This window comes from Phlebotomus papatasi, chromosome 2 (genome assembly GCF_024763615.1).
Source record: "Phlebotomus papatasi isolate M1 chromosome 2, Ppap_2.1, whole genome shotgun sequence".
In the NCBI taxonomy this organism is placed as follows: Eukaryota; Metazoa; Arthropoda; class Insecta; order Diptera; family Psychodidae; genus Phlebotomus; species Phlebotomus papatasi.
In genome coordinates this window covers 29169534-29621472 of record NC_077223.1, presented here as the reverse complement: position 1 = coordinate 29621472, position 451939 = coordinate 29169534, and the positions used below count along the sequence as shown (strand labels likewise).

At 33.4% G+C, this 451939-nt stretch overlaps 25 protein-coding genes and 3 long non-coding RNA genes across 62 annotated transcripts in view; 19 read left to right on the top strand and 9 right to left on the bottom strand.

Moving 5' to 3' along the window:
* The first annotated feature begins 1654 nt into the window (after positions 1 to 1654).
* LOC129803411 (uncharacterized) lies at positions 1655 to 12143 on the top strand. Its single transcript, XM_055849934.1, has 2 exons — positions 1655 to 5324; positions 11975 to 12143. Exons 1-2 carry the CDS (start codon positions 1882 to 1884, stop codon positions 12120 to 12122), a joined length of 3591 nt encoding a protein of 1196 aa, XP_055705909.1. The 5' UTR covers positions 1655 to 1881; the 3' UTR covers positions 12123 to 12143.
* Positions 12144 to 12155: 12 nt separating this feature from the next.
* On the bottom strand, positions 12156 to 30575 carry LOC129803412 (Golgi apparatus protein 1). 2 transcript variants are annotated; one of them, XM_055849935.1, is made up of 7 exons: positions 29322 to 30575; positions 23428 to 24059; positions 23058 to 23221; positions 19860 to 20247; positions 19569 to 19770; positions 16306 to 17044; positions 12156 to 12999 (listed from the first exon to the last, which is right to left on the bottom strand). In XM_055849935.1, exons 1-7 carry the CDS (start codon positions 30261 to 30263, stop codon positions 12725 to 12727), a joined length of 3342 nt encoding a protein of 1113 aa, XP_055705910.1. In that variant the 5' UTR covers positions 30264 to 30575; the 3' UTR covers positions 12156 to 12724. The 2 variants fall into 2 exon arrangements, with proteins under 2 accessions (XP_055705910.1, XP_055705911.1); XM_055849936.1 differs by having other exon boundaries at positions 19587 to 19770.
* A 2994-nt stretch (positions 30576 to 33569) lies between these two features.
* LOC129803410 (serendipity locus protein alpha-like) lies at positions 33570 to 35729 on the bottom strand. The gene is made up of 3 exons (XM_055849932.1): positions 35548 to 35729; positions 35297 to 35482; positions 33570 to 35224 (listed from the first exon to the last, which is right to left on the bottom strand). Exons 1-3 carry the CDS (start codon positions 35635 to 35637, stop codon positions 33680 to 33682), a joined length of 1821 nt encoding a protein of 606 aa, XP_055705907.1. The 5' UTR covers positions 35638 to 35729; the 3' UTR covers positions 33570 to 33679.
* A 14634-nt stretch (positions 35730 to 50363) lies between these two features.
* LOC129803409 (uncharacterized) lies at positions 50364 to 53448 on the top strand. The gene is made up of 3 exons (XR_008751861.1): positions 50364 to 50520; positions 50961 to 51110; positions 53374 to 53448. It is a non-coding gene; the product is annotated as an uncharacterized LOC129803409 (long non-coding RNA).
* Positions 53449 to 53585: 137 nt separating this feature from the next.
* LOC129803408 (zinc finger protein 100) lies at positions 53586 to 71077 on the top strand. The gene is made up of 3 exons (XM_055849931.1): positions 53586 to 54188; positions 63389 to 63539; positions 69209 to 71077. The coding sequence occupies exons 1-3, from the start codon at positions 53592 to 53594 to the stop codon at positions 69478 to 69480; spliced, it is 1020 nt and encodes a 339-aa protein (XP_055705906.1). The 5' UTR covers positions 53586 to 53591; the 3' UTR covers positions 69481 to 71077.
* Positions 71078 to 114768: 43691 nt separating this feature from the next.
* Positions 114769 to 118106, bottom strand: LOC129803407 (tetratricopeptide repeat protein 36). Its single transcript, XM_055849930.1, has 3 exons — positions 117793 to 118106; positions 117622 to 117718; positions 114769 to 115075 (listed from the first exon to the last, which is right to left on the bottom strand). Exons 1-3 carry the CDS (start codon positions 118027 to 118029, stop codon positions 114831 to 114833), a joined length of 579 nt encoding a protein of 192 aa, XP_055705905.1. The 5' UTR covers positions 118030 to 118106; the 3' UTR covers positions 114769 to 114830.
* A 9912-nt stretch (positions 118107 to 128018) lies between these two features.
* LOC129803404 (whirlin) lies at positions 128019 to 253980 on the bottom strand. The gene is made up of 16 exons (XM_055849929.1): positions 253703 to 253980; positions 251890 to 252201; positions 207042 to 207305; positions 202332 to 202522; positions 202003 to 202199; positions 201807 to 201939; positions 193555 to 193685; positions 190111 to 190331; positions 189887 to 190022; positions 185370 to 185726; positions 185169 to 185279; positions 181582 to 181617; positions 174797 to 174874; positions 158854 to 158859; positions 133180 to 133548; positions 128019 to 128994 (listed from the first exon to the last, which is right to left on the bottom strand). Exons 3-16 carry the CDS (start codon positions 207293 to 207295, stop codon positions 128866 to 128868), a joined length of 2349 nt encoding a protein of 782 aa, XP_055705904.1. The 5' UTR covers positions 207296 to 207305; positions 251890 to 252201; positions 253703 to 253980; the 3' UTR covers positions 128019 to 128865.
* Positions 146705 to 174705, top strand: LOC129803405 (uncharacterized). Its single transcript, XR_008751860.1, has 2 exons — positions 146705 to 146922; positions 169292 to 174705. It is a non-coding gene; the product is annotated as an uncharacterized LOC129803405 (long non-coding RNA).
* Positions 253981 to 260324: 6344 nt separating the features above from the next.
* On the top strand, positions 260325 to 261711 carry LOC129803403 (uncharacterized). Its single transcript, XM_055849928.1, has 3 exons — positions 260325 to 260596; positions 260669 to 260833; positions 261001 to 261711. The coding sequence occupies exons 1-3, from the start codon at positions 260377 to 260379 to the stop codon at positions 261105 to 261107; spliced, it is 492 nt and encodes a 163-aa protein (XP_055705903.1). The 5' UTR covers positions 260325 to 260376; the 3' UTR covers positions 261108 to 261711.
* A 7753-nt stretch (positions 261712 to 269464) lies between these two features.
* LOC129803400 (ral guanine nucleotide dissociation stimulator-like 1) lies at positions 269465 to 316851 on the bottom strand. 32 transcript variants are annotated; one of them, XM_055849919.1, is made up of 8 exons: positions 295961 to 296250; positions 292180 to 292216; positions 291837 to 292122; positions 280867 to 280968; positions 280202 to 280798; positions 274178 to 274339; positions 273402 to 274108; positions 269465 to 270324 (listed from the first exon to the last, which is right to left on the bottom strand). In XM_055849919.1, the coding sequence occupies exons 3-8, from the start codon at positions 291903 to 291905 to the stop codon at positions 269820 to 269822; spliced, it is 2142 nt and encodes a 713-aa protein (XP_055705894.1). In that variant the 5' UTR covers positions 291906 to 292122; positions 292180 to 292216; positions 295961 to 296250; the 3' UTR covers positions 269465 to 269819. The 32 variants fall into 32 exon arrangements, with proteins under 32 accessions (XP_055705894.1, XP_055705883.1, XP_055705873.1 ...); XM_055849908.1 differs by having other exon boundaries at positions 273414 to 274108; positions 280867 to 280971; positions 291827 to 292122; positions 295913 to 296249; XM_055849898.1 differs by having other exon boundaries at positions 280867 to 280971; positions 291827 to 292122; positions 295945 to 296249.
* A 1017-nt stretch (positions 316852 to 317868) lies between these two features.
* Positions 317869 to 322303, bottom strand: LOC129803402 (uncharacterized). Its single transcript, XR_008751859.1, has 3 exons — positions 322004 to 322303; positions 319399 to 319713; positions 317869 to 319333 (listed from the first exon to the last, which is right to left on the bottom strand). It is a non-coding gene; the product is annotated as an uncharacterized LOC129803402 (long non-coding RNA).
* Positions 322304 to 322378: 75 nt separating this feature from the next.
* LOC129803399 (protein O-mannosyltransferase 1) lies at positions 322379 to 328030 on the top strand. Its single transcript, XM_055849892.1, has 2 exons — positions 322379 to 323070; positions 325848 to 328030. Exons 1-2 carry the CDS (start codon positions 322612 to 322614, stop codon positions 327738 to 327740), a joined length of 2352 nt encoding a protein of 783 aa, XP_055705867.1. The 5' UTR covers positions 322379 to 322611; the 3' UTR covers positions 327741 to 328030.
* A 3621-nt stretch (positions 328031 to 331651) lies between these two features.
* Positions 331652 to 332679, bottom strand: LOC129803398 (gastrula zinc finger protein XlCGF7.1-like). The gene is made up of 3 exons (XM_055849891.1): positions 332490 to 332679; positions 332289 to 332423; positions 331652 to 332218 (listed from the first exon to the last, which is right to left on the bottom strand). The coding sequence occupies exons 1-3, from the start codon at positions 332585 to 332587 to the stop codon at positions 331723 to 331725; spliced, it is 729 nt and encodes a 242-aa protein (XP_055705866.1). The 5' UTR covers positions 332588 to 332679; the 3' UTR covers positions 331652 to 331722.
* Positions 332680 to 336851: 4172 nt separating this feature from the next.
* LOC129803397 (zinc finger protein 782-like) lies at positions 336852 to 338317 on the top strand. Its single transcript, XM_055849890.1, has 3 exons — positions 336852 to 337163; positions 337239 to 338081; positions 338148 to 338317. Exons 1-3 carry the CDS (start codon positions 336921 to 336923, stop codon positions 338274 to 338276), a joined length of 1215 nt encoding a protein of 404 aa, XP_055705865.1. The 5' UTR covers positions 336852 to 336920; the 3' UTR covers positions 338277 to 338317.
* Positions 338318 to 342541: 4224 nt separating this feature from the next.
* On the top strand, positions 342542 to 344125 carry LOC129803396 (zinc finger protein 182-like). Its single transcript, XM_055849889.1, has 3 exons — positions 342542 to 343047; positions 343111 to 343917; positions 343986 to 344125. The coding sequence occupies exons 1-3, from the start codon at positions 342721 to 342723 to the stop codon at positions 344100 to 344102; spliced, it is 1251 nt and encodes a 416-aa protein (XP_055705864.1). The 5' UTR covers positions 342542 to 342720; the 3' UTR covers positions 344103 to 344125.
* A 2739-nt stretch (positions 344126 to 346864) lies between these two features.
* Positions 346865 to 348358, top strand: LOC129803394 (zinc finger protein 182-like). Its single transcript, XM_055849885.1, has 3 exons — positions 346865 to 347171; positions 347266 to 348102; positions 348170 to 348358. The coding sequence occupies exons 1-3, from the start codon at positions 346944 to 346946 to the stop codon at positions 348299 to 348301; spliced, it is 1197 nt and encodes a 398-aa protein (XP_055705860.1). The 5' UTR covers positions 346865 to 346943; the 3' UTR covers positions 348302 to 348358.
* A 1418-nt stretch (positions 348359 to 349776) lies between these two features.
* LOC129803393 (zinc finger protein 208) lies at positions 349777 to 356096 on the top strand. The gene is made up of 5 exons (XM_055849884.1): positions 349777 to 350143; positions 350218 to 350913; positions 350973 to 351176; positions 355330 to 355680; positions 355747 to 356096. Exons 1-5 carry the CDS (start codon positions 349904 to 349906, stop codon positions 355891 to 355893), a joined length of 1638 nt encoding a protein of 545 aa, XP_055705859.1. The 5' UTR covers positions 349777 to 349903; the 3' UTR covers positions 355894 to 356096.
* Positions 356097 to 358475: 2379 nt separating this feature from the next.
* LOC129803395 (THAP domain-containing protein 1-like) lies at positions 358476 to 359788 on the top strand. Its single transcript, XM_055849888.1, has 3 exons — positions 358476 to 358850; positions 358913 to 359244; positions 359326 to 359788. Exons 1-3 carry the CDS (start codon positions 358607 to 358609, stop codon positions 359716 to 359718), a joined length of 969 nt encoding a protein of 322 aa, XP_055705863.1. The 5' UTR covers positions 358476 to 358606; the 3' UTR covers positions 359719 to 359788.
* A 4824-nt stretch (positions 359789 to 364612) lies between these two features.
* On the top strand, positions 364613 to 377295 carry LOC129803392 (spermine oxidase). 2 transcript variants are annotated; one of them, XM_055849882.1, is made up of 5 exons: positions 364613 to 365241; positions 365312 to 366073; positions 366136 to 366369; positions 370445 to 371459; positions 376434 to 377295. In XM_055849882.1, exons 1-5 carry the CDS (start codon positions 364841 to 364843, stop codon positions 376881 to 376883), a joined length of 2862 nt encoding a protein of 953 aa, XP_055705857.1. In that variant the 5' UTR covers positions 364613 to 364840; the 3' UTR covers positions 376884 to 377295. The 2 variants fall into 2 exon arrangements, with proteins under 2 accessions (XP_055705857.1, XP_055705858.1); XM_055849883.1 differs by having other exon boundaries at positions 364619 to 365241; positions 376437 to 377038.
* On the bottom strand, positions 376926 to 390377 carry LOC129803391 (ubiquitin-like modifier-activating enzyme 1). Its single transcript, XM_055849881.1, has 5 exons — positions 389044 to 390377; positions 388573 to 388962; positions 382431 to 383645; positions 378118 to 378482; positions 376926 to 378017 (listed from the first exon to the last, which is right to left on the bottom strand). The coding sequence occupies exons 1-5, from the start codon at positions 389806 to 389808 to the stop codon at positions 377603 to 377605; spliced, it is 3150 nt and encodes a 1049-aa protein (XP_055705856.1). The 5' UTR covers positions 389809 to 390377; the 3' UTR covers positions 376926 to 377602.
* A 4814-nt stretch (positions 390378 to 395191) lies between these two features.
* On the top strand, positions 395192 to 408191 carry LOC129803390 (putative tricarboxylate transport protein, mitochondrial). Its single transcript, XM_055849880.1, has 3 exons — positions 395192 to 395388; positions 400451 to 400664; positions 406677 to 408191. The coding sequence occupies exons 2-3, from the start codon at positions 400460 to 400462 to the stop codon at positions 407429 to 407431; spliced, it is 960 nt and encodes a 319-aa protein (XP_055705855.1). The 5' UTR covers positions 395192 to 395388; positions 400451 to 400459; the 3' UTR covers positions 407432 to 408191.
* Positions 408192 to 412116: 3925 nt separating this feature from the next.
* Positions 412117 to 420148, bottom strand: LOC129803389 (excitatory amino acid transporter 3-like). The gene is made up of 2 exons (XM_055849879.1): positions 419549 to 420148; positions 412117 to 413172 (listed from the first exon to the last, which is right to left on the bottom strand). The coding sequence occupies exons 1-2, from the start codon at positions 420002 to 420004 to the stop codon at positions 412222 to 412224; spliced, it is 1407 nt and encodes a 468-aa protein (XP_055705854.1). The 5' UTR covers positions 420005 to 420148; the 3' UTR covers positions 412117 to 412221.
* Positions 420149 to 424794: 4646 nt separating this feature from the next.
* Positions 424795 to 426481, top strand: LOC129803388 (BTB/POZ domain-containing protein 6-B-like). Its single transcript, XM_055849877.1, has 2 exons — positions 424795 to 424904; positions 424972 to 426481. The coding sequence occupies exons 1-2, from the start codon at positions 424858 to 424860 to the stop codon at positions 426314 to 426316; spliced, it is 1392 nt and encodes a 463-aa protein (XP_055705852.1). The 5' UTR covers positions 424795 to 424857; the 3' UTR covers positions 426317 to 426481.
* Positions 426482 to 431093: 4612 nt separating this feature from the next.
* LOC129803387 (uncharacterized) lies at positions 431094 to 432324 on the top strand. Its single transcript, XM_055849876.1, has 3 exons — positions 431094 to 431492; positions 431553 to 431900; positions 431963 to 432324. Exons 1-3 carry the CDS (start codon positions 431253 to 431255, stop codon positions 432104 to 432106), a joined length of 732 nt encoding a protein of 243 aa, XP_055705851.1. The 5' UTR covers positions 431094 to 431252; the 3' UTR covers positions 432107 to 432324.
* A 2295-nt stretch (positions 432325 to 434619) lies between these two features.
* On the top strand, positions 434620 to 436293 carry LOC129803386 (BTB/POZ domain-containing protein 6-like). Of its 2 annotated transcripts, none has more exons than XM_055849874.1 (2): positions 434620 to 434744; positions 434804 to 436293. In XM_055849874.1, exon 2 carries the CDS (start codon positions 434805 to 434807, stop codon positions 436134 to 436136), a length of 1332 nt encoding a protein of 443 aa, XP_055705849.1. In that variant the 5' UTR covers positions 434620 to 434744; position 434804; the 3' UTR covers positions 436137 to 436293. The 2 variants fall into 2 exon arrangements, with proteins under 2 accessions (XP_055705849.1, XP_055705850.1); XM_055849875.1 differs by having other exon boundaries at positions 434791 to 436293.
* Positions 436294 to 437722: 1429 nt separating this feature from the next.
* LOC129803385 (kelch repeat and BTB domain-containing protein 3-like) lies at positions 437723 to 442837 on the top strand. The gene is made up of 2 exons (XM_055849873.1): positions 437723 to 437879; positions 441428 to 442837. The coding sequence occupies exon 2, from the start codon at positions 441429 to 441431 to the stop codon at positions 442764 to 442766; it is 1338 nt and encodes a 445-aa protein (XP_055705848.1). The 5' UTR covers positions 437723 to 437879; position 441428; the 3' UTR covers positions 442767 to 442837.
* Positions 442838 to 446593: 3756 nt separating this feature from the next.
* On the top strand, positions 446594 to 451739 carry LOC129803384 (ubiquitin carboxyl-terminal hydrolase nonstop). Its single transcript, XM_055849872.1, has 4 exons — positions 446594 to 446899; positions 447003 to 447861; positions 450982 to 451429; positions 451503 to 451739. Exons 1-4 carry the CDS (start codon positions 446780 to 446782, stop codon positions 451552 to 451554), a joined length of 1479 nt encoding a protein of 492 aa, XP_055705847.1. The 5' UTR covers positions 446594 to 446779; the 3' UTR covers positions 451555 to 451739.
* Positions 451740 to 451905: 166 nt separating this feature from the next.
* LOC129800304 (uncharacterized) overlaps positions 451906 to 451939 on the top strand; it is a 2720-nt gene continuing 2686 nt past the window's right edge. Inside the window, exon 1 of the mRNA XM_055844591.1 lies at positions 451906 to 451936. Within this exon, the coding sequence (XP_055700566.1) occupies positions 451906 to 451936 (31 nt within the window). The remainder of the gene's footprint in view (positions 451937 to 451939) is intronic.

Here is a 451939-nt window from a genome sequence, read left to right as displayed (position 1 = left end):
TGCATTGAATTCGATATTTCAAAATGTCGAATTTTCCGGTCAGAAGTGTGTTTGGACAAACTATTCGTCTGGATTCTGGACTACCTCTAAAACATATCTGAAAATCATTGAAAATGCTTTGAGAAAAACCAAGACAAAAACATGTTTTGCAGAGGGGAGGGGATGGAGGAAAGATAGGGGAAAATGAAAAACACTGTCCGAGATAATGTCTACTTAAGATCGGATCATCAAAGACCGGAAGATGATATCTTTTACCGTTTAAACTCCAGAGCGGTGACAATTTGTTAAAAAAGACGATTATATAGCTGTTCTCTCTCTGAGTTCGAGCAGTAAAACTAACTAAAATTACAAAAATAGCAATACCAGATATTTAAATCAAAACACACGGCAAAAGTCACTAAAATATTCAATTGTTTTTTCATTTTGCAAGTCTTCTACATTAGTTTGAAGTTTCATTTTCGAATAAAGATTTTCACATTTTCTTGTATTTTTTCGATTTCAACGACGAAACCTAATAAGGCTAATGTAATAAGTATTAATAGGTTATGAGCTTTTGCCATGTGATGCCCTAGATACACTTACGACAAAAGTCCAGAGACAACTGAGCTTGTTCATAGCCAATTCAGTTCTTGACACACTAAACGAAACAAGGTTTAGCATTCACTAGTATCCACAAAACATAGATAACAATTACAATTATTCGTGAAGTGGAAGCTTTTTCCCGACTTAAGCCAATTTAGGCGATTCCAGTGAACAATTTTTGTTCTCCCAGTTGGACTGGGAATCCCAGTCTGACCACCTTCATGTGTACATCGTCCAGTGAAGTAAAAGTGATAGAAAAAAATCCCTGACACCCTGTTCCCACAAATTTTCATACCTGAGGAAGGCGCCATTCAGCTCTGAAACGTTGGCTAGAAAATAAAGGAGGAGAAGAACCAGGTCGAAATTTCCGTGTTCTCTCTATTATCATCAAGTTTTCGGCCGGATTTCATATAAGGTAAAGTACCCTTTATTCGACCGGTTCCTCTATTCGACCGGTAGATTTATTTATTCAATTTAATTATATTTGCTATAATATTTTGTGTATGATCTAACATTAATAGGTCAATTATTCTTTAAATAATACGAATCAGTGACAAATTCATAGAAATTGATGAAATTCACCATCAAATATTCAAAAATTGACCCACCAGACCAGTCGAATAGAGGAACCCGGTCGAGTAAGGGTACTTTACCTTACATGAGCTTTTCACACTTTTTACTTGATTTTCTGGAGGTATAACCCCCTCCCCGAGGTGAGGAGTCCAAAGACTGCTCCTCTGGCCGAGGAGCATAGGCACAGCCCGCTCCCCTGGGCAACCTCTCTGCTCGACGTTGAGCGAAAGAATATGAAATACCTACGTGTGTTTTCTCGTTAGAAATTTTATTAAGATCTGAAGTTAATGAAAGCAGTTAAAAAGATTGGCGTTTTATTTATTTATTTTTTATATAATATGTAAAAAAAAACGCCAAACTTTTTAATTTCCGAGAAAATTTCGTGAATTTCATTTTATATTATAATTTTAAATTTAAGCAAACGTAAAATGAAATTCAAGAAATTTTCACGGAAAATTTCAATAATTCCAGGCACGTGTTCAAATCCCTAACGATGCGCATGACATTTATGTCGCGTCTTGTCAGTACATGTTCAAGCGCTGTTTGTACAAAAATCCAAAGTCGTGGTTATTGTAGTTGAATCAATAAAAAAAAATATTTTTGTGATATCATTAACGATAAAAGTGCATAATACTTTAATGTAGACTGTATATGGTGTATATTGGCTATTTTGTGAAGAAATTTGGAACAAAAAGTGCAGAGTTATTCTAACCTCAAATTCCCAGAATGGAGCTTCCAAATTGGCAAAGATCTAATTCTATAAATCCTGCTGTTGTTGGTAAGATTATGGAGTATTCTCAGGACAGGGAAACATTTCTGAAAGAGTTTGAGGATTGCCAGGCAATAACGATTGAAGCATATAGCTTAATCCTGGAATGGTATGCAAAAGCAGGAGTAGAGCTTCCTCCGGAAGAGTGTAATCTTCTCTATGATTCTTCAATGTTCTGGGGAAACCTAGAGAAGCAGTATCAGGAAATAGGAGCTGAAGGTCGATATCATGTCCTTAAGATCTTAAAGATATGTACTGTGATTAATCCAGGCCGAATCCTAAACCTCAAGTTTGAATTGGAGGAATTAAGAGTGCATGCATTTGAGATGGTAGTTCAGGGAAGTCTTTTGCGAAAATCGGAAGAGGATATTTCTTGGTTGATAGAGTACATAACATCTAGCAAAATTATTGATGTTTTGATGGAGAATGATAACGAAAATCTACGTATTTCTATCTTACGGAATCTCTGTCTTATACTTGAGGTAGTTCCTCAGGATAATCCTGTGATGGAAAAAATTAGGAAGTATTTAATTTCCACTCAGGATAGTTGTATCCTGGAAATTTTATTGTTTCTCCTGAAGCCACTGCTAAGGACATCAATGGAAGATGTTCAGAAACTCATTCCTGAAGTTATTTACCGAGGCTGTGAATCAAAAGATGAATCTGTGAAGAAGAAAGCACTTTTTTCACTAAAAAACTATATTGACTTTTTGCAAAATAGTTCAGGTGGAAAGGAAGAGGAGGTTTTAGGTTTTAGATACCTCATTACAATTCTCAGTTCAGTCGAACAAAATCAGAGTCATTTGATCTGTCCGGCAATCAAGATGCTACCTCGAACTGAAGGAGTTCCGGGAAAGTGGCAGAAGCTACTCCTTCGTAGTTGCCTAGGGACTCAGAACAAGTTGATTCTTAAGCCTGTTCTTGAGTATCTGATCTTGAGAGAAGATTTCAATTTGATCATTGATGATCTACTTCCAAATGCGTTTTTAGCGCTAAATCAAAATACTATTCACCGGGAAGAATCAGAAATTTGTGAGAAGTTTTCTAGGAAAGCTTTTAGGTGGAATTGGAGAGCAAGCCTAAAGAAAGTTGCTGAAATTTCCTGGCTGGCTTTTCCTCTATATTCTATCCTTACGTATATCCCGAAAGAGGAGGAATATTTGGAAGATTTAGATCTAGTTGATGGAGGATTAATCTTCAGGAAAATTGTAGGGAATATCTACAGCCTTCAGATGGATCACTTGACCAAGAGAACCATTATATTGCTTTTGCTGAAATTCGTTAAAAAGGTAGAGAAATCCCTAAAAGACGAGGATAAAGTGATTATCCTGAAAAGAATTATAGAAGGTTCCCCGAAGGACGAAGAGTTCCTCAAAACTTGTCAGGATGCAATTAATTGCAAAATTTTATCAGAAGCCCCTCGAGATCTTATCAAAGAGTTTAATGGAAATATCCTTGAAATACTTAATCATGCTAATGACTTCGAGGAAAGAGATTTGGTGAAGTTAGCTGAACTGGTTGATAAGAAAAATTGTGAAATCAATGAAGAAAAGACCGCTGAATTGTTTGAAAAATTCCAAGGGTGTTCCTTCAAAAAGAAATTTGTTACGCTTCTGATTCTCAAGTCAGGAGCGAAATATCCCAGTTCTGACATGTGGAAGGACTTCATCAATAGCAATTTTTCAAGAAATGAGTTTGAACCCTGTTCAAGAGCACTCAAGTTGCTCTACGAAAAGGTCCTTTTTGAATTAGTCTTCCAAGTAATTCAAAAATTTTGGAACGTTCCCGATGCTACCCAACCTCTTGATTCTGACGTCATCCTTGAGATTATTGGAAGAAGGCTCGAATGTGGAGAAGATTTCTGCAATACCATGTTCCTGTTCAAGTTTCTGTACTTCTTCAATATTTCGCAGAAGCAGAAAGTAATTGTTAAACGCCTCCTTGATTTGTCCTACAAAGAAATGATGGCCTACAGAGGAAAATCTCAATTTTCACTGTACTGCAGTTCCTTCATTGAATGCTTCCCAACAAAAGATATTCCAATATCGATAACGATAGAAAAACTCCTGCAGGATATTTCGTTAAATTCACCGGAAATAACTAAGGCAATTGCAGAGAAACTTCCATTCTTGAATCTTGAACTTTTGGCCAATCTTCTGTCTTCGCGAGAAGGTGTCGACGCTTCTTTTCTCACGAAGAATTCACCCTTGAGAGATCTTCAGTTTGAAATAGTCGATTTTGTAGTGAATTCTAAGAAGTACAAACCCGTTCTCGAAGAACTTCTGAAGAAGTACGATGCCCTGTCAAAGACAAAAGCGATGTACTATCCAAATTCCCATTATCACTTAACAAAATTGAGAATTATCCAAGGGATTGCAGCAATTGTCCATCATACAAATATCTGGCGTCCGGAATATCTTGAATTCCTGCTGAATGAAGCCAATCAACCGAGTATCCTTTACATTTTGGAACTCATTGTGGCTCAGACAATCCCAGACGAAACTATCTCTCACCTCACGGAGATGCTAAAATCAGCAAAACATCTCAAAATGCACTCAGCTCAGTCAATTTTCTGCATCCTATACCTCCTGTGCAGGAAGAAAAACTCCCCGGACTTCTGCAGAACATGCTTCAATGCCATTTATCCATGGACAATGGGTCAGAATTTCTCATGTCGTCTCTATGCTCAAATTGCCATCTTAAAAATTCACAAACTCCTCTCCGACACTCAATCCCAACCACAAGAGAAATACATCACCAAATCCCTCCTGTTCTCATTCTATGAATTGAGTGGTAATCCTGAAAAGAACATGGAACGACTCAAAAGCGATTTCCGTTTCAACTTTCTCAATGAAAACTACCTCCTAAGTCCAACGTACATCTTCAGAGATATTCCGCGAATAACCGGAGTTGCAGAGACTGAAATTGTCTCATACTGCAATGGTGAGGAGGATTTGAAAACCATTGTACATCCATGGCAGCAAAAGCAAGCTCCAGGAGTGACTTCGGTACAGGAAACCTACGAAAATATCCAGACAAAAATAGTTCCACCAGAAGAATTTGGGCATGAAGATGAGAGGAAGTCATCTGGATTGATTGTGTGTGCCTCTCTAGTGGATAACCATCCCAATCTCGGTGGACTGGCCAGAACGTGTGAAATCTTTGGAGTTCAGAAATTCATACTCAATTCATTGCGTGATGTTGAGAATTCACAATTTCTCGCCCTAAGTATGTCCGCTGAAAAGTGGCTGATGCTTGAAGAAGTGAAAAAGTGGCAATTGATTGATTTCTGTGCTGAAATGAAACGACAAGGCTACACAATTGTTGGTGCTGAGCAGACGTCCAGGAGCATTAAACTGCCTGAAGTACAATTTCCTGAGAAATCCTTGCTTATTTTGGGGTAAGTGAAACGGAAAAAATAGAATATGGGAGACTGGGGCAAAAAGTCACAAATCGAAAATATCAAAACTCAATATCTTCCAAGATAAATAAGATAGCGGCTTTAAATTTTTTCCATAGATAGCCTCCATAGGCCTTCTTCGATGTTGTATGTTTCTTCATTGAGGGAAATCTGAAAGAGTTAAAATAGAATTCCGGAAATGTTATTTTTACCCTGCAGTATTGATCCAAAATCGGTGTAAATATACCCTTTTTAGGTGTATTAGGGGTTAAAGGTACCCTTTTTCATGTTAGTTTTACCCTTAAAAAGGTGTAAAATTAACATTAAAAAATGTTGACATATTTTTACACCTAAAAAGTGTTAAAGTTCTGAGGAAAAAATGTTAATCGCACCCTCTTTTTTTCTCAGTGTTAGAATTCGAACAAGGAATTTAGAAAATAAAAAAATGTTGAAATTTTTAGCCCTATTTTTGAAATATTTTCCTTGAAGATTATATCAATTATTAATTATTCAAAATTTATGAACTGGTGGTTATTTCCTAAATGATTTGGGTTCTTTGCATACGAAACCGCTATCTATTTTAGAATTTAACAAAGATTATTTTCTCAAGAAATCTTTTTATTAAAAACGACCACTTGACCTAGGACCATGATTGACTAGGACCACTAAAAATTTCCTATAAAACTGCGTTAATTAGAAATTTCTGGGGCGCTCGAGTAGTTTCTAAAAAACTAAATATCCGTTTTGTGACTTTTGACCCAGTCTCAACAATTAAAAAGAAAGTTCAAGATATACTCACTAAAAGAAACTCATCCTCAAGCTTTTCACTGATCATGGAAATTTATTTGTACACCCCATAGCACTGTACTTCATCACTAAACACTATTCACTCTAGTTCTTGGCCAAAAAGGTATTCCTGGCCTTAAAAACTGTCACTAAATTTTATTTACACTCCGGGAACTCTGGAGAACAAATAAAAAACACATGCATTGAGGAAACTCGATTACATTTCAATTTTTGAAGTCGCTTCACATTCTCTTTAAAAAATGTTCCAGCGTGTCCTCTCCGTAAGTTTAGCCATTTGTTTAGTACCCATATAAGACACAGGCGGATCCTCGAAAACATTTAGCCTGTAAAATTTGGCAGTAAAGGAGTAGGTAAAGTAAATATATCGACGGTTCCATTCCATACTATGCTAAGTCGACTTAGCTTTATATTACTCCGAGAGATATGTTGTTCCTGAGACCGAGATCTACAACTGGTGAAAATTTGGTGGTCATCCAACGTTCGGGTAACGAGATATTTCTTCGAAAAAAATTACACAGACAGCCTAGGAAATCGCCAACTTCAAATGGCTCTCCTGAAAAGTTGTCATTCTGAGATAGCATAGTATGGAATGAAAGCGTCGATATACAAAGGACCTCTAATCGATGATCTTAAGCCCTTAATGTATAACAGTTTGGGGTTAATTAGCTGAGATTCTTTACAACCTCGATCAGATTGGGCCCAAATTTTGGACTTACAGGAGACTCTTACTTATCCGTGGACTCTTTCCAAAAATCCGTATAAAAATCTTCATAAAAAAAATCCGTGAGACAGTTGAATTTTCAAAATTTTGTTGACAGATTGTCCCCGTTTTGGGATTTTTTGTTAAAGCAAATGTGCTCTATTTACAGTAATTATTTCTTATTGTAACTTTTTTGGACAATACGTTTAGAGAGAATGTCGAATAGATCAGGGCCCTTATTCTACTGTGAAACGCAGATTTATCACTAATTTCGTGATAGTGCTTGTGTGTGTGAGGCTGGCTTCGGCCCACATTAAATGAAATTGTGAACAAAATAATCACTGTAAAGTATACAAACACCTATCACGAGACTAAAATTGTTGTCCTTTGACTTACCAACAAAGAAAATTCGCGAAAAACTCTGGAAAAATCCGTCAACTACATTTAACTCCACTGCAGTTGTCAATCTTGAGCACACTCTTGCTTTCGCACGCACTCTCTCATTCGCTCTTTGGCTGCGTGATGAAATTTCAAAATAATTACCGTTGGACATTCTATTTCATAAATTTAGCCAATTTTAATAAGTTTTCTTGCAATTACTGTGCCAAGCAAGAAAATTAAAATTTTCAATGATTTTCTCTTTTAATCTATAATTTTCACTAGGGTAAGTTGCATAAATTGGAACAATTTCCAGAGGCTCGAACTTTGATACAAGATTAAAGACATTATAAATACATTTTTCCCTGATGACATACATAAATTTGCTCCTTGATTCTTCTAGAATATTACCGTTTCATGGAAATTCTTGAAAAACAGTTTGAAAAGTTCTTAAATACAAGAAAAATTCGTGAGTGCAAAACAATATAATTTGGACAGGGTGGGACAAGTTGGACGTGGGAATTTGGACAATGCGTAGGGGAAGGTTGTGCAAGTTTCAAGATTTTTTACTGAATGCCATACAAACTGAATCAATTATACCACTAGGGTAAAGTGTATAATTAAAAAGTAAAAAACATTAAGGCTTAGATATATATTATTTATTAAATCTTTTTCTTGGATATTTTAATTTTCTTGCTTTGCTCCTTTTCTTCTTTTATTTTGAGCCTTTCTTCCTGTTTCTGAAGTCTAATTCCTTTTTTTTTTCCATAACCTCTTCTTTTAGTTTTCTTTAATCACACGAATTGTCACAAAGAACTTCAAACATGAATTTAAAAACTCCATAGAATAATAATAGATACCTGTCCACCTTTGGGCGAAAGCATTACACCCGTTTCGTCAAGATTAAAGACGCGATCAGGAGGAAGTTCCAGAAGATCTTTGGATTTTAAATATTCATGAGTTTTCTCAAACCACTCAGTGGTAATACCAGCTCTTTGGGTTGTGTATGCTTCTGGTGTACGAAGTCTCAATTCTGGGTATCTGTTCAAAAAGCTCTTGAACCAAGAGTATCCTGGCCTTCCATCGGTGAACTCGTTGACAATCTTGAACTTCTTATAAATAATTTGCACAGTGTTGAGGACTTGATCTTTTGTTATAGGATGCCACTTGTCACTGCATCCTAAAATCCATTCAACGAGCTCATCTTCTATATCTTTTTGGCAGCGTAGGAGGCCTTCCCCCAGAGCATTCTTCCGGACATTCCCCGGTCAGTTTATTAAAAAGTGTTGTCCTTGGCACCCCAAATAATACTGACACCTGACTTAGTGACTTTCCTTGACGAAAAGCTTCCAGTGCTTTGTTCACTTGGTCTTGAGTATAGGATTTGTACTTTTTCAATTTATTTGCCTTTTTACCCATCTGAAATAAAAAGAAAACCCCTGCAATACAATCGTATCTCCGGATGTCCAACTTGTCACTTTTGCTCACGCTTCAAATAAGCACTTTTTCTTCATACAGTTAGTAATTATATCAAATAAAACCATTACGTACCGTTAACTATCGAGATTAAACACTTTATTCCACTAAAATTTGCCAGAAATATTGAGAAATGTCAACAGAACCGAAAAACCAAAGTCACTCTTCTTGTGTTTTTATTAGGAAAAAATGGCCGATCGATGTATTTTTTCGACGGTGAAAAGTTACACTGTCAATTGAGGTGAGAATTTTATACGTTAAATCTTATTCATATGAATGGATTTTCACTTTATTTGCCGCACAAGGAACCAAATAATTAAACTATAACATAGAAAAATATACTAATTAAAATTTAGTACTGTATTTATCAAGAAAAAATTGCCTGTCCAACTTGTCCCAGCGAAATTTTCCAACTTTTGCCATTGTCCAACTTGTACCAATTTACCCTATGTGTTTCTGTAAAACCTCGAGAAATCACAGGCAAGGGGGAAATATTAAGTTGGAAATGGTGTACAAATTTTGAAAGTAATTCATATAAATTATGAATTGTCGCAAATATTTTATACGGATGTGTCAGAATTGGTATTCATAAATTTAGCAGTAATTTTTTCACAGCATGAAACTTATACTCTTGAGTATGTAGCTGGAAAAAAAGAAGAAAAAACACGGAATTATAGAACGAAGTTTTGATGGGTATTGTTTATGAGTGATTGGTCTGAAATTTCGTAGATTTTGTGAAAGAAAATTTGTTTTCCCGGAGTAAGTAGTCAGATCGAAGCATCTACCGTCGCCACCATCGCAAAAATTAATTACAAAGTCACCCATCCGGCAAATTTTTGCTGAATTCTGTAGAATTTACTCTAAGATGGTTCCGATCATTGCATTGTATGAAAATACAATATTATAAATTTTCGCCACTTTCCACAAGGTATTGTTCTGTTAAAATAAGCTTGGCTTATTTTCTTTGAAATTATTTATCAACTTGGTGGAATTAACCATGATTTTTATCATTTTCATAGTTTATATTTTAGATAAAAAATGAACACGGATTTGACCTTTGACTCCTTCTCCTTTATTTGCAAAACAACAATGTTTTTTACAAAACATATTGTCACAAATTAGGACTTTTCTTTGAACATACATTAACGTTGAAATCGAAACATAACTACTAATAGGGACTTATATGGAAAATTGGAAAACTTGGGAATTATATATTTCTTAAAATTAATAGAAAGAATATTAATAACTATTTCATTGCGTTAAACAGCAATTTTCCACCTCAAATGCATTTAATTTTTCATCTCGGGACCTCCAGGAGCTCGCGAGATAAAATTTGCGTGATTTTTAAAATAAAAGCCATTTTCACGATTTTTCCTCACTACTACACATGCTATGTCGCTGAAAACGCCAAATCTCCACGCACACAGAGTCAAAGTTCTGTGTATGATGTGTATTTGCATCAAGCAAAATCGTGATTTTTAGGCGTGATAAGCTCCGTTTCAACAGCAGAATAGGCCCACAGGTCAGGATTCACTCCACAAATTTCCAATATAAACACAAAAACCGTTGGATTTCAAACAATTTGATGTATATCAATCTCAAAATCCGTGTGACATTTTGGTCCTGCTCTCAGGGATTACTGTACACGTTTGACACCCATGAATATGCGCCAAAAATCGATTTTCTTGGACGTCCCGTCCCGTCCGTCCGTCCGTCTGTTCGTCCGCCGTATAGCCACTTCTGGAGAGAGAACGGAGAGAGGTATCGACAAGCGATTTTTAACAAAGGTTAAATGTCGATGGGCCGCTAGACTTAAATTATATCGGGTTCAATCCCCCCCCACCCTCTCCTCCGTCATTTTGAAACACCAAACTTTGTTTGCTTAATAACTCAGCCCCTATGGCATCGATAAATCTCAAATTTTAGTATGTTATAGCTGGAACTAAGAGCTTTCGATCAGTACCAAACTTAAGGTACCGGAACCCCCCTGACCCGTGCTAGAAGGGGTCAAAAATTCAATCTTCAAATGGCCATGTCTCCGGTTCTAATTAACGGAATTTGAAAAAAAAATGGTGTTTTGGAAAGCTCTCGTGGAGTACTACAGTAGACTCTCTCTCAATCGTGAATATGGGGCAAAATGTCATCCGGTTTAGCGATAGAATTTAGCGTCAAAGCCTTTGTAAATTCCACAAAAAGTGCTCAATCATAAAGAATCACGATAAAATAGGAAGAACTACAGCGAATTTGAGCAAATTAGCTTCATAATTAAGCGTGAAAACTGTCAACAAAATTTGACGCCCGATTGAGAAAGAGCCGATTGAGTGAGAGTCTACTGTACGGCCTTTATCACACTCTAATTTCATCCGATTTAATCGAAAGTCCGATTAATCGAAAAATCGATTGCGAATATTTCGAAAACAAGACGATGCTTTTTCTTTAAATTTTAGTATGTTGTAGCTGAGGTCGAGACCTTTCCAACGGTGGGTTGCAGTTCTCCCTCAATATTTCCTAACTTGAGCTATAATCGAAAATTTCTCGACTGGACCATATTTCCGGTGTTTATGAAGCGATTTCGATGGAATTTTAGTATATATTGTATATGCTATAGAGATCTTTCGAATGACGGGTCCCATCTGTTTCTAGCTAGACCAACCCACTGTATCCCGATCCTTAGTATATCTAAATGGACCGGACTATATCTCTAATGTTTATTAACCGATTTCAATAAACTTTTTTTTTCTTTTGTTGGTTTTCCCCACTCAGACAATTTAAAATAGAAAATGACCAGTGATAAGCCCAGATAAGCTTATGGTAGCTGAGATTTTTTACAGGTCACCTCGAAATGCGTGCAACTCGGGGTGCTTGCAACTCGGAATGCGTGAAAATTCGATTGTAAGTTGAATTTTGGGGGTAAAGAATCGCGTCGAGCCAATTTTATTCATTTCGACTGACAAGAACAGTTTACTCGACGCGATTCTTTACCCCCAAAATTCAACTCACAATCGAATTTTCACGCATTTCGTTCCGAGTTGCATGCATTCCGAGGTCACCTGTAAAGAATCTCAGCTATCATAAGCTTATCTGGGCTTATCACAGGGTCATTTTGTTATGTAGGATAAAATAGTTACTTTGAAGATTCTAATTTTGAGATTCCTTTACTGTTTTAGATTAACAGAGAGACAAGGAATACGACGAAAAAGTGCATTCCATCATCTTAGATTCTATTAATCAAAATTACCCAATTGCACCCTATAAAAGCAACATAATATTTTTTCACATTCTTTTGCAGACACGAGAAGGAAGGCCTTCCTGCTGATGTGATTGCAAATTTGGACATTGTAGTGGAAATACCTCAAATTGGTCGCCTGCGATCGCTCAATGTTCACGTCACTGGATCCATTTTTATCTACGAATATGCTAAGCAGCATCTGATTTAACCAAAGACATTTCCTTAAAAGATGGACTACAAGGACTTTGACTTGCATTTATTTTTTGTACAAATATACTTGTCAAACAATTATAATTTTTATTTGATTCCCTATAAAATACAAACAATTTCGAAAAAAATTCTAGAGATTATTTTTTTGTTTTTTTGGAAATATACATTTAGTGAAGGGTTCAAAAGTTTACATTCAGACAAATCTTTGATTAAGTTTGACTCTTTTTTCGAGAAACACCTTACTCATGATGGATAAAAATAAAAGCTAAATAAATTGTTAGTCTCTGCATAAACTGAATAACAATAATTCACAATTAATGTTACATTTAACCCTTCTTTTAAAAAGATCATTATCTACGGGAGATCTATTTTTTTATTTCCTGAGGAAGCTGCTAATTATATAGAGTTTTCCATCATGGCAGAGTTAATGTTTAAAACTGTACAAGAAATATTTCTCTGCAAGTTTTTATATTCCTTCAAAAGATCCTTTTCACGTAAAAATTGTCTTAAGGGTAGATTTTTGTCATATAAAAAATAACCCCTTGAGAAAAAAAATCACAAATATCCCAAAAACTCACATGATATCCAAACTCGACCATTTCACTTATTTTTCATGGCTATTGTCCTCCTTGTGGCTCGTCCACAGAAGAGTCCAAAGATAAAGATAAATCCAACGAAGGTGAGGAAGGCTATAAAGAAGAACTTTTTCGCCGGTGACGATGACACTTGTGTATAAAGATCTGATAAATTTTCCGGAGCTGCAACAAGAGGAGCGGCATTCTTGAACATCTCCACGCGCTGCAGAAGTTTCTCCTTGCAATTCTCCTCAAGGGCCCTCGATTGGTCAGACAAAATTGTTTGCAAACAACCAAGTTCTGCAAAGTTCCAATAATATCAACTCACTTTTAGTTCAATTTACGATAAAAAGTTTGTAAGTTTGATGTAAATATAAAGTTACAAGAGTAAGACTATGAACAAGAATTGTTTGCAAATTTCAATATTAAAATAATTTGGAAACTAGAGAAAGCCCAAACACAAGTAGACTTTGATTATCCAATAGTGTCTTGGATAAAAGGCAAATGGAACTCTATTTGCACAAGAAGTCGTTGATGATCGAAAAATTCAAATTCAATTTCGAATTTTCGTACTAAATTTTCGAACAAGGTGGGGATTTATCAAATATCACACTAAAAAGCTGGCAAATACCCAGCAAAACTTCGATCTGCAATTCTGCACTTTTGAAATTTTAACGTTTCTTGTCATTCAATCGGATACTTCGTGTGACTTCGGGATAGTCGTGCGACTTCGTGAGCATCGCGAATTTCTTTCGTGTTTTCTAACCATTTCCTTCCCCTTCGTATTTTCTATTACGGCTGATTTAATAATATTGTATTATAACATCATAATAATATTGTAAAAAAGAGAGTATTCACGTAAAATTGTTGAATAAAAATTGAATTTTAAATAAATTGAAATACATATTTTTATGTAGTTAAAATAATGTTTAGAAACATTAGAAAGGGTAGAAGAAATGTAGAAATCATCTAAATACTCTAAAGAAATTCTGCCGATAATTTTAAAATTTTCTATAGAAATTCTGCAGAAAATTCTGCAGAATTTTCATACAACGATCGGATCCACCTTAGAACAAAATTCTGCAGAAATTCTGCTGATTTTTCGGCAGTTAGTAATTCAAATCTGACGAATTTCTGCAGAATTCTGCAGAATTTCCCGGGTGGGTAGTTATTCAGTGATTATGGAGTGATTAACTAATGGGACAAGAACAGCAAGTGTCGTTGTTCTGTTTTTTTTCCTCACAAAAATGTGAAGACCGTCACATTTTAACACTTGAGCACTTCGAAATTCAAACAGGATGTAACATCCGCCACTTTGCGAAAAGAAAATCTCTTTTTAGATCTTCAAATAGATTTTTGAATTTTTCAAGATCTACTTCTGTACGGAAAGATAATGTCTTGAGATAAACATTCGGAAGCAAATTCGTCAGTTAAATCAGCATTTATCGTAACTTCCTTTTTGCGATTTTGAGATATATACATATTTGAAATCAGCGTAATTTGGTTTATTAAACGCACTTGTGAAAAAGAAACTTTTATAAGCCCAATAAAAATTATTTTAAACAAAAATTATCGTAAGTGCCTTTAATTAACAAAAAATTATCAGAATTTGTCGTAACTTCCATTTTGGGGGAAGTTACGACAAATTTCCATACATAATTTTCAATAATCAGCATTTGCCGTAACTTAAGCGGCATTTGATATCCAAATAATGTATGTCTCAATTGTAACCAATATATTTTCAACGTAATGGAGCTATTTCTAAAAAATATAATGTATGGACATGATGAAAGTATATTATCTGAAATTTATGTGCGTTGTATGCCAGAAAAATAACTTAACTAAGAAATGTATAGAAAATATCAGTTATTTACTATTAATAAGAATAATACAATTTATTTGATAAACTCCTGTTAATATATTGGTATTTTCTCTTAAAATTACGACTAAATATTTTTAGATCCATAAATAAGTCATAATACAATCTGTTTCTGAGTGAAAATGTCTAAATCTGTGTAGAAAATATCGAAAGTATATTTATTTTACATATTCTTGCTGTTATGTTCACATAATGTCGTGAAATTGTATGAACATCATGTTCTGATATATTTTAGTTACATTTGTTCCGTAAAGGAGACAAGTTATATCCAACTTGTGTTCTTTTTGTATAACGCTGCCAGATTGTCAAATTCTGCTTTGTTTACTAAGAAAGAGTTCATCTGCGATTGAAAATTTGTGAAAAAAGTGATGTCTCACATTAATTAGAGTCCTGAAGTGCGCCAGCGTATGCAGAAAAATCGAGTATATAGATATAAGGGATTAAATTTTACAAAGTAAGTGCAAATGTTGGAAAAATAGTGAATTAACACTTCATTTGTGAGAGCTAATATTTTCACCCTTTAATTGCAGTGTAACGCAAGTACAAGCGTTAGGACAGTTTCCAGATCATTTGTCGTGAAATCAAATTGCAGAATGAGAGCTCAGAATGCAGAAAAAGTTCATCAAAAGCATAATTTTTCAGTGTTTTGATATTTTTGCTGTGTAGTGATATTAATGATGTAAGAAGTCTACAATGTAAATATGATATACGACATCTTGTAAATATAATCACTAAAATATATAAAGGTGTTTTATTTTCTGCTTTTCTTACTTATTAAGGTTACAATGTCTTGATTTTATTTTATCGAAACAAAAAGAAAATTATGGCGTGAAAAAAGACAGAAAATTGGCGACGCCAAACTCAAATTAATGGAAAAATGATGCACAAAACATTGCAGTGCATTAGTGTTTAAAGGGCTGTATTCTATCAATACACCCAGTAAAAATTTGAGAACCATAAGTTTTTTTAATGATGTAATGCAAAAAGCAATAAATTTATTCAATTTTGTTTAATTTCTCAGCTTTCCCTTAAGAATTTCAAGTCGGGAATGAAATTTTGTTCACTAATATTTAATCCTCTAACGGAAAACAGTTATTGCATTAAACTTTCATACGCGATAAAAGTGCACAAGGCACAGAAAATGTGACTGAATCGTTAAGGATTATATAATTATTCATTTGAGGAAAATATTTGAGCAAGTTTTAAAGGAAAATGGACAAGAAATGAAAGTTCTTCAGTCGATGGTTATAACATTGGTATTACAGAGTGATTATATTTTATTTAGTCATAATCAATACATTTTACCGTACAGGATGACTTGATTAGATATAAAATAAAAAATTGTTATATTTTGGGTATAAAAATTCCCCATTCACCCGAATATGGGCCTCTTTTATACGGTTATATAGAAAAAATTTATAAAGTCTTCGCCATAATTTTCGTATAGATATCAGACATCTCTACTCATTTATGGCGATAAATGCTCCTTGGGCTGGATGTCATGGACCCGCGATGATAATGGTTCCGAACTCCCCTTGCGGGAAGGCCTAAGTTCCTCTATGGAACGTTGTGCCATAAAGGACAATTGTGGCGTGATGTGACAAAAAAACTTGAGATTTGATATTCTTAAAGGACCTTCTACCAATCACTTTTATCAAGAACACTCACAGGAAAATTAAGGCCAATGACACTTCATGAGATAAATATCAAAATGTTTGATTACTTACGTCTTCCATCTCCACTGGGTACATTGGAGCAATATCTGAGAAGATCCGAGGTGCAAGCTTGCTGCAACAGAGGGTCAACATGAATGTCTGCCTTGGCTTCCTGAATCAAAGTAGCCACTTCTATTTTGCATTCCTTCGTGATAATTTGCTGCTTGAGGAAGGCTTCCTTGAGGCAATCCTCGACCTTTCCGTGATCCTCAATATCATCCCCTGGTCGACAGAGCACCTGGATTTCCTTGCGACAGAGATTCTGCAGCAGTGGATTGAGTTTGTAGTTGAGGGCCTGTTCCATTAGAACCTGAGTCATTTGGTTCTTGCATTCCGTGGTTAATTTACCCTGACGGAATTGCTCCTTCAGACAATCCACAACTTTTCCATTCAACTCTTCATTCTGCTTAGCCGTAGCCACGATATCCGTACAGTAGGTAGCAATGTTCGATCGACAAGCTTCCTGAAGCTGAGGATTGAAGCGATAGTCGAGATTCTGCTCAATCATCCGATTGACAACGATATAGTGGCATTTCTGATCAAACATTGGCTCTTCTCGATGCACTTTCAGACACTGTAGTGCATTGGATTGTTCCACACGCGGACAGTATTGATGCAACATCTCCCGGCAGGTATTTATGAGGACAAAGTCCGTGGCACTATCCATCAATTCAGACCTCCGAACACTGAACAGGGCATGTCGACAAGGTGGACTCAATTTCTCCCTGTTCCTCTGCAAACACTCCAGCACCTGTAAAATCTCTCGTCAGTCGGTAGGAACTTTTAATACGAATACGGAAAAAGTAATTCGTTATGAAGAAAATAACGAATTCCAAAGAAAATGAGGTGGCAAAGTGTTCCAGGCTTTGGGAAGTTCTCGAAGAAGTGACTTAGATACAATACCTCAAAAGTGGTTTCGCATCATTTACTGTTTACCGGTGGTCAACCGATTAAAACGGATTCACTCAAAAGATTACCCCAAACTAGTTTTAAGAGTAATAGAATTGATTTTCCCACGAAAATTACTTATCGGTTCATAACTGGTTCATTACCGGTTTAGAACCGATTTGAATCAATTTGAAAATCACTCAAAACATTACCCAAAATAAACTTCCGGAGCAATATACTGTCAAGTGCGCTAATCCGGGCGCTTCGCTAAGTGGATCATTATGACTACGCTAACTAGATAAAATTCACTTAAAATAATATTTTTATTTTTATTTCTACAATATAGTCACTACAGTAACATAATATAACTATTCAACTTTGAGAAAAAGCAAAAATAATATTTTTATCCATTAAATAAATGAGTGTAATCGACTCATTTCAAATTTGTGCCAGCTGGGTTCTGCACTAAAAATTTTCTAACAGTGATATTTTCGCTAATGGCAGCTGGTTGATTGAAAACATTTATTGTTTTTTCTTTGTGAAAAAAGTATTTTAATTCTAAAGGTTTAATTAAAAGTAAAGTGCAATCATTCCCCTACAAGGTGAGTAAATCGATTTTCATTCATTCATTCATTTTCAACCGCTGGATTTAATTCCAAGAGATATCTAAGTGTTTCCAAAAAAAAATTAAAATTTTGATTCCTGCTTAATAACTTTGGACTTAATTCCAAGAGATATCTAAGTGTTTCCAAAAAAAGTAAAATGTTGATTCTGATTAATAACTTCGGATTTAATTCCAAGAGATATCTAAGTGTTTCCAAAAAAAAAGTAAAATTTTGATTCCTGCTTAATAACTTTGGATTTAATTCCAAGAGATATCTAAGTGTTTCCAAAAAAAAGTAAAATTTTGATTCCTGCTTAATAACTTTGGATTTAATTCCAAGAGATATCTAAGTGTTTAAAAAAAATAGAATTTTGATTCCTGCTTAATAACTTTGGATTTAATTCCAAGAGATATTTAAGTGTTTCAAAAAAAAAGTAAAATTTTGATTCCTGGAAGAGTGCCCCAATGAATCGTAGGCCAACGACGCTTACAAAAGAACAAGAAGAAGAACTTGTCATGTGGATCCTGGGATGTGTGTTTATATGGCATCCCATCAGTAAAGAACAAATTCTGGACAGCGTCAAAATCATCTGCAAGACCTTCAAAATTCCAAACTATTTTACGGATGGAAGGTCTGGAGATGCTTGGTTCAGGAATTTTCTCAAGCGTCATCCAAAGCTCAGCATGCGCAAGCTAAAGTCCTTCTCATTGGAAAGGGCTGCGGTTACTGTTGAAGATCTCACGGAATAGTTTCAGAATTGTCGAGAATATTCTTGTAAGTTGAGTGATCCAATTAGAAGACTATTTGATCCAATTAGCGAACAGGCGATCCACTTAGTGAACGCTGACTTATTTCAATATTATCATTATTTTATTAATTTTCTTAAATATTTTTTTTTTTATAAATTTCTTTATATTATGTTTCTGAATGAAACAGTGAATAATTGTATGGATTTAGAAGAAATAAAAAAGAATTTCATGATTGAATTTCGAATAAAAATTAGTTATCGGTTATGAACCGGTTCAGTTTTGTCGGAAATTTTAAGATCTTTCCAATGAGCCTATGGCACCGTTTCGGTTAAGAATTACGCTGTCTAGAACCTTTTTAAGCTTTGACTTTGAAAACCCGTTATTAGTAAGGATTCAACCGATTCAACTATTTTCGTATAAGGACGAAATGTCCATATAAGGGTAACCTGTATATCATATCCAAAAATTTAAAAAAAAAAATTAAAAGGGGGGGGGGGGTGGAAAATGAGGGATACGTTAACGATCCTTGGATTGACTTATAGGGGGGGGCCTTACGTTCCAAGTCGCTATCTCTAACCGTTTGCCCTCTAGAGCTGGAGACAGTAAGGGGCAAACAACTGACCAAAGTTTTATGTCGTAGAATCAATATTCACAAAATATTCACAGTTTTATATGAGAAGAAGAAAATATTCGAATATTTCACTAAATATTCGCGATATTCGAAATATTCTTAAAATATTCGCGATATTCACGATGTTTATGAAATATTCGCAATATTCACGAAAAAATGCCGATATTCGCAATATTCACATTGGTAGATGTTCTAGACTCGCGAGTTGGGAGACAGCCACTTTGTCACTTTTGTAAGACACTTTTTTCGAAACACGTAAAAAATACGGACTTTAGAAAAACCATTAAAATACTTTAGAATTCGTCAAAATCCTCTGATAACCTTTTTTTTTGAGAATCACTTTTTCCTAGTGAAAAAAAATGTGATAAGTGTGACATATAAAGCAGTGAAACATGAACTTGCATTTCGGTTCTTATTCACCTGACCACCGGAATTGGGTACTTCGTAGCAGAGTTGATCAATTTCCTCACGACAGACACTCTTGAGGCGCGGATCGTAGTCAATATTCTCCCTTTGCTGATAGAGTTGATTCCGCACCTGTTGCCGGCATTCCTTTGAAATTGAATGCTTCTGCTCCTTGATAGTGTCATTTCTCATCTTCTCGCTACAAAACCACACAACCAAAAGCCGAACATTAGCATCAACACCACACACCTCTGCACAATTAATCATTCTAATAATAATAATTGTTACCTCAAGCACGCCACCACTTCGTACTTTGTGTTGCTTTTGGGACAAAAGCGACTAACATACATCTTGCACGCTTCCTTAAACTTGAATGTAAAGTGATAATTCTTGAGGGAAATTATCTGAAAATGTTCCACTGCAGCACGACACTTGACATCTTCTCTCATGTCTGGATCATTCTTATGTGATATCAGACACTCCATCATCTCACCCTCATCCGTGCCACTCTTGAGAATAGCATCACAATGTCTCTCCATGGCATTCCGACATGCCATCATTATCACAGGATTCAGCTCAACGTGTGCTGCCTCCTCCTCTGTGAAATTAATCACAGCCTGCATGCACTTCTTCTGCAATTTATCCATGTGATCCTGAAGGCATTGCATCTCCTCTCCTGCAATTACCATCACAGGCTTTACAATTAAAATCTCACGTTATAAAACTTAAGAGTAATAGAATTGATTTTCGTACGAAAATTACTTATCGGTTCATAACCTGTTCATTACCGATTTACAATGAATTTGAACCGATTAATAAATCACACGAAATACAGGGAGTTCCGGCGTAAGTGAAAACGGATTGAAAGATTTTTTTATGTATTGCCTACTTTTTGGAGCTCATTTATAAATTAATTTTTGAAATGCCCCTAAATGTATGCAATTTTTTCACGCGGTTAATTTGGAAGGCTGAAAAATTGGCGTCGAAGATGTTTTGTATACATCACGGCTTTTTCGTAACTTGTTCCAAAGTCCTCTCCTGTGAGTATGCAATTTTTCTGTGTCACTGAAGTGATTTCGCGGACTTTTTCTTGGTTCGGAGAATTTCATTTCTCGCATTTTGTACACCTTTAGGGGTAATATAATTGAATTTCTGATGAAAATTAATTATTGGTTTTGAACAGCTTCAGAACAAATTCCAACCAAAAAACCAATTTTCCGGAATGGAACCGGTTCAATTTTATCGGAAAATCCAAGACCTTTCCAACGAGCCCAAACATGATAACATTCGATTGAGAAACACGCTCTCTGGAGCCTTCATAAACTTTGACCTTGAAAAACCGTTATTTGGGTAGAGTCAGCCCTTTTGGCCATGTAAGCACTTTTGGCCACCTGAAGTAAAATCACATTTTAAAGCAATTATGAGTTTATTTAGAACAGGAAAATGGGTCTTATTTGATGATATCTAATCTAACGAATCAGAAAACCATATTTGATTTTGTAGACTTGATTACTCTCAAATCTGTATCTCTCAAATTCGAACGACGACGTTTGGATTCAAAATGTCAATTGTGGGGTTATGTTAAAAAATTCGTATTCTGGATGAGTGGAAATCATACTTATGTGCTTCTTCCTGAATGTTTACATACATTATGATCGTATAAAATGAAAAGGAAGGTAGAGATTTTGCCGAAAATCTGCAGATTCTCGGCAGAATTTCTGCATTGGAAATCTGCATAGTCTCCATTGTCTCAACAAAAATATTGTTGATTTATCAAGAAACTGTAGAAGTTACAAAGAAAATAGTATGCTCTGTTTAACAACCATTTCCGATTAAACATTTTAGATAAATAAAAAAAAATGCAAGCAAAAATACTAATTTCTTAAAAATCGCCAATCTAATGATACAAAAACACGAAATTTAGGTCGACACTGTGTTTAAAGTTATCACTTCACTATTCTCTACTTATAACACGGCGTCGCAGAATTCTTTATTTTATATAAACACTGTGATATCACCAAGAATAACTATTGAATTTTGCAAGCTTCAGTGAAAAATATTCCATCTTTTCAAACACAGCTGTCTGGATTGTAGATAAAAATCCACAGAAAATCGGCAAAATATCTACAGAAATTCGTCAGAGTATACACCAGGATTCGTCAGAAAATCTGCAAAAATTTCTGACGAATTTTGTCCCAAGCCCAAATAAAATTCGTAGGAATATCTACAGATTTCTCGGCAGATTTTCTGCAGAGCTGTAGATATTTTCTGCAGAAAACTTAAAGATATCTGACGAAATTATTTGACGGGAATGGCAGAACGTTTGAAGCAATTTATTAAGATAAATGTCAGATTCATGAACTTGCTCACTTTTGTGTAACTCGTCGGTTTCAACGTTCGAACTCTCAACGGTTTTTTTTTAAAAGTAAATTCTCTCTGATTTGTCTTCGAATTGGTAGAGAGAAAACCTTAACCGGAGAGAGCTCTCAAATTGGGAAGGTTATTATTGAACGAGAGGATTGAAGCAAATTCCCTACGTTTATATAGGATAATCTCATTATATGCATAATTCCGATATGCATTATCTTGGGACTCCCTGTATCAGTTAATTTCGTTATTGAGCGTAAAGACAAGTAGACTTTGATTCTCCAATAGTGTCTCGGATAAAAGGTAAATGGAACTCTATTTGCACAAAAAGGCGTTGATATTCGAAGAATTCAAATACAAATTCGAATTTTCATACTAAATTTTCGAAAAAGGTGGGGAAAATTTATCAAATATTACACTAAAAAGCTAGCAAAAGAGTTGGATTTTCAAATAGATTTTCGATTTTTTTAAGATCTACTTGTGGATGGTAAGATTGTGGGAAAGGTTTCGACCTCAGCTATAACATACTAAAATTACATCAAAATTGTAAATGGAAGTTTCGATATATTCGACATCGAATTTTCGAAAAACGACTTTTCACTTTTAACGCCCCTAGCAGCGGTCATATAAAATTGGTAAGTTTGGAAGAGTTGTAACATTTAACAAGTTCTAAAAACACCATCTAAAATTAAATTCAGATAAAATCGATTTTTTATGCACATTAATTATGACTATCAAAATGTGCAGATCTAAAAATTTGGACCTGATCTAATGAGATCGAATTTTACTTCGGACCACAGAAGCTGAGATTGTAAAAAATCTCAGCTGAATAATAAATTATAATCGCAAATATTTAATTCCCAACATTATTTCTTGTCAGACTTGTTCTTTGTCCTCCATTAACTTCTTGCAAAATTAATTCTCTGGTGAGAAAGTTACTTAAGGGGAGAACATGAGAAATTACACGATAAAAAATGAGAAACAACGCAAGCATCAATCATTTTAATTACGTAAGTGCTGACGATATGGAATTTTCACACATCTGCGCTCAAATAAATTGAAGATTCGCTTTTTGTGAATGAAGTCGACTTAAAAGGCATAATATTCTCACAGACTCACCTCTTCCCGTTCGATCATGGCAAAATCCAGCCAAATCCTCCAAACACTCATCTTCGACTTCTGGAATAAGATCAACGGAAATAGCTCTCTGTCGCATGACCCTCTTGACCTCATGGAAGCAATCTGGTCGTAAGTGCATTTCCGGAGATGGGTGGTAGGCGTACCTATTCACCAATTTTAAATTACCTCACTTTATACCTTTTCTTTAAAATTCGCTTTCATTTAAAAAATATTTCAAATATTTTGCTAAAAATTTTGATAAAATATTACATATAAATTTTCTATTTCAATCATTAAAGCAATTGGATTTTTTTCGAGTAAATTTTTATGAAGAGAAAAATAGAAAAGAATTGAAAATGATGTTACTAACCTGTGAAGACATGGAAGGATCAGAGGACCTCTTTCAGGGTCCATCTGCTCACTGGTAACATCAGCCCAGGATTTCTTAGCACGGCACAATCGAACAGCATCATCTTTGCAGTGTCGATACAGCTGAGGATCCAGCTTAAAGTCCCTGGCCACAAAGTACTGAATCTGCAGCAGAGCTGCTTCACAGTCTTGCGTCATGAAATTCGTGGAGAGTTTCTCCATCAGGCATGACATTACTCTGGCATCTCCGCCATCTGTGTCCCTGCATGCCACATCCACCACAGGCTTACAGGCATTTCTGAGCACCGGATCCACCCTCCAGTCCTCCCCCACATCAGCCACTTTCACCAGCTGCTCAATTGCACGCTCACACGTCGCCGACACGCGCTTCTCCTTCTTCCTCTTGGGCCTAGCATGATCCATGAGACAGTGAATGGTCTTACTGCCAGAATCAATGTTCCCACAGAATTTTGTAATATCCTCCTGGCAACCAGTGAGGATTTCCGGGGACAACTTATAGTCTTCCATCAGCAATTTGCGATGGTCAATCATTTCAGCCTGACATTCAGGTGTTATCTTGGAACTGTTCTTCTGTGCCGCCTCCAAACACAGCAGAATTTGAGCCAAGCGCACCTAATAAATCAATTTACGCTCAATTTAGAAGTGCTAATGACTAAATACGCTTCAGTGCAATATCAATTAATTACTTATAGAATTGATAAATCAAAAGTTATTTCAAATAATTTGTTTTCTTTAATCAGTAAATCAATAATTTCAAGATTTTCTTCTGTTTGAACGGAAAGTGTTTTATAAATTGCCTTATAAATCCGTCGACCACTTAGTCCTGAAAAAGTCATAATATGCCCTAAATAGATTTACGCTGATCCTCGAGCATATTTAGCTTGTAAAATTTAGCAGTAATGAATCTATCTAAAGTACATACACTGGGAGTTTCGAATTAGAATCAGGGATTAGAGATTATTCAAATTAATTTCTTTACCATTTTTACCTTATCATTTCCTTTACCGACTATATTTACATACAAAATGTTCTCCAGTAACAGCCAAGACTCTTTTGGGGTTTTAACTCTTTCGCATCTTTTGGAAGTCTAAGTACCGAAGGAAAAATATGGAATGGATATTCCCGTAATATATATTTTTTTACTATTTAGAACAAGAAAATATTTATTTTGAATGATTACAAACGGCAACGATGCACAAATTTAGGATGTTTTTTTTACAAAACTTAATTAATGCTGCTATTCCAATTAAAAATGAACATTTTTTAGTACTTCACTGTTCTCAAGTGTTTCCACACAAACGACTTTTATGTATTGGATCCTGTCACGACTGTTTGATGGTTTTGAAATACACAGAGTACTGAAGGAAAAAGTCGAGACAAGAACCAAGGAAAATCGATAATGCAGAACCACTTGAGAACAGTAAAGTTTAGGAGTTTGTTTAGGAAAAAGATTTCCCCTTTTTTTCATTGAAATAGCAGCATTAATTGAAAAATGTTGCTATTTCAATAAAAAATGAACAATTTATTATCACTTCACTGTTCTCAAGTTCTTCTACATTATCGACTTTTCTTTACGTTGGTTTCTGTCTCGAGTGTTTTCGCCCCGCCCTCGTCATATTCTAAAACCATCAAGCAGTCGTAACAGGAGAATACAAAAAAGTCGATTATGTAGAAACAATTGAGAACTGTAAAGTGATAAAAAAACATATTCACTTATCATTGGAATAGAACCACAATGGCTCTGTGATAGCTTACAAATTCACAATTATTTTTCTCAACATCCGTTTTGTGAAAGTTGATTAAATTCTAAAATATTATAAATATAAATAGTGTGGGCAATGCTATGGAGTTTCCAAAAATGGGCATAATAATCTCTACACGCTAGAGAAATTTCGCGATTCTGAAAAAATGCATAATTCCGGAAACCCGGTAAATTTCTGTAATATCCAGTAGTTTTATGTTAGCTGTGCTTTCAATAGAATCGAAGTTGCGGAAGATCGAAATTCGCGAACTTCAAAACGCCACATCTTCTTGACAGAATTTAATGACTAATGGCCTCTGCACACAATTAAAAAAAAGCGTGGGTCCATTTAAGAGTCTATATCTATAACTTCCAGTCTTCGATGACCCCCAATAAAAAAACAATATCTATAAGTTTTATCTTTCCCCTCCCCCCCTTTAACCCCTCCAAAAACATGTTTCTTTTGGTTTTTCCCAAAATTGGCCCAAACTTTTTCAATGATTTTCGGATATGTTTCAGAGGTAGTTCAGGCGAACATTTTGCCCAAACATATGGCCGGAAAATTCGCCATTTTGAATTAATGAAGGTCAAGGTTCAACCACTTTGGAAGGCTCATTTTTCTACCGATTTGGTTAAATTTGGATTTTTTTTGAAAAAGTATTGTAATTTCGAACCCGACTGCATCAGTCTCCATCGGCAATGAACAGGTTAAGTAGCGATTTTGAATAATTTTACATCCCCTATAATTAACGTTCCCTAAAAAGTATGTCTTTTTGGTTTTTCTCAAAATTGACCCAAGCTTTTTCAATGATTTTCGGATATGTTTGAGAGCCAGTCCAGGAAAACATTTCGCCTAAATATACCTATTACCGGAAAATTCGCCATTTTGAATTATTTAAGGTCAAAGGTCAACCACTTTGTAAGGCTCATTTTTCAACCGATTTGGTTAATTTGGATTTTTTGGAAAAGTATTGTAATTTCGAACATGTCAATTGTCGAACATATCAACCGATTTGGTTAAATTTGGTTTTTTTGGAAAGGTATTGAAATTTCGAACCTGACTGCATCAGTTTTCATGGGTAAAGTACCGATTTCTTTTATTTTCAAATGATTTTGTGGTTTACGAATCAACTTGATCTCTAGTAGACCAGTGCGCATCAAAAGATTATGCGAAAAACTAATTCACGGTGAGCTCTATCTCGCGAGTTCGAGCATTCCGCAAAGCTGGGAACGCTTTTCATCTCTTTTTCCAAGAGCCACCGGTCTTGCCTATTGCGCCACTGATTCCCCAAATAAGGGTTAAAAAAGGGTATCAAAAAATAGAACAATTCTTAGATATGATAATTTTTTAAAAAAAATTATAAATCAATAAACACATTTAGTAAATAGGGTAGAGTCAGTACTTTTTCGCCAGTAAGCCCTTTTTCGCCACCTAAATTAAAATCACATTTTAAGAAAATTATGAGTTCGTGGAACTACGAAATGAGTGTTATTTCGTGACCTCTAGCCAAATGAATCAGAAAACCAAATCAGATGCTCCTCCGACTAGATTATTTGCAAGTTAATTAAAGAAATTGTCGACAAGGTGAACAGTCACCAAAAAAATATGGAGTTCTTAATAAACTTGTCAACGCTCAGACAAATTGTCTTGCATTATTTTATGGTTTTTCAGTACAGTATTCGATATTTTTTCACTGAAAGTCAATCCGTTATTAAATAAGCTTTGTTCTAATAGCAGTTTTTAATGTTTTCCAAAAAAATAAAGAAATACGGATGTGGTGAAATAGGGCTTACTTTTTCAATTGTGTAAGTACTTTTCGCCAATCATTTTTCCAAGCATTTTACAAATGGCGCACCTCGCGGAATTTAGTTGAAACAGGCGTAATTTTCAATTGATTTTTGTCGCAAATAAAAAATGTGCAAAACATCATTCGAAATACTCTAATAATTGTCTAATATAGGTGTTAAATAAGAAAAGTACTGTGCCGTGTACTTTTGGGGGTTTTCGAAAGCTGCTGTTTCTTAAAAATCACTTGAAAACAAGTGGCGAAAAAGTACTTACAAAGTGGCGAAAAAGTGTTTACAAGGTGGCGAAAAGTACTGAAACATGCATTGTTGAAGGAAATGTACTTTTTCAACAAGATACTCAAAAGTTCCCGGAAAGTCTCCTGGTTCAATAGATAGACAATGCTTCAAAGCACTTGTACACAAAATTTCATTTTATTTCGACAAAAAGTGTAAGAATTATAAGGGTGTCAAACCTTAAGGTGGCGAAAAGTACTTACTCTACCCTAAGGTAAAGTGCCCTCGAGTCGTCCGCTTCCTCGACTCGACCGGTGGTCAATATTTGAATGTGTTAATGGTGAATTTCTATAAAATTGTCACTGATTCGTATTTATTTATGGAATAATTGACCTATTAATGTTAGATCATACGCCAAATATTAGTGCAAATATAAATATATTGAATAAATAACTCTACTGGTCGAATTGAGGAACCGGTCAACTTGAGGGCACTTTACCTTAAATTGAAATTCAATTTACTCTATCTTGATATTTTGGGGTTATTTTTAACGTTTTTAACTAATTCAAAACTTTTATAACCCGGTAAACCTAAAAAATTATGATTAATTCTGTGAGTTTTTGCAAAAAATAATCGGATCCTTAAAAAAACATACTTTTCGATGGACGATTGATTAGAATAGATTCTTCTGAAATCAATAAAACCAAAATATTCCCTGTTAGCAGATGAGTTAAGTTACTCTTTGAAACAAAGAATTAAAACGAAATTAAATTTGGAATTTTGGCAGAATTTAATACAAAAAATAATGAATTTTGAAAAGTGAACTTAAAATCCCTCGTTCAAGGACTAGTTGAATATTTCTGCTAACAGGAAATGTTCCGTTGTTCGATTTCAGAAGAATCTACTCTGAGTAATCTTGTTCATCGAAAAGTATGTTTTTCTCTTAAAAAAAAAGGTTTCCGAAAATCAGATCCCAGCGGCTGAATTTTTAAAATTTTTAAGTGAAAATTTAGAAAAAATAAGTTTAAAAATGTTGTAATTTTAAATGTCTAATATGCCTTAATTAATTTTTTTATTAGGTTGTTAAATAAAAAGTTAAAGATAAAATGATGCTTTTTTTAGTCTTTTTGACCTACAAAACCCCTTAAAGAACTTAAATAAATTTAACAGTTTAAAATTAAAAATCTTTATCTAAAAGAGCTTTGCCATCTCCAGCTTTGCGGAATGCTCAAACTCACGAGATAGAGCTCACTGTGAATTAGTTTTTTTTGCATAATCTTTTGGTATTACTGATCAACTAGAGATCAAATTGATTCATAAATCACAAAAGCATTTGAAAGTCAAAAAACGGTACTTAACCGATTCATTACCGACGAAGAACGATGAAGTCGGTTTCGAAATTGCAATACCTTTCCAAAAAATCCAAATTTAACCAAATCGGGTGAAAAATGAGCCTTCCAAAGTGGTTGACCTTTGATCTTCAATAATTCAAAATGGCGAATTTTCCGACCATAGGTATGTTTGGGTGAAATGTTCGCCTGGACTAGCTCTAAAACCTCTAAAACATCCAAAAATCATTAGCTTGGTTCAATCTTGAGAAAAACCGAAAAACATGTTTTCAGGGGAAGGGAAGGGAATAGGGGAAAAAGGGGAAAAACGTCTAGAAATAGAAATATTTTTTTTTTATTGGGGTCGTCGAAGACCGGAAGTCGATATCTCTTACCGTTTAAGTTCCAGAACAGTAACAATTTGAATAAAAGACGATTATATAACTGCTCTCTCTTTCGTGCAGTAAAATACGAATCAGTCTTTAAAGCCCGAATTAAAGATTTATTTTAGAATTAATGGTAATATCTTAAAATTGAGAAGAAAAATTAAATTTTATTAACCAAAAATGTTCGTTCTTAATTTCAGCCTGTACTATATTCGAGTATTACTCTCTTTGATCCCTCTCAATAAAAAAGAAGATTATTGTTTTGTGATTTGTTCTTTGTGATTGAAAAGTTCAAACAATTTTGATAAAATAATAAAATTCCCGAAAAGTATATTACCATCTTTATCAATAGCTTTAAAGGCATTATCAGCTACTGCAACCATTTTGTAGGACTTACCTCTTTATCATCGCTGACACCCCTCCGGCAGTGATAGACACGAATGTCATCGCGACAGGCTCTGGCCAGGCCTCTGCTGACCTTGTAGTCATGAGCGATGAGCTTGTCCCTCCGTGTCAGTTGCTCTTGGCACTTCTGAGACATGCTGACGTCATTAATGTGCCTAATGAGGCATTTATATACTGCCCCGGATCCCGGACGAGCTTGCGGGCAGAACCTTTCGGAATCCTTGACACAGGCAAGGAAGAGCTGCCGGTCGAATTTGACATTGTCCGACTGCATCTCTGATAGATGAAGGACACCCTTGCGACACTTATTGTTCAGCTTGTCCACTTGGGATTGCAGGCAAGCTAGAGTCTCGCCCTGCGAGAGTTTCGTGCGATCCAGCTGAATCCGTCCACAGCCTAGCTGAATGATGTCCTTCTCGCAGTCACGCATGAAGGGCCCAATGAGCCGGAAGTCAGAGAAGGCAACCCATTCGAGGCGCTGGATAAAGCCCCGACAGGTGCTGCTAGTCACTTCCTCCCTGTGATCCAGGATACAAGCCAGGAAGTGACCAATTTCTTCAGTGACCTTGCAGTCCAATTTATCCACAACATCCTGCCCACACGTCTTTACCGTCAGTCGCTGGACATTATCATCCCGCATGATATCTGACGTATGCTCCCAGATTGTGTGTTTACAGGTATCAGTCAGAGATTCCAACTGTTCCGGCGTAAATGACTGAATGCACTCCAGCACATACAGATCATCAGTGCCTGAGCGCAGATTGCTGCACATCTTACTCACTTCCGGACACGCGACTTCGTCAATAAGCCGACGTGGTCCAGCAATTGCAGCCCGCCGGTACCTATCAATTGCCGGAAGAGTCTCATTGCCCCAGACAAGTGCAGTTAGATGGCAGAGAAGCACCAGCAACATCTGCATTTCTCCCCAGTTCATTCTGCCCACGATTTTTGGTACTCAATCACATAAAGTTACACTGAATTGCCATCAAATTTGGGGGTAAATTAAGAAGAAGACAAGAGAGTCTGAAAAACTGCCCTCAACTATTGTGCCCAAACAACACTTCCTATTTCATTGCTATTTCACTTTCTTCATGCACTTTTTCACTCTTCACATATACCTGGACTGTCCACGTGGCTATTGACATGCAAATCACGTTCCTGGGAGCACTAATAATGTCTATAAATTGCGATTTTTTGCATCACTTTTGCAATGTTTGTGTTTCGTGCCACTATTCTCACCACTGTCATCGTGTCATCGTTGTCATCAATTTCACCTCCCATTTGATTTCACCACTTCTCATGCAGCAACACTATTTTTAAATGAAAAGCGAGGGAAAGTCTTAACGACCTGAAAATCAGGAAAAAAAACAAGAAACTCAAAATATTAATAATTGCTATCGATTTTTCAATTGCTTTTTTCTTATTTTACAGGACTGCTACATACTATAAGAACTTATTGATATTGGGTTGTAGTTTATCATAGATTTAATTTATTTTTTTTAAATTATTTTTATGTAATTTCTATTTTTTTTGCTTTTGTGAAATGAACAGGAAAGTAGATTGCAAATTTTCTTAAAAAAATTTACTTTTACTTGTTTTATTTATTTTCTAGTATATACTTTGGTAAGAATTCTAGAAGAACTCAATTTGATTACATCTAATGAGGTTTAGCCTTGGATTAATCTAAATCTAAAGTGAAGTTCATTGTCACAAAATCGTCAGAATATTATATTTCCGCTTTATGAGTCTTGGTTAATGATTTGCAAAATTTAGGAAAAATTTGCCATATTCACAAGAAGCAAAATGGCTGCCTTATAGAACCAAGGATTAGACAAGTCTTTTAGTGCACTTTTAAAAGACTTAAAGTGAAAATTTTCTGTGGAAATTTCTATAGCAGCTCTTAAGATCCTTAAGAGTGCGCCACTTTACTTATAGTAATCTCAGTGATGGAAGCAAGAGCGTTATAAGTAAATTAATAGATTTTTGGTTCTATAGTGCCTCACTTAGGCAATTCAACAAGACTATTTTAAGAAAAAATTGCTGCTTGGGAAGCTCAAATAAGTTTATGAAAGCTGAGATTTTTTAAGGCAAACATTTCTCGAGTTAGGGTTTTATAGTACATCGACGAAAGAGTGCGACCTATTGTTAAATTTCTGTGGAATTTCTGCGGAATTTCTATGAAATTTCCGCTGAATTTCTGTGAATTTCTGCCGAATTTGTAAAATTTCTGCGAAATTTCCGCAGAATTTCTGCGCAATTTCTGCAGAATTTCCGCAGGAATTTCTACAGAATTTCCGCAAGAATTTCTGCAGAATTTCCGCAGGAATTTCTGCAGAATTTTTGCTAAATATCTGGGGAACTTTCCTTCACCTTCAGTGCTTTTTTTTTAGTAATTCTAGTTAAAAGGCATTAATTCACCACCCTGGAGGATCTTTCCATCAAATTTGGATTTTTTTTAACGAACTTGTAATTCTGAATAAAGCTGAATCGCTCACAATCGGTCATGGATCAGTAAATGGTTTTTCGCATTTTTTTAGTCTTTTGACCCATATAAAAATTCAAACGGTAAGAGATATCGACTTACGGATTTCAATTACATTTCTAAAATTATATACGGTACCCGCTTTGTTATTCGAATGATTGAGAAACAAATTGTGGTTTTTTGAATTTGTTCAACGTCTCGAAAATATAACACAAGCTTTATTTTAAAATTCTTTTTTTGTAAAATTATAATAAAAGTGTTAAAGAAGATTAAAAAGAGATAATTAGAAAATTCTATGCTATTATAATTCGTTTATTAACTCTTTAACGACGAGACATTTTCTACGGATCGAAAATCAACAATAGAAATTTAACCGATACTGATAAACAAAATCAATGAAACGTCTTAAAATCTAACCTTGGAAATTCCAACAGAGTCTCATTCAGTGCATTTTTTACCTTTACAAGCGATAGGGACAAAAATAACCCAAAACTTAAAATAATTTTTCTGACAAAACCAATGAATAATAATTTTTATTCTAATGAAAAATATTATGTATCAGTATTGTAGTTTCTTTTTTCCAAAACGGTTTTGCTTAAAAAAATTTTCAGTATAAAAAATACAGTTCTCGCTTTCTAATCCGGATCGCCGTAATCCGGACGAGCTATCGATGGTTACATTTAAAATAATTTTGAGGTCATGTATGTATGTGTGTTCAGCAATGAAAATTAATAACCTTGTGATGTTTTTGTTTAATAAATAAAGTATAATAATAGCATATTCTCTAATTTATGTCTTTTTAATCTTTTTTAAAACGTTTATTCTAACTCTACAAAAAAATGTATTATATATTTTCGAGACGTTGAACAAATTCAAAAAATCCATCCGAATTACGGAGCGGACATCTGTCATATTGTCTCCCAATCATCTGGATTACAAAGCGGGCACTGTACTTAAAATAATTTTTCAATATGGCAATTTAAAAATTTGCCATTTTTAAGCTTAAATATTTACAATATAAAGCAAATAGCTGGAGACATACTTTGCAATTACGTACAAACATAAGAAAAAAATAACTTTGGGTAGTCAGGAAAAATTATTTTCTTTATGGGAGACCGGTATTCTAATCGTCCTTAAAGGGTTAAACAAAAAACATCGCAGGATAATTCGTTTCCGTTGTTGAACACACATGCATACGTAACCTCACAATTATTTTAAATGTAACTGTCGAGAACTCATCCGGATTATGCCAATCCGGATTAGAGAGCGGGCACTGTAATCTCGAAGTTAATTTCTTTTTTTCCCTTCTTCCCTTTCGTGCATTTCCTACCCCCTAAAATACGTCAAAAATGAGTTTTTTTTTCTTCTAAATTTGCACAAAATTGGCCCAAGCGATTTTAATGATTTTCGGATATGTTTTGTAGTTAACCCAGCTGAACATTAATCCATCGACACCTTTCACCGGCTAAATCGCCATTTTGAATTATTCAAGGTCAATGTTCCTAATTTTCAATCTATTTGGTCAAATGAAATTAATCAAAATATATAAATTCATTTAGCATGCATGATTTTGGCAGTTACCTAAATCAGAATCATGGAAGCTTAAAACATTCTACCCTGTGAATATAAGATCGATTGTAAGTCTTTAACAGAATCGCAGCATTACAATAGCTGCGACTTTGAAAGAATCAGAGGCGAAAGATCTAAAAATCCAACAAGGTTGACAAGGGTTAACCCAGTTCAAGTGAAACAAGACAGTAACATACAAAAGTTTTATTTTTAATGTGTTTTCTTTGAATTACAAAGGTCCTTCTGTAGTCAGAATGAGAACTTTGTTCTCAAATTTCCACAGAAACTCAATCCCAAGGCTAATTTCTCACTTTGATCCTTATTTTGTGGTCAATCTCTTGGATATCATCATCATTCTCCGTGAAAGTATCCGAAAGAGTGGTCAGATCCTCGAGGATATTGGTGAGATTCAAATTGAGCGTATTATCAGCTTCCTCGACGTTCTTCTCGGTGATCTTCCTAAACATGGCTCTCCTCAAACTCATGTTCCTCCCAATTGGTTGCCTCGCAGATTGATTTGTCCTGCACAGTGAGAGTTTGGAGAATTGAGCCACCAGGGAGTCTGACTTTGGTGCCTTTGTCTTGTACAGAATCACAGAGACATGCGGATTAATTCCCAGACTCTGGAAAAAGTCCACAGACTCGGTGATTTTGGGATCCGAAACTTTGGGATCGGCTTTAGCTTCGTCAAATTCAAAGACTCCATTTCCCAGTGATTTCTGAAATCTCTTCAGGACAGCCAGCAAAATACGGAATCTCTTCGTGATTCTGGTCATTTCGATACTTTCGGCTTCTCTTAGCTTCAGAGCTGCATCACATTCAGCGAGCATTTTGTTGAAGTCTGAGAAGTTCTTCTCTTGAGTTGGATTTCCATCGATTTGGAGGGTGTCCTTGGTGACTTTCAGATGATTCTGCAAGATTTTCACTTGCTTAAGAGCTTTTTCCAGAGCAACGGGATCACTGGCTTGGGTGGAGTCCTCGAGAAGGGTGCTGAGAGTGTCAAGGATTGAGAGGCAAAAGGCATCAGTGTCAATTATTCCTTGGATTTCACTCTGAAAAATCATCATTTCATCTCTCCAATGTTCCTCAAGTAGCCGGGAATGATGTCCACAGTCGCTGAAAATTGATGGAATCAGAGCAGAATCCAGGCATTCAGAAGATGCTAGGCAACTCCGGAGAATGGATTTTGTCACTTGATCAGTGGAAAATGCTATTCCTAGAATTCCAATTTGGAGTATTCTATCCAGGAGCAGATCAAATTTCTCAGTTTCTGCTTCCAAAGCATCTTTATCTTCTTCCTGCTTTGCCTTCCGGACGGCTTTCCGGAAGGTATCCACGGGTTTCTCAGTGAGTTCGACAAAAACGTGACAAACTAAACGCAGAAGGCTGCTATTGACAGTCTGTTCCAGATGGGTCAGTGCTACTTCCAGGAGTTCCGCTTTGAAACGCCGATTGAGGTCAGTATCACCAGCATCAGCAGCACATTCCTCCTCCAGGGCAATACACTCCTTCAGAACTCTCTGGCAATTTGCAGTTAAGGCTTTCTTATCCTTCTCGAGAGCTACATTGACAAAAGCCAGCGTCTGACTGATCAAGGAATCAACAACCGATCGTATTTCCTTACTCCTGACATGTGCTTCAGCATTTCTTTCAGCAACATTAACCGAATCCTCCTGAAAAGTTGTCAGTGGACCCAAAAGATCCAAAGCACTGTCCAGAAATACAACAAAATTCGCATCTTCAATGGCATCCGGGAGTGCAACATTGTCTGTGATTGAGGCCACAGAACTCCTGACACGGGCTAGACACCAAAGAATTCTGTCCAGGAAATGCTGCCTCGAGGGCTAAAGGCAAAATTTACCCACTAAGCATTCATTTATTCCCTCAAATCAAGCTAAAAAAAACCTTCCACTCACCGCTAGCACAATCTTCTTCTGCTTCTCAACAGTCAGAACTTTCTCCAGATTCCTGATGCAGACAGTAATCTGACGAATACACAGGAATATCTCTTCCAGTACATTGTTGTTTTTCTCTCCAGCACAGTCGAACACCATGAACTTGTGCAGATCCCGGAAAAACTTGAGAAATTCTCCAGCAACATCCTGGAAATTGTTCAATTTGTTTACATGCGCAACAGGTCGTCAGGTAAAAATTCATTAAAACTCACATTGAGCCACTTCAGATCACTTTCAGTGGCATTCTCAAAGCCTCTGTAGAGGAGCTTCTGGAGCGGAGTAATGGAACTATTAAAATCCATCGTGGAAATGAGAAAATAAATTATTTTCACTGGGAGAAACAAAATTTGGGGGAGCGTCGTGATTTCAATTCAAAACTGACAGTTGAAAATCTGTGTTTTAGGGTGCGTATATTATTCTTCCGTGTTTCTATCTACAATAAAACTCCGAAAAGTATGCAAAACTTTCTTTGATTCAGATTTAAACCATAGAGAAAAATTAAAGTTTCAACGGCATTTTTAAGATTTTGTCTTTATTAATTATTAATTGGGATTATTTAGAAAAGATATAGATTAGAATATTTAGGGAAGTACGGTAAATGACTGGTTTAGGAGCTGGAACAGGTCCTCTTTTACCTACAGGTGTAATGCATAAAATATAAGATAAGATAGTAAAAAAAGAAAAATGTTAGGGTAATGCCTTTTCACGTCATCTCGTTTGTCGAAGCTACATTTTCTGTTATTCTTTTGCATTGTATAATCTCTAGAGTATGTAAAAACTAAAAATTCATGGAAATTCGAGGAACAAAAAATGTGGCCGAAATTGCAAGCTGGCCGGAATTTGGCACACTTACCCTACCTTTTTCTAAAATAGCCTAATTTAAGAATTGTTCCAAATGGGATTTATTATTTTCTTTTGTATTAAAACTTATCAATATTAAATTAAATATTTAGTCTTAGATGTATCCGATATTGGGCATGAAATAATAAATATTACTCCTTCCGTATCAAAATAACTCGGACTTTTGGATAAAATTTTTGCCACAAAAAGTCGCACATTTGGGAAAAATTGAGATTTAGGGACAGTCATAAGGTATATGATTTCTAAATTAGAAGATATCTCTTTTATGAACTATTGTCAAAGTTTAGTTTTAATATTGAGGTTCAGCCGCGATGGTAAATTGAGGAACAAGTCTTTGAAATTTCTCATTTTGCATGTTTTATTAGGTGAGATTCTTAAGAATCTCACCTAATATAATCCTAACAAAATTTCATGCCGTATGATCGGCCAGAATGTCCGGCCGCTCTTTGGAGCTCAATAGCTCCTAAACTAAAAGAGATATCGACTTGTGGTTTTCGGAAAAGTTTATATATCGGGTGAAAATTGCAACTTGGTGCATTGACCCCCCACCCCCACCCCTCCTTCCGCCATTTTGAATACCCCTCTTTTTTTGTTTTCTTAATGACTCCGCCCCGATGGCATCGCTCGGGCTCAAATTTTAGTATGTTATAGCTGGGCCTTAGCTTTCCATCAATACCTAACTTAAGGTCCCCCACCCCCTTAACACGGGTTATAAGGACCCAAAAAAATTTCTTAATTTTTTCTTAATTTCTTCGTGAAATGCCACTTCCCATTCTAACATCAAAAGTTCATAAAACTACCGCTAGGGGCGCTATTTTTAAAATAAAGATATTTCAATTTTCTAAGTTAAATAATTCAAAAAATCCTTTGTGCATCGGGCTGAAATTTTAGTATGTTGTAGCTGCTGATTATATCTATCAAACAAAAAAAAGGGACAGATAATCCTAACCGGCTTATGTAGGTGAGATTCTTAACGTGAGCTAACTCGGAGTGCATGCAAATTCGATTTAGAGCTGAAGTTGGGAGACGCCATTCAGTTATCTTGAATAAAATTCGTGAAATTATACAAATTTTGTATTTAAACCAAAATATCAAGGATTTGGATGAACTGGCACAAAAGTAATATATGGGTGAAATGTAGACTAGAATGTTCTCTATAATTTTCCCATAGAACATGATCTCGCATCGATTACTCAGAAGCCAAGATAATCGAGGTTTTTTGATCAGCTTGATCAGCTTCATTTTCAGATAATACACTACTACGATACTTTTAATATTTTTAAGGGCTTGTTCTTGAATGGAAAGCGTATTTAGCCGTCCCTCCCTTCCCTAATTGATTGTGAATTTTTGAACTAGGCTCTTCATAGTTGACAAAGTTAAATCAATTTTCTGACCAATTCTCGAATTAAATCATTTAATTATTTTTTAAATATTTTTTAAGAACAAAAAGTGATGGTTTTTTTTTAGTGATGGATTTTTTTAAAAACCCTAATCTATAAACTGCCACATAGTGTTTTTATTATTCGTTGAGGACCTTTATTTCAGAAATGCGGCTTAATTTAAATCTTGCGTGATTTTTGGGACACCCTTTATAACTGAATGGCGTCCCCCCAACTTTAGCTCTAAATCGAATTTGCATGCATTCCGAGTTAGCTCACATTAAGAATCTCACCTACATAAACCGATTAGGATTATCTGACCCTTTATTTCTGCTAAGATTTATATAAATACATAAATCTTTTTTTCTAAAATTTTGTAATTTTGCAAAATTCCAAAGACATTTTAGAATTGAACTGGTTGTATATTTTCCACATAGTCTTCACAAACATATTTTCGACTGGTCACTTTCTTCACATCCTCTTTCTGAAATTGTCTTGATATGCCTTGATACTCCAGCGAGAAATTAAAAGAAATAACATAACTCTGTTCTTTTAGGTTTATCGTTTTAATAGCTATCTTCCTTTTCGACCTTCTGTCGAGGAGCATTAAAGAAGGATGAAAGGGAAACTTTTTTTTTGTCTACCCACATGAAAAAGTCTAAAATCCTGCCAGATTTATTTTCCTCTATTCCACTTCATTCTTATTTTTTCTATCATATACCAGAAACAGACGGTCTCAAATTGAAAGTGAAGATGTGGAAATAGCAGTTCTAGATCACGAAGATATTTTCTTGATATTTTATGAATAAGGGTTGTCAAACCAAAAGCACTTCAAGGAATGCCCTTAATAAATTCTTGCCTATAATGAACTTAGGAGATTCTTCTAATACAGAAAATGACGTTGTAAAAATAATTAGCTTGTAATGGAATTATTTCAATATAACGAATAATAATAACTGATTGAAACCAGTTCAGACTTGTCAAAAATTCCAAGACCTTTCTAACAAGCCGAAACATGACCCGATTTGGTTGGAAAACACGTTCTCTAGAGCTTTTAACATTTTACTTAAAAAAAAAATGGTTTTAGAAATAATTCAACGAAATTTTCGTTTATACCAACTATTTGATAAGTAGAGAATTTAAAGAAAAAATATGGTCGGTAATGGTCCTTATTGAGTCGATTTATGGGGAAGTGCTTTTAAGTTATCCGATCACTATCTCCATCCATTTGCCTAATCTTATATTTTTAATTGGGCACTCAATAGGTCAAGTGGTAGAGCACTCGCTCTATGATGCAAGTGTCCCGGGTTCGAATCCTCTTTAGTTCACCAGGAATTTTTCTGGCGTTAAAGTTGTTCGGATTGCATACAGTGAGTTTCACTGCACTTGTTTCCACTGGCATGGGTCTGACAACCTCATCCCGTAAAAGAAAAAAATAATGCATGTCTAGAAATCCCCTTGCGGGAAGGCCTTGTTGCTTCATGGAATGTTGTGCCAGCATTATTATTATTATTATTATTTTTATTATTAATATTATTGTTATATTATTATTAATATTTTTAATTGTTTATTTTTCCTACGTATGCATTTCCCTTATTAATAATTAAGGGCTTAGAATTCTTAGAATAATTCCCCAATATCTTGAATTTCCAAAAAATCAGCAATTGCAATGATTTTTCAAATTCCGGTTAATGATTTATTCCCTTAATATCTTAATTAAAAGTTTTTCAAAATATTTCGATTTTAAAGAAATTAGAGCACTTAGATGTTATAAATAAAGTTTAGATCTTAAGTTTGAAGACTAAAAAATTACTGGGAAACCAATTTTTAGGGTAATGCATCTAGACTTTAAAAGTTTAAGCATTCAACAGAATCAGGCTAAAATCTATTATTCCTTCTTTTTTTTTTTAAATTTACGAGTCCGAATTTTTATGAAAGCACGGTTCCTGAAGGATGTGGAATTGAATCATGAATATTGCTTAGTTGAACTTACAAAGGCTTAACTATATCTAGAAGTATATTTTGAGCGATGTACGGTAAGTGTGCCAAATTTCGGCATAGTTGCATGCAAACGCCAAAGTCTCAAGTTTTAAATGCATTATTTTTAATACAAATTGATCTTTTTGTTTTTTTTTATAAGGAGTGTTATTTGGGACCTTGTTAGACAGTTTAGTTTATCTTCTTTATTTTCTCTAAAATCATTCTTAATATATTTTAAAATGAATAAAAATGTAGATATAGCATTGGTGGCCTATTCCGGCCACCTTCATTCTCATAGTTCTTTGTCCTTCCGGAATTCTTCTAATGCCTGTTTCAGAACATCTTGCCCGTCGAAGCGATATTTTTTGTTATTTTTTGTATTGTATAATCTCAAGAGTATGCAAAAACTAAAAATTCATGGAAATCTGAGTAACAAAAAAGGTGGCCGAAATTGCAAGCTGACCGGAATTTGGTACAATTACCCTATGTATTTTTATGTACTTTTATTCTTTTCAGCTATTTTTTCTTAAGAAAAATAAAAGAAGGACACATTATAAGAGATTGTTTCGTCCAAATTAAATGTGTATGGTTGCTATTAAGTCACTATAACTTCGAATGAGAGATGTGAAAAAAATATTGAAATTTAGGGGGAGATATTATAGGATTAATTGTACCATTTCTCCTTTGTGATACTTGTTTCAGTCTTTCACAATTTACATGAAAAATCTTCAATTTGTACGTCATTTTCTACTTTTGCTCAAAATCAATAATATATATAATTGGTCTCTTTTTCAATTCGAGCAACAAAAAAAAACAGATATTACGCAAGAGATGTACATCAATGAAAAATGAAAGATTTCAATGCTACAAAAGGCGGGAAACCGCATGCGAACTTTCTCTCAAGTCGTGGTGATGGTTTCTAGTGCAAAATCCATCCTGGAGGAATGGCACGTGGCACCGGCACGAGCTTGACACGAGATGAAGAGCGAAATCTCTGTCTCCCTCCACTTGGTCTTTGTCTCACTCAAGCCCTCTCTCGACAGGTGTATCACCGACTTTTACCTGCGTGGTTGCGTCTCAATGGCCTGGCCTGTGTCGCGTGAAGTGCTGCTGCATACAGCTTCCCCAGCAGACTCTGGGGGAAGAGAGTCAGAAAAAAAGCAGACACGCAAAGAACATAAAAAACAGCAACGAACTGCTGGATGAAGAGGGAGATGATGAAGATGACAAAGGGACGACAATAAAAGGAGAAAATAATGGCACAAACCAAGAAATCGAGATTTCCATGTGCGAGAAGATCTACTTCAGAATTATTTCTCCTTTCATTTGGCAATAAAAATAAAAATTCCAATTTACGATCCTTTCAGCTCTTCTCTCGACCAGTCGGTGAGGGTATCAAGGTGCAGTGGAAGCCGATGGATGGGAAAGATGGTGGATGAGACAAGAAGATGAGCAATTTGCTCAGCCAGAAGCCCAAAAGATCATCACACAGAGATTTCAAATCGATTTATCTCTGCAATGAAATCTTCCCCTGGCAAATGATCCTCCACAATTCATTTGATGCATCCATTCGCTCTTGTGGCCTGTGCCGATGGTCAATGATTTTCCCCCTCTGGAAAGTGATGCACCACATTCACCCCGGAGTGACAGCCGGCACGCGTAGTCAGTGTCTCGGAAACAGAAGGGGAAGGAATCACCCAAGTCTCGTGGAGAGTCACTTTAGCAATTGAAATTGTTGATCCATCCAAGTTAAAAAAAAAGAGAACGCAGCATATGAAGAAGTATGTACAGGGAAAAATGGGGCGTTCAAACGACAAACGACCCTCTTGATTTTTATTGTTATTGCACAGCTCTTTTTTTGCGCCCTCCTCAAAATCCTCGATCGAAAAAAAAGGGACTCATCATGCTCTTTTTTCTCACTCCTCCTCGGCAAAAGCAGAGGTAATTCAGTGCACCCCTCCAGGAAATCAAGAATCCACCACTCATGACGATCAGAAAGCTATAAAACCTCCAAATGAGGGTTAATGTCGGACCTTGTGTGAGAGGGTGAAGGAAAAAGGTTGTGGAGTTTTGGAAAATGGGAAGAATTTGATCGTCTCATATGATAAAATGGAATAGGAAAAATTTATCGCGTCTACAATTAAAGCTGATGTCTGATGGAATTTCAGGTGAGACAGTTAAGGAAGTGTTTGCTACAAATTAGGAGGATTATATTCTCTTTTTTTTACTCTTGATTTATAAAAATTGAAAAAATAATGGAGGAGTAAGTTACAGAAAATTTTAAATTCACTTTGAGAAGCATAATTTTAAGTACTGTAGAATTGCATATAAAGTCCCCTAACTAAGAGCCCAAATAGACTCATGTTGATCCTCGAGAATATTTAGCTCGCAGAATTTGGAAGTAAAGGATTAGTCATTTTAGTAATAGAAATTTATTCAAACGACTTCTAACCGATGATTTTAAGGCTTCAGTGTGAGACAGTTTGATACCTTTTAGATCGGGAAAAATCATGAAGTCGAAATTCACATCCCTTTCTTTCTTTAAAGCTTTGCATATGTCTATCCTATTCTTTCGCACTCTTCTTCTTCTTCTTTTGAACATCAGACCAAATTAAATTTAGTTCAATCGAATTTCGGATCGAATGAGTGAGATAGACTTACGCGAATCTTTTGAGAGAAAACGGGACACAAATTTTGATTTTATGAAATTATACCGAGCTAAAAGGTGTGCCAGAGCCATTACCGCCAAATTTTACGGGCTAAATATTCTCTAGGATCAGCCTCACAGCCTAATTGGGCCCTAGCGCAAAAGAGAAAATGGAAAAAACCTAGTAGGGGAAAGCGCGCTACCTTCGGACGAATCGAGCTTTGAACATACTAATATTTTCAATATGTTTTTAATTAATTTGACCCATTAGAAATATTTTAATAAACTGTCCAATGCCTTAAATTTAATGAAAAGAGGCATGGGTCAAACCCACATCATGGACATAGAAAAATTGAGTTACCCGAAGCTTGAGTGTTCCGAAGGTAGCATACTTTCCCCTATGTTTTAACAATGTTTCCATGATTTAAAACGTTAAAGAGTTAAGACTACGGCGTCTCTGATGTTGGTTTTACAAACTTCATTAATCGCAGAAATTTTTCTTATTTAAAGATTTTTTAACTTTTTATTTAAAAAAATTCAATCGGTTCCGTCGTTGATCTGCATAGACGGGACAAAAAAAAAACAAATTGACATGTAAATAATAAAAATTTTCATAAATTATGGGACCCAAGAGATAAGAATACCAACAATAACCCAAAATTTAGAAAGTGTTGCATCATTCTATTATATTATATTTTCATAATGATAGAAATGTAAGCATTAATTCTTAATTAAAAAAAATGAAAAAGGGATTCGAACTTAAAACACTTTGCGAATTAAAAAAAAACACTTTTTTTTTGACGAAAATCAATAAGTTTTCTGTTTCTCTTGAAAGTAGATTGAAGAATTTGTTAAAAAGAGATAAAAATTAACAAATAAATAAACAAACTTAAAGCCTTATAAGTTAAAGTCCTATAAAATGAATAGTTAAAATATTTGGGAAAAATTAATAATTCAACAAATATTTGTTTAAATATTTAATTTAATTAAAAATAATTTAAATAAATTTAATTAAAAAAATAAGATAATAGGAAATGTTGTTCAATTTAGGAAACAAAAATCAAATAAAATAAGCTTGACCAATGGCTGGTTATTTAGACGCACTTTTATTTAATAAAAAATCTGATTATTTATAGGACAAAATAACTTTTCTTAGTCGAGTAAATCGTTTTTTTTTTAATATTTTCGTGTTATCGATGACTCACTGATCCTTAAAGGTTTAAGACAGAAAAATTAATGTCAATAAATACTTACATTTTATTATACTATATTTATATTTAAAGTTATATTATTTTTCTTTAATTATTTGAAATTATACTATAAGTTATTATAAAATTTCGAAAATTACATATGTTATATTTACAAATATTACTAAAGAGTAAAAGATATTAAAATGTAGTGCGGTTGTAAAAACGTAGCCTTATTTTTCAGTTTACTGAAAAAATATAAGAGAAAAACCGATAAATTTTTGCATTTTATTTCTTCAAAATTTTGAAACTTTAGAATTTCGAAGTAGGTAAAATTATGAGCGGGGTCCCAAAGATTGGAGGTTGATATCTCTTACCGTTTGTCCTCTAAATTCAATAAACTAGGAGTATTTTATTGGTAGCGGGAGAGCTCTAACTTCGTATAGCTTTGAAATTGGGTTTTTCTCCCATTTTTAAATGGAATTGACCCTTATCATAAATTAATTTAGCTTCACTTGGTTTGTGGAGCTATATTACATCATGATAAGATCTTGCTTCATTTAAAAGCAGAAGAATAAATCCAAATTTCAAAGCTGCCCCAATTCGAAGGTGCCCCACTTCTCCCCGATAATAATACACAATTTGATAAAAAAGAAACAAAAATAATTTCGACACAATTATCATTTAATTTTATTAAAATTTAAATAAGTTTATTTAATTTGATTTAGCTATTTTAAGATAAATATTTAAACGTAGCCTAATATAATTATTATTCTAAAGCTGAAATTGGTGTACGAATTTTTAAATTGATATTGACGAATTTCTATATTTTTCTACACAATTTATAAAAATAAGCATAAATTAATATTAATATAACATATAGGGGGAAGTGGGGCACCTTTGAAAATGGAGCACATTTGAAATTGGTATTTTTCACCTATTTTTAAACAAAATTAAAACTAATCGGGATATATTTTAGATTCTTAATCTGTTTGTGCAGTTAAATTATGTCACGATAAGGCTCAATTTTATTTCAAAATAGATGAAAAATCCCAATTTCAAAGGTGCCCCACTTCCCCCTAATATTGAATAATAATATACATAAATAAAACAAGTTGGAAGAAAAAATAAAAACATATTCTGATAAATTATTATGTATTGAAAGTCTAAATCACGCCAATAAATATAATAAAATCTTCAACAGATAAGTATTGTTAACTAATTTAAAATAAAATTCCTAATAAGTTCGCTTTATTAATACATTTTTATAATTGCTTGTTATATTTAAATCACTTAAATTCTATTACAATAGCATCTTAAATGATTAGAATAAAAAGATTAATAAAGTGTTCATATTTATTAATAAAAGAACTTGAAAAATCTCTCAAGAAAGGTATCGATGCAAAGGGCTATCAGATAAAAAAAAAGAAATTTTTATCAACCTTCCACGGAAAATCCAAAATACAAAAGCAATTGTTCCCAATCCTAAATGTAAAACTTTCTACAAAGTGAATCAATTACTGCTGGCACAGAGTCGCTGTAAAATGCAGATCCCCCTGGCAGACTTGTCTGATGTCTTGAGCTGTCCAGGGTATCAAAGGTACATGCATTTGAGGGGGCCCATTTGGAAGTATAATTTCCGTAACGGATTTACCGTCTGGCGAGGTATCTGGCTCACCCTCGACGGATTCATTCGATGTGGCTGATCGCAGGGACTTCTCCTCTCACGCCATCGACAGACCAAAAAATTTCACACGGAGGTGCAGAGAAATCCATTTGAACAAGAAATTCCGGTACTATTCAGCTCCACCCACTTTGTGCGCCCATCCGGAAGTTTTCACTCACCATCCAACTGCCAATTGGTCGCCGCTAAGTCTTGTCTATGTGTTTGAGGTATAAATCTATCTTGTTAGTCAATTGCCGCGCATGTGCCGGAGATCGAGGTTTTTTTGTGGAAAAAAAGCTCACAAGCACGTGACATGCTTTTGCCGCCAAAAAGTTACCATGTGATGGGAATTGTGGGTAAACTGGGTAAATGTGTGAGAATACTCGAGGAAGGGATAGTTGTGGATTTGTAAATTCTATTAAATTTAATTGAGATTCTTTCCCCTCGTGTTAAAAATTCGAAAGTCACACGCGACCATTTAGTTACGCAAAGAGCACGCGACTTGTCCGTTACTTTGCTACGTTTTATTTATGCAGTTTTGGTTTGATAGCTTTTCCTCAGGATTATTTCCAGAGATAAAAATACGTGTAAAAATTCATTAGAAATTAGAAAGCTTCAATCCTTTTGTACATTTATAAAACAATTATGTCAAATTTATTTTCTTTGAAACTCAAATAGAAGTTTACGAATTAAATTTGGAGTAGGGGGAAGTGGGGCTCCTTTGAATTGAAGCAGCATTGAAATTGAGCTTTTTTCTTCTATTTTTTTTATTGAAATTTACCTAAAAGCTCGTGAAAAATTATAAAATATCCGTTTTCACCTAATTTTGCCCCAGTTTCCTCCATTTACTTTGTTTTTAATGGAACAGCTTTAAAATTAAATACGTTGAAAAAATTTATAATCAGTATGTAATACTAAGAAAATTTATTGATATTTTATCTGACGAGTACGAACTAGTTACAACTGGCTATAAATCGATATTGAACCGGCTACGATCCGATAAGTTTTTTTATCCGAAAATTAATTGTATTACTCCTCAGCCATTTTAGGTTAACTTTTGAGTGATTTATAAATTGATTGAAATGATTGAAAATAATAAAATGATGGGTCTTTCCCCTATGTGAAATAAAATTTTAGGTTAGTTATTTTTATAATTTTTTTTAATAAAATCAAAAAGGTCAGTTTGGACTTTGTTTAAGCATTATTGAATGAGAAATTTCTAATAAATTTATTAATATTTTGTTAAATTGGACATTGAAACTTTCAAATCGATTTATTAAAAAACTTGATAAAAATATTAAAATAATTATTTGTCAGTTATAATCCTGAAATTCTCACACAATCGATCCTGATTTAAATACTTTAATTTTAGAAGGTTGTAGGGAAAGTTATAACTCTATTTAAATTTAGCTTTGAAAAACGTTTCATGATACTGTCATTGTTTTTTTTTAAATTATTTCTAACCATACTAACTTCCATTTCTTAATTTGAATTAATATATTTTTTTTTATAAAGTTAACCATTATTATTATCCCACATTTTTTTTAGTCCTAAAATACTTTACTGTGTTTGTGAGTTACAATTACAATCATAAATATTGAATTATTGATTAGAAACGGAAGAATTTTATCAAAAAATCTCGCTTCTTGTGAATAAAATATTAAATCTAGGAAAAATTATAGGGGAAACTGGGGCACCACCAAACACTAATTTTTAGTTCTAAACTACTTGGACTATATCGACCATTTCTTCAGTGAACAAGCATCCCTATAATGCTTATAAATTTCTTTAAATCTTGTCCTCTGAAGTCGAATATCTGATTAAAAAATCGCAGTGTATGGTGCTACCCCGTGTTTGGTGTTGCCCCAATTTCCCCTAATTAAAAAAATATATGATAGAATGTTTATTGAGTAAAAAGTTTAGCAAAATTACCAAATTATTAATCATTTCTTTGTCAATTTTGAAAAATCAAAATTTACAAAATTTATTTATTTTGCCAGTGAATGTCAAGGATCATGATTACGTTTTAAGACGTAAAGTTAACGGTTAAAGGCTTTAATAAAACACATTTACTTGCCAATCTCATTGGAAGTAAACTCAATTAATTTCATTGAATATTAAATTCAAAAACTAAACACTCAAAGGTCGCAGGTGTTATTTGTTAACACTGCTCAAGTGAGCAGTAAAAAATGAATTTGGTTAACACAAGATCAAATTTGAGCAGCAAGGGAAGGCTTTTAAGATTTCGCACATAGTCTGGCTTGGAACACTTCATATTTTTCCATATTCCTTTAATGATTCTGTTTTTTTTTTCAGGAAATATGTGACTTAATATAATAATAATAATAATAATAATCGTGGCACAACGTTCCATTGGGGGACTTAAGCCTTCCCGCAAGGGGAGTTCAGAACATCCATTATTATTTTTTCTTATACAGGGATGGGGTTGTTTGTCCCATGCCCCGTGGAATCAAGTGCAGTGAAGCTCGCTGGATGTATTTCGAACACCTTTAATGCGAGAAAAAATCCTGGTGACCGAAAGGTGTTTCAAACCCATGACACTTGCATCAATGACCGAGTGCTGTACCACTTGTCCATTGAGTGGCCCGACTTAATAATATAGCTATAAAAATATAATCGCCATGAATATGGGAAAAATTTAGAACTTTGAAATCTATAGAATTTTTCAATCATCTTAGATTCTAATTATATTTAATGTAGGGTAAATTAAGCTAATTCAAAACCTGCTCCAAATGGAAATTTTTCGCTGCTCCAAATGGAAACGTCATTGTTTTCATGATAAATACAGTACTAAATTATTATATTTATATATTTTTTATACCACAGTTACATTATTTAGTTAATTTTGCTCTAAATAAAGCGAAAATCCATTCATATTCACAAATTTTAATTTGTTAATTTCTCAAAAAAATTTAAAGTGTACCTTTTCACCATCGAATTTTTCATCGATCTACCATGTTTTCCAATGAAAAACACATTAAAGTGACTGTTGTTTATTCGTTTTGTTTAACATTTAAGCCATATTTCTGGCTAATTTTAGTCAAATTAAGTGTTAATCTTTATTGCTAAAGGCACGTGAAGTTCTCAAATGAAATAATTACCTATTTCGTGAACAAAAAGGTTTTTTCTTAAGTATCTGCAAATGCTTCAATAGGACACCCCGGAAATATGATTTTTTTTTTGGAGAGATTTTCTTATTCTTTTTTAGATGAGAAAGGAGAAAAGACTAGGAATAAGAACAAATCCTGCACTCAAGAGCAACTCAACAAGGTTTTGGAAGCCTTTCATCGTGGTCTCACTTACACTGTTTGTCTCCAATTAGAAACTTTTCCTTGTCTCCATTTGGATAAATATGTTTCCAATAGAAACATTTTACGCTCGCGTATTTTTCTTGTATTTAAGAAGTTTTCAAATTATATCTAAAGAATTTTCACTAAACAGTAACATTCTAGAAGAGTCAAGGAGCAAATTTATGTAATTCTCTTCAGAAAAAAATATGAATTTAGTGTGTTGAATCTTCTATCAAAGTTAAAGCGTCTGGAAATGGTTTGGAATTAGGACATTTACCCTACACCCATTAGGTTTTTTTATAGTTCAAAATTTAATATTTTATTTTATTGACAAAATTTAATTTGTTGTTGATCAATTGTTTTTGGGCATATTGTTTGATTTTATAAAATCAATATTTTTTATGGAAATAGTATTTGAAAATAGATACATATGTGAAGGTATATTTCGAAAAACGAAAAAAAGCATTTTTTGTGATATTGTCACAGTTTGAGTTTGAGTTTCGCCCTGTGCAAATGATTTAAGCATCACAAGGGATATTTTCACGAAACATTGTAAACTGAATAATAAAATTTTGTAAGCTGAATAATGTACAAAATAATTAAAATGACTCAGTAACAATAAAATACATAAATATAATTTATAAATCGATTACTATTATTTAGTTAAATCTCATAAAAAGGTGTTCCTTGATTGAAAGCTTCGAAAACTTCCCCGAATCAGAGAGGGCGATAAGAATAAAATATTTTAGGTGATTAAGGGCAGAATCACATTGACAGTAAAATGCTCACCGTCACCGTCATAGCCCTCACCGTATTTCGTTTATTTACGCATTTTCATTGTAATTTTTACGCAAATTCTCAATTACCGTGTTACCTTATCTCATACTCGATGGCACTAGGTGAAAACAATATAAGAAAATTGAATAAATAAAGCGAAAATGCGATAAACGGTGAGCAAAAAAAACTGTATGAAAAACTGTAGCAAAAATATCCTACAGTTTTTTTGCTTACTGTTTATCGCATTTTCGCTTTATTTATTCAATTTTCTTATAGTATTTTCACCTAGTGCCACCGAGTATGAGACAAGGTAATATCGTAATGGAAAATTTGAGTAAGAATTGCAATGAAAATGCGTAAATCAACGAAATACGGTGAGGGCCTTGACGGTGACGGTGAGCATTTTACTGTCAATGTGATTCTGCCCTAAATGTTTTAATTAAACATGGATATTACTTTATTCGTTACATTTTATTTTAATTTTGGAGTTAATAAACTTTTAGATCTTTTAACGGTAACGTTACTTAGGGCCAAGAGGGCCGCGATTCGCTCCAAAAAGGTCAGAAAATGAGATTGATGTTAATGGAGGCGCCGGGTGTTAGCTAAAGGGAATCAATGGTGTTGGACATACTCGCAGTATTTCCGTTATGCCGTTACTTCTGCGCTTCCTCCTGGAACAAGGGAATCCATGTACTCCTTCCACACTATTAAACCATCATCAAGCGTCGTCATGTGGCGCACATGAGGAAGCACCCAGGAAAAGAGACCAAAGAGAAGAAGAACTGTGTGAATTGCCAAAAGATGTGCTTGTATGAGGATCATTGTCTCTGGATTCCGCGGGTATTGAGGTGGAAGAGGAGGACAGGTTGAACAAAAAAAAGGTGTTCAATATATCGTTCTTCCATCTCTTTCACGTGGCCAATGTGCAGTCAATGTGATGTTGATAAAAGGTGATCATCGGTCTCCAATACGCACACCGCTAAACCATTGGGTGAGTCAGTTTCAAGAGGAGAACCTCAGCGAGAACACCTTTCTTACCTGCCGCCGCGTTTTCAATGGAGCAGTTGGGTGCGAAGCACCGAGTCGAGCGGTCCGTTTTTGTCTCTCCACTGCGACCAGGAAAGAAATTCCCATTGCTTCCTTCCTCAAGGCACTTTGAATGGTCTTTTCGCCCCAAGAGTGTTTGCTCTTTTCCATACCAAGTTTTTTGTCATCAATAAAAAAATTCCTATGGATTAATCAGTGAATAGACCAAATAAAAACCAAGAGGAACAGTAAAATTTCAACCCTAACGAAATAATATTAAAAATCTGTAGTGAGTGAATTAAGAAAGACATATATACCTCAAGGAGGAAGTATTATTCAAAATTAAGAAAGGTGTGTGATTCGGTGATATAACAAACCCAGTGATAGAATATCATATTTGATTTAAAATGAACAAATGAGTCTTTTCCCACCCCGTCAATATTGACGTGTTATTATCTACTTTTCACCTGAATATTTAATTGAATTCTATTTCCAATTCTTACTCCATATGACAATCACAGTATTCTTTAAATCTGACACAAAGTAATGATTTTGTGGTATAATTTTCAAACATCCCCAAGCATTTCTCTTTCTTTTTAATTGATTTGTAAATAATACAGTAATATGGATTTGAAAGTTTTGTCGGGAAAATCAACACAAGTTCATTCAACTTTTTTTTGATATTTACATTATAAAAGGAAATCGGGAAAATTATCAGAAAAATTCTAACTGGTCTAAAGATTTCGAAAGTGCTACAATTAATTAATTTCTATTGTTTCTGTGTTGTAAAGAGATGGCTCATCTATCACCACCACCATCTCCGCCGATTCCTCAGCAGTATCCCTTTCCGGGATTGCAGCATCTTGAATCGCCGGCTAGTGTTATTCAGAGAGCATCATCCGTCTTTGGAGCTTCTTTGGAGCACAAATGGAATCCAAGAGGTGAGAATTCTTTACGGTCATTTTAAGTGTTGGGCGCGAATTTTAAAAGGAGAAAGTGTAATTAAATGCTTCAGTATTTTGTTAAAATTTGGAAGTAATTCGTCAACTGCAATAAGCTTTTTTCTTGTTCTGTTGCTCAGTATTATGTAATTTATTTATTTATTTATTTATTTTTTAATTTGAAGCTGAAAGATTTTTTTGTGGAATTTTGAATTTTACAAAATTATAGTCTTCATTTTACTCTTAAACTATTTTTGATTCGTGCGAAACTAAAGTTAAAGTATAGATTTTGAAGTGGAAATTAAAATATTTTATTTAAAATACATAAACGGAATAAGATGCAAGAAATATAAAAGAAACAATGATTTGATATTACAAGGAGTTGTACCAGTGAAAAACAAATATTATAATTCAACAATTTTAATTAATAATTCAATAGTTCTTTTTTTGCGACTATGTGAGTTCTTTCTTAATTTATTAAATTGAATCATTAGCTGGTCAATTTATCAGGAATATTGCTCAGCTTTTATTTAATTTAGTAATATGATTTAAGACCTGCATTAATTCGATTAATAATTGTGACTCTATGATAAACTCAATATTATTTTTTTAAATGTCTTTATAGAAATATTCGTTACGAAAAATCATTTCAAAAATAAACTTGATTTTCATGAGATTATTGTGCATTATTGTTTCTTTTTATACGTCAAATGCGAATATTCATAATTTTTAAAGACTGCGGAAGTTGGAAGAATATATTTCAATAAATTGTTAAAAAATATTAGTTAAAGTGAAAATGCAAATTTTAAATTATAAATTCAAAATGCGGAAATAATGGAATAGGAACACCGCCGTCTTAACCTTGATGACCGGTCTTCGAAGCTAAATTAAATGCTTTCGGCAAAAGAAAATAAACATTATTGGTAATATTAGTGTTAATGGTAATATTATTAGCAATATAAAAAATATTATAAACTATTTATCAGTTCAGATATAGTTTAATTTGATTTGTAATCAATCTTTTGTTATTTACTGACTATTTTACTGACCAAACATTTTTATTAAATTTTAAAATAGGATAATAATTAAATTTAATATTTGTTCTATAACTTAAAACTATTTTTTAAGTAGCTAAATATGTAATTGGAGTTTGTAATAATTTTGTAAAATTCTTGTGCTAATGGACAATATATACTTCTATTTTCTAAAAATACTTTTATGATCACTTTGAAAATCTTCAATAAGATTTCGAGTTAAAATTAACTAAAACTTTTGGCCATACCATCAAAGCAAACTTGTGATAAGAAAATTATCAGTTTGATCAATAAAAAAATCGAAATGAGTAGTAAATTATTCAATTTTAATGGACAAAATACCCTATTTCGGTCAGTATAGGACGCAAAATTGATCAGAAATAAATTTAATTAAACCATTCACAAGATTTCGGTATGACTCTTAACTTCTTAATTTACCTTTTGCCAAAATAATTTAACTATTTTTAACCTCTAAAAATATGTGATTTTCGTTTTAATTATCTATTACCTTATTATATTATATTACAAATTTGATTTTTAACTGAACACTGAAAAAAAGAGGGTGCGGTTAACTTTTTTTTCTTATAACTTTAACACTTTTTAGGTGTTAAAATATATCAACATTTTTTAATGTTAATTTTACACCTTTTTAAGGGTAAAATTAACATAAAAAAGGGCAACTTTAACCCCCAATACACCTAAAATGGGTAATATTTACACCGATTTTGGATCAATACTTCAGGGTAAAATTAACATTTCTGGAATGTTATTTTAACTTTTTCGGATTTCTCTCAGTGAACATATTGTTTTTACCAACACTGAGTAATCTGCTGCAGCCTGACTTTAATAGGTAACTTATCAGTGAGAAATATAAATAACTTAGCAAGAATACCTATCTAGTGTAGGTGACCTGTCAGTATTTAAAGAATATTCATTAGGGGAAAGATGGGGCACCTTTGTATTGAGGCACCTTAAAAATTGAGTTTTGCAGACAAGTATAAAATTAATGTTAAAAATATTCTTTAAAAAGGCAATAAATGTGAATGTTTTGTTTCTAAATGAAACACTTTTAAAAATTGTTAGGTAAATATATTTCAACATACAAATCATCGTTTTTAACTAATTAAGGACTAATAATGTTAAAGAGTTGAATGAGTTCAAAGAGAAACGAAATCAAAATGTTTCGTTTAAAAAAAAACAAGATCATGAAAAATTAAAAATTTTTGCAGATCTCTCTCTTCTGTACAATCCACTTTTGTACTCTGGTGCTTTTTTCTGGCCACCACTTCTCTTGCCATGTCCACCTGCCGCCACGACCAAATGTGATTTTGCTCTGACACCAGAAAAAGAGGAACCAATTGGTGATACTCACAGTAAGACTTTAAATTCCAGGCAGAATATTTCAGTTCTAATGGATTCCTCTTTCACTTCGACAGTGGACGAAAATATGCCACTGAATTTGTCCACAAAACCACAATCATCAGCCACAACACCGACCAGTCGGTTTGCCACGACAATCTGGTCACCGGCCAGCATGTGTGAGAAGCCCAGTGCGGATGCCAGCCGAAGTAGTCGGAGTAACAGTAGTAGCAGTAGCACAAGTAGTGCTGATGATAGGGATCCACATACAACCACGGCACCTTCGGGTACCTCAGCCTCAGCATCTTGCGATGCGATCCGCGACGGTGCTCAGTACAAGTTCAAAAGTGAAATTATTAATCGCATTAAGCGACACAGTCGCAGTGTTGATGATGACAGAAGTGCGAGCGATCGTGATGAGAATGACATGAATTTCAACATGAAAGTGCGCCATGTGTTTGCAAATCAAAGTTCCGTGAGTGATAAGGACTTTCTCTTCTTTCCCCATTTTGCCCATCATAAGGACATTGAAGTGTTGCGCCAGAATCGCACGGACATTTTTGCCATTAACGGTGTGAAGCAGGAGCATAGTGGAGGAGGCAGTTTACATACAACACCTGACTCCACTGGCCATGGAACAACACTCCTTGGGGGTGATGATAAGAAGCGCGACAGAAACTTTCAGGTATTGTTACATTTTTTCTTTACTTTTGTTTAGAGATATTGGGACAGATTCATGCATACATGAGTTTAATGTTGTTTTTTTATGTTTCTTATATTATGTCTAAGAATAGTCCTATTATAGTATATTTTCACATAGCCAATAAATTTCACAAGAGTGTGAAATATCTGAGCAGCAATAAACTACCCTATATTCCCCTAAAGATACTTTAATAACAATAACTTTTGTAATTTAAGAATTGTTGATCTTTTTTTAATATTTTTTTTTTAAGTCTCAGCCCTACGCCCTAATCGAGAATTTCCCATAATACATAATTCCTTTTATTCCTTTTTAAGACTATTTAGTGTGGTTTTATCATGTAAAACACAATTTGATACTAAAAGTCTAAACGCTATTGTTGCTTATTATTTATTTGCACAGTTTTTTGTTGTAGGGGAAAGCGCGCTACCATCGGACGATTTATGTTTCGCACAAATAATTTTTTTCTATGTATTACAAATGAAATTGGCCCATTATAATATTATATTTCAATAGCTAGTCCAAAATGCCTCATGTTTTTAGAAAAGAGCTATGAGTGAAATCCATAAGGAACATAGAGAAAAAATGAATTGTCCGAAGCTTGAGTCGTCCGAAGGTAGCGCGCTTTCCCCTATAGTAACCAGTTCACTCCTTGGAAGTTGTCTAATAGGGGGAACCGTTGCATCGTCACCTAAGATATTCTAACATAATATTATAACAGCACGATGATATATATTTTACTATTCGACTAGTCAAATTTACTATCTGTATATTAAAATCCTGGATAAGCTTAAGGTTTAATCTAAAGGAGGATAGTAGAATTCACCATCCTGCAATTCGAATCTAATGTCAAGAGGATAGTGATTTCTAAAAGATCAAGATAATAGATTTTAAAGCAAAGATAGTAGAGAAATAGGAAATTTTGAAGGAAGATGATATTTTCAGTCGAATTTAAAGACACGATTTGTGGAAAATATCATGCTACATGTTTTTCTGTGAAATCTATAACGTTCATAATATTCTTGGTTCTTTATAATTCTCTTCATAGCCACCGAGTAATTCTCTTAACAGGTTCTTAATGTAATATTTCAACAAACTTTTTCAATCTTGTGCGAAAATTTAGCTTGAAAATTCGAAATTGAGTTTAAATTAATTATCAATGACATTTTGTGCAAATAGAGTTCCATTTGCCTCTGATCCAGGACACTATTGGATTATCAAACTCCCACTGTGGTTGGGAAGGGTCCTTACGTTCAGTAATAACCTTCCTGAAGTGAGAGCTCTCTTTGGTTAAGATTCGTACTGCACCGATGCGAAGGTATCAGAGAGAACTTACCTAAAAACCCGTTGGAAGTTCGAAAATTTAAATCGACAAGTTGAACAAAAGTGAATATATGTTCCAAGAGGAAAACAACTCGCGAATCTACGATATCTAACATTGTGAATATCGCGAATATTGGCACTTTTTCGTGATTGTGAATATTTAATAAATATCGTGAATATCGAGAATATTTTCCGAATACTGCGAATATCGTGAATATTTCGCGAATATTGTGAATATCGCGAATATTTTGCAAAAATCGTGAGTATCGCCAATATTTGCATACATTTCTGAATATTGCGAATAATTAGGAAAATATTCGAATATTTTCTTCTTCCCATATAAAATTGTAAATATTTTGTGAATATTGATTCCACGATATGTAATTTTCGTCAGTTGTTTTCTCCTTGATATGTTCATGAAAGGAACATTTAATTTAATTACAGTGCCTGCTTTCTAATCCGGATCGCCGTAATCCGGACAAGTTCTCGACAGTTACATTTAAAATACTTTTGAGGTTATATATGCATGTGTGTTCAGCAATGAAAATGAACTATCCTGTTATGTTTTTGTTTAATAAATAAAGTATAATAGAATAGACTTCTCCAATGATGTCTTTTTAATCTTCTTTAAAAGTTTTATTCTAATTCTACAAAAAAATTTTGTATTATATTTTCGAGACGTTAAAAAAATTCAAAAAATCCATCTGGATTACGAAGCGGACATCTGTCATTTTGTCTCCCAATCATCCGGATTACAAAGCGGACACTGTAAATTGATATTCAAACGTTTTGCCGTCCTAAAATACCACAAAACTTCAAAAAAATTATGTTTTTGCAACAAAGGTTTACACAATATTGGTGACGTGTTGTTGATGATTTAAGTGTTAATAAAACTGTAAATTCGAAATAAAAAAACAGCCAGCGCTAAGTGGCGAATATGTGAACTTGCACTTTAGATAGAGGGTACACCCGGTATTCGCCAGCGATAAAAATTGTTACCCTATACAGAAATAAGTGTTTTGTAAAATTGTTCGTAAATGTTTGTGAATTCGTATTGGGAAGTTACGAAATGCTCGTAAAGCGTATTATCCACAAACAATTTCGTAAAAGTTTGTACCTTTTTTAGAAAAATTGATCGTAACATGATTGCGTTGACGAGCATTTTTCATTTTTTTATAAACACGCAAAAAATTTTTGGTTATTTGTTCGTAATTTTTTCTCAGATAAACAAAAATGTACGAACAAATGTTTCTAAAAGAACAAAAAATTCTCATCAAGTGATCATGTTACGAACGAAGTTTACAAAAAACTTTTAGGAACTTTTTAGTCAGTTACGCATTATGAACATTTCGTGTGTCTTCAGTAGGAATTCACAAACATTTACGAACAATTTTACGAAATATTTTTTTCAGTGTGAGAGGAAAACACTTTTTTTTCTTAATGAGGAAAACACTGAGGGAAAAACACTGTCTGAGAAAAAATCGCGAAAACATAATTTAGTAAACCACTGAAGAAGGTCCATATCGGGACCGAAAGGTTTCAGCAAGTTCAAAAAAAATGTTTTTCTCTCAGAATTACAATTTTTTAAGAAAATCGCGGCAATTCTAATCGTTCAGCTTGCGCTTTAGACTTTCGATCAATTTTCGAATAGGTTTGGCTTGACTTTGGAGTTGCTTTGTCTCTTTGAAGGGCTATTACAGAGCAGAGGCCGTGTTTCATTTTGTACTCTCCAAAAGCCCGGTTAAAAACAGTCGTGTTCGAGAAGATAAGTTCGAATATCATATATAAGTGCTAGTAGATACATGTCATCCTAGTATATACAATTCCCCGCTGTGTAGTTCAAACGGTAAAGGATATTAACATCCGGTCTTCGTTGACCCCCTCCATAAAAACATTATGTCCAGACTTTATTTTTCTGTTTACATTCATCCCTTTCCTTCCTCACCAAAATTTTGTTTTTTTTTTGGTTCATTTCGGAAACGACACGAACAACTTAATAAATTTTCTGGTAATAGGAGTTGACAAACAATTTAATAAAAATCTTTTTTCTGTGTAGTTTCATTTCAATAGCTTTTAATGTTTAAGAGTTTTTAACGGGCATGTAAACGCTATTATATTTATATTATAACCAAATGTAAAGGGTTCTTTTATTCTCAATATTATTATATCACTTTTGTTCTAGACATAGGGGAAACTGGGGCACCACCAAACACGGGGTAGCACCATACACTAATTTTTATTTCTAAACTACTTGGACTATCTTGACCATTTCTTTAATGGACAAGCATCCCTATAGTGCCTATAAATTCCTATAGGCCTTGTCCTCAGAAGTCGAATACCTGATTAGAAATCGCAGTGTTTGGTGCTACCCCGTGTTTGGTGGTGCCCCAGTTTCCCCTAGATACTTATGTCAAAAATTAGAGATTCCTGTATATACATAATGTAAAAAATAATAACAGATTCGGCAAATTATAGCAATTAATGAAAGATTTAATAATGTTGCCACTTTCAATTGAAAGTTCCGTCTTTTCAATTATTTACTTTGTATTGGGGGGGGGGAGGACGGGTCACAATATAAATCTATCCATTTAGTGAAAAAGACAGTGTCCATAAAGACATTATTATCGTCAAGTAATTATTAAATTATTCACAATGGAAGACGACCCCTTTTCTCAACAACGCATAATAGTCTTTTCAGGGATTTTATTTCACAATTTAATATTCAATATTATCACACAGAAATATTCTTATTGATTTTTGAATTGAGGTATAATGATAAATAACAAGTCTTGTTATTGATTTATCATCAGAATTTTAGTTCTGGGTGATACTTTATAGTCTCCTCAAAGCGCTATTAAATTGATTTGATGTTGATTCAAGTGGTTCCCTCATTTGTGTACTTCATAGCATTTTCAGTATTTTTTGTGATGAGTCTCGTCATGATTAAATAGTGTGATGCCCTCGTTCTTTTCTCTTGACACCCGCGACATTCTGCACCTTCAATTTGTGAGAATTTGTCTACAAAAGACGTAGTTTAACATTTTTCATCGCACTTGAGGATAAATTCTTTCTCACCCAAATTTCTAATCAGTTGCTTGTTCTCAGCGTAAGATGAGGTTTTATGTATTTGATTAACCCAAGGCAGCACCAGAAGTCTATTGTATCAATAAATCGTCACTCTTCATGGTATAATATGTAATTGTGTCTCAAGTCTCCTCAAATAAACAGCCGAGAAATGAATTTTTCTTCATCAGTATATATATTTCTCCTCGTGAGTGTCAATATTGAATCAAGTGTATGCAAATTTTTCCACAAGATGAACCAAGTTTCAAAGTAAAAATTTTTAAGGTTTTTTTTCATGCAGTGTCACAAAGGAGAGCACAAGGAGACAATTCAAATTGATATAGAAAAGATGTCAAAGACAAATAAAACCAAAACAGATCTTATTTTTTCAAATATGTATCAATATCTGGCTCATAAGTGACACAGAATGCGTGATAGGAAGACGAAAGAGAGTTCTTTTCGGGACTTTTTTGGTTAACGCCATGTCAATAGCAAATTGACGTATGTTTATGAGATGATAAATCCACAAATCCATTTTTTTTCACCCTCTCCAACAACTTATATGTTAATACTGCCTACAATTTTATAATTGTACAATTGTCCAAGAAAGTCACCATAATTGTTGGTAAATGGTAGAAGAGACAAGAGTAACATATTCAGCATCCGGGAGTTGCTTTATAATTTAAATGAGTTTGGGAAATGGGAATTTTGCTACCAAGACACAAGAGGACCGACAGTATTTGTCAGACAGTATTGAAAATATGTCTTTTAACATAATGTACAGCATATTTACAATTCAGTGACTAATGATTTTCCGGGATGTTTAAGAGCCAGAAAAAAAATCTTTTTCCTCATCGATAGAAAAAGAAATCAGTCTTCTAAGTTCATTTGTATGGATTTTACGAGGTATTTTATGTGATAAATCTCATGCCATGTATTTTCGCTCCTTTTTGGTAGAATTATATGAGAATTTTACTATCTAATGAACTTCAATTGGATCACGAAGGAGGGCTTTCCGTTTTAATCAAATGCCACACAGAGAAATTTTAGTGGCATAACAACTCCAAATGGTGTTGTCGGACACACCAACCTCAACCCCAAAATCAACTAACCCCAATTCGGTGTTCAGAATACACCAAGTGGTGTCACAAAGTAACTAACACCGGCTTTGGGTTTCTGATTACACCAATTTTACACCAATTATTAACACCAAATTTAGCGTTGTTGGAACACCATTGTGGATTTTGTATCACACCATCTCAAGAAAATATAGGTGTTCCTTTTACACCAATAAATAAAAAAAGTCTACAGATTTGCAACTAAAACTAAATGATCAAAGGATTTAGAATTAGGGCATTGGCATTCATTGGATGGGATTTGAAATTAAATTCCTGGGTGTTTCTATTTAAGAATTTTCCATTTTTCTGCGTGATTTTTATTAATTTTTGACCATTGTTTGAGGGCTTGGGGCCCTCCCTGGATGATATTCTCTGTATTTCAAAGCCATTTGGTGCGTGAAAATCTTTTTCCAACATTTAAGCCTGCGCCGAGATTTGAACACGCGACCTTTGTGATGACAGTCGAGCATCTTCCAGCTGCGCCACGAACTCCTATAATGTATTCAAAGCATATCGGGAACCGTTGCATCGGCACACACGATATTCCAAAATTAGAGATTACAATTAGAATTACAGATTTGCAACTAAAACTAAATGATCAAGGATTTAGAATTAGGGCATTGGCATTCATTGGATGGGATTTGAAATTAAATTCCTGGGTGTTTCTGTTTAAGAATTTTTCATTTTTCTGTGTGTGTGGTCGATGGTGAGCGACGAACACCGTTTGGCGTTGCAACAGCACTGTTTAGAAAATTGATGGTGTTACTTTTGCACCATTTCAGAGATTTCTGTGGCGGAGTTAATACAACACCGCCAAAGCATTTCATAGAACACCATTGATTCAAAACTAGGTGTTAATTTGGTGTGAATGCTACTACGTTTGGTGTTCAAGCAACACCAACACCAAATTCAACCCCGAATTCAACACCGCTTTCTCAAAATCACTTCTCTGTGTGGCAGAATGTCCTATACTTTTAATAACCAATCAAGGGGTTACTTACTAACACAATTCAGGGTACAATAATTCCTTGCACAAATCATTTAAATAATTTTTTTATTACAGTAAAATAGTGACTTGGTTAGTAAACCACGAATTGCATATATGCTATGGATTAGAATTTACCAAAGGAATTAAACGCAGTATCTGAAGGAATTACAAAGAGTCATATGCTCATGAATTAGATGCTATATACTCCAAAAGTTAGTTAGACATCATATAGGGGGAGATGGGGCTACTTTGAGTTGTGGGGCTAGATTTGTTATACGACTTTTACTGCTCGAACTCCACGGAGAGAGCTTTTAAGGAGTTACATGAGTCAAAAATACTGGAAAACATCATATTTTCTCTAATTTTTTTCGACATAAATTAAATTTAAGTTCTTAAGAATATAACATTACAACATTTAAACTATATTTTCTGAAATTTTTGTTAAAAAATCTTTAAAATTCAGCAGTTCAGACCTGATTTTGGGAGACTTATTTTGAAAAAAACATGCTTTTCCGTAGACAAGATTTCAGTGTATTCATCAGAAATCAAAAAAACTAAATATTTCCTGTTAGATCTTACTTGAACGGTAGATTTTTTTTAAAATTATATTTGAATTTTCGGAAGAAATACAAAAAAAAATTGTCTGTAAAATGAGTTGTGAACAAGATAAAAAAAATTCTACAAGTTTAATGGTGCTATTGCAATGAAAAAGTGACCATGTGTTTTAGCACATTACTGTTCTCAAGTACTAAAATAGACCATGACTGTTCCCATACGTTATTTCAAGGAAAATAATGAGTAGGGAATATTATTGCTGCTCTCCGAATTTTCATCACTGAGAATTCACGAGAAAACTCATGGAAAACCTGGGAAAACTCGCGGTCGAGACTAAAGTTGCCAACTCCCGACCTTCCAACTGCATCACGCCACCAAGCTGACATCATAGGTACTCCACACTGACTGAATGTCAGATGGTATTGTGATCGGGTGAAAGCTTGCTCGGAGGGAATATTCGGATTTCGGTTGAACTTTTCTTTTGTGTTGGTTCCTGTCATGACTATTTGGTGATTTTGGAACACGACAAGAACGGGGTAAAATATGAAGTTTTGTGTAGAGACAAGAACCTTACATCTTGTATATCATGATAATGAAAATGAACAAAATACTATGAAAGTGAAAACATTAAATTAATCTTGTCGATTTCCCAACCGAAATCCGAATTCGAATATTCCCGCCAAGCAAGCTTTCACCCGATCACAATGCCATCTGACATTAATTGAAATAACATCTGGGAACAGTCATGGTCTTTTTAGTACTTGAAAACAGTAATGTGCTAAAAAAAACCATGCTCATTTTTTCATTGGAATAGCACCATAACTCATTAGCTAACAGGAAATATTTATTTTTTTAATGTCAGATAAATATACTTTGAGAAATCTTGTCCACTGAAAACTATGTAATTTTTCAAGAGCTGTCTCCAAAAATCAGGTCCCAACAGCTGAATTGTTAAAATTGTGAAATGATAATTTCAGAAAATATAGTTAAATTATTATACTTTTATATAATTCGACATAATTCGTCCACATAATTCCACATAATTCGACGACATGAACGTTCGAAGGGAGGGTATACTTGCCCCTAATATGTGTTTAAAGTTCCAAAAACAAGAACAACTATAAATAATTTAAGAATTTCATGTCTCACTTTATTAAAATTTTGTTTAAATATTGTGATTATATTTTATAATTTCACTTAAAAAGGAGTTATACTTAAAAGGAGTTTAGCAGATGACCGTGAAAATAAAACGGTCTATGTGATTTTATTCTTGTTTAAAATATAAATTACAATGTTCTTAAATATTCTTTGACATGTATGAAGCCAATTTATTTATCTGCAAAAATGCTAGAATAAAGTATCATCCATATACAAATTAATATTTAATTCCATAAAATAATTAGGTCTTAAAGCGTTTTATTTATTGGCTAGAGTTGTAATGCCTCAAAGTATTAGAATCTCAAGCCAATCAGGGACCGCAATAAAATAAAACTATTTAATAAGCTTCTAATATGTTCCAAAATATCCAAAATTGCTTTCTAATATGTTAGCTAATATCCCTAGATTCTTCTTCAATTAAGAGAGAAAAAACACTTTATTGGAAGTTAAATAGTATGAGGATGAGCTCGATATGACACTTATTTTTTTAATAGACCACCTTCTAATCTTAATGGTTAATCAAATATTTCGTGCACACTTAATAATTCCATTTCAATTCAGTTAACTAAACAAGAAGGGGTGGATTTCTCCAAGGACAATTTATCGTTACAATCGCCATGAAAGACAATGAAACACGTTGAGCAATTATAATTCACTCTTCATAAAGTTTCTTTTATTGAAATATCTTTTTTAGTTCATTTACTATCCATTTTGCAGGCATGATTGAGGTATTTTGTTTACCCAATTTTTCCATCCCCAACTCAAAGGAAATTCATTAATCTACGTTGGGGAAAAAAACATCTTTCACTTGCACAGTACTTCTTTAATTGTTTAGCAACACGAATGGGGTTAATTTAAATTGATCTTGTGTCAATTGTCGTGTCTTTTATTATGTCAAATTTCATTTGGATAAGTTTCCCCCTCAAGAATCTAATACTAATTCATTTTTTTTATTTTTCTCCCCTTCAATTGCCAAACAGTGTAAACAGTGTGGAAAAACATTTAAGAGATCCAGCACACTATCGACACATCTGTTGATCCACAGTGATACCAGACCATATCCCTGCCAATACTGCGGCAAGAGATTCCACCAGAAGTCAGACATGAAGAAACATACGTATATTCACACAGGTGAGATTTCAATCATAGATTTTACCCCCTGTTTTTATATCGGTTTTCCCCATTAAACTAATTAATTGCTACTTCACGATAAACACCTCCCCAGTTAGAATGATTTAAAATGGAATGTTATTACTTAGAATTACCATGGACATTTTATATAGATTGAAAATGAAGTAGAAAAAAAGAATAGTTGGATAAATTGATCAACATAAAAAAAATTAAATGTTGATTCTTTGCCGATTTTGTCACTCAGTGGTGATTGTAATTACCAACACAAGCGAGAATAAAACCATTAGTCATCAATTAAATAAATTAAATCAAGATATTGTTCTGCTTATTCCACATCACATAATGCATTTAAGGGTCTAATAATATACCTAATTTCATTTAGCAAATAGTACTCTCACCTTCAATCAATAGATTTATTGTCCACCCTCGGCCGATATTATGCCATAACCCCTTCTGAGATTAATAATTAAGTGAATGAAAACGTTAAGAGGCTATGAATTGATATTTTTTTCCTCAAATAGATTTTAATGTTCGAATTTGATTCAATTACGTCTCGTGTTTGATTAATTGATTGACCATGAGTGAGGGCAGGGTAGTAGGATATTAGATTTTGGGTTAATTTTCCGGTTAGGGCAAATTATGCTTATGACATTTTTCGACAATTTTGCTTATGACATATTCTTTTGTAATGTTTTGATTATACATTTTAAATTCGCAACCACAAGAGTTCAAGATAATTTTTTGCTGTACTGCTTTAAAACCGATTTAAACCGGTTTTAAAATGCTTACAAACCACTACGATGTAGCAATTTAAACAATTTTTTAATACAAATTGAATTAATGAATCATTACGAATCCATTACCATGTTGGGAACGGTTCAAAGCTATACAAATAGCGAGAGTATGACTAAATATTTGAGGGCCTTTTAAGAATAAAAGTGTTAGGTTCAAAACTTGAAAGAATTCTACGGAGTTTAAGTACAGCATTTTTTATTGAAGTAAATGAAGCGGCTCCAAAAATCAAAATAAAAGTTTCCTCATTTTATGTGTTTAAAGAAAATTTTATGAGCATGATTTTATTGGCAAAAATGGAATACTTTGCCGATCACAAACGTTTTTACGTAAAGTACTTAAAAAAATTAATTAAATATTCAGTGTAACTAATTAAGGATTTGATATTTTAAGTTAAGGACCAATGACTTCTCATTTATTCTTTAAAATTAATTAACTTATTGTGATAGGCTTCGAAGTCAAGATTTGTCACACTTGGCACTTTAAAATTAAAGATTTTGTAGAAAGTAGGGGATGATGGGGTTACATCGAGCTGGGAATACATTGAAAACGCTGTTTTTCGTATATTTCTAAAGGAAACTGGGCTTTACCGTAATGTAATTTAAAGGGACAAAACAAAAGTTGATATAAATTAAACTATCGATAGATCCAGATTCCTTAAGAAATTTGCAAAGAAATGCGTTTTTCATGTAACCTCAGCTAAATGACGGCCCACCTCCCCCTACGTTTTTTTTTCTTAATATAAAAATAATCTCCAAAATTATGCGCTTTTCATAAAGGAAGAGGTTTAGTTTGAAATCAAATGTTTTAAGGGAAGAGCACCCCGGATCGGAATGTTAAGGGACATATGCTCCATATTTTCTTCAAAATTATAATCCTCAAAACATTATTTGGTTTTTTTATGTATGCTAATTGATACATTAGTGATCCCTTTAACTACTCTAAAAAAATGTCTTGTTAAACGAACAAATAGATTTTGTTGAAATTTTTGTCAAAAAGATATTATTTACCAATTTGGCAAAACTTTTTCATGCATATTGTATGGAAAAACACCCTTTTGACAAACTTTTAACAAGATTCAGTTGGCCGCCGATTTGACAAAATTTTTCATATTCTGTATGGAAGAACATCCTTTTTACAAACTTTTCTTGTTAATTTGACAAAACATTTCTTTCAGAGTATATCTGTGCTTTTGAATTTTTAATTTTTACAATAAATTAATAAAATATATACATAGTAATTGCAATCTTGTACTCTGTACCTCGGATCGTCAGGAATTTAATCAGGTGTCCCAGGGAAAATTGGTTTTATAAATTAAATCTGAGTTAATGCACTGTATTCTTGTGAGAGTTAAATGGTAAAAAGTAGCTAATAATTTTTTTTAAAAAATCATTTAATTTGGAGCAACAATGTGGTATTAACTTGACGATCCGAGGAACACTGCCGATCACTGGTGCTCTTCCCTTATTTCATTCACGCCAAACACGAAGTAGAAATTCTAAAAAGTGGAATATCGTTTTTTGATTTGTCTTAAGAAATAGATTCTGTAGAGAAGATCCTTGAAGATTAGTTTAGTGGTTTGCAATGGTTAAAGATCTTCAAATTAGTCAAATTATCTTATAAATTAAAACATTTTTAGCCCTTAACAAAAAAAAAATGTTGAAATCAAATTTAGGAGTTTCCCAGCGAGCACCAAATATTAACCGATTTCAATTCGTCTGCAGAAATATGTATTTTTAGCCGAATTCTGCTAACCTTAAAGCGTCATTTGCAAGGCTGTGTCATTTCCATTTAGGGGAAGGCTTTGATGTTTCGCACATAAAAATGATGTTCAAGTTAAGCGATTTTTCTTGACTACCATCGCTTATTCATCGCTTATTTGCAAGGCTTATAATCCTCAGAAAATACCAGTAAATCCTCAGATTTTTCTCAAGAGAAAAATGAAAATTCAATGGCGTTTTGTGCGAAATATCAATCGAGTTTCCATCTTCGAATACGATTCACGTCATCTTTGAGCAACCCGTTTTCACCTTAAATTTTGCACCGGACACTAAAACTTACACATAGGGTAAAGGCTCATAATTTTGGACAGTCTGCTTATAAGCATCGATGTTTCAAGTCAAATATTGGAATAAAAATCCATAATTTTAATCAATTTATTTATAGTGTCCATTTTTATCCTCAAAGTGTCCAAATTTAGAAACTGTCCAAAATTATGAGCTCTTACCCTAATTGTTTAAAGGAAACTCTAATCTACTTGATCAAAAATCGAATCACATCTAATGTGAAATTTAATGGAAAATGTCCGAAGAAATTATGTTTTCTATGTGCGATCGATAAATGTGAGTCAAGTTTGTGAATTTTCTTCCACCCACAAAAACGGTCTGCTTCAGCATGAATCTTTTTTACACACATATAAACCTTAATAACCTCTCTACGTTCTGTAATAGTAGTTTTTCAGAAAAGTGTTATTAATTGTGCACAATCGTACGAAGTAATACACATCCCAAGGGGCATTTGATATCCAAATAATGTATGTCTCAAATGTAACCAACATATTTTCAACGTAATCGAGCTATTTCTTAGAAATATAATGTATGAACGCAATGGATGTAAATTATACGAAAATTATGTGCGTTGAATGCCAGTATATTAACTTGACTAAAAATTGTAAAGAAAATATCAGTTATTTTCTATTAATACATATAATGCATTTTGTTTGATAAATTCCAGTTAAAATATTGTTATTTTCCCTAAAAAATAACGACCAAACATTTTTGATCTATAAACAAGTCACAATATGATATATTTTTGAGTGAAAATGTATAAAACTATGTCAAATATTTCTAAAGTATATTTATCTTACATATTCATGCCATTATGTTCACATAATGTCGTGAAATTGTATGAACATCATGTTCTGATATATTTTAGTTACATTTGTTCCATAAAAGAGACAAGTTATATACAACTTGTCTTCTTTTTGTATGACGCTGCCAGATTGTCAAATTCTACTTTGTTTACTTAGCAGAAGTTCATCTGCGAGTGAAAATTTGTGAAAAAAGTGATGTCTCACATTAATTAGAGTTCCAAAATGCACCAGCATGTGCAGAAAAATTGAGTATACAGATAAAAGGCATTAAATTTTACAAAGTAAGTGCAAATAATGAAAAAGTAGTGAATTAACACTTCGTTTGTGAGAGCTAATATTTTCTTCCTTTAATTGCAGTGTACCGCAAGTACAAGCGTTAGGACAGCTTCCAGATCATTTGTTATGAAATAAAATTGCAGAATGAGTGTCCAGAATGCAGAAAAAGTTTATCAAAAGCATAATCTTTCAGTGTTTTGACATGCTTGCTGTGTAGTGATATTATTGACGTAAGAAGTCTACAAAATGTAAATATAATATACGACATCTTATAAATATAATTACTAAAATATATAAATGTGTTTTATTTTCTGCTTTTCTTACTTATTCGGGTTACAATATCTTGATTTTATTTTATCAGAACAAAAAGAAGATTATGGCGTGGAAAAATACAGAAAATTGGCGACGCCAAACTCAAATTAATGGATAAATGATGCACAAAACATTGCAGTGCAATGATATTTGTCCAAATTATTGTTTAAAGGACTGTATTCTATCAATACACGCAGTAAAAATTTAAGAACCATAAGTTTTTTAAATGATGTAATGTAAAAAGCAATAAATTTATTCAATTTTGTTTTATTTAATTTCTCAGCTTTCCCTTAAGAATTTCAAGTCGGGAATGAAATTTTGTTCACTAATATTTTATCCTCTAACGGAAAACAATTATTGCATTAAACTTTCATACACGATGAAAGTGCACGAGGCACAAAAAATGTGACTGAATCGTTAAGAATAAATATTTATTCATTTGAGGAAAATATTCGAGCAAGACTTAAAAAAAAATGGACAAGAAATGACAGTTCTTCAGTCAATAGTTATAATATTGGTATGATAGAGTGATTATATTTTATTTAGTTATAAACAATACATTTTACCGTACACGATGACTTGATTAACTCTAAAATAAAAAATTGTTATATTTCGGCTATAAAAATTCCCTATTCACCCGAATATGGGCCTGTTTTATGCGGTTATATAGAAGAAATTTGTAAAGTCTTCGCCATCATTTTCGTATAGATATCAGACATCTCTACTCATTTATGGCGATAAATGCTCCTTGGGATCAAAATTGCAGTTTTGGGTCCGTTTTTAATTTTTGCTTCCTGAAACTAGGAAAAAAGGATTAGACTCCCAATTTTTTCAGGAAAGGTCTTATTTAAGATTAGCTTTTAAAATATATAGCCATAGGTGAGATTAATAAAGGAATACGGAAGAAATACGAATACGAAGTATTTGAAGGTAGCGTATGTGCGAACTATCAAAGCCTTCCCCTACTTGGTTAGAATTTGGTCGAGAACTGCTGACCGGTGAGATGATCACCTCAGCAAAAATATGCTGAAAAAACTGCTGTTTTCAGCTAAAGGCGTCTACACATTGGGAGCAATTTTCCTCAAAAATTGCGTTTTTGACAGAAATTTGACGTTTCCCCGCTGCAGGGAATTTCCTTCAAAAAAGCAATTTTTGACAAAAATTGCTCCCAATGTGTAGAGGCCATAAGTGTGCTCACTGGGTTTTACCGGATCATAACAGTTTTTTTCCATTTGCTTATAAAAGTTCCAATGCAGAAATATTTTAATATCCGGCGAATCTTAAAATTTATCTAAAAAATAGTCCTTGTATATTCTATACTATTCATTTTAAGTTAATGTTTTAAAACTGATCAATATTTTAAAACTAAATCGAATATTTATGTTTTCTTTTCTTTTTTATTTCGTCAAATAAATAGGTGAGAAACCTCATAAGTGCGTCGTGTGTTCCAAAGCATTTTCCCAAAGTAGCAACTTAATAACTCACATGAGGAAACATTCGGGCTATAAGCCCTTCTCTTGTGGACTGTGTGAGAAATCCTTCCAACGGAAAGTGGACCTCAGACGACACCGTGAAAGTCAACATACGGACGATTCACAGGCTCATTCGGTACTAGGTACCATGACCCCCTCAATTAACACAACACCAACAGGGGTTGAAGTGAAAATTGAGGTGACTAGCAGTTGCTGAGTGTTCATCCTGACTTTCATTATAAAAAAAAACAAGTAATAATTTTATTTCTTTATTTAGTCCTATTTTTTTATATTATATTTTAATTTATCCTACAAAGTCCCATTTTTTTAGTCTTCAAAGAAAACCAAAGCACATTATTTTGAATGTGAAGCTAAATGCTTAAAAAAAGACAAAACAGTTGATCCTTACAAATTCTCTCCAACTTAGAAGTAACAGATCCGTTAGATTAGTAAATTAAGAACCCATTTGAGCGAACCAAAAATTAAAAGATAAACATTCAGACAAAAAGAGATAGTGAAGACTTTTTCTTTGATTAGTAACATCTAGTCGAATCAAAGGTGGTACGTTAGAAAGAAAGTTAAACAAATAGGAAGGGTAAAGAAATACAAATGTAAATGTAGGGGAGAGTGGGGTAGTTTATACAGTTCAACATTTTTTTTTCATGTTCATTTTTTTATAAAAAAAAGCTGCATTCAAGATAATTATGTCTTGTTTGTTTTTCTTGGGTATAAGCTATCTTTTGTGGATATTTTGTCGGTTGGATCAGAAATAATAAGCTGCTGATTCAACCGACGATATTCTAATCATTCTATACTTTCTAAAGTCATGGGTGAAACTGCCCCAGCCTCCCGTAATATAGTAAACGAGAGATTGTCTATAAACCACTAAAAGACACCTATGGCAGCATAATATTTAGAAGTAAAAAAGGAACACCAAAATATGTCTAGCGATTTTTAGCCTTTTTATTTCTATTCAAATTGATACCCAAGTAACTGTGACTTCCTGTAAAATATCTTTTGATATTTTCAGCGTTTAAAGTAACTTTTAAAATTACATTTGCTCCTATTTTAAGTTACTTTGAATAGTTTAAATAAGAAAAAAAATATTCTTCCGCCAATGGGTAAATATTCCGTAAAAATGTAGTAAAAGTGACTTGACTTTTTTTTATTTGGCTGCCATAGTAAATATATGTTTTTTGTCTTATTAAATTAATCTGTTTCCATAAAGAGCCTAAAGTATTGTTACCGCATGAAAAATCTCAGCTATAAAAAAAAACATGGATTAATTTATTTCAAATGTATTAATTTATCTTACTGAATGACGGCAAAATGTCCATTTGCCTCCACTCTGCATGAAAAGCAAAACAATTGATAAATTGTGTATGTACAGAAGAAATCAAAGTGTATAAAAGTGTATGTAAATTGAAAAATTTTCTGTAGTCGTTGAGGAAGACAGAGAAAAACACAAAGGACAGGCACATATAAAGTAAAACACAAGACAGCTAACATTACCAAAGATGTGTAATTGAAGAAATGTGTAAATCGACGTGGAAAAAAAGAGTGAAAGAACGAAAGAATAGACAACAAAAATTATTGGCCATAAATTCACTAATTGCCATATCTTTTTTTTGAATTGATTTTAAATTTGTTTGCCATATGTTAAAGATTTCATTTTTTTACTTTGCTTTTTTTGTCAAATAAGCATCTCTTTTGTCTCTTTTAGGGTATAAACAAGTTATTTATAAGTGTATAAAAATTAAGTAAGTGATTTTTTTCTAGTTAAATAGTAATAAAAAAAATGTTTGAAATGAAAATTAATGAAATTCCTCAGGTTTATTGCTTCCTTCTGTTTGTTGGTAAAAATTTTGCGAAGAAATCAGCAGCGCCTCTTTGGGGAGCTATAAAGTTTGTCCAACCGATGAAGAGAGTTTTCGTCTTTCGCTTTGAATGTGGTTTCTGTGGTCCACCTGTCGTTCAGCACATCCATACATACAGAGCAGTGGACGACTCGTCAGTCGCCACGGAGAGTATCTTTCTTTTTAATAATAATATCGCTGCCTGACCCATTTTTCAACAATCACCACGATCGACTTAATTGTAGGGCTCTCGTTTATTCAGTGAAACTTCATTATTCTTCCCCTCTTTCGCATCAAACCGTCGCGTTCTTTTAGCGATAACTCGCACGCGCTTGAATTCATCAATTCCTGAGGAGAGGCTGAACCCAGCCACCAGTTTCACGGACAAGATTTCGAGAATCGACAAAACCACTTTTTCTTCCGCACATCCCAGGAAGAAACTTCCATATCACGGTTCTGCTGCATGACAATGATCGACGATTATATTCCAATCTGCTTCCTCCATGTACCACCGAGAGAGTAGAAGGCGATTGCACAAGATTCCAGAAAGGAGCTCTTTTCCATAATGTGATTAAGGTAAGGTTTAATATACTTCTATTACCCTAGATGCGGGTGACTTTTCCATCCCGTTGTTCGTAAGATTTTCTTTAATTCTAGAATTTAACCGTGGTGTCACATATAAGATTAAAGAGTAAGAAAAGATGGAAAGAGAGGTGTATAGTATGCAAAATTTCAAATGGAAAATCACGTGTGTAAGAAAGAGTACACTCTAGTGGAGTAAGACGACGAGTAAGATATTACTGTTCGTATTAATTGTTTCCTGAATCGTATTACAAGCAATTCGAGCAATTTTCCATGCGTGCCAACTGTGATTCGGTCAGTTTTCGAGCGATTGTATTGCTGCCAACCTTGTACGCAGAGGGGAAATGCGAAAGAGAGGCAAGATAAAACAATTGCTATCTTTTTTATCATTCTCGCAGTTCAGAAAGTATAAATCTTAATATTAATCTCATATGTGACATGGTCATAAGGATGGTTTTTACCAATCCTGTACCATATCCAATCGATGAAGACCATCTTTAGGTGCTAGAATTAAAGGAAAGCTTGCGAACAACATAGTAGCAAAGTCACCTCCGTAGGGTTAAGTCACCTCCATCTGTGATAACCAATTTGAATTTGTATTTCTATCTGGCAGACCAAAATGACATCAAAACCAAGTCTTTAATTTTTAAAATGCAAGAAAGTATCGGACATGGTATGTTGTACGTGCTAAAACAGGATATTGCACGAGTTAACGGATTCAGTCTGGAATTAAATGTCTATTTCGTAAGCTTAAATTGCGGCTAAGTACTACTTGCTCCAGTTCGATCTTATAACAATGCTTAGGACTGTTATTGGTAGATAACCAAAGATAACAGACATTCTCTCCACTAAAGAGATTAGACAACTACCCTAATACTCATAGTGTCTGATAGTTCAAGAACAAATCAGTAGAGGAATTCTATAACTGTGTGACAATGTCATATGACAAATTTGCAATATTTTGTATGGTAAATTCGTGAAATTATTTAAAAATGTGACATATCAATTACTGAGAGCTTCACAGAGTTGTATTAAATATGTAATGGCTATTCGATATTCACTGGCCTTTAATGTTGTTGCTTGGGAATTTACACATTGATATTTTTCATATAACATTGTCATTTTGTTATAAAATTGTCCTATGAGGACTTTGTCGAGCAAGTGTGCAGGTCTTGTGCCTTCGTAAATGAATCTTTCTGGAGATTATCTCCACAAATTTGATGTGTTGGATACACCTACGGGACCTACGGTATATACCCAGAAACTTAACGTAATTAGTATCAAAATAATGATTAGACTACATTTCCATCGGTTTTCCACTAAGTCATCTCTCGGCTTAAGCTGAAAGTCTGTCTAGGGCACTGTAGTTGTATGATCTTCAGATCCTAGGCTTAGATTTGTTCATAAGAATAAATGGTGCTATACCAATTCCAATGAAAAATGAATATGTTTTTTTATAGCACTCTACTATTCTGAAGTGCTCCTACATAATCGACTTTTCTTTGTGTTTGTTCCTGTCATGACTGTTTAATGATTTTAGAACACTGCGAGGACTGAGGAATACAGTCGAGAGCGAACCAACACATACGGACGACTGAAGCTTCGCACAATTAATTTTTTTATGTGTTTTAAATTAATTAGGCTCCTTGTAAAATTACATTTTAATAACTGATCCAATGCCTCAAATTTCCAGTAAATGGCTGTGTTTAAAACCACTTAAGAACACAGGAAAAAAATTGAGTTGTCCCAAGCTTGAGCCGTCCGAAGGTAGCGTGTTTTCCCCTAAGTAGTACAATAGAACAGATAAAGGCTTCTGTAACCCATATTAAAGGAGACCGCAGCAGGAATAGTCAGCGAATGATATTTTTCTTTGCCTATAATTTGTGAAAAAATATTTTTGAATAGGATTGATAAACATTTGGATAAACATTTCAATGCATAGGGAAAGAGTTATACTATGAATGAGTGAGTATGAGTAGTCTACTCAAATATATTCAGTTTCTTCCGGTGTTCGCCAGAGGATTGTCTTCTTCTCAAAACCAAAATTACTCAATTTTCTCCAAAGCTTTCGACCCTCGGTATGGGTCTTCCTTAGTGTGGGAAATCGTCTTTCGTCCTCTTAACACTACACATAGTCACTAAAAACTTACTTTCTTCTTGAAACTGAAAATAATACACAACTATGTCAGATACAATATTCGAAGTTTACTCAATATTCTTTCTAAGTAAAATTATAATACATAATTTTCTAATTCCTGTTTAAGCCTTCCTTGGTCTACCCTATTAGGTTCGACTAATATTAAAATTTAAATATATTGTATTTTTTTAAACTTATTTTTTTAAATCGCTGGTCACGATTTTAGAATGTATTGGAAAATGTAATATTTTTACTAACATTTTTTTATTTTATCATAATTAATTTTTGTTCCGATTTTTTTGTTACTGGCTAATTAAATAAGTTCTGACTGGTTTGTTATCGAGGCGATACTTGGGTGCTTTAGTACATCTCTTAAATCGCAACTTAAGAAAAAGAACGGCTTTTTGTGTCCAAAACAGAAACAAAATGCTTTTCCAGTTTTATTTCTAAAGCTGTGAATCTCTGATGCTTGATGTTTGGTTAAAGAAGAGTAATGACTGGGGATGCGGACGATCATTCAGCAGTCTTCATTGACATTGTCTTCTCATCATCACTCTTTTCTTCATGCCCGAGCAGCAACTACTCTGAGCACTCTGAGTCTTTGGCATTGGAGAAATTGAACAAAAAGGGAATTTCACTCAAGAGACAAATTGCATAATAACGACAAAGAGATGCTTTTTTACCGAGCTTTCAGATTGCATTTTATAGCGTTCTTCGCTTAAACCGGGCAAAGGATGGTGGAATGTTGCGAGAGTGAGAGAGAGAGAGAGAGAAATAAGAACAGCTGGCTCCTGGGATAACATCAAGGAGAGAGACTCCTCTGGGGGGGCACCATCACGAGCCAACGAAAGTGTGTCAATTGCACCCTGAAGCCATTATGTTTTGGGGCTCGTGACCGAAAAGCATCCATACATCATACAATTAAGTGCAATTAAAAGGAGTAATGTGACTGCGACTGGCACAAACCGTGTGCACATCGTAAAAATTAATTGCAAGACTTCTTCTTTTTTCCCGTCTTCAATTTTTATTTCACCCCAGCTTTATCGTAAAAAAAAGCAACTTGAAGATCCACCTCATGTGTCTGTCAGTCTTAAAATTTATATGACCAAATCATTTACATGTTGACCATAAGACTGATTTCTTTTCAGTCTGCGTCATTGAGCTTCTTTGGTTTCCCAACACGACTTATTATTCCTAAACACAAAACCTAACTGTCAATATAAAGTTCCATTCTTGCAGAGATTTTCCAATCACGAAACTGATATTAATAAAACTCTTCTTTTATAGTATATTGGAAAATTAAATAGAGATAGGAAGAAACATTCTTTGTTGAGCTAATCAGTTCTATGATAAAAGTTTCAAATCATTCACTGCTTCAAATATTAAATTGTCGCTACCCGTCTGACACAGGGTAAGGGGGACCCAGCGTTGAGCCATTAATTAATACCCAGCTTTAGGCACTATTTTAGCCCTCATCGGCAAGATCCGAGTAGTAGGCACAAATTAAGGACTAAATCTTGCCACGGCCATCAATGGCGGTGGAATGAAACTGTGAATTGCACATCCTGATTTCACCTTCGAATTTTATATAAATGATAGAAGCTACAAAGGTAGGGATATGTTTTAATTAACCAGTATGAACGATTTAACACTTTAGAAAAGCAAAAACTATTCTGAAAAAAATTGCCTCCCAAAAAATACCTCCGAAAGGAAATAAAAACACGTATTTCAAGGTTGGAAATTTGTTTATAGCTACCACGACACTTTTCTCTACACGAAACGCACTCCCGCACATTTATTATTATTAAAAAAAAAAAACTAAAAACACTGAGAATCTTTGTGAGAATTTTAAAAACAAATCGAATGTTTTGGAAAATATTCCATCTTGTCACTGACAGCCGAGCAACACGGCCGGCAATATCATTTTCGTAGTTCCGCTGCTCACCACCATGAACGCAAAACAGTGTCCTTCACGTATATTTGGTAAGGGGTATTTTGTATGGGAGCTTCTTAAAAGTAAGGTATGCAAGATAGGGGTTAATTGAGGCTATAATCCACGCATACCTGGTCAGACGGGAAACGTCAAAAAAAAGTTTGTTTTTGTAGCGTTTTGACCATTGACGTACATGTTTTATTTGACGTTAATTCGGTTTCAACGGTTCTTGGACGCCTCTGTTTCAAAGGATCAAAGGGATCAAATATGATCCATTTTTGTTAAAAAGGGTCAATTTGACCCTTTTTAACTACTAGCTCCCCGTCTGACACAGGGTAAGGGGGATCCAGCCTTGAGCCATTAATTAATACCCAGCTTTAGGCACTATTTTAGTCCTCATAGGCAAGATCCGAGTGGTAGGCACAAATTAAGGACTGAATCTTGCCACGTATATCAATGGCGGTGGAATGAAACTGTCAATTTCACATCCTGATTTCACCTTCAAATTTTATATAAATTATAGAAGCTACAAAGATAGGGATATGTTTTATTTAATCAGGATGAACGATCTAACACTTTAGAAAAGCAAAAACTATTCTGAAAAACATTGTCTCCTAAAAAATACCCCCGAAAGGAAATAAAAACACGTATTTCAAGGTTGGAAGTTTGTTTATAGTTACCACGACACTTTTCTCTAGACGAAACGCACCCACGCACATTTATTATTATTAAAAAAAACCACTAAAATCACTGAGAATCTTTGCGAAAACTTTAAAAACAAATAAAATAATTGGAAAATATTCCATCTTGTCACTGACAGCCGAGCAACACGGCCGGCAACATAATTTTCGTAGTTCCGCTGCTCACCACCATGAACGCAAAACAGTGTCCTTCACAAATATTTAGTAAGGGGTATTTTGTATGGGAGCTTCTTAAAAGTAAGGTATGAAAATAGGGGTTAATTGAGGCTATAATCCACGCTTACTTGGTCAGACGGGTCATTACCTCTTTGAATCGATTCAGAGCTTTTAACAAAATCTAATCATTAAATAAATTAAATTTAGCTTTTCCACGGTTCTGCTCTGGAGGTTGTTCATCAACGCTAAGACGGCGGTGGACGCTGAAAACTACACGGGATCTCAGTTAAACGAAAAACTGTACTTCGAAAGCATTGTTGATGAATAAATTTATCTATCTATCTTTTACCGAAATCAGTAATGATAGTTATATGCCTTCTATAGAAGTTATGTCTTTGATATTAAATAACATTAAAAATAATAAATAATCACATTCTTATTAAGATAGGGTACCTATTAAGCATGACTTTTTCTTTTACTTTTCAATGGAACTGACCCTTACTATATGTAATTTAGATTCACAATTGGTTAAGTCCAGTTCCATTTAAAAATAGGAGAAAAAGCCCTACTTCAAAGGTACTTCACTTCTCCCTACTATTTAAAAAGAAAACAGATTAGTAGGGGAAGATTTTCAGGCTTCGCACACGCTCTGGATCCGAATATACTTCATTTTTTTCATACTTGTTTTATAAATCTAATTTATTAAAGACAATATATTTTAATAGCTAGGTAATCTTAAGGGGTTACATGAGTCTCTCAGGTCAAAAAAATCATTTTTTTTTTATTTATTTTTTATTTTATAGTATAACATTTGAAAAATATTTTCTGAAAATTTCAAGTCAGCCAGAGTAAAACTCTCGAAGGTAGAGCAGTTTTAGTTATGTATTCCGCTCGCGCGGGCATATTATAATGCGGTAGTCAAGATTACTCAGAGTCTACTGAACCGATCTAAAATTTTGCATACCTGTTTTGAGAAGTATTATCTAGTGTTTGAACGAAGGATTTGCACTTCCTTTAATCAGAACCATTTTTACAATACAAAACGTGTTGAAAAATAGGGTAAAATTGATACTTTTTTACAAAAACTTTTGTCAAAAATCCAAATTTTGTTTTTTTTTTTTCAAAAATCCTTCGTTCATCCACGGGTCCAACTAATCCTCTAACAGAGTATATTTGGTTTTTTGATTTCAGATGAACCTACTGGGAGAAATCCTGCCTACCGCAAGGTCTGTTTTTTTGAGGAATGGTTCCGAAAATCAGCTACCAACGGTCGAATTTTCAAAATTTTCCAATTTTTTTTTTAAATTTTGTTCTAAAGTTACTCTTTCATATCCCAAAAGTTGGAATTTCTAAAATATTTTCTACGCAATAAAGTATTATTAGAAAAAAGCCTATTTTTTGACCTTGGAGACCCATGTAACCCCTTAAGGCACACATTTCCTAAAAAAATAGGTCATATTCATTAAGGGAATATGGGAAAAACATGAAGTGTTTGAAGCCAGAGTGCGTGCGAAGCCAGGAAACCTTTAACTATATTTTTATATATAAAAAAATGTGTTTCCAATGATTAAATAAAGGGCACGAGAGAGGGAAAACATCTCTATACATTATCGATTTGTGAAGGGGGTTATTGGAAATTAGAAATTTATATCTCTTACCATTTGGCTTATAATGCAACATTTCAAATGAGCAGTCAAGGCATAAAGCCCTCAAGGATTTTTCTGACAAATCAGGAGGGAAAAGATTTTTCGACAGAATTAAATAAAATCTGTTCTAAAAAGATTCCCTCATTGGCTTTCAGTAAAGAATTCCCATGAATTTCAATTTCATTTTCACCCGCTTTGCATTCGACAATTAAAATAGACAAAATTACCATTTAGACGTTGAACTCTTGGCGGAGTGTTTATGATGGTTCAGGTGGTATGTAGAATATATTTTACTAAATCGTGGGACACTTAACGATTCTTTTTTTCACAAACACAAATCACACCTGACCTTTAACGGATGGTTTGGTTCATTTAATATTAATTACCATAGCACTCTTCACCACCATTTGGAATCAATATGAGAGACAATGTGCTTTGCGGTGTAAACAGAATGGGAAGGGATTGATGAGTCCCCGGGATGGAAAAAAGGCATACCAAGCCCAAAAAACCACATATACGGGTTCGCGGAACTGCTGGACGCATTGTCTCCGGCTCTTGTGCTTCTCATGTGCTCAAATGATGGTATCATAGGGGTGAGGATCTTTTTTTTTTATTTCTCTTCTCTCCATCGTTAATATGCAATTGACAATTGCTGTACCCGCTGAAACCGCGTCCATTGCGGAGGAAGGGAAAAATGTCTTGATTAGATTGGTAATATGGCATGCAGATGGATTTTACCGATAGTTTATTGCACTCTCATCTCTCAATTCCTTTTCTCTGGTCTCCCTGTCCATCGATGGTGGCACATTGAACTGACTGGTGGTTTGGCAATGCCACAGAATTTTTGCATCATTCATCTTCAACGGACATTGGCAAGTTAAGAAATGCTGCTCAAATGCCCCTAAGGAACCAAATTCTTTCGTCGCTGCTGTTTCTCCGCAATCTCAGCTGTTGTGGTTCAAGATAAAACTCGACCTCGAGCGATCTGGACTAAACTTCGTAAAAAACACTCTTCTTGATAACAAATCATGATTATAAGCTAAAATCAATTTTCCACTCATCCAGCGTTTCATAATCACTTCTAGAGAGCAAACGGTAATAGATGTCAACTTGTGGTTTTTGGCAATTAGTTAAATATCAAGTCGTTGCCACAGGATAGCGATGTCAGATCTTATCCTTACCATTGGTCGAAATTTTTGAATACCCAAAAATATTATTTTATAAATATTACAATCTCGCCTTATTTGGTATCCAATAAGAAAGTTTAAATTTGTAATACTCCGTATAGATACAATATACAGGGCGAGTCAATTGAACTGCACCTTTCCAAAACCCTGTAGTTTTTTTTAAATTTCAAATGAATTTTATTGGTTTAAAAGAGTAAAAGGTCGAAAATCTTTCAATATTTGATAATCTATTTGAAATTTTTGACGTAACGTCCTTTAGCATGGACAATAGCTCTGAGTCGGTTGACGAATGCCTTGCACGCTGCCCGAACGTGAGCTTCCGGAATATGGGCCCATTCACAACAAAGGGCTATCTTCACTTCAGTGATTCCACACTCTGGTAGCTCTGGTATTTATTTTAGTTCAAACATTGGCCTGCAAAAAGCTCCATATGCAGAAGTCCAGCGGATTTGCCATTGCTGACCGTGGGAGCCATTGTGCGCTTGAAATGAACACTGGAAGACTGGAACATTTTTTTAAAGCCAATCGCTAAGCGATCCAGTTGATATCCACACGGTTTGTGTTTTGGATTTTAAGATTCCAAGACATTTGACATCTTGATTTTGATTTTTTGATTTCAGAATACCAAAATCTTCAAATTTTCTTGATCTTGATCTTGATCTTTGTCTCAGAATTGAGGTCGATATTCGGTAATTGGCCTCTAACGGCCAAGCGAAGCAATTCCTTTGCTCTATCGAGCCTAACATTTTTGAGCCTCGGTGAAATCTTGCGCTTTGTGGAAAGCTTCATATTGTTTCGGACTTGGCCAGGGAATGAATATAGCGGGAACGATTTAAAAGATGAGGGTTTCTCTAGAACTCTTTATTCACTTCCTCTTGTCCACTGTTTTAGTCACTTTCTTCCTATAGGAGCCTCTCAGTCCTAGGAGAGATCGATGGCGACTTCTCAGCAGCACGTCTTGGGGTTGAGGGTGACTTCGCTTTCACCACGCTTCCTAGGCGCGAAGGGTATCCCACGCGAATCGGGCGGAAATGGGTGGATGAACACGAACAGTCTCCCTCTTGAATTTGTACCCTCAAGGCTGGGTTTCCTTGTAGCGTAATCACACTCTGATGTTTCAAATTCATTAGGTTTAAAAAAGTATTCACAAAGAAATTTTGTAAATGCTTTCGCCTATTTATAAATGACAAACTGAACTGTCATTTTGCAAAATATGGCGGCCCTATGAATACTTGATTAAAAGTTAAAGCGACCACCTGAAGTTAGTTGCAGTTCAATTGACTTACCCTAGTAGAGACCTTAAAGATATCGAAAAAATAAAGAACCCTTCTAAACCTTGAATCCGAGATATTGAGCACTGAAAACTGGATCCTTAAATGAATAAACCTTCGGTAGTAATTACTAAGGGTGGAATGATACCTTTTCAATAATATCGAATCGATAGTCTCGATAAATTTATAACTGTTAGTTTAAGCGAATGTCGACTTTTTATGGATTCTTGAAGATTTTATTGTGACATTTTTAAAAGAACAGAACTGTTGACAAATATCTATTAGTTATCATCATTTTTGTTTAAATCGACAGTTGAGATAAGAAGTTATCATGTCACCACAAGATTTTATTACTGCCATCGCAAATGAAGAGAATATTCCTTTAATGAATCTGACTTAATTTTTCAGTACCTATGACTGAAGATTAGCTATTAATATTGCCATGGGTCAGATTCATTTAAAGCAGGGGCGTGCAAGAACCGTTGAAACCGAATAAACGTCAATTGAAAACCGTACGTGGTCAAAACGCTATCAGAAACAAACTTATTTTGACGTTTATTCGGTTTCAATGGTTCTTGCACACCTCTGATTTAAAGAAATATAGCAAAAAAAATTCAAGTGTTCGAAGCCAGAGTATGTGTGAAGCCTAAAAACCTTCCCCTACTTTGGCATATTGGGTGTAAATGGTGTAAAGAATCTCAGCTATCATAAGTTTGCTTGGGCTTGACAGTATTTTTTTTCTTGGTCAATGGACCGGTGAATCTGCAGTAGCGTGCAAAGAGTGGAAAAATCTCGGTGATCCACGCAAGAGTGATCATCAATTCGATATGGCAATTTTTGGGGCAGAGATTGACGCCGCTGGAGCAGGACAATGGAGGTTAATGTGTGCGTCTGTGGAAGAAGTGGAGAGAGAAAGAATTGGAAGAGATTCTTCGAGATCCATTCTTTGAGATGGTCGAAAGTGTGCAGCTTTCTGACAGGTGCAAACATACAATCCAGAAAATCGGCTGCTGGCCAGCGTGCACATGACACGAGCCACTAACCAATGCGAGATCACCATCCGCACTCCATAAGTGAACAATAAAAAAAGAAGTTATTAAAGAAATGCTGATGCAGTGGGGTCAGGTGGAAGTTTGAGACAAAGTTGCAAGGCGAAACAGCACGAAATGTTCTCATTCTAAAGTAAAAATAATTTTGAAGATTAATTATTCCACGGAGCATCAATTTCAATAATCTTCCACTTGTGAGAGATCCTGGTACAAATTTATCAATTCACTACGAATTCAATTTTAAGACTCAACAAACATTTTCACTTCAAGTTTCTTGAGCATCTGCAGAATACGAGCGGCATCATTTTCGTCCAAAATATAATTTTTGTGTTGGGTAGGTAAAAAAAAAGTGGTTGAAGATCACGTTTTTGGGAAAGCTTCATCATGATAATTTCTCTCACTGACAGATTTATGTATGATAATGTTCACGCTGTCCGACGAAGTACTGATGCTTCACAGTACCTTTTGAGAGTAAATATTTAATTTTTATTGCAGTTGCGATGGCAAATTTTTTTGCACCTTACACACGTGCTTCTTCACGTAGAATTCATCAGAAACCATCAAAACAATCAATCAATTCAGACCGATTTCTTGCCATCAATTATCATTCATTAATATCGATTGGCGCGCGACTGTGTTAACTTTAACCATTTTCGCGCCTCTTCCGGATTCTCTCACGTCTTCACTCGCCAATAAAAGTGATTTTGACCGAAACGACTTTTTTAGTAGGGATTTTTTATTATTATTTTTATTTTTTTTACCTCTATTCTCTAACACTAACACGTTGCATGTGGATATAGGCGATGTTTGAAATTCGCACCAAATCGGACAACTATAATTTCACAGATTGCAGATCGACGAGACTGATTAATTCTAATTCTTTACATATACTAAACCTACTAAACCATAAAAATCCTCAGAAAATAATTGAGCAGAGCTCAAATACATAATCTTGTATTTTTCCTTGGAGAGTTCAGTCCATTTACTAATGTTATCTAGAAAAAAGAGGAACTATTATCCATAATTACATAGGAAAACATTAATCCTTTATTGTACCGGTGATGATAAATATTACCTAAAATTTATTTTATATCTTTTTCATACAGTCAAGTGTGCTAATCGGGGCGCTTCGCTATTTGGATCGTTTATGACTAATTCACTTTAAATAATAATTTTTATTTTTATTTCTGTAATATAGTCACTACAGTAACATAATATAACTATTCAAGTTTGAGAAAAAGCAAAAATAAAATTTTTATCCATTAAATAAGTGAGTGTAAACGAGTCATTTCAATCTTGTACCAGCTGGGTTCTTCACTAAAAATTTTCTAGAATTGATATTTTTGCTAATTACAGCTGGTTGATTGACAACATTTATTGTTTTTTCCCTGTGAAAAAGTATTTTAAATCCAAAGTTTTAATTAAAAGTGAATTAGCGAAAAGGCGACCCAGTTAGTGCATGCTGACTTATTTCAGTATTATCTTTATTTTATAAATTTTCTTTAATATTTTTGATAATTTTTTTTTTATATTATGTTTCTGAATGCAACAGTGAATAATTCTATGGATTTAGAAGAAGTAAAAAAGAATTTCATCAGTCCAAAAACGAACATTTAAGTAGCACTTAAACCCCACCTTACTATATATATATCTCCGTTCGTTTTTCCGACAGAGAGAGATCCGTAAGAGATATAGAATTACGGTTTTTGTAAAAGGTTGAATATCCATTGCCGCCTAGAAGTTCGATACATACATTCCTTCAACCTTTTCCTTAATTTTTAAGATTGTATTACCTAAATAACGCAGCCTCTATCTATGGCATGAATCGAACTCTAATTTTGTGCAGTAAAAGCTGTGCCTAGGAGCTTTCAACAAGTAAAACCTTGCCACTTTTATTAGACTTGAGATATGGAGCATTTATAAACGTATCCTGAAATTGCAATAATTCCTTTAAAATTTTCAGACTATGGCGAGAAAGTCGATCACAGTGAGCAGAATTCCCGAACTTTTAGCAAAAAATATTTCATGACATTTTTAGGTTTTGAACAAATTTCATCTTGTATCCCCATTATTAGGCTTTACGGCGGTATGGGTTAAGTGTACGTAATTTCGGTCAGCTTGCAATTCGGGCCACTATTTTTATTCCTTGAATTTACATGAATTTTTAGTTTTTGCACACATTAGACATTATGCAATGCGAAAAATAACAAAAAATGTGGCTTCGCCAAACGAGATGATGTGAAAAAAACATTAAAAGAATTAAAAGAAGAAAAGAACTCTGAGAATGAAGGTGGCTAGAGTAGGTCACCGAAGCTATGTCAACATTTTCATTCATTTTAAAATGTATTAAGAATAAGCCGTAATTTGGCACACATACCCTAAATTATTTTGCTGCAACACATTGCTTTTCATTGCATTGGAAATATTGTGTATAGGACCACAAACACAGCATTTGTGGTAATATTTGCTTGTCTACTTTAAATTGAAACTGTAAAAAGAATTGAAGTACGTAGGGGAAAGTGCCCATGCTTGATACAATTGGAAGCTTCGTAATGACTAAATTTTTCCTATGTTTCTCAATAAACGTAATTCCGCAATATATTTTAAAAACTGGCCACTTTCTCATAGTTTTTAAAATATGGTTGCGATGAGTCACATGTATATTGTGAAACATAGAAAATTTAGTCATTACGAAGCTTCAAATAGTATCAAGCATGGGCACTTTCCCCTACATCGTTCACTTGAAGAATCCTATCGCAAAGATATTATCTTTGAAAATTTCCCGTAAATAATTGATTTAAACACTTCAGAAATGATGATTTCTACAGTGAAGACTGAAAGATTAGGACTATAGTTAAATTTGGTAAAACCGCGAAAATTGTTTCACACTCCTAATAAAATTTTATAAACAATTCGTATATCTCTAATTTGATTATAAGCAATAGCTAACTTTGAAGTGGTTCGTAAAAATTTTCCAGATACCGGCGCATATTACGTTTTGGATGTTCGGATTAAGAGCTTAACGGAATAAATTTTGTCTTAAAATAATTCTTTTCCATCATTTAAGGATATTTAAAGCTTTAGAACAATTGGAATACCGGTGTCCCATAGAAAAATGGTTTTCCGAATATAGAAAGGTATTTTTTTTTAATAAAATTTTTACATAAAGTAGAAGGTAAAAAATATACAGAATCTGACTTTGTCAGATTTTCCAAGGTTAGATATTAGACTTTTCATTGATTTTGTTCATCGTTTTCTCTTTCATTTTTGATTTTTATTGTTTTTTTATTTTATTATTTTTTTGTAGTTTATCGACTTTTATTATAGTCAGTGAAGAGTCTCTTGTCCTTAAAAAGTTAAGAATGTAAAAGGCAATAAAAAAAGAAAATATTTTTTGAGCCTTTGTCTGCGAACTCTTCAAAATTATTAAATTAAGTACAAAATTTTCAACTTGTGTTACAGAATTGAAAATAAAACATTGTCAAAAGTGTGCAGAAAAGCATGGCCTTAGTGTTTAATACAGCAAGAAATCTTATATTTGTAAGAAATCCGATTTGTGAGAAATATTCAAGATTTTGAAAATGATCCTCCCTCAGCTATAAACTTAGTATTTGCGCGTCAACGCAGTTATTTTTCATTCAACCTATCACAAATGACCTTGTTTAATATACCTCAAATTAGAAATCGTTTCAATACATAATCTCTATGGGGTTCCGGCTTGTGTTATTTTTCGCGTTGTTCCCCAAACCAAATTGGACAATTAATTGCGGAAGATTTTCTGCACATGGCTGTGTTTTGTTTGTGAATCTTTCACAACAGACAAAAAGCACCTCAACTCACCTCCTCTTGTCCAAAGGAATCGACCAGATTATTCGTCTGCTCATTTCGGATTCACCCTCAATTGGGTGCGTGAGTAGGGAATAAAGTGAGATAAGTATAAAAAAAATCGTGAAAAGTAAATGAATTGAGAGGCACAAGGGTAAAAAAAAATGTTATTCGACTAAAAACGAACCGTTCGTTGGCCGCCGTTGGAATGATATTTGAGGCGAGCAGGTGATCATCAGACTCTTCTTCAGGGCCCGTGTTTCATGAGCAGGATTTGCTGGTTGGTACTCTTTGGGCGGACAAAGGTGATTGAATTTTGGCCGTAGTCCACTATTTATGGTAGACTCTCTGCGGCAGATTTAAGGGAATCGGGAATGGATTAGATGGTGATCATTTAATCGGTATTCCTCATGACTTTTCTTCTATTACTTTTATTTCTATCTTTAACAGACTTCTTCCTTTCCATGGATTTTTTTTAATCTCTTTACTAAGGGGTTTAGATGCCTCGAAGGATCAAGAGGGTAAAAATCAGAATCGATCCTCAAATAGCGTGCCAGGGGGTTAAAATTAATAGGTATCCCTTAGATAGCTTTCCACCTCTTTCTTTTTCTTTCTCTCACCCATTCCATGAATATTTAACAAGAGACAATAAACCTGACACAACAATATAACAGAAAAAATGTGGATCGCGATCACTTTGGAACGTGTACGAAAGACGACAGGTGTTTTGTTGGATAAATGTTACTCGTTTTTTGGTTCCTCTCCACACTACCAGCTTTGCCATTGCCTCCACTTATTTTTGCCGCGCGATGCACTTTCGGAAGATGCTTGAGCTCCTTGAGCTCATGCAAGTTGACCAGAGGAGTCACCACACACACGGCATCCAACACCCAAAAAACGGCAATCAAAAAGCAACATGTGATAAGTGATGATAAATATTAAAATGCTTGTGGTAGATATGATTCTTTTATATGAACAACTAACTGAGTTTATTAAAATTGGGAAAAACTGGAGTAATTCTGCACTGGGGCACTTCTAAACACTTTATTTTTTTCATTAGTTACCTATAGATTCTGAGTTTATGTACCGGACGGAATTATGCAAACACGATTATTCTGCAAATTTTCCTACCTAAAATAGTTTGCATATATTACGGCGTTTTTGCAACTTATTCAAAAATATCCTGTACTTATGCCAATTGCATAATATGCAAATAGATAGAGGAAAGCTTTCAGGCTTCGCACACACTCTGGCTGCGAACACTTCTTATTTTTCTCATTCTTTTACTGAATCTGACCCATGACAATATATTTTTGAAGCTAGTAATAAGTTACACATTTTTGAAAAAAAAGGTCAGATTCATTAAAAGAATTTGGGAAATATATGAAGTGTTCGAAGCCAGAGTATGTGCGAAGCCTGAAACCTTTCCCCTACATAAAGGTAAGAATCCAAATACAGTAGAACCCCGCTATAGGCCATCGCTCTATAATCAACAATCTATTGACCGTTGATTTCAAAACACTGATTTTAAGTTAGGTTATGTTTTTTAGTACGCCGACATGCAATGTTGTCATAATTATTTTAATAATTTTGGCAAACTTAATTAAGTAGTTGTGATATTGTGATCCACAATGAAGAGAGCAAGGACAAGTACCACAATCGCAAAGAAAGTGGAAGCCGTCCAGCAATTTCAATACTAAAAATCGTTGATAATTTTAAAAAATTACATGGACTAGTGCGACCCAAGTGTCAAATCTGGAACCAAATATGGCCTATAGCGAGGTTCTACTGTAAGATCATAAAGCAACTCTTCTTATTGCCTATGATATTGTTTTTGGAAAATTCTCTATAAAAGCCTCTACACACTAGGAGGAATTTCTTTAAAAAAAATGCATTTTTGAAGAAAATTTCCCCTATCCTTGTAGGCAGAAACGTCAAATTTTTTTTAAAAAGGCAATTTTTAACGAAAATTGCTTCTAGTGGGTACGTGTAGACACCATAAGCGGAAAATTTCTGCCTAAAGAGTCTTCTGTAAATGATTTCTTTAAATGTTTTACTTCACCCAATTAGCACTTTAAAAATTAACACTAGGTGAAGAATTCAAAAAGTTCTTCAAAGTGTTTCTATGAAGGTGATGAAGGTACTTAAATGTGATAGGGGGAAGTGAGTCACTTTTGAAAGTGGGGTACCTTTGAAATTGGGTTTTTCACCTATTTTTAAATAAAATTGAGACTAATCGGAATATATTTTAGATTCTCAATTTGTTTGTGCAGCTAAATTATATCACAATAAGGCTCAATTTTATTTAAAAATAGGTGAAAAATCCCAATTTCAAAGGTGCCCCACTGTAAAACGTGCCATACTTCCCCCTAAAAGATCAATCGGCTTCAGTAACCTTTGCATGGATTTGTGAAGATTTTCTGAAAAGAAAATCTAACAGATTTTTCAATCGAACATATTGTTGTTTAATGCGATTTTCCGCAAGAAAGCAATGTTTTCGCTTTTAGGTTATAATTCTTGCGAGCAACGCGTATAAAATTGTAACCATAAAGTCCCAGACAGACTTACGGCAGGGGCCTCTCACCATTTCATTTTTCCATACGTTTTTGCATAGAAGCACTGAAGACTATTGGCAAGTTTTTTCCTAAAGAGAATTGACTTATAAATCTAATATATTTCGAAATCGTACACTAAAACCTATCTAAAAATACATATTTCATAATGCTCGCCGAAATAATAAAAGAACTACGAGCAAATTTGTTTAAGACGCGGTGCAATAGCTGCAAAATTCTTTCAAGGAAGAGTAAAAAATATTTTCACTTTTTATTAGGCTTGATGGGCCCCTGCTTACGGCTTAAGCTGAGAAACGGCTTGGTGGGAAACTGATGAAAATGTACTTTATTCATTATTTTGATTATATTTACGTTAACCCTTTAAGGACAAGTGGGACAACGGTGTCCCAAAAATAAAACCCTCTTCTCTGACTATTTAGAGGACATGATAACTTTCTATAGTCATTTTTTTTAGATGCTTTTGGATAAATTTGTGTTGACTCTCTAAAATACTTTAATACTGAAAATTTAATTATAGAATGTTTTTATTCGCATAATGCGGATTTAGTTTCAAAGTAAAATTTTAATTTTTAAATTTTTAGTTTTTTGAAAGCTTTTTATAATTTGTAATGCCTTTTACGAATATGTTATTCGCCCCTTTAATTGAAAATGCTTAAAATTCGAAACTCAATTTCGAACATCTGTAACTTATGTTCGACTCTCGAACAAACTACTGTATTTCAAATTCGGTGAAATACAATATCTGTCAATTCTTCAAAGAGAGTGCCATTTGGAAGATGAGAGAGGAGACTTGAATCCATCGAACCTGATTTTGCCGGGCGAATTGTACTTGATAGTCATCAATCAAAGTGGCTTCAAGAAGTAAGCTCGCGCAACTTGATGAAATTATAAGGGCAGCAATTCCAGTGATGGAGGAAATGGCCAAGACCATGATGATGATAATCAGCTGGCGATTACATTGTTGCTGTATTAATTATTTTCATTTAACAAGGTGAAAGAGAGAAATTTTGATCATAGCAGTGTGTTTACAATTGGAATATTTTTCAAAATTGTTGCATATTCACATTCCATTTGTGACATCTTTTCCATCTCTTATTCCATCATTCGAAAAACTTTTAAAAATATTGCAGGGAATTGATACATCTTGTCATGAATACAGTTAGAGGAATGACTATTTTTTATTCAATTCAAACCACTCTACCCAGATATGTAACATTTTTGGAAAATTTGCATGATATTGCAATATGTTGAACAGAATGTTAAAACAAATTCATCACGATCAAGTTCATTTTTTTTCCATGAGATTATTTATTAATATTGACTCTGAAGGAATTGTATTATAAAAATTCAATATCCTTCCGACGCCATATGTCATCCACAATCATCTGAGTTGTCCAGAGTCTCGTGTCTCGGTGGTGCACGAAGGAGAAGCCCATCTCCCTGATCATGAGGGGGGAGGATCAAATGAAAAAAAAAATACTCCTGCGAACCACCATGACGGTGGAACAATCGGGGTGGCTGGAACAAAGGAGAGTCATGTGTGTCTGGCTGGGCCCTTGGATGTTACCCCTGTCGTCTGGATCGTATACAAGGACGGACAGAGGTGGAAGGAGTGCAACAGCAAGAGTCAAGAAGTCAGAGACCTTTCGATCGTATTTACGATCAAGGGTGGATTCCTCTTTTTTTAATGCTTGAACTCAAATTCAAAGAGAAAGAAAGCGAAGACACATCGATTTTTTCATTTATGTGTAATATAAATAACGACTTGCACCCTTACCTTCGTTTGGCAAAGATTTTACAGATCTCTCGTTTAATTAAAAAAAATGCGTTCCGATTTTTATGTGTTTCTCCATGTTTCTGATCATTAATTGCCAAATTAAGATGCCAAACTGTAACTGAAAATGATTGCGATCGTAGGGTTTAGTATTAATATTTTTGCGGATTTATTAGTATACTAAAGGTAAAACTATTAAAATCTAATTATTTAATCTCGCCACAATTTCAAAATGTATTAAATACTGTAACCCAGTAAACTACTAAATCAAGTGACTTAATAATTAAATTAATTAAATAATTAATTACCTGTCCCAGTATAACTGCATATGGTCATCTAGTAATTATTTGCTTCTCCAACGTGGAAATAACTGGATATAGTTAGGTATATAGTAAAGAGAGGTAATCCGGATACTTTTCATAGAGTGCGACTTTAATGCTTGTTTTTGGACTGATGAAATATTTTTTTCGCCATTCCAAATCAATAGAATTATTCTTTGTTTAATTTAGAATCATAATAGAAATAGAATTTTAGCAATAATATTGATGAAAATTAATAAAATTACGATAATATTAATATATGCGCAAGAATGTTACTGCGACGCTTTTATGTAACTCCGTTGAATTCGATCAAACTCGGATGCTCATTTTAAGGAAAAGTTTAATGCATAAAAATGAGAAGATATTATTTCAAAAACATTTTTTTAGAGTTTTATTCCATCAATTCATTTCATTAATTTATTATTTAATTATATATATTTTTATTTATTTTAAGATTGCACTCAATTCTTTGATTTTTCCTCGGTTTTCTTGGCTGACTTCCTTCCACGTTTTTTCTTTTCAGCTTCAATTGGCATTTGAGCCTTTTCCTTTACCATGTGTTTCTCCTTTAGTTTTATCTCCTTTTCTTCTGCCCTTATTTTTTTGTTCCTCTCTCTGGTCAACTTCCGTTCAGCAATTTCTTTCTTTTTTTGTAAATCCTGCCTCAATTTTTCCTCCTGTTCCGCGATAATTTCCTCGGAAGATACAATATACTGGTGTTTCACATTGCTGGCTTTGACCCTCTTCTTCTGACGACGTTTTGGAATTTCTCCTGGCCAGAAATAGCATTGTTTCAGTGTGTCGAAGATCGGTTGAGTTTCAGGAGGATCGAGAGTCTCAGAAGTTGCAGAGAGTTTGTTTCCAGGGATGATTGGATCATTTGAAGGATTATTGTCAGTGGCCTGATCGTGCTGGTTATTGATAATGGACTCCTCTGAATGTTGGAAAACAATTTTCGGGAAATAAAGATCAGCATAGAAAAGTGGCCCATCCATCCAGCCACTCTGTGGTGACGTTCCCATTTTCCATCCTTCTGCGTTGTGAATGGCAATTTTTGGAGTAATGTCAGTTTTATGAACAGCCATTGGAGGAGCAAGTTCGCCAGTAGCTGACACCATGAAGAGTACTGTGATACATTGCTTCGGTCCTGAATTTTTAAGAGATGGAACTACACGTGAACCTCTCCTGGACAGGACATTTCCATCTTCCGGTGTCAAAAAGAAGGCACTTTCGTCGCAATTAAAAACACGGTCTGGTGAAATGCTCAGAAGGTTGTGTTCTGTGAAATATCCAAGACAATTCTGAAACCATTCCGTGAGGTCTTCAGCAGTAACAGTAGCTCTTTCCAATGAGAAGGATTTTGGCTTGCGCATGCTGAGCTCTGGATGACGCTTAAGAAAATTCCTGAACTAAACGTCTCCGGGCCCGGGTCTTCCAGCTGTAAAATGGTTTGGAATTTTGTAGACCTCACAGATGAGTTTAACGCTGTCCAGAACTTGTTCCTTCCCGATGGGATGCCAGCCATCCGCACATCCCAGGATCCATTTGACAAGCTCTTCTTCTTGTTCTTTTGTAAGCGTCCGTCGTTTGGCCTGCCATTGGGGCACTCTTCCGGGTATCTGCCAGTCAATTTGTTGTGCAGTGTTGTTCTTGGGACATTAAATGTTTTGCATGCATATGCTATGGTAGAACCATCTAGTACACACTGCAAGGCATTCCTAAGACCTTCCTTAGAGTAGGGCTTGTCCTTATAGGTCTTTTCTTTTGTTCCCTTTGGCATCTGAAACAGAAAAAGAGTCCTGAACAATGCAAATTCTGAACCAACATTGACTTTCACCGCATCCGACATGCATCGAAATGTAAACATTCACAAAAATCACTTATTTCTGTATGAATTATTAATATATTATCAATAAACTCTTACTCACCTTGTAGATCAATAACTACACTAACTTTTATTGATAATTTTGATTGCAAATAATGTTTTATTATATAGAAAAAACACTAAACTTTTTCCAGCGACGAGCTGTCAACAGCAAAATTTTCTCAGAAATTAAATTTTTAGTACACAACCCAGCTGACCCGAGCTTAAAAAAATATTTCTTTTACCCACTTATTAAACCGATAAAAATATAATTTTTGGTTTTTCTTAAAGTAGAATAGTTATATTATGATACTTCAGTAATTAATTACAGAAATAAAAATATAAATTATATTTTAAGTGGATGTATCCGAGTTAAATCGGTCGCGGCATCCGAGTTTTGCAATCGTCGGAGTTACATGGCCTTACTATAGGGTAAAGTGGTACAAGTTGGACAATGCAATGGTACAAGTTGGAGAGGGCTTTTCTTTAATAAATTTAGTACTTAATTTTTATTTGTATATTTTTAAAGCTTTATTTTTATAATTGTGTTCTTTGTGCTTAAAAAAATGTAGCACTATATTTATCAAGAAAAAATCCCTGTCCAACTTGTACCGGCGAATTGTCCAACTTGTATCCCTTTACCCTATTATTAATTAATTTTGGAAATCGTTTAAAAAACTGTACTCAGGAAATCCAAAAGTTATTATATTAGACCTAGTTATTATGAAATTAAGTGCCTAAAATTCATTAATAATTTTATGCAGTAATTCAGTAATAATTTATCTCAGGCATTAAGTAATCACTCAATGATTCAAGTGGTAGAGCACTCACTCTACGATGCAAGTGCCTCAGGTTCGAATCTTTTTTAGGTCATCAGGAATTTTTCTGGCGTTAAAGGTATTCGGATTGTATCCAGTGAGCCTCACTGCACTTGATTCCACGGGCATGGGACCCACAACCTCATCCCGTATAAGAAAAAAAATGCATGTCTAGAAATCCAATTGCGGGAAGGCCTCGTTCCTTCATGGAATGTTGTTGCCAGCATTATTTTATTATTATTATTAATTATTAAGTAATCACTGAAGTAATATCTAATAATTACTAGACTCAGTCAATCTAAAATTACTGGACTCAGAAATTCAGTTACTACTGCGTCAATTAAGAAAACAATAGGTTCAGTAAATTAGTACTTACTGGACCCAATAATCCAATTAAGCTATGATCACTTACTCTAAAACTATTGAGATCAGAGATCCAGTAATTACTGAGGCCTTATCGTAGCAATTACTTGGTCCACAAATTCAGTAAACACTAAATTCAGTAAACTGGTACCTACTGATTTCAGTAATTCAGTAATCCGTTTAAACTAGGCACAGTTATTCGAAAACGACTAGGATAAGGGTCCTGGAACCTATTAATTTACTTGTAATTACTGGATCCATATTCAGTAAACACTAGATTTGGCACACTTACCCTAACCCTACCCCCTGGCAAAAGGTTTTTTATATGGAGCTGTTTGAAGCCAACTCATAAATTGCTTCCAAACTCAGCTTACACTTCGAGTTACGAAAAACTTTTTAGATAGAAATATAGAATATTTATCAATCTTTACAAAGCACAGAGTCCTGTATACAAGGCAGACCTCAATTGTGACATATATCGTGTAACGGCCACGAGTGCTGAAAATTCCCATACGCATTTGTATGTGAAAGTAAAAAATTGGCTTCAACTTTGAAGGCCACTTAGCAGGGGGTAGCCCTAACCCCATGTATTAGCTTCCGAAACAACTTCATTAATTTAGAATTTAGATGAATTACTTCAAAGCTTTTTTAAAGCATATAAAAGCTGTAAAATGTACAAGTATTCCTCAAAGCTGGAAGACAGAGCTCAAGATAGAGAATATTCCAAGGATTATTTATAATTTTGAAATTGTTTATTTATAACACTATTGTTGTTAAATCAAATAAATAAAATTTCTGTTAAATTTACTAAGAAGAAATTACAGTTTGACCCTGTGAACCTGGTGTCCAGAAAGGATTGAAGACAGAGGTTAAGCAGGAATAAAAATTGCCTAAAAAAAGCATAAGAAGCACATTGATGCATTCATGCAATTAATTCTCTTTTTCTGGGGGTTTCTTTGGTGTTTGCTGTAGGAATCTTGATACGATCTCTCACCCATTGTGGCGAAGGCGCACGCGCGCTTTCCTCTCACCTTCTCTCTCTTTGTCTAATATACATTTTTATCTCTTTCTTTTATTCCCTCCAGTGATCAGTTCTGAGGTGTAGCACGTGTGTGGAGGAGCTTCACAAGTTCGCCATATGGAGTAAAGTGATTTTGGGCAAAATTAAAAATTTGATTGAGTTTTGTGTAGCACATTTCAGAGAGGGTGATGATCAACGATCGATCAGGAGAAAATGAGGCTTTTTGTCTGCTCAACGTATGCATACAATATGCATCTTTAAAATTTCAGAGGTGAGAGCGAGAGTTGGGCTGGAAAAAAAAAGAGAGAGTCACCCAGAAAATTGGGGGAGGAATCACAAATTGATCACTGATCATCGTTTCCCTTCATCGTTGCTTCACAATATGTTGCCACCGAAAAGATCATACCGCGCGATCAACATTCACAGATGGTTGCACTAGGTAATTTGAATTAGTTTATCATGAAAATATCCCCATTTACTGCAAAAATTTCCGTTAAAATAAATCAAAAATTGAGATTGCAATCTAAATTCAGTTGCATGCTGATTAAATTTTGGTAATTTATGTGCAATCTTTACGTGTGAGGCAATTAGAAAACTATTAATTAAATACATTTATTTTCCACAATATACCTTCTCAATCTGCAGTGTGATACTTTACGGAAAAGTGCAGAAAAAAGACTAAAGACAATAAACGAGAGATCAGGGATCAGGGTTAAAAAACGGAACACAATGGCCAAGTAAGAAAATGCAATTTGCCATCTGCACCGCATAAATGTCGGCATTACAATCAGTGATCATGTGCTGTTGTGCGATCATTATTTATCTTTCTTATACTTGCACCATTTTTTTCACCTCCTTCTTCCTTGACACTTTCTAACTTTAATGAAAATACGAAAAAGACTGAAGAGATAGAACTTTCTAACTAATATCTAATGGACATGATGTATTTTACGTCGAAGGCAGCAGATTGGGCAGTATTTTGCTATAAAATGATCAGTAAAAATTGATTTTGGTCCGTATGTATATAAAATGAAAATCATACATTGTCGAAGACCAAAAACAATGAAAAATTCTTGGCTATAGAAAAACAAAGGTCTTCGGTAGAATTTGCAAAGATGAACATTTAAGGAACAAGCCCAATTACATACGTACGTAGGGGAAGATAGCACAGCTGAGTTGATTTTTTCTAAGGAGCTAGGGTAAAGTGATATAATTTGGAATTAGTGTTACAAGTTGGACAATTCGCCGGTACAAGTTGGACATGGCTTTTTTCTTGATAAATACAGTACAAAATTTGTTTTTAAACACAAGAAACCAAATAATAAAACTAAAAAATTAAAAATATACAAATAAAAATGAAGTACTAAATTTATCAAGACAAAAAGCTCTGTCCAAATTGTACCATTGTCCAACTTGTACCACTTTACCCTAAATGAATCTAATCCATTGCCATAATAGCTAGTTCAACACCTCACATTTCTTGATAAACTGTGAATCCTAGGCTTTTCTACCTAGGTTCTAAAATCAAAATTAAAAAATGGACATAAATGCAATGAAAAAAATGGTTTTCCAAGTAACACAAAACATGTGCTACAAAATTAGCATAAAATTGATTTTAAAACTCATATCTTCTACAAACAGTTAAAGCAAGTGTTTGTGTTTATGGTGAAAATGAGATGTGCATAGGTGGGAAAATTTTGTACGTAGCTGAGCAAACTGGAGCAGCTGCGTAAAAATCGCCACTAAATTTTAATATTCTTCTAGAGGAAAATCTAAGGATTTCCAGGGATTTTGTTAAGCCGAGACACAAAAGTATTCTGTATCAGCCTCCAGCTAGCTTTACTTTACTGCAACATACTAAAAATTCAACGAAATCGAAAATAATATTTAGAAATTGACAACAAGACTTTGAAAATATTTTTTTTTTATTTTAGCGTCTTTTAACCACATTGGCCGCATTCGAACACTGAGAAAAAAAACGGGGGTGCGATTAACTTTTTTCCTCATAACTTTAACACTTTTTAGATGTAAAAATATATCAACATTTTTAAATGTTAATTTTACACCTTTTTAAGGGTAAAAGTAACATGAAAGAGGGTAACTTTAACCTCTAATATACCTAAGAAACATAATATTTACACCGATTTCGGATCAATACTGAAGGGTAAAATAAACATTTCCGGAATGTTATTTTAACTTTTTCGGATTTCTCTCAGCGAACGACTCAGAAAGATCGGGTAAGGTAAGGTAGGTTAAGTTTATTTTTATGAGCATAAAATTGATATAGCATTATTTTTATATTTAATTATTTATATTAATAAAGACTTTATTACCATTTAATAAAGTTTTTAGATTAGGGAGTTTTGAAAACGAGTTGTAAATAAGGTTCGTTACTCCCGATTAGAATTATTTAAGCAAATAAAAAAAATCCCCAAGATATAATAATTTTTACTAAAATGTGATTATAAATTCTTAAAGGGATATTTTTATCGACCCTTTAAGAGTTAATGCTTAAGGTTAAAACGAAGAAACCTTCATGTATACTCGCTCTGTCTCCAAAATTATCCTATCCGTTATTCCGGCCAAATGCCAGGGTGAACCTTCAAGTGCAACCACCTCGATATGCTGAGCAGTGGTATTTCGGTATAAGGAATTGCGAAATTCACTGCACTTTGTCAATTATCAACATTTTATTTGTGAAGCGATTTTTCGGGGCGCTCAACATGTGCCACCAATTCTCCAAACTGTCTTGAGGGCTCTGCAGGAAAGTAATTTGGTTTTTATTATAGTTGCTTCCGCAAAAATGTGCACCACGCACGATCCTCCCGGGTCGCCATAGCAAATGGTCAATGTGGTATGATATACACCAAAAAGGAATCAAAGTGTAGTGCATTTCGGAGTGCATTGATCGCAAACAGTCAATGTGATGACCACGAGAAGCAAGAACTATTGTGCCGTTTCACCTAAAACGCACATTGAGGCCAACGCCAGCAATAATTTTCGCGTGCATTGACTTAACAGCAGAAGGGTTGAATTTTTTTGCGAATCTGGCTGTTTTTAGGGCTTCATGAAAACTTTTTTCTTTAATTTGCTTTGCACTGAAAGCATATAAAAACTTTTTAAAAATTGGTATTTTTCATTCAAATATTAAGAAAAAGGTCTTATTTGGGGTTAGGCAAAATAATTGGCACACTTGGTTTAACTATCAACTTTAAATTTGTTAAGTTGTTGTTAATCCATTGCGGATTTGCAGAAAGGTTAAACTATGAACTAGAAAAATTCAAAATTTCGAAATTTTCGGTTGTAGATATGTATGAATAAAAGATTAGTCTAGAATACACGGTAAAAAATTTCGGCACATATGAGTCAGATGTTGGAATTTCGGTCTAAAACTTTCTTGTTCTTCTTGATGTTTTTATTGGCCGACGTTTCGATCCTTGGTTGGGACCTTCTTCAGGGCCTACATACAATTTTAAACATGAATCTGACAGTTCAGGAAACTCATTTTAAATAGATTTTTTACAACTTACATCAAAAACTGGGAGAACAATTGTAAATATTAAAACAACACCATCAACTTTCACTGACACTACGTATTGCTCCTCATCCATCAGCAGTGGAAGATTGACTGATAATTTGGTGATCAGCTGTCGTCGATTTTGGCACATAATTGTTCCAAAAATTAGCTCGTTCACGGACACCATAATTTTTGGTACAATCTTGTTTACTTTACGAGACTCAAAAAGATTTACGAGACTCAATATTATAGTAACGCATTTGTTCCAAGACGTAGTTCGTCCACAGATACCGGAAATTTTTGGAATAAATTTGTGACTTCTAAGAGAATCAAAAATATACCCAATATTAGTAACAAATTTGTTCCAAAAAAATAGCTCGTCTAGTATAAATTCATTTCCCTCCTCTCACACTCAGTCACCCGTCACCAACGAAGCAAAGTGGGCGTCATATCTGTGGAAATTTTCGTGCTACATAATTTCACTTTTTAAATTGAGCTTCTCTTCCCCTTCTGCTCTTATATAAAACACTCTTAAGTTGATTCTTATTTGATGTTCCTTATGAACTTTCGCCAGCGAAATCCATCTCGACTGAAGTATAGACCTTAATTGTAAGACAAAATCTTTTACACGAATTTGTTCCTGACAATGGGAACAAAAACATTCCCCATATGAGTAACAATTTCATTGCAAAAAATTACCTCGTACACGGACACCGAAAATTTTTGGAACAAATATGTTACAGATGTAGGAATATTATTGTTATAAAAAAATGTACCAATTTGTTCCTGACAATGGCAACAAAACAGCCGAGTGAAACAAATTTTATTGAAATTTTCAGTAACAAATTTGTATAAAACGAAATCAACTCAAATTTTGTAGACATTCCGCCATATCAAAACGGTTTCAAAAGAAAACTCTAACAAAATTGTAACTATATTTCGTAACAAAACTCTAGGTACAAATTGATTCCAAAAAAAAATTGTTCCAAGGAAAACTTGTTCCAATATTTTGGTCAGTATGTAAAAGTTTTTACCGTGACCTCTGAGTTATGTCTGAAAATGGCAAAAATGAAAGAAATACTTGGAGCTGCTTTTTTTTGGAAAACTCAAAAATCATGATTATGTAAGAGACACAGTAAAAAAGGAAGAAAAACTATCAAAATTATGTAGGGGAAAACACGCTACCTTCGGACGATTCAAACTTTGGACAACTCAATTTTTTCCTATATTCTTAATGGACTTTACACAGAGCTCTTTTCTGAAAATTTGAGGTATTGAATCAGCTATTAAAATATATAATTTTACAATGGGCTAAATTAATTTAAAACAGATTGAAAAAAATGAATTGTGCGAAGCTTCAGTTGTCCGAAGGTAGCGCGCTTTCTCCTACATTAAGAGGGAGAGGTCACAGAAGATCAATAGTCGATATTTCTCAATGTTTGTACCGTTTGTACTCTATATCAATAACCAGACACTGAAAATTCAAAATTAAAATCAACTCAAAACCAAAACTCAAAATTCAAAGTTCAAGTTCTCAAGGAATAAACTATACACTGTAATTCTTATGGAGCACTGAATCCTAAAAAGCTGCAAGCTGTCTAAAATATTGTCTTACCCTCCTAAGCCCTCAAAATATTTTTGGAGACCAGTCAATACCGAATTTGGTTTAAAATTCTTCCTAGTATCTTTTGCATATAAAGTAAGAGTCCATTATTAGTATCCACCCTTAAGAATTTTAAATAATTTTGAGAAATATGTAAAATTTTAAGAGTAATAAATGTCGAACTTTTCAAATTAACCCTTTAACGACGAGATAGTTTTCGCTGACCGAAAATCAGCAATAAAAATGAAACCGATAAACAAAACTTGTGAAACGTTTTACATCTAAACTTCAAAAAGTCAACAGAGTTTGATTTGATATAGTTTTTGTCTCTATAAACGATAGGGACAAAAATAGCTTAAATATTTAAGTAATTTTTCTGACGATACCAAAGACAGATAATTTTCACTCGAATGAAAAATATTATTTTTGAGTATTGTAGTTTCTTCTTCCAAAACGGTTTTGCTTAAAAAAATTGGAAGTATAAAAAATGATTAAAATAAATTTTCAATACGAGAATTTAAAAATTCGTTATTTTCAGATAACCCTATAACAGTGTTTTCTTTAATATGCGAAAAAAAAGTTCTAAAACAATGTTTTCTAGGATAATTATGATCCAATAAAGTCGAAAAAACCATCTATTCTTCAGTATCTTTTTTAGTTTAGGCGCTAGGTGAGAAAATATAAAATTTTTTTGAAACTCTTTTTGCATCTAAAATTCACATCTTTAGTTTTTTCAAATTTTTTAAATAAAATATACAAAGTAGAATGACATATCTTTCAATAAAAAAATAAATTTATTTTAGTCAGATAACTTTAAATCGGTATTTTTATGGAAATTGGAAATAATTTTTTTTGCACTATTATTTTTTGTTGCTTTTTTTCTGACCTGTCACACAAAACTGGGAATAGCAACAAAACGAAGAGTAAAATGAGTTCAAACTTTCAAGAGATGTTTGTAAGACTATTACCGAGGACACTATAGCACTTTTAAATAAATAAAACCTTTATTGCCGCTGTAAATGTGATTTTTGTGGAGACCGCCTGGAGGCGGTCTTACCCGTTAGAGGGTTAAAAATTTACTATAGGGGAAACTGGGGCACCACCAAACACAAATTTTTATTTTTAAACTACTTGGACTATCTCGACCATTTCTTTAGTGAACAACCATCCCTATAATGCCTAAAAATTTCTATAAGTCTTGTCCTCTGAAGTCGAATATCTGATTAAAAAATTGCAGTGTTTGGTGCTACCCCGTGTTTGTTGGTGCCACAGTTTCCTCTATAGCAGATAACTGTAGACCTGCAAAAAATATCCTAGATTCTTTGAACCTTCTATTTTGCAATTACGTACAAACTTAAGAAAAAGTAACTTTAGGTAGTCAGGAAAAATTATTTTGCTTATGGGACACCGGTGTTCCAAACGTCCATAAAGGGTTAACTTGAGACAACTTTAAATGAGTGAACTAATAACTTGGAAAATTGCAGGTATATACTATCAAATACGTTTAAATAATTGTTAGATTTCTTGCAAGGGGTTCATAACCACTGGTCAAGAAAAAATCTAATTTGTGACCTCTAACACGAAAAGACAGACGGAAAAACGAGAATGCTCACTAAATCCGTTATATATGAGTCTTCTCAAAACTTCCGACTTGCAAAATTTTCTTAGCCCTTAGCAATTGGGGTGCCGATTGCACAAAATTTGTTAATTACATTGGTCTCTTTTTGAGTTCGAGGAATAAAATCATTTAAGCAAAATATAGGGTTAGCAACACTGAACGTAGCGGTAGCTCATTTTATTACTCTTGATACCATATCATACAGTTGTACCTGGCGGGTGATTGCCACAGCCAAAGCTCATCCCCTGAGGGTTGTGAGACATATGCCATGTTTCAAATCAACGGGAAATTATTAAATGTTTGCAGTGAAATCGTCAATTTACGGTGACACTGAAATTTTCTGAATACCCTCACTGTTATTTTCTTCTACCTCTCTTCCACGTGTGCCTCCTTGTCCACTGTCTGTTCCGTATCTGAATGGGAAAAGAGATGATGATCGTCAGTTGGTTGTTTTAGGGCGCGTGCCCTAATAATAATCGACATGTGTGAAACGGACCATCTTCATTGCATATACCTATAGATTTTAAAACTGAAGTCATCTTCAGGAAGGGCATTGAGAAGAAAGAACCCAAGAGATATTTCGTTCATATATGAACTCTGGGCAGAGGAAAGGGAATTGTGAGTGAAGGAAGAGGCGCTATAAGAGAAGTGCATAATGCATTTGGAGTGCACTTCTTTATTTTTTTCTTCTTTAATTCCGCGTCCAATGCACTCTTGGCTGGGTTACTCTAAAATGTGATGATTGCGAAAAAGAGATTGTAGTTGATTTTTTTCCACTAACCGTCTGCCGGGTTTACTTCCACATGTTGGTTTTGTTCAATCTGCAGCATAACTCGGAGAAAAATGTCGTTTGAATGGTTTGAATTTCCAAGTGAAATCATTTGTGAATTAATAAGCCAATAATTATTATTTTATCATGACAAAACAATAGAGGAAATAGTATAGAGGCAGTTGGGGACCCACTTTAATTGTTTCTCTCCTCCACCTCCTCATAGAACTCCAAAGCCATTGAAAGCCCCCTTGTGATCAAATGTTCATAAAATTCATATAAAGTCAGAAAGTGATCTTAGCGATAGCCAGATTTGTACACACTGGCCACTTTTTTTCGTCTTTCCTTCTTCTCTATCAAGCAAAAACCATTGGAGTTTCACCAGCAGGAAGGGAAATTGTGGGTAAAGTCTCGGGTAGTCTCAATCGTGAGCCTCGAGACTCTGGGGCAGATTCAGATATACATACTTTTCCACTGATTTAAGAGTCTAATATGAAGTAAATTTGCATAAATCATATCTGTGAGCTTTTCTTAACAAAATATTATAATTGATTTTTGTTTTATTGATTTTGGATCTGCTAGTAAATTTCGAATAGCAAAAAATACCTAAATACATTTTATTTTGTAATCTTTAATTAGTATCAGATATTAATGTTTTTTTTTAGTAAAAGAACAATCTTTGTTATAAAATTAGTCTTTGTAAAAAATTTGTTTCGGTATTATAAATGACAAAAGATGGTAAATTTACAAATATTTGACAGATAAATTTTTGGAAGTTTATCAAACGTTCGATTTTCGTATTTAATACCTTTCATCAAGATTCCGCAACTAAAATTTTTAAAGATTTTATGTAAATAACTACAGTACGACTCTGATAGAGTCAATCCCTAAAAATTTTAAACACCGTGAAAAAATATGTAGAATTTCAGGTTTAATGTCAAACTTTGAAACTACTTTTGTGAAATAAAAACCTGAGACAATTTTTAACGAATGAAATAGTAACTACAACAATTAGTAATTTAGAATATTGCAGATAAAGAATTAAATACGTTGACCCTATTGGAGTCGTAGGGGCGACTGGGGCAAAAAGTCACAAAACGGATATTTTATTTTTTTTTACAAGCTACTCGAGCGCTTCAGAAATTTTTAATTAGCGCAGTTTTATAGGAAATTTACCACCCTACAACTTTGTGAAAGTAATTTTCCTCAATTTTGTAAGGAAATACGTTAATTGAGCCGTTTTATAGAACACCGAGAAAAATGTGGATGGTAAAATTTACCATCCTCCATACAAAATTCTAATGGCCGGATAGTAAAAAAGTCACCCAACAAACGGGATATTAAATTGGACTGTCAAAAATTGTAGAATCTATTGCATGGATAGTAAATTCTAATAGCCGGATGGTAAATTCTAATATCCCCGGATATTAGATTTTACTATCCGGATGGTAAATTTTACTGGCAGGATAGTAAATTTTACTAGCCGGATATTAGAATGAAAAATGTCGGAAAAATTTATTTTTCCTTATTTTCATTGATTTTTGGCCATTGTTTGAGGGCTTGGGGCCCTTCCTGGATGACATTCTCTGTATTTCAAGCCATTTTGATGCGTGAAAATCTTTTTCCAACATTTAAGCCTGCGCCGAGATTTGAACACGCGACCTTTGTGATGACAGTCGAGCATCTTCCAGCTGCGCCACGAACTCCTATAATGTATTCAAAGCATATCGGGAACCGTTGCATCAGCACCCACGATATTCCAAAATGACATTCTAACAGCAGGATGGCAAATTTTATTGGCTTGGATAGTAATTTCAATCCAAATTACTATCCTCCGTTAAAATTTACTGTCCTCCAGTTAAATTTTAACATAAAATATGCGGCCAGTAAAATTTACTTCCCGGATATTAGAATCTAAGAGAGGTCAATGTAAAATCTAAAGGAGGATAGTAGATTTTACTATCCGGCTGTTAGAATTTACTATCCATAGGATAGTAAATTTTAAAATGTCAAGATGGTAGATTCTAAAGGAGAGTATCTATGGAGGATGGTATTTTCTACTATCTTTTGAGGCAGTAGAATTTAAAGACACGATTTGTAGAAAATACCATCCAAATTTTTCTCGGTGAAGGTAATTTTGTGACCATTCTCAAAAATACTGGAGCAAATATGTAGTACCAGACATGGGGTATTATCATATTTTGATTCGCTTCATTACGGACTTCCGTAAATTTGAAAAAAATACCTAGAGGACATATTTTCATAGAAAATTTATTCATTTACAATCTTTGTAAAACACCGTTTTCTCTGTGAGAAAAAAGAGAAAACGAGAAAAGCGCTTTTCAAGCTATTAAAAAAATACACAAAATTTCGAAAAAAATTTCAAAAACACGAAATTGCTTCGCTTTTTTGTTACTTTTTGCTCTATACCTTTTGTTACTTTTTACCCTAAGTGGCAGTTTTTAATAAAAGGATTTCTGGAGAAAAGAACCTTTGTGAAATTCTAAAATAGATAGCGGATTCGTATTCAAAGAATCCAAATTATTTAGGAAATATTCACCAGTGCATCAATTTTGGAAAATAAGTAGGTAATAATTGTTATCTTCTGCAAGGAAAATATTTCAAAAGTAGGGCTAAAAATTTCAATATTTTTTATTTTCTAAATTCCTTGTTCGAATTCTAAGAAACTTACGAGATTGAAGAAGGTCTATTGAGGCTATCTCTAGAAAAAAAATTTGAGCTGCTATCTTTTTTATCTTGGAAGATATTGAATTTTGAAATTTTCGATTTGTGACTTTTTGCCCCAGTCTCCCTTACTGTATTTAAAGCTTTATATGCTTTTTCAGGCTTTATGCCTCTGGTGCACGGTGCACACTTTTAGATCAATAAAATTCCATGAGATAAAAATTAACGTTCCATTCTTTCTCAGACATTTTGCATATGGCTATCATAATCTTTCGAACCCTTTTTTTCTTTAGAACATCCTAACAAATTTAATTTAGTTCAATTCAATTTGACTGAAAAAGAGAGAAATAGATGTGAATTTCAATTTCATTAAATTTTTTGATCTAAAAGCTGTACCAGAAGCCTGATTCCTCATAAATTAAAATTTAAAAAAAATTAAATTTGTTAGTAATGTCTGTGACAGTGAATGATTTGTGAAACGAGATGTGAATTTTGATTTCATGAAATTATCCTAATCTAAAAGGAGTGCTGGAACCATAAAGATAAATTATGAGATTTTAAAGTTATGAAAATACAAAAATTAATTTCATTTCTTGAGAAAATTGTCAACAAAAAGTCTTGTTATTTTCTTGTTTATATAGAAAATTCAACTCTTTCTGAAATAACCCTTTTTGAATTTTATAGACTTTTCAATTAACTTAACTTTTCCAATAGCAAAGGGAAAGGATGATATTAAGGTAAAGTGCCCTCGAGTCGACCGGTGGCCAATATTTGAATGTTTGTTGGTGAATTTCTATAAAATTGTCACTGATTCGTATTTATTTATGGAATAATTGACCTATTAATGTTATATCCAGGGGCGTGACATTTCCAATGTTTCCCATATGTTTCTAGCGCGCCGAAAAAACTTTTGGGTTTATTGGCTGTTTTCTGTCAGTGTAAAATTAGTTATCAAAAAATATAACAATAAAATAAAAGCCAATTTTATATTGAATAGGCAACTGATAACCCCAAATTAGTAACTTACGTAGTTTTGGAGATATCTCGTAAAATGTGTACCAAAACAGGAAAAATTTACACTAAAATCGGTCGCATTTTTCAGAGATAATAAATAACTCTACCGGTCGAATTGAGGAACCGGTCAACTTGAGGGCACTTTACCTTATTTTATTTTCTGGCTCATTGCGATGTCATAATGTCCCATTGTTAGTACGTACGTAATGTTAAAATTAATCTTTCAAATTAATAGTCAAATAAATATAAGAATTATACCTTACTCTGCCCCATGTTCTCGTAAAACTACAGTTGAACATTTTAGTTCGGAAGCTATGGATTCAGATGCAGAGCGGAGAAACTTCATATCCATTTGCAAAGTTTACAGTATTAATACTTGTCAACAAATCCATGTGATTCATTATTGCCACAGACGGGGTATTCAACTGTTGCCTCATGGAAATTATTAATCGACTCACTATCAACAATTGTGCACGTTTTGTGCCACAAAAATGGGGATTTCTCGCTGAACCTGTGGGTGTTTTCAACAGTTCACCCTCTAGCATTGGACATTGTCTGGAGAGTCTAGTTTGTGCGCTTGGAAAAAATTAGAACTATGCGATCACTTATTCGACTCAGTTTTTTGTTATCTCAACGGACTACGCAGAAAGATTTGTTATGGCACTAAGGATTAACCTATCATCAAAATCGTTAAATGAAATAAAATGTAGACAATTTATTGTAATGAGCTTAAGAATAATACACTAGGGGTACTATGTGGTGGGTTTTAAATTCGTTAAATGATCTTATGTGTAAAATTTTATAAGTTAATTGCTATATTTTTGGTCGTTTACATTTTCTTACAAATCACATGTAATTCACAATAAAATTAACGAAAATTGCAAATGAAATACTCAAGACGAGATTGCTGAAAATAAATAAAGTTATTAAATTCGTCTTTCTTTAGGCTGAGTGGAACTCTTATGTGACAGAATAAAAGATTGCAAGACTTTTGAAATATTTATTATTCAAAAATAGTAACATTTTAATTATTCACAAAACAGAAAACAAAAAATAATTTTGCAAATTTTCCGTAAAAAAAAAACAAAAAAAGTCTATGGGCTAACTAAGACCTAATTTTTCAGCTTGGATTCGTTTATGATAAGTTAAGTTTAGTCTAGTCAGATGTAGAACCATTATCTGACTGTTTAATTTTCTATTTAAGATCACTATGAAAAATTTTCATCAAAATATAGCATTTTTAAGTAAATTTGAAACGCTTCAGAGAAGTGCAACAATTGAAAGAATGACTAATTGACTTTCAGCTTAAAGATATTATCTATTGCTGAATGTAAATCCGTATCCGTAGGGGAAAATTGGTCAGAATTAGACAATGATATGTTATAATAGTTTGCCTTAGAAAAAATATTGACAAAGCATTATTTATTCAGTGTAAATTTCTTCGTCCAATAATAATTAAAATTTTATATCAGCCCGATTTAAACGTTTTTTGACAGATTATACGAAAAAAAAATTATTTGCATGCTTATCTGTCCCAGTCTCCTCTATTTTTTAATATTCCTAAATTTGAATATTTTTTTTTATTGAAAATAATATCATTTTATTGAAGTTTTTCCGGAAGAGGCAAGGGAGTGCAAATTGGAGATTTTAGGGATTTAAGAAGATAAATTATTACTTTTTCCGTATATGGTTTAAGCACCATCAGAACGTTATCTTTTTTTACAGATTTCAACTTCATATCAATAATTAATTTAATTTTCAATTTAGGTCGAGAAGCAATTCAATTTTCGTCAAAAATCGGACATCTAACGTAACAAAGCTCCTTAAACATAGATTTAAAGGCTATAAAAGCATGTTTTATATTATCTTGTTTAATGGAAATAATTTATTTTTACATTAAAATTCATAAGCATTTAAGATATTCAAAGACTATTTCCAGAAATTTTTATTTAAAATCATAAAAATTTAAAAAAAATAGCCTTTTCGGTGGTCAGAGTGACTCTCATGATATATTTATTTGAAGTCAAAAAAGCCAAATCTTCTCCGGTTTTAGGTAAGTATAGCTCTCGATTAAACACATTTATTATTATTTATCTATTATTTATTTTTCATAAATAGAAATTTGAATTTTTGGCATAGTCTTGTACGAAAAACAAGACAATTTTAGGTGAAATTTACATCACATTTTGTATTACAAAAAGGTTTTGATTAAAAAATCTTCAATCAATCCTTTAGGGACAAGCGGTTTGCCGGTGACTCATATAGAAAATAAACTGTTTTTAAACTGTTTAAATATATTTATTTCTTAAATGAGATATAAAAAAAAATATAAAAAGCCCAATTGGATATTTTTAGTTGGAAATTGGATATTTTCAACTAAAAATTATATACATGACTCTATTTTCGCCTGCACATTTGTATATGTGGTTTGAGGCGAAGTAGATTAGTTCTTTAATTATTTAACCCTCACCCTCTAACGTTTAAGAGTTACTCCACTTTTACTGGTCCAATAAATATTTTATTTGTTTAAAATTGCCTTAGTAGCCTCTGTCATAGTCTTACTGACATTATTCTGAAGGTTTGGACTCATTTTGAGTCTTCGTTTCGTTGCTATTCCCAGTCTTGTGTGATAGGTTAGAGAAAAGGTAGGATTTTTTTTTTTGTGTGAAAAATCACATTTTCGAATTCAAGAAAAATACAGAATTAAAACAATCTGACTAAAATATTTTTTTTACTGAAACACTGAGTAAAAAAGAGTGTGCGATTAACTTTTTTTCCTCAGAAATTTAACACTTTTTAAGTGTAAAAATATATCAACATTTTTTAATGTTAATTTTACTCCTCTTTAAGGGTAAAACTAACATGAAAAAGGGTAACTTTAACCCCTAAAACATCTAAAAAGGGTAATATTTACACCGATTTTGGATAAATACTGCAGGGTAAAATTAACATTTCCGGAATGTTATTTTAGCTTTTTCGGATTTCTTTCAGTGAAGGTATGTCGCTCTACTTTGTATAATATTTTTATTAATTTGAAAAAAATAAAAATGTGACTTTTAGAAGCTAAACGAGTTTTAAAAAGTTTTACAGTTTTACATTTTTTTCACTTGGCGTCTAAACAAAAAGAGTTAGGGGAAAGTACTCTCCCTTAGAACGTTCATGCCTTCGAATAATGTGAATTTTCTTTTATTTTTCCTAAGAGATTTACACATTTCTATTAAATATTAGTTAGCTTATCATCAATTATTGATAATTACGTGGTAATAATGGGTAAGTCTCTCAGAATATATAAAAAAAAATCACATTATTCGAAGGCATGAACGTTCGAAGGGAGCGTACTTTCCCCTAATGAAGAATGGATGATATTATTGGGTTTATTGGACCATATTATATCACTACTTTCTTTTTGAATATTTAAAATTTGAACTTTAGTTTAGAGGGTTAAACAAATGTGACAAAAACACTATTTGAGTTATTTTAATAATGTCTATACTAGTGAGTCTAAGTATAAGTGCTATATAAAATTTCAAAATATTTTCTAAGTTTTGGAAACAATGCATTAAAGTCAAAATATAAAGAGTGTCTCAAACACGCCAGCTCTTCCCTAATTGCGACATAGTAATAAATCAAATTTAGTAATGTATTAATTAAGGATAAATTCTGTATTCTTATACATATAAAGTTTTGTAACATTTATACCAGGAGCAGGTTCTGAATTAGGCTATTCCACCCTAATCAGAAAAAAAAACAATTTTGGTTTATGGGTCACCAATGTCCTTCTGATCCTTGAGGGGTTGAATACTTGTTAATTTTTTCTTTTAATGGATTCGGTCTTTCAGTTTTTGAAAAATCATGACTATCGATTTCAGAAATAAAAATTTGTGAAATGTGTTGCTAAAACTCCTGGTTTATACGGACCAAACCAAATGGTTCTGCCGTGACATGATTCAAAATTAAGCAGAACACAGAAACAAGTTGAATATGGATAAATTGGGAATATCTTAAGATTATTCTTTATTCTTAATATCCGCAAAGCCTAAATAGAATTTTTACGCAGTAACATTTGGCGTATAAATAATCAGTGTTACCACAAGTTTATCATGACTTATCTCTAGTTTTAAATTTCATAGTTGAATTGACTTCTGTGCATTGTGGTAGAGCAGCTAAAATAGGCGCCGCCAAAGAAGCCATGAGTTTCAACTTCGTATTCGGACAGATATTAGCCACTGATTACATTATTATTGTTGTAATTTTTCTATTACCATGTGTCTCTGGCAGAATCTAATTTTACTTCTTGACTGGGGCATTGTATGTCTCTTTGCGATATATGAATGAATCTCTAATTCACTATGCAATCATTGGTAAAATCTCTTTTTGCAGAATACTTTCCATCTTCCTTCACGTACAATTCATCGTGGAGGTTGGTCATGTATTCAGCATCAGAAGACACTAAATTTATCTTGATTAGGGGGCAATCGAAAAGTCACAATCTCCATGAAAACAACGAGATTTATTTATAGGATCATTGTTGCTATATATACTCAATTTGATCACGCGGAAGTCAAGTCAGTCCCTCCCATCCTTGTTCATCATGCACGCAATTTTCCGTCACAGATTCTCACATTATTCCTCGTTCATTATCTCTCTCTTCTTTCTCCGAGATTTTAGCATATGATTCATCTTCCGCTGATCGAAAAAATATATTTTGAAATTTGTTAACATAACTGGGAGTCAAAAGTATGTCAGAATATCTTCATCGTCTCATCCAACCGTGATTAAGTGGCCTCTTCACAAGGGATATTGAAAATTAAAATGATCTTGCGATGTCCAGGAGTTGAATGGGAAAGAGACTGATGATGTACTTAAAAGACTGCAAACAAGTTCTTTCATATCAATATTGATCGCCTTTTTTGGCTTCTTCCTCATCTCGCATGAAATTTCTTGCAATTTCGCCATCCCATTAGAATAATGGGAAATCCATTTATTAAATTTAAAATTAAAGAGAGAAATCTGTAGTGGGAAAAGGGAACGTGGAAAGAACATGAGGACATGTGTCGGATTTAATTTTGGTATTGATTGATTTTGTCATTACATTTTAATCGGTCACAACCAATTAAGAAGTTACCTCTTCGGTAAAAGATTCGATCAATATATTCCAAGAAATACTTTTGTAATTGCATAAGACAAACTTTCAAATTAATTACATTTTGTCACTATATCTTCATGAAATATGCAAAGCCTAATTATCAAATCGATACTGCAAACAAATTATCCGTAGTATTTCTGGGGCAAATTATCATGGAAGGCATGAAAAGTTATGTAAATTGAAAGTATCACATAGATTATAAGTTCTTCTTATATAATTTTTTTAAAGAAAATAATATAAAATATTATTTTCTTTGAAAATTTAAGAAAGATAAAAAGATGTTTGTAAAAGAATAAAAAATGATCGTTAAGTGATTACCTATGTTATGAACAATGTTTGTAAAAAAGTACAAAATTTTACGAACTTTTTAGTGGGTTATACAGTTTGCGAGCATTTCTTAAGTCCCCAGTAGCAATTCACAAACATTTACGAACAATTTTACAACATATTTTTTCTGTAACACTTTCTAAACAATCTCACAACGTTTCATGTTAAAAATATTTCTATTTTATCCGAGACACACTTGCGGAGATTATTTGCGGAGAACATGTAAGTTTATCTCAGGAATGAACCACTGCGGGATATTTTCTAAGATTCGCCAAGTTCAAAGGGGCCTTATAGGGGAAGGTAGGCATGGTTCGCACAGAGTGAACCTTCAAACGGTGCGAATTTTCTCTTTGTTTGCAAAGAGCTGCCTTACCATTTTTCATCTCGTTTCATGAGCTTAATAATTGTCTATCTTATGGCTGAGAAATGACGAACTTAGATCTTTGTAAATAAAGAGAAAATTTTCGTTGTTTGAAGGTTCACTCTGTGCGAACCATGCCAACTTTCCCTAAGACAAATCAGTTTGCAAGTAAGGAATATTTTAAACAATTTTTTTTTCATATTTCTTAACACTTAAACAATCTTTTCTCTAAAAAATCTATTGACAATTCCAAAAAACTTCACGATTAATTCTTTGCAAACTTTGACAGCTATAATAATTACTTAAAAGTTTGAAAATTAAAATTGTTAATTTTTTCTTCAAGAGTGTTCTGATTCATGTCCCTGCACATATGGTACAATTAATAAGGCTGTACGTACAGTGTAATGTAGTGTCGTGTCTGGCGTAAGTTGAATTGTGTATTAATAGGAATTTTTAGAGGCATAGTGGTTAGAGATTATAATAAATTATTAAAGTAAACGACTGAAATGTGATAATAGGTGCTAGTCATATAAATTTTAAAACCAATACGCCGTGCTAACGTAGAACGTCTGAAATTTTTAAAGCATTTGAATAATTTAAACGTAAGGAAAAATTAAAACAACACCATTAACTTTTTTACTTTTTTTCATGGTAGTGAAGCATCATATTTTTATCAATATCAGTTACTTTAATTTTCATCAAGAAAATAATATCCAAGAAATTACATTTTGCAAGATTTCATTTCAAATACAATGGTTAAGTACTCAGAGAAGACTGAAATACATTATAATTTATGAAAAAGCTGATGGTCAAGTGACTGCTCTTTTTTTCACCGTTTAAGTTTAATTACTTTCTTTAAATTCGACAGTACCTCTGTCGATCCTTTACACGTGTTCAAAAGCAAAAAAATGACAGATGTGATAAGAATTTAATAAACTTTTTTCTTTAACCGTTTATTAATCGTTCTTGGACACTTTCCTTGCCGCTGGGAGTTTCTCAACTAATGTTCCACGAAAAAAAGATGCACCAAAAGAAATTTCTTTGCCCCCATAATTTCACTAATAATGTGAGGAAATTAAAGGTGACAGTCACTGTCATCGCTTCAATCTGCAGTTTAATTGGAAATTAAAATTCAAGTGAAAAAAATGTATACAATTAACTCACATAGAGGACAGAGGGGATATTTACGATATACATAATTTAATGATGTCTGAACTATGGACATTGTACATGCTAGTAGCAATAAATTTAAGCAAATGTCCACACCAACTACAAAAAAGTTCATTTTTTCTGGCGATCAACTCGAATTTTAGCTATTTTGAGATCTTGATACGCTTGAAAATAGATTTTACTAACTTAATGAATTTATAAAACATTAAAACACTTTGATCGAAATATTTTTAAAAATTTTATACTTGCTTATACCAACAAGTATACAAGCAAGCAAACACAAAATAGTCTTAGGGGAGGGGAGGGCGTTAACTTTTACGCAGAATTGATGCTAATCATATTGGATGGATATTAATCATATTGAAGCTTACTATGTCCCCTAATGACCATGTCATATATAAGATTAATACTTTCTCAAGTATCTCTCGCATTTCGCTCGAAAACTGTCCGAATCACAGTTGACATGCATGAAAAATTGCTCGAATTTCCTGTAATACGATTCAGTAAACAATGAATACGAACAATAATATCTTACTCATCGTATTATTCCATAGTGTGTACTCTTTCTTACACACGTGATTTTCCATCTGAAATTTTCCATACTATACACCTCTCTTTCAATCTTTTCTTACTCTTAGTATTAATCTTATATGTGCCACCACGGTCATGATCATGCCACATATAAGATTAATATTAAGATTAATACCTTCTGAATTGCTAGAATGGCAAAAAAAGATAGAGAAATTGTTTTATCTTGCCTCTCTATCGCATTTCCCCTCTGCATACAAAGTTGGCAGCCATACAATCGCCCGAAAACCGACCGAAACTTAGAAGCTCAATTTAGGTTCTCCAGGCCAAATGTTCTTATGATAGGCGAATCCCACTTTAATCGTGGAATAGTGATACCATCCACAGAAGCAAGAACCATGGGCATGGTTTATAAGGGTTGATAAGGCTGTTGTATGCTCAGGAGTTTTCCCATTCAGCAGGCAGAGTTTCATCATGAACTGTGTGTTGTACCGCAGACAAAAATTACTCCTGGTCCATTGATGGGCAGATATTAGCTTCTCTCCTGCTCTATCTCAATACCACAAGCATTTAAGTAAACCTCCCGAAGTATAGGCTTAAATGTAAAATGGGTATTTGGGGCTATGAGAGACCCGACAGCGCATTGTGGTACCTGGTAGTAGAAGTGGGTGTCTGTCGTGAATAACTCACTAATTGTAAACATTCGCAATTCAAATTTGTCTAATTCTAGCCCTGGCTAAATCTGCCCTGGTTTACCCAACTGTGTGAATATAAGATCAATCAGAATTGATTAATTAAATTATAGCATTACAATAGCAGTTGAAAAAAAGTCTTTCAAATAGCCCTGATCTCCCCTACAACGAGCATCTGAAGCAAGTGGCAAATTTAGTCTATACGAATGTCCTGTCTTTGTTCCTGAATAATTTTTGTTGTTCTAAAGGTGTATTAGAAAGTGTGAATGATAAATCAGTGGAACTTTTACAAGCTTTTCAAATCCAATTTGTCTGTCGTTGCAACAAAAGAGAGTTTATCCACCTCTTTTTCATTCAAATAATCCATTTACAATTACTGGAAGCCCCACAAAATGCCGGAGACACCCCTTTATTCTGGTTGAAAAAAAAGTAAAGAAAATGGGTCTTAAAATACATTTACAAATCCAGAATGGAAATTGAGCAATTTCCTGTGCACTTTCGCGCCCTTTTCCCCAGCAAATTGTGACGAGATATAAGGAAAGACTGGCTATAGCACGTGGATTGAAATAAAGAAGTTGCGTTGAAGATACTCGTTAACAGTGAAGGACATCAGCAAATTTATCGCCACCTGAAGATTATATCATGTAATATTTGCTTGACCTCAACGAGCAACTGCGAATAATTCACGTGAATTAATAAATTGAAAGCGATTATTATGTCTTTTGCGCTGTGTATTTGTGATGAACAGCCAGAATCCGAAGATCGACACGCGTCTTTTCCCACCTTTTCATCGTCCGAACAGGTGAATTTGGACCCATGTAGACGTCAACCCGTGTGCAATTCCAACTGACGGCTACAGTGCAAATAAATAGTCGTTAATTAACTGCCATATCCAAAGAGGTGTTTCCCTTGTGCAGAAATAGACTAAAGACTAAAGGAAGACTAGTGGAAGAGGGAAATGATGAAATTGGGATTTGGCAATGAAAATAAAACATACACTTAAGATGTGATTAAGTGAGATTTATTCTTGCCCTTTCTTTATCTTCCCTTCTTTGGCCACTTCAGGAAAGCTTCTGGAAGGCATCCTTCAGCATTTGGTTGCACAATGCCGCATACGGATTCATCTCAATGAGTTGAGCGCGAGCAAATTTGCTTCCGAGATTTGTAGCGGTTTTGAAGTCATCTCGAGCGGCATCGTCATCACCCATCTTTCGGCGCAGGAGACCACGCTGGCACAGGGCACGACAGCCCGTACGACCTGTGCCACCGGATAACTGCAGGGCCATCTCGAGGTCAGCCAGAGCCGCTGGAATATTTTCAGAATTAATTATTAAATCCGTAGATATAGAGGAGCTCAAGGCGATTTTACGGATAATTAAAAAAATTGGCGTAACTGTTTCATATTTCAAAATTTTGCAAACATTTAGAAAATTCATTGAAATAATTTATTTAAGAGCTACAATTTAAATACCTGAGATGGTAAAGAATCTCAGCTAAAAATATAATTTTACAGTGAATATTATTATATGATTTTAAATTAAAAGTTTCGTTTTACGTATAAAAACCAGTAATAAGCCCAGATAAGCTTGTAGCTCAGATTCTTTATTGGCAACATCGGAATGCTTGTAATTCGGTGTGCTTGCAACGAAAAGCGATTTTTACCGCCCCAGAATATTCGTGATCTATGAGTATGATGAGTATCATAGCGTTTGGATCCAAAATTTATCTGATGAGGTTGGATTTTACCTCGGACCATGAAAGCTGAGATTGTAAAGAATTTCATATAAAATATGAGATTTTTTAGGTTATAGTCTATAGGGGAGACTGGGGCAAAACTTGTCAAAACGCATATTTAATTCTTTCACGAGCTCTGAGAGAACTTAAACGTTTTATAATGAGCCTATTCTTATAGGAAATTTACTGCTCTACAACATTGCAGAAGACTATTTTCCTCTATCTCAAAAGAAATGTGATTTTCAAATCATTTTCTTTTTTTTTGGTTTCCTATCACCGAAAGACAGAATAAATTTTTTTCTCCAAAAGAAAGTTTTATTAAAAAGTTTAGCAAGATACATGCAGTAATTATCTTAGATTTGCACAAGGGTCTGACATTAGCTCTGAAAAATGCAAACATTTTTAGAGTAAATTCTTTCTGCTTTCGTACGTTTGGCGAAATATATCTCCAAAATTATAGAATTCTTGGCTTAGGATCATTTCATATAGGGTGGTGTCACCACTTCTCGCCAGTGACTCATTTAAATCGAAGAAAAATCATATTATATGAGTAATAAAAAGGATATCAGGAAGAAAAATCAACCCTGAATATATTTTTTAATAATATTATACAAAATAATTGAGTTTGGGTTTTTTCAAGTAGGTGGCGAGAAGTGGTTATTTTTGATTTTTTAATAAAAATATTGTTTTTTTTAAGTATTCCACCGTTAAATTGAGGGACTATTAGTTTGATACATCTATAGACAACATATCTAAGTAACTTTGTGTCAAATTTAAGTTACTTTATAATAAGGGTTTAAAAATTATAATTAAATTAATTTCAGTTTTTCCTAAAAGTGGTGATAAGTGGTTACTGCACCCTAGTTTATTTAAATCTGTTGACAATATGTAATCAAATTTCTATAAAAAATGTTTATGGAATTATTGCTTCCCCCGGTTCAAATATGAGTTTAATTCATCAGGTTAATAGGAAATATTTGGGTTTTGAATGTCAGACGAATAAATGTACTCTGAGAAATATTGCCCATCGAGAAGTTTGTTTTTTTTTTTTTCAAAAAAACTGTCTTCAAAAATCAGATTTAACTGAGGGATTTTTAATTTTCAAAAATGAACTTAAATAAAAATAAAAATTCATTGTGTTAAAAAATAGAGAAAATATGGTGTTTTTCTGTATCCTTGACCCGCGTAACCCCTTAAATCATTCATTTCTTGAAAAAAATAGGTCAAATTCATTAATGGCCTCTATACATTGGGAGCAATTTTTGTCAAAAATTGCTTTTTTGAAGGAAATTCCCTGCAGCAGGGGGAAACGTCAAATTTATGTCAAAAACCCAATTTTTGACGAAAATTGCTCCCAATGTGTAGACGCCTTAAAGAAAAATTGGAAAAATATGAAGTGTTCGAGGACAGGGTGCGTGCGAAACGTGAAAGCTTTGCCGTACTATCAACATTGAAATTTTCAAAAGACTTTCGAATAAGAATACTTGTTTAAAATTCTACTATTAAAGACTTTCTTTAAAGTATTGCAAATTTTAACTTTTTTAAACTCTGTCTTCCAATAAGGAATATTTTATAAGAAATGTTTCTAGGGGGAAGTGGGGCGCCTTTGAATTGGGGCAGCTTTAAAATTGAATTTTTTTCTCTTATTTTTAAATGAATATGAACTTTATCAAGATATAATTTCGCTCCACAAATGAATTCTGAAGCTATATTGGATTATGATACGGCGCATTTCTATTTAAAAATAGGAGGAAAAAGCCCACTTTCTAAGCTGTCCCAATTCAAAGCTGCCCCACGTCCCCCTAATTGTTGTAATATGTTTAGCTAAGATTCTTTATAATCATTTTTGAGAGTATTCCGAAAATATGCCTTTGAAATTGGCATTTTTCACCTACTTTTAAATAAAATTTAGCCTTATTGTGATATAATTTAGCTGCATAAACAGGTTGAGAAGCTAAACATTATGATATGGCTCACTTCCACTTAAACATAGAAGAAAAATCCCAATTTCAAAGGTGCCCCACTTTCAAAAGTGCCCCACTTCCCCCTACACGGGGGAAAGTGCTTTAACGTATTGCAAAAGATTGTGAATGGATCTTTTGAATATCTGAGACACACCTTGGTCATTGTCGAGAAGTCGATAAGCTTGTGCACGGTTATTCCAAGGCGCAGGTCTCATTGGCGCCACCTCTATGGCACTAGTGAAAAGTTCCACCTGTATTATGTATAAAAGAAATTTAAGCACATTGCAAGACAAAGGTAAAATAATTTTGCAATATTATAACTTACAGCTTTTGTAAAGTCACCAACTTCTGCCACTTTTATCGCTTCCACTTCCCTTCGAATTGATTCTTTAACTTGTGCTGTTGGCTCTTCATATGGATCTTGAACTTCTTCTGGAAGACCTTCATCGAAATTCCAATTAACACCTTCTTCAGCACCACCACCAATTTGGAAAGGATTGAAGATGGATTCAAGCACTGCTCGATCCTTATCACTAAGCAATTCACTGAGAACTTGAGGCATGTTCACTGGACCAACAAAATTTTACGTTTAACTTGAGCGGAGATATTCGTGATACTGAAAGTGAATCCGCAGTTAGAAGCCTCATTTAAATACTGGATACTTGTTTGTCGTCAAGAAAAGAATATTTAATAAACAGTGATCAGGAGACAAACAACAACAAGTGGAACTTGATTTCACGAAAGAACTTCGTGCAACAATTATGGCTTGATGTTAGGGAAAATTTTTGGATGCGATTCAAGTGTTAAATGGGAGAAGTTGATAAATTGAGGAAAATCATCTCAGTTTTATGACTTGTTCTCGTCACATTTGAGAGATTTTGTTGGCTTATGTGAGAAATTACTGGCGGAGAATTATTAATTTTTCAAAGCTTTAAATTGAATGTAATAACAAGATGCATTACAATTGTATAATTGTAAGAGACTAAATAATTAATTTTAGATCATGAATTCTTTAGTTTAGGAGCTAAGTCCGACAGTTATTAGATTTTCTAGTTTTAAAATATGGTTATAGGGGGAAGTGGGGCACCTTTGAAATTGGGATTTCTCACTTATTTTTAAATAAAATTAAAACTAATAGGGATAGGGTAAGTGTGCCAAATTCCTGCCAGCTTGCAATTTCGGCCATATTTTTTGTTCCTAGAATTTCCATGAATTTTTAGTTTTTGGATACTCTTGAGATTGTACAATGCAAAAAAATAACAAAAATGTAGCTTCTACGAGCAAGATGATCTGAAAAAGATATTTAAAGAATTCTGGGAGGGCAGGGAACTATGAGAATGAAGGTTGCCGAAATAGGCCACCAATGCTATATCTACATTTTTATTCATTTTAAAATGTATTAAGAATGATTGTAGAGAAAATAAAGATGATAAATTGTCTGCAAGGCTCCAAGCAACATTCCTTATAAGAGTAACAAAAATATTCAATTTTTATTAAAAATATTACATTTCAAACTTGAGACTTTGTCGCTTGCATGCAACTATGTCGAAATTTGGCACACTTACCCTATATTTTAGATTCTTAATCTGTTTGTGCAGCTAAAATATATTACGACAAGGCTCAATTTTATTTCAAAATAGGTGAAAAATCCCAATTTCAAAGGTGCCTCATTTTCAAAGGTGCCCCACTTCCCCTAATGCAATCCCTGAGCAAACCACTCTCAATTTCATTCAAAAGAACGGACTCTAAAGAACGTACCCTTGGAAATAGACCACGTCCACATTGCATTAAAATTTTAATGCGCAAGTATATTACCAGGGAAAGATAAGTACTCATAGAACTAGTTTATTATTACAAATCTATCAGAAATAAAATTCATTAGGGGGAAGTGGGGCACCTTTGAAATTGGGATTTTTCACTTATTTTGAAATAAAATTGAGCCTTATCGTGATATAATTTAGCTGCACAAACAGATTAAGAATCTAAAATATATCTCGATTAGTTTTAATTTTATTTAAAAAGAGATGAAAAATCCCAATTTCAAAGGTGCCCCACTTCCCCCTAGTGCTACATTGAGTGGTTACCTGCATGGAATTCCATTGATTTATTTAGGAAAATTGAATATCATTTCCTTTAATGATTACTCTCTATCAAAGGAATATTTTGAGAAGCTGGAATATTTCAATAATTCGAGCACATTCACATAATGGTTTTCAATGAAGAAAATTTTATGGGACGTAAATTATCAAGCCAGTATAAAGTTCATTTCAATTAAAATATTGCTCTCGAATTAAAAATCTTCAGGTTTTTAATTTTTTCAAATATTATGAGCTTTTAAGAATGTGAATCGTCATACCAACCTAAAATTCCATAACAATTTCATATAGGGTGGAATAACCGGCTATCGCCATGTTTAGGAAAAAATTTAATTCATTTAATCATAACTTTTGAATCCTTGTTACAAGATAAGTCAAATTTGACACAAAGTTACTTAGATGTATTGGCTCTAGATACGTGAAAACAATAATCCTAGAACATAACGCTGGACTACTTAAAATACTGATTTTTATTAATAATGCAAAAATAACCATTTCGTCGCCACTTTTTACCACTTTTCGCCAGTTTTGTAAAATTTGTAACCACTTCTCGCCACCCACTTGAAAAGAACCACACTCGGTTATTTTAGGCAATGCTATGAAAAGAATACATTCACCATTTCTCTTTCCTTGTGATCATTTTATTATTACTCTCTTTAATTGATTTTTCTTCACTTTTATTTGAGAAATCAAATTATGGGGCTTTTGCAGAAAGTAAACAATGCAGATTTGACAACTGAGAATGTACGAAATGAAGTTAGCGTCGCCTATTGAAAAGATATGGCGACAGATGGTAAAATCAATTCCAGAATATTACCACTTCTCGCCATGCCTCATTTTTATACAAAAATAATATAAAATGAAATATTAATTGACTAAATACAAATTTTATGTATTCCACAAGTGCAATTAAAATATTCAATAGACAAATTATTTACCCAAATAGGTATTTATGGCCTGATGAAAATTTGACGACACTTAGTACATTTGGTAAGAGATGTTGGATTCGATGCACTTGCTTAAAATATTGCTCTAAAAAGTGATCAAAATCGTGAATCCAAAACGAATAATTATTATTTTTCGATTTTATGCGTAGAAGCAGAAACAATACAAAAAAATTGCGACTCATTTATTTCATAAATTGCGAAAAATAGCGATTTCAATGTAAGTGGCGAGAAATGGGGCACTGGCGAGAACTGGTGATTCCACCCTAATTTACTTAAATATCTTTTGTGTTGAGGATTTAAATTTAATTTGAAAATGGAACATCTCTTAAGAAAATCTTCTAAAATGCAAATTTAAAATAAAATTCTTTAACCCTAAAATTTAATTGAGTAGTCACTGTTATAGCAAAATGAACCATCTGATAAATTGTGTTTAATACTGGTGTACTTTCCTAAAATCACATTCAACATATCAGGTTTTAAATGAGATTCAGTCGATAACTTACTTGACATCATTGGGGGCTCGTCAAATATCCCCTTCCAGATCTAAATGATGTCAGTCAAGGTGATGAAATTCTTCCTATTGAATAAGTCTGCTATCAATTGGAGACAAAACGTGGATTTAATACGAAAAACAAAGACAATTTTGAATGTATTTTTATAAACAGTTTTATTATCTAATAATAATCTTGTGAATTTTCATCACTGATAAACAAGTTCTCTTTTAATTTCTTCTCCATTTAAATATCAATATAGATAATAAGATGAAACTTAACATGTTTCAAACACTGTGACTCTCTTTTTATTTGATGTTACCTTTCTTGCTTCAATCAATGCAAAAATTTATTGAAGAGTTATAATTTTACTCTAAATGGTTCTTTTCCTTTAAGAAAAAAAAATAAATTTAATGTTGGATTTTGCAATAGAAAGACAGTGACTAATAATTTGTAATGGATTTTTAAAATGAATTGAGAATTTATTGAAAGAAAATCTTGTAATATTTCTCTATTTTTTTTGCAATTTCTTTTTACTTTGTGTTTTCACAAGCATTGTTGCTTTTAAAATTTGTTCACTTGGTTTTCATTTTCCACTTTTTTTTATATAATTCATACCATCTCAATTATCTATACACAATATGTACAAAATTGCTTCAATAATAAGTTCAATAGTCAATGTTAGTTAATTATTACTGGAATATCTTGGTAACTTTTTAATTAGTTTTATTTTAAAATAAAATATTTCAAATGTCTGGATAAAAGTCTCCTGATGCTGATTGATTTTTTTTCACTCTATTTACTTTCTTATTTAACTTTGTTCATCGTCAAATTTACATAAGATTCTTGTGAAATTCACTTCTCAATTCTATTTTCTTTTTTTTTTTATAAACACTCTTTCCGCAAAGAAAGAGTGTACCCTAAAAATATATCCTTATAAAAAATAAATTAGAAAAGTCTATTAATATTCCCTCTATTTTTTTCATCATTTTTTTTTTAATTTTTTAAGCAATATTTCCATGATATTTCTTAAAATCTCGATTTAAAGAAAAATAAAACAATGTGATTCTAAGAATGATTTCTAGGTTTACAAATTAAAAGTGAAGATCGGTGGTGTTAATGTATAATTTTTTTGTGATACATTTTAGAATAGAATGTGTTCTTTTTTTTTGATTATTTTGTAAAGATTTTGTTTTTGGTATTTTCCTATTTAAAAATTGAGATCCATTTGAGTAGTTTTTTTTGGCAATAACACAATTTGAAGAAAAAAAAATAAAAGGAATTTGATATATAAAGTTTAATATTTCAAAAATTGCTCTTATTTTTTTTGTTTTAAATGACATGAGAAGCATTTCAGGCAGAAAGGAGAAATAACGAATAAATGCATTTCTATTTCTATGTTTTTTTCTTTACTTAATTCCTTCATATTTATCTTCTTTTTTAATGTATTATAAAAAAATCTACTTAATTACAGCGTTTTTTTCTTTTACATTTCTTTCATGTTAATTCTTGTTTTAATATCGACAATTACTGGTACATAAATAAGTTTTCAACTTTATCAATTTTCTCTTTTACTATTTTTTTGTTTTTTTTTTTGTTTTTTTTATTCACTGTTTCTTTTAATATTTTTACACATTAGCAGACTATAGCAAAAATTGCATTATGCTTAAAATATTCAAATTGATGCTAGTTTTATGTGAATTTGTTTTTTTTTACCCAATTTTTGTAACGATTTTAATTTTAAATATACTTTTTTTTTTCAATAAAACGAGCATTTAAAAGGCATTTTTCACATTTATAATCGTTTCTCAATTAGTTATTCACTTGTTATCATTTCTTTACATTTAATAATATTTAGTGTTTCATCTTCTGTCTCTGCTGGATTTTTTTTATTTAATCTTCCTTCACATTACCTTTAGTATACAATGAGCTGCAGATTAATGCTAATGAAAATAAGTCATCATTTTGTAATTTTTTTTTACGTTTTGCTGTGTTTTTTTTTGTTTTTATACAAGAAGAATGAATGAATTACGTGAGGCATTAATACTTTCATAATCTTCACCTTTTCTCTTTTGTTTCTCTTTCTTCTCTGAATAAATTTTCATTTTAAATTTATACTATGTGATAAAAGTGAGTCAGTTTATTAGTTAATGAAATGATGTTATTTAATTCGATTTAGCAAGCTCCCATTTATACATTGATTATTTAAAATTCTTTTCTTTTTCTTTTGTTTTTGCCTTATGTTATTTTTTTTAGATGTTTTTTTTTTGTCTTACCAAAGTTTTCATATCAGTGTCTTTTTCTTGAATATTTTAAGTTCAAAGGATATTTTTTTTTGGAATGGTATTGTTGGTTTTTTGTTTTGGCTTGTTTGCTCACAAAGAATGGAAGGATACTCATTAAGTTCTTTTTGACATTCAAAACATACCTAATTTATTCCTTGATTGCTCTTGGACATTTTGGTGCTAGACAAGGTGAACTTATCACAAAGATGGTTTGAAATCATATTCACATATTTACTTTGGTTTTCATTTTCTTTCTTAATCCACAGAAAATAAATAGTTATTTCTTTCTAATTCCATCTTTAGCACTAAGAACGATGAACGTCTTTTCTCATTTTTTTTTCTTTAATTTTTTTGTATAATATTTAGGAAGAATTGTGATACTCTTGCAGTGGTTTGAAGGTACAAGGATTGAAGGCTTTTCATCTCTTACATAAATATATTTGTGTGGAAAGTTGAAAAATAACTGTGTGAATATGATTTTTCATTTATTTTTTGTTAAATTTCTTTGCATGTCCAAATTGCTTCTTGTTTCTCGTGTATAATAATTTGGCGATTGCTGGTGTAAATAATTTCTTCATTCGTATTTTTACGCTTATTTAAACGTTTTAATTTATGTTTTTGTTTTCTTTTTTTTTATTCTGTTTTTAATTTCGACCCTGTCGGCTAGAATATCTTAATTTAATATGGTTGTTCTTCTTTTTTTTGTTAAAATGAAGAACATTTACCGCGTCACAGTAAGAGAAAATAATTTATAAATAATTGGGATTCACGAAGAGACAGTACAGAAATTGAAAGAACAAGAATAAAGATTATCTACAGAGGAAAAAGCTTCTATACATGAATATCGAAAGCTTTAAACTGAAAGAACACGCTATTACAATCAGTAATCCCATTTGTAGAGCTTTTTGTTCACTTTCATTAGGAATAACAATAAAGTCTTCAAAGTAGATGGAACACTTTTATAATGTCGTAGCTATTTTTTTAATTCAATATTTCACAGAAAGATAGTCTCATCCTTTATGATATATTTTATCGACTTGTTTTCAGGTAAATCATTCTTGGATTTATTTGCGAAACCCTTAAAAATTAACCAATAAAGTCAAAAACGGATTTCGGTATAATTTATACTCTGCAATTTGACCTTCTTTTGTCGACGTTTCGATTCTGGCCAAGATCCTCTTCAGGATCCCATTTAGAATCCAGGATCGAAACTTTGACAAACTAATGCAAAATTGCAGAGCTTAAATTAAACCGAAATTCCGTTTTTGACTTTTTGATATAAAAGAAACGGTTAAAATCCATTAAGCCACGCCCTTTGAAGCTTTCAAAATACACTTAGTCCCGGCATTAAGTAATTCGGGATTATGCACCTGACGGAATTATGCACATACAATTATGCAATTTTGCCTAACATTGAGAGTCAATTTAGGAAATCATTTTTGAAATACGCCTGAATGTATGTATACTACGTATGTATATGTATACTACGTGTACACTGCTATTCCGGGACACTGCGATGAAGGGCATCCCAGCATGTTGCGGTGTTAGGTCTGTAGCCTTATTGCTACAATATTGGACCAAAACTTTGGTAAGTCCTTTAATGCACCTTTAAAAGGATTATAATGAGAATTCTATGTTGAAATTCCTGCATAAGCTATTAAGTCCCTAAAGAGTGCACCCATTTTACTGCTAGTGTAGTATCCGTAATGGAACCAAGAGCGCTATAAGCATATTATAAGAATTTTGATTCTATAATGGCTTACTTAGAGAATCCTACAAGAGTATATTAAGAAAAAAGGCTTCTTGGGCAGATACCTACCCAAGCAGCAATTTTTTCATAAAATAGTCTTGTAGAATTCCCTAAGAAAGGCACTATAGAACCAAAAATCTATTTATTTACGTATAACGCTCTTGCTTCCATCATTGAGATTACTATGAGTAAAGTGGCGCACTCTTAAGGATCTTAAGAGCTGCTATGGGAATTTCAACAGAAAATTTTCACTTTAAGTCTTTTAAAAGTGCACTAAAAGACTTGTCTAATACTTGGTTTTATAAGGCAGCTATTTTGCTTCTTGGGTAGCTCTATTACAGTCCATATTCAGTAAAGCTTACTCCACTATATTATGCCCTGTAGAATATCTTGAGATTTCATTCCATTATTGACTCAATCAGTTGACATTATCCAGCGTCACCACTTTCTTTTTTAAAACTTTACTGTTTTTTTTTTTTGATAATTTGGATCGGAAAGACAAAATGACTTCTACTGTTTACAAATTCTCGCCAGAAAACTTTAAGAGTTAACGTAACGTATACATTAAACTTTGTGTAATATCAACTCAACTAGTGTATATGAACCTCAGTTAATCACTGTGAAAATAACTTAAAGACATTTACGGAGTTTAAAGAGTAAAAATCTATTCACATTTAAAGTTTGGAAGTTCATTATGGATTTCACTTAACTTTCCTCCAAAGAGCTATAAACTCTATCCATGTAATAGCTTGAAAGTAATCTTTCCTTAACTCTCTATCAACTCTGAAGACCGGAAAATAAAACTGATATAGTCATTTAATTTGCATGACGAAGAAAATATGAGAATAATGAAATGATGGTGTACTTATCCTTTGGATAATATAAAACGAATCGTTCTGAAGCATTTTGCATGACAACGTTCGCCTAAAAAAAAAACGTTTTAGTTTTATTTATCTTTAAAAAAAACCTCTTCCACCAAGGTATTTTGGTACGGACTTGTCTTTCGATACAAAAATCCCTTACTGAACTTTACCCTGCTTGATTTTTAACTAACATCCGGTGTAAAAAATGACACTAAAAAAATTTTGTTTTTAAAAATATTTTCGAAAATCTTCATTTATTAGAAACATTGCGAAATTAAGATTGGTTAAAAAGTTTAAAGTTTTTTTTTTAAGGTAGGGGAAAATGATCTGCCTTTGAATGCGGCAGCCGTTGAATGTTCCAATTTTTCCCTTATTTCTCCAAGCTAAAATTCAATTTTGTAAATAATAGTTGATACTATTAACTATTTTCTATTAACTTCGATTAACAAAATGAAATTTTAGCTTTGGGAAATAAGAGAAAACTTGAAGCATTCAAAGGCTTACGAATTTAAAGGCAGGCCACCTTTCCCTATTTGGTTAGTGAATTTCCAGTAGGGGAAAGTGGCCTGCCTTTGAATGCTGCAGCCTTTGAATGCTTCAATTTTTCTCTTATTTCCTAAGGCTAAAATTGCATTTTGGTTATCGAAGTTAATAGAAAATAGTTAATAATATTAACTGTAGTTCACAAAATGGAATTTTCATTTTGAAAATTAAGAGAAAAATTGAAACATTCAAAGACTTTTCAGCATTCAAAAGCAGACCACTTTCCCCTAACTCAATTTATTCCATTAATTGTTTTTTTTTTAATTTCAAATAAAAAAATACCTCAAACATAAAGTAACTCGGTTTATTACATTACTTTATCAATTTATAATTTAAATTTGTGTTAATAAAACAACTTCGTGTTTTTGATTTTAGCCAAGACTCACTTGGGGGTTTATAACAGACTGATATAGAATTTTATCTAAGAAATATACCATTATGTACGATTTTCCAAGACACAGTAGAGTATAAATTATGGGGTGGTATATTTCAAAATACAGATTTCTGGACTGTAATGATTACCGACCTTACCAACCAAGAATAGAATACATAGTTCGGGATAATGATAAAATGAAATTGATTTTTTACTCCCTCTTCGATATTTTATCAAAAATAATACTCCCTCCGTTCCGAAATAAGTCGTACGTTTGGCGAAAAATTAGGGATTAAGGAATGGTTTCAGAGAATGTTTTTGTTATTTGCAAATATCTTGTGTATGAACTATCCTCCAGGTTCAGGGATAATATGGGGATCCTACTACGATGGTAAGTTGAGGAATCGATATGTTGAAGTTGTCCATTTTTGGCGTTTTTTTCAAAGAGCTCCGGTAGATAGTTAATTACTACAAGATGGACTGTGATTAACATTACGGGCTAGAATTTGTTCTAAATTTTTAGCATGCACAAGTAGAAATCAACAGTTATTACCGATATGACATTTTTTATATCTCAAATTTTGCAGAATGAGCAATAAAAAGAATTTTCCTTTTTTATGTTTTCGAATATCTGGATGCAAAATGGTGAGGGATAGGGACTTAGGATCTTCAGCGGACCCCCCATAAGTTGATCCTGGGACCATTTATATGTTTCTCTAAAACATATCCAGAAATGAAAAAAAAAATCGCACGAGGTGTTCTCGAGCAATCCCAAAAAAGATGATTTTGGAGGGGAAGGGGAGGCGTGGGCGCAAAATAATGGACATATTAATGGTCCCAGGGTCAACTTATGGGGGGGTCCCCCGAAGGTCTCAAGTCCCTATCTCTCACCATTCTGCACCTATTTTAGATTGAAAATAAAACGCAAAAAATAAGACATTTTTAAGATATTCGTTCCTCAACTTACCATGAATATTGGACCCCAATTTTAGTGCTGAACATTAGCAATAGTTCTTTACAAGAGATAATTGTTATACACAAAACATTTACCAACAAACTTTCCCTTAATCCCAATTTTTCCCAAACGTATGACTTATTTCGGAACAAGAATTTTTCCCAAACGTACGACTTATTTCGGAACGGAGGGAGTATTAGATTTCCCGGTTTTCTTGTTTAAGATAGTAAAATATAGGAATTAAGAGATCATTCATTGTCAGTATCTCTTCGTTCATTGTATACAAGATTTATTGGGACGTGGCCTATTTTTGAAAGTTTTCTTTGGCAATGTAGTTCATTTTTTTTTAAATAGTGAACACTTAAATCTTTCAATTCTCGTTGGACCTAATTCTTGAAAGATAAGTTACATATAAACTTATTTTTGGGTGAAGCCCAATAAGAAAAATTGCATAATACTTTTGCAAGATACAGAAATAAGAAAAAAAGTTACGGCAATTTTAAAGCGTTCCAACAAGATCACTGATTGAAAATGCAGTTTAATACCTACTTAAGTCAATGTAAATTACACATAAAAGCTCTACTTTAAATATTATTTACATTCTTTTTTCTGCACAGACGCATTCGGTTTTCTTTTAGGCTGATGTGTCTTTTGTGAAACTTTCATTCACTGATTTCATTTTGTTTTTACTGAGAAGCCCATTACATCATAACATTTTATTCACCTACAATTAAAAATGCTCTATAATCCGTTACTTTTTTTTGAATTCACGCTCATCACCAAACGTGTGTTGCACGTTTTATGTAGCTTTCAGGTGGAGATTCTCTAGTTTTTCTTTCGTGCATGTTGGTTGGTCTCTTTTTTTTCCTAGTATTGTGGAGATAAGGACAGTATAAGACAAGGTAAAAGGACAAAAAGAAGAATCTGAAGAAGAAAGGATAGTTGGTAAATTGGAGATTTATACAGATCCAAAAACCAAAAACTAAAAAGAGAGAGAGAGAGAAGTTATTTGGCGGTCTGGTACGCGGTAAGATCGATCCCTTCCTGCGGTGGTTCAGGATTTCGGGGATCACTAGCCGGCAGGGCAAGCAAATGTTAGGCCTCCAAGAATATCAGTGCTGTGGGTTTCGGTTCCATATTGGACTTTTTGGCCTCCACCACAAGAAAAGTTATGTCAGGCTTTTCTCTGCTCGCAAAGCACTCAGCTATGAGTCGTGCCACTTCCTGTTGAGACAAAATAATTGTAAGAGTTATCATTTTTACGCTTATTGAAATAACAATAAATTAACTTTCATTTTGATTGTTCTAATTGCACAGCAATTGACCATGATTTATATTGAAAGTATATAAAATTTGTGAATCAATTGACTACATTAATGTTTTATTTACACAATTTTGAAATCCCAATTATCGTAATTTAATAATTACATTATAATAAATATATATACCTTTTGTTATATATGCAATAACACATATTGTGCATTGATGATGAATATTTTTAAAATTTTACGAAAAATAAAATATTTTTTTATAAACTATCAGAACAAGAAAGAAAAAATTAAATTATATTATTGTTTATGATCAATAATATTTCAAAATAATATTTAATTAATTCATTTGATATCTAGATTTAGAGGTTTTCTACTTTGAAAAGTATTACCAGAAGTGCTAGAAATATTAAATGATTTTTGAAACACATTTAAAAGGTTGAAAGTATAAGGTGACATTTCATTGGGACTGTCTTAAAATATTGACTGAAATCTAAAATGAAAGACACAATGTACCTAAGCTTTTGACAGCTATCGCATCTGCTTCAGTGGTTTCTGGTATAAAGAGGGTGGTTCTTGGTTTACACAAAAAGTAGACGATCTTGACTAATATCCAAAGAAAAGGCTTACCGAGAATCACGGAAGAAAACACGATGTCCTAAAGAAATAAGACCTTACGTTTTCAACCATTTAAATCGGTTAAAAAATCAGTTAATATTTCTAGCACTTCTTGTACTATTTCCAAGACTATTTCTTCAGAGGAAGAAACACTGAGGATACCCGATAGGTGTCTAAAGCAGAGATGTGCAAGAACCGTTTGAAACCGAAAAAACGTCAAATAAAGCTTGTTAGTCAATGGTCAAAACGCTACCTGAGCAAACTTATTTTGACGTTTATTCGGTTTCAACGGTTCTTGCACACCTCTGGTCTAAAGCTCTGGTACATTGTGTACCGATTATCACCGGAAGGATATTCTGTCCTAAAGAAATAAGAGTATCCTCCACCGTCGACTTATTCTTCTCTACAGAAAGTTTAAGATGTTTTGTATACAAATTGTGAAAGTACCATAAATGGTGTGGAATATAAGCATTCTTCGGGTTAGAGCTTAAGAGAAAATAAGTTTTAGCCATTCAACAAACACGGCGACGAATCATAACGGAATTCGGAGTTTCGAGTTTCTAAGCGTCACGCAACGTATCTGATTTTCCGTCTATCTCGAGAGACATCGATTTCCGATCTTTCACGACCCACTATGGACATTCTCTTTAGAGTAATTTTGATTTATTTTCCAGCCCCATTGCTTTTAGAATCGGTTAGAGTTTGTTTGGCAATAGCTACAGGAACGTATCGGCATTCTTGCGTCTACGAGAAGTCCTTAGTGAATACTAAATTGTGGACCACCCCAAAATCCATGTCTCCTGGGTAAGAAGCCCTTTAACGCTGTTTCACAGTATTCTGCTTACGAAAAAGATGACATCAGGTTTGGCGGGTTTGGCAAACATATAAAAGTAAATGCCTCTATCAAGATTACAATAGTCGGAATTGGAAAGTCGTGAGTCATTTCCCTTCTATAGAACGGTACCGCAACAGGGTGTTTATGTTGAAGGGGCGGCAGTCTTGGGAAAGCCACGAAGAGAGGAGCATCTTGCCCCATGTTCTGGGACTTGGGAAGTGGATAAGATTTCCCAGGGCCCAGAACAATCAACATAGCACAATGACAACGGCAATTCAGAATGGCTACATAGAAAAGGCCATACAAGCTATTGTAAAGAGGGAGCGACCTCGGGAAAGACCCAGGATAGGGTGGCTCAAATAAATTCATGATCTTTCCTTGAATGGTTTTGGGATCGATTCCGAACACCTTCTTGAAGTGACGGAGGATCGACAGGGGTGGGCTGCTAACCTGGGTGTCCTAAACCCGCAATCCCGATAGGAATAAGCGGGTGAAAATTAATGAAAATTAAGAGTTTTCTTATCCTCTAAAATAGTCCGAAAAAAATTCTTTTCGGACCACACTTGTGACCAACTTAAAGAGATTAAAAATACTAGCGCAAACAATGACAATACCGAAGTTACTTCTTGCATAAAAGATAAACAGAGAAACAAAGAAACAAAGATACGACAACGGTTGATGCAAGCGACAATTTAAATTAATATAACCATTTCCGACCAAATTATCTTCGTCGTGAATCAAAGAATTTTAAAGTGAATAATTTTTGATTTCTTTTTTAGTGATCGAACTCCACGGAGAGAGCAGTATATAATCCCTCGATTTTGAGTTATATATATATCGCTCCTTGGAAATTACAAAGGGCCAACTCACTTTTTGGCGATTTTGAGGTTTCAATGCACTCAGACAGAGAATTTAATAAAATTTCAAATGATATGAGTCAATAAATTTCGTTATTAGAAAAGTTTTTCAAAATTTTACTCTTTATAATTGCTTGCGCGGTTTTGTTTGAAGTCAAGGGGCACAAAATAAATTAATCGTTCAAATTTTTGTGAAACAAGGGACTAACTCAAGCAAGTTGATCCCTTGTCATTCTATTCTCATGAAAATTTGCGCATCATTTAGAATGACAAAGAGCTAACTCACTAAAAAATTTATTTTGAAATGTAAAAATATGTATGTTTCGATGTTTATAATAATGCTTATACAAATAGAAAAGAATTAAATTGTTTTTATTAACATACTTAATTGAGATAATTATTTATACAAAGTTGAAACTTTCATACTGTCTCCTGAAAAATGGCTCAGATTGAGTTGGCCCCTTGTAATTTCCAAGGAGCGATATATTTCGGGGTCGTATTTTGGTAGAATTTTGGAAATCTGAAGTTTTGAGTTTTTTGTCGTCACGCTGATTGTCCGTCTGTCCGTCCGGCTGTGGCCAGCTCTAGAGGCCAAACGGTTAGAGACAGTGACTTGGGACCTTCAGGAGACCCCCCCCCCCCCATAAGTCGACCCAAGGAGCGTTAACATGTCCCTAATTTTCCCCCCACCCCTCCTCTTTTCCCCCAAAACCATGTTTTTTTGGTATTACTCGAAAACGTGTCATGCGATTTTTTTCATTTTTGGATATGTTTTAGAGATTACCCAGGCGGATATTTCGTCCTTAGACAAAATACCGTTGAATCATTCCTATTAACGGTTTTCCAAGGTCGAGGGTTAAAAAGACACTAGAGAGCGCATTTTTCAACAAAATGGTATCGTGATTGCGGTCGTTGGAAAGGTCTTGGAATTTCCTATAAAACTGAATCGGTTCTGATCGGTTATGCACCGGTAATGAACCGATTCATAGCCAATAACTAATTTTTATCTGAAAATCAATTCTATTACTTTTAAAACTATTCTGGGGATCTTTTGAGTGATGAATCGATTCAAATCTAATCGATTGAAAACCGGTAAATGATGCGAAAGTACTTTTGAGGTATAGCATCTAAGTTACGAGTTCAAGCATTTCGCAAAGCATTGTAAGGCTTTGCCACCCCTTTTAGAATCATTTTCTTGTAATCTCGGCTTGTCAGAATATAAGAATGAAAAGCTGGAATATAAATCGAATAAGTTGATTTTCGGCAAAATTCGGGTTTTTCGCTTTTCGGATACTCCTTGATTTCCTCTACCTTCCTTGTGAATATTATACTGCAACGTTAAACCTAAAAAGCCTTGTAGGGGTAGTTGGACACCTTTGAATTGGGGCAACTTTGAAATTGGACTTTTTTCTTCTATTTTTAAATGAAACTGAACCTTATGAAGATATAATGCAGCTCAATAAACCAATTGTGAAAAAGAGACAAAATCCTAATTTTCAAGTATCTCGCAGTTCAAGAGTTCCCCAGTTTCCCCTAAGGCTCAGTTCTATTTAAAAATAGGAGAAAAAGTCCAATGCAATATCAAAGGTACTTCATTAAAAAAAAAACACTTTCCTCTGCGTCTCTAGCTCTCAATCTGAGACTATATCCTTTTTTTATAAAGCTGAAACGAACTTAGTAATGGAAAGAAAGGGATCATTAAAAAGATCAACCCTAAAAGGCAGCATTTGTGGATATCCAATAAAGTCGTTAATTGTTAACAATTGAAAAAAAGGAAGTATAAACGAACGAACGAATCGCATTACGATTAATAAGTTATAATAAATCTTACCTGATGATGCATTCCTTCGACTTTATGGCCATCAACTTCGAGAATAAGTTGACCCACCTCAAGTCCACCAGCCTCATATGCCGCCCCATGCTCATGGATATTGATGATCCGCGGAAGTGGGTGTTTCGTGTTGGCACCACCTTCAATTGCTATGCCCAGAATTGGCTTGGATTTCTTCACTGTTATGTGTAAATTGCCTCGCTGATCAGGTACAACACTGGCACAGAGATCCGGATTCTGTGGATCACCTGAGCCATTCTGTTCTAGAGACAGACGCTGCATGGATTGATGTCGGCGGACACCTTTGTCACCCATCAGTCCGCTGTCCTCCTTCATATCGAAACTCCGGGACAGCTTTGTGGCCAATTCCTGAAAGACACATCAAGAGGTGGATACGATAATTTCACTTCTTACAATGCACCGACACCTTTTCTCCACTTATTTTATTCTTTGTGTAAGCAAAGTTACTTCTAGAGACATTAACCACTTTCATCATCTTGTGCCATCAAACTGCAAAACTGAGAGATCATTTTCTAAAATAATTTGTATCACATTGTCATGACAGTTGTTTTTCTTCATATCTTTTTTTCAATTTTAAATTTCAATAAATGTGACAAGTTTTGTAATGCAATAAACGGCAAGACAAATCTACATAGGGGAGAGGAGTGCCATTTTCACTTCTTCAGCCACAGCAACAAAATCACCATGTGGTGCATAAAGGTGATTTAGAAGAAAGGAAAAATTAATCTCCATAGGATGCATTGAGTGCGTTCAAACCGGTTGAAGATACCAAGAGTGTGTATATGATTAGGTGAGTAGATTAGGAAAAAAAAGGGAGAAATTCATGTTCATTTGCAATCACGATTTAACATAGATTAGGCTTTTCTGTTTCTTTTGCCAACTTCAACAACAGATAATTTGTTTATAATCATCAATCACAGCTTGAATTACCATCGGACAATTTTTCTTGCATATACGTGTTTGTTTCTTTTCTAAATATATATTTGCTGTACAGTGAAAGTGATTTTTTTTTATTTAACTTAACTAAAGTGTGTGGTGCTGTTGAATAATCGACTTGTGACACTTTTCCTCTAAATCTCAAAAGATGTAGAAATTTTATGTACACTGTGTGGCAAAAGCTTTTGAACAGTTACAATTTTAGAATAAAAATATTCATTTTGAATGCTAAAGCTCTCTTCGCATTGTAAAAAATATATCAATAACAATAATACTGAAAATATTATTGACGTTTAATGGCCTCTACATAGGGAAATTTATGTCCATATTGAAGCAATTTCCCTATGCTTGTGTAGGAAAAACTCTTCAATATAAACATGAATTTTTCTAGTGTGTAGAGGCCGTAAGCCAATTATTATTGAAATGAAATATTGAAATAAAATATCAAACAATTTTATTTCACTATTATTCAATTTACAATTTCTATGGATTGAGAAAATTACTTTAAATTTTAACAAATTATTCGGCTCATATTTGCCGATGTGATGTTGGAAAATGTGTGAAAAGTATTTCTTAAAATACTTTCTCGTGTAAAGTGTACGACCTGTTCGACAGTTGCTAACACAGTCGCTTATGAACATTACTAATCTTCATTTCGTTATCCCTATGCTCAAATCCTTAAGCCTCAAATAGACTTATGCCGAAAATAAACACAGGCTGATCCTGGAGAATACTCAGATCGAAAAATTTGGCTGTAAAGGATCAGCCCAAACTATCATACACTGAGGATTTAGGATTAAAAATTAGAGTTTTTTGCGTAAATTTCTATTAAATGTGCACACTTTGATTACTGAAAGTCTTCTTAAGTGCAATATCAATAGATTTTTCGTACAGAAAGGAGCACTCTGACCTTTCCATTACTCCAAACTTAATGCATTTTAAGATTTTCCAACATTGCGTACCATTACTCTCCATGTTTTTTCACCCAATTGACATTTCGAAAAGCACCCAAAATCACCCAAAGTTAAGCGTTTTATTTTCAGCACTGGCGCTGATGTCGCCTAATCCCCGTAATTTCACTAGACCTCATGAATTTAGAAGATCAGCCTGATCCTGCAAATTATGGGCTGATCCGTCATTTTTCGGGCTGATCCCTAAGCCGATCCCTGTGTCTATTTTCGGCTTTAGATTGATCTTTGAGAATATTTAGCCTGTGAAATTTGATAATAAAGAATTAGCTCAAAATACCATACACTAAAAGTCTAGGATAAATTTTCCTTAACTGATCCTTTACGAAAAAAATTAATAGTCAATATTTGGAAAATATTTCTCAGCTACCTTTTACATTGTAGTCGTTCATATTATATTAATTGAGTTAAATTTCTTAAAATGTGTTGTCAGCTTAGGGCATTGGTATTTTTTTCTAGAAAATACAGCATTTCTAATAAGGTGCATTCCTTAAATATTTCAACTTTCCCCTACTTTATTTAAACTGACTGTGCTCTGTTGGTTAGTTTTCAGTACATTAGTTTGTAAAATAAATTGTATATGTGAAAAAAATAAAATACACATAGGAGGAAGAGCGGCACCTTTAAATTGAAGTATCTTTGAAAATGGATATTTTTTGTTATTTTTAGAAGAATTTAAAGCTTATAATAATGTAATATGGCTTCACAATGGGTTTGTAAAGTTAGATAATATCATGGTAAGGTTCTGTTTTTTTTTTTAAATAGTAGAAAAAAAAACAAAGTTTTAAAGCTGCTCCTATTCAAAGGTACCCCACTTCGCCCTATGGTCATATTATATCCCAAATTTCCCTATTTATGGACGTTTTTTATAAGAAGGAGCTTTTGATTGTTTTACCCGTTTTACCCCAATTAAATAACGCTAAGTCGGCGATGGCCGTAAGGTAAGATTGATTATACCTCAATATTTGGTGATGGTAATGATAATAATAGATACAATAGATACAATACAAATGCAGTGAAATAAAGTCCATGAATCAAAAAATATTGTTTCGAATAAGTCTACATTTTAAATGAGTAGGGGAGACTGGGGCAAAAAGTCACAAAACGGATATTTTATTTTTTTACAAAGTACTCGAACGCCCCAGAAATTTCTAATTAGTGCAGTTCTCTAGGAAATTTACCGCTCTACAACTTTGTGAATATAATTTTCCTCTATTTTGTAAGGAAATACGTTTATCGAGCCGTTTTCTAAAAGGTAATTTTGTGACCATTCTCAAAAATGCTGGCGCAAATAGTATCAGGCATAGGATATTATCTTATTTTGATTCGCTTTGTTACGGGCTTCCGTAAATTAAAAAAAATACCTAGATAACATATTTTCATAGAAAATTTATTCTTCTACACCTTTGTATAACACCATTTTTTCTAACTGAACGATAAAAACGATTTTCAAGCTATTTTAGAAAAAAACTAAAAAAAGACTGCAAATCGTTTGACCAATGCAAACAACAAGCGGCGACACATGATACATTTTGTTACTTTTTACCCCAAGTGGTCGTTTTTAATAAAAATATTTCTTGAGAAAAGAATCTTTGTAAAATTCTAAAATAGATAGCGGTTTCGTATTCAAAGAATCCAAGTCATTTAGGAAATAATCATCAGTGCATAAATTTTGAATATTAAGAATTGACATATTCTTCACGGAAAATATTTTAAAAATAGGGCTAAAAATTTTGATATTTTTTATTTTCTAAATTCCTTGTTCGAATTCGAAGAAACATACAACATCGAAGAAGGCTTATGGAAGCTATTTGTGGTAAAAATTTTAAGCCGCTATCTTATTTATCTTGGAAGATATTGAATTTTGAAATTTTCAATTTGTGACTTTTTGCCCCAGTTTCCCCTAATGAGTTTCGCACAGGAATTTAATATACGGACTTTAAATTAGAAGTCAAGCCCAATCACAAATATTTATTGTTTTTTTATGAACTCTATGCTCTCTATACACTACATAAATGTGTGCCCATATTTGACAGTTTTAATTTAATTTATTTTAAGTAAAATTGATGTGATACTTTCTTATTTTGAACCACTTTGAAGTTGTTCCTAGGCTAGTTATTATTCTATGAAACATACTGATTAAAATTAAAAAAAAAATTAATTTAATTTATTTATACCTGAAACGTTGAATACGTAGAGTAGTTTCGATGTAAATTCATGTGTAATAAGTTTATTCTCAAAGTTGTTCCTAGATTTTTGTCATCCATTGTATGTGCAATTTCGCTACGCACAAAAACAATACAGCGAATTGTAAGGCAGATAAAGAGAATTATCTAGTAATTACCTCCAATTCGCATAAAACAACAAAATAAACACTTCAGAGGGAGATTTTTCTGTTAATTTCTCTAATACGCTAATTAAATTGAGATTTAGTCAACTAATTTTTTTGCTATATGTATTCTCTCAGTTCGCTCACTAAAGTTTATTTATAGGCAGAATAAATATTGAAGACACTAAAAAAATGTTTTCACTACTATTAACACATCTAATTAGAAAACGCAAATGTAACTAAAGTTCAAGGAAATGGTGAAAAAGAAACAATATTTACAGTACAAGAGACGCTTAAAAGAAACTCTAAGAAATGATGCTAAATTTCAATTGCCTTTTTGACCAGTCATTATTTTTTAATATCTTTTATTGTATTATCTCATTTATGTGAAATGTGACATTCGCTACAAACGATGGATAGATAGGCATAAAATCATCAAGTCAATATTTATTTAATTAGAAAATTGGTCTTGAAAATATGGTGGGTGCCTCATGCTTTAAGTGCAATTATATTGAAAAAAATTGTTTTATTTTAATTTCTTTGTATATTTAGTTTGTAAATATCATGAGTTACAATCCAAAACTTTTGGATTTTCAATGTTCTCCACTATTTAGAATAGTGGAAATTTTGTTTGTAAAAAGAAAAATTAAAAGTGTCCATTTGTATCTGAAATTTTAGAAGAAAAAGGTAAATAAAGAAAATAAATCAAAGAACAATCAATTTTTATTGAGAAATATCCATAAACGAAATAATATTTAGAAAAAAAATGAAAATAAGAGATTACCTCCTTGTGTTTTTTGGAGTGTTCAACTGGATTTATTTGTTATCATTTTAGGAGAGTTGACTTAGTAATGTGAAGAAATGACAAGAAAACTGTCTATAATTCATGCAAATTTCACTAGATCAAAAAACTTTCAAGCCACATTTTGTCATTTGAAAAACGAACACAATATTGATCAGAAAATAAAATGTGAAGACAACTCATGTGTTGTTAAAAGAAGCATCCAAAATTGTTCTACGTGGCCAATATGTTTGAGAAGCAATGGACACATTTTTTCAAGTGATAAAAAAAAGAATCATAAAAACTAAAGTTAGACGAAAGAAAATGTGATTTACCGTGTTCACAGAGCATATCTTTTGGCTTTTTTTTTTAAGTTTAATTAGAAATATTTTATTACAAAAATTCTAATTCTAATTTCACATAATTTTGCTAAATCTTAGACTAAAAGTTCTATATTTTTCATGTTAATATATTTTTTTTTAAATTATTTTTGACATCGGTCATTTTTATAAAGAAATACAATTCTGGTTTTGTTCTTTGGAAATGGCATAGTTTTTACATCTCGTAGATAGGCCAAGGGGTGGCTAAAATATAGATATCATTTAGGAATCTAAAGCTTTTCTTAATTCTTATCAGGCAATCTTTTTGAGAAAATTTTAGCTTGGAACAAAATACTAAGGTTGAATGATTGACTAGATCTCGAAAAATCACTAAAATTACTTATTATCTAGGATTTCGAGACCTTCAGGATCTGGGATAAACAACCAACCTTAAACCTTATAATATCTCAATATAATATTAACTTATATCACGGAAAAATGATGCAAAATAACTATACGGGATAACGAAAGCAATATAATTCAACTAAATTTTGTTTTTATTAGTTTAAATGGTTTAAATAGATTTGCAAGCTTAACATTTTTCCGAATTTATATTTTTAATATGTCTCTGTATATAATATAACACATTTATATTACTCTAATAAATGTCTTTGGTAATATCTGTCAAGAGATATCAAAAACATCGGTTATTCAAAATTACAGAGCCACAACTGTGGACATAAGCTAACTTTGAATGAACTAAGGTAAAGTGCCCTCAAGTCAACCGGTAGAGTTATTTATTCAATTTATTTATATTTGCACTAATATTTGGCGTATGATCTAACATTAATAGATCAATTATTTCATAAATAAATACGAATCAGTGACAATTTCATAGAAATTGACCATCAAACAGTCCCACCGGTAGAGTCGAGGAACCAGTCGACTCGAGGGCACTTTACCTTAATTTAAATTTTTAAGGAAAATGATAGGGTGAAAAGAACATCTATTGACAATTTAAGAACTCGTGTCAGGACCTATTGACACACTACTCTAACAACGCAGTTTAATAAAAAACCGCCATATTACTTACATTTTATAAGATACAGTGAGTGTCAATAGTTTGTTGCCTAATGGATGTTTGAGAAATCAAGTGAAAAAAATGATAGAAAAAAATACTTTTCCAAATTTTTCTTTTTGCAGATGAGTTCCTTATAATCCGTAGATATTATTTATAGTTTTCAAAAAAAATAAATAATTTTATTTCATATCAAAAATAATTGTTTTCCAAAAGTTGGTCATTTTTGAAAAATCAAAAGTTTGTTGCCTCATTAAAAAAACTAATTCAAAATGGTGAAAACGTGCAACCAACTTTATGTAAACCGGTTACATTTTGAGCTTATGTCATTTGATAGGCAAATGGTGGATTTGTACATTTTTAAGGCTGTCAATGTTAAATATATAGGTGTAAGAGTGATGATAAATAACAAGAAATAATCAGTTTTTTGATAATTCATAATTTAGGTTATAATGGCAAATGACAAAAAGTTGAAAGGTGGGATATTGTCCAGATATACTGCTGGAAGGAATCGGCGTCGCTTAATTGCCAAATTTTATGGAAATTCATGAAAAGTTATACATAAAATGGTCAAATATTATAGTTATGAGGCACGAGTACATCTGAAAAACGCTACTGGTAGACGCAGGGTTTCGACTCAGAAAGTCGATAACCGCATTCTAGGTATCTCTGATAGTAACCCCATGATGTTTGCTTCAAAAATTCAAAGTCGGCTGGTTACAGAAGGCATACAGGCTTCAATTTTTGCTACTTACGGTTATTAACTATAAGAACCACTTATTCATCTTTCCTCCTAAAATTTACTAAGATATTTTGTTTTATAATTTAACCTGTGGTTAGTTTATTTCCTGGTTGTCCCTATAGTCTATACTTATTTTATGTGCTTGTTTGTAGAATATTTACATCTCATAAAATTACGTAAAAATAAAAGGATCAAGTTGATGCAAAGGATGCATCAAATTGACATGTTCTATTATGATAAATGTGCATTCAAAGTTCGAAATTTGATCCTTTTATTTTTTACCAGTATTCTTTAAATTGGTTAATGATATCTTCAACGGTATTCTGTAACAGTATAACAATCTAATAAGGCAGTTAAATTCTTTTTAAGAAGTAAATTCGAAAGAGCTAATCAAAAATCTAATTCATATCAGATAGGGTCGCAGGAATACCCATTCGGTAGGGAACACTTGTTGGGGAAACTGGGGTTTAAAATAATGTAATTTATATAGACAAAATAATTGTGGATATAAATAAAATTATTGTAAGGACTAGCTTCATTTAGAAATAGGCAAAAAAGTCGTATAACAATCTAGCCCCATAGCTCAAAGTAGCCCCACCTCCCCCTAAATTTATGTTTAATTTTCTAACTTGCATTCAGTGGTTTTGATCAATACTCCAAACCAAAGAATATAATGTGTAATATTACTATACAAATAGGGAACGTTGACTGGAAACTTACATTATGTACCAATATCGTCTTTGGCCAATTAGTGTGAATATAAAGCAATAATCCTAATGGGATTACGAGGCTATTAAAATTGCCTAATTGAAGAGAGATACTGTCTATATAACAGTACAAAAAATTCTTGACTTTTGGCCTCTATATATTGTGAGCAATTTATGTAGGGGAAGGATTTTAGGATTAGCACGCACTGTGGCTTCGAACACGTTTATTTTTAAATATTCTTATAATAAATCTTACTTATTTTTTTAGGTAATGTGTGACTTAAGACTAAGCTATCAAAGTTTGACACAGCTAGGTCAGACTCATAAAAGGAATATATAAGTGTTCGAGGTCAAAATGTGTGCAAAATATTAAAGCTTTCCCCTACCTTAAAATTTTGCATTTTAAAGAAAATTGTTTGCATATTTTAACACGTAATTTGTAGCAAAATACGTCAAAATGCTCCATTTACGAAAAATTTATTCCAATATTAAAGGCACTGCATAGCGATTTTTCATGTCAAACCTATTCCGTCGTTCTTATAAAAAGCTTTTGCCATTAAAATCCTGTCCATCTCGCTAATTGCGATATATGTAAAATGACTAGTTTTATTGTGAATGATTAACTTAAGTTAACAAAGCCAAAGATAGAGACCCTGTGAGTTCGGTGGATGTAAACTAAAGAAAAAATTCTTTACACAGACAAATTGTTGACGAAGCAGATGTTTTATTAGTCAAAAAATGTAAATTAATTGAAAATTAAGTGAAATAAGTGTAAATAAAAGGAAAAAAAACTTTCTCTATATTAATTGCACTTACGAGAGGTCGTCCCCAGTACCATGACTTGACACGCTGTGTTAGACCACCCAAATGTGATCGGATCCCTTCAAAGTAGCCCCCCTAGAAAATAATTAAGAACAAAATGCCCTAGCAATAACTACAAAGAAATTTTTTTTTTTTCTATAATGAATGTCTTAATGTAAAATCTCATTTCGTTAGGCTAACAAGTAAATAAGAAAACTAAGAAGAATATATTAAAAGATCTAATCGGAACAGAGTCTAATAAAGAATATCTCAATTAATGGACTGAGACTAATTCTATATGGTGTTTGGAAAACATGTAAAATTATTCACACACAGATTAATTGAAAAGAAAAATAAAACTTTAGAAATGAAGGTATATCAATATACAGATGTGAAGCTTCACTAGGTCTTTCTATATAGCAACATTTCTTAATAATCTCTTGAACAAATTCAATCTAAAAAAAAACACAATTATTGCCTTACGATGACTTTGAACTGCATTAATGCAATTTATACCCCGAAGAAATCAATTTATTGTAGCACATTTTACAAAAATTTTAACTCTTTCTCATCATAGGCACTTTTGTTTTGTTTTTCAAAATTATTTTTGCTATTTTTTTATTTGTGTAATCCATTTCTTTTGCAAAAGAAAACTTTTACAGCTATTTACAGAAATAATCTTATTCATCAGTTAGATGATCATTGTAATCCATTCAATGAAACATTCAACATTGTTACGCAAAAGAATTTGAGAAAAATAGTGAAATCTTTATGTTATGTTTGATTTCATTTTAGATTGAGAGAGAAAGAGAAAAAAACAAAATTTCCTCAATTTAGCAATTATTTCGATGATACAAGTGTCTTGCTTCATTAAGAGAGAAATTAAATTATATAGTATGGAGGGTTTATTTCATCTTCTGATATTTTATTTTTGTGCAAAGGCTGCAGGCAAAGAAAAATAAATGAAATTTTACTTTTTAACTTACCTGATCCTAATTAGATTGCACGGTGATTTCACGTAGAATTAATACAATTTTTATTCCAAAGTACGACGATCATGGGCACATGGACATGAAAGAGAATAAGAAATGCACATATATATGTTAATAATAAATAATAAGAATTTTCCTCAATCGAGAAATTGAATCAATTTCATGAATAATTAACTCTGAATTGTTTGTGAATAATTGGTAGAAGGAGAAAAATGAAGAAAAACGAGGGTGGCAGAGTTAAAGTACTTCGCAGAATACTTGATAATGCTCCACCTTTAAAATATGTTTATAAGTTTAAATTTTCCATAAAGCTTCTTATAATTTTACCACTTCTTTTTCAAGTTAACTGAAAAAAAAGAAATAAAAAAAAAACAATTTAAATCGATAGAGTATTTGGCACTTCCGCAAATTTGACCCTTTGTGGCTTCTACACTGAAGAAAATTTGTATAGATTTTGTGTAGGGGAAGGCTTTTAGGCTTCGCACATACTCTGGCTTCAATAAACATTTTAATTTTTCTCTAAGCTGGTATTAAATCAAATTTTCCCTCCTGAAATTAGGTCAGATTAATTAAAGGTATATGGATACAATATGAAGTGTTCGAAACCAGAGTGTGTGCGAAGCTTGGAAGCTCTCCACTGATAAAAATAAAAGGATCATATTGATCAAAATTTGATCCTTTTGACACAGGATGGTTCAAATTTCAAACTTTGTATGCACATTTATAATAGGGGGAGGTAAGGCTACTTTGAGCTGCGGGACTAGATTGTTATACGAGTTTTTCGCCGATTTTTAAATCAAGCTGGTCCTTACAATTACTTTATTTAGATCCACAATTATTTTGTCTATCCAAATTGCATCATGTTAAAACCCAGTCTCCTTTAGAAGAATGAGAAAAAATCCTATGACAATGTAGCCCCACAGCTCAAAATAGCCCCACTTCCCCCTAATAGAACATGCTTTATCATAAATTCATTACTTATAATCCATTTCTCTCTTCAGTGTGAACACCAAAGATGACTTTTCATTGAGTTTATTCATTTATTATTTGGTTAAAAAAAATGATACTTTCCAAATGATCTTTGATGATCCATTTATCTTCGCCAGTGTTCTCTACTCTTGTAGAGAATATGCAAAATGCAATTGTTCTAATTGACGTTGCTATTAAACAGCTTATTTTCAATATTACCTTAAAAATTTTCATGGCATTTAAAATTTTTATCAAATAATGAATATTAAATAACGAAAACTAATTAAAAATTGTGCATGAGATTGTTAAACCACGATAATATATATTGCAATATTTTTTGGCAGAACACAAAAATTTAAAACTGACGATATTATTAAACTGCCTATCTGCAACACTTCAAACTTTTCATTCCATTTAAATATTTTTCATTAGTGGAATTGCACTGTGGGCTTGCAACTGGAATTAGGTTCTGAAAAGTGTTTTGACTAGATTTTTTTTGCATAAAATATTGGTGATTTTCAATAAGTTCAAAGTAAATTTCGAATTTTTAAATTTAAATATTCGCACCAATTCGCACAGGAAAATTTTTGAAATACCGTATAATGGGGCAGTTCACGCAGATGAATTCTATTTCAAGACTGATTTGTTACACATATGTAATTTTTTCTAACTATATATCCTGTTAGTTTCTATTGGGTATAGGCTAAACGTATAGCACAATTCCTATATAATTAGTTTTCGTCCTAAAAATTTATATTTTCGAAAGTATGTATGCGTGAAACTACCCCATTCTCCCGTACTAAAAAGCAAGTAAAAGAAATTAATTTGTGATTATAAGAGGAATGTTACAGTAAGACAGAAATATTATGCCATTGTTTTGACAATCCAGAGAACAAAGTTAACACTAGCACATGTTGATCCTCGAAGCATTTCGAATTTCGAAAGGAAAGTACATTAGCCGCCCTGTGGAGTGTGGCATTATCACGAAGTTGAAAATTCTCCTTAGGTTTTGAAACTAATCCTCGAATTTTCCAAACCCTTTTTCGGTATTTAAAATAGATATAAATAGATATGGGTCCTAGGATAGCCAATTATTCACTCCTACTGGCCCAGAAGACAGAGCACAATGCTCACAATTTCTCGATCTAACCAACTTCTAACTCTAACTAAGTCTATGAATACCCTGTTGTAAATAGTACCATTCTTTGAGAGGAAATGACTTACAAGTTTCAAATTACGGACGTTCTAATCTTAATAGAAATACTGACTTCTACATATAATCAAACTGCACCGAGTTCGGATCTCGTTTAGATTCTGGAATTAAAGATATTTTAATTTTCGAATTACATTCAGTGGACTTTAATGCACTTAATTTCACAGGACGTGTCACTAACAACTCCTTTATAAGAAGAAATAATAACACCTGTTCAAAAATTCGATTGCAGGAAGACCTAGTTCAACTGTAAGATAACCTATGCATTTATTTCATGTACGAAGATCTGTAATGAAGGGAATTAAATGTCACAAATAACCCCATGTCTGCCAATATTTGCCCCGGCATTTTTACTTTCAAAAAATTAACTTTAAGATAATGGTTTTGAACATAAGCAGTATTTCTTATAAGAATTTCGTATAAGAATGCTCTGATTAGAATTGGGAAGGTTTTGTGGAAGCTTGTACAAAAGCCAAGTTTGCCAAATTCTACCCTAAATTTTCTTATGATCATAATACTTACAGCAAAAAAGGTGTAAAATATTTACACCATAATAGTGTAAATATACTGTAAATATATTACTTTAATTGTTTAATTTCAAATTGTGTCAAATCTTCCAACATTGATCGTTTAATTTTACGGCCAGGCCATATGCAGAATCTTTTAACAAGAATTGCTTTAAAAGTATTGAATTTCGTTTTAAGACATATACTTCAGTCCAGATGCTTTTCATTTACCAAAATTAAAATTGCATGAAGACTAGAGCTCATGTGTATATATCGGGAATAAGGGGATTTTCCGAGTTTAAGAAAAATCATTGAAATTAAAATATGAGAAATTCACAAATACAGTGCCCGCTTTTTAATCCAGATGATTGGGAGACAATATGACAGATGTCCGCCTCGTAATCCGGATGGATTTTTTGAATTTGTTCAACGTCTCGAAAATATAATACAAGTTTTTTTTCTAGAATTAGAAGAACAGTTTTAAAGAAGCTTAAAAAGACATAATTAGAGATTTCTATGCTATTATACTTCATTTAGTAAACAAAAACATCACGGAATAATTCATTTTCATTGCTGAACACCATGCATACATGATGTCAAAATGATTTTAAATGTAACCGTTGATAACTCGTCCGGATTACGGCGATCCGGATTAGAGAGAGGGCACTGTATATAAAATGTAAAAATATGAAAAATATATTTAATTAAATCGATAAAGATAAAGACATTAAGATTTAACAATTCTTCCATTACGTCATTTTTTTTAAACTGCAACATCTCAATTTATGAGAGGTAAGCTTTAAATTTGTATCTCAGTATCAATAGATTATATACATTTATTGCCTCACTTAATAGAGTTCGAGCAATATTAAAATGGTAGAATAATTTTTACTGCTCAGTTTTTGAGGAATACTTCCAGAAGCAATATATATTGTGAGGTGATCAATGAATTTTATGTTTACTCAACGGAAGAATAGGAATCCCACTACCGATTCTTTCAGCTAACACTCACACACAAGCAATACACTGCCTGAGAAAAGTGTCTTGAAATTCTCCAGGTGAAAAGATATCTGCTTGATCACCCCCCTTTGCACCTCTTTCATGTCGACAGAGACGTGGAAACAACAACTTGGGCTGTTGGCGGTGGAATGGACTCTCTTGCAGTCAACACTGAGCCATACTCTGGCCACCGTCTGCTGGTTAAAGTAAAGTCAGTCAGTGTGTGATCTTCAGCCAGACAAAGTGATCGAGCATCGTGCTCACCAAGAATACCGAGTGTTTTATGTGAAACGTCAAAAAAACAACCGATCTCACTGTCTTAACAAAAAATTTTATCAAGGATACTACGCCAATTTTCTCCCAAAAAGGATTTAATTAAAGGTGAGTAACTGTGCAATTTAGATTTGGAAGTGATCTATGACTAGATTCAATCACCTTTGAGTGCCAATTAATCTGGTGATCATGACTTTGGTTTCTGTATTGATCGTGTCTAAAAGGATCGCCAATTCAGTGAAATATACATCAACATGACTAATGAGGTCATGTCTTCTCGTGATCATTTAACTAAGCATCAACCAGGTACAGTCTACATGCCGAAAGACACCCACAAAATCTCATTCATGTCACGTTTAGCTTCCCTTTTAATGGATCTTGCCATGGTATGGTAGTCCCAACTTGTCAGACACTGTCTTTTTTTATTATCGAGAGTATCAACAGGTGGATATACATGTTTTGAGCACCTTATTTAGCCAACAGAGCAATACTGTGTTAAATTTTTGCGCATGTTTTTGCCCGTCTGTGAATCTCATGGCGCGTATACGAAAGGTGCCTTATGCAATTTGCTACTGATTGCATGGTTCTTTTTTTTTAAAGTGAAGAGGAGGAAAAGAGATAGTAAACAAAATACAACCATTACTAAAATTGTTAGTTTGAAAGGAAAAGAAAGAACATAACATTGCGTTTTTCGTGGTTGAGACCCGTTGAATGTGGGAGAGTTGAATCGGAGCGACAAGCGAGATTTTCTTAAGATTCTCAACGGTGCGGCAAAATTAAAGAAATAAAAGCTTAATTGCTACAAGAGAACCTCATAACAAACTCCTATTGTGACTAAGATGACAACATAATCAACGCACTCTGAAAACATTCACTAATTTCATTTTAATCTCATCGTAAGAATCAAAAGAGCAACTTTTGTTCGAGAGAAAGCACAATTTAGCGACCATGTGAACACTTTATCTGATATTGCCCTCCTAAAGTGCAGCAAAATACACCGTTTTGAGGTGCAAACGAGGTGCAATGAATGTCGCGACAATTACACCATAAATCCACCCCCAACTTATTACCATCAAGGTTTTTCTTTTTTCTGTAAAACTTTTCATTCAGTATAAATGTTTATCTCATTAATGTTGAAATCTTTCGAAATGGTGAAAATTGTCATTCTGTCTCTATTTATTTATAGCCGATAAATATGTCAATTAAAAAACATTTTAATTCACGTTACAAAAGTCGTAAATTTTGCGTGCATTTCCAATATTGGTAAAATATTGTCATCTAAAACATTTTGTAAAACAACCTTAATATTATACATTCATGGTCATTAATATTAATTTTCTGAAGAAATACACGATCATGCATCAATTTACTGTCAATTTAGTGTTTTTTTTTTTAAATTTATTAATATTTGTATAATGACATATTGAGTTGAAAAATATTTAGGTGAAAATTTTTAAACTTATAAATTATCTACTAAAAATTATCTAATATAAAGATTTTTTGAGTTTAAGTTAATAGTGAATCAATCTTTTAATTTAGGATAAAGTTTCCCAGCTGGATCCTGTATTTCGCTTAAAAAGTATATACTTTGTGAGCGTCTCTCCAGTGAGGTAATATTGCCTATTCCGGCAACACTTTCTGCTTTCCTAAATTTCTTATTCATTTTTTTTCTTCAATTTCTGAGTTCTACAATGCCAGAAATTATACGAAGATCGTAATATTTATGTCCCATTCTAATACCTAATAAATTCATTATAGGTATAGGGGGTTCTAGACTTATGCACATTTTTGAAACCGAAAAAACTACCTGAAATAACTTAATGCACCCAGGAAGTTTACATACGCGTAGGATATTCTCTCAAATAAGTTACAAAAATGCTATAATAGATCCAAAAAAAAAACTTTTGTCGTTAACCTAACACTAGCTTAGGTTAACTCACAAGCTTAGGGAATTTGCTTCAGTATGCACATAAATTTCTCTAGTGTGTAGAGGCCATTACGAAATATTCGTAAATTGTATAACTCACAAACAAGTTCGTAAAAGTTTGTACTTTTTTTCACAAACATTGTTTGTAACATGGTCAGTTGATGAGCATTTTTCTTATTTTACAAACATTCGTTCGTAAATGTTCCTAAAAGACAGAAAAATATTTGAAAAAATTTGTCATTTGTTTGTAAATTTATGTCAGACAAATAAAAATATACGAACAAATATTTGCAAAACTATTTTTGCCAGACACACAAAAATGTACTAAAAAATATTTGCAAAAAAACTAAAAATGCTTATTAAGTGATTATGTTACGAACAATGTTTGTGAAAAATACAGATTTTTACAAATTTTTTAGTGGATTATATGCTTTACGAACATTTCGTAGGCCCCCATTAAGAATTCACAATTATTAACGAAAAATTTTAGGAAATATGTTTTTCTTTCAGTGTCTGGACTTTGATAAATCTTTTCATGCATCTTTTGAAAGGGTTATAATGAGAATTTGATGTTAAAATTCCTGTAGAGGCTTTTAAAGTTTCTTAAGAGTGTGCGACTTTACTGTCAGTAGATTCAGTGATGAAACTAAAAACACTATAGGCAAATTATAAGAATTTTGGATATTTTAACGCATTAATTAGAGAATTTTATAAGACTATGGCCTCAATTCTGAGATCAAAATCAAGATCAAAATTTCAAGCTGTCAAATATTTCCAAAATCAAGATTTCGTATTCTGACGCGAAGTAATTATGGAACTTAAAATGTCTTAGCTAAGAACCAAGATTTCAAGATTTTCCACACTTGACGAAACGTCACTTCTGACAAGTATCTTCATTTCTCTGTTAAACTTGCTGAAATTTCGTCATATAAATTAGCAAAATTAATTATAGGACGTATTAAAGAATAAATGAGAGTCCATAAACGGGAGGGAGCACAGGAAGTGCAAACCAAACTTGTGACCTGTGATAAACCAAGAAATGCTTATGAAAGATGTGATTATTTTGCAGATATCCTCAGGGAGGTGTATTTCGATATGTACATCTATAAGATCTATAAATACGTACCATTTTGATTAAATTACAATTACAAAGTCAAATACAGTATTTTTCAAAGTAATTTTCTCTTTGTACCATCTCTTATAGAAATATCCCTTATCAATAGTCATTTTCATATCAAATTCTTCAAATTGTTACTATCTTGAAAATTCCAAGCACCTCCAAGAGATTTTTGGAATTATTTCAAGAAATTTGACGTCTTGAAATCTTGAAATATTGGTTTCAGAATTGCAAATCTTGAAATCCACACGGTTTGTGTCTTGGATTTCAAGATTCCAAGACATTTGGCAGATTTGACATCTTGATCTTGATTTTTTGATTTCAGAATACCAAAATCTTCAAATTTTCTTGATCTTGGTCTCAGAATTGCGGCCTATATCAAGAAAAAATGGTCAGGGGTTTCATTTACCTTTTAGTAGAGACACTTCTGAAGTATCAAACTCAGATTGTGAGAATATCCAATAATGTGTCTCCGCTTATCATTTTTTCTTATTTTTAGTCAATTTGGTTTAATCTTTGTTCTTATATTTTTCATTCAAACATTAAATATGAAACAACAAGGAGAACCGACGTATATTCAGTTTTTGAACAATAATCCGGTGTTCATCGGGTGGGAGCGGACTAGCCCAGAGAATAAAAGCCTTTTCTTCCCAGAGCTTTCGGTGCACTACGCATCTTCTTCAGTGGTCGAAAATGTCACAATATGACAATTAAATATGAAAGTCGTGAAGTATTTTAAGATAAGGAAATTGGAGTGAATTGTTAAGATAAATGATTTGCGTGTTTATTAATTTGACTGATAATTATTAAGTTCGGTGTACACTTTCTCCGGATGTTACCTTCCCTTTGATTGTTCTTGATAAATTTTCCGTACAAAATGTGCCAACAGAGAGAGAATGTAAGAAAAATCTTCCCATAAAAGAGCTAAATGAGAATTGATGGAATAAAGATTGATTCGCTATTTTATATACAGTACAAAATAATTATTTCCACATACACCAATCATCAATAATGCAATTGGTTATGGAGAAAAAGACTCAAGTGAATTCTTCCTATTCTAAATCTCCACCTCTAGAAGATACAATTCATATATATTACAAATTTGCAATGAGGAAAAACATAAATTAAACTTGCCTTCCCGGTGGTTGACATTGTACTTCGTATGACAAGAAAGGAATGACAATAAATAATGTAAGGGAATGAGATACTGGGAGATGAGGAGACTAAAGGTTCAGAACAATTACTTATATATTATTGTTGGAAGAAAGTTTGAAATGTAGGCCGCGCAAGTACTTTTGTAATCTAACACACGTTTTGTGGCATTTTCTTCATGTTGGGTTCTTATTTGAGCTCATTTCTTCCTCTAACACATAGGCACACTTCAACTTGTTTCTTTTGCAAAGAACATAATAAAACTGCTCCAGCGACGACCATCAGAAAATTTATGATTATAGCAACTACATATTTTTATTATTTTAGCCATCTCACAGGTATTGCACACAACCGGGTCCATTCAAAAGACTTGTGTGGGGAGAAAATAAAGACTTGAATAAACGATTCAAGATGCAAAACGTATTATACATACTAAAATAAACAATTAAATTTTAATATACTGCAAGAATTTAACAAGTACCACCTTTCAACTATTATCCCAAAGAGTGTTGAGAGAATTTAGCATTTGCTAATATCATGGGAGAAATTCGCAAAGGATGAACGGATGACCCTTATTCAACTTTATTCAATTAAACTTCTCTTTGATGTCGTTCAACTCTCCTGATGCAATTACCCAAACAACGCATTGTATACGATGCAATTTTCAGGGAAAATCATGACCACGCTTCGCGCGGACTTTTCAATTTTCCATATTGCAAAACGACCAAACTCATTGCATAATTCAGAATATGATATTAATTCGGATATATGTACGACACAAACTTTTATTTAATTAATTTTTTACATAAATTATCGCTACTTGATAAATTCAATTAGTGACGTAAACAATAAACGATTTAACTCTGATTGATGCTATATATGAAAATTAATTTTCCTACCACTAATTATTCTGCTATAATATGAATCCAAATCAAATTGTGGTTTTACATCTACTTAGAAGAATTTATTTAATTTCTATCGTTGTCTTTTTAATCCTTCAATTAGAAAGACAAAGGATCTGTATCAAAATAATAAAAAGATGCTTCAAAATTTAGTTTCTTTTATAACAATGAATGCTTTCGCCATCTCTTTTGGAATGAAAACTATGGAAACAATTTTTCATACAAAAAGATTACAATTACAGTTGAACAATGTTTTGAAAGTTTTGGTTTATGATCTCGAAACAAGTTTAGATGTTAGATGTTTTCAGACAATAAATTAAATTACTTTTTCTTATTCTAGAAAATTATGCTGCTATGTAACAAGATATATGAAATATAAATTCCTACAATTTCTTCTTGAACCCAACACAAAGTAGTAGGAAGAGAGGTCGGGGTAGAATTGTCCATTACAAGATTTTTTTTGCTTACAATTTGCGAAAAACTTGTTTAGATTAGACTGTTAAAAATTTCAATGAATAGGAAGACAGTTAAATAGGGCAAAATGAGGTAATTTGGAACCATTTACAATTTGGGACACTTGAAATTTTCTGACTGTATCAGATGAGCAAAGAGAAAAAACAAAGACCGCAAAATAGAAGAAAAAGACGTTTAAGAAGAAAAGGAACAGTTTGAGCCTAAACAGAAGCAGATTTTGATTCTCCAATAGTGCCTTGGATAAAAGGTAAATGGAACTCTACTCACAATTTGACATTTGAGCATTTCGAAATTCGAACAGGATGTAACTTCCGTCACCTTGCGAAAGTATCAAGAAGTAAGAAAGTCTCTTTTTTGGATCTTCAAATAGATTTTTGAACTTTTCAAGATCTACTTCTGTACGGAAAGATTTCTACCTTTTGAATCTCTAAAACACTGAGAAAATCTCAAATGTCCCAAATTGTAAATTGTTCCAAATTACCCCATTTTACCCTACTGTAATAGTTTGCTCATTATATGTACTTCCTAAGAAAAACTATAACATCCCAATATCCAATTCAATTTTTGACTAATTCTGTCTCGGTCTCCCCTACGTGTACAATCCCTATTATTGTGCTAGGTATGTAAAATTTTGTTAATTCAAGGTATTTATATTTTGATACAAAATTTAATAAATCTGTACTTGACAATCTCAATAACTATATAGAAATATATTTTCGTAAAATAACGACTTGTCATACTTTCAGGACAAATATCTCTTTATTCAAGTCTTTGGTGTAATAATAACATAATACTGTGAAAATTTTATTCCCAAAATTCGACTATAAATTTTTAGTATAAATGTGCAAGTGACGTTCAATTTTTTTAATAATCCAGACAATATTTTCAGACAATAAAAATTGTATATTTGCAGTCCCACAAGTGAACTTAATGAAGTAGAATCAAATAATACCAATTTAATAGACTATAACATAAAGTAAAATAATCCCTGTAATGAAATTTAGTTTCTCAAAGCATCTCCTGAAAAATACTTAAAACGAATTTATATTTAGGGGGAACTGGGGCAGTAGTAATCTGGGGTAGTTGTAAACACTGTGATTTTTTTCATTAATTTTAAGACTCCAGAGGATAAAACCCATAAGCATTCATAGATACCATGGGGATGTATGTCCACAGATGAATTGGTCAATAAAATCCTAATACTTTAAAAATAAAAATCATTTTCCCGAAAATATTGATATTTCAATTATTTTGGTCATTTGGATTTCCACCTGGAAATTAAAAACTGTGTAAAATAATCGAAATGTAGCAATACCAGTTCTTTCCTACATCTTTTAGGATTATATTTATGGATTTACTAGACAAATTGAGATTCTCATTATTTCAAAAGAATTAATAATTGGTCAGAAAACAGCATTTGGGGTAGATGTAACCAGGCAATTTCAATTTCACAAAATGAGTAGGTAAAAGAGCGGGAAATTGACCTTCATGCGAAATATCTATAATTCATAGATTACGAAAAAAATTGGTGGCGCTGTGTTCAATAAAATGTCACATGATGTCAAAATATGGGGAAAATCCATTGAAAAATGTCTTTGATATGCATGCTTTTAGTTTTTTTGCTATTTTAATTATTCTTTGTAAAAAGTGTCGTGATTTTTTGAAAAAAGGACAGATAATCCTAACCGGCTTATGTAGGTGAGATTCTTAACGTGAGCTAACTCGGAGTGCATGCAAATTCGATTTAGAGCTGAAGTTGGGAGACGCCATTCAGTTATCTTGAATAAAATTCGTGAAATTATACAAATTTTGTATTTAAACCAAAATATCAAGGATTTGGATGAACTGACAGAAAAGTGATATATGGGTGAAATGTAGACCAGAATGTTCTCTATAATTTTTCCATAGAACATGATCTCATCGATTACTCAGAAGCCAAGATAATCGAGGTTTTTTGTTTCTTAACTCGTTTTTTCATCCAGAGTTCCCCAAGTAGTCATTTGTTGAACTTCAACTATATCAAAGAATTGTTGTCTTTTGTGGGACTTTCCATTTAAAACCCTATTTTAAGTGTCTTGGTGGAGTAGAGGCAGTCAAATTGGCATCTGAGTGATTTCAAAGCGTTATTATGGGAAAAATCAATTTTTTCACACTTAAACGGCAAAATCTGAGTGATAGCTTAGTCTGAGTGGAAAATGATGTATGGACGAAATGTAGAGACAAATGTGCTCTACAATTATGTCGAAGTAATCATCAAAATCGGTTTAGCGACAGTCGAGATAATTGAGGTTATGCGATATTGAAATTGGTTTTTCGACTGTGGCACCCCTGGTGTTGGTCCCACGAAGTTCAAATGTTCTAGAAAGTTGTAGCATTTGGTGAGATCTTTCGTTTAAGCCCTCATTCAACAAAATCGGTCACATAGAACCGGAGATATGATTTTTTGAATTTTGTGAACTTTGACCCCTCATATCTCTGGTTCTATTGAAACCACAGCGCACATACGCACCATTTTGGAAACGTCCTAGACTGGACTACAACATACTAAAATTTCATTAACTTGCACAATGCCGTTTTTGAGAAAAGTGACTTTGAATTTCGATGAATTTTGACGCTATCACAGCGCCACCTGTAGTGACTTTTTGAACTTCCATCTGAAAGTGCTCATCGAGACGAAACCAAAAAGGTAAAATTTATGTCGATATGTTAATTAGAACCGGAGATAGAGGTCGGTCAATGTTCGAACTTTGACCCCTTATAGCTCGGGTCAGGGGTTATGGATCGACTTAAGGTTTTTTTTGTTTGATAGGTATAATCAACGGCTACAACATACTAAAATTTCAGCCCGATTGCATAAGGAATTTTTGAGTTATTTAACTTTTAAGATTTAAAAATTTTCTTTTTAATAATAGCGCCCCTAGCGGTGGTTTTATGAACTTGCGATGTTAGAAGAGAAAGTGGCATTTCACGAGAGCTTTCCAAAAAGCCCTCATTTTTTAAATTCTGACAATTAGAACCGGAGTTATGGCCATTTTAAGAAAATTTTTTTGGACCCTTATAGCTCGGGTCAGGGGGGTCGGGGGACCTTAAGTTTGGTATTGATGGAAAGCTCTAAGGCCCAGCTATAACATACTAAAATTTGAGCCCGCTCGATGCCATAGGGCCGGAGCTATTGAGAAAACAAAAAAAGGGGGGTCTTCAAAATGGCGGAAGGAGGGGTGGGGGGTGGGGGGTCAATGCACCATGTTGCAATTTTCATACGATATTTAACCTTTGCCGAAAACCGCAAGTCGATATCTCTTTTAGTTTAGGAGCTATTAAGCTCCAAAGAGCGGTCGGACGGCCGGCCGGGAACGTAACTTAGCCCCCCATATATTCGTGATCAGGAAGTGGCGAAACACATTTTGGCCAAGTTTGAGCGCGATCGGAGGACATGAAATTTTGTTAGGATTATAGTAGGTGAGATTGTTAAGAATCTCACCTAATATACAGTCTTTATATATCTCTTAAGTAATTAAAATAATTGAAAGTGGTGCAAAGTTAATTTCAAGAGTGAGAAATTGACAAAAAAGTGCTCGCCGTAGCCTCATCGTTTTTCGTTAATTTATGCATTTTCATTGCAATTCTTATGCAAATTTTCCATTACCGTATTACCTTATCTTATACTAGGTGGCACAGGTGAAAATAATATAAGAAAATTGAAGAAATATTACAACGAAAATGCGATAAATGGTGAGCAAAAAAAACTGTAAGAGAAATTAATCGTATATGCTCACCGTTTATCGCATTTTCGTTTTACTTCTTCTATTTTCTTAGATTATTTTCAGCTAGTGCCACCGATTATAAGATAAGGTAATACGATGAGCGAGAATTTGCATAAGAATTGCAATGAAAATGCGTAAATTAACGAAATACGGTGAGCATTTTATTGTCAATATGATTCTGCCCTTATGCAGAAAAGAATTTCATTCCTCGTTCCCAAACTTATAACATTTACTAAAATATTGATATTTTGAGATTCCATTATTGCTTTAAATTGTTGATTATTATGTGTTTTAAATTATTGATAGCGTTTTCTAGTATAGAGGAGACTGAAACAGTTTGAAGCTTAAATTAGGAATTAGATTGTAAGATTTTTTCCAGAAAGATGATAAATAAAATCAAATATTTTCTTTGAGCTAGGTTTGATAAATGTATTATAATTTAAAATTTCAATGAGAAAACTAAAATATCGAAATGCCTAAAAGTTCCCTAGTAAGAAGCAACTTTACACAAAAATTTGAAGACTTTCTGGGATGTAAGAAAATCAGTTTAAAATTTAGAATATCAAACCAAATTTCATTTGTTATGGACTAGTTTTTAGAGAATAAAAGAATATTATGATAAGGATTTTCATAATTTTATTACTGTTTGTTTAGGTATAAAGAAAAATTTAAGGTTTTGTATTAAGGGTTTGTAATAACTTAAATAAATTTATTTATTAAAAAATTAAGAGAAATTGGTCATCGTCTTCGATAATGCTTGGGTTCGTTGGGAAGGTCTTGGAATTTTTTGACAAGACTGAATCAGTTACGAAACGGTTAAAAACTGATACGTAATTTATGTCTAAAATCAATTATATTATTTCCCAGTTATGCGCTGTTGAGCGATCTTTTGAGTGATTTACAAATCGGTTCAAATCGGTTGAGAATCAGTTAACGGTAAATAATGCGACAAAACTTTGTCATTACATGTCCTTAATAAATACGCTAAATCTATATCACAATTCTATAAAATTCTTTTCGTTTCAATTGAATCGAAAATTCATTCATATTGATAAGTTTCAATAAAAAAAATAATTTGGAGCAGGTTTTGAGTTAAGCTATTTTGACCTTATATTATCTGTTTTCCTTAATTTACCTTTCCCTACACAAAAAAAAAATTTGTAAATTGGTTTGTAAATGTTTGTCAATTCATACTGGGGACTTACGAAATTATGGTAAAGAGTATAAATCACTAAAATGTTCCTAAAAGCTTGCACTTTTTCACAAACATTGTTCGTAACTTTTTTTGTGGAACATTTTTTGTTTTTTTTTTCACAAACAGTTCTTTGTAAATGTTCGTAAACACACAGAAAAAGGTTTGCAAAACTTTGTCATTTGTTCGTAAATTCTTGCCAGATAAACTAAAATGTACGAACAAATATTTGTAAAAGAATAAAAAAAATTCTCGTTAATTGATCATGTTATGAACAAAGCTTTTACGAACTTTTCACTGGGTTATACGATTTACGAACATTTCGAAAGTACACATTAGGAATCCACAAACCTTTACGAACAATTTTAAATTCTTTTTCTGTATAAAGACAAGTGTCCAAATTTCAAATACCAAATCGTACTGAAAGAGTACCAATACGTGTACCTATTACCCTATTTTCGTCTTACAAAATTAGGTCAACATTTTATACTGTTCCATAATTCTACAACAAAGACTATTAAAATTCAATTTGTTGCAAAATTGGTGTAATATATAAAGATGCAAACTTTACACTTAAACTTGAATTCACTTGATTTTTAGTAAGTCATCGTTTGCAGGTCATTACTCATTCCGACAACTTTTACCAAGTAGGTACTTATTCATAAACAAGTTTTTGCTCTGGAACTCTAAAAATGAGTAATTTGAAAACAAAAAATCAAATAATGCAAAATTATTATAATTATAGTGTGCAAGAAAAGTATTTTTTGGGATGGATAATAATGAATATGTTCTTGTTCCTTGGTGACCCGTAAATGTTTCTCCCAAAGATACTTATAGCCCGTCACGTCAAGCTTCTAAGCTAAGATATTTTAAGACAAATATCTTTAAGAAATTGATAGAAATATTTTATGAACTTTTGTTATCTCAATAACAAGGTATCAAAGGACGATTTGTAGAGGAGGACTCCAAGAATATTTTTCAAGGTTTGTTCAATATCACAGAAAACTAATTACGATTCTTGATAAACTGGACCATAATGGTACCTATGTGTTCATTCTAATAAAAATTTAAGACTATTTTGGATTTTTAATATTGTTTATTATATCGCCATGAATATAAATTATTTCACGTTAATTAGATAAAAATAAATTAATTTAAATATAGAAACTTCAAGAAATCCAGAACAATGCAGAATTAGAAATTCTCAGCTCGGTTACTGCAAGTAAGAATTTACTGAATTTCCACATAAATTTTCCTGAAGTATTTTGCCAGGAAATTTATGCAATATGTGCCTTATTTTATTTTGCTCGTTTTCAAACACTAACAGAGTTAATTTGTAAATACACAAGACCCTGCAAATGGTGCAAAATGCTAAAAAGTTTTTAAGGTTGTGCAATTAGGACTCTGAAAAGAGTGTGTTGTGTTACATTTTCTTGAAGTACTTTCACAAGGAGTATAAATGCAAATGCACTTGAGTGAAAGGACGGAAGGAGGAAGTTTTAATGTCACACTTCTTCCTCTTTTTCAAAACTCTTTTCACCTTCTCTGGTGCTCCCTTCTTTTATGCCATGTGACGTAACATCCTCGAAGGCTAAAAGCACGCAAAATCCAACAGAGTGCTTTTATTGTAATAACACGCGAAAAAGAAGACAAAATTGTATTAAGATGAGACGTCTCATATGTTTTTTTTCCGCATTTTGTCATACCTGGATTTTTTTTTAATATACAATGCACAAGATGAGAAACGGAATTACGGGGGTTTGGCGGAAGATTTTCGTTTTAAGATGATGATGAAAAAAAAACTATCACGCAATCTACTGTAACACTCACAAAAGTCATTTCACTTTCGCCCATTTGCCTCTTTTACCCAACCAAAGTGCCTGATATTGGATCTTTTGGCGCCACACCAAAAGTTGCATGAGCTCATGGACATTAAAATAAAATTCCTTCTTGATTTTTTTCCCTTTTCTGATCTCAACATCTCAATGGACAACAATTTCTGTCGTAGGTCGTCAGGCAATATTGTGATGCTTTTAGAAAGCAAATTGTGATTCAATATAATTTTTCTTTCTACATGAAAGAGAGAAAAAGTATAGAAAGATGAAAGTTTTGCACTCATTTTACCACACTGGATAATATGCTATGTTTTTGCCATGTGTGTAAAATATGACTTAGAAAATGCGACAAGTTGATGAAAGTAGAAGAAAAGCAGGTCGCATATTGGATGAAAATTCCATATATTAAATCCATAATTTATATTGAATGCAATTTGTGGTTATTGAAACGCCCAAAGTTAATGAAACTCCAGTAAAAACATCCAAGGTGTAGAGAGAAAATCTCACCTTGGATATTTGGGTGGGGTAGAAAATTCTGCTAAAGAGAAATCCAGAATTTTATTGGCATTTATTAAATAAATTTATGATAGTTCATTTGAAAATTTTCATTCTTGATCAAGAAGAAAAATATTAGTTAAATTGAAAACCTTAAATTTAAGGACAATTAAAAACGATTTTAGAAAAGAGAATTTTCCGAATTTTCAAATTTGAAAAATTAAATGCATAAAATATTCAAAAAACACTTAATGGTTCATGGATTCGATCTCATAAAAGGAATAGCAAATTAATGCAGATTTTGCGGAATTTTAGAATTCCTTGACAAGGACTTCTATTAGTTCAATGGTATGCTTTAAAAATTCAAACAAAATCCAAACATTTTGCAAATTTTTTCCCAATTTACCATATTGCATTGCTAAAATTCAAAAAAAGAGAAGAAACGATGGATTTTGAGGTATGATATACCAGTAAATTTCGTGTCTTCATTGCCCTACGGATTATATCGGGATGAAGAATTCTAAAGCAAAAGAATAGTACAACAGTTCGTCAGGTTATAAAAAAATCTGAACAAATAAGATCCTCAAAAAACTACGCAGTATTTTTGTATATGCCAAATGATTAAAGGGTACTAATCAAATTATAATATAAAACCTGACCTAAATCGGAATTTTGAGATCTTCTCACTATTTCAGTTCGGAAAGAGAGTGAAAGAGTAGACCACGAAAACCCTATTAGGGGAAAGTACTCTCCCTTCGAACGTTCATGCCTTAGAATAATGTGAATTTTCTTTTATTTTTCTTAAGAGACTTACACATTTCTGTCAAATATTAGTTAGTTTGTAATCCATTATTGATAATTACGTGATAATTATGCGTAGTTTCCTAGGAAAAATAAATGAAAATCCACATTATTCGAAGGCATGAATGTTCGAAGGGAGAGTACTTTCCCCTACATTTAAAAATTCTTCATGGTATTTTTCTAATGCCCACCTAAAGCAATAAAAAAATCTTAAAATTCTAATGTTGGTCAGGTTCCAAATTACCTCACTGTATCCCCTGTACTCTATAATAAGTGAATAATTAGTAGGTTCTATACGTTCTATACACAGAAAAAAATATTTTGTAAAAATGTTTGTAAATGTTTGTGAATTCCTACTGAGGACTTACAAAATTCTGGTAAAGAGTATAAATCACTAAAATGTTTGTAAAAGTCTGCACATTTCTCACAAACATTGTTCGTAGCATGATCACTTGACGAGAATTTTTTGTACTTTTACAAACATTTGTTCATAAATGTTCGTAAACACACACAAAATTTTCGTAAAATTTTGTCATTTGTTCGTAAATGTTCGTAAAATGTTCTTCAGGCAATCAAAAATTGCGAATGAATGACAAAATTTTACGAACATTTTTTGTGTGTTTACGAACATTTACGAACAAATGTTTGTAAAAGTACAAAAAATGCTCGTCAAGTGATCATGTTACGAACAATGTTTGTGAAAAAGTACAAACTTTTACGAACTTTTTTGTGGGTTATACGATTTACGAGCATTACGTAAGTCCTTAATGAATTCTCAAACATTTACGAACATTTTTTCAAAATATTTTTTTTCTCTGTAGAATAAATCGTCGCGTCGGTAGCATTGGCAGTTGTCGTATATGTATTTTGCGTGTCAGCATTTCACGCAAAGACAACATCTGTATTGTATCTTGTGTCAAGTGAAGATGTAAAACAAATACAAACACGATAACGGTCAATGTAATAGACAAAAACATAAATTAACATAATGTATTTAATTAAATTTTAATATAATTTTAATATATATATTTTAGTATTAATGCACCATAATAGTATAATAATAATAATAATTTCAACATTCAGTGCTTCCGTTTCTTATTTAGAAATTTAATACATTCGGGATTAAAGTTAAACCTCCAGTCTGGAGCCCGTATTAGCCTACTGTAACAGCAAAATTTTGTCACATGTTCGTTAACAACTGGATGTTCTTTATTGAATACAAAAAAAATTTTATCAAATCGCGAAACAACTCGTTCTTGTTAAAAGTATATCAAGAGGATACTCTTCTTAGGAGGACTAGGTTATATGGGTTTCGTAATAACCGTTCTTCCCAAATCGCAAATGTTTAAAACTCTTAAATAACAACCAATTTTAGTGGTTTTTCAAAATCTGTTCAAGATCTTATTCAAGAAGACCTTTATCAACCAGAATTAGTTCAAGATCTATTTGATCATTTACATTAAATATCCAATACATATATTGATATATTATAAAATATTGTAAAACTGAAACATACAAACAGAGAAAGGACATTTCCACGGTTTAGTCCTGGTGATTGAAATCAACGCTAAGACAGCGGTGGACGCATGGGAGGTGGGAAAGATCAGGAAATATATAAATTTAATTCAAAAAATTCATTCTTTGCGGGTTTCGATTTTTCAGGATTTTGACTTTTCGGGATTTTAACTTTTCCGGATTTTGTTCTTTCGGGATTTTGGCTTTTCGGATTTGTGGCTTTTCGGGTTTTTGGACCATTCACTATTTCTAATCGTTTGATTCCTAACTCTGTAGCGAACAGACGGTGACTATTGATTTACTTGACTTTTCAAAAATTATTAAATTTTCAAAAATATCTTAACCCTCTAACGGTGTTTTCTTTAATATGCAAAAAAAAAGTTCTAAAACAATGTTTTCTAGGATAATTATGATCCAATAAAGTCGAAAAAACCATCCATTCTTCATTATCTCTTTTATTTTATGCGCTAGGTGAGAAAATATAAAATTTTTTTGAAACTCTTTTTGCTTCTAAAATTCACATTTTTAGTTTTTTCAAAATTTTTAAATAAAATATACAAAGTAGAATGACATAGCATTCAGTAAAAAATAAATTTATTTTAGTCAGATAACTTTAAATCGGTATTTTATGGAAATTGGAAATGAGTTGTTTTGCACAAATATTTTTGGTTGCTTTTTCTCTGACCTGTCACACAAAACTGGGAATAGCAACAAAACCAAGAGTCAAAATGAGTTCAAACTTTCAAGAGATGTTTATAAGACTATTACCGAGGACACTATAGTACTTTTAAATAAATAAAACCTTTATTGTCGCTGTAATTGTGATTTGTGTGATGCCCGCGTGGAGGCGATCTTACCCGTTAGAGGGTTAATTATGCCAATTATGTTCCAGGTATGTGGAAGTAGCACATTAAGTCATATTATTATTGCATGGGACGAAGCCATCCATCCCATCCATCCATATGCAGCTTGCATAATTCCTGATCACCAAAAAAATTTATTTCCAAGTCAATATCGAGGATGTCCTAAAAATCTCACGTCCTTCACAGTATTCTTATCGAGTGCTTCTTTCCCAAGAATGGTTGTAAAAAGAAAAGCATAAAAATATCAATCGATTTTATTGAAAGTACCTTTCGACCAGCAATATTTACAGAGGTGGGGCAATAAAATTCGCACTATTTATGCTGCTATATTTCCGTCTCAATAAATTGGAATTTTTTGCTTCTCACGGTACTTCTTAAGACCATTCATCTTCAATGGCAACAAAAGCATGATTTGGTTTTTACATTTGAATAAACAAACTGCAGAGTATAATTTTCTCAAGTACATGAACAAAAAAAAGTCAGTTTCCCCACAGGGGCAGCACACAAATGGGCGAATGATAAAAAAGAAGGGAAATGCACGTGCAGTCCGGAAAGATTATTGTAACAAATTAAATGCAAGACAAATTCAATGGGAATAAAATTTACTTTCTCGTGTAATTGCACAAAAATGATGGCAATATTTATTTCCTCCTCCACAATGATTGTTACCCGTGGTCTCAATGGTATATTGTGTGCTTGAGAAGACTTAAGCAATGAATGCATCATTGCATTTCTGGGCCACAAGCAAATGAGCTGGTGATGTGAAATGTCTGTGAAGTGTTCGAAATTAAATCAATCACTAGGATGCAGAAGGCAAATTAGTTCATTTACTTTTCCGTTGCTCTCAATATAGCTTTATTATGGCAAAATTCTTGCTCAGTAATCTTTCCCAATTATTCCAAAAGTGGCTCATGTCGAGATTGTCATCGTTACACTTGGCATGGCAAATGCAAATTTCTTCATCAGATGCATCTAGAATCAATATTGAAGTTTGTACGGGCGGTATTTGCATTAATAATATTGAATGATTTATTGCTCGCGAATATTCTACATTAAACTGCATATTGCATCGGAGGAAAGTCATGCAGAAGAATTATCCCATTCACATGCTTCAAGTGATACCAAAATATCTATTTAAATTTAGACAGAAAATTAATTTCCCAATGTCATAACTCCGATAATACAAGTCAATCGGCATTTTGTCAGAATGATCTATTTAGGGGAAAGTACTCTCCCTTCGAACGTTCATGCCTTCGAATAATGTGAATTTCTTTTATTTTCCCTAACAGAATTACACAGAAATATCATGCAATTATCTATAATTGATGATAAGCTAACTAATATTTAATAAAAATGTGCAAGTCTCTTAAGAAAAATAAAAAAAAAATTACATTATTCGAAGGCAAGAACGTTTGAAGGGAGAGTACTTTCCCCTATATGTCCAGAATGACCTACGTTCAATATGATGAAAGAAATCAATCAAAGAAGAACGATAAACAGAAAAAATTAAGTTCCGACAAAGCGACCGACTTTTTCTAGGATATCAATCGAAATGTTTTATCGCAGAATCAGCAAAATTTTCAAGATAATTTAATATAAAACCGTTAGACAACTGAAAAATCCAAATATAAATAATAACTTGAATATTAGAATAAAATATAATCTAGGTATAAGAGTGTGGATTAGAGAGAAGCTAAAAAAACAGTGAGGTGAAAGACAAGGCTTGAAATTCAATAGCCGCGATCGTAAGTTTATTTGTAGGGCATCGTGGTTCTGAGGAGAATTCCGTTAGTCGCCAAATAAAACACCGAGATGATCCCTCGAGAATGGCTTCTGCACAGAGAGAGAGAGATACCCAAGAATGGAATTGTTTAAATAGCACAATCACGTTTCTCACGACACAAAGAAGTTCTTTTTTTCTGTGCTTCCGCTTCACTCAATCCTCCTTTACCTTCTGCGCCCACCTTTCCAGCTTTCCAATCAACACATTGACCATTGATCAACAAACAAAAATGGATAATGACCTGGAAGTATCGTGGAAGAATACTGTACCAGCAGCAAGTGTAAAATCCCACATAAACCATCCGAGAGATAAACATTTACCCAATAAATCCTCTTCTACCTCGCCCCCACCCCCCAGCCTGAAAATCCCACCTTTTTCTCAATGAAAAATCTCCCAAACCATGTATTTTTGATGCTATTTTATGGAAAAGCGGTTTCTTGTGCGTTGTGATTCCACATATTGGTTATACCACAAGATTAGGCCACATCAAGAGTAAAATATTATTTTGCCCTTGAGGCCTTTCTACTGGTAGCTAAACAGTATTGGAGGCAATCTTGTTGAAAATATTGCTGCACAACATTGATTTAATGATCGAGCTGAAAATGTCATTAAAACAGCAAATCCTCCAGCTTATAATGTCAAGCATTGATTGAAAGCGGACCACCTTCGAAATCCAAATTCTAAAATTAGTGAATATCCTGGATTTATAAGTCATTCTCTTTAATTTAGACAATTATAATTTCTGCTGGAGATGAGTCGCAAACACATTTGTTTCAAATTAGCGATTGGAGTAAAACGAATAGAATTATATACATGTATCTTTAAGTCTTAAAGAGAGGCTTCCAACTTCTAAAACTATGTGGCAACGAATTTTCAATAAAAGAGATTATTTTATCCGTCAGTTGGAATTGTTAGTTTTTTAAAGACCTTCAATAATTTCTTAATGAGAAATAAAATAATGAGAGCTATTCTCACTTAATCACCAAAACATGGTAATGACAATTTGGTCCAGATTACGAAAATGGTAGGAAAACAATAAAGAACCGTTTTTGGACTTATTAGTAACAATTGGTTTGTAAAGGATCTTAAAGAACAGAATATAAGAGAAGAAGTCCTAAAAAAATATATATAAAGATGCAAAACCTGTTGCAAAAGTTTATTTGGTGGGACTCAAAGGGATTATCTTCTTGGAAAAATTGTGACCCGATGAAATAATCAGGGCCGACAACTGATGTAATATAAGGTTAAGTGCCCTCAAGTCGACCGGTTCCTCGACTCAACCGGTGGTCAATATTTGAATGTTTTAATGGTTGTTATTATTATTAATCGTATCGAGATATATTCATTACAAAGGTAATCATTTTTACAATGTTTATATCCCGTGTTAGAAGACTCTGCTAGTCCGTTTGAAGACTTGCCCAGGAGCGCCTTCCGCGCATTGTGGATCCTTCGTCCATGCTCCCGGAGTTGTTAGGCGTAGGCGGTGCATTATATTACGTTATTAACATATCGTCGGTTCCAAGGAAGACTATTGGAAGTCCAAAATGTAAACTTTACAGGAAAGAGGTTTAAATTATGACAGCTAAAATTTATTTTCATTAATTTCACTGCAATTAGTATACTTTCAGCTTTTGAAACTATTTTATCATACTTACGCATTGAATATCTTCTAGTTAACACTACTTTTAAATTAATAATAGCAAAATTGTGGGCAAAAAAACTCAATAATTGGGCACGCTGATTTTAAGTTTTTTCTTGTAACTTATGCAGGAATATCTTAATCAACATAAAATTTTGTGGGTGTATAGATCTAAGGTTTCTGCATCCAATGATACCATCTTTTTATACTATTGTAAGTACACAGTAAAAAAATTTACAACCACTACGATTGGTAATTTTTGCACGAGCGCTATGGTTGTAAATTTTGTGTATTGGAAATGTTGTGTATTGGCAAAGTTGTGTATTTTCAATTTTATAAAATGGCTTCCTGTCTATAATTTTGATTGTAGAGCAATTTTGTTCGGTTTATTTGTATTATCTGTGATATGTCTCGGTATTAAACTAAGAAAAAAAAAGAAAAAAGAATAAAAAAAGGAAAAAAAATAAGAGAGAGTCTGAGACTTGAACCCATAATCTTTGCGTTGATGGTCTCGTGTTTTCTGCCTGCGCTACCGACTTGCTTACTTCTCTTCAGCAAATGGCCAAGAGTTGCATCGTCAATTTTTCTAATTTACATGATGCTTCCTCTGTTTTCTGTTATTACATAATTATTCCTAATTTTTCACGACTGAGGCACATTTTAAGAATCCAATGAATGATTCCAGAAGACAATTAGGCAGTTAAAAATGCAAAATCTATCTGAAATCTTAGAAAAATTACAATAGTAAACAATGGAATTTTGACAGTTCTCACACAAATTTTCCAATACACAAATTTCCTTACACAATACATAATTTTACTAGCATTATGTTAGTATCGTACCACCACTATGATAGTAATTTTACAATTTACAACCATATTGCTTGTGAATTTACACAACTTTTCAAATACACAACTTTATTTCTCACTCAATTTTTTACTGTGTAGACTTACAATAGTCTTCTTCGGAACCGACGATATGAAAACTGTCTAAATTAGACATTCAGATCTTTGCACCGGGCGGGACCCGAACTCACAATAGTAAGTCTAGCCGGGGAATCGATCCGCCCAAGAGCCAACGGTTTTGCCTATTGCACCACTGATTCCCCGTTTTAATGGTGAATTTCTATAAAATTGTCACTGATTCGTATTTATTTATGGAATAATTGACCTATTAATGTTAGATCCAGGAACATGACATTTCCTATGTTTCCCATATGTTTCTAGCGTGCCGAAAAAACTTTTGGGTTTATTTACTGTTTTCGGTCAGTGTAGAATGAATTAGCAAAAAATATAAATGCAAAATAAAAGCAAACTTAATATTGAATAGGCAACCGAAAATCCCAAATTGGCAACCTGCGTAGTTTCGGGGATATCTCGTGAAATGTGTACGAAAACAGGAAAAAAAATTACACTAAAATCGGTCGCATTTTTCAGAGCTAATGTCACCCCCCTGGTTATATTACGGTAAATAACGGTAATTTACCCGGTATTACGGGTAAATTACGAATACAATATAATTTTACCTCAAAATGTGGCGTTTGAACAGTACCTGCAAAAGTGGTTCAGTACATCCTCTACATCCTTCAGGCTCTAAAGAAATATCTGTGCTTTTCTCAAAAAATCTTTATAAAGCACATTTAGTATAGCTTTAAATAAAACTTTCAAGGAAAAAGAAGTTGAAGGTGATATAGCAATTAGATCATGAAATATTTAATTATTTAATTATTTTGCCGGGTACTGTAGTTTGAGCGCAATAACTTGATTATCGCGAAATCTCTCAAAAACCCACCTTCAAGTACAACCAAATTATTTCCTAAAAAAGTGTATTATATCTAAAGCCGACGTGGACAATAGAATATATGGGTACTGGAGTTCGTCGGGGGCTTTGGAGTTACTTTAGGAAAACATCAACTCTTTCCAGAGCTTTCGGCTCGGTCGCCAAGCCTACATCAGTGGCTGGAGAAAAAAATTGTACGGAAAAAATGTTGCTGAGTAGAAAATAAAATGGGCTCTCTTTTTGTTCCAGCCACTCATGAAGGCTTGGAGACCAAGCCGATAGCTCTGGAAAGAGTTGATGTTTTCCTAGAGTAACTCAAAATCCCCCGACGAACTCCGGTACCCATATATTCTATATCTAGAGCGTTAGAAGACAATTGTAAATGCAATGAAGGATATTAGATAAATTAAGATATTATCACATTACAATTTAAATACCATTCAGACTTATAAGAAGCTCAAAATCCTTTTCTGGAAAAATCCGCACTTAGATAGCTATTGATAATTTGAATTTGAAAGATCTTTTAGAAAAAACGGATTCTTATCGGTTAACGAACGGTTATCAGTATTGCCATATAAGTGAAAAGGTCATGTAAAATATGATTTAAAAGATATTCAAAATAAAAAAATATCGTTTTTGGATTTCAAAAATAACATTACAGTTTAAATTTTATGAACTTGAAAAATTCAAATTATCATTATATAAATCATCTTAAATTTTAATATATAATAAATTATAAATATATAATAAATTATTATTATATAAATCATCTTTGAAGAAAGTGCATCGCAAAACGGATTTTCTAAGTTAGAACACGTCCACCGAACCCATGATGCTATTCTCTATTCCTTATCAATTTGGGCAGGATCTTTTGCATGCAGCACACTGCACCACCTAGTAAAAATAACTCCAACAGCTGAACCTAAAATAATCGCTGTTGAGTATTATATAACTTAAAACATAACCGAAAATCGTTAAATTAAACAATCATCATTTTCAGTATAATAAAAATCAAATAAATGCAGAAATCTTTTTATCTCTTTGAACATTATCTGTATTATTTAATAACCTCTTCTTGCATTTTAATCTCACTCTCATTTTAAATGCATCTTAGATTATGTTTTGTTCAACACAGATGAGATTTTCCTTAATACGTATTTTATTGATGATAAATAGCATGGACTGTTGTATAATTAAATTGCGCAATATCTAATCGTCCAAAATGTTTACGGATTTCAGAGAGCACGCAAAGGTGAGGCAGACTGGGGCCTGGTGAAGGTGGGTGATTACACAGAGAAGCGAATTGGACAAAGAGAGAAAATCCATAAGAGAATAACATAATGGAAACGTGGTTGGTGGATGTGAAACAATTACGAATTCCGCGTCCAAAATTTGGCACATCTTCCGGAAGTCCTCCACATCATCGGAATGTCCGACAGATGCCGCGTGAACCCCCGCGAGACTATCATTTGGCCACCGCTGAGGACTTTGCCACACCATCCAGTCCCGAGAGGCAAATGAAACAACTTCAGAGTGATACAGAGGAAATCCGACAGGCTTTGCAGGAGAAACTGTAGGTTGGTCAGAAGAGAGGAGCACATCTTCCCCAGAGGACAAAGTCGAATCACAAAAAAAAACTTCTATATAATAATCACACTGTAAACTCCCATGTGAGTTGGTTTTGTTGAATTTGTTTATCCTCTCTATGTTAATCTTACACTTTCAATCTAGGTATTGATTGTCTGTTTTTTTTTAGGATCCAAAGTCGTAATGTAAAATTTCCATATAACAAAGAAAAATTGTATGTATAGTCATCCAATTTTAGTCAAATGTATGAAACAGAAAAGAAAATGTAAAATATGCAAATTTACTTAAAGTTGTCAGAAAAATTTGTTCAAAACAATAGCAAATACAAACTTTCCAGATGTTCAAACTTATAAGAATACTAATACTTTGCAAATATAGTTTTTACTATATCAGGCAGCAACAATTTAAAAAAAATACCTCAGAATATTTGAAAATTTTAAAAATGGAAATTATTGAAATTGTTTAAAACAAATCAAATTCAAGTGTTAATAAAGTTATTCTTAATTTTGTGTTTTCCAAAAACTAATATATATGTTTGACTAAATTTATATATCTTGCTTATATAAAGTATGAAATTCTACTTAGCGTACCTAACATATACTTAAGAGATAGATAAACCCTTAGTGGAAACGTATAGCTTAAATTCTTGAACCAAAATCGAAATATATAATCTGGAAAATGTCAGTATTTTGGTATTTGAAATCAATGAATATTGAAGTAAGTTCAATAACAAAAATACTACAGATTTATCTCAAATTATATTGTTTTTTTTAATATATTTTTTAAGATTAATATAACTAAAATTTCGATAATTGTGACCCTTTATTGTTATTCTCAATTCCGACACAAAAATGACAATTTTATTATAAAAAATCACAATTTAAAGATCTATTATTCTGACGCGATGTACAACTTATATTGCCTTATTTTAGAATCAAAGTTTAAGATTTATCCATACAAAAAGATCGCGTTTAACAAAAATATTGATTTTCCAAAATAGTTTATAGAAGTGGAACTCATAAAAATTAATACGATTAAAAAAACGATGAAGAGAAAAATAAGCCAGTGACCCGCAAAAAATATTCAAAACCAAATACAGCAAACTAAATTAAGATTCTAATGCTATTGATAGATTTGAAATTTTCTTCTCAAATTAATAAAATTAAAATAGCAAGATATGTAAAATATTTTAAAACGTTCTTGAATTTGATCTTTATCTTAGTCTCAGAATTGACGTGAATATTAAAATTATTTCTTTTGCAATTGCACTAAGCCATCCCAAGGCTCTCAGACCGATTAGAAGCATGACCCTGATATACAACTAATTTTTGCGGACTAATTCTACCTTTATATTAACAAATAAATCAAACTCCAACCATTAAGTGATACAAAGATATAAATCACACATTTCAAATGCTCATTAGCAGATTAATGAGAATTGCATTAAAATTTTAATGAGCAAATATGATAACATCGTAAGTCGCAACCATTGGTTTTCAATGGAAAGAGTAAACTTTGTGAATTTAAAGCAAAATTACATTAGCCGTTAAATCGTTACTGTCATCGCTATAACCTCAGAATTGTTCTCAAATTAACGCATTTTTATTACAACTCAAAGACATATGAGCAATTATCAAGCTTGTTCGTTACATTTATTATGATATTAGATGCAAATGATAGTGAGTAATAGGGCACTTTTTAATTGGGACTGCTTTAAAATTTGGATTTTTCTCCTACTTTTAAATAAAACTGAATGTTTCCGTGATAGTATTTAGATCCATAAACCGCACGCCCATGGCAAGTTGACTGAAATTTGAAGCCACTTTCTCATACTTCGTTTTAAATTTAAATGGGATTTTTTTTAGCACTCGTGACCGTTACACTAAATAACAAAAAAGTGAGAAGTTTTTCCGTATTATAAGATACTTTTCCGTATGGAGGGATAAATATGCTAAATTTTTGTTTAAATAAATTTTTTCCTCGGAGCACTGTGAGCTGAGTTCAAGATCAATTTAGAAATTGGCTTCAAATAGCTCCATATAAAAAAAATAACTTGCCACATGCTTGCATAAACTAATTGTGAAGCTATATTACATTATGACAAGCCTCAATTCCTTTTAAAAATAGGAGTAAAAGTCTAATTTCGAAACTACTCCAATTCAAAGGTACCCCACTTCCCCCTATAAGAAAATAGGAGAAATAAGTTTATCATTAGATTTTTTGTCTATTCTATTTTTATTGCATTTTGTAAAAACCGCTAAATGGCTAAATGAATTAACAATGAATATCCCAAAAATTTCAAGATAAGGAAAGGATGAATATTAATTGAACTATTTACACTGCAAACAAACCGGTTCAATTTGGTGAAATTAGATTTGCTGCTAAATAATTTCGGTTGCTGACTAATTGATTTAAAGCGCTGGAATTTTTGTAACTGTCAGTCATTTCGTGAGCCAACTCTGAGGTGATTATTTTCCGCTTGAATAGACCTTCCATAGACTTTTTTAAGCTTTTGGCTAAATAGATTTTGTACTTATCACTAAATCAATTAACTTTTTCCTTTTGAAATTCGTCTTAACAGACGCTGTCTGTATATTCTATCTTTCACATTATGTCAAATCGGAATTCAGCCTTTGGGTTGCCATATGATATCATCAGGCTTTGGCGGTGTTTTTCGATAGAAATATTTTCTATGTGATTTCTAACAGTAATTTGGATTCTAATAGCGCTGGCACACCTTTTCAATTGAGTGAAATTCAATCGATTGAAATTTTACCTTTTACTCTTTCAAAGTAAAATCAGATATAGGTGTCTCTTTCTGTCAAAAGAAATTTAAAATTGAAATTGAAATTGAAATTTCAATTTTTATTTGAGAGAAAGAGACACATATATCTTATTTAGCTTTGAAAGAGTAAGAGGTAAAATTTCAATCGGTTGAAATTCACCCAATTGAAAAGGTGTGCCAGCGCCATAAGTTTAGATTTTGATTTAAAATAAAACTAAATGTTCATACTCGGTACCAAACGTCAAAAAGACAACCATTAAGGGGGTTTCCCGATTTTGAAACCCAAGACTTAGCTGTTTTTCGCGATTTTTTTGAGGAGAAAGAAATGACCAAGGTTTATGAAATTTTGGGTATATAGGGTAACGCGTAGTATTTCGGGACACTTTTTAGCACATTCAAATTTCAAACAGCCTAATGACTTCTCAAATTATTTTTCTCTTTGTTAATACAAGTATTTATGTTCCTTATTCTGTCCAGAATAAGATTCTTACTGAAAAATGTTGAAAAATGTATCATTTTTTATTCAAAATAGCAAAAAATGTAAAGAAGTAAGAATGGTATATTTCTGGGCAATAGGGTATTTCGGAACAGACAAAAGTAGCTATTATGGAAATAAATTTCACTGAACCTGATTATTTATCTTTGAGTAGAAGGTCCAAACTTCTCTCTTTTATAAAAATTTTATTTAAATTTCACTTGTAAAGTGGGTTAAATCGACAAAAACTCTGCACTGTTTGTGTTGTCATCTGCAAAATTGACGCACTAAAGATTTCACAAAATGTGGAATGTGACACTCACAATTCACGCGTATTATACGCTTTAAAATAGATAAAATTTTAGAAGTTTTATGTTTAACTAATACGTAAAGAGTTTAAAATTTCATATAGAACTTAAAAATAATAAGAAAACAATTATTTATAGGATTTTTGATGTGTCCAGAAATGCCCATATTATGTCCCGAAAAGCACCTTGTCCAGAAACACCACACGTTACCCTATTTATACATATTAAAAGTGTCTAAATAATTTTTTTCAAAAATATATTACAAAATGATGGAATAATGAGTAATTTACTGGAACGCTTTGTCAGAATTTCGTCACAGTACACCCTAATTGGCGGAAAGTCTGCAGTTTATAAATTTTGTTTAAAAAATTAATTTTCAAAATTCATAAGTCTTTTTCATAGTTAAACCAAAAGAAAACTGAATGAAATCATGAAATTGTACCTTTTTCGCAGGTTTAAAAAAAAAGGTTTTTCGGATAAAATTTTGACTTTAACATGCTGTAAAAAATAGAAAAAAGGTATTTTCTGAAATCAATTAGGTTCAACTAAAAGAGTATTTAATTCTGAAGATAATAAGCCCTTATGGATTATGCATTTCAATCGGTCCAAGTTTTTTTTTGCTATCTTTCCCGCCAATTCAACAAAATCTTAAAAATGAAAAGTGGGCAAAACGAACTTCAAAGTTTTGTGTGTTCGTTCAGGCGTTTGCAAAACTGCTACGTGCTCGTTTGCTTTCGGCTCTCTATCTTCGAAAATACTTGGAATAGAGTTCTTAAATTTTGGTGGTGTATTCTTAGATAGTTTATCTATCGATTTAAGCAATAAAAAATATCAATTTCCTTTGACCTTGTAATTCGGGAAAACCCCTTAATATTGGATCAACCAAAATTAGTGTCAAAAATTAAAGATTTAAATTTATTTTAAAGATAAAAAGATTCAAATAAAGATTTTTGTAGTATTATTTCTATAAAATGGATATTTTTATGTTAATATTTAGTTTGAAATTTCATTAACGCGCTATTATTTTGACCCCCTACTAGATTTAGATTGGAGATTTAGCCCAATTTTCAGAAGTCTCGAAACCCTAAGTAACAATTTCAGTGATTTTTTTAAATTAAACATAGCAATTGATCCTAATTACAATCTTCATTTTTCCGAAACATTTTTTCCCGAGAACCTCGATTAAAAAGAAACAAGAGAAGTTAAACGGTTAGGCTATACCTTAATGTTTGAAGCTCATATAAGGGTTTAACTTGATCCAACTACATTTCTAGATTGAGAGTGTACTTTTTCCTAAGCCCAATCTTTCCTGTATTTTTTTAATGTTAGACGTAAGGGAATCTTTAATACGACAAAGAACATGAACGAAAGAATATCTCAGATACTAATTAATTCATCATTGAAAAGATCGTACAAGTTTTAAATATATTTATAAATATGTAAAATAATATAAAATAAAATGAAGAAGAACATAGAGTTCTTGTATATCTCTATCTTATTTTTCATGTGTATTTGTGTGAAAAGTTTCTTCTTGGTATGATGATTTTGGGATTGGGAGGAGAAGGAAGTCTGCAAATATCATCACTTACCGAGTCTTGTTCGTACTCAGAGCGAGGAATTTGCACTCCACTTCCCCTTCTTACAGTAGGATCATCGCAATTATAGTCCTACAAAAGGACAACAGAAAAGTTTTTCTTTGTTGTATATTTGTATATTATTAATGATGCTGCCTTGACAGCTAAGCACATCAGTTGGATATTATATAGAACATGGGTGTATTAGCATATATATTGGGAGAGAATTTAGGGTATTATTAGGTACACCAAAAAATACACACAACATTTCAATCACAACATTAATTAGGGGGAAGCACATAAGTCAACTCAAATGGAATAAATCTCTAAATTTCATCCGTTCTTGCACACATACTTTAAGCCACGACAATTAGCAATTCGATATACGGGATGTAACCATAAGCGCTATGCATCGAATGCCAATTTCATTTCAAATTATTTGCTAAAGGACTTTTAAAGGTAATTCATCAGTGATGGTCTCTCTTATTTGTTAGCTAACCACGTGAGGTACAAGAGTTCACTTAATTGGCTTTTTAGCCACACTCTTTTGTCCATCGAACCAAAATATCATAATGTGAAATAATGGATTTGAAAGGGAGGAAATCAATCACCTGAACTCCATTTCCGGACCTCGATGCTCCAGCGGAACCTCCCGCAATGTTTCCGGTACGAGCAGCAGTGGCTGTATCTGTTAATTGACTCTGTGATCCTGATCGACTAGAGGGATGCTGATAGTGATGATGGAGATGATGGTGATGGAGAACAGGACCTGCCGACATTGGTCGATAGGGCAAAGGTGCTGGTGGTCTGTATATAATATTTCTGCTCAATTTTGTGTCTTGCCCATTAGATGCACCACTCGTCTCTAGCTCTTGGCAAATACCATCAATCAATTTACTCTTATATCCAAACTTTTTATGCTAAATCTCATAGTTATATTCATAAAAGATATCAAGAGATCACCATTTTTGTCTCATTATAAATCTAAAGATTCACTTATCAATTAAATGATTATATCATGATACATCCTAAAAGCTGATGCTCAATACAGATATTGACCACGTCTAGCAATTGTAAATAATTCGATAATTGTGCTAAGTCATTGATAAAGTAATTGTTCCTATAATTAATTGAAATTAATTATACTCCAATAAACTGTTTCACTATAATGAGAGTGCAATCTTCTCAATTACAGATTCTGCAATTAGTTTATTCATCAATTGTACTATTAATTTAAAGTCCTAAAACTTCATATAACGAAGCTTTCCAATTGAAACTTGTTTTAAACAGATATAAAATAATCGTCTCTATAGTCCTATATTAGGTAAATTAAACTTCTAATTGTGTTTTATACCTGTTCGCCAGGGAAAACTTATTGGCAATTTCGTCAAAATATTAAAATTTGTTTAATTTATCTAATAAACTTCAAGTAGAATAATATTATTTATTAATCAACCTTTTCCTATAGGGATAGGTGTACAAATTCCTTATCCCAAATAGCACAAAATAGAGCATTAATAGGTCCTGAGAAGAATTCTTAAAGTGCCAATAGGTGTTTCTTCGACTCTGTGTTCTTTAAAGTTATTAATACATTGATTCGAAAAATATCATTAGCATTGCCTTTAGGTTCAAAATTTAAAATTTCATATTCTGAGTTTAACACTACACAGAAAAAAAAAATTTTGTAAAAATGTTCGTAAATGTTTGTGAATTCCCATGGCGGAGTTACGAAACGCTCGTGAATCGTATAACCTTACAAACAAGTTCCTAAAAGTTTGTACTTTTTTCACAAACATTGTTCGTAGCATGATCACTTGACGAATATTTTTTGGACTTTTACAAACTTTTGTTCGTAAATGTTCGTAAACACACAAAAATGTTTGTAAAATTTTGTCATTTGTTCGTAAAATATTCGTCAGAAAAACAAAAATTTACGAACAAATGACAAAATTTTACGAACATTTTTTGTGTGTTTACGAACATTTACGAACAAATGTTTGTAAAAGTGCAAAAAAATGCTCGTCAAGAGATCATGTTACGAACAATGTTTGTGAAAAAGGTACAAACTTTTACGAACTTGTTTGTGCGTTATACGATTTTTGAGCATTTCGTAACTCCCCCATAGGAATTCGCATACATTTACAAACATTTTTACAAAATATTTTTTTTTTAAATGACAAACCGTGCTAGGGTAGAATACTCAACAAATTTGTCTTGGGAAAGAGTAAAATATTAAAATTCAAACACTGAAAAATATATTACCTGTATTTATTTTAACCCGGTCAATTTAACCGGGTCTTGGTAGGTTTAGTGTTAAGGTTAATCCTTATAATTTCACATACAAAAAATCAGCCTTACTTAAAAACAGGATTTAAAAATTAAAGGTATTTATTGGTTGATTGCAAAATTTCGAATTTAAAATTTTAACTTGTAATTGGGTTATACGTAATCGGCCAAAAGTTCCTTGACAAAATCGACAAAACTATATTCGAAAAATCATATAAGGTAAGGTACTCTCTAGTCGGCCGTTTAACAAGTCGGCCACTATGTGTTCTTCAAGTCGGCCGGTGGAATTATTTATTCATATTATATAATTAAGCAATAATATTCCAGGAGTTTTATAACATCATAAGGTCAATAATTGTATAAATAACACAAATGACCGAGAATACAAATGAAATTAGACACAAAACATTAAAAAAATTATTAAAAGTCAGAGGATTTAAATTTACCTTAAGCAATATTGGTCATTTTTCAGCATATTTTGATGTTCTTTATAATATTCATGACATTTTTTCACAAAGAGTTATTCGATTTATTACCTGTACAGATTACTTTAGCAGTCAAATTTTGAGTCAAACCGCAAGTTGAGAACTTTAACTAACTCACTGTGCAATAAATTTATTTTCAATTTTGATAAAAATATTAATTTTCTGTCTTAAATGTGAAGGTGTGAAATTTTAAAGCCATGTTCCTCAATTCGGCCGGCTAAATAAAAGAATAAAAAGAATTTTTTCCTTACAATTTTTTGTTTTCTTAAAATTACTATTCTTTAAAGGTTTTCTTTCTTTCTTTCTCAATATCCTTTTCTAGTCCGTAAAAACGTTACGGGCTTTTAAAATTTGAAAAATGGGTGGCCGACTAGAGGAACCCCAGGTGGCCGAGTAGAGACACGCTTATATTGAAGTGGCCGAATTGAGAAACACTCTACATTTTTAAAACATTTTAATTATTTAATAATCTAAAATTATTTTATCTCCAAATAAAGTGTACAATCAGATGGACAAAGATCTATACTACAACTTAGGGTGAAAATTTGATCAAAACAGGCAAATTAAATGTCCTTTTACATAAGTTTTTCATAAAATCCATCCTTAAGTGGCCGACATACAGCCCCTTACCTTAGAAAGAATTATGGAAAAACTTACTGTTTCAATTTTTTTTTCTTTTCGCAAATAAGTTGTCTATAAACTAAAGATGCTATTTTTGTATTTTAAAAAATTAATTAATTTTATTTCATATCAAAAATAATTCCTTTCCAAAACTTCATAATTTTTCATTGATTGACCAAAAGCTTCTTGACAGATTCGAAAAAGTGACTTAAAATGATCAAATACTTGCAATTAACATCCTGTTTGAGAGACAAATGGTCTGTTTGCACATTTCTAAAGTTTTCAGTATGCAGTTCGAATTTCCATGTATTTATTTGTGATGATAAAATTAAAAGAAAATAATGTATTTTTTGTTATTTTAGAATTTTGGTTAATGTCGAGTTGTGAAGAGTTGAAAGAAGAGAAATCGTTCAAAGATATTGCCGAAATAAATCTGCCTCGTCAATTGTTTAATTTTATGGATAATCAAATAACTGCACTTAAAATCATTAAAATTTATACTGATGAGACACACGTACATCTGAAAAACTATAGGGGAAAGTACTCTCCCTTCGAACGTTCATGCCTTCGAATAATGTGAATTTTCTTTTATTCTTCCTAAGAGACTAACGGATTTCTATAAAAATATTAGTTAGCTTATGATCATTTACTTCAAATTATGTGATAATTATGTGTAAGTCTCTTAGGAAAATTCAAGAAAATTCACCTTATTCGAAGACATGAACTTTCGAATGGAGAGTACTTTCCACTACTGATTCAGGTTTCGACTCAAATGGTTGAAAATCACATTGTAAGTATCTCTGGTCCAGAAATCCAAAATTAGTTGGATGTTGAAGGGACAGGAACCTCTATTGTTACAAAAATCAAGCTCAAATTGAGAAAAGTGGTAAGAATGATTGGATGATGACTCCTAACAATTCATAGGTAAGAAAATCCAATCCGAATAAAAGGAAGCTATTTTACGTAAAACATATTAAAAAATCGAACATGCAACCTTTTATTCAGATCGGACACTATTAGGTATGAATTCCTAGAGTCATCCAACCATTCTTACTACTTTTCTCAATTTGAATTTGGTTTTTGTAACAATAGGAACGCTTGTCCCTTCAGCAACCAAACTGATACTGAATTTTTGGAAGAGACTCGGACATAATCTTATTTCGAATTTGGAAATTTTCTCACTGTTTTAGATGGAAAAAGAAAAATCGTAGTTTTCTTCTGGTACCCATCAGAATGAAATAAATATGTTGATAAATCTTTAATCTGAAAATTTTAAATCTTGAGAAGAACCCCATCATAGGACTTGTCGATTATTCATCGCTTCACTCACAGCGATACATTTGTAATTCATGCACATCTAATGCGTAACTTTGTATAGAGGACTATCAGTCCTATTAATATATAAAGATTATTATTATTATTATTATTATTATTATTATTATTATTATTATTATACTCTACATTTTAAACTGAATACTAGAAATATTTTATTTTTAGCAGAATAATTGAATTAGTGAATAATTGATTTAGAAACTCTAAATTTTAATTAGAATCAAATTAATGTAGAATAATACTTTATTCTAGATTGTTTTATAACTTCCACAAATTTATCTAACTATGTGAGAATAAGTTTGAAGAAGTTTTAAACAATATTCAATAATCTTAGACAATATTGCTTTTTTAAGCTCAACAAACGCAAATCCCGAAATGTTGTTCAACTTTTCTGAAATTCTGGAATTCACAGAAGATTTTCTGTGATTTTTTTTTCCTGCAAGTCTACAACATTCTGGTAGATAGAAATAGTTTTATTCCTCAGAATGGATTTGGATTATTTTCATGAGTTTGACTTCACCATGTTCGTAATAGGAAACATTTTTATTAAAGCTGCAGATATGCACTTCTGTACAAAAATGTGAGGAATTTCACGTTGTTCTTCAAATTCTTAAAAAGTACACAAAAGGTTTTTTTTATTCTGTGTTCTTCGTTGCTATATTCTAATATTAAACTTTTTATAGATTATTTTTTATGGTGATGATGAATCTCTTGCGAAGAGTTTAGTTTAGTTACAATTTAACGTTAAATTGATTGAAGGTATTTTTCTTAAAGTTCGTGATGAAGTTGTCAAACTTTTAGTGGTGCGATAAATCTTGTGTGATATCTATGATGGACTATATGGAAAAAGTAATAGAAATACCGATTTCTAATGTCATTCACCGCCATCCCAAGACCAGAATCTTCGGATGGACTCCTTCCTGTTGCTTCAATCACTTCCAAGTCCACGTCCGATACCTGCAAATCCGTCCATTTTTGAGCTCTTCAACTTTTTTCAATTTAGCAGAAATTTTCTTGTGACACAGCACTAAATCAAATTGCTCTTTATCATTCGTTTTATACATCTTGACTAAATGATTAAGGTGTAACATTTTAGAATGGTGAAATGTATATATTTTTTTAAAGAAGAGCATATAGAATTGTATGTGAAATCAGGCTTGAGTGTGAAATTTAGTTTGATTGCACAAGTTGATAGATTGAAAAATTCAAAAGTGCTTCAAAAGTGTTCAAGAGCATACAAAGATTCATCATTGTAAATAAAATAGTGAAGAAAGATAAGTTTGCTATAGCGTTAACAAGTAGCAATAGAATTCTGCTGCGCAATCCAAATAGAATAAATGAATGTAATATAAAATTTGAATAAATATTTTTTTTTTGTCTTTGCACTCTTGAGCAAATGATTGAGAAATCTTTTATTTTTGTCTGCCAAACGCATTAGCAATTTGCTCAAAAAAAATCGATCAATAAGAAAATTTATAATTTGTATATTTGATGATCATATAACGCCTGGATTTAGAGAAATTTTTATCAAATGTTGCTCAATCGGTTATAATTTTTATTCCTATCGGTTACATGATCATTTTCAGTAGATTTGATACTTAAGATTCTCAGCAAAATGCAATTAGAGGGTGAAAGAAAGACAAATTAGTAATTTGCACTTTGGTGAATATTATTTGTGAAGAAAGAAGATAAATTAAATTGGCATTCGATGATTTTGTTTTTCTTTCTTTTTGTTCATTTGTTTTCAAAGAAAGAAATTGTTAGAAAGTACCTCTTTAACACAAAAATAAGTACTTTCATTCTATTCTTCCTTACTTTCTTTTGTTTGGTTTTCAAAACATTTTATAAAAATCAAAAATTGCATCTTTCAAAGTGGCAAGCATTCAATCAACTCTCATAAAATTGTTGGTTCAAAAGTATTTTAGATGTTCACTCAAAGCTTACGTATTTTGCTAAAACAATTCACAAAGGCATGCAAAATAGCACGTTTATAGGTGATTTATTGTTAAAAATAAATTTCAGGATTTCAAGGATAGTAACACACACTGAAGAAAAGCACGGATGTTAAATATTTACCGGGAGTTCATGTGAATGTGGTAAATCCGTTTTCCGCTGTGGTAGAAAAAGTGAATGGACAGAGAATAGAAGATTAAAATTTTAAGCCTGACACCATAGAATAATTTAGAGTTTTTGCAATAAAATGGAAATAGGACAGTCGTCACTTGGATTAGCATTTGTGGTAACTTTCTAGACCCTTAAATCGGAATCTCTCGTACTTTAAAGAAAATACACAAGCTGATTTAGGTTACAAGTAAATTATTACAATTGCTAATCCAAGTCGTTAAATTCTTTTTTAGATATAATCATAAGGTTTTGTTCAAATTACAGGTTTACTTTAGAACTACAAATGATCATAATTATTAGTCAAATCTTCTAAATTTCCCCATAATATAATCGTTTTTTTTTCGGAGATTATGTTTAATTACAGCTTGTGTTAAATAAAGTTCGGGAACTGTACTAAATTTCGGATAGCTTGCAATTCCGGCCACTTGCTTTATTCCTCAAATTTCCATACATTTTTCGTTTTTGGATACTCTTGAGATTATACAATACAATAAAATTTCGCTTCGGCGAAAGTGATGATGTGAAAAAACTTTGGAAAGTTTCCGGAAGGGCAAGAAACTATGAGAATCAAGGTGGCCGAAATATTACCCAATGCTATATCTATATTTTTAATGATTTTTAAATGTATTATTAAAACATTAGAATATTCCAAATAACACTCCTTAAAAAGAAATAACAAAAAAATCAACTTGTTTAAAAATATTTCATTTCAAACTGACTTTGACACTTGCAATCAATAAATCGAAATTTGGTACGTTTATACCGGGTTAAGACTGGAGGTTTAACCCATTTCCCAAAAGCCACAAACTAAATAACAAACAATTTTGTTGATTTTTCAAAATCTAATGAATAATTTGCCCTTAATATCCAATCCGGAGCAACAATTTCCCCAAAAGCTTGATAAGGAATTAGCGGATTTAAACTGGCTAAGCCTCAGGCCTTTATACCGGATTACTCTTAGTCCTTGAAGTTGAATTGCTTAAAATTTTCGAGCTTTAGAGGTCAGTAACATCAGTCAAGGTTTTATATTTTTTTGCAACTAAGTTTTATCATATTTAATTTTTTTTCAATAAAATTTGAAGCATATAAAATAAAAAAATATATATTTTACATATTCGAAAAAAATGTAATGTAATAAAAAAAATGTTTGTTTTTGAAGCAATATATCAGATATTAATCAAAATTTTTAAGTAAAAGTGAAACAAAAGAATTCTGGAAGAGATAGCCGAAAAGAAAAATGATTGCTTTTTCATAATTTTAATAATAATTATAAGTTATAACGATAATATTGTATTTAAATTGTTCTGCTCTTCAGCCCATATAAGCACTCCATTTTACTTACAAAAGTCTTAGTTTCTAAACAAGGAGTGATTTAAGTAGGGGAAAGTAATCTCCCTTCGAACGTTCATGCCTTCGAATAATGTGAATTTCTTCTACTTTTCTTAAGAGATTTACACATTATTATCAATAATTGATGATAAGCGAACTAATATTCAATAGAAACGTGTAAATCTCTGAGAAAAACTTAAAGTATATTGATATTATTCGAAAGCATGAACGTTCGAAGGGAGAGTACTTTCCCCTAATAATTTTCTTAGACAATAATTCTACAATACCAAAATCTTTATTTAATAAAAGTATTTTCCCAACGTTTTTATTACCTACTTTAATATTTAGTTTATCAGGGATTTGAAGCGGCTTGGAGCCCACAAAATATACTTATCGATATAGTAATGTAAGATAGGTCAAAGAAATATCCGTTAAGGATCTGTTAAAAGTGATTATGATGAACTACACATTCATAGACCTTTCCAATGTAAAGGCACTGCAAACGGTTGAGCCATTTGAGAAATGAATCTTCAACTCACCCGAAATTGAAAAAATAATCTTGCGTAATTTGTGATTAAGATATTTCAAAAAATACATTATGTTTGTGACGTAAATATCGACTTATGGGGGTCTTCCAAAGCCTCCAAAGCACTATCGCTAAACGTTTGGCTTTTAATTCTGGTCACAATGACAGACAGGTTAACAAACTGCGCGACATCCGTCGTATCTGAACCAAATTTAGAATTCTTTTGAATTCGTTTCCTTATAACTTTTATGCTCTTCAAGCGAATAAAATAAATTTTAGTTTGACCACAGCTTGAAGCAGAGGTGTGCAAGAACCGTTTGAAACCGAACAAACGTCTAATGACGTACGTCAATGGTCAAAACGTTACCTGAAGAAACTTATTTTGACGTTTAAAGCCATATCGTCCTTGTTATCCAGGAGTCGTATAATTTACCGTAGATGCGGGTAACTCTCCTCTTCCGGTGACTTTGGCCCCCTCCTGTTCGTAAACTTTTTTTAATTCTAATGTTTAAGAACGGTTCTCACCGATCAGACATGATAGATCGGATCAGTAAAGACCATTCTTAAATTCTAGATAGAAGTAAAGAAAAGCTTACGAAAAGTAGGCGATCAAAGTCACCCATAGGGAACAAATTCACCCGCATTTACGGTACTTTTAAGTCACTTAAGGGTACGTGAATCAAGAATACTAAAAGACAGAATATTTTCTCAAAATTTCTTTTCCAGCATGACCAAAAAAATATTTAATTTAAACTTGGTTATGAACGAATTTAGTCGCTTCTCGACTTTAATGGAAGTGTAAAGTACGTACGAGGCAGGAAAGTAATAAGACTTAATCTTCCACAAAAGATCTAATGCACAAAGTTAATACTAAATAACACTTTATGTTGATCGGTGCGGAATAAGTTTTCCAAAATCTGTTACAGTTCTCGGCTGTTAGAACAAGAATTAGCATACTAAAGCCTTTTATTTACTTTCAGTGTGAAGATTGTATTTTTGTTCAAACTGGACTCTCGAGGGGATGTTGTTTCCCATCATTTGAATTTTCAACACTTCAACCCCTTAAATCAACATTTGGAGCACTTGAATGACTCTTTTTGCAGTTTCTATTGGTTTTTTGTTTTGACCGCATAATTCCCAGAGTTGTTGACATTCATCTCAATGGTATGCTTGTTGAATTTTCAAGTTTAATTCAGCTTAAAAACCAAAGTGTTTTAGTATACTTATATGAATTTAACTTTGTACTAAAGAGCAAGAACATCGAGCTGCCAACAATCTCGTAAACGTTGCCATTAACCCAGGAAAAAAGTATGTAATTAGGAAATCGCGTGCCTCGGATATGGTCACAATATAGTGCAAAACACAATCCTAATCAACTCCTGGAATCGTCGCTTGTGGTTCATGTCGTGTGAGAATTCTAATAAGCTCTCACCGAGAGGAAGAGGTTTATTTTTGAAAAATACTACGTAGGGTGTATTGGATGGTCCGTAGGGTTGTTTGCTTTTAGTTGGTTAAAGTCCATAAACCCAGGACCGATAAAAAATTGTCATTTTCCTGACCACTGCTACACATCGAGAGCATTGTTTGCACAAGCTTCTGATTGAATTGATAATTTGGTAATACTGAGGATTTGTGGGATGAGGATGAAAAACGAGAAATTTCTAATAATGTGAATATATATTACCCTGTGTCGATCGATAGAATCTCTGTAGACGTCTCGCCGATAGACGAGTTCATCGTATCTCGTTCTGTCTTCTGGGAAGATAAGTTCTCGAATTTCCGTGACAAGTGTGTGCTAGGAAGTGTAAGAAGATATTTCATTTCATTGTTAGATTAAGAGGACTGTAATTATTTCGTAATACAATCTATCAAAAAGGATTATTACCTTCTCAGGGGTGTCGAGCATCTCCAGAAGGACAGAAACAAAGGCATCTATGGTCATTGCACGTGCCCCATACTCAGCTATATAGTATGAGAGACTGGCAAAGTGATGGCGAGCCAAAAGGGAGCGCGCTTTTTCCTCCACCATGGCCGATATTGGACATTTTCGTCGGCTACGCGTCCCTGTCGGACTATACGGATCCCACGGTTCTGGCTCCACAGATGTACATGAATGTGGCACTTTTCCCACATCACGAACCAACAGTGACATTCTCTTGTGGTACTTCAGCTGACCTACAGCCTCATCATGCGTCACCTCCACAAATGATTGACCATTCACCTCGAGAATTTGATCTCCAATCTAGTGGAAGAAAACACAGAATTTATCATTCAAAGCAGTTATTGCAGCAGTTACTACAACTTCGAACTTGTCTGGGATTCCAAAACCTTTCAAATAAGACCCTACTTTTAAGAAACGGTTGAGAAATACGTTTTCTAGAGTCTTTTTAACCAGGGGCCTCTCGATATTTCATTTCTCCATACGTTTTTGCATAGAGGCACTGAAGACTATTGGCAAGTTTTTTCTTATGCAGAATTGAGTTATGAGTTTGATATATTTTGAAATTGTGTATGAAAGGCTATCTAAAAATACATATTTCATAATGCTCGCCGAAATAGTACAAGAACTACGAGCAAATTTGTTTAAGTCGTGGTGCAATATCTGCAAAATTTTTACAAGGAAAAGTGAAAAATAGCTTCACTTTTTATTAGGCTTGATGGGCCCTTGTTTTAACTGTAAACCTTGAAAAAAAAATGTTTCTAGAAAATTGTTTTATATGAACGATATATTGAACGAATAGGTAACTTAAAATGGGAGGGAACAAAGTTTATATTTCAAGTTTCTGGATGAACATTACTACGATTATAGTGTGTAGTGAAATTAACGCCTTCATTCCGCATGAAAACCGTAGTAGTTTTTAACCAGGAGTCGACATAATGAATTTCTGCTGTTTCATATTACACAAACAAAAATATTTTGTAAAAATGTTCGTAAATGTTTGTGAATTCCTAAGGAGGCTTAGAAAATGCTCGTAAATCGTATAACCCACAAACAAGTTCGTAGAAGTTTGTACTTTTTTCACAAACATTGTTTGTACTCTGAAAAAAGTTTCTTGTTAAAAGAAGAAACGGATTTTGTTGAAATTTTGTCAAAAGGATGTTATTTACCAATTTGACAAAACTTTTCTTGCATTTTATATGGAAAAAAACCCTTTTGGCAAACTTTTAACAAGATCCAGTAGGCCGCCGATTTGACAAAACTTTTCCATATTTTGTATGGAAGAACATCCTTTTTACAAACTTGCCTTGTTAATATGACGAAACATTTTTTTTTCATAGATTGATCACTTGACAAGCATTGTTTGTACTTTTACAAACATTTGTTCGTAAATGTTCGTAAACATACAAAAAAATGTTCGTAAAATGTTCGTCAGGTAAACAAAAAATTACGAACAAATGACAAAATTTTACGAACGTTTTTTGTGTGTTTACGAACAAATGTTTGTAAAAGTACAAAAAATGCTCGTCAAGTGATCAATATACGAACTATGTTTCTGAAAAAAGTACAAACTTTTGCGAACTTGTTTGTGGGATCGCATATTTCGTAAGCATTTCGTAAGTCCCCGATAGGAATTCACAAACATTTTTACAAAATATTTTTTTTCTGTGTAGTTCATTTTTCAATCCAGAGTTGGATCCTACAAATTTTGCTACTTCATTGATTTATTTTAAATCTAAAATTTAATTTTCCAACGATTAACGCTTAAAATTTCTATCAAAAGTATTTAACAAATGGTCTCTACATTAGAAAAATTTATGTTCATATTGAAGAGTTTAAGCGTAGGGAATTTGCTTCAATATAGACATAAATTTATTTAGTATAAAAAGACCATAAGAATGTGTTCTTCTTTAAATGTAATACTGAATGTATGAGTATTGCGCAACCCATACAACTTCCACTTCAAAACAAATCACTTCAGGCTAAAAAGTTATGATAGCAAAGTTATAACTTTATCTTCAGAGACCTCCATATGTCCGTTAGAGTACAGTGTGCCCTGGGAAGTAATAAAACGCACTACAATTTGTGAAAAGAATCAGTTCCACACGGATAAAGTCCCTGCCGTTACAATGGCTGAGGAAAGAAGTGGCAGCCAAAATCCCGAAAGTGAAAATCGCGAATGGTCAAAATTCTGAAAGGGACGAAATTATATGGAGGATAATGTATAGAATAATTTCCCAAAACACAGAAAATATCCCTTCATATCTCTAGAAAGCGCAGATGCAATTATAGGAGTAGTTATGACGCATGGGAATAGTTTTGGCTTACAGGATTTTGGTTATTGGTATTTTGACCAGGGCCCGGGAAAAGATTTCTTAAGGAGGTTTCTCTAACTTTAAGGTCTACGGAGCGTAAGGTCCATTCGAGTCGCGAAGGTCAAACGCACCACTTCTGATCCTTCATTCCGATAACATAGTCAAATCCTCATCTCCAGGAGGATGCTGAATGTTGTTATATAGTGCTCTTGCTGCTCATGGAAATTTACACCAGTATTCGTACTTCAGTCGTCGTAAAGAGTTGATTCCGAGAAAGTTATGGGTGGCAACTTTAGTTCCCCATTTTTCTTTAAAGTCTTGTAATTATACAGGTTTGCCCCATTAGGACTACAAATCGATTTCTTTTTATTACTTAAATCTATAAATAAACTATTTAAAAATATACCCTAAAAATTTTAGAAGCCATTTAGAAATAGGTAAGATTTTGAAGATACATAGGCGAAAGTAAAGTGTCATCAAAACTTTAAAAACGTCTCTGGTCCACTTCACATTTTACAATTTTGTTGAATTAGAAAAAAAAAAACAAAAAAACGTTTTGACCGAATGAAACAAATAACGGATTATTTTCTTCAGAACTACAGTCTCTTCTACTCCAAAAATATAACGAAAATTTCTTAAACGTTGGTCATTTCTTTATCCTCTAGAAAATAACAGTTAATTTTGACTTCCTAATTAGGGAAACCCCTTTAACCCTCTAACAGTTACTACGAGTTAAGTCACGCATCGAAAATACACTTTTACAAGATTTTAATAAGCATTTACTGCGTTTATTTACATTAAAGAAGAAATGAAAGAAAGACTATGAGTAAAACAACTAAAGTAATTTTAAATGATTAAAAGTCTTGTAATTTTGGTAAGTATTTTTTTAAGCCGTCTTAAAACGGTCTTACCCGATAGCCAGAACTAAAATAATACGATTTTCATGAAATGTTATTAAAAAGACCAGTATGAGTTGTTATGATTTAAATTTTATAAGCCTCAAAATGTTAGGGCCTTGAAAAACCTAAGCATTAGCCGAGAGATGGCTTAGCATAGTTATATTCGAAATAATGGTTAAACTATTTATGTTTCTATCATTTCCCATTAAACTGGCGTCAGTCGGCTTAAGTCGTAAGCGTGTTATGCCCTGGACACACTTACGACTTAAGTCGAGAGACGACTTAGTGGAAAATGATGGAAATGAAGTTTAACCATATTATATCGAGTATAATTACTCAGGTCTGTCAAGGCCCTTAAGGACCTTATAAGTCTTCAATAGAAAATTGGCAGCTAAAAATGCCACCAATCATCCAAATCTGGCTACAGTATTAATATGCGCAGGAATCAATAACAAAATTTTCAGAAGCCTACAGCATCCGGTTTATGAATAAGAATTTGATTATTTCATAAAAATAAAGGAATGAGATTGGTGAGTTCGTACGTCGACTAATGTATTAATTTTTGAACAGATCGCACTCTATAAAACTTGATGCGTTTTTTTAAATATCAGAATTTATACAAAATATCACTGAATACTTTTTGATGTATTATTATATGTATAAATATTAAATATTCAAAATTGATTGAAGGGACGAGATATTGAATTGCTAACTGTGAAGATTGCTTAAAAGGTCGAATACTACATCCCAGAACAAAAATGCACAGTAAAAGCTCTCTTCAAATGTGTTGATTACATTATGTTGAAGCAGTCTGAGGTAATAATTCAAGACCAAAATCGAATTCTCAGATGTAGGGTAAAGTGATACAAGTTGGACATAGTGTTATAAGTTGGACAATTCGCCGGTACAAGTTGGACATGGCTTTTTTCTTGATAAATACATTACAAAATTTGTTTTTAAGCACAAGGAACCAAATTATAAAACTAAAGCATTAAAAATATACAAATAAAAATGAAGTACTAAATTTATCAAGAAAAAAAGCCCTGTCCTAATTGTACCATTATTCAACTTGTACCATTGTCTAACTTGTACCACTTTACCCTAAATTAATTATACTAAAGAATTATTTTTCCTAGAACTCATATTTTGTTAAATATATTTGGAAAAATTGCTTTCTTATTCCGTTGATTTATTCAAGATAATACTTACTCTACTGTAAAGTTTGTTTGACTGAAAAGTATGAACTTACCATGAGGCCAGCCCTGTCAGCTACACTGTCTTTGTCTACACCTGTGATGAAAATGCCCAAGCCATATTCAACACCGCCACGAATCATAAGGCCTAGAGACTGACCCGGTTCAATCAACAATTCCACACGTCGGATTCTGAATGAAACAAAGATGTGGTATGAGTATGAGGCAAAAGGAGTTAAATGGCACGGAAGACGTTTATAATAAATCATTGAAGATTCACCTGTCTCGTCTCTCGTGGCGTCGACCACCATACTCCATCGGCGGCGACGCTGGCCTCCCATGGCGATCCATCCATGAGCAGGTTTGCCTATATGGCGGTGGATACCCCGATTCTCGAGGTGGGGGCCCAAATCCGTGCAGAGGTGCCGATGAGGTGAGTGAAGGTGGTGATCGCACAGTCATGCTTATCTGACGTGATGATTTCAGGATCTGCACACACTTCTGCATGAGGAAAAAATGGCAATAGAACAAAACTAGATAGACGACAAGGGACAACTACGGATGAAAATAAGAAGCTGATGGGCACCATCAATTTCACTAACAGAGTCACAATGTAATTCTGCAAACAGAAAAATTGCGAGTATGTCAAGGGTTTTGACAAAGTGCTAAAGAAACCATTACTGAATGAAAACATCCACTATATAAAACCAAATGAAAGACGGTATACGTAGGTAGCTAATGCGTTTTGCGAATAAATGATCTATTCATCGTGTTGAAAAATGATAAAGTAGCATAGGGTGATTCTGTGAAAATTAAGAAAATAGAAAGTATTCTTGGCACATGAATAAATTTAAATTTTCTACAATATTGCCGTAACATTTTAATTCTTCAGAGAGATGACATTTGTTTTTTTTTTTGGTTCCCCCCTTACCTACCCCCCTTACCAAGGTCTTAGGCCTTGAGGCCTATTTTGACCAAAATCAAATGTTAAGAGAACCGAAATACATTCATCCATGTATTCAAAAATACCAAATCGTCGATCAATAAAAAAAAATTTCCTATATCAACTGGTAAAAATAAGTAATTAAATAAATAAATAATAGATATGAATTAGGACCTTACACATCACTAGCCGTGTTAAGATGACATTTGACTTCTTGAGTAAATTTTAAACCCGGCCTTGTTTAGGAGATATGGCTAAAATAATGCTCAGCGCACAATAACTTTTGTTTTGTAAACATGTTTTTGACATTTCAGTGAGAGTGAATGAAATCTAGATCTAGTCATCTCACTCACTCTTTGAAAATGTTGAAAACATGTTTACAAACAAAAGTTATTGTGCGCTGGGCATAAGGGTATTTATAAATGTTTTTAATTTAACTGTTGAATAATGAGGTATACACTAGAGAAGAAAACCATCACCATCCTGGAATCATGATTGTGAAACTGAAGCTACGTTCACGGTAAAACTTCTTATGAACAACGAAAACAATTTTTTTTACCCCATGTGTTTGGAATACCCATCGGGCACGTCCAAGGTGACGGATAGGGTATGACTGCAGTTGGTCCTAGAACCGGCTATTTTTTTTTGTAAATAACTACTGGTAAGTACCGGAATCTTTGCGTCCACAAGAAGTCCTCAGTGTATACTAAACCGCGGAACATCCCAAAACCCGTGTTTCCCGGGTAAGGAGGCCTATGACATCAAGATTGCAACCTGATTCACAGTAATTTTTTCGTAAAAGAAACACAACTAAGAGTCTCGGAGAACGGATCGATTGCTCTGAAAATAATTTACGCGAGACAATGAACAAGCTGTTGCTTCAACCACTGGTCCCGCCCGGGGTCAGGGTGTACCACCGAGGGCTGCGTTGTCAAGAGAGTGCCCCCCCCCTACATATACATATGATGGTAATCTCCCGACAGCTTGTACAATGCACTTTACATGCCACTGGATCCCTATATTGAAACAGGTGAAGAAGTTCAAGTATCTCGGGGTGTTATTCACGAGTGATGGTAAGATGTATAAAGAACTGTCGTCGCGGATCAGTCAGACGTCTACTATAATGAAAAAGCGTGGCAGAAGCATGACAAGGAAGGCCGAGCTTAGTCGTTGTGCTAAATTATCGGTTTTTAAAGTCGTCTTCATTCTATTCTCACCTATGAGTAATTCTATTCTCACTCATGAGATTTGAGTAACAACCGAAAAAATGAGATTGCTAATACAAGCTACCGAGATGAGGTACCTTCGAGCGGTTATACGGGAATCACTCATCGAGATCGAGTGAGCAACGTGGCCATTCCTAGGACAAGGACAAGGACAAGGACAAGGACAAGAACAAGAACTAGGACAAGGCCGTTCCTTATAACAAGGTGGTTAAATCAAATTCAGGATCTTGCTTGAGAAGGCCTTGGAATTAACCACAAACATCTTCATGAAGTGGAGAAAGATCGACAGACCTGAGTTGCTAACCGGGATGTCCTGGACCCGTAACTCCGATAAGAATAAGCGGTTGAAAATGATGATGATAATGATATTTTTTTTAACGGAATTAATGTTTAAAACTCTTACACTCTCCAATGCTTTCAACCGAATTACAGGACAGCTGATAAAAGATAAAGGCTCGGGCGTGATTAATGTATACAAGGGAGCATGGAACTCACTCAAAATCAAGTCAAATGATACGAATAAAAAATACGCGATTGGAATTTCGTTTCAGTAGTTGAAGTAAAGTAATCAAGAAATTATTAGGAGTAAAACAGAAAATAATTTTGCGTTAGGATCATGGTGACTTAACTGTCCTGAAGGAGGAAGATTTCTTTTAAATTTAATTTCAAATGCTCAAATAAAATTTGTAAAAATTCTGAAATCATTTAGACATTGTTGTCGAGTTATAAAAAATATTGAAACTTAAGACACAACGTTAGAAAACTTGTACTTGTTCTATCGAAAAAATAAAAAAAATATATATGGAATATTTATTTTAAATAACGTCAAATTTGTCAAAGTTATCCTTTATCAAAAGAATCACCCTATAGCTAGAACATAACAACAGTTGTTGAGTAACACACATAAATGAAATGGAACGAAGATGAATATTTTGAAATATTTCATTCACTTAATAACTGTAAATTTACACTAGAAAATAGGAGTATCATCTAACTGAATAAAAGAAAATTGAAAATGATTCTATGATGATAATGTTCTTGTTATGGAAATTTAAGCAAATGTATTTACATTGAGAAAGATGATGAAATGGTTTTCTTGAGAATTATCACTTAATGTATTTAGACATATAATCAAATACAAACATAATCTATCTATGCTAAATTTCTATTGCCAATTTTTTCCATTTTTGCATATCTTTATCAATATTTAGGATCGATAAATTTAAAATGAAAATGTAATTCTTAGACTGGAATCCCAAAAAAAATAATTGTTTTAATTTCAACTTTATGAAAATTTACTCATTTCTAAAAACTACGAACTTTGTGATTTTCTTTTTTCATTTATCATAGAAGTCATCGGATAATAATACATTAGTAAAATTATATTTAATAAAACTTCATGCAATCCTTTGTCTGGCTTTCCTATTCAAACAAAATCTGAAATATGCCTGTTCATGCTACAAATAATTGTACTTTCTCTCTTTTTTGCTTCTACATACAATTTTTTCTCTTTTGTTTGAATATGGAATAAAAAAAAAGTGTTTATTTATAGTACCTTTAATGCTTCGTCGTGACTTATTGCAGTAAACGGAGTTCCATTAACTTCTAGGATGGTATCGCCTGGTCGAAGGCCAGCTCTTTCAGCAACAGATCCTTCTTCAATTCGTGAGATATATACCCCTATTCCTGGATATTAATTAAACAACAATTAAACTTTTATTAGAGTGTATTTTTCAAAATGAAAACGTCACGCATGAAAATAAATAATTCTCAAAGTTTAATATCATATCCCCAATGCATTTCAAAATTAATAGTTATAGGGATAAGTGGGGTACTTTTGAATGGGGAACCTTTGAAATAGAGTAATTTGTTTTCTATTTTTAAATGGAATGATGACCCTAATCATGATATAATTCAGCTTTACAAATTAATTGTGAAATAAAATTACAATATGGTAAAGTTTAGTATTTATCATTTCAAAAGGGGAGAAAAAGCTCGATTTTAAAAGGAGTCTAAATTCAAATATATTCCTTTTCCTTAAAATGCGCAAATTAATAATTTTTCAATCAGATTGTTGGTACGATAATTAGATAGAATTAGATTAGATTAGAATTAGATAACACCGATTAAACCAAGGCTTCGCTACTTACGATATTTTTGCCGACAAAAAGTAAAGATTAAATCAATATACGAAAGAGTTTTTGAGTTTTAAAGCTTGAGCTCCCTTTTAACACTTCAAAATATAATTTTTACAACTTCAAAAGGCTTTCACTAAGCTTTATCCTTTTCAAATACATTTTAGGGGTTGTCAAAGTGGAATTTGCGCTGACCAATAGTTCACAAAAAGCTACAACAGTAACACATGGTTTAAAAATATTTTATTGCTCATAACAATTTTCTATCAATTTGAAGTTTTCTGGGATCGAAACCCCTTCATATTATTTAAAAAATTAAATTGATGAAGAAATACGATTCAAAGTTCACTTTAACCCTTAAGGCGTCTACACATTGAGAGCAGTTTTCGTCAAAAAAATGCTTTTTTGAAGGAAATCATCTGCACTGCTACACAGGAAAACGTCATAATTCTGTCAGAAATGCAATTTTTGATGAAAATTATTTCCAGTGTATCGAGGCTCTAAGTCTCTAAGAGAACAGCTTTGCATACCTTTTACTTCCGTCATTAAATAATTTGGTAAACCCTTTACGGACGATTTAATCACCGAAGACCCATTAAGTTATTTTCTGACTAAATAGAGCTTTTTTTTAATGTTTGTACATAGGGGGAAATGGGGCACCTTTGAAATTGAGATTTCTGTCCTATGCTTAAGTCGAATTGTGCCATATCATAATGTAATTTAGCTTCTCAATCTGTGTGTGCAGCTAAATTATGTCCCAATAAGGCTCAATTTTACTTAAAAATAGGTTAAAAATCCCAATTTCAAAGATACCCCACTTTCAAAGGTACCGTACTTCCCCCTAATCACAAAAAAAGAGAGTTTAACCCTTTAAAGACAAGAGGGTCAAAAATTAGGGGTCAGAAAAAATCACTTTTTCTGACTTCTTAGAGCGAAACGTAACTTTAGAAGACCGTATTAATTTTTTTGGGACACTGGTGCCCCTATCGTCCTTAAGAAGTTATGGAATTTAGGATATTTTTTGCAGATGACCAATTTTCAAGCACCAATATTTAAGCTAAAAAGAAGGATTTTCGAAATCTCACAATGGATAATTGAATTTAATACGTTTTTGTTTATTTCCAATTTTTTATTACTCAAACTCTACAGACTACAGAGAGTGTAGTAATCCCTCGGTTTTGAGTAAATATATGTATTTCGATTTCTTACCCACCAAGGCCCCTAAGGGATCGCATTTTGGCTGAATTTTGGAAATCTAAAGTTTCGAGTTGTGTGATGTCACGCTATTTGTCCGTCTGTGGATTTGTGTGCCCGGTCGTTACCATGCCTAGAGGCCAAACGGTTAGATATAGAGAGTTGGGACCCTCGTAGGACCACCTATAAGTCAACCCTGGGGCTGTCCTCCATTTTCCCGCAAGAAAAATTTCATTTTTCGGTGTGTTTAGAGGTTACCCTGGCGGACATGTCATTTAAATATGAAAATACCGTAGAATAATTTCTAGTAACGATTTTTCAAAATCAAAGGTTAAAAAGGTTCTAGAGAGAGCATTTAACAAGCGAATGGAATCATGTCTGAACTCGTTGGAAAGGTATTAAAAAAGCGTTACAAGCGTAAACCGAATTCAATCGGTTATAAACCGGATAACTAATATTGTAGTAGGACTGTTAACCTCAGAGGAGTTGGAGGGAGAAAGCCCGTCCAGACTAAGGCTGTTTTAAACCAACGCAACGGTACCAATCACTGTTCAGCTGGGTGGTAACTCTAAGGGGTGCTATAACGGCGGCTAACCTCAAGTTATGATATCGCTATACTTTCGTTAGATGGGGTTGTGAGTGCTCAACGAATTATTCCGAACGCACAATTCAATCGCGACCTCGGCCGATCTTCACCAGCGGCAGTCAATGAGGCTCAATTCCTGAAGGTTAGCGATGAAAGATGCTCCAGCATGTTCTGGTGTGGGACCTGTAGCATTTGTGCTATGCAATATGATTACTAATTTTTATTCGAAATTGAATTATATTACTCCAGAATTATTTTGGGCAATATTTTGAGTGATTTATAAATCGATTTAAATCATTTGTAAACCGGTAATGTACCGGTTATTAACCAATAAGTAATTTTTGTCCGAAAATCAATTTTATTACTCTTACTTTGTGGGATCTTTAGAGTGATTAATGAATCGGTTGAAATCGATTGTGAACTGGTATACGGTAAACGATGCGAAGGTACTTTTGTGGTATAACATCGAAGTCATGAGTTTGAGCACTTCGCAAAGCCTGGGATGCTTTTTCCACCCCTTTTAACCAAAAACCTCTTGGGGGTAAGAATAAAAAAAACGGTAGAAAATATTCTTCATTAGAGTAAAACTTTTATCATTCAAGAATATTATCAAAAAAAAATTCTTATATTTTATGGGCTATGTTCTATCAAAAAACAAACATGAAATCCGCCTATGTTTAATTTTCTAAAGTTTGGAGTTAAAAGTACCTTTCATCGTTTATTTGGGTTTTATTTTTAATGTTCAATTTCTGTCAGTGAAAACCTTCTCGTTCATAAAGGGTTAAATGCCATGTGAGATAACGAGGTTCCGATAAACGAAAAATTTATAATGAAAACCTTTTGAAGAAGTGTCCCTATATGAAACCATACACGATATTAATCAAAGTATATAACAACATATAGAAATTAATGCGAAACACATTGTAGTCCCACCTATATGCATCAGCGTCCGGTGTATAGTCTTTAAATATTGATCCGCTTTTGAGGTTTAAACAAGGAATACTTTAGGTATGGATGAGCGAGATAACAGAAGAATAAAAACAAAAAAGCATTGATATAAACCCACCATTTCATCCAAGAAAACGTGTATGAATAAAATTTACTACATTTTTCTGACTCATCCTCAATGTGTTGGTTCAACGAAAACGAATTGAGGGCTTCTTCTTCTTGTGGCAAAACCAATTTCTTCGTGGCATTTACGTGAGAATTTGGGAAATGCACGAAAAAGAGTTCATCAAATAGATCGTAAATTGTGAATGTGGTTTTCTTCATGCTTTTCCCAAAAGTTCAATAATAAAATGCTCGATAGTCTCCATTCTATTTCAAATTGAACTTCAATGCATAATGCATCATGCACAAAATAATTTTCTATGACATAAGAAGCAATTTCGATAAAGTTTTTTTGTGATTACTGACACTCAAAGAAAAGGAAATTAGAATAATAATTTCTTTGGTTCTAAGCTGCTGAAATACGACTTTCATCCCTTAAGGGTCTTTGATGTAAATACAGAATTTTAAAGGGTTCTTCATTAAAATAAGGGATTCTCTTCTAGAGACTAATAAAAACAAAAAGTTTCCCAAGAAAAGAACATGATTTTAAATTAATCTGTTTTGGGTACGTATCACTTCAATGAGCGAAATAAAAGATTCCATGCTGAAATAATTTGAAATAGTTGGGCCAATCCATCTCAAGACGACCATAGGGGTACCCTTCATGGTCTTAGATGTTTTTGAATTTTACATATGTTAAAGTAAACGATAAAATAATATACCCCTATTTTTTTTTCGTCCGAAAAAAAATCCTGGCCGGAGATACATGGCGTCAAAGATGGCGCCTCGCGCTTCATTCCTCAATTGCGATTTTTAGCAAATATTTTAAAATGCTCTATTTCGGGAACGGGTTGAGATTTCTTCTTACTCTTTTTTTATTTGAAAGATAATTTTATACTCTTTAAAACGATATACTTGATTTTGCATTATCTGCTTTAGTTTTTTTGTAACGGTCTTTTAAAAAATTTTTGAAAAAATTTAAAAATTAATTTTTCTCAAAAACCCCATTCTCAAAAATTTTGATTTTTTTACTGTTGATCAGTAACATTGAGTACTACATTCCCTGAAAAGGCGAGCTTCCACTTTTGCACTTACTTCTTTTTTAAAAATATTTGAAAAATTACCATATTTTCAAAATTAAAAATAACCAGTTAAACTCAAAATTTTGAGTTCAACTTTTCAGGGAATATAGTACTCCACAATACTTATAAACAGCCAAAAAATCAAAATTTCTCGAAATCAAGTTTTTGAAAAAAAATTTTTTTTTTGAGTTTTAAATAAAAATGTCTTTTATTGACAAAAATAAGCCTTTAAATCATATTAAACACATGTACTAATTATGTTTTTTTGTTTTCTTTTAGTTTTTCAAAAAAAAAATTTTGGAAATTTTTTTGGATTATTTTTGAAAAAATAAAAAAAAAATTGAAATTCCGTTTAAAAAAAAATCTATATATTGACACATGTGTCAAATGTATCTTAAAGTTTGATTTTTGTCAATAAAAGACATTTTTATTTAAAACTCAAAAAAAAAATTTTTTTCAAAAACTTGATTTCGAAAAATTTTTATTTTTTGGCTGTTTATAAGTATTGTGGAGTACTATATTCCCTGAAAAGTTGAACTCAAAATTTTGAGTTTAGCTGGTTATTTTTAATTTTGAAAATATGGTAATTTTTTAAATATTTTAAAAAAAAAAGTAAATGCAAAAGTGGAAGCTCGCCTTTTCAGGGAATATAGTACTCAATGTTACTGATCAACAGTAAAAAAATCAAAATTTTTGAGAATGGGGTTTTTGAGAAAAATTAATTTTTAAATTTTTTCAAAAAATTTTTAAAAGACCGTTACAAAAAAACTAAAGCAGATAATGCAAAATCAAGTATATCGTTTTAAAGAGTATAAAATTATCTTTCAAACAAAAAAAGAGTAAGAAGAAATCTCAACCCGTTCCCGAAATAGAGCATTTTAAAATATTTTCTAAAAATCGCAATTGATGAATGAAGCGCGAGGCGCCATCTTTGACGCCATGTATCTCCGGCCAGGATTTTTTTTCGGACGAAAAAAAAATAGGGGTAGGGGAAAGTCGTCTGCCTTCAAACGAAAAATGGAGTTCCAAATTTAAGATTTTTTTCTGAAGAATCCACAAAATGGATTTTATTTTCTACTACACCAAAAAATTCTCTTGTTCATTCGGCGTATATGATTACCTCATTTAGCACTCGCAAGTCCTCAGTTTTTCCTTCTGAGGAAATTAAAAAAGTGATGTCGATTTGTATGAAGGCAGCTGGCATAGTCTGCCTTCAAACGCGAGGCAGCTGCCTTTAAATGTTTTTTTTTCACTAAGAATATTGAATCAATAAAACTAAATGGGCTATAAATGATTAGATTGAAGCCTAACGCACTCACTAAAATCATCACTGCAGTCAAAAGACATTAAACAATAACCTTTCTTCACATTTTTCTGAAGCACTGTTTCGCACATGAAAATTTGGAAGAAAAAGCCATTGAAGTTGAAAATTGTCAACTTGAAACATCCCGGCCGGAACAAGATAGCAGGTTATAAGTATTTGTATGACGTTCGTCAGAGAAAAGTAGGAGTTCGATTTCACATGTTTTGATGTATGGAAAGATAGGATTTAAAGGCACACGACATAAGCATTTAAAGGCTGCTGCAGGGTGATATTTTCAAATTTTTGCCACCCACAAAAATTGTGTCATCTGAACCAAAATGTATTAACAGAAATATTAAGCCTGATTAACCTTCTATGTGTCACAATGGAAGATTTATTTGTAAAATGATTTTTACTTTGAAAAATCACATGATTTGTGGAACATCAAAATTACAGTTTAGAGCTCATTTTCATTTTTTTTTTATCTAGCATCTAGGAAATAGGAGCTAGGCTCTCCATTTTTTGATGATTTGTGAGGATGATGGATATCTACCTAATAGTTAATAGAATATAATTTACGCTTTTGAGAACAACGAAAAAATCGCAACATTTGAAGGCTGCTGCATTTAAAGGCAGACGACTTTCCCCTATATTATTTTATCGTGTACTTTAACATATGTAAAATTCAAAAACATCTAAGACCATGACCCCTCGATTTGCGATTTTTTCGGTCGTTTTGAGATGGATTGGCCCAGTTCTATTTACCATTCATTAAAAGAGATTTTTTTAATAAAATGTATACTTCGGGAGAATAACCCATATACAGTTTTATTTTATCCGCGGTTGAAAACCGAAACATAGCTTTTGAATCATATAGTTTGCAGAATCATAAATTGAATAATAATTTTTTGAACACAATGCTTGTTAATTGAGAACTTTTCTGAACTATTTTAATATTACATTAAGAAGTGATTACATTATGTAATAGCAATATACGTACTATATCTTAACTTATACTTCCAATTAAGCCTTCCCGAGAGCTTCATAAATACTCTCTTACTATATTTTTTTTCAACCCGTACATAAATTAATTTTACAACTTAAATAACATAAGCAAATAATGCTACAGAGCAAAAACAAGTGTAAATTTTTGCAATTCATTTTTTATACAAAACTTTTGTTCCGGTTAGGTAATTTTATATTCATTGGACATAAAACTCTCTGTATAACTATGTTTAATTTTGTTCTATAAATTCCTATAGGCATATTTCATTTAAAAACAATATCGTTGCAATTGTTTTTGCTATCACAACAAATAATTGAAAACGAAATACCAATTTTTAGTATTTTGAAGAATTTGAAAACCAAGCAATTCAAATGTTAAACTGTAAACTAATATTGTTGATTTTGTAGAAAATTGTGAAGATAAATTTGCCTAATCTTCTCTTTAGTGGAAAGCGGGAAAAACTTTATTGGTTTAATAAATATTTTATAATTTTATATGTTTATTTTATAGTTTGGAAAAAAACAGATAAGTCTTTGCACATTCGTTGCTGTAGCTTCAGGGTTGATTTTAGTTGTTCTACTCTTCGTAAGTTTGTCTTTAATTTTAAAGTTTAAGTTTGGTCTTTATCGATCCGATCAACAATGCCTAATCGATGAAGACCACCCTTAACGACGAGACACTTTTACGAAATGAAAATCAACAATAAAAATTCAACTGGGAAACATAATCAATGATAAGTCTTGCATATAACCTTGGAAAATCCAACAGAGTCTGATTCGGTGTATTTTGTGCTTCTATGAACGATAGGGACGAAAACAGCCCAAAAATTTAAGTAATTTTTCTGAAAATACCAATGAATAATATTTTTCGCTTCAATGAAAAAATATTACGTATGAGTATTGCAGTTTATATTGCCAAAAGGTGCAGTTTGTATTGCTTAAAAAAATTGGAAGTATAAAAAATAAATAAAATCAATTATGAATTTGAGAATTTAAAAATTCGCCATTTTTGACCTTAAATATTTACTACATAGCAAATAGCTAGAGACTTGCAAATAGTATTCTAGATTCCTTCAACCTTCTTATTTACAATTATGTACAGACATAAGAACAAAAATAACTTTGGGTAGTCAGGAAAAATTATTTTCTTTATGGGACACCGGTGTTCCAATCGTCCTTAAAGAGTTAAGTGTTAGAATGATAGAAAATCTTGTAAAAAGCATGGGGGAAAAGTCACTCTCGAAAACGATTTCTATCTATTTTGATTGCTGCTGAGCTATCAACATTTTAGTGATTTTGCTGACGTAACACTAAATACGTTCAAATGATATCTTCATGACCTAAAGACATACTTCTAGATCATGGTTTAATAATTATAATGGAGGATGAAATACTAATGCCCTGTTATCCCCAAAATAAAGATTTTTTTTAGTAAAACTGAAAAAGTATTACCTGAATCTTTGCCACCTTTCACACAAATCCCAAAACCGTGGCTACCCTCAGCCTGTTGATCTCGCGACATCGTCACAGTTCGTGTGGAGAGCTCATGAATGTTTGGAATACTTCGATCTCGTTCCCGATAAATCTACAACAAATATATCACAAATTGCTGATATTTAGAAGGTCAGCAGGAAATTGTGGTTCTTACCTGATGCGTTGTCGATGGAGGACTGCTGGCTGGACTTCGACGACCAGCACGATCACGTGTACCATTGCTATAATACTGACTCGATGTGGGCACAGAAGAGGATGACGAGGACGTGGTGCCGAAGAGACGGATCACTTGCTCTGGCGAAATTGGTCGCTTCTTGCCGTTGTGGCGTGTTGAATTTGGAACGGTGCCGGCTATATGTAGCAAAAGAACAAAAAGCCACAATAATGGCACGTCATTAGGAAGCGAAAATGATGTAACACTATCATGTTCCAAGATTTAAAAAGGAAAGAGAATGAGAAATCATGTGTTTAGAGGACACCAACCTCCTCCACCTGTTGACAGTCCTGTGGACGAGGAGCCCAAGTATGTACCACGACCCGGCAGTGAGCCACCCTTTGGCGGTGCTCCGGCTGTGTTGTAGTAGTAATGGGGTGAATGAGGGCGCTCCACTATCGTGTAAGACGTTCCCGGTGGTGAATAGTACAATCCGGAGCGACCACGCAGAGAACTCGTGCTACAAATTAAAAAAAATACATACAGGAATATGTAAAATATATATAAATAAATAAATATATTTATAAAAAGCGAACTGACAAGAGTTCGAACACTCTCTTCGAATTTTCTGTTGCACCCTTGTCTTTTTGCATTTGTACTGAAAACGATTTTCATCAATACAAAAAATCATATCAAAAATAACGATTGTTCATTATATTCTTTTATTTGCTTGTTAATGGTTCGAAAACAGGTTGGCCAAAATAGGTTCAGAATCTTTAGAAGTACTCCATTGGCTTTATGACCTTAAAAACGGGTAAATAATGAATGTGTTGAAAGCAGTCAATTTGGACAAACACCAAAATATGGTTTTAGAAAGACAGAAGAGTTACTTGAAAAAGAATTACGTATAGAAAATTTAAGATTCAGATCGTTTGACATCTAGGACCAAATTAACGCCCAAAATATTTCGTTAAGTATCAACTTCGGGTATTCTGCAAAGTCACGACGCTTTGCCACCCCTTTCATTTCGAGAAATTTTTCTTGTATTTGACAATTTCTTAAATAAGGTTAGCTGAATATTAGGAAATATATTTTCTTTGTGAAAATATGTACTTCATTAAAATCGTCAAGTTTTCCTATTTAATATTCTATTTGAGATTCTCATGAATTTATACAAATTGTCTTAATATTATATAATGTGTAATTTCTCATTATTATTCTTGCTGTGTTTCGCTTTTGCCAATTCAAAGGAACTTTTTCAGTTATACCTATAAGCGAAAAAACCTCTAAATACACTAAAAATGCAAATATTTCATTTTAAATTCAAAGAAGATCGAATTTACTTTTCTTTAATGTCGATATGAAGAAATAATTTCTTGAGAGACTTAGAATGTACTTCTCTGAATTTTAGTAATAAATTGATTTAATATATGTTCTTAAATTTTTAAATTTATCTTCATTATTTGCATTAATTTCTAATAGTTATATACACGTTGTTTGCGAATAAAATTCTGTATTAGTAGTATACTTATTTCAACTAACACAGAATCGGACTTATCGAACTACTTAAGTATGAAACGTAGAACAAATAATTGATTTATAAATTTATTGTGATATGCATTTTTTTAATGATTTTCAGGGATGTTTTAAAGGTACATCATGCTAATATTTCGTCCATACACTTTTGAATTGGAGAAGTTTTAAAATAAAGTTTTTTCTCCTATTTCTAAAATGAACTGAACCTTACCGTGATATTATTTAGATCCATTAACCAATGCAATGATGAGTATATTATTATAGCCTCAATTCTTTTCAAAAATAAGAGAAATAAGTCCAATTTCAAAGGTACCTCAATTTAAAGGCGTCCGACTTCCACTTACCTATGACTGAAAAATTCGCAATTTGAATTATTGAAGGTTAAAGGTTAATCACTTTTTATTTCGCATTTTTTAACCGATTCTGTTTGATTTTTGTTTTTTGGAAAGATCGTGAAATTTCGAATCTGGTTGCACCGGTCGTCTTCGGTAGTGAATCGGTTAAGTACCGATAATTGAATAATTTTTTCAACTTGACCGTAACTTTGTTCCCGACCTAGAAGTTAAACGGTAAGAGATATCGACTTCCACTTATCGATGACCCCACCCCATAAGTGGACGTTATCTCTGACGGTAGTTTTCTTTTTTCCTAACCCTCTTCGGTTTTTATCAAAATTGGCCTAAGCTTTTCCAATTATTTTTGGACATTTTTTATAATCTTATTAATCTTCAGAGAAAAGATCGTTTAATACGACAAAAGACTAATACATCATGAAAAAGAAAGCATTTCCGCCGTTTGGCTTTAGAGGCTGGTCATCAACGTTGAGACGGCGGAGGACACATGGCATAGTGGGGCTAATTTGAAGTCACATGTTGGTAATAAAATACAAAAAAAAACAGTTGAACATCTCATCCAAACATACCTTTGACCAGAAAATTCGACATTTTGAATTATTGAAGTTCAAAAGTCAATCACAATGCAGGGCAAATTTTTTCAACAGATTTGGCTTAATTTGGATTTTTTGGAAAGGTCTTGACATTATTACTCGACTATAACAATCCCAATCGGTAATTAATTGGTCAAATAAACGTGATATTGATTTATTTTTCTCGAATATCCCTTTTTATTTGCACGTAAGAATGTTACTAATGATAATAACATTCTAAAATGCACACTTCTCAGTAAATTTCATAGTTCAAAATTGTTTTCCTGTTTGTGGAATGAATTTAATCGTATATAAACCGGTAGGGAAAACCGGGGTAGAATTAGCCACCAAATGAAATTTTTCATTGCGTATAATTTGTAGAAAAAATGTTTGTATGAAAATATTTCAATAAATAGGAAGAGAATAAAGAGTGGTTTCCTTAATATTCCTTCGTAGGCAAACTATAAGATACCACTCTAATACTATACATACGTGGCTAATTCTGCTCCGGTCTCCCCTATATACTAAAAAAAACATCCAAAAACATAAATCACGCATAACTCTATCTTGTGAGTTCGAAAATTTCGCAAAGCTAGGATCTTGGTTGGGATACTTTGCCATCTCTTTGAATTATTTAATTCAGCTTAGTTTTCAATAAAACTTATATTCTTTTTCTTAATGACTGCAAACGGTCTGTAAAACGCGTCGCAGTAAAATTTAAGACAGGAACAGTTTTGTTGTAAGATTATTTAGTTCATTTAAACTCGGTCAAGGATAATTTCTGTCAAACTTTTATAATGAAAAACTATAAATCCCTGTAATGGAGGGCGGGACAGCTTACACTGCATACATTTTCCCAACTATTTAATATACAACTTTTCATAGGATAAGTTTAACCCCATAAGGAGGAGAGGCATTGAACTTTTGCTCAGCGCTCTTTTTAAATTATTCGTAGTAAAATTGTAAGTAAAAATTTCATAATTGTGACGAGTAATTTTCAGGTTTTTTTTCCGAACTGCAGAAGGATTAACTCAGTCGATATATTTTTTCAATAGTAGATTTAAGCTAAGTTTGGATTTTAGGTTTGGAATGTATTACAAATACATCGATAAGTAGGGGAGACTGGGGCAAAAAGTCACAAATCGATAAATTCAAAATTCAATATCTTCCAAGGTAAATAGCGGCTCAAATAGCGGCTCAAATTTTTTTTCTATAGATAGCCTCCATAGATCTTCTTCAATGTCGTAAGTTTCTTAGAATTCAAACAAGGAATTCATAAAAAAATATCGAACTTTTTAGTCATATTTTTGAAATATTTTGCTTGCAGAAGATAACAATTATTACCTACTTATTTTCCAAAACTGATGCACTGGTAAATATTTTCTAAATAATTTGGATTTTTGAATACGAATCCGCTATCTATTTTAGAATTTCACAAAAGTTCTTTTCTCCAGAAATTATTTTATTAAAAATGGCCACTTGGGGTAAAAAGTAACAAAAGGTATAGAGCAAAAAGTAACAAAAAAGCGAAGCAATTTCTGATGTCTCACGGCAAAAAGAAACGTCATTATCATGTCTCGTCGCTTGTTGTTTACATTGGTCAAACAATTTGCAGTCTTTTTTGTGTTTTTTTCTAAAATAGCTTGAAAAGCGCTTTTCTCGTTTTCTCACTTTTCTCGCAGAGAAAACGATGTTTTTACAAAGGTGTAGATGAATAAATTTTCTATGAAAATATGTCCTCTAGGTATTTTTTCAAATTTACGGAAGCCTGTAATGAAGCGAATCAAAATATGATAATACCCATTGTCTGGTACTATTTGTCCCAGAATTTTTGAGAATAGTCACAAAATTACCTTTTAGAAATTGGCCCGATAAACATAATTCCTTGCAAAATGGAGGAAAATTACTTTCACAAAGTTGTAGAGCGGAAAATTTCCTATAAAACTGAGCTAATCAGAAATTTTCGAAGCACTCGAGTAGCTTGTAAAAAAATAAAATATCCGTTTTGTGACTTTTTGCCCCAGTCTCCCCTACCTTCTTTTAGGGCTACTGTAAGTACACTTACAATATGTATTTGGAGGCGACGATAAATACATAAAACAACAAAATCCTCCCCAATCTGAAATCCCCGAATTTTCTCCAGGATGGTAGTAAAGGCACTTATAGGTAAGTCTCATAACAGTGATATTGCATTTGTTGAATGTTTCTAGAATATCCCTCCCTGTGCAAATTGCATTTGGTTGCAATTGCATTCACCCGCACATTTCCCCATTCATTCTACTGTCTCCACTATGGCGTGCACTACCCCTAATATTAATGGCAATTTTCTCTTATGTCTTCATCTGCCTTAAACCCTTTTCCTCAAATGACGCTGTGCATCATCGACAACGGCAATAATTGCATTAGCAACGTCAACATTAATTGCATTATCGCACTTAATGTGAGAGAATCAATTTCAGCCATATCCCTTCGTGGTGAAATTGAATTTTGCACAAAGAAGAAAATGCCTGGTAATTGCTGCTCCCCCCCTACACCCACCCACAACCCACCAGTATCCGGTGCTTTCAGCTCTTTTTACCTGTTTCCAATTCGCGACGTTGTGCTGCCATATGGGCCCACAATGTCCTCCGCCTCGAAGCTGTTTGAGCGAATATGACTGGAACTCGAGGATACAGCCGTTGGGGGCGGATGCTGCGGATGCCCCGAGCTGTGAACCGAATGGTAGCCTCGTGAACTCCAACGCGGTGGTTGGAGTTCGCACAGCTCCGCATAGTCGCTTCCTGCGCCCATCGCCAGGGGGTCTCCGCCACTTTGGGCGCCCCCTAAGCGCATTTCCGCACACCTGAAACAACAAACACATCAGCAAATTTAATCAGTTGGATAATACAGCTTCACACTATTAAGCAATTATACATAAAATAAATTCTTCCATTCCATCGTTCAAATACGCTGAAACTGTTTGATTAAATCCATTAAATCCACTTAGATTGTCATTTAAACACTTTATCAAAGAACTTCCGAGTGTGGTATGCAAAACACCTGCTTTTTTCCCTTATAAAATGATTAATTAACAAAAATACCCAAAGATTTATGATTCATACAAAAAATCTGATAGGGTCATTATGATTTTAATCAATAAAAAGCTTTGGAATTTGGCTCTTCTTTTGTAACCTCCAACTAAAAGAGAAAGATGTATATAAGCTCTTGATGGTTCAATTAGATTCAATAGATATATGTACGTACATGTACATAATCTTCAACATATAATCCCTAATGTAATTTGGAGAATCAATTTTTTTGATAAAATTGTTATGCCGCTTATTCGTCAGTTATAAAATCTACACGCAAAATCGTTATGAACAACGCACAATAAATTTTGTTTGTAAATATGTTTTCAAAATTTCCTATTAGTGTGAGTGCACTGAGAGAAATCCGAAAAAGTTAAAATAACATTCCGGAAATGTTAATTTTACCCTGCAGTATTGATCCGAAATCTATGTAAATATTATGTTTTTTACGTGTATTAGGGGTTAAAGTTACCCTTTTTCGTGTTAGTTTTACCCTTAAAAGGTGTAAAATTAACATTAAAAAATGTTGATATATTTTGACGCCTAAAAAATGTTAAAGTTACGAGGAAATAATGTTAATCGCACCCCGCTTTTTTTTCGTCAGTGCGAGATCAAGATCTAAATTTCATTCATTCTCACTTGAAGCATCACCTTAATTTATGCCTTTCCACCTTCATATAAAAAACAGATTTTTCAAATTATCAAAGAAAAAGACTTAGAATTGTTTATTTAATTTTCAAATATGTTTTACCATCTTACCAATACTAAAAAATATATAATTCTCACCCATTTATAATATTAAAATTTAATAATTTTGATAAAATTAAGTAGCAGATTTAGAAGATTTAGATTAGTCTTCTGATAAGTAGGAATAAGTTCGATATGTTCAGACGACTTAAGCTTTGCACGACTGAAGCTTCGGAAAACTTGTTTTTTTTTTTCAATATTTATAATGAATTTAACCCATATAGATCTTTTCAAAAAATATAAGGCATAGAACTAGCGGAACTAGCTATATATTAATTAAAATAAGGATTAACGTGATATGAATAATACAGAACACATCCCGGTGATAGCCAGTGGATTCCAAGTTACCTCAAGAAGAAAAACAGAATAGTATTCACATAAGAATAAGGTCCCAATCCAGCATCCAAGACTGTTAGCTCTGGGCAAGATCGAAAAAGTGTTTTTCTTTTTTAAGTGACTTTGAAGCCACTAGTTATCACCAGCGGGTTATAGGACTAACTATCAAAATCAATTATTACTCTGGTCAGATTGATTAAAAACAAAACACGAAAAAAATTATTGGTTCGAATCCGAGATTGTGGAAAGTGGTGCACCTTTGAATTGGGGCACCTCTGAAATTTGAATTTTTGTCCTGAGGGGTAATTCACGAAATATCCAGACAAAATTGACTGGGCGGTGAATATGGCGGAGACAAATTTGTTGTGGCCGGTGTGGCCAAAAGTGAAACAGCCCTATTAAAACAGTTTTCCCTCCGTATTTATCGCCGAAAAGCAGGCAAAACGTAAATGGCAAAACGTAATTCAAAGCATTTTAAGATAGAGGAATATTTTTAAAATACCAATATAAATTATTTATATTTTGATGAAGTTTTTTTGAATATTGAATAGTACAATTATATTGTTTCATATAAAATAAAATAAAATAAATATTGCAACACTGAGAAAATAGGTGTGATTATGAAAGAATCACACCTAAAAAGGGATGCGATTAAATTTTTCCTCATAAATTTAACACTTTTCAGGTGTAAAAATATATCAACATTTTTTAATATTAATTTTACACCTTATTAAGGGAAAAATTAACATGAAAAATGATACCTTTAACCCCTAATACACCTAAAAAGGGTAATATTTACACCGATTTCGGATCAATACTGCAGGGTAAAATTAACATTTCCGGAATGTTATTTTAACTTTTTCGGATTTCTCTCAGTGAATAATGCAATTACCTCTCAGGAGTAGCATAGAAAAAAATTGTATTTTTTCCGATAATAAAGATATTATTCTTTGTAAATAAACGTGGTAAATGTTACATCAAACGCTGAAAATTTGGTATTTGATGCATGCATTTATTACCACATGGTGGTCTTGAGAGGGTTAATTTGATATGACAAATAGGGTTTTTTTTTATATCATTGTAGAAGTCGTAGCTTGGTGAAAATTTAGGTCCGAAATAAATCGTACAGTAGAACCCCGCTATAGGCCATCGCTCTATAGTCCACAATTTATCGACCGTTGATTTCAAAACATTGATTTTAAGTTAGGTTACTTTATTGAGTATTTGTGATAAATGTGATCCATAATGAGGAGAGCGAAGACAAGTACCACAATCGCAAAGAAAGTGGAAGCCGTCGAGCAATTTCAATACCAAAAGTCGTTGATAATTTTAAAAAATGACACGGCCTATAGTGCGACCCAAGTGTCAAATCTGGAACCAAATAAGGACTATAGCGAGGCTCTACTGTATTACCAATAAAAAAATCTAGAATCTAAAATCCCTAAATAATAATTCCTTTAATCTCTGCACTTTCCCAAAACGCATTTTTTAGAACTCATGGAGAATTTAAACGTTGATAAAATTTTAAAATCCACTAATTAATTTATTATTATTGTTGTGTCTGGGCATCTTTACTTAAATAAAATAATGCAAATAAATTTTTTTTTCATAAGATTTTGCTAAAAAAAAATCGTACCCTCCAATCTCGCGCTGGAGAGTAAAATTGTCTGGATACATCCCGAAATTCCAGCAGATACAAAACTCAAAACTTTATACACCCTCCATTTTTAGGGAGAAGACGGAGAAGACGAACCTTTCAACAGGATGGTGAAATTTGCCTGACAGAAAACAGGTAGTAACCAGTCAAAATTTTGTCTGGATACTTTCGTGAATTGCCCCTCTGATCTTAACCCTTTAAGGACGATTGGAACACCGGTGTCCCATAAAGAAAATAATTTTTCCTGACTACCTAAAGTTATTTTTTTCTTATGTCTGTACATAATTGTAAAGTAGAAGGTTGAAGGACTCTAGAATATTTTTTGCAAGTCTCTAGCTATTTGCTATGTAGTAAATATTTAAGCTAAAAAATGGTGAATTTTTAAATTCTCAAATACGTAATTGATTTTATTTATTTTTTATACTTCCAATTTTTTTAAAGCAAAATCCTTTTGGCAATGAAAACTACAATACTCATACGTAATATTTTTCATTAAAGCGAAAAATATTATTCATTGGTATTGTCAGAAAAATTACTTAAATTTTTGGGCTGTTTTTGTCCCTATCGTCCATAAAAGCACAAAATATACCGAATCAGATTCTGTTGGACTTTAAAAGGTGAGATGTAAGACTTATCATTGATTATGTTTCTCAGTTTAATTTTTATTGTTGAATTTCAGTCCGTAAAAAGTGTCTCGTCGTTAAAGGGTTAAAAGGAATTAAGGTATCATAATATAACTTATAGCTTCACAATTGGTTTTTGGAACTAAATTATATCACGGAAAGGTCCAGTTCCATTCAAAAATAGTAGAAAAGCTTCATTTCAAAGCTGCCCCACTTCCCTTAATGCAATTTTTACTTTTTGTCAGAGAATTATAATTAAAGCACGAAAAAAAATTCCATTGTGGAATTAGTAGACCTTATCTCACGTGAAATTTTTCTAGATATGCGTTATTATTGTTTCCTGAAACAGAAATGGTTTTTTCAGTTCTATACATTATGCAATTAAATATAATTAATAAAAAAATCTCACTGCATGCAATTTGAACAGATTCAATGCCTGAAGATTTCTGGTGATTCGATAGAGATTCGAACTCAGAACACCTTGAACATATAGCCTACGCTCTACCACTTCATACATTGTCTTCATGTAAAATATTAAAAATTTATATTTATTGATACTAAATCTAAAACTTAATAAAACTTATAATAAATTGTAAAAGAGTTTAGGTCATTAAAACACTTTCCCTCAACCCGATCAAGGTGATATTCAGCAGCTAAAGATCATTTTCCTTTACTTCCAAATTAATAAATCCCAACTCAAATTAACTTAGCTTAAGTTTTTTTTTAAATAGATACTTTAGCTTTGGAGCTAAACTTGCATCTTGCTTTGGCAACGCTCATTTATCCATTTCAACTTTCATAATTGAAAAATAAATAAGATTTAATTTCAAGTAATGTTTAAAGCTTTATAGAATATTGGTGTGTAATAGCACAGCGTTGAAGAATGCGTTGTTCTCTTTAAGAGTAAAATAAAGTTGTGATAGACTTAAAGAACTTTTGTTTTATTTTAAAGATAAACTTTTATTTACGGATGTCAAGTTCAATTAACAAAACAATTCCATACAAAAATCGATAAATAATTATTTTCACACCCAAAAAGTTCAATCTTCGCACCACATCCACAGTCAATTTATTAAAGCCCTCATATTTCACTGCAAAATCTGCGCTATTAACAAGCAATAATATCGACTGCTCATATGAAAGGAGAACAATAATGAACTGCCCTGCTGGGAGAGGCATGTTTATAGCACGCGGATATATTATATATTTTTTCCCAATAGTCCTTCATCTCCGTTGTGGTTGTTGTTTTTCTTTTTTGTTCAAAATATTATACCCCATGGCACACAAAGTCTATTCGTAATGCTTTGAAAACTATTTAGATTCCTATGAACGATATGAGTAAATCACTAAATGATTGAGTCTTTAAAGTATGATTTATACTTCCAACCCATTATCCATTGAACGTATGTAATGAAACACGGAAATTGTTAGCCATTCCCCACCACTATTTCCGTTCTTTATCGTGACGTTTGCCACCAGATTATGACTTTAGAAATATTGATTTAGAGATGAATTAAGATATTTTCATATCCTTTAATATTGGGAACCATCATGAAATATTAGGGGAAAATGTTCAAATAGATTTTATTAAAATTGTGGATGTATAATTACACTGAGCTTATTCTACGATCATTGTCAAGTCAGTGATTTTCCTAAAAATGTCATTCTATAATTATTCTACAAAAGTAAAATTACCAGTAGGGGAAGGCTTTTAGGCTTCGCACACACTATGACCTCTAACACTTAATATTTTTCCCATATTCCTTTAACGAATATGACTTCACTTTTCAGGAAATGAGTGACTTAAAACTACTGACAAGTTCGCTAATCCTGACGCTTCGCTATGTGGATCGTTATGACTACGCTAATTAGATAAAATCCACTTAATATAATATTTTTATTTTTATTTCCGTAATATAGTCACTACAGTAACATAATATAATATAACTATTATTCAACTTTGAGAAAAAGCAAAAATAAATTTTTTATACATTAAATAAGTGAGTGTAAGCGACTCATTTCAAATTTGTGCCAGCTGGGTTCTGTACTAAAAACTTTCTTGCAGAGATATTTTCACTAATGAAAGCTGGTTGATTGAAAACATTTACCGTTTTTTTCCTTGTGAAAAAAAATATTTTAAATCCAAAGGTTTAATTAAAACTGAAGTGCAATCTTTCCCCTACAAGGTGAGTCAATAGATTTTTGTGAAATTATAATATTTTATAAAGAAATTAGTGAATTTGTGGCTGTTTACATTTTGCTCTAAAACCTCTAAAACAGGCGCTTCGCAAATCAATATTCTTTTTCCGAGAATCGTATTGCTCAGCACTGTTTCGCTATTTCAGATGCAGAAGGGAACAAAGGAAAAGATTCCTACACTACTTGAGAGAAATCCGAAAAAGTTAAAATAACATTCCGGAAATGTTAATTTTACCCTGCATTATTGATCCGAAATCGGTGTAAATTTATGGTTTTTAGGTGTATTATGGGTTAAAGTTACCCTTTTTCATGTTAATTTTATGATTAAAAGATGTAAAATTAACATTAAAAAATGTTGATATATTTTTACACCTAAACAGTGTTAAAGTTACGAGGATAAAAAGTTAATTGCACCCCCTTTTTTCTCAGTGTAAGAACAAACCTTATTCTAAGCAAGATCTAAAGAACGCCTTGAAGTGTGTACGAGATGGTTCTACCATAACCTATGCATCCAAAAGATTTGATGTACCAAGGGTGACATTGTACAACAAATTGACTAACAGATACCCGGAAGAATGCCCCAATGGCAGGCCAACGACGCTTACAAAAGAATAAGGAACAAATTCTGGATAGCGTCAAAATCATCTGCATAACCTTCACAATTCCAAACTATTTTACGGATGGAAGGCTTGGAGACGCTTGTTTCAGGAATTTTCTCAAGCGTCATCCAAAGCTCAGCATTCGCAAGCCAAAGTCCTTCCCATTGGATAGGGCTGTGGTTACTGCTGAAGATCTCACGGAATGATTTCAGAATTGTCGAGAATAGTCTTGTAAATTGAATGATCCAATTAAAAGACTATTTGAGCCAATTAGCGAAAAGTCGATCCACTTAGTGAACGCTAACTTATTTCAGTTATCATTATTTTATAAATTTTCTTTAATATTTTTGATAGTTTTTATATTATGTTTCTGAATGAAACAGTGAAGATTTCTGTGGATTTTGAAGAAGTAAAAAATAATTTCATCAGTCCAAAATAAAGCGTTTAAGTAGCACTCTACGAAAAACGATCCGGTTACCGCACCTTACTATAGTTATTAAAATATATTAACATATATAGGTCAAATACATTACAGGAATGAGGGGAAGTGGGGCTACTTTGAGCTGCGAGGCTAGATTGTTGTACGACTTTTTCGCCTATTTCTAAATCAAGCTGGTCTTTACAATTATTTTATTTAGACCCACAATTGTTTCATCTATTCAAATTACATCATGTTAAAACCCAGTTTCCTTTAGAAATATGTGAAATTATCGTACAACAATGTAGCCTCACAGCTCAAACTAGCCCCACCTCTCCCTATGGAAATATATGAAGTATTTGAAACCAGAGTGTATGTGAAATCTGATAACCTTCCCTAATAGAAAATTCAAATTTGGGCACTAAAAATTCTTTTGAAACGGTAGGGGAAATTAAAGCAGAATTATCCAGGGGTAGTATTAGACAGTAGGATGTGTTATTTCTCTTAAAACGAATGTTGAGCAAACAATTACTTATTCAATATAAACACCTCTCTTCTTACGCATTGAAATATTATCAGTCTGATTCAAGTATCTTTCTGAAAACCGTGCGCAAAGGAAAATTTTCATTTGCTCTCTAAATCTGCCTCGGTCTCCGCTAAAACAAAACAATTTTGGTGAATAGGCAAATATTTTTATCAAGACCAATTATGATTTTCTTTTTTAGTAATTTTTTTTTTAATTTAATGAGTACCAATTTTTCCTAAAATACTGACCACAAATACCTTTTCCCAATTAATATTTAATTAGCAAATATAACTGATAATTAAGATATGTTAACTTTTTAAGTGTACACCAAATGCAGTCAACGACAAACTGTATAAAAATCATTTTATCAGAAATTTCTTCTTTTCAACAACACTTTCAAGTTACACTGAAATAATTTTCAAGAACTACATAACCAAAAGACACAATCCCTGTGCAAAAGCACTAAGAGTACACTAAGCCTCTACTTGACATGATCTAGAGCGAAAATTCTAGTTCTAGAATAATATTTTTCTGAAACACTTTCCACTTTCCACCGCGATTTAAAATATGAATTATATGAATAAGTATTTCAAAAACCATGAATCTCACAATATTGAATATATTATATAAACACGAGGATTTTACAAAATATGTAGCTGCTTCTTTACCCCATGTGCACTTATTGAATTACGTGAGGAGCATAGTGATATTAGTTTTTTAATGTTATAAAGCACATTTTGTTGTATAATTTTAAAATTGTGTCTCTTCTGAAGGGAAATGGGTGGCAGAAAATGGTTCATACTAAAAATTCTGCTTAGTTCAACCTCCCACACAATTCGTTCTACCACAAATATTGTCCCAGGAGTTTTCGACAAGACTACCCGAAATCTCCCTAATACTTTAGACACATTGTTAGAGCAGAAAGTGCATTCGATGCTGTTCAGGTCACCTTTAATCCATTGATTGGTTACACCACCACAAGACTTCAGTTCAGATGCACAAAATGAAATAGTGCAGATCTCTCTTTGCCTCGAATACACATTTTAGTGGCTTTATATTAAAGATTTTCCTTTAAGTCATTATAAGTAATCGTATTAATGAAAACTGTACTGAATCCCTTGACTACAAAGTTGACAGGCTTATGGATAAATTATATTACCCATAGTCATGTTTTGCGTAACATAAAGTTCACATATCTTGAGAATCAAAGTTAAGATAAGATGCATATCGACCACTCAGAATATAAATCGAATAACTCGATTTTTTACAAAAATCGTTTTATTCACTTTTTTAGGATACTTCTTTATACCCCCTACCTTCTCTGTGATTATGCTTTAAAGATAAATTATTTTCAAAGTTATAGAGATTTTAAATCTCAAAAATCATATACTGTGCATGTATAATCTCAGCTTCAAATCGTTCTCTTGTAAAATTTGCCTATTGCGAGTTATTCGTTTCATATTCTGAGTGGTCGATATTGCTTTCTAGCTGAGAATTTCATATTGCGATCAAAGAGAACTTGAAATTGAAAAGGCGAATTAACATAACCTTTGATACCTTTTGATACATATGTACAAATAAAATTTCATTCCTTAGTGCAATATATTAATATATCAGTGATTGATAATGTATGAATGAAAATGTAATAAGATTGCATTTCACCCAAGTACCATTTAATTTAAACTATCGATGTGGATTGTTTCGAACTCAAAGAGAGAGCAGTTATATAATCCACTTTTTTCAACTTATGACACGGCTAGAGGCCAAACGATAAGATATATCGACTTCCGGTTTTCAACGACCCCCCCCCCAAAAGTCAACATTATATAGGCCACTCTTTTTTATTTCTTTCCACCCCCTGCTGCCCCTCCAAAACCGGGTTTTTTGATTTAGTTAATAAATGAATTAGAAAATTAAGAAAATAGAAGTACGGGGCAGATTTAGACGTGTCGATTTTCCTCTTTTATTAGACTGAGTCAGATCAGACTGTGAAGTCCTGTCTAAGACCACAGAATATCGACCGCTCAGAATAAGAAACGAATAACTCGCAGTAGGTAAATTTTACAGGAGAGCGATTTAAAGCTAATATTTTAGAGTAAAGGATTTTCGAGATTTAAAATTTCTATAACATTGAAAATAATTATCTTTCAAGTATGATATTCACAGGGAAGGTAGAAGGTATAAAAAAAGTATCCAAAACGCGAATAAAACGATTTTTGTAAAAAAAAATCGAGTTATTCGACTTATATTCTGAGTGGTCGACATTCAGTTTCTTACTGTTTTCTTACTTATGTGTAAGTTTTACTCATTAACTAAGTGATTTTATAAGCCCTTTAGTTGGATGTAAAGTAATTATTATTTTCCCAAACAAGAACATATAGAAGCATAAAATATATTGGTTATATATATTTTGTTAGTTATTACAAAAAACTGATTGCGAAAATCACAAAATTTGTTAATTACGTCATAAACATAAACTATTATTTTTATGACTTTTCGGAATCTGTTTTAGGTAAGAACTTAAGATTTTTGCACACTGTCCATTATTGTATAAGATCCATAAGTGTAAACTCCACCCTATCAATGCTATTTATTTTAGTAAAATAACTCAAATCCAAGATCAAAATTTTAAGCGATAAAATGAATGTTGCACACTACCCCCATTTCGTCTCAATCTGCCCCATAGAAATGCTGTTGATGGCACTTTATTTTAAGTATTAACCATTCTCTTCAAAAACTCTTTCATTTTACAGATCACTTACAGTCCTTTTTATAAGCCTAATACCCAATGGAATACTCTAAGCCTAAGCCATAAAAAAACTAGGGGAAACTGGGGCACCACCAAACACGGGGTACCTCCAAACACGGGGTACCTCCAAACACTAATTTTTATTTCTAAACTACTTGGACTATCTCAACCATTCCTTCAGTGGACAAGCATCCCTATAGTTCCTATAAATTCCTATCGGATATCCAATATCCGATTAAAAAATCGCAGTGTTTGGTGGTACCCCGTGTTTGGTGGTGCCCCAGTTTCCCCTATTTAGTTTGATCAACCTTTAGGAAATTTTATCGGTACATAACGTTCCTGTTATTTAATCCAGGAATTTAATTGTCTTTCAGCATAAAAAACTTTATCAACTTTTTCTTTCAAATCTTGTAGTAAAAATAAAGTTGCATAAATAAAACACAAGTAGGATCGAAGAAACACCTGTTCGGCAGGGAACACCTATTGACAATTTCATCGAAATATTAAATTTAATTGTTATATTTAATTAAATTCGAATAATGATGTTTTTTCATTATAACTCGTCCTATAAGGAGAGATGTTCAAATTTTATACCCCGAATGGTACAAAATAGGGTGTCAATTTATGATACAAGTACTTAAGGCGCCAATAGGTTCCTTTGACCCTATAATATCGTATTTTTCAAAGATAAGCAACAAGTATTCTCGCCTTAGATCTTAAGTGTAAGTGCAATGGTATTTCGGCTAAAAGCAAATTATAAAACCAATTGAAACGGGTTCAGTCTAGCCAGACGTTTCAAGATATTTCAAACTAAATATACTTGTCTGAATAGGATTCTTTTAAAACGTAGTCAATAATACGGGCTTCAGAACTAAGGCTTAGCCAAATGGCTTAACTGATCTAATTTCTTATCAATTACGATTTTTTGGAAAAATTTAACTTAAAATTGGATTTTTAAGGACAAATGATCTATTAGGCTCTCAAGAAGCAATAAAATTGCTCGCAATTTAAGATTTTGAGACATTCGAGAACTGGGCTAAACCTCTAGTATGAAGCCGGCCTAAGAGATGGACTTTTAGTGAAAAACCTCAAATACTGTAGGTGGAAGTGGGGCACCTTTGAAATGGGCTATACCTTTAAAATTGAGCTTTACCATGCAGACCTTACTATCAGATAATTTAGCTCCACAAAGTAATTGCGAAGCTGAATTGCATGATGATAAGGCTTAGTTCAATTTAAAAATGGGATCAAAACCTCAATTTTAAATTTGCCACACTTCAAAGATGCCCCACTTCCCCTTACAGTAGAAAATAAAATAAAAGTAATACAAAACGATTTTTCGTAGCGTTGACAAATTTATTAAAAACCCCATATATTTAAGGAATTGATTACCTTGTATTTGAATTTCTTTTAATAACTTGCAATTAATCTACTCAATAAAGAACCCAATATAAATAGAATTAGTAGACCAGAAGTCATGAAATAATACTCATTTTGTAATTCCATAAACTAGTAATTGTCTTAAATTATGACTTTATGATCTATATTTTAGTTAGAGAAAAAGTATTTACTCTACTATGCATTAAAATAGGATAGGGAAAACTGGGGCACCACCAAATACGGGGTACCACCAAACACTAATTTTTATTTCTAAACTACTTGGACTATCTCGACCATTCCTTCAGTGGACAAGCATCCCTATAGTGCCTATAAATTCCTATAGGTCTAATCCTCTGAAGTCGAATATCCGATTAAAAAATCGCAGTGTATGGTGCTACCCCGTGTTTGGTGGTGCTCCAGTTTCCCTTACCTATAGAGAATGGAGGATAAAGAAATTGAGATTCAAAAAAATCAAATTTGAGAACTCAGCAAATTTGCCGTCACCATTTTTCTGCCACATTCCTTGGAAATGTTCTTGGCGACGAAATAGAAGGAAAGGTCTCCTTGATTCTGTCCCAGACAGAATTATGAATTTTCTCAATGTTTCTGTGGCAGCAGATGAACCCACACATATAATCCAGGGCACAGTTTTCATCGCTATGGGGGCTATGGGGTTGATGTTGGGAATTTGTGGATAAAACAATGCATCTGACAGCCTTAAATCACGCCAATTGCCATCAGAAATGTGTCTGACCGCAGAATATTGTCTTTAGAGCTCACTTTGCGCTTTTCCCGTTGCTATGTAGCATACCCTATCCCTATCAATCCGCAACTGTCTCTTTCACTCTTTCACTTCTGACGCAATGGAGACGCCCGGTTGTTGAGTCAATAAAATTTCGAATGTATGTAATTTTCCTTGTACATGCACACACGAAGATGAAGGACTATGCTGTGTAATTTACTTGAGACAAATTCTCTTCCCAACTCGGAAGTTATTATGTACGTCACATGATGAAATTGAGTTGTTGAGCCAAAAAACTTTCCAGCTTTTTCCTTTTTCAACTCATTCCTTTTTTTTCATTCCCTTTTGTCCTCACCCATGACCATGTAACGCTAGTAGAATGTCAGAAGAATTGAGAATTTTTGTTAGGGAAAGTACGAGAATAGTAGAGGAGGAAAAGTTCCACAGCATTATCATATTGTTTGCCACTTTTCTCAGCTTCTACCCCAGCATTTTCTCTATTCCTTTTTTTCATCCCTTCTTTCACCTTCTACGTTCCTCCCTATCTATACACAAGTACTCTATTTTTCACATACAATTATTTACACTACGTTCATATATACATATGTATGTATAAATAATTCACATGAGAATATCTCTATTCCACCCTGGAGCTGATTCATACTCATCCTATCTTGCAATTGCTATATACATTTACACCATTCCTTACATACCGTACACCCAGAATTACATTTGCGACTATAAAATGCAACTACAATTTCTTGTTACTGGAAACCCAATGTCCTGTCCAGTTCAGTTTAAAATAGAATATCCAATTTCCCTGTCAATATTGCGAGAATAAATAAAAATTAAATTTTCTTCCTGTTGATGCCATCATGCAGATATGTATCATTCTGTGTGTTTGCCAATTATATTTGCACAGACATAAACGGAAGATATACTCATGAAAAATACATCACAACATACTGGAACTGTGTCAATTGCAATAATTCTGAAAAGCTTGAAAAAAAAGGAGTGGTTAAGTAGAAAAGATTTTACATAATGCTCGGACTTATGGGTAAAAGATAGTGATAATCATAAATTAACTTCTCGCAGGTAATATTCTTAATGTTGGCAAACTCGGATTGCATGTAAACCGAGTGTGGATATATTATGCCCTAAGACACACTAACGACTTAACCCTTTAAGGACGATTGGGTCACCGGTGACCCAAAAATGAAATTTTTCCTATGGCCTTCTAAAGTTGTGTTTTGCTATAAAAAGTTAGAAAAAGTGATTTTTTCTGACTCCCGATTTTTGACCCTCTCTTCCTCAAAGGGATAAACCGAAAGATGACTTAGCGTAATTAAAATCAAATAAACTTTCCACTAACTAAGTCAGTTTTCGGCTTGAGCCTGCATGATTAAACCTAAGCTTAATCTGATCATTATTTTAATTGAGACACTCAGAGCAAAAGTGGAACGTTTCAATAGGGAAACGCATACAAAGGAGACCACTCTTCCTTTGAGCATCTCAATTATAATTACGTTAAGGAGTTTCGTGGGTCTTACAGACTAAAAGAACAGCATATCGACTTGTCAGGATATAAGTCGAATAAGTCGATTCCCTCTACCTTCCCTGTGAATTATACCGGAAAGTTAATCATTCCCAAAATCTTAAAAATCTCATACTCAGCATGTAAAATCTCACCTCAAAATTGCTCTCATGTAAAGTTGGCCGTTCGCGACTTATTCGTTTTATATTCTGAGCCATCGATATTTTCTTCACATATTTTTTCGACGAAAAAATATGAAATACGAAAAAAAAATTATTTAATTCGAGCTCTTAAATATAAAAAACTGAACATTTTAATTATATTTTCTGAAATGTTCATTTCAAAATTTTAAAAATTCAGCTTCTGGGACCTGTGAAAATATGTTTTTAAATATTGTTTTTCCTCTGACCGTGTCACTTACGCGCAGAGAATTTTTGAATTTTGTGTAATTTATTTTAAAACCTATTATAAAAACGTGATCGAGTAGAGATGTCCATATCAATATATAATGTACTATTTTCCCTGACATACGGTGAAAATCAAGGGGGTAATAACTGGTGAGTACAGACCAGAGAATTGGTGAATAATGAGTATTCCCGTTTTGGTGAATATGCGAGTATTTTCACTATTTTTCCCTGAATTTTGAATTCTATTACAGTGCAGTGGCAAACGCGCTTTCTAATAGCAAAATGTTATTCGATTTGTGGATGAATTCGCCCCATTATAAAAAGCATCCCAGGAAAAACTTCCATATTGATTCCTTAGGAAAATTTCACCAAAAAAGCTGTGTCTTGGAAAATTCGTTAGTTTCTTGGGGAATTCCCGGAGTATTCCTAGAGAAATTTATGTGGATTATTATTATTTCCTCTAAAACTTCTTGGGATTTGCCCCAGAAATGTCAATATATCTGTAGTGAATTTTCCCCTATATATCTGCAAGAATTCCCTTATTGAAAATTAAAAGGGAATAACTGAAGAAATTACTTTTCTGGAATGTGGAAATTTCCCAACGAGATCACAGAAAATTCCGTTAAATTTTTTTTAATTAGAATTCCCTGGAAATTCCCAAAGAATTCCTTGAGAGTTTTCCATTGATTGTTATCTCTGAAATTCTTCAGGATTTTTAACAGAAATTTCGTTATTCATGGATGAAATTTTGTCCTAAAAATCCCCGAAGATTCCACACATGGGAATACGGATGAAACCAGTGCAGTGGAGAAATTATTTCGCTTAGAATTAGAAATTTCCTATGGAGAACACAGATATTTCCCAAAGGGATTTTCAGTTTCGGAAAAATCGGTAATATCCTAAAGAACTTTTGATGATTTCTTAAAAAAATTTCCCTAGGTGATTTCCAAAACACTTTCCTGGACATTCCTACGGAACATTTTTTGTTGACTTCGAGTATATTCCCTTAGTATTTTCTAAACATTTTCTACAATAGTAATTCAAGTGGAATCAGTATAGAAATGTCCTTGGAATGCTATAGAAATTTCTTGAGAAGGTCTCCGATGATTTGCATAGGAATATTTTCTTAGTTTTCCCCAATTTTCTTAAGTTTTCCATTGAATGTCTGAATTGGTGTGATTATGGTATGATTGAAAATTTTCCGGTGATCGCCAGTGAGAATAAAGTCATCTCAAGATTAAAAACATTTTTTTGATCTTCCCCAGAGCTTTCGGTCCGGATATGGACCTTCTTCAGTGACTATTCATTTGAAAAGAGCTCTGGGAAAGATTTTAAAAAAGTGTTTTTAATCTTGAAGTTACTTCATTCCTACTGGCGATTACCGGAAAATCCTCAATCATTTCTGAAGTTTCCTCAAGACTTCTTGGGTAAATCTTGAGGAAACTTCCAGAAAAAGGAAGTATGAAAACTTCAGTAACCTGTTAAAGATATACTTAGGTCGAGATGTTTTTTACGAGTGCTTGGAATACTCATGTGAAAATATTAAAAGTCGCTAACCAGAAGAATTTAAAAAGAAGTTGTATGATTTAGCTAAATGTTTTCATAAATTATCTTAAACTTGAATATCCTTAATCCTACTTTGTAATTATTATAGCTTATTATAAATATTCATCTTTTAGAAATTGTTTAATTTAGAATATTTCGTGTTCAATGTTATTGAGATTGTACAAGAAAGGCATATTCCTCGATATTGTTTAAGGAAGATATAAAACAATCTTCTCTCTATATGTTTCACCGATGTTAACTCTCAAACAACAAAACACTTCATTAAATATTTAAATAATTATTTATTGTTTTTTTTTCTGTGGTACCCAGAATTGTAAAAGAGACGAAATATTTGAAGAAAAGCAGAAACTGCAAATTTAGTGGATGTACAACACCCTGTGTGGTGAAATAATCTGAATATATATTCACTTTTAGGTAAATATATACTAAGTTTTAGGTGAATATGTGATTAGTGAGTATTTTTATGTTTCTTCATACAAAAGAGTAAATATGTGAATACAGACCAATTTTTTAGCTTAGTTATTACCCCCTTGGTGAAAATCAAGTTTTTACATTAAAACGACATAATTAAACAGATAGCATAGTTTAAGAAAAAGTTATGTATGAACCATTGAAATGAATTAGTAATAATAATATTATAATAATAATAATGGAGGCACAACATTCCATAGAGGAACAAGACCTTCCCACAAGGGGAGTTCGGGACATCCATATTATTTTTTTTCTTATACAGGGATTTGGTTGTCAGTCCCATACCCCGTGGAATCAAATACAGTGAAGCTCACTATATGCAAATCGAACTTCGAACCCCTTGAACGCCAGAAAAATTCCTGGTGACCTAAAGGGGATTTGAAATTGGGACACTTGCATCATAGAGCGAGTGCTCTACCACTTGACCCATTGAGTGCCCTGAAATGAATTAGGTTGCATATGAAATATGTGAATGAAGCATCTTCATCGTTGGTCTTATGAAGTTTAAAAATGTGCTAGAAACTTGTAATATTTTGTAAGACCTTCCATTTGCGCCGTTTCTCATCAAATTTGGTCAAATAGAACTGGAATAAAACACTGTAAAATCGTTTTTCAAAATAGGGAAGCTAGGGCACCACAGGACACGGGGTAGCCCCGAACACTGTATTTATTTTAATTAAATATTAGATTTCGGAGAACGAGATCTTCATGAATTCATATGGATTCTATAGGGATGTTTGTACATTAAAGAAAGTCCAAGTAGTTTAGATATAAAAATCACTGTTCAGTTCTACGCCCTATTCGATGGTGCCCGAGTTTCCCCTAGGCAATATTGAGAAAAATGAGATTAAATTTTTATGCTGTCGTAGCGCATCCAATGGTGAATTTTTGAACTAAGTTGTTAAAGCCCAGTTTCTATTAGAAATATGTCAAGAAATGTATATCAATGTAGCCCTAGAGCTCAAAGTAGCCCCACCTCTCCCTATATACAAAATCCGTATGAAAAATAATTTACAGAAAGCTCAATATCGTAGGTTCTATCATTCCGCAAAGCTAAGTCGCTTTTATATCTCATTTTTCGAAAGGAAAATATGGATATTGGTCCATATAGTCGATATAATTTTTCGCAAGAGCAAGAGAGTGTTTTCTTTATGAGTTTTTCAGATGCTCTTTTGTCTCTTAAGAAATTCTTTACATTTTATTACAATGAAAAAATATATGAGATATAATGATATGTTTTTAATAACGGAAATTTTATGTAGAAATTCCTCTAGAAAAAAAATATCTAGAATCAAGAAAAAGTTAAAATAAAAATTCTTTCTAGCTTTTTTAATGCAAACAGTTGTACAATAAAGGTGTGCTCATAAATAAAAAAGGACATGTGAAGATTCGCTACACGTATCAGACATATTTCAGGATTCGACTGTTTTACGTATTCAATAAATTTAGATTTAGTGTATTGTATAAGGATACTCCAGGGTCATCGATCAAAAGCATCGAAGACAAAACTCAACGAAAAACTTTTACTTTATCTGCGTGGGTGTTTGTAAGTGACTCATGAAGCGAATAATAGTATCGAAATCAATTCAATTAATTTTGGACTCTTGCCGAGTTTGGATTTATTTAAGAAAAATAAATGTAGGACAAGGAAATCATCATACTATTGGGATTAAAAGATCCCTCTAAAAGATATTTTCAAACTTTTATCTGCAATTTAACTTTGGAAAAATGACATATATAATGTGCAGACTGGCAAATAAGATGTTTCCAATGCGATATCTCTCTAAGCCAGAGTGAGTTTATCACTTCAATATGTCAGAAGTTTAGTTTAACTTACAAACTCTACTCTTGTGGGGGATGCGAATACAAAAAGAATTTTTGAGAGATGCAACTTGAAATTTCAGCAAATATATTTCATGTTGAGGAACATCATCTTCCTGTAAAAGCTCACGGGATAATATAATTGTCACAAATTCGCAATATGGTGTAAACTTTCAAAGCTAAACTAGAGTTTATTGTTAACCAAGAATCTTGTAAACTTTAAATAGTATTCAATTTAAACTTCAACATTAACAATTCAACAATAAATTTTAGATGAAATTATTCGGTAAATATTTTGATGTGTTGATATCTTAGGATAATTGCATTGTATATTGTAATTTAAAGGTTAGTTTAAAGTTTAGTTTCAACAAAAAATCCTCTCCATTTAATATTTTTTGTATGTTTACCGTTGTAAATTTGCCGAAAAATTACTTAGAAGTTGACAAAGGTGAATCAGTACAATACCAAGAAATTTGTTTGTTACTTTATTCAAAAGGATGCCTAAAATCTTCATATTAGCAAAAGAAAACTAAAACTAATTTTGATTCCAATGCATACTAACGCAACTGTCCAGAATTTTTGATTTTAAACAATTTCAAAACCATTTTAATTATCTACGAACATATGTAATTCCCATACAGTTTCACAACAGCATGGAATAGTTCTTGAAATTTAGCTTAAAGTTCTGAAAGAAGGTTAGGGAAGATCAGTTCGAAGCAAGGTTCCAGATCCGTGTAGGTTCATGATGAATTTCAGATGAGATTCTTTACAATCTCAGCTTTTATGGTCCAAAATGAAATCCAACCTCGTCAGATCGGGCCCAAATTTTCGATTTACACGCTTTGACACTCATAGATCACGAATATCATGTACGCTAAAAATCGATTTTTGTGGAAGTCTCGCCCCGTTCCATTCATTCCGTCCGTTCGTCGTAAAACCGCTTATGGAGAGAGAGAAAGGAGAAAGTATTGACAAGCGGTTTTCGGCAAAAATTAAATGTTGATCGGAGGCTAGAAGTTATTGATGTCTGATCCATCCCCAAACCTCCTTCCGCCATTTTGGAACACCCCTCAAATGTTGTTTTATCAGTTACTTAGCCCCTATGGCCATGGATCGGTCTGAAATTTTAGTGTGTTAGAGTTTAACCTAAGAGCTTTCGATTAAAAAAGTTAGGCTTCCCGAACCCCCTGACCCGAGTTATAATGTGTCTAAAATTTAATTTTATAAATGGCCGTAGCCCCGGTTCTAATTGTCAGAATTTTAAAATTTTAGTGATTAAGAAAGCCTTTATTAAATGCTAAACACTTCTGAATAACCCAACTTCATCCGATTGAAGGTTCGATTGGTCGAAAAATCGATTCTCAAATATTCGATGTTGAATATTTCGTACTCTAAACGATGCTTTTTGTTTAAATTTTCATATGTTGTAACTGAGGTTGAGACCTTTTCAACGATGGGTTGCATTCCTCCTTCGATATTCCCTGACCCGAACTTTAACCAAAAATGTCTTGACCAGTCTATTTCTGTATTAAATAATTCACCTTTTTACAACAATTCAGTTTATTCATGGAGAAAGTTCAACAAGTTGTGTTCCTCGAAAAAGCTTGAAATAATCATAAAAAGTGATTTAAAAATTCAACAAAATATTAGAAAATGAAATATTCTTTTTCAAAATTTTGAAAATATATTTTTTTTTAAATAAGTTTAGATAGATAATTTAGAGTCATCACTTATGAACGTTATACACTTATGGACACTGTACAAAAATTTTAAGTTCTTACCCAAAACAGATTTCGAAAAATTATAAAATTATTAGTTTATGTCGTGATTATCAATTTTGTGATTTTTCAAAATATATTTTAGAGGAGAACTTAATGTTTTTACAAGCTGTCTATAAATGTATAACGTCCATATGTTATTATTCCACCCTACGTGATTTCTTTAATATTTTGAAACTTACAATTTTATTAAATTATTATAGAATTTCAAAAAGACTATCAAAATAATGATATCTTTTTATTCTTGGCACAGATCCAAATTTGAAATTTATTGTATTGTTTTACTATTGGCCTATAACCTGTTTTCAATTTATTTATAATAATTTAAAAATAATTCGGACTTTCAGGTATTTCTTTTTCATGTATTTATTTGAGCTCCCACTTAATTCAAACTTAGCCCAATCTGTTGAGAAATACACATTCCAGAACTATTTGAGCTTTAACATTAAAAATCTGTTTCAGGAAGCTATTTAATTTGATTAGTTGGTCTAAGCAACATCCAAAATATTTCTTCAATTCTGAAATAATTAATACTTAAAGTTTTAACCTTAGCATTTTGTATCAAAATTTTTTTTTTTCTGTTTATGTAATTTATTTACCTAATTTTTAATTGATCCTTCCAAGCCAGGGCGGTAGTTAAAATTTTGATTAATCTATTTTGGATAATCGATTTTCATCCCATTTCACTTGAATGTGAGCGAATGAGGTGAAACAAAAAAAAATTAAAAAAAGGAAATTTTGAAAATAAAACGTATTATTCTTAAATATTAAAATTTTAGAGGATTTTAACTCAACATTTTAATATCGGTTTGGTCATTGTAAAATTTGTTTGATTAGCTTAAAAGATCTTAATCATAGATCATGATTCAGCCTCTAAAGTGTAAAGGATTTAACGATTTAAATTAAAACTTAGGGATTTATTGCAGAATTAACAGATACAGGAGTAAGAGAAATAGTAGCGATAAATGCAAATAATTTTAACGATCCATAAGTTGAAGTTCCGTAAATACCTATGGGTGCTATCTCTAACCGTTTGGCTCTTAACTCTGTTAATGACCGAATTACTATTCGAATATGGTCCAATTCTTAATAATAATAATAATAATGCTGGGACAACATTCCATGAAGGAACTAGGCCTTCCCACAAGGGGATTTCTAGACATGCATTATTATTTTTTCTTGTACGGGATGAGGTTGTCAGTACCATGCCCGTAGAATCAAGTGCAGTGAAGCTCACTGGATGCAATCCGAACACCTTTAACGCCAGAAAAATTCCTGGTGACCTAAAGGGGATTCGAAATTGGGACACTTGCATCATAGAGCGAGTGCTCTATCACTTGACCCATTGAGTGCCCAACCAATTCTTGAACACTTAAATGAAAAATTAAGGTTTTCAAAAATCGTGGGATTATATTCTGTTCTCTGCGGAGTTCAAATAAGAAAAACAAATACAAAACTTCAGGTTGGCTATCCCAGCGAGCACCAAATGCCAACCGATTTCAATTCAGCTGAAAATATTTGTACTTTCAGCTGAATTCTGCTAACTCTAAACAAAAATTCGCGAAGCAGTGCCATTTTTATATATTTGGGTAGCACTTTTTTTGCGGCGACTGCTGATCGGCCAACACATTTTTGTTGACATGGATTCAGCAAAAATATGCTGAACGCGCACCTTTTATCAGCTAACTGTGCTCTTTTTTTTCTGTGTACTTCTTTTTTTTCTCAAACTAAAGAAGAAAACTAAATATTAAACATTTACCACTCCTATTTTAGTTTTGATAATAAGAATTTGTCTCTGACGAATACCGTTAGACCTGAATTCAAAGGATATAATTTTCGTGTCAGTATAAAGGTGTAAAGCAAAGAATAAAGATTATTAATTATTATCATTATTGTAATATTAATGGTAAAATATTATGAAGCAGAAGGAAATTAAAATGAATAATCTTATATAGAAAAAAATGTCTTTGAGGAATAGTAAATAACATGTTAAATGTAATTTTCTCCCATCCAAAAACATAATGAGGTAAGTCAACATGAGGAAGAGAGTGGCAGTAAATCTTGTGGACAAGAGCAATTTCATAATTGCTATATATGTACTTCTCTGGAATAAATAATCAATTTTCTTCGTGACATTCTTTGCAATTTCCATCATGTTGCCCTGAAGTTTGATGATGGAAAGTGGAAGTGATTGGTTTGTGGATGTCAGTAGGAGGATTGGCAACCTGTTAGATCTCATTACGGGCTTTCCCTATCGTATACATCTTGAATACTGAATATGGCTTTGAGTTTGAGAAGAGGTGGAATTACATAAAACAACGCGACATGAACTTTGAAACTTCGAAATTGCACTAAAGCTAAATAAAGTACATCACAGTAAGAGAATGAAGTAAATAACTGTTGTGGGAAAAATACAATAATATAGAAAAATCCAGAAATCTTGAAAACTCAATAAAAGTGGTTGAAAAGAATTGGAATTTATGGTATCTCAATTTTAGTAATGCTGAATTTCATTGTGAAATATTTTTCAACTTTACTCTGCACGGAATATGTAGAATATTGCAGGGAGAATCTATGTTGTAGGAAAATGTGCATCTTTGAAAATATTCAACAGAGTGGAAAATATTCCCATTGCATCTTTACAATAAGTAGAGGAATTTTATAATCATAATCCTTATTCTTGTTTCTTGATGCACTTGATTAAAATGTTAGTAGGAATTTACAGACTTTTATTAATTTAAAAAGAATCTGGTAATCTTTTCATGTGCAATATCACATTAGAAAATAAAATAATACATAACTTTTCTTTTTAAAGAAATGTTGATAAAACACTTATTATTTTGACATAATGCAAATTGGTGAGCATTTGATCAATCACAAATAAATTCATATGGAGATTTCAAAAAGTTCAATTTCTGTCAATCAAAAAGATGTCTAAATCGTATGTATAAACTGTCAAAGTCCATCATTACATTTTCCCAGAAATATTTTTCCTTTTTGGCATTTTCCAGTAAACGGAAATGTAACGATTTCCAGAACTTTTGCAACACGTGCATAAAATATGATAAGGTATACAGGAGACATACTTATGATGACATGTAAAGAAGACCAGGAATTCCTTCTCATTTCAACATTAAATTCCGCATCAAGTCACAGAACCGACGGAATAAATATGCGCATACATTTTTTTTTAAAGAAACATTCATCATCATAGATCAATCTAAGAAATTCGTATTTTAATATATTATATTTTTTGCTCAAAGTAAATTTATGATGAATCCAACAGTACCAATTTTGTAATATTTTCTAAACCCATGACTATGATAAAAACATGATTTCTAATACTTATGCCGTTCCTTTTTAATTTCTCTTTTTTATATAATGTCTCAACATTCCAAGATTTTTTTTTATAACTCGATTTAAGTCAAAAAAAAAACAATATTATGAACCTTCGTACATGTAAATTTATATCCAGTAATTTAGAATATTTAAATATTAAAAATTGTTTACCTAGAATGTTGTTTTAAAATATTTCGCTGAATACAATTTTCTTTATTGTTCTATCTTATTACCTACTTCTTAAAAGTAATTTCGAAAATATAACGACTTAGGAATTTTTTAACCCCTAAAAAACTTAACAGTCACTCAAGGTTAGCATTAAAAAAATCGCATACACTGCGACAATAAAAGCTTTATTTATATGAAATTGCTTTAGTACCCTCAGTTATAGTCTTAGTGACATTTCTTCTGAAGACACATTTTGACTTTTCGTATCATCGCTTTAGTCAGACTTATAGAAATATTGCGGAAAATGAATTTGTGAAAGTAGCTGTCAAAATTTCTCATTTACAAGATCAAGAAAAATATATATTTTATCCGACTATGTACGGCCTGGTAGAGTGCAATATCTGGTGAAAACGGAGTAAGACCTTTTTTCCTTACTTCGTTTTCACCAGATATTATATTTTATTCTTTAAGGACGAGTGAATTACCGGTGTCCCAAAAACAAAAACATTTTTTTACTATACACTCAAAAAAGAGCTTATTTGAGGCAAGGTTTAAAATCGACTATAAACAGGGTTAGCCACGGTTTAATTTTAAAAAGGTTTTAAACTGTAAACATGAGTTAACCCTGTTTTAGCAATTTTAAATCCTTTTTTTAGTGAAGGATTTCAGTATTAACCTTAACACATCGGTTTAAATCTTGCGCAAGGTTTGAATGGTTTTAAATTTCTATCATGGCGAGATTCTTAATGCATTTAAGGGTTTCTCGTGTAAACTTGTCAAGTGGAATCAGAAAGAGAAAAATGGTGTTTAGTGTTCAGTGTGCCTCAAAGAATGGAGGCATTTGCGTTGACATTTCGAGGATTGGGGCTCAATATGAGCCCCCAGTGACCACCCAGGGACATATCAGTGACATAGAAGAGTAAATTGTGAAAAATTCTGTGGTAAGTGGTGCTTAATTTTCTTTTCAAGTTTGTAGCCAAACGTGCGCGTCAAGAATCAAAGTGCGGAATTTTCTCTCTTTTTTCATGAGATTTTCACTGAATTTAGGGTCAATTTTACCGTAAATGTGTAAATAAATGGTGAGCAATATATTATCTAAAAAAATCTCGGTGAAATTCTTGAAGATTTTAGTGGAAAAAGCGTGAAAATGCTGTTCACTTAGGATTATCCGCACGCCTAAATTTTAAACCGTGTCAAGATTAGGAATTTACCCCTGTTTTAACCTTGAGTTAACCGTGTTTTAATCTCTCAAGGGTTGATTTTCATCCTTGCCACGGTTAGTATTGGTGGATTGGTGCAATGTGTGCGCATCTAAAGCCATTGTGCGGCGTTTTCTCAAGTTTTCACGAAGTTTTCACAGAATTTATCCCGATTTTCCACCATCAATGCCTAAATAAACAGTGAGAAATTAATTTTCATAAAAAATATCGGTGAAATTCTTGAAGGTGTTAGTGGAAAAATCGTGAAAATGCTGTTCTCTGAGGATTATCCGCACGCCTACATTTTAAACCGTGTCAAGATTAGGAGTATACCCCTGTTTTAACCTTGAGTTAACCGTGTTTTAATCTCTCAAGGATTGATTTTCATCCTTGCCACGGTTAGTATTGGGCAAAGTGTGCGCATCCAAAGTTAAAGTGCGGCGTTTTCTGTATTTTAACGTGATTTTCACAAACTTTTAATCCAATTCTATCTTCAATGCGTAAATATATGGTGAGCAATGTATTTTCTAAAAAAAATCGATAAAATTTCTCGTGATTTTAGTGTAAAAACTGTGAAATGCTGTTCACCACAAAATATTCTAAAGACTTTTGAATTTTAAACTGTGTCAAGTTTACGTTTTAACTTCTTTTTTTTAATCTCGAGTTAACCGTTTTATACGTTTTCTATTTTCCACGGGATTTAGCCTCATTTATTGCTAATGAATAAACATCTATCTATCTATCTATCTATCTATCTATCTATTTACATGTCTAAACGGTTAAGATAAATTTTGTAATTTTAGTTTATGTTACCATTTTTTCTTAGATGTCGGAATCGGAACTCCAGATTTGCAGAAGTTCGAACGAGAGGATCATACTGAAACATGGAAATTCTACCTAAAATTTCAAGAGGAGAGAGCAGAAGCACGCCAGGGAGCAGTGGAAAGTGCAAAATAAAATAATTGCCACCGTCCTAACCTTACACATCTTTTGAAGTGGTGCAGGCTGAAGCAGGATTGTTTATTTTAAGGAATTACGTAGGTTTTTTAGAAACCAAAAAATATGCCCTCTTTAATTTTTTTTTTAAATATAATAAAGAATATTTCTTCAAATCCAACTCTGAAACATAAAAGTACAACATTAGAACAATATTTTCTAAAATTTTCATTTACAAATTTTAAGAGGCTGATCTTTTAAAATGATTTTCGGAGACATAACTCACATAATTTTTCTCTGAAATCAGAAAACTAAATATTTGCTGTTAGCAGTTGAGCAAAACTTATATTTCAACAAAAGTTTAAAAACATGAAATATGTTTTCAATAGCATTTTTTACAAGAAAACAAGGCGTATTTTACACTACATTTCGCTGTGCAAAATAAGGTATGATCAAGGAAAAAAAACAAATCCTTGTGTAGGATTTAAACAATCAACTCTAGAAGATATGCAAATTTTCGATGAGATTAATGCATTAGTTTTCGAAAAATTTTGCATATAAATCTCACAAATTTAGATTTTAAAAAGAGCTTTTAAAGTTGATGCTTCTCAATTGGCTTTAAATAAATTTGTAAAGGCTCTATCCTAAAGTTTCTCACTACTGGCTTGAAGCTTTAAGATGAGAAAATATTCTTCACATGTTGTACTATGTTATCAAAGAATATGTATATATTTAATATGTATATATTAATGGCGTCTACACACTAGTAGAATTTTTTTTTAAATGCCTTTTTAAATCAAATTTCCCATATCCTTGTAGGTAGAAACGTCAGAATTTTTTTAAAAAGGCATTTTTAAAAAAAATTTCTACTAGTGTGTAGACGCCATAGTTGTTCAGGTAATCTAGATATATTTACTTATTTTTCATTGAGATAAGATTAAATATTGAAATAGAATATAGGTAAACAAATACTGTCAATTTTTCTTGATGGATTTTCCTAAGTTTTTACTTAATTATTTTGAAAAAACCTTTTCTCATGCTGTTGTAAAATTTACTCCCTAGTTTTTGCCACTATTGTTTTAAAAAGCTTTAAATAACAGATATTTTTACGAGACCTTAAAAAATAATAATATAATAAAGTTAAGTTTTAATAATAATAATAAGTTTATTGGTTCATGCCCAGAATACAGAAAGTAACATGTAGTTTAAAGTAATGAAATAACTAGGAGTTATAAATTCTTATATTTGTGTTAAATTGTAATTATTTAATAGTAAAATAAGGAATTATAATGATATATTGTTAGAGAAACAAGTACCATTTTATTGTAATAAATTCTAAATGTTTACTTAACCTAATTATAATTTTTTATACTTCTACACTGATGTATGTATATGAGAAATTCAAATCTCACTTAAGTAAACTTCTTGGAAATCATTTTTCAATCTTTGTTAGAATTTAAGTCAAATTTACATGTAAAACAATTAAATAAGGCTTAGAAATTCCTTTTATAATATTTTTCTTCACTGAGAAAATAAGAAAATAACGACTAAAGTATAAACTTAATTCTAGCCGTTACTTTTTATTTCCTTAGTGATGCAAAATATTATAATAAGAATTTCTAGTTTTATTTAATTATTTTCCAAGTAAATTTGATTTTAATCTTAACAAGGGTTGAAAATAGTCATCCAGGGGTTGAAAGAGGCGAGATTTGAATAAACTCATGACAAGGGTTGTTTTTCCGCTTGCCAGGGGTTGATGGAAACAAGGGTTGAGTGTAACCCGTGTTACGGGTTAAGCCATACTCCTTCCAGGGTTTGACGAAACAGGGTTTAAGGTATAAACATGCCGAGGATTGGTCTTCATTCTTGCCAGGGTTTACTGAGAAAAAGGTTTTAAAATATACCCCTGACAAGGATTATGGTTTACTCTTGCCAGGGTTTGAAGAAAACAGGGTTTAAAATATAATCGTGACGAGGATTGGTCTTCATTCCTGCCAAGGTTTACTGACGGCAAGGTTAATCAATATCCATAACAGGATTTGTTTTTCTACCTTTTCAGGGTTTGGTTGAAACAGGGTTTAAAAAATACTTGTACGTCAAACCTTGCCACGTTTAGGTTGAAACAGGGTTTGGCATCAGTTTGATAGTCAAACCCTGTTTTACATACCCATTTAACCGTGGATTTTTTTGAGTGTATAAAGTTATCATGTCCTTTCAATAGACTGCTATTTTCATTGTTTCGTATACCGTAACAAACTTTTAATTGATGAAATGTTACATTATTTTTTTAAATTAATGTTATTAGTAATTAAAAATTAAAATTATTTTTTTCCAAACCTATAATTATAAAGAGGTATAACCATAGAATATGAAATGGAATCAAAAACTTCATTTTCAAAAATATTTATAATGCTTTTTTTAAAGTCTATTACTGCTCGAACTCAAAGAGAGAGCAGTAATCGTCTTTTTTTCGTCTTATTACCGTTCTGGAGCTTAAACGGTAAAAGATGTCAATTTACAGTCTTCGATGACCCCCAATAAAAACACAATATCTATAGACGTTTTTGTTTTCCACTCTCCACACCCTCTCTATCACCTCCAAAATCAAATATTTTCGGTTTTTATCAAAATTGACTCAAGCTTTTTCAATGATTTTTGGATATGTTTTAGAAGTAGTTCCGATTTTATAAATTTCGTCCAAACATATCGTCGGTTGCGGCTACCTCTGTCGTATCTGCATTTGTTTTGTATCTGCATTCGGAGCAAGCTACAATACAGACGTCCCCTCTTGCGTGAAATGCTGACACAAAAGAAATGCAGATACGACAGAGGTAGCCACAACCGACGATATGTACCTATGACCAGAGGCCCAATTTTTGAAACTCTCACTCGCACCCGCGAGCTCTTTAGTGGCCGAGAGAAATCCACTCGGACACCCCGTAGATTCAAATCCTTCTGTAACGACTTCTTTATAACATAAAGTACCCGTTGCACGTACTCAAGAATTTCCGGGGTGTGCGAGTCAATTTCTCTCGGCCACTAAAGAGCTCGCGGGTGCGAGTGATAATTTCAAAAATTGGCCCTCAGAAAATTCGCTCTTTTGAATTATTGAAGGTGAAAGGTTAACCACTTTGGAAGGACCATTTTTCAACCGATTTGGTTAATTTTGAATTTTTTGGAAAGGTATTGAAATTTCGAACCGGGCTGCATCGGTCTTCATTGGTAATGAACCGGTTAAATACCAATTTTTGAATAATTTGACATCTCTTGTAATTAACATCCCGTAAAAACAATGTTTCTTCGTTTTTTTTTCTTGCCCAAGCTTTTTAAATAATTTTCGGATTATGTTTTAGAGGTAGTCCAGGGTATGAATTCTGAGATACGTGAGTTTTTCACGTGAGAAACTCACGGCTTCTAAAACACGTTTTGTAAGAGTTTCGTTAAGTTTTCACGTAATATGTCATGTAAAGTGTCATGTAAAACTCTTACAGTACCTAAAGGCCTCTACTAGGATGAATTTCTTTAAAAAATGCCTTTTTAATGAAAATTTTTCTTATGCCCCTATCGTTGTAGGCAGAAACGTCAGATTTCTTTAAAGAAAGGCTATTTTTCCCGAAAATTGCTTCTAGTGTGTAGACACCATAAGAAAGCACGGTTTAGTTTTTATAAAAGCATCACAAAATGCTTACTAAAGGTGATCTCAGAGCCGTGAATTTCTCATGTGAGTAACTCACGAATCTCAGAATTCATACCCAGGTGAACATTTCGTTCAAACATACCTTTGACCAGAAAATATGCCATTTTGAATTACTGAAGGGCAAAGGTCAATCACATTAGAGGGCTCATTTTTTACATTTGGTTTGGATTTTTTGAACAGGTATTGAAATTTCGAACCCGGCCGCATCGGTCTTCATCGGTAATGAATCGGTTAAGTACCGATGTTTTTTTTAATTTCAAATACATTTGTGATTTATGAATCAATTTGATCTCTATTAGACCAGTAAGCACCAAAAAATCACGCAAAAAACTAATTCACGGAAAGCTCTATCTCGTGAGTTCGAGTATTCCGCAAAGCTGGGATGCTTTGCCATCTCTTTTACTAAAAATAAACACCGGAACAAACTTATAATTCCTACTGTACGTTTATAAGAAAGTTAAGCTTTAGGTCACCTGTTACCACTTCAGAATCTCAGAAGAAAGTCATAGAATAAGTTTCGGCATATCTGTACCACCACGGATTACTATATTCCTGGATAGTAGGTAGAGATTTTTGTGTCCCATAGTAGTGCAAACAAAGTGAATAAAAGTACGAATAAAAACGTCGTACCCTTGCTTCTTGATATTCTCGAGACTGAAAGTCACTTAAATCCAACAATTTCATTCTTCAGCATCAAATCGCATCATTCCTGGCTGCACTTTTATTTGGTTTGTTTGCACTACTATGAGACACGAAAATCTCTACCTACTATCCAGGAATATAATTATCCGTGGTACCACTCATCCAATTGGTGATCGCAAGATTTTGATTTTGATATCCTACCTATTTAGTCCGGTTAATTACTATCTGAAATTCAAAAAACTTGCAAAGAAAACAATCTTTTTTTTTTAATATTTCGTAAAATATACATATATGTCCTTTATATGATCTAATCTTCGACATAGAGAAATCTTGAAAAAAACATTCCTATATAGAGAACATGAGAATGTTTTTTTAAGACAATATGTTTGTCTAAAAACTTGTAAAAAATACTACAAAATAAAAAGAAGTAGGGGAAAGTGGTCTGCCTTTGAATGCGGCTTTGGATATTGTATTTTTTCATTTTTCTCTAAAGCATAAATCCTATGCTATTAGCTATTAGATAGCTATTGATAATTCTCACAAGTTATCAAAAAATGCACAGCCTAGCTTTTATGTTCTAGAGGGAAAAAAAAAACAAAAATGAGCTCTAAACTGTAATTTTAATGTTAACTGATGTACAATATATAACCCATATCACCTTGAAATAATATCCGCATACAGTGAAAATTTCCGTCAGTAGTGAATCAATACAATATTAAAAAGTTTTTACTATAACCAAGGTTACACAAACAATAATAACGTTTTGTTAATCCTGAAAATTGCAATCAGGAAATAGATTTAAATAAACTTACATTGCACTTTGTTATTTACTTGAAATTCAAATCAATAAGAACTTAAAAAAAATCACTATACGACTAAATTATCACTGAATTACCTCAAAATTATAACGTATTATTTTTTATAAAATAAAGGAAATTGGTCTGAAGGATACCCAGACGAACAGCAGGTATCTTAATTCCCCAACAAAACTCACAAGAATATTTTGTATAGAACAAAATAATAAATGCAGAAAGAATTAAGAAATATTTCTTGTTCAGGGACATCAATAAGGATAAGACGAGGGCAATTAAAAAGAGCAAAACTTAAAGATTCTGTACTAGGGAAGATAAAACAGCATAAAATAGCGCTTTACAGCATTTATATACTATATAACAAACATTTAATAGATTCTATAAAGGATGCTTTAACGACCAACCATTGAGGCGTCTCTTTACAATGGCATAATTTTATAGTTGATTTTCGTCTTGCTTTATTATGGAAAAATTCTGTGTCTCGAGTTTTCTACATTTACCTAATGAACCGAAAAATATGGAAAGTTATCGTCTGAAGGGTTATATTGTTGAATATTTTTCCAGCTTGATAGGCACAACTAAATGTTTATTTTCACCCTTTTTCAATACTTTCATAAAATCAAAAATGAATTATTTGATAATTACCCAACTTCCCGATGGCAAACATAAACAAAGTCCTCAAATTTATTTAAGCGCACATATCAGGTATATTGGTTAAACATTCAACTTTTACATGGAGCTGAATTAAATGTCAACAAATATTATAGTTATACCTGAATTTTTATAATGCAATATTAATATAGGGGAGAGCTGGGTTATTGGGACACTTCATCTAATTTAACTGTGCTTTCTTTCTTATTAATAAAAATTGTTACGTCATAATTTAATATAAGTTTTAAAACGTACTTAATCGGGAAATCTGTCCTAATCACGGAATTTGCTTGGTTAGGAAACCTAGGTTGATCAATAAGGAACTTGCTTGGTTAGGAAGACTTCCTGGTTAACAAACCTTCCTGAAAATGAAACTTACTTATTAAGGGGTTACGTGTGTTAAGAAAACTAAAAAAAAAACATAATATTTTCTCTAATATTTTTCTGCATAATAAAAAAAAATAAATCAAGATTTTAGGTTTATAAAAGTACAACACGTATCTGAAATTTTCAAATTAAAATTATAAATATGTAGCCATTGAGACATAATTTTTGGAGGTTTTTTTTTCAAATACGTACTGAAATGGACAAGATTTTCCGGAATTGGTTCATCTGAAATCCAAAACCCAAATACTTTCTGTTGGATGATGAGTTAAACTAGTCCTTGAACGATGATATTACGTTTACTTAATCCAAGGATGTGTAAGAATCGTTTGAAACCGAATAAACGTCAAAATAAGTTTGTTCGTGTAGCGTTTTGCTATTGATGCATGAGTTTCATTTGACGTTTGTTCGGTTTCAAACGGTTCTTGCACACCTCTGACTTAATCCCTTCGTTCAGTAATAATCTTCCCGATTCGAGAGCTCTCTCCGGTTGAGATTTTTCTTTTACCGATTCGAAAATAAATCAGAGAGAACTTACCTAAAAACCCGATGGGAGTTCGAACGTTTAAATTTAAACCGACGAGTTACACAAAAGTGAGCAAGTTCATGGAAAGGACATTTATTTTAATAAAATTGCAATTCAAACGTTCTGTCATCTTGAAATTCACCAAAACTACACAAAAAATCATTTTTTGCAGCAAACGTTTACATACTCTGTTGTTGACATTGTTGGCGATTGAAGTGTCAAGATTATTGAAATTCTAAATAGCAGAACAATCAACGCTAAAGCGGCAGGTATATGAACTTGCACATAGCCTTTCGGTAGATATTCGAATAGGTTTAGCTTGGCTTTGTGTTTTCGAAAGGTTATTTACCGAACGGAGCCAATGAATACTTAATGTGTTACCCGGGAGACTTGTGAAAAATCACTTTAAAACTTTTCTATATTCCTTTAAAAATTATCAAATAATTATTTGGATATACATAGATATTGTATGCCTGTCGTTAGATGAGATATAAATTTTAACCTTTTTATTTTTTTTTAGAAATGATTACCCTCCGAAACCAACCAATAAGTTTTCAAGAACTTTATTAACAAATGTTAAGCTTGGGTTTCATAAATTGTACATGGATTTTGTGAAAAGGTTTATTCAAACTTTCTATATTATTTTGATCCTATTTAGTTTCTTGTACGTTTTCAATTTACTTGAAACAGTTAGTGAACGGAACACTCAAATCCTTCTTGATTTTCCCTGTCTTATTCTTCTACAACATTTCGAAGATTGTTTTCCACTTAATCAGGTATCGAATTAGCAGGAAAAATCACGTACAAGGGGGAAATATTTACTCTGCACTTGAACCGGATCACAACTCAGGAGCTTTGAGATCTCACCTAATCTTTTTAGTCTTGTGTGACGTAAGAGTAGCTATTAAAATATAATTCCATTAGATCAAATTCAGTAAAGGAGTGGGAGAAAATATTAAGTGTTCTAATCCAGAGTGTGTGCGAAGCCTGTAAGCTCTGTAAGTCTTCAAATTTTCAAGTCTTAAAAGTTTCAATTTTATTTTTAAATATTTTGTAAAGTTTGGCTATTTTGGCAATTTGCTCATTTCGAAATTTTTTGTAAATTTTTAAATCAAATCTTGCGATTACTTATAAAAACGTTCGTGGAGACAAATTCTCTTCTTTCTTGAAAAATTGGTAATAACATGGTTCTTCCTTGAAACAGATGGTAAATACTTAGACTCGAGCTTCGGACAATTCAATTTTTTCTCCATGTTTCTTATGAATTTCACCTAAACTTCTTTTTTGAAAATTTGAGGCATTAGACTAGCTATTAAAATATAATATTGTAATGGGCCAAATTCATTTATAACAAATTGAAAAAAAATATTTGTGCAAAGCATAAATCGTCCGAAGGTAGCACGCTTTCTCCTATATTACATATATTTTTGTACAAGTCAACTTTACTAGTTTTAACATTTTTTTTTCTAAAAAAGAAAAAGATAGCAAAGCGTCCCAGCTTTACGTAATGTTCGAAATCACGAGATTAGGGCTATCCGTAAATAAATTGTATATGTGTTTTGGATGTATACCAGTTTATTAACGATTAAATTCATTTATAAGTCGGAAAACAATTCTGAAGTAAAAAATTTGTTAAGAAGTGTGAATTTTGGAATGTTCTTGTCATTAGTAACATGCTTACGCGCAAATAAATAGCGATATTCGAGAAAAATAAATTAATCACTATTACTTGACCGAATTCATTACTGATTGGGATTGATATAGCCGGATAAGAAATGTTAAGACTTTTCCAAAAAAAAATCCAAATTTAACCGATTCGGTTGGAAAATTTTCCCCTCCAAAGTGATTGACCTTTCACCTTCAATAATAATTCAAAATGGATAATTTTCCGGTCATATGCAGGGGGGATATTAGCTCTGAAAAATGCGACCAGTCTTAGAGTAAATTTTTCCCTGTTTTCGTACACATTTCACGAGATATCTCCGAAAGTACGTAGGTTGCTAATTTGGGGTTTTCGGTTGCCCATTCCATATTAAATTGGCTTTTAGATTGTATTTGTATTTTTTGTTAATTCATTCCACAATGACAGAAAACACCGAATAAACTGCAAAGTTTTTTCGGCTCGCTAGAAACATATGGTAAACATAGGAAACGTCATGCCCCTGCTCATATGTATGTTAGGACGAAATGTTCATCTGAATTACCCGAATTAGCTCTAAAACATATCCGAAAATCATTGCAAAACTTTGAACCAGTTTTGAGAAAACCAAAAAAACATGGTTTGAAGGGTTTGGAGGGGTGTTTAGGGGAAAAAGAGTGTAAGCCCCGATTGGCCTCACCTAAATAAAATTAAAAACTTATAGAACGAAAAAGGAGAACTGTTGGTGATACCTATATTTCACTTCATGAGAGTGATGCTCACTCATAAAAGACTGAGGATAGTTAATTAACAGTAAGAGCCCCAAAGCAATCACTCAGCACCCATAACTATGGTAGAGGTTGGGCGTGTCAAAGGAATACAGGGTTAGGATTGGTGGGTTACAGTCGTCGACTTGGGTTGACATGTGTCAAATAGGCCGTACGCTCTGCAAGAGGAAAACTTCTGGAGATAATGTATTTTTTTATTAGTGGTCACCAAAGGCAGGAAGTTTATATTTTTTACCGTTTAAGCTCCAGATCCGTGACAAATTAAAAAAAGCGGATTATATAACTGCTCTCTTTGAGTTCGAGCAGTAAAATTAATTTGAATTTAAAATATTTATTTGAATTCTAAGAAGTCACTACCTTTTGTTAAGATACACACTCCTTTTACATCACACCTATCTAAAACATCCTCGCTTTTCCCCTACATTCGTAAATGGGTCAAAATACTCAAACACTGCAAGTAAAAATTTTATTTCGTGTTCAAATTTTAAGACATTCCCAAGACCAATATATACTTTATTGTTGTTCGTGAAGTACCTTGTGTATATGCAGACAGTAAAAATAATACGTTGTCTTAAATTACTTCATATAATAGTGAAAAATGATTTGTGGAAAGTTTGCTGGGGAAAAAAGTAAAACAGATTACAGTTTACAGGTTAATGGAAAACTCTTTGAAAAAGTCAAGCCTTTCAGCAACTTGTTTATTTCCACTACATTCAACCTACAAAATGAAGAGTAATAATGCAACGGATCAAATATGATAAAATGGATTCTTGTTACGATGTAAATCTACCCTTCAGCACACAAAATGGAAGCCACTGATGGTATCCGATCCGGAAGTCTAATTGCAGTGGTTTTGGGAAACCAAATACATATTACATTTTCACCGTATATTGTGGTACAAGAAAGGGTTATAGAAGTATTTTATTACACGCGCTTAATACATAATATCGTCAATTTATGATTTATGCTTAGATGCAAAGTTAAAGCCCTTTCTTTTTTTTATGGCACCCACTGCTATTCAGTCCATTCTATACAATTTCTTCCACAAGAAAGAGAATTATTTATTTAAAGGGCTGCTTTTTCCTCCCACCGAAAATGGAATAACCTCGAAGGAAAAGTACTCAGGGAACCAAGATGGAAATACGATGTAGTGGTGTTAAATGATAGGGGTGTGTGTATATATTTTGTAATACGTCAGAAAAGAGGTTTGGATGTTTCCCAAAAATTAGGATTATACGAAATGGGAGAAATGCGAAAGAATGTGTACACAAATATGTGAAGGACATGGGACACATAAAATTCGGGCGTATCCAGTGAAAATCGAAGATAAGAATGAGAAATAGAATTATATATAACAGTGGATATGTGATTCTCATGTTAAATGTTTCCCCATTATGACTATAAAAAGAAATTTTGTATTTCTAATATAAGTAAAATATTTTCAAAATTTAAAAATATGGGAAAATTAATAAACAGAATCAGTATGAATTCGTTAGATAGCAATACTTATAAATTAATACTAAAAATTGACAAGTCAATAACTTTTAAGGATTGATGAATTATATAAAATTGTGGGGATGTTAGGTACCCTTATTTTGCTGTTATCACATTTGTTATTGTAAACATCGATTGATTCTCTTAAATTTTAAGATACATTCTATGTATCGAATGCAATGAAGCCGTAAAATTTATCACACTTTTTTAAAGTTTTCATTCGATTCTTAATCTTTTTTCCCTTCTTCAGACTTTAAATTGCTTGATTTCGCTGGATTAATTCGAAAGTTTACTATTGAACGAAAATAAAAGAAGAGCTCAAAAGACATAGGACATAAATATTGTGACGTCAGAAAAATGGTAGAGAAAACTAGAATACTGTTATTCACAAATACAGAATTAATCAATCGCGAAATGGAATAAAATCAATAATAGCTCGGTAAAGAATTATTGTCGAAAAATGATTGAAGACTCCGTTCAGTAATAACCTTTCAAATAGACAAAGCTACACCAAAGCCAAGCCAAACTTATTTGAATATCTACCGGAAGCCTTATACGGGATTCAGACCTAAGGCTTAGCCATATAGTCTAACCTCTTTAATTTCTTATCAAACAAGATTTTTTTGGAAAATTTTCACTTAAAATTGGGCAATATTGGAAAGTGATCCATTAATTCATGAAAGACCAATGAAATTGGTTGTATTTTCGAATTTTGAGATCACCGAGAACTGGGCTAAGCCTTAGGTCTGAAGCCGGTATAAAGTGCAAGTTTATATACCCGCCACTTTAGCGCTGATTGTTCTGCCATGTAGAATTTCGATATTCTTGACACTTCAATCGTCAATAATGTCGACAACAGTGTACAAACGTTTGCTAAAAAAACTGAATTTATTGTGCAGTTTTGTGAAATTTCAGGATGGCAGAACGTTGTAATCGCAATTTCATTAAAATACCTAAATGTCCTTTTCATGAACTTGCTAACTTTTGTATAAGTCGTCGGTTTAAACTTTCGAACTTCCAACGGGTTTTTAGATAAGTTCTCTCTGATATACTTTCGAATCGGTAAAGGATAAACCTCAACCGGAAAGAGCTCTCAAATCAGGAAGGTTATTACTGAACGACAGGAATTTGTCCTATTTGAATTTAGTGAGTAGATTTCTAAAATTCAATCTGAGTCTAATATAGGCTCAGTGTTATTTATTCCTAAATGGCTCCGGCAAACAGATCAGAGAAATGTCATGAAATTGCAATTCACATCCCTTTCTTCCTCAAAGGTTTTGAATATATCCTATTCGACTCTTTCGCCCTCTTCTTCTTCTTTTGAACATCACAGTAAAGTCTAATTCGATTTTGGATGCGAAAGAGTGAAATGGACATACGGAAAACGATTGAGAAAGAAAGAGATGTGAATTTAGACTTCATGAAATTTCCTTGATCTGTTTTGCTAGAGGCATGAAGACTGAATTTCTGGAATTAAATCCATTTAAGAGACAGAATCAATCAATTTTATTATGAATGACCTTCTGAAGTTAGTAAATTTTGTGGTATTCTTGAGTATTAAAGTATTATCAATAAATTTTATCACATTTTTATTGTTTATCAGTCACTATAAATCAGTTTTTGAAAATTAGTAAAACATTTTTTAGACGATAAATAAAAAAAATTACTTGTACAGTAGACTCTCTCTCAATTGGGCATTTGGGGCAAAATGTCATCCGGTTTATCGATAGATTTGGGCGTCAAGGCCTTTGTAAATTCCAGAAAAAGTGCTCAATTATAAAGAATCACGATAAAATAAGAAGAATTACAGCGATTTTGAGCATATTAACTTCATAATTAAACGTGAAAATTGTCAACAACATTTTTCGCCCGATTGAAAAAGAGCCGATTGAGCAAGAGTCTACTGTACACAAAATCGTTTACACTCAAAAAAATTTGTGAGTGAATTCGCTTACATTTGGGATGCGCCAAAAGGACTTCCACTTGGTGTGGTAAATTTGTATACAAATCGTAAGCGTTTTTAGCAACATTCTGTAGATTCATTTGGCATCGTTTTGTTAATAAATTTGCTATCAAAATGCACACAAAAATATGAATTTATGGCTTACAATATGTTAGTGATTTTGTACTCAAAGTGTACACAAATTTAGCATTACTTTGAACCAATATTTATATACACTTAGGAAATAAAATTCAATTTTTCATTATAATCGTTTTATTCACTAAATTAAATTTAAATTTACAATTACCTTAGTAACAATAAATATTTGAACCTAAATAACAACAAAAAGTTCCATGGTTGCCTTTGCGTAGGCAATTTTGTCGTCTTTGTTGGGTTGAGGCCGCTAAAGAAGAAGATGGTTAGCAATTATTTAAATTGCCATCTTTCTTTCTCGTGAACTTGTTTTTCTCAAAAGCTCAGCACCGTTGATTAGAACAATTCTTTGAACTCCAAAGTACTTGTAAAGCTCCAAAAAAATAAATTTGTTCCTAAAAAGTAAAAAAATAAGAATTACTAATGTTAAAGAATAAAGAAGAGGTCAATTTTGGTAAAGTACAATTAAATCTAACAAGTATTATCTGACTTGTAAAAGGAGATTTTTTTAAATTCCGTAACTGGTTCTTTCGATTTTTTGTCTAAATCATTTAAAAAGACTGAATTAGTTCAGCAATAAAATCAACTTAGTTAATATTAAATTCACAAACTTTGAGAGCAATAATATTATTTTAAGCATTCGCAAAAGAAAAAACAGGATCTCATTTTTACTCTGCATCATTTTGGAGGCCAATTGTTTTAATTAGTCTGTAATAAATTGGGCAATTGTTTAGCAAAAAAATGGTCAGCAAAAAAACAATTTTTAAATTTCAAATTATACAATTTTAGTTCATGTGATAAGTAAAATATTGGCCTCAATTATAAGACAAAAAAACAAAATACTTAGTTTCAGGATTTTGGTATTCCAAAATCAAAAACTTATGGCTTGGGCACACCTTTTAAATCAGGGAAATTTCAAGAAGTCGAAATTCGAATCTCTTTCTTTCTTACACACTTTGCAAAAGTCTATCTCATTCTTATGTACTCTTCTTCTTTTTTTAAACATCACAACAAATTGAATTTAGCTTAATCGAATTTGGAGTGCGAAAAAAATGAAATAGATATATGGAAAACGCGTGAGAAAGACATGTGAATTTTGATTTCGTGAAATCTTTCTGATCTGAAAGGTGTGCCTTGGCCATTAGGAGCAATATGTCAAATCTATCAAATGTTAATGAAATGTCAAGATATAAACCATATGTCAAACTTCCTGTCTCCCTAAAATAATTCCAAACTTCTCAGAAATGTTTAGAATTATCAAGGTACTAACAGTTTTTTTTTTAATTAAAATCTTGAACTTGGAAATATTTGACAGTGTGAAATTTTGAACTTGATCTTGGTCCCAAAATGAAAACCATTGTTGCGGAAATTGATAATAAAAAAGATGTCTTTGAATAAAAGAGATGACTTTGTAATTTTTGATCAATTTTAGGTTTATCACTGAGCAAAATGTAATATTTTACCGATGAAAACTGTTTTTGACTTAAAGTTAAATATATTTTTGCAAAGATTTGGATATTTAACTGATCAAAAAATTTTAATACCTTCGCAATAAGAGTAGGCATCACATTTGGATTTTCCACGAGAATGTTTTCACTGGCAGCGGTTCCAGACGCATCTTCCTCGTGACATATGTTTGATATAATACGGAGTTTTGACTTCTTGAAATGCTGCCGGCAAGATTCTAACTCCCTCTGAATCTAAAATTTTTCGAATCCATCCTCTTCGGTTAGTTGACTGCGTACTGCAAATTATAAGAACAATAAATAAATAAAATCAAGAATAAAAAAAGCGAAAGTAAATTTAAACTTGATAATACAGAACTTAAAGAACTTAAAGAATTTAGGTGAGATTCTTAAAATTTTCTGTCCCCCGATCAGCACCAATTTTTGCTAAAATGTGTTTCACTACTACGAATATATGGGTGGCCAAAAGTAAATTATAAAATAAGAAAGATAACTTGCAGTTTTCGTCAAAAGTTATACATCGGTTGAAAATTGCAATTTATTGTATCAAATCAATCAATCTATTCAGCAAAATTATAGAGCGCATTCTGATATACATATCAGTAAAATGATCACATATCATTTTACTGCCAGTGCATTCAAATCCATTTTGGATTCGATACAAAATTTTAACTATTTTTCTTAAAATTACTGCATTACGTCCTTCCAACTTTAACTTTATATATAATATTTAGTCACATTCCAAGTTGACTCACGTTAAGAATCTCACCTGCAATAAGCTAATCTAGGTTTATCACTATTTTTTTTTTCAGAGAAATAACTGCTTTGGAAAACAAAAATATTAATAACGGAGAAGATAGTAATAATTTTTTTTTATTTCTATCAAATTTGAGATGCCATTGTCTATAAAATACTCTTCCTCAATCCAATTTTGTTGTGAAAATTTCATTGAAAGTTTAGGAACTTCTAACGTGAAACATCATGCACCAAAAAGAGCTTTTTCACTTATCTAAGTTGAATATTTTGCTTTTAAATTACTCACCACTATTTTCCAAGTCCTCGTAGCTTAATATGCCACTAAATTTTACATTTATAAAACACTTTTCACTGAGAAATTGCACTTGAATTACTTTTACTGCGCCATTTGCTTTTGCACTGGGGCACAGCCTTCTAGAATATTCCAGTAATGTGAGAAAAATTCTCTCGCACGCGAGAGCCCAAACTGTTTCTCTCTCTCACTTCACTCCTTTCCTGCTGTTTCTCGCGCAGCTTAGCTTTCAGCTCTCACTGAATTTCTCTCACTCTCCCGTTTAGCAGCAAAAAAGTAGCGATTTAGCTTACAAGATTTTCAGGCATTACCAAACGTGAGAATTTTTGTTACACCAAGTGGAAGCTTAAAAGCTAACACGTTCCTGGGCGTCACACTTTTTTTGCAGTGTAGGTTAGGCGTTGGAGTACAGTAGATGAGAGTGATTTTGTCATCTGAAGGTAGCCCTTGCCACCAAGCTTTTCAAAAGCTTGTCTTTGATTCTAGTACTTAGGGACGGTCTTTACCAATCGGACATGATAGATAAGATCGGTGAAGCTCATCCAAGTATCAGAATAAAAAAAACTTACGACTTGCTGGGTATCAAAATCACTTTCATCTAAGGTATTCCATTTCTCGAATAAATCAATTTATTCTGGGTTTAAGAATATGTTATAAATCCATCAACAAGTCAAAATTGGTGATGTAGTAGCCGTTATTGTTACCCAACCAAAGATTTATTCAATAACAAAATTCATTAGAATTATGGGGAGAGCACCCTGGATCGGAATGTTAAGAGACATGCTCGATATTTAGTTGAAAATATAAGCCTCAAAGTACTATTTGTGCAATTTTGTATTTGAACTATGGTGCAACAATATGGTAATAACCTGACGATCCAATGAACACTGCCAATGCTGCCGATAGCTTATGCTCTTCCCTTATAATGTTTTTTTTCGCTTTTCTAAATTTGTAGTATAGACCTGAGTGTCGGAACTACAAAATATTCCCTTAACAATACCCATGACACGGAACTCGATGCTGAATCTTGCTCGATCCGACCAAGATTGACTCGTTGTTCCCCACGAAAACCTCCTTTACGATTTCATTCTAGAGAAGACAAATGATTCCCAACTTTTAAATTACGACAGTTGTAGTTTTAATAGAAGAACTGACTTTTACAATTACCCCTTAACAGGCGTGTGATTCTCAACCACTTTGATCGACAATTAAATTCTTTGGATTATTATAAATTACGTGTTTATTTCCTATAAAACTGAAATAATTTCCTTTTTATGTTAATTTAAATCAATTTAAATTGACTATAAACCATTCACCATAAATGTAATAAACTCTAGGTCTCGCGAAATTTACACACGGGAGTTTATTTTTTTAAATTATTTTACTCACGCAAAAAAAAGTAAAACAATTTTTGAAAGCGTAACTCACGTATTCTTGTATTTGAAAACTTTTTTTTTCCAAAAAACGCTTTATTATTTTAAAGTAGGAAAAACTGTTTATGACTAAATTTTATTAAGATTTATGGAAGTCAGTTCTTCAATTAATATTTCAACGGTAATTTGTTGAAATTTCTAGTCACTTCTTCTATTTGGCGACTTCACCTCCTGTTGGTCCTAAGCTTTTCTTTAATTCTGCCACTTAGGATAGTTTTGACCGATCCTATCTACCATATTCGACTGATAAAGACCATCCTTAAATACCAAAATTAAAGAAAAAATTTCAAACAGCAAAGAGCAAGGTCACCCACATCTACGGTACGTTTAACCAATTATTTTGTACAAAATGTTACTTGGGGTTAAGTTTCCAAGCTTCGTACATACTCTATGGCTTTGAAATGGCAATAGCATAAGGAAGTCAATGAGAGGAGCTCCCTCCGGATCCATCAGGGAGTGCAATCCTCTCAGGACAGAAAATCACAAAATTCTTTGCCAAAGCTTTCGACGATTCAACGCGGTTTCCTCAGTGTGGTCAAATCTGTGATTTGTCTCTGAAATTCCCCCAAATGGGCAAACAATTACTGCGACTCAAAAATGACTGTGTTTTGTTCTACAAGAAATAGTCAAAAAATTACTCCTAATTGGAATCTTAAAAATTAGTCGTATTCGCGTCGAATTTTAGTCAGAGCATTACTCAAAATTGAGTTAGTAATACATTAGTTATTTTACGGGCTTAAAATTTACTCTAACATGAAGTAATAAAAACGACTCCAAGGGACGGTCCTTTTCCGTACGAAAAAATGACACGCCAAAAACAGTGCACTTGCCATCCTTCTCTACCGCATATGTGCGAAATCGACGTACGTACTCTAAATGAAAAAGTCAAATGCACTCCACAATTTTGTACTATGCTATCACCTTAGACACCGTTTTCTCGTTAATTCTTCACATATTTTATTGTTTTTTGCTACTTTTTATGGAATTTTGGTCAATTTTTTCCCTCTTTCACTACTCACATTTGCGAATATTTTTCTCATTCGACTATTGCTGAATGAGCCGCCCGACATGTCGAAAATATTCCAGCTGGATGGCAACAACACACAAAAATCTTTTAAAATTTTCACGAAATATGACTTTTAGACACAAGATTTTTATCACACAATACTCCTGAGGCAAGAGCAAACACCTGAACAACGAAATTTAATTTTCCATAAAAATTTTCCGGGTATTTATCGACCAAAACACTGCCTGATTTTTGCTTAATTTTTGTCGGCACTGTCTTTTTCTAAATCACAACACATTTCTCTACTGGAGGAACTTTTCCTCCTAATATTACACTATAATATTATTGAGAAAACACGCGAAATTGTCAACTACTTTGCGAATTCACAGCACTGTGTAATTCTATTTGCCATTTGACAAGTGAAATTTCCCCTCAGACATACCCAGCGAGGGGAAGATTATTTATAGGGATACTGGAAGTCACTGGAAGAGCCCATTTTGACGCGTCATATTTTAGTCGTGGGCGAGTAATCTCAGAGTTATTACGACGCCAAGTGACTTTCGTAATAACCGTCATATTATTCCCCACTTTCCGTCATTCGACGCTCTGACGACCGTCACAGGACCCATTTTTGGATCCAGAATGCATACATCCAACAGTAATCTTCCTCAATTGCCGTTTGGGCCATCTACACTGTCTATCCGGTCTATCCACTACTCTAAATTAAAATTTACAGGGAATTTGGGAATTCATCACGGATGCTCCATCTTAGACATTGATCTGAGGCTAACACAGTGAACCTTTAAACGATGAGAACTATCTTTTTGGCTGCAAATACGTAGTTCATCATTTCTTAGCCATAAAATACATAATTATTAGCCTCATGATACCAGTTGAGAAATGCTAAATTAGCTCTTTGCAAACAAAGAGAAAGTTTGAAAGTTTGAAGGTTCACTGCATTCCCCTAAAGTAATCATTAGACTACATCCCATTATGCCAGTGTCAGACTGGAGGTTTAGCCCAGTTCCCGAAGGTCTCAAAAATCTTAATAACGAGCAATTTTATTAATTTTTCAAAATCTAATGAATCATTTACCCTCAATATTAAATCCTAAACAACAATTTCATAAAAAATTATGCTTGATGAGGAATTAGGGGAGTTATGCCAGATAGCTAAGCCTTAGGTCTGAAGCCGTATTTAGTTTCTAACTAAGTCGTCTTTCGGCCTAAGCCGTACCTCTGTCTAGGGTATAGCATTCAATTTGACTGCTGACATAAAAGTCAAATTTTAGTCAGGCTACTAACGTAGCATTGGATAAGTGCAAAACGTTTTCATGACCTAAGGTCGTGCTTAGCAGTGCCACTTGGATTTTCAGTAACTGTAAATTCTTAATAGAAGTTCTTGACAGAAGACAATCAAAATGAGAGAAATTTTTCCCCTTATCACAAATAGTTTGAGAATATTATGTGGAAGAAATGTTACCTTTTCTGTTTGCGTTATCCAAAATTTAGCTGCCCATCTCCAATAAAATCCATAGTGTGTTCCTTTTACGTTGTCTAGGAGTAAAATAACTGCACTATTAAATCACTGCACATATTTGCTGCTATGGAATTTAACATTGTTTTGCCACTTGGCTTCCGCCACGACGAATTATTTGCACGCGTACTATTTACTCACTTTATGATCTTTTTTTTCTTGTATTTACTTTATTATTTGGTAGATGGTGCACTTGACACGAGAAATTGGACAGAAATAGAATCTTCTGTCAGCCATATTCGTAACCATCGTATTATTCTGATGTGGTTAATAGCAAAATGGTAAGTGATAGGGGAACTGAATAGATTTGATTTTCTCTTTCAGGACGAATAGGGGGGAAGCTTGAGAAGAACCACAAATACATCACACTTTGCATGGGGATGTCATATGTTGATGGGCTTACCCAGTGATATGGCCTTCAACCCTCTCTCACCCCTATTCGGTCAATCTTTTTGCCTTCTGACTACATGACACTCTATTGAAGGATTCAATGCCACCCCCGCATACAGCAATGCTAAATGGGGAATGTAGACTTGGAAAGAAGATCCAAAACCCAAATCACATTCTCCGTTACAAATAACCCTCAACCCCATGGCGCACAGGATAATGAAAAAAAAGCGAGAAGCAAAATGTAGAATATACGATTGAAAAAGGCAATTTTGACGAGATTTTTGATATCCATGCATTCATTTGACATTCTTGAATAGGAGAGGGATCCGACAATGTTTGATTAGATACTCTTGCTTTTAGCCTATGGGTATCCCCATTCAATTCCAATCGTCATCTTTCACAAGAATAGATGGTAAACCTATTGAAATCAATGCTGATGAGATGTTTTTAGTGATTTTCATGCAAATATAGTGATGAAATTGATATTATTGAACCATTGCCAAGTGAAGGGATTCTAGTGCTACCATTTACTATGCACATTGCCACATAATATTTTGGGGAGATGGCTCGGAAAATGCAAGGGTGGAGGCAAAAAAAATACTCGTGTCGGATGCTATTTTTGCCAAACTTTGGAGACAGTTTCTTGGAAGATTTGTTGCTGGAAAATGAGACAATTTCAACTGGCACCCCTTGAGGCAATTTCGATACCATTAATCAAACGCCCAATACATTTTAAGCATCCCCTGTCTCGTCAGGAAGGACTTTTCTTCAAAAGTCAAAAGAGGATGAAAGTATATCTCAAAAAAAAATCCTCCTGACTCAATCATCAAGACAAATTTGGAATTTTTAAACTAAGCCCCAAATTCGTGTGTTCACTGTAAATTATTAATGAGATAGTTGAAAGAATCAGTGAACAAGAGGGCTTTTGATGGGGGGCAGTTTAACCCAAATGCATAGCGACAAGGCTACATAATAAAGTGTCGAATGGGAAGCTGAAATAAATAGACACTGGGGGATTAGCTGGAGGTATTTGGTATATTTGAGAAACATGATGGTTTGCAGGGTGCGAGGATCAATATTTATGGTATTGAGAAATGGAAATATAGTAAAACCATACGCATTTAGCACCTGACCGTCCCACTGGTAACTATTGTGGAGCTCAACGAAGGCCTTATGTGAGGGTACAGAAAACCAATACCGAAGCAAAGAACATGGAACAACCCCTCTCAACGTTTGTCGCTCCCAATTGATTTTCTCTCCCACCCCCCACCTGGCACCCCCCTATTTCTCTCTCTGTGGCACAAAACTGAGGAATTTCCACTCTATACCTATTTTCCACACACACCATCCAAAAAACCTTACAACTTACACTTTCTACATCTACATTTTTTCACGACATCTTTCTTTTTTTCACCATTGAACACCAAAATTAGCACCATTTAAATCGTTTCTCAACATTTTCCACCCACACCCACGGATGCAATTAGGATATTTTCTGGGACTGCTTTTCCCACACGGAAATCCCCCACAATTGCACACAAATTCTCCACCGTTTTTTTTTTCTTCTTTCTCCTTTCTCACTGGGGGTGTTGGTGGATAGATGTACTTTTCACGCACAAAATGTACGTCCGACCACATGAAAATTCCACCTCGAACTGAATATGGCAAAAATGGCCGATGTGGAAAATGGCTTTTGGGGCTGCCACATCCAAGGGATGTTTTCCACAGTCTCTGCGCGCTTTTCCACCACACAAAAAGGGTGGGAAAATTCAAAATACCTTCTCCTAATTCTGGCAGCTAAAACTTCTCACTACCTTCTATTACAAACAAATTAAAGAAATGTCCATATCGACTGCTCAAAATATAAAACGAACAGGGGAAACTGGGGCACCACCAAACACGGGGTAGTACCAAACACTAAGTTTTATTTTTAAACTACTTGGACTATCTCGACAATTTCTTCAGTGGACAAGCATCCCTATAATGCCTATAAATTCCTATCGGTCTTATCCTCTGAAGTCGAATATCCGATTAAAAAATCGCAGTGTTTGGTGGTACCCCGTGTTTGGTGGTGCCCCAGTTTCCCCTAAGTCATGAATGACCAACTTTGCAGGAGAGTGATTTCAAACTGAGATTTTACATGCTGCGTACAGGATTATTAAGATTTGAAAACCCTATAACTTTGGGAACAATTAAATTTCCGGTATAATATTCACAGGGAAGGTATAGGGTGTTGAGGGGTACCCGAAAAATAAAAAAAGCGAATTTTGCAAAAAATCGACTTATTCGACTTATATTCTGACAAGTCGATATAATCAAAACTAATTTAGAATCTTTGCAAAAGGATACAGCAAAACCTCTAGGAGCATACATTTGGCTGAGTAATACCATTAAAACGGACGGACAGGAAATACCCGGTTAAGATTTATGAAGAAATCTATTACCTTTCAAGTAAATCTAAACTAATCTTAAATGGTTTAGAAATATGCTCTTTAGAATCTTTTAATAATTGACCTTGGAAACCTCCTATAAAGAGTGTTTCAAGGGTATTGTTCAATGCGAAAGAAAATCAGTAATTGACAACTTCTAAAAGATTAAACAAAACCGAAAAGGAATAAAATCACACAATATGTTTTTTAGACTTTTTGTTGATCAATTTTGAGCTTTTTAGGGGAGACTGGGGTACATTCAGCCAGGAAAGGAAGTTTTCCTTCGCGTATAATTTGTGAAAAAATGTTGAAGACTATGTCTAATGTTTTTGTTTTATATCTCACAAGTGAGACTAGGGGGTCCCGGTCAAAATCTCGAAAGGCACAATCCAAAACGCGAAAATCCAGGGCTCCGTTCAGTAATAACCTTTCGAAAAAGCCACTCCAAAGCCAATCCAAACCTATTCGAAAATCTACCGAAAGCCTAAAGTGTAAGTTCATATACACGCCGCTTTAGCGCTGATAGTTCTGCCATTTCGAATTTCGATATTCTTGGCACTTCAGTCGTCAAGAATGTCAACAACAGTGTGCAAACATTTTTTGTAAAAAGTGAATTTTTATGTAGTTTTGTGGAATTTCAGGATGGCAGAACGCTTGAATTGCAATTTTATTAAGATAAATGACATGAATTTGCTCACTTTTGTGTAACTCGTCGGTTTAAAACGTTCGAACTTTTAACGGGTTTTTTAAATAAGTTCTCTCTGATATACCTTCGAATCGGTAAAAGAAAAACCTCAACCGGAGAGAGTTCTTAAAGCGGGAAGGTTATTACTGAACGAGAGAAATGCGTGGAAATCCCAAGTACATCGAAATCCTGAATAGCCCGAATAACTAAAATACGTAATGGGTCAATCTGGAACGCCAAAATCTAGGAAAGCACAATTCCGAAAAGCTAAAATCTCATAAAGTCAAAATCCTGAAAGCTAAAAAGCCACAATCGCCAGAGTTTCCACATTTTAAAAGTCAAAGGGATTTTTTTGTATTTCAGGTAATTATTCTACATATCCTCCTCTGTATATTTTCGTCCCTTTCAGAGTTGTGACATTCGCGATTTTGGTTTTTTGAAAATTTTAGCTTTTCGGACTTTTGATCCGTTCGGGATTTCGAAAAAACTGGACCTTACCATGTTATAATTTAGCACTACAAACCTATTCCGAAGCTAAATCTCATTATGATAAGGCTCAATTCCAATCAAAAATAGAAGAAAAAGCCCAATTTAAGTGCTGCCCCAATTCAAAGACGACCCACTTCTCCCTACTTTGTTTTATTACATTTTAAAGCAAATTAGAAAAGTTCACTCTCTTATGCCCTAGACACACTTACGACTAAAGTCCTGAGATGACTAAGCTCGTTCATAGCCAAGTCAGTTTCTGACACACTACAAACGAGGCTTAGCATTCACTGCGACACACAAAACATAGAATTTGTGGGTTATTATTCAGATATTTTTATTGTAATGTACATGTAATTTTTAAAATGGAACTATTTGTTATTAATTTATTAATAATTAATTAATTAATTAATAATTATTGTTAATTGCAATTATTTGTGAGGTGGAAGCTATCTCGCGACTTAAGCCAATTTCCGCAATTCTAGTGAATAATTCTTGTTATTATACGTGAATTGTAAAGTAAATGTATAAGTAATATATCATTTTCGAAGGAGATTAGTGCATTTAAGTAGAAATATCTGCATAAGACCCCCAAAAATTTTGTTTTGTGAGTCGCAGTGAATGCTAAGTCTCGTTTGTGTGTCTGGAACAGACTTGGCTATGAACGAGCTTAGACGTCTCTGGACTTTAGTCGCGAGGGTGTCTAGGGCATTATTCTACCCTGACTAATTGTTCTCCGGTTTCCCCTAATAAATCTACTAAAAATTTGTCTAAAATACCAATAAATAAATCAATAAATTAAATAATCCTGTGTAGTACCAATAGTATGCACTAAACTAAAGCAAACAATGTATCCTACATTAGATTATTGTCAATTTTTTTTTCAGCTATTTCTATTTACGTATCTATTCTTTATATAGTAACAGTAGGGAGAAGCAACTATGTTTAGTATTTTATAAAAATATAAATTTCTGAGGTAAAAATTTTAAATATTCTAACAATTTATTAAAGAACTCTGGCCAAAGAGTACCATTTGTTGATGAATTTCTTTTAAACAGTTGAATCTTTTTGCTCTGACAACTTTTACTCCGCGCGAAATTTGTTCTACGGCCGATTCATTTAAAAGAAATCGCCTGCGGGTATGCAAATTTTTTCGATGCATAGGGTAGAGTCAGTACTTTTCGCCACCATTAAGCTTTAGGGGCCTCGTAAGGTGTGATATTTTTGTCAGACTAAAATGAATTTTTGTATAAAGATACTTTGAAGCAATATCTATCTATATATCTACACTGAGAAAAAACGGGGGTGCGATTAACTTTTTTTCCTCATAACTTTAACACTTTTTAGGTGTAAAAATATATCAACATTTTTTAATGTTAATTTTACACCTTTTTAAGTGTAGAAGTAACATAAACAAGGGTAACTTTAACCCCTAATACACCTAGAAAGCATAATATTTACACCGATTTCGGATCAATACTGCAGGGTAAAATTAACATTTCCGGAATGCTATTTTAACTTTTTCGGATTTCTCTCAGTGATAGGATACGTCTCGAGAATTTTAGAGAATCTCATTGAAAAATATGCATTTTCCCCAATTATGCTTGTTTCAGAACTTTTCGCCACCTGTTTTAATACGAATTTCAATTAATTAAGAGACGTAATAACGTATTGCGATATTAGAACAGAACATATTATGAGTGTTGAAATGCTACTTATTCTTAAATGCCTTAAATTAGTTGTTTTATATTAGGTGGTGAAAAAGTGCTTACATGGCGAAAAGGGCTGACTCTATCCTAATGCCATTTCGCGCGTTTTTTTCGGTCCCGAAAATGTGCATAATCCCGGGAGTGAGTGTATAACACAAAATCGAGTGATTATATTACATATAGGGGAAAGTCGTCTGCCTTCAAACGAAAAATGGAGTTCCAAATTTAAGATTTTTTTTCTGAAGAATCCACAAAATGGATTTTATTTTCTACTACACCAAAAAATTCTCTTGTTCATTCGGCGTATATGATTACCTCATTTAGCACTTGCAAGTCCTCAGTTTTTCCTTCTGAGGAAATTAAAAAAGTGATGTCGATTTGTATGAAGGCAGCTGGCATAGTCTGCCTTCAAACGCGATGCAGCTGCCTTTAAATGTTTTTTTTTCACTGAGAATATTGAATCAATAAAACTAAATGGGCTATAAATGATTAGGTTGAAGCCTAACGCACTCACTAAAATCATCACTGCAGTCAAAAGGCATTACACAATAACTTTTCTTCACATTTTTCTGAAGCACTGTTTTGCACTTGAAAATTTGGAAGAAAACGCCATTGAAGTTGACAATTGTCAACTTGAAATCGCAATCCTGCTATCGGCAGGAGCAAGATAGCAGGTTATAAGTATTTGTATGACGTTCGTCAGAGAAAAGTAGGAGTTCGATTTCACATGTTTTGATGTATGGAAAGATAGGATTTAAAGGCACACGACATTAGCATTTAAAGGCTGCTGCAGGGTGATATTTGCAAATTTTTGCCACCCACAAAAATTGTGTCATCTGAACCAAAATGTATTAACAGAAATATTAAGCCTGATTAACCCTTCTATGTGTCACAATGGAAGATTTATTTGTAAAATGATTTTTACTATGAAAAATCACATGATTTGTGGAACATCAAAATTACAGTTTAGAGCTCATTTTCATTTTTTTTGATCTACCATCTAGGAAATAGGAGCTAGGCTCTCCATTTTTTGATGATTTGTGAGGATGATGGATAGCTACCTAATAGTTAATAGAATATAATTTATGCTTTTGAGAACAACGAAAAAATTGCAACATTTGAAGGCTGATGCATTTAAAGGCAGACGACTTTCCCCTACTTCTAAAGCATAATGTAATAATTAGAAGAAATGGGATGAATTGTGTCATTTAAGTGAGCAATGGAACCATCATAATTGATAGCAAAATATCAATTAAAATTTGAGACACATGTCCACTTTTACTTGAAATGTTGCTGGTTGAATAATTAATGTTTGAATTACTGAAAACCAACTTGTTCGTAATACAGATTTTATTTTAATAATAATAATAAATAATAATAATAATAATGGTGGCACAACGTTTTTATTGATTAATATAGTGTAACTATTTAAGAAAAGAATTTGTCATTTAGAATTCAAATCAGAAAAGAAAATGAAGAAAAATATCACCAAAATCAGTACGTTATTAAATTTTCTGTAAGAAACTTTGTGGGCAAACTTTTCATAACTTTTCGAAAAGCAAGAAAAATAAAAGATTTTTTTTACCTCTGACCAGCAGGGCAATTCTGTAACAGTATGACAATGTCATATGACAAATTTGGAATTTTTTATGTGGTAAATTCGGCAAAAGTACCGAAAAATATTGCTCATATCAATGATTGAGAAGCTCATAGAGCTGCTTGTAATAGCCATTCGATACTCACAGGTCTTCGTTGTTGTTCTGCTCCCGAATTTAACAACGAAAACTTGTAATATGACATTATCATATTGTTACAGACTTCCCCTTCAGATGTTTTTCTACGTCATTGAAACACTAAGGTAATTATTTACTTCCCTGCAGCAATTCTGATCAATTCCACATGAATAATTTATCCAAAATCGTCTAGTTTGCATTTAATATAAAATATTATATAGGAACTAATTGATTAATAAAATTAAAAGAGGAATAACAAAATAATTAATAATAAATATTACTATTTTCTATATTCGTTTAACCAATAGAGTTTATAAACAAAGCCGACAAAATAGATAAATACTGTTAATTCTAGATGAAGAGAGTCAAGGGTTAATGGGAAAAATAAATTTTTGCTAATAAAAGTACAAATATTGTGTATTAATATTTAATCAGTAACGTTTTAGTGAACTTTATTTCTAATCAGTAGAAAAATTATATCAAATTCCTCACAGTTGTGACTTCTTATTTGCAAAAGCAACTCCAATAAGAGTACAATTATCTCGAAATCAAATGCATCTTTAATGATAAGTGTGACTTATTAATTTTATAACAATATTTTGGCAGAGTACTTATTCCGCTGATGGAATTATCTAGCATTTTACAATTCAAAGTAATTTATAATCCATCACTTGAAACAAGAATTAACCAATTATACCAAAGCCGAAGAAGGTTAATCATTTAGGGCTCAAAATTCCATGAATTCCATTATCATATACCGGAATTACTTGTCAGTTTTTACTAGAGAGAATATGTTTCAGAATATGTTCAAAAAGAGCAATTCCGGTTATAAAATTCAAATCTCAGTGCAATAAGACCCACTTCTGAGAAACTGATAACATTCGGTAATTGGCTAGCTTATCAATTGATATAAAAGTATCTGGACACACACCCGTTTAACTCAGTTGCCCAAGATCTCTTAATAATTAAGCTTGACCAAGATTACTTGCTACTTAACCAGCATGAATAAATTTATTGTATTCTGCCTGACAATCTTATGTGTATTTTATATCAATTTCGTTGTTACATTAAAGTGCTATACTTGTGATACAACGGATTTCGATTATGGACAATACGAACGCTGTGACAATAATTTAACAAAAATGAAAGTAGACAGGTGCTACACTGATGAACAACATCCTAACATAAGAGATTTTGCCTGCTATCGAGTGGTGTATTTACGTAAGTTAATATCGTTATTATATTTTAGTTTTCAACGATAATCACATTTCTTTCATAATTTCTATCCTACAGACAGGAATGATGGAATTATTATTCAAAGAGGATACGATGTAAAGTGGATCTGCGATAAGTGGATAAAATATCCTCACAATTTTATGACCCGAGACAATCCGTTTATGGTTTTAGAATGTGCTGTATGTGATACAGATAAATGCGATCCTAGAGTTGAACCTACAGGTAAACATAAAATCTTGATCAAACACAGTAAGAGAAACATTGAAACCATTGAGACTAATTTATATTGAAATCCTCAAACTAAGATGTTGCCCTTTCCCTGCGATTAAAAAGCTAAAAAAAATTACATTTTTTAATAAACCAAATTATTTATTTTTGATTTCTTTCAGATGGATGGATTGCTCAAGTAATACGACCAGGAAATCGACTGTGTGATAGTAATACATATTTTAATTCTCGAACTCTAAGAAGTCGGATCTCTAAAAAAGAACAGTAAATTTTTAAATCATAAACTCCTAATTCGAACGAAATTTAACTCGAAATAATATAGACTTAAATAGAATATCCTACATCTACATCTATCATTCTTGGAGTTTTGATTGACTGGCATGTGTTAGGATCCAGGTATTCTTGTCTTTTTTCACCATGGATATTTGCTTGTACCGTGGATAAGTCTCAATCAAAAGTTCAATAATGGTATATGTAGAATATAAAAAATTAGAAATAAAAGGAAAATAATTGACCAGAATTTAACAGGGGAAAGCTCGCTAACTTCGCAGACATACTCCAGCTTCGAACAACTCATTTTTTTCAATATGTTTTTAATGAATTTGACCTTTAATAATATTATATTTTAATAGCTAATCCCATGCCTCAAACTAAAATTCTCAGAAAAGAGCCATGGGTCAAATCCATTAGGCACATATAAAAAACTAAGTTGTCAAAAGATACAGTCGCTCGAAGGTAGCGTGCTTTTTCCTACTTGAATATTTAATTATAAAATTATTTAAGTAAAGTAATTAAATTTTTGAATAAAAAAATAATTATTTTTTATTTAAATATAAATATTTGAATATTTGTGTTTAATAAACGTATTTCATCCAATTTATAGTATATTTCTCCCTTGATAATTTCCATATCTTGATTTCAGTTTTTTGACACATATAAAATTCGATATCGACTTCCGGTCTTCGATGAACCCTACTCAAATAACATTATCTTTATTATGTTTTAAAAATTTAATAAAAATTGTTATTTTTATAAACATTGTTTAAACTAGATTTTAATTGGTTCGTTTATCCTGTGAAGGAGGCACTGCATAACGAATTGAAAAAAAAAACGATTTTTAAATTTAAATGAATGAAAAAACCAATAAAATAGCATATTTTCTCTTTTATTTTCAACATAATGAATTTTTATTTTAATTCAAGTCCTCAAGCATATAAAGGTACAACATTTAAAGTATATTTACTGGAATTTTCATTTAAACATTTTAAAAATTCAGCCGTTAGGGACTGATTTTTCGAGATCAATTTTGAAAAGACTTACTTTGCGATGGACAAGATTTTTCAGATATTCATCCAAGGGTATTTATGTCTTTTTTTAAAAAAAAAAAATATTTTTTGGGAGAATTATACACAAAAAAAATCATTTTCTGTGATTCTTACACCACGTTTCAGTTTTGGAAATGAGTTGAAATTAAGGTAAAAAAAACATCTACCCTTCAAAAACAAGTTTAATTCATAGACTAACAGGAAATATTTGGTTTTTTGACGTCAAATGTATATACTCTGTGATAAATCTTCTGCATTGCAAATTAATTATTTGAAAAACAGTCTCTAAAAACCAGGTCTTTTAAACCAGGATTTTTTAATTAATTTTTCAGAAAAAATATTAGTTGAAATGGGTTTTGTTGCCTAAGAGTTTAAAATAAATAAAATTCTAATTTATCGAAAAAATGTCAAGGAAATTACGCGGTGTTTTTTGTCTGTATGACCCACGTAACCCCTTTAATCACCGTTAGAAAATCATCGAAGTTGAAATATTCTGAAGCGTTAAGGCAAATCATGAAACCTGTCATAAAAATTTTCAGAGGACTGCGTTGAAATAAAGCTACTCTTTAACACAAAGACCCCAAGAACTAACTAGTTAAAACTTACTAAAATTTGAACCCGATCTATGCCATAGCGGAAGGAAGCTGAATTAATGAGAATAATACATTTTTGGGAGGGATGGATCTGATTCACCAACTCCTAGTACCACAAAAGCACTCGTTTCCGTTTACCGCCGAAACCCCTTGCCGATATCTCTTTCCGTTTTACTTTTATAAACATCTGTAGGGGAAAGCTTTCAAGCTTCACACACAATTCACCTTCTAACACTTCAAATTTTTTTCCCCAAGTTTCTTTATTGAATTTGACCAATGGAAAAACAAAATTAGTAGCTACTATTAAGTCACACATTTTTTGAAAAACTTATGTCAGATTCATTTAAGGAGTAAGCGGGTTTGACATAGAAAAAAATTTCAATTTTGTCCATTTTTTATTTTTGAGCTATAAAATTTCATAAATTCAGATTTTCGTCTATCTGAAAGAGTAGGCCTTGGCATATAATTTCACCGGAAAATTTTTAAAATTGAACCGTTGAAGAATGGTATGATCATACGTTTTTTTTCTAGCAGCTTCATCTTAAATCCATAAAATTCGTATTTTCTTTTAGGATATGAATGTGGCTCGTGCTTAACAGACGGAATTTTTTTAAAACTTTTTTTCGATTTTTGGCACAACTTTTTTCAAAAAAGTGATAATTTTCAGCCATTTTTTAACATATTTCATACTATAAAATCCGTCAAAATCGATATCTCAAAAAACCCTCATGTAATGCACGAGCCAACTATATCTAGAAGAAGTGTGCAAAGTTTCAGAAAGATCGGAATCGAAATATCTTGACAACCAATTATGAAAATGGTATTTTGAGAAAAACGTGTTTAAAGTTTTACAACACAAGCGCGCGCGAGCAAAATGCGTAACTAAAACTGCTTTACCTCCGAGAGTTTTACCCCGATTGACTTGAGATTTTCAGAAAATGTTCTTTACTTATTATCCTATTTAATAAGCAAATAAAAAATCGATTTTTTTGAAGCCTTCAAAGCCGCTTACCCCCTTAAAAGAATCTGGGAAAAATATGAATTGTCTGAAGACGAAGTGTGTGCTAAACCTGTAAGATTTCCCCTAAAACGGACGGGATAGTTTCTTGGTTCCAAAAAACGTTTTTTGGCGGGTATCATAATCGTGATCTAACGAACATAAAAACGTGTAAATATGAAGTTTGAACCCTATGTGGCAGGATAAGATTTCACTTAAGATCACAGAAGCTGAGATTGTATGGATGGTCTGTTCGCCTTCACAAGAGAACTGATGATATTATTTTCACATTCTCTACCATCTATTGCAAAATGAAATAAAATAATAATTAATTAAAATAAAATTGAAATAAATTAATCATCTCTGAATTAGGCTATTCTATTTTAATCAAAATGGCACTCAATGGGTCAAGTAGTAGAGCACTCGCTCTATGGTGCAAGGGGTGCAAGTGTCCCGGGTGCGAATCCCCTTTAGGTCCCCAGGAATTTTTCCGGCATTAAATGCAGGGGCCTATCGACATTTCATTTTTCCATACATTTTTGCATAGAGGAACTGAAGACTATTAGCAAGTTTTGTCTTAAAGAGAATTGACTTATTATAGTCTGATATATTTCGAAATTGTAAATTAAAAGCTACCTAAAAATACATATTTCATAATATTCGCAGAAATAATACAAGAACTACGAGCAAATTTGTTTAAGTCGCGGTGCAATATCTACAACATTTTTACAAGGAAAACTGAAAAATAGCTCCACTTTTTATTAGGCTTGATGGGCCCCTGTTAAAGGTTTTCGAATTGTATCCAGTGAGCTTCACTGCACTTGATTCCACGGGGCATGGGACAAACAACCCTATCCCTGTATAAGAAAAAATAATAATGGATGTCCCGAACTCACCTTGCGGGAAGACCTAAGTTCCTTTATGGAACGTTGTGCCACAATTTATTATTAAAATAAAATCTGTATTACGAACAAGTTGGTTTTCAGTAATTCAAATATTAATTGTTCAATTGTGAAAGTGGGCATGTGTCTCAATCTCAAATTTTAATTGATATTTTGCTATCAATTATGATGATTCCATTGTTCACTTAAATGACACAATTCATCCCATTTCTTCTAATTATTACATTATCCTTTAGAAGTACATAATTAAATTTCTTTGTGTGTCACCTTTGGAGATTCCAGCATCAATCCGGTTTAAGCGAATCCGCGTAATTTTATGGTGACCTATTTGCCGCCACTATTTCTACTTTTTGTATCTCCAGGGGTTTAACCTTCACCTTACCTTCACCCTATTCTCCATGTTCGCTAGCAATTCTCTTTCCTTCGCTGGAAAATCAATTTTCTCCATTGGGAAGATGTGCTAAAGTAGATCACAGAATAGAAAAGTACGAGGGTGTAAAGTTCAATTTACAGATTAAAAAACTTTCTTGTTCGTTGGAAAAAGGTCGGATAAAAATGATTAGTTGTTAGCACTAGCAGAATTTCTTTCGGTCAATTGCTACAAGTGTCGGTCGAAAAATTTAAGGCGGAAAGGGCATTCAAGAGTCTCCTTACCATTTTATCTTTCAAGAGGTTGGTAATTTTGCTTTTCCTTATACTTTATTTCTTTTCAACAAGAAATTTTTAGTAAAGAGATATATATTGGCCAATTCTAGAACTCTCATTTCGACACCAAAAATTTTTAAAAGAGAAAATTGAAGGTACTTTCAAATTTTAAAATATTTGATTTCATTAAGCTTCTTCAGTGAAAAAGCTTAATGAAATCATTGTAGGTTTCTTAAATGCAAAGTCATTAAATACTCGTATTTTATCTACCCATAAATTAGTCAAATAAATATCTTTATAATGTTTTTCGCAAATTGCTTTAAAGTTATAAAAAATCGTGAATTTTTTTTTACATTTTTCTTAACAAAGATACTTATTATGAAGTTTCTTGCATTATAATAAAAGAAAAGTTGAAGGAATTTTATACTTTAAGAAAAAAAACTTTAGGTGAGAATAATACAGTTTTCAAGACCGATTGAAAAATTTAACTTCTTGACTCTTTTCAAACTCTTGGTGGAAGAGACTGGTGATGTTTGGGACAGGAGTAGTGTGGTACAAGGTGATTTTTTCATAGATTATCAAAATAAATGGAATTAAAGCACTTCACAAGCGTAGGCTGCATTATGATGTATCTTGACCAAAAGAATGGACATTCTAGGTCAGTTGCGGATACAAGGAGTAGTAAAGAGGCAATACAGACGGGATTCCTACCTCGAGGGGGGCCCCTGAACAGCAAATTTAAATATTTTTTATGTTTTTTTTTATGCTCTTAAAACAATTAATTTTATTCATTCGACCCCTTTTAGGTTTGAATAAGCTAGCCGATTCTAATTAAACACTAGACAAGAGCGTAGCGAGGGCAAGGTGAGGCATTTGCCTCCTTTATACGATATTCACAAAATTCAATAATTGAAAGTATAAAACCAAAAGTAATTCAGGAGCATTAAAATTTATCTCACCTGGAGGGGAAGCCTGTAACGCTCTGGCAATGCCATATGACAAATTGGGTTCGAATCTTAGGAGAGCTTTTTCGAAAATGCGATTCTGTAGCCGTGACATTGCCATTTCAGCTCACGTGGCATTGTCAGAAGTCACATATTTGAGATTTCTGGCAATTCAAATGACAATGAATTTTGTTAAACAAATCAACCAAGACGTACTGTATTTTCATAAAATCATCAAGTAAAGGAATTTCATTAAAAAATCAGTGAATTACATTTTCGAGCTCATATGATATGACAAAAAAAGCTCGATTGGTATTGTCAGGTTTCGAACTCACGCGTGAGCGTGACAATGCCACGAAAATTACAGAATTCCCCTACTGATCACCCAAGGTGCTTTTACTGTTTTGAAATGCCTTTGATCGATCTTATGAGCTTTCCAATAATCTCAAAATCATTTAATTTAGATTAAAAATCAAAGTATGATATTAAAAGCGTTGTGCCAAATATAATTTTTAAAATTTTCTTTAAGAGCTCTTAAGAGTACTTTGGGGAAATTTGTCGATGAAAAGGAAGCTACAATGTTGCCTTGGAAGAGGTTTTAGGGGATATTGGTGCTATTCCAATAAAAAAGTGACCATGTTTTTTTTTAGCACACTACTGTTCTCAAGTACTAAAATAGACCATGACTGTTCCCATACGTCATTTCAAGGAAAATAATGAGTAGAGGATATTAATGCTGCTCTCCGAATTTTCAACACCGAGCATTCACGGGAAAACTCATGGAAAACCTGCGAAAACCCGCGGACAAGACTAAAGTTGCCAACTCCCAACCATCCAACTGCTTACTCCACACTGACTGAATGTCAGATGGCATTGTGATCGGGTGAAAGCTTGCTCGGAGAGAATATTCGAATTCGGATTTCGGTTGAACATTTCTTTTGTGTTGGTGATTTTGGAGCACGACAAAGGCGGGGTAAAATATGAAATTTTAGAGAGAAAAACCTTACATCTTGTCTATCATGATAAAGAAAATGTACAAAAAGTAGGTGAGATTGTTAAGAATCTAACCTAATATTATAGTAAAAACATTAAATTAATCTTGTCGATTTCCCAACCGAAATCCGATCACAATGCCATCTGACATTAATTGAAATAACATGTGGGAACAGCCATGGTCTTTTTAGTACTTGAGAACAGTAATGTGCTAAAAAAAAACATGCTCATTTTTCCATTGGAATAGCACCATATTTTAGCTAGAGCTTTCCACATCAGGTTTCCATAATAATCAAAATAGGGTTAGAAGTAAATTTTCTGAAATAAAGCTTTCGAAAAATTTTTGAACTTTGGAAAAACTCGAAACCTCTAAAAATGAGACTGATTCTAAAAAACAGCGTTTACCGTTCCATTTTTTGCTCAATTTTCCGCCATTTTTCTCAAGTCAAAGTCTTGATGGATTTAGCAAGCTTTCATCTTATGAAATTCGCTAAAAAATTAACTTTAAATAAAATTTTTAATTTTAAACATCATAAAAGAACATTTTTATTTCGTTTATCGGAATTTAAACCCAAGAAAAGCCCATTGGGAAATATTTTAGACGTCTCTGAATTTTTTTTGCGGAAGTACTAATATATTTTCAATAGATAATTGAAACCAAGTTCAGGGGGGCTGGACATGGAACCAAGTTCCAGGTTCAGGGGGGCCAAGGGCTCTTAAGTTTGGTACTGATCGAAAGCTCTAACGGTGCTATCACACTAGGATTTTCACAATTTAATTTTAAATTCAATTGAGCCAATTGAGCATTATAGGATTTCTAGACTTTACTTGAAAATTCTCACAGCCAGGACACATTTTGCAAGAAATTTGCACAATTTTAAATAGTGCCGCGAGATTTTTGATTGTGAATGACTCCGGAAAATGTCTAATAGTACTTAAAAATGTTTTTTAAGCCACTTATCTGTTATGCAAAAGAATCTCCAAAGCCGGAAGAAAAGGTTGTAGGCAAAGGGACTCATGAAGAGACTCCCAACTGCAATTTGTTGACATAACAGTTTCCTTCGAATTACTTTGGAGGAACTCAGCAAATTACTCCTGATACAGAAGCTTCACTCGCGTACAAGTTTACCACTAATCACTGTACTTATTTTTTTTTGGCCACAAATAATAATTAATTACGAGTAAATAAATTTAATAAGAACAATTTGGTTCAAAAGACTACTTGTTTCATTTCATTAAAATTGAAATTAATGAGCAATTTTAACATTTTAATTTGCTGAATTCAAATTTAATTGAGCAACCACATTTGTGTTATTTTAGCATGCTTGAACATGTTTTGGTGGGCCAAGTATTAGTTTATATCAATAAATAAGCGAAAATCTCTCAATTTAAATTATTTTTATTGAAAAATGACGCACAAGAACAATTCATCTGAAAATTAAATTGAATTTACATATTGAAAAATTCTTACTTAGTGTGAAAGAAAATAAAAGATGGGGATATTCAAAATAGCGGATCAATGCACCACGTCACAATTTTCACCCGATTTATAACCTTTGCCGGAAATCGCAAATCGATATCTTTCTTAGTTCGAGATTCAGGAGGTAGTAAGCTTCAAAAAGCGTCCGACCGGCCGCTTCGTGATCAGGAAGTGGCAAAATACATTTTGGCAAAGTTTGGGCTGGATCTGAGGACATTCAAGGATTATATGTAATATATATATATTATATATATTATATGTAATAAACCAGAAAATTGTTCAATCTATAAGACTATTCGAGTTTTTTTTTATGTAAAATGATTTAAATTAAATTAAGTTACCAACTCGTTGGGAAATTCACAAAAAGAATACTAATATTTATTTAGCAGAACCCAGTGAATATCGTTGCAATAGGGGAAAGTGCTCTCCCTTAGAACGTTCATGCCTTCGAATAATGTGAATTTCTTTTGTTTTTTGTAAGAGATTTATACCAAATTATAATGGAATTATCAACAATTGATGATAAGCTAACTAATACTCAATAGAAATGTGTAAGTCTCGTAGGAAAACCAAAAAAAAAATTCACATTATTCGAAGGCATGAACGTTCAAAGGGAGAGTATTTTCCCCTACTGTTTTAAAAAAAGAGGAAAAAGCTGCAGTTTTCATGGGATATAAGAGGACAAATAACCTTTGACCCGAAAATACTCTGTTAAAGCTGGAGGAAACAAAATGAAAGAATATATGTAATTTTTCATGTTTTTCTTCTTCACGAGATTCATTCGCGCTATTATACAAATATATTATCTACAAAAGGAAAACGACTTTAGTTTTTTTTTACTCAAGAGTAAAAAATTACAAATTGTATATTAAAAAAAGGTTTGTCATAAATAAGTGTCTAGAAAAAAAAAAGATAACAATTAGAGGCGTGCAATGTTGTATTGAGTGTCTACTTAAGAATATTAACTTCATTGTTATTTTTGTCATTAATTTGTCACTTTTGCACTTTGAGTATTTTTTTTGTTCCTCACTCAACTAGGAGTTCTTTTTAATTTAAGTACTTGTCACTTTTATCTCACATTCTATTGGACCACAGTCATCGTCAAGTGCTGTCCTCCTTCTTGGGACGTAGGATGAAGTTGAGATTGTGTGCTGTATTCACAGCGTAGTACACATTAGCACTGGCTGGCATTACGAGCTCCCGATCCGGGAGCACTTGAGCCAGTGTATATTTATCTGGATCACCCTCGAGGGTCAACTTCATCATGGCATTTCGTATAACTTGAGGTGTTCTCTCGTTATTGCCCAACATAATACTTTTATACAGCACTATTCCATCCAATTCCACATTCTCCGTCTCATACGTTACACGGATAATGTAAAAGTCCGGAGAGGGATTCTTCATGGGTGAATTCTGCACCAGCTGGGCATTTATGTGGGAAGCTTTGGTTTGATTTGACTGATTCTTCTGCTGCTGTTGCTGCTGCTGCTGCTGTCCACTTGAAGTACTCGAGGACTCCAACGACAGCGACGATGTACTACTCGCAGCTGACATTATGGATGCATTTGGTGGAGTTGCATCTCTATCCAGAGAATTGTTGCGAGAACTGGAAATAATATAAAAAACGGAAAATCTAGACTTAATTTATATTTTATAATACACATCTTTTATGTCTTTAATATTCTCAAATTTTAAAGTTGACCATGAAAACCTTAAAGGAGAACCTTGAGCAAATCTAACAAAAAAAAATTATCCATATTAAAACAAACTTCTTAGAATCCTATCGTTTAGTATGAAAGCTCGTGGTAAAGTAGAATATTGTCATTTTGCTACATTTTGCGCTACTGATTCAGGTGTGCCCGTACTGCGATACATGATAAGTCTTTGATTAACCCATTCCTTACCATGATATTATACATCATACGCAAATTGAGTGATTAGATGATTTATTCCTGGGCAATTGTTATCCGAATTGCTGTCGCGAACGGATTTTTAGTAACTTTAGTCCTTCAGTTACTTGAAAAAACCAGTGATAAGCCCAGATAAGCTTATGGTAGCTGAGATTCTTTACAGGTGACCTCGAAATGCGTGCAACTCGGAATGAGTGAAAATTCGATTGTGAGTTGAATTTTGGGGGTAAAGAATCGCGTCGAGTAAACTGTTCTCGGCAGTCGAAATGGATGAAATTGGCTCGACGAGATTCTTTACCCCCAAAATTCAACTCACAATCGAATTTTCACGCATTCCGATTTGCAGGCACCCCGAGTTGCACGCATTTCGAGGTCACCTGTAAAGAATCTCAGCTACCATAAGCTTATCTGGGCTTATCACTGGTCATTTTCTATTTTAAATAGTCTGAGTGGGGAAGATCAACAAAAAAAAAAGTTCATTGAACTCGGTTAAGTGATAGAGTCCGGTCCATATGGGTATAGTAAGGGTCGGGGTACAGTGTGTTAGGGTAGACGGATGGGACCCGTTATTAGAAAGATCGTGCTCTCAGATACAATATAGGCTAAAAGGCATAGCTATAGGCTAAGAAAATGCAGTCCGGTCAAGACATTTTTGATTATAGCTCGGGTCAGTGAACATCGAGGGAGGAGTGCGACCCATCGTTGGAAAGGTCTTGATCTCAGCTATAACATATTAAAATTTAAAGAAAAAGCATCGTTTAGTTTTCGAAATATTCGAAATCGAAATTTCGAAAATCGATTTTTCGATTAATCGAATCTCGATTAAATCGGATGAAATTGGGGTGTCGTAAGAGTTGTAGTACTCGACAAGAACTTTCTAAAACACTAAAATTTTTCCAAATCCGTTAATTAGAAGCCGAGATATGACCATTCAAAAATTCAATTTTTGACCCCTTATAGCTCGGGTCAGGTCAGGGGGGTCGGAGGATCCTAAATTTGATATCGATAGATAGCTATTAGGTCCAGCTATAACATACTATAATTTGAGATTGATAGGGGCTGAGTTATTGAGAAAACAAATTTTGGGAGTGTTCCAAAATGGCGGAAGGGGGGGGGGTCTGACATCATCAACTTCTAGCCGCCCATCGACATTTAACCTTTGCCGAAAACCGCTTGTCGATATCTCTTTTCGTTCTCTCTCCAGAAGTGGTTATACGACGGACGGACGGACGGACGGTACGTCCACGAAAATCGATTTTTGGCGCACATGATTTTCGTGATCTATGAGTGTCAAAACGTGTAAATCCAAAATTTGGGCCCGATCTGATGAGGTCGGATTTCACCTGTGACTACAAAAGCTGAGATTGTAAAAAATCTCAGCTAAAAAATCACTATCTTGAATTTTTTAGAAAAAAGTTTTTACTACTTTAGAAGGTCTATTTTTCAATCGATTTAAATAAATTTGTATTTTTTGGAAAGGTCTTGAAATTTCCAACCGGACTGCATCGATCATAATCTGTAATGAATCGGTTAAGTACCCGTAAATGACCAATATATTTCTCATTTTTTTTAATGAATCTGACCTAATAACACATTTCTTTAAAAAAAAAAATAGACCATATTTATTAGGAAATATGGGAAAAATATAAAGTGTTCAAAACCAAAGTGTGTGCGAAGCCTGAAAACACTGAAAAACCTTCTAGTCGTAAAAATCGTACAATTTTTCTGGGTTACAAAATCTGCTTACTTCATTTCTTTTTGGTTTGTTTTTAAATAACATCTATTTCTATTTATTGCAATAGACTAGCCTAGTAGCTTTGAATCCGTCTAACTAAAAACTCAAAAAGAAAATCATATTTTCATAAAAATAATAATAATAATATTAATAAAAAAAAACAAAAATCGGTTAGAACATTTAACGGTAATGGTAAAGATTTAATGGTTAATAAAATTGCGTCCATCATAAATTTTGTGATAGTATATCAGTTGAAACTTGAAAGCCTTTTGAACATATAGACCTCAAGATGCAATTTATTTTAATTTATTTAAGTATTACCAGGGGTATGATATTTCCTAGGTTTCCCATATATTTATAACGTGCCGAAAAAACTTTTGAGTTTATTAGCTGCTTTCTGTCATTGTAGAATGAATTAGCAAAAGATACTAATACAAAATAAAAGCCAATTGAAGAGGCAACCGAAAACCCCAAATTGGCAACCTACGTAGTTTTGAAGATATCTCGTGAAATGTGTACGAAAACAGGAAAAATTTACACTAAAACTGGTTGCATTTTTCAGAGCTAATATCACCCCCCCCCCCCCCCCCCCCCCCCGGAGTATTACAGAGGAAAATCATTAGGTTTTGACTCTATTTTCATATAAATTACAGAGTTTTCTGCAATAGAAAGTAAGGAACGAAAATCTTGGAAAAATACTTTGAACTTTCTAATTAAACTCATTTTAATAATCAAAAAATACGTTTTGTTTTTTTTTTTATTTTTTTCAAATGTTATTTAGTAGTATTGTATATTGTATCTTTGTTTTTATTTATTTTTTTAATTTTATTTATGATAAACTGAAACTTTGAGTACAAATTTCTATTTCTATTAAGGAAACACTATAATGATATAGTTTCTAGCGTAATTTTACATGGGACCCTAAGCTATCTTGATAGGCCTTACGGACCTTACATTAAGAAAATAATTTCAAAATTAAGAAAAAAAATTCCAGGAACACAAAATATTATTCTAGAGAGAATAAAATCTATCACATACTTATCTGCATACCTTGGCGTGGAATTGTTGAAATCACAGTAGAACTGGGATCCTGCTCCTGAGCTGGAATTCGAGGCAATTGAGTCACTTTTCTTGTGACCCTGAGTGATCTTCTTCACCTCTGTGGGTGGTTCTAGAAGACACGATAGATTATGTGCCTCTTTCTCGTCCAGCACGAGCAATGAGGCAAACCACCTGTCGAATAGGGCATCTTCGGGCAAATGGTAGGCATTGGCAGCTCCCTGCAGTAACTTAATCTGGGCCAGTACCTCAAACTCCTTCCGGCGTTTGTCAAAATTAATGAGACCATCACCAATGGTATCAGGAATGGCAGCATGAATCATGGTTAAATCCGTGAGAAAAGTGCCCAAGTATGGAATGGTCCCATGACTAATGTGGGTGTTCTGCTTCTGAAAAACCTTCTGCAAATGCCTGTCATTCTGACCGGCTGTGTCTGCAAACTTTGCCGTACCCTCTCGCATGAGTACCTCTCGTTGAGCACATGCATTGTTGTCCTCTGAGAATATCCTTGCCAACTCATTGAACAATTCCAACTTTTCTCTCACCAATGCTGCCCATGTTTTTGACAGCCGATAAATTGCATTAGATTGCAATCCCGAAACAATTGCCTTCAGTGACGAGAAGTTCTTGAGAATTCTCAGTTCCTGAGCAATGTCAATCCATGTGGCAATAATCTGTGCACGCTCCTGGAATAATAAAGAACACAGATGATGAGATTACAGAAATCTGCTGAGTGGTTTGCAAAATAAATTCACCTGCGGTTTCAGTCTGGGTTCGACTAGAACACTCGAAATGACACGGAAGGATACTGCATTGAATTGTGTGACTGTAGCTAATACTGTATTGGCCTCATGTTTGTCCTTTCGTGACCATATCGCTCCCAGACATTGATGTGGCACCAAACGCTTGAACAATTCCTACAAAGACAAACAGTGTGCTAATGGAAGGAGATAATGCTTGCATTTCCGCATTGATAGTATCATGGATGGGTTTGGTGACCATTTCATGGAGAGTCGGTATTTTGAAATTCTAAATTCTTCATGTTCATGCTATTCTTCTTCCCGCAAAATATACATAGTGTTCCTAAAACTTTAATATTATTGCTCGAACTCTACAGAGATAGCTATATATATACGTAATCCTTCGATTTTTAGTTTCAACTTTGACCCCTCAAGGTATTATGTTTTGTTAAAATTTGCTATTCTTAAATTTCAGAGGACTGCTTCTCCATTTGTTTGTTTGGCTGTTACCGGGTCTAAAGGTAGGCTTGGGTCTTCAGATACCCCTCTTCATAAGTTAATCATCGTATCATTTGCAAAACTTTCATTTTCTTTTAGGGACAACGCGAAAATGAGTTGTAAGATTTAGCCAGAAGTTCTTTTGAATCTCTTTTTTTAAGATCTAGGTCATTCCTAAAAACGGTTTTCCAAGATAAATAAATAAAAAATCATATTTTTCAATTACTTCAAGACTATTTGAAAGACCTTGGAATCCCGGATAAGTCTCAATCCCTTTCATCTAGTTCTGAACAAATAAAGAACCGGAAATTTACGGATCTGATGTAATGCCCAACATGTCCTACGCGCAATAGCTTTTATTTTGTAAACATCTTTTTGAAACTACATATTATTAGAGAGGGAGATAACTATATCTAGATTACATTAACTCTCTCTGAAATGTAAAACATATTTTTATAAATTTTATTTGAAATTAAATTATTTAACATTATATTAACATTATATAAGACCGATCACTAAGAATTCTTTTCAGGTTTTAATGGTTATGAATTTAAAGTTTGTTAAATACTTCAAAATAATCAATATCGTTCAAAATAGCAGAGTTTCAAAAATTCCACATTTTTATCAATTCCGAATATGAATAAATAAATTCAAATCAAAATAAATAAACAGGGTAATTTAAAAAAAAGTATACAATTTTTTTTTTGAAACTCAATAAAATAAAATTATTGAACAAATTCAAATTCAATTAAGATCCGAAAATCGGAATAAGGGTCGATGCAAAGGACAATATCTTTTTCTAAACCCTAGATCGTTATCGTAATACGGGTAACATGAACTTTATTTTGGTATCTGATCATATCCAAATTCAAAGGCGTTTAAAAAAATTATCCTGAAACATTACCCTAAATCGTAAAGGCTACAAAAGGCTACAAAATTAAATCGGTAAAGGCTACAAAATTGATTCTAAATATTGCAAATTAACCCTCTAACCCTGTTTTCTTTAATATGCGAAAAAAAGTTCTAAAACAATGTTTTCTAGGATAATTATGATCTAAAAAAGTCGAAAAAAACATCCATTCTTCATTATTTTTTTTAGTTTAGGCGCTAGGTGAGAAAATATAAAAATTTTTTGAAACTCTTTTTGCTTCTAAAATTCACATTTTTAGTTTTTTCAAATTTTTTAAATAAAATATATAAAGTAGAATGACATATCTTTCAGTAAAAAATAAATTTATTTTAGTCAGATAACTTTAAATCGGTATTTTTATGGAAATTGGAAATGAGTTTTTTGCACAAATATTTTTTGTTGCTTTTTCTCTGACCTGTCACACAAAACTGGGAATAGCAACAAAACGAAGAGTCAAAACGAGTTCAAACTTTCAAGAGATGTTTATAAGACTATTACCGAGGACATTATAGCACTTTTAAATAAATAAAACCTTTATTGTCGCTGTAAATGTGATTTTTGTGAAGACCGCCTGGAGGCGGTCTTACCCGTTAGAGGGTTAATCTCATTCTTGATGATTTTGTACCAGTGCTTTTGAGAACTTCGATAAAATTGATTATTAGAAGTAGGCCCAAAAAATACATTTTCCTTTAGGACTGAGGAAAATGATCATCAAAGTTGAAGAGCAATAAATTTCCTATAAAAATATTTTTATTGATTATTTATTTGATTTATTTTAAATTTATTCGTTAGGCAATTTGTGGTAAATAAAAGGTTAATAAGGTTCATTTTAAAACGGCACTGTATAAATGAGCAGTAGAAGTTAAAATTTAGCAATATTAAAAAATATAAAACAGTAATACAGTGGGACCTCGATAGAGTCAACTAATTATTTCCAGGCCTGTTGACTCTTCATTGGATTCGGTGACTTTATCGGAGTCCGAAAAAAAATCAATTTAAATGTGAAATTTTAATATAAAGGGGTATTATTTTATGTTTGTACTAGATAATTGATAAATTTAACACGATAGTAGAATATTTCATTTACTAAACCCATAAATTCAACACCCTCTGGTCCAAAAAAGTCATATGTTTGGGCAAAAGTTGTAGATAAAGGAATGATTTTAATAATAATAATAATTTTACAGAATGTTTTTATTATTATTCTGTATTCTGTATATATTCCTTGGGCTATATATTTGGCGGAATTGTGTGTAATTGCAGCTGTTCCGGTGTTCGCCAGAGAATTCGTTCTTTTCAAAGTCTTTTAATTTGAAAAGAACAAATTCTCTGGCGAACACCAGAACAGCTGCAATTACTCTGTATTTATTCTTCATCTTGATTGTGACATTTAAAACCTCCCCTTCGGCCGTCGCCGTCTTAGCGTAGGTGACCAACCTCAAGAGCCAAAACGATGGAAAAACTCAATCACGGGTTGTATAAGCCAAAGTAACATTATTTGGTTACAGATCATTCATTAAAACCATTAAATAAGAATGTCAGGAAATGTCCACTCAATCAAGAGACAAGGCCAGGCTGTGGCAGCCATTTGACATTGAGTGAAAATTACTATCCATATGATAATATTGAAATCCATCCACGATGTTAAGATAAGGAAATGGTGTCTTAAAGATTTCTTTTTTTTTACTTTTTTTTTAGAAGAGCTGCGGTAGATATTTAATTTTAGAAAATTTTAATGCAATTAACGTTATTAATTAGAATTTATTTTAAACTTTTATTGTATGAAAGAAGAGATTGATTGTTGTTCTTTTCATTATGACTTAACTATGTGAAACGATAATTTAATTTGCTTAGAAACTTTAATCTTTATTTAGTTCAAACATTTAGAATTACTTTAAGAAATTTTATTTAAAGAACCAAAGAACTAATGTGCAAAATCCGAGTGATTCTGTGATAATCAATTTTAATGCGAATTGACTTTAAAAGAGTTTGTAACCATCTTAAATCGGGAGGAAAAAGGAAGGGCATTCTACATACAACTTGAGTGAGGCTCATCCTAATCTGCGTGGGTTTCCTGGGGCTTCCTTCTAGAGTAAAAAAGTCCTTTCAGGGTAATGATCGGGAAATTCCAAGACAAAATCTCCTGTAGATGATGATTCCGGAGAACTGTTGATGTGATCCCACGCCGAATCCCCCTGAGGGGCAGGACACCTCCCTCGGTGGCGAAGAATCGTTTACCGGTGGGGCCCATTGCTGAATTCCCTCAGTTACGGTGATCCTCGGTGATCTTTCTCACGGCTTAGAAATCTGAGCTAATGCGGTTCCTGAGAGCAATGTATCCCAGTGCACGGTGATTGGAGTCCTCTGACAGTGGCCAAAGATCCTCTCTAGTTCTTCCGAGGCTCTTCCAGATGGAAGAAAGTCCTATCACCTCACTCAACTTACAGATCAACTACTTGGTCTCGAGGCCAGACACTAAGTGATTTTAATGGGTAAAAATTGATAGGAGGAAGGTGGTAGGAAACATATACACGCACACAAGTGGCATCCGTCCCGAAATTCGCCGCAAATTCCGAATTACTAGAAAATGTTAATTTGAATCAAAAGTGACCGTTATATATGGCTCTAAACTTCATAAAAAGAGCAATAAAACCAATTTTTCTCATTTTCTCCTTATTCTGAAAAATTAGGCGCTAAATGCTTAGAGATATCTACTTGAAGTCTTCAGATGACCCCCTAATAAGTCAACCTGGGATTATTATTATGACCCTCATTTCCTCCCTACCCCTCACGTTTCAGCTCCAAAATAGTTTTTTTTTAGATTACAGGAAAACACGTCAAACGGGATAATAGGGCTTTATCAAAAAAATTTGAGACAAGAGGGAGAAAGATAAGAGAACTTTCAATCGGTCAAAACGCTTAAATTACAAAAAAAATATTTTGTCGGAATTTGACTACACGGTTAATGTACGAATTTTATCATAATATTGTTTTTCTTGTGTTAAAAACGTTACATTGATACACCAAAACACTGTTTAATTTCGAAAAAGTCATAGTACAACATTATTAGATCAATAATAATGGAAAAGTTGACTCTATCGGAGTCAATTTAGGTCCAAGTTGACTCTATCGGAGTCCGTAGAGTAAAAAAAAAATAGCTGTTGACTCTATTGGAGATTGACTCTATCGAGGTCCCACTGTATTGTACTCCAAATTTTGGGAAAGGGAAAAAAAGGCTTTTCTTTCTATCTGCAAACAATTTTAGATGTTAATTTTATAAATTAGACCGAGAATGAAACCCATATTTTGTAAAGATTTAGGTTTGTTATTCATCAAAATTAGATACTTTACTGCGCATTTTTGATTTCTTTACTGTCTATTTTGAATTTCTTACTGCTCGTTTGTTTATTGCCTTTCAAAATTCGCATATTTAGAAACAAGGGTACACCATTTCAAGAAATTTGTACACATCTTTTTCCTTTCTTTTTTTTCTTTTTTCCTTTTTTTCTTTTCTTTTTTCCATCTTTTTCTTTTTTCTTATTATAAAAATATTCTTCAGTTTTTAGCTGTTATTTTTATTTATTTTATAAAAACTTCTTTTGAGTTGTACTTCGTTTACAAGCGTATCCTTTCCCAATCTTAAAGTTTTCCGTATTTTGTGCATAATGGCTCCGGCACACCTTTTAGATCAGGAAAATTTCATGAAGTTGAAATTCGGATCTCTTCCTTTCTCGCATGTTTTGCATAAGTCTATCTCATTTTCTCGCACTCTTCTTCTTCTCTTAAACATCACTTCAAATTCAAATTAGCTCAATCGAATTTGGTATTCGAAAGAATGAGATAGTCATATGCAAAAAATGTGAGAAACAAAGGGTTTCGAATTTCGACTTCATGAAATTTTCCTGATCTAAAAGGTGTGCCGGAGCCATAAGGACCAAAAACTGGAATTTTAGCTCTTCGTCATTGATTGCGATTTTTCTTGCGCTCTCCTCCATTTCTTGGATCTTTCAGAAACCACTCTTTTGGGAATATCTCAAGAACCATCGATAGTTTGGTTCTTTTCATTTTTGGATATGAATTTTTTGAATATATCCATGGTGGACATTTTGCCCTCAGACACGAATATCATCCAGAAATTTCTTCTTGGAATTTAGAAGATAAGTGTTTAAACTCTTATACCAGTGAATTTCAACATAAAAGAAATACTTAACCAAGTAAGAATTGATTAGGCTTGTGAAATTTCTTTTAGTATTTTAAATTCAAATACAAATTTTTAAACATTTTCTCATTTTTTCCTTTGCTCTTCTTTTTTTCTTTTATTTTCTTTTTCTGTCCGAAAACTTTTCTTTTTTTTCCTAAATTTTGTACAATTTTTCAAGTGAGGTTCCCTTGTTTTGAAATTAATTGAAGAAAGAACATAAGGTAAGTAAAGCATACATCAACTCTTAATATCGGATAGTCATCCCAAAATTAAGTTTTTTTTTTAAATAATTTTCGCTGCATTTTATTGATTCTCTTTAATCGGCGAATAACTTTAAAAAAAAACACTTAAATTTGGGGTGATGATTAGATCTTCAAGGTCGATACATGCTTCACTCACATTACAATGCTTAAATTTGATAAGATCTTACCATATCCATCCGTGTAAGTTGCTCAGCAAAATGCTTCACGGGCACATGGGGAAATCTGTACGAGTGCAGGATGTGTAGCTGAGGAACTCTAAAGGCAGGAGTTAGGCACAATCCCCCAAATTGATCGGTGAGATCAAGTCCATCCTGCGATGACCACGATCGTATCTGCTGATGATTCTTTGTGCGTGTCAGTCGATCGAGTCGAAGTGCTGCCTTCATGTGCACTTCCGAATTGGGTAACCGCTTGGCGGTGAATGTTAGAAGTCGCTGAAGGTTACTCGCCTCCCAGTCTTCTGGATAGCCATCGAGCCACACATGGAGGGCCGAGACGAGGCTCTTTTTGTGCTCAGCTGATACGGAATCTGTGTGCAGTGGCTCCGAGTGCAGACGCTCATAGCGAGCCAGAAGAAGTTCCAGCACCTTCTCCGGCTGCGTAAATGTACGATATGTGGCCATGAAGACATTGATAAAGGTACTCTCCAATTCCCCATCATCAGTCGCTAGTGCTTCCACAAGACGTGGAAGGGTGGCAGCCTTTATGAAGCGTACACGCACCGTCTCCCACTCTAAGTGGGAAATTTCATCATCGGAGTCTTGCTGCAAGAAATTGCATATATTGTTAATTGGACTTGAGATGCAAATAGTGAGAAATTATAACCACTTACACTACTTGCACTCGGTGTGGGACGATGGTATCGCACCTTCTTGAGGTACACCGTAAAAATGGCATCCTTCTCTCGTTCCTCACCCCATAATCGCCACGTGGGCTGCTGAAAGAAAGTTAACAATAATTGATATTGCATTCAACTCAATTCCATACAAGGTCAGGCAGATTATTTCTGAATTTTGTCCAAAAGATCCAAAATCAACAACTAAGGCCTGCCTAAACAAGCATAAAGGCGCGAAATTCACATTCACGCCCTGTTCAGAGTTTGCTTTTATGGAAATTTTATTTTAATCTCTTTTGCGAATATATTGAACCTCTCGTCATGTCAAGGATTTCTGTCGATTTTCAACGATAAATTTATTCAGTGTTGGTTCAAGAAACCCACTTTGCATTGAAAAAGCTCATATTCAAAGGCATTCTCATGATTTACATTAACAGAAACTTTTTTTTATCTCTTTCATAGTAAATAAAATAACAGAAGAAAGACAAAAAGATATTATTTATTTTAATTTGAACGTTTTAGGGGAATTTTCTTGTACTGCGGAAATATTTAGAGTCATACTATTAATGCTGATAGTTTCCAATACCTATAAATTTCATCTTTACACGTACTTTTGTGATTTTTGAGAAAATTTATTAATAAGAAATTCTATTTTATGATCAATAAATTATATAATATTATATATTAACACAAATAACATAGAAATTTGATGATTTCAAATAATAAAAATTGATTTCTTAAGGAATAATTTTAGCTGATTTTCTTTCCAGTGATAGACTAATCGGTTCCAAGGCAAAAGTCCCTTCCGTTATTATGGATCCATAAAATTTGATTGAGTACGCAATATGCCTTATCTTAGCCATGCGAGTTAACTGCTCTAAATTCTTATCAATCAAGATGTTTTGAAAAAAAATCTTAATATTGGATTATTAAGGACAAGTGACCTATTAGATTCTGAAAAAGCAATTAAATTGGTTGCTTTTCAGGATTTTGAGACCTTTAGGGCCTTTAGGACCTGGGCAAAAGCTCTAGTCTGAAGACACTTTTAGTATTAGCCTCTGAACGGAACAAGTTAAGACTACGGGCATGAAGTACTCATGCCTTTCGATTGTATGACGCTTTTGAAGACCGTCATTTGATCTGAGCTGTGAATACGTCAATACACCCTTAACAAGAGTAATCTTGTCGGCCCACCACCATTAGTTGTGGTACTGTGCCCGCTTTCCCGAAGTCCTCAATTAGGGTCGGAGGAACGTCTGTTCGATAGGGAACCCCTATTGACACTTTTGTCAAAATGTTGAAAATTATTTAATGTATCTAGTAAAATATAAGTAAATATAACGTTTTTTCTGTAATATACCTTTTACTATAAACAGAGATGTTCAAATTTCGTATCCCTATGGTACAAAGTAGGGTGTCAATAGGTGCTGACACGAGTTCTTAAAGTGCCAATAGACGTTCCTTTCACCCTATTTTGATCAGACACTGGACAACAGTAAATGATATTTTAAGAATCAAATTGTTGTATATTGTGTTCCAAAGAGCCCTAGTAGTAGTTTAATACGGGCTTCAGACCTAAGACTTAGCTGTATGACTTAGCTGCTCTAATTTCTTATCAATCACGATTTTTTGGAGAAAAACTTAGGACCGTATTTCTAAAGATAAATAATCTATCAGGTTCTCAAAAAGCAATGAAATTGCTCGTTATTTTGGATTTTGAGACTTTCGGGAACTAGGTTGAACCTCTAATCCGAACCCCGTATAAGGGTTTTAGCCGTTTTCGAAATCAACCAAAAATATGTTTTTGGAGAATAAGGAGAGGGGTAAAGAGAAAAATAAAAAAAAGATTTGAAGACAATGTTTTTCTTTTATTAGGCGCCACCGAAGATGGGAAAACGAATTCTCTTACCATTTGACCACTATCCCGGTAGCAAACTTTCGGACACGAGTATTTTACCAATTCATTACCAATTGGGACCGATGCATCCGGATTGGAAATTTCAAGGCCTTTCCAAAAAATCTAAATTTAAGCAAATCTGTTGGAAAATAAGACGTCCAGAGTGATTAAACTTTGGCATTTGAAAATTCGATGTCGAAAATTTTTCGGTCATAGATACGTATGGACGAAATATTCACCTAGATCACCCCCAACATACTCGAAAATTTAAAAAAAATCGTTAAAGTTTTATCAAGAAAACAATGCATTGGAGGGAAAGAAGAGGGGTAGAGGAAGAAGAGGAAATAGGGGAAAAAGAAAAGAACATCTGGTTAGAGATCATCGAAAACCGGAAGTTGATGCCTTTCAGCATTTAAGCTCCAGATCAATGAAAAATTCAATAAAGAACGGTACCTGATGATTTCACTACTTTTAAAGTTCCAAACTGAGTACTAATTAAATTTCATGTTGGCTGATAAGATTTAATGTTTTATAATACTTATTTGTACATTGCCAATATTTAATCATAATATAATTTAGTTGTATTGAGCTCTCTGAGTAATTAGGCTTTGAAAGCTTTAAAAGTATTCAAAGCTGTAGCTAAAACAAAGACATAATTGCAGATTATTTACTATTTAATAAATAATCCGTCAATACTTAAACCATAAATTTTCCATTAATAAATCCTGAATATATAATATTATTAAATGTTTAATCTCATTAAGCATTTTAGCTTGCCTTCCATTCACTTATTGGTCAGAGCTCGAAAGAATTCAATTCTTTAATATTTTATTAGACTTAATTAGAGGAAATTAGGCCACCATCCAAGGGGGATAGTTTCGAACTAATTTGAATTAATACCGTAAGTGAGGGTAACTTTGAGACTCCCCTGTTCATAAGCTTTTCTTTGCTTCTAAAAAAAAAACTTAAGGATGATCTTTACCGATCAGACCGATCATATGGTAGATCAGATCGGTAGAGACCATCCTTAAGTTCTAGAAATAAAGAAAAGCTTACGGACAGGGGGTGTTAAAATCATCCGCAAGGGACAAAGTCACCTGCACTTACGGTAAGTAGTTTCTCTAGGAATGTCTGTTCACTGAAGACATAGTCAACATTTTCCAAGTAGTTTAAAAATTTAAATAAAAACGAAATTTTAATTCTAATTTCTTATTTATATCTGAAAATAAAATTAATTTTTTATTTACTTGATCGAATCGTCATAAATTCTCGTGTAGCCTGTACCCAAATGATGCTGTGATGTCTTAGTCTCCCCTAAATGACTTTTAAATTATTCCTTATGACTTTTATTTAGTTATTTTTTCTTTATTTCGTTTTAAATATTGAAATGTCTCTTTAATGATTTTTCTCTATTTAAATTAAGCGTAAGTACTGTTAGTAAAAATATTTTTCCTTGAAAAATCATAAATTACTGCAAAATAGGTAAAAAGCTCAATATAAATCGACATTCATATCAAATACGTGTGGTTTTTTTTTCTATATTTTCAAAAAATTGTTATTGTGAACCAAGAACACAATAATAAAATTCCCCGAATTCTTCGAAAACCTTCTTCGACTTTATTGCTATTTTTAGCATTTATCAAAATATTAATACTTCATTTCTGGGAAATAACTTCAACATTCTCGAATATGCATATTTAATTAACAATAAAAGACTTAAGTAATAAATTTTCAAGTCTCATTGTTCAACGAATAATTTTTCCTAGAAAAAAATAGATGATCAAACATTAAATTATCAAATATTTTATATACTAAGAAAATGTACCGGATAAATTACAGTCTCGCTCTTGGAAAAAGAATTTGAGAAAAATACATTAAAGATGGGTCATAGAGATCAGTTTTTTTGTCATCAAAAAAATTTCGCTGGAATTCTTACAAGTAAAAAGAGTTGATCGATTAACCGGATTAATAAGTATACACAGCAAAAAAAAAACTAACAACTACACGAAGCTTTTACGTAAGAACTAAGAACGTATAGCTCTTGTGTACCATTTCAAAACAAACTAGTGCATAATAAATTGTATAAATTATGCATATTTTAGCATATAAATAATTCCTAATTTTACGATAATAAATAGCCGTACTCACTATGGCGTTGTTATCTCGTAATCTCCGTAATCTGTTATCTTGTTATAATTTTTCATTTATAAAATACATTACGAGAACATAACGAGATAACGAAATAACGATATTACAAGATAACAGCGCCATAGTGAGTACGGCTAATATTTTAGTAAAAAGTACTAATATAATTTTTACGATTTTTATATTACACTTTATTAATTATACGTTTTTAGATGAAGACTTTGTTGTGTAATATTTCAACAAATTTTTAGTACAATGTGTAAAATATAGCAAATTTTGCATATTTTGGAAAAGTTATTAACCCTCCTTGCATGATTTATTTACCGCGATAAAAACATATTTATAAGCTTTATAAGTTTATTTAAAAGACACGTGTCTCTTTGCTCATTTATTAAGAGAAACACTTGATATTATATGGCAATTTTATTTGTTCAAATTCATCACGTGTCTCTACAAGAAGCTCAGTTTTATGTTACAAGAAAGTTCTCTACCGTGGTGAAGAAACTCCTGAGAAACGGTCCGACTGTTTTCTTTTTTTATTTTCGTGAAAATTCCCTCAAGTTTATCGTGATTGAGACAAAAAAAAAGCAACGAGAACAATGGAACTACGCAAAGATGACGATATTCTTTTTCCTCTTTCAACATTTTATACGTGAATAAACGCGCTTCAGTGCTCATAGTAATGGCACACGTTCTTTATACTTTAATTCACTCAAGTCCCAAGACATTCTCTGAAACACCCCATGACTCATGCTTCTACCATAAAATGTAGCTGGATTTTCGCTAGAACTTTCAAACTCAATTAATTTAATTACATTTTCCCCAGAATCTCATTTTCCATTCAATTTTTCTTTCTTATCGTCACTGTTGCAATTGTAAATCTAATTGGCGATTTCTTCAGCGAAAGCTAAGGATTGATGAGTTCTGATTTAATAAACGGAATTAATTTATAAAAGTAATTGTTGTTGCCATATGAAAATTCTACTTGAACAATCAATTTGGACATTCGACCCTTTTCTTCCCAGTGAAAAGAAAAAGATTTTACCAACAGAGTCATTGAATCAAAAAATCTTAATCTGAGCTAGGATCGAAGAAACACCTGTACGGCTGGGGACACTTATTGGCAATTTCGCCAAAAAAAAATGAAATTTAATTCACTGGTAAAAATAAAAAGATCAAATTGATCCAAATTTGATCCTTTTGCAAAGAATGGATCAAATTTCAAACTTTGAATGCACATGTATCATAATAGAACATGTTAATTTGATCCATCCTTTGCAAAAAGATCAAATTTGGATCAATTTTATCCTTTTCTTTTTGCAGTAAGTTAATATAGTATCTAAAAAATGCAAGTATTATGATGTTTTTTCATTAATCTTTCTTTTTCTATAAGGATATAGGTTCAAATGATTTCATATCTTAAATGGTACCGTAAGTGCGTGTAACTTTTTCCCCTGCGGGTGACTTTGACACCCCCTGTTCGTCAGCTTTTCTTTATTTTTAGAACTTAAGGATGGTCTTTACCGATCCGATCTTACCATTTCTGATCGGTAAAGACCATCCTTAAGTTTTTTTTTTAGAAATAACGAAAAGCTTACGAAAAGGGGAATGTCAAAATATGCCGCAGGGAACAAAGTCACGATACGCTTTCTTAAGGTGCAGATAAGTGTTCCTTCGACCCTATTTCCTGACAAGAAAAATTACTAAAATCCACGGTGTAATCGGATACATACTGAATACAAACCTATCTATGTAATGCATTAACCACATAATAACAAGAAAGGTTTATTCCCATAAAATATTTTATTACCATCGCAGTTCCTGTCCCTGCTTAAGCTGTGTAATTGCTTCAAATACTTTAAAGCTCTAGTTCTAGTCAATAATAAGAGAGTACGATGGAACTGAATTATTTTATGGAATTAGATTTTTAATTGGTTAAAGTTAATATCCTTTATATATTTTGAAATCCAAACCAACACTTGAAAGCCACCTTGTTCATCTCGAATTAAGCTTCAAGATAAAAATACATTTCCTACTCCAGAGGAAACATGCAGTTCTTCTCCATGATACGAATGGGAAATGAGTATTTTCTCTAATCCGGTACAAAAAAAAATTGAGGAGAAAGTTTATTATGTATATACATATAAAAAGTTCAAACATCAACTCAACGTCCCGATGAGTGGTCTCATCGGGACGTTCATAGAGCCAAAAAGAGGAACCATGGACTCTTTAAAATTTTTAATAGCATTTTCAATTCTCCATTTCTAAATCGTGGCAAAAATTCCCCAAATCTTCCGGAGTTTCGCTCAATCCATAACTTTCGGGTTACTCCGAAATGAAGACTAAAAGTTTAATGCTTTCGGGAACATCAACAATTTCACCTAATAGTAAAAATTACAGATTGGATAGAGACTTGAAAATAGTTTAATTAAAAGTATAATAGCTGGGTAGCAAGATAATATTCAAGGATTATACTCAAATTTTAGAATAGTGTTAGTTTTCAATTCTTTAAATGCGTAAATTATTACTTAGGGTAAGTGTGCCAAATTTCGGCATAATTGCATGCAAGCGCCAAAGTCTCAAGTTTGAAATGTAATATTTTTAAAATAAATTGATTTTTTTATTCCTTCTTCTTAAGGAGTATTGCTTGGAACCTTGTATACAGTTTATCGTCATTATTTACTCTAAAACCATTCTTAATACATTTTAAAATGATTAAAAATGTAAACATAGCTTTGGTGCCCTATTTCGGCCACCTTCATTCTCATAGTTCTTTGCTCTTCGGGAATTTTTCCAAAGTCTTTTTCACATCATCTCGTTTGTCGTAGCTACATTTTTTGTTATTCTTTTGCATTGTATAATCTCTAGAGTACGTAAAATCTAAAAGTTCATGGAAATTCGAGGAACAAAAAAGGTGGCCGAAATTGCAAGCTGGCTGGAATTTGGCACACTCACCCTATGAAGTTTTTAAAATATGCTTAAATAATTTTCATATTAAAAGTAAATATTTTAAAAATGTTTTTCTCTTATAAACATAAAAACTTGTTGCTCGCTTTATATTATCCTATTTTAGAACATAGATCATTAGACAATTTTAGGTATTCTGGTGTTTCTTTTGTTTATAGGGTAGCGTGCTGTATTTCTGCACAAGGTGCTTTTTGGGACATAATATGGGTATTTCTGGACACATCAAAAGTCCTCTAAATGTTTGTTTTCTTATTATTTTTAAGTTCTATATGAAATTTTAAGCTCTTTACGTATCAGACAAACATAAAACTACTGAAATTTTATTTAATTTAAAGTGTGAAATACGCGTGAATTGTGAGTGTCACATTCCACTTTTTACAAAACCTTCACTTTGGTCAATTTTGCAGACGTCAACACAAACAGTGCTGAGTTTTTTTCGATTTAAGCCACTTTACAAGTGAAATATAAACAAAATTTTTATAAAAGAGTGAAGTTTAGACTTTCTACTTAAAGGTAAATCGTCAGGCTCAGTGACATTTATTTGCGATTTTTTGTCTGTCCCGAAATACCAATTGTCCCGAAATACACCATTCTTACTTCTTTACATTTTTTGCTATTTTGAATAAAAAATTATGCATTTTTCAACATTTTCGGTAAGAATTTTATTCTGGATAGAATAAGGAACATAAATATTTGTGTTAACAAATAAAAAAATAATTTGAGAAGTCATTAGGCTGTTTGAAATTTGAAAGTGCTAAAAAGCGTCCTGAAATACCACACGTTACCCTAGTGAGATTCAGAGAATATTTTTTAACAGTAAAATTTCCGAGAATTTTAAACGCTTAAGAATTAAAAAAATAAGTATGGTTGCCAGCACCACTTGCAGTCAAAATATTGAAAAAAAAATTTTTCTTCAAACTGAAATGAAACCAATAACTATAATTGAAAAATATCAAAAAAATATTGAAAATAAAAGATCATCTTTCGTGAAATAGTCTTTCAAAATAAAATTAAAAAAATTAAAAGTCAGTTAAATATTCAGATATTTAAACTTAATTCAAAAGAGAGCTTACATGTAAACTTTTAGTAAACGCGTTTAGATTAAAATTCTGTATTGGACAGCGAAAATTACTTTCAAAAAACTAGACAATCAGTTTTGACTAAAATTGAAATATTATCGTAAATAATTCAAGTAGCTTTCAATTTAAAATATGATGATTAAATTTCTTTATTTATAATAGCGCAGGCATACATTTCCAGTTTAGTGAAATTCAATCGATTTAAATTATTCTTCATACTTACTTATACAAACTGAACTCAGATATAGGGTAACTGTACCAAATTTCGGCATAATTGCATGCAAGTACCGAAGTATTAAGTTTGAAATGTATGTTTTTTTAATACAAATTAAAATTTTTGTTACTTTTTTAAGGAGTGTTACTTGAAAGCTTGTAGGTAGTTTATTGTCTTTGTTTTACCTAAAATCAATTTTAATACATTTTAAAATTAATAAAAATATAGACATAGCAGTGAGTACTATTTCGGCCACTTTGAATCTCAGAGTTCCTTGTCCTTTCGGAATTGTTCCAAAGTCTTTTTCATACATCTCGTTCGTCGAAAGAGAGTGTACAAAAACTAAACATTCATAGAAATTTGAAATACAAAAGAAATGGCCGAACTTGCAAGCAGGCCGAAATTTGATACAAATACCCTAAACGTCTCTTTCAGTAAAATAAAAATTGAAATGGAAAATAAAATGAAAAATTTCAATTTTCATTTGACAGCAAGAACCAATTATATCTTATTTCAGTTTGAAGTAGCAAGAAGAAAAATTTCAAACAATAAATAAACCAATAAATTAACTCTCCATGGAAAACATGGCCTCTGGTTCAATTGTACGAATGATACCGTTCTCAAGGCTCGTAGTGAGTCGAAAACGAGTTGAAGTGCACATGGCAATTGGTTGAGATCAGTGACAAAGACAGAGCCAATGCCCCCATAGCTCAGTTGGTAGAGCATTCGCCTAGATAGCAAAAGGACCCCACCCCAGTTCAAGCCTGGTGGAGACAGGAATTTTTCCTATCTCTATTTGGGTTAAATTTGTGGGTTGGAAATCACTTGTTCTGATTGTCGCTCTCTGTGCACAAACACAAAATTTGTTGGGATTACGTACCAAGCGAACAGAAGTCTGTTCAATCACTTTCACAATAAAATTTCAACAATATTAAATATGTAATTCAGTATTTTCTAAGCTTTGTAACTACTATGAACGTCGCATATGGGATATGAGAGGTTCTTTTAATCCGTACAAAACATAAATTGAATGTCTCGTTAAATTTAAATTAGTATTTTCAGCATTTATTGTAAGTTTCATTGAATATTCACTATGGAAAATTCAGTTTCGGTTCACACAATAAACATAAAATTAGTGAAGTTGACACCATCTTTTGAAAACAATAACTTTTCTGATAGTAAGTGTAATATTTACTCTTCAAATGGTTTAAATTAAGCGCAAAATCAACGCTTACGGTATTATGGGGAGGTGGGGCTACTTTGAGCTGTGGTGCTAGATTGTTATACGACTTTTTTGTCTCTTTCTCAATGAAGCTGGTCTTTACAATTATTTTATTTAGATCCACTATTATTTTGTGTATCCACAATTATATCATGTTAAAACCCATTTTCCGTTAGAAATTGCGAAAATCGTATAACCATGTAACTCCACAGCTCAAAGTAACCCCACCTCCCCTATATCGAATTGTATGTAAATTTTTACTCCATCATAAGCTTTTTGTAGGACCTTTTTGAAATATTTTGTTCTATAAGTAATTTTTTTTTAATAATTTTTCTCTGAACTTCTGTAAAAACACAAATAAAATAAAAGAAGAAGTTTTTGTACTCGATCAAGAATGTATTTCTAATCCTATTCAGATATTCTCTAAACACCGCATACTTCCAAGTAATGACTAATTTGAGACATAAATCCTAATTTATGTTCCCGAAAAGGTGACGAGGAAATATTTTTGTCTTTTAACTGCTTAAAAAAATTATAAAAATAGTCGCAAGTTCATCTACCAAATAAATAAATAAATAAACAAGACAGCAATTACAGCACCTCATACCTAATGCCCAATGCACAATAACTTCTGTTTTTTTAAATATATTTTCAAAACTACCTATTTTAGGGTGCGAGATAACTAGATATAGATCGCTTTCACTCTCAATAAAACGTAAAAAGCATGTTTATGGCTCCGGCACACCTTTTAGATCAGAAAAATTTCATGAAGTCGAAATTCGAATCCCTTTCTTCCTCACATGTTTTGCATATGACTATCTCATTCTCTCGCACTCTTCTTCTTCTTTTAAACATCACACTAAATTCAATTTAGCTCAATCGAATTTGGTATGCGAGAGAATGAGATAGTCATATACAAAACATGTGAGAAAGAAAGGGATGCGAATTTCGACTTCATGAAATTTACCTGATCTAAAAGGTGTGCCAGAGCCATTACAAAATAAAAATGATTGTGCGCTGGGCATAAGGTAAGAAAGTAAGTCCAAAAAACATCATCAACCCTACACTATCACAAAACAAAGTTGCAGAGAACTGACGAATACAAGTAAAATCACACCGTGAGACCATTTAATTTTATAATGGTAAATTATTCTCTGTATGTTCTGCTTCACAGATCTGCAAATTGACGACAGAAGAGATTGTGATGCTGATATTACATAATGAAATCGTAATTTTTTGTTGTATTGGTTTCTGATGTGGTATTTAACATAAAAATAGGTAACTACAAAATGTTAGATATTGCATCATGATTGCAGTGATAAATGACAAGAAACACGCAAATTCCATGGCATCATTTGTAAATTTTTACGACATTTTAGCAAAATTATAATGAAAAAAAATTTAAATAATTTCCATCAAGATATTTGTATTACCTTCACATACCACTTCGTTGTCCTTTCGGGTGTATTTCTCTTTGGAAGACGTATTGATGCTTTGCATGGACAGAAACATCGAAAACCAAAATTATCTTTTAGGAGTAGATCTTGATCGTCCCGATTAGAAGATGAGAGTAATTGGTGGGTGCATTTCTGTGCTATTAATTTTGTCTTCTCCGTAATATTCTGTATTGTATCACTCGATGCACAAAACATTTATTCATGTAGATTTTATAGTCTTCCGTCGAGAATTCACATTTACACTCTAATTCATCCAGAGAACAACAAAATACCTGGGAAGAGTATACTAAGAATGAATTTTTCAACACTGATATATTCACGGTATTCACCAGAAGCGTAATTCTTTCAGTCTTCCTGCTCAACAATCTATTAAATTGTAAATGCCACGAAAAAAAACATTTGAAATCTTAATTGTATTCATTTGTATTTTAAGACACGTCGCAGAGAGGCAAGCTGGACTTATCTAACAAAGAATTGTGGAAATATTGTACCCATACAGAATATTCTTTGGTCTAAAACATACAATTTTCTGACCAAATTGTAGCGCAGTGAAAAAAAGCTTTTTTATGCCTTCAATAAACTAACATAAAGTATATACAGATTTTACAAAGAAACTATTTTTCACCGAAAGAAATACAAATATTGAATAAAGAACTAAACTTTATGTATAACCAATTTGCTCACATTGAGCTTTCAATGCCCAAAAATAAATCTATTTTTCTTTATTTGCAATCATACACTGAGAGAAAAAAGCAATAAATATACAAATTGCATATTAAATGTGTGAAATTTGAGCAGGAATAAAAATTAATATCAATTGTAAATATTCCCTTTTGGCAATCATATTATCTATTCAGTTATTAATCTGTCTAGGGGAAAGTACTCTCCCTTCGAATGTTCATGCCTTCGAATAATGTGAGTTTTCTTTTAGTTTTCCTAACAGACTTATACATTTCTATAAAATATTAGTTGGCTTATCATCAATTGTTGATAATTCCGTGATAATTTAGTGTAAATCTCTTACGAAAAACAAAAGAAATTTCTCATTATTCGAAGGCATGAACGTTCGAAGGGAGAGTACTTTCCCCTATTTTTTTCTAAAATATGTGTAAATAACCGGAAGCAGCCAAAATCCCGAACGCTAAAATCCCAAAAGCTAAAATCCCGAACGCAAAAATCCCGAAAGGGTCAAAATCCCGAAAGCCGAAATCCCGGACGTTCAAGATCATGAAAAGGATGAAAGTGTTTGGGTTTGGAGGATAATGTGTAGAATAATTTCCTAAGACATAGAAAACTTTCCTTTGCCTCCACAGCAAGCGCGGAGGCAATCGTGGGAATAGCTTTGACACTTTTAAGAATTCGGGATCTTGGCCTTGGGATTTTGGCCCATACGGGATTTTGGCTTTCGAGATTTTGACTGGGACCCGTAAATGATAATGGGCAAAAATGTATAGGAGCTGGTCTAACCCTTCGCCAGATATAGGACTAAGCCTATTTCATAGGTCTTGATATATAATTTAAAAATTACTATAAGACCCAAGTTAAAAAGGATTGCCAGTCCTTCAGAAATTAGTGATATACTCCTGAAAAATCACAACTTTGACATTTTATTTCTTGTGAACAACTTAACCGATTTTAATAAAATTCGGCTCAAAGTCGGCGTATGACTTAAGCTTTAAATATTTTTAGATTTTCTCTCTGACTGCCCCATCTTCAAGGACTTTTGAAAAAAATCTGGAAAATTACAGGAAAATGAAGGGATAGAGATATAGTTTACTCTAAAAAAATATTTATAGTCGTCCTTTATCAATTGTTCTTCCGTTTTTCAGTCATTTTTTCAACGTGTTCTACCGTTTTGCTCGTAGTCCTTTAACACTAAACCTACCAAGACCCGGTCAAATTGACCGGTTTTAAATTAACACATAGTAAAACGGTACAATGTCACTGATTAAACTGATTAAAACAATTATCAAAACCATGACATTATTGAACAAAATGCTTAAATATGACTGTTAGATTAAAGAGGAGGGTAATTAAAAACCACAAAAAGCCAAACCGTTACACGGGTTTTAGACTTGACTTTTATCCCAGTTTTCTAATACCCCGAAATTCTAAATAACAAGGAATTTTAGTGGTTTTTCAAATCCTAATAAATAACTTGCGTTTAATATCAAATCTTGAGTCAAAATATTGCCGAAAATATTTCCCAATAAGATAATAAAGAACACAAACCATACGGCTAAACTATATCTGACTCTGAAAATTGTTTCATTAGTTATAAACCAAACGGTTACTAAATGCGCCTTAGGTTACTGAAGAGACCCCCCCCCCCTATAAGTCCCACTGTCGCATACATCAACTTCTAGAATTCTATAGATAAGATTTTTGTTTGTTCTTATCATTAAGAATGATTCGATGAATTCTTTTGTAAAGATTTTTAAAAAATCAAAGTTTAAACAGGTAGAGAGAGAACTTCTGATCCAATTGGAGTAAGTTTTTATTCACTTGAAAAATATTCGACTTTCTGACAAGCCTAAAACTGTTATAACGATTACAACCGGTAATGTCTCGATTATGAACGGATTTTAGCTATTTGTCTGAAAAGTACACATTTTTAGTTTATTAGCTTCCGTTAATAAAATGATTACTCTATAATGCCACCACTCTTGGAATGAGGTTCCTAAAACACTTCTCTTATTTCTAATGGTAGTTTAAAGCCCAATGTAAAACCTTAATAAAAATTTACATTTCATAATTCGATTCATATTCATAGGTCCCCTAAATCCTAAACAATTCTGAACTAGTGGATAACCGATAAGAAACCGCTAAGAAAGCGGTGGTAAATCCTATGATAAAGTATAAACGAATCGGTAATAAAAAGCTCTATGATATGAAAGCTCTATGCTACTTCGGGAGGTATTTAAGATTATTAATAAACCTTTTCAAATTGGGTTTTAAAACCGTTAGTATGTACGATGGCGAAGGAAAATTTATCCAACACTTGGTCTAGTGATCTCTATCATCCCTCAAATAGTGTTCGCCATTGTTTTTATACTGCTAATATATACGAACTACAAACATAGAAAATCTTTAATAGCTATAACAAAATTTGTTATTAATAATAGTTCTTTTGCACCCCTATTATAAAATGTATCACGAGATCATATTTATTTAATTTCATAAATATCAAATAAGTCACAATCACAAATATAATTTTATGAAATTTAAGGGTTAAAAATATACCGCCCTCGCGTAAATCCTAGCACTGTATTATGTACAAACAACACTTCATCATAATATGCTTATGTTAAGTCAAGTGTTGGTGCTATATTGAGAACTTTAACACACAATGACCTTTTCAACACTCGTCTCAACTAAGTGAATTTAAGATACAACTTAATGGGCTCTGTTTTTTGGTTGTTTAAGTACTCTATCCGATAACAAATACATAATTGTTTAACACTTCCATCACTAGCTCAACATTTCACGACTTCTCCCATCAAATAAAGGTGAGTCATGACTGATTGTACAAACTCACACAACTCTTTATACATACAAAAAAAAAGTTGGGTATTCCCGTATTAAAAAATGCAATAAATATTGCTCTCAATGTCACGTGTTAAAACCACAAATACACTCTTAAATGCAATTGGCAATATCTTTGAGGAATGTAAACCCTTAATCAAATGTATTTACGCGATAAATGTGCTGAATATTGTAATATTTGCTATTGAGGCAATAACCCCTGAACAAACCAGCCAGTAAGGTAGTCAGGGTTGAAAAATAATCGATTCTGAGTCATCCTGAAGAGTCATTCCCACCCTCATTTCAATGCTTTTTTTTTGCGCTGCTAAGTCAAAAATATCCTATTGCCCACACAGACAAGGAGTATGGGAAAGGATCAACAATGAGGAAAAACTTGGAATTCAAGGGCAATATATCCCTTCTGGCGAATCACGTCGCAAAAGGGAACGAAAAATCAATAAATTCCACATGAAAATTCATTCTGTGAAAATTACTTTTCCGCACCCTGATTATCCTGATTCGTATCCACTCTCTTGCCTCTCTATTTAATACACGTTTTGAGGATATACTTTATTCCAATCGCACCATCAAAATGAAAACGGATTTTCAAATACAGAATCACACAATTACTGAAGTCTGAAGCAGCTGAAGCACAATTAATTATTTCTAAATATAAAGTCTCTCTTTAGATGGGCAAACACGTCTTAATAGTACGAAAACTTAATCAAGTGAAAACTAAATTACACTTGGTAAATATAGAGGTGCACTGAAGAAGAACAAAAATCGAGAATAAAATAATTGTACCGGGAGCTTAACGTGAACAGAATCACTCTAAAAGCCGGTCAGACAGTGACTAAAATGCTACACACAAGTCGAAAACAGAGCGAGTCTCACTCAAGTGAACAACTCTTACGCATGGAAATGATGAAAAACGTTTATATCCACACTCAGAAATGTCCGTGTTCAAAATAAACAAATATCTGGGTTTACTTTTAACACCAAATTCTAACCAATATATCGTTCATATTTACAGTAACGGTGCTATCACAATAGGATTTTCACAATTTAAATTTAAATTCAATTGAGCCAATTGAGCAATATAAGATTTCTAGAATGTACTTGAAAATTTTCACAGCCAGGACATATTTTGTAAGAAATTTGCTCAATTTTAAATATTGCCGCGAGATTTTTAAATGTGAATGACTCCAAAAAATGTGTGATAGTACTTAAAATTTCTTATAAGTCACTTATCTGTTATTCAGAAGGATCCCCAAAGCCAGAAGAAAGATTTGTAGGGAAAAATCCTGGAAGGGACTCTCATACATTTTGTTGAAAATCTTGAAAATCTCTGTGAAGTCATATAAACAGGAGATTTCTTGGCACAATAATGGCTTTGGAGGAACTTAGCAAATTACTCCCGATACCGATGCTTTACTCGCGTACAAGTTTATCGCTAAATTACTGTGCTTATCTTATTTTTTGGCCATAAATAATAATTAATTACGAGTATATAAATTTAATAAGAACAATGTTATTCAAAAGAATACTTGTTTAACTGCAATAACATTGAAATTAATGACCAATTTCAGCATTTTAATTTGCTGAATTCAAATTTAATTGAGCAACCACATTTCATTTATGCTATTTTAGCATGTTTAAACATGTTTTGGTGGACCAAGTATTAGTTTATATCAATAAATAAGCGAAAATCTATCAATTCAAATTATTTGTGATGCAAAATAACGCATAGGAACAATTCATCTGAAAACTAAATTGAATTTACAAATTGAAAATATCCTAGTGTGATAGCACGGTAACACTGATTTTTTTTAATTATGTTGAAAATTAGAAAAATGACCAGTGATAAAAAACATAACCTAACTTAAAATCAGTGTTTCGAAATCAACGATCGATAAATTGTAGACTATAGAGCGATGGCCTATAGCGGGATTCTACTGTATAACGAAATTTAATGACTTATATCATTTGAAAATATATTATATTCTCATTCTAAATGTATTAAAATCTCAAAATCGCAAGAAAAAAACTGAGTTAGCCTCTTGTAATTTGCAAAGAGCGATGTTTTACGTTTTCTTGTGTAGACTTAGGATTAGGATACATTATATGTTCTTTCGGTTATTGAAATTATTGAAAATACAGAAAATATTATGTAAATTCAAAAAATTTCACATTTAAAATAATTAGGCATTGTCAATTTTATTTATTTTTAATGTGGATCAAATGCGTCTTTTATACAACTCAATTTACACTAACCTTATACCCAGTCTTTTTCTCAGTGCACTATCTAATCATACTCCAATATTCTATGTATGGGTTTTGTTGGATATACTTCACCAAAGTTAATTTCGCGTCTCACTCGCTTGATACTTTACCATCAAACGACAGTTTTTATAGCTCCGTTGGATTTTACACAGTAAATTACGTTTACTATATTCAATTGAGAGTCAAGTTCACCAACTTCCAGATATACTTAATTTATTAACAGCTCACCAAATCAGACAAAGGGGACTCTCCGTCAAGCAATTCACGCAAAGCCCCATCACGTAAGAAACCATAACAAAACTGGATGAAGGAATTTGTACCGAAAAGAGATAATTAATTGTCCGTAATTGTGCTTAATACTTCATACAGCCATATCTTTCAAATGACACAACATTCTCTTTGAGCTAATTTTACTTGCCCACCTCGATACCACCAAGTTCATCTCAAGCATAATGAATATCAACTGGAAAATTGAGAAAACGTACTAGAATTAGAACACAAAAAAAAAACAAAAACACATTTAGAGAAAAGAAACAGCAACTCTGTGTCGTCATGCTTTGTCGATTGTGACGCCAAATCCCTTTTAAATATATAAGAATTTATTTTTACACAACAACATAATACCAACGCAATTGCAGTACAAAGGGGGCTAAGCCATACACTTTAATAATAATTTTCCACCCACGACTTTTCCAACGTAGTCATGTTAGTCATTTGCATTAAGTAGCGTCAATGAAAAAAAAAATGAAATACGCTAGCAATTTTAGAGTTTCACAAAAAAATCTATGGAACTGCAGCGTAATATTTCTACAGTGCATTCGCCTTGAAATACTTTGCAAGGTATTTGTACCTTGTGAATTTACTGTATGATTATAGTCTTAACGTTAAAGTACCTAATCTACTCATCTCGTATAGAATAGTACCTAAGACTTTCTAGGACGGGCAAGTGATTTAAACTCAAAAACCATAATGATATGCATGCGAGACTATCAACATCAGCAATGTAACAGATAGGAAATGGTAAAAATTGTGCAAAATATTAAATATAAATATTCATTATATATTAATATTTTTTTTAGTGTTGAAGAGGTTTTACTATGAGTTGTAGTCGATTAAAAAATTAATAGGAGAAGCTCATGCAGCTTTAATGCGGAAAATGATGTCTAATCGTTTCAAGATTTTTTACGATATAATTATACAACTATGCTAAAAAATTCTTTTACTTAGGTTCGTAATCGCACCTCACAAAATTCCTGGAAATCCTAGGAAAAAATTGATAGCGATTTTTACGAAGCTGCTCCAATTTGCTTAGCTACGTACACATTTTTGCACCTATGTACACCTGATTTGCACCGTAAACATTACACCGGATACAAAAATTTGCACATCAACGCTAGATGGCCTAGGCTCTCAAATTTTATCAGGAAATGTGAGGTGTTAGCTATTAGAATATATGACCATTCATTTAGTAACTTAGAAAAAAAATCAACTCTTACTCAGCTACGCCATTACGAAACTGCAAAATCTTTACCCTATTTTATAACAGCGTACTTAAAAAAAAACAAAAAAGAAAATCAAAAAACAGCCTTTACTGTTTTATAAATGCTTCTAAAATTTCAATATTGTATAATAATTATTCTTCGGAATATTTTCTGTAAAATATTCTGTACTTTTAGTATTTAATCCATCGAGCACCGTTAGCTGAAAAAATCAGTGCTTTCAGCATATATTTACTGAATCATTCAGCAAAAATATGCTGACCGGTCCACAGTTCTAGAACAAAAAAATGCTAACCAAATATGCGGAAATGGCACTGCCTCGCGGAGTTTCGTTTTAAGATCAACAGAATTCAGCTGAAAAATTTTGAGCTGAATTGAAAACGGTTAGTATTTGGTACTCGCTGGGAATATTAGGATTTGTGATTTCAAAATATTAATAATACCTGTTATAGGGGAGATAGGGCTACTTTGAACCTGAATTAAGCTAGACCTTACAATTGTTTTATTTAGATCCACAATTGCTTTGTCTATCCAAATTACATCATGTTAAAACCCAGTTTTCTTTATAAATATGTGAAAAATGGTGTAATAATGTAGTCCCACAGCTCAAATTAGCCCCACTTCCCCCTATTAAAAAAGACAAGCTTTAAGGCGTTAAAATAAGGTGGAATCACCACTTCTCGCCAGTGCCCTACTCTTCGTCACTTATATTGAAATCGCTTTTTTTCCACTATTTATGAAATAAATTAGCTGTAAAATTATTTGTATCTCTACTGCTGCTACTTATAGAGTCAAAAAACACTAATTTTTTGTTTTGAATTCAAGTGTTCGAGCATTGAGATTTTTTTAATCAAGTGCATGAAAGTCAATATTTCTTACCAAATATGCCAAGTGTCATGGAACTTTTGTCGAACAAAATTAACGTTTTTGGATAAACAATTTGTCTATTGAATATCTAATTACATTCGAAAAATACATAAAATTTATATTTAGTTAGTTAATATTTCATTTTATATTATTTTTATGTAAAAATGAGCCATGGCGGAAAGTGGTAATATTCTGAAACTGATTTACCACATGTCGCCATTGCTTTTCAATAGGCGACGCTAACTTCACTTCATAGATTCTCAGTCTTCTCAGTTGTCAAATCTGCCTTGTTTACTTTCTGCAGTAGTTTAATAATTGAATTTCTCAAACAAAAGTGAAGAAACATAAATTATGACCAACGCACAATAACTCTTGTTTTGTAAATATGTTTTTGACATTTCAGTCAGAGTAAAAGAGATCGAAATCTAGTCATCTCGTTCACTCTCGTAGAAAATTTTGAAAACATGTTTACAAACAAAAGTTATTGTGCGTTGGGCATTAAAGTGAGTAATAATAAGGTGATCGTGAAAAAAACGAATACTGAATGTATTATTTTCATAACATTGCCTGAAACAATCCAGTTTGGACCTTTTCAAGTGCGGTGGCGAGAAGTGATTACAAAACTGGCGAAAAGTGGTAAAAAATGGCAACGAAGTGGTTATTTTGCATTGTTAATGTAAATCAGTTTTTTAAGTAGTCCAGTGTTAAATTAGGGGACTCTTGTTTTGACGAATATAGAGCCAATACATTCAAGCAACTTTGTGTCAAATTTGAGTTATCTTGTAATAAGGGGTCAAAAGTTATAATAAAGTTTATATTACTTTTTCCTAAAAGTGGCGATAAGTGGTTACTCCACCCTAATCTTTAAATATTTAGAAATCATTTAGCACTGCGACAGATCTTGTATTCGTAGATTTATTTTTCAAAATTGATCAATTAATAAGGAAAATATCTTAAGTTGTCTGACTTAAAAAAGAATAGTTATTGAAATTCTTTAATAAAATCCTTGCTCCATTATATTTGTGTAGTTTTAAAGTCTTAAAAAGTCTTGAAATACTAATATTCTTTCTAATGCCTCAAATTTTAAATAACCGCAATTTTTTAATTCATATAAACTTAACCATTTCTGTCCGAAATTGCCCCACGTTGGGGAACTTGACTATTAAAAGACAATTATTTCTGTTACTCTACCTCTGCCCCCTCTTTTCCTGGTGCTTGGAAAAATGGCGAAAAGATGTACATCGGACAGATATTATTAGAGTGTATCGATAACCATTATTATCTGATCAACGTTTAGTTCAATTCAATTCAAGGAAAAATATAAAAGCTGCCTTAAAGACGAAAGGCAGTTAATTTTCTTGTGTATTTCATTAGAGAAAATTTGTAGCCTAGCACATAGTGGTTCACAAGCTTCGATATTACAGTTTAGAAAATTATAAGAAGTGATTTACAGCTATAAACAGCAATCGTCATTGTACTTATCACTAATACCTGAGTATTGTGTGCAATAAAACGGCATCGATACATTAGCTTTGGAGGACATTAAACTGCAATTCGATATCGATAACGGTTTATTCTCTAGGACATTATAGTTTATTTACTCATAAGCCAAAATAATGTCCAAAGTTCCATTTGCAAAATTAAAGGATTACAAATATGTGCTCCTTCATATAGGAATTACATTAATGCTTCATTGATTATAAAAAAACGTATTGATAAAATTTTTTTTTTCAAATGCAACTTGGTCACTTCCTCTGATAAATTGTAAATTACTGCATTACTCATTTTATGTTTGATATTATATACTTTTTGAAAAAAAAGAAAAACAGACAATGGTCTTCGTGCTAGATATCAAATTAATTGTGCAACAGGAACACGACTCATTATTTACATAGCATTTTTTATATTTAATATCGACCCGTGCAACCTTGATAATGTTTAGAAGAATATTTTATATTCAATTTTTGAATTGATATGTAATTCCATCATTTATATCCATCTCAAAACATATAAGAAATGTTTACAATTTTATTTGAAATTTGAAGGTAAAATAATTCGTATAATAGTGTTCGCCATTTGAATGACTTCCACGAAAAAAAAAACTGTTAATTATGTAAACTTTCAATTTTTCTCTTAAGTCTTATTGCTGCAAACTGTTTATAGAAAAAAAAACTCTAAGAAAAAAAGAACATATTATGAATGAATTTCAACGTACCCTCATGAATTACTAATAGCAGATCTGAGTACCAGTGAAAGTTTATTGCTGTAGTTAAAAAAAGCATCAAAGCATCAATTTCCATCATATTTTCCCGGCAAAAAAATTAAGCAAATTATCTTTCTCCATTCACACATTAATGGTACTTTGGAAAAACTGAGCTAATGTGAAATCTTGTTACAGCAAATGCGCAAGAAATAGAGAGTTATCCGGATATCAAATCCAGGTGTTTCTTGTCACTTTTCTAACCGAATATGAATAGGAATTTTTGGCTGAAGGCAAGAAGAAAACACTCTAAAGTCGTAAACTTAGGAATTTCATCTCTCTCTAAAACCATGTAAACATCTCTAATTCAGACACTATGAACAATTCTCAAGATATATAGCAACAGCATTTATTTTTCCATACAGATATTTTTAGCATGGCCACTTGAGACAGCGTGCGCAATTGTGAGTCCCACTAACTTGTTAAATTCAATTATGTAATTGACAAATTGATAATTGATCAAATTAGCTCTTTCTGCCACAATACTTCTAAAAAAAAGTGCTAATGAAAGAATAGTCTGTCGTCGACACTAGCATAGGGTGGTAATATAACTTTTGTCCAGTAGTCATCTCCCTAAGATTTTAATTTCTTTTATCTATTGGTAGGATAAAGCGGTCTTCAGACTAGAGACTTAGGCCAGTTCCCGGAGGTCTCAAAATCCTAAATAGCGAGCAAATGTATTGCTTTTAGGAGCCTAATAGGATATTTATCTTTAAATAAATCTTTCATTTATCTTTAAAAATCGTATTTGATAAGAATTTAGAGCAGTTAAGCCATATGGCTGCCTTAGGTCTGAAACCGGTATAAGATGGGGTAATTCGGAATCATGTCTATTTTGGAATTTTGGGATTTTCTAACCGTTTCAGATGATCAAAGAGAAAAGGAAAACCACGAAGAAGTACGAGACTTTACATTCGAGAGTACTTCTTCGTTCTTTTTTTTCTTTTGCCATTTAAAACTGTCAAGAAATCTCAAAGTTCCAAATTAGAAATTAGACATGATTCCGAATTACCCCAATTTACCCTAGTGTTTGAATTGCATTCTATTCTGTTTGTCTATTACCAACGTACACCTCTGAGTCGTCTACCGCCGACTTATCGATTCTAACTCTCATCGGAAAACGGAAAGGGATCCAAAGTAGGGTAAAATGAGGTAATTTTGAACCATATACAATTTGGGACATTTGAGATTTTCTCACTGTTTCAGAGATTCAAAAGGAAGAAAAGCTGTTTCTTTTCTTCTTAATTGTCTTTTCTTCTATTTCGCGGTTTTTGTATTCTCTTTCCTCATCTGAAACAATGAGAAAATCTCAAATGTCCCGAATTGCAAATGGTTCGAAATTACCTCATTTTACCCTAACGAAAAATCTGAGTCTAACAGTCCGTGACTTGGAAAAAAAATCAAAGTACCACAAAATTAGTAGTGTTTGATGCGCTCTTATCAAATCAAACTTGAAGTCTCATTATTTTTTTTTAACATGTGAATGGTTTATGGTGTTATTCCAAATTAAAAAAGAAATAGGGACTTTAAGTCCAAACTTCAGTGTCATTAACACGAGCTTTTTTGGCCAAGCTGTCACTTTATCCCTCAATTTGCTTGCTCCTGTTGCCCTGATCCCGCGCAACAACTGCCAAAATCTTATAAAATGTAAACGATATAAAATATTGTAAACATATCTATGTGGAATATAGGGGAAAGTACTCTCCCTTCAAACGTTCATGCCTTCGAATAATGTGAATTTTATTTAAATTTTCCTAAGAAAATTAAACATTTCTCTTAAATATTATATAGCTTATTATCATATTGATAATTACATGTTAAAATCATGTGGAAATCTCTTAGGAAAATAAAAGAAAATTCACATTATTCGAAGGCATGAACGTTCGAAGGGAGAGTACTTTTCCCTACGATCAGTGATTCAGTGGTTTCTGCCGTTTACCTGATGAGATCTGTAGTGTAGTCTGTCGGCAGCCGCAATTAAGCATATTTGAGGAGAAATACATTGCATTGAATTGAAATATTGAAAAGGGAAAAAATAACTGTTCTCATATCAACTTATAACGACTGTTTTCTTCAGTCCTCATCGTCTTCTAAAACCGCCAAACTGTCATTACAGGAACCAACAGAAGAAAAGGTGAGTGCACAAATTGGCACAAATGCACCTGAGAACAGTCATTTTTTTTCTTCTCTTCAGGATCTCCCTTTTCCTTTTTGAGGAAAAAATGAACAAGTTTTTTAGCACTTTACACAATCGGCTCTTCCTTTGTGACAGTTCCTGTCGGAGTCACGACTGTTTTTAGAACATGACGAGGAAAGGAGAATTAGTTGAGACAGGAACCAACACGAATGAAAGTCGATAATGCAGAAGAACTTAAGAACAGTAAAGTGCTAAAAAACAAGTGTTTTTTAGCATAAGACTGTTCTCATGTGCAATTCTACATAATCAACTTTTCCTTTTATTGGTTCCTATGACGACTCAAAACACAAAGAAAAGACGATAATGTAGAATCACTTGATAACAATTATTTATGTGCCGAAAAATGGTCTCTCTCTTTTATTTTGCATTGGAATATCACCATAACTCGTTCTCATCGATTTAATTCCTAGTTGGGGGTGGGGAGAGCCTGTATCTCACAGTTTAACCCTTTAAGGACGAGAAGGTCAAAAATTGAGGGTCAGGAAAAATCACTTTTTCTGACTTTTGAGAGCAAAATATGACATTTGAAATCCGTAGGAAAAATTTCATTTTTGGGTCACCGGTGACCCAATCGTCCTTAAAGGGTTAATGTGATTGCCCATCAGCCGACTATGGAGACTGATCGGCGCCAAGTAGCCAATCTACTACTTATAACGTGCACTTTTTTAATTTAAATCAGTTACCATAAAAATTATTCAAATCACGGCGAAATTCGGACAAGCCACTTTTATCGATGTTTGGATGTATTAGTGCGATCCCACCTTGTTCCCATTCCACTTTTCCCTACTCGAAGAGTCTGGATTGATCAGCCAAACTGAGCACACACTAGTGGAGAGAGTGGAGGAAAAACCCTGGTTCCTAACCATAACAAGGAAGCCCGGAAAGGAGGAGGCAGTTCAGCGGATAGAAAGTCTGCAGCTGTCGAAGTCCAAGGGATGGAGATATGGCTGTCTAAGTCAGAAAATCAGCCTCTTCTATTAAGTAATGCTAATTACATCCATCATTTCTACCTTTTTTTTTTGATAAAAGTAAATTTTCTAATAAAACTCTTGTCCAGTAGAATTAATAAATAAGTCGATTTCTTATCCACCGGAAAATCATTGTTTTATACTCACGGCTCACTCTCATACCACTAAACTGAATTTAACTCAAACTAACTGAATGATACACAAAATTTATATTTCACTGAATTTAAATAAAAATAAAATTAGCTTTTAAAGCTATTTGATAGCAATATTAATAATTTCCACAAAGGAAAAGTGGAATTCGAGCAATAAAAACTAAAATCACAAAAAAAACTCACGGAATTACTTTATATCAAAATTATTTCAACTCTTATTTTGCTTTTGTCACATTTTTTCCTTCAATTCTCTAAATTAATCTAAATATGAAAATACATCAAAAGGAAACTTTTAATGAATTCAATTTTTAAAATTTCGTACTAATTGGACAAAAATGCTACAATGTGGCTTTAAGTTATGCCTCACCCCTATATATTGAGACGCTCTTTCTAATGGACCTCTTAGTCAAAGTATAAAGTATTCTCTGTCGGTGGTTGGTTAATTAATTCCGCCTTTCTCACACTACTCTATTCACTCATTAATCAAGTCCAAGCACCAAAGCTCAAAGTCACTGATAACGTCTATGTAATCGTGTATATTTACCTATGTAACCGATGGAAGCGCATTGGTATTGTATATTAGTTTTTATTCGCGGAATTTTTAATGAATTATAGTGGAAAATAAAGAAAAAAATACATTTTTCAATGTCAGTGTTACAAAATGCTCTACAGAGCGTCATATTTATTTGAAGCATTGTTTTTTTTTAAGGGTTAATCCACATTCCGTTTTCCTCTGAAAAACACATTTGGGAAATTACTGTTTTTTTTATACCAAGTGCAAAAGAAACTATTTGACTTTCACTATGCAGAAAATTAAGTTTAAATTCCTAAAGTGTGATTTTGCATGACTACAATACCAAAGCGCCAAGCCTTTACAAACAATTCAACGCAATCATCTGACCTATCTCAAAGAATTTCGAGCAGCATAACAGAGACAGGAAAGTATAGTCTCGCATGAGTAAGTTGTATTTACCCAATTCTATAGATTAAATTGTATTTTTGACATATTTTAAATTCCATGAAGAAAATTGTACCATGTAAATACGAATAAATTCGGATAAATAATATCTATTTCGTGAAGCTATAATATTGCTCTTCATTTCTATTCCAACAAGAGAAACAGCATCAGATAGAATAGAGGTAGAGTGAACTCTTTGAATATTTGAAATTGTCTTGCATTCTTTAACACTTTTCTTACAGAATATTAATGGAACAGAAGGAAATGCTTAGAATATTGTCTACAGAAATATAGGTACACCTTACTTCTGAAGGGGGTTTAACTATATACAATTAATATTAATTCCATGAATTTGACTTCAACTTAATTTTACCAAGTTAATTCTCAAAATTCTGTGAGAATATATGTTAATTAGAGGGCGTGTCATATTTTTTTTTAATATACAATGTCAATAATTTCGACTTAAAAATGAAATAATAGGAAAAACCTACTTATGAATTGATACAATTTTCACTCCCCTAAATAATAAGAATAAACAAATAACTTTTCTTAGTAACAATGTTTGAAATGGGCGTGGCTTAAATTATATTTTGCGGAATTTACTTAGAAAGCCAAATATGTCGAATATTACCTCCCAGAAATTTTTCTTTTAAGAAGTTACTTTACTAAAAAGCAACACGAAAAATCTTTTAAAGTGTTAGTATTTAGAATTGAAGCTAGAAAAACAAGTCGTTTAATGAAATATGTATGTCAAAATGTAAATGTGTAGTGTGAATTCCATCTGGTGGAAAAAACACTACTTATGAACTATTTTCATATAAAAACATATACAGCATTCTTAAAGAAGTATCTAAAAAAAGGCATTTTAAATGAGCAGTAAAAAGTTAAAATTAAGCAGTAATGACTCCGGCACACTTTTAGATCAGGAAAATTTCATGAAGTCGAAATTCACATCCCTTTCTTTCTCACACGTTTTGCATATGTCTATCCCACTCTTTCGAACTCTACTTCTTCATTTAAAAACCAGACTAATTTGAATTTAGTTCAATCAAATTTGGAGTGCAAAAGAATAAGTCAGACATATGCAAAACATGTGAAAAAGAAAGGGATGTGAATTTTGATTTCAGGGTATTTTCCCGATCTAAAAGGTGTGCCGGAGCCAAAACAAAAAAATTTGAAACAGTGATATTATCGTACAAATTTTCACAAAAGAAAATAAAGGGCTTTTCATTCTATCTGCAACAATTTTAAATATTATATAAATTAGACTCATTTTTGTAAAGATATAAGTTTTTACTGATCATTAGATATTTTACTGCTCATTTTTAATTTTTTACTGCCCATTTTGATTTTTTTACTGCTGGTTTGTATTTTTTTTGCCAAAAAAGGGGAAAATTTTTAAACTAACTCACGGATTTACAAAACTTCATGTAAATTAACTGTGTAATTGTTATTTCAGTGAAAAATTATTATTTTTTTAGCACCTTACCATTGTCAAGTGCTTCTACATAATCGACTTTTCTTTGTATTGGTTCATGTCACGACTATTTGATGATTTTAGAACACAGAGAAAAGCCAACACAAAGAAAGGTCGATAATGCAGAAGCTCTTGAGAACAGTACAGTGCTAAAAAATGTTCAGGAGAAAGATCTACCCTTTTGATTATTCATTGGAATAGAACCATAATGCAATGGACCATGTTAATTTTGCTTCAATATTATGTATTTTCGGTTAGTTCGCCTCATTTCCCAAGAGTATTAAGTTAAATGTCTTTTTTTTTAATAATTTACTGGGGTGTCTTTTCTTGGACGAACAAGTAACCAATATAATTTTCTGAAAACCCACTAATCCCAAGAAACTTCAACAATTATTTTTGAGAGAATTGACAGAGTTTCTGTAGAAAAAATTTAATTAATTTGATGAAAGGAGGTCTGTGGTACAATTGGTAAGAGCGTTCGGATATTGGGCGGTGTGATCTCCGGTTTGACTGTCACAGTTGTGAGTTCGAGTCCCGCCCGATATGACTGAAGCGTCTAAATTGACATATTTCTCATACACAATGTTATCTGAATAAAATAAAAATAGTCAACTGAAAAATGCACAAAATGGCAAAAAGCCCGGTACATAATAAATAAAATAAATAAAAATTTGCCGAAAATATCAAATGTGAAAAAAATTGTCGAAACCATTTGCAGTATTTAGTAATGAATATATAAAAATATTAAAGTAATTGTTTAGATACTAAGACTTAAATTTTATGTGAAAAATTTTGAGAGGATATTTACAACATTGTGGCGCTTTAAGGTATCAATACATGAACCGAAATTTTTGTCAAAAATTCCTTTTTTTCGAAGGAAATCGACAGAAATCGGCTGTAGCAATTAGGAAAAACTGGAGCAATAGTAAACATGGGATAATTGTAAACACTGAGATTATTGAAATTAGATATAGAACTTCAGTGTCTGAGACCTGTACGAATTCATAGCCAGAATAGGGACATAAAGAAAATATGCTGCTTTTTTAATCTGTGAGACCGACGAACGAGTAAAATCACTGTAATTACATTTAATTAAATTACCGTAAACAACTAATTAGTTGCGAAATTTTAAAAAAATGACATAAACAAAATAGGTTCAGACAACGTGGAATTCCGGACACACCAAATAAGAAAAGTTTTTTTCAATAATTAAAAATCAATTAAATTATTTTCATAATACTTTAGAGATGCAAAATTACTGAAATATTACTAAGATTATCAAGGCCTGGGGTGGAATGATAACTTTTCGATATAATCGTATTGATACACTCTTAGAAAAGTTTAGACGTGATTACTAATGAAAATTAGTTGTTCGGGCGATTATTATAAAATCTATTTAAAATAGTTCTTATATTCTTAAAACATTATACTCATAATAAATTTATTAATAGTGAGAATATAAGACAATATTTACGTGGATAAGTTGCGGCAATTATTTCATAATGCTTTCTTTCATACAATTATATTTGCTTGTGTTAATTAAATGAAATCATTATCCCAACTAATATTGGTCACTAATTCCTTTTAGTTCTCACAACCAATGTAAATAGATGGGCCTATATTTTCATAAAGTTATGACTACTTTTCCAATAGTAAAGAGTGGTTTTTATTTTAGTAATGCGTTGAAGCTCTTTCGAATTTTAAGCAACTAATAAGAAATATGCATCACAATGAATACTATATAGTAACCACAACTAATATGATATAGTTATTACAGCCAATAAGATGGGTATCAACCCTATTTATTTAGTAATTGGAACTAATATGTTATAGTACCCATTACTATTTTGATTTAGTTGTGATAACTAAATGAAAAGGATACTTTAACTAACTGTGGTCAACTATTTCATTAAGTTACCCAAACTAAATATATAGTTGGGTCTATATTTACTATATTTTATAGTTCTAATAACTGCATATGAGCTTGTACGAACTAATTTTTTCTAAGAGTGTAGTGTCGATAAATCTGTATCTGTAGATTTAGTGATTGACAGTATTTTAAACATACAGTGCCCGCTTTGTAATCCGGATGATTGGGAGACAATATGTGAGATGATCGCTTCGTAATCCGGATGGATTTTCTGAATTTGTTCAACGTCTTGAAAATATAATACAAGATTTTTTTGTAGAATTAAAATAAAAGTTTTAAAGAAGCTTAAAAAGACATTCCTAGAGAATTCTATGCTGTTATACTTCATTTATTAAACAAAAACATCACAGGATAATTCATTTTCATTGCTGAAACACACATGCATACATAACCTCAAAATTATTTTAAATGTAACCGTTGATAGCTCGTCCGGATTACGCCGATCCGGATTAGAGAGCGGGCACTGTAATTGGACCATTTAATTATGTCGTTCTTCAAAGAATGTGACTGTTGATAAATCGACAGTGGAGTGGATACTATCGAATTTCAAATTGGTTTATCCAAAATTCTCCATTGTCCGGAAATCTAAATTTTTGTCTTATGGCTCTGACATATCTTTTAGACCAGGAAATATTCGTCAAAATAAAATTCACATCCCTTTACTTCTCAAATGTGTAACATATGTCTGTCACACTCTTTTGCTTTCTTTCTTTGAACATCACAAGAAATTCAATTTAGTTCACTCTAATTTTGAGTGCTAGAGTGGAATGGATATAATTAAAATATTCAAGAAAGTAAAAGATTTGAATTTTGATTTCCTGAAGAAAGAATAATGTTCAAATCTATTTTGTCATAATGACCAATTTAATTTTCACTGCTTCTTTTCTTAAGTACATTTTTCCCATATTGCTAATACGACTAATACCAAAATTTGATTGAACTGAATGCACCAGCATAAGAAAAGCTTCATGCGCAGCCCATAATTGACAAATGAGTGTAAAATTGAAACCATGTACTGCTACAGGAAGTTGCTCCAAATCAATCTCAGAAAAAAGAACAGTGAATTTGTGGTGGACAAAATTTACAAACACAGCAAATATATAAATTGGAATTTAATCAGGAAATTACACAACATTCCTAATCTAAATTAGTACTTTTTATTCTTGATAAAAAGTAGCCAAATCAATTAACTGGTTGCTGGTATAACTTTTGCAATGCAGAAAATTTTTCTGAAGGAAATTCTCATTGGTTTTTTTTTCTCAATCAATTTAATATTATAAATATATAAAATAATTGAATATATTTTATGTAATTCACGTGCACAGTATAATTTCTCTCTCACTTCTCCACTAATCTCCTGTACTGAATAAATTGTCAATTTCCATCACAATCTCAATAACTTTCAATTTATATACTTTTGAAATTCCACAGCAGAAAGTGGAACGTGGAGAATTCACATTAAAATATACTATAGATGTGATATATTTCTGTGTGAAGAGATGAATGTTAAGAAGAAGAAGAAAACTTTTCTTCACACTCACCTGGTTAAAAGTCAAATGATGGAGAAGGCGTCAACTTCCTCCAAATAAAATATGTTATTCAATTTATTCTACCCAAAAAAAAAACAATTCAAAAGTGATGGTGTTTTCTCGAAAAAAAAAAGCCTAGCTAGGCAATAAAATTTTAACGAGCTTTTTGAATGCAAAATGCGATTTTCTTTTTCATCCACCTTGGGATTTTAATCAGGAAGTCTTATACATAGTAATTAAATGAGTTGGAAAAATTACGTACCAAACTTTCAGCATCACGACTCATATTCCTTTGACGGTTCCATTGAGGCAATTCATTCCGTCATCGATCCAGAATGGTCCGGATGAGTTGATTTTGCTAATTTACTGCCACTTTTGGTATGTTGTTGTATATTCCAAAACCCTAAATGTAAGTCACACGAAAATTATAAGCCATTTATCACTTTTAATGCAATCACACGTGAAAATTGCAATTTCTCAGAGTAACATTTGCTGTCGCCTTCCTTCTTTGCTCACTGGTATCCCACACTGATTGCAAAAAGAACTTTTGCTATTTAAATTAAACATTTCAGTTTTGAAACTCTATTGGATGAGGCATTTTTTTCTCTAGCTCTTACTGATAGATTGTGAAATTTCACTCACGCGATCATCAACATCTCAAAACACTGAGTATCTCAGTTTTGGTGCTTCGTTTTTTTTTTATTTTTTTTAATCTCATTTAAAAATATAAATATAAATTCTTTGCTTATAGATTTGAAATCTGTGTAATTTTCAATCTTCTTTATTTAAAAAAATATAATTTTTGTTCATTTTCAAATTCTGAATTCGTTTTTAAAAAAAATCAAAATTTCTCAATTGTTAAAAAATGTATTTAATACCAAAAATAAATATTTTGCCATTTCAAAAAAGGTGTATAGTATAACCTGGGGTAAAACGTTATAGTGGGAAGAGGAGTACCTTTAAAATCTGGCATTATTCTACAACAGTACGACTCCAATAGTATTAATCCATAAATTCATTAAACGCTCTTGAAGTAGGGGAGACCGGGGCAAAATTAGCCATGTATAGTATTAGAAAGTAGTATCTTATAGTTTACCTTCGAAGGAATATTGAGGAAACCACTCTTTATTCCAGGGGCCTCTCTACATTTCATTTTACCATACGTTTTTGCATAGAGGAACTGAAGACTATTGACAAGTTTTTTCCTAAAGAGAATAGACTTATCAGCCTGATATATTTCGAAATCTTGTATTAAAAGCTATCTAAAAATACATATTTCATAATGTTCGCCGAAATAGTATAAGAACTACGAGCAAATTTGTTTAAGTCGTGGTGGAATATCTGCAAAATTTTTACAAGGAAAACTGAAAAATAGCTTCACTTTTTGTGATATTTATCAGACTCATACAAACAATTTTTGTACAAATTATACGCAATCAAAAATTTCATTTGGTGGCTAATTCTACCCCAGTCTCCCCTAATATGTAAATTTTTAGGGCAGATGTTAAACTTGTAAACTAGTTTTGTTAACTAAAAGCCTGACTTAACAGTCCAAAACCCTAGGCATGAAGACTAAGCTGGTACTGTATAAGATTATGATATTATGATCCTGCCAGTCCTGCCAGTAGTCACGTATTCGTTTGAAACGTGAGTCCTCAGTGAACAGAACTCTTAGGGAACTCTTAGCCGTGTTTGAGAGAAGGATTTTACGGCGAATTTTTGGAATCCGTATGTGACAATGAACGATTCCGGAGCCTATACAACCATGAGAGGTATAAGCGATACGGAGAGGTAACTGTCGTCAACCAAATACACTTCAATAGGCTCCGGTGGGCTGGTCGTCAAAGCACTTTTCCTTCTGTTTGATTATATTAATTAGTCTTCTACTATTCTATTATTCTTTATAAATAAACCAGATAGAAATATCAAAGTTAAAGCAAAAGGTTCTAATAATCTAGACAAAAATTAATTTTCTTTTCTTTTGTTTTTTTGAAAAGAAACTACTTTAAATGAGTAAAGTAGAAAATTTTAGACGAAAAGGTTCGCTTAGAAACCAAAATATATTAATTCTTTCGTGAAACCATGCATTTTTCATTTAATTTGAAAATTAAAAAAAAAAGTTTGCATTTTTAAAAATTAGATTAAGAGAAAAATTAGATTTTTCTATTAAATAATTATTTTAAATGACGTTTTAGATGTTTTTTTATTAAATATTTATATGTTGTAATGGTCAAAATAATCCTTATGCATATATTTAGAAACATTTTTAATTTTTGTAAATATCAAAAATATTTTCTTATGAAAGAGTAATGAAATAATCACATTTAATTTCTCATTAAGTATTTGAGGTTTTAAAAATTTTTCCTTTTTTTTATTTTCGATATAAATAAACATTCAATTTCATAAAATACTTCAGTCTTTATTTCTTTCTTTCTTCTAAAATATTCTATAGGACGAAATATTGCTGAATAATGCTTATTTTTTTTAATATTAGTACCTATAAATTGCAAAATTAAATTCGGACATTCACTTGCATAAATTTAATTTTTGCAAAGATTATTGCAGAACCTGCTATAAATAAGAATATCTTCAACTCCAAATGAGAATCCAGGATTTTTCTTCAATAGACACAGTACCAGGGGCATGACATTTTCTATGTTTCCCATAGGTTTTTAGCGCGCCGAAAAAACTTTTGATTTCATTAGCTGTTATCTGTCATTTTAGAATGAATTAGCAAAAAATACTAATACAAAATAAAAGCCAATTTAATAACGAAGAGGCAACCGAAAACCCCAAATTGGAAACCTACGTAGTTTTGAAGATATCTCGTGAAATGTGTACGAAAACAGGTAAAAATTTACACTTAAACTGGTCGAACTGGTCGCATTTTTCAGAGCTAATGTCACCCCCTGCACAGTACACTCTCTGGCTTCGAATACTTTATATTTTTCCCATATTCATTTATTTAATATGACCTATGTAACTTAAAACAATTTTTTAAATGTTATATATAAGATCAATTTCGATAAAGAAACGGGAAAAAATATAAAATGTTCGAAACCAGAATGTACGTAGCTTAAAAGCCTTCCCCTACTAAATTTTTATTTATGTATTTATTATCTGTGTCACATTTTTTTTATTTTAATTTTTGAGCTCCAGATAAATCGATAATTCATTCATATTAATAAGTTTTAATAAAATTATTCCCGATTGGAGTAGATTTTTAATTCACTGAGAAAAAAAAACTAGGGCGCGATTAACTTTTTTTCCTCATAACTTTAACACATGTAAAAATATATCAACATTTTTTATTGTTAATTTTACACCTTTTTAAGGGTTAAATTAGCATGGAAAAGGGTAACTTTAACTCCTAATACACCTTAAAAGCATAATATTTACACCGATTTCGGATCAATACTGCAGGGTAGAAAAAACATTTCCGGAATGTTATTTTAACTTTTTCGGATTTCTCTCAGTATTAGGCCAAAAGGGTTAATGAAGAACCGTTTGGAACCGAATAAACATTAAAATAAGTTTGTCCAGGTAGCGTTCTGACCAATTGGCGTACAATTTTCATTCGACGATTGTTCAGTCTGAAATGGTTCTAGCTCACGTCTGAATTAGGCTATTTTGTTCTAATCAAAGGGGCACCCAATTCGAGTCCCTTTTAAACTGAGAGAAATCCGAAAAAGTTAAAATAACATTCCGGAAATGTTTATTTTACCCTTCAGTATTGATCCGAAATCGGTGTATTTTAGGTGTATTAGGGGTTGAAGTTACCCTTTATAATATTAATTTTACCCTTAAAAAGATGTAAAATTAATATTAAAAAATGTTGATATATTTTTTTAACTAAAAAATGTTAATCGTACCCCCGTTTTTCTCTCAGAGTTTTACTGGCGTTAAAGATGTTCCGATTGCATCCAGTGAGCTTCACTGCACTTGATACCACTTATTGATATTAAAATTGTTTAATAAAATCACGTACTCTGATTGGCTAAAACTTTGATCAGTTTTCAAGGCTTCAGCCAATCAGACAACTCGATGGAACTAAAACATTTTATCTGACTAAATATTTAAGTACATGAAGAAAACACTTAAAATTTTAATTTAATAATTTTTTAAATGAAATTGAAATCATGTTGCAGGCGATGTTTAGTAAAATTTTCCGCACCAAGTCTTGGACACATCGCATATAAGATGTATCAATCGCGAGAAAATGAGACACACAATTGTGGAGAAAAGAAAAATATTAGCAATTTTCTGCGAAGGCAGCAGCACACTTTTATGCACACACTAATCGTACTTTTATGTGTTTCTTTTTCACATTTTTTTCTCAACTTCATCTCTACCATTTTTTTTCTTTTTACATGAGCTTTCCTCTCCATGGGAAGAAATCTTCATGTGCAATACATTGAATAATTTTTTTTTTTTAATATGTTATTAAAGAAAATTTTTGAGCCTCTTTTGTGGTATCTTCAAAACTTGGCAAGAAAAAAATCTTTGGATAGTGATTATCACCATTGAGAAGAAAATAAATCTTACGACATTGTAAAAAATCTCAACAGAAACTTGCAAAGAAGCAGACGACTGGTTACTAGAGAAACTGGTGTGGGTGGTTTTTGGTGAGTCAAATTGGATTTTTTTCCCATTCAATTCCCATTTTAACACATATTGAAAATTGTAGCCAAGATATTCTCACGTTGGTTGTGCCTCTTGGACTTTAGGTGTTGTTTTTGAATGTTGACTGAAAATGCTGAGAATGGTGATTGGAAGGATTTTGTAAATTGCACAAAAATCACCTTCAAACACTTCTTTTGAGCTCTCTGCAGCACCACATAACTCTTTTCAAAATGAATTATTCCACTAATGTATTCACTGAATTCAAAACCATTGTACGACTTCACTTAGTATTTTTCCTCCCATGTGTTCATTCTCTGCAATCTCTCTCACCTTTATGCCTTGCTTCAGACACCATCATCAGTGATGACGTCCACAGGCAGACATTAAACTCTTGTGGCCAAGAGAATCCAAATGGAAAACTATTCATAAAAAATATCTTCAACACTCACACTATGAAGCATTTCATACACTCTATACATAAGATCTTCTCCTCCAAAGTGCACTGTATAGAAAAATTTCTATTCACACCATAAAATTCACATATTCCTCTTGAGGATAAATCCAATAATCTTGCTGGAATTTTCACTAAAACTTTTGCAAGATTTTCCCCACTTGGACGTATATTTTGATGGAAAATGGCCTAATTTTTCAGGTGAAAATACACCAAACAAAAATGGTACAGAAGATTTGCTCCACCACAAATAACCTTCCAGAGTGTTCGGAACTCTGCACGAAACTGTTTTGTAAAAGGTAAAAGTCGCTTACCTGTGATGACGAGGTGAGAGACTCTGTAGGCAACTCGAACAGGTAGTGGTAAGTGGCGTGGCAAGCACCCCCCCGAGACTTAGAAGTTTCAGTGTGAGTTCTTCTTTAATCTTATTTCAAATATTTTCGTTATTTTTTAAGTACCTGTAAGGTACCCCCTTATTCATCAGAGATGGCGCTTTAACAGAGTTGTAATTAGGGGTAAAATATTTTTGTATTTAATTTTACTTAATTTTTTTTACTCAGTGTTTTTAGTTTATTAGAATTATGTTAGAATATAACCTAAAATGACTCCATTTTGCTAGGAATATTTTCCCACTTTCTTTGTTTCGTTTAGGATTATTAACCCTCTAACAGTGTTATCTTTAATATGCGAAAAAAAGTTGTAAGGAAATGTTTTCTAGGATATTTATGAGCCAATAAAGTAAAAAAAAATCATCCATTCTTTATTATCTCTTTTAGTTTAGACGCTAGGTGAGAAAATATTTAAAAAAAAATGAAACTCTTTTTGCTTTTAAAATTCACATTTTTACTTTTTTCAAAATTTTTCAAATAAAATATACAATGTAGAATGACATATCTTTAACTCTTTCGTCTCCTTCGGGACTATGGGTACCCATGGAAGCAACAATTTTTTTAGACTATCTAGAATCGATAAAAATCTGATTCTTCTGGATAATTACAAACTATAAAGATGTCCAAATCTAGGATATTTTTTGCAGGATCCTAATTAACTCCTGAGCTTAGATATTTTTGGTCAAAAATCGTGAATTTTCGATTTTCTGCTTCCTTGCAGATATTGTGACTTTTTTGATATTTCTAGACCAGAATAAGGAAAAACCTCTCGGGGCCAATAAGTATGATAACTAGCAATTACAGATTGCATAAATTCGAAAAATATTTCTTTCTTAAATTTTCAAAAAACTTGTTCAAACTTTATGGGTACTCTCGTCCACAAAACTCTAGAGGTCAAATATAAGGTTATCCCGCCAATGCCTGCCATTTGCTTTTTGACACCAACCTTTTATCAAAATTCCAAGCGGGAACTACTTTTTTGCCAATATGGCTGATAATTTTGACATTTGGCAGCGAGGCAGATTGCTTTCGGGGAAGTTTCTCCTATTCTTCCGGATTTTGGTGAATTCTGTTTGTCCAAGAAGTGTTTTTTTGGCTCTTGAGAAAGCTTAATATGTCTACAATAACTTCGTGTTGAAGGAAATGTGTTTTAAAGTGTTATTATGTGAAATATTTTGAGGAATCTGTTGGCAAGCAGAAACTTGGTGTCTTCTTGACCACTTCCTGGACATCCCACAAGATACTGGTCAATAATTCTTCTTGTTTTAGTGATCAACATTGTAAAGGAGTCATTTAACACGCAAAAACAATTCACAAAATTGATATTATTGGCTTTTGGAAAATTGAAGTTTGTCTCCTTTTCGCTCTTTTGGGGACGAGAGTACCCATGAGTTTTCCAATTTCCCAGAGGCGGACAAAATTCTTTCTCTACAAAAGTATCATATTTGATCACTAAGACTTACAATAAAGTGAGTTTTACTGAAATTCGTTCGCTGGATATGTTGTGGTTCGGAAAGAGTTAAGTAAAAAATAAATTTATTTTACTCAGATAACTTTAAACCGGTATTTTTCTTGGAATTAGAAATGAGTTTGTTCTGTACAAATATTTTTTGTTGCTTTTCTCTGACGTGTCACACAAAACTGGGGATAGCAACTAAACGAAGTCAAAATGAGATCAAACTTTCAAAAGATGTTAGTATACCGAGGACATTATAGCACTTTTAAATAAATTGTAATCGCAGTAAATGTGATTTTTGTGAAGATCGTCTCGAGAGGTCTTACCAGTTAGAGGGTTAAAGTGGCGATAAATTATTATGGAACGCATATGAAATTACAAAAATAGGGCATTGCTTTTTAACCAAAGTTTAAATATCAGCATGAAGTGTTACGTTTACTGTAATGCTAACGAAGTACAAAATCAGTGATATTATAATCGATAGATAGAATCATAGTTTGTTTGTTTATCAAAATACTTACATTTACCCAGAAGTTTTGTCAAATTGCAAAAACCTAGGCGAATCTGAAGCACGAATCATTATGTGGATCCAGCATGACACAGAATTTAAATATTTTGTCAAAAACTTGAAAATTAGGTTTGAGTAGGGTATAAAAGAGACTTTCTAATAGACAGTAAATTTATTTTAAAAATAGATTTTAATAAATACATTGCTTTTTATAATTATTCTGAACAATTGAATGCCTTTCAAGCTTAAGTCCATCTAATAGAATTTGTTTCTATAACACAAATCAGCAAAACACAAGTGATATATTCATATGCCTTTTACCAGGATCTCTTATACCGTATGATATTGCATACAATCCATTCTGATGGTCTGTTACCACTTGAAATAAAAAGATGCTGTTCATCGTGACATCTGAGGAAAGAAACGATCACACTTAATTAGTGGTGCGTATTGCTTTCCATCAAAAGATGTGGTACCAATGTATTGTAGTAGGACTGTTGAGCCTAGAGGAGTTGGGGAGAAAGCCCGTCTCGACAAAGACTCTTCTAAGCCAACAGTACCAATCATTGTCCAGTTGGGGTGTAACTTTGAGAGGTGTTGTAACCACAGCTAACTTCAAGTGACGATATCGCTCAGTCGGTCTTCACCAGTGAAGTGGGGAGGACGCCAGATTCGTGGCTCTTTTTGAATGGGCAATGGGGGTTCACTTCCGGAGATTAGCGATGAAGGGTGCTCTAGCATGTTCTGGTGTGGACCCGTAGCAATTTTTGCTGCGGTTTCATACCTGGAAACTTAAGATTGTTTACAATAATTTTCCAATCAGTATCCAAAAATAATGAATTATCCAATTTTCAATTTATTTATTTTTTAAATTCAAGTCAATTTAATTTCATCTCATTTCGTCTTTTTACTACCCTTCCCATGCGTCCATCGCCGTCTTAGCGTTTATTCCAGCTTCCAGGACTAAACAACAATGTCATTGTTAAAGCTGCATTGGAAATAAGCCAGACATAATTGAGAGAGAAGAAAAACCACTTCCAAGCCAAATGCTTTTTAGAAAAGTGGCAAAGTTTCCAATGCTGAAAAGCTCGAACTTGTGACTAAGATTCTAATTCCTCAAAAGTACTTTGAGATCATTTACCAGTTTACAACCAACCGATTTATTATGCACCTAGAGTCGCCCAAAAAAAATTACAGAGACACAATACAATTTCGAATAAAATTGTGTTATTGGTTATTGGTGGGTATTGGTTATTATTGAGTTATTGGTTCATAACCGGTTTACGTACTACCGATATGTAACCAATTGATACCGGTTTTTTTTTGTCAGAAATTGAAAGACTTTCAACGAGCCCTCACATGAACCCCTTTGGTTGGGAAATATGCTCTCTGGAGCCATTTAGACCTTTGATCTTGGAAATCGTCTGAAAAAATGGCCCGCGGGACAGGTTTTTACTTTTCTCTCTGTGGAGTTCGAAAAAGGTGTGTCTAATTGAGGTTCTTAACAATCTCATCTACTATTTCTATATTCGGGAATTCTTAAAAGAGACAAAGCAATCATGTTGAGTGGATAGTTTTCGGAAACAAACCTAAATATATATTGTATGAATTTGAGAAGATTATGGAGTAAAAATTATATCTTCTGTGACGATTGATAGTAATTATTTAAAAAAGCAGGACCGAAAATTTTAACGCTTGTACTTCGAGGGCTTCACTTTAGAGTCACTTTCCTAAATAATATCTTCTGGCCAGACGTCGAGGCTGCATATAGCTTTATTTTTGTTCAAAAGTGAAGCTGAGAGCTTCAGGCGACTTGCTTACACTTCTCGCATCTGAGATCTAAGAGAAAATTTTCAAAAAAAAAAAATCAAAAACTTGTAAAAATCCGGCCTTTTTCTTTATAGTTTCTTTAACCCGAATTGTTTTTATTTCTTGTAATAAAAAATAGGTGTGATTAGAAGGAATCACACCTATTACTAAATATATATTTAGAAATTTACCACTTTAAATGAATGGATATATAAAAAAGTACTCAAACGGTCTATTTTTGACAAATATCAATAACATTGATTTTTAAGAAATAAATTTCAGTAAAAGCGAAATGTTTCTAAAAACTTACTTATCTCACAAAAGAATTAGCAGTCTTGTTTTAAAACTAAAACTCTTCGTTATATATAAACTTAAAGATGAGATCCTGATTGAGAGGGCTCAAAAATCGATATTTTATTGGCCTTACTGATAATAGTTTCCTTTAGAATTGTACATCACAAATTTTAAAGTAATATCTATATATTTTTTCAAAATTACGCTTCTGAGAAACTCAGTATGGCCCTAGAAAAGCTCAAAAGAAAAAAAAACTAATTGATCGATCGAGTTGCTTACAAAACCATTTGAAATACTATAAAAACTCTTCAGTGAATGTGAACTAAAAACATTTAGAAAAAATGTTTTTGTCGATCGATGTTTTTTGTTATATATGAAAAACTAAAAAATTTAATTTTGAGTTAATTAATTTGATCCACATTGAGGCGAATTAATATTATTTAATTTTTTTAATATCTTAGTCCAGTAGTTTTTCTCTAATCACTAAAAACAACACTTTAATTATTTGTGAAGCAGATTTCTGTAAATGATTTTTAATCTTGCTCTTCTAATATTTTGAATATTACAAACTCACGTATAAGGTTTATGAATAAATTTGTAATTTAAGTGGCAAAAGAAAAAAAATTGATTAACGAGGGTTTGAATTGAATTGCTTGCCCCCCCCCCACGCTCCCGACTAAATCGAAGTTACACGTAAGCTGAATAGAAACAAATGAAGAATGTCACAAAATGAATTAAGGAAAGTTTATCACTATTAAAAAATACAACAGACTTCTTGCGACCCCTAATTCGTCTCTGGGCACAAAAAACTTTTTGCCGATTTCGCAAAATTTGACCAAGTTTCCCATGTTCTCTCTCACTATATTTTTTGTGTACATTTACAATTCTTATACCAATAAAAGCCCTATTTATCTGACGTATTATGAGCCAAATCATTAGGGTAAGCACGTATTAATAAAAAACATATTGGCACAATACCTGTGGAATGACACCTCCAGAGAATTTCGCTGGTCGCCGTTGATGCAATTTTTCACAAATACACCTATTTTTTCTCACTTTGCAGCACAAAGAAATATATTCAAGAGTTTTTACACACCTTTTCACTGGGTTTTACGGGACTTTCTTCAATATTTTCCCGATTTTTCCACAAGAACTGCGCAAGTTAATTCGAGGAAATTGCTTCGCGTGGGAACTGTCAGAAGAGGTTTTGATTGTTTTTCCGCCAGATTCGCTAGTAGTTCGCTACTAGTTCTTCGCGCAACCGCTCGCGCCGCCCTCACGCTCGATTTTTGAATTCTCTATAGAGAATTTGCTAAAATAACGACATTGACAGGGGGGTGGTGGCAAGTGACTACAAAAAAAACGCCGGAATGTAGAGAAAAAGCACCAGGTGAGCCATTGTGTACCTGAGGTATCCCGTTATTCTGCACAGTGCTACTCAAAGAGCTACGCAAAAGAAGTATCACTGCTCAGTATCTTAGTGGAAGTGCTTCATGTCAGACTAACAAAAAAGTCACAGAGAACTCAAATTTGCACTAAGAAGTTAGAACACTAAAAGTAATCAGTGATAATCGAGTGATAATCAAATGAAAGCCGAAGGAATGGATAATGAGGTGAGAAAGCGCAAAAGTCGGGAAAAGAGGACAAAAAGTGATGATATGAGTGAAGAAAGTGAAAGACTTCAATGCGAGAAAGCCATGGAACCCATTGACAACAATCTGGAAAAATACCATGTGAAGAATGCAGAGAAAATACCTTGCCAGGAGGAAAGTTATCATAGCTTTACTGTGTCCATTGAGATGGATCTTGTGGCTTGGACACTATTTCTCTTGGCATTTCTCACCCGGACATTCAGACTGTCCCAGCCAAGAGATGTGGTTTTCGATGAGCTCCACTATGGGAAATATGTGTCAATGTACATGAGAAATACTTTCTTCTTCGATCAACATCCACCCCTGGGAAAACAGATTGTAGCAGGAGTGGCATCCATCATCAACTACGATGGAAATTATACATTCTCGAAAATTGGAGCACCTTACACTGAGGTCAATTCCCAAGATTATTTTATTTAAAAATGTAACCCTTTAACGACGAGACAGTTTTCGTGGACCGAAAATCAGCAATAAAAATGAAACCGATAAACAAAATTTGTAAAAGGTTTTACATCTAACCCTAGAACATCCAACAGAGTCTGATTCGGTGTATTAGGTGAGATTCTTAACAATCTCACCTACTATAATCCTAACAAAATTTCATGTCGTCCGATCGACCTCAAACTTGGCCAAAATGTGTTTCGCCACTTCCTGATCACGAATATATATGTGACTATTTTACGTTCCCGGCCGGCCGGCCGGCCGCTCTTTGGAGCTTAATAGCTCCTAAACTAAAAAAGATATCGACTTGCGGTTCTCGGCAAAGGTTATATATCGGGTGAAAATTGCAACTTGGTGCATTGACCCCCCACCCCCCACCCCTCCTTCCGCCATTTTGAAGACCCCCCTTTTTTTGTTTTCTCAATAGTTACGCCCCTATGGCATCGAGCGGGCTCAAATTTTAGTATGTTATAGCTGGGCCTTAGAGCTTTCCATCAATACCAAACTTAAGGTCCCCCGACCCCCCTGACCCGAGCTATAGGGGTCCAAAAAAAATTTCTTAAAATGGCCATAACTCCGGTTCTAATTGTCAGAATTTAAAAAGTGAGGGCTTTTTGGAAAGCTCTCATGAAATGCCACTTCCCCTTCTAACATCGCTAGTTCATAAAACCACCGCTAGGGGCGCTATTATTAAAAAGAAAATTTTTAAAGCTTATAAGTTAAAAACCTCAAAAATTCCATTGTGCATCGGGCTGAAATTTTAGTATGTTGTAGCCGTTGATTATACCTATCAAACAAAAAAAACCTTAAGTCGATCCATAACCCCTGACCCGAGCTATAAGGGGTCAAAGTTCGAACATTGACCGGCCTCTATCTCCGGTTCTAACTAACATAGCGACCTAAATTTTACCTTTTTGGTTTCGTCTCGATGAGCACTTTCAGATGGAAGTTCAAAAAGTCACCACAGGTGGCGCTGTGATAGCGTCAAAATTCATCGAAATTCAAAGTCACTTTTCTCAAAAACGGCATTGTGCAAGTTAATGAAATTTTAGTATGTTGTAGTCCAGTCTAGGACGTTTCCAAAATGGTGCAATTGTGCGCTGTGGTTAAAACAGAACCGGAGATATGAGGGGTCAAAGTTCACAAAATTCAAAAAATCATATCTCCGGTTCTATGTGACCGATTTTGATGAATGAGAGCTTAAACGAAAAATCTCACCAAATACTACAACTTTCTAGAACATTTGAACTTCGTGGGACCAACACCAGGGGCGCCACAGTCGAAAAACCAATTTCAATGTCTCATAACCTCAATTATCTCGACTGTCGCTGAACCGATTTTGATGATTACTTCGACATAATTATACAGGACATTTGTCTCTACATTTCGTCCATACATCATTTTCCGCTCAGACTACGCTATCACTCCGATTTTGCCGTTTAAGTGTGAAAAAATTGATTTTTCTCATAATAACACTTTGAAATCACTCAGATGCCAATTTGACTGCCTCTACTCCACAAAGACACTTAAAATATGGTTTTAAATGGAAAGTCCCACAAAATACAACAATTCTTTGATATAGTTGAAGTTCAACAAATGACTACTTGGGGCACTCTGGATGAAAAAACAAGTTAAGAAACAAAAAACCTCGCTTATCTTGGCTTCTGAGTAATCGATGAGTTCATGTTCTATGGGAAAATTATAGAGTACATTCTGGTCTACATTTCACCCATATATCACTTTTGTGCCAGTTCATCCAAATCCTTGATATTTTGGTTTAAATACAAAATTTGTATAATTTCACGAATTTTATTCAAGATAACTGAATGGCGTCTCCCAACTTCAGCTCTAAATCGAATTTGCATGCACTCCGAGTTAGCTCACGTTAAGAATCTCACCTACATAAGCCGGTTAGGATTATCTGTCCCTTTTTTGCTTTTTTTCTAACTGTGATTTATTTTTTTATTTGTTTTTTTTTTATTTTCTATTGAAATCCTAATCAGATTTTATATGACTGAATAGCCTTCCATAAACCATGTGCGTATGCCGATTTTGAGCCTTTTACCTTTTCTCAGACAGGAGTTATATTGGAGAAAGTCTTCATTTTGTATGGCGACTGCTGGAAGGAGTGGCAGGGGGAAACGTATATATACACGGTTAAAAAGCCTTCCATTGCCCTTGATCATTCTGATTTCTACTTCTTTTCACAGAGGAGTTATAGTGGAAAAAGTCGGTTTTTTTATATGGGGGCTACAAAAAAGAGTGGAGGGGGGAGGAGCCTATATACATGGTTAAGGAACCTTTCATAAAACTTGATCCCATACCAAGTTTCAGCTTTCTACTTCTTCTCAGAGGAAAGTTAAAATGAAAAAAGTCTACATTTTGTATGGGGGCTACTGGAAGGAGGTGTGGGGGGAGGGGGTAGTGTCCATGGATAAATAGCTTAAGTCGTACATTGACTCCATACCGAATTTCATGAAGATCCCTTTGGCTGATGTTGAGTAATTCGATGTCAAAATAGTATTTTTTCGAAAAGATAAAGGCGTTTTTAGACGGACTCCCAGCGAATATCGTCCTGGGTCTCGGTAGTTTTTCATCCTACACCATTACCTATAAAATTCGCCTAGTCCCATCTGTGGTTGCCACATAGACCAACTCTCATACATTTTTGCCCAATGTCCTTTTGTCACACAACAACATGGTTGTTAAATTTTTTTCTCTTGTTTTAGAACGTCCCGATCTTCTGGTTGCGCTTTATTCCGGCCCTTTGTGGAAGCCTTCTATCACCTTTAACATACAAACTGCTCCAAGCTTTGCGTATGAATCGCTGGACAGCCCTATTGGGTGGATTTCTCATCATCTTCGACAATGCTCTTCTAACCCAATCACGTTTTATCTTAATGGAACCAATTCTTTTATTCTTTACCATGTTGGGCCTAGTACTCCTGGTAAAATTTCACAAGGCAGGGCTTTACACCCCATTGTGGTTTGCTTATGCAACAGGGGCGGCTATCGCATTCACATGTGCCCTTGCAGTCAAATATGTTGGCTTTTACTCATGCTGCCTCGCGGGTTTTTCAATTCTACGTAATATCTGGAAGCGTCTGAGGGATAGGGATGTTTCTGATTGGCAAATCATCCTGCAAACTATGACTATCGGAACAATCTTTACTGTCATCCCTATGGCAATTTATATGAGTGTGTTCTATGTTCACCTCAATGTTCTACATAAGGCTGGTCCTCATGATTCTATCATGACTAGTGCCTTTCAAGCTTCCCTTGATGGAGGTCTGGCTTCTATCATCAACAAACAACCAATTGTCATAAGTCATGGGTCTCAAGTTACTCTAAAGCCCACATTTGGACGACCATGTTGGCTTCATTCCCACCCTCATACATATCCCATCAAGTATCCAGATAAGAGAGGATCATCACATCAACAACAAGTAACGGCGTATTCTTGGAAAGATGTCAACAACTGGTGGATTGTTAAACGACCCACGAGGAACGATCTTGTTGTTGGAGATGAACCTGATCCCATAAAACATGGTGATGAAATCCATTTAGTGCATGGTCTTACGGCAAGGGCACTAAACAGTCATGACGTAGCCGCTCCAGTAACACCTCAGGCTCAGGAAGTTTCCTGTTACATCGACTACAACATCTCGATGCCGGGTCAGTTGCTATGGCGCGTAGAGATTGTCAATCGCAACGAAGAGGGAGATATTTGGAAGGCCATTACTTCCCATGTGCGACTAATTCATGTCAGCACTGGAACTGCCCTACGTCTTTCAGGACGTCAATTGCCAGACTGGGGCTTCAATCAACACGAAGTTGTATCGGATCGTGTTGTTGTACAACCAAGCACCGTCTGGAATGTCGAAGAACATCGTTATACAAAGACAGATGATCAAAAGGAACGTGAACGTGAACTGGTGACTCGTGAAATGATTCCTCTAACCCGAACTAATCCTTCCTTCCTGCGCAAATTTACTGAGTTGCAACTGAAGATGCTGTGGTACAACGACGGTCTTCAAGCCAATAGCCACATGTACGGATCAACACCGCTTGAATGGGTGTTGATGGATAAAGGTATTGCTTACTGGGTTGACAAAACATCCAATGGCCAGATTCATCTCTTAGGCAACATAGCCATATGGTATTCTGGAACAATCTCCGTCATCGTATATCTAGCCCTTCTTGCCTTCTACCTTCTCAGACGACGAAGATTGTGCTTCGATCTGCCTGATGATGAATGGGAGAAATTTCAATTGGTCGGAGAACTACTCCTCGGTGGCTACTTCATCAACTACCTTCCATTCTTCTTCACCGAAAGAGCGCTCTTCCTTCATAATTACTTCCCAGCACTCATCTTCAAGATTCTCCTGCTATGCTTCGTCATTGAACATCTGCACACACTGCTTAGGCTTTTCTTTAATCGTCCCATTGTCCTTCATCTATCGCGATTAGCCATTTTTGCATGGATCGCAGTAGTGCTATATGTTTACCGGAAGTTTATTGTACTAAGTTACGGTGGAACAAAACTAAGTGCTGAAGATGTGATAAATCTCCGATGGAAGGATACATGGGATTTTATACTTCATAAGAAGATTCCTGTTTAGTCGTAATGTACCTTTGTTAACTAATGTACATACTAATGCCAGAATATTGATTACAGCGATAGAATTAAACATCGTTATATCTTTCTAACAAATATTTATTTAATTTATTTTAATAGAACTAATTGATATATATTTTTTACATAAGCATTTAAAGAATTTTTGTATACTGTAAATTCAATAATTACTATATTTTGTATGATCCTATAATGTTCTCCAATTTCTATGCTAGGAAACATGAAGAATCTTGTTAAGTTTCTAATGTGGTCGTACTGAATAAAAGACAATAAAAAGGAACAAAGAGATCTAATTTCTTCCATTATTTATTACATTCTTTTTACTGCTCGACCTGGGGAGGAAGTTGACAGCCTGTACGCATCTCGAAATCCACGCAATTTGATTTTTTTTCGGGTGGCCCTCCCTGCATGCGCTTTGGGCTATAATAGTAGTTTCGCCTCCGTTTTACAAACGAAAGAGTAAATACTATCCCAGCGTAACCAATGTCAACAGTCGACGCCGTAACACGGCAACAACAAATTAGACAAAACAATCCAAGAACAAACAGTCCTTTTCAGGACTCCTTGACGCTAGACGTTGGTGCAAGTCTAAGGATTTGTCACCTCAACGTTGAAGGTATGTCAAAGGCAAAGAAGACTGCTCGACCTCAGAGAGACAGTAGGGTCGGAGGAACGTCTGTTCAACAGGGAACCCCTATTGACACTTTTGCCAAAATATTGAAAAATCAGGGGCCTCTCGACATTTCATTTTTCCATACGTTTTTGCATAGAGGCACTGATGACTATTGGCAAGTTTTTTCCTAAAAAGAATTGACTTATGAGTCTGATATATTTCGAAATAGTGCATTAAAAGCTATCTAAAAATACATCTTTCATTATGCTCGCCGAAATAATACAAGAACTACGAGCAAATTTGTTTAAGGCGAGATGCAATATCTGCAAAATTTTTACAAGGAAAAGTGAAAAATAGCTTCACTTTTTATTACGCTTGATGGGCCCCTGGAAAAATATTTAATGTATCTAGTAAAATATAAGTAATATAACGTTTTTTCTGTAATATATCTTTTACTATAAACAGAGATGTTCAAATTTCGTATCCCAAATGGTACAGAGTAGGGTGTCAAAAGGTGCTGACACGAGTTCTTAAAGTGTCAATAGACGTTCCTTCCACCCTATATAGTTACACAATCATCTTTTTTTCAACTTGTCACCGTCCTGGAGTAATGGTAAGAGATATCGATTCCCGGTATTCGATGACCCCCAATAAAAAACAATATCTCCAGACATTTTTTCTTCCCTCCTCCCTCCTTTCAATAAAAACCATGTCTTTTCGGTTTTTACAACTATTCTCGGATATGTTTCAGAATTTAGAATTTAGAGGTAGTCCAGGCAAACATACCTATGACCGAAAAATTCGCATTTTGAATTATTAAAGGTCAAAGGTGATTCACTTTGGAGGGTTCATTTTTTAACCAATTTGGTTAAATTTGGATTTTTTGGAAAGGTGTTGAAATTTTAAACCCGGCTGCATTGGTCTTCTTCGGTAATGAATCGGTTAAGTACCGATTTTTTGATTTTCAAATGCTCTTATGATTTTTATGAATCTACTTGATCTCTACACTACTGGTAAAAAAAAAGTGGATCATTTTGATCCATTCGCGATCCTTTTGGTGAATCAAATATGATCCATCATTTCAAATGTTTCATTTCGATCCCTTTTTGAAAGATCATTTTGATCCATTGCAAAAGAATCAAATTTTGATACTTTAAATGGTTCACTTTGAGGAGCTTTTCAATGGATCAGTGAGTGATACTCTAAAATAGATCAAAATGAACTTTTAAAATGATGATTTTTTAATCTTTTTTTTTAAATGTAATGCATTTGCCCTTCAAAACAAATTAAAAGAAAAACATATTATTATTGTCCTGCAAATGATTTTTTTATTCTCATATGTTTTTACCATTTACAGTTATTACATCAATTTTTTTTACTTGTTAATACATTTTTGACAAGAGATTTTTTTTTTAATATTAAGATACTGATATTTTCAGTTAATTTGGCAAATTTGAATTATTTATGAATTTTAATTCAAATTGACGTTTATTTTTAGTTTAAATAGAAATTCTTTAAATTATAACCATTTTTCAAAAGGTTTTTTTCAACCGATATTCTGTACATTCTCTTTTTTTTATAGATTTAGGACACAAGAAATTCGTCGATAATCCCTAAAAAAATAAGAAAAACTATGAAATATTTCTAGATTTGCACTTCTAAATCTTCCGACGCGAGAACGTAGACAAAAAAAACATTTTACACAATGAAAATCTAAGGATTTTTTTCACTATTTAATCAACAGAAAGTTCGCGAGATCCCTTTCCGGGGCTGGAACACCGAAAAAATTACTTAGAATTGTACAAATCCGTGCAACTGTGGATTATTTTATTTTTCACTTTTTTTTACTCACTTTTGGCAAATTTTTCACGTTTTTACAAGTCTCCAAAATTAATCCTTTTTTACCTATAACATTATAATTTGTAGAAAAGCGTCACTGAATATCTAAAAGGACACAAATTCCACGACAAGAGCACCCCGTTTAATTATGAGCTCAGCGAGTCTCAGTGACTGTCACTGACGTCACTAAAAGTGGCGTGATTATCCAAGTGATTCATTCAAATGTATCACTTTTGACATATCGTACCAAATTTTCAATCGCTGAAATATCACGGTTAAAATTTTAAAGATATCAATTTATTAGTTTAGACACGTTCCCCTTATATGAGCAAATATACAGTAAACACATTTTTTACTGTTTTAATAGTTTTATTTAGTAAGAAAATTCATGGAAAATAATCGCAACAGCGATCCAACTGAAATGATCAAATTTAATCCATTTGAATGTATCTCATATTTTCGATATTTTTTGGCGTAATATCCTAAAGATTGAAAATAGTTATCTCAAAAATTTCACATTCTGCCTTGCTATATATTCCTATTAAACCTAAAAACACTCATTTTCGCTGTTTTCCTTTTATTAGTTGGCAGAAAAATATTCTTGAACATCGATCTTTCTGAAATGATCGATTCGAGGAACCTTTCAATGTATCATTGAATGTGATCCTTTACTTGGATCACTGAAGTGATTCATTATAGAAGAATCAATTCAATTCAAATGATTTGATGAAAATGAACCTTTTAGGTCGTGATTCTTTTGAAATGATCCCTGGTGATCCATTCATTTTTACCAGTCTAGTAGATCGGTAAGCACCAAAAGATCATGTGAAAAACTAATTCACGGAGAGCTCCACCACGCGAGATTGAGCATTCCGCAAAGCTGGAATACTTTGCCATCTCTTGTTTCAAAATAATGTTGAAAATTGATATTTTCTATTGGATTTAGGGTAAGTGTGCCACATTACGGCATTAGTTGCATTCAAGCGCCAAAGTATCAAGTTTGAAAATGTATTATTTTTAATACAGATTGATTTTTTTTTATTAATTCTTCTTTCTGTTGCTTTGAATCTTGTAGACAGTTTATCGTCTTTATTTTCTCTAAAATCATTCTAAAGACATTTTAAAACAAATAAAAATGTGAACATAGCATTGGTGGCCTATTCCGGCCACCTTCATTCTCATAGTTCCTTATCCTTCCGGAATTCTTTCAATGCCTTTTTCAGATCATCTTGCTCGTTGAAGCGATATTTTTTGTTATTTTTTGCATTGTATAATCTCTAGTAGAGTATGCAAAAACGGCAAAAACTAAAAATTCTTGGAAATTTTAGGAACCAAAAATGTGGCCGGAATTGCAAGCTGGCCGAAATTTGGTACACTTACCCTACGAACTTCTTTCTTAAAGATAAGATATTATTTATAAAAAAAGCAAAGTTTAAGATCAAGGCTCATTTCACTCAAATTTTTATTTCATAAAAACTTCAAAAATAAATTATAAAATATAGTTTTGATTGGTATTCTAACTCTCCTTTTTATTCTTAGGCTTGTGTTTCATATGAACCTTCATATGAAACATCATTCCTCGAAGTTTTGTACAGATCTTTCCACAATAAGCACACTCCAGGATTCGCTGAGATTTGTGATTTGCTGAATGGGTATTCATATGAACATCCCGGTTCATCTTGGTGGAAAACTTTCTCTTGCACAGAGAACAAGTAAATCTCTTGCCAAATTGATGGAGAAGAAGATGAACCTTCAGATTCTCCTTCCTCGTGAATCCTTTATCACATTTCTCACATTTGTACGGCTTAGCTCCCCTATTTTTATGCATCTTCATGTGTGTCTTGTGGTCATAGCTCCTCACATAGGTTTTGTTGCACAACTTGCATGAATATTTCGGATAATGGGAGTTCATATGACGGTTCAGATGGCATTTGTGGGCATAGCTTCGATTGCATTCAGTACACTTGTGCCTCAAAGAATCGGCCCTTTTCTTCCCTTGGTTCTTTCCTTTTCTGAAAAGTATCAAAGTAACCTGAGAAATTCACGATAATCCTGAAAGGATTCTAACTTGCTCAATCATACCTTCCTGAATCCTTCGTAAGTTCGCTAAGTGCATTCACTTCATCCAATTCATCTGGAATAATTAATTCCGGTTCATCAGGCTCATCAGGTTCTACCTTAATACACGGAGAATTGTCTTCAACGAGATCTGTAAAACTGCATTAATCCAGGTTGGTAGATTAGTAATATTATTTCCAAGATATGATTTTATTGCCTACTTACTCTTTCCATTTATCTTTATTCCCTGTCATTCCTGTTTGTTCCCATTTCCTACTTCGACCCTTTTTACGATCAGTAGCTATTTTTCTTTTTATATCCATATCATTGGGATTTCTAAAGGCAAACGCAAGTGTGAACAAAAATATTTTTTTACACAAAGATATGACAGTTTCAATCAAGAAATTGGACCCTTACTCTTAAACTGAGGACCAAAGACTTAACTTCTCACCCAGCCGGGAGCGAGTAAAATGAGAACAATGTTTCTCGACCGATGAGAAAGATTTCTCTCAGTAGGAATTGAATTGAATTGTTTTATTTATTCATGCCCATATACACAAGGTACATCGTAGGACTATACATAAATACATCTCTAGAGTATGCAGAAACTAAAAATTCTTAGAAATTTTAGGAACCAAAAATGTGGCCGGAATTGCAGGCTGGCCGAAATTTGGTACACTTACCCTACGAACTTTTTTCTTAAAGATAAGATATTATCTATAAAAAAAGCACAGTTTAAGGTCATGGCTCATTTCACTCAAAATTTTATTTCATAAAAACTTCAGCAGCAACGAATATTTTTTAGGACCGAAGGAACACTTCTTCGATAGGGAACCTTTATTGACACTTTTGTCAAAATGTTGAAATTTATTTAATGTATCCAATAAAATCTAAGTAATATAATTTTTTTTTCATCAATATGCGTTTTTTGATAACGATAAATGTTCGAATTTCGTATTTCAAATGGTACAGAGTAAGGTGTCAATAAGTCCTGACTCGAGTTTTTAAAGTGTCAATAGGTGTTCAAGCTGAAGTCAAAGTGGGAAATTCGGTCTGATTTTTTGTTCAGACCGAATTTCCCACTTTACCTTCAGCTTGTATACGTATATGGTCGAAATATAGCACTCAATAGGTGTTCCTTTCACCCTACGTCTTTTTTGAAAATAACTAATCAAGGTTTGCAGTCAGTACTTTTCAATATTTCATAATGGTTCATCTTCTTACACCTTTTTGAGAAGTAACTATAAATATATAACTATAACAAAATAGGTCAGGGTATTGTGAATAGTTATATAATTATTTAATAACGGTTTTCTTTACTTTAAGTTTTTAAGAAGTGGTGCTTTAAGCTGTGAAAAAGTTGCTTAAACGTCATTAATGATCTCTACACACTAAGAAAATTTATATCCATATAAAAGCAAATTGCCTACGCTTGTACAGAAAAAAACTGTAAAATATGGACATAAATTTCTCTAGTGTGTAGAGGCCATAAAGCGGCGCAACCGGCATCCGAAAAATGTCAAAAAATTTCCTATTGAGAGTTATCAGATTGAACATAAAGTCTCGTAGTTTGACACCATTTTAATTGTTAAATATGGCTTGCTTAGATTAGATTAAACTTAGACCAAAGTAGGAACAGTACATTACAATACTCTGCTGAACCCAGACCTCCATTTGGGCGCATTACACATCCCAAAATAATACTCCCTCCGTTCCGAAATAAGTCGTACGTTTGGCGAAAAATTAGGGATTAAGGAATAGTTTCAGAGAATGTTTTTGTTATTTGTAAATATCTTAAGTATGAACTATCCTCCATGTTCAGGGATAATATGGGGATCCTATCACGATGGTAAGTTGAGGAATCGATATGTTGAAGTTGTCCATTTTTCGCGTTTTTTTCAAAGATCTCCGGTAGATAGTTAATCATTACAAGATGGACTGTGATTAACATTACAGGCTAGAATTTGTTCTAAATTTTTAGTATGCACAAGTAGAACTCAACAGTTATTACCGATATGACATTTTTTATATCTCAAATTTTGCAGAATGAGCAATAAGAAGAACATCATTTTTTATGTGTTCGAATATCTGGATGCAAAATGGTGAGAGATAGGGACTTGGGACCTTTAACGAGCCCCCCATAAGTTGACCCTGGGACCATTTATATGTTTCTCTAAAGCATATCCAAAATTGAAAAAAAAAATCGCACGACGTGTTTTCGAGCAATCCTAAAAACATGATTTTGGAGGGGAAGGGGAAGGGTGGGGGCCAAATAAAGGACATATTAATGGTCCCAGGGTCAATTTATTGGGGGTCCCCCGAAGGTCCCAAGTCTGTATCTCTGACCATTCTGCACCAATTTTAGATTGAAAATAAAACGCCAAAAATAAGACATTTTTAGGACATTCGTTCCTCAACTTACCATGAAGACTGGACCCCAATTTCAGTACTGGACATTAGCAATAGTTCTTTACAAGAGATAATTGTTGATACACAAAACATTTACCAACAAACTTTCCCTTAATCCCATTTTTTCCCAAACGTATGACTTATTTCGGAACAAGAATTTTTCCCAAACGTACGACTTATTTCGGAACGGAGGGAGTAATTCCTTTCTCAAGGATAAGATGAATCAAGATAGCGTGTTTTCCGGAACAGAACGACATTAGATGTCCATCCTATTCAGATATTTGTTTAGACAGTGACCAGTTAAAATTGATATCTTCCGGATTCTCCAGCAACAGCCTCCTACGAGGTACTCTATTACTAGGTAGTCTAGGAAACACCCAGAAATTTGATTTTAAATCGCATCCGATGGATGCTAAAACCCTCATTCTGATTCCTTAATCGATTAATTTTAGTTGGAATTTGCAAATCTCAAGACATTTTTCATTTTTCAGTTAATGCTGAATTTAAGTTCCCGATTTCTTAGCATGACAGAAATGAAATTCTAGCCGATTTCATGCGCTTAACCCTTTAACGACGAGACAGTTTTTGCTGACCGAAAATCACCATTAAAAATTAAACCGATAAACAAAACTTGTCAAACGTCTTCAATTTAACCTTCGAAAAGCCAACAGAGTCTAATGCCCTAGACCCACTAATGGCTTAAGCTGAGAGACGACTTAGTGGAAAATTATGGAAATGAAGTTTAACCATTATGTCGAGTATATTTACACTAAGCCGTCTCTCGGTTAATCTTCAGGTCTGTCAAGGCCCTAATTTGGTGTATTTTTTGACTCTATGAACGATAGGGACAAAAATATGGCTAAAAATTTTAAGTAATTTTTCTGACGATACCAATAACTGATAAATTTTCATTCTAATGAAAAATATTATGATTGAGTACTGTAGTTTTTTTCCAAAACGGTTTAGTTAGAGTATAAAAATTTATTATAATCAATTTTCAATGAGAATTTAAAAATTCATCATTTTTTAGCTTAAAAATTTACTATACAGCAAATAGCTGCACAATAAATATCCTAGCGTCTACTTTGGAATTATATATAAACATAAGAAAACAATAACGTTAGATAGTCAAGTAAAATTATTTTCTTTATGGGACACCGGTGTTCCAATCGTCCTTATAAGGTTAAGAACTTCAAAACATAAACGCCTCATTAATTCACGTCCAATTTAAGTTCCCGAGATCTAATTTTTAAAATTATAGTCAACATTTTTCTGTGTTTGAGTGAATGTTCTAAACCCCTGAGCTATGGTAAGTACATGCTCTGATCAACCATGCCACCGACCTTTGTTTATTGTGTTAATGTATTTCAACTCCCATAAACTCGATCTACAATCCTTTACAATTGAATCATCCGTTCAACTAAGGCGGCATCCCATGGAGAATGAATTATGTATTGTGAGTGTGTGAACTTAGTACGTAATCCCAAGACAGGTCCCCAGTTCAAGCTATCTGGGTGTCACATGCTCGAACTCATTGGTAAGAATAAATGGATCACCGGAAATCATTCGAAAAGTATCGGTTTTTTAACAAGATAATAAACCAATTATGGTGCTATTCCAATGAATAAATGATCATGGTTTTTAGCACATTACTGTTCTCAAGTACTAAAAAAATTTGAAATTTGATCCATCCATTTTAAAAGGATCAAAAATAAATCAAAATGATCCTATTATTTTACCAGTGCTGAGTTTCTAATAAAGTAAAATCTTCTTGGGATTAACCAAGTTTGAATACTCACAATAATTGCACAAGATAATTGGTTAAATATGGCTACTAATTTTTAAAAATCCGTTTTATCTCGGGAAAACAACCTGTCCTGCATACCTGAAGATCTGCGCCTAAAATTTGTGAATCCTTTGGTTTTGAGAATTTTTTTAGAAATAGCCAGAAACACTTTTGGTTTTTATTACACTAAGGACAAGGAGTTCAAAAATAGGGAGTTAGAAAAAAATACTATCCTTACTCCTTACTATCTTTCAATATTACGTTTGATTACTTTCCTAACATAACACTCTTATCCAGTCGAGACGGATACCCGCGTTACCCGCCACGCCAATAAACGTTCTCTCGATTAGAGGGTGACGGGAACTTCATTTCATGAACCCTTACTTATGTCAACCAAACAGTCCTAAAGTGAAGAAGAAGAATTTTCATCGGTCCAAAACTTCAGTGTAAATTTTGCAAAAATGCGTGATAATTTAAACCTCTTCACTTTGCAGGAGAGAATATTCCTTGTTAAAACTTTCTATAAGAATGATTGCAATGTTAAAAATGTGAAAAGTCACTATTTGTTGGAATACGGAGAATTATTTGATGATGTACCTACCGACTCCATTATATTTGAGGTTATAAATTTATTTGAAGAAACAGGGAATATCAGGGAAATACCTGAGGACATTCCTGCAAGTTCTTTTAAGGTTGAAGAGCAGGTAATTGTTTAACATTGCTTTTTAGTAAGTAAGACAAGCATTATCCTTTATGGCAAATCTATCAATGATTTGTAGGATGGTACTGAACTGTTTGTTGGCAATTTATGGACAGACATTAAAATAGAAACTACAGATATAAAAACTGAAAATCTCGATTCTGATCTACAATCACCTCAAGAAGTTTACATTGAATCTTATGATGTACAGGAGCAAAATTATTTGGCTCAAAGTGACAAAGCTCTTGAAGAAAGTACAAGTTCAGACGAAGAATTATCCCACTCAGAGGAATCAGATCAAACTATTCCACAAGATACTAAAAAGCAATTAAAGAAATCCCCTACTTCAATAAACCCCCAAGCATTGAAACCCAAAAGAATAAGGAAGAGAATTCCTAAGAAAGATGGTGGGGACTATACTTGTGATATTTGTCAGAAGAAATTCAAATCAAAAGCTGGAATGCTATCACATATTGTTCGGCATTCAAATAAGGAAGAATTGAAAAAGGTTAAATGCAAATATTGCCAAGAATATATCCTAAAGTCAGAAATAAAAAGCCACATTGAGCAAAACCATGAGGATGATATTAAAAGGGAAAAGGAAGCAAATCGCCAAACATGTCCCATCTGCTCCAAGTCTCTATCGGACAAAAGTACCCTCAGAAAGCATTTGAAATCACATTCAGAAGAAAAGAACATCGTCTGTGAGATTTGTGGTAAAGCATTTAAGCATCGACATACCCTCACCATGCATATGAGGCTACATACAGGTGAATGTCCCTACAAATGTGAGGTTCCCAATTGCAATAAAGCCTTCCGGAGTGCCAATTCATATGCATTCCACAAAAGATGTCATACAGATGAAAAACCTTTCCCTTGCCACTATTGTGGGAAATTCTTCAGAGACACAGGGACCAGAAGGGTAATTAAAAATCGTTTTGAAAAAAAATTATTACCCACATATTTTAATGTTCCATTTGTATAATAGGTGCACTACCGTCAACACACCGGCGAACATCCCTACAAATGCGAACTCTGCGGAAAGGAGACAAAACAGAAACAAAATCTCAAGAGTCACATGATACATTTTCATAAAATGCACCAAAATGTTGAATAACATTGAAATAAATCTAGGAGTCCTAGCACTCTGCGAATTTACTTTAATCAAATTTTTGCTGTGACGAAGATGTGATTTACTACAGTGAAAATTTTTTAATGTGAAAAATTTGTGAAAATACCGGTGAAAATGGATGGTGTATCATGTGTACTGCAATAGATTGTTTTTCCTCAGTTAATAAATGCTTTTAAAGGTGAGTTAATAAAATAATTTAGAGTTACTGCACAAAAGTGAAAGATTTTCTATTTAACCTCAATTTTTGTACATTTTCAGACGCCGGATATGACAATGAAGAGACTCCGAGGGCCCCCACCTATGAAGGATTAAAAGAGGTGATCAAAAAGTCAAGGCAGGATCTAGGGATCTTTTCTGGAAGAGATTCAAAGAATTTTGGACTACTGGGGTGACAGAAATCGAACATTTGGATGTTTCTCAAGAGCATCAAGGTGATGAGGTGATTTGCCAGTGCTCGGCAAAAAACATGACAGAGAAAGTAAAAGAACTAAGCAATAATTTTAATCTCAGTGGTTAGAATTATAGCCAAGGCCAGCAAAAAATTCAAAAAAATATTTGTTGTTTAAAGTCATTTGTTTTACTACTATTAAATAGCGCATTACCCAAAAAGTAATACATTAATGTTTTTCGTGTCATTATCCTGTCCCACAAAGCGCAAGATCACATTGCAGTCTCGGTCAAAAAGTTTAACCGAAAAAACATGAAAATATGACACACACTGAATCCGTTATGCACATAACTGAGAACAGAAGATTTTTTACGCTCTGGGTAAAGATTTTTTTCCGTGATTGTAAGCCCCAGACTTGCCGACTGCCAAACCCGGCAGGAATTTATCCATTTGACATCTTTAGATGTTACCTTTTTATCTATGGAGATGGCCTACCCCTGTGTGTTATGATGGGACAACATCATGGCATGACCACTTTCCTCCTAATAGAGAGAGAGTATTAATTAAGAGACGGACAAGAGAGAGAGAGAGAGAAAGAGTTAGTTAGTGACTAGACTCGGATGAGTAAGGACCTTGACAGACATAAGGATTAGCCGAGAGACGGCTTAGCGTAATTATATTCGAAATAATGGTTAAACTTCATTTCCATCATTTTCCACTAAGTCATCTCTTGGCTTAACTCTTTCGCGTCTTTAGGGTCATATATGACCCGGGGAAAAAAGTTTCTTTTTGGCTATTTACATTAATTGAAATCTAACTGGAGTCTTGAGAAAATGAGCCAAGAATCTTACATCCTTCTATTATGATGTCGTGCACGAACAGATAGATTTCAATTAATGTAAATACCCAAAAAAAACTTTTTTCCCCGAGTCATGACATTACCCTAAAGACGCGAAAGAGTTAAGTCGCAAGTGTGTCTAGGGCAGAGGCGTGCAAGAACCGTTGAAACCGAAATAACGTCAAATGAAACATGTACGTCAATGGTCAAAACGCTACTACAGTAGACTCTCTCAAATTCGGGCATATGGGACCGAAATGTCAGCCGAATTAGACAGAAATTCGGGCGACAAAATTTTTGAAATGCAACGATTTTTTATTCATGTGCATATAGATATTGAGTTTACACACTCATATATAACGTAAATTGCATGAAAATCCCTCAATAATTCAAAATCACATCAAAACTAAGACAAACCATGCCAAATTTGAGCATATTTGATTCATTTGATAATCATAATCAAACTTGAAAAATGACAACAAACTTTTTTCAAATGTAACCGCTGCCCAAATTAAAAAGTAGCCCGAGCTTAAAAGAGCCGAATTTGCGAGAGTCTACTGTAATAACAAACTTGTTTTGACGTTAATTCGGTTTCAACGGTTTTTGCACACCTCTGGTCTAGGGCATAAGGACGTGCTGCATGCAGACCAAAGGGAGGATCTGGTTGAAAGAGGGGAACGGGTGGTAGGTTCATGTCTCGTCCCTGAACCCCTTTCTAAGAGCTCCAAGATCCTTAAATAGTTCTTTTTTGTTTGCGGGTAGAATTCTGACGGAAGGAAAGTTTACAATATGGAGGTCTTTATATAGCAAAATTAAAGGTGAACCTATGACGAAAGCTACAAGCTTTCTCCACTACGCTATTTTTTATGGTAACCAGTTCTCGACCCATTCAAACCGATTCGTACATCTCGAAATTTGACTAAATTTACATGAAAGTAACACAAACGCATTGAGAATGAAAAATAATTATTGGTTTAAAATCAGTTAACGGTTCATAATCTGTGATCGGTTCATAATCGAGTGGAACTAGTTCAAACTTCTCATGGTTTCCAAAACCTTTCGAACAAACTCAATGTTTCCTCTATTAGTTAAGAGTTATGCTATGTAGAATCCTTTTAACTTTGATCTTGAAAACCGGTTTAATTAGTTTTTATTTATTAATTATATCGAGATATTTATAACAACGGACCGTAAGTGCGGGTGACTTTTACGCTCCCCTGTTAGTAAGTTTTTCATTATTTCTAGAACTTAAGGATGGTCTTTATCAATCAGACATAATAGATGAGATCGGTAAAGGCCATCTTTAAGTCCTAAAAATAAAGAAAATCTTACGAACAGGGGGTTGTCAAAGTCACCTGCAGAGGACAAAGTCACACACACTTACGATACCATTTGAGATATGAAATTATTTGAACCTATATCCTAAAATTTCATTGTAGACGGGAAGGAATTTCCTCTGAGCTGGGGACAAAATAATAATACGTCCTTTTCCTTCCACTTTTTATTCTTGACTAACTTTTATTTTTTTCCCCTTCTCCATCGTCAATTCCCCTCATTCCAGCCACACCGCACTCTAGCGGAAATTATCAATACTAACTCTACACTGTTAAAAAGTGGGAATAAGACTGAAGTCTACCTACATCATAATTATTTAAAGATGCCCCAATTTAAAGATGCCCTACTTCTCTTACAGATTTTTCTAATTTTATTCATTTTAAAAAATATTAATATTTGTCACCGCTATATAAATGAAAGAAAATTTTAGATTATATTAGATTTCAGTTTATTTCATGCATTTTTGTCACAATTGTTTTGTCTATCCAAATTACATTAGGTTAAAACCCAGTTTTTTTAGAAATATGCGAAAATTTCTCTATTTTTATCTTTTTATCACAATCATCACAACTACTCAATAAAGTTTGCCAAAAATATTAAAATAATTATGACAACATTTCATGACTCCGTCTCGTACTAAAAAAACATAACATAACTTAAAATCAGTGTTTTGAAATCAACGGTCGATAAATTGTGGACTGTAGAGCGATGGCCTATAGCGGGACTACTGTATTCACGTCTATATTCCTTAACTCTGTATACAAGACTGAATTATGCCTCTTTTTCTAAGTTACCAGGTAACACATTATTGCTTATTATTTTTTTTATAGAATATTTTATTGAGCTACTTTTTGTACATTTACAAAATAGTTACATTGTAAGTGTTCCAAATCATTGATTTGCTTCAACTTTAATAGATTGTTAAAAATATTTAAATTGTATTAAGAGATAAAAGATTAAGAAAAATAAATTAAGCACAAGGTAATATGGTGCTTACAGATTTAATGCGAGACAGATATACAAATGATACTGTTTAAAGTGCTAATTGACTTACAATCGAGTGGTGGGAAGTTTTGCATTGCAGAAGAAAGTTATCATTAATCTTAGAAATTTGGTTTTGCAAAAGAGGAGTTTTGGCAATCTCATGAAGTTTGGTTGTAGAGAAGTCCCATGATTTCTTGTAGATAATTTTTAAGAATTTATTTAGAATAATTTGAAGCTTCTTTTTGTGCGTTCTAGCACAGACTTCCCAGATGGGACAACCGTACATAAGAATACTGCGTACAATAACAATATATAATAACTTTTTATTGGGAGTGGAGAGTTTCGATTTTCTATTGATTAAAGGACAAAGTATTTTGAGTGCCTTTAATGACTTATTTATAGTATATGATCTTTGAACGTTAGCTTAGGATCCAAAATCATACCAAGATATTTAATTTCTTTAGTCCATTTTATTTCCATGGATTTAATCCGAATGGGCGAATTTGGAAGACGTTTTTTAGCTCTTCTGGTCGTAAAGAAAATTGCTTGAGATTTATCCATGTTATTTTTAATTAGCCAGTCAGAACAATAATCAATGTACTGAGCACAAGCATTTGATAATTTGTTGATGATTACATCTGGATTTGTATTAGAGTAGTAAAAAGCTGTGTCATCAGCATATAATGCTATTTTTACAGGAGGATTTATTTTTAAATCTGAAGTAAAAATATTATAAAGTATTATTGCTTATTATGCAAATTCATAATTAGGTCGCGGATTGCCCATGTATTTCTCAAATATTCTTAATATTCGAATATACGTTTCACTGCACCTTTTTGCTGGGAAACGTTCTCTCGATCAATGGGTGACAGGAGCTTCATTTCATGGACCTCTGCTTATGTCAAACAAACTGTCCTAAAGTAAAATACAATAAAAAAAAACAAAGTCAATCGGTCCTTAGTTTTATTGTAAATTTTGCAAAAATGCGTGATAATTTAAACCTCTTCACTTTGCAGGAGAGAATATTTCTTGTTAAAACTTTCTATAAGAATGATTGTAATGTTAAAAATGTGAAAAGTCACTATTTGTTGGAATACGGAGAATTATTTGATGATGTACCTACCGACTCCATTATATTTGAGGTTATAAATTTATTTGAAGAAACAGGGAATATCAAGGAAATCCCGGAATATATCGAAAAAGATAAAAAGGTATAACTAAAATAAAAATGAAATTGTTTTGTATTAATTTACAATTATTGTTTAAAATCTTAGCGATGCATCGAAGATCTTATTCAAAGCACGGTTCCTGTCCCTGACAAAATACCTGATGTTGAAATTAACACTCCATCGGAGGCACTTCAAAGTTTACCGAAGAAAAGAAATTGTATTCTGAAACGTTCTAATGAAATTCCTACGAGTAATCAAAAGGATAGCCCAAAAACTCACGAGAGAACTACTAAAAAACAACAAGATGAAGCAACAAGTGTCAGTCATGAGAAAACTACAGAAATCGGAATTAAGGCAGAGACGGGAATATCCTTATCCGAGAAAAAGAAAGATAAGGATATAGCAATTGACATGTATATCTGTGATATCTGCAAAAAAACATGTCATTCCAAACGAGGAATGCAGCTTCATATGGTGCGACATATAAAAAAGGAACAAATATTTTGCCAATATTGTCAAGAAAAAATTTCTTCCAAGTATCAGTTGAGGATACATATTAAAGCCAAACATGGAAATGTTAAGATCAAAAAGCAAAAGCCTGAGATATCATGCAATATCTGCATGAAAGTTTTCACACTGCCACATCATCTTCGACAACACATGTTAAGGCATTCGGATAAAAAGGACATGATATGCGAGATATGTGGAAAGGCCTTCAAGAGAAGACAAACACTGCTTCATCATAAGAAAGTTCATACGGGTGAAAAACCATTCAAATGCGACTTTCCAAATTGTGAAAGAGCTTTTAGGGACCGCAATTCTATTACAATTCACAAAAGATGCCACTTAGATGAAAGGCCTTTCCCTTGCCACTACTGCGGCAAGTGTTTTAGAGATAAAGGAACGCTTAGAGTAAGTTAAGAATTTTTAATAGAAAAACTACTTAAATTCACAATAATTTATCCAAAATTATTTCACAGATTCACTATCGACAACACACCGGAGAAAATCCTTACAAATGCGAATTGTGTGGAAAGGAAACGAAGCAGAAACAAAATCTCAAGAGTCACATGATGCATTTTCATCGCATTAAATAAATTAAAGTTTAATTCTGGAGAAATTTACTCTTGCCTGTTTATGTCGTCGAGATTGATTGCACTCGATTATGTGAAATTTCTGTACTGTTCAACTCTCAAATTTTCTTCATCTTATCACTTTGTGTCTAATTTCTTCTAATTTAAGGACAGCCTGTCTAATGGAAATTATTTGGATAAAATACATTACTCAAAAAGTCCATGAACTAAACAACTAAAGGATGAAGACGGCTAGTATGAGGAAACCGAAGTGATAATTTTTCGAAAAAACATATATTATTATTATTATATTATTTTAAATTGTTGTTATTGTTCCCGATTTTGTTTCCCTCTGTACAGCGCTATTCTTATTCAGCTCTACAGAACCCATATAAGTAGCCGTGCTATCGACTGAATCAAGGAGTTGGACAGGCATGGATCATTTTCCAATTTGGCTTGATGACGGCAACGGATGGTGTAATGGTGCAAATTATGCAAAACGTCAAATACAGTACGTTTATTTGTGCAAAGTGTAGACTCCAGTTGTGCTGCTCAAAGGCCAAGAATTGTTTCTATGAGTATCATATCAAAAAATGATTAACTTAATTTTTCAGCTTTCCCACTTTTTTTCTCAAAATTTCTCATTTTACTGCTCGAACTCAAAGAGAGAGCAGTTATATAATCGACTTTTTTTCAACTTTGCACTGTTTTGGAGCTTAAACGGTAAGAGATATCGACTTCCGGTCTTCGGTGACCTTTCCTCAAATGACATTATCTCGTGCCCAACCTCTTTTTCAGCTATAACAGAACATTCACCCACAAAAAAAACATAATGAATTCTGTTGTGGCTTGGTACCTTCGGGAGAAGTGGAAAATTAGTATTTAATTATCCCACGTTGTCGCCGAAGGGTTATGAGGTGGCCGGTCCAAACCAAACACTTTGATTTAATTTTAATAAATTTTATTAGAATGGAACTTCAACTATTTATGACAAAATGTGAGAATGATATTGAGAGCGTCTATTCTATGAATAAGGTTGGAGAATGAAAGAATGGCGGCCACTGGCAATATAATTCTTTTAGGGGTGCCAGTGGTGTCAGTGGTGGCGCCCTCTAACAAATTCATTTCTAATACGATTTGTGCAAGAATTTTTAATAAAAATCAACCATTCATGACAATTTATATTTGCTGGTCGTTTTATACCTAAACATTTTTCATACTCTACAGGTCATCTTCACTTTTTCTCATCTGGCGCTTACCGCGGTGTCATATATAAGATTAATATTAATATTAAGAAAAGCCGGAGAGAGAGGTATATAGTATTCAAAATTCAAATGGAATATCACGTGTGTTAGAAAGAGTACACTCTAGTGGAGTAATGATGAGTAAGATATTACTGTTCGTATTAATTGCTTTCTGAATCATATTACAGGCAATTCGAGCAATTCTCCATGGTTGCCAACTGTGATTCGATCAGTTTTCGAGCGAAACACGAGAGAGAGGCATGATAAAACACTTGCTATCTTTTTTTGGTATTCATCATTATTTCATTGGTCATAAAAGAGATAATGAAGAACGGATGGTATTTTTGAGTTTCTTGGACCATAATTAGCCTTAAAAATTTTATTTCAATGGTTTTTCTTGCGTATTAAAAAATCAGACGTTAGAGAATTAAAAGAACAGTTTGAAAGTGTTTTTGAAAATTATTGAGAAGAAAAATAATGAAAATCCTGTGAATTACTTTGACCGTGAAATGTTCGATGAAAAAGCATTAGTCTATGATTCTAATAAAGATGAAAACAGCGAATGTTTAGAAATCATTAGATTTAGATACAATAACCAAGGTGATGAAATTTCTGAACACCCGAAAAAAGTTGTTTAAAGCTCCGAATGTTAAAATATAAGAAAAAATATCAAAATATTTTGTAAAATCCAATAAATGGCAGCGGCTGCCACTTGGTCTCTCAAAAAAAATTACAACCATACAAAAAATTATATGTAGCAGTACTTCCCATTTACTAATATTGCTATCGTTGAAAATGTTGTAAACAAAGTTAAGATCACAGAAAATCACAAAGTTCGACTGAGATATCAAAAAAAAAAAAATTCTGGGGGGAGGAGCTTGAGGTGGTCGGGGTGTTTTTCCCTATGGGTGCTGGGTGTTGTTGGGCCTGGGGCGCCATTCCGCGGCCTGTTCTGACGGTTACCTCGTTCCGCCCCTGATTCGTGGAGCACTGTTCCGGACTCCATGAGCTCCCAGATTAATTTAAACTTAATTTAAACTTATACCATATCCTTAATTTTAAGTTTCACTACAACTCATTTAATTTGCATTCCTATAGACTGTAAGCTAATTTTAATTTATCTTTTTTTTTGGGGTGTTGCACCCCCAAGAGGACGCAAACAGCCATTGGCTACGCGCTCCCTCTTTAAATTTCATTTCGTATCCCTGTGCCTTTGCGTCAGTTTGAAATCAATCACTTTGTTAAAATGAGATTGTATGTAGTAATATGTAACGAATGCTTATACAGCCAGTGAAGAAGCATTTCCGCCGTTTGGCTTCGGAGGCTGGTCACCAACGCTGAGACGGCGGCGGACGCATGGTACGGGGGGTTATACGAAGTTGAATAAATTATTATTATTAATATTATTATTATTATTATTATTATTATTATTATTATTATTATCATTCAGTTAAGAAATCTTCAATGTTTGAAATTTTGAAACTGATATGTGAAGCGTTCTCTCGATTAGCGGGTGACGGGAACTTCATTTCATGAACCCTTGTTTATGTCAACCAAACTGTCCTAAAGTGAAGAAGAAGAATTTTCATCGGTCCAAAACTTCAGTGTAAATTTTGCAAAAATGCGTGATAATTTAAACCTCTTCACTTTGCAAGAGAGAATATTTCTTGTTAAAACGTTCTATAAGAACGATTGTAATATTAGTGATGTGCAAAATCACTATTTGTCGGAATACGGGGAATTATTTGATGATGTACCTACCGACTCCATTATTTTTGAGGTTATAAATTTGTTTGAAGAAACAGGGAACATCAAGGAAATTCCAGAATATCTCTACAGAGATGAAAAGGTAAGAATTGAAAATACTTTAGTTATGTACTCCTATTAAGATAAGAGATGTACTTCTATTACTTAATAATTAATTTTTGGTTTAAATTCTTCAGCCGAATATCGAAGTTCTTATTCAGAGCACGATTTCTGTGCCTGACAAACTATTTGTTGTTGAAGTAAATACTCCCGCTGAGGTTCTTCAAAGTTCACAAGATAATAAATTCTGTATCCAGAAAGTTTCTGAAAAAATCCCTATAAATAATCAAGAGGATAACTCAAAGTTTCACGAGAGAACTACAACGGGAAAACAGGGAACACAAGATGAAGCAACAAGTGTCAGTCATGAGGAAATTCATATTAAGACAGAACCCGAACTACTTTTATCGGATAAAGAGGAAGAGAACGAAGATAAGGATATAGCAATGACGGTGGCAGCCAAAATCCCGAACATGTTTATGTGTGACATCTGCAGTAAAAGATTTAATTCCAAACGGGGAATGCAGCTTCATATGGTGCGACATATTAAAAAGGAAGCAATATCTTGCCAATATTGCCAGGAAAAGGTTTCTTCCAAGTATCAGCTGAAGAAGCATATAAAAGACAAGCATAGAAATGATACAGTTAAAAAGAAAAAGTACGAAACATCATGCAATATCTGCATGAAAGTCTTCTCGTTACCGCATTACCTTCAGCGGCATATGTTGAGACATTCGGATAAAAAGGAAATAATCTGCGAGATATGTGGAAAACCTTTTAAAAACATACAAACGCTATTTAACCATAAGAAACTTCATACGGGTGAAAAACCATTCAAGTGTGATTTTCCAAATTGTGGAAGGACCTTTAGAGACAGCAGTTCTATTACAGTTCACAAAAGATGCCACTTAGATGAAAGACCTTTCCCTTGCAACTACTGCGGCAAGTGTTTTAGAGATAAAGGAACGCTTAGAGTATGTTGGGAGTTTATATTAAAAAAATACTTAAATTTACATAAATTTATGCAAAATTATTTCACAGATTCACTATCGACAACATACCGGAGAAAATCCTTACAAATGCGAATTGTGTGGAAAGGAAACCAAGCAGAAACAAAATCTCAAGAGTCATATGATGCATTTTCATCGCATTAAATACACTAAAGATGTTTAAGTCTGAAGATATACTTTTGATGTGAATTAAGTAATACTATTTGAAAATGAAAGTAAATAATTCAAGTTTTCGATGTCCTGAAACCCCTGAAGGAAGTCCCAACCTAGGACCGAAATTTTTGTTATCGAATATAGATTGAAGTACAGCATTAGATCGAATATCCATCCATGATCGAATTAAAAACTATACAGTCAAGTGTGCTAATTCGGGCGCTACGCTATCTGGATCGTTTATGACTAATCCACACAGCCAACACGGGCCACATTTTCAGATTTGATGAGGTGAGGATCATCGATGGACACGGTAATAGGGAGAAGAGGATGTTCCTAGAAATGCTGCACATAAAAAGGAACATCCCTATGTTGGTAAACAAACGCCAAGACATCGAGAAGTTAGCAGCAGTATGCCGCCCTAATTGAGGCGGAATGCGACTTCCAGTCCCAATACACTGATGATCCATGATGAAAAAGGAGGGGGGGATCTAATTCAGCCCATTTTGAAATCCCCAACGGCTGCCAAAGACAACGGTTCTCAAATATTGAACTTTTTAACCAATAGTCTCACAAAGAAATCGTAAGAAAGACACACAAAAAGAGAGAAAAATTGCTAAAAATTCTAAAAATAAGTAGAAAATTAAGTGCAGTGCCCCAAATCCCATGCCCTGTGAACAAAAAAGACCCTTTGACAAAGCAAGAAAAGACTAAAAATTTGAGTAAGTAGTTAAATTATTGTAAAATAATTTGATGAATAAATAGTGCTCTTTCCCGCCCCAGCCACTGAGGAAGGCTTGGAGTCCGAGCCGAAAGCTTTGGGAAGAATTTGAAAATTTTCTTTGCTTCTTCTTACCCGACGCTCACCGGTTTCCACACCTATTGAATTAATCGTCGGAAATTACCAAAAAATACTTAAAATAATATTTTTATTTTTATTTCCGTAATATAGTCACTACAATAACATAATATAACTATGCAAGTTTGAGAAAAAGCAAAAATAATATTTTTATCCATTAAATAAGTGAGTGTAATCGACTCATTTCAATCTTGTGCCATCTGGGCTCTTCACTAAAAATTTGATTGAAATTGGTGGTTGATTGAAAGCATTTATTGTTTTTTTTCCTTATGAAAAAAAGTATTTTAAATCCAAAGATTTAATTAAGAGTGAATTAGCGATAAGGCGACCCAGTTAGTGCATGGTGACTTATTTCAGTATTATCATTACTTTATAAATTTTCTTTAATAGTTTTAATAATTTCTTTTTATATTATGTTTCTGAATGAAACAGTGAATAATTCTATGTATTTAGAAGAAGTAAAAAAGAATTTCATCAGTCCAAAAACACGCGTTTAAGTAGCACTCTTCGAAAAACGATCCAGTTACCCCACCTTACTATATAAAGTTAAAAAAAAAAATCATTTTAAATAAAGATTTGTAAATAATAAATTTCACACATCCCATTCCCTATTAAATCACACACAGTAGGCCACTTGCGAACTCAAAGAACCGGCATAACCTCAAATTTAGACATTCGAGAAATGTCAAAAAACAGTTTAACAATAAAAGTTCATGGCCAAAGTGAAATATAAACAAATCTGTAGATATCAGGATGAAAACGCATTTCGATTTGTTCAGTCTTAAGCAAAGAATTTTCCTAGTTAAACACTTTTACCAAGAACTAGGAAACTATATTTCTGTAAAGAACAACTATGAAGATTTCTATGGGAGACGCAATGGTGTTCCAAATCTCTCAACTGACATCCTGACAGAAGTGATACAGTTATTTGAAGAAACCGGGAGTGTTTTTAAAATTTCAGGATACCCCAAAGATCCAACTTCTGACCAACAGGTTCGATAAAACATTTTAACAAAAAAAGCTATATATAAACTAAATTGTTTTATTACTTTTGTTTAAATCCTAAGATTGAAGTCGTATCTGTAAAAGCTGAAGAAGTCCTTACATATGACATAATAGAAGATATCGATAAAAGAACAGATTTTAAAATTCAGGACAATACTCAAAATTCTGATGAGTATGTACAACCTACTACTAACAAAACCCAATCAGGTTTACGCCAGAAAAGGAAGATTAAGAACGAAATATCGTCCCAAGGCGAAGACAGTAACTCAGGATGTTCTAATAATTACCAAGATAACAAAACAACAAAAAGGCTCTTTAGTATACCTAATAGTTCCCCAGAAGGTTCATTAACGGATTACGATGAGGAATCCAAATACGAGGATAAACCCATGAAGATCTTTAATCAGAATTTTGGTGTAACTAATATTTTGGGGACCTGCACCTTCTGCAATCAGAAGTATCTGAAATCTGAATTGGAGAAGCATATATCAACTCATGGAAAGAAGAAGAGGCACAGAGAGAAAAATCTCATTTGTGAATTTTGTGGTAAATTCTTTGCCAATTACTCAAGGATGGAACAGCATAAAATTATCCATAGCAGTGATAGATGCTACAAATGTGATGTTGAAGGCTGTTCCAAAACCTTCAAATGGAGAAATTCCTTTGAAAAGCACAAAATGCGTCACACAGATAATATTGTTAAAGAATTCAAGTGTGATTTGTGCGAAAAAGCATTTATGTATAGCTACATTCTAAGGGTAAAATTGCATTTTTATCAGACTTATAATCCAAATATAACCGTCCTAAAATATTTCAGAAACATATAATTGATATCCATGAACCACCTCAAGCAATTAAGTGTAAATGCTGCAATAAGACTTTTACCAGAAAAGAAACATTTATGAATCACATGAAGACTCACGAAAGTGCAGCAAGTGTAACGGAAGCAGACAAAGGCAGTAAAGGAGTGAAAATTTGCGAAACATGTGGAAAAAGATGTTTATTAATTCATTTTGAAAAGGTAATGACAAAAATCGTATCTAAAAAAAATCTTCCACAATAACTTAGAAGTAATATAATTTATTTATGAATAAAAATTACTTATTGGTTCATAACTAAATTAATACCGCTTCCTAATTGATTGGAACCTATTCAGATTTATCATAAATTCCAAGACCTTTCCAAAGAGTCCGAATATGGCTATATTCGGTTGAGAATACGCTCTCTAGAACCATTTTTACCTTTGACCTTGAAAAAATCGTTATTAGGAATGATTCATAGAGTTTCAGGACATAGAAGAAACGCCTGTTTCTTTAGCCTTGTCAAGGATTTAAAGACCTTTCCAGTAAATCCAAGCTTGTACAAATCGGATATTCAATACAATTCTCAAAGCTTATCTAACCTCTAAAACCTTCAGAAACACAAGTCAAACACTTTCATTGCTGGGTTTTGAAAGTTGTTTTATGAATGATAAGTTGTCGTATAAGACAAAGCATATAGTGGACACCGGAGTAGAATGAGGCAGGAACGGAATTAGACATTGGGGTACTACATATAGTTTTCCTAGAATATTAACCAAATTACTATTTATTCAGAGTAGTCAGGGGACAATGGTTTACCTTTGAACGAAAAATAATGTTCAAAATTTAAGATTTTTCTTCTGAAGCAGAGGTATGCAAGAACCGTTTGTAACCGAACAAACATCAAATAAAACTTGTACGTCAACGTCAATGCCCAGCGAGCACCAAATGCTAAGCTTTTTCAAATCAGCTGAAAACATATATTTTTTCAGCTGAGCTCTGCTGACCTCGAAGTTACACTAGCGATCGCAGTGGCAATTAGTCAAAGTTATTCTTTTTCCCCAATCGAGTGAGAGACTTTAATGCACTTGGTTTTTGTCTTTGCTGAGTTGAGTAGAAGCTAAGGTTAACCTTTTCCATTATTACAATTTTATGATTCTTACAATAACTACATTTGACATTAAAAAATAAAGCAAAAAATTTAAAATTCACAAAAATTTTAAAAAATCATATTTATAATATATTTTGAATAATATGTATTCTTAAATCTTTTCCAACCAATAAATTTAATTTTTTTATCTAATTTTATCAAAAAATATTGTGAATTCATTTATAAAAAAATATACTACACCTAAATTAAAATTGCATTGCCAAGAATTCTTGTCCGCTGTGATTTTAGAAAATTAATAACCCAAGAAATTCTTGGGAATTCTCAAGATATTTTGATATTTAATGAATTCTAAATTCGAGAAATATTGAAAAAACTTCGGAACCTAATGGAAATACCAAGAAGATCAAGAACATATAAAATTTAGAGCCTCTATAATTTTTATTTAATGGTATACACCGTATACACAGTCTACTCAAAATTATTTGAAATGATTTCCAACAAATTAGCATATTTTCCTGACTTTAAAGGTATTTAAAAACTCTCTTCTAAAAAATATAAATGCATATCATTTTAATTTAAAAAATGAATCATCAAATTGAATAAATTTTTCATTTAAAAAAGAATACGTACAGTATTAAAAAAACGATAATTGTTGGTTTGTTATTTTACCACGATAATAAAAGTAGTTTTTTGCGTAAAAATGCGCTTTAGAAAATTTATAATCGAAAATTTATAAATAGAAAAGTGCAGCATATACATTATGCATATGCATCGTGCACGAATCATACATTTATTTCACTTGTAAAATATAAAACATTTTATAACATAAAAAAATATATATTTTCCGCATTTGCCGCAACAAACAAAAACGCTTTTATGTAAATTTTTCAACTTAAATTGTGTTAAAACAATTATATTTTATTTTGTAGTATCCATAGAAATTTTTTTGTAGTATTTTTAAAAGGCATTATTGAACTCATTAACTTTCCGGACCGCAGCATATACTGCAAGCCAATATCACTTTTTTTTTTAAATCAAAAATATCTTTGCTCAGAAATTAATTGAGGTCCTACAAAAAAATATTTTACATTTAGACATCCTTATAGTTTGTAATCATTCATAAGAATAGGATTTTTATCAGTTCTGAATAATTAAAAAAAAAACATTGTTTTCCACAAAGTATTCATATGCTGCTTTGTGTACTCAGAGTCCCAAAAGAGGCGAAAGAGTTAAGTGGGGGAGTCACAACTTTTAAATGGATTTTTTTTAAATGCATCTGCAACTTTATTTACCATAAAAAAGTTAAAAAAGTAGAAAAATCCTGTTTCAAGATCAATTACAATAGTTGTGACCGACTGTGAGCATAATACATCAATGGCTGTTCCAGGAAAGATGCCAATATTTAATTGCGAAAATTGAGGAAAATATGCTTTTTGCAAAAGAAAAAAACATATTTTTCATAAATAATGAATAATTTTATAACCCCCGACTGAATATTTGCTCAGAAAAAAATAATTTTTTTTCTCGGGAAAATAATGACGCAATTCACTAAAAAATGCAACACTTTTGGTCGGGAGTATGTTTAATACTCTTATTTGACCATTCTCTATAGGCAGCATACCGCAGCATAATTCCTATAATAATATAAGTAATAAAAATCGTGATTATAATATCCCCCAAGTTGATAAATAATTTCAGGGGAAATTCCAAGTCCATTTTGACATTTTGAGAGAAAAAGAAAAAAAATGAAAGAGAAAATTTGCTGCTAAATGCTTCCTGGCGCCATCTACCGGCAGTATTTAGTTCTGCCATCATCCACTGCGAGCGCTAAACAGTGCCATTTTTATGTATTTGCTTAGCACTTTTTGTTCGAGAGCTGCTGATTGGCCAGCAGACCGATTCAGCAAAAAAATGCTGAAAATCCTATTTTATTCTGCTAACTGTGCTCGCTGGGTGGTCAAAATGCTACTACATGAACAAACTTATTTTGACGTTTATTCGGTTTCAAATGGTTCTTGCACATCACTGTTCTGTAGGATACACAAAATGAGTTGTATTTTCTACTACACCAAAAAATTTTCTTGTTGACTGAGCTTCTATATGCGTACCCCATTCAGAACTCTCAATCAAGTCTTCAGTTTTTCCTGTTGAGGAACTTGAGAATGTGATGTCAATATATTCAAAGGCACCCGATATGATCTGCCTTTGAATGTGGTTGATGCAGCCTTTGAATCTTAATTTTCCACTGATTATATTCAAGCAATAGCGTTAAACGGCCCAATAATGATTAGTTTCAAAGCCTAACGCACCCACTAAAACCATCACTGTAGTCAAAAGACATTATACAGTAACTTTTCTTCATATTTTTCTGAAGCACTGCCCAAGAAGCAATTTTTTCTTAATATAGTCTTATAGAATTCCTCCAGTAAGGCACTATAGGACCAAAAATCTTTTCATTTGCTTATAACGCTCTTGGTTCCATTACTGAGATTACTATAAGTAAAGTGGCGCTCTCTTAAGGATCTTAAGAGTTCTATAGGAATTTCAACAGAAAATTCTCACTTTAGGTCTTTTAAAAGTGCACTAAAAGACTTGTTTAATATTTGGTTCTATAAAGCAGCTCCGGTCGGAACAAAATAGCAAGTTATACGTATTTGTATGGCATTCGTCAGACTAAAGTAGGGATTCGATTTTGCATAATTCGTTTGGGAATATGTAATGATTTCTCTCTGTGGCACCCTGAATCCCATTAAAACACACTGTATTGTCTTTTTACTTCTTTATCTTTTATTCACTCCAAATCCACAATCCAATCACTCGGTCACTTCACGTCTTCTCTGCCAACTTCACACACGTCCCGTTGCCCAATAACTCATTTCCCCTCACACTCATCACGGCGCCATCTGTTGGTCACCACACTCTCATTGCACTTGTCTAGCAAAAAAAAAAACCAAGAAAAAGCACTGTAAAATGTCGATAGAAATGTCAAAGGCTAACTCCCTCCCTATATTCATTGAAATATTTATCAGCCTGATTAGGCTAAGAAAAATTTCATTCACTGGTTAATTCTGCCCCTTCTGCACCGATCTTCTCTATTTTTAGAAAGGCCTACTTATGAAAAGATTGACTAAGACCTTACGTTGCTATCTCTAACCGTTTTCTCTAAAAGTATCGACCAAACGTACAGACTAATTACATGGTTGATCAAAATTAAGCGTAAATAGTACTTTATATCAAATTTAAATTTACCCATTTTACCGTAGCACATGATGTCTCATCGCAATGAACGTCCCCTAAAATGTGACATTTGTGGAAAAGGATTCATATGGAAATGCGGTCTAAGGCGACATCTGTTGGCTCACAAAGGACTAGAGCCTAAATCAAATTTACCAGTATGTGAAATTTGTGGCAAGAAGATGTCCAAATACCAATCCCTGCAGAAACACATGAAAATACACGAAAGACCCGAAATGCCATTCAAATGTCCAGTAACAGGTTGTGAAAAATCCTACTCCAATGAAAGATTCCTAAAGCGTCATGTGGATAGGCATGCATCCAAGAGGCATAAATGCGAATATTGCGAAGTAGATTATAAGGATTCCCAGCAATTAAAAGTAGTAATATTTTTTTCTTATTTATGATAATGAAAATTAACATACTCTGTTTTATTCTTTTTTAAGATTCACGTGAAAAAGATACACCTGAAAGAAGAAGCTCCTTTTAGATGTAATCAATGCGACAAGGAATCATGGACTTTACGGGTATACAGACAGCATATGAAAGCTCGACATAATGTTAAAATTCCATTTGTAAGGAAGAAAGAGTAAATGTTTAATAGGAATGTTGGAAAGGATCTGATATTGTTCAATAGACATAGATGACAGGGATAAGGAACTAAATTGATGATGATATTTCTTTTACATTAATTAAAAAAAGTTATACAGGAATTGAACAAGCGCAGACACAGAAGCAGACGGAGCACACCTATGTAGGCCAAGGTGACTAAAATAAATTAGAATTTACTCGGGAATACATTGGATTTTACTTAAAAACTTTCCTTAAGTGGCGGCCCAAGGAGCAATTTTTTTTCTTAATATAGTCTTGTAGAATTCCCTAAGTAAGGCACTATAGAACCAACAATCTATTTATTTGCTTATAACGCTCTTGGTTCCAAAACTGAGATTACTATAAGTAAAGTGGCGCTCTCTTAAGGATCTTCAGAGCTTCTATAAGAATTTCAACAGAAAATTCTCAATTTAAGTCTTTAACAAGTGCACTAAAAGACTTGTCTAATACTTGGTTCTATAAGGCAGCCGTTTTCCTTCTTCATCCTCCGGAGGATCAAAATATTTTGGATCTTATTAATAAAATATTTGAAGGAATAAAAAAAACTGGGAGCTCCTATAAATTGGTTTTATAATTCAATTTAATTAATTTATTAGTTTTTCTAAAACCGTCATGCAATCACATAGTTCTTCAAAACGACTTTGAAAGAAAAGGTTTGTATCTTTTGTTAAAGGTTTGTCAAAAAGATATTTTTTTCACATAAACAAAAGAACGTAGATAAATAGGGGAGACCGAGGAGGTTTGGGACACTTTTTCATATTTAGACTTTGAGACAGTATTCCAAAAAATCACGATAATGCATTACAATTTCATGCAGTCTAGTCTATAGGATACTTATGAGTATTGACTTTATAAAAAGTACTCGATAGAACTTAGAAAACAGGTGAATTTTTTGGAGAAATTAAAACATTTAACTTGACGCTTTGTCCCAAACCTCCCCGATGTGGGGCAGTATTGGGACGCATTTTTTCTCGCATAATTTGCATTATTGGAGCATGTTAATTAATTTTAAATACTAGATTAAAAATAATTCTAATACAAATAAAAATGTTTAATCTTTTATTTCATACTTAAAAATTAATAGCAATCTTATTTGTACAATAGAGTCATTTTTTGTAATTCACTTATTTAATGTATTTTCTTCTTATTTACTATCCTAGCTTTCTTTGCTTTTTTATTCTAAATATTGGAATCATCATCATCACATTCCTCATGCCAGTAGATTCTTTTGACAGTTTTAATTTTGAACTCATTGGCGGATTCCTGTTTGATTTTACGACAATTGCATACAGAATACAGTAGACTCTCGCTAATTCGGCTCTTTTAAGATCGGGCTACTTTTTAATTCGGGCATCAGTTAAATTAAAAAACAAAAAGTTTTGACATTTTTTAAGTTTTCGAATGAAGGTAATATTCTGAAATTTGGCATGTTTCGTCTTAGTTATGATGTGATTTTGCATTACAAAGAGGGTTTCATGAAATTTGCCGAAATTCGAGTATGTAAACTTAGTATGAGTATGCAGAACAAAAAATCGTTGCATTTCAAACAATTTGATGCCCGGATTTCTCTCTAATTCGGGTGAAATTTCGGTCCCAAATGCCCGAAGCCCGAATTTGAGAGAATCTACTGTAGTATAATTGTTTTCTTGTGAGAATTGTAAAAGATATTGTAAATAGTTTTTAACGAGATTGGACAATGGTCGAATATCATCAGGAGAAGAAATTATTGATTCCAGAGACATATTGATGGTTTACTTGTCTCTGTAGGGAACTGCTGAACTGCTAAAGTTTGTACAAGAGAAAGATTTCTAGTAGAAATTGGGAATTACTCTCCATTTTGACAGTAATGATTTGCGCGCCATTTACAATCTTGTCAAAAATCAACGTCCCATTCATCCCCGTTCAGGTGTCCCAAACATCCCCGCGTGTAATTTTGGTATTTTAAACCTTTAAGTGAAAAACAAGAGTGTATTATCAGGGAAACTTTTATAAAAATATATTCCCCAGAGTTAGAAAAGTTTTGATTATATATCGCTGATATAAAATACAAAGAGGAAAACTGAGACGCCAAATATACATTTTTTTATCAATTTAAAAAAAAAATGTTCATAGAATTTAAGCAATAGAACTGAGGATATCTATTCTTTTAGTCAAGATACATCTTATTGTTGCCTACGAGTGAGTAGTGGATAAATCCCATTTATTTCAATAATTAATGGAAAAAGTCGCCTCGTCCCATACTGCCCCTGTCCCAAACCTCCCCGGTTTCCCAAAACGAACTAACATTCGTTTGACAAACTTTTAACAACTGAGTTGGCCACATTGTAACCTATTTTATCAGACCAAGGCAAGGTTGAGCTTTCTGAACGATTTTCCTTTTAATATTACCTCTTTTCACCGGAATTTGGAGATCATTGCTAGAACCTGAAACCTTAAATCAGGAAAATATTCCGTTATCTACATTTTCACAAAATATGGCTCAAAAAATTAATGAAATCATTATAGTCATTGCATAATGCTTTTTCAGATTGTATCTCGGATTGTATATTTTACTTTTTTTTAGTGTAACAACGAGCGTTTCAAATCGCCTACTTGGGTTTGGTAGAACCTTTCCTGTTGAGTTGAATTTCAAGTTGGTGCACAAAAATCTTTCATTCACGCTTTGTTTGTGGGATTTTTCACAACAGTAACAGAATGTCTAAATGTAGTGTTAAAGGTTGTAATGAAGAATCAGGAGGAGGCACTAGTGTATCTTTCCACATACTAAAAAAGAATGAACCAGAAGAAGTCAAGGAAATATGGAAAAAATTCGCCCAAACGTCCAGAGTTAAAGCTTCATTTTGCATTTGTTCAAGACATTTTACACCAGATGATTTTATTACTAGTGAGATATACCGGAAGTATTATCCCAATTCAAAGGCTAAACTAAAACCTGGTGGTATGTATTTCTTAAAAATAAAATAAATAAATCTAAACTTTCACATTATCCTTTGTCCGAAGCTATACCTACGATCCCGGTGGAAGATCTGCCTCCTCAGCAAACCACAAAACAGGTACCGCCTAAAGTTGTAGTTGTCAAACATACTCCAAACCTTCACAATGATGAGACCACAAGTGATGCTTCATGCTCAACATCAGTTGAAATGATGGATATGGAAAATAATTTGGAAATCCCAGAAACAGGATCAGGAATAAATATCTTGGAAGTTAAATCAACTGCATCAGTTATGCTTGAAGAACGATCTGCACAGCAGCGCAGAAATATGGAAAATGAAAAATTAGAATTGATGAAGGAAATTGAAGAAAAGAACACAGAACTTCAACGATTGCAAGTAATGAAAAAAATCAGGATTACCGTTGCCTGCCTTGGAAAATTCTCTAACAACTTTTTTGTTTTTTTTTTTAATTTTAAGGGCATTGAGGAGGAGTTGGCACAACTGAAAGGCAAGGCCGAAATTCTAAAGAAAGTAAAAGAACATCTCCAGCGGCAGGTTACTTCTCTGAAAAGCACCAATGAACAACTAATGAAGATCAAACAGGAAAAAGAGAACATGGAAGATATTCTACTTGAGTCATTCTCACAAAATGAATTAGATTTACTTTTAAAACGAAAATCCCATGTTGCCTGGAAGCGAAAGGAAATTGAAGAGGCTTTTCTCATTCAATACTTGAGCAAACGCTGTTACAAATATCTGAGGAACAAGAAGCGTTATCCTTTGCCATCTCTTCAAATAATTCAGAAATGGACGAATCAACATGGTATCCAGCTCGAAGTTCTTAATAATATTGAATCAGATTCAGACTGAATTAATTTAGGATTTTATCTCATTTTGACAAATTTCTTTTACAATTAAATAAAATTCAATTAAACAAAAATCAAATATTTCTTTGTTTTCTTCGTCTGACTGGTCTTCGTTTAACCCTTTAAGGACGATTGGAACACCGGTGTCCCATAAAGAAAATAATTTTTCCTGACTACCTAAAGTTATTTTTTTCTTATGTCTGTACATAATTGTAAAGTAGAAGGTTGAAGGAATCTAGAATATTTTTTGCAAGTCTCTAGCTATTTGCTATGTAGTAAATATTTAACCTCAAAAATGGCAAATTTTTAAATTCTAAAATTTATAATTGATTTTATTTATTTTTTATACTTAAAATTTTTTAAGCAAAACCCTTTCGGCAATAAAAACTACAATACTCATAAGTAATATTTTTCATTAAAGCGAAAATTATTTATATTCATTGGTATTGTCAGAAAAATTACTTAATTTTTTGGGCTATTTTTGTCCCTATCGTTCATAGAAGCACAAAAAGCACCGAAACGGACTCTGTTGGACTTTCCTAGGTTAGATGTAAGACTTATCATTGATTATGTTTCTCAGTTTAATTTTTATTGTTGATTTTCAGTCCGTAAAAAGTGTTTCGTCGTTAAAGGGTTAAGGGGTTTCCCGAATTAGAAACCCAAGACTTAGCAGTTTTTCGCAATTTTTTTTAAGGAGAACGAAACGACCAAGCTTTATGAAATTTTGGGTGTGTATTTATACACATTCAAAGTGCTTAAATAATTTTTTTTCGAAAAAAAAAATTACAAAATGGCGGAATAATGAGTTAATTCACTGAAGCGCTTCGTCACAGTACACCCTAATTGGCGGGAAATCTGCAGCTTATAACTTATGTCTGAAAAAAAAATCCAAATTAATTTTCAAAATTCATAAGTTTATTTCATAAACCAAGTAAAACTGAAGAAAATCGTAAAATTGGACCTTTCTCGCAGGTTTAAAAAAAAAGTTAGGTTTTTCGGATAAAATTTTGACTTTAACGTGTTGTAAAATATAGAAAAAAAAGATTTTCTGAAATCATTTAGGTTCAACTTTTGGAAAATTTTGTTGCCAATTTTCACGTTTAACTCTTTCGCGTCTTTAGGGTAATGTCATGACTCGGGGAAAAAAGTTTTTTTTGGGTATTTACATTAATTGGAATCTATCTGTTCGTGCACGACATCATAATAGAAGGATGTAAGATTGTTGGCTCATTTTCTCAAGACTCCAGACTCCAGTTAGACTTCAATTAATGTAAATAGCCAAAAAGAAACTTTTTTCCCCGGGTCATATATGACCCTAAAGACGCGAAAGAGTTAATTATGAAGCAAATTTGTTCAAATTCTCTGCAGTTTTTCCTATTTTATCGTGATCCTTTATAATTGAGCGCTTTTTGTGGAATTTACAAAGGCTTTGACGCCCAAATCTATCGATAGTTTGGATCACATTTTGCTCCAAATGCCCAATTGAGAGAGAGTCTACTGTAAGCCCTTATGCGTTTCAATCGGTCCAATTTTTTTTTACTATCTTTCCCGCCAATTCAACAAAATCTTAAAAATGAGAAGTGGAGAAAAAAAGCTTCAAAGTTTTGTATGTTCGTCCAGGCGCTTGCAAAACTACTACGCGCTCCTTTGCTTTCGGATCTCTATCTCCAAAAATTATTGGAATAGAGTTCTGAAATTTTGGTGGTGTATTCTTAGATAGTTTATCTATCGATTTAAGCAATAAAAAAATATCGATTTCCTTTGACATTGTAATTCGGGAAACCGCCTTAAATATAGTGGCGAAATTAGATTCACATAAATATAAATACGTAGAAGTTTGCCAAAAGTTTATAGCAACTATATGAAAATCAACCCTCTTTAAAAAAAAATCTATTTTGAAGGTACCCCAATACAAAGGTGCCCCACTTCCCTCTACATATGTACCAATGACTGAAAAAAATTCAACATCGAATTTTCTAAGGTCAAAGGTTAATCATTCCGAAAGGCCCATTTTCAACCGATTTGCTTAAATTGAACTTATTTGGAAACATCTCTATCATAGGGACCAATCCGGCTACATCGGTCCAAATCCGTAATACATAAGAAAAGTTCTCGTAATTGGTTCACTTTCTTTAATATTTTATTTTTATTTGTCCGAAAGTTTGTTATCGAACTTGCAATCAAACGAAGATATATCGACTTTCGGTCTTCGATGACCCTCCCCCCTCATAGTCAACATTGTTTCGAAATGTTTTTCAGTTCATAACCCTAACTAACTTCCTCCCTCCCACTACAACCATATTTTTTTTCTTTTCAGATAGCGGCTTCTATGATTTCTTTTATTTCCGAATATGTTTTAGAGGTAGTCCAGGAACCTTTCGTTTATGCATACCTATGACCGAAAAAAGATTTTGACTTTCGGAAATTTGACGGATAAATATTTATAAATACTCAAAAATTATTTCAAAACTTGGTATGGATTAAAAATAAAGTTACTTAAGATTTAAAAGTCACAATCTTAAAAATTTGCAAGTTATTAATAAATAAAAAATTTTGAGATGATTTCCTTGCCAATTACTGAAAGAGTTTAAATCGATACTCTACTGCAACGAACATAAAATGCGAAAAATATAGAGGATACCGCGGCACCACCGAACATAGGGTAGCACCGAACACTGCGATTTTATTTTTATTTTATTTCGATATACCGGGTTTTTATTGCCATTTTGTACATTTTCCAGTTTACAAATTTATTATTCAGTTTTCAATGTTTCGTGAGAAATGTCCATTCAGACGCTTCATTTGCACCGAGCGGGACTCGAACTCACAACTGTGACAGTCGAGCCGGGGGTCACACCGCCCAAGAGCCGAACGCTCTTACCAATTGCACCACGGACCCTCAACACTGCGATTTTTAATTATATATTAGACTTCAGAGGACGAGACCTGTATTTGTTTCAGCTCCACAGGCCACATGCAGGGGATTAGGACCTGGCATTAAATAGTTCCTCTACTCAGTATCTGTTACAGTATATTACAATTTACAATGCCATATCCCGGATTGAAAAAACTGCTTACTTATCGTTCATATCTAGACCGCCCATATAGAAATGGTTTCCCGTAGTATTTGTGGATGCTTCTTCCGTTTCTTCCGTAGGTACTCCCAATATTGTTGGGTAAAAACGGTTTGTTATATTACGTTTTCATTACATGTGAAAATTTTCCTGTTCAGACATTCTGATCTTTTGTACCGGATGGGTCTCGATCTCATAACTGTTAGTCAAGCTAGGGATCCTAGGGATCTATCCACCTCAAAGCTAACGTTCCTACAAATTGCACTATGAGCTCCCCAAGAGTCCCTTATTGAGGATCATTTCCATCACACCACATAAGTTTTCTATTAATAAGAAATTGTCATATTTTCCGGAAGAGTTCGCTCCTTCTCCCTTGACAAATTTTCAAATAAGTCAGTTTTGCCGCTCGTAATTCCAGTAGTTTTGAAATAATTGAACGTTTTTTAACGTAATTTGTATAAACTTTTACAAGTGACTTTGAATACGCCCAGGAAGGGCTTCAGTTTAGATCCAGACTGTCTATGAGGATCAATTTACAAATAGGGGAGAACGGGGTAGAATTAACCACCAAATGAAATTTTTTATTGCGTATAATTTGTACAAAAAAATGTTTGTATGAGGCTGATTGCTGATGGCTGATAAATATTTCATTGAATAGTAAGAGAAGTATATCTTTCTTTAGAATAAAAAGTGGTTTTCTCAATATTCCTTCGAAGGCAAACTATAAGATACCACCATCCAATACTACGTGGCTAATTCTGCCCCGGTTTCAGTTACGTCAGGGCAGAGCATTTTCATATATTTTCCGTACAAAAATATGGTACAGTAGAGTCTCGCTATAAGCCATCGCTCTATAGTCCACAATTTATCAACCGTTGATTTCAAAACACTGATTTTAAGTTAGGTTATGTTTTTTAGTATGCGACATGCATAATTATTTTAATATTTTTGGCAAACTTTATTGAGTAGTTGTGATAATTGTGATCCACAATGAAGAGAGCAAGGACAAGTACCACAATCGCAAAGAAAGTGGAAGCCTTCGAGCAATTTCAATACTAAAAATCGTTGATAATTTTAAAAAATTATATGGACTATAGTGCGACCCAAGTGTCAAATTTGAAACCAAATATGGACTATAGCGAGACTCTACTGTATATTTTTTCTGAAGTGATTTTTAAGTTTTGGGATAAAACCAAATGCAATCATTTTAAAACTTTTACCAAATGAAAGAGTATCTAATATTATGTTATTGGCACAACATTTATAATGATTGCACGAGGATAATAGTTCCTAAAACCTTTATAAAAAAGACGTAAAATGAGCAATTTTTTGAATTTTTCTGGCAAATTTTCTATCTGTAACACTAGTAAAATTTTAAATTTAATAAAAAATATATTCTCTGTATGTATGGCTACCATTCCGTGTTTTATTTATTTCTGTGGGATCTAAAGCTTAAAAATTATAAAGAATTTAAGAAAAATATACTATTTGTGAATTAAAGTGCTCCATCCGTTAGTTAATCATCATAGAGTAACGTCCGTTCTCCACGTCGGTTCATATAAAAATAGGAATTTTCTAACGCTCCTTCTAGTCTTTAACCAATTATCGTCACGGTTTTCATTATCCTCAGATATTCCGTTCCTAGTTTTCTTGAAGAGGACTACGTATGGAGTATAGGGAATTAACAAACCAAAGTAGTTATTAACTATGAATGTATTCTTGAACTTCTTTCAAAACCGTTGGCTTCTTTTGAACCGCAGATGCCGCAGACGCAGACTATATTTACTCAATGATGGTATTCTTCGCCTGGGGACTGTAAGAGCTTATCGCTGGTACGCCACTGGATTCCGGGTCATCAACGTTGTCAAATAATTCCCCTGTACATTCACAAAAACGGCAGATAATGCGTGGCTGCCGCGACGTTAAAATTTTACATATTCGCACCTCATTGCTTTATCACTATTCTTATCTCTAGATCTAGTCACGGAGTTATGTAAGTTGTCCGGGAAGTAAAATTGTGTAGTGCAATAGTGAATAAAATTTTGATAAAAAATGAATGCAAAAATCGTGGTAATTGGTGCAGGTGCTTCCGGAATCTCAGCTGCTAGTCGCCTGCTGAAGAACAAGTTCACCAATGTGGTGATTCTTGAAGCTGAGGATAGGATTGGTGGTAGGGTATTTACTGAACCCTTCGGTAATAATGTGGTTGATTTGGGGGCTCAGTGGTGTCATGGGGAAAAGAATAATGTGGTATATGAGATGGCATCGCCAAAAAATCTCTTGGAAGCGGCTCGATACCAATACGACCGAACACTCCTGATCCAATCCAATGGTCGTGTGATTGATGACAATACGGCAGATTTACTTATGGCTCTGGCCATTTCTACAGTAGAACTGTACAAGGATGAAATAGCCAAGCAGGATGGATCCCTGGGAACCTTTATTGTTAAAAAGTAAAACAAAATCACTGAAATTTTGTTTCATAGATTACTAAGATTTATATTTAAATTTTATTCAATACAGATTTAACGAATGCCTAAAAGAAGATGACTATAAAAATCTAGATCCTGTTGTAGCTGAACAATTTCTCGATTTCTTCCACAAATACGAAAATTCTATTGAAGCTTCCGATACTTGGTTTGATACATCAGCCAGAGGCTACTTGGAATACTGGGATTGTGAGGGAGAACGTCTCCTAAATTGGCGGGATAAAGGGTACCGAACGGTCTTTAGTCTAATTACTGATGGTATCCCAATTGAATCATTCGTCAAATTCCGCAAAACTGTTACTAATATTTCCTGGAGCCGTGAACAAATCGATTCCTCAGTTATTGTTAAATGTCAAGATGGAAGTTCTTACACTGCTGATCATGTAATTGTGACCACTTCATTGGGAGTCCTTAAAGAAAACTATCACAAAATGTTCAGTCCGTCCCTTCCGCCTGTTAAACGTAATGCCATCGAAGGAATGAGTATTGGGACTGTTGATAAGATATTTATAGAATTTGATAAGCCCTTCTGGACTAAGGATTGGTTGGGATTTGCTCTGCTGTGGCACAAAACTGACCTGGAAGAATTGAGAAAGTCCGAGATGATGGATTGGTTGGAAGACATTTTTGGATTCTACGTAGTTGACTACCAGCCCAATGTCCTCTGTGGATGGATTTCGGGAGTTAAAGCCAGGAAAATGGAACGGGATACTGATGAGAATGTCAAGCGTGGAGTAATGTATCTCCTGAATAAATTCCTCAAGAAGAATATCCCCGAACCAGTTGCAGTTCGAAGGTAACTTCTTAAAATTTCGTTTATTTCTCAATAATTAAATACTATTAATAACTTTTTTTTAGATCCCAATGGTACAGTAATCCCAACTTTAGGGGCTCCTACAGTTTCCGCTCCATCACAACTGACCTGCTCAATACTTCTCCGGACGACCTGGCTAAACCCCTAACTAATTCCTTAGGAACTCCGGTAGTTTGCTTTGCTGGTGAAGCCACGCACCCTCATTACTACTCCACCGTTCACGGTGCCATTGAATCCGGATGGCGAGAAGCTCAAAGATTAATCGATTTATACAAAAAGTATGTATTATGTGTTGTGAAGTACTCTGCATGGTTTTATTTAAATCTTTTTAAATGTTCTTTTCTTATAGGCCAACTGCTCATCTGTAGATTCTTTATTTTTTCATTGTTAATTGAAACCAATACCACTGAGCCCATTTTTATTTGATTTGCATTTAGGGAGATATAAAGCTTCTCTCAGGAATTTGAAATTATATTGCTTAATATTAATTGTTGTTTTGCTGTGTGTTTTTTAAATAATAATAATAAAAACTTATTGATCCCATTTCTTAAACTTTTCCCTTATTAGCATATTTTTCTTCGGAAACTCTTAGTTTTTGCCTTTTCAAGTTACAACGTTGACGGCTAACATTCATATTAATTGATGGAATTAGACTCAAAATAAATTATGAAGGTTCACTGGAGAAATAAAAGTACTTAATTAATTTCTTTGGTTTCAATTACTTCAAAGCAGATAAACAAACCTCAAAAGAGACAAAAACGACTGTTAATTGCGTTCTTTTTTTAAGAAAAAAAAGATAAAGAAAACATCTATTTTTTTTATAAAGACTGACCATAATAACAAAAAGTCTTAAGAGGAGAGGTAGGGTAGTTTCTATGACGACCTCTGGTGATCGCCAATAGAAATTTTATTTCAGCTCAAGAAGAAAAACAAATTTTCTGTATTGCCCAGAGCTTTCGGTCCTTGTACATTACTTGGGAAGGTTTTAACTGAGAGATATCGTCAGTTGGATCAGCAATTGTCGTAACTTCCTCATCACCTCATCAGCAGTTCTTGTATAGTGTGTGTATTTCCATGGCGTTAGAAGAAGTGCTGATGAGGCGATGAGGAAGTTACGACAAAAGCTAATCCAACTGACGATATATAATTGATTTCTTGCTAGTTTTCTTAATTTTCCTTTTTAAAATTGGACTCTGATGTAACTTGATTAGGCGCTGCTTCTCAAGTGATTTACTGCTAGTGATGATCCTCCATATTCCCAAAGATAACGAACTTCAAGAAATCAAAAAACAATAGTCTAGTCGACCACTGAAGAAGGCCCATATCCGGACCGAAAGCTCTGGATAAGAGAGAAAATCTGTTTTTCTTCTTTAGGTAGAACAAAATTTCTATTGGCAATCATCGGAGATCCTCATAGAACAACCATCATGCCAGCTCATTATCCAATAATTGGGCATTTTCATGCATTTGTACTTTTTTGTAAACTAAACCCAAGTTAATTCAAATCATTATCCGTGTAAAAATATATGGCGAACGAGGTTCAAATCCTAGATAATAAATGCTTTTCCTGAAAATATATACCGCTATTCGAAAAGCTGTACGACCCTCAGCTTTAATTTGCTTCTTTTGTGTTCCTTGATATTCTTTTCATGATATTTTTTGTACATTTTTTACTTTTAAAAAATATGGAGCACTAGTGATACATTTTAAACCTGTTTCACCTAAGCAAAACTTGTGGATAGAATTGTGCCCCTGTAGGGGAAAGTGCCCATGCTTGATACCATTGGAAGCTTCATAATGACTAAATTTTCTAAGTTTCACAATATATATGAGGCGCTCAGAGCAAAAAAGTCGTATTTCCCTATTAAAATAGCGTTTTTTTGCTCTGAGCTCCTCATATGTGACTCATTGCAACCATATTTTAAAAAACTATGGGAAAGTAGCCAGTTTATAAAATATATTACAGAGTCACGTTTATTGAGAAATAAACGTGACTCTGTAATAAACGTGACTCTCTTAAAAACATTTTCGGTGGTGATTTATAGTTTTCATGACATAATGACCCACAATTACTTACGATTCCGATTTTGGGAGAAAATTATCATAACCAGACCAAACATAAAGCATCGTTTTACAATCAAAATTCGACGGAAAAGTCCTTTTTCCACTTAACGGCAACACTGTTAGAGGTTAAAAGTTCTTTTGACCTCTAACAGAAGACTTTCGACCCATGGAATACCTTAAGAGGCATTCACAGCAGATTATTGACTAATTTATCAATTATCTGATAGGTCCTAGTCATTTTTTTTAGTTCCTAAGACCTATCGCCTATATTTTTGTTCGCTAATCATTTTCTCCACCATATTTCAGGAAAAAGTAATTTAAAACTTTATAAAGTAGAATTTAATTTATTAATTATAGTTAAAAATATTAAACATATTAACCTTAAATTGGTCAGAAATAAATACCCTAGCGCTAAATTTATTGAGTTAAATTATACTTATTTCCAGCCTAAAGGACAAAGTTCTATCTAATTCTAAGAATACTAAAAATAAAAAAAATCTTAATGTCGATTTTCTATGTTGGTATGAAAGGGCATTATGTATCTTTTTTTAGGCTTCTTTTTGTGTTGAGTTTCTTTAAAGATTCTATAGTGGAATTACACTTATTTCCACCCCTGTATAAACGTTATACCGAAAACATTAAGCTTGGTCTCTTTTCCTTTTCCTTCAAAGAAAGTCGCAAAAAACAGCTAAGTTTTGGCTTTATAATTCAGGTGCCCCCCCCCCCCTTAAGGTAAAAATCTTCTACGCAAAAAATTACTAAAAATTAGCCCCAAAAAACCCAAAAAAATACTCCAAAAAATTACTAAAATAAAGCAACATGAGGATTTTTTTTTGCTCTGGAGGTTGGTCAACAACACTAAGACGGCGATGGCCGCAAGGGGGGTGGGAATTGTCTGAATCAAGATGAATAATAAATACAATACAATACAATACAAAAATTTAAAACTAAAAAAAAACCTTCTCAACTGATAGCTGGATCAATTTTTCTTACAATCCATAAATTGAATTTATTTGAAAGTATGCCATATGTTTGCATGCTTATCGTCGCCTACCATAAGCTTATCTGGAGGCTTATCACTAGTTTACCTACTTGAAATAATTCAATCACAAGAAATCTCAAACTCACAGATTTTAACCGAATTACTGAAATTCAGTTGAGCAATAACCCGAAATAACTCTGATTTTTATACGTATACGGATATCAAATTGAAGTTTTAGTTCAGTTCCCTAATCTTTCTAAATTCTAAATTTCAGTAGTTTTTGATTTTTTTTTTTCAAAATCTAATTAAACTCATGCTTTTTATATATAATTAATCTCAAATCAAAAGCTTCCCAAAAATCTTTGTTGATAAAGAAATTACAAAAGTTAAGCCATATGGCTAAATCCCATATGTTGGAGTTCAGCAGCTTAGCACATTTACGACTAAAGTCCAGAGAATCGGGTACAATAAACTGACCATTCTTTTTTTTGGGACCACCTCAACATTAAGTATAAATAAAATCCAGAAAAAATTAAGTTCGTTCACAGCCAAGTTAGTACGGGCTTCAGACCTAAAGCGGTCTTCAGACTAGAGGTTTAGCCCAGTTCCCGAAGATCTCAAAATCCTAAATAGCAACCAATTTCATTGGTTTTTCAAAATTTAACAGATCATTTGCACTTAATAATCCAATCCTAAGCTAGTTTTCTTCCGAAAAATCTTGACTTATAAAAAATTATAGCAGTTAAGCCATATGGTTAAGCCTTAGGTCTGAAGCCCGTATAAGGCTTAGCTTCGTCTGATAAAGAATTGGTCTAATTCTTTATCAGGGAAGATTTTTGAGAAAAAATGTTCTTTAGGATTGAGTATTAAGAAGGGCAAATTATCCACTAGATTTTGCAAAGTCAGGAAAATTGTATATTATTTTCAATTTTGAGACTTTCAAGAACTGGGCTAAACATCCAGTTTGAACCCGGCATAGCCAAACGGGGCTTAGCATTTACTGTGACTCAGAAAACATAACTTTTAGGCTTTTTATCGCGATATATTAAAATAGCAAATTAATCCTATTGTTACTTTTTAAAACCTTTCGCACTCCTGAAAAACAGATGGACGACCACGAAAGAAGAAGTTTATTATTTTATTATCTACCTCTTTCCCATTATGAAGACTAAAGTCTTAAAAAAATAATATTTTCACGCGTGTTTCAATAAATTGAAATATTTTGGTTGAAAATAAAATTGCAAAGAATGCCTGAGGTTTGGTCACGTTGTAATGCTGTTTCCCATCATTGCATCTGTCTATTGTAGGATCTCGGAAAAGAGTGAAAGTGAAGATGATGTCATTGTGTTGGGTGCAGGATTGGCTGGAATTGGTGCTACATTAACGCTACAAAAGGCAGGATTTCGTACGAGTTTGATTGAGGCTAAAAATCAACCAGGTGGTCGAATAAGGACAGTCCCCATGGAATCCCTGTGTCTCGATAATTGTGCTAATCCTAATGATAAAGTCATAATAGAGGCAGGTGCTCAATGGCTTCATGGTAAGCAAAACCAGCTCTACATGGAGGCATTGGAAATTGATGTCCTATCTCATGAACTTAGTGATGAAGGCCTAGGTTCTTACACAAAAGATGATGGAAGAATTTTGGACGATTTTTTTGTGAAAATGATAGACTTTAAAATCGGGGAAATCCTTGAGGAATGCGAAACTTTCTACTTTGCAGAGAATCTCGAAGAATTCAGAAATTTATCTGTTGAAGAATTTTTGAGAGAAAAATTCGAAAAATCTGTTATGCCATCCATTGAACCGGACAAAAAGGAAGATGCTAGACTTCTCCTGGAATGGCACATTCGGTTTCAAGTTATTGACAATGCTTGCCTAAAATTGAGTGAAGTATCAGCCAGAGATTGGGGTCAATACTCCTTCAATGGTGAAAACTGCCAAACCCATATCAACTTCAAAAATGGCTTTGGTAAACTTATAAATTCTTTAGTGTCGAGAATTCCGTCCAATTCCATGGAATTTAACTGTGAAGTTATCAAAATAGACTACGGAGGAGATTTAGAAGATGGAATGTACAAAGTGCGGATCGAAACTGCTGATGGTAGAGTTTTTAAGGCTCGACATTGTATCATAACTTTCTCTTTGGGTGTCCTAAAGGCTTCCATGAAAACTCTCTTTGAACCTCAACTGCCTGGTCCACTTCAAAGCTTAATTGAGGCCTACGGATTCGGAACAATCAACAAAATTTATCTCAAATACGAAAATCCATGGTGGGATAACGATTGGGAAGGAGTGCAATTTATCTACAATGATGAAATGGTAAGTAATCCAATCATTAAAGATTATATTGAGTCGATGGTGATTACTATGCAACAATATTGACCCTTCTTTGGATTTGTACAATTTTTGTAATAAGACGTACAAAACTTGTTAGAAGGTCCTTCAAAGATCTCAAAACTGAAATCCGTTTATCTAGGTCGCATTTAAATTTGTTAAATATTTCCGTGAACGGTGTCCATGAATGAAATATTGACCATGATCACCTTCGAAAAGCTTATCGAAAAATAAAAATAAAAAAATCTAAGAGCGGTTTTAGGAATACCCGTTTTGGAGGAGGAGATGAGTGCGTAAGGTGAAGAAAAAACGTCACGAGGTAATGTTCCCTTATGGGAAGAGAGCGAGGGTCATCGAAGATCGGAAGTCGATATCTCGTACCGTATGAGAGCCAGACTGATAGCAAGGTGAAAAGAGCGGATTATAATACTGATCTATCTTTGAGTATGACTAGTAAAAAAATGCAGACGTGTCGCGGAACTCAAACAAGTTGACCGACTTCTGAGATAATGAAATTGAATTTCAAAATTTGTTAATTTTAAAGCAGGATAGAGCATGGTGTTGTATAGTCTAATTACTGGTAATACGGCCTACGCCATGTTTAGTAGCCATTTTGTAAAGTAAAATTATTTTTTAAATTAATTTTCTCTATATATGCAGCTGTTTGGTTTAAATTGTCTTTATTGGGGTTATAAGTGAAAAAAAACATAGAGAATATGATGCAAATAGGATTTATATAACCCGGGAACCATTATACTGCATCCTATTTTTTTTTAATTCCTTCAGGTGCTTTCCTGGGCGTCTAATGTCTTGCAGGGCTTTCTTGGCGCCCCTCTTGCTGCTAAAATGCATTTTGTCCATTTATTCTTTCAAGATTTCGCGTTGAAATAAAAAAATACTTTAAAATATTAAATTAAAATTGTGCTGAAAATACGCACAGCTCAAGCATAAAATAGTTCAAATTGTGCATAAAATTCGTACTTCTCAGATACCTACTGTGCATAAAATCTACATAGCTGAAGCATAAAATGGTTTATACTGTTCTAAAAACGCGCACAGCTTGTTAAATAAGAATAAGAAAACTGTTAAAAATTTAAATTCTATTTTGTTTAAGCTATGCAGGAGATGCAAGACTTATGCCCTAGACACACTTGCGACTTAAGCCAAGAGACGACTTAGTGGAAAATTATGGAAATGTGGTGTAATCATTATTCCGAATATTATTACGCTAAGCCGTCTCTCGGCTAATCCTCAGGTCTGTCGAGGCCCTTATGCTTAATTTTAACCATTTTATGCTTGAGCTGTGCTCGGCTGTGTCGGTTTTAATGAGCACCATCTGTTTTAAGTCTAAACGCTGTGCATGTTTTCAACACAATCTTAACCGTTTCATGTTTAAACTGTGCATGTTTTCTGAACAATCTTAATCTAAATACCATTCTTCAAAATTTTGATTTTTTACTGTTGATCAAACATTGAGTACTACATTCCTTGAATAGGAGAGCTTCCACTGCGCTTAGCTTTTATTAGAAATAATTAAAATTTTACTGCGTTTTCAAAATTAAATTACACCTTTTAAACTCAAAATTAAAAGTTAAATTTTACAGGGAATATAGTACTCAGTGTTACTGATAAATACAGTACAAAAATCAAAATTTTTAAGAATGGGGCTTTTTAGAAAAACTATTTTCACATTTTTTTTTTCAAAAAAAAGGCCAAAAGGCTATTACAAAAAAGACTTGAGCATACATTCTAAAATCGTGTGTGTATATTATATGAATGGATACAAAGTGAATAACTTTAGACAATCTGTAAAGGTTTTACAGGAAAGTTGAAGTTGTGCTTTCGGTGCATGATCTCCACCCACCGCCACACCGCTCGAATAAATTTTTTGCCGTGATAAGGGCGCCTTCGCGGTACAACCGCACCCCCCGCATAAGTGTCTAGATAAGGCACTGAACTCAATGGAAAATAACTGCTTTGGGACTCAGAAGCTCCTGGTTCAATCCCTGGTCTAGCCATGTCGAGTAGAAAATGTTCGATTCAACTTCTTTGACTTAATTCGCTTAATTCAAATTCAAAAGGGGTAGCAAGAGCAAGGCGTCTGAGGCTTTGCGAGCTGCTCGAACTCCCGAGAAAGCTCTGCCTTATATTCCTTTTCCGAATTTTTTCTGATGCATATAAAACTATTTTCGAATTAAATTTGTCTATAAATCACCTCAAAACCAGCTTGAAGTTAAAAATTGTTCAAGAAGAGGGTTTCAAAACGTAATTAACCTCTTAATTAATAAATTGACCAAATCGGTTGGAAATTATGCTTTTGAACTTGAATAATTCAAGATGGCGATTTTTCCGGTGATAGGTGTCTATGGACGAAATGTTCAGCTGGACTACCTCCAAAACATTTCCAAAAATGAACGAAATCGTCAGGGCCAATTTTTTGCAAAGTTAGAAAAACCTCATTTTTTACCTATTTTTAACTCTTTCGCGTCCCACTTTTATTCAGCAGATGAATTCATATAAAATTGAGTTTTTCCTAATGCTTTATGATCAAATATAATAGTTCAGAGAGGAATAAAAAATTTCCATTGCGTGAAAACTCGGAAAAACCTCGGGTCAAATATGACCCTATTGTCCTCAAGGGAAGTGTACATACCATTTTAAAAATCTATATCACGGGCTTTTTAAGAGTTTTTTTTGCTTGAAGTTACTAATTTGGCCAAAACCATGGCAAAATGGATTGTCCTGATGAACACTGTACTCCTGGTGTTCAAGGAATCTTCCTGGTAATCCCTTGAACAGTCACTGTCACATTATTTTGAGTGGTATTTGGCAAAAATAAACTTATCCACATATTTATTCACACACAATACAATAGCACAATATGAGACGCTTGCAGAATACTCTAAAATATTGCAAAATATGTTATAATTCATCAGATTTAAGATGAAATGTCCAGGAGCAAGATGTCCCACCTGCATTTCACAAAGAAAAACAATGTCCCAACTACATTTCGCTATAGGTTTGGGACGAAAACACTGTTACCCTTGGGGACAATAGGGTCTTATATGACCCGGAGAATTCTACACGCTTTTCTGGAAAATTGAGAGTAGTTTATTATATCAAAATATGCAATATACAATCTTTGGATATTCTATTTTGTGTTTCTAAAGAACTTTTTGCTGAAAAAAATAAATTAATATAAAAAATTTTGAAAAAGAAAAGTCATTTCACAGAGTTCGAAATTAGTGATTTTTGACCTTAAATATTTTCTTTTCCTGAATATCTGGAGTCTTGAGAAAATTAGCCAATAATCTTACATCCTTCTATTATGATGTCGTGCACAATCCGATAGATTTCAATTAATGCAAATAGTCAAAAAAAATTGTTTTTTTCCCCGGGTCATATATGACCCTAATGACGCGAGAGAGTTAATCGATCTTAGTGAAATTCTGGTCAAAGTCGATGTATAACTTAAGCTTGAAAAAAATATTTTTAGAGTTTTCCTCTGACTGGTCCATCTGGTATCTCCCATACAAACTAGCCATGTTTTAAGGCCATCGTACATTACAGGCAACAAAACGAATACTTTTTTCGTTTAATGGCAAGTCACAGGTATTTTCGGAGTCCTTGGTGTATCTTGAACATTATCACCCGAAGAAACCTATAGTCCATTACGTCAACTTTTTCAGATATCTTAAAATAAGAGTTCTTAAGAAATGGGTAGAACTATTTTTATGAAATTTGCTTTTTTTAAATAACGGTATATCATAAGTTTTTGGTGCCAAAGAACGTTTTCTAGAAGAGAATTGAACTCAAGGAACATTTTCGTAGAAGGAACCGTATCCCCATCCCTCCATTTTTCTTGTATCCAGATTTTCTCCAAATATCCTCGAATATTCTTTTATTCTCCTTCAAAAATAGCTAGGATTGTTGAAGTTCATAGGGATGTAAAGGTACCGTTACTAAAGAATTTTAACAAAAGATTCAGAGCATAATGGCTTAATTAAAACATTTTTTCTCTGAATTTATTACTCAAAGTATTTAAATAACGGTGTCTTTTAGGACCTTGCGATCTTTAGAGGTGTTGACTCTTTTTTCAAGAAGAATATCACTGCATAAGAGACATTTCTCTAAATACTATCCTTTTTTTTATGAATTTGAAGGATGGTAAAAGATTTATAAGGAAAATCTGGAAAAGTGCAGGGAAAATGAAGATATAAAGATATGGTTTGTTCCAGGAAAATTTTGAGTCCTTCTTTACAAATTATTCTTAGAAATGACCATTTTACGATTAACCGTTATTGTATAAAAGCAGTATTGCAAAAAAATCATTACAATTCTTAAACATATGTTTTAAGCTCTAATGCTTTTCCTACATACTTTTGGGGTTTGTTCCGGAAAAAAGTTGTTACCTTTGCCAATACCTATTTTATGGTATTCTCATGCGTGGCGGAAGGTTGGACCATTTTGCCCATTGTCCTTTGTATAAAACGAAATCAACTTAAATTTCTAGACATTCCACCATATCAAAACAGTTCCAAAAGAAAACTCTAGCAGAATTGTAACTACTATTTCGTAAAAAAAACTGTAAAGAAAACTTTTTAGAACAAATATCTTATCTAGTTACAAATTGATTCCAAAAAAAATTATTCCAATATTTTGGTCAGTGTGCAAAAGTTTTTACCGTGTAGGGGGAAGTGGGGCACCTTTGAAATTGAGATTTTTCGCCTATTTTTAAATAAAATTGAGTCTTATCGAGATATAATTTAGCTGCACAGATTGAGAAGCTAAGTTACTTTACGGTATGGCTCAGTTCCACTTAGAAATAGGAGAAAAATCCCAATATCAAAGGTGCCCCACTTTTAAAGGTGCCCCACTTCCCCCTATTCAAATTTAAAAAAAAGTAAAGGAAATTAAGTTTATCAGATGGAATCTAACCACTTACCTAACAATTTCCAGAAGACTGACCACTGGACAAGGGACATGACTGGTTTTGATTTACTAAAACCCGGAGCTCCAAATACACTAATCGGTTGGATTGGCGGTGAAGGTGCTATCAAAATGGAGTGCCTTCCTGATGCCAGTGTCATTGAGGAATGCACAAATCTCCTGAGGAAATTCACTGGGAAAAACGTACCTTATCCTAGTAGCTTCTTCATCACTCGCTGGAATCATGATCCCTTCATCCGTGGTGCCTACAGCTTCACAAGTGTCTCCAAATGTCTTCTCCGGGACAATTGTTCCCTCACTGAACCCCTTCCATTTCTCAAACTGCCAACCCATCCTGCCCTCCTTTTTGCCGGAGAAGCCTGCCATGCCAAGTACTTCTCCACAGCTCATGGTGCTTTTGCATCAGGATGCGAACAGGCTGCTAAACTTGTTAATTTCTACGCCAACAAATTCAACTGAAATCAGGGATTGCTTTTCTTCCAAAAATTCAAAATAAAAATCTTTTTTTTTTTGTATCAATTCACCAGAAATTTATTGAAAACTTTTCTCTTTCTCTCTCATAATAGCAATTTTTTGTGAAATTCTTATTAATTTAAAAAAAAATCATTAGAAAAGACACAATTTCTCAAAAATTTTAATGAAAAAAAAAACCTAAATATTTAGTGTTAAGTGGCTATAAGCATTTATAATCGCTGAAAATCTTCCCAGAAAACTCTGCTGATTTTTTTTTCTTACCATGTCCTTCCCATCATCAAATTGATAGGATGTCAGGGATTTAAGGACAAACGCATGAGAGCTTCTGTTAATGGGAAATCTAGCCAATGTTACTTAATAAATTATTTAAAAATAAATGTATTACTGTTTCATTATAGATATTTTCTTTTTCTTTCGCTAAGTGCTCGCCTCACATAAAACTTTCAGATTATATTTTCTCTTCTGTGTTGAAAATCCTTTCTTTTTTTATTATTATTATTTTGTTTTCTCTTTTTTTTCTCTCCTTTATACGTTCTTCATTTGCTCGGGGGAGTGTGCAAATAAATCCATCGATATTTTTAATTGCTCGTTTATTATTTATACTTCAATTGTGTTTTTTTTCTTCATTTTAGAAAAGAAAAGAAAAAATCATTTGTAAATCATCCTTCAAAAAAAAAATAAAATAAACAAAAAAATGTTCAAGACTACGGCAGAGTGTATCGGACATATGGAACTTCAACATCATTGCCTGTATCATCATTGCAGCATATCTCAAAAATTAATGCTGTTACATGTGGTTCAATCCTCTTTTTGGACACCTTCTTCACCACTTCCGACATCAACAGCCCCATTCGCTCCTGACACTTGGCCTTCTGCATGAAAAATGAATAGAGCATACAAACCCCCTGGGACAGCATCGTAATCTCCAATTTATGCTCATTCTTGAAATACTCCAGAAATTCCGCCAGAGTCAATTCACCAGTCACCTCAAAACGATCCCACAATGTCCATTCGATATCGTAGTACGTATTCTTTGGTGCTGGCATCGGTTCCGACAGCGTATACAGCGGCAGGGCCAAATTTGTAAAGACATTCTTATACGCTGACAAATCCTTGCAGCTGCAGCCACCAAAAAAACAAACACAGAAAAAAAAGATACCCGGTCAATTCCCCTTCAATCCCACCACAAAACAAATTCAAAACAGAACAAATAATATACTTTTGAGCCAATTTGAAGATCTCAAGAACAGCAAATCCCGCAACGACGGATGTTGTTGTTGCAATTGCAGGAATAATTTTGCCCGCAATCAATTTGGATTTGTGACGATCGGCCGGTTGAATTTTGTAATTGGTAGCACGAAGATTTGATGCTGCCACAATGAAATCCATATGGAGATTTGTATCGTCATCCTTCTCAAATTCCAACGGTGTTATACGGAAATTGGGCTTTCCCATCTTTCCCAATTCAGTCAATATCTCCTTCACACGATCATGATCAATATTGTCACTGCCATTCTGTTCCTGTTGCAATGCTGCATCAGTCACAGCAATTTTTACACCTGAACGTGGCACAAATTGCGGCACCTGAACAACATCCAAAGCCCAAATTATTGTTAATATCTACTTAGAATGACTGTTTCTTTTTTTTAAATTTTCAATTTACCAACTACTTATTTTTAACCGGTACTTAACCGATTCATTACCGATTCATTACCGATTGGGACTTATGCTGTAGGATTGGAAATTACAAGACCTTTCAAATAAATCCAAACTTGACCAAATCGGTTGAGAAACACTCATTCTAGAGCAATTTCAAATATTCATCTTGAAAAATTCAAAATGGCGATTTTACTATACTTATAACCATTTGGAGACAAAAAGTTCACTTGGTTTATCTCCAAAACATATTCAAAAATCAAGAGGTGCGATTCCTTCATTGCAAATTTGGATTGTGGCAAACTCGAACGATATTTATACATAAATAATGCAAATTTCGTTTAATAATTCTTAAACTGAATGTAAGATATCATCATTATCGTAATTAATAAGGAAAATTGGATGAGAAATGCATGAAAATGTCTGAAAATCTTTAAAGTCGATTATCTCGGAAACTATGAGAGATAGAGGCCTCAAACTTTTCATCCATTTAGAGCCTATTTCAGGACTATTTCAGAAACTACGAGATCAAGGCCCCCAACTTGACATCACACTAGAGTTTCGTTTAGGCTTAAGAAGTGCAAAATCCGCGAAAAATTCAACGACCTGCGAAAATCCGCGAAATTTTTCGCGACGCGCGAAAGATTTGGCGGCCCGCAAAGATTCGCGAAAAATTTCGAGGCCCTTGAAAATTCGCGAAAAATTTCGCGACCCGCGAAATCCGTGAAATGTTTCACGACCCGCGAAAATTCGCGAAATTTTTTTCGACCCGTTAAAATCTGCGAAAAATTTTGCGACCCGGGAAAATCCGCGAAATTTCTCGAAAAATTTCGTGGCCCTTGAAAATTCGCGAAAAATTTCGCGATCCGCGAAATCCGCGAAATTTTTCACGACCCGCGAAAATTCGCGAAAGATTTCGCGACCCGGGAAAATCCGCGAAATTTTTTGCGACCCGCGTAAATCCGCGAAACATTTGGCGGCCCGCGAAAAAAAATGGTTCAAATTGCATAGACCAATTTCGAGGAAACCTAGAAAAATCGCTTTTAAACCGGTTTAGAACCGGTTTTTCAAATTATGTGTTATTATGAAGGAATCACACCTACCCGTCTGACCAAGTAAGCGTGGATTATAGCCTAAATTAACCCCTATCTTTCACACCTTACTTTTAAGAAGCTCCCATACAAAATACCCCTACTACGAAAATTATGTTGCCGGCCTTGTTGCTCAGCTGTCAGTGACAAGATGGAATATTTTCCAAAAGATTTTATTTGTTTTGAAAATTTGCACAAAGTTTGTGAGTGATTTTGTGCGATTTGAGTGATTTTATTAATAATAATAAATATGCGTCGGTGCGTTTCGTATAGAGAAGAGTGTAGTGATTACAATAAACACGTTTGCAACCGTGAAATACGTGTTTTTCTTTCCTTTTCGTGAGTATTTTTTAGGAGACAATTTTTTTTATACAATTGTTTTTGCTTTTCTAAAGTGTTTAATCGTTTATACTGGTTAATTAAAATATATCACTATCTTTGTATCTTCTATCGTTTGTGTAAAATTCGAAAATGAAATCAGGATGTGCAATTGACAGTTTCATTCCACCGCCATTGATGTACTTGGCAAAATCTAGTCCTTAATTGGGGCCTACCACTCGGATCTTGCCAATGAGGGCTAAAATAGTACCTATAGATGGGTGTTAATTTAATGGCTCAACGCTGGGCCCCCTTACCCTGTGTCAGACGGGTAATTAAAAATATGTGATATCTTTTTGACGCTGGCACACCTTTTCAACTGACTATCGATTGAAATTTTACTTCTTACTTTTTCAAAAACGTGTGCTAGAGCCATTAACACCAAAGATAAATTTTAATAAAATTTTCTTTTTTTTACATTAATGACTTTACAGCTTTTAGGGACTCCGACACACCTTTTAGATCCGGAAAATTTCATGAAATCAAAATTCATGTCCCTTTCTTTCTCAAACATATGTTTATCTCACTCTTTTGCACTCTTCTTCTTCGTTTAAACATCACAACAAATTCAATTTAGTTCAATCTAATTTTGAGCGCGAAAGAATGACACAGATATTCAAAATGCGTGAGTAAAAAAGTGATTCGAATTTTGATTTCATGAAGTTTTCTTGGTCTAAAAGGTGTGCCGGAAAAAGGTGTGCCGGACCCATTAGCACCAAAAATAATAATTAAAAAAAGAACATACTTAATAATTTTCTTTTTCTACATTAATGACTTTACAGCTTTTAAAGATTTCGGCACACCTTTAGATCAGGAAAAGTTCATGAAATCAAAATTCGCTTCCCCATCTTTCTCAAACACATGTCTATCTCACTCTTTCGCGCTCTTCTTCTTCGTTTAAACTTCACAACAAATTCAATTTCATTCAATCGAATTTAGAGTGGGAAAGAATGAGAAACATCCCGGCTAACACAAGGTAAGCTGTTACTAGTGCAATGCTATAAAAAAGGGCATTGTATATCCTCTTAAATAATAACTTAATCCAAGTTCATAAATTAAGTCCTCAATAAGTACTTAGTAAGTACTTAATTAAGGAATTTTTTGAGCAAAAGTAGTGACAGTGACATCTGGTGGTAAAAAGTGGAAACTGGAATAGAGAATGCGACGGACACATGTTAACTATTGGATAGAAAGAGATGAAACAAATTGACGTTTCAGTAAAACATAACTATAAAATGTTATTAAACACGTGAAATATTTTCATAAAGTTATCTTTCCTTTAGTGATAAATTTCTAAATTGTGAATGTCAGTGAAATAAGTGAAATATAATTTAACACCCTTCTTTGCATTTTGATTTGGTAAGTCCATATAGGTTGTGTAATCTGAAAATGTTATTTTTCCTACAAGTATCCCAAGATCTATTAATTCTTTTCTTTGATGTCCCCCAACTTTGGATACGGTTGCTTGAATTTTCTACAACTGTCCCATTTTCAATTCAGTCCTTCCTTTAGTGTGTGATCCGGGAGTGTAAATTACCCACAAAATTGCCAAATTTCGATTAAACCCCCCTCCAGTCTCACTAGGATATACCGGGAGTCTCATAAGCTCACGTTTCGAGAGTCTACACTTTAAAAAGTTTTACACTTATTATTAATCGTTCTATTGATTTTTTGTTTCAGATTCATCTGGGAAATAATGGGAAAACTGAGGACAACAACTTTTCCGTCCGGCAATAGTTGCAACATGAGAGAAAAGTGTGATGCCGGGCAACATAACAGACCAGGGTAGCAACGTTATTATTTTCACAATTAAATAGAAGTGTAATTTAAATTTTTTTTTTGAGAAATAAAAAAATATGATGAATTAAAAAAAAAATGTTTTATATGCATTGGAGTAACTGCTTAAAAAGCGCTTAGTTGAAAGTCCTTAATTAAGTACTTAGTGAATATACTTTTCGTGTCCTTAATACAAACTACTTAATTAAGGACTTTAACAAAGACCTTAATTAAGTACTTAGTCTTAAGGCTGAGTCATGTCATATTAGTTTCTCTACTCGCCACAAAGCGCTGACGTTTGTCTCATGTTCATATATTTTTTAAGTAGTTGAATGTCCTACAACTCCTTAAAATTAAGTCATTGAGTTAAGAACTTATTAAGTGCTTAATAAGTACTTAATGTGTTAGCCGGGATATGCAAAACGTGTGAGAAAGAAGGGGATATGAATTTTGATTATGAAATTTTCCTGATCTGAAAGGTGTGCTGGAGCTATAAAGATCTAAAATCAGTTAAATTTAATTTATTGTCCAAAAAAACTCAAAAACTGAAAATTAAATAGTCCCCTGAGAATTTTATAAATATAAATTTCTAGCTGAAAATGTAAAAAAAAAGAAAGAAAAAAAGACTTACCTGAATTGTGCTGACAATCTCCCTGACCACGTCCTTGTTGCGTTCCTGTGGAATCCCGTACATCTCAGCCTTGAGATTAGCTGCAGCATAGATATAGCTCAAGTGTAGGCTGTCATTGGGATCAAAGACCAAGGGACTGGGGCACCTCTTGGGTCCCGACCAAAATGGCTCACCACTGGATGTGGTCTGTTCAGCCGGGAAATTGAACAGAAGCTGCTGAATTTGATTTGAGTATTGTTCCTGCCAGTGGAATCGAGCCCACTTCACACAATCATGGAATGAATGTGGCTTATCATCCACCAAAGCTGCCTTCACCGACTCCAGCGTCTCCAACGGCTGCAGTCCAGGTAATTTAATCACGCGTTCAATGAAACTGGGATCAGAGATGTACTGAGAGGCATTTTCAGCTGCCTGCTTGAAAACCCCCTCAAAAATATCCCTTGCCCACTGCAACGTATGCTCAATGGCATTTGGGAAATTCTTGAGCGTACAAATTGGAATACTCTTCTCCGGTGGATCCTGACTTGAATTGTAGGATTCCGTGAGATACGGCACAATCACCTGAATATTGCCCATTGTACCCAATGTTCCAGATTCAATCAGTGGCTTCCTGTAGTACACACAACGACGATCAACATAGCTCCTAGCATCGACATTATCCAATGCATTGGCAATTCCGTCCAATTCATTGAAAAACTTATCATCATAGACATGCTCCGTCTCAACGCCAACTCGATTCTCATGTGCCACAACATTGACATTGGGATTCATGCGTTTCACCGCAACAGCTGCAGTGCCCGATTTTGGCTTCTGCACATCGTGTGGCCTAAAGAGAAATTGCCTGTTCAAATTGGACTTTTCAATCAGATCCATGTCCGTCAGCACAACTTTGCCTCCCTCTCCAGCCCCAATACCACTCATGGCAAAGTTCTTCAGCAACTCACACCCAATTGCCCCACTGCCCACAATGAAGTAGCGCAGGGAACCCAATTTGTCCTGGAACGTCTTGCCCAATACGGCAATTTGACGATCATAGCGTGAACCAATTGGCTTGCAATCCTCTTCAGTGGGATTGAGATTGGTCAAACACTCAAGGGCATCAATATAGAGATACTGATAAATCGGAGTGAATTTTCCAGTGCATGCCTTCATCACTTCCTGAGCAATTATTCCGCCAATGGAAGCATTGATGGGATTGAGATCGCCAGAACAAACCTACGCGAAAGAATTGAAAAGACAAAAAAAACTGCCTTAGCACAAGACATATTTGTCTCCAGTGCCTTCTTTAGAGACACTTTAGGACTTTTCCAATCATTACGAGTTCATTTAATTCCCGTTTGTGGCGCTACAATGGTACATAATGAATAGGAGTGTCTAGCAAAACAGAAAACAGTTAGCCGGAACACAAACCTGGCAACCGTAAAAGGGATATACTTGATGTAAAAACTACTTAAAATAAAATAAAAACAACATATTCTAACATTAAGTTTAAGTTTTAGGTTTTCTCTCTTTGTGTTAATGTTCGATTTTCATTTGAAGCTTAATATCGAAGTTAAAAAACAATCTGGCAGAAAAGTTTTTTTTTCAAAAATCTTCTATTAAACCAACAAAACATATTCTGAAGAATTTTGATTTACGAGAAATCTTTGGAAAAATTCGCTAAAAAAATGCAAATTTTTTGTGTTTTGAGTTCGACACATATGAGACAACAACGCCTCTGGTGTCGGTTTGACGAACTTAATTACTTCCAGAGAATTTTCGGCCATTTAAAGGTCGTCAACTTTCTCTCAGTAAAGAACGAAATCAATTCAACAGAATCCTGGATATAGGCAACCTCCGACAAACGGTAAAAACGGATTTGCCTAGATCCCGGGCGCAAAAACAAAATAAAATCTAAATAATATAAGTATTTTTTATAAATCATTGAGCCAGAATATCAGCTACCATAATCTTATCTGGGCTTATCATTGGTCATTTTCTATTTTAAATAGTCTGAGTGAGGAAGGTTAACAAAAAAAATCATTGAACTCGGTTAATAAGCATAAGAGATAGAGTACGGTCCATTTGAATATAGTAAGAGTTAAGTGTCGAGGTATAATGGATTGGAATAGACGGATGGGGCTCATCGTTACAAAGATCTCGATCTCAGATACAATATTACTAAAATTCCATCGAAATCGGCTTCATAAACATCGAAAATATGGTCCAGTCAAGACATTTTCGATTATAGCTCGGGTCATGGAACATCGAAAGAGGAGTGTGATCCACCGTTGGAAAGGTCTCGACCTCAGCTACAACATACTAAAAATATGTTGTAATAATTTAAAGAAAAAGCATCGTCTAGCTTTCGATATATTCGAAATCGAAATTTCGAAAATCAATTTTTCGATTAAGGGTCCTTAAATCAAATTGTATGAAATTGGGGTGTCATAGAGGTTGTAGTACTCGATGAGAGCTTTCCAAAACACCAATTTTTTTCAAATTTTGACAATAAGAACCGGAGATAGGGTAAAGGCTCATAATTTTGGACAGTCTGCTTATAAGCATCGATGTTCCAAGTTTGAAGTGCGATATTTTCAATACGAATTGACTTTTTTGTTACTCTCTTTTCAGAAGGGTTGTTTAGAAACTTAGCAAGCTATTTATCGTCTTATTTTTACTAAAATTAGTTTTAATACGTTTAAAAATGAAATGATATGTAGAGGTGAATTTGACTCTTATTTTGGACAACTTGTTTATTAATTTGGACAACTTGGCTGTAAATTTGGACAGCTAATCCGCCTCAATAGGATGCCCATTGTTCTTCATTTCATGAACCAATCTAACCAAGTCAACCAAGTCCTTTTCCTGTTCATGTAAGGAAAACGTAGAATGTCACAAGAAGCCCGGAAACTTTCCATATCATTCATTAAATTGAGTTGACTTCGGTACTCCAAGTACGTACGGATTCGCTCATTCCCTGGCCTTTCCGGGAGCCTTTCAAGGCATTTCTCACTAGGGGAAAGTCGTCTGCCTTTAAATGCAGCAGCCTTTAAATGTTGCGATTTTTTCGTTGTTCTCAAAAGCATAAATTATATTCTATTAACTATTAGGTAGCTATCCATCATCCTCACAAATCATCAAAAAATGGAGAGCCTAGCTCCTATTTCCTAGATGCTAGATCAAAAAAAAATGAAAATGAGCTCTAAACTGTAATTTTGATGTTCCACAAATCATGTGATTTTTCATAGTAAAAATCATTTTACAAATAAATCTTCCATTGTGACACATAGAAGGGTTAATCAGGCTTAATATTTCTGTTAATACATTTTGGTTCAGATGACACAATTTTTGTGGGTGGCAAAAATTTGCAAATATCACCCTGCAGCAGCCTTTAAATGCTAATGTCGTGGGCCTTTAAATCCTATCTTTCCATACATCAAAACATGTGAAATCGAACTCCTACTTTTCTCTGACGAACGTCATACAAATACTTATTGTTGTGACCCAGAAAACACATTAAACCACAGGTCCTTCTCCTTGTCCTATTGAACACATTTAACCTCAGGGCGCAAGTCTTGATGGAAACACACTCAGGACGCAAGCCTTCATGGAAACACACTACACTTTGGAGATTGAACACTTTATTCAGCTGAACTCCATCACTCCCCTTACAAAACTGAACAATCTTTCTAATCCAATTCCCCTTTTTATAATCTTTGCCTTATTTCTAGAATGATCTTATTACTCATGCGACATTTCTTCCTATTTCACCATTTCTTCGAATTCCTCAAGAGATCGCATGAATTCTCCCTCCACATTTGGAATACGCTTGACCCATTAGGCGTCCAGCTAAAAGCTTTTAGGCAATTCAACCAAACAACAATAAACATGTCATTTTTTTTATTAGCCTCCAAATGCGCAAAGAGCATTATCCGGCATGATCAGGAAATGAGATCATAGCCTCCGAGGAAATAAGAAAAAAATCATATTTAGAGCATTATTGTGAAAAGAAAGAAGAATATAGATTGAATGAAATGTAACCCTGAAGGGGTTACAACATTATGAAATGTAACCCTGAAGGGGTTACAACATTATAACCTGCTTTCTTGCTCCGGCCGGGATGTTTCAAGTTGACAATTGTCAACTTCAATGGCTTTTTCTTCCAAATTTTCAAGTGCAAAACAGTTCTTCAGAAAAATGTGAAGAAAAGTTATTGTTTAATGTCTTTTAACTGCAGTGATGATTTTAGTGAGTGCGTTAGGCTTCAACCTAATCATTTATAGCCCATTTAGTTTTATTGATTCAATATTCTCAGTGAAAAAAAAAACATTTAAAGGTAGCTGCCTCGCGTTTAAAGGCAGACTATGCCAGCTGCCTTCATACAAATCGACATCACTTTTTTAATTTCCTCAGAAGGAAAAACTCAGGACTTGCAAGTGCTAAATGAGGTAATCATATACGCCGAATGAACAAGAGAATTTTTTGGTGTAGTAGAAATTAAAATCCATTTTGTGGATTCTTCAGAAAAAATCTTAAATTTGGAACTCCATTTTTCAGTTTGAAGGCAGACGACTTTCCCCTACATCTCTTTCGTAAAGATGATGCTCCTTTATTTCTCCAGGCATTTGTGCAACCTAGTCATCACAAAAGCTAAAACTTCACGAAATTTCGTGAGAAAAGCACCTGTCCAAAATAAGGAATATCACCTCACTGGGAAATGTCCTAAAAAATTTCCCATTTTTCACACGAAAAATCTAATTCACAAGGCAAATCTTACTTCATGTCAAATCTACAAATCACCACTAACGTGAATCAACACAATATTCAATGAATATTCAATTAGGGTAAGTGTGCCAAATTCCGGCCAGCTTGAAATTTCGGCCACCTTTTTTGTTCCTCGAATTTCCCTGAATTTTTAGATTTTATGTACTCTAGAGATTATACAATGCAAAAGAATAACAAAAAATGTAACTTCGACAAACGAGCTAACGTGAAAGATATTGAAACAATTTCCGAAGGGTCAGGAACTATGAGAATGAAGGTGGCCGAAATAGGGTACTAAAAAGCTATGTCTATATTTTTTTCATAGAGTTAGAGTGATTATAGAGTAAATAAAGACGGTAAACTCTTTACAAGGTTCCAAGCAACACTCTTTCAGAAGAAAGAATAAAAAAAATCAATTTGAATTTAAAATATTACATTTCAAACTTAATGACACTGGCACACCTTTTCAATTGAGTATAATTCAATCGTTTGAAATTTTACCTCTCACTCTTTCAGACTAAAATAAGATATGTTTATCTCTTTCTCCCAAATAAAATTTGAAATTGAAATTTCAATTTTCATTTAACAGAAAGAGATAAACATATCTTATTTTAGTTTGAAAGAGTAAGACGTGAAATTTCAATCGATTGAATTTTATTCAATTGAAAAGGTGTGCCAGCGCCATAAGACTTTGACGCTTGCATGCAACTATGCCGAAATTTGGCACACTTACCCTATATCACTCAAAAAAAAAAGCGAAGAAACATTGTTAGTACTTCACCACAGCTAAATAAAACTGAAGTAAACACGAAGTTCTGCCATATTTCTCGTAAGCAATTGCTCACACTGAATTTTCAACAAAGCTATTTTAACTCAAATCATATTCAAAATTTAACAAATATTTAGATAGAATTCATCAAATATTGGAATGAAAATCCATCATTTTAATCAATTTATTTTTAGTGTCCAATTTTATCCTCAAAGTGTCCGAAATAAGAAACTGGACAAAATTATGAGCCTTTCCCCTAGGTCTTGTCAGAAAGAAAAACAAAGATATAGGGAAATGTTTCTGTGTCTTGGGTTTCCAGAAACAAGAATCCCATGTCACATTTTTTTTCTTATGACCTACCCCTTGCACATGGTTCAATCCTTCAATTCGGAAACAAAAGCATAAAATCCCTATCAAAATTTTCCATTGTTTAAAATATTTGCGCAATGTGAACGATGCCTTATCTTATGATAAATTGGTCAAAAAAATTATCTGTCGTTGAATGTGACTCAGAGAGACTCCTTGTCTCTTCTCACAGAATATTCCAGACGAACGCGCACAATTTCAAAATTAGTCGAGTGACGTCAGAAATTGCTGTTAGAAGCCATGCAAAAAATAATTCCTTACCTTTGCAAAAGTCATTAGGAGAGACTCATTGAGATCATCCTCTCCCTGTTGCTTGGCCAATTCCAGGAAGGTCTTGGCATCGGCATCATTCCATGGCGTTGGCATTCGCTGATGCTGAGCTAGGAATTCATGGAGAGCCTTGAAGGCCACGTGAATCTGACGCGGATGGTCAAATTTGCCGTAATCGAAGAAGATGAAATTCTCAAGGGGACCCTTTTGGGTGTCCGTGAAAGCTCGGAATTTGATGGATTTGGGCATTTTGACTTGCGTGGCAATGCCCCCACGGACGTAGGGGGAGCACGAACTTGTGTCACCAATACTGAAGGTATAGGGACCAAGAACGGTAATTCTACGTGGTTCACAGTGATTGAGCTCCGTCATGCCCTGAACCTGTTGGATGAATTATTGAGGATGATGGAAAATCGATTGATAGGAATGGGGGGAGTGTTTGGTTTTGGGTTTTTTTCTTACCTCGGAAAATGTCACGTAATCCCCATCCTCGAGGCCATGGCGAGTTTCGTCCAAGCATGTAACTATGCCCTCCTTGTCATTGGAAATGCTGGCCACCATGGCTGACACAGGATTGGCTCCATCCTTGTCGTAGACCACAAAATTATCCCCAAAGTCACAGAAGACCTTGGCAAAGAGCCCACGGGACTCACCGATGATGAGAGCGATGTTGCTGGCATGGGTGATCTGGGAGATGCGTTCCTGCTCGGCCAGGGTGGATTCCGTGAGGACAACACAGTGGAATTGTCGGAGGAAGGTGTCGGTGAGGGGTCCAGTGTAGGATTTTGTGGGCACGTAGCTATTGAGCTCAGACAGTTGCTGGCAACAGGCTTCAGCCCTATTCTGACCAATGGTGTCCTCCGTGAGGTAAAACTGCGAACTGAGATCCTGCAGGGTGCACAATTGTTCATCGTGGAGTGTGACGGATTTGACACCGCCCAGAATGACATTCTTGGCAATTTCTACACCCAGACCCCCCAATCCCGAGATGAGAACATCAGATTTAGCCATGCGACGCATAGCATCGTGACCCAGGACATAGAGCTGACGCGAGTAGAGACCCTCGTCGATATCTCCGGCCTGAGCAGCTTCATGTTCAAGCGAAGTCGATCCATTGTTCTTCGCCATTTGATCTGAGGAAGTTGACGACGACGATGCAGTTGAAGGCAGCTTCCGCTTCTTGGCGGCTGGGGGATCAACGGAATTTTCAGCAAAACCACTAGACATCGGACGCACAGGGCCGAATGGAGTGAAGGATTTTCCGTAGACGCGTGTGACTCGAGCCCCAAATTCCACGCGTTTTAGCACTTCTTTTTTTCTGTCTATCTCTCTTCACAATATCCCTAATACCCCACAAATTTCACCACTAAAAATCACTCAATAACACATATACCACAGCACAGGCCGATTGACTACGGATAGAGGCCAATATTGGACACACCGCGGTCTTTTTTCACTGGAAAATTTACAGATTTTCCCACACACACTTTTTTTTCAATGCACCCTCATCTACAAAAGTACCGAAGATTGAATGGATAGAACAAAGAAAACGTACTAGATTGACAATGAAATGCGGGACTAAAGGCAGCCATGATGCATATGCACTATGAGTAATCACTTTCCAACCGGGACAATAAACCCGGCAAAAGAATTAACTTTTCCCAGAAATTTCCATCTCTTATATATCCCAAAGACAATACAATCCATTGCTACACTCCTTGTCTTTTCTAAAACCACAAAATTGGCATAAAAAACTCAATAGAAACACAGGAAACATCGTTTTTTCCATTTTGTCCGTTGACAAAAAGCATTTTTCAAAATAAACTCCGCTGTGCTGTACCCAATGCGGCATTTCCACGCAAATAAAAATCCAAGGAAACATCCCAGAATTTACCAGAATTTTCCTCCAACATCTACAAACATCTCCCCCATAAAAAATCCTCCCTAAGGAAAATCATCAGGGGATTCCCTATAGAAATTTCAGTAGGTGCCAAAGGAATTTTCCCCCATAAGTCTCCAAGATTACCCATCATACACTGAGAGAAATCTGAAAAAGTTAAAATAACATTCCGAAAATGTTAATTTTACCCTGCATTATTGATCCGAAATCGGTGTAAATATTACCCTTTTTAGGTGTATTAGGGGTTAAAGTTACCCTTTTTACATGTTGATTTTACCCTCAAAAGGTGTAAAATTAACATTAAAAAATGTTGATATATTTTTATACCCGAAAAGTGTTAAAGTTATGACGAACAAAAGTTAATCGTAGCCTCTTATTTTTTCTCAGTGTAGGACTTTGAGTGGAATTGCTCGAGAAATTACCCACTAAGAGCGCCCACAGAGCTGGGGTAAGTGTAAATAGCCAAGACAGCGACGACTGAGCGATAACCATTTTTTTACACTTAGTGTCACGGCTATGACCATTTTTTTTTTGTAATTATTGAGGAATTACAATTTTTCGTTCCGAAAGCTCCTGTCACTCCGAACATTTTTATTCGCGACAGTTGTATGATTGACCGTTTATTTTTAAATTATTAAACCGCCAAATCGAAAATTGTTCATTGATAGAAAATTCTTAAAGAAATGATAAAATATGCTGAGTTTGCTATAAATTAATTCTTGGTAATATCAAAATTGTTTACAATTTTTATTATTTGATGACAAATAATAAACTTAATCAATAAACCAATATTTCATTTATTAATTTAAATATTTATATTTTTATTTCTTATATCCTCAAATTGATATTTGCATTTTGTCAGGTGATAATTAAAAATATTCTTTTTTTCTGTTGATAAGCTTTAAAATATATTTAAAAATTTCGAAAGGTAATATAAAAAATCTACGGGAATCGAAAAATCCCGTAGATATTTTTTAATAAATTAAGAAACTTCTTTTAAAATAATTAATAAAATAATTTTTCAATTTTTCAATTTTTAATTCACAATATCTTTACTAATACTAATCAAATGATAATAAGTAAATAAATAAAAATAAAAAATTAAAGAAAAATATGATTAAAAATTTGATGTTTTATGCGTATTATTGCTTAAATTTCAAGGAAGCAGTCTGGTATTTTATATAAAACTTAACTTTCAATTCATTTCGGAGGTTAAAATCGACGCTAAGACAGCGTAAATTTAAGAATTTTACAGAAGAATATTTTATAAAAGTATTTGAAAATTCATATTGGCATTTTATGTTTATGTGTTTTCGGTTGCAGACTTTTTATTTATTTATTAATGAAACCTTTTTAGAACCAAATCGATTTTCTTTGACCCGAAAGAGAGTATAATTGCAATACTAATGAAAATTTAGGTCAATTACATAAGCTGTCCTAGGTACCCGTTTGAGTTCGAACAATAATAAAAAGTGAACAAGACAACTTATTTGGAATTTCATGATTCTCGGTAGGGTTGAAAGTTTGTAAACGATACCAATAGACTTATAAAAGCCGCAAATCGAAAAAATAGTGAGGAATACTTGGAAATTCCCACTAGTTTTTGTTTGTTTACATTCTCCCCGTACTGGCAGAGACGGCAGAGACATCAGCTGATTACAGTAGAGTCTCCTAAATTCGAACGCTCGGGGGGTATTTTTGACATTTCTCACCTCCCAAATTCGAACGATTTTTTCAAAACTAACGAAATTTGTGTAAGATTAAATTGTGCTTTGAATCAAATTCTCGCACTTTTTCGCAAGTTTTAGTGGTAACATACTTCCTTTTCATTTTATACGATAATAATGTATGTATACATTCAGGAAGAAGTACATAAATATGATTTTCATTCACCTAGAATACGAACTTTCTAACATAACCTCACAATTGACATTTTGAATCCAAACGGCGTTCGAATTTGAGAGATTCAGATTTGAGAGACTCTACTGTAATTCTATTACGAAAAAGCACAGGCATCAGCGCCATCTTTTCTTCAACACTTTGTGGTGAATATGTATAACCATTTTTTTGGTTATCGAAGCTTTCAAAAATGGTTTCCGAAGCTTTCGCAAAATGGTTTCAGAAAGCTTAGGTAAAAATTTCTCCTGGCTCTGTGGGCACACTAAAGAGTGGAAATTCCCCAAACAGCATAGGGGTTTCCATTTGAATTTTCTTCTTTCGGAAAACTTGGTAACTTAGTGAATTTTAATTGAATTCCTAGAGAAATTTCTATGTACAATTTCCATTATCGTTCTTTGGGATTTTGCACCGAAATTTCGATATTTACGACAGGAGTTTTCTAACTAAAATCTGCGACGATTTCAACGAGAAATCAAGTGGAACCTCAGGAAAAATTACCCCACTGAGGTGTCGAGATTCCCTTGGAAAATTTTCCTTAAAAAATCCCTCTGAAAATTCTGCTAGTGCCAAGTGAATTCCCGATGAATTCAAGGGGAAAAATTTATGGGGAAATTACTACCGGTTTTCTTGGGGATTTAAAGGGAAAATTTCGTCCTGGTGATAAGGAGAACACCCTGGCCATTCCTAGAGGATTCCTATAAATTTACCGAGAAAAAGTCTTCGAATTTTCCAGACCATTCTCGAAGATTTCCCAGGGAAATCGAGGGGAAAATTCTCACCGTAAGAGGAAAATTCCTTCCGGAGATACATGAAAATTCCGTGACGAGTTCAGGGGAAATACTGGGGGAAATTCTGTAAAAGTTAAGCTTATACTTCGGGCGAGATGGTTTTGTGGTTGCAAAGTTCATATAGAACATCGAATATTTTATAAATCAATAGGGAAATTCAAGCAGCCGTGTGAGGGAGCACCATACATGAAAGTCATCAACTGAGTAACAAAAAGGATAAGGTAAAAAAGAGGAAAAAAATTGAAGAGATCTAAAAGAAAAAGAAGTACAAAGATAAGAAATAATAAAGGAAAAAAATAAAAGAGGAATGAAAAATGTGGGGATTTTTTTAAGGTTTTCCCAAGAATTTTCCTGAGAATTATCCTCAAGTTTTACCGATCTTTCCCGAAGAGTTCCCAAAGATTTCTTTGAGAAAAGTCCCCTAGTTTTTCCGACCCCTGACTTTTTCAGGGGTATTCACGGGTATATCCCTGGGTAAAATCTCTAAGTTTTCCTCACAATTCTTAGGAAGTTGGCCGCAATTTCCTTGAGAAAAGTTCCCATTTTTTCGTGTCATATTATCGAGGATTTCTCAAGGGGAGCCAGAGAAATCTTATCCCCCGGGGTGGGAAAGATTCCCTAGGAAGTTGCGTTACATGCCAATTCAGCATTGTTATTTGGCCTCCCCCAACTTTTCTCTAAGTACCCGTTGGAGAATTTTCAGTAAGGGCCTTGACAGACCTAAGGATTAGCCGAGAGGCGGCTTAGCGTAATTATATTAGAAGTAGTAGTTAAACTACATTTCCATCATTTTCCACTAAGTCGTCTCTTGGCTTAAGTCATAAGGGCATAATGCCCTAGACATACTTGCGACTTAAGCCGAGAGACGACTTAGTGGAAAATTATGGAAAATAAGTTTAACCATTATTTAGAATATAATTACGCTAAGCTGTCTCTCGGCTAATCCTCATGTCTGTCAAGGCCCTAAGGGGGTGCTGACACATTCTTGCGGATTTTCCTATGGAATGGTGCGGATTTTTTTATAGGGTCCCTCCAATTAAACAAAAACCACAATTTTTTCACAACTTCCTCAAGAAAATCTGTAAATGATTCCTCGAAAATTTTACAATAATCAAGATGCCTTCTTAAAACATCTTGAAGAAATCGGACAAATTCAAAAATTCACACATTTAACACTTCGAAGAACCCTAACTAAAAGTGTCACGGAAGGACCAAGTGGCAGCCGCTGCCACTTATCGGATTTTACATAATATTTTAATATTTTTACATATATTTTAACATTCGGAGCCTCAGTCAGTTCTTTTCTGGTGTCTGAATCAGAAATTTCACCTCCTTGGGTACTGTATCTAAAGATTTTTAACCATTCGATGTTGTCATCTTTATCAGAATCATGGCGTCAGGGAAAGTGGTCTGCCTTTGAATGCGGCAGCCTTTGAATATTTCAATTTTTCTCTTATTTTTCAAAGCAAAAATTCTACATATGAACAATAGTTAATACTATTAACTATTTTCTATTAACTTCGCTTAACAAAATGGATTTTGAGCTTTGGTAAATAAGAGAAAAATTGAATAATTCCCATAATTATTCATATTTCATACATATTTCCCAATTCAATATTTCCCATAATTCTTCTCAATAATTTGCAAAAACACTTTCAATTTGTTCTTTTAAGGCTTTTATACACTAACAATCAAGAAAATTACATCTGCAGAACATCAAACTGCCATATAAAATGCATATGGCAGCAACTGCCACTTGGTCCTTCCGAGTGCAGTTTTTTGTTTTTGCAATATATTTACATTAATATTTAATTTTTATTAAAACTTTTATAACGAAAAAATAGCCAGATAAATTCTGCACGCATTCAATCGGGTCTCCAGGCGAAATAATATATTCTTCACTATAAAGAATAAAATTGAAAATTAAATTGGCAGCGGCTGCCACTAGGGTCCTTCCAAGTGTTAACAGAAATTTCCACCAAAACATCAGACACTTCCACCACATTTCCACACCAATCCCCCTGGGAGTTTCTTTACTGGAACTTGGCATGCTTTCACATTTTGTAATACCCACAATTTCTCCTCCTCAGTTCGTGCTGCATTTTTCAACAGAATAGCTTTATTCCCCCCGAGATTTTTTCCCAAAAAGTTATGCTTTGAAGCACCACAAGTGATAAAGTCAACTGTACAGTTCATATCAGTGGAGATTTCTATCAGCATGTAAGTACAGAAGTAGATTTTGAGTGAGAAAATCTCCGCAAAGAGTTTTTCATGGAGTGATTATCTAATCGGTGGCAGAGTCCATGGGAGAATTGTGATGTAAACAGTTTATGGCCAAGACCGGAGAATATCTGGTATTTGAACAAGGTATTTGGGGACGTGGTGAAGGAGAAAAGAGTGCAAAATGATGTCTTTCTATGGAATCTGTCGGTCTTAGCAATTGAGATTTCTCTGCGCAAGCCCGCCGAAAACATTGTACGCTTCTCGTGCTTGTCGTCATGCTGATGCAGGGAAATACCGGTGGGGCCAGGAAAAGAACTTGATCTTCTGATGCATTAAAACACTTGAAATCAATCATATCTCAAGTGTTTTTATCGATTTTGTATAAATTCCTCGATTATGCAAAGTTCCTAAAACCCGGCCGGAGAGCGGTAGAAAAGACCAGAAAGTATTTGTGCGGTGTTCGTAAGGGGTTTGCAGCCGGACATCTCGTCTGGGAGGCCTAACAAAAAAGACAGATTGTTAGGGGTTAGGGCGAAGAAAATTCCTACTGGGCGACGAATCGGTTCCCTGTCTTTATTAATCCCTAAAGAGAGATTAGGTATTTGTCCCATGTCAGACTATAACATACCTCCGGATCGGATGGATAATGTTCTTTCTGGGCAAACAGTCGGATCCTGAACTTTGAATGTGTAAACATATCCTAATCAAGGATAGGGGAAACTGAGGCACCACTGAACATGGGGGTAGCACCCGAACAGTGAATTTTATTTTCATACTACAGGGGGTCCCGGAATTATGCATAGGGGAAACTGGGGCACCACCAAACACGGGGTACCACCAAACACTGCGATTTTTTAATGGGATATTCGACTTCAGAGGACAAGACTTATAGAAATTTATAGACGCTATAGGGATGCTTGTTCACTGAAGAAATGATAGGGATAGTCCAAGTAGTTTAAAAATAAAAATTAGTGTTTGGTGCTACCCCGTGTTTGGTGGTGCCCTAGTTTCCCCTATTTTCGGGATCGAGAGAAACCGCGCGAAGATGCCTTTATGCATACAAATTTGCATACCCTCAGGGGATTTCTTTTAAATAAATTTTATGTTATAGCTGCACTATTTTTAAACAAAAAAAGAAAAACTTAAATCCAACCAGAGCTATAAGAGGTCAAAGTTGGAAAATTGGCCGTCCTATATCTTCGGTTCCAATTAACAATTTGACCTAAATTTTGGGTTTTTGGTTTCGTCTCGATAAGCACTTTCCGATGAAAGATCAAAAAGTCACCACAGGTGGTGCAACAATAGTGATTTTTCTCAAAAACGCCCATTGTGCAAGTTGCTCAAGTTTTAGAAGAGTAATCTAGATTATGCAGTTTCCAAAAAGTGGAGTAGGTTCGATGTGGTTACACGATACACCCGAAGATATGAGGGGTCAATGTTCACGAAGTTCGAATTGCAAAACGCTAGAATTGCATAATTTCATGTATAGTCATTCGAGGAAAGTTAGAACAGTTAGTGGGAGAGATGGACCACTTCGCCTCCTGCCTATACCCTATGCACGATCTCCACCTTATTTGGTCTATTTGTGCCCTTCAACATTCTAATGAAAACCCCCAAGTTACAACTTTCTACCTTTAAAATTGTATGAGAAAATTGAAATTGAATTTTTTTGATGTCTGAAAAATGGCCAGAAAATTTTTATTTCGCCATAAGAATACGTGTATTTGCGGGTTGAGAAGAGATGGAACTTAATAGTTTTGGCAACACTTCCGGTGTGAATTTTGGTCAATATTCTTCAAAATCTTTTCAAGTAAATCGTAGAAATTATTTTCCCTAAATTTCTGGTAAGACTGACTTGATACACTCAGCGAAATTGCCATCGAAGTATATGAACCACATATTCCACAAAATAAATCATTTATACTAAAAAAATAAAATAAACTCCAATAAATTCAATGAAATAGTGTTCATGTCTAAAATCGCTTCCCTCCTATTCTAAATTAATAAAATAAACTATAAATATTTTGCTAAAATTAGGGGTGTTCCATCTCACCCTCACTTTTTTTGAGTGTCTTAAAATGCAACTTTTTTTTTAAATCCTATTTTTCGAAGTGACTATTTTCATCTAGGCATTTCTAATATTGATATCTTATATTTAGAGTCTTCAAATGATAAACCAGTGAGATTCGTCTTTGTCTTGAATTCAAAACGTATCCGCAATATTGAATATAAAAAAAGTGTTCCATCTCTCCTCGAATGACTATACATAATCCCGCGTCCCTTGTACTTGAACTATGACGAACATTTGTTCAGTGAACAAGCATCCCCATAGTATCTATAAATTCATAACAGGTCTTGTCCTCTGAAGTCTGATTAATAATCGTAGTGTTCGTAGCTACGCCGTGTTCGGTGATGTCCCAGTTCATCCTAATCATGTTGACCATGTTGACCCACCACCATTTGTGCAATTGCGCCAACTTCTTAAGTCCTTGGCCAATTTTGAAACGGCACACAAACTTTTCACCGAGAGGGAGTGGACGTTCCAACGAGCAGCACCATTAGGGAAGACTGTGGCAAAAAGTCACAAAACGGATATTTTAATTTTTTTAGAAACTACCCGAGCACCTACGAAATTTATAATTTGCGCACTTTTATAAGAAATTTACCGCTCTACAATGTGAAAGTCATTTTCTTCTATTTTGTAAGGAAATACATTTATCGAGCCGTTCTCTATACGGTGATTTTGTGACCATTCTCAGAAATGCCAGGGGAAATTGTACCAGGCATGGGATATTATCACATTTTGATTCCTTTTATTACGGGATTCCGTAAATTAAAAAAAATACCTGGATTAGGGGAAAGTGACCATGCTTTATACTGTAAAATGATTTCCAAGGTTTGTGATTATTTTCTGATTACCACACAAACCGAAGCGATTCTTCCACTATGATAAAAAATGTCTCACTTATTAGGTTCATAATCCCACCTCAAATAGTTCCTGAAAAACCTTAGATTTTCCTCAAGAAGAAAATGGAAATTCAGTGGCGATTTTTATACAAGTTGGGTCCGGGGCCTTCCTGTATAATAATTGAATCGACAATTCGGAGGCCCATTTTCACTGCAAAAATTTCATCGAATATAAAAAATTGCACATCAATATTTAGACGGAACTCTAATCTATCTGCTTAAATCGTTTGTACGACTGGTTTTTAGTTTTAAAATCACTTTTATGTAATTTTTCTAAGCCATGTTTTTATGACATTAGGGCACTAGCGAAAACCATTTTTTCACTTTGAGTCCATGAAAATGTCACTCAGCAACCTTAAAATTCAGGCAACAGGGTTGAAGGCAATGTCAATTGTCGATAAAATTGGAGGATTACAAAAGGTGTAATTATGAAAGAATCACATCTAATGATAGAGTTACCACTTTTAAATTATAATTCATGGACACTTTTTTAAATATAGGATGGACACAGGTAGAATTTATGAATTTGTCACCACCCACAAAAACAGTGTTCCCAAGTAAAAATATTTTTACATAAATATTAGTACTGATGAACCCTCTATGTGCCTATGATAGCAGTTTTCCTAAACAGCGACATTAATTAAGAAAAAACTTATGAAATATCATGTATTGAAATTACAGTTTTGGACCTATTTTTGATTTTTGCTTCCTAAAACTAGGAAAAAAGAGCTAGGTTCCTAATTTTTTCAGGAAGTGTGAGACTTAGGACCAGCTATTAAAATATATTGCGAAGAGTCACAACTATTGATTAACACAAGAAAAAAATAGTTATTATCAAGCTTGGATCATATCAAGCATGGTCACTTTCCCCTACATATTTTCATATGAAATTTATTCCTCTACAACTTTGTAAAACATCGTTTTCTCTATCTGAGCGAGAAAAGCGCTTTTCAAGCTATTTTACAAAAAAAAAAAAACAGTCAAGACTGCAAATCGTTTGGTCAATACAAACATCAATCGGAAATTGTTTCGGTTTTGTTACTTTTTACCCCAAGTGGCCATTTTTAATAAAAGGATTTCTGGAGAAAAGAACATTTGTGAAATTCTAAAATAGATAGCGGATTCGTATTCAAAGAATCCAAATTGTTTAGAAAATATTCACCAGTGCATCAATTTTGAAAAATAAGTAGGTAATAATTGTTATCTTCTGCAAGGAAAATATTTCAAAAATAGGGTTAAAAAATTCGATTATTTTTTATTTTCTAAATTCCTTGTTCGATTTCTAAGAAACTTACGACATTGAAGAAGGTCTATGAAGGCTATCTATAGAAGAAAAATTGAGCCGCTGTCTTTTTTACCTTGGAAGATATTGAATTTTGAATTTTTCGATTTGTGACTTTGCCCCAGTCTCCCCTACCGAATAGTTAGAGAATTCTTAGAATTTATATTTTAAAATTTCATTTTTAAATAATAAAATTGTTTTACATTGCAAATTAAATTAAGAAATTAATTAAAAAATATTCTTGCAACATGCAGCATTATCATTAAATAATTAACCAGTGTTATCTCCTATTGTTGTATACACAAACTTTTTAATGACTTTTTATTATAGTGATTAAAGGGATTTAAAGAATTTGATAATTATTTAACACCAAATATGAAGTGTTCAAAACCTGAAAAACTTTTCCTACAATATTGAAAATGATGCTTGTGTGATACTCTGCCCCATCTTCCCGTATCATTGTTCACACGCTGCCAAACTTTTAGATAACTTATTCTAATCATACCAAAAATTTTCGGCAATAGTCTTTTACGTCTTAAACTATTCGAAGTTAGCCGTATGTAAACATAGCCGTTGAAATCACTTGAATAAACTCAACCTGAAGCGTCGAATTTATTTATCAGACGATACTCCAAGACAAATATTTCTATTGAGATAAAAATAAATGTCTTTCATGTAAAAACAATTTTTCTGTATGTAAATAGATAATAGAAATAGAGAATTTACATAGATGACCTAATATATATAATTTCTTTATTCTATATTCACTTTTAATTTTAATGTTAATTTTTATTCAATTTATCTATTTAGTTCGGCAAAATGTACAACTTAGCTACAAAGCGAAACTCAGGAAATCCATTCTATCGACCATGGATGGACCAAAATGGTGCTGCAGCAGCTGCAGGAGGAGCCGGCGGAACCAGTGTTAAGGGCATCGTAGCTGGAGGTATTACAGGTGGCATTGAGATTTGTATCACATTCCCCACCGAATATGTGAAGACACAACTGCAACTGGACGAGAAGGGTGAGTGAAAATTCTGCTTTTTAGTGCTTTTTATGTAACTGATCGACAGATTTATTTTGGTCTATTCACGCTTATCGCTGTCTATGATTGTGTAACCCTGATTTTTCCCATATTCCCAAGGAAAAATTGTGTAACGAATTGGCTTATTTTTTTCTCCTAGTGACTAATGACACAGCAAGCCATGTTTATATGTTGCATTTTGTCTCGCACTTCAAATTTAGTTTTTAATCGAATGATTTCAATGCCTACTTAGTTGCATGGATTGGTGCTTAGACTGCTTAAATTTGCTTTATCTACAGTTTTTTGTTTTTTTTTTCGGTTGCTTTGTGTATTAACTATGAACATTTATTTATTATTCACACTTGGGTTCAAATCAAATTATATATTATTAATAAAATGAAAAAAAATTAATCCCTTGAAATGGTGGAATTAAACCAAAAATAAATTAACCGTCGCACAATTGAGAATAATTTTATAGGTCACCAAAACATAATCAGTTTAAAACGACCAGAAATTCCGGCTAACATATCTAGTACTTATTAAGTACGTAATAAGAACCTAATAATGCAATGTCTAATTTTTAAATAAGCTGTAGGTAGAATAATTAACTATACTTACCAAGCTTACCAAATAGGAGATAATGGGGATAATTCGAGTACCATCTTGTCTTGTGCTACTCGAGATGTGATCAATTGATAAACTTTTGTAAGAGATTTCCAACTCAAGGTTAGAAAGATTTTGCAATCAACACCATTTGCTGGGATTTTATTATTAATGTCATCGAAATCGAAAATATTTTGTAAATAGATAGATAGTTACTGTATTTTCAATCTGTGACTTGGTTGCATCTGTTGCCGTCTTATCATTACTGGGCTCACCAGGCAAACGGCAGAAACCCTGGATCATAGACCGTATATGCCACTCATACCATCAAGTAATTTCAAGATGTTTGACTTTGAAATGTCGAAAATAATTTTTTTTGGCTCTAAGATTTAAAAAAAAAACCTTATGAAAAATTTCGGATTAGAGGACTGTAAAAGGGAGATCTATATAAATAGTAAGATCACCTGTGCGTAATAGCAATCTTAATAAATATGATAAAACAAATAATAGTAAATAAATAATAGTGGTAAAGAGATATTACAAAAATAAAATTTTTTATCAAATTTTGGTATGGAAATACTGAAATTAGAAAAAAAATTCTTTTAATCAGTTTTTATAAGCCCTATATTTCTTTAACTAATTATCACTGTGCAGCAAAATAATCCTGTTGCAACCCTTCAAGAACGAGAGATTAAAAATTAGGGGTCAGAAAAACATTTTTGCTATCTTTAGATTAAAAATGAATTAAGAAGAAAGGATTAAGAGTGATATAACTTGTTAGAAGTTCCTTAAAAAATATCAAAGACGTGGCTCTGTGACGCAGAGGTCTTCGGTTACATCCTGATCGGAGCGTGTTTTGTTCGAAATTTAAAAAAAAAACGCAATCTTCCCAGCGATTCATTAAGGCTTAATAAAAATTAAATTAATTAAATTATAAAAATTAATAAACGCCAGAATCGAACCCGGGACCAATTTCTAAAACATTCTGAGTTGTGAAACCCTCATCAAAAGTACGTAGAGGTGGAACAAAATGGCCCGCAAGCCATCTAAAAAAGGTGGAAATCCTCTGGAGAATTTTAGTTTTGGAATTCTAGTAAAAGCTCTCCATGAATGCTGTCAGTCAATTTTCACTCACAATCTGGGAATCGCAATTCTAGCAGTTATGAAAAATCTGCCGTGATATCTTCATTTTGCTTTTCCCACTGGTGTGGTGAGAGTATCACCAAATCTTAGAATTCACCGCCAGAGTATGAATTCTAAGATGCTGTGAGAATTTAATTTGACAGTTTCTGTGAAGGCTTCACGAAAGTTTCACAGAAAGCGAATCTAAGCGTCCGTGAACTTCTCGCGTGAAAAACCCACTAGTCAATATTTTTCTCCGAGCAAAGTTCGGATGAAAAGGTTTTCACGGATAGATTTTGGCTATTTTATGTCAAAAATCTAATGGGGATACTTCTTTTAGAGGTCCTCTTAGGTCAATTCATGTTAATACATTTAACTCTTTCCGGACCACAACATATCCAGCGAACGAATTTCAGTAAAACTCACTTTATTGTAAGTCTTAGTGGTCAAATATGATACTTTTATAGAGAAAGAATTTTTTTCTCCTCTGGGAAATTGGAAAACTCATGTGTACTCTCGTCTCCAAAAGAACGGAAAGGACACAAACTTCAATTTTCCCAAAGCCAATATTATCGATTTTGTAAACTATTTGTGCGTGTCAAAGGACTCCTGTACGATGTTGATAACTAAAACAAGGTGAATTATTCACCAGTATCTTGTAAGATGTCCAGGAAGTGCTAAAACAGACACCCAGCTCCTGCTTGTAAACAGATTCCTCATAATATTTTACACATAACACTTTAAAATACATTTCTTTCAACACAATGTCATTGTAGACACATTAAACTTTCTCAAAAGCATAAAAGACACTTCCTGGACAATCAGAATTCACCAAAATCAGAAAGAATAGGAAAAACTTCCCTGAAAGCAATCTCCCGCGCTACAGATGTCAAAATTATCGGCCATATTGGCAAAAATGTCGCTCCAGCTTGGAATTTTCTTACAGTAGACTCTCGCAAATTCGGCTCTTTTAAGATCGGGCTACTTTTTAATTCGGGCAGCGGACATTTGAAAAAAGTTTGTTGTAATTTTTCAAGTTTGATTATGATTATCAAATGAATCAAATATGCTCAAATTTGGCATGGTTTGTCTTAGTTTTGATGTGATTTTGCATTATTGAGGGATTTTCATGCAATTTACGATATATATCAGTGTGTAAACTCAATATCTATAATGAACATGTCGCCCGAATTTCTGTCTAATTCGGCTGACATTTCGGTCCTATATGCCCGAATTTGAGAAAGTCTACTGTACAAGGTTGGTGTCAAAAAGCAAATGGCGGGCATTGGCGGGATAACCTTACATCTGACCTCTAGATTTTTGGGGACGAGAGTACCCATAAAGTTTGAATAAGTTTTTTGAAAATTTAAGAAAATATTGTATTTCGAATTTATGCAATCTATAATTGTTAGTTATCATACTTATTGGCCCCGTGATGTTTTTCCTTATTCTGGCTTAGAAATATCAAAAAAGTCACAATATCTCCAAGGAAGCAGAAAATCGAAAATTCACGATTTTTGACCAAAAATATCTAAGCTCAGGAGTTAATTAGGATCTTGCAAAAAATATCCTAGATTTGGACATCCTTATAGTTTGTACTTATCCAGAAGAATCGGATTTTTATCGATTCTAGATAGTCTAAAAAAATTGTTGTTTCCATGGGTACCCAGAGTCCCAAAGGAGACGAAAGAGTTAACTCTGTAAAAGTATCATATTTGACCACTAAGAGTTACAATAAAGTGAGTTTTACTGAAATTCGTTCGCTGGATATGTTGTGGTCCGGAAAGAATTAAACAAAACGAATAAACAACAGTCACCTCATTGGGTTTTTCATTGGAAAACATGGTCGATCTATGAAAAAATCAATGGTGAAAATGTACACTTTTAATTTTTCTGAGAAATTAACAAATTAAAATTTGTGAATATGAAAGGATTTTCGCTTTATTTGGAGCATCATTAACTAAATAATGAAACTGTGGTATAGAAAATATATAAATATAGCAATTTAGTACTGTATTTATCTTTAAAACAGTGACGTTTCCATTCGGAGCAGCGAAAAATTTCCATTTGGAGCAGGTTTTGAATTAGCTTAATTTACCCTACGTTGTTGAAGCTAAGACGGCGATGGGCACTAAAGCTGTCTACACATTATGAGCATTTTTTAAAAAAATTCTTTAAAAAATTTTTTAAAAAATTTTTAAAAAAAAACTGTTTTTTAAAAAAATTTTTAAAAAAAAATGCCTCCACACTAGACTTAATTTTTGTAAAAAATTTCTGACAGATTACTCTCAGCATTTCGCTTGGGATTATTTTTCATGAAAATTTGTCATTTGAGTGGTGGAAAAAGTGTGAAAAGTGTTTGTTGGAATTCCCTGGGATAGTTGTTAGTGAATGTTCGTGGAAAATTTTCCAAAATTGCAAAAGTGCAGTGTTTTTCTACAGAAGTTGTTCCCAGTGGAATTAATATTCCGGAGTGTGTGAACATAACCTCAAAATGTTGTTTTTCCCTAAAAATTTTGTGTGACTATCGCAGTTATTTATGTACAGAAATTGTTTTTCTTTGCGATAATCTGGAAACCAAGACATGCTCATCAGAAGAACCGCAGAAATTACTCGGAAGGACAAATTTGTTACCAGGAACAATGGGTAGAGTGGAGAGGAAGGTGTGCAGCTCGAAAGATCCTAGATTCCATTGATCAGCAGCTCTTTCTGGAAAAGCTTCAGGACTTCAGGAAAACTTATGGATACGTTTGGATGAACAGGAGTATTTGTAACCAAGAACATTGACGTAAGTACTATGAATATGCTAAAAAAAAAACTCGCTGATTTTATTGCAAAGCTATTCCTGCAAAAAATTCAGGACTACAATTGGAAGAGCATGATAGTGGATGAGGGGAAGGACTTTGAGGAATAATTAGAAAGTGCTTCACCAAAATTCCTGCAAAAATTGATCCAGTGCAACTCTACAAATTTGATTCCGGATACTGGATGACACTGATTTGATTCCGGACACTGGTGATAATTATGATAAATTTTATGAAAAATAAATTCTCATATCTTGGTTTCCAATCCGAAATCTTTTATTGGTTATCCGGTGTACATTAAATCCTTCTCCCTCTATCCACTACTGTCCAAGCAGGAGTCCCATGGAGGAAGCAAAAGTTTGTAGCCATCTCATCCTTGTGCTTCCGGATGGGAACATTTCCATCGTGGTTGAAAAGGAGGAATAATGGGAGGTGGTTCTGGGGCTTCAAGTGATGGGCTGTGGTAACTACGGATGACTCTTGTATGTACTAGGATCTCCTCAGTGGCTCTGAATAGGTCTATTGTCTTGATTGATTTACCAGGTTCATGTTCCAAAATTCTTCAATTTCCTTCTTTCCATTCATGTTTTAATTTGGTGCACGAGGTTACTGTACCATAACAATCTTCAAGAATACACAGACATCACAACTTTCGGCAACGTCAAAAGAAAAATCAGCGAAAGTGTTCCTCCAAAGCTGGCTTTGATTCCACTGGGAACAACTTCTGTAGAAAAACACTGCACTTTCGCAATTTTGGAAAATTTTCCACGAACATTCACTAACAACTATCCCAGGGAATTCCAACAAACACTTTTCACACTTTTTCCACCACTCAAATGACAAATTTTCATGAAAAATGTCTCGAGTTGCTGTGATTTTTTAAAAAATTCTTTAAAAAACTGTTTTGTAAAAAATTTTCCCAGTGTGTAGAGGCATTTTTTTAAAAGAATTTTTTTAAAGAAAAAACCTTGATTTTTTAAAAAAATGGGTCGTTTTTTTACAAAATCGCCTACACACTATACAAATTTCTGTAAAAAATCCAGTTTTTTTAAAAAAAATTTCACTAGTCTGGAGGCGATTTTTTTAAAGAACTTTTTTTAATGTCATTTTTTACAGAATTTTTTGATAATGTGTAGACAGCTTAAAGCTACAACATTTCATTTACTAATTTATCATACACTTAATCATTTCGGCTTAAAGATTTGTATTTCTGTAAATATTTGTAATACATGTAAGAAAAGCATTAATTTTTTGCATAAGTGTATGTTTCTGTTTGTAAAATGTGTTTTTGTTGCTTTGCTGTAATGTTGGTGAAATGTTTTCAAATGCGATAACTAACAGAGTAAGATCACATCATTTCTTTTCTTTCTTTTTCTAGTAAGTATCTTTTTTCACTTCACTATCGCTTATTGCACATAAGTTATTGAATAACTTATCCTTGACACTTTTACCACTTCATTTAGAATTGAAATTTTTCTTGTAGGTGCCCTGAAGAAATACAATGGCATTTGGGATTGTGTGCAGAAAACCGTGAGAACTAATGGATTTTTCGGTCTCTATCGTGGTCTCAGTGTACTATTGTATGGTTCAATTCCAAAATCTGCTGTTCGTTTTGGGGCATTTGAGAAGCTAAAGGGGCAAATGATGAATGATAAGGGTCAATTGTCGAATAGTGGGAAGTTATTGGCGGGTTTGGGAGCGGGTGTTGCTGAAGCAATTTTTGCCGTTACCCCTATGGAGACCATTAAGGTGAAATTTATCAATGATCAACGCAGTGCCAATCCCAAATTTAAGGGTTTCTTCCATGGTGTTGGGGCTATTGTGCGTCAAGAGGGTATTTCGGGGGTGTATAAGGGTTTAACGGCTACGATCATGAAACAGGGCTCCAATCAGGCCATTAGGTTCTATGTGATGGAAAGTTTGAAGGATTGGTACAAAGATGGGGATCCACAGAAACCTGTGCCTAAGTTAGTTGTAGGTGGTTTTGGTGCTCTTGCTGGTGCTGCATCGGTTTATGGTAATACTCCAATTGACGTTGTAAAGACACGCATGCAAGGTCTAGAGGCGGCAAAGTACAAAAATACAGCGGATTGTTTCATGAAAATCTGGCGCAATGAAGGTCCCTTGGCCTTCTACAAAGGCACCGTGCCACGTTTAAGTCGTGTCTGTCTCGATGTAGCCATCACCTTTATGATCTACGACTCATTCATGGAGCTCTTCAATAAGTTCTGGAAGTAGTTGGCATATGTAGAACAAGGGATAGTAGCGAAATTCTTAATTTCTGCAACTTGCTGCATTTTCTTCTTATTTATTTTTGTTTTTTTTCTATTTTTGCTGTTTAAATCATTCTTAAGTCTCCTCAAAATCACGGAAAAAATTGGTTGTGGAGAGAAAGATAAGTTTTTAGAAGTTTCAAAAAATTATCTTTCATCAAATTTGCAAGTCCAAAAACTTAAAGAAATACAATCCCCAAAATGTACATGAAGAAGAAGAAAAAAACAATATTTTTATAAAAGTAAATATTTTAGACTTTTTCACAAGTTACCAAGATAAAAGAAATTATTGAAGAATTTACAACGATTTTGTAGATACAATTTTTTGTAAATGGTACCACAAAACGGGTTCAATATTATACACATTCCGGGAATGATAAATAACTTTATTCTGGCATTTATATTTATATAACAAGCATATTTTCTTATTTTATACGCATTAAATCTCTTTTTCTTATTTACTTTTCTTTGTTGCACATTTTTCACTTGCATGAATCTACCAATTTTTTAGAGAATGAGTAATAAATATATCTAGTCTTGGACACAAGTGTATAAAATACATGTACTAATTGCGATGATTACATAAAGTAAAAGAAGAAATTGTTTAACTGGAATTATCATTGATTGCTTAAAGAATTTTATTGGAAGTGTTATCAATTTATTGCCAATTTTGTGTTTCAATCATAAAGGTCGTGAAGCAGAAAAATAAAATATTTTAAAAAGAATTAAACGTGCGTTCTTACTTCCTTTGTGATTAATTTTCTTTCAGGAAAGCAGAATTGAAACAAATGTTTTCATTGTTCTACATTTATTGTTTTTAAATGTAGAAATCAATCACTGGTTTGAACTGGTTTGGAAAATATTAATAAAAACACTCTGGCATTACTGAAAATTGTTTATTCAATTTTCAAAAGGGTTAAAGAAGTCTAGTTCAACTTGACAAAAAATTTGACTTTTGGTAAAAGGTAATTGTTCCTTTAATAATCTGAAATGTTCTTTATGGATTTGTGCAGGAAAAAACCCTGAGGACTGATAGTCGTCGAAAACAATAGAGTTATACGAGTTTCAGACCTAAGGCTTATCCATAAGGCTTAACTTCTCTAATACCTTATCAGTCAAGATTTTTTTTAGAAAAGTTTGATTTAGAAATGGATTATTAAAGTCAAATTACCAATTAGATTTTGAAAAATCAATAAAATCGGTTGGTGTTTAAGATTTTGAGACCCTCGGGAACTGGGCTAAACCTTTAGTCTGAAGACGGTCTTAGGGCCTTGACAGACTTGAGGATTAGCCGAGAGACGGCTTAGCGTAATGATAGAAATAATGGTTAAACGACATTTCTATAATTTTAAACTAAACCGTCTCTCGGCCTTAGTCCTAAGTGTGTCAAGGACCTTATGCCCTAGACACACTTACGACTTATGACGCTTATGACTTACGGCTTAGTGGAAAATTATGGAAATGTAGTTTAATCATTATTTTAAATACAATTACGCTAAGCCGTCTCTCGGCTAATCCTCAGGTCTGTCGGGGCCCTTACCCTAATTCCCATAAAGAATAGAGGTTTATCCTGGTTTAGAGAGCCTAGAATTTTTGAACTACAAAGAGTTTCATTAAAAAAGGGGTGGCAAGTGCCCCAGGCTTTGTGAAATGCTCGAACTCGTGACTTAGATCCTATACTTCAAAAATGCTTTTGCGTCGTTTACCGGGCTTACCGGTTCTTAACCGATTTGAACAGATTCATCCATCACTCAAAAGATCCCACGAAATAGTTTTAAGAGTATAATAATCTTGATTTTTTTTGACAAAAATAACTTATTGGTTCATAGCCGGTTCACAAACAATTTATAAATCACTAAAAAGACTCAAAACATTGACCAAAATTAGGAATAATATTATATTTGATTTTCTGAAAAAAATTTATTTATCGGTAATGAATCGTTTCATACCCGATCTACCATATAGTATGGACAAGGGGCATTACATTTTCCTATGTTTCCCATATGTTTCTAGCGCGCCGAACAAACTTTTGAGTTTATTAGCTGTTTTCTGTCATTGTACAATGAATTAGCAAAAAATACCAATACAAAATAAAAGCCAATTTAATAACGAATAGGCAACCGAAAACCCCAAATTGGCAATCTACGTAGTTTTGATGGTATCTCGTGAAATGTGTACGAAAACAGGATAAAATTACACTAAATCTGGTCGCATTTTTCAGAGCTAATGTCACCCCCTGGGAGGGAATTCTGTAACTCGATGAACGCTTCACTAGTGAACGATTCACTAGTTAAAGGTTCACGGGCTTCTCTTCACGACTGCTAGAAAAGTTATTCTGTAATTTTGCCTGAAGCAGAGAGGGGAAATGTGTTGAAAATTTTATTAAATTTAAGATTTTCATCAATATTTGAACTAAATAATAATGGAAAACACTAGAATTGAGTATTAGAAATGATATGGTCTTGTTTTTCAAGCTGAGTATGGAAAAAATTTTTACTGGCTTCACCGAGTGATAACATCATCTTCACCGAAAACTTGACAAGTGAAAAACATAACCTAAAAGTGATCCCTTCACGTGAAGCTATCGCAGTTACAGAATCTCTTTTGCGATCACTTTAGTGAAGCGTTCACCCATTTTGACAGGTGATCACTTCACAGGGTTACAGAATTCTCCCCCTGGTATGTACCATCTACCATTTACCGTTTCACAACCCACTTATAAATCACTTTTTCTGATAAAAATCGCTTATCGATTCATAACCGATTTTAAACAGTTTAGGCTTATCAGTAATTCCAAGAGCGTTCCAACGAGCCCAAACATAATCCCATTCGCTTGAAAAATACTCTCTTAAGAGCCTTTTTTAACCTTTGACCTGGAAACACCGTTATTAGGAATCATTCAACGAGATTTTCGTATACTAACGAAGTGTCCGCCTGGACAACCTCTTACATATATCCAAAAATGAAAATAAAAATGCACGATGCGTTTTCAAGCGATCCCAAACATGGTTTTGACGAGGAAGGGGGGAGGGGAAATGAGGGACATGTTAACGATCCTTGGATCGTCTTATAGGAGGGCTGCCCCGAACGGTATTCGATTTCAACGGTTCTTGCACGCCTCTGCTGTAGTGACTATATTACGGAAATAAAAATATTATTTTAAGTGGACTAGTCATAAATGATCCAGATAGCGAAGCGCCCGGATTAGCACACTTGACTATAATTGAAAGTACAAATTCAACTATGAAATGGCCGCCTATTCAATTTTTGCACAAAACGTATGAAACACGAAGTGTAAAATACGAAATATTTTAGAATACGAAGTTTCTACAATACGAAATGTGCAATACGAACACGTAAAACATAAAATGCAAAATACTTAGTTTCCGAATTCCAAAAAAATTTAAAAAAAATATATTAAAGAAGGTACTTCAAAGGTTAAACCCAGTTTAGAAATGTCTCTGGATTCCCCGTAGTACGGTACGGGCTTCATGCCTCATGGGGAAGGGAGCTTTATAAAGAGACTCCCCTGACAAAAATAACGTCTAATTAAAGTGTGTCCGGCTCCGCTCTTGGCACAATAAACCCCAAAATAGATACTCCCGTCGATAGACAGGACGTTGATATCAGGCTGCGCAAGTAAACTAGGGTACGCATCTGAAGAAAGGATGTCAAGTCACACCTCACACGCTTCTATGCGGAGTAATATGATCACGGCGACTCGAAACACAAAATATGGGATTTGGAAACTTCGTAATTTTACATTTCGTATTTTACATGTTCGTATTGCACAAATTTTTGGTGCTTTGGGAAGTTATCAGTTAAAAATATATGAAAGACGATATTTTCAAAGACAAAGTGTCCAAAAAACAAAGATTCCAAAGATACACTGGAAAAAAACAAAATGGTGTAAAAAATAAAATGTAAAAAACCTAAAAAACTAAGATTCCTGATCGCGTTTCTTCAACCATAAATCAATAATTGAAAACCACGATGTTCGACTATAAACTTGGACCCGAGGCGCATAGCACTCATGACCTTATCGATTATTATATTGGTTAATATATGCTTGTGTTAAATGTATGCCAGACGAAATGTTCAATTTTTGTACAAAATGCATGAAAGACGAAATGTAAAATACGAAATGGTAAAATACGAAATATCCTAAAAATACGAAGTTTCCGCAATACGAAATGTGCAATACGAAGATTCCATAAACCATGCAGTTGTTAAAGACAGCTGTTAGTCGATGGATTGTCTTACTATCTGCTAGAAAGAACAGCTCAGCATCATAGGCTTCATGAAGGATCAAATAATAAACTCAAATTGATTATCGAGAATATTTAGCTAAATATTTGGCGGTAAAGGATCATGACTTGTATACCCGAGATAAAAGACAGTCTTTTTTCTTAACCTAATTTCTAAGGCTTCTATATTTAGATACAAACGAAAATCAAGCACTTACCCAAATAGACGAATTCTTTATAATTTTCCACAGTTCTACTTTTAGATGTGATTCTTTCATAATCATAACTATTTCTTCCTCGGATTCAAGCATCTGATTGTCTTTTCTCGCCTTTAAAAACATTCCCAATTTCTAAAGTGCTGCATAGACCTGCGACTTAAGCTGACAAGTGACTAAACTCAATCAATAGCCAAATAGATAACTTTATTTAAAAAAAAAAACAATTTTTCTAAAAACTGAAAAATCAAACTATTGAAGGGGCTTATCTCACAATTTTAATGGCCTGTCATTTACAACCTTTCGTGCAATTCCACATTGCTGTCGTTAAACTGCTGACTATCAAGTTGTTTGAGGAACTTTTTGCTATAATTTCCAACAATTCCGACTCCAAAAGAGTCCCCAATGACATTTATCACAGTCCGGAAGCGATCAAGTAGCCAGTCTACAGCTACGATAATACTTACATCTTCTGCCGGAAGGCCTACAACATCTAAAACCATTACCATAGTCACCAATCCAGCCTGTGGTATACTAGCTGCTCCGATACTCGCAGCAGTTGCTGTTAGACTTATGGCCAGGATGTCCACAAAGGACATAGGTACATTGCGAAGCTGAGCAATAAAGATAACTGCTACGGCTTCATAGAGAGCTGTTCCATCCATATTGATCGTAGCTCCAATTGGTATCATAAATCTACTTATACGAGGATCAACTCCATGATTCTCCTCCAGACACTGAAGTGTCACGGGAATTGTAGCTGAACTGGATGAAGTTCCAAAGGCTGTGGCTATAGCTTGACCCATGTGTCGAACAAGAATATACGGGTTCTTTCTTGTAAGGCAGTAGTATATCAGGGGAAGAACTACAAAGCCATGAAAGAGAATTCCGCCCAAGACTGTGCCGAAATAGATGCCAAGACGTAAGAAAACATCCAAATTATCAGATTCAATGAACTTGGCACAGATTAGGAAGAGTACACCGACTGGAGAAAACCAAATAACCCATCGAGTAATCTTCATCATCAGTATGTTCAGTTCTCTAAAGAAATTTGACACAGTTGCTGTTTCTTTTCTCGTTGAACTTAGGGCAATGCCAAAGATAATTGATGCCATTACAAGGCCCAAAATGTTTGTGCTATTGATAAAAATTCCGTGAACTTTCCACAAATTTATGTCCATAAGTGCTTCTGTATCATTCTCAGACGGAGGAATGAGTTCAGTCTGATATTGTTGGAGTGTAGCCTGTAAAAAGAAATCACTGCTTAACTAAATGGTTAACATTGTTACTGCTCGATCGAACTCCTCAGAGAGAGAGCAGTAATAATCTTTAGATTTTTAATCCCCAAAATTTCAAGCTTCCACCCCGCGGGATCCACTTTTTTCCACATATCTTTGTATCTTAGGCGATTTTGAAGAAATGACGACGTTACACTGTTTGTCCGTCCGTCTGTATATTACCATCATCACAGACCAAACGGTTAGCGATAGAGACTTGGTTGGGACCTTCGGGGAACCCCTCATAAGTCAGTTAATGCTTCATTAACATGCCCTAATTTTCTGCCGCATTGCTTGAAAACGCGTCGCACGAGAGTAACTTAAATCATTCCGGCAGTGAACGGAAAAACTTAGACCTTTCTTGATTTTTGCTGTTTTATTCTTCTACAACGTTTGACACAGTTTCTGTGTCAAATACTTGAATTGAATGGTGATTCCAGAGCTCTTGATCAGTGGTCCAGTTCAAGTGCAGTGTAAACATTTCCCACCTGTACGTAATTTTTCCTGGGAATTCGATACCTGATGAAGAGGACAACAATCCTCGAAACACTATAGAAGAATAAAACAGCAAAAAACAAGAAAGGTCTAAGCTTTTCCGTCCACTGCCAGTTATATCACATCAGGCCGAAATTCTCTTAAATCATTCCTAATGGCTCCGGCATACCTTTTAGATCAGGAACATTTCATAAAGTCTAAATTCACATCCCTTTCTTTCTTAAAAGCTTTGCATATGTCTATCCTACTCTTTCGCACTCTTCTTCTTCTTTTGAACATCACACCAAATTAAATTTAGTTCAGTCCAATTTTGAGACCGAAAAAGTGGGACAGACTTATGCAAATCTTTTGAGAAAGAAAGGAACGCGAATTTTGACTTCATGAAATTATACCGAGCTAAAAGGTGTGCCGAAGGCATAATAACGGGTTTTCAAGATCAAAGGTTAAAAATTTTCTACAGAGTGTATTTCCCAACCAAATGGGGTAATGTTTTATCTCGTTAGAAAGGTCTTGGAATTTACTTCAAGTCTGAACCCGTTCTGAAGCGGTAATGAACCAACTATAAACCGATAAGTACTTTTTGCCCGAAAATCAATTCTATTACTCCTAATTTGTTTTGGGCGATCTTTTGAGAGGTTTTTGAATTGGTTCAAATCGGTTATAAACCGGTAAACGGTAAATGATTCGAAAATACATTAAATACAGCATTTAAAGTTAAGGGTTTGACTATATCGTAAAGAATGGGCCACTCATTCCTTCGTTCAAAGTTACTTATTTGCAAGAATCAACCCAAATTACCAGACGGCGCTCAATGCCGTGACCTAGTGAGTTTTCTAGAGGGATGTCTTCGGTTATTGCCAGTGAAAAAGTTAGTCACCCTAATGCCGAAAATAGACACAGGCTGATCCTGGAGAATGCTCTGCTCGAAAAATTTGGCGGTAAAGGATCAACCCAAACTATCATACACTGAGGATTCAGGATCAAGGATTAGCGTTTTTTGCGTAAATTTCTATTAAATCTCCACACTTTGATTGCTGATATATTTCTTAAATGAAATATCAATGGATTTTTCGTACAGGAAATAGCACTCTGACCTTCCCATTACTCCAATCTTAATGCATTTTAAGATTTTGCAACATTTGCGTAACATTACTGTCCATGTTTTTTCACCCAATTGACATTTTGAAAAGCACCTAAAAACACCCAAAGTGAAGTTTTTATTTTCAGCAACGTCGCTGATGTCGCCTAATCCCCGTAATTTCACTAGACCTCATGAATTTAGAAGATCAGCCTGATCCTCCAAATGATGGGCGGATCCGTAAGTGTATCGAAACCAATCCTCATTTTTCGGGCTGATCCCTAAGCCGATCCCTGTGTCTATTTTGAGCTTAAGATGGAAACAATTTTTTGGTTTTTCCCAGAGCTTTCGATCCTGATGGGGATCTTCTTCAGTGGCTGGAAGGGCATTAAAATTATTTATTTGCAACGAATTTCTTTTTTACATTTCATAGAGATCGTTATTGGACAATTTTTAAACTCACTCAACTAAATTGTGTTTCCAACTAAATTGTCCAAAAACGTCCTTTATATAATGTCAAAAAAAAGAAAAGTCGTTCCAAATAAATAATTTTAATGCCCTTCCAGACACTGAAGAAAATCCCCATCAGGAGCTCTGGGCAAAACCAAAAAAAGTGTTTTCATCTTATAGGGTGACTAACCTTTTCACTGGGAATCACCGGAGAATTAGTGAGTTTTCATTCTATCCATATACTTCATGTGAGCAACACATGCGCTATGAAATAATTCGATTGTGTAGATGCCATATATAGTAAGGCCATGTAACTCCGACGATTGCAAAACTCGGATGCCGCGACCGATTTAACTCCGATACATCCACTTAAAATATAATTTATATTTTTATTTCTGTAATTAATTACTGAAGTATCATATTATAACTATTCTACTTTAAGAAAAACCAAAAATTATATTTTTATCGGTTTAATAAGTGGGTAAAAGAAATATTTTTTAAGCTCGGGTCAGCTGGGTTGTGTACTAAAAATTTAATTTCTGAGAAAATTTTGCTGTTGACAGCTCGTCGCTGGAAAAAGTTTAGTGTTTTTTCTATATAATAAAACATTATTTGCAATCAAAATTATTAATAAAAGTTAGTGTAGTTATTGATCTACAAGGTGAGTAAGAGTTTATTGATAATATATTAATAATTCATACAGAAATAAGTGATTTTTGTGAATGTTTACATTTCGATGCATGTCGGATGCGGTGAAAGTCAATGTTTTGGTTCAGAATTTGCATTGTTCAGGACTCTTTTTCTGTTTCAGATGCCAAAGGGAACAAAAGAAAAGACCTATAAGGACAAGCCCGACTCTAAGGAAGGTATTAGGAATGCCTTGCAGTGTGTACGAGATGGTTCTACCATAGCATATGCATCCAAAACATTTAATGTCCCAAGAACAACACTGCACAACAAATTGACCGGCAAATACCCAGAGGAGTGCCCCAATGGCAGGCCAACAATTCTTTCAAAAGAACAGGAAAAAGAACTTGTCAAATGGATCCTGGGATGTGCGGATGGCTGGCATCCCATCGGGAAGGAACAAGTTCTGGACAGCGTTAAACTCATCTGTGAGGTCTACAAAATTCCAAACCATTTTACAGCTGGAAGACCCGGAGACGTTTAGTTCAGGAATTTTCTTAAGCGTCATCCAGAGCTCAGCATGCGCAAGCCAAAATCCTTCTCATTGGAAAGAGCTACTGTTACTGCTGAAGACCTCACGGAATGGTTTCAGAATTGTCTTGGATATTTCACAGAACACAACCTTCTGAGCATTTCACCAGACCGTGTTTTTAATTGCGACGAAAGTGCCTTCTTTTTGACACCGGAAGATGGAAATGTCCTGTCCAGGAGAGGTTCACGTGTAGTTCCATCTCTTAAAAATTCAGGACCGAAGCAATGTATCACAGTACTCTTCATGGTGTCAGCTACTGGCGAACTTGCTCCTCCAATGGCTGTTCATAAAACTGACATTACTCCAAAAATTGCCATTCACAACGCAGAAGGATGGAAAATGGGAACGTCACCACAGAGTGGCTGGATGGATGGGCCACTTTTCTATGCTGGTCTTTATTTCCCGAAAATTGTTTTCCAACATTCAGAGGAGTCCATTATCAATAACCAGCACGATCAGGCCACCGACAATAATCCTTCAAATGATCCAGTCATCCCTGGAAACCAACTCTCTGCAACTTCTGAGACTCAACCGATCTTCGACACACTAAAACAATGCTATTTCTGGCCAGGAGAAATTCCAAAACGTCGTCAGAAGAAGAGGGTCAAAGCCAGCAATGTGAAACACCAGTATATTGTATCTTCCGAGGAAATTATCGCGGAACAGGAGGAAAAATTGAGGCAGGATTTACAAAAAAAGAAAGAAATTGCTGAACGGAAGTTGACCAGAGAGAGGAACAAAAATATAAGGGCAGAAGAAAAGGAGATAAAACTAAAGGAGAAACACATGGTAAAGGAAAAGGCTCAAATGCCAATTGAAGCTGAAAAGAAAAAACGTGGAAGGAAGTCAGCCAAGAAAACCGAGGAAAAATCAAAGAATTGAGTGCAATCTTAAAATAAATAAAAATATATATAATTAAATAATAAATTATTGAAATGAATTGATGGAATAAAACTCTAAAAAAATGTTTTTGAAATAATATCTTCTCATTTTTATGCATTAAACTTTTCCTTAAAATGAGCATCCGAGTTTGATCGAATTCAACGGAGTTACATAAAAGCGTCGCAGTAACATTCTTGCGCATATATTAATATTATCGTAATTTTATTAATTTTCATCAATATTATTGCTAAAATTCTATTTCTATTATGATTCTAAATTAAACAAAGAATAATTCTATTGATTTGGAATGGGGAAAAAATATTTCATCAGTCCAAAAACAAGCATTAAAGTCGCACTCTATGAAAAGTATCCGGATTACCTCTCTTTACTATAGTCTTTAAAGATCCTTTGAGCTTGAGTTTGAATGTGTCATTCAGTGCTAAGTTAGGAATCGTATAAGGTAAAGTACCCTGTAGTCGGCCGGTTTCTCAACTCGGCCAGTGCGACTATTTATTCAATTTACTTAGATTTGTTATAATATGGTCTTACCGATTTAACATTATAAGCTGTATTATATTTTATATAACGTAAATCAGTGTAAATTTCATAGAAGTTGACTATAAAATGTTAATAAATTGGTTAAATAATTCAACTGGCCGAGTTGAGAAACCGGCCGACTAGAGAGTACTTTACCTTACAGGGGGTTGTGTCCTGGGGGTGATGTTCTAGGGGTCATGTACTGGGGATGATCTACTTAGGGTCATGCGCTAGAAGTGATGTGCTTATGATGGTTTTCTGGGGGTCATGTGTTTGGGGTATTATTCTGGAGGTCATGTGCTGGAGAATAAGTGCTAGAGGTCATGTGACTAAGGTCATGTGCCGAAGGTTAAGTTGTGGGGACCATACATTGGGGTATTGTGTTGTATGTTGTGTGCTTGGGGTCATGCACTGGACGTCATTCTCTGGGGATCGTGTGCCGGAGATTATGTGCTAGAGGTCGTGTGCTGAGGTTATATGCTAGATACACGTATGATAAGGGTCGTATTCTGGGGGTTGTATGGTTAGGATCAAGTGCCGGGGGTCGTATGCTGAGGGTTGTTTACTGGTGGTCATGTTCTTGGGATCATGCTGCAGAGATTGTGTGCTAGAGGTCGTGTGCTGAGGGTCATATGCTGGGAGTCGATTCGTGAAGGTCATATGCTTGAGGTCATGTGTTGGATGTCGTGTGCTGGAAATTGGTGCTTGGGGTTTTGAGCTGAAAATTGTGTGTTGGAGGTCGCGTGCTTAACTCTTTCGTCTCTTTTGGGACTGTAGTACCCAAAGAAGCATATGCATATTCTATGAAAAACAATGTTTTTTAATTATTCAGAACTGATAAAAATCCGATTCTTGTGGATGATTACAAACTATAAGGATGTCCAAATGTAAGATATTTTTTGTAGGATCTCAATTAATTCCTGAGCTTAGATATTTTTGATTAAAAATTGTGAAATTGGCTTGCAGCATATGCTGCGGTCCGGAAAGAGTTAAGGGTCGTATACTGAGGGGGCTGAGGGTCATGTCCTGGGGATCGAGTCGGAAAGGTCATGCGCTGGAAATCGTGTGCTGAAGGTCGCGTGCTTAGGGGTTATGTGCTGGAGATTGTCTCGTGGGAGTCATATGTCAGAGATTGTGTGATGATGGTCGTGTTCGGGAGGTCGTGTAATACGGATCAAGTGCTAGGGTTCATGTGCTTAAATCAGTCAATCATACTATGTTAAGACATAAACTCTCAAAACGAGGGGAGTAGTTAATATGGAGGTAAAATTAGATAGGTTAGTTTCAATCTTGCTTGACTTTATAAAACTATCCTATCAATCCTTATAGAAAAATCGAGTAAATATACGTCTTTCCTTCGAATTCGAAGAATAAAAAAAAATCTGTTAAATATACTACCTCTAAGTATGTAGTTAAAATTTCTATCACTTTCTGTCGGTTGATGATTTCGAGTATTCTGTAATTCACGATTCTCGACTTAGATAAACTCTCACTTTTGGCGGCTGAGTAATAAGCAAGCAAATCCTTATCAGTATTCTCATGACATTGAACGAAACTCAGAGGATGTTTCAATGATCGATCAAAAGCTGTAGTTTAAACTGGTTCGAACCGTTTAAACCCCGTTAAAACTCTTTTTAATCATCAAGATGTGTAATTCCCTTTCTTATTGCTTATTAAATGACCTGCACATAATTCGGTGGAAAAAGATTCCGTATTAAATCCATTAATGTATCGGCTGTTGTAACATTGCGGCTGATGACTTCTTCCACTTCACCCTCAACACTATGATTAACACCTGGTTTAATTGTAATCGCAAGGATTACACCAAGAGCAATAGCAAGAATTGTTGTTAAAAGATAGTAAGCAACAGCTAGTCCTCCTATTCTCCCAGACATTGATAGATCCATGCTACTGACTGCTGCTACAAGAGCAGAGATGATCAGTGGGAGAACTAATCCACGTAGCATTTGTAGAAATAGATCACCAATGTATTGCATGTACATGACATTCCTGGAAGTCCATGCACCAGAACTTGTGGCATGGAGGATTATTCCAAGAACAATTCCTGCCACAACACCCGCGACGGTGAGAATCGCCAAAAGATTCTGTTTTACGTAACGCATTGCTTTTTCACCCATTGTTAAAAAATATATATAATTTGAAACGGTTTCGATTTGGATTTATTTTTGATGGAGCACTTCCGAACGACTTTCCCGATGGAACTATATCAATTGACTGAATTATAACTTAGTTCCTCATCATTGTCTGGGACACTTCTGACTAAATACGTGGCGCACCGTAAAATACAATAACACCATGAGCAAATAAAAATACTGAAACACAAAAGAAAGACAACCCTCTCTATCGTATTTGTAAGATTCAGGGCAATAATATGTGGATTTCAATCATAAATATAAAGCAATTAACAAGTGTGTTCAGTACAACATCGTGCAAGAGATACGACTTAATGATATCCAATTCTTCCTTTCGTCTTATCATATTTTACACACTACCTCGTGGTAATTAGTAGAATACAAATAGTGAATGAATACCATCACCAGGAGTTTCATACTGAATGATTCTCTTAGTATATTTGCAAAGTATTTCATTTATTTGAATACATTCAAACAGGCGGTACCTTAAATTTTTTTAAGCATTCAAGACCTTGTAGAAAGTATTTTGGGACTGCTATCATGTCTAACACATATAAAAATTATTGTTTATTGTTTTTGTTAGTAATACTTTATTCATTTCTTTCCAACAATGAAGAAAATTACAGTTCTCTATATGATTCTTTTTATTAATTCGGAATTTCTACTTAACTAAGAAAAAAGACATTTTTTAGTTAGTTCATTCCAGGTCTAATTATTGGAAAAAGGATAATGTTCACGAATTCATGTATTTCGAAAAGTTTTCTCCTTTGAGCAATTACTTTAATACAGTTTACCGATTGTGAGTCAGTTTAAACTGATTTAGAAATCACTCAAAATATCCCCAAAAACGTTAACAGTACAGCAACTAAATTTCAGATAAAAAATATTTATCGGTCCATAACCGATTGGAATTGGAACGAGTTCAGACTTGTCAAAAATTCCAAGACTTTTCCATTATGCCGAAATATGCAATTAGAACACCTTTAAAACCATAGTAAAATTTCAGGTGACCTAATGGGGATTCGAATCCGGGACACTTGCATCATAGACCACTTGACCCCTTGAGTGACCTTAAAAAAACACGCACAGTTAAGATTTTACTAAAAACACTCATAGCCCAAATCTCAAATAGAAATATGCAAAAATTTGAGCTCGATCCCTATATTTAGGGGGCTTGAATATCGACGAAGCAATTGAGGTGGACATTTGACTATGGTTTCATCCACCTTTTCGCTTACCTCTCGATTCCATGTTAAAAACCGCAATTTGATATCCTACTTGATTTTGCGTTATTATCATACTTCTATATCTTCCATGAAGCCGAGAACGGTAGGGGTAAGCGGTCTTCGGACTGTAGCTCGGTTTCCAAAAAACTCAAAATTCCAAACAATACCCAATTTTTTTCAGGATATAATGGATTATTAATCCTTAAATGTCCAATTCTAATGTAAATTTTCCAAAATATCATAATTAATAAGAAATTACAAAAGTTAAGCTGTATTTCTAAAGCCCAAAATAGACACAGAGATTAGCTCGAAAAATGAGGATTCATGTCAATACATTCAGGAATCAGCCCAAAATTTGGAGGATCAGGCTAGGCTGATCTTCTAAATTCGTGAGGTCTAGTATTATGGGAGGCGACAGCAGCGCCAGTGTTGAAAATAAAATGCTTCTCTTATTAGGGTGTTTTGGGTACTTTTCGAACTGTCAATTAAATGAAAAAACATGGAGAGTAATGGTACGCAATGTCGCAAAATCTTAAAATTCATTAAGATAATAATGGGAAGATCAGAGTACTCCTGCCTGTATGAAAAATGCATTGATATTTCATTTAAAAAATATATCACCAATCAAAGTGGGCACATTAAATAGAAATTTACGCAAAAAACGCCAATCCTTGATCATAAACCCTCAGTGTATGATAGTTTGGGCTGATCTTTTTCTGCCAAATTTTTCGAGCTGAGTATTCTCGAGGATCAGCCTGTGTCTAATTTCGGCATAAGCCTTAGGCTCTGAAGCTCGTATTAGGAAACATAACAAAATTATTTGAACAGGAAAGTGCGAGTCAGAGTAAGAAGAAAATATCTATATTAAATTACATGAGCTCAAATCAAAGTGCTTTAAATACGTAAGTTATTTAAGTTATTTAAGTATTTTCCTAAAATATCCTTTTTACTGCTCGAACTCAAATAGAGAACAGTTATAAAATCGTCTCTTTTTTCAACTTGTCACCGTTCTGGAGCTTAAACGGTAAGAGATATCGACTTTCAGTCTTCGATGATCCCTAATAAAAAACAATTTTTCTAGACGTTTTTTTTAAATAAATTTTCTGAAAATGACTTAACTCCAAGGAATTAAACAATTTTCATATTAAAAACCTCTCATTTTCTCTACGTAAATTTTCGCGGCATTTCGAAGAATCCCAAGTGGCACAACCAAATTCACTTCGGCTTTTATTTTAGCTCAGACCTGTGATAGAGCAATGTTATGATTTGTTGTGTGAATTGATAAGGTTTACATACCTTGCTCCCTACCCTCCTTCTGTCCCCTCCAAAACCATGTTTTTTTGTTTTTCTCAAAATTGGCCCAAACTTTTTCAATGTTTTTCGGATATGCTTTAGAGCTAGTCTAGGCGAATATTTTGTCCAAACATACCTATGACCGGAAAATTCGGCATTTTGAATTATTGAAGGTCAAAGGTCAACCACTTTGGAGAGCCCATTTTTCAACCAATTTAGTTAAATTTGGATTTTTTGGAAACGTATTGAAATTTAGAACCCGCTTGCATCGGTCTTCATCCGTAATAAACCGGTTAAGTACCGATTTTTGAATAATTTTACATCCTCTATAAGTAAAATTCCCTAAAAATAATGCTTTTTCGGTTTTTCTCAAAATTAGCCCAAGCTTTTTCAATTATTTTCGGATATGTTTTAGAGCTAGTCTAGGCGAATATTTTGTCTAAACCTATTACCGGAAAATTCGCCATTTTGAATTATTAAAGGTCAAAGGTCAACCACTTTGGAGGGCCCATTTTTCAACCTATTTGGTTAAATTTGGATTTTTTGGAAAACTAATGTAATTTTAAATCCGGCTGTATCAGTCTACATCGGTAAAGTACCGATTTTTTTTATTTTCAAATGTTTTTGTGGTTTATGAATCAACTTGATCTTTAGTAGACCAGTACGCACCAAAAGATTATGCGAAAATCTAATTCACAGTGATCCCTAACTCGTGAGTTCAAGCATTCTGCAAAGCTGGGACGCTTTGCCATCTCTTTTATAGCAAAAATATCCATGTTGGAGGAAGTGTGCTACTTTTGAATTTGGGCAGCTTTAAAATTGAACCTTTTCTCCTATTTTACTGTTTGAACTCTACGGAGAGAGCAGTATATTATAATCCCTCGATTTTTTCAACCCCCTAAATTTTCACCTTACCACGGAGACCACTTTTCTCTACAAATCTTCACGTTTCAGACGATTTCCGAGAAATATCGTCACGCTGTTTGTCCGTCTGTCCGTCCGGCTGTCGCCAGCTCTAGAAGCCAAACGATTAGAAATAGAGACTTGGGACCTTCGGGGGACCCCCCATAAGTCGACCCAAGAATCATTAACTTGCTGCTCATTATCCCCCCATTCGTCCCCTTTCCCATCAAAACCATGTTTTTTGGGATTGCTCGAAAACGTGTCATGTGATTTTTTTTCTTTTTTGGATATGTTTTAGAGATTATGGAGGCGAACATTGCGTCCATATACGAAAATACCGTTGAATCATTCTTAATAACGTTTTTCCAAGGTCAAAGGTTAAAAATACACTTGTGTGGGCATTTATCAAGCAAATGGGCATAATGTTTGGGGTCGTTTGAAAGGTCTTGGAATTTCCGACAAAACTAAACCGGTTCCAATCGGTTTTAAATCGGTAATGAACCGGTTCATAACCGATAAAAAATTTTTATCTGAAAATCAATTCTATTACTTTTAAAACTATTTTGGGGGATCTTTTGAGAGATTTATGAATCGGTTCAAATCGGTTGAGAACCGATAAACGGTAAATGATGCGAAAGTACCTTTGCGGTATAGCATCTAAGTCACGAGTTCAAGCATTTCGCAAGGCCTAGGACGCTTTGCCACCCCTTTTTAAATTAAACAGACCCTTATCGTGATCTAATTTAGCCCCACAAACAAATTGTAAAGCAAAATTACTTTATGCTAAGGCTCAATTACATTTAAACATAGGAGAAAAAAAAACAATTTCAAAGCTGCCCACGCCCTCAAGAGAGAAAAATATTTTAAAAAATGCTTTTAAAGTAAAATTTAAATTTCTTTTTTTATCATTTGCGACACATTACATTCTTTAGGATTGTATAGTGTATGCAGGTGCCCATCAAGCCTAATAAAAAGTGAAGATATATTTCACTTTTCCTTGTAAAAATTTTGCAGATATTGCACCGCGACTTAAACAAATTTCCTCGTAGTTCTTGTATTATTTCGGCGAGCATTATGAAACATGTATTTTTAGATAGCTTTTAATGCACGATTTCGAAATATATCAGACTGATAAGTCAATTCTCTTTAGAAAAAAACTTGCCAATAGTCTTCAGTGCCTCTATACAAAAACGTATGGAAAAATGAAATGTCGAGGTGTATGATTATCTTGGAATTTGTAGAGACGCAGAGAGTCGAGTAATTCTCTTCGTTACTATATTTGAATATAATGCCTGACGCGTTATACATTGAAAAGTAATTCCAGTTCCAATTCCAATCATTTATCGTTTGTTTAGACGGGATTGTGGAATGTTTCTGCGGTGTTTGTGGAAAGTCAGCTGTTGAGTCAATTTTAGGATGCCGGATTATCTTAGTTTGAACACAAACGGATACGCTACTTCCAGGTAAGGCAATACATTTTTATTGTTAAAGGAAAATGCAGCTGATTTCCCTTTAAACATTCTTGTCCAGGATGGAAACTAATTCTACCTCAAGTATTGACACGATGGAGACTTTTTGGAGTGGAAATGAATGTATTGAGGAGAGGCTATCGAAGTTCATTTGCAATGAATTCCTCTCAGATATGATTTTTGTGGTTGGAAAAGAAAAGAAGAGAGTTCCTGGACACAAGTTCATTCTAAATTCATGCAGTTGGCAGTTCTACAATGCATTCAATCTGCTAAAGTTGGACAAAGATGAACTTTCGGTTGAGGATGTGTCTTATGAGTCATTTCTAGGATTTCTCAGTTATTGCTACACGGGAAAGGTAGTTTTGGGTAATGGGAATGCATTTGACATTTACAAATTGGCTCAGAGATTCCAAATTGATCATCTTCTGGGTCTCTGTGAGGATTGTATCTTTACCAGTGTCTCAAAGAATACGTGCATGGAGTTGTACAGCAAAAGTACATTTCTGGAGGAAGATTCAGATCTTAAAATAAAGATCTTAAATACCATTGAGGAAAATTTTTCCTACCTCATACAAGATTGGTCAGTAATGAAAATCTTTGTGGATCTTCCATTGGCATTACTGAGAGAAATTGTTGCTTTGGAGCATTTGCAGTCAGATGAAATGGAATTGTTTGATGCCCTGATGAAATGGGCAACTCAGGCCTGCTACAAAATTAAGATTTTGCCATCAGCTAAGAATCTTCGGAAGATTCTCTGTGATGTCTTCTACAAGATTCGCTTCCCAGCCATGAAAATGGAATGGTTTGTGGAGATTCTGGCGAAATATCCAGAAATGCTGACACCACACGAAATTTCCAATATTTCCCATGCCATCAGGGGTGATGTTAAGGTCTGCTCGAAGTTCAATCACAATCCCAGAAGGAATAACTTTCCAATGTTGAGGAATTCAATGAAGCTGGAAATTACGGAAGGAACTCTTGTGCCATGCTACCTCAATACATTGCAAATGATGAATATTTCCACATCAGCAATGTCCATTAAATTCAGGGGTGATAAATCCAAAGTTTTGCTTGGATATGGCTTCATTGCCCAAAAGGGCCACAAACTGAATATCATATCGTGCAAAATCAAGCAAGAAAATTCTTTTGGACATGAAAATTTAACGACTTCCTTTGGGACGCGCTACAAATTAAGCTGGGACTATGACTTGATAATTGTCCGCTTCGGACGTAAGCAGAGCGTGATGAATAAGACCAACAATTGGTACGAGCTTTGCTGCACATTCGACAAAAATGTTGCCCATTTGAGTTCAGAATCTCTCTCGTCATTTGGCGAAGTGAAGATCAATGAAATTTACGTTAGAACTGGACAATACGCTATAATTCCTTACTTGGTTTTTGAATAATCCTGTTTAAACTTTATTTATCAAAAAGGATAAAAAAAAAGATTATGTCCTCTAAACACTAAAAATTAACTGTTATTACCAAATTTATTATGTTTCTTAATATCTGAAAAATGAATAAAAAAAATGGAGTAAGAATTTTCTGTTATTAAAGATTTTTTTCTAATACATTGGTTTTGTTAATTACTTTGAAGACGAAAAATCACCTTGTCTGTTGGTACATAACGAAAAATGCCATCTTCAACATTATTTAATCTTATCGATACACTTTATTTGGTATTACAATGTGCCCCGGATTGGAAGAAAGAATCTGCTGACCGTAGATCGCCTACACTAAGAAAATTTTCACGCATTCCGAATTGCAAGCACCCCGAGTTGTACGCATTTCGAGGTCACCTCTAAAGAATCTCAGCTACCATAAGCTTATCTGGGCTTATCACTGGTCATTTTATATTTTAAAAAGTCTGAGTGGGGAAGACCAACAAAAGAAAAAAAAAAGTTCATTGAAATCGGTTAATAAATATAAGTGATAGAGTCCGGTCCATATGGGTATAGTAAGGGTCGGGGTACAGTGGGTTGGGGTAGAGACGGATGGGACCCATTATTAGAAAGATCGTGCTCTCAGATACAATATAGGCTAAAATTTTATCGAAATCATATCATAACCACCAAAAATGCAGTCAGGTCAAGACATTTTTGATTATAGCTCGCGTCAGGGAACATCAAGGGAGGAGTGCGACCCACCGTTGGAAAGGCCTCGACCCCAGCTACAACATATTAAAATTTAAAGAAAAAGCATCGTCTAGTTTTCGAAATATTCGAAATCGATTAATCGAAAATCGATTTTTCGATTAATCGGACCTTCGATTAAATCGGGTAAAATTGGGGTGTCACAAGGGTTGTAGTGCTCGACGAGAGCTTTCCAAAACACCAATTTTTTTTGCATTCCGATAATTAGAACCGGAGATATGACCATTCAAAAATTCAATTTTTGACCCCCTCTAGCTCAGGTCAAGGGGGTCGGAGGGAGTGAAGTTTGGTATCGATCGAAAGCTCTTAGGCCCAGCTATAACATACTAAAATTTGAGATCGATCGATGCCATAAGGGCTGAGTTATCGAAAAAACAAAATTTGCGGGTGTTCCAAAATGGGGGAAGGGGGGGGGTGTATTTGACATCATCAACTTCTAGCGGCCTAATGACTTTTAACCTTTGCCGGAAACTGCTTGTCGATATCTCTTTCCGTTCTCTCTCCAGAAATCGAAATGTAACGGTCGGGACGGGACGGGACGTCCACGAAAATCGATTTTTGGCGCACATGATTTTCGTGATCTATGAGTGTCAAAACGTGTACATCCAAAATTTGGGCCCGATCAGACGAGGTCGGATTTCACCTGTGACCACAAAAGCTGAGATTGTAAAGAATCTCGGCTAAAAAACTGTAGAGTTGAAACAACTCTATCGCCGAGTTGAATTAACTCGAGGAATATCGATGTAATTATTACTCTTTTTCGATGTAAAATTTCATCTCTACTGAAGTATATGCTTAAGTGTTTTTATTTTAAGAATATACTTCAGTCAAGAAGATTTTCGTGTGACAAAGTTCATATGGAACATCAACTAGAAATATGCCTAACACTGTTTCATGAATACATGTGCGTGCATCATACGTGATATTTCGCTCAGAACATAGGAAACTTGAGGTCAATAAAATAGTAATTAAGAAAATAAGAACATTTAAAAAAAAAACATAAAATTGCAAAATCTCCATCCATTTTGGGTTGAAAGATTTATTTTAACTCTAAAAATTTTTTTAACTCATGAAACGACTTATTTTAACTCTTAAAACGAAGTTATTTTCAGCCTTAAAAAGAGTTATTCACATTCTTTTGTAATGTACATTTTAAGAAAAAAAGTTAAAAGAACTCTTCTGAATATTGCACCTAAATAGAAGTAAAATCAACTCTAAAATATAGTTAATCGAAAATCACAACACGAAAATGAGTTAATTCAACATCGATTCGAGTAAGTTTTACTCGATTATTTTTCTGAGTGTAGGAACGCCTTCCCTGTAGTGGATGCTTCTTCCGTATTCCCAAATTTTTATGAGCAGAGTCGTGGATTTTCATTACGTTCTATCACAGTAAAAATGTCTTTCTAGAGATTCAGATCTTTGCACCGGACAGAGCTCGTATTCACAACTGTAAGGGTCTTGACAGACTTGAGAATTAGCCGAGAGACGGCTTATCGCAATTATATTCAAAATAATGGTTAAACCACATTTATATAATTTTTTACTAAGCCGTCTCTCGACTTAAGTCCTAAGTGTGTCAATGACCTAAGAGTCAAATCAGAGATCTCACCGCCCAATGGTCTTGCCTATTGCGCCACTGAGATCCCCATCTTCAACATGAATGATTCCATGGGTGAAATGATAACTTTGGCTCTCGCTAGTATCGATTCGACACTATCGAATCTCTAGTATCGTGAGATGTAAATGATGAGATGAAAATGAGTGTCGGCTCTTCTCGCATTGTCGACTAGTTATTGTGACACTTTAATCACTTTCAGAGATTTAATTGATTTTAAATTAAAATATGAACTCAGAAATATTTTTTTCATGAAAAGTGTGATATTCAGGTAAGTCAACATTCATATTGTGCGAGAAGGTATAAAAATTTTGGAATCAAAACCACTCTTTGGAGCTTCCGGAAGATGTGTAAGTAATAAATTTTCACTGCTATAAAAATCTATTTAATCACACGTATCTTTTTTATTTGCTTTAGATTTTTTACAAAATAATTAACCCTCGAAAATTTGCTGAACTGCTGTTACTGAAGAAATGGTTCTAGGAATCTCAGGAATTCTGGACAACAATGCCTCAAGACACCGAGCATGGTAAATATTTCCTCTGATAAGCCTTTCCCGGTCAGGGCAAGGATAATTTTGTGATGGATTGAACATTATCAACATAATATAACTTTCCGCATTTGATTTGGCCTAGAATATTTTAAACAATTCCATACTTCATGGTGAGCCTAGAATGAATAAAATTTCACAAGAACTATTATTTACTACTAAAAAAATGTAATAAAGAGGATTTAAGGGAATAAAAAAGGTATTTATTTACTAAAGAATGTAAAATTTTCACTAAATTTCTTTTCGAAAGTACAAATCGACAGCTCCAAAGGTGTCGATAAATTAGCGGCGAGAATTATCGACACTAGCGACTAAAAATGCAAGCTATCATCTCGATTGTCCATAATCGACACTCGACAGTAGCGATGGGATAATTAGACAGAGTTATCATTTCACCCCAGATAAGAATAATTTTTACTTGAGCGGAACAAATGCATCGGATTTTTTAGAGTTAATGAACTGAGTATTAGATTTTATATTAAAAGGATGGCAAATTGTCCAAGTCTTTATGGATTGCCCGAACTTGTGACTACTTTGTCTTTGCGTTCGACCACATGAAAATGATCATTCAAGACGTAAGTTAATAGGTTCACTAACGATCCTTCTAAAAGGATTATTGTTCCAGAGTGCTTTTTATCGAACCATTTACATGAATAGTGATCCGTCTTTAAAATAATCATTTAAATTAATCTAGTAAATTCTCCAATGCAGTGATTGTTGCAGATTCAAATTCAAATTGACAGAATTGTAAGGGGCAGCCATTTTTTAGTTTTAGTATTGCCACGTAGGTGAAAACGTAGAGATGCCAATTTTTGGTGGGAATTCGATCATGACGGACATAAAAATTTAGAAGTGAGAATTTGTTGGAAATTTATAAACTTGGTAACTAAAAATCAAGAGAAAATTAGGCTAGCTAAACGTTTCACAGAAGATTTATAGGATTTATGACAGAGTTTCTAAGGACATGTACGAGAAAGATTTTGGACTGAAAAGTTAGACAATACCTGTAAGTAGGAAAATAAAGAAAGACTGAATTAGCGAAATTAAAGGGATTCTATTTATATAGGATAAACCAGGAAAGAAAGCCAGAATTGGGGAGGATTCTAAGAGGGCAAGATTTAAAGGCTCAGGTAAAATTTAAGGTTAGGTTTTAGATGCTCTCATGGCTGACCCCAGTTTGTTTTAGATCTTAAATCAGTGTCTATCTCCAATTCTAATAGTTTGATACGGTTGTACTTGAAGAGAATAAAGAAATAAGTTTCCGATGGAGAATTTCGACAACAATGATACTTTCAAAGTTTTCCCAATTTGACACTTTTAAAGAGATTAATACTAGAATCCATCGAAATGTTAAACAGATTCAAAATTAACTGAATAACTTCCGCAGGGACATGACGTTTCCTATGTTTCCCATATGTTTCTAGCGTGCCGAAAAAACTTTCGAGTTCATTAGCTGTATTCTGTCATTGTAGAATGAATTAGCAAATAACACAAATACAAAATAAAAGAGAATTCAATATGGAATAGGCAACCGAAAACCCGAAATTGGCAACCTACGTAGTTTTGGAGATATATCGTAAAATGTTTACTAAAACAGGAAAAATTTACATTAAAACTGGTGGCATTTTTCACAGCTAATGTCACCCCCCTGAACTTCTGAATTTATATACATAAATTATTTCTGAAAATTATCCAGTTTTGAGAGTTGAATATCAAAAAATCGTTACATTTGAAACTAAACTCTTTTATACCCGACTGACCATATTAAGAAAAATAAGAAGTGATATGTATGTCAAACGTACTCATACTTTTACCTATATATCATATATAGTATTTTTCCACTTGGGAGCGTGCCTCTAATTACCAATGTACACCATCTGAATAAAATACTCCTCCTTGACTATATGTCAAACTTTAGTGATATTTTTTTATTTTAAAAGAAAATCACAATTTTATTACATTTTTAACTGAAAAATAGTTAATTTCAAGTTTACATGGATAAGGATTTTGTGTAATCAAATATGAATGAAGAGGATAATATGTTTGTGGACGATGATACAGCCTCTCAAAAGGTGTTTGAGTCGTGGGGTCTCCAACCCAGAACAGTTGAGCGTCTGCTGTACTGTGGAATCACAAAAATTGTCCATCTCAAATTAATGAAATCCTCTGATATTGATGTGGTGTTTAGTGAGGATACGCGCCTGGGTGAAAAGATCCTCTTCAGAGAGTGCCTCAGTATGTGGAAAGAACACAATAATGGGGTAAATGGTAATAAATTTAGGATAAAAGGAAACCAAATTAATTATCCTTATTTTTCCCAGTTTATGCCTATGCAGCAAGATATGATGAACTCAATGGATAACTCTCAGGGAGATTCTCTCAAATATTCTCCTCATACTTCATTAGAATCTAGAACAGTGACTCCTACCCCAATTAGTCTGCATCCGGCAATTGGAGTTTTTAATTTGCGCGAACTCCTTCGAAATACGCTGAAAGGAATCAAACTTTTGTCTTCCTATGAAAAGGATCACATGCTTTCGAGTTCTGAACAATTGTACCTCTGCCATGTTATAGTGGACTTCCACATGACTACACGGGAGAAAATGACTTCTAATGAAATGGCTTATTATGCCAGGGAAATTGTCAAAGTCTTTCCCACGGAAGTTGAGGTGAGGATTTTTGTGAGTTACTGTTAAAATGTTGCTCTTAAACCGTATCTTTTTCAATTTAGAGCACATATTTTGTGCGTCGACCTGGTATTTCTGGAAAGAAGCCTCAAGGAAAGTTGTACTACCGATATGCAAATACCGTTTTTAAGTTTAAGAAAGTTGCAGAGAAGACAAGACGTGAGAGCAGCCCATCGGACTTTGGATAGAATTTTACACAAGGAATTATGTCGAAATCAATTTTGAGATTCAACTTTCATTTTCGTTTATTTACTTTCAAAAGGAATGTAGTTTTCCTTAAGAAAACAGATAGTTTGCTTTTGATAAAATCATCGTAGATTTTCCTAAATGATCCAGATTGCCTAAATACTAGACGGTATCCATATAATAACAAATTATCAATAAATATTTCTTTTTTCTGCGAAAAGTTTTTTGATTTTGGTCCCGTACCTTTGACTTATTCCTTCATAATCCGTCATAATGCACTCCTGCAGCTTATCAACTGTCTGATTAAATTCTGTTTCCTAAAAAAAATTATCTCTTATTTATTTATATATAATGGAAAAATGAAGATGTTTGTCTGATCGACTGGGATGGGCTTCCTAAATATTCCAAATGCCTAAATACAACTCTACGATAGTCCACGAGTGGGAGATTTAATTTTAATTAGCACTTCGCTACTCGTACTAATACTTGTTAGTAATATTCTCACACTTTATTAATAATCATACTCAATGATGATCGATTTTATACGAAAGAGGCTGAAATATAAGGAAATGTTTTCAATTTTCGCACACCCTCTGGCTTCGGAAACTTATATTTTTACATATTCCTTCAATGAATATGATCTATCTATGGGTAGCTTAATAGCTAGTTTTAAGTCACACATTTCCTGAAAAAAAGGGTCAGATTCATTAAAAGCATTAAGAAAAAAGTGTTCGAAACCGGATAGTGTGCGAAGCCTTCCACTGTACTAGACATTTTTTTTTTCATAGTTACCTCAAGTGACGTCAAAACTATATCGCGTTTTGTTTTATTTCGAAAACTATTTCTTCAGTTTTTGGATATACTTTGGGAATAGTCCAAATGAATATTTCGTCCAAGTATACTTATGACATAAAACAGTTTAATTTACTCGTAAGGACCTATTTGAGACGCTTACAGCAAAATGGGCCTATCATATATGCATTTCACTATTAAAATATGCCACTCGTTCTCTGACCGACACATTTCTTAACCTATGTGGTCAAATTTGCAATTTTTGTAATGCTCGTAACATTTCCAAACAAGCTGCTGCGCCAGCCTTTGAATGTTTTAATTTTTCTCTTATTTTTCATTGTAAAATTTCTATTTTGTGAACTATAGTTGATACTAAAGGGTGTCCCAGAAATCACGCCAGATTTAAATTGAGCGGTGCTTCTGTAATAAAGGTCCCCAACGAATAATAAAAATACTACGCGACAGTTTATAGATTAGGGTTATTAAAAATCCATCACTAAATGACAGACCAACGCTTTTTTGTTCTTAAAAAATATTTCAAAAATAATTAAATAATTTGGTTGAGAATTGGTTAGGAAATATACTTAACTACGTTAACTATGAAGAGTCTAATTCAAAAATTCACAGAACTGAATTAATTGTGGGTGCTAAATACACTTGCCATTCAAGAACAAACCCTTGAAATTATTAATAATATCGTATCAGAATATTATCCGAAAATAAAGCTAATCAAGCGTTACTGTTACTGACGCTCGATATCGCAACATGATAACCAAGTTTATGAAGCCTAAATTGCAGGATTTGTTCATTACTAATTAATTAATTATGAATTCATTAATATTGAGGACATGTAGATTTAGCATGATAGTGTGACATGTCATATAGCCTACGAAATAATGCAATTCCTGCATAAAACATTTCCTGATTGTGATTTTCTCTATTGGTGATCAAAATTGGTTCATTGGATCATGTAATTTTAGACCATTACATTTTTTTATTCAGTTATTCGAAGTCACAAGCCTAAGTCAACAGGCCTACATCCACCTCTGTGCATTAAAAGAGGACTTTATTCCTGAATTATCGAAATTTAGCCACATTTGTCCAAAAAGGTCATGAAAACCTTAGACGAAAGGATTCATATGCCAGCAAAGCCATGGAGATTAATTGCTGGATACGATATTTAATACATAAACCGTATCTCATGTACTTTATTTTTCAATTTAGAAAAAAATGTAATTGAGAAAAAATGTGTATGTTATTTAATTTAACCCTATATTAACAATTTTCTATTAACTTCGATTAAAAAAATGGAATTTGAGCTTTGGGAAAAAAGAGAAAAAATTAAGCATTAAAAGGCTGCCGCCCGCATTCAAAGGCAGGCCAATTTCCCCTATTTGATTTATCTTTCTAAAATAATTATAGTGTAATTTAGCAATTCATTTGTTGGTTAAATTGGCTCCAGTCTGCCCTACGAACCAAACATATTAAGCTTCTTATTTTTTTAATTATTGGCCAAGTCTTACGAATCAAATTTATATAAAATTCAATTTTATTTGTTCAATATCGAATATAACCAATATAACACATTACCCTTCCCTTAATGATATACGAAATATGAAAAATATAGAAAGTTGAGCAAGATCATAGCCAGCCGGGATGGAACTTATTGTGGAACTAGTTTTGAGTAGAAAACCCGGTAAACCTTCCTTAGGTCTTTTTATCGTTGAAACGGTTGAAACGGTAACCACAAGGACCGTTAATCTCTTTAGGGCATTGAGACTTCCTTGATTTCCCTAAGTCTTCCAATTCAGTAAAAGTAGTGTAGAAATTTCGTTATCAAAGCCAAAGGTAAAATTAAATACTATTTAATAAAAATCTACTATATTAGTAACAGAAAATTTCCATAGGATGGACGTAGACTCTGCCAATAGCATTGAGGCAATTGAGGCTTTTTGGAGTGAACTTGAAAGTATTGAGGAGAGACTGTCGAAGTTCATTTGCAATGAATTCCTCTCAGATATGACTTTTCTGGTAGGAAAGGAACGCAAAAGAGTTCCTGGACACAAGTTTATACTAAATTCATGCAGTTGGCAGTTCTACAATGCATTCAATCTGCTAAAGTTGGACAAAGATGAATTCCTGGTTGAGGATGTATCTTACGAGGCATTTCTGGAATTTCTCAAATATTGCTACACGGGAAAGGTGGATTTGGATAATGAAAATGCAATAGATATTTACATACTTGCCCAGAGATTTAAAATTGATCCTCTGTTAAGGCTTTCTGAGGATCACGTAAGCTCAAAGATAACTGGTGAGACATGCTTGAAGCTATACAGTGAATACTTGTGCATTCGGGAAAATCCTTTTCTGAACATGAAGATTTTGGATACTATTGCAAATAACTTTTCTTACCTTATGAGAAGAGAAGATTCCGTGCAAGCATTCATTGATCTTCCATTGGATGCACTGAGGAAAATAGCAAATAGTGATTTGGAATGTGATGAAATGCAATTGTTTGATTCCCTGATGAAATGGGCAATTCACAATTGCATAAAGACCAATATTCCTCCTGTGCCTAAGAATCTTAGGAAAATTTTGCACGATGTGTTTTACAAAATATCATTGCGATCTATGAAAATGAAATGGATTTTGGAAATTCTGGCTAAATATCCAGGACTTTTGATGCAAAGTGAAATTGTAGACATTTATTCCTTACTTGAAGAAAAAGAAAAGATTTATCCAAAAGGGAATCAATGCAAATTGAAATTTTCAATAAATTCCTTAAGAATTGACATTTCTCTGGGGGAAATGATAAATCCATGTTTCACAAAGGAACTTCAAGTCAATTATGATTGGTCGTCTCAAAATCAAATAAAATTCAAGAGTTCAATATTAACCATGACTCTCTTGGGATACGGCTTCATTGTTAAAAGGAGTCAAGAAATTCCGAATATTACATACGAAATAAGATGTCTTGATCGCAACTTTTCTATAACAAATGTAGGAACAGTGGAGAAAAGGCATAGGATTAGTTGGGATTACGAATTAGTTATTGTACGGTTCCAGGAAAAGGTAAAGATCAGGCCACATTTCTTCTATAACTTAGATTGCAAATACGATGTATATGTACCGCGAATTAGTAAAACGAAACAAACATTGTGCTCCAATATTACAGGAATTCAAACTGAAATCGATGATAATAGCAACTTTATACCGTATTTAATTTTCAATTTTTTTTAATGTCAACTAATTTTTTTAAACCACATAATGCAATCAAATCACACTGAAAATTCAATCCAATCATTTTATGATGTAAAACTGTTCATGAAAATATACTAAAAAAACAAAAACTATTATAATTTTATCGATTTTGAATAAACTATTGACTAAAAAGAAATGTTCAGCTGATCTTTCTAGCTTGATAACTCTTAAACTGAATGAAATTTCTACTTGCGAGAGCTTCTGATCGAAAAAAAACTCAAGTTCCCAGACCCTCCTGACTTGAGTTATAAGAAGTCAAGGTTCAAAAATTGGTCGACTTGTTTCTCCTGTTTTTATTAACAATGTAATCTAAACTTTTTGGGGGTTGTACGGGCAACGTTTTTATATTTATTAACAGTCATTATAAATTTTAGTTAAAATTTTGTCTTAGGATTGAGATTAAAGGAAAATGAGTTTCCAAAAAGCGGTGAAAGCTTTCTGTGATTTCTACAGTATCAGATATACAAGGATTCAATTTTTCGAAATTCAAAACGTCATCGATCAATTAAGGTCGACAATGTAAAACCTTACAAAATATTACATTTTTTCAGAACATTAGAACTTTCAACACTAGGGGCGGAAGTGTCGAAAAACCAATTTTCATAACACATAACTTCACTTATCTTAACTCTTGCTTAACCAATGTTGATAATTAATTACAGAAAATCTGTCCGATTTTGTCATTTAATGAAAATGAAATGAAAAATTTAGGTATAAAAAAATTGTTTTTTCCCATTACAACACTCTGAAAATACATAGATGTTGGATAAAATAAGATTTTACAGAAAGATCTTCTTAAATTTTACAAGTTTTTCACTTCAATAGGAAATAGGAACGCTCTAGTCGAAAACACAAACCCCAAAACAAATAACCTCAATTATTTCACTTCTTGAGCAATTCATAAGATTAATTTCTTCGGTAAAGTTATACAGGATATTCTGGTCTTTTATCTATTTAACCTATTTTACAGTTTCCCGCCAATATATCGACGCTTCCATTCCATATTATACTATCTTAGAATGACATCTTTTCAGGAGAGCCATTTGAATTTGAAGTTGGCGATTTCCTGTGCTGCCCGTGTAATTTTTTTTTCGTAGAAATAGAATATCTCGTTACCCGAACGACGGATGACTACAAAATTTTCACCAGTTGTAGATTTTGATCCCAGGAATAACATATCTCTCGGAGTAATATAAAAGTAAGTCGATTTAGCATAGTATGAAATGGAGCAGTCGATAGCTAAATGCCATGTATTTACTTGACATTATTGGGTTTTAATTCCCCAGTTTCGAAATCCAAATCAATTTGCCATTCAATTTTAGCTCAGGTTAAGAATTTTACCCACAATATGAAGTGATCTTGGCTTATCACTAATTCTTAATGTAAGTTTATTTATTATTATTCTTATCATACGGTTTATTTTACTCAGATTTAGTTCTTTTCCTTTAGGGGATACTATAAATAAATACAATAAGAAAAAAATTAAAAAGACTGTTTATTTTAGATTCTTGAGACTGTTGTTTTTATGCATAACATTGGCATACAAATATGGTCTGTGGAATAGCATTACTGGCCACCTGGGTTTGTTTGTGGAACATCAGCTGATTGATCGTATTTGGAAAACGCAAAATTAGTTTGGCATTCTTAAATATTTTGCAAGTTAAATTTAATTAAATAGAGTGAAGATTATCAGGACGCAGACTACATCTTTTATCGTGTCAGGTATATCTTAATGGCACAATAGTTTATTACAAAATTCACTATATAAAATTGAATAGATTTTTAGAAGAAAATTTACAGTTTTCAATCATTTCCCTTTTGGAACGCTTTTCTCTATTTAAGTCCAATTGTACAAAATTCTCAAATCTGTTACTTTTAACCCTTTTAACCCTTTAAGGACGAGAACGTCAAAAATTACGGGTCGAAAGCAAAATTAATCTCTGATTTTTTAGAGGATAATATAACTTTAGAAGGCTGTTAGGAAAAAGAATTTTGTGTCACCGGTGTTCCTATCGTCTTTAGGGTTAACCCTTTAAGGACGATTGGAACACCGGTGTCCCATAAAGAAAATAATTTTTCCTGACTTGCTAAAGTTATTTTTTTCTTTTGTTTGTACGTAATTGTAAAGTAGAAGGTTGAAGGAATCTAGGATATTTTTTGCAAGTCTCCAGCTATTTGCTATGTAGTAAATATTTAAGCTCAAAAATGACGAATTTTTAAATTTTGATATTGAAAATTGATTTTAATTATTTTTTATACTTCCAATTTTTTTTAAGCAAAACCGTTTTAGAACAAGAAACTACAATACTCAAACATAATATTTTTCATTAGAATGAAAATTATCAGTCATTGGTATTGTCAGAAAAATTTCTTACATTTTTTGGCTATTATTGTCCCTATCGTTCATAGAGGCACAAAATACACCGAATCAGACTCTGTTGGTTTTTCGAAGGTTAGATGTAAGGCGTTTCACAAGTTTTGTTTATCGGTTTAATTTTTATTGCTGATTTTCGGTCAGCGAAAACTGTCTCGTCGTTAAAGGGTTAAGCCCTAGCCTTATGGCCTCTACACATTGGGAGCAATTTTTGTCAAAAATTGCTTTTTTGAAGGAAATTCCCTGCAGCGTTGTAGGGGGAAACTTCAAATTTCTGTCAAAACGCAATTTTTTGACGAAAATTGCTCCCAATGTGTAGACACCTTTAGACACATTTACGAGTTAAGCTGAGAGACGATTTAACGTACAGACTCTTACTAATTCGGCTCTTTTAAGATCGGGCTACTTTTTAATTCGGGCAGCAGTTAACCCTCTAACGGGTAAGATCATCTCCAGGCGGTCTTCACAAAAATCACATTTACAGCGACAATAAAGGTTTTATTTATTTAAAAGTGCTATAGTGTCCTCGGTAATAGTCTTATAAACATCTCTTGAAAGTTTGAACTCATTTTGACTCTTGGTTTTGTTGCTATTCTCAGTTTTGTGTGACAGGTCAGAGAAAAAGCAACCAAAAATATTTGTGCAAAACAACTCATTTCCAATTTCCATAAAAATACCGATTTAAAGTTATCTGACTAAAATAAATTTATTTTTTACTGAAAGCTATATCATTCTACTTTGTATATTTTATTTAACAATTTTGAAAAAACTAAAAATGTAAATTTTAGAAGCAAAAAGAGTTTCAAAAAAAATTTATATTTTCTCACCTAGCGCATAAAATAAAAGAGATAATGAAGACTGGATGGTTTTTTCGACTTTATTGGATCATAATTATCCTAGAAAACATTGTTTTAGAACTTTTTTTCGCATATTACAGAAAACACCGTTAGAGGGTTAAATTTGGAAAGAGTTTGTTGACATTTTTGAAGTTCGATTGTGATTATCGAATGAAGGAAATAATGCTCAAATTTCCCATACTTTGTCTGATTTGTGATGTGATTTTGCATTATTAAGGGGTTTTCATAAAATTTACAATTAATATGAGCACGTAAATTTAATATAAGTACGCAGGTAAACAAAAAATCGTTGCATTTCAAAAAATTTCACGCCCGAATTTCTCTCTAATTCGGGTGACATTTCGGTCCCAAATGCCCGAATTTGAGAGAGTCTACTGTAATTATAATCAAAATAATGATTTTACTAAATTCCCACTATCACTAACTAAGCCGTTTCGCGACTTAAGCTGAAAGACAGAGTAGTCATAAACTGATGAAAATTTAATATGTAGGGGAATTCTCTAACGATATGACAATGTCATATGACAAATTTTCATTTTTAATTCGGGAGTAGAACAACAAAGTCTAGTGAGCATCTAATGGCTATTATAAGCAGCTGTTTGAAACTTTCAGTAACTGATATGAGACAGATTTTTAATCAGTTCTTCCGAATTTACCACATAAAAAATTAAATTTGTCATATGACATTGTCAGACTGTTACAGAATTCCCCTACTGATCATTATTCAATGAGATTCTTAGCAATCTTATCTACTATAAACCTAACAAAATCTCATGTTCTCTGATCGGCCCCAAACTTTGTCAAAATATGTTTGGCCAGTTCCTGATCACGAACATTATGTATGGCTAAATACGTTCCCGTCCATCCGTCCGTCCGTGTAATCAAATCATTATTTTGATTATAATTACGTTAAGTCATCTCTCGGCTTCCGTCGTAAGTGTGTCTAGGGCATTAAACTCCGTAAATTTGACTTGTGTTACAAACTTTTAACTTAATTAAGACGTGGAGAAGCGTTCTTATCTTCTTTCGGGTAACTTTCGCATTAGAAGATTCCCAAATTTTTAAGCATAAATTTTTGTTTAACTTCTTATTCATATAAAGTCACATCATATCTGCGATTCTAAAGATTTTCGATAATAAACTCACTATCAAAATGTATTACATGGGTTAAGAACATTTTAAAATATTAAAGAAATTTTATAAAGAACTTTAAGAAAACATTATTACAAAGCATAAGCACTAAGCACTTATAATTATTGATTTTGATTATAAATTATTACAACTTCGAAAATAGGAGTTCAATCATTCGATATCGAATAAACCGGAGCACTTAAATTCGATGACGCTTTATTCTATAAATGTTTTTCTCGTTTATTTATTTATTTATTATTCCTATAGTCCATGTTTTTTTGGGATTACTCAAAATCACTTCGAACGTTTTTTTTTTCATTTTTGAATATAATATAGGTAACCTAGGCGCGGACATTTGGTCCTTATTCGAAAATATCGTTGAATCGTTTTTATTAGAGAAAAGCGCGTTACCTTCAGATGACTAAAGCTTCGAACAATACAATTTTTCCATGTGTTTTTTAATTAGCTAGTCCTGCCTAAAATTTCCAGAAAATAGCTTTGAGTAAAAATTGACTTGTCCGAAGGTAGCGCGATTTTCCCTCACTGTTTTTCAAGGTTAAAATTTAAAAAGGCTCTAGAAAATGTATTTCTCAACCAAATAGGTCAGTTGAAGACTTTTTGGAAAGGTCTTGGAATTTCTGACAAGTCTGAACCGGTTCCAATCAATTACGAACTGATAAAATTATTTTATCTGAAATACAATTGTGTAACTTTTAGCTATTTTGGACAATCTTTTGAGTGATTTTTCAATTGATTAAAAAAGTACTTTTGAAGCATAGCATTCTAAAGAAGATTCTAAAGGAGATTCTTGAGGATTCTATAGTTTGAGAGAATCTGAAAGAGCTTTTCTATACAAATATGGGCTTGAATGGATATGATAAGTTCCCTGAAAACATCTTCCTTTTCAGGATGGAAGTAAATTCTACTTTTTGGAGTGGAAATGAATGTATTGAAGAGAGACTGTCGAAGTTCATTTGCAATGAATTCCTCTCAGATATGATTTTTGTGGTTGGAAAGGAAAAGAAGAGAGTTCCTGGACACAAGTTCATACTGAGTTCATGCAGTTGGCAATTCTATAATGCATTCAATCTGCTGAAGTTGGACAAAGACGAACTTCCAGTTGAGGATGTATCTTATGAGTCATTTCTAGGATTTCTCAGTTATTGCTATACCGGAAAAGTATTTCTAGATGACAAAAGCACTTTGGAAATTTTGAAACTGGCTCATAGGTTTCAAATTGATCATTTAGTAAAACTCTGTACAGATTACCTCTATCTAAATACCACAGATAAAACATGCATGATGATATTCAGTAGATGCTTATCGATAACAGAAGATTCAGTACTTATCAATAAAGTATTGGATATCATAGCATACCACTTTTCCTCAATAATCCAGGATGAATCTTCAATGAAAATCTTTCGCAATCTTCCATTTGATGCACTGCAAAAAATTACTGAAAGAATGGACTTACGTTGCAATGAAATGGAATTGTTTGATGCATTGATGAAGTGGGCAATTCACAATTGCTTGAAAATCAAAATTGTTCCTGAACCCAAAAATCTGCGGAGAATCCTACGGCACATTTTCTACAGAATACCATTTTCTTCGATGCAAATGAAATGGATATTTGAGATATTGGCAAAATATCCAGAGATACTGACTCCGAAAGAAATTCTAGATATTTCTTCTTCTCTGGCTAATGGAGAAAAGTCCCAATCAGAAAAGAATTCCCGCAAGAAAACAACAATTTTTTCAATAAAGTCAATAAAAGTGGATATTCCAAAGGAGCAACAACTTGTATCATGCTTTACGAATGAACTGCAAATCAAGGATGATTGCTTATCAGAAATGTCAGTAAAGTTTACAAGTTCAATTCGTAGAGGTTTTGTAGGATATGCCTTTATAGCGAAAACAGGTCAGGCAATTGCAGAAATATCTTGCAAATTGGAACGCCTGGATCTGTACGTACCTTACGTGTACAATCGAAATGTAAAAATAGAGAAAAGGCACAAAATAAGTTGGGATTACGAATTAGTGATCGTGCGATTACAGGAAATGGTAATGATTTTGCCAAATTACACCCATCAATTGCATTGCAAATTTGACGCTAAACTACCGCATATTGTGAGTAAACCTAATAAAATCTTGGAAATCTTCCATTTCAACAATTCGAAGGAAATTTTCATTGAAATTGATGATTGCAACTTGATACCATATCTGATCTTCCGACAGCCATTTCTTTAAAGGATTTTTTATTATTTGAAAAGCAAAATGTTTGCATTGTTCTTTGTACAAGGAATAAAAAAATGAACCAACTTGTTGCATTTTTAATTAAAATAAGTCTGGCCCCGTTTTAGACTCCCGAATTATTATTTTCTTTGCCATTTAAATATAGATAGGGGAACTTAAGCAAATTTCGGACAGCTTGCAAATTCGGACAGTTTGCAATTTCGGCCACTTTTCTTTCTCAAATTTCAATGATTTTTTAGCTTTTGCATTCTGGAGGTTATTCAATGCAAAAAATAACAAAAAAATGAAAGCGGAAGAATTCCCTAAGGGCAAGGAATTATGAGAATCAAGATGACCGAAATATTACCCAAAGCTATGTCTATATTTTTATTTATTTTAAAATAATATTAAAATGATTTTAGAGAAAACAAAGACGGCAAACTATCTACAATGTTCCATCCTTAAAAAGCAAGCAACACTCTTTAAAAAGAAGTAACCAAAAAATCAATTTGTATTTTAAAAACATTACATTTCAAACTTAAGACATTGGCGTTTGCATGCCACTATGCCGAAATTTTGTACAATTACACTAACCTTAAGCTGAAATTTTGTACTTATTGTTTTTATGTTTTTATAAAGAAAGATCGTATAATAAAATACCATGAAAACGAAAATTAAAATCTTCTAACCTAATCATAATGCCTAGAATCTTAAGAAATTATGCTATTCCAATGAAAATTTGAAATAGGAAATATTTCTCCTGAACATTTTTTAGCACTTTACTGTTCTCAAGTCCTTCTGCATTATCGACTTTCTGAGTTGGTTGCTGCCTCTACCGTTTTGCCCAACCCTCCCCGTGTTGTAAACCACCAAAACATGATTTTGGTCCATTCGGAATTTTGGCTTTCGGGATTTTGCCTAGGATCCCTTATTTTTTTAATGGTGATACAACTTTCCCTAGAGAAACTAGGTCTTCTCGCAAGTTAGATTCGCCGGACATCCATTATTATTTTTTAATTATTATTAAGGAATTCGAACCCGGGACATCTGCGTCGTTGCATCATAGCAACTCTACCACCTGACCCATTTAGATTTAAATCTATTGCACACTACATTAAACTCAGACTACACGATTTTTAATAATCCTTTAGTTCTTCAATGACGTGAGAAAAATAATTTGACAGAAAGAAATACATTTTGATGCCTTTTTCTCACTTTGCAGAAAGTCATCCTAAGGTTTTACTAAAAATGACACACAGAAAGTTTGACATTGCATCGATTTTGATAATATTTTTCTTGATTCTCTTTTCTATTTGGCTTTTGACTTACAAGTGTCTTTCTTAGATAGTTACTCTATATAAAAAATGGAGTTTGTAATAAATTAATGTAAAGGTTTTTAATTTAGTGCCCGTTGTTTGGCAAAGCTTCTCTGAGGGCCCTTAAAAGACTTTTTTTCACAAAATCCTCTAATAAAAAACGTCAAAAAAACTCGCAATGGGTGCTTATCTGTCATTTTCGATTTTAAGCATCATTAGTGATAACACGATTTGTGACTCACGATGACAGACTACCTCTTTTACCTAATCTCAGCAGCTTTATAAAATCTTTTATGAAATACGCCTTAATGTATACAATTTTTAACACAGTAACTTTCACAGTGATTTATGTACCTTTATTAGAAAAATCCTCAAGAAACACTTCTTTTTCACGGTACTAAAAGTTTATTTTAACTCAAAGTGAAAGAATTCTTTTTCACATTGTAGAGGGGGATCATTAACTCTTTCGTCTCCTTTGGGACTCTGGGTACTCATGGAAAAAAGAATTTTTTTGGACTATTTTTAGAATCGATAAAAATCCGATTCTTGTGGATGATTACAAACTATAAGGATGTAAAAATCTAGGATATTTTTTGCAGGATCCCAATTAACTCCTGAGCTAAGATATTTTTGATCAAAAATCGTGAATTTTCGATTTTCTACTTCGTTGCAGATATTGTGACTTTTTTCATATTTCTAGACCAGAATAAGGAAAAACCTCTCGGGGCCAATAAGTATGATAACTAACAATTACAGATTACATAAATTAGAAAAACAATTTTTTCTTAAATTTTCAAAAAACTTTATGGGTACTCTCGTCCCCAAAAATCTAGAGGTCAAATGTAAGGTTATCCCGCCAATGCCCGTCATTTGCTTTTTGACACCAACCTTGTAAGAAAATTCCAAGCGGGAGCGACATTTTTGCCAATATGGCCGATAATTTTGACATTTGGCAGCGAGGGAGATTGCTTTTAGGGAAGTTTTTCCTATTCTTCCTAATTTTGGTGAATTCTGATTGTCCAGGAAGTGTCTTTTATGCTTTTGAGAAAGCTTAATGTGTCTACAATAACATCGTGTTGAAAGAAATGTGTTTTTGTGTGAAATATTTTGAGGAATCTGTTGGCAAGCAGGAATTTTGTGTCTTCTTGACCACTTCTTCGACATCTCAGAAGATACTGGTCAATAGTTCTTCTTGTTTTAGTGATCAACATTGTAAAGGAGTCATTTGACACGCAAAAATAATTCACAAAATTGATATTATTGGCTTTTGGAAAATTGAAGTTTGTCCAAGTTTGTATCCTTTGCGTTCTTTAGGGGACGAGAGTTCCCATGAGTTTTCCAATTTCCCAGGGGAGAAAATTCTTTCTCTACAAAAGTATCATATTTGACCACTAAGACTTACAATAAAGTGAGTTTTACTGAAATTCGTTCGCTGGATATGTTGTGGTCCGGAAAGAATTAAGATGCAAATGTCATCGGTATAGATGAACAGCCTACCATTGATTCCAATTTTCTCAATATCATTTATAAAAAGAGTGAATAACAGTTGAATTTAAGGTAGGGCATCGGTAGTTAAAGGTAGGGCATTAGTCAAAGTTTTAATTGATCTATTTTGGTTAAAGGGCACTCAATGCGTCAAGCGGTACAGCATTCGCTCTATGATGCAAGTGTCCCAGGTTCGACTCCCCTTTAGGTCACCGAGAATTTTTCTGGCGTTAAAGGTGTTCGGATTGCATCCAGTGCAAGTGGTTACTCCAAGATCGAAAATTTGTGTTCATATTCCGTTTATTTTACACTGTGAGAGAAATCCGAAAAAGTTAAAATAACATTCCGTAAATGTTAATTTTACCCTGCATTATTGATCCGAAATCGGTGTAAATATTATGCTTTTTAGGTGTATTAGGGGTTAAAGTTACCCTTTTCCATGTTAATTTTACACTTAAAAAGGTGTAAAAATATATCAACATTTTTTAATGTTAATTTTACATCTGTTTAAGGGTAAAATTAACGCGAAAAAGGGTGCCTTTAACCCTCAATACACCTAAAAGGGTAATATTTATACCATTTATACCGATTTTGGATCAATACTGCAGGGTAAAATTAACTTTCCGAAATGATATTTTAACTTTTTCTGATTTCTCTTATTATAATAAACCAAAATTTGTCAATATGAATGGATTTTCGCTTTATTTGGAGCAAAAGTAACTAAATAATGAAACTGTGGTAAAGAAAATATATAAATATAGCAATTTAGTACTGTATTTAATCATGAAAACAGTGACGTTTCCATAGTAACGAAAAATTTCCATTTGGAGCAGGTTTTGAATTAGCTTAATTTACCCTATATGATTCATAGGGATACTTTTCCTCTGAAGAAATGTCCGTCCATAAGTGTCCAAGTATTTCCGCCGATGATTTTTGTCGTTTATCATCCATGCAGTTCAAAAATTTTAAAAGAATTTTAACGGAAAAACACTGAAAGTTTCTATGTTTCATCGGTAAATTCTATGTTATCATTCCCCTTCCATCGCACAACTTTACCGAATGTCAATACGGTGTGTCAGTTTCTTTGGCTAGCTAGAAGCATGTGTTTGTGTATGTAAAATGTTGTTTCGCTGTTGAAGACCAAAGAAAAATCCCTTATTTAACTCACCTATCTCACGCAGAAATATCAATCACCTGAATCATTGTGTCGATAAACACGTGAAAATTATGAATGAAGGTGGCTGCCAGCACTTAGTGGCGTATTTTAAGGAATTTAATCGTGACTCCTATCGCTTTGTCAATGCCTACTTTAGTGCGTGTGTGTCCAAGGAAGCTCGCCGGAGAAAGGTAAATAAACTCTCTCGTGGCCAGACTGATTGAAGCGTCAAATTGATTATTGTTCTCTTTTGTGCTTTTGTGCAAAAAATTTTTTTTTGGTGGGTTTTGGTAGGCTCTGTCCTGCCTGTGCTACGTTTGCGGTGGATCTGGTCCTCAGTTGTACGCGTGTCTGCATTGCATTTACTTTGCCTGCCGCGGTCCCCACTTCCTGGACCACATGACAACATCCAAGCACTACATTGGGCTTGAACTCAGCTACAGCATGATCTACTGCCACCATTGCAGGGACTTTATCTACGACAGGGAATGCCAGGAGATTGCACGGCAGCACCTAATGCGTGAGGCAAGGTGTCTGAACAAGAGTATCTCCTGGCGACCCTGGATGCCTTCGCGAATCGAAGTGGAATTGCTAAAAAGTCATCCAAGACGACGTATGGTGACACCACTCAGTAGCATAGGCCTCCGGGGATTACTGAATCTCGGCAAGACGTGCTTCATGAACTGCATCGTTCAGGCCTTGATTCACACTCCACTACTCAGGGATTACTTCCTCTCGGAAAAGCATGAGTGCAGCATTGAGTCGAGCATGAAGTGTCTGGTTTGTGAAGTATCGCGGCTCTTCCAGGAATTCTATTCTGGTGCCAGGGCTCCACTTTCTCTGCATAGGCTACTGCATCTCATCTGGACCCATGCCCATCATTTAGCCGGTTATGAACAACAGGATGCCCATGAATTTCTCATGGCCACCCTCAATATCATCCATCGACACTGCAAGAATGCCGTGGAATGTGATAAGGGACTGGTGCATGTGGCACCACGAAAGGGTGCTTCCGATGGGGATGGCACAATGCGCTGCAACTGTATCATAGATCAAATATTTACGGGTCGCCTCCAGAGTGATGTTGTGTGTCAGCTGTGCAAAGGTGTTTCCACTACAATTGACCCCTTTTGGGACATTTCATTGGATTTGGGTAAGGAATTACGGAGATAAGCAAGAATATCCCAAAGTTAAATTCTTAAAGGATATTTGCTGAACCCACTGAACCTCATTCGCCCATTACTTATCCAACATTCATACAAAATATATCAACGCTTAAAGGACTGAAGTGGCATTTAAACCCTTTAAGTGTTTAATCGGAAATTTGACCGGAAGTTTAATCGGAAAATAAATTTCATTTCAGCAAACTGTTCTCGACGCACAGTGGTGCAGAATACCCAAAAACCTGGCGAAAAAATGTTTTATGGCATTTTTGCATTCTGAATGACTCTAGTATGATTTATTTTCTAATAATTGTGCGGAATTAACATTTAACTGTTAAAATTTTCATCTTAGTAGGGTAAGTGTGTCAAAATCCGGCTAGCTTGCAATTTCGGCCACATTTTTTGTTCGTAGAATTTCCATGAATTTTCAGTTTTTGCATACTGTACAGATTATACTATGCAAAAAAAAATAACAAAATATGTCGCATCGACGAACAAGATGACTTAAAAAAGACATTCTTAGAATTCCGGAGGGAGACGGAACTATAAGAATAAAGGTGGCCGGAATAGGCCACCAATGCTATGCCTACATTTTTATTCATTTTAAAATGTACTAAAAATGATTTTAGAGAAAATAAAGATGATAAACTGCAAAGTTCCAGTGAACACTCCTGAAGAAAAAGTAATAAAATAATTCAATTTCTATTAAAAATATTACATTTCAAACTTGTGACTTTGGCGCTTGCATGCAACTATGCCGAAATTTGGCACACTTACCCTATTACAAGAAAAATATTTATCTCTTAGTATGAAGACCTTCGAATTTTGTAAAAATCTTCCTTTTGCAGTTTTATGATCTTTTCTAACCTTAGATTCTTTTTTCAAAGAGAATATACTAGTTAAAGTGGTAAATCCTATCACGTTATCCTTTTTGAGGCATTAATGATAATCAAGGATTTTAGAGAAAAAATTGGAACATTGCCGGATAAATGATGAGATAGCGATATTTCTAAAAAACAAATGGAGCTTAAGTATCCCTCTAAAAATTGTCTTTTGGCATTAAATCCACACAAACACCGTTATTTATGATAAATCAAGTTTTATAAAATAGCTCCACACTTGTAATACAGAAGGAAAACACACCTTTTAACTCTCTCCGGACCACAACATATCCAGCGAACGAATTTCAGTGAAACTCACTTTATTGTAAGTCTTAGTGGTCAAGTATGATACTTTTGTAGAGAAAGAATTTTCTCCGCCTCTGGGAAATTGGAAAACTCATGGGAACTCTCGTCCCCAAAAGAACGAAAAGGATACAAACTTCTATTTTCCCAAAGCCAATATTATCGATTTTGTAAACTATTTGTGCGTGTCAAAGGACTCCTGAACGATGTTGATACCTAAAACAAGAAGAATTATTGACCAGTATCTTGTGGGATGTCCAGGAAGTGCTAAAAAAGGCATCCAGTTCCTGCTTGTAAACAGATTCCTCATAATATTTTACACATAACAATTTAAAACACATTTATTTCAACACGATGTTATTATAGACACATTAAGCGTTCTCAAGAGCCAAAAAAACACTTCCTGGACAATCAGAATTCTCCAAAATCTGGAAGAATAGGAAAAACTTCCCTGAAAGCAATCTCCCTCGCTGCCAAATGTCAAAATTATCGGCCATATTGGCAAAAATGTCGCTCCCGCTTGGAATTTTCTTACAAGGTTGGTGTCAAAAAGCAAATGGCGGGAATTAACAAGAAACGTTACATTTGGCCTCTAGATTTTTGGGGACGAGCGTACCCATAAAGTTTGAACAAGTTTTTTGAAAATTTAAGAAAAAAATATTTTTCGAATTTATGCAATTTGTAATTGTTAGTTATCATACTTATTGACCCCGAAAGGTTTTTCCTTATTCTGGTCTAGAAATATCAAAAAGAAAGTCACAATATCTCCAAGGAAGCAGAAAATCGAAAATTCACGAGTTTTGACCAAGAATATCTTAGCTCAGGACTTAATTGGGATCCTGCAAAAAATATCCTAGATTTGGACATCCTTATAGTTTTTAATCATCTACAAGAATCGGATTTTTATCGATTTTAAATAGTCTAAAAAAATTGTTGTTTCCATGGGTACCCAGAGTCCCAAAGGAGACGAAAGAGTTAAGTTGAATCTTATTTGATGTTCCATATAAACTTTCGCCACCGAAATCCATCTCGACTGAAGTATAGGCCTTAACTGTGAGACGAAATCTTTAACACGAATTTGTTCCCGACAATGGGAACAAAAGGATTCCCCATATGAGTAACAATTTCATTCTAAAAATTACCTCGTCCACGGACACAAAAAATTGTTGGAACAAATATTTAACAGATGTAGAAATAATATTGTTATAAAAAAATGTACCAATTTGTTCCTGACAGTGGGAACAAAACAGCCGAGTGTAACAAATTCTATTCCAACTTTCAGGAACAAATTTGTATAAAACGAAATCAACACAAATTTGTAGACATTCCACCGTATCAAAACGGTTCCAAAAGAAAACGCTAGCAAAATTGTAACTACTATTTCGTAAAAAAAAACTGTAAAGAAAACTTTTTGGAACAAACAAATATCTTTTCTAGGTACAAATTGATTCCAAAAAAAAATTGTTCCAAGGAAAACTTGTTCCAATATTTTGGTCAGTGTTCAAAAGTTTTTACCGTGTAAGCTCTCACCCGATCACAATGCCATCTGACGCATCTGACATTCATTGAAATAACACTTGAGAACAGTCATGGTCTTTTTTAGTACTTGAGAATGGTAATGTGCTAAATAAAATGCTCATCTTTCATTGGAATAGCACCATTATTCTCCTTTTCCAATTCCAAAAATTTCGAATTAGAAATGATTCCGAATTACCCCATTTTACCCTAAAAAGTTTGTTTAATGATGATTTTTGAATCGGTAATTCGAAATTACTGTGGAATCTTGCGAATTCGGCTACAGAACGAAGGAAAAAAGATTTCACGGAGTGCTCCGATTCCCGAATCCTACAATAGGATTGAAATAGAAAACCCCAAAATCGTGTACTACAAAATGACAAAAGAGTTAATATACTCTAATTTCTTCAGGGGAGACTCATCAAGGCTGTGGTCCACCTAAGTCCCTCCTTGATTGCCTGGAACGCTTCACACGGGCTGAACATTTGGGTCCAAGTGCCAAAATCGAGTGCTCCTCGTGCAAGAGCTATCAAGAGTCCACAAAGCAATTCTCAATGCGCACACTACCGATCGTGGCGAGCTTCCATTTGAAACGCTTCGAGCATTCGGATCTCATCGATAAGAAGATCTCCACATTTATTTCATTCCCAGCCGAACTGGATATGACACCCTTCATGTCTCACAAGACTGACGGACTTACGGACTTCCGGTACTCCCTCTATGCTGTGATTAACCACACCGGAACAATGGAAACTGGCCACTATATAGCCTACGTGCGGCATCAAAAGGATGTGTGGGTCAAGTGTGATGATCATATCATTACAACTGCCACACTTAAGCAAGTTTTAGACAGTGAAGGGTAAGGGACCAAAGAAAGCTCAATGCCAAAATGAAAAAGCATCTATTGATGATATTTTTCTTTTACCTTTCAGATATTTACTATTCTATCACAAGAAGATTCTTGAATATGAAGGAAAACTTTAAAGAGAGGATGTGTGTATGATTTTAGTGTTTTTTTAAAAAAAAAAATATGAAATTGTTTAGCTATGGGACGTAATGCGTTGGAATTAGTGTCTCTGTAGAGGCACATTATACATTTTTTCTAGAGTAGCGCATAAAAACTGAAATAATTTTAATTATTTTTTACGTAATAAATTAATTGCGAGCAATATCAGAGTTTTCACACTGAGAGAAATCCGAAAAAGTTAAAATAACATTCCGTAAATATTTATTTTACCCTGCAGTACTGATCCGAAATCGGTGTAAATATTATGGTTTTTAGGTGTATTATGGGTTAAAGTTACCCTTGTCGTCGTGGTAGGCTTGTCAAACCTGATGTCACTCCAGAGCCTCTTCCGTTACTCTGGTG

What these genes read in the sequence shown, in the direction of transcription:
- LOC129803385 (XM_055849873.1), top strand. Translation starts at nt 441,429, where the DNA reads ATGGAAGTAAATTCTACTTTTTGGAGTGGAAATGAATGTATTGAAGAG.
- LOC129803394 (XM_055849885.1), top strand. Translation starts at nt 346,944, where the DNA reads ATGCGTGATAATTTAAACCTCTTCACTTTGCAAGAGAGAATATTTCTT. An exon ending in ATCTCTACAGAGATGAAAAG is followed by an intron (nt 347,172 to 347,265) that starts GTAAGAATTGAA and finishes TAAATTCTTCAG; the next exon opens with CCGAATATCGAAGTTCTTAT. An exon ending in GAGATAAAGGAACGCTTAGA is followed by an intron (nt 348,103 to 348,169) that starts GTATGTTGGGAG and finishes ATTATTTCACAG; the next exon opens with ATTCACTATCGACAACATAC.
- LOC129803411 (XM_055849934.1), top strand. Translation starts at nt 1,882, where the DNA reads ATGGAGCTTCCAAATTGGCAAAGATCTAATTCTATAAATCCTGCTGTT. An exon ending in AAATCCTTGCTTATTTTGGG is followed by an intron (nt 5,325 to 11,974) that starts GTAAGTGAAACG and finishes ATTCTTTTGCAG; the next exon opens with ACACGAGAAGGAAGGCCTTC.
- LOC129803397 (XM_055849890.1), top strand. Translation starts at nt 336,921, where the DNA reads ATGCGTGATAATTTAAACCTCTTCACTTTGCAGGAGAGAATATTCCTT. An exon ending in CTTTTAAGGTTGAAGAGCAG is followed by an intron (nt 337,164 to 337,238) that starts GTAATTGTTTAA and finishes AATGATTTGTAG; the next exon opens with GATGGTACTGAACTGTTTGT. An exon ending in GAGACACAGGGACCAGAAGG is followed by an intron (nt 338,082 to 338,147) that starts GTAATTAAAAAT and finishes TTTGTATAATAG; the next exon opens with GTGCACTACCGTCAACACAC.
- LOC129803410 (XM_055849932.1), bottom strand. Translation starts at nt 35,637, where the DNA reads ATGGATTTTAATAGTTCCATTACTCCGCTCCAGAAGCTCCTCTACAGA. An exon ending in GTGATCTGAAGTGGCTCAAT is followed by an intron (nt 35,483 to 35,547) that starts GTGAGTTTTAAT and finishes AACAATTTCCAG; the next exon opens with GATGTTGCTGGAGAATTTCT. An exon ending in AGAAGAAGATTGTGCTAGCG is followed by an intron (nt 35,225 to 35,296) that starts GTGAGTGGAAGG and finishes TTTTGCCTTTAG; the next exon opens with CCCTCGAGGCAGCATTTCCT.
- LOC129803392 (XM_055849882.1), top strand. Translation starts at nt 364,841, where the DNA reads ATGAATGCAAAAATCGTGGTAATTGGTGCAGGTGCTTCCGGAATCTCA. An exon ending in GGAACCTTTATTGTTAAAAA is followed by an intron (nt 365,242 to 365,311) that starts GTAAAACAAAAT and finishes TATTCAATACAG; the next exon opens with ATTTAACGAATGCCTAAAAG. An exon ending in TTAATCGATTTATACAAAAA is followed by an intron (nt 366,370 to 370,444) that starts GTATGTATTATG and finishes TGTCTATTGTAG; the next exon opens with GATCTCGGAAAAGAGTGAAA.
- LOC129803404 (XM_055849929.1), bottom strand. Translation starts at nt 207,295, where the DNA reads ATGCGCTTAGGGGGCGCCCAAAGTGGCGGAGACCCCCTGGCGATGGGC. An exon ending in ACTGTCAACAGGTGGAGGAG is followed by an intron (nt 202,200 to 202,331) that starts GTTGGTGTCCTC and finishes TGCTACATATAG; the next exon opens with CCGGCACCGTTCCAAATTCA. An exon ending in TCGAAGGAATGCATCATCAG is followed by an intron (nt 128,995 to 133,179) that starts GTAAGATTTATT and finishes TTGTCTCAACAG; the next exon opens with GAAGTGGCACGACTCATAGC.
- LOC129803412 (XM_055849935.1), bottom strand. Translation starts at nt 30,263, where the DNA reads ATGAACTGGGGAGAAATGCAGATGTTGCTGGTGCTTCTCTGCCATCTA. An exon ending in ATCCTTCCATGTCTTCACAG is followed by an intron (nt 23,222 to 23,427) that starts GTTAGTAACATC and finishes ATTGGTGAATAG; the next exon opens with GTACGCCTACCACCCATCTC. An exon ending in AGGTGAATAAGAACCGAAAT is followed by an intron (nt 17,045 to 19,568) that starts GCAAGTTCATGT and finishes GAGATTTTACAG; the next exon opens with GTGCTGGAGTGTTTGCAGAG.
- LOC129803386 (XM_055849874.1), top strand. Translation starts at nt 434,805, where the DNA reads ATGGACGTAGACTCTGCCAATAGCATTGAGGCAATTGAGGCTTTTTGG.
- LOC129803399 (XM_055849892.1), top strand. Translation starts at nt 322,612, where the DNA reads ATGAAAGCCGAAGGAATGGATAATGAGGTGAGAAAGCGCAAAAGTCGG. An exon ending in TTGGAGCACCTTACACTGAG is followed by an intron (nt 323,071 to 325,847) that starts GTCAATTCCCAA and finishes CTCTTGTTTTAG; the next exon opens with AACGTCCCGATCTTCTGGTT.
- LOC129803400 (XM_055849893.1), bottom strand. Translation starts at nt 292,045, where the DNA reads ATGTTTTGTGCATCGAGTGATACAATACAGAATATTACGGAGAAGACA. An exon ending in CCACACCGAGTGCAAGTAGT is followed by an intron (nt 280,799 to 280,866) that starts GTAAGTGGTTAT and finishes AATTTCTTGCAG; the next exon opens with CAAGACTCCGATGATGAAAT. An exon ending in AACCCAGACTGAAACCGCAG is followed by an intron (nt 274,109 to 274,177) that starts GTGAATTTATTT and finishes TTATTATTCCAG; the next exon opens with GAGCGTGCACAGATTATTGC.
- LOC129803388 (XM_055849877.1), top strand. Translation starts at nt 424,858, where the DNA reads ATGCCGGATTATCTTAGTTTGAACACAAACGGATACGCTACTTCCAG. An exon ending in AACGGATACGCTACTTCCAG is followed by an intron (nt 424,905 to 424,971) that starts GTAAGGCAATAC and finishes ATTCTTGTCCAG; the next exon opens with GATGGAAACTAATTCTACCT.
- LOC129803398 (XM_055849891.1), bottom strand. Translation starts at nt 332,587, where the DNA reads ATGGATATAAAAAGAAAAATAGCTACTGATCGTAAAAAGGGTCGAAGT. An exon ending in AATAAAGATAAATGGAAAGA is followed by an intron (nt 332,424 to 332,489) that starts GTAAGTAGGCAA and finishes GGATTAATGCAG; the next exon opens with TTTTACAGATCTCGTTGAAG. An exon ending in CTTACGAAGGATTCAGGAAG is followed by an intron (nt 332,219 to 332,288) that starts GTATGATTGAGC and finishes GATACTTTTCAG; the next exon opens with AAAAGGAAAGAACCAAGGGA.
- LOC129803387 (XM_055849876.1), top strand. Translation starts at nt 431,253, where the DNA reads ATGAATGAAGAGGATAATATGTTTGTGGACGATGATACAGCCTCTCAA. An exon ending in GGAAAGAACACAATAATGGG is followed by an intron (nt 431,493 to 431,552) that starts GTAAATGGTAAT and finishes TATTTTTCCCAG; the next exon opens with TTTATGCCTATGCAGCAAGA. An exon ending in TCTTTCCCACGGAAGTTGAG is followed by an intron (nt 431,901 to 431,962) that starts GTGAGGATTTTT and finishes TTTTCAATTTAG; the next exon opens with AGCACATATTTTGTGCGTCG.
- LOC129803403 (XM_055849928.1), top strand. Translation starts at nt 260,377, where the DNA reads ATGAATAAATTTATTGTATTCTGCCTGACAATCTTATGTGTATTTTAT. An exon ending in CTATCGAGTGGTGTATTTAC is followed by an intron (nt 260,597 to 260,668) that starts GTAAGTTAATAT and finishes TCTATCCTACAG; the next exon opens with ACAGGAATGATGGAATTATT. An exon ending in TCCTAGAGTTGAACCTACAG is followed by an intron (nt 260,834 to 261,000) that starts GTAAACATAAAA and finishes GATTTCTTTCAG; the next exon opens with ATGGATGGATTGCTCAAGTA.
- LOC129803396 (XM_055849889.1), top strand. Translation starts at nt 342,721, where the DNA reads ATGGACCTCTGCTTATGTCAAACAAACTGTCCTAAAGTAAAATACAAT. An exon ending in ATATCGAAAAAGATAAAAAG is followed by an intron (nt 343,048 to 343,110) that starts GTATAACTAAAA and finishes TTAAAATCTTAG; the next exon opens with CGATGCATCGAAGATCTTAT. An exon ending in GAGATAAAGGAACGCTTAGA is followed by an intron (nt 343,918 to 343,985) that starts GTAAGTTAAGAA and finishes ATTATTTCACAG; the next exon opens with ATTCACTATCGACAACACAC.
- LOC129803390 (XM_055849880.1), top strand. Translation starts at nt 400,460, where the DNA reads ATGTACAACTTAGCTACAAAGCGAAACTCAGGAAATCCATTCTATCGA. An exon ending in ACTGCAACTGGACGAGAAGG is followed by an intron (nt 400,665 to 406,676) that starts GTGAGTGAAAAT and finishes TTTTTCTTGTAG; the next exon opens with GTGCCCTGAAGAAATACAAT.
- LOC129803393 (XM_055849884.1), top strand. Translation starts at nt 349,904, where the DNA reads ATGAAAACGCATTTCGATTTGTTCAGTCTTAAGCAAAGAATTTTCCTA. An exon ending in ATCCAACTTCTGACCAACAG is followed by an intron (nt 350,144 to 350,217) that starts GTTCGATAAAAC and finishes TTAAATCCTAAG; the next exon opens with ATTGAAGTCGTATCTGTAAA. An exon ending in AGGATTCCCAGCAATTAAAA is followed by an intron (nt 355,681 to 355,746) that starts GTAGTAATATTT and finishes TTCTTTTTTAAG; the next exon opens with ATTCACGTGAAAAAGATACA.
- LOC129803389 (XM_055849879.1), bottom strand. Translation starts at nt 420,004, where the DNA reads ATGGGTGAAAAAGCAATGCGTTACGTAAAACAGAATCTTTTGGCGATT. An exon ending in TTCCACCGAATTATGTGCAG is followed by an intron (nt 413,173 to 419,548) that starts GTCATTTAATAA and finishes TTCTTTTTACAG; the next exon opens with GCTACACTCCAACAATATCA.
- LOC129803395 (XM_055849888.1), top strand. Translation starts at nt 358,607, where the DNA reads ATGTCTAAATGTAGTGTTAAAGGTTGTAATGAAGAATCAGGAGGAGGC. An exon ending in GGCTAAACTAAAACCTGGTG is followed by an intron (nt 358,851 to 358,912) that starts GTATGTATTTCT and finishes CTTTGTCCGAAG; the next exon opens with CTATACCTACGATCCCGGTG. An exon ending in CAGAACTTCAACGATTGCAA is followed by an intron (nt 359,245 to 359,325) that starts GTAATGAAAAAA and finishes TTTAATTTTAAG; the next exon opens with GGCATTGAGGAGGAGTTGGC.
- LOC129803408 (XM_055849931.1), top strand. Translation starts at nt 53,592, where the DNA reads ATGCCACTGAATTTGTCCACAAAACCACAATCATCAGCCACAACACCG. An exon ending in AGCGCGACAGAAACTTTCAG is followed by an intron (nt 54,189 to 63,388) that starts GTATTGTTACAT and finishes ATTGCCAAACAG; the next exon opens with TGTAAACAGTGTGGAAAAAC. An exon ending in ACATACGTATATTCACACAG is followed by an intron (nt 63,540 to 69,208) that starts GTGAGATTTCAA and finishes TCAAATAAATAG; the next exon opens with GTGAGAAACCTCATAAGTGC.
- LOC129803407 (XM_055849930.1), bottom strand. Translation starts at nt 118,029, where the DNA reads ATGCCTCAAGTTCTCAGTGAATTGCTTAGTGATAAGGATCGAGCAGTG. An exon ending in TTGGTGACTTTACAAAAGCT is followed by an intron (nt 117,719 to 117,792) that starts GTAAGTTATAAT and finishes TACATAATACAG; the next exon opens with GTGGAACTTTTCACTAGTGC. An exon ending in ACTTCTCGACAATGACCAAG is followed by an intron (nt 115,076 to 117,621) that starts GTGTGTCTCAGA and finishes AAAATATTCCAG; the next exon opens with CGGCTCTGGCTGACCTCGAG.
- LOC129803391 (XM_055849881.1), bottom strand. Translation starts at nt 389,808, where the DNA reads ATGTCTAGTGGTTTTGCTGAAAATTCCGTTGATCCCCCAGCCGCCAAG. An exon ending in ATTACGTGACATTTTCCGAG is followed by an intron (nt 388,963 to 389,043) that starts GTAAGAAAAAAA and finishes TTCATCCAACAG; the next exon opens with GTTCAGGGCATGACGGAGCT. An exon ending in AGATTGTCAGCACAATTCAG is followed by an intron (nt 378,483 to 382,430) that starts GTAAGTCTTTTT and finishes GATGTTGTTCAG; the next exon opens with GTGCCGCAATTTGTGCCACG.
- LOC129803384 (XM_055849872.1), top strand. Translation starts at nt 446,780, where the DNA reads ATGAATGAAGGTGGCTGCCAGCACTTAGTGGCGTATTTTAAGGAATTT. An exon ending in AGGAAGCTCGCCGGAGAAAG is followed by an intron (nt 446,900 to 447,002) that starts GTAAATAAACTC and finishes GGGTTTTGGTAG; the next exon opens with GCTCTGTCCTGCCTGTGCTA. An exon ending in GGACATTTCATTGGATTTGG is followed by an intron (nt 447,862 to 450,981) that starts GTAAGGAATTAC and finishes TAATTTCTTCAG; the next exon opens with GGGAGACTCATCAAGGCTGT.